Source organism: Falco cherrug, chromosome 9 (assembly GCF_023634085.1).
Source record: "Falco cherrug isolate bFalChe1 chromosome 9, bFalChe1.pri, whole genome shotgun sequence".
Classification (NCBI taxonomy): Eukaryota; Metazoa; Chordata; class Aves; order Falconiformes; family Falconidae; genus Falco; species Falco cherrug.
Window position 1 is genome coordinate 8,659,798 of NC_073705.1, and position 460,805 is coordinate 9,120,602.

General features: G+C 50.8%; 10 protein-coding genes and 1 non-coding gene across 21 annotated transcripts; 5 read left to right on the plus strand and 6 right to left on the minus strand.

Annotated features, from left to right (window-relative positions):
* Window positions 1-17,878: 17,878 nt before the first annotated feature.
* On the minus strand, window positions 17,879-25,968 carry MYMK (myomaker, myoblast fusion factor). Its single transcript, XM_005442034.4, has 5 exons — window positions 25,834-25,968; window positions 23,296-23,410; window positions 20,689-20,837; window positions 19,577-19,693; window positions 17,879-18,500 (listed from the first exon to the last, which is right to left on the minus strand). Exons 1-5 carry the CDS (start codon window positions 25,966-25,968, stop codon window positions 18,354-18,356), a joined length of 663 nt encoding a protein of 220 aa, XP_005442091.1. The 3' UTR covers window positions 17,879-18,353.
* An 8,681-nt stretch (window positions 25,969-34,649) lies between these two features.
* ADAMTSL2 (ADAMTS like 2) lies at window positions 34,650-63,083 on the plus strand. Of its 8 annotated transcripts, none has more exons than XM_055721152.1 (20): window positions 34,653-34,811; window positions 35,024-35,113; window positions 36,291-36,402; window positions 37,307-37,449; window positions 38,097-38,172; window positions 38,576-38,678; window positions 40,365-40,510; window positions 40,613-40,736; window positions 41,670-41,750; window positions 42,750-42,925; window positions 43,875-44,139; window positions 44,913-45,294; window positions 50,969-51,072; window positions 53,065-53,191; window positions 55,335-55,548; window positions 57,659-57,814; window positions 58,918-59,088; window positions 59,224-59,400; window positions 60,614-60,758; window positions 62,157-63,083. In XM_055721152.1, the coding sequence occupies exons 3-20, from the start codon at window positions 36,292-36,294 to the stop codon at window positions 62,273-62,275; spliced, it is 2,820 nt and encodes a 939-aa protein (XP_055577127.1). In that variant the 5' UTR covers window positions 34,653-34,811; window positions 35,024-35,113; window position 36,291; the 3' UTR covers window positions 62,276-63,083. The 8 variants fall into 8 exon arrangements, with proteins under 8 accessions (XP_055577129.1, XP_055577127.1, XP_055577124.1 ...); XM_055721149.1 differs by having other exon boundaries at window positions 34,654-34,811; window positions 43,875-44,217; XM_055721151.1 differs by having other exon boundaries at window positions 34,654-34,811; window positions 38,100-38,172; window positions 43,875-44,217.
* Window positions 63,084-64,717: 1,634 nt separating this feature from the next.
* Window positions 64,718-87,466, minus strand: FAM163B (family with sequence similarity 163 member B). Its single transcript, XM_055720651.1, has 3 exons — window positions 87,359-87,466; window positions 66,240-66,355; window positions 64,718-66,075 (listed from the first exon to the last, which is right to left on the minus strand). The coding sequence occupies exons 2-3, from the start codon at window positions 66,330-66,332 to the stop codon at window positions 65,686-65,688; spliced, it is 483 nt and encodes a 160-aa protein (XP_055576626.1). The 5' UTR covers window positions 66,333-66,355; window positions 87,359-87,466; the 3' UTR covers window positions 64,718-65,685.
* Window positions 87,467-100,427: 12,961 nt separating this feature from the next.
* Window positions 100,428-115,319, plus strand: DBH (dopamine beta-hydroxylase). Its single transcript, XM_005442032.3, is given in 13 exon segments — window positions 100,428-100,515; window positions 100,518-100,861; window positions 103,122-103,268; window positions 104,645-104,902; window positions 106,304-106,480; window positions 106,913-107,015; window positions 108,543-108,709; window positions 109,442-109,585; window positions 109,688-109,726; window positions 110,549-110,608; window positions 111,215-111,342; window positions 111,946-112,105; window positions 114,566-115,319. Coding segments are annotated over 13 exon segments (1,950 nt in total). The 3' UTR covers window positions 114,701-115,319.
* Window positions 115,320-117,328: 2,009 nt separating this feature from the next.
* Window positions 117,329-143,272, minus strand: SARDH (sarcosine dehydrogenase). Of its 2 annotated transcripts, XM_055721123.1 has the most exons (22): window positions 143,093-143,109; window positions 142,509-142,613; window positions 141,429-141,750; window positions 140,644-140,822; window positions 139,944-140,123; window positions 139,216-139,339; window positions 138,914-139,014; window positions 137,412-137,516; window positions 136,821-136,950; window positions 134,427-134,513; window positions 134,217-134,307; window positions 132,109-132,250; window positions 130,430-130,513; window positions 129,623-129,736; window positions 128,935-129,073; window positions 128,221-128,334; window positions 126,542-126,689; window positions 126,094-126,187; window positions 121,045-121,207; window positions 120,550-120,718; window positions 119,949-120,084; window positions 117,329-117,879 (listed from the first exon to the last, which is right to left on the minus strand). In XM_055721123.1, exons 3-22 carry the CDS (start codon window positions 141,742-141,744, stop codon window positions 117,754-117,756), a joined length of 2,742 nt encoding a protein of 913 aa, XP_055577098.1. In that variant the 5' UTR covers window positions 141,745-141,750; window positions 142,509-142,613; window positions 143,093-143,109; the 3' UTR covers window positions 117,329-117,753. The 2 variants fall into 2 exon arrangements, with proteins under 2 accessions (XP_055577098.1, XP_027665295.2); XM_027809494.2 differs by having other exon boundaries at window positions 142,509-143,272.
* A 2,852-nt stretch (window positions 143,273-146,124) lies between these two features.
* On the minus strand, window positions 146,125-295,379 carry VAV2 (vav guanine nucleotide exchange factor 2). Its single transcript, XM_055720424.1, is given in 27 exon segments — window positions 146,125-148,981; window positions 149,649-149,803; window positions 152,903-153,026; window positions 153,113-153,200; window positions 153,308-153,424; window positions 154,154-154,206; window positions 154,815-154,889; window positions 155,108-155,235; window positions 156,528-156,549; window positions 156,912-156,928; window positions 157,642-157,730; window positions 157,836-157,937; window positions 158,540-158,649; window positions 159,789-159,921; window positions 160,180-160,265; window positions 162,003-162,089; window positions 164,796-164,864; window positions 165,462-165,557; window positions 166,886-166,985; window positions 170,555-170,655; window positions 171,282-171,350; window positions 172,831-172,929; window positions 175,286-175,388; window positions 184,751-184,819; window positions 199,039-199,097; window positions 261,495-261,611; window positions 294,837-295,379. Coding segments are annotated over 27 exon segments (2,520 nt in total). The 5' UTR covers window positions 295,041-295,379; the 3' UTR covers window positions 146,125-148,933.
* A 5,800-nt stretch (window positions 295,380-301,179) lies between these two features.
* BRD3OS (BRD3 opposite strand) lies at window positions 301,180-306,198 on the plus strand. Its single transcript, XM_055720081.1, has 2 exons — window positions 301,180-301,252; window positions 301,505-306,198. Exon 2 carries the CDS (start codon window positions 302,164-302,166, stop codon window positions 302,431-302,433), a length of 270 nt encoding a protein of 89 aa, XP_055576056.1. The 5' UTR covers window positions 301,180-301,252; window positions 301,505-302,163; the 3' UTR covers window positions 302,434-306,198.
* A 255-nt stretch (window positions 306,199-306,453) lies between these two features.
* BRD3 (bromodomain containing 3) lies at window positions 306,454-348,993 on the minus strand. 3 transcript variants are annotated; one of them, XM_027809418.2, is made up of 13 exons: window positions 348,867-348,962; window positions 333,484-333,597; window positions 330,735-331,051; window positions 328,507-328,644; window positions 327,378-327,525; window positions 325,608-325,822; window positions 323,546-323,917; window positions 317,193-317,321; window positions 316,590-316,781; window positions 315,523-315,758; window positions 314,694-314,986; window positions 312,686-312,814; window positions 306,454-311,877 (listed from the first exon to the last, which is right to left on the minus strand). In XM_027809418.2, the coding sequence occupies exons 3-13, from the start codon at window positions 330,933-330,935 to the stop codon at window positions 311,762-311,764; spliced, it is 2,169 nt and encodes a 722-aa protein (XP_027665219.1). In that variant the 5' UTR covers window positions 330,936-331,051; window positions 333,484-333,597; window positions 348,867-348,962; the 3' UTR covers window positions 306,454-311,761. The 3 variants fall into 3 exon arrangements, with proteins under 3 accessions (XP_027665219.1, XP_005442088.1, XP_055576055.1); XM_005442031.4 differs by lacking the exon at window positions 333,484-333,597 and having other exon boundaries at window positions 348,867-348,993; XM_055720080.1 differs by lacking the exons at window positions 306,454-311,877; window positions 333,484-333,597 and adding an exon at window positions 313,106-313,170 and having other exon boundaries at window positions 312,694-312,814; window positions 348,867-348,987.
* Window positions 348,994-358,291: 9,298 nt separating this feature from the next.
* On the plus strand, window positions 358,292-372,399 carry WDR5 (WD repeat domain 5). The gene is made up of 14 exons (XM_055720858.1): window positions 358,292-358,430; window positions 360,135-360,325; window positions 361,210-361,318; window positions 362,389-362,462; window positions 363,399-363,488; window positions 364,160-364,249; window positions 365,348-365,431; window positions 366,506-366,561; window positions 366,712-366,758; window positions 367,573-367,648; window positions 369,025-369,058; window positions 369,846-369,920; window positions 370,215-370,302; window positions 371,312-372,399. The coding sequence occupies exons 2-14, from the start codon at window positions 360,245-360,247 to the stop codon at window positions 371,410-371,412; spliced, it is 1,005 nt and encodes a 334-aa protein (XP_055576833.1). The 5' UTR covers window positions 358,292-358,430; window positions 360,135-360,244; the 3' UTR covers window positions 371,413-372,399.
* A 1,445-nt stretch (window positions 372,400-373,844) lies between these two features.
* On the minus strand, window positions 373,845-373,972 carry LOC114016650 (U6atac minor spliceosomal RNA). Its single transcript, XR_003561251.1, has one exon. It is a non-coding gene; the product is annotated as a U6atac minor spliceosomal RNA (small nuclear RNA).
* Window positions 373,973-375,999: 2,027 nt separating this feature from the next.
* Window positions 376,000-379,379, plus strand: LOC129736801 (ly6/PLAUR domain-containing protein 1-like). The gene is made up of 3 exons (XM_055720681.1): window positions 376,000-376,906; window positions 378,111-378,251; window positions 378,444-379,379. The coding sequence occupies exons 1-3, from the start codon at window positions 376,831-376,833 to the stop codon at window positions 378,638-378,640; spliced, it is 414 nt and encodes a 137-aa protein (XP_055576656.1). The 5' UTR covers window positions 376,000-376,830; the 3' UTR covers window positions 378,641-379,379.
* The last annotated feature ends 81,426 nt before the right edge of the window (window positions 379,380-460,805 follow it).

Here is a 460,805-nt window from a genome sequence, read left to right on the forward strand (position 1 = left end):
GCCCCAGTGCTGAGCTGGGAGGGGCCTCAGGCGCTGTGAAGCAGTGGCACTGGGCGCTCATGGGGATGGGTGAAAGCCCAGTAAGCACAAGGCTGCATCGCAGCGACTGCGACAGCAAGCATGGAAAAGCAGCCAAGCCCTGCTGGGCTGCAGGGACATGTCCAGGGCAGGCTGGATGTTATCCCTCCCAAGACCTGATGGCTAAGGTGACCTGCAGCCTTGGGAGGACACTTCTGCCATCACCCGGCTCAGCTCACATCCAGGATGTAGCCACAGGGGCTAAACCCAGAATTTAAAGAACAAGCACAAGAAAGTTTCCTTTCCGAAATACTCTGTATATCCAGAGCTGCATTAAGGCACTAGCAAAGTATTTGACACTCTGTGTTGGTTGAGAGGCGGTGAGATAAATAAAACAACTTCCAAGAAGAAATTTTTTAAGCAAAACTTTTTTTTTTTTTTTAGTGTGTTGTCCACTTCAATTCCATGAGCTGCTGGGACAGGCTTTGAAGCAGTGCATGTTGTGGTGCCACAGCCTGGGTTGTTCTTTTTTTTTTTTTTTTTTTATCTGATTTCCCTCACCCATGGGCATTTCTGCTAGGTATTTTGAAGTGAAGCTGCTTTTTCTTTGATGGCAAGGACTGGATTTTTTCATGCTTGGGACACAAATCTCCCCCCAAATTCCTAGGAGCTGCTGCCTGCTCCTTCCTTGGCTCTACGTGTTTTTTTCCTGTTTAATATGACTTTTTACAAAAAAAAAAGAAAAAGGGGGGCAAAACAAAACATATCATTTCCTTGATTTAATGTGAGCCAATTATGGCTCACAGGCTGTTAACTTCATCACTGCTTCTTCCAAGAAAGACCTTGGTAAAATAAACCACCGCGCCAGCGGAGCGAAGCTGGCAGCCGTGCCGGGGCGCTGGGACCTGCCGTCGGGCTCCGCGTGCGACCGGCAAAGCTTCGGCTCAAGCCATGGCATTTTATCCCTCCCCTGGCTGGAAAAAAAGCTATCAGCTCTGTCACACACATGCCCGCTAAAATATCCAACCACTTGTTGTACATCTGCTGACGGATACCAACTGGAAAGGAGATTAGGGCTCAGACTCCCGTGCTGGGCTGTCTGCCCCTCCTAATGAGGAACAGATTGGAGCCCTCACTGGCGCTCGAGCGCGGCACGCTGCCTCCAGCACCTGGCAAATGGCAAAATCAGGAGGGCTGGGGCGCCCGGTGGGTGCCAGGGTGCGGGCCAGTGTTATTAAACTGCCCTGGCAGCCAGGCATAGCCTAGGCTGGGGCTTGGGTGGATGCTGTGTGGGGTGCTGAGCGGTCTGCAGCAGGGTGTTGGGGTCTGCGGTGAGCCAGTGGGACCCCAGGAGTTGGGGGGCACCTGGGTTGATGCATGTTTGCAGTAAGAGCTGGCATGGGGTGAGTTCTGAGGGATGCTATGCTTCCCCCCCACAAGGGGGTACTCGCCCCTGCGCTGTCCGGCCCATCACCCCCAAATCACAGTGACTCACATCTGGAGGCAGAATCTGACCCCTCCAACCTGGGCACGACTGGTTTGGGGATCTGGAGCTGCAGGGTGTCCAGCTACAGTGAAATCCCACGTAGAACGGGTCACCTTTTGCATGGCATTTCCAGCCGCTTTGCCTTGGGAGGAAAGCCTCTCGTGGCATTTAAAAGCACCTCGAGTCCATCCCTGGGAGCAGGGTGAGGGTCTGCACTCTTCCCACCCTATCTCAGCTCTTTCCCTGGGGTTTTGCACGCTGGCTGTGGCATGGGGACCCGCAGACTGTGTGCATGTTTGCCAGTGACTGCATCACTGTCTCCTGAATTGCTCCGTCCTCTGGCCAAGGGCCAGCGCAGGAATGTTAACGTTTCTCTGCGGCTAATTTGGGGCCATGGGCAGACCCAGTGCTGCCTTCTTCCTCCCTCCTTCCCCGCTGCTCGTGCTTGTTTTATGTTTCTTTTTCAACAGTGGTGGAATTGAAAATGAAGATGTGCTGGGACTTAATTCCAAATAAAAATGCCTGTGCGTTCCCTGCAGGGCCCTTGGTTTAACCCCCAAGGCGGGCAGTACCGCACCAGTCATGCAGCTCCTTACGTGCGGCTCGGCCGTGGGGACACATCCCCATCCCCGTCCCCATCCCAGGGCTGGGAGCGAGGGCAGAGGGAAACTTGGCTCCTTCCCTTCAGCAAAGCGTTTTCCACTGGTGGTGGGGTGGAGATTGCTCATAACTGATTTGCCACGCTGGGAGTTTGGGGATTGCAGTCGGTGGGGTGCCCTCGCCGAGGAGGAGGATGCGCTCTTGGGTCTCATGGGACTTTCATGCTGCGTGCCATCTCCCCGTGGGTTAAAGGATGGGGACAAGGCTGTGCCCTGGCTGGGGCAGTGACACGGCAGCAGGCAGCCACCGGTCCTGGCTGCTGGCAGAGAAGAGCAGGAGAGGAGCCCAAGTGCTGCAGTGGCCTATAAAAAGGCAAAGATGAGCTGGGATTCCCATACGAGGGGGAACGGGAGGCAGCTGCGTCTTTGAAGCAGGAGAATAAGGAGCTTTTTATAAGCCTATTTTTGCAGGCACCTTTTAACCTATTTATCCTGCTGACAGAAAATCTCGTGGATGAAATTTGGAGTGAAAGCAGAGACCTGAAAACACATTTCTGCTCCACTGGCAATCTGTTAATGGGATAATCTTGTTACAGCCACCTGTTAGTCCTGGAGTGAATCTTGAGTATTCCTGGGCAGTTATTAATTTATTTTATTGGCAGAACAGCACTCTGCCCTGTGATCCTGGGGTGTCCCCCAACACTCCGGCTCTCCACTGCTTTCCTATTCAAGGTCATTGAAAGTGGCACTAAACACTTGCAATTGCAAAAGGAGCTTTGAGGTTTCTGAAGCTCCAGATGCACCAGATGGGCCAGGATTTTATTCAGGGGCCTTTGGGCCAAGCCCTACATTCATTAAAAATAACCTTTAAGCGTCCCCACGCGTAAACTTGAGTTTCTGTGAGTTTTGTGAAACTCAAGGGGAGAGAGTGGCTGGATAGAGGAGAAAAACCCCAGCTATGTGTCCCTGACATGGGGAGGTTGTTCTAGCCAGCCTGTGCCCACGCTGGGAACCATCCGGCTGCTGCCTCAGCTCCTTTCCCTTCCCACCAGCTTTGCTGCAGCTCTTCTGCGTTTTTTCATTGCACTTTTAAACCCCACAAGGCGTGTGTCCTCTCCAGCCCCTGAACTCTCCCTCACCCTCCTCCAGCCACAGCAGCAGGTAGGGGCGGCCCCGACCCCTCGCTCCCAAAATTCATTTCCCCTGGGAAAGCCTCCTAAGCCAGTTATACATCCCGCTGCCCACCCCACCCCCCTGAGTACCGAACGGGTGAGCCAGACCTTGCAGGAGGATGAGACGGGAAAATTTGGGAGCGAGAAGGAGCAGGGTTTACATGGCAGAGGGATGGAAGGTGCTGCCCCTGCTCGGTCCCCATCGCCTCCCGGGGGCTCCCTGGCTTTTGGGGAGCCCTTGCCCGGGTGTCCCGAGCCCCTAGGGCTCTGCCCGTGTCTGGAGGAGCTCATGTGAAACCCATTAAAAGCGTAAGGAAAGGGAGCACGACGGTTGGGAATCATTTTGTTTGGGTTTCTAAAACGTGCGCATGAAAACACTGTGTGGTTTTCTGACAAATTTGAAACAGCGCTGCTCAATTCGCTCCAGCGCTGCTACTGTTGATCTAGCAGACTGTAAAGCATTTATTGGAGTTGCTTGAGGCAAACTTAAGCATCTGTGGAATAACAAGTCCAGGAAGTAATTGCATCCACAAGGAAAATATTTTTATGTATAATTCAGTGACCCATTTTATAAACATTGTGGTTCCACCTTGGACTTTTTTTTTCTCCCCCTTTTTCTTCCTTTATATTTTTTTTTCATCCGCAGCCTTCTCTATCTAAGCGTCTGAGGTTAGCAACATATGCGGGTGTGTGTTTGGTGGCTCTGTGTTTCATAAGGCACGGTGCTGGGCAGGAGGTGGGGAGGAAAGCCCTGGTGCTGGGGGGAGGGTGGGGGTCGGGCTCCGGAGCTGGCACCACGGTGGGGGGATGCCGGTGCTGGGCGCTCCAGAGAAGCAGAGAGACAGCATGGATTGCTCCTGCTGAGCTTGGCAAGCGCAGAGGAATTGTTTCAGGGCAAAGGCTTTTCTTTCTTCCTTAGCAAACCAGCTTTATGAGAAGATGAGTCATTTACAGCCTGGGTGGCATCGTGCTCGGCACAGGGCTGTGGAGCTGGGGGGGTCTGTGTCCAGATTTTTGGGGGTTCATTTTCAGGCAGGATAAATGCAACGCTCCATCCCACCTTTCTAGACCCAGGAGCTGCATTTGCTCTCAGGCACAGCACAGGTGGGACCTCACAGGTGGGAGCTGGAAGGAGCTGTGACGTTTTGGAGGGAACTGACCTGTCCTGCGCGCAGCAGCCTGGGCATGGCTGGTTTGGGGACTGACATTAGATACAGGTGTTTGAATGGCTGATAGCTTGAAAACCACAGATAGGCTCTAACAGGACAAAGTTATGAAAAGACAAAGCTGCAAAACACCATATTAAAATTGCACTTTGTTTTTGTGGGGTTAATATTGCAGGGGTTTTGTAGGTGCGCTGGCACCTTCGCCGGGGTACAGCTGCACCTCCTGGGGCAGGGGGTGGGATGGATGGCATGGGAGCTCACTCCCCCTTCTCCCCCTTCGCCTGCAACGGGTTTGTTGGCATCTTTATCCCTTGGGAGGAATAAAAGCCTGACCCGGTCTGACTGGTGAAATAGTGGGTGCTGTGCCATGAGACCAGCAGGCATCGCATGGGTCCCCATCCTCCCTACGGCACCCTGGGGAAACGACTGACCCCCCTGGTGCCTGTGCTGCTGGGATGGACCCACCACCTCCCACCAGGCAGCACCCCCTGGCTCCTGCCCCGCGGTCCCTCCCTCAGCACGAGGCATGGCTCAGAGCCAGGCAGAGCTGAAAATCGGAGGGCAAACCTCTAGCTGGAGGTGCCAGGCAGAGCCTCCCCTGCTTCTCCGGTTGCTTCCATCGCCCCCAAAGTGTTGTGCCCTGCCCGCAGCCCCCCCACCCATGCAGCAGTGATGCCAAGGGCAGCCACAGCCCCAGGGCCAGGCCCCCCTCCAGGAGCGAGAAGAAAACAAAACAAAACAGGCCCGGGAGTAAATATTATCTGGATACAAAAGAACGCGATGTTTCTTCGTATGGGTCTAGAATTTCTGCCTTTTAACAGCTAACCTTGACTCAGCCAATATCCACAACATGCAACCCTGGCCAAAATATGCTGGGCCTTAAAGTACCACAACAGCTGTTTTTCTTGCTAAAATATGACATTAAATTTTTTGGACGGCTGGATGCTTCCTTGATGAAAGTGGAATAAGGGGCTATTTTTCCTCTCTCCTTTTCTCTCCCCTCCCGCCCCCCCCTCCCCTCCACTTCTGTCTTTCTTCCTCCTCCCGCGCAAGGCGATAAAGCCCGAGCCTTTGCAGACATCCCATGCGGGCAGCCGGCCGATGCGCCCGCGGGGCTGGAGCCCAGGCTGCAACCCAAGCGAGGGGGCTGCTGCTTGCTGAGCCCCCCCTTGTTATTGCTGGATCCCTCCCACGCCCCGGCAGAATTGACGCCAGCAGCAGTTACAGCCCTGACATCTTGTTTTGCTGATGGTTTGTAGTATGTCAGAAATGTTCTGCCCTGAAAATGAGGGCACAGGCAGGGGGGCTGGGGGTGGTGGGTTGGCGGGTTCCCCAGTGGGTTTTGCACTTCAGACCCCCTGTCCTTGCAGGAGAAGCAGTTTGGGGCTTTTCAAGAGCTCCAGCTGCAGCCAGTGGTGAGGGGCAGGAGCCCAGTGGCCACACCTGGCCCAGTGAGCTGGTGCTGGTCCCTGTCCCTGAACCGACCCATATTTGCAGAAATCACCAGTGGCGTGAGCCAGTGCTGGTGAGGATTCACCCCTCTTCACCCCACAACGGCAGTGAGGTCTTGCGCAGGGTTTGCAGCCAGCCACATGCCGGGGTGATGCAACTGATGCTGCGGTTGCTTTTGCTTTGGTGGTGCCAGCTGGGTGTCACCTGGCATGACGGGTGCCTTTCCGCACAGCGTGTTTGTCCAGGGGTGCTTTTGCTGGATGAGCCACATTTCCCAGGCTGCAGTGGGCACTGGGATGGGGATTTGCTGCCAAGTCACTGCCCTGGGTCTTAAAACATGGGAATGGCCGTGGTGGGAGCAGGAATGCGTGGTGGGATGTGCCCTGGCTGGTGCTGGCAAGGTGACTCTGCTCATCAGCACTGCGGCCACCCACAGCCAGCATCGCCCAGTGGCACCTGGCTGTGGGTCTGGGGCAGCTCATGCCTGATGGGTGACGTGGGCAGCATCGGGGTGGGGTGTGCTCTCCCCTCATCCCTATCCCATCCTTACCCCTGGAAGCACTGTAGTTCCTTGCCTGGCTCTTCATGCACTGCCACGGACCCACTCTCTGCCCTCCACACCTCATCCTCCCCTTCTTTTTCCTTTTTTCAAAGATCAGCTTGATTTTTAATGGGAGACAGAAGAGTTTTGAAAAGAAGGGAGGTGGGTACCAAACCAGGAGGAGGGTCTCATTGCCCAGAGCCTCCCAGGCTCGTTGATTTTGACAGGGGCCTGACACCTCACAGGCTGATAACCCAGTGAGCTGTGGCGTGGGTGGCACCACCATCACAGGCACAGGGGCTCCAGCCCCAGCTCAAGTTTGCTAGAGCATGACATTAGACATCGCTCCTCTTATTGCCCTAACGATTTTGCTGCTGTATCTTATTTATACCTTTACCCGCTACACTGTCACGTTGCTGTGCATGTATTTATTTGCAGAGACCCACGAGTACTTGTGCTGATGGGGGTGGGGATGGGGGAAGCGTGGGGTGCCAGGCTGGGTCCCTGGTGGTACCCACGTGTGTGTGTGTGTGTAAGGTACGTGTTCCCTTTCCCCGGCCGGCGAGCATGTGGTTGGAATTAGCGGCGCGGCTGCAGGGGGAGCGGGCAGCTGGGTTTCTCCGGAGCGTTTCAGTGCTTAATCTCTGAAGAATGCAGAATGTCTGTCTGGACGCCCCGGCCAAGATCAACTCCGCGGCACGGGGAGGCCAATATAAACGTTCATGTTTTGTGTCACCGAGATTTCATTAGATGTTTTTTATGTAATTGCATAAGTCGAACTACCGTGATGAAAATGCCACAGCGAACAAATGAGATGAATTGTGAAACCTCTCCTTCGAGGAGACCCTGGCCTCTTCTGGACCGCAGGGATCCAGCTCCAGCCTCTTCCAAGGCGCTTGTGACCTTTTGGGATAAATAAGAGGCTGTTTGCCTGTGCTCCCCCCACCTCCACCCCTCACCCTGACGTCAGGGCGAGCTCAGACCTCAGCCGGGCAGCAGGTCTCCCTGTGGCCATGCTGGGAGGCAGAGGGGCTGGCTGGCCCTGGGCTCTGATGGGCTCCATCCCTCCGCTGAAACCTGGGGGCAGGCAGCGGGGCGGGGGGAGAGGAAGAAAAATCTCTCCCCTTTTTTGGCCACCTGACATCCAAGTGCTCTGCAACATCTGAATGATATCACTGCCCTGACGGTTTCTTGCTTTAAACCCCTGATAGAGGCGGGGAGGGCAAGCTGCAGGGGTCAGCTAGCATTTGCAGTGGTGCTGTGCCTCATCCTTATCCTCTGACCCTCTCCACTAATGATAGCAACTTTGTTAATCTGTCCCTTACAGACCTGGCGTCTTTCCCTGGTGATACAGACTAACACCAGTTTAATTAGGCCTTAGTAAGTGCCGCCTTGGTTCAAGCCCAGACACGCTCCCTGATGCCAGGCAGCTCCACAGGCTGCTGAGCACCAGGACAGGGCGGTGCTGCTCCTCCCTGGGATGCGAGGGCTCAGTGGGGCAGCATCCTGGCACCCACCACATTCCCTGGCTGCTCACCCATCCTGGTGGCTAGCAGCACAGACACCTATGGAGGGTGAGAGGCTGGACCCACGGGATGGCAGCCTGGTGCAAAGCCCCAGGGTTTTGCTCCCGTGGAGGTTTTCCTGTGGATGCGTGGTGGGGATCGGGAGGCAGCTGGCAGTGCAGGAGTCCCGGGTGCTGCATCCCTGAGGCAGCTTCTGCGAGACAGGCTGGAACGGTCGCCCTCGCCGCAGACACATCTGCTGGGCGGGAGGGCCTGGAATTTGGGATATTGTTTTTCTGGCGGAGAGTGGTGGGTGCCAAAAGCCTGATAAATTAATCACCTCTGACATGGGTCAGTCCAGCTTCTGGCGTGCGCAGGCTGGGCCCCCCGAGCCGCTGAGCAGAGACGGTGCTGCTGCAACATGAACGTTCGTTATGCAGCGAGGCTGCCTAGGAGGGGAGCGAGTTTGGGCTGGGAGGGGTGGTCCACCACCGTGCTCTCCCAGGACGGCCGGCTGCAGGAGATGCAGCAGCACAACTCTTGCCAGCTGCCTGTGCCTGTGATGCTGTGACCTGACAGTGCTCATTGCCTGCTTCGCAGCAGGGCCTGGCTGGGCTGCTGCATGCTGCTGGCCCCTGGGAGAAGGGAAGTTATTTAGGATTTGAGCAGCTCCTGGCACAGCGAGGTCCTTGGTCAGGGGCTGCTGGAGTGCTAGTGGGCACACCGAGCCCAGGGGAGGCTGCGTGGGATGGGGATGTGCAGTGTGCAGGGGATGTGCAGGGTTTAGCAGGGGTGCAGCTGCTGAAGGTCATGGGCAGCTTATTGTAGTCACTCACCCCAGTCCCTGCAGGTAGGTGTTTGCTCCTGGGGCTCAGGGCTGGATATCCCACCCTCTGCACACTGGTGAGCCTGGTGCTGGGCCAAGGGGGTGATGCTGGTGCATCCCAGTGCATGTTTAGAGGTGGAAACCACGCTTCCCCCTCCTGTGATGAGTGGCATCATGGACACACTGCAATGGGGCTTTGCTCCGTGGAGATCCGATTGATCCAGCCACTTTGCTGGCTGCTCAAGCCCAAGGCAAGGCAGGCTGAGCCTGCGCCTCGCCAGGTTCCGCTTGCCCTTGGGGGGCCCACAGGTCGGTGCTGGTGTAGGCTGTGCATCCCTGGGGGATGGCAGTCCCTGACCCTGGAAGGGTCCCTGCTGCTCAGCGCTTGCTGGAGAGGAGATGGTAAGGGGCTTCACTCACCCTCTGATGGGGTTTCTGCATTGCTGGGAAACTAAGGGGATTTTTCTAATGACTCTGCTCACTGTCTGCCTTCTCCCCATTTTCTTTACTCTCCCCTCTGGTCCGCTGCTTCCCTTCCTGGTAGCTGCTGGCATCTCTGCCCCAGCCAGCAGCAGCATTTGCTTTACCTTCCCCAGTCTTTCTTGGGACTATTTCTGCTCAGATAAGGAAAAATAGGGAAGTGGAGTGGGGAGCAAAGCTTGGAGGAATGGATTCCGCCGGGTTCTTTGAGAGCATTACAGGCTGCGTTTGCGCTTCTCATTCACCGAGGTGTTTGCAAGTGCTGCGCAGAGCAGGACTGTGCTGCTCTGGGTGACAGAAGCTGTTCAGGACAGGAGGTGTTAAGACACATGGCATGTGCCGCAATCTGCATTTGGGATCTGAGCAGATCTTATCAGGATGATGCAGAAGGCTCCCTCCATCCCTCCTGTCTTCTCAGCTTGCTTGCTCTCCTTCTCCCACCAGCCCCCCTCATTTTTTTTATTTTTTTTTTTTGTCCAGACGTAATTAATGTAAACCAAATGCTTTGTGCACAGCTGCTGGCATCCTGAAACAGTTTTGTGTGTGGTCTTTCCTTTAGCCCGGACAGAGATGGAGCAAAACTCTGAGCAGTATCCCAGACCTGCTTGGGTAGAGAGCAGCATCTATTGCACAAGAGGCACCTTGAGTTTCTGTGTTCCCCTTGTGGGATGAGGTTATGCCATGGCTGGTCGAACTGGTTTAAATAAAACTATGGAGCTGCCCAAAAACTTCATCTCCCAAATCCAGCCAAACCCAAGCTCAACTTTTCTTGCTGGTTGCAGGAAATTTGCTTAACTGAAACCCCAAATGTCTGTCTCGTTTTTGTGGCTGCCTCTGTGTGTCTTGGTTCCCCCGGGGCTGGATGCTAACGCACCAAAGCTGCTGCGGGAAGGATGTCCTCATGCTGCGTCTGGCACCTTTGGACCTGGGGAGCAGCAAGATCTTGTGATTTATTTTTGCCAGCCAAAGGGACAGTTTCTGATCACTGTTATCACTTGGTATTGCCACTGGATCTTTAGGGCAGGAGGTGTGAGGGAAAGAAAGTATCCAGACCAACTTGTTATGCTCCCAAAAACCCAAGCAGCAGCAGAGCTCCTTGCATCCCGAGTGGTTCCAGACTGCCTGCAACCACCGGGCTCCCCATAGTGCCAGTGCCAGGGCTGAGGGTCTCCATACCTTCTGGACCTCTCAGATGGTGCTTTTTGCCTCCTTTGCTCTGATCACTCCCATAAAACCCCAGCATGGCCTCTGGGATCATCAGCAAAAAATAGCGACTTCCATGTCCCATGCCCTGCTGGCTCACTGGTAGCCATGGGTGTGCTGTGAGAGCTGCAAAGCACCAAGGGATGCTTGGCTTCCAAAAATCCCTTGTTTTTGCATGTGCTGGGGCACATGGGTGGGATCCTGCCATGGGGTGGTGAGGGCAGCTGAGCACTGCCAGCCTGCCGGCTCACCCCAGGTCTTTCGGTGAGTCAGTGGCTGAGCATTTTGCAAACGTTTAAGCTAAATGGGAAGCATCTGACGGCCCTGCCATGGACATGCTTTGGATTCCAGGGCGATTAGGATGCTGCAGATGCCTGGGTGAGAAGGTGGGCTGGGTGGTGTTTTTAGGAGTGACCACTTTCATGTTTCTGCTCAAAAACTCCCTCTGTTGGGGCTGGGGGTGACAACTTTTGAATTCATCCTCCCCATGGAGACTAAGCAACTGGGGCATGTCTTGAGGTGGCTCCTTCTGGAGCAGCTCTGAGCAAAGAGCTGAGCAGAAAACCCATGTGCAATGGAACAGTCACAGTGTGAGGCAATATTTTCAATTTACTTTTCCCTTCCTTGAACAAAGGCACTGGTCTGGAGAGCACATGCATGCACCCACACAATATTTGAATTAAAAAAATTATGTTCTGTGGAAGACTAGTTTCCATGGAAGACTTTCAGCCAGCCCGTGGTAGGGTGCTGGGAGAGGCTCAGGTATCCAGGAGGGGCGATTTCTGCTCTCAGCACTTGGTCGAGTGATGCCTACAGGAGAGGGGAAGGTTCTGACTTGCAGAGAAATTCCTCTCCCCTGGCCCCTCATCCTCACACCCACCCCCAGCCCCCCTCCGGGATGCTCCAGGGCCATGGGGCTGGTGAGCACCAGAAAAGGAATTGTCTGCACTGCGTGCCCCACAGCTCCCGAGCGATGACAATTTTAAATGAGTGAGATGTTGAAAAATAGTGAGTGAGATTTTTTAAAAGGTCACCTTGGCCAGGGAGGCAAAAATTCTTCCTTGTGCGAGTGAGATGCTTTAGGAACTGCCTTAAAATTAATCCAAAACACGAGCCCAGCTCCAAATGAGTGGGACTTGGCAAGACGGCTGGACACATTATCTTTAAATATAGGCAGGCATCCCGGAGGGTTTCTGGTGGTTTTCCTGGTCACTTCTTATTCCTCCGTCTCCCACTCTGCTCCCCCCTCTTTGCATAATTCTCTCTATTTTAATGCCTCTTACCACATTTTGGGTAGTCGTTTGTTTATTGGTATGAAGTCTCCCCAAACCAGGCAGGGTTGCAACACTGCAAGAGCTTTTGTGTCGGGATGTTTTGCTTGCCACGGCACTTTTCCTTGGCAGAGCATTGCCCGCACAGCCAGGGGCTCTGCCCCAAGGTGGCTGCGTCTCTTAAGGGATGGCAAAGGATTTTCAAAGGTCCAAACGCCTCTGGCTTGTGGGTTGAGGCTCTTAAGGACCCCAATCTGTGCAAAATTAGGGTGAGACCTTGTGTGCTTCTGACCTCCCATGCAGTGACCTGAGCGGGTCCTCACTGGCCAGTGCAGCCCCCAAACCCCCTGTGCCAGGGGTGGCTGTGCCCAGTGTGCAGGCAGGCTTGCAGGGATGGCCTCTGGGATGCTTTCCTGAGCTATTTAGCAGCCTTTACCCTTTTCCTACTTTAAATGCGAGGCTAGGGGCATACAGAAAACAAAGGGGATCTGGTTTAGATTGGGAAGGCGAAGCAAGCCCCTTACCACCAAAGCAGGGAGGCTCAGGACCTTCTCAGGCTTTGAAGAGGCTGTTGGACATGTCTGGACATACAAGGACACATCTGTCTTTAATCCTTCCCTCTGTAACTGAGAGCAGGACCAGGCAGAGCCATGGCAAACCCTCTCCGCATGCTGCAGGTATGTGTGCGTATGCATTTGAAGGGCCTTGGCAATGCGGCAGTGCTAGACCGGTTAGAGCCACATGTTCTTGCAAATGCAGCTTCCTATTGACTTGTTAAACATTTGCTATTTATCAGATTTTGCTTTTAAACTGTCTGTAACAGTCTGGGAGAACTTGTGTCAAAATCCCTTCCAGATGTGAAGGTGCTACCCGATACTTTGGTTATAACCTGGACCCTCACTCCTGCTCCGTTCAGATTAGCTCAACTACTGTGAAAACGAAAATGCGAATAAAGACATAAAGAGAGGAGAGACGCGTGTAAAACTTCCCCCAAACCTTCCCTTTTACAGGCAAAACAGATTCTGCCTTTATAAGGAGATTGTGAGTTTTATCAGTGAACATTTTCTTTGCTGCAAAGCCACAGGTAAGCAGGGGAGAGCAACCACCGTCCCTGCTGTCCACGTGGGTGTTTTTTAAAGCATTATTGACTTTTCCCCCCACTGAAATAATGTTTCTTCGGGTCTGGGGCTTCCCAGACACATCAGCTCGTTTTATGAGCATCAGATGATGTGTGCAGTTGGAAACCCGAGCGGTTGCCTTGCATTCAGAGCACATGGATCAGATAACGACGGTTCGTTAAATGCTCATTGAAAGGCTGTTGCAAGGTTGGGAGCTTTTCTTAGCAGCACCCGCTCTGCAGACACCCTGCCCTGTCCGTCTCCAGAAGAAGCTCTGGGGCCACAAGATATTCCCAGATTAAAACAACTTCTCTCACTCCATGGTATCTGTCAGATCGTATATGGCCCGAGCCAGCTCCCATCGTAGTGAGGGAGGGTTTTTCCACTGACTTTAAGAGGCGTTGGACCGGGGCCATCCTCTGTGTAATGCGGATCCGGGAGTGTGCGTGATGCACTGCATGATGACAGAATTTCTGGGAGATTGGCCTAAACCAAAAACCTTGGACCGCTGCTCCCTGGGACCGCTCCGCTGGAGGAGTGGGGAGGCTGGAGACGCCGAACCTGGACCTGGAGCGGGTTTTTGCAGCTGTGAAAGCATCCCCGCAAGAGCCGAGAGAGTCCGGCTGCTCTACATCTGCCCTTCCCCAGGTCACGGATGTGGCGTCGGGGTTTGGTCCCTTGGGTTGAGTCCACCATCCGTGTCCGGCTCCGGTGCTGCTGGGGGAGCGGACACCTGCGAGGGTGTGAGGGGCTCCCTGCCTGCCCCCCCCCGGGAGCCAAGCAAGCGGCTCAGCCTGTCTGCAGCACTGCAGCCGAGCTCATCCGTGCCCTGAAAACACCCCATTGCTGCCGAGTGGTGCTGGGACAGGGCTGTCCTCCCCACGCCAACTGGACTGGAAAGTTTGGTTGAAAATCTTGCTGAAAGGCTGAGGAGAAAGATCAGGAGAAGAGAAACCTGCTGGGATGCGGCACGGCATTGTTTTAAGCAAACCCCTGGTGCATCAGTGTTGTTTTCTCTTGCTGGTGCTGGGTCAGGCTGCTTTGCGCCCACGCAGGAGGTACTACTTTCCTGACCTGCTGTTGCATCTGCTCTAACTCCATCCTGTGCTGCTGCAGAAAGGTGGTTGGTGTGTCTGCAGAGCAGCACCAGACAGCAAATCTCCCTCTGCTCTTTCTGGGTGCCCTCTGACTCCTCTGAAGCACAGGAGACCACCTTTGCACACCAGAAAATTATATGCATCGGGGCTGGCATAGCTGGAGCGAAGTGGAGAGGTACCAAGTGGTCCCAGATAGGTGCTTCAGTTGCTCCATCTCCCCTTTTCTCCAGGCGGATGGATGGGGCTGGTTTCTCATAGTGCATCTGTACCCTGTCCTAGGGCTGTGGAACCGTGGGTCTGTGTAGGACATCGGTGATGACACCACTTGTCTCCTGCAAAGCTGTTTTTTCCCTTTTACAGAGCACAGATACATCTTGCACATCAGAGCTGGAGGGCGATGGAGGACCCCAGGGCAAGACCTCTCCCTGGGGCTCTTCACAGATCTCCAGCCCCTATCCACTCTAGAAATCACCACTCTTGAATTTCCAGGGAAGTGAGGTTTCTTTGGCCCTCCCAGAGAGCAGGCAGGACTTTTCTGGTAGTTCTGGTGGATGCATATCCTTGGGTCATCCATCACCACTCCCAATGAGCTGCATGTGCCTCAGGATGGAGCAGGAGCACTTTCCGAAGTGGAAGAGCATCACCATGGCCTAAAGGGCATAAAAATGGTTAGAAGGAAACCTTTGGCCCCACCAGCCGTGAGTTAACCTGGCCGGGCTGGCTCACAGCTGGAACGTGCATGGAGGGACAGCAGTTTGAGGGTGAGGAGGGAAGAGCAACGTGTGGAAAAAAAACCCGAAGCGGTCTTTCAAAATCACATGGTGATAAGGTGTTTTCTGGAGTGCCCCATACAGCTGGCAGCAGAAACCAGGTTTTTATGTTTTGGTCTGGCTAGTTTTTCACTTTCTGCAGCCAAAGGGATCTGGATAAAGTTTGCCTGGAAGATTAGCTGGCACCAAGCCCGACTCGACATCTCTGGAAGCCTCCCCTTGAGCAGGAGTAGGTCCTAAATCCCCTCTTGTCCTGGCCCTGCCGTAGGTGAGCGTGGGGGAATGTGTGTCCCATGGAGGGGACAGTTCCATCGAGCCACCGGCTGGCCACCAGCACCTGCGCCTGCTGCCAGATCCCGCGTGGGGCTGCAGCCCTCTCCCCTCCAGCATGCTGGGCCCCCGCTCCTCCCATGGTGGGGATGCTGGGGAGCATGGAGGGATGAGCGAGGTCCTGGCAGATCCCTGCTGCCGTGATCTCTGCTTGCAGTGGAGGTGATGCCCTGCAGCCGGAGGGGTGGGATGGGAGCACGAAGCCTTGGCACCGGTGCCTGGCTGTTGTGGCTTTGCATCGACCCTTGCCTGGGGATGCACGTCCTTCGTGTGGTCTGTTCCGACGCTGAAACTGAGCGGGGAAATGGGGTGCGTGGGAGCCCCGCGAGCAGGGCTGGCCTCCCCCAGTGCCAGCTCCGGGGCAGATGTGCCCCAGCCATTGCACATCAGCTTCGGCACCAACTGCGGTGTCCGGCCACATCTGAGCTGCCGGCTCCAGGGCAGAGCTGGCAAGGGATGGAGTCATGGGAAGAGGCCATGCAATGCCGTCCCCACGGGGCCAGTGGGCACCCCATGCTGGCCCAGACACAAAGCAAAGGGGATTTCGTGCCTGGGGAGGCATCGCAGAGCAGGAGGGAGCTGGCAGGCGCCTGCCCGCCCCTGTCGCTGCTCTGCTGCTGTGCTGGTAGCAGATGCCGATGCCTCCGGAGAAGAAAGCCCGGTCCCTCCCCTCTCATTCCTTTTTTCCTTTTTTCATTCTTTTTTTCTTCCCCCTCCACGGCTGATCTTAAAAAAGCCCAGGCGGTTTGGGCTTCGTGAAACCCAAATGCCTTTTGCAGCATCAAGCCCGGATCCCATAAGTAATATCCCAGCATTTGAGAATAAGACAGTATATGAAGTAGACGGGGAGCTATAAAGACGCTTTAAAAGGGGCAATAAAAGTTTTGGGTTTCATATCGTCTTACCAAAGAAGAGAATAACAGAGAAGCAGGAAATTTCAGTAGCAGACATGACAAAGGTCACAGCACTCAGACTGCACCTTAGACAAAAACACCTACTCTTATGAAAACAGCAAGAATTTTTGGCAGGGGCTCAAGAGCTCTTACAGGCAAAGCTCTCGGCAGCGCTAAAAGGTTACAAGAGACTGTTTTGTCTACGTTGCTGTAAATGTTTATAATATTTCCCTGCATTTGTATTGCAGGGGATATCCTGCAGGGGTGATCGCGAATTCAGCCCGTGCCCCTTCCTGCAGGGTGTCGGGGTGCCCGGTGCTGCTGCAGTGGGTGCTGCCACCGGTGCGGGGCTGATGCCGCGGGGGGCACCCTGCAGACGCGCCTGGCTGCGTTTGGGCCCCGAGTGTGGGTGCTGGTCCTGCACAGGGGTGCAAAGGGATGGAGCTTTGCACAGCAGCCTGGGGCATCAGCAGAGAGAGGAGAAAAAGGAAACCTTGCCTGGGATTTTATGGTGTGCAATACACTTTTGGGTTGGTTTTTTTTTTTGGTGTAACACCTGAATACATGGCAGGTGGGAGCAGGAGCTTTCATTTACTCAGCTGGCCCTTAGCTAATGTGCCCTGCGTGTTTGCAAGAGGTTTGCCAAACTTTTCTCCCTCTTGCTCAGCCACAGTAAGGCACTGCAGTTACCCAGTGCCTCTTCTCCCACTGCCTCTTCTCCCAGTGCTTTAACTGCACAAGGCTCTCCCCGTGGCTGCGCTGCCCAGGGTTTTCTGCAGGGCTGCGCGCATCACCGCAGTCCAGGAGGGGTCAAACAGTCACCAAATGAGCCAGGGAGGTCAGGGTGCCTCTGATCAGGGGCTGCAAGCAGCAACAAAGGGTGTGTGGAGGGATGGAGGCTGCTGGCACTGCTACTCGGGCTGCTGGGGTCAGCGCTGCGTATTTGCACATGGGGTAAAGCACACCCAGAGATGCGCTCTGGGTGGCTCAGTGAGAGCCAGGGTGGCCCTGGCTGTGGGACACGCATGTGGGTGACCCCTCGGGAAGCAGCTGCACACCTTCAGAGCTGGCTCTTGTGTGCGGTGCCAAGTTGCTCCTTGCTCTCAGCTCCGAGTTAGAAGTTGGAGCACTTGGGACTGTTTTTTGGGGATGCTCTGAGAGTCCTCACATGGCAAAGTACTCCAGTAGCGTGCAAACAATGGGGAAAGTGTTGCACGCAAACCCTCAGAGCATCTTGCAAAACACCCTGGGGGCCTGGATGCTGAAGAAGACCTGGTGTGCTGTGTTGGTTTAGGTGCTGGTGGACCCTTTGAAAACTCTTTGCTAGCACTGCCTCTGCATGCAGCTGCATCAGCTGTGCCACCGCTTGCCAGTGACTCTTGGATGCTCGAGGGTTCATAATTCATTTGTGTTTTTGTTGGAAGCTCATTCAGATTTGGTTGTTGCCCTGTTGCAGGAAGTTGCTCTGATGAATGACTGGGGTGGATTTCTCTTCCAGAGGAACCCAGGCTTAATGTGGGCTTTCTGTGGACATCACTGTATATCAATACTGCTCTAATTGTCCATGACATATAGTCTTGGCATTTTTCCCAGACAGTCTAAATAAATCATACACTTCTGCTATAGTAAATAGTCTGTTAGAGGAGATGTTATAGGCTTACAGCCCTTCCCCTCCCTCCAGGAGCTTCTTTTCCCTGCCTCTAATTTTCCATGTACTTTCCATACTAATGAGGCTCTCTGCAAGCGCACCTGCTGCCTGCACCACCCGGGCAGGTCTGCAAAGACAAAGTGCCCAATGTTGCACCTCCTTCCAGGCTGGGGGGCTGTGGGCAGGGGAGGGGGTGGCCGTGCCCACAGCTCTGCTTTGAGGCTGGCATCTGCCCTCGACTGAGCGGAGCGGGGCTGGGAAGTTTCTTGCACCGCTTAAGAAATGCTGGCATTGCACACTTGCAAAGTCTTTGTTAGTATATATTATTTACATCAAGAGAATGCATAAATAAAATAGTAAATATCTCACAAAAATACAGGTTCTGTTAATTGGGCATTGCAAACAAAGCCTTGTGTGCTCAGGCTGGGCGAACCTGCACACAGGGGACAACTCACGTTCTCCTGGGCCAGTGCAAGGGACAGCCTGGCTGGTGACATAGCCTGAGAGTGCAAGGGTCTCCTGGGACAGGGGACAGGGTCACAGCCCAGCTGAGTGCTTCCCCAGGGAGAGGTACAGGTATGTAGTAAACTGGAAGCGCAACCTCTGCTAGGGCTGATGGTAGAAAGGTGAAGACTTTCCAGGGAAGCAAATCCCACGGGCTGGTAGGAGAAGATGCCAGTGTCCCAGAGGAAAATGCAGTGGGCAGGCATTTTGCTTTTGGCTGCACCCCTCCATCATCCCAGGAGCAGAAAAGCCAGTGCCCGCTCGCCCGGGCGACTCAGACGCAGCAGCAGAGCGTGGAGCAGTCGAGCCTTGCAGGGGTCCCGGTGCTCCCGGCCTTCTTGTTCTCCTTGGGCAGCAGCAGCACAAAGGCCATGGCCAAGGCGCAGTGGTAGAAGCTGTGCACGTAGGTGTAGTCCCACTCCTGCAAGCGGGGAGAGTGTTAGTGAGACCTGCCGGGGCCGCAGGAGCAGCGGTGCTGGAGGGCTCTGCGCTAGGTGCAAAACGTTAGGTTTCTACAAGTAGCCGAAAAGAAAGGAATAAAAAAAATATTCCTGAGCCTTCTGCCTCTTTTTGCTGTAAGAGAAGAAAGGATTTCCATGCCTTAAGAAAGGAAAAAAAAAAAAAAAAGCAAAGTGGATTTAACACATTCTAATTTGCACATTTCCCAATTCTTGAATGAAGTGTTTCATTACCCCGCAAAGGACGCGGCGGCGAGGCCGAGGCGCGGGGGGAGGCACTTTCTGCTAAGTGACATTTTTATGTTCTGCTAGAATTTGCAATTACTAAATGCTTTGAAAAATAATCCTTGGGGATGACTGTGAGGTTGTATCTCGCAGCTCCCAATGCACAGAGCAGCCGTAACGGCAGGGCTGAGTGCAGGCGCGAGTGGCAGCTGCAGCAGGGGGTTATCATCATCCCTGCGTGGGACAGACGGACCCTTTCGTGCAGGACAGGCGGACTGGCCAGCGGCAAGAGCAAAAGGTTATAAACATGGGATTGAGTGCCCCTGGGAGTCAAGTGAGAGTCTTTTCTTCGGCGTGAGCCAGCTTTGGATCTGGCCATGACTGGGTTGTAGCCAGTCCCTGTTGTGGCTCTGCAAGGTGTCCTTAAGTCACCCATGCCCAGTTTCCAAAAAACCCTGCTTGCATTTGACAAAGCCACTTTGAGGACCGTGTATGGCTGACAAAAGCATGGCCCATGTCCTTGTGACTCACTTCACACGGGGGAAAGAGATTGAGCATCACCCTGTGTGTCACTTGCTGTCACAGCTGTCCCTGCCCACGCTGCAGTTAACAGGCCAGGGGCTGGGATGGGGACAAGGGAGGGACCCTCATCCCTGCTGCCAGCCCCCGGCACGCCAGCCCCGGAGACCCACACCTCAGCTGGGCTTTGGCCAAGGCTGGATGCACCCCAGTGGTGTGAAGGGGGAAGTCTCCTGTCTTGGTAATGTCCTTTACACCTTGTAAAGTTAGGGTGATTGAGTGTGCAAAGAGGTACCTCAAAGAAGAACCTCAGCATCAGCGCTAACGCCCCGAAACAGAAGCCAGGACCGATCTGCTGGGTGTAGACACTCTTGTCAGGATAGAGCCCTTTCTTCTCTTTCATCTTTTGTAGCTGGAAGGAAAGAGAGAGCATATCTGGCATATTCACCCGGATTTAGCTGGCTGCTCCACATCCGAAAGATCCCATGAATGCTGAAATAAAACCACACTGAGCCCACAGACCGGCTGCCCCAGGCTGCGGGGGCTGCTGGCACACGGGAAGCACCTCCGACCTGCTGCAGCAGGTCCTCCTGCTTCATTCCTGCGCATAATACTGTTTTCTTAATATTCAACCCCAAACCCAGCTCAGGGAGTATGTGCCTTCACAAACCCAGTCTCTAGGAGAGCAGATCCCAGCAGAGCATCTGCGGGCTGGGGGATTCAAGGTGGTCCCCTCCTTGCCCATCCCCTCCCCATCGTGGCCACTTGCTTTTAGCTGCTGGCTGGGCAGCCAGACGAGGCTTAGTGACGGTATATAGCTGGGACTTGCATCACAGTATTTCCATGATGCTGGGCAGCATCTTTCTGCAATTTTTATCCCGTCACTGAATCCTTCTCCTTGCTTGCTCCTGCCAGTGGCTCCACCAACGCAGTCCTGCCTGGGTCCACAGCATCAGCTGTGAGCAGGGCACAGGCTGCAGCATGGTGCCCGACTGTCCCAGCCACATTCAGGCAGACTACAGGCAGATTCCTTCCCACTTTATCACTGCATTTTATGCACATCTTCCACCAGCTCCGGGGCAGTTCACCAGACCCCTCTGCCTCTGAGTAGCTGTAAAAACTCCATAAATATGATCCTCCTGATTAGAAACGCAGGGACAGGAGATGTGGTAGATGGCTCAGACTAATCAAATCTGGTGTTTATCACAAAAGCTGCTTGCTGTCTGCCTGCTTTCTGCTTGGGTTGAAGGAAAAGTGCTGTTTAATCACCGTGATGGCCTGTGCTGTGAGAGCTGGACCTTGAGGATGAAACGGCTGGCACAGGTTAGACCTCTCTGTGCAAGGCTCAGCCGCTTCCCCGCCACGAGCATCCCGCAAAGCCCCGGTACGGTGCCCCTCCCTACGTACCCATTTCACCGTTATCACCAGGACAGCTGTCCCGATGGGTCCCGAGTAGACGCCGTAGCCCCAGCGGTCATGGTAGATCCTCACAGCGATGGTGAGGACGCCGAACATGATGAAGGTTGATCTCTTTGGCTCGTCAAACTCTGCCAGGGCTGCACAGCACCGAGCACAGGGAACATCAGCTCACCCACCCTATTCCTCCACTGTTCCCCTAAAGCCTTACTGGGGTCTGTCCCACCTGCCCTGGGGACCCTCAGCATTGCCTCCAGGTCTGGGTTGCCCTTCTTATGCCTTACAGCTGGGGAAACTGAGGCACAGGGGGGCAAAGCGAACCATGCTGAGGCATCTGAGTGGTGGGCCCAGGAGCTGACTTTGGGGGTGTTATGTTCAGTTTGCATGTGGAAGCTAAAGGGGATTTCCCACCTGTATTTCCCTTGCCTGCCGCAACCCAGAAGTCAGAGGTGATTGCAAAGGCGATTGCAAAGACACTTGCACTCAGTGAGCCCACTGTTGGCTCTTGGGTTCATCCTACATCTCTAACCCTCCCAAACTTGCCGGCTCACCCCGATACAGCCTCTGTCACGCCGGTAGGACCGTGCTCGCTGGTGTGATGGGGACCAGGCTGTCCAGCCGTGCCGGCACCTGCCTGAGGTTTGCAAGCTGGAAGTCACCAGTGTGAGTAAATTATTAGAGGCTTTTGTTTAGCACAGAATGGGGTAATAACTGATAAAAGTTATGGATCCCAGTGGGCTCCATGCTTTTCCAGCTCGCACAGCTGTGTTATGGCTGTCCTGGATTTGCATTCCGGGAAGCGTGCCCAAGGGTCTGCGTCCGCACATGTGTGCTCGGGCTTTACAAGCCACAGTGAGAGGCTTCCCTGGGCTTCAGTCACCACACCTTCCATGTCCTTGGATCGTGGTTTTATAGGGAGTTTGACTAAGGGATAATGTCCGCATTTTAATCTCTGTTGTTTCCCTGTGGGTCAATATTTTAAACATCGTAGTCCAGGATTTGTATTTTTTTGCAGGGTTTTTGAATGCAGTAATGAAGCAATCAAGTTGAATTTTTCTGCAAGGAGCCAAAGTGTCTGGATCAGCTCTGCCCTACCCTGACACTGCTGTTATCTGCTGAAAATGCCCTTCAGAGGTGATTTGCCTCCTTTGCCTTTTCTAGCCAAGCAGAGAGTGCTGAGGTGCCATGAACAGTATGGGAGCCCACCCTGGGACTTGCACCTTGGGGGAACAGAGCTGTTTCTAAGGTTAATATTTTCCCAACTAATTTTTCACTGCATGGAAGATTTATCTAGATGCATGCCCTGGAAGGGGGATGCTGCTGTCTGCATGGCTTGGTGGTGAAGGGAGGAGGGATGGAGTTGTGCCTGGCAGAGGGGATGCTGCCCTGCAGCTTATACTGGGCTCAGGGGCTGCAGGAGCTCTCCCAGCTCAGCCAGAGGTCCTGCATCATCCCTGGAGCCCCAAGGTGCAGAGGTGAAGGTCCTGCAGGCATTTTGGGGCTGTACATCAGTGCGGTGACCCCAGTACAGCATCAAAAGGGCTGGGGACGCTGCCTGGCTGGAGTGAGACTGGCCACGTGGGTGCTAGAGATGGTTCAGATCTGCTGAGCAAAGCCTTTGCTGTTGGAAAGTGACCGTCGCCTCATCTCCCTCCCCTCACCCCTACTCTCTTCTCCTGTCAGAAATACTCATGTCTTTCAAAAAAAACATGTTGGCAAAATGGGAAAAGAATAGGTTTGAAGTTCTCATCCTTCTTTAGTTTCTGTTGGTTTTTTTTTTCATTTCTATTATACCTTGTTTCAGTGGCAAATAAGGAACAAAATGAGGAAAAAAAAGAGTGAAGGGACTGTGGGAAAAAGAAAACTGAGTAACAGGACAAGGGTCAGGAGTTTTAATAAAGAGGAAGTGAAATATATTTCTGCTTTTTCTAAGCAGATCTAAGATTTCCCGTCATCCCAGACCAGGCTTTTGATAAACAAGGAAGATATATTTGTTACAACTAAACCACTTTGATTTGTGTGCTGCCAAGGGCAGTGACAGATTCTGCGCTTCTTAGTGCCCCCACATCAGGACAGGACAAGCTGATGGGCTCAGGACGGGGAAAATGAGGAGCAATGGGAGATTCCCTGATATAGGAGGTTTCCAAGTAAGTCATCTCACAGTACTGTCCTGCCTTGAACTAAAGCACAAGGCAGCATGTGTTACTTGCCAACTTGAAATAAATCTGCTGTTTTAAGGACATGCGTAAGAGCTGGTGAAGGCAGAGGAACACCCAACTGACACGAACACCAGAGCTCTCCTTACCTCTGAGAGTAAAACTTCCCCAGCCACCACTCAGGACAGTTTTCATCTGTGGCTGAACCCCACTGAGTGGAATGGCTTTCCAAGGGATTAATGGTATAAAAATGGATTAAACCATAGCATGGGCTGACTTCCATAAAAGACAGCCTCAGAGCTAAGTCTTGCAGATGGGAGCTCAAAGGCAACAGCATTTCTGGGGACTGTACCCACTAACTGTCCCACCAGCGATGCTGACAAGCCCTGCCTGACCCCCAGATGCTGGTGATCTGCAGGAACCACGAGATACCAGTGCTTACCCATCAGGGACACCCAGATGGACAGGGCTGTTCCGTAGATGCTGAAGTACTCCAGGATATCATAGCGCATGAAGCACAGCACTGATAAACCAGGGCCATCACATGCATGGTAAATCTATTATTAAAAAAAAAAAAAAAAAAGAGAGAGAGAGAAAAAAGCATTATAAAACTAGGTCCTTACACACACACCAGTAGGGTAAAGGCTCTTACCAACTTGTTGAAACAGCTTTGGCGTGGCTGTGGAGAGGATGGCCAGCCGAACAGAACAGCCTCGAATATACCAGGATCACTGGTACACAGTGATGAATATATTTGAAAGAGAATGTCACTGTTCCCAATTGCAAATCGCCTGACAATCAGCATTCTTCCCTCTTAGCACAAATTATTTGTGGACGAGATTTAGTTTGCCTCTTGGTCTGTGCCAGAATGTGCAATCTGATGACCAAGCTGCTGCGAGCTGAGCCCCAGGCAGTGCAGGGACGTCCTCTCCAGCAGAAGGAAGGCTCTGGGGTTATGTTTCTAATTGCGAAAGATTCTTGTAAAACAATTCAAAATGAGTGTCCTGATGAAATGTGTATGGATGCCAGGTCACTGTCCAGGCTAAATAGGGTTTATATGGCCAGAGTCTGAATGCTGGGGAATTCACTCATTAGTGCATTCCCTTAAAAGCTGCTGGTTCCTGCTGCCCATTAGCTCATTGATTAGGTTATTTGCAAAAAACCCATTGTCATGCAACATAAACGCAAACCAAGCCAAGAGAAATTTTCCAGTGCAATCAGAGGAATGCTCCCAGTGTTTGCCTGGCGCTCGCCTTTTCCGCCGAGCACTCAGCCCTGCGAGTTTTCTAGTGGTAGCACCCGCGTGCTTTGCTGTTTCTGAAGAAGTCCCTTTACTGCTTGGCAGGGCGCCCTTGGAACAATCCTCGCTGTCATGGCCCAGCGGGGATGCTGATATTATTTATAATGGGAATTGCTGCAAGTCTTTTGGCTCGTTGTGGTTTCTAGAAAAGATTGCACCACGGCCGTAATTCTTTTCCCTGTTTGAGATTGGGTCTGGGGAGTCTGGAGACAGGGGGAAGAAAGGGTGGAAGACAAAGAGCGTGTTTCTGGCCAGCGTCGCAGCACTTGTCTGCGATGGACATATGCTTTCACTGCTCTGATGATGTCTCCTGGGGGAGGAGGAGTGGGATGCTACAAGAAAGGCAATAGCAGCAGCTGCTGCCCTTCCTACCCCCCCAACCATGCTGGCAGCTGCCTTCCCTTCCTTCCCCACGCACAGATATTTTGCCTCTGCAATCTCTTCGGCGAGGACCTGTTCCACCTCCCGTGGAAACGCATGCCAATTTTCCTATTGACTTCTTGGGGAGGTGGAGCAGACACAAACCCAGTGCAAAATGAAATTGTAGCTGTCTGGCTTCCCTGGGGAGCTTGGGGGGGGGGGGGCGGGGGGCTTGATTGGGACGTTTTTATTAACTGTCCTGTAGTTTTTATGGAACTGGCAGAATTTCTTCCCCTGCATCGTGCTTTAATTGGAGGCTTGCATGGTGGATCCTTGGGAATAAGAGACCCTCCTGGTTCACAGCCCTGATGCTGCAGAAGAGCTTTTCACACTGGACAGGTCCTTTACCTACTCCCTGCCTCAGTTTCTCTGTCTCTGTGCCAGCGATGTGACAACCCTCATGAGACACCTTGAGATGGGTGGGGAGAAGAGGCAAATGCAACGTTGGTTGGGTTGCTGAGCTATTTTCTTCATATTCTTTAGCATGGCATTGCCATGGGGTTAAATAGGAGAATTTTTCCAGTGGGAATGCTGCTTTGGGTGCTCAACCAGTGTGTGTACGGAGGCATTTAGCAGTAGTACAAAGCGCAGGGCAGCTTATCGCTGGGAGCCAGAGTATGAATTATTTTCTCTGTGTACAGATGACTGACTTTCTCTACTAGTTATTCCCGTGCAAGAGAAGGCAGGGCGAATCAGAGCCTGGTGAAACACGCATTTTCAAACACTCTGCCGGGGTGAGGGGTTGATAATTATTGGTTTTGAAAGCTCAGCAGCATGTTTTAGTCTTTCCTTGTACAGAAACTTCCCTGACTCCAGCATTACTCCCATCACCAGTTAGCAATTGCAAAATCAATAATTCGAATACGTGCTTTTGGCTAAAACGACAGAAGCATAGCAAGAGGCTCTGGATACAATTTAAACCCCAAATTCAGCATGGCCACTTACCAGCTATAAAACAAAGACAAAAACCAGCTCCAAAACATTGCGAATCAATCCAAGTCTCTTTGCACCCAGACCCTCTCCCTAACCTCACAATCGTAAAACACCATTAAATCTATGTAAGGCCACCCCTTAGGACATCCTAAACTGAAGAATCAGCTACTCAGCACCACACACAGTGGGGAAAAAATGAAAATGGATATTCTGGGGGTCATGCTCACTGCTCTTGGGTGAGACCCAGCTGCCCTGCCCAGTGGAGACCTGATGCAGAGGGTGTCTGGGGGGATGGAACACACGGGGAGGGGTATGGGGACATCTTACCGCCACGAAGAACATGGTGAAGAAGTAAACCATGGCTTCCATGTGGAAACGCCGCTTAGCCGCGATGCTGATGGTGGGGAGGAAGACCAAGGTACTGATGGTGGGCAGAAGGAGCTTGGCCACCAGCGAACCCATGGGTGCCTTACAAGCTGGTGGCTCCCGGGGACAGGGTCGCTGTGAGCTGGATGGGGACGGTGGAGAAAACAGCCGTGTGGAGTGTGCTTTAAAATTTAAATGCCCTGAGTGGCCGGGAGGGCCGCGGGCAGGGAACAGCTGCTGCCACCACCGCCACAGCCGCCCCCTTCGCTCCTGTGTCTCCCCAGCAGCAAAATTCTTGACGCAGCCGGCGGCTCCTGGCAGCAGATGCTCTGTGCCCCCGGTATGGCCCTGGGTGTTACTAAAGGAGTGAAAGGGAATGTTGTCCTTGCACGCCTTGTGCTGGGTGTCAGACCTGGGTGCGTGGTGGGCGAGGACTGCGGATTTGCTAGCTCGCCATGGGGACACCTCACCTCTGTATCCCACTGCCCCCATGCTGAGTGGGGGTCAGTGCTGATGGAGCAGCCCGGTAGGGAAAAACAAGGGATGGTGCTGGCACAAAGTAGCGAAGAACTGGTACACGGCAGGTACGAGGGGTTTTTAAAGCAGTGAGATGTGTCCTGCTACCTTTGCCATGCCTGAGAAATACACACCAAGCTCCAGATCTGCCTTTTATTTCCCTTCGAGGGCATACCTGGGAGGGTGACCCTGCTCTAGGGCAGCACGGGCATCGGGAGCTGGTGTGATGCAGCATCTAACGCCTGCTGCGGGTGCCTGCGTGCCCTCCTGTGCACCCGGGCGGAGTTAAGTGCAGTTAGGTTTCTCAGCCATGCCCTTTGCAGCGCGGACACCTCCAGGATATCTGTCTGAAATTCAGGAGCTGAGCGTCTCTGGGTGGAGGAATTTGAGCAGATCTGTCATGCAGCGCGGAAAAGCTGGAGGAAAGGAGACCAAAAGCCAAGTGGCGTTTGGGCTGCTAATCCACTCAGTGGCTTCTCTCTTTTATTATGACTTTTTATTATATCACTGCTGCTCCCCTCCTGGGTTAATATCTTTTCCTTGGAGCCTCGCAGGGATTCTCGGCATCTTTTCGGTACAGCTGTTCCCGGGACCCAGGGAGCAGGAATGCTACGCTTGAGCAACCGCCTTTGTGGCGGCGGGTTTGGGGAGGAGGGTGCGAGCTGTGATATGAGCCACCATTTCTGAGGCCGGTAGGATGGGCTCGCCTGTCCCCCAGGAGGGGGTCCGGTGGAAAGGCAGGCATGCACGGAGAAAAAAAATGCTTTTTAAACCACTCCAGCTAAGTTGGAAAGGGCTCCGGGAGGGGGAGTGAGGGGGTGTTGTGTGTGCGGTGAGAATGGCACAACAGCATTAAAGCAGTGACCCGAGAGGGCTGTGCTGGGAGCCGTCCTTGGGGTACCGCTGAGACGAGTTGGGTAGGGGCTCCCATTTTTAGCCGATATTGCAGGATCCATCCACGTTCTCTGGCTGGCTGCAGGCAGCATCCCTCCGCAGGATGGAGCACCACGTCTCCAGCCACCCTCCCGCCTGGGCAAGCCATAAACTCACCACAAAACCCTGCAAAATTGTATTTCTACTAACAAATAGTGAAAAACTCTGGTGTCCCTATTTACCGTGAAAATTAATCCCTCCAAGCCAGCACATAAATACCCTGCTTCTCCCCAGGTGTCCAGCACTGAGCAGGAAGCGGAGCTGAGTGCCAGCACGCCCCGAAGTACCCTGTCCCTTTTCTGTGCCATATCCTCAGACGGATCCGTTATTCCGTGTTATTCTTGCATGAGCTGCTTGGATCGAGGAAGGTGCTTGGGGCTGCTGCGTGCTGCACGGCAGGGCTTGTCTCCAGGAGGGTTTTGAGTGGGGTTGGGGTTAGCTGGTTGCACAAGCTGCTCTGGATTCCTGGCTAATAAAACCATGTCTGCTCTGCTTTTGGGGCCATGAGGTTGGTGTCAGAGAGGGGAAAACACAACAGCCTGTTGGTGAGGACAAACTTCCACACCTGGGTGCAAAGCAGCTCCCCTTGTCCTCATGGGACCTTTTGCAAGGACATGGCAGTTGTGCAACAAGCCACCATTTGCAAGGATGTGCAAGGATGGTGGTTGTGCAACCAGCCAAATGGCATCAGGTGAAAAATATGATCAAGCAGTTGTTAAATGTATCCCCCTCGCCCCCATCCTCTGCCCAAAGTCTAGCTGGAGCCCACTGGAAAGGAAACCCCATTGGCTGCTGGATGCAACAAGTGCCAGCCATGGCAAGCTCTCTGCCAAGCAGGGAAGCATTGGAGCTCTCAGGAGCAAGAAAACGTTCCACAGGTTGTTGGAGTTTTGATTTTTTTTTTAATTTTATTTTATTTTTTCTCTCCCAGCTGCACACCCCGGGCTGGCGTTTGGTTTGCAGCCAGCGCTATAGGCATAGAGCAAAAAAAAAATCACACCGGCTTGTACACGTGTTCCAGCTATTATTGAAAAAGAGACCCCAAAGTAAACTGCAAGGCAAGGGGCAGGCAGGTGGTGAGCTCCTGTCGGGAGCTGCTGCTTAAAAGGTCTTTGTTCAGGCTGCAAACAAACTGCAGTGCTAGACGTGGGCTTTGCAAACCTTCCCGGGAAGGAACCCAAATAACAAAGGGCCAGGACTTTCTTCCTTCTCTCCTGTACAGGTAGGAAATGTAGAAAGAGCAGATTTTAGCTCCTGCATTTAAGTACTTCTGGAAAGCAAATTTTAAATCTACATTCCACAGGGCTAATTTTGTGTGGACCGGAGTTGCACGCAGGAACGGTGATACATATGGCTGAAAACTGGTTCCCAGATGCCAAACCCAGGTTCTGGTATGCTGTCCTGGATCCTTCCAGGGTAACGTTAACCATGACTTTCTGTGAGCGCTTCTACCTTTTAACTCACACATTGCGCTGAGGGAGAGAGACACAGATAGATTTATTTTTAATATGAGGATAATAGTTTGAAAGTATTATATACACTGGAGTGGAGGATGAGGGCTCTGTGCCAACTGAGAGGATTGACAGTATATTCTCCTGGAGGTAAGTATTGGATGGTCTTTCATCTGTCTGTGGTGTAGGCCGTATAAGAATTTAAACCTGCTCCATCCTGTGTCCCCTGTTACTGCCAGGTTTGAAATGATGGTGCTAACGATGCTAAAACAGAGAATCAGGGTTGCAGGATCTACAAGGGCTTGCAGCTCACAGTGCTGCGGTGCCAGGGTCAGTGTGAGCCGGCAAGCAGAGACAGCTGCACCATTGCTGTGCTTACTGCAGCGTGTGATTTGCCACTTCCATTACTTCAGAGTTTAAATTTTCATCTCCGCAACACTTTGACTCATGCTCTGGATGTAGGGATGATGGTGAAAAGCTGGATGATGCCCTGGTTTCAGCAGGATGATGTGCAAGAGCTGCAGCTCTGGAGCAGCACGGTCAGCCCCAAGGAGCCCTGAGCAATTTCACGAGCACAGCACCATCCACCTTGCGAAGATTCCTTGACTTCTTGCTCCTCTGCCTCGGGAATTTGATCAAGAAACCTCCTGGTGTGAAAGGACCTGGTGCAAATGCGGAGCAGCCCATGGGCACCACAGCCCTTCCCTGCCCAGCTAAAGAAGGGATGGCTGTAGCATCTGGATAAAACACCCCTCCCCACCTACCACAGCCGGTGATCAGAGCTGTGGCGTGAGAGGCCGCCTGGGCAGTGCTTTCTGGACAGCTGAAATCCATACACAGGCCCTGGCACCAGGGAAAAGGAGCCCAATAAACGTGGAACCACCAGCTGTGCCTGAGCCCCTTGCACGGCCGGTGCTGCAGACCCAGCTCTGATCACCCGCAGCTCTCGCCCGCTCCAGTCCACAGCCCTGCCAAAGCACCTGCATCCTTTTTTTATTAGTGGAATAAATTGCCACTTAAAAAAATCCATTCTCCGTAGTGCCTGGCCCCATTTTAGGCAGCTTTAGCTGAATGCTCGCTCTTAAAAAAATTCCCCCTTCCCACCTCCCTGTTGAATAAATCTATTATGCCTATTCCTCGCAGGTATCCCTGCTTCTTCTATCCTTAGGGTTGGGTTTTTTTTTCCACTCTTCCCTTTTCCTTTGTCCTGTTATGGCCTATTACAAGCATGTCAAAGGTAAGGACATTTCTTGCCACCAGTTTTCCATTGCTCGTACCCTTTGGGGCATCCTGAGGCAGCCACCCCGTTGCCAGATTCGGGGAGGCAGGGATTCGGGGAGGCAGTGCAGGGGTTTATTGCTCTTTTCATGGTGTTTAATGGGTGGTTGTTGGGGTTTTTTTTACAGTCATGACTCCTGGAGCCCAGGAACGTTGTGAAGGTCTCAGCTCTCACCCCGTTAGTCCAAAATGTCATTTTCTAAAGAGAAAAACTTGAAGCCGTGATGCTTCAAGGCTCAAAATCCAGAAGGGAATGAAACCAGTCTTAGGGTTTTGGGGAGTCTGACTCACGAGTTTTGGATGCCTGTGGTTGCAATGCTGCAGAGCCGATGTCCCTCAGCACAATGCTGCACAACTTCCATGCGAGACTCCTTCCATTCAGAGAAAAGGCTTTGTACTTTTTAATCTTTGCATAGCTAAAATGTCAAACCAAGCGTGACTCATCTGGAAGCTCCTCCAGGTTCTTGCAGGGATGTGTACTCTTTGGAGACAGGTAAAATTAAAATCTGCGCAGAAAAAAGAGGCTTTTAAAGCCATTAAAACTCTATGGCCATGACCACACCTGGAGTCACTGTGGTTGCTTGTGGTTTTCAAACTGCCCAGAGATATTTTTTAATAGGAATCTGATGGCGAGAGCAGCTTGGTGGCTTTGGCTTGTTCAGTTGGACTCAACATTTTGCAAATCTCCGCGGATGAAACCCTCACACTAACATGATATAAATCATTGCTATCCATAATTGCATGGAGGCATGCAGAGATTAAGTGCCTTGCCCAACACTGAGCTGTAGGACACTCTGCAAGGGACCAGGACTGTCTCTAAAGGACACTTTTTTTAGTCTCCTCTTGCTTGTTTTAGTTACCCAGTGGTAGGCCATAGCCACAGCTCTTGAGAAGAAGGTAGGGCTGGCTGCCAGGCCTTTTTGGAGTACTTTGCCACATTTTTATCCCCCCCCCGGCAATTGTCTGGCCGTGCAGGGATCTCACCCATGCCATGGATGGCTTAAATCTGCCCACACCATGCAGGGCTTGCCTGGAAATAACACGTGTAGCTGTGCAGAAGTGTTGAACAACTGGGTCGTTTCTGCAGGCAGTCTTAAGAAGGAAGAAAATGGGTTAGTTGCCTTGCCCCAGAGTGAAGGAGAAGCTGCTGGGAGGTCCTGGGCCAACAGACTCCAGACCACGCTCATTCTGCTCCTCCAGCCTGTCTCTCGTGGACCTGAGCAGGGGTTTTGGTGGAGCTGGCTACAGCAGAGCCATCCTGTCTGCTGTGCTGGCATGAGGGCTGAGCCAGAAAAGGGCTAATTTTGTTGGAAAGCGGTGCTGGAATGCCACAGCCCATGACTCTGCTTCACCGAGAGCAGGTCCTGCAGTACGTCGTTCATGGAGAACCTGCCCTAGGGATGTGCTTGGGGCTCGGTGGTGCTGGGCATCAGCTCCAGTGGGTCTGAGGGCTGGTGCTTGGGTCAGGATGGGAAGGTGTCCCGTGATGGGGAGCACAGCAAGACAGTCAACATCTTGTGCCTGGAGCAGAGCTTGCCATCACTCTCTGCTCCAGGTCAAGGATGGAGATCACTCCACCACAGCACAGGCTGTCCCGGCAAAGGGATCCCCCCACTCCTCCCTAGGCGAGGGAGGGCCTGATCCTGCAAACCACAGAGTGCCTCTGCTGGGCTGAGCTGCCCCAGCTCCCGCCGAGCAGCGACAGTGCCTAGCCTACTCCTTTCAGCCAAGGAAACTCCTTTCCTCTGCAGGCACTTCTCCGGCCAAATCAGCAGCCAGTCGCCGGTGACTCTTGCCCGGCTGGAGGAGGTTATTTTGGAGTGTCTGTCGTTCCTTTTATTTGCACTCTGAATTATGCACGGCACCAGTTTGGGATGGAAAGCCTGGCAGCTGCCTGCCGGATGGCTGCTGTGTGTCCCTCGGGGCGGCTGTCGGGGTAAAAGCTCACCGGCCCCACGCTGCCATGGGGCTGGGCATCGTGCCGGTGGCCCTGAGCCTCCTTGCATGGTGCCGGAGGTGAATGGACAGCACCGGGACCACTGGGCTGCCTTGCCAAAGCGCAGGATGCAGGGAGCAGGGCTGGCTCAGGGACCTTCGCCCGAATCCTAAATTTCCCTGGGAAAGTCCGATACGAGCCTTCAGCGACCGTCCCTGGGTGGGAAAGCCTCTCGCTGTCCATGCAGGTGCATCTTGTCTCAATTTACTCCAAGCCCAAAAGCAGTAAATAACATCTGCAAATCATTTCTAACGCTTATGCCAAAAACTGGGAGATAAAAAACGCTGTCGTCTGAGCCCGGCTGTGGGTGATTAATGCCGTACCTGCCGGCAGCCCCGGCAGCAGCGCCTGCGGCCCCGCGGTTTTGGGGGCAGTGCTGGCCCCGGGTGTTTTGGGGTGGTGGGAGCAGGGTGGGTCCAGCCCCGTGTTGGAGCCGTGGGGTTTGGCCAACGTGAAGCTGGACGGAAGCTCGTGTTTTGGATCTGCTCTCCAGCGCGTTTTGTTTTCGGGGCTGTTTTTGCTCCCACAGAGGTGATGGCATCGCTCCTGCTGATTTCACGATGATGGGCTGGGGCTGCGTAAGCTGTGCTTCTGCGGCCAGGGATAACAGTGTGTGATTTATGGGAGCAATCAGTTGCCACTAGGAGCTGGTTAGGAATTTTCCGATGAAACAGGGATTGCGTCAGAAACCGCTGAGTCATCTCAACTGTTTCATAAAAAAAAAAAAAATATCCTTTGGCTTTGATGAACTTTTGGTGAAGCACAGAGACTGAACGCGTCTCGCCTGCTGCCGGCTCCCCCAGTGACTGCCTCGGGGACAGCCTTCCCCCACCCCCCACTTTCCTCCCCCCGGTGCTCCCCAGCCCTGGGGCATCCGTGCAGTGGGATGGGGTGTAGGGTCACCCGGGGATGGGGTCTCCTGGGGTGCAACCTCCTGTCAAACTCCAGGGCTGGCGGGAGCGCTGGGGGGACGCTGGGGCTCGCATGGACCCAGGCTGCTCTGGCATTTTCAATGTGAAATATTTTGATGCTTTTAAAACCTCTCGTGTTCAGACTTTTCCCTCCCGGTTGTTCCAAAACGGAAAGGGTTTTCTCCTGCGTGTCTCGGGCTGGGATATTTTGAAATGCAGAAGTTGGGTGAACTCAAGTGCTAAATTTTCCCAGTGTCCTGGTCACAGCCAACTGATGGAAAATTGAAAGTTGCAAATCAACCTAGCCGGGTAAATTAAAACAGGCTGGCAGACATTTAGCCAAACAGAAAAGGAGACTTCATTTCCCATGTAAATTTTTTGGGACGGATTCTCTCCTCAGCTTCACACAGCCATCCCTGGGAGGACTGGGTCCAAATTGTCACCACCATGGGCCTGCAGTGATTCCCGCAGGGTGCCGGGAGCTGTGCAGGGATCTGTGCCCAGTGCCAGGGTAGGAGCACACCCCGAGGCCACGCAGGCGGGACCACGGCACATGGTGGCAGGGCTGAACGTAGCCATCAAGGGCCGGTGGTGATAAACACCATAAACTGCAGTGATGGCTTCGGGTGCAGAGCTGGTGCCAGGGTGCGGTGCCCCACTGGGAGCACTGGTTCTGCCCTGTGCGGGGCAGGACTGGAGGGGAAGGAGGAAAGGCTGGAGCTGAAGCATCTTGGGTGGGATGAAGGGAATTGTTCAGGCGGGCTGCTCAGAGCCGCTGGGATGGCATGCGCAGCATTGGCATGCATAGGGCTGAGCATCACCACAGAGGTGAGGTGTCTCATCAGCCGTGTTTTACATGTAACAACCGCAGAGAACAGATGACATATACCGTCTATAGGTTATATACGCTGTGTAACTCTGTCCTTCTTCATGCCGCAGGTTTTATTCTGCGTCACATGTGTGCTCATGGGTCAGACACAATACATGCACGGCTGTCAGGGGCCGGGGGTCCGTTCTCATCCCAAACGGGTCTGCGTGTGCAGCAAGCCCCTTTGCTGACCCCCACCACCCTCCTGCGTGGCAGAACCCCCTTTGAAGCTGCATGGCCATTGCTGAGCCTTAGCAAACGACACCAGAAGCACAAGAGCGCAGGGATTTGGTTCCTTTTTCAGCAGAAAGTGCCATTACAACCCTGGCAGGCCTTGCTCAGCCAGCCCCCCCCCCCGCACCCCCGGGGGCGGCATTCGGGGAGGCACCGGGAGTCAGCAGGTACCATGCCCCCGGGCATGTGGGGGGCAGCAGGTACCGTGCCCCGGGTGGGGGGGATGCACCGGGCGCGGGGGGGGCAGCAGGTACCGTGCGCCCGGGCAGGGGGGGAGCAGCATCCCCCGGGGCGGGGGGGAGCAGCATCCCCCGGGGCGGGGGGCCCGGCGCTGCGGGTGCCGGGCGGGCGGCGGGGACGCATGCGTGCGGGCTCCCCCCCCGCCTGTGCCCCCCCGGCCTCGCCGCAGGAAACCGGCTGGCGGCCGCAGGCCGGCGCCGGGGGAGGCGAGGGGTTAACCGGGGTGGGGGCATCCCGGGCCGAGAGGTGTGAATTCCGCCCGCTCCCCCCCCGCCCCGTACAGCCCCCCCCCCCCCCCCCCCCATCGCCACTATAAGAGCGGCCGGCGCGGGCTGGGGGGAGCCACTGCGGCGGCTCCTCCTCGCTGGAAGCCCCGGCGCTTTGGCTGCCCTTTGAAGTCGGAGAGGGAGAAGGAGGGAGGGAGCGTCTGGGGCCGCCGCCGCTCCGCTCCGCGCCGCCGCCGCTGCCGCCCGGCCCCGGAGCATCGCCCCGCCCGGCCCCGCCGCCTCCAGGTACGGCCCGTCCCGGCCCGGGGGTCGCGCCCCGCCGGCCCCTTCCCCGCCGCCCCGAGCCCCGCAGCGCTGCCCGGCGCCCCCGTTCCGCACCGCTCCGCACGCAGTCTGCGGGGCTGCCGGCTGCGCTGCCTCCGGCACCGGCCCCGCGGCGCTTGTCGGCGACATCCCTCCCCCCCCTCCTTTAATTTTTCTTCTATTTAAACACGCAGCTCTGACCGCCTCTAGGATAAACCCTGAGCGAGCTCTTACTGGCTCCGAGTCAGAAGTGTCTGGAAGCCTTAATGAAAACCAAGTGTAAGGCAAGTCTCAGCCACCTGTCCCCGGGATCCCCAGCCAAGCGCTCTGGGCTCCCATTAATCAATGGATCTGCCTCTTGGAAAGTGCCTCTTGCATGCTGGATCTCCACCCTGGGGGATGGCAGAGCAGAGCTGGGCACCTGGAAGCCCTCTGGTAATTTTCTCTAAGCCAGATACCAAAGCCCCGCTGGCATTGCCGGCGATTCTGTGCTTCCAAAGCTGCTACAAAAGCCCTTGCGAGAAGAAAAAGGGGTAGGAAAGAAGCTCTTTATGTTGCAGCTCTGCAGTCCTGCCCCCTCTCCCCAGGAGCAGCACCTCTCCCACCTCCCAACTTCCCAACCATACTCTCTAGTTCTTTTTCAAGGGAAATTAGCTTAGGGGAGAATTTTTTTGTTGTTGTTGTTCTTACAGACATGAGCTGCTTTGATTCCCTGGAAGCATGATTTCCTGAAACCTGCTCCTTGCTGGCTCTTGCAGTGAGGTTCACAATAAAACGTATTGTGGTTTTGAGCTGGGTTTTATTTAAGAAAATGCCATTCTGGGTTATTCTCTTTCATGAGGCAGATGGAGAAAGAGATGAAAGGCTGACACTTGGGATACTTCATTTCTGCTCTTTAATTGTGGGTGGTTTCTTTTCTATAAGAACTGGCTGCTTCCCTGGGAATCGGTGGGAATTAGACTGGAGCAAATGAAAAAGGGGGAAATAATGGCTGTTAATTGCTTTTTTTGTTGTTGTTTGTGAAGCCTTTCATCTCATTCTTCTAGGAGCAGTTCTGTAAGTGGGGATATTTAAATGCATTGCTTTTACAGATCCAGGGACAGTTCTTGTGACTCGCTGCCTCTTGTGCAATGCTTGCTTTGGTGTAAGTCTCGCTCCCTTCCATGACGGGCTCAGAGCCTCAGCTCGCACCGGTGCTATCAGGTGTGGCCACTGGGAACCAGTGCGGAGTTGTGGTTTGGAAGACAGCAACCACAAGATGGGATGTGAACCTGTACTGTGTTAACGCTGCCACTAATTAAACTTCAGGATCAAGCCCTTGCAGTCACTGGTGGCTGCTGACCAGGAATGCTGAAGGAGACCTGTGCTGTGTAACCCAGGCTGCAGAGCAGCCCCCTGCTCTTGGCGGGTGGTGGGGCTGGATGGGAGTTTTGCTTAGCGCAGTGTTTGCTTGCTTTCTAGGATGAAGATATCTAAGTGGAGGTGGAGCAGCATCTCCATCAGTGCACAATCCCAGCTGAAAGGCACCCTGGCCCTTCTTCTCGTGGGCAACGTTGCCTTTGTGATAGCTCAGGTAAGCGCATCGCCTTGCTGGGAGGTCTCTGGCCTTTAAAATGGTGCGGTGTCTGGGATGGGCAACCATCCAACCAACCAACCCATCCAGTCCTGGGACTTGTAGGACTGGTCTGTGTGTGCATCACGCCTCCACCAAGTGCGAGGATGTGTGCCTTGGCTGAGGTTGAGCCCAGACTAAAGAGTTAAGCTGTAGCTTCCATGGCTAGGAGCATGCGCAGATCGCTTCCAGGGCTCTGAAAGGCTCTTGGGTGAGCACTGCTTCCTTGGTCCCCACAGCAGTTGGAGCTTTCATTTACTTTGCATGGAATATTATTATCCCTTTTCCAGTAAACACAGAAATAATAGAAGTCCCCTAACGAGCAGGTGATTCTGGATGGAAAAATACATCCCTCCCTCTGCAATGAGTAGTAGCTGGGACCCCCCTGTTACTTGCAGAGCGAGCACATGGGCTCCTCCAGCCTGCCAGCATCCACTGGCATGCTCTCCTGCTGCAGCGTGGTTTTGCAAGGGTTTGCTTAAGCTTTCAGTGAAGCCTTTGGCTGCAACTGGCTCTTCAACGCCCTGAATTCGCTGTGAAGCAAGAGTCGGAGCACCAAGAGACTTGGGAGGGTTTAGGGTTGTTTGAGAGCTCGGTTTTGCCAGCTGAGTGAAACAATGAACACTTCCTTTCCTGAGGAATCCCAGATACTACCGTTTCATTCCAACTTGTAATGAAAACACAATTGGAAAAACTCACGGTTTCTTGCAAGATAGAAATCTCAGACCTGACCTCAGATGGAGAAGGAAATGCCCTGTTGGCTCAGGGTGGGCTGGGCAGGGGATGCCCTCGGTACCCCCGTGTGGGCTCCGCAGCGCGGATGCTGACTGCTTCTCTTCCCCCACCTGCCTGGTGCTTCGAGCAGGACCTGGCGCAGACCTCCAACAGCCTGGAGGAAGGGGCAGATGTCACGGCGTACTGGTGGGGCGAGTGGACCAAGTGGACAGCGTGCACCAGGACCTGCGGGGGAGGTGTCAAGTCCCAGGAGAGGCACTGCCTGCGGCAGAGGTACGGCGTCTGCCTGCCAGCGCTGGGGCAGCTCCAGCTTGCTGGAGGGTAGGCTTGATCCAGGTGTTCATCACTCAGTAGATAAGCACTGCTGAAAAGGTGTTGTCTGGCTAACCCTGCTTGTGCAGAAGGTATGTCCCTGAGCATGCTGCCGCGAGGATGCCGTGCGCCATGGGCAACCCATGTCGGGAGTACCAGGCAAGCTGTTCCTGGGCTGCCCCTGAAGTTTCTCCTGTGGGGATTAATGCAGATGGGCAGCGGGCATAGCACAGGCCCATTCTCAAGGCTTCTGGGCACAGCAGTGAGGACACCGTGGTGCAGGGCTGGTTGGGGACCTGCTGATCCCGGCTGCTCTGTGTGTGGCTCTTCTGTCTCTGGGCTGAGTGGTTGCCAGGAGGCATCTAGCAAACCTTTTCTCCAGGCCCTCATCCCCATGATACCTCCTGGGATGCTGCAAATAAGAGTAGTTGGTGCTGTAGGTACCAAAGCCAGAAAGACCTTTGCTGTCAGCTCCTGTGAGGCTGTGATAGATCTTGGTGTGGCTCCACTACATGGAGACTGATCTTGCAGAAGCAGGGGAGAAATGTATTTTAAAAAGGGAAAAGGAGGGTTGCTGACCCCTGTCTAACCATCATTTCTTTATTCAGAAGAAAGTCAGTGAGTGGGCTGGCTAATAAAACTTGCACTGGAACATCCAAAAGATATCAGCTCTGCAAAGTACAAGTAAGAATATCCTTTTTCTTATCGGGAACACTTGATACAAAATGTGGCAAGTCATGCTTGCTTTGTGTGATGGCATTTCTGAGCCCCTCTGAGAGGGGACACCATTTGTCCTGTAGCTGTCACCCTATTGCCCCTCCAAGCAACTGGAGTTCCCTTCCTTGGCGCCCATCACTGTTGTGTCGGGGCTTTGGGCTTTTTGCCTGTGCTGGGGGCCCTAAAAGCCAGCGGGTGGCTCTTGTGCCATCTCCCAGGGAGGATTCCCCGGCTGTGCCTGCAGTGGCAGGAGGAGGATGTGGCTCTGGTTGGGGTAGGCAATGGAAACAGTCCTTGCAGCTGGTCGAGATGTGCCAGAAACCTTTCCTGCACTTTGTTTTCATCAGGATATTAATGTATCCCATTCTAGGAGTGCCCTGCGAACGGAAGGAGCTTTCGAGAGGAGCAGTGTTCATCATTTAACTCCCATGTGTATAATGGCAGAACATATCAATGGAAACCTTTATATCCTGGTAACAAGACATTCTTTGTGTGTTTCATAATGCTTAGCCAAATATTTTGATAGTTATGATGCTATAGCCTGCAGGAAGGCTCCTCCTCTGCTGTTTTAAAGTGATTTTTCAGAGACACAACCAGCTGTCTCCCAAGTTCAAAGACTCATTTTGCAGCTGCAGGGTAGCTTAAAAATAAAATAACGACGCGAATTTGTGGCTGTAGCCTGTGCCGGTCACGGCTCCTGGGGACCAGAGAGCTGAAAGGCTGGAGGATGGTGCAGGACCATGGGGTGATGGACTGTGCTGGCAGGGAGAGTCCGGCTCACCCGCACAAGTGTCCTTTGAGCTGAGGCTGTTACTGGCAGTGTTGTGTTGCAGTGACATTTGCTGACTCCCACAGCCTCCATGTGCTCTGTCAAATGTCACCCAGATGCAGTCAGTCGGTTTGGTCACCCGGGGTGAGCAGCACAGAACTGCAGAAACAACTTGGGAGTCAGAGGCTGAGATTTTACTTAATTTTTAGACACCTAACTCCCATCAAGAGCATTAAACAACCATCATGGCCAACTTTTAGAGCTATTGGGAACCCAGGACCCTTCTGAGAAGGAGGCTCCTGAGCGTGGGTTCTTCAGATGCACAGTGCCACTTGGGTGTCTAAAACTAGACAGGCTGTGATGCAGCTTTCTTATTCTGTACATACCTAAGAACAATTATGCTTCGTTAAATGACTTGCTGCCTCCTTTTATGTGAAACAAGCCCCTGTCTCTTGGCAGGGTCAGCCTTCTTGGCAGGGTCAGCATGGTAGAACTTGGCCTGTGGCAGGCTGGTTTGCTATAGCTGCTTGGCTGCTTTGGTCCCTTTCCTATGGCAAGGTGACAATTTCTTTAAACATCTTTGCTCTTTGAGATGATTCACCAGAATAGTTACAGTGAATTGTTTTGTTTTTTAGCAGGCGTTCACGTGGCTCCTGGGGGATTTGCAGAATAATGTTTTGACATTGATGCTGTCTTGCTTGGGCGTGCAGGCCAGTGGGTATATGACCGCTCGCTAGCTGGCGGGGTTCAACGCTTAGCATTGGGTTTCTGATGCAAACATGAATCTGTCATTTGCTTCCTGTGGATATTATAAACTGTGGGATTACTGTGCCAGTGGATGCAGCCAGCCAGTTGCCTGCAGAAAGCAAAGAGTGAATTAAGTCCAACTTGGGTGAATGTTTATGGAAAAGTTTTTTTATGCTTGAAGTTGCTAACGGTTTTGAATATAGTCTTACTTGTATATGTATTTATAACAATATGTTAACTTGTATGAAATATTGATACGTGAACATGCATGTGTTTTTGTATAACGTGTACATATATCACTACTGCAAGTCCTTGCACAGAACAGTGGCCATTACTGCTTCAGTGCATCCCCTGGACCGATGCTAGTGTTACCACTAGCATCACGGGGTGCATCCGCTCCTGGCAGTGCAGAGGACTGCCTGGCTGGGCAAAGGCTTGCAGCAGTGGGCTGTCACGCTGTCAGAAGTGCAATCTCCTGTCCAGCCCTGAAACACAAGAGATAGTAGCTTCTGAACTGCTGGCTGCTGTGCTATTGTGCTGTTGCTGCTGCTGTTTAGCTTGGCAGAGATTCGTTGACATTGGTAGGATGCAAGTTATTGTGTTTCTGCTGTTTTGAATGTATTTTTATATCCTTTCCCCTTAGATGACTATGTTCACATTTCTAGCAAGCCCTGTGACCTCCATTGCACCACTGTGGATGGTCAGAGACAGTTAATGGTTCAGGCTCGGGATGGAACATCCTGCAAATACACTGATTTCCGAGGGGTTTGCGTGTCTGGAAAATGTGAGGTTGTTAAACATTATAGCAAAAATATTGTTAGTAGCATTCAGAAAATTACAATGGGTGCGACATTTGCCTGACCCTCAATGCTCTATTTGTGCATCTTGTAGCCGATTGGATGCGATGGCATTCTCTTTTCCACCCACACCTTGGATAAATGTGGAGTTTGCCAAGGAGATGGGAGCAGCTGCACTCATGTGACCGGCAGTTACCGGAAAGGAAATTCCCATCTTGGTAAGGCTTTTGGGGACTCTTTGCTTTATTTCTATCAGAGGGCTGGTTTTTCAATGTACTTATTTTGGTGAAATTGCTTTCAGCCCTTACCAACTGCCCTGCTTCAGTTTCTCCCGCATGTTCCATGTGTGTTAATGCCACTTGTAAATCCAGGCGGGGAAAACCTTCTTTAAAGAAAACCAGTAGCTTTGCAGGGTGCTCATCAGAAGCCTGAGGTCTCTGATGCTGAACGGTGCAAAAGGGTTATGCAAGAGGCTGGTGCCTGTTGAGGCTTCTTTCTCATGACCCAGTAACACTAGAAATAAAAAGACTTGTAATAACAGGAAGTGAGGATATTTTGAAAGGCCAGGATTTCCAAAATTAGTGTGATGTAAAGCAACAGAACTTACTCGTCCTAAATATAGCAATCTAACTGGGGGATAATGATTAATGCTCCCTGAGGACTGGGTAAAGATGGAGCAAGCTGCAGGAACTTCAGCGGCCTTGTCCTATCACTTACCTAGTGCTGAGCAAAGAGGAGGAGCAGGTTGTAATCTCTTGCTGGGGTTTTGGAAAGACAGGGGTTAGTACTGAACCACAGGACAGCTTCTCTAGCCAGCAAAGCAGTCTTCAGATATGTTTACTTCCACCATTCGAGAGAAACGTGGTCTCTATGCATGCATGTAAGGATTGCATCCTTTCCCCACCTTGGCTGTGTTTTTCCACCATAAAGCAGGATATGTTGCTCACACTTTTTCTATTATCGATAAGGTCCTGCTTGCAGCTAAACAGTTACCAATATTAGGTTGTTTTTTTTAAAATCCATAACACCTTTAAAAATAATTTTGGATCAAGGCCAGCTTGTTTGATACATAACAGCAGTATTGACTACGAAGTGTTTCATTCAGATTATTTGTTACAAAGTTCCTTTCGTTAATCTGTAGTTTCCCATAGGCTATTCCCTGGTAACGCACATTCCTGCTGGAGCAAGGGATATCCAGATAGTAGAACGGAAAAAATCTGCAGATGTTCTGGGTGTGTATAACCTCTTGGTACTTCCTTAGAATGCATGCCTATACGAGCTAATGCTTTTTCCAATGCAAAGCTGTACATAGTTTTATTGCAGACATGAGCTAAATCCATAGTCAGTGTAAGGCAGAAGGACATCGTCTAAGCCAGTGCACTTCTCTTTGCATCTGAGCACCTGGGCTGCATATAGCAACATGTTGATTGCTTTAATGCAGAAACTGTTGGGCAATGTTACTGCTACTTGAGTGTGGTATGACAAACACTCTGCTGCCGGATCACGGATAGCCAAGTGACTTCACCTCTCTTGTGATTCCCCTTGATCTTCTCCCGCTTGGAATGTGCAGTGGCCACATGACACCAACACCAAGGAGGTGTGACCTACATGTTGCTTCACTGAAGTGTTGGTGGCCACGCTATCCATCTGATGATGGAGATGGTAATGCTGGTCTGGAGGAGTGTGGAAAAAACCTGAGCTTGCCCAAGAGAAGCACACTTGCTACCGTCGTGCTCTGCTGCCTCAGAGGCTCCTGGCCACATGCAGGAAGGGCTGAATGAGAAAGGCTTGGATTAGGACTGTTCCTGTGCTAGCTCTGGGTGGCCCATCTTGGTGGCATCTTGGCTGGGTCAGGTGGCATCAGCTCAGGGCTCCCAAGGAGGCAGCTCCTGCTCTTGGCCATCTGACAGCCTGCTCGTTGTCTGCAGAGCTCTGACTATTACATGTTCGTGCTCAGCTGGTGCTGGAGGGGGGCTAGTGTAAGCCACGTACCCAGGAGCTGGCAGTGTAGAGGGATGCGTGGCCCACAACTCTGGGCACATACTTGCATGGTACATGTTGGAAATGAGTGACAAATGCCTTATAACGTAGGAGAAACTCTTGTTTTATTACTGTGACACTAATAATTTTAGCCCCTCGGTGAACAAGTGGCATTATTGCCTAGCTCTGCTCTTACGTGTGATGGCACAGATTTTTTTTTTTATTTTTTTTCCCCCTTCTGTTGTTTGAAGCTGTGGCTGATGAAGCCGGGTACTATTTCTTCAACGGGAACTACAAAGTTGACAGTCCAAAGAACTTCAACATTGCAGGCACAGTGTTCAAGTACCGCAGGCCCATGGATGTTTATGAGACCGGCATAGAGTATATTGTTGCACAAGGACCGACAAATCAAGGGCTGAATATAATGGTGAGCTTTAACTTTCTGAGTTGGTGGAGCTGGGGGTGGTAGGGAAGGGGAAAATCTCTGTTGGATCAGGGAAGGGGGTGGGCAGGGGAGCGGAGTCCTGCCAGGGTTTCACAGCTTTCCTGGGAAGCTTGAGGAGAGGAGTGGGAGCAGTGACCGTGCCTAGTTCCTTGCATGAACCTATTTTATCTGCGTCAGTGCTCTCTGCTGCAGGCAGGGCTGTGAGTAACAAACGTGGGCTTGGTAACCCTCTCTGCAGGAAGAAGATGCCCCAGGCACTGGGGGTGGGGGGGTATTGCTGTTCTATTCCTTGGCATTTTTATCCAAGTTAACAGGCAGGAAAAGTAAAAACAAGAAACTGGGCCAAATAGCTTACAAGTGCACAAAACTGAACCCCCAACTCTTTCTCAAAAGCAAACGATCTAAAACCAGGCATATGAAGAAGAGTCCTTTAATTTCCTTCTGGGCCACCAGCCAGAGCCCAACCCCTGCCATCTTCCATGTAGCCCTGGGCTCCTCTGGAAGGGGAAGGGATGGTTCCTTGGGTGCTTATAAAGCATTAGACCAGTAAGAGGTTGTACATCAGCTGTGAGTCTTTGTCTCCAGTGAGGATGTAGTAGCTGAAGAGGTGTGTGAATACGTCTCATAAAGCCACAAAAAATGGGTTTGCAAGCAATGGTCAGTACCTTCTGAAGTGGCTCACCCGAGCACAGATGGAAGCCTGACCTGTGGCTCCCAGTCCCTGAGCTGGGGCTAGTCCCCGAGGTGGTGCTGCCCAATAACCCTTGGAAAATCGTGCCAGGGTCCAGTCGTAAGAAGCTGGCAATGGTGATGGAAAGCAGATTGGAAATGGCAAAGTAGATGTTCACCAATTGTCAAGTCTAAGATGGATCACAAGCTTTGCAGACTATATATTCACTGCATCTGGCTACTAATTTAATTTGTTTGCTAGGTCTGGAATCAAAATGGCAAGAATCCATCCATCACGTTTGAATACACCCTCCTGAGGAAGCCACACTCAAAAAATCTGCAGCCCATCTACTACACCTTCTCTGAGTCAGATAGCGAAGAAAGCAGGGAGTTTGATGGAGACGTGCCATTGGGTTTTATCCAGCACAATGCAACCTATTTTGGGAAAATCTCCAGGGAAAGGATAGACTTGGAGAACCAGGTGTTTGGAAGGCAGGACACGGAGGAAGATTTAAACTTGAGCAAAGGTCAGGAAACCAATGAGGTCTATGAAAGAGCAGAAACAATTGACTGTGAGCCAAAACTGAAGGGCAAACAACCCCAAGGTAAGGAGGAGACTTGGGCCTCACTGTTCTGCTTCTCAGAGCTTTTGTTGAGAAATGCTCTGTTTCTACCTCTGGTGATTCTGCTGGTTTGTTTTTTGGAAACCTTGGAAAGTTCTTTAAAACATCTCTGCTCATAAATCTTTTTTGCCCTTCAGGTTCTGGTTTCTGGTGGGTGGGGGGTGGCCATGGGTAAGGTCTCACCGCTGGTGCCCTGCCGTGCTTTGCCTCATGCCAAGGACAGGAGGGAGTCCTGGGTTCACAAAGCTGCCTGTCCCAACATCTTCTGGCACCTCCCACCTCTCCACAGCCCCCAGCAACTTCCTTCCCACTCTGGCCCCTTGAGCATCCCACCACCAAACTGCCTTGAGTGCTTTCCCAGCATGGCTGCATGGGCTCTGGGGCAGGAGGGCATCTTCCTTTCTGACCTCTGCTATTGCTTGGGGCAGTGCTGGCAGGTGCTGAGATCTCCTCTGGCCATGCGAAAGCAGGATAAGACCCACAGAGCTGCACACTCTTCCCAAAGGGGTACAACCCTACGAGATTCCCCCTCCCCAAGAACCCAGCTCCTGCCTCTAGCCTCCCAGGTGGCTGCTCAGGCTCCGGCGTGCCCCCGCTGCTCTGGGCTGCTTTCGCCTCCCAGCCTGAATGCATTTTGTGGTTGTCACTGTTGTTTCCCCCTGTTGGCTCCAATCTAGATTCAAACGTAACCAGGTCTACTTACCAGACAGACCATGACGACAGAGACTTCGACCCCAGGTTCACCTCCAGGGAATTCCTTTTGGAGAATGCCATCACGGACAAGCTGCTGGACAAGACCTCAGACTCCAAGGAGCTGGTGCTCAACATGACCATGAACAGCATCTTTGCCCAGGGAGACCCGATCAACTCCGTGGGGTCACACATCGACAGCCTCTATGTTGACTATGAGGACACTGATGGCCTTGTGACCTACTCCATTAACAGCACTTACATGGAGCTGAGCAACGGCAAGGCCATCAACACGTCTGCAGAGACGCAGTTTTCAAATGCCACTGTCACCATGACCAGCCCTCAAGGCAACAGAACCCACAAAGCAAGGTAGGAGACATGGCTTTAATTATAGTAAATCCTGTGTATTGCTACTCTCTACTCCTGACAGCCCCGTACGCAATGCAGACCCCATTGCATGGCTTCTGTCTGCTTTGGAAGCCAGAAGGTAAGTGGGGGTAGGATGATGTATGTGAAAGTTTTCTGTTGGGGGTTAATTTGGAAGGAAGGGCCAGAGGTCTGGGAGCAGAAAGTCAAGAGAGCATTTAAGCAGAAGGAAGATTCACTGCCCCCTCTTAGTGGGGATGTTGGCGAACCCACGCCGATGGCTGTCAGCTCACATGTTGCTCTTTGCCTGTCACAGCTTGTTATCAGAGCCGGGCCATAAAGGAGCTCCTTCCTTCTGCCTTCTCTTGATGTCCTGCTCTGATTCCCCAGGCCCCTTCCTCCAAGTTCTGATGCAGCAGAAGTTGGTCCTGGCCCCTTTTTACCCACCCTGTTGACTGCCACCCATGATCCTCCTCACTTGTACGGTCAGGAACACCCTTCCAGCAGCTCCCAGCATGGCCCTGCCTGCTTCACCTCTGGCTGGAGAGGCAGAGCCGGGCAGCAGGTGCTGCTCTGCAGGGCTTCCAGAAACAACCTGGCTTTGCTGCCTTGGCAAATGCAGAAGCAGTGCCGTTTGTCACTGCTTTGACAAAAATATCAAAAGCTTTCCAGTGGCAGCTCGGTGATTGATGTTAGGACCATCAGCATTCTTTTTAATGGCTGGTTTGGAGCGGTAGTGTTATAAAATGCAGCGGAAAGGTTCTCTCGCAGATACCGAGCGATAAGACATGAGGAAACAGCCTCGAGTTGCACCAGGAGAGGTTTAGGTTGGATATTAGGAAAAATTTCTTCACTGAAAGAGTGGCCAGGTGTTGGAACAGGCTGCCCAGGGATGAGGTGGAGTCACCATCCCTGGGAATGGTTAAAAAACGTGTAGATGCGGTGCTGAGGGATGTCTTCAGTGGTGGGCTTGGCAGTGCTGGGTTAATGGTTGGACTTGATGGTCTCAAAGGTCTTTTCCAATCTAAATGATTCTAAAAAAGGCTTAATTTATCTTTAGCAGCAGAGTTTCTCCAGTCAAGGATGGGTTGGGTGAAAGGGAGTCTCAGGCCAGTGCTTGTCCACAAGTCTGTGTCTAGGACCTTTCAAGGTGCCTGGGGCTGTCGGGGGGAGCAGCCTTTTTTCCCAGCCCTTGGAGCTTATTCCCAGTGTGGGTGTGCAGGGCCTGAGATGGGACTGTTGCTGCAGAGCATCAAGTAGCCCTCCTTTGTCAGTAGCCACACATTTGAGCACTCCCTGTAAAGCTTGAGCTGAAATCGGGGGCATGGGAGTCATCCAGGTCCCCCAGACCCACAGCTGTGGACCTAGGTCCTGCTGGGTACCCCCATGGCTTGTTGGGGGCCAGTGGCACCCCAGCCTCCCCTGGGGGTCTCCTCCTGCTTTGACTCTTCTGTCTCCCCATCACCACGGTAAAACACGGGTGATGATGCTGAGCTTCAGAAGATGTAAAGCACTAAGCAGATGCTCTCTGGTTATAGTTAGCTGTATTTACCCAGAATTTATACTAGCTTATGCTAAGGAAAATGTCCATGCAGCCAAACGTATCAACAAACTTCTTAATGATAAGAACATTAAAACATTGCCTAGGGCTTGAATCTGTCATCTCTTCTTGTGGCTTGGCTTGGAAGCTTTGCCTTCAGCTGCCAAAGCAAGCATTTCATTAGGGCTCTGACAGGCGAGGGCAGCGCCAGCAGCTCCCCTGCCTTTCCTTGCCGCGGGCGAGGAAGGGGCTGCTCTGGTCCCAGCATGCTCCCAGGGTGGCCCCAGGGGCTGGCACCCTGTACCCCAAACCTCTCTCTTAATTGATTGAGCTGTTAAATGGGGCTGGTGCTTTCCCACCTCCTGGGAATACAGGGATCTTGATGGGCTTTAAACTTCAGAGCAGCTGGGCTGTTCCAGGAGAAGCACAAAAGCCTGTCAGTAGCTCCAGTGTAGTTTTTTGTGGTGCTAAAAAGCTCCTTGCACTATCCGTGGTTGCCCAGCTATTTGAAGACATGGGGCAGGGCTTTAAACCCCTTCAGGAAGGGTATCTAGCCTTGCTATTTTCCCCCTTCCCCCATCCTTTCCTCTGTTTAGTTCTACCGTGTTTCCCTCTTCTTCCCCCCTGCTCTCTTTCAATTAAAATAGGAACTTTTTTTTGGATATTAACGTTTAGATCTGAAGTTTTGCACTAGCCAAAAGGCTGTAACCAGGCCTGCCTGGGCTGAGAGATGCCCGGCTCCTCAGTGGCTCCATCTCTTGCTGTGGGGCAGTGGTGGGGGGCTGGAAGGCCAGTGGAGGCAGATGTGGGGCAGCTGGGGTGCAGAAACATGCTGTTTGGAGGCATGTCATTTTACTAAAAAAAAAAAAAAGCGGGAGGAATTAAAAAAAGGCATAATAACAACCTGCTTCTCATTTCAAGAAGCCTTACCTACTGCATGGAGGCATTGCTTTCCTCCCTGGCAGTTCAGACAGTCCCATAATTGTCATGTGTGGGCAGTTGTGTGGGAGGGATGGATGCAGGCTCAGGGTCTGGCTGCTCTGCCACCACTGCAGAGGTGGGCAGTCCTCGCTTCCAGGGGCTGGGACAGCAGGGACTGTGTCGGGACAGTCTGCTTGTGCCCAAGCCTTTATTGTTTCCCCAGCTCTTCATTTATTTGTTCAAGCCCAGCTGCAATCATAGTGCTAATCACTAATCTGTGTCTGCTGGGCAGGGGTGGTGGGTGAGGGGCCCTGGCTCAGGTTACCGATCACAGCTCCTGTTGGCACCCAGCGCAGCAGGATGAAGCCCATACTGGCAGTGGGATGTGGATTTGGGCTCGGTGTGGCATGGGTCAGGGTGCTGGAGGAGGCACGTGAGGAGCGCTGGGGACTGGATGTGTTCCTGCAGGAGGAGGGGAGGTGGAGGGGACAGCCAGAAGCTGCTCTAAAGGAAACAGCTACGTGGCACAAGGGGAAACCTCTTGCCCTGGGCGTGGGGCAGGGTGGGGATCCCCATCCTTGGAGATGGAGGGGACAACTGGACTTTCAAGACCCTGTGAGACGCAGTCTGTTATGGGGTCGGCTAGTTCTGGGTAGGAGCTTGGACTGGAGACCTCCCTAATCCTTCCCAGGCTCCGTTTAGGATGGACAATGACTTTTTGCTCACTTTTGTTCCCTGTCAATGACCAAGCAAGGGAAGATCATCTCTTTGCAGACTCTGTCCTACATGTACAGACTGGCTGGTTAGTGTTGGTTAGAGGTGGGGCATTTATTTCTTTCTAAACTGTTGTAGCTCTTGGCATGGATGGAGTTACCCAGCTATGGGAGCACCTTGCCACCAGCGTGGTGTGTTCTGGTTCCCCTCTGGGGAACAAGACCTGCTGGGATGGGTGGGTGGCTGTTGTGCTGTGCTAGGGATGCAACAGTGCTTTTTCTTTCCAGGAGCAGTTCAAACCCTTCCCTGGCATGCTGGGGCCGGTCCAGGCACCCTTCGTCCTACATCCCATGCCCGTGCTGCGGTGTGTGGCCAGGGCTGGTCCTGCAGCAGGAGTTATGAGTTTCTCTCTTGGCTTAAAAATAAAAACTGAAATAAAACACAGAAAAGTCAGCTCAGGGACTCTGGATGTTGATCTGTGGTGTTGGTGTGCACTTGTTAGGATTATTATTTGTGACAGGGACTGTTTGGGGAAGATGGGCAGCCCAGACCTCAGCTAGGGGTGAGGGGCTGGTGCTAACTTTTGGTGCTGTTGCTTGCTTGAAAAGCAGTAGCAAAGTGCAGGCAGGGAAGAAAATCCTTGACTTTTATCATAAAGCTCATAATAAAGAGGAAAAATAAAAGAAAAAAGCCCACCAGCTTTGTGGGACAACGTGCTACTGTTTGCATTTGGAGGAGAACAAAATGACAGTTTTGTCTTTGCTTGAAATGATAAGAGAGCTAAATGCTGCCCCATGACCAAATGTCTGATTTATCTGGAAAGAACTTGTCCCTGTGACCTCGTTACACATAGAAGCTCTTTATTTAGGATCACATACATTAAAGGGATGCTGTTAAAAGATTTTTCTGTCCTCAGAAGTGGTATAAAGCTTATTTTGAGGGTTATTTTCCCCTTCCAAGGGAGAGGAGTCCCAGTCACAGGGCAACTCGGTGTTTACTTTGGTGCCTCAGAGACTCAGAGAACAGGGTATAGACTGGAGGATCTGGGGAATACCCCACTTCGCAGGCAAATTGAAGTACAAAAAGCAGATGCTGACTGTGTTTTAATGGATTTTATTCAAAACTGTCATTTTGTGAGCCCTCTCCTGGCTGGGTGGCAGCAGGCAGCACACCGAGGGCAGCTGGGGCTGAGCCGGGATCAGGGGCTGATGTGGGTCCCCAGGCAGAGCTGGTTTGGCAAGATAAAGCACTATTTATAGCGAGCCGAGGTTGTTATTTTTCCGCAAAAAATAGTCACATTCATTTCAGTTCCATTTCAAATGCAGGAAGCAACCATTTGCCAAACTGACAGAGGCAAAATCAACGGGGAAAATTAGATTGTTGTTGTTTTTAATCCTTCTGGAGGCTCAGTGCTGGCGGTGGAAGGAGGGTGGGTCCAAAAGGAAACGGCTGGATTCTCAACAGTGTCCTTTTAAAGGTTCATTGGATAGACTGGACCTGAACTTTTTCTTACGAACAACTAAATAAGGCAACTTCAGAGCTTCTGCTGCCTAGAAATCATACAAGCTGCATATCTCGCCAGGCCAGAGACAACTGGATGTCAGGATACAACCTTGTACGCTATTTCAGTGTAGCTGTTTCAAGGGTTTGAACAAAGGTATGAGAACAGAATTGAAGCCTTTTGTTGTAAAGGTGCAGTATCCCTGGTGTGTTCTAACCTCACAGCACGTAGGATGCACTGAACTGGGAGAAGCTGTTCTTCTTGGTTTGACAAATGCTTTTTGGTACACCAGGCTGACTCCGTTACTCCTTTCCCAATGGCATTATATGTTTGAGCACAGTGTGGATATGAGAGATGCACATTACCTAGCTAAAATAAAACGCACAAAAAAACCCCAAACAAAACGAGTGGCAAAAGGGTAGGCAAATGGCATGCCTTGGTGTTTAAAAGCAAAGCGTGCTTTGAGAAGCAAGCTTATAAACATCTGTGCCACGTGTTGGCTTTCGGAAGGAGTGAGCTGCTGAGATTTGAGCAGCACGAGCCGGCATGCCCGGCCCTGGAGATGCAGGGGAGGAGATACTGCACCTTTAGTCACTGTATGCCAAGGGCCAGGTGTATTTGAGCAGAAAATGCAAACTTTTGTTAAATTCTGAACTGTTTCTACTTGTGGGTATTTTTATCCCATTCTCTCTATTTCTAGACAGTGGAAGCTCTGCCTCTAACCGGGCTGGGGATTCTACTTGGGGCTCAGGACAGGTATGTTGTGAAACAAACCAAACCAATTAAAACAAACAAACAAACCCCCAAAAATCAGAAAAACCAAACCCGACCGCCAAACAAAGCAAATCCCCTCCCAAACCCGAACCCAACCGAACTGCAGCCTGCTGGCAGATGTGTGTGTCTGACATGGCCTGTCACCGCTCGCCTTGTAAATGCCTTTTTTTTTGTTTTGTTTTTTATGTTTTTTGTTTTTGTTTTTTTTTTTGTTTGCTTATCGCTAGAAACAGATTGAAGTTGTTAAGAAAGGGCCAAGGTGTGAGTGCTGCTGACATGTACAGGTGGAAGCTTTCCTCCCATGAACCCTGCAGCTCTACATGTACCACAGGTAGTTATAAGAAGCAGCCAAATTCTGCACAACCGCTGAAATCACCTGGTGTGTGAGTCACTTTTATGTCTGTTAGGGATGGGAAGGACCTGGTGATGTGTAGGGGATCTCGCAATCTCTGGAGCTGGTTTAGCACAACCCCAAATCTTCTCTCTCCGGGTGCAAAGGCAGGGAGAGGAGCTGGGGGCTCAGGGTGTGCAAAGCCCACCGACCTTGCAGGTGTGTCAGGGACCAGGCATTGGTGTCTGCCATGTCCATCATCCTGCAAAACACCCTCCCTTTGGGGAGCTCTGAACATTGCCTTTGCTTCCCAGCCCAGCGGGGATGCACTGGGGCTCAGCAGGATCCCCAAACCTGTGCTGAGTCTCAGCATATTGCCTCTTTCTTTTCCCACCCACCCCCTTTTATTTTTTTCCTCTTTTTTTTTTTTTTTTTCCCCCCCTCTCTCTTCCCCTTTTTGACTGTTCAGAGGGGTTTGAAAAGCTCAGCTGCCTCCCCACAGAGTGAAATTTTGAAGATTGTTCAGCTCTGGCAGGAAACAAAATAGCATTTGGGTTTTTAATTTTTTTTTTTGTTTGTTTTGTTTCTCCCACTCCTTCTACCCTGGAGCCTGATCTCTGCTGTGAGGGTGTAAATCTGGAACGATGACATAGATGCCAGGGATATCAAAACTAAGCCTGTATTCTTTTTGCTTAAATTCCTCCTTTTTGCCCCCTGAAAAGCTGCAAGCCACCTGATCTCTCTCCTTTATCCCTCGGTTAGGGGGTCCTGGCCCCCGCGAGCCCATTGCTGGGGATGATGCACGTGTGGGTTGTGCACTCGCCTGCACCGCTCCCCAGTGACACCAGCCCTGAAATAATCCAGATCCTGTGGTGCTTCTGGAATTAGAAAGAAGGAAAAAAGGGAGAGAGAGGAGATTGCAATCTAAGGGACATCTCTTAAAAGAGCAGATGCAAGGATTTATTTTATTTTTTTTTTTAAGCATTTGTTCTTGTCCAGCAGACACATGCCCGCAGCGTGCTGGCAGCAGGAGCTTCCCATCCATCCCTTTGCCCAGGAATTCGTCAGCTGCATGTTCTGGGACATTTTTGGCTTCTTTGATCCCCTCTGAACAAATATCCCCCTTGACCAGGCCAGGGTGCTCTGCCCTGGTTTGCAGCTAACAGAGAGAGGTTTTACTTAAATTTCTCCTTTCTCATTGCCTTTTCTTAATGACATATTGCAGAGAAGCAATAGCATGTCAAGAGCTGTAGATCTTTTTTTAGTTTCATGTAAACCATATGTTCCTGAGAGCTGCAATTCTTGTTACCTGTAGCCAGAGCAGCCTCCTGGTCCCCAGCCAGGTCCCAGAATGGACTTCACAACATTTACTCTGGCACAGCAGGCTGCGGGGGAAAAGGTCTCGGTCTGACGACACTGGCTGCCTGTGCTTTTGGTGGGGGGGTAGGGGGGGGGGGGCAGGTGCCTCCTTGCAAAGGCCCTGGGAGCCCTTCCTTGGCCCGGAGTGCTGGGTGCACCTGGGGGACCCCTGGGCACAAACGGGGTGTCCTGCATAGAGAATGGGTGGATGGAGGGGGTTGGGGACCATTTTCTGTCGTCTTCCCCCATGAGTGCGGCACGGGGGGAGCTGATGGCTGTGGAGGGAGCTGCTGAACAGACTCATTGCCCCAAGCATTTCTTATAAAAACCTGTTAGTCATATATTGATCTTGGTGGCAAGCCCTGGCAGGGGTGGTCATGCCCGCCTTCGGAGTCGACCAAACTTGACTGCACTGCCCATGTTGGCTGGGTGGCCACCGTGGTCTTCCCCTCCCAGCAGCATCCATCCTGCGGGCTAGGGAGTCTGGCTTGCTGCTTTCCATTGGGAGGAAGTTTTGGAAAATGCAGCTAAAAAAAAAAAACCCAACAAACAAACAAACAAAAAAAAAACCACTTTGGATGTCAAAATCACCAAGCATCCTCTGTTGTGTGTATGTATTCTCTTTGAAACTAGGAGTGATGTCCACATATGCTATGTGTGTTCGCTATGATGGGATCGAAGTGGATGATACGTACTGTGATGCCATGACCCGTCCCGAGCCCATCCATGAGTTCTGTGCTGGGAGAGAGTGCCAGCCAAGGTACTACCTCGACAGGGCGCTCCTGGGGGGCTCCGTGCTTTCTCTGCCTTGGATGTATTTGGGGGAGGGGGTCAGTGGGGTTTTGGGGGGGTTGGGGGCAGCTTCTGCTGCTTCTGCCTGGGCTGCACTGTGACACAGCAAGACTCTCCTCCTGAGTGCTTTAGCTCAAGCTGCCAGGTTAAAACTTCCCTAAGTCTTGGTGGAATTTACACCTGGGGCTCCCATCAAGTCCGGCTCTACTAATGCAGGCAGGGTCCTGCCCTGGACAGCGTGCGGTGGCACATGTGTCTGAGTTGGGTGGAGGGGCCGGGCTTGCAAACTGTGCTGAGGATCCAGCCCTCTGGTCCCTTCAGCAGCCTCAGCACTGCTGAGGTTTGCTTGTATCGGGGCAGGAACTGGTGCAGAGGGGAACCCGTGCTGGAAGTCCTTCAGAAGGTTCTCCTGATGTGGCTTTTTGTCCAAGAAGTGTGTGTAGCCCAGAGCCAGGTGGCACGGCTCGGGGCACCTTCCTGCTGGCTTGTAACCTGGGGTGTGCTTGTTGGAAGGTTTGGGAGGAATGGCATTGATGGCAGGACAGAGCGGTGGCTGTGGGAGGGAGAAGGACTCTGATGGTGTCAGACCAAGGGCTGGCTGGTGCATGCCCTGGAATGGTGTCACTTGTGAACAGTGCAAAGCAAGACCGCTGTGGTGCCAGGGACCAGGTGCCATACCTGGTCCCCGGAGAGTGCTTGCTTTCACCCCGGGTAATTGCGAAGGAGGATGGGGGAGGAAAGCACGTGCCCTTTGCAGTGTAAGCTCTCGTTGAACCTTGCCCATTAAGGCTGAAAGCCAGGGCAGGCTGCAGCTGAGGCAAGAAAAGCGTGGGGAGGTGGATGGTGCTGCTGCTGGGAACATGCCCTGTAGACACCATGGGGACTTTAATCTCTATTTGCATTAAATTGGTAATTTTTTAGTACAGGCATTAGGGCTCTCTTCATGCTTGGATTATCCCATGGGTCTTTTATAAAGCCACCCCTCCTTATAGCTGTGCTGTTCCAGCTCCGTGGGCTTGCGCTGCGAGAGAGAAGAGCTGCTCTGTGATTTTACCGGTGGTTGCAGCTCGGTGGTGGGGAAACCGAGGAGCTGCTGGGAGCTCCAACAGGGCAGCCGGGCACCTTCACCGGCACTGAGGCAGACAGGGTGCTGCTTGGGCTGGCGATGCCTTTCCAGCACAAAGTGCTAAGAGAATTTTGCGTGATCTCGATGGGAAAGGCCTTGGCTTCATCTCCCTTCTGAACTTAGGTGGCACCTCTCAATGTGTGACGTCTCCCTATGCGGGGTGCAAGGCCAGCCTGCCACCCGGGGACGTGGCTCTGCGGCTCAGAGAGTGGCAGCAGCAGGCGGCCCTCGGGGCTACAGGGGGCAGCCCCATGCCCAGAGGAGCTGTGTAATTCTGATCCATTTAGATTTTTACATTTTTAGCTTATCCTCTAATTCAGAATTGCTATAATGTTACTGTACTGTAAAAAAATCTTTACTTTTTACATCTTTTTCCTTCGACTTACAAGCTGCTTCCATCTTCTGATGTTGGGACAGTGGTGGCAGGGGACAGTAAGGTGCAGGCAGTGTCTCGGAGCAGATCCCAGCCCCTCCAGCCCATCATGTGACATTAGCAGCATTACTGATGGTGGTACAGGACTGGCTGTTCCACCGGGGCTCAGACAGCTTTGTGTGACATTATTGCTGGGATTTGCAGGGTGATGGATGGTTGTGCCCTCCCTGTACTTCAGCTGATCAGGCAAAAATGAGAGGTCAGATGTGGGCAAAAAGCATGTGCTGGCACATGCCGGGTCGCAGCCGGGGAGTGTACAAACAGCAGCGATGGCACCGGTACCTGTCTCACCGTGCCGGCACCTCCTTCTGCTCAGCAATCTGGTTTTAGCATCTGCCACTGTGGGCATGAGCTCAGGTCTGCTGGGTGAAACCACTGTATGTTAATATATCCCATCCTGTGGGAGAGCCTCTCCCATGCTGGCAGCCTGACTGCTGCTCATTCCTGTTGCAGCCATCTCCCTCCAGTCAAGAGCAGGCAGGGTTTTCCCATGGGATGCTCCGGCCCTGGTCCAGCCATGCCCAGCGTTAACAGCCTCTCTTACCTCCACAGGTGGGAGACGAGCAGCTGGAGCGAGTGCTCCCGCACTTGTGGGGAGGGCTACCAGTTCCGCATCGTTCGCTGCTGGAAAATGATCTCTCCAGGATTCGACAGCTCCGTCTACAGCGACCTCTGTGAGTCCGCTGACATCACCCGTCCAGACGAGCGCAAGGTCTGCAAGAATCCAGCCTGCGGGCCCCAGTGGGAGATGTCAGAGTGGTCTGAGGTCAGTGCTGGGGGGCGGCTGGCCTGGCAGCACCGGGGGCGAGCACGTGTGCCTGCGCTTCTCTCTTCCTTTTCTGATTTAAACTCATCTGTAGCTGTCAGAGACCCCACCTTTTAGAACACTGGCTGCAGTCATTGCATGTGGACCGGTGTGCATCAGTGATGTTTTTCCCCTAAAATGAAGCCCTGGGTCCCCTCCAGGATGGGGAGGCCACTGCCACCGGTCACTCATGGGGTCCTTGACAGCGTGTAAGGTGCTGGCATTGCCCACTGGGATGCGGCAGGAGCCTGAGGCTCAGATCCTCCCACCATTGCTTCCCCGGCAGCTTCTTCAACCTGCAAGGCACCAGGGAGGGTAACCTACCTGTGATACCCTCTACTAACTAACTATGATACTAACCAACGTGTGAGTTACATTCCTATAAGCTTCCCTTCCTCACCTCTGATTTCTCTGCACCACATGGAGGATTAAACCTTTTCCTCGCTGTGCCTTAAGCAGATCCCTAAAGCAGCTGGGAGATGGTTTGGGGTGGTGCAGCGCAGTGCCTGGTTTAGCTCATTGGTTTGCTTGGGAAAACCCGTGAAATGCTTTGTGCCCCTGAACTCATTTCCAGGCACTGCCAGCACTCCAGCAGTCCCTTGCAAACACAAACCCATGGAATGACCAAACCGGTGCCTCTTGGAGAGCTGGGGCCAGTCTCCGAGCTGGGGTGGCTGGGGAGCAGGTCCCCTGGCATTGCGCCCATTGGAGCTCGTGGTGCAGGGACAGGGGGACCCAGCATGGCCACACGAATGGGTGTAACACAGCTGGTGTAGCTGTGTCCCCATGCATTGCTAGGAAACAGCCTGGCCTCTTCAATATCTTCGGGAAGCAGGTGTGCGTGGGGAGAGGGAGATTTTGGGTCTGTGTCCATCTTGCCCGGGTGCCACCACCAGCCCTCAGCAGGGCGGCTGTGCCCTGGAGCCAGCAGGCTTTGCAGGGGAGCATCGTTCCTGCTCCCGTATCAAGCCCAGACCCCTTCTAAGCAAAAGCAGACAGAGCTCTGGGCCAAGCTCTTTGTGGGTGCAAACCTGCCCCACGGTTTACCCCACAAGGGATCACACTTTTTCCTCCTGGGAGGCTCCTAAAATGCTTCTCGATCACACTTTCAACATCTCCTTTCTTCTGCCAGCCGGGGTGTGTCGATGGAGGGGCTGGTGCGTTCCCTGGTGTCGCAGGATGTTTTGACTTCCCCAGCTGGGTAGAGAGTTGCTCCATGCACACACGCTGGTGCATGATTTTGACCGGCGTAGCAAACCGGAGTAGCTTATTTTACAGACATCTATATTCCCCTCCAGCATGTGTCAGAGACAGATTGCTTGAGACAGTCCTGGAGTAGTTTGTTCTTAGCCAGCAGCAAAGCTAATCTCATTTGGATCCCATCTGAAGTAGGGTGCCAAGTTGGCTGGGGAAATAAGCATAAAAAAAAAAAAGCGTATTTCAGGGATCTGAGGATTAACATATCAGCACGGTGTGTCGGAGCACTGTGCTGTTGACACTTTTCCCTGCTTTACGTTATGCATGGAGCAAATACGTGTATGTGAGACTGTAGTAACTCAAATCCAGTTCTAAATAATGTCACTGGTGGCTGCGCGGTGCCAAATTTATCCACAGCATAAAATTCTCAGTTGTGCTGTTTGGGGAAAACATTCTCCAAAGAGGCAGAAAGGAGCTGGCTGTTCCTGGGAAGGAGGCGAGGGAGATCTCACCCTGTCTCTAAGTGACAGCTAAAACTTTTCAGCTCTGATCAGGTGGTTCGGTGCCTTGGGTTTTCACCCTCTGGCATCACCCCTGCAGAAAGCTTGCACAGCACACAGGCAGGATACAGCCCTCTTGTACCTTAACTGCTGGAGCTGTTGAGGGATTTTGGGGAAGAGGGGCAGCTTTGCTACCGGTTGTTCTACAGAAAGTCATCTATGCATTTTCAGTGCGTGCTTCTAGAGTTTCATATTAAAAATATTAAAAAGCCCAACAACAAACAAAGGAAAAAAAACAACCCAAAAACCCCAACACAGCAGCTCCCAGCATGGCAGGAGCCGCTGCTGACACCATCCCCGTCCCCTCCTGGCAGTGCTCAGCCCGGTGCGGAGAACGGAGCGTGGTGACACGGGACATTCGCTGCTCGGAGGACGAGAAGCTGTGTGATGCCAGTGCCCGGCCCCTGGCCGAGAAGAACTGCACCGGGCCACCCTGCGACCGGCAGTGGACCGTCTCTGACTGGGGACCGGTGAGACCCTGGAGTGGCTGGCCAAGTGGCCTTGGTGACCTGTTGCAGCTGGCCCCCTTTTGCAGGCTTGCTTGTGTGTCCAGTTTTGGGGTTGGGTTTGTCCTCCCTGGCAGCTCCCAGCTCACCCAGTCCTACGGGCAGCCTGTGCCCTGAGCTGCCCTCCAAACCAGCCACATCTGCTCTCCCAGTCCCTGTGTCACCTCCACTCAGACTTGTCACCAGTGCTGTCACCCTGGCTGACCACCCTGGCTCTGTGCCCGTGGCTGATCCAGCCTCCCGGTGGGTTCCACAGCTTCCTCGTAGGCCCGCTGGGGGCTCCTGCCTCCTGAGGATGGGGTGCAGGAGGGGTTAAACCCCCAGAGATCTGGCTGAGGGCCATAGCATGTGCCAAAATCCCCTGATCTGTCTGCTGCTCAGCATACCTTGACAGTGCTGACCCTCTGTGCCCAGAAAACGAACTTTTTTTTTTTTCCTTCCCCTACCTTTTTTCCCTCCCACCTTTTCCCCCCTCTCTTCCTCACTCTCCCCCACCCCTGCACAATTATTCTACAGCGATCCCCTCCATCCCAAGCTATTTTTACCCAGGTTTTGATCCATTAGCATCAGCTAAAAATAAGTGGTTTCCATGGCAGCAGCGGTGCTGTGAAACACCGTGCATCCCTGCAGGAGCGCCCGCTAAAGAGCTGGGGAGCACTGGCTGCCTCCGCTGGCGCTGGGGGCAGTGCCTGCCTGGCTCTTTGCAGTGGTGGGGGGGATATTTGCAGCCACTTGCTTGGTCCTCTTTGCCTTGACCTCTTTGAGGGCCACCTCAGGGGGTTCCCTGCTTGTGATGCTTCCCCTCCTGCCTGGCCTGAGGGATGCTGAGTTTTGCTCAGCACCAGTGTGATGGGGTGTGGGATATGTTGGCTAAGGTGGGGCTGCGCTGAGCTTCCCTGAGGGTTTTCTAAGCTGAGCCCCAGTAATTCCCCCACGATTTGGGGAAGGTGGGGCTGGGGAGGCGGCCAAGCCCCATGGATGCATCTCTGTCCCCGCTGTGGGGATGAGGATGGAGCCACGCTGCCTTCCCTGCCACTGACCGCTTGCCGTGCCCGCTGTGGTTTCAGTGCAGCGGCGGCTGCGGGCAGGGCAGGATGATCCGGCACGTGTACTGCAAAACCAGCGACGGGCGGGTGGTGCCGGAGTCGCAGTGCAACCTGGAGACGAAGCCACTGGCCATCCATCCCTGCGGGGACAAGAACTGCCCCTCGCACTGGCTGGCGCAGGACTGGGAGCGGGTAAGTGCAGCCCCCACAGGGCTGGGGGGTGCTTGGAGTGGGGGCTTGGTTTTGGGGGGCGATGGAGGAGGGATGCGCCGCCGTGGGTCGGGCTGGGGGGTGTGGGTCTCAGCCAGCCCCATGCGCCCCCCACAGTGTAACACCACGTGCGGCCGGGGCGTGAAGAAGAGGATCGTGCTCTGTCTGGAGATCGTCAATGGCAAGATCAAGACTCGCAACCCTGCCGACTGTGATGTCGCCAAGAAGCCTGTGGAGGAGACGACGTGCTTTGAGCGGCCGTGCTTCAAGTGGTACACAACCCCCTGGTCGGAGGTGAGGGGGCAGGGGAGCTGAAGGCAGCCAGGGGGATCTGTGGGAGCAGGGTGGGGGGAAAATGTCCTTCCATCAAGATGCACTTGCCCTCAGTGTGTGGTGCCCCGTCCTCCCATACCAAGGCTCTCACTGCCTGCAAAATACCCAAGGAGGTGGGCAAATCTCTGCAGGACGGAGCAGCTGGGGGGACCCTTTTGTAGCACTGGCAGCTGGGGGCAGAGAGCCCACCCTGCCATGCTGTGGTTGGGACTGGCTGTGTGCTCAGGGAGGGCACAAAGGAGAGGAGGTGTTCGAGGTCTGGTTTTTTTCTTCTTCCTTTTTCTCCACTTTCTTTTCTTCCCCTGCTCTCTTTTCTTCCTTTTTTCCTCTGCTCTCTTTCTTTTTTTTCTCTCTCCCTTTCTTCTTTTTCCCTGGAGCCGCTGGTGGCACTGTGGCTGGGGGGTGCACAGAGCCCATGGTGTGGCTGCCCTGGGGATGCAGCGTGGGCAGCACAGTTTTCCCCAGCACCCCGTATATTCGGCAAAAGTAGCCGGGGTTCAGTGGCCATGGGGCCAAGCCCAGCACATGTGGGCGAAGAGTTGTGAAGGGCTGTGGCTGGCTCCCTGCAAGCCCTCCCTAATGTGGCTTTCCTCGTCCGTGCTCCAGGCGCCTTGTTTTGTTTAGTCTTGCAAACCATCATTGCAGCCTGTAATTCGCCAAAGCAGCCCTGCTGTAATCCCAGCCTGGCGAGGCATCCACAGGGCAGCGGGCAGCGAGTGCCAGGCCCAGGAGCAGCTCTGCAAACCGCAGCGTGATGCACAGAGACGCCAGCTCTGCAGCCCTGTGCCGGGTACTGCTGCGGGGTCCCGTGGCCTCGGGGTGGCTGCAGCCACCCTGGTGTCCCAGAGCAGCCCATGGACCAGGCTGGCTCCTTGGTGGCCCGTTGCAACGGGCAGTGAGAGGAGGGAGCATCGCAGTGCCAGGGGATGGGAGCACAGCCGTGTATCCCCAGGCAGAGGCTTCTGCAGGCAGCTGATGGTACTGGCAGCAAAGATGGAGCAAGAAGCCAGCAGCGCAGGGCTGAGACATGGCATTCAGCCAGGGGAAGAGTTCACCCCCTGCCCTGACATCTCCAGCGAGCACTTTTTTATTTTTACTTTTTCAGCAGGTTCTGGCTTAGCACAGACCCCCACAACAGGGGGTCTTGCCTCACCCCCCTCTCTCTGTTTCCCAGTGCACAAAAACCTGTGGCATCGGTGTGAGAATGCGGGATGTGAAGTGCTACCAAGGGAAGGACATTGTCCGGGGCTGTGACCCACTGGTGAAGCCAGTGGGCAAACAGACCTGCGACCTGCAGCCCTGCCCCACGGAGCCCCCAGGTAAGCCTCGCTGCTGGCAGCACTCCCCAGCCTTGATTTTTCCACCAACACCCCCGAGCAGCACAGCCCAGAATCTTGGCTTCCACCACCCCCAGTGAACAGTCATCCCCAGGGGGGATGTAAAGGGGACAGCTCGCCCTCTGTGCCCAAGTAACGGGGCACCGGGCACTGGCTGTTTCTGGAGGTAACCCTGTTAAATTAAGGGGAGAGTTGAAAAGAAGCATGCTCTGACCTTAAGATAAAAGGGAGCTTTGGAGAGCTGACTCAGGTGCTGCTTCTGTGTGATTCCACTTAACGTCTGGGAAGTTTCATCCGTGCCATTATTTTAATGATTTTTTTTGGTCTCCAGATGTCCTGCGGGATTTGTAACTATCTCGTTATCTGACTCGTCTGCTGGCTCAAAGTCCCTGTGATCTTTAGTGAACACGCAGTTCTAATCCTCTAATAGGATTTGGGAATAAGGACAGTGTGGGAGAAAAGCATCAAAATGGGAGACAGATTTGGGGTCAGCTGCTGGCTCAGCTCTGGCCCCACTGGTGCTCTCGGCTGACCAGTCCCGTGAGGTCCAGGATGCAGCATGGTGCTTGCAAGGTGCCTCGTGGCCCCCTTGTAGCAAGCTGCCTGCCCTGGGAGCAGCCTGGTTTCATGAATTCTATGGATTTTAAGAAAAAAAAAATTACCATAGAATGGTTTGTGTTGGAAGGGACCTTAAAGAACATCTGGTGCCAACCCCCCTGCCATGGGCAGGGACACCTGCCACTGGACCAGGTTGCTCACAGCTGTAAACCCAATGGGTTTGAAGCAAAATACTACTCTAAAGGGAGCTGGGAGAGTGTTGAAGTGGTCTCTGACCTCCTCCCCGTCTCCAGCAGCTCACTTGTCCCTAACTCCTGCTGTAACACTGCTGGATTCCCATTCCCTTTCTCAAATAGCCTCTCTGGGGCAGAAGTTGTGAGTATGTTGGGGTCACCCTGTGCCCTACCAGGGGAGACCCTTGGCCCAGGGGCAGCTCAGTGCCAGGCTCCCTTGGTGGCTCCAGCAAGCCCTGGGCAGTTCTGGCTTATGGGGAAGAGCTTGAGCTTCACGGCTGGAACCAAATGGGACTCCTCAAGCCGGACTGGGTGTGATGGAACAGGTCAGCCTTCTCGTGCCTTTGCTTAGGTTGACAATGGTATTTATGGAGAAGCTCCATGGTGTTTCCCAGGGGATGCTCTGCCAGATACCAGGGAGGTGGCAGTTGCAGCCAGGGTGATTTGTTGCACTGCCCATGGTGTTCAAGGCAGGCTGTGTATGGGGGGGGGGAGGGGGGGGGGGGAGGGGAATGAGCTCGTGAGCTTGCACTGGTTCGTTTTCTTTTTCTTTGCCATATCTCGGTGCCTTTTGCCTTCTCTCCCCCAGATGACAGCTGCCAGGACCAGGCAGGAACCAACTGTGCTTTGGCCATCAAAGTCAACCTGTGCAGCCACTGGTACTACAGCAAAGCCTGCTGCCGCTCCTGCCGCGCGCCCCACTCCTAGTGCCTGACAGTACCCAGCACCTGTGGCACGTGCCGGCACCCCTGGGCTGCGCCTCCCTTAGCAAGGGCTCTGTATACCATTTAGTAAGCGCTACGCATCCCACAGACTGATGTTAAGGATGCCTTTGGGTTGTTTTGGTTTGGTTTTGTGTTGTTGTTTTGTTGTGGTTTGTTTTTTTTTTTTTTTCCCACCGATGCAGAACTACTATCCTTGTCCCTCTCCCGTGGAGGAACGGCGCCAGCACGGCTCGCTTGCCAAGCCGTTACCGCTGTACATTGGTAGCCCCCGTTATCAGAGCTGTACATAAAGTCGTGTATATTTGATTCCCCCGAACTGCAGACAACGTTTCACAGGGTCTTGTCCTTTGGTTTCTTTCCTCTGTGTGAGTTTGGGGTTGAGGAGGGGAAGGTGTGAACTCTGTGAAGTGCAAGTTTCCCTTCGCGAGCGGGCTTAGTGCCTCTCTCCTAATTTATCCCCGAGACCTTCACTCTCTCGTTAGCTGCATTTAATGTGGTGGGAAGCTGATTTTTCGTTTGCTAAATGAACTCGAGCCCAAGCCCTTTTTTTGTAATATGTAGGTGTATACTTTTTCAGAGAATTTTATCTTATAATCAAATGTTAGTTCCATAGTCCTTACACCCCACCCCATAATGCTGACATATTGTATATAATACGGAAACATAACTGCACTTTATATCACAAAAAAGACGTGCTCTTTTTTAATATATTTGTTTACAGACAGTGAACTTTATCCATATAATCATTAATTTGTACTCATATGTATATTTTAATAAAGTTGTCATATTTATGGTGTTATCTTGTTTTATTCTCCAGTTTGTAGTGGGTATTTGCCCTGTGTGCTGGGCACACTGGAGCTGGGGCTGTGAACTTACCGGTGCCAGTGGAGAGCAGAGCAGCTTGAGCCAGGGGACTGGTGCTGCAGGGAGGAAGGTGATGCAGGCAGCTGGGAAGGTGATGCAGGCAGCGGGGGAGCTGGGGCTTTCAGGACTGTTGCTCTGGGTCAGGAGCCCTTTGGGGTTACGTGTGTGGCTTGAACTGCAACTTGGAAGCTTCTCAGGAGCTCACAAGCAAAGCAGCTTGATACTTGCCAGCAAGAAAAGGGCCTTTCTGTGCTCCCAAGGGAGGTGATTGCACCATGGTCCTGTGGGCAGGACTCGGGGAGCCTGGGCCAAATGCTCTTTAGCATCCCCTGCGCTAGTGTGTGCATCCCAATTCCTGCTGCATCGCTCCCCTCAGCAGCAAGGGGACTCTTGCACTTCTGTGCAAGCTTTGCAAGTAGCACCCCATGTTGGAAGATGCAGGGACAAAAAGGCCAGCCTCAAACCCCATGTCAAAGTACTTTATTTCTTTATTATTTTTCCCTTCCCCCCCCCCTTTTTTGGGGTTCCCCCCAACCCCCCCTCCGTGATTCCCAAAGTCCTGTACAACAGATCACCAGGTGAAAGTTAGTGAAAGCCAACCATTAGCTTAGTTTCCAAGCTACAGGGGAAGGAGAAAAGATAAAAGGAAGAAAAGGGAAGGCTGGCGAAAGAAGTACGGTCACGAGAAATGCAAAGAGGAGGGCTCGATGCGTGGAAACAAACCCTGGTGAGAACTGTACACAGGAGCATGGCCCCAGCGGCTGCTGTCCCCCCGGAGCAGAGGCATCACGCTCCCGGGACATGGCACCACAGGGACCAAGCCCAGAATATTAAACATGTACGAAACTAAACCCAGCCCCCACCCTGCCCCAAATAGAACCCCCCCCAAGAAAGTTGAAGTTACTCATTTGCAAAGACTGACTTGTACTTCAAAAGATTTCCTGTGGAATTAAAAGCCCTCGTGGTTAAAAGTAAAATACCCAGCTGGGCTGCATACAGTATTTGGGAGCCGCTGGGGCTGAAGCCACGGCTTTTTTCTTCCCATCGCATCTTTAAAAAGGAAAGCTGACCCAGAGCACAGCCCTGAGGCCACGAGAGTCTCTTTGCAGCCAGTCCATCCTCCAGCAGCCATCCCCAAGTCCAGCGCCATGCTTTTAATCTGAATAATGCACACTCGCTCCAGGAGAAAGAGGGTGTTTTGTCAGACAAACCGTGAGTATTGCAAGGGTGGAGGGGAAGAACTGAGACAGCCAGGAGAAACCAGAGCACGAGAGTCCCCACGCAGGCACCGATGCAATGTGCATGTCTTCCTCCCAAAGCACTGGTTTGTAGCGCAGAGGGATGCTCTCTGCTGCCAGCTCCTCGCCGCCTGCTCTGCCTGGAGCCAGCGTGGCCCACGGAGCTGGGGCAGAGCCGGTGCCGCAGCCCCTGCCAGGCTGCCCAGCTGTGGGAAACGGCTGGATGAAAAATGCAAAAGAGGTGGCTTTGCCTAAATCTAAAGTGTTTTGACACATTCCTGCATGGAGAGAAAGTGTCATGGCTTTTTTTTTCTTTTTTTCTAAAAAAAACCAACAGAGATGCATGTAGAAATGTGCATGCAAGGGTTGGGCACATACATGATGACACTCTTGCTCACCCAGCCCTCAATCAGAAGGTGCAAATGGCATTATTTGGAGCAGGGGTGCTGATTATTCAGAGAGGGCAGCTACAGGTGTACCTCTCCATCCGTAACTGCCCTGTGTGTCATTTCCATAGCCAGGTAATGCAATTGGTTTGCAACTCCCCCCAGCCCTGCTCCACTGGGGGGCTGTGGGGGCGCTCCAGGGGCTCCAGGGGCAGGGACAGGCTGTGCACCCACTGGCCATCCTAACCCTGAGGGAATTGCACCTGTCACCCAGGAATAAATGACCAACTTGAGGAGCAAGATAGCCTGGGGATAGGGCAGGGCTGTGCACGCACATACAGAGCTGCAGTGCAGAGAGGTGCAGGAGGGGGTGGCAGCAGCGTGGGCAATAGCAGCCCTGCTTTGCTATGGGGGCGTGGGGGTGTATGCACACTAGGGCCAGGAGCAGTGGGCTGCAGCATGCCCCCACAACACGGCAGCAGGTGCCGGCTGACTTGCAGCATGAGCCATTTTGCAGTCAACCGTGTGCTCCACCGCTTGCTTGTCATCACTCGGCACTACAGCCGAATGCTGAGGAGGGGCGTTTGTATTAAAAGGATGCACAATATCAAAATCCTCTTTATAAAACAAACAAAAAATGCAACGCAGCGCTAGAAAACCTTGCATCCCAGCTGCAACCACCCTCCCCCATGCTTCCCTTCCGGGTTTGTTTTTTTGTTACCCCTTTATATTGCCATTTAGCACATCTCTGCCTACAGAACAGAGAAATACATTCTTTCCCCCCCGCAAAAAAAACCCCCACCCTCTTCCATGAATTTCAAAAAGTTCTCCCCACTGTTACAAGCCCCAGCAGCAGTGGCGAGGTGCGCTGTGATGCTCCAGGGGCTGGGTGGGCAGCCAGCGCCTCACACATCAGTGCTTATGCTGCGGCTGCGGGAGAAGGCTTCCCGCATGGCTGAGAGCCGGTTGGGGTTGAGCGCCTGCAGGTTGGCCACGCTCACCGGCAGATCGAGATCTTCCTGGCTCACTGTCTTGTAGCTCACCCGGTCGCCCCCATTGTGCAGCTCCTCGGGGGGCTCCTGCAGGAAGAAGGTGGGGGGCTCATACGGCGTGCAGCCGGGGCAGCTCGGCCGGCTTGGCGTGGGCTTCTTGCCAAAGGGGGATGAGGTGTAGAGGGACGGGCCGTTGGTCAGCACTACGTTGCGGTTGCAGTGGAGCGGCGGGATGTGGGAGTGCACGGCGAAGTCGGGCTCCTCCTCATCCTCCTCGGACTCATCCTTCTTGCAGCAGTAGTACTGAAATGGGATGGCCCCGTGGGGCCGGCAGGCTCAGCTGGCATCCCAAGGGGATGCTCCGTGCATGCCAGCCCTGGGGACAGGCAGGCAGAGGACACGGGGCTGCCTGCTGTCTCCCCTCCCCATTGCAGCATCTTTGGGGGCCGCATCCCCACCAGCCTTACCTGGAGCCTACAGTAGCAGAGGACAGCGATGATACAAAGTAAAATAACAGTTGCTAATATTCCACCTGTGATGACCACGGTCCCGGCTGTCATCCGCCCTCTTCTCCATTAACAGCCTGCAAAAGTGAGCACACGGAGGATGATGGGGGATCAGGGTGAGGCTGGTGCTGGGCGATGTACTGGGCTGCAGACCCTCAATTCCCAGCTCAGCCCTGTTTGCAAGGAGCTAGGAAGCAGGAGGGCTCTGTGGGAGGTGATGGGCAGGAGATCCTGGCACTGGGCACCTGTGAAAGCCATCAGGGAGACCCTGTACCCCTTAAATGCCACCTTGCAGGGTGCTGGGGTGTGTGTGGTGGTGGTGGTGGTGGTGTAAAAAAACCTTCATGCAGTGGGTGAGAGAATGGGTGAGTAGCAGCTCTGGGGTCACATCAGGCTCTTCTTCATGCAGGAGGGGGAACCCAAGGGAAATAAAACCTTCTGCCCAGCACCCAGTGCACCCTTGCAGCTCCTGCCCGGTGGCAGAGAACTTCAGTGATGGGAGAAAGAGCTTTGCTGTAAGGATTTCTGAGTTGTACACATTTTTCTCTGAGCCTATAATCCATTTTCCCCATGAAAACAATGTGGTATTTTAATTTGGAATAACTGGAGCTGCTAAGCGAGCCTTTAATGACTGCAGGGACAGGCGCTCTCCTATCCCTGAGCAGCGAGCTGAGGTATGGGATGCGTCCAGATGCTGCAGGAGCCACCAAGCTCCTCGCCTTTGCCATGGCCAAGCCACAGTGTTGAGGGGGCTGTGGGGGCACCCCAGGATAATGCTTCTGACAGCCTCGCAAGCTCTTCATTCTCACCACAGCAAACACTGGAGCCGGGACCCTGTGCATTGGACATCACAGGGTGCCACGGCTCAGCCTGGCCCCATGCTCATGCTTTGGGGTACCACCAGCACTCTTCTCTCCCTGGAGTGCCTCTTAGAGGAATGGGGGTGCTGACACAGAGCTGGTAGTGGTGTAAGGTCCCTGCTTCTTGCACTGCTGGGCTCACCCAGAAAGCAGATGCTGTGCACCATGCGCAGCGCACGAACCCCGCAACACCAGCACGGGTCTTGCTCTGAGCATCCCTGCCCCAAGAGCTTGGGGGGTGGGGCTTGAATTCCCCTCCATCCCACGCAGAGTAAGACCAAGCTCTTTTTGCCACAGGAAGGATGCTGGGGAGACACATACCTGCCTGCACACACCTGCTAGCAGCTACATAGACAGTGGCACTAACACCAGCATCACTTTGCAGCTAAGGCTCCAGCAGCCCTTTAGTGTCACAAGCATCAGTCTGGGAACAGGAGAAGCAACATAAATTAAGAAAGAAATCACACCCTGACCACCTATTCCACAAGCGCTTTAACAAAGCTGGCCTCCAGCTCATGCTATCAGGTTAAAACAAAAAACCAGCCACCCCAGCCCCAAATTACTTCAGCACCCGAGGAAAAGCAACTGTATCTGTCAGGGATTTAACCTGCTTCCAAAGAAAATAAATCTGTGGCATATTTTCAGGCGCTTAATGTCCTGCTAAAGTTGGGTAAGTGCTGAATGGATAAAGCAGTATCACATTTTATGTTGCTGCTGAGCAGCGCTGTAGGAGGGAAGGTAATTTATAATGATGTCTGAACGCCTTCTAGCACCACGCAGCCATGGGGCAAGTGCCGGGCCAAATCCTGCCTTCATTCCTCGGGCAAAATGCTCTGAGGAGGCTCAGGGGGGGAGGAACACAGTCAGGGGAAGGGTTTGCAGAAAATGGATTAGTGATTTAGCAACTTTGATACCTGTTTAAAGAGGGATGGAGGCACAGGCTGCAAACCCTGGGCTGCACCGGGTGCTGCGGGCACATGCAATGGTCCGGCAGAGCTGGTGGAAATGCCCGTCTGTGGGTCCTTTGCTGCTCCCATTTGCAATCCCCATGGAAAAAAACCCCAAAGCCAGGGCAGGGGTGCACAGGGCAGGTGCTGGACCTGGTACTGGGGTGGTAGGACTCAGCCTCTCAGGGATGGGTGCTGCACCCACCAGAGATCAGCATCTTAGCAAGCTCCTTGCCAGCCCGAGATGGCAGGCAGGGCTCCGGCAGGGCAGGCTCCCCAGCTTCCTCGCCCCTTAACTAAATGGTCACCTATGCCGGGGGGACAAGCAAGGGTCACACAGAGCCAATTTTCAGTTTCTGTCCAGCTGTGGTCAGCCAGACATGGCATTGCAGCTACTGCTCCATGCAAAGCAAGGCCATTTGCATTTTGCTCTTTTTTCCTCCCCTAACATACTTGTCTGATTAAAGCTGCGTACCTGGAAGCATTAAACTCTCCAGTGTGCAAAGGGGGAGGAAAGCAGAGCTTGTGGAGGCCCATAAGCAGAACAATTCCTGTCTAGACCTCCTTTTTACATTTGTTCCTAATTTCACGCTCCACAGGCTCCCAGATTCATATATTTAGTAATAAATATCCTGGTAAAAGGAAGTGCTTTGCAGCTCCGCTGTGGTCTTGGAGAAAGTATGCAGGAGCCCTGGTATTAGGAACGCAGGCACTGAGAGATGTGGTCCCAACAGACAGTCGCTTGGCTCCTTCCTCGCCCCTCGGTAATGTTAGGAGCCCTCCAGCTACCGAGGATGCCTGACCCCCCCCCCCCCAGCCCCTCTGTCCCATCCAAATCCAGCCCCCAGCACATCCTCCATCACTGCCAGACAGCCGGGAAGGGGCGGCAGGGGGATGCTAGCTCTACACAGGCTGTTTGCCCCCAGCCCAGGAGCCCTTTGCTGTAGGAAAGCAGTCCCCAGTACTGCGGGGTGACAGGGGACGGTGCCTCTCGGCACTACTGGGAGCTGCCACGCTGGTGCGGGCACATAGGAGCCTGGGTGCAATGCTATCCCCTTCCCCAGTACCCTGCTGCAACAAACCAAAGACACTTCACTGCATGGTGGCTACAGGTTGCTCCTGGATGTGCTGCTTGGTTTTAGACACAATCCTGTTCCACTTGCCTGCTTTTACCAAGTCATCTATTGCTGCAACTATAGCAGCAGCATCCTTGCAGGCACCCTTGCAGCCCTGCAGCAGCTGGGAAATCACAGGGTGTGAGAAAATGGCTTTTTCTATTCCTTGCAGCCTAGAGAAGACACAAGCAGAGCTCCCATCAGCTCCAGTCCCAGACAGGAGATTCTTTCCTCACTGACACCCCCTGCATGTCCCTGCCATGGCTGAGGATGTGGGCCTTGAGGCTGTGCTGTTCACTAGGAGCCACGTCTGCATCAGCCTCCGCTCCTCGCTTCACCTGGGCACTGCCACCAGGGACTGCTGGACCTTCCCAATGCGCTGCAGCCCAACTCAGGCGGTTGGAGGGGGGCAACAGAGCATAGGACAGCACAGAATTGCACTTGACAATGCAGAGAGGAGAAGGGGAAGCCAAGAAGAAATCATCCTACGTCACCCCCCCCCCAGCATCCTGAACATGGCCCCTGGACTGCTGAGGGTGCCTGGTGCAGGGGGAGGCTGCTCACAGCTGCATCTTGCTCCTGGGCTGGCTCTGCAGAGACCGGCTGTGCAGCCAGTGCCTCTCGGGACGCCTGCGTGGGAGGAAGGCTTCAGAGCAGCCGGGGCGGGAGGCTGAGCTCAGCTCGTCCGAAGGCTCCAGCTAACACCCGGCTAACCACCGCTCCAAACCGCTGAGCTCCAGGTCCAGGTGCTGGAGCACTGCAGCCATGATCGGTCATGTGGCCTGCCCTGACCCTGCCTGCTGAGGCTGTGGGAGAAGGAGACCTGGGGACTGTTAAGGAGATGACTCCAGGGTTTCTTTAAGAGACCCTCAAATGCCCAGTTAAGCCAGCTTCTAGGATTTGCAGGTGTTAAGAACAGTCTTCAGGCCTGACCTTTAAATGAATGGGGCTTCCATTCATGCCATGCCACGCCATGCCATGCCATACCATCCCTATTCCCAACCCCACGGCAACACAGCCAACCTCAAAGCATTTTTGTCCTAGCTGAAAACAAAAAAAAGTGAGTGCTGATCCCACTGGAACTGTGCCAGCATAAGAGGACTGTATCTTACTTGCAAAGAGCTGCAGCCCACGGTGTGTCCCACTGTAGTGCTGCCTGCATCCCCCAGCACCCCTGGCATCTGCTTGCCCTGCAGCCAGAAGCAGCACAGCCCTCTGTTTAACAAGGGAGTTGGGAATTGCTCTTATTCGCCTGACGCCAGAGGCTGGAGATTTAAACAAAACAGTTACACTAGATAGGAAACAACAAGTGGCAGCACGGTATGAATGCTGATGGGATTGCTCACAGCTGGTACCCCAGCCCTGGAGCAGGCAGGAGCTTAGACCCCACCACAATAATCACGCAGCCAGGAACACCCCACGCTCAAGGAGTCCTGCAGGGGACCTCTGGCCCTTGCCTGTTCTGCTGGTCATTTGCAGAGACGAGCAGGGATCAGCTCTGCCCTGCACTTCCAAATGGCCAAGAAGGAAAAAGGAGAGAAAAAGGGAAAAAAACCCACCCCACCCTTCCCAGGGAGCGGAGGAGGCCAGCACTGTGTCCTGAAGTAACACCATCCTGCCTTGTCTTGGCTCTGCTCTGCACTAGCACATCCCTGGCCGTGTTGTGTGCTTGGCCGAGCTGCTCCTGCTGCGCGTGGGTGTCCTCCCACCCCTGGGAAGGGCCTCCGAGGGGGGGAGCGACCCTGCATGCCAGTATGGCCCCCCAGGATGACCCTCCTCCAAGCATCACAGCGATGGCTGGTGGTGGGTCAGCTTGCTGGGTCACTCTGGGGAGAAGACTCAAGGGAGTGACCTCAATGGGGGGGACACGTTCAGGTTTGGAAGATTAAGTCCTACGTGGAAACTGGGAGTTGGGGAGCTGTGTACAGGGGGAGCATAAGTCTGACCCTCCGTGGTGGAGGGTCATGAGCTCCGTGGGTCTTGCCCTGGGTGGGCAATGCGGCTGTTTCCCAGTTCATCCCACGCACCACAAACCCTGATGCCGACACTGCTGACCGAGCCCCACTTCAGAAGAAAGGACAAGCCCTCAGCATGAGAGGGGAAGCAGGAGAGCACACGAGTGATGCTGGCTGTCCGACATGCCGCTTCCCCGAGCCGCTGGGTCTTGCTGCTGCTTCCTGCCCCACAGCATTCGAGCAGCATTCGAGACCAAGGACCTTAGCCCAGAGTAACAAGAAATCACACTAGAATAAAATGACCAGAGCAGAGCAGATCGGACCCGAGCCCTTGATGCTGCAAAGTTTCAGGGTAAGCCAGGCTTACGCTCTCCCGTTGCCCCCCCAGTGCCATGTGCGCGCCATGGCTGTGTCCAAGGGCAAACCCCAGAGAGCACCGGTGCGAAGCAACACCACCGCCCGGCCACCAGCCACCAGGCTGGGAGGTGGGAAAGCAGCAAATAAGTTAGGAGCTCAAACCAGTTTGGTGGCAAATACAGCCTTGTTTCTGCATTTCCCCCAGTTCCTGTAATCCTACCCAGTCAATGAATAAGAGCCGGGCTGCTAGGAACGGCCGGGCAGCGTGCCAGCAGAAGACTTTGCATTTACGGAGCCAGCGGACAGGGCAGCTGCCAGAAACACAGGCAGAGAACGTGGCTTTCCATATGAGAAACACTTTAAGCAGAAGGGCTGCATCACTTTCGTTTCCTTTCTCCTTCTTCCTCCTGATGGCAGCACTCCTGGCCTGGGGGCTGCTGCTCTGCGCATACAGCAGGGACTGAAACAGCCAGGCTTGACCATGGGTGGGCTGGGGGAGGGGCATGGGGGTCTCAGTGCCTGCAGACCCATCGCTTCAACAAGACCATCTGAGCCCTCCTTAACACAAGGACAAGGTGAGCTGCGTCTCATCAATCAGTGCTTCCCCATCTCCACACAAGTGCTTCCTCATGTGGGACACCCCGTATCTCCAGGCACTCCACGCTCCAAGTTTCTTTTGAACATTTTCTCAGCGGAGAGCACTTCACCCCCTGCTGCCCCCTGTGTGGAGAACGCTGCTCACAATTTCCCAGAGTCATCCATCGCAGAGCGTCCGCCTGGGTGCTGGAGATGGTTTGGGGATCCCAGAAGCCCCATCCTCCTACCCGCACCCGCCGGGACTGCGCTCACCTCCATCTCTGCCTGGACACCAGCCCTTTCCCGAGCAGCTCCTGCAAGCAGGAGGTGCTTTCCCTACCCTGAAAACGGGAGTTTGCAACCACTACTGGTAACCCCTGGAATAAGAAGGATTTCTGGCAGTGAGTCACATTGCAGAGGGCTCTGCCACATGGGAGATGCAGCCAGGTCCGGGCAAGCACTCTCAGGCTGTAATGCTGCTGTGGGCTTTTAAACAACAGACCAGAACGGGGAGCAAAACATTTCACACCCACCTGAAATTGCTTGTCGCCTTCTGGTGGCCTTAGAGCTACCACCTGGTTTGAAGCCAATGACAAGAAGCCACCGATGCTCTTACAGAGGTAACTCACAGCTCTGCCTGTGACCCCCGTGGCTCTCCCCAGCCAACGCACCCCCAGCCCTCCTGCCCGCTGGGACAGACCCCGGTACTTCAGCTCCCACTGATGTCCAAACCAGAAACAACACATTTCAAAGACAATCTATACACACTGTCTGATAAATTATTTAGCAGATAGGACATTGCTGGAATAGTGCTGAGCTCTGCAGAACAGGATCCCGGCCACCTCCAGGCTCCTGCATGGCACAGCATGGGCAGGGCTGAGATGGCAGCTGCGCTCACAGGGTGCCTGGGAATGGCCGAGGGCAGGGGGACAACGCCACAGCCATGGAAAGGTGACGAGAGCTGGGGTGTGAGAGAGCCCTTTCTGCCCACAGTGCTCTCCCGTGCTGGTTTTAGTGTCCCAGCAGTGAGGGTTAAGCCTGGAGGTACATCAGGCTAATGCAAGATGAGCATCGGGCTGATAGAGGGATGTATCCCCCGTATTTGCATCAATTATAACCCAAGATAAACTCCTTCAGGGGACTGGAGAGGCCAGGGACTTTTCCCCTCCTCTACCCATTCTCAGCTCAGTCCTTTACAGCCAGAAATGCTCCCCCAGTGCCAACGGTTGGGCTGAGATGGGGAACAGGGATGGTCAAATACCACGGTGACCTGCTCCTTCTGCCTGCTCTTATCATCGTCCCATATAACGATATATAACAACAATATAATATATCATTAAACCCCAGAATTTTATAATCCAAAGTGTTTTGTTAAATACTGCCTGGCAGCCCAAAAGCTCCTAGAAAAGCCACTGCTTTTCCAGTAAGTGGTACAAGCTTTCTCCAGACGCTGAGGACACACCATATCCTCATCCCTCCAGGTGTCCCCGCTAGCGATGGCACCGCCAGAGCAGCTCATTGGTAGTGAAACCCACCAAAGGAGACCCAGGCTATTGGGGAGATGCATCATACAGCAAGGCCACTCCCCAATTTAGGTTCTTCCTGAAACTTAAAAAAAGCAGGAGTTCGTGGGAGAATTAGGGATCCCCTCCCACCAATTACCATTGTTAGGTTTTAAAACAGAAATTAGCGCGTAGTGAGCTGTCTGAATTTTCAGCACACTTAAGCAGGCTGCCTTCACAGCACATCGATCTAGGGGATGCCTGCCCCAGCAGTGCGCAAGAGGGAATATGTGCTCGGCAATAATGAGGCAATAATGTCATTTAATACAAGCAAATCACGCCTAATGAAAAATAATATTTGCACAGCTCATCAAAGTGGCATTGAGGCTTACTAAGCACAACTCCAGGCATGAATTTAAATGACTGCAGATGCTAAACGGAGTGCAGCGGTGCCATTGGGGAGAGATGGGGGAAAATGCTGAATCACCTGGATGGTACGTGCACTGCCCTTGGAAATGTCCCCTTCCAGTGCCCCTGGGGCCAACCTGAGGGTGCTGCTATCTCCATCCCAAAGGGACCAGGGAAGGAGTCTGCAGACACTTCAGCATCACCTAGAATAACGCAGGGTATGTTCACCCTGCTCTGCCCTTCTGACCCTGTGTAAAACTGTACAGCTACATCCTAAAAGGCTTCCATAGGGATGCTAGTGACATTGATAGGGATGCTAGTGACTCGGCGCTGCCCAGCAGTGCATGCCTGCACACCAGCCCTATGCTGGCATCACCCCAGGAGAGGTGAACCCAAAAACCAGTCCCAAAGTGGGTGCACGGTGAGGTGTCGCAGCAGGGGCTCGTGGCCAGTTGGTCTCTGACAGGGTTTGAGACCTGCTGTCAAACCACACCGGAGGGTTCTGCCCTCCCCAGTTCCACCTTTCACTGTCCAAACGATCACACTCTGCTTCAGGACCAGGAATTATTTCCATGCATCAGCTGGAAAGCAGGCCATAATGCCAAACACACATAAGCAGCCTAAATTCCTTCAAAAAAAAGGAAAGAAAAAAGAAAGAAAGACAGGCTGTCTTTCCACCCTGCATCATTTAATCGCCTCTTGAATTATGGTTTTAGTCAGCCTGAGATATTAGCATCAGAGAGAGCAGGTTTTGGTATTAGCAGCTTGAGATAAGCTACTGCAATTGCTGCTGAGTGGGAAATAAGTCAGAGGGTGGGGAGCACCCACCTGCCCACCCCGAGGGCTTCTAGGAGGGCAGTTTTGCAGGTTGGAAATGTCTTCTGGCCAACCTGAAAAGCTTGGGTTAGCTTACTGAGAACTAATGATAAACCTTACCCCTGATGAGTACTTTTTCTTGCCCAGTTCACCGAGCGGGCAGTTCTCTCCATCACCGTCCTGCACGATTGCTCCCCGCAGCCCCCCAGCAAGGCACCGCCTGCTGGAGCACCAGCAGAAAGATCAAAAAGCCTTAATTGTCAGAAAATGTTGCTGAAATGATGAATCAAAGGTGGGAAAAAAAGGAACTGGTCCTTCTGAAAGAGCAACTCTTTCCAGAATTGCTCCATTCATCTGGATTTTGAAAGCTTTTGAGGTTGAAAAGCAGCCGCTGCTGCCCCAAGAGCCTGACAGCCCCGGGAGCCCACGGGACTTGGTGCCTCACACCAACAGCTCACACCAGCTTTCCCGCTGTCCCATCTCCTGGAAAATGCCTCAAGAGCAGAGTTTCATGGCTCAGACAGGACTGCTGGGGCATGCAGATGGGAAAGAACTCACACAGTCACTGGCTGAACTCTTGGCACATTACAACCCCGGCTGGGAGCCGGAGCTGCCTCCTGTCCCCAACACCGCAGCTGGGATGGGTCCAGCGCTCCCATCCATGACAGTCCTGGGGACGATGCTCTCAATGGGTCAGGGACACCGTCGCAGGGGGACAGCAAAGTCTTGGTACCCTGATGGCCACACAAAGCAACAGAAGCAGCAGCTCCCATGGTGACCCTGCTCCAGGGATCTGTTGGCTCTGGCTGTGCAGCGGTGTCTGCATGGAGCCTCATCCTTAGGGGAAGACAGCCAGCAACTGCCCTGGGGGAGATGGACTGAGTCAGCGCTGCTGCGATTCAGCCCCGTGCCATTAGAAACACTACATGCTTCAAAGCTTGTGTTTGCACCCTTTAGCTTTTGCTTCAGGCAGCCACAAAGCCAGGCAGACCCCTGCGCAGCAGCGAGGAGGGCGGCAGCCAGCAGCCAGCCCCAGCTGCACGTCCAGCCTTTGGCAACACCTGAGCTAAAGCCCTGGTTCAGCCCAGCGCCCTCCAGCTCTGGCATCGTCGGAGAGGGAAAGCATTACTACGCCAATACCCATTTTACAGACAGGGAAACTGAGCCCTGGGGTGGTTAAGGGTCTGCTTTTGAAGCTCCATTGCTTGAAATCTACCAAATATCAGCCCATTTCCAGAATAAAGGGGCTTGCCCCTGGCCAGGCACTGGGTAAGGAGCGAACTGGGATCAGCTCCACTCCCCTTCCACCCCCTACACCGCTGGCTGGGAAGGATGAGTCCTCACACCCGACCTGACGGCCCCTGCAGATGTCCTGAGATGCAGATGAGCCATCAATCAGGGGCTGGGGAAGGAAGGACACGGACAGTGTACATTTCCAGTAAGCAGTAAATCCAACAGCTTTGCATTTCCAAGAGGTATGAGCACAGCTTCGTGGGACGGGAAGATCCTCGGCAGATTAAAGCCTTTGTGAGCTGCACAACTCACTCTCGTTTCCTCAGGATTCATGGACCCAGACTGGGGTGGAGACAGCAGGGACCACCATCTCCTTGGTGATCATCAAATGCAGCAACCTGAGAGCTCCAGGGACCACCCTCCATTTGGCCACAGTAATGTGCAGGAGGTGGGCCAGCACCCCTCTGTCCTTGCCCTCCCTAGCTGTGCATGGGTGGCTGATGGCACCTCCATCAGCCCCACGCTGTCCCCCCCAGCACCCTGTTGTCACAGGCTGTTTCCTGAGCTGCCCTGGGCTCTGGCTGTCCGTGCAACCTGCTTATTCCTCATCAGTCCCTGCTCCTCTGCCCTGGTGACACAGGCTCCCTGCAGTGTGACCTGGCTCTGTGCTTCCAGCATGACACCAGGTCACTCCCCGGGTGCTGCCAGAACAACCGCGCAGGCAGCAGCAGCCCCATCTGGGATCTCCAAAGAGATATACATTGCTGCCTTAAAAAAAAAAAAAAATCATAAAAAAGGGTAGGGAGTTTCCATAGCTACAGCTTTACATTGCTGTGGCAAAGGCTGAGGTTCAACCTGTGTAATGAGAAGCAAGCAGAGTGTTTTTCCCACTCCAGCCCAGCAAGGCAGCACGGTGCATGAATAAAGAAGTGGAGAGACAGCTCAGTGGTTTTGGAAATAACCCAGAAATGTTAAGGCTGGCTTGTGAGGCTGCCACGCAGCTAGCACTGCGCTCCCTGCCCTGCCTGACCCACTGCTTGTATGGGGGTTGCATCTGCAGGTGGGGAGGGAAGGAGCCCTCCCAGCCCCTCTCTGGTCAGCACGGCAAGACATGCACCTTCACGCTGCTTGATATGGTCAGAGGCCAAAATCTGCTTCATTCAAATTGCTGTCTGCATGGTGCTCCCAGGGCTGGCCTTCCAGAGGGATGGGGAGCTGAGGCAAGCAGTGAATGTGCAGAGATTTAGTGCTGCTGCCAACGCAGAGTCACTGCCCACAGGACCTGGGGACATGGGGCTTGATTTGTGTCGCACCCATGCCTCGTACAACGGTAACATCACACGCTTAGGGCTGGTGTCGGCACCATGGCTCATGGGGAAGGACACACATGTTTGCAAACCGCTCTGATCATGAACAAGAAGGCGATGGGCTTCCTCATTGCTTGTGGCCAGGAGTTTTCCTACAGGCAGTAAAATCTCCTTATGTTATCCTTTTTAATAAGGATTTATCATTGCTGCATCAGGGGAATTAATACAGACCGTCTGAGAGGGTAATTTTCAGATTCTTGGCAACTTACTCTGAGCTGGTTCCGGTAAATTTTCCTTTTTTCCTCACCTTAATTAATTTACAGCTTTTCCTGGGAGCTGAGAGAGGGAAAGATTTAACTCAGAGTTAAAAAAACCCCAACCCACAACAACAAAACCATAAGCAAAAAAAGCGGAAAAGATCAAGTAATTCACACTGCTCAGCTGAAAACTGTCATTAGGTGCATAAAGAAACAGAGAAAAACCTTCACATAAATTGCTCTACTCAAAACCATGTGGGCTTAACAGAGCTTCTGGGATCAAATGTTTGAAATATCGACTGTTCCCAGGGACAGCATCTTTCAGAAATCAAAGCACATGTGATGGATCTTTTTGCCTAGCGTCAGCATTAGGAAGACGCAGCCCCTGCCTTTGAAATGACTCCTTGAGGCTAGAAAGGCCCTTGAGAGCGATGCAGTGGTTCATGCTCCCGCACGCTCCCTCTGCCACCTTCTCACCTCCCCCAGGAGCCAAAGCAATGCTACCGCCGGCACCCAACAGGACGGGAAACTGAGGCAGGCGAGGCTGGTGGGGCAGGGTGCTCCCACCGCTCGGTGCCTGCACCCGGCAGGCTCTGCACTCCCCTGCCGCACCTTCCCGAGCAGGCTGCACTTTCCGCCCTCCTTGGTTAAATGATGACTGACTTGCAGCACCTGAAAGGACCAGAAAATGCCACGTATCTTCTCTTTGAAAGCCAAGCCTTAGAGCAGCGCCCTGCATCATCCCCGAGCCCTGAGCCCTTCCTTGGCCTTGCAAAGGGAGATGGGTGAGGGTACCAGCTGCAGCAGCCCCTGCTGTCGGGTGGGCTGTGCTCCCCGCAGCCCCGGGGGGGCTCAGAGCACGTAAGCCCCTGGGGACATGCACACAGAAATGCCTCCAGAAAGCAGGAGGAGACTCACAGGCCAGCGCTGCCCCACTCCACCCTCCGCATCCCCTCACTTTGCTTGAATGTGATTGCTTGAGCTCCTTGGGAAGTAGGTATGTTACGTCATTAAATAACACTTTCCACCCCAGAGCTGACCTTGCAGTTGTGATGAACATAACCGAAGTAGCAAAACCTTTCACTGAACCTACGCTGATTTTCTGAGCTCTCCAGACATCACCCTGGCCATGCTGATGCTGCATGTTAATGCAAGATGATGTATGAATGTGGACTTTGTTAACAGCCCACCTCAGCGGTAAACCACACTGAAACCTGTAGTTTAAGTCTTACAAAACCCAGACCTGCAAGTGTGAACATCTTCATCACCCTGTACCTCAGAGTGCCCCTCCGCAGACCAAAATGCAGGCGCCCGACTCGTGATGGAGCTCTGCCTGCAGGAGAAGCCCCTCAAAAGGTTAAACAGACCACAGGTCTCCTCCGGGAATCAGGAATACATTCACTGCTTTCATAAAACATCCTGCAACCTGGCTGCCACTGTGCCAGGGCTTGACAGCAGAGAGGCTGGGCAGAGCGTGGGAGCCCGAGAATTTCTGCTGTGATCACAGGAGGCTTCAATTCTGCTTCTGGTTGTTTTAATTAGGACATCACAAAATTGCACAATATTTTGCTATTCAGGTGAAATTGTAACGTTAGCATTCGTATCAAAGTTTTCCTTTTCAGGTTCCTGCAAATGTTCTCGTCTGTATTTCTTTTTGTAAATCTTTGCTTTTTGAGCAAAACCCAAGCACTGGCAACAGCAACAGCATGCCAGTGTTACGCATTTCTGAGGCTGAGCAACTCTAATCCTCTGCAGTCAACAATACTGCCATAGCCCAGCAATATTCATGCTTTATATTTACTACCAATCAAGTCAGACAGTATTTTAGAGGCCAACCCTTTTGTTTGCTAGTCCCAACATTCAACAATAGAATATTTACAAAGATATCCAGAAAGCAAGCAAGGTCAGTGCTTGGCTTCTCAGAAACCAGTATCACCGTCTTGTGTTTTCTATAACCTATGTTGTTTTATTTAAAAATACAACAAAAACAAAGATGTGATGCCAGAAACACAAGGGAAAATATGTGCAACCAAGAAAACCCCACTTTCTGTGGGCTGAATCTGCTCCCACGAGCCACCATGAGAATCAGAAATAACTCTTGAGAAGACAGTAATGCTAAACTGTTGCAAATCAGAAAAAGCAAGCTGGAACTGTCTAATATTAATTGCATACGTATTATGCTTGTCTTTATCTCAGGGGGGTACACCTGCCCACGGGATCACATCCAGCGCCGGCCAGAGGGGACACCACCAGGCCTGCAGAGAGCAGCCGGAACCATCCTGCTCACAAACCCCGGCTGAAGCAGCCGTGAAGATGCAGCAGCCCCTGGGGTGAAATCCTGGTTGCAGCTCAGCCTGCCCCGCTCCTCTGCTCTGTGATGCCCTGCACAGCGGGCACCTCCAGCCCAGAATTAGGCACAGGGGGTTTATGTCCCCAAGGTGCAGAATGCCCTGAGAGCTTCTGCTGGAGCTGGAGCCCGCTCAGCACCCAGTGCTGCAGCCCGGAGCTGCCCTGCTTTGACTCGGGCACAATCAGTAAGAAGATGGCTTTGGTGACAGCTGGATCAGAGAGAGCACCTGGAGGGGTTTGAGACAAAATTCACCTAAAAGCAACCCCCAATCAACGCTTATTCCCCTTCCCCTCCCAGCTCCACTCGCACTCTCACAGCACGGCTATTTTGCCCCAGCACTAATCTTCCCAGGGCTTAGCTCCCCAGCAGGCAACACCAATCACACCAAGACACCTCCTTTTCCTTCCACATGAGAGCCTTATAAATTGCATCTCTGTAAATCCCTGCTTGCACTGGCTTGCCGAGGAGACCGGGAAAGATCCTCAACAGTGAAGCTGTGCATTTCCTCGGCCACCCTCCTGCAGCCGGGGCACCGCAGCACTTGCTCAAAACTGAGCTTCTGGCAGCCTTCATACTATATTTTCTCCACGGGGGTGGGTTTTTAGCTTGGATTGCCACAAAAGGCATCCTGTCTTGCTATGTAAGTCACATACATTGTGTTAACTAAAGAGTGACAAGGCGCACACTGTTGTTCTGCAGATGCCAGGGTGGGAAACCAGAAGGAAGAAGGAGCACCACTGCCTGCAGGGGCAATGCAGGCAGACACCCATCAGAGCCAGCCTCCCTGCACTGCACAAGCTGTGATCTAGCTATAAAGGCAGGCAACAGATAAAGGAGAGAGTTAATGGTCTGCCCAAGCTCTGGCAGGAAGATCCAGGACAGGGCTTCAAACAAATCCACACTGAGAGCAAGGGGAACCAGGATGCGAACCGCACGGCAAAGCCCAAGCAACACCCTCTGTTCAAATGGGGAAGCAAATGCGGGTTTCAGAAGATGAGCTCTGTACTGGGATTGCACTGTCTCTGCCGGTCCCTACCTCAGAAAATCCTGTATTATTTCCTAGGGGAAAAAAACCCCAACAGCCCAGAGGAGTAAAGGTGGAATATTGGGCATAAAAATTAGCAAAGCTATTTGTAGGTAAGTTATTTTTCTCACGGGAAATGGTGCCTGTGAGCGGATGCTTTAGCAGAGCTGCGATTTGCACGCTGTAACGCAGCCACTTCAGGGACTCGTCTGGCACTTGCCTGTGAATTCCCTCTGTCTCCCAGCACACTCCCGCACCGTCGCAGCAAGCACCGGCTTCGATGGAGCCTGTGGACCGTCTTTTACAACAAAGTCCAAGACATCTCTCTGCTGTGATCGGTGCCAGTTTACGAGTCTTTGAAAATGAAGACATTTTGATCCACTTGAGTTGAAGTGACCCGAGACAATGACTCCTGAATCTGTCACAAGGCTACAGTGGTCCCCAGAGGGTTTCAAAGCAGCCACATCACCCAGCAATCTGGGTATTTATCTTTCCGAAGGCAGCCACCTTCCTTTCATTAATGCTGAGGTGTTTTTTCCCCTTTAACCTCAAAAAGTCCGAAACTCCCAGTGAGCGAAGAGGCAGCCTGGCTTTGACTGATGCCAGCTCTGCAGGTACGAGCAGAACAGGCAGTGCTACAAGAAGCCACTTTTGCACATTATGGTGTGTTTGCCGTGTGTCGTCCCCCCCCCCCTCCCCCCAGCTTTTCAGGAAGCTGAGGAACGAAGGTCTGCTCTGCCCAGGAAAAAATGAAACCACAGAGGACTTTTCCTCCCAGTTTGCCAAGAGTCCCCTCCAGCAGAAAGGAAGGAAATCCTGGCTGTGTGGCATGCCCACTGCTTGCAATTCCCCCACCGTAATGAGCTTATGAGCTTCTGCGGCTCAGACCCTTTGATGAACTTGTACCTAGAGAAAAGCCATAGTGTGGCCTCAAAGCCATACCTAAAGCTGGCAGTGTGGAGAACTTCGTCCCCTGCCTAGCAAGAAGATCATCTCCTTTATCCCCTGCCCAAGAGAGGCCAACCAGTGCAGCCTTGGAAGAGCCTAAGCTGGAGTTCAGTAGCAATTCAAAGAAAAAAAAAATAATCCCCACAAGGTTTTTCACCAAAGTCAATTTTTCGGGCTGGCAGCTCCCAATGGTTATCTCACCCCCTAAGTTTTCTGTAATCGGTATCTTGGTAAGGAAGGCAGGAGAGGGCAGGGGAGCAGAGGCAGTGGCGGACGGGTGGGATGGCAGGGCTGGAGCACCAGCGATGAACAGAAGGGGGAAGGCAGACCAGGAGCGGCAGGTTGGGCTGTGTGGGCTCGGAACAGCTCGGAACACGGCAAGCACCACGGCAGCACCAGACAAGGCAGAGGAGAGCTGGAGCCAGCACCTGGGATGGGATGGTCCCGCTGTGGGTAGAGCACTCCGGCCGGCTCCAGCAGCCCACGGGCACCCCCCGATCTCGCTCGCCCCCACCTCCTTCTCAGAGAAAATCAGTGGCAAAACTGAAAGAAAGATGTGGGAGACAGTGACGTGATTTCCTCCCCATCACAGCTCTCCAAGGGGCATGAAATCAATGGCGACAATTAATTCTGTTTGCCCTGGGGCCAAGGTAAGAAGCCAGGAGTGATTTCTGCCAGGAGCACAAGCAGATGTAAGGCTGGTGTGGGTGACGGCAAAGCCACATCTCTGTCCTTCCACCACGGGTAGCAGCATCCTTGTCACCTGGGCGAGGGAAGGGGATGATGGCTGGCACTTGGCTTCTGCCAAAAATTCACTCACCTTGCTTTTTCTTTTTTTATAAGGAGGTTATTATCTGAACAGGTATAAATATAAATGACAAATAAAGATGTGGGCTGCAGAGTGGCTCCTACAGCATCCCACTGAGCCCCCCAAGAGCTAGCAGACCTTGCCAGCCCCCCTTTCCCTGCAGAGCCTCCTGCCCTCGCCTCAGGTGCTCAGAGGCGGTTACTTTATCCACCGCTAATGACATTTATTTCCTTTTCAGAGCCTCGGGGAGGTCTTTCTCTCACTCTCCCCGCTGATGTGAATCCTGCTGCCCTGTTCTGCTGATCCAAGAGCTTTTTTTACTGTTGAACTGCTGGTGGTCTCCCCCCTGCTCCCCGATCTGTGCCCCCAGCCTGCTTTCCCCATAGCCTGGCACACACTTCCCAGGCTCAATCCAACCAACACTGAAGTAAGAGAAAAATTCCTCGTTTCCAGGTTGGATCAGGTCCCTGGCCTGGCAAGGATGGGCTGAGACTTGCTTTTGGGTTTCTAGTAACTTTCCTTTAAAATGTCCTTCAGAAAAAGGCAATTATCACAGTGCCATTAAGGCTTTTCCCCATTGCACAGCCAGATAACTCGCCAGGAGTCTTTTGAAGTAACCTTTAAACAATAGATGCTGTCTTGTTTACTGAATGTTTCTGAACTCAACAGTAATGCATCCAGATGTCACCCGTGCCTACCGTAGGCCTAACTATTTTTGGAAACACACCAAAGGCAAATTGCTCGGATAATGTCAGATATTGTTGCAGAGAGAATGTGACAAGTTTCCATCTCTTTGATAAAAGCTGCGGAGCAGAGGGATGTTTCCCAGGGCGCAGAGCTGTGTGCACCTTCAGCTCAGCCCCGCGCAGGAGCTGCATCCCTCTGTAGCTCATGGGCAGGTACAAGCAGCACGCGCCTTCCAGCTGCGGAGAAAATTCGTGTTGCTGTCAAGCAAAGCTCGGCAAGCTCACAAACTGCCGCGCTGGGCGGTGTGTCGCTGCGGGTGGCATTTGTCCTGGAGGGAAGAGATGGGGAGAGAAGCACTGGAGAAAGTGAGGAGGCGCTGAGCTGCCCTCCTGGCCAGGCAAACTTGGGGAAGACGTCCCAGCCCACCTGGTGCCACTATTCTGAATGAAGCCGACCACCAGCTCTGACCCATTACAGGTGCTTGTTTCAACGAGCAAGATAAAGCTCTGTCTGCAGCGAGAGGGTAAGCAGAACTCCCCCAGCCCCTGACTCATCTCTTGCCTCCACGCCATGCCCTGCCAAGAGGAGCACCAGCCCACAGCAGTGTCCCAGGCTGCCGTTTACGTTGCTGTCCCCCCAACTCCAGTGAGAAATCTCTACTCTTGGCCACGTAGGATGGGGCGAAATCATCAGCATTGTGATGTTGGTCTGAATCAGCTCTGCTCCTGTCCCTGCTCCGCGCTGGCTCTGACACAGGCACCTTGGGAACCACACAGTCCACAGGAGCCAGGTCCTCCCTCTGGTGCCCTGAACTGCAATTAACGGGTCATGGCTGTTATTAAGCTTTCCAGGAAGAAATGAGTCCCAAGATGTTTCAAAATGTTATTAGGACCTTTAATTTTGTTCCCCAGCCTTTCCAGCTGGCCTCTGCCCAGGGCTGTTCTCCTGGGGCTCGCAGGTTCTTGGGACCCAGCCTTGCCGGGGTTGGCCTCAGCTGTGATGTGAATGTGGCTGGAAGGTCTGAAGAGGGTCAGAGTCCGTCCCCCAACCTATTTGTCATCCCTCTGCCAATCTGCAGTGCTTTTTTTCTCAGGCAAAGGGTGAACCAATCCTGCCTACTGTAATAAATTAGACCGTGAGAAGGAGATAACAGACAATGACACGGGAAGAAGTGTAAATTAGAATGGGAACAAGTTGCAAGTTCAGCCCCAACACCTGCCACCTCTCCTCCACCCCCTCCCTGCTCTGTTTCAATGTTATAAGTTGCACCGCAAGCTGTGGCTGCAGGAGCCCTGCCGGCATCAAGCACCTCTTCACTGGCCATGTCCTTATCCATATCCATGACAACACGACAGCCAGGGACCAGAACACGATGAGTGAGAAGGTACCAAGTTATCCCCATTTCTGACACCAGCACTACTAATACAACTCGGCACTGCGCAGCCAAAAGAAAAGGTCTGAGTTAGGTAAATGCCTTGGCCAGCTGCAAACCCCCCACTGACCCATGTGCTGGGCACTGAGGACATATCCTGATGTCACCAAAGATCGGTGGCACAGGCTTCTTCAGCCCGCGAGGATGCAGCTAAGCTCTCCGGGGCTGCACATAAATGCCCGAGGGAATTAAGCACCTCTACATCTTTGAATCTGGGATCCAGCAAAACTTTTAAAGGATCCTAAGGGGGGTGCTCGGGTACAGCTGTAGGGTCAGCAGGTGCTCTGCAGCTTTAGGCATGCGATTTACAAAGACTTGGGTCACCATGCCACTGACAGCGAGTCCTCTGTCACTTAGCCACTTCTGAACATGTTCTCCTTAGACTGCAAAGCCTGTGAGACCAAACCTTCAGGCCTGACTGTCTGTCACCTACATGAGGGTTTGGGGACTGCTGCAGTTGTAATGGAAAAGGATCAGGAGGCGATGCGACAGCTAGGCTGATCTACCAGGCTTTGCTGGAAAACAAAAACACAGCGGAGATACAGGCAGTAACCACAGTGCAGGTAATGTTCTGCAACTCTTTCGTGCTCAGGTAGGCACAGGTATTTAAGAACAGGCTGTATTTTGTAATCTGTGTTTACTGACGAGAAAACAGAAAAGAATAAACACTGTTTCCTTCCCTTCCCCTCACATTCCCGCATCTTTCATACGGGAGAACCAATGTACTGAGGGGTGATAAATCAACATCAGTTTCTTTGCGGGGGATTTTATTGAAGTTCTTTATATCTACTGAGCACCAGCACTGTTCCTTAAGAGGTCCTGTCATCGTCAGAAACCCACAGCACAGAAATCCTGACACACCGAGGAAGGAGGTTACACTTCTAATTACAGCTGCACGGTCTTTAAGGTGTTTGAGATCTCTTTTCACCAACTGACAGCCGTAATGCACCTTTCTGCTCCTTTCAGACAAGACAAAAACCAGCCACAAAAGACTGCAAACAGCCTTCCGTTATTCACACACCATCGCAACAGAGCAAGAGCCCAAATACAGGTGTGCAGACAGTTCAGGCACTTAGTCCATGCACAATTTATGTAAACTATTTTCCCTTAACGACATTATAATTCAGATGCTTACTCAGGGATGACAAGACACAATGACTAAAAACTCCATCACACTGGACACTTCGGCTCATACGAGGTCACCCAGGAATACCGTCTGCGCTCTAACGTTGGGATATCTGCCAGGTTTCCTAAAATGACAGGCAATCACGACAGACTGAAGCACATGCTTTTACCACCTAGGTTTTATGCTGATTTCACTACTCGTTTCAGGCTAGAAGACAATCTGTTGAACCTCAAAGTGCAGTCTTCTCTTACCTTTAATTTATTCTGTCAGAAAACTGTCTACCTTAATGAGTATGAGCGCACCCCCACTACCTTCCAACTGTGGTGATCTGTTATGTCAAGTATAAATAATCCTGTCTGAAACCAGTCGATATGGGGAAATGAAAAGACATCTTCCCTTGGGGGATTTCTCTCGCCCTCCCACAGCCCCCCCCACCCCAGCCTGCAGACTATCTTTAACGTACAGAACGAGGTCCATGTGCTTCTGAGAGCACAGCCCTAGACGGCTGCTTTATTAACCAAACAGGGACAAAACCAACCCCCAGATAATGGTGCTACCATCTTCCTCGCACTCAGCTCTGGGTCCCCTTCATCACCATCGCTTCGCTGCTGTGAGCTAGCGGGCTGGTTTGCTGCCTCACCTGGGGCTGGGGTGGTCTCTGCAAACCCATCTGGATGGAGGGGAGGGGGGTTGTCCTGCATCCTTTGGGGCCAGGGCATGAGAGAGGAACAAAGCCTTGTCCCAGACGCATGGCTCCAGGTGAGATGCCCGGAGAGGTCACCAAGCGAGGCCAGCTGCAGCCCCAGCATGCGAGGGGGACGAGGTGTCCCCAGGGCAGAGGGCAGGACCCACACACCCAGGCAAGGCACGGGATGGGGGCAGCTTTCCCACCCCAACCCCGAGAGATGCTTTCATGATCCTCTTCGCAGGCACGGCTTTGGGACTACAGATGCCGTAGGACCAGGGATAAACCAAGCCTGGAGCACCCCGCTATTTTTCATCCTGGTCTAAGGCGGCAGAAGTTGACCCGCCCCCGAGACAGGCTGTCGGGGAGCCGCCGCTGTGCGGTTCCGTGCCCTGTCCGCTCTGCCCCCCGGCTCCAACTCCTTCCCAGCCCCAGCTCCCCCCGCCGGGCACCCCTGCCCGCTCCCCTCACCGCAGGCACCCCCGGGGCGCGGGGCTCAGCTGCGGGTCCCCCGCGGCAGCTCCCCCCTCCCCTCCGCTGCCCGCAGGCAGGTTACAACGCGCCGAGAGGCGGGCGGGGGGGATGCAAACAGGGGGAAAACAGCGCCGGAGACCCTCGCTTTGGGGGGGACGGGGAGAAGGAGCCCAGGCGAGCCCGGGGGAGCTCCGCCGCCCCCTCCCCGCTTACCTTCCAACGGGGGAATTGTGCCGGATCTCTCAGGTGAGGACCGCGTCTCCCGCCGGCTCCGGCTCGCAGAGCATCAACGCAAAAAAAAAAAAAAAAATAAAAATAAAAGGGGGGGCAAAAAAAAAAAAAAGCCACCTGAAACCGATTAAAGAAAAATAATTTGGGGGAAAAAAGAACCAACCGAACAACACAATTAAGCGCTGGGTCGGCGGAGGCCGGCTGGCGGCGCGGAGCAGGCGAGCCCGCAGCTGAGCGCCGCGCGGCACATGGCCGGGCCCGGCACCGCGGCGCTGCGGGGGAGCGCGCGCCCTCCCCGCCCCGCGCCCCCGCCGGGGCCGCCCCTGACGGCAGCGCGGAGCGAGCGGCCCCCCCGGCCCCGCACCGGCCCCGACCCCGGCCCCGACCCCAGCCCCGCACCGGGCCGCTGCCGCCGGGCCCCGACACCCGCCTGCCGGCCTGGCTGCGCAGCGGGACGGGCCTCGGAGCCCCCCCCGGGGGGTGGCCTCTACGAGCTGGGTCACCTCCCCCACAGCCGAGTCACACACCCCCACTCCCCCCCCCGAAACCGGTCACACGCACCCCCCCCCGGGAGCCGATCACCCCCTTACAGAGCCGGGTCAGCCCCCCCAGAACAGAGTCATTCCCCCACAGAGCTGGTCACCCCTTCACAGACCCAAATCACACCCCCACGGAGCTGGGTCAGCCCCCCATGGAGATGGGCACCCTCTCACTGATCCGAGTTCCCCCCCACCCCCCCACCCGGGGCCGGTCACCCCCTTACAGAGCCGGGTCAGCCCCCCACAGAGCCCGATCACCCCCTCACAGACCCAAGTCATCCCCCCCCCTGGAGATGGTCACCCCCTTCCAGAGCCGGTCACCCCCCCCATGGAGCTGGGTCACCATCTCACAGAGCCAGTCACTCCCCCCAGAACCGACTCACACCCCCCACAGAGCTGGGGCACCATCTCACAGAGCCAGTCACCCTCCCCAGAACTGAGTCACCCCCCCATGGAGTCTGGGGACACATGGTTTACCTTCGGGAGCCTTCATCCCTGGTGCTGGCACTGGGAAAGCATCCCACCCCCCTGCAGGGAGAAAGAGGGGGGGGAACCAAGGCAAAGCCCACAGCATGCCCTGCTTAGCCCCCCGAGGACCCCGATAAGCCCCCCAAGGGTCCTGGGACCCCTCACATGTGCCATGGCTTTGCCCCCGTGGGGCTCATCAGGAGCTGAGCGGTGGCTTTTGCTGTGGGGTCTTAGGAACAGCCACCCCCGGTGAGGGGGCATCCCCAGACCCCTGCCCGCTTCTGCACACCCTCAGAACTTCAGAATTCCTGGGCCATGGCTCTCTGCGAAGGTGCCGGGACACATGGGGCAGGCGTGACGCTGGCAGCAGGGATTCACAAGGCTTCCATAGCGTCCGGGTGGCAGTCACATCCCAGTGCCCAAAAAAGCAGCATTTGGTAAGAGCAGAATTTGGGACAAAACCTGCCAATTCCAGTCAGCGCTACCCCTCTAGCAGGTAGGCAACCTGCAGAGGCACTGGCATAGAAAGAACCATCACAGCCATGAAAGGAGGTTGTCCCCTGTCCCCAAGCTGGTGTGACAGGGAAGAAAAAGCTGCCCCAGCTCTGCCACTGCATCCCAGGCTCTGCGGAGCAGCACGGTGCCTGTGCTCCACCAGGCACGCAGGATGCTCGTGGGTCCCAGGGGTCCCTGCCAGCCCTGCCTGATGGCACCCTCTGCCATCAGCCTCAGCAGCTGTCACCCACGTTTTCTACAAGCTGTCGAACTCCTCAGGTCACAGGGACCCTCCTGCAGGCCACCACCTCTGCTAGCCTCCGTCGGTGACATTGGATAGGCGAATGTGTTCCCCTGGAGAGCCTCTGTCTGTCGTGACCCGTGACTTTCGCCCTGCAGCGCTCGTTTCCCTGGCCTCGCTCGCGCCCACGGTCCCAAGGCGATCCCTAAGAGCTAACTTCATTTTTCTCTATGACTGTTTTAGCCCGTCGATACTCGCACTGTCCTTGTTGACTGATGAGAATAATTAGTCTCTGGTCCTTTAATAGCACATCTTCTCTTTTAAAGACTGTATCGCTTATAGCACTCTTTTAATCTATAGAGAGGGAAACAGTCGCGTTTAATTAATTGCTCCCTAAATAAACTAATTACTGCCAGCAATTTCGGCACACTTTGCATGCAGTTCAAACGCCTGTGCAGAGATCTGAGAGGCAAGCCACCCAGTCTAATGACAAGAAATGAAAGCACAGGGGCAAAATACAGTTTATCTTTAGAGTGTCTACTTATGGCTGTTATTGTTTAATTATTACAGACCATATTGGTTAGTACTGAACAGTCTGTGTCATGGTTCCTGTTAGTTTTTCCTCAAGGTTGCTTGGACTACGTGCAAAAGATACGGAAAAGCTATGCCAGGAAAAAAAAACAATTTTAGCTTTTTATTACTTTTATGGGTCAAATGTCACTGTCTAGCGATTTATCATTGTGTCCTTCTTCAGAAGTACGAACAACTACAGAGGTTCTTTGCTTGGGCCATTCATTTTGGTCTCTACGCCTGGGCTCCTGCACTGCAATAAACAGCCTTGGTGCTTCCCAGGGAGTATGTCAAAGCGATTCTCCGCTCATCTGAGCCCAGGACAGAAGTGAGAAAAAACAATGTTATAACAAGGACTTTGCAAATACTTGGGCTGCCTTGTTTTCCAGTTTAGTATAGAGTTTGTTTTCCAGACTCTGAAGCTCTGCTTACTCGAAGAGCAATTCTGTGAAGACCAGTTACCTATGAATGAGACAATGTTTTTAATAATGTATTTCTATATTGCAGTGATGCGCAAGACCTCCAAGATCATAAGCACGGTCTCGTCATGCTAGGGGCTGTACAAACACAGAGCACAAAGAGCTGTGATGCTTTTCACAACATAATTTTTTACAGAAGCAAAGTGCTAATTAGTACCTGCCGTTTGGAAGTCAGTTGATAGCCTCAAGAGGTGGCAGCTGGCCAGCCACAACTTTTATCAACCCCTCTTGCCATTTGGGAAGTGTCCTCTGCCTGCCAAGTCTGTGGGATAAACAGACCGACAGCAGCCAAGAGCCAAATAATTTGTAGGTTTTAAGTACAGGGTTCAGGTTATAATCACCTGCCCTCCTCCGCCACCATCAGCGGGTTACTCTCAGTGTAAATCCTTCCATGAGTTCATGTATTCACACTCCTGCACCCAAAAATTCTTGTTTTCCTCACACTTGACTCAGGACTTGGGATCAAGCTGCCCAGGAATATTGTATGATCTTCATCAAGCTTTTCATCCCCACCTCCAGCTTGCTCCACCCCCAAGGAGCAATTCATGATGCGCTGCCATCAGGGGAGGGCAGGTTCCCATCTGGTTGTCATGACCCTGAGGACATCTTCCACCTGCAAGCCCCCTTCACCAAGGGGCTACGTGACCACACACCACAACCAAACCTGACAATTGCTGGGAGCAACGGGCTGCTGAGACAGTGCCCGGCTCTCTGCCCATATTCCCAGTTCTCTGCCAGCCTGGGGGACAGCGGTGCTGTTTCTAGGCTGCCTCTTTCAGCAACTGCAGTTTGATGGACATGACGCACACCAAGCGCATGGCCTCACAGGGATGCGATAAAATACACATATACCCAAAACAGGGTAGCAGAGGGCACTTAATGTCACCAAAGGACCCCGTGGCTTCTGCCGGTGCTTCGCTCCACCAGGGAAACACAGCATTAGGGCTCTGATATACCACCCCCACGCGTTTCGTGGGCACATGCCATGCAGCTTCTGCCTATGGCAGACCCTGGGAGTGGGTTTAGGTGTGGGACAGTGACAACACCACCTTGTCATCACCTGCCAAATACTGTCTTTTTCCATTCCGAAGGGCAGGGCCTTGTTGTTTGCTGCTCCCCGGTATTTGTTTTTGCTTTAAGCTCCCCAGCAGTAAATAGGACCCCACGTGTGCAGCTGTGTAGGCGGAGGCTTACCTCCTTGTAGCGATAGCTGCTTCTTGGTCCTGATGGACCTTTTCCCCACAATTATGGAGGTGCCTTCTCTTGGACACTCTCCAAGCTGATCCCAAATATTCATGACAGTAGTCTGAAGGGTCTCCACCGCATCCTCCTCCTCTCGCTGGGACATGAGTACACGCTCACAGCACCTCAGCCACCTTCACTGGATTTAAATGCAAACTTTTTGTTTAGGTGAGAACAGCAGCCTGATCCCTAGGTTCATGCTCTTCCGTAGCAGCCTTTCTTCCCACTGCTTTAATAACCCATGATGCAGGAACCAGCCAGCTCATGAACACAGCCCTAACAACTGCCCATAACCGAGACCTTGCTTGGTGGCCCTCGTGCCCCTCCTGCACCTACTGCCATGGCTTCCAGCACTGATTCAGGCAGGTGGGGAGCTGAGGACACCCCAGGGCTAGGACTGCCATGTGTTACTCTGAGAGGTTTCTGTCCTTGAAGGCAACAACCTCAGAGCACCAAGGGCTGCATCTGCATAACAGAGTTAACAAAGTAGCAACAGAGAGAAACTGCTTCTTAAATAACTGGTTTTAACGTGAACAGATGAATTACCCAGTGCCATGCGTCAGCATGCTCCACGCTTGCTGTGTTCAATATCCAAGCCCGTGACCGGCACCGTATGCCAAGGGTCAGGGATGATGCCAGCCTCAGCCAGAGCAACCTGGGTCAGAGATGCTCGGGGGGAACATGCGCCCGAAGGCTGCTCTGTGGTAGGGCTTGCCTGGCACATCACAGCACATCACGGCACATCACACCCGCCAGCTCGTGCCTCTGCACCGACGTGATGTGCCAGCGCTGTTGGAATGTGATCCTGCGCAGCCGCTGCTTCGAATGAACATGCCAATTAAAGGAGATATTAAAGGTTATAGAGAGGCAAGGGTGAGTTTAAGAATGGTGGCTTTTTTCCTTTAAAAAGCACGGATTCCTCCTGCCCCTTTACACAGGGTAGCCCTCACCCCAAAGGCATCAGCTTTGAGGGGCTGCTGGCCTGAAGGGGGCATGGGAGGACCTGGGGCAATAATCCTTCCAGTGGCATCTGGGCCATGGTGGGAATCACGCGGAGCCTTCTGGCACAGCCTTGGAGAGCCAAAGAGCCCGTATCTCCTGGAAACACCTTCCTCTTCAACCTTATTGACTCCTTTGAGGTTGTTTAGAGGTCTGTAGGGCAAACACTCCCTGTATGGAAGCCATGTTGAGTTTTCTGGAGAAAATCATGTTTATCCACCATTTCTACTTTTATTAGACATTCTGCTGGCATGTCTGTTACAAGCTCCAAGCATGCAGGGCCTGCAGCCTTTGTCATTCAACACACCAACCCTTTTGCTAAGCTGATAAAGCTGCATCTTCAAACTCCTCAGGCTCTTTTGGCCCCATGTCCTCTCCTGGATTGGCTCCTCTTGATGCTGATCCTGGCTTGCTGTGTAATCTTCAGGAAGCAGCTTAGTGCCAGAAAGCAATGGCTAGAGGAAAAGGAACAAGAAAGGCTGGCAGCATCAAAGAGCAGAGCCCCACGCAGAAGGGCTCAGCACCAACCCACACTCCTGACAACTCACATGGCAGACAGCCCTTCCCCTGGACCCATGCCCACAGCAGATTCCAGCTCCTTTTGCTGTTGTTTCCTACCAAACTGAAGAACTCTTTCCCACCACCCTGGAGACGCGAGAGGTTACTCCATAAAATTGAAGATGGATCCTGTAAAATCAGGGCTGGCAGGTAATATGGGAGGGCACTGCAGGTGTCCTACACCTGAAGGGCAAAAACTGGACCTGGTGCGTTCTTAAATGATAAAGCAGATCTTTCCTTACTGCATTTTAGTATTCTCCACCACATGTCAAATAATGAAGCATGGAAAGATGTCTGCTCCAGCTCACAGGGAGAGAGACAGGAGAGAAAACGAGTGGATGGATGGTCCTCCCATGGTGAAGGGCATCTGGAAGGCCAGGAGGGAGCTGAAAGAGCCATGGGCTGGGAACATCACCCACAGGTGAGGATGGGAAGAGGAAGCCACTGATGGAGACTTAGAGCTCGGGGGTAGCACCTGCTGGGAAGAAAAGAGCCATCACCATGATAAGACTGGAGCAAGCCTGTCGTGCCTCTCCTGCAGAGCAGGTTAGAGCAGAGTTTATCCCGCTTGGAGCATCTTTTGCAGGGACATGTGCATCTGTGTTACACTGCGTGGAGATGGTTATTGCAAAGCCACTTTATTTATGGTGTTTTTATTGGCAGGGGAGTGGGAGTACAATACAATTTTAGCCACTCTGATGTCTCCATCTCCCTTACATCCCACCTCCATTTCTAGAGCAGTTTTTTCTTCAAATTACATGATTCCTCAAACTGTACAAGGGACTTTCTGTACCTGAAGTGGTACAAGATTAGCTAGATGGTCTTGCTGAGCAGGTTCAGGTGTGGGCAGTTCTAGGAGAGCTGATGACTATGTCTGCACCACCATCACCAGTCCTGCAGGCAGCGGTATCTCTTTGCACATGGCAGAAACTGGGTAGGGCCAAGATCTGCACGAAGCTCAGCTAGGATGAGCTTGAGCGTGAAGAACGATGCACTTCATACCATGATCCGCAGGAAGCCCAGCTCTCAGTCGTGAGCAGGGTCAGTGACTTTTTTCCAGCACTTTTTTTTGACCAGTTTAGAAAGATCCTGTTGGAGATCAGGGAGAGTCTCCAGAGACCACCACCTGGTTATGCACCACTTCTCAAAGCTAATACAAATCTCACACCTCCCACTGGCACTATCCACTGGATCACACAACCCTTTATAAACAAACTCAGAGAACGCCTTTTGTCTCTTCCTGTCCTTTTCAGATATTTTGAGTATTTGTGGCAATCTCTCCTGTTTATATAACAAAGCCACAGCCCAGTGTTTGTGGCACCATATCCATGGTAACCTTAATATAGCATGCACAGGCAACTAGATTTCATTAGGTGGCTCAGCTGCAGCAGCACTGGGGAGGGAATTTCTCTGGGCTGCTGAGCTGCACAAACAGCCTGGAGGGTAGGGACCTGGCTGCCAACCCGGCCTCGAGCTCCTGGCGAGGCAGCACCTCCCAAAGAGCAAACGATGCTCTCCTTTGGCTAACTTTGGACTTTCTCCTGCTTTCTTACCACCAACTCACCATGGCACAGCCCATCCACCTGCCCACCGCTCTGCAGAAGAGCTGCAGTGCACAGCCGGACCAGGAGGAGAGGCAGAAGAGATGGGAGCTGCTCAGCTTCCTCCATGCGTGGCCATCCTTACCTCCACTGCTGGAGCAGGAGCAGTGGGACTGAGCCATAAAGAGAAGCTGAGGTCCAATTCTGTCCCCAGGCCAGGGAGACTCCTCCAGTGGCAGTGGGGAAGTCCAACCGCATGGCTGGGTCCCTTCAGATGCAGTCCTCATGGGGGATGAGGCAGGGGGCATTGCTTGCTGCAAAAGAGAGAAAAACCTGGCCCTGAAGAAGGCAAAAAAATAAACCCAGCCACCCCCCCCCCAAAAAAAAAACCCAAAAAACCAGGCTAGGAGAGAGAAAGAAGTAGGGATAAGCAGAGGCTTAGCAAGGGCGACATTACAGCATTAGTTTCTCTTGTGCTGTAAGGCACAAACAGGGAGGAGAGAATGGCTCTTCCTACCCACTGCTACTGGGTCACAACCTCCTCCCAGTATCCTGTCTCAGTTGGTACCCAGCACACCTGTGGGTTAAATAGCAACTGCTGCAGTCACAGGTGGAGATTTCCATGCAAAACAATGCAGCTGAGGTAGCCACCCTAATCATTCCCCCTGGCCCAGCAAGGCTCAGGTGACACAGGGACATCAAATACTCACCTGGGCCTCTCCTGGGCAAATGCAAACTCAGGTCTGCAGCCCTAGCACCCTCTCAGTGCTCAACAAAGCCAACGAGCAGCCTGCAGATCCCTTGTGATTTGTGATGGACCGGGGCTGAGCAAAAATGATCCTTTTAAAAGGGTGATTTAAAATTACCCCAGCCCTGGGGTGCCTATCGAACGGTTCCTGTGAGCCACAGGGCTGGGCCAGCCTCTGCAGCTCTGGTACAAAGGCTGAGGGGTAGATGTGGCCAAAGAAACGGCACACAGCATTGATCAGGGCAGGGGTCCCGGGGACAATTGCCCATCCATGCAAGCATCTCCCCACGTGCCAGCCCTCTCTTCTCCTACCATGTCAGGTCCAGCCTGAGTCAGATGCTGCCTAACCTCATCAGTGCTGAAGCAAATTCGATCCTGGTGCTGGGGACCGGGGCTTGAATGGCAGAGCCCCCGGGGCACAGAGAGCTGCACCAGCCGAGGGCGAGCAACCAGCCAGCTTCCCTTCCCTCCCTGCCTTCACCCAAATTGAATTTCCATTATGTTAGCGAGGCAATAGATTATAGCTCGGAGGGGTGCTGCCTGCTTCCATCCCTAATTGGGTGCATCAATTGTGTTTAAACCTACTTACCTGTAAGTCAGTCTTTGTTCCAGGCAGGCAGCCCTCGACCCCTGCCAATGGAGGCAGCTGCTTCCCCCAGCTCCCCCCCCACCAATGTCAGGCGCTGCTGCTTTCAGGGCTCTGGAAACCACTGCTTATCTCCCTGTAGGGCTGGCTCTGCATCCAGGGGCATTAGTGGCAATGAAAGGCCACGGTACTTTTAGCACGACGCCAGGAGGGTTTGGACATGCGGCTCTGCAGAGGATGGGGACAGCAACACCCGGTGGGGGATTAATGCTGCTGAGGCAGGTTTGTACAGCATTCAGCACAGCCCGGCTGGGGCCTAGGGGACTCAGCTGAGCACCGTCCATTAAAAATAGCCCTTCTCCAGGGCTCGCAGGATACTCCAGGTATTCCCTGTGCATTAAAGCATCCTTAGCTCTTTCCTGCCAGGGGGTTTGGCAGGCTCTGCCGGGAGCAGGCTGGCGGGGGGTGTGGGGACACCTCAGCCTTGTCTCAGGATGCTCCTATGATAGCACCAGAGCAATCGTGACAGCATTAGCTCCAGCAAGAGCTTGCAGGTGGGCAGCAAGCTGCTGCTGCTGCTGCTCTGCCTTCGAGGAAAGAGGCTGAACCCACAGCTCCCATCCCGCAGCCCTCCTGGTGCTCCTCCCGGCAGCCGGCCCACGGGAAGCTGCTCTGTGTCAGCCCCGAGCGGTCGGAGCTCCGGAGTCAGGAAACTGGCATTTCTACATCTCCTTGAAGTCTTAAAATAAATACCCAGAGCAATGAGTGGAAAGCTGGATCCTCACTCCTCGCCTGGATTTATGAGCAATGACTGGGGAGAAACTGAAGGCTGGAGAGAGAGATATATACATTTTTTTTTTAATTTTTAAATAAATTCTCACTGCTTATCTGCAAAGTTCAGCTGTTTTCAAGCTGACCTGCCCGTGTTATACTGTTCCACTGCAAATTCCTTCTGTACAGGAAAGCTCAGGAGCTCCACTTGCACATGCCAGCAACCTGGGGCTTCATCTCCAATAGATGGAGGCAGAACTCGTCAGCCAAGGACCCCCTCCCCCGCTCCGGTGAGGATCACTTGCCTTCCTGCCATGCTGGCAGTTCAGCTTCTTTCCCTTTACAACGAGGAAACAAAGCCAAGAGAGAAGCGGGTGAATCTGTGCTTGGAGGAGGTCAGAAATGGGGCAAGGGAAAAATCTGTTCTCAGGGGCTTCTGTAAGGCAGCCAGGGCTGGAGGATGAGGGACATCCATCTGATGCTTTCGGACAAGGATCTCAGAACACAGTGCACCCAGGAATGAGCCCAGGAGCCTCAGGCAAAGGTGGGGATGCTGCTTCCCCCTTCAGGAAGAAGAGCAGAGCCATGGATCGGCTGAGGTGCAGACCCAGCTCCTCAGGCAGAGAGGGACATATGGCTCACACCTCCAGCCAGTATGACCCCAAGAGCTGTCATGGTGGAAACCTTCCCAGGTGGCTCTCATGACCTCCTGCATGTTATCTGGACATGTGCTTTTAAAGCTGACACCACCAGCAGCGGGATGGCTGGTGTGGGGCCAGGCTGTGTGCCCGTGGGGCATGGGATGGAGCCAAGGGATGCGCTCGTCTGGGAGAGCTCAGCTCTCCCGCTTTCTTTCTGTTTTGGCATTTTGCCTGATAAAACTAAATGACAGACCAAAACCTCTAACCAGCAGGTCACCCAACAAGGAGAGACACTCCGGATCAATTGCTGTGTTCCTGAGTAACGGTTGTGTCTTAGGACAGTAATACCTCATCAAATTTAACGTAGAGCTGCACACATTGATGATTCATTAAAACACCCGGGCACTGAGCTGAATCTATTTCCTCTCATTACGCAGGGCTAGGAAATGTGGATCTGTCCCTGTAACATTGCTGCAAGGACCACGAGAGAAACTCAAGACCCAGAGGGGACTGGAGGGGACTCCACACAGAAGGCATCTGAGAGCATCGCTTGTCACGTGAGCCGGCATTAATTAAACAAGACCACAAACTCGGAGGCTAAAGCAAGGCAGTGTGCATGTATCAGAGAGCTTGAGGCAGTTCATTAGAATTCCAATTAACATAGAAAACTTAATAACCAAAAGAGAATACATCAGACTTTAACAAGTAAGAAGAGAGAAGGGAAGAAACAAAAGGTATCTTTAAACTAAAAAGCCAAAGCTGCTACAAAAGCAAAGAAATAACCAATATTTAACATCTCCAAAGGTTCAGGAAGGCACAACCTTCAATGGGAGCCAAACCAGGGTGAGGGAGGAGCTGGGCTTGACAAGGGAATCCTTATTTTTGCTTAAACTCTGTGCTGGGTTTGGAAAGGCCAGAAGTAATTCACACAAAGGAGAAAAAAAAAAAAAAAACAAAACAAAACAGAGGAGAGGAGAAGAGTTTAATTTCTGGCTGTTTGGTGGAAATCAGCATTTTCTTTGGCGTTTAGCTATGCAGGGAAATTATTTCAAACACCATCAATATTACTTAGTGCCTGGGAGCTCAGGCAGGGCCCTGCTCATGATCAGGGCTCCTTTGTGCTAATTGCATCATTAGAAAACACAAAAGCCAATCTCAAAGCCTGCAGCATCTCCCCTTTGCCTTCTTATTCCTGAATTACCCAACATCATGGGATAATTATCTAAATAATCAGTGCAGGGTGGATAGTCTCCCCTTGTCCCATCCCAGAGCAATCTCATCTGAAAGGAGAAGCACACCCCAGGTGCTGGTCACCTGATGCTATACTCTGTACCACACGGATGAGCAACTCTGAGAAGGAAAAGACGAGTGGACAGGGACATTCACCCACACCCGGATCACCACGTCCTCAGCAGCCGCATGACCGGAGACCTCGGGCAGCACTGCTGGGCTCCTGTTTCTCTCGGGTGCTCTCAGGGGTGAAATTTGGGCAATGCCAGCACCGCAAACCCCCCGGGGCTGCCGTGGGGAGGGGACCATCCCCTGGCACTGCTGGATGGGGGAGAGCAGCCTGGAGCTACCAGGGCAGGAGGCTGAGAAAGGCTGAATTCAGTTCCCATGACAGTTATTTACCAAAGTTGTAGTTTTCCACCTGGAAAAGTAAATTGACCCTCTGAGGTGCTCTCAAAAGGCAGTACATCCCCGTGGGCTCTTTTGGAGGAGGACAGGAGGAGGTGCTCACACTCCCGGCAGTAAGCACCCTTCCTTGCTGCAGTCCCCATCAGCTGCCTCCTCTGGCCATCGTGGCTGAGTCTGTTTGTGCTCCCTGCATCATCCAAGGCACTCCGATGAACAATACAGCACGCTGCTCATAACATGCCCTTCATTCTAATTTTCTTCCCTGATTTCTCTGAGTATTAACAAGCCGGCATGACTCTGCCCCAGTTTGTACCCATTCTGTCTGCGGCTGCTGGGAGCCCCTGGGGTTGTCTCCAATGCTGGGGTGCGCAGGGAAGACTCTGTGAGATGCCAGGACCCCAGCTCAGCACTGCCAGACCCTGCTAAAATAAACTTTTACAGCATTTTCTTGGAGGTGTGATCACGATTACATGCAAAACTATTATTAACAGGTTAAAAAACGGATGGAGGCTGACGTGGGAAGAGAACAGCTACCTCCCACACTGTCTCCAGCTGAGCTCTCGGGCTGGCATGCTAGAGGAGGAAGCACCATTGCCACTACCCAAAACATGAGAAGGACATGTCCTCTCCTGGAACCCTTCCTCTGGACCTGCTCTGACACCCACAACAGCTCTGGCAAATGACACTGCAGTCGGCTCGGAGAGGTTAATTTTCAACCCAGCAGTGACTCAAGGACCACGGGGCTCTGAGTTGCTTGACTCGGCTCAGTTTTCAGCAACATCTCATGCAAACGTGTCCCCGAGGAGGCCAGCCTCCAAAAATAAACAAACACAGGAATGGCTCCGTGGGCTTCATGCCACTGGTGGGGTCTTTGGGAGGGAACATGCAGCTGGAAGGGTCCCCGTGGTGCAGCCTGGACCTTGGCACAGCCTGAACAGCACACTGCAAGAGGCTTGGGGGGAGCCAAGGGGTCTTCTGGCTGCGCTTGGGCCAGCTTATCTGCAAGCCACAGACCTGCATTGTTACTCAGAGGAGCAAAAAGAAAACAGGGATGCACATAGTGATACCCTGGCCTGCACCCAGCAGAACATGGGCAGGGAGCAGGAATGGGGCTCTGCACCTGTCTGGCAGCTGATCCTGGGCTTTGATCCCCGCCGAGTCTGGCCACCTTTGGGGTGATAAGCGATCCCAGGCTGGAGGACATGGGATCTGTGGCTGGGATTGCTATCCTGGAGCTTTTGCCCCGCAGAGCGCAGGCAGGGCTGGCTGCAGAGCCGGGTGAGAGGCAGCGCAAGCAGCACAGAGTGTACCCACGCAGGGCTCAGCACAAGCAGCCTGCAAGTAAACAGCCCTTCCCAGCCACTAAGGAAGATTTAAGAGCGAATAACATCAGCTCAGTCAAATTCAATTGCTATTGATAATGTCCATGTGCAATTAGAACCAATTAAGGGGAAGCAGCGAATGACAAGTGTCTGGCCAGGAGGTGGGGGCGGGGTGGGGGTGTCAATACAACAGTGCAATTTCCCAACAACCAAATGCAATTAAAGAGTGTCACTTCCCCGGCTTGCCCAGGAGGGCCAGCACATAAATGGGCAAAGCCAGGCGCAGGGGTGCCGTCCTGCCCAGCATGCAGACCTCCAGGAGCAAGCCCTGTCCCTGCCCCAGCTTCAAGCTGCGGGAAGTGGCATCCATGTACTTCACCATGATCGCTGTGTTCCTGGTCATCTTGGTGGTGGTCCTGCAGGGCTCGGCACCCCGCCAGAGTGATTTTCCCTACAAAGTGCCCCTCGATCCCCAGGGGCTGCTCGAGCTCTCCTGGAACGTCAGCTACACGGAGCAAGCCGTGCATTTCCAGCTCCTCATCAAGGACCTGCAGTTTGGGCTCCTTTTTGGGATGTCGGACAGAGGCGAGTTTGAGAATGCAGACCTGGCCGTGCTCTGGAGCGACGGGCACAATTCCTATTTTGGGGTGAGTCGCTTGTATGTTTGCATGGCTGCTTTTGGGGTTGCCTCCCTGCGGGTGAATCTGACTCGTGGTTGGAAGGAGTGGGGCTGATCCAGGGCATGGCACACACTGGACCGCTCCCGCTGCTCAGGAGGACGGGGTCCCAAAGGGCTTGGGGGTTTCTATCCCAGAGGAACCCACAGATCAGGTCTACACTGTGGGTTTGGCATAGGCTCTTAAACCCAAAGAGAAAAAGAACAAATACAGCAGCACATCAGCAAGGTGAATGGAGCCAGAACCCCTACTGGCTTAGCTGCAAAGAGCTCCAACAGGTGATGGTACAGACCAGCTCGCACTCACACACGCAGGATGCATCAACACCTTGTGCGCTGCTGTCAGTCACATTAAAAATTAACCACAGCTCCTGTTATTGACTTTGAGACAGTGCAAAAGTTCTCAGCCAGAAAGGCTGCCCCTGCCAGCACCACCAAGCCAGCTGGAGTCGCGTTCGATGCTACCGCAGAGATCGCCAGGACAGCAAAACACAGCCTGACGGCCACCGGCCAGTGGCACGGTGTGCTCCGAAATTAGGCAAATGTATCTTGGTGATAGTAGATGGGGGCAACCCATTTCTGATTTTGCTGATTGAGATTGCTACTGCAAATCGCTGTCCGTTCTGACACAGTCTCGCTTGCCCAGGTTCTTGTTTGGTTTGCCTTGCCACAGGGGCTGCAGTTACAGTAGCCACCCCTGTGCTCTCCAGCAGCTTCAAATCCCCAGACCACCACATCAGGCTTATTGCAATTGCACTTGGCTGCAGAAAGCAATTCACATTTCTCCCCATGTGAGGCTTTCCAGTAAGTTAAATTTTACCTCTCTGCTTACTTCAAATTAACCATAAAATACGTTCTTTCACAATCCGCCGCAATGTGATCTGCAGTGTAATGAAAGGATGAAAAGAAGGGCTTATTATCTGTACTGTTTTCCTGCTAATTACCAGCCATTCAGGATGTGTGGTAGCCCAAATGCTACAGTATTTCACAGCATCATGTTAAAAAAACATAAAGCATCATTTCTAATCTGCCTTCGTGTGCTCACTGAAAAGACAAACGGTGCTGAATTAAACACGGGGCAGCATTTGGGCTTTCTCTTCAGTTGATGCTGAACAGCATACTGCAAGGAGATTTCTATAAATCTCTCCAGTCCTGGTTTTCTCTCTCCCAGCAGCCTGTTTTCTGGATAAGTATGTCAGCTGTTAAAAAGATTCAGATGCTTAACCCCCCATGTACTACAAGATTAATTTGCACACCATATTCCTATGAAAACAAATGTCATGCTAGCTTCATGTAGCTGATTTTACTCTCCCCCTCTAAGGACAATATGTTCTCGAAATATGACTCTATACTTCTGGCTGAAATGATGCCAAGATGCTTTATTCTTTTTCTTCTGTGTCATACCCCCTGTCCCGCCCCCCCGTCCCCCGAGATAAGAGAACCGATGCCACTTGTGTACGTAGGGCGAGGTACTTCTTAAGTGCCTTTTCTCAGTAAACAAAATATATCAACGGGAGATGCAAAAGATCAAGACAAAAACACTGTTCAAATCCAAATTATTGCAGGATTTTATATGCCAAACCTTCAAATCCTTAAACACAGGATAACTTAGGGCTTTGCTTCTCAGTGTGGTTTTGTCACCACCGTCAACAACGAGCATCCTGAAACAACCTGGCCACAACAAATGAAGGATTTTGAAAAGGGTAGCAATTTCTAAGGCTGACACTACAGCTCAGCAAGGGTCTGATCTTAAATTGAGAGTAGTGGGTGTGTGGCAAGGGTCTTGGATAGCACAACACCCCCCTAGAAGTTCCCCCCCAGGCAAATACACCCAAAACACAGCACAGCCCGATGCAACACCTTCAGGTGTCCCTGTAGGCTTTCCTCCTCCCATGTCCTTTCCCGCAGTTGCATCTCAGCTTGTAAAGGTCTTTTCTGCAGACTGTTATTGCTGGGTCACATATTTCACAGGTCTGCCCATGCTCAGCACTGAAGATCTCGTGGCAGGGGCTGAGCCAGCACAGCTCTGCCTGTGGGCTGCTGGAGGGGAGCGTGGGGCAACCAAACAGGCTCCCTCCACCTCTGGGATGTGGAGGGTGAACCAACCAGAGGGTGCAGAGGAGGAGGAACCCACAACCCATGGTACTGTCAGAGGTCACCGCCGTGGGCTTCTCGGGCTGAGCAGGGCCAGCGGAGCCTCCTAGCTGAGCAGGATGCTCTTCATCCCACAGGATGCCTGGAGCGATGCCACGGGGCAGATCCACATGGACTCGCAGCAGGACTACCAGCTCCTTGGGGCTCGAAGGGCTCCTGAGGGGCTCTACCTCCTCTTCAGAAGAGCCTTCAGCACCTGTGACCCCAAGGACTACATTATAGAGGTACGGCATCGCCCTCACCCTGCTATAGCACCCCCCAGCCCTGTCCCATGGGGCAGAGCTCCAAACCCCAGCCTGAGTGGTTATACCTGACCAGTGGGTTTTTTCATGGGCAGCATCAGATGTTTCTGCTGTCTAGGGCAGAAGGGAAGTGTGCTACAGATGTCAGTCCTGGGACATGAGTAAAGTTTGGCACGATCTATTTACAACCCCTTATAAACCTCTATAAAGTGTAGATTTTAGCTCGTTTGCATCATCCACTCCTGTTAAGCATGTGTTAAGGCTATATAAATACCCTCCTGCATCACTCCGGTTGCAGTCTGGAACCAACTGTTTGGAGTGTTACAAAGAGGCGTTGGTGTTGTTCAACGGGAGGCAAAGAGGAGGGTTGTGGCAGGAGCCCGAGCAAAGCAACGGCAAATAGAGCTGCTGCGGTGTGGCTCAGTGAAGTCCCTCTGGGTCTGCATTCACCGCTTCCCCATGAGATGGGATCTGGGCAAAACCTTCCCAGTAGGGATGCTGAAGAGCTCCAGGGTCTCAGCCATGGACCCTGTGTGCAGGCAGGAATCAGTGCAAGGCTCATTTCAGATGAAAGCCTTTGATGGGCAGGATATTTTAAAGCCAACGTGGGCACAGAACGTCCTTCAATTTTTGCTGCTGGTTTTCAAAAGCTTGTCTTGTGGTGAGAAATGTCTACCGTCTGCCAAAACACAGAGAGGCCTGGAGGAAAAAAATCTGTGTATGGGCCGGGAATAGACTTGCAGGTCTTTATTCCATGACTCTTTAAGAAAAAAATATTCTCTTTTTCCTTTCTTCCTTACCTCCTGCCCAGAGCTCACTGGGTTCAGCAGCAGTTCCCTTGCTCGCAGTAGACTTTCAGCAGAGCTTCTTGCGGTAATCCCCCAGCAGAAGCCAGGAAAATGGGAGGATTTCGGGAGGATTTCAGGGAGAAGTTTTGTTCCTGATGTTCCTCCCAGGCTGCTGCCCATGGCTGTTGCTGGGGCTGTGCTGCCGGGTGGGATGAGCCCTGAACCAACGTGGTTGTCCCAGCCTGGAGCTTAGGAAGGACAAGGAGCTCTGAAAGAGCGAAGAGATGTTACTCTTACGGAACTGATGCCATCTAGGGAAAACTTTTCAGACTCTCCCAACCAGTAGGGAACCCTCTGTGATCACGTCAGCCAAAGAAATAGCCTGAAATCTACAGTCCTCCTGGGACAGCACAGCAAAGTGAGCTACTGGTGAAGCCAGGGTGGCTTCTCATCTGGGGATGGGTCAAAAGGCCCACTCCTGGGTTTGTGCCACCAATACTAGCACTAATATTCCATGCAGTTTGTGTTCTACCATGAAAAGCTACCTGCTCTACTTTGCTCTCTCTTCAGGATGGCACCGTGCACCTTATCTACGGGATCCTGGCAAAACCGGTCCATTCCCTCCAAGCCATCAACATCTCTGCCATTCACAGGGGACTGCAGAGGGTGCAGCTGCTAAAGCCCAACATCACCATCCCTGAGCTGCCCAGTGACATGAAGACCATGGAGATAACAGCCCCTGACATTGTCATTCCCAGCCAGGAAACAACCTACTGGTGTTACATGACAGAGCTGCCAGACAGCTTCCCCAAACATCATATTATCATGGTAAGAGGCAGGGGAAGAGGGTTGCTTTCCCTGGTGCAGATCAGCAGTCATGTTGACATTCAGCCATTCTGCAAAGTCCACCGCTTCCCTGCCCTTTCACATGGAGGCTTTCAGACCCATATGTCTTCCACAACATGGTACCAAAACATCTCCCAGAGCCACCCCACCAGCCAGCAGCATCCTCACGTCTCCTAGAGACTTCAGAATCAGAATCTTCTCAGTGTGAGGTGGCCGGTTGGTGACTTTCCAGCCAGCACATCCAGCAGGTACCAGGCTAGGCTCAGAGCATCTCCCTTGCAGAGCTGACCCCCTGCAGAAGGCAGAGCTGTAGCCATCAAGGACAGACCTTCAGCAGGATTATGGTACACAGTGAACCATAAGGAACATATAAAACGGGAAACAAAGGAACAGGGCTGGCAAGTGCAGGGCAGAGCAAGCCAGGATATGAGCTGGCTTCTAAAAGATTAGGCATACTCAAAAAAAAACCCCAACCCACCACAAAAGGGGTTACAGATGTAAATGCAACTTGTGTGCATTGCCCAGCCGTGTTGCACGTGCTTGGGTTGCCTCCCTCAAAGTGGAGGCACTGGGGCAAGGCGTACTGTCCACCATGAGCATCACCCCGGCAGGTGTGGGGGTGGCTCGGCAGATGACCTGTTGCACCCAGGGTCAAAACCACACAACAGGGAGAGGGAAAACCTGACACACGAGCCGAAGCGAGTGCTTAGTGATTTATAGGGGAGAGACGACGCTGCAAAGGAAAACTCAGAAGGAGGATTTTCTCTCCGACAGATGGTGTGAAATGAATCATCTGTGTGTAAGTAAAAAGTGTGTACCTCCTGATACCTTCCCGCTGCTGCGGATCATTTCTACAGCTGGCGCTTTTAGCCAGAGCCGGTCCTCAGGCTTGTTTGAAGTCACTCTCTCTACCCCCGATCCCCCTCTCTGTGCCCCAAACGGCTGGTGGCCAGAAACAAAGCTCAATAGCTGCAGGCAGAGCCACCACGACGTGGCCAGGACCTTCTTTAGGAAAGAGCAGTGTTGCCAGGGTCACCTCAGCCCTGAAAAAATGGCAAAGGACTCAGTCATCGCAAAGCAGATCAAGATCTTGTGCTGATCAGGTGCATCTGTCACCGGAGAAGGGATGAGATGTTTCTCTATGGGTTCTGGTGGATTCTGGGTTGGTCCCAAAGCCAACCAGGAGCTCTTGGCCCTTGGTGCCTCATGCCCAGAGCAACCTTCCCTCCCCATCAGGCAGCAGAAACTGCCCCCCATTCAGTAAGGGATAGCAGCCATACCTGCCTTGGGCTCCTTGGGGAGCCTGCACAGACAGCAGCCCCCGGGGGTGGGCTCTCACCAAACTTTCTTAATGCGTCCTCCTCCTCGGATGCTGCTTTGCAGTATGAGCCAGTGATCACGGCAGGAAACGAGGCCCTGGTCCACCACATGGAAGTCTTCCAGTGTGCTGCTGAGTTCGACAGCTTCCCCCAGTACAACGGGCCCTGCGACTCCAAGATGAAGCCAAACCGGCTCAACTACTGCAGGCACGTGCTTGCAGCGTGGGCCATGGGAGCGCAGGTGGGTGCGAGATGGGACCCGCTGCCCTGGGTGAAAACTTTGCTCCTGGCCACTTTCCTGCTGCCTGCCAACCCTTCCCAATCCCATCTTGGGATCGCCCCATGCAGGCTGCCCCAACCCCGTTCCCTGCTGGGTTCAGCTCTGTCTGACCTCCCCATCCTTCCCGCTGGACATATCTGAGTTTCCACCTCACCCCAGCCCACCTCCTCAGTGCCATGAGTTGGTGCAATGCCCCTACTCAGTGGTTATGCCATTGCATGTGCATGCTGGCATGCGAGAAGCTTTTGGAAGCAAGACCAGCTCAGCAAGCACAACCAAGAGCACCAGCCATGTCCCTCAGCCCACAGTGGGGGTCAGGTTTATGCCCAGACATTTCCCTTAGACTTTTCAGCCTTGTCCACCACCCCCTTAACACCCTCCCTCTGCTTCCAGGCTTTCTACTACCCTGAAGAAGCAGGTCTGGCCTTTGGTGGCTCAGGCTCCTCCAGATATTTGCGCCTTGAGATCCACTATCACAATCCCATGGTGTTCAAAGGTGAGTGGGTGCGTGGCAATGCCTGCTGCCTCCCCAGCAAGGCAGTGGCAGGAGAGCTGGGTAAATGCCAGGGGCTGTTGCCTTACTGGGGAGAACTCCATGTTTCATACAGAAAGAAAACTTGGCTCAAATCATAGCCCTGTTTGCAACTTTTTGGAGACCTGATGGTCCAGATCTGTCCTTGCAGGAGGAATACATAAAATCCCCACCATGCTGCTGCCTTTCAGGTCTCAGCAAAGTCATCCTCACCGGAGGCTGGACCCATCCTTGTGCATGCCCAGCAGCAGGGAGGGATGCTTGGGGAAAGGAGCCCGGCTGAGCCTGCAGCCCTGCAGGCAGAAAACTGCCCCTACATGTTGTTCTGCAGGGCATGATCCAAGGCATCACCAGCATCTAGTTGGGCTGCCACAGGGAGTCCCTCCAATTTCTGCGCAAGGTGGTGGTGGGTCTGAGCTCAGAGCCAAGAGCAACAGCAATGCCGAAGTCACCAGAGAGACAGCAGCAGCCTGGCTGGGGATGGGGGAATTTAGATGTTGTTTTACTGGTACTCCTGCTTCGATAACATTGTCAGGAGACACATTTAAAAAAAAAGAAAAGGATTCCAAACAACCCAGTTTCTTCATTAACATAAAAACAAGTAGCTTCTTGACTACCCAAGTATATTTTTAGGAGACCAGAGCATATGTACTGTGGATCAGTCATAGCACATTCGGCAACTCGAGAAGAAACACGTCTATAAATACAGAGCTCATGTCTTTCATAATTTATCTGCTTTTTCATGTTAACCAATAGTGTCTCCCCCGTTATTCTTATCCTTGGGTGGGCTCCAGCCCAGAGACAGGGAGTTCAAAGCCGGCCTGAACCCCTGCTGACCTGCTGAACCTGCCCCGTCCCTTTGCTCTCAGAGCTGGGTGGCAAACGGGTGCCAGAGCTCGGCTTTGCATCTCCGCAGAGCTGGCTGCTGCCTCTGCCCGCCTCACGGTCAGCATCTGCCACACCATGGGCACCGGGTCTTCTCCAGCTCCCACCAGCTCCTGAGGGAAGGTTAAACGGAGCAAACTCAAATGCAAGAAAGACCAGAAGCTTTCCAAATGCAAGGAGTACTTGTTCCATAGGCATGTTTCCTCTTGCTTGGCTCCCAATAACAGCATGGCCTTAACTTTTTGGATGCTAAAGATGCAATGAGCCATATTTCTGAGGGGGTTCTCTAAAGCACCCCATGACCTGTCCCTCTGCTTTGGGGTCTCCAAAGGCACTCCTTACCTCACTCCCTTGGAGCAATTCAGCCTCAGGTTGGTGACGTCTCTTAGGGGACCAGGCACATGTCTGGGGCCACTCCATAAAGACTTGCATGAAAGTAACTAGGATTTAGAAACACTAAGAACTGCACACATGAAGAAGGCTGCAAGCAAGAGGCTGGTGCATCTCTCCCCACTGCAGCACAGCATCAACTTTCATGCCTGACCTTATCCTAGTGGCCGTCACTTCTCCCACAGCAACTTGCAGCCTCATCCTCTCTCCTGCCAGGTCGCCATGACTCCTCGGGGATCCGCCTCTACTACACGGCCACCCTGCGACGCTATGATGCTGCCATCATGGAGCTGGGCTTGGTCTACACACCAGTGATGGCCATTCCCCCAGGCGAGGATGCCTTCATCCTCACAGGCTATTGCACCGACAAATGCACGCAGATGGTGAGTGCCCATCCTCTCTGCCCTGGCTTCACTTTGGGGAAGAGAGGTTGCAGATGGCTTTTCCCAGGTCTCAGAGAGCAGTGATATGGCACTGAGCTCCAGGCTCCCAATTCCCAGTTTTAAACTTCCCAAACCCTTTACCATGAGGTTGCACCAGAAAGAAAAATTTGCTGCATATAACAGAGAGCAGCTAGTTGGGATGCACTGACCCCCCCACCCTTGAAGCAGCTCTCCTGGGGACCCATTTGCTCTGGCTCCCGGGGGTACCATTCTCATCAAACTTACTGCCCAGCTGGCCATGCCCTGGTGGTGTTTTCTCTTACAGAGATGGGAAGATTGGCCTCTGCTTCCAAGGAGCTCACCAAGAGCTCTCTCCAAGATGGTTTCAAAAATGCCCACTTTGCTCTCAAGGAAGTTTTAGTGCATGTTTTTGTAGCGCCTACCCAAAAGGAATAATTTGTGCCACCACTAACGAATGCAAGGAAGCAAGCAGCACGGCCAGCTCAGCTGCTCCTGCTGACTTAGGGCACTGCAGCGCATACATTGGATCTGGCAGCAGACCGAGCATCTGTCCCCCTGCAGGGAGCTCACTGCTCCAAGGGAACAGCAATCCTCTAAACCCATGTGGGAGCGCCAGCACAGGGACAGCCAGTCCCAAGCACGCAGCAAAGGGATGCGCAGAAGGGGAGAGGGATAGGGTTGGGCATGGGGGCTTGACTGTCCTTCCCCCAGGCTCTGCCCACTGCCGGCATCCGCATCTTCGCGTCCCAGCTCCATACTCACCTGGCAGGAAGAAAAGTGGTGACAGTGCTGTCCCGGAATGGAAGAGAACAGCAGGTCGTGAATGCCGACGGTCACTACAGCCCTCACTTCCAGGTACAGGGGTCTGCAGGGGCAGTGGGGGGGTCCTGGCTGGACATCACCCATGGCACAGAGCCACAGCGTTGCTCTGACAATGACCCTTTCCTTCCCTCCCAGGAGATCCGCATGCTGAAGGAGGTGGTTGCAGTTTTTCCAGTGAGTGGCTCCAAAAACCACTGCAGCTTCCAAATAGCACAGGACCTTCCCCTGACCCTACAGCCCCGAGACCCCTGCCTCCTTTACATCACCTCATCACCACTGCCATCGGGGACCTCCTTGGGGGCTGCAGGAGGACATGGTCCCTGTGGCCCCCAGGTTGTATCTGCCACCCCCGCACTGATGCCTTGGGGACACCAGGGCCCATCCCATATAGCATAAAACCAGTGTGCGGGCAAGTGAACCATGCTGGCAGCTAAATTAAGCACCTAATTTAGCGGGGCTTCCTCTAGCAGAGGGGGGGTCCTCGGGGGGGTGGGTGTGAACCATGCATACGCTGGTTACCCCTCCCTCCTTGCTTGGTAGAAGAAGAAGAGGCTGGGCAGCAAAGGAATGGGTAAGAGAGGCTGAGCATGCCCCAGGGCTGTACGGGTGAGGAAGGACCTGGTTGCAAAGCAGAGGGCACCTACGGGAGCCATCCTGCCCCAAGAGGCTGCTCAAAGGACTCAGCACCCATTGAAACCATACCCAGGGCTGTGCTCTGGGGGGTCCCTGTTGTCCCATCAAATTCGGTACAGGTTTGGCAACTCAAAATGTTGTTTTGGCAACTCAAAACTCAAAAAACCAAAAAAAGTGCATTTTTTTTTAGGTGCTTCAGCCCTGCACAAATTCTTAAAAAGCAAGGAAAGCAGGTAACATGGTCCTAGGGAATCTCCTCACGGGGTGGGCAAGCTCAGCAAGCGCCCCTGCAGCACCGCAGCCAGTGTGGAGAAGGGAAACCCCACACTCACACCTACCTGTGTCTGTGTTTGAACCCCCCAGGGTGACGTACTCACCACCACCTGTACCTACAACACAGAGGACCGGAGCCGAGCCACTGTGGTGAGTGCGGGGGGGAGCTCACGTGCCCGTGTGGGGCTGGCGTGTGTTTGCACCCCAGGGCTGGGGGCACCCACAAAGTGGGCACCTGCATGAACCCCGGCTGAATCACAGCCAGAAACCAGAGGGGGATAAAGCAGCAAACCCACAAGGCTCTGCCGCCTGCAGCAGGGATGTTAAGGTGCTAATTGAAAAGTAGCATGTGTCACTCTAATTCCCATCACAAACTGTTCCACTGGGGATTAATTGTAATTAAAGAGAAGTGGCATTTTTTGACAGTACGTGTTATTTTCTTACATAGGCAGCGAAAAAAGTGCCTGTCAGAGGTACCATCAACAGGGACAAAGCTAAATATAGCACAGGGATTATAGGAAATCTGCATTTTAATGTAAACCACACGATCTAGCCCAAAAGTCTGTCCTTGCATAAAGGGCAGATGGGCAGAGTGCTGCCCATCCTGTGCACCTGAAGGAGCACATATATGCACATACGTGCAGGTTTGCACATACAGGTGCGAGCTTTGTGCTCCTCTTCCCTCCCCGCTGCCTGTGCTGCCCTGGCAGGGCAGAGCTGGACCCGGCTGCCAGCACGTCTGTGTCTGTGCCGCAGGGTGGGTTTGGCATTCTGGAGGAGATGTGCGTGAACTACGTGCACTACTACCCCCAGACGCAGCTGGAGCTGTGCAAAAGCGCGGTGGATCCGGGCTACCTGCACCGATACTTCAACCTTGTGAACAGGTACAAAGCTTCTGCACGGTGGTGCCGAGGGGAGAGGGACCATTGCGGAGGTCTTTGCTAGTTACACTGGGAAAAAGTTTAAAAAGCAGGGTTTGAGGGGCTGGCTGTGCAGTGGGTGTGCAAGGGCACTTGGGCAGCGTGGGTTTCAGGAGCTGTGGCTGCATGCTGGAGCACAGTCCTGCCTCCCCCTGCACCCTGAGCAGGGAGCCAACCCAGGGCTTTAAGGGTGGCTGTGCAGTGAGAACCTCCAGGAAAGGAGAGCATTCCTGGGGAGGGACTTCCCAGTCACTGCATGACCAAGTGCTTCTGTGAAAAATACTCCTCACAACCCAAGGCAGACACCAAGCATCCCTGCCAGAGGAGCAGGTGGCAGCTCGTTCACCCCCGACAAGAGGGGTGAGATGCTGGCCTTGCGCAGGGGGTCCCACTCCGGGGCAGTCCGGCTGGCCCCAGATCTTCCCTGCAGGTGCCAGCTGCGCTCTCCCTGCTCCCAGCGCCAACTCCAGAGCCATCCCAAGCTTTAGGCAGGGAGGAATTAGACACATCCAGCGCTGAAAGGGGACAGCACTGCTGCGTTTCAGTGTGGCATTTCTCCTGCCCCAGCTTTAACGATGAGGAGGTCTGCACGTGCCCACAGGTCTCCGTCCCACAGCAGTTTTTCTCCATCCCCTGGAACATGTTCAACAGAGACGTGCTGAAGTCCTTCTACAGCTTCGCTCCAATCTCCATGCACTGCAACAAATCCTCAGCTGTCCAGTTCCCGGTACGTACAGCTTCATAACCAAAGCTTCACGGCAAAACTCCCAGACATAGGTCTCCAGTGCTCAGGACGTGGCTGAACCCAGTGGGCTCAGGGCAGCGAGCTGGAGCTGCCCAGGGAACGCTGGCATCAGTAGGACACTTAGCCCAGCCCAGACCCGGTGCTTAAAACAATACGGCATGAGCCCACCGTGGATGTGCTCGGCCCGATTCAATTAAGAAATGCATTTGCATAAAGTGATTTTGAGGCTGCTTTCGCTGAGCGTTAAAGCAGGGCTAGCTCCAGAACCAAAGAGAAATGTGAGGTGGTTTTGAGGATTTTGGCAAATGACATCAGGTCCCAGCAGAGCGAGTTCATTACATGCAGCATCTGTGCAGCCTCCAAATGTGGCGATCCAGCAAAATGTGAAGGATAAAGGGCCATGAGATCTTTAAAGGAAAACCAGGCCCAGTGATGATGGTCATGACAATGATGGTGATGAAGATTTAAAACTACTCATGGTCCCTATCACCATTAGCTCCCGATGCCACTTATCAGTGTAATAAACTTACATGATCTGCTATTTCTGGATCCAGTGCTATCCACCCTAGCACCGGAGGATGCCAAGCTGATTGCAGGGAAGACCACCAGCTTTCTGCCCAGGTAAATCCCCTTTAGCAAAAGTCTTCTCTGTCTGGAGGGGACAGAAACCTTCCAGTTCCCTGGAGTCAAGAGACCTGGCACCTCCCGGCTGTGCAGAGCTCTGCTGCAGGGACAGAAGTGGTGCAGAAGTTTTGTGCAGCAGCAGAATTATGAATTAAGCCTCTTGCTTACAGCCCAGACAAGTCTCTTGATATCAGAGAGGTCTGGGGGCCAGCCAGGAAGAGACTCCAGCGGAGCAGAGCTGATGCTGGCACGAAGTGGGTCATGAGCATTGCAGCGAGGGCGAAGGAGCCGAGCTGCCCCTCCTGCTCTGCTGGTGTTTTCAGAGCGAGCCCAATTTTAAGACATCTCATTTATTCCACACTGTTTCTGCCAAGAGAAAAGCGCCAGCTTCTAATTAAGCTCATGTTTTTGCAGTTCAGTGATCTCAAACCTGACAAGATTTCTGGAAGGACTGAGTGCTGTTAATTACTGAGCTAAATCTCAAGATAACACTTGTGAGTGGCTGCAGGGACGTTGCTGTCCCCGAGTCCCTTGCACCTTCAAGAGCTCACAGTGAGCTCTCCATACACTCTATATTCAGATTTCCACTTGCACTGAAAACAACAACTATCAAGACAGTCCCAATGCCTTTGATGTGCTCCAAAAGCAGGCAAGGGGTGAGCCCAGGCTTTGGGACGTACTGGCAGGGCAGACCACCGCAGCAGGTGGGCTCGAGGCTGAGCCCTGGAGCAGGCACACCCTCCTAAACATGCCTAACTGCTCTCTTAAGCCATAAGTGACAGGAAAAGTGTCTCCAGCTGGTGCTCCAATGCTGTCCCCTCTCCGGTCACTCCCCATGTGCCTTGGGAGGGTCCCTCCATCCCCCTCCAGCTTTCCCCAGGGCTTTCCTGGTGCTGGTGCAGGCTCTGGTCCATTTTGCTTGACATACTACAAAGAATTTAATCTGAAACTACAAATTCAACTTTCATCTTCTTGTTGATGACTCATAGCCCTACCTCTCCGCTCCAGACCTCCCTCCTCTTGCTCATGCTGCAGCTCAGCCTCTCGTCGACATTTCTGCATGAGCGCGCAGCTGGCAGCCAAGCCGTAGCATCAGTGACCCAGAGCTCAACCCAGACAGATGCAGCCCCTGCCTGCATCCCAACTGGCCACTAACCTGGACCAACATGTCACATTCCAGCTAGATCCTGCCTGGCGGGGTCAGCCCTTGGCACTGGCTGAACCCGGCAGATTGGTCCTTGCAGGGAGCATCCTCAAGACAAGGTGCCCCCATGCGTGCACCGAGCTGGGGGTTTGGTCCTGGCCATGGTCACCCTGAGCCCTGATGGCTGTGACAGCCCTTCCCCGGCTCTGCCCAACGGCACCTCACCCTGGTTGCTGCATCCCTCCCGTTCTGCAGCAGCTGCACGTGAACATCCACACTGGCACGCTGTGAACGTCACCTCCATCCAACCATCCTGCCAATACCTGGTAGAAAGTGTTTTCCAGGGCTGGGCTGAGAGCACGGTGGGTGGTGGGGCTCCCTGGTTTGAGTTGTCTTCATCTGACTTGGCAGGTAACACTTTTTGGGGTGGAAACTCCCTAACTGTGGTGGGTTTGTGCAACATGGTACACCGCAGACGTCTGTGCTGCTAGGGGAATGTGTAGGTGCTTCTGCAATACAAATAATTAGTAATGTCTCATGAGAAAATATCCTGGTTTGGGCTAAAAACACTTCAAGGATTAAGGGTCATTTCATTTTTACAAGTAGGGAGAAATACAGTCTTTCCAAGTACCCAAAACCCCAATTTTGTCTCACAGTGCTGAACTTTCTTGCAGGGCGAGTGGGAGAAGCAGCCGCTTCCCAAAATCACCGAGAGGCTGCAGGAGCCTGTCCTTCGCTGCCCGGCCACCCCGGGGCCTCAGCCTGACGCCCCTGTCCCCCTCAACCTGCGCCAGCTCAGGAGGGACTGACCTGATGCCCGCTCCTTCCATCACAACGGAAAGCACTTCCAGGCAGGAGCATCCACGGGGGACTTTGTCCCATCACTCTCCTGGTACCCTGGTGCCCACACAGTGATGCCGGCCTGTGCCCCTGCCCCTGCCTCTGCAGGGGGTTAGGGCTCACGAGCACGAGTTCAGAAAGTGCTCTGGAGTTGGAAAGCGCTATATTTAGTGCGTTATTAGCAATCCTGGCTCTGAGTAATGCTGCTTTCCGCCCCCAGAATAATAATGTAGAGGTTTGCTATTGTGCCGTACCCAGCAAGGTCTCGGGGAGGGGGGCGGGGAGCCTGTTTTCCCACAGGGAAACTGAGGCACAGAGCAAAGACCTGTGTGAGAACAGCATACAAGCCTTCCCAGTGCCCTGCGGTCCTGTTGGCTCAGGGCAGCTCCGCAGGTGCTCTCCCAACACCAGTACCTGTGGCAGGGACAGAGGGAGGGATGCTGTGACACCCACCCTGCGCTTACCCCCCTGCTGCAGGGACTGCGGCTCCCTGCCACGCTCCTCCTCCCACTCCCCCACGCTGGGGATTATTCGTCTTGACACCACCAGATGCCAATGGCTGGGAACAAATGATACCTCTGTGAAGGGGTTTAGAGAAGGGGAGGGATGGAGGGAGGGACACTGGGGAAAGACAAACCTTTTGGCAGGAAAAATTACTCCATTAAATATCTAAATGTTAACAAAAAGAAAAAAAAAAAAAAAAAAAAAAAAAGGAGAGACAAAAAAATTGCTTTTTGCTGTTGAGCTCCAAAGGGAGAACACTGCGGAGGAGAGGGAAGGCCGGTGGTGCTGCAGGAGAGCCCGTCCATCCCCGCTGGGTGCCTGCCCTGGGGCGGGTGGGATCCAGGGCAGGGCAGCAGCTGAAACCTGCCCTCCTGGCCACCTTGGGTCCAGGGGCAAACCCCAGGTCAGAGCACTGCAGATCAGAAGGGCCTTTTTGAAGCAAAACATTATCTCCACAGGCACGCGGCGGATCCCTGGCTCAGCAGGGAGGCAGCGTGCTCCATCCCTCATTTATCCCCAGGACAAACAGACAGGACCGTGGCCACCCCCTCCTCTGCCCGCTGCCTGGGTAGAATCAGGGAGTGCAATCACCTTCTATTCAGAGAAAAATTCATCCCAATCTTGCTTTTTAACGTTTCCAGTAAAACCAAAGCATTTGAGAGCTCAAACTCTTGCCCGTGGCGCTTGTTGCACAAGGCTAAGGAATTGACATCAGCTTAAAGAGGGTATAAACCAAGCAAACCTAGTCAAGGGAAATAAAGTGAAAAGCATGCAGTGCAATTATTTCTTCAGGCGGGTGAAAGCTTCAGCAGAAGTCAGGACCTTGCTGTGCCACTAAAGATGGAGCCCAGCAAGGGGACCAGAGCAAGGGACGATTATGGGCACGGGCTGGGAGCAGCCACCCCTTCCCTTGAGCAGCAGGGGGTTCACAGGCTGCATGCCTGCGATGAAAAACCTTCCCTGACTTCTCTGAGATTCACTCGGCACTGCTGGAGGCTGTGGGGCTGGCAGCACGAAGCTCAGCCTATGCATGCATCCCCCTCTCTGTCGGGAGCTAAAAGAAGGCACCTTCAAGGTGACCTTCAGGAAGATGCCAGCGGAGCAGATGGGACCGCGGAGCCACCAGCGGTCAGGGGCCAAGAGCAGCACTGGTGTAGGTGCCCCAGTTGGCGAGCTTACACCACAGCACCTAGCTGGTCCTGCCTGTACTGGCAGCAGCCCAGAGTACACATAAACACAAACAGTACCAGCAAAGCAGCTGTGGGCCAAAACACATTCATCAAACTTTTTTTTCCTTCTTCTGTGAATTCAGAGGCTACACACACACATGCAGCAAGGACCCAGATTCCAACGGCACTTGCCTTCAGGAGTTTCTTTTGTTTTCTGGAGGACAACACAAGAATCTCCCCCTCAATTAAGCATCCAGAGGCTGCACAGCACCACCGTGTTTCCCCTGTTGCAAAGTCAGGGGCTGGCACAGACTGGCAGCAACCCCTGGGTACCAACACGCTCCCATGGTCACAGCTAAAAACCCAAATTTGCCTTTTACTCTCACGCTCCCACAAACGGATGGGTTCAGGTCTTGGAAGGATCAATCCTGCCCACCTCCTCCAGCCGTCACACACTGAGACAGCCCTTTAAGCACCATGAACAAAATCGAAGCAGGTACTGAATGTTCACACCCCAGGCTGGATTTTTGAAAGGTTCTTAGATGCTGATCATCACTGAAGGCAACAGAGGTGGGTGCATAAACCCCCTCTGAATGCGGAGCCGCAACGAAGCGTGTCGCCAAAGCAGGATCTGAAGCTTTGGCTGCAGCTGGGGGGAGATGGGATGGAGGGATGGATCTGGGCTTGCAGAGATGGGAAGAACATGCCTGGAAACCTGGTTTTCCAGCCAACGATTTCACAGTGCAGCAAAACCCAGCAGCAGGCAGAGCACCCACAGCATGAGCCTGGGTGACAGCCCTGGGCCCCCTGCCCCTTCCCTCCATGGCCCCCACGAGTGCTCCCGTTCCGGCACCAGCTCCCCAGGGCACAGCCAGGATGAGGTGACACCCATCAGACACAGCAAGGGACTGGAGGGACAGCAGGTTTGGAAGCTACAGCTGTATTAACAGCAGAGTTGGTTTAAAAAATTCATTTCCAGGCAGCATGAAACTACATTTTGGGGGAAAGGGTTTCCAGCAAAGTCAAAAATTGAAACCACTTCATTTGCAGTCGAGCAAAACACTGTTTTCAGGCTAATTAACCCAGTGAAAAGAATTGTTGCTGTAGTGGTGCTGCTTCATTTAGAAAAAAGGACAACAAAATCTTTGGACTTTTTGGAATCTTTTCCTCCTCTTCCCCTCTAATTTAACCCAAATTTGTTTGAAGAGTTCACTGCAGACAGTGGCCCAGCTCTCCCAGCAGACCCCGGAGCCAGCTGGGGTACCCGGGGGCCGGGAATTCAGCTGGCAGCTCCTAATGGCTTTTTCCATCTCCCCATCCCCACATCCGCAGCACCTGCTGCCACATGCTCAGTAAAAGCCCTTCACTCGCTTGTTGTCCGGGTCGAACGGGGACTTGGTGTGCGCTCGGGCAGGGTAGGTCACCCCCATCCGCTCCAGCTCGTAGCTGCCACTCTTCACAAAATCCAGCGAGACCTGCAGGGCAGAGCCATGGTGAAACCCCCCGTTGGGTGCTGTGAGGCACCGGTGGGGCACCAGCCCCCTGCCAGCATCTCAGCTCCATCACTGGGCAAGCTCCCACCCCACAGATCTGCTTTCCACAGAAAACCCAGCTCTGCTTTCCCAGGAGGATGCAAGGAGAGGAGGAAAGTGGATTTTTAAAAGCACTCAGTTTAAAAAAATAAAATAAAAAGAATACAGTATTTAGGGTTTTTTGAGATGTTATTTTTTTTCCTGGGGATTTTTTCAGTGGCACCTAGTGCAGGGTGCACTTACAGCCAGGCTGTGGGAGCTCAGTGCCGGAGGGGCCAGAGCAACCAGGCTGGGCTGGGGGATGGCACACCCAAACGGGGTCAGCCCTGGCTGTGGGAGGGGACCGTGGTGGCAGCCAGGATGTCACCACTTGGCATGACAAGCGTGAGCTGTCCCCTCTGCCCACAGGGCTCACCCAGGGCCAGGCAGTGCCGACGGCCCAGACATCCCAGCGCAGGGAAGGGCTGGGGGCTCTCTATGCTGGTAGGTTTTTATCACCTGGAAATTGTTAATGATTTGGCAATGAACAGAATTTTTGTTCCTCTCCTCTCTGCCTCACGCCCTGTACCTCTTCTGCTCCCCTGACTCTCTAGCCCTGATGCTGCAGAGACATGCCCACCCTGGACCCCCTTCCCAGAGGTGCGGAGCATCATGCTCGGTTGCTGAAGGGCCATAACCATGGGAATGAAACTAAAGAGCCACATGCAACACAGCAAAGCCCTGAGCAGCCATGCTGGGCACCCCACTGCCAGGGAGAGGTGCGATCTGCATGCCCTCCTCCAAGGGCTGGGGGTTGATGTGGGGTCTGGGTCCAGCACCAAGCCCCTGATGAGGATGGTATGGGGCAGGGTCCCAGTGCACATCCCCCGAGCATCCTCTGGGCACCGCAAAGCTCCCCGCTCCTTCTGCAATTACTGCCCCAACCGAGTGGGAGTTACCCCAGGGAGTGGGGAGATGAGGGCTGCACATTAACAGCTGCTTAATGAGCGCTGGCTGCAGCCAGCCGCAGTGGCCACACGAAGGAGCTGGCAGGGCTGGGGACCCCATGGTGTGACCACACGCACGCGGTGCCTCTCATCAGCCCCACTGTGTGCTGCCGCGGCAGAGCCTTCCCCACAGCAGCGTGCGAGCGGTGCAGTGGATGCACCCATCAGGATGCACTCAGCACCGCTCTGCTGCATTGGTGCCTCGCTGGAGGCTGGAGGGGACTGTCCCCCTGCCACATCCATCCTGCTGCCTCTGTCACACTGCCTAGGGCAGGTGGGTGCAGCTGGGGAGTGAGATGTAACAGGGAGGGGAGACAGAGAGTGGGAAGTGGGGAAAGGAAGGGAAAGTCTAGCGGGAGGGACGTTCACCGTGGGGAGAAAAGGTGGTTCCCAGGGGCTGAGGGGACAACTGGAACAGAAAACCGCTTGACTTGGGAGTCTTGCAGTGATGCAGGATTAAAAGTCAAGGCAAGCAAGAGGATGAAAGCACGAGCGTATGCACTGCTATTGGCTTGCCACAGGGAGGATCCCTGGGGATATCATGTACAGACCTCTGTCCTCACACGGGTCCCTTGGCCCCTGCCCACAGCGTGCTGCGTAATGAGGGCATCTGATTTACTATCCAGGAGTCTCCCAGGATTAATTAAGAGCCTGCTGAGCTCCTATTGGCCATTGCTCCATATAACATAAATTAATTCACTGCTGCAATTAAATACTTGGTTGCAATTAACACCCAAGGCAGCACTTGAGCTGGAGAGCATTGCTGGGACCATGCAGAGCAACAGCCGGTGAGATCGACCTCACCACCGAGTCGTGGCATCCCTCACCCTCCAGCCTCCCTCAGGGGAAGCAGGGGGGGGCTGCTGCCCTGTCTTGCTCCCCAGACAACAGCAAGTTTTGCAAGGGGTTTGTGCATATGGCTTCAAACCCAAAAAAGCGCTACGCTCCCCCCCAGCAAGCCCCCAGTGTGGGGAAGGAGGCTCAGCTGTCCCCAGGGGCTGGTGGCAGCAGGGGGTCTGTACTCACCGGGCCCCCCTCTGGGTCACGGATGTAACCATAGGCGATAGTTTTGTCGATGGCAAATCCAAAGTCTGCCCGACGGATGTGGCCGACCACCTTGCCATCCCGCCAGACTGCCTCCAGACCAAACATCGGTACCTTCCTGCAAGGCGAAGGCAGAGCTGCAGTCAGCAAAGCCCCATGTCAGGACCCCACAGGGAAGAGGGGCTTGGGAGGACCAGACCCCAGCTTTGCCCTGGGCCATCCCACATGCCGGGGCTCCCGCCACCTACAGGTTCTTTAACCTTCCGCCGTTGATCCCAGGCGCGGGCAAAGCCCCTCCAGCCCGATTTGCAAAACCTCCCGCTGCTCTGGGTGAAACAAGCTAAACCCGCTCCCTGCCACACTGCTTCCAGCTCCCATTAAACATCCAGCAGGGAATTTGCAGTGGGATTTAAATTAGAGATGGAATTAGAGCATGGAAAACAGCTGAGCTGGCTTGCAACTGAGCTCCACGTGCGTGCCCAGGCGCAGGGATGGAAGGGGATGGCTGATGGTGCTCGTCCTGGGGCAGATGCTGGTGCTGGCTGCTGCCTGGCACAGAGCATAGCCCGGCAGCGGTACTCACTCCTCAGTGGTGAAGCAGATGAGGCGGCGGAAGATGCCCTTGGCTTTCTGAGCCTCCACAGCCTCCCGGCCCAGGAAGGGGATGCCAGATTTGAGCTTGCAGGTGAAGGCTAAGCCTGCTTCTAGGGGGGTATCATCAGGGCGCAGGTCTGCATGCCAGTGTCTGTACCCTGCAGAAAGCAAGTGTGGGTCACCCAGTCTCTCCCTGCCGTGGCAGCAAGCCCAGGGTGAGCAGCATCAGGAGATCAAGAGATCACCCCTGCATCTTGGACACCCCTGTTACCCCCAATTCACTTGGCCCTGGACAAAGCACCCTCAAGAGGAGCCCGTATTGGGGAAGTCCCAACAAGGAGCACTGGGGCCAGTAGCATCTCTGCCAGTAGCTGCCAGACCTCCAGTCACACTAACCCACCCCTGAAGCTGGGAAAAACCCACTTGCCCTGGTCCCCTGGCCAGAGGCAAAGCAGCAAATGCTGCTGTAAGGAAAGCAAGAAACCTTTCTCGATGCTGAGGCTGTCAATGGCTCTGTAGCCGGCGTTGGTAATGCCGTGCCGGGCACCTGCCTGCATCACCGCCTGGTAAACCTTCACGCAGTCTGCCTTGGGCACGTGCAGCTCCCAGCCCATCTCCCCGACGAACGACAACCTCATGGCACGGACCTGTGAAATGCAAGACGGCCAACACCCCTGCAGAAGGAGCCACATGCCACCACGGCGGGGGAAAGCCAGCTCGCCCAGAAACCTTGTGCAGATGCCGTGCCTTGACAGAAGGCATCTCTTTGCTCTCCCCAGTGCACAAAGCCAGGGTCAGACTGAATTTCTCCTCTCTGGACAGCCTAAGCTTGGCACCTCAAACCCAGCTACCATCAGCGCCCAGGAGGGATGACCAGCTCTGCCTCCAGCATCCTCCGGCCACTGATCTCAGGGTTGTCACAGCAGCCAGGCTGGGGTTAGACGTGATGCTCCAGCTCCAGCCGGGCTTTTGTCTCCCTCTGCTGATCCATCGACACCAGAAGAAAGCCTGCAGGAACCCCCAGCCCTGCAGAGCCCCAGATCAGTCCCTCAGATGGGAAAGCCAGTCCCCAGCGGGACTGTCCTCCTTTGAGGCACTTTGCGGCTGCTGTCCCCTGGAGATGACTCCCACTTGGGACTGTGCTCCTGCAGCAGGTGCACCTGAAGGCCAGTGCCCCGACCTACACCCTGCTCAGCCCAGGGGATGCTCAGGCTCCCCCCAGCAGAGGCTGTGCCCCAAAGCAGCTCTGCTGCCAAATGAGCTCCACACCAAATGTGTGAGGCTCCACAGAGGAACGAGCAGACCAGCACCAGGGACTCGCTGCTTCTCATGAGAAGTCTCATCCTCGGAGATGTTCCTGCCTGCCCTCCCGGGCACACGGACCTCGAGCCATGCTGGCACTGCCCTGCTTCTTGCCTAGGCAGGCTTGCCTGCATCCTCCTGTTGTCCCTACTGAAACAGCCTGCATTCCCAAAGCTTTCCAGGCCAGTTGGGGCCACCCCAGCCCAGGCACCTTCCCTGGAGATAGCCCTTGAGCCTGAGCTGCATTTCCCTCTGCTTTGGATTTCTCCGCTTCCTCCCCCACAAAACCCCCTCTGGTTCATCCCTTGGGAAGCACATCAACTGCAAATGCATACCTCGCTTTGGGAGCGAGATTAACTCAAGAGTTTCATGCCAGATTGTGATCTGCAGTCTCAATAAAGCAGTTTTCAGCTAGGAAGAGATTTCCAGGCTGGTTCTGTTGGCCAGCCATGCTCTGTAGCTTTGAGGCTGCCTTGCCCATGCTGGCTCTGGGATGTCATTGAATCATGAATCACAGATCATAGAGTCATTTAGGTTGGAAAAGACCTTTAAGATCATCAAGTCCAACTGTTAACCCAGGACTACCAAGTTCCCTACTAAAGCATGTTCCTGAGCAATAGATCTATGTGTTTTTTGAAGCTGCATCTTGCCATTTGCTAAGCTCTTGCTACAACTGGGAGCTGTTCTCAGCTGTGGTCTCTAATCTCGGGTATAAATAATGACAGACAACAGCAGTCACTGCCCAAAACAGGCAACAACAGGCACAAGAAGTACCAAAGGGGTGCCCAGGCTCTCCACTGTGAAGATGGCCAGTGGGCGATGGCTGAGAACCCAAGTCCATCCTTTCCTCCAGCACCCCCATTCTCTACCAGCACTGCACAAATTATTTCCTCAAACAGAGTTTAAGCTGGCTTTTAAGATGCCTTAGCCTTTAGAATGGAAGTGGAGAGCAGAAAGGAACACTATAGGTATTGGGAGTTTAATTTGAGCCTCCTGAGAAGAAGCCATGCCAGGGAGCCATCCTTCCTTTGGTCCCCACCACAGCCCTGCAACGAAGCACAAAGCCTGGCAGTCGCTTTCGAGGTGTGCAGACACAAGGGGTGCAGAGAAGCTTTTCACCACATACAAAGGTGTCATCTAATTAGGGAACAGCCAGAGATCAAGTCGCTGCAGCCAGCTACCATGTACATTGCGGCAGGAGATGCTCTGGGGATTGACAGGCAACTTCCCGGCTCATTAACCCTGCCTGCGACTCAGCAGTCAGCGCTGCAGCTGAAGTGCAGTTTACTCTCAGAAGCAAGTTACTCCTGGCAGAAACTTCCCCTCAAGCCACTGCTGCTCCAGGGGAGCAAGCATCCCAGTAAGAGCAGTGAGGCAGAGCAGTGCACCACAGAAAACAGGCACCTTTGGGAAAATTGGGGTGGCAGTCATTAGCTTTGCACAGGCAGAGGCTGGGGCTGCACCCCGTGTGTGTACCTCAGACAGGGGTGCACATCCCACCACGGAGGCCAAGAGGGATATCAGGGGCTGGGCTGAGCCGCTCCTGCTGACTTTCTGCTCAGTTCCCCCAGGAACAGGTTTTTCTGTTAGATTTCAACTGGAGCCATGAAATAGCATCAATTCCTGCATCTTTCAGCAGCAATTCAAAAGCATTTTATGTATTCTAGAAAATGAAAACCTGAACTTTACCCTGTATCCAGCAGTGAAATTCAAAGGGGACCTTTCTGTGCTGTTCAGTACAATGAGAGACACTATATATAAACTCCCAGACCAATTGGTAATTTCCAGAGTCATTAACTCTGCTGGAACTCTCCTTTCACTCCAGCTGATTTCGTTCAACTACTGAGCTAATGCACGAAAATCTCAGCAATAACTTTTTAAAGATGTTAGGCTCAGTTTAGTCCCCCTGGAAGGTGATAATATCAGTGAAAGTTTCAGCTCAATGTCCTGAGAAACCCTCCTACACTAGTTTCAGCGTGGGATGGAGTCCCCCGGGCTCATTGTCCAGGGGAGTCTGCAGGAGACCTCCCAAAGGGTGATCTGGGTAGCAGGCAGGAAGCCCCCTGCAAGCCCAGAGCCCTCGCACATCTCAGGAAAGCTTTTTTCTGACAGTCAGGGCATTTACACTCAAAAGAAGCCACACAATTTCTAACTAAACTGGATTATTTCCATAAACCTGACGTGAAATGCAAATAAACTAATCACGCTCTTGAAGACGGGAACATCCATATACCTTTCCCAGAGATAAATAGATTACCACAAGATGTTTTCAGCTTGCCACAGGTGTGACCTGGGAGGATGTGGCAAGGGTTATAACTCCCCCGTGGAGACTGAAATGCAACATGTTGGGCAACCTGCAACAACAGACTGGCTTTTGGGTCCCCTGCGCTGCTGTTCCCCTCCAAGGGACACTGGGTGCACTGTAGGTTTTTGGCACAAAGAGCACAGGGTGTGCTGATGGCGACAGTTTGGAGGATGAAATCGAGTTGGCCAAAATCTGTGGCTTGGTTAAACCACCCTAAACCCTGGCTAGGCTCTTGCTCACAAATCAAGAAGCCTTAATTTCATTTAGTAGCAATCCCTTCAACAGCCAGCTGCATTCAAATTAAAGCTACTTTAATTCTGAATGAAAAGTGGCCGCGCGCGGCTTAACCCAGTTTCAGTAAATATCCAGCCTGCCTCCAGCTCCCTGTTCTCCTGCTGCCTTTTACAGGATTTACTGCTGCCTTCACCCCCTTGTCTCAAATCAGACACTGGGACCACCGCCTGCCCAGGTCTTCCAAGGGAAGGATGGGGTACAAACTCGACCCTCTCTTCCAAAGAGGTGTTTTTTTGATGGAAGGAATATTTTATATGGCATAAACATCAACAAGAAACCAAGGCAGAGCCTCTTGGGCAAACCTTGCAAAAGCTTTTCCTGGTACCAAAACTTGCCAGCAGCAGGTTTTCCCAGAATGTTTCTCTTCTGACATAATGACACTCCACAGTCACCGGCTCTTCTATTTAGAGTGTTTCAAGCAGGCTAAGTCAACAGCTTCACACATGACAAAACTCCCCAAAGAACCGCCACCCCCCCCTTTCCCCAGGGATAACTTCTGACCACGTCGATCTCTGCTGGGTGAGGTGGGGGAGAGATTTAAGGCACTTTTCTTGCTGCCCCACACCAGGCGAGACAGAGGGGTCTGACCAAGCAGCCAGCACTGTGAAACCTCACAGCAAACCCTGGGGATGGATCCACCATTGTACAACACAGCCAACAACACCAAACCGCTTTAGGCTGAGCCTTCCTCACTCAACACCTCGACACCTCTGAGTGATGCCACCCAATGCGTTAAACTCATCACTGCCGGTCCCAGCACAAGGTCCACCTCCTGTCGCGCTCGTGATGCTCTGCAGGCAGCGCAGGCAAAGCCAGCTCACCTCTGTTTGCAAAACACCACACCAGCACCTCCCCCAGCAATGCGCTGTGGGGGCAGGAGCCGACCAGCACCCCCCCACCCATGACTCCCCACCAGGCACCCCAGTCCATCAGCAATGTTGCTTATCACCATCGCCCCAAAGTGCTTCTCATCCCCTTGTTCCAAGACTGAAGGGCTCGAGGCGTTAGCACGGAGCATCACCATTTCTGCGCTTTTCTTGCATAATCGCTGATGTGAGCCCTCAAGTCTGGGCAGATGCAGGATGATCTGCGCTGGTACAGAAAGCTTAAGGTTGTCAGACTTCTCCTGTGATCAAATACAGCGGCTCCACAGGCTGCTCAGCCCTCACCACCAGTACTTGACATGCTTTACATTAAATCAACCCTATTTTTTTATGTGTAGGGGGAAATGGAAAGTGTCCAGAGTGTTGGGTGAATCTCTTTATCACCAGTGCTCACCCCTAATCCATGGAAGCTGTCTCTTGTTCCTCCAACATCGCTGCAAAGCCATAAGTCACCATCTCCCCCAAGCTCAGCCCAGGCTACAACACCCCTGGGCTGGGAGAGCCAGCTGACACCTGGCAGGCAATCAGGAAGGAAAACACCCTGGGTTTGGCCTTTTCCAAAAAAATAACCCCAAAACAAAACCAACCAACCAAAAAAAAACCCACCACCAACATGTCCCTGCTGCCCATGACAGCGATGTGGGGGCAGATGGGTTCCCTAGCAGAGGATGCTCAGCTGCGTGGCTGGTGGGTGGTCACCCTAGTGGAACAACCCCCCCAGGGAGCTTGACGGCCAACCCCATCCTACCGTGCATCCTGCAGCTGTGGTGAGTTTGTGGGTGGAGAAGGGGAAGGCTTCGTTGCTGAGGTCGGTGTCAAGCACTTCTTGGAGGACAACGCGGCTGCGGGGAAATAGCAAAGCAGCCATGGTGAAAGGACGTAGCACGCCAGCCTGCTCTGAGGGCCCTCACTAAAACTTGCTTTCTCATCTTGTTGGCAAGACAGACTTCTCCCTCTGAAGGGGAGCTGATGTGGGTGACACGCAATGTCGTGACAGCCTCGAAAGAAATGCCAATTCCCCAGCAAATGGAGTGTGGCTCCAGCCAGACCACTGCCTGTAGCCATGGGGCTCACACCTACCACTGCTCAACATGGGGACCTGACCTGCATCTGAGTCACCCCTCCATCCACCCCTGCATCCCTCCATCCATCGTCAGGATGCAAGAAGGGGGCCACAACACTCTCTCTGTACTCACCTCAGGGGGCCCTGGATGCTCATCATGCCCAGCTCCTCTGAACAGTCAAGGAGTTTGCACTGGAGCTTCATGTCCTGCAGCACAGCGGTGATGTGTGACCAGTTGTGCTGAGCCACGGCCCCGCCGATAGCCAGGTAGTAGCCATCCCCTGGAAGACACCCCCCAGCAGCCTTTCAGGCTCAAAAGCATCGTGCTGGGGGCAGTGCCCAGCTCAGCTCAGGGCTGGTTTTGCTATCCAGAGGCTGAGCTGCAGCCCCTGAGCCTCTCCAGCTTGCACAGCCCAGAGGGGCTGCCAAAAAAGGGGGGGTTAAATAGTGCTGGGACAAGGGAGGGCTTTGGGGCTCTGCTAACATCCAGGCTGCCTTTTGTGGGGCTCAACAGTGAAAACCACAGGACCATTAAAACCTGAAAGAAGAAAAGGTTAAACAAAAGCTGTCCGAGGTCTGGAGGTGCCCATGTGTGAGCGAGCATCACGGGAAGAGAAAAAACACTTTGTCCCTTGAGACCAACAGCATCTTTTATCTGCTTTTTTGTTTCGGTACAGAAAAGATGCCAAAGTGTGGGGGGAGCTGGGAACAGGGAGGGATGCAGCAACCAGGCCATAACCAGTGCAGGGGCTGCACTGTGTACGAGGAGGAATTTCATCGTCAGTAATCCTGGGTGGAAAAATCCCTAGGGATGGGGTTTGAGAGCTGATTAGTATGTAATCAATCTTCCCTCTGTCTTTCCTGCCACTACAAAATTGCTCTCTGATAATCTGTCATAGCGGTAATAAGTGCAGCCACCTACTGTAATTGGAAAAATACTTCGCTGCAATTAAACTCCTCCATTGCCCGACAAACCCTGCAGCTCTGCCATCCGCTTCCCATCACCCTTCTGCCCCCCACGGGCACCCCAGATGAGAGGGATGCAGGATTTCCCCACGGGGATGGGGGGGCCATACTGGGGCAAAGGCATCAAGGTGGCCCCCACAATGCCCACTGCCCTGGGCTGGCAGTGGGGGCTGCAGCCACTGTGGGGCTACTCCCTTCCGAGCAGCAGCTCTGAAGGTGACACGGTGTGGGGACAGGGCTCCGTGGGCACTGGCCACCCCAGTGCAAACCTCCCTTCTGGTGCCAGTGCTGGTGCCACCGGGCATGGCGCTTGGCAGCGCTGCCAGAGCCCAGCTCAGCACCGTCCTCCGCTGCTGCTGCCTAATGCCATTTCTGCCCTCGGGGCTGGCTGCTCTGCTCCGTTTCAATTCCTCTTTATTGCAGCTGATAAGGACTTGGGGAGAGGTCAGAGCCGCCAGCCAGGGCTGGACAAACCCAATAACAGCGATGAGCAGTGCAGGGCCCTGAGGACAAGGGGGATAATCATGTTAGGGGGACCGAGGGGTGGAGGTGGAAAAAGCCAGGTGGCTGCCATTAGGAAAATGCAATCACCCCGCATCTGCAGCCCCTCCAAGCATGGTGGGGATGAAGGAGATGCTGGCGGGCCTTGGACCAAACCTGCCACCACGGTTTCCTGGGACTGGAAAGGTCTTTGTGTGCATTGATGCAGCTGAAAAAGGCAGCGGGAGAGGCTGGGAGATGAACTGCAGGAGGGTAAACCAGCTGGTACCCACCCCCCCTGCCCCAAGCCCCATGGCAGCTGCAGAATGTGCCCACCTCCAGCATCCCCATGCTCCAGGCTTTTACCTTCGAAGGCGGGGGCCAGGGGGGAGGCCGGGTCCCCGTGGCTGATCCGGCTGACGGTCAGGTCGCTCTCCACGCCGCCCTGCTTGTTCAGCATGCAGGTGTACACGGTGGAGCCTGGGGGACGAAGGAGACGGCATTGCTGCCCGTCAGCCGGCCCCAGCACGGAGCCACAGCCCTGGCAAAGGGAGGTGGGCAGCAGGAAAATTTATCCTCATCGTTACATCAGCTGCCTGGACATCCCAGTACCAGGACAGGAAGAGGAGCGACGCTTTTTTCCCTTGCGATCTGGGTGAGGAGCTGAAGTTGCATCCTCGGAAATGCCATAAGCTGCCTCCCAGCCCTGGAGAAGGGGCAGGTTCTCCCCATGCAAACTGACTGGTGAGGGTTGTGCTTGATTTCCTCCAGCACCCATCACATCTCCAGCTGTGAGCCACAGCTGGAACCAGAGGGCCAGACCTCCCGCCCCTCCCCCCCCCCCCCCCCCCCCCCCCCCAGCTCAGAGCACATTAGTCCCTTCGGAAATGAGAGCAGAATACAGCCTCCGGAGAGGACAGGGAAAGCAGTCGCCCTCACACACTTCCCATACCCTCTGCAACAGCAGCACTTAAAAAGAAAAGGCAGCCCGGGCACCCCATGGGTTGTTTTGGTGTAAGATGTGATTTCCCAGGGCAGTGCTCAGCAGAGGCAGCCGAAATAAGGAGGCTGAGCCAGTACCTGGTGCTTTGCTCACATCGGCAGTAAACAGCCAGTTTGCAGCTTTTGTTGCTTCAGGACCAACCAGGTAGAATTTCCCAAAATAAGACATGTCGAAGAGAGCCAGGGCGTTTCTGCATGTTAAGCATTCATTCTTGATCTGCAATTAAAGCAAACACACTGCTGAAATTGAGCTGTATTCTCAACTCCACCAAAGGATACACATATTAAAACCATTTATGTAACGGGCAACAATACCCGGATGCTTCCCTGGTGCCTTTAAAGGCTGTATAGCTTCAAAACACTCCTGAAAAATCACTTACTAAATGGAGCAAGCCTGACAGGCTACCCTGGATGCTCAGTCCCATTCCTTACCTCACTTTACACAGTGACAGTTATCAGCAATAATAGCTAAATTTTATCAAATTGCGTTTTTCCTCCAAGCTAGTTTCAACTCTTTCATTTATGAAAGCAGCAGAAAAATTCCTATGGCCTCTCTGCTGAGGTTTCTGAGCATGGACCACACATTTCACTTCATCTTTTTGGAACATCTTTCCCAGTTTTGGGCAAAGCTCATTGCCTGCCTTCCCTTTGAGCCTCACCAACTCCATCCAATGTGGCGGTGTGGCATGGCTCCTGCTGCCTCTGACCCCCCAGCTCCAGATGTGCCTAGCGGTTTTGGCCGGGGGGGGCTGCCCCCTGCACTCACAATGTTATGGTGGGGGGGGAAGTCGAAGGTGTACTCGTCCCCCAGCAGCCGGTTGTAGGTGTAGTCCCTGTGGCGCTCCTGGCCGTACGCACCATAGTAGTCGTAATCCAGGACCTGGCAGGGGGAAGCAGGAGGATGGGGGCAGTGAGGAAGGTGGAAGGCCTCAGCCGAGGGGCTGCTCCCAGTCGCATTCATCCCATGCCAGGAGAGGAGTGGGTCCATGCAGGACATGGCTGTGGTGATGGGTCCCCACCCCAGCATCCCTGACCACTGTGATGGGTCCCCCATGCCAGCATCCCTGCCCATGGGGATGGGTCCCCACCCCGGCATCCCTGACCACCGTGATGGGTCCCCATGCCACCATCCCTTCCCACCGTGATGGGTCCCCAGACCAGCATCCCTGCCCACAGGGATAGGTCCCCACACTGGCATCCCTGCCCACAAGGATGGGTCCCCATCCCAGTATCCCTGCCCACAGTGATGGGTCCCCACCGCAGCATCCCTGCCTGCTGTTCTCTTCAACACATAGAAGTCAGATCAGTGCCTGTCATGTGGGGGCACTGCAGGCAGATGCTGCCTGTTGCAGAGGGACAGGCAGACAGACACATGCAACATGCACACACAAATCTCCCTCTTACTGCTGTTATAATGAATTAAAGCCCAACAGCTTTTATCGATCTGATTTGGGGGCATGCAACTGCTTGCAGCATATCGCACACCTTGCACACGCAACACACATCCTACACGTGCTGGGCACAGCCAGTACCCTGCAGGCTGAATGCCCCCCCAAACGTGTGCTATGCTTACCGGGGCTGCTCCCCCGGGGCTGAACCAGCCCGGCCTCTCCCAGCCATGCCGCTCCTGGAATACGCAGCCCTGTCGCAGCAGCTCCTATGCATGTGAAGCCAGAGAAACGGGAGCAAATGGTTAAAAAAAACCCTTTTCACTAGTTTTTGAGCAGCACCCAGGCTGCTCTCAAATACATGCTCAAGACCCAACTTGTGAACCCTTGGCTTTGGCTATCAGCAACTAAAATCAGCTCTGCGGTTTGTCCTTTAAAACAGTGGCAAACGCCAACTGCCTGCAAATTGCCTGATATTTTTGTCCCCCCAGGAAAGGTATTTGCCTCAACAGCAGCTGACAGGCAGGAATCTGGCAGCCCAGCTGTGCACCCCACCAAAGCTTGTGCTATGGTGCATGAATTACCAACCAAGAGACACAAAATCCAGAGAGCAAGATTCCCCCCGATGTTTACCGGAGTCATTATATAATAACATTTAAGATTTATATAGCAACCTTCTCATTCTGCCTCTGTACTCTCAGGAAAATCTCTCTGCACACAATTAATTAGGGTTCCATTAAGATATTTTTGTTTGGTGCCTCTGTTCGGAAAAGAATAGGTTCTGTTGAACATTTCAGAAATGATTCAGTGCCTATTTATAAAACACAGCACATGTTCTGGAGCTGCATGTATAAATACCAGGCTGTCAGTCAAATGGGCATCGCTTATTAGACATGCTATTAAAAAATAAATTGCATCCTCGGTGACAGAAAACAACTGAGCTGTCAACCAAACACCGGGGGACGGTGGGGAGGGATGTCTGCTTTATGGCTTGAGCCTCTGCTCTCCATCGCAAGAGGAACAGTGTGATATGAATTAACAACAAATAGAAATGGGCTCGAGAAACGAGGATGCTCCATGCCGGGGCTGGGACTGGGGCCACCAGCAGTGAGGTGGGATGAGGTGTTGGTCCCGGGTCACGGCTCTGAGCTGCGGCAGCTGCAATGCTGCTAGTGCAGCAAACTGCTGGAAAATGGGTTTTTTTCTCAAGTGTCGCATCTTGAAAGGATTCACCTATGGAGATTTGTGCAAGGAACTGGCTGGTGAAGGTGGGAGCAGGGAGGAGACCTGGCTGGCGGCTCCAGTGAGCAAAATCAGCAGGGACTTAAGAGCTGCTGGCAAAACCGCCAAGGCACAGCTGCTCTCCACTCTTCCCACATCCCTCCTCATGTCCCATCCTTGCTCCCTATTGCAAGACACTATTTTGAGGAGGAGAAGCCGCTGCTGAGCTGCAAGTGAGTCACAGTGAGCACAGGGCAGGAGATCCCAGCCGGCATTGAGCATCCCGCAGCTCTTGCAGCTGCCCACGAGCCAGCCTGGCAGTGGATGAAATAAGCCTCTGAGCCCTTCTCTCCACTTTTCTGTTGGCCAGTGACCATCACTGAGCTCTTAAACCATATTTGCTAAGTTAAATATTATGGGAATGCTTGGCAACTCTACCATTAAACTATCCACAGCCCCAGCACCCTCACAGCGTGCACCCGGTGAGCTTTGGAATTCGGCAGGGATCTTCCCAGGATGGATGGATGGGAGCACGGATGCAGCACGCTGCTTTGGGGAGCAATACTTGCCACCTCTTTTTTTTGCTGCGAGGGTCTCCCATCGCTCCTGGCACGGCAGCGTGGGCCGGGGTGGGCGTCCTCACCTCGTGCAGGGGGTCCTTCCTCACATTGCGCCCTGCCAGCGGCTCATCGTGGGGGAAGACGACGGAGTAGTTCTTGGCGTAGGACTCGTGGCTCCGCTCCCGGATCCAGCGGTTGTTGTCGGTGAGGGAGTGGTGAAACCTCCTGGAAGGCAGGGACAGGGCACCGTCTGGATGAGCCCACCAGCTCATGGGGTGCCTCCTCCCCCAGGCACGGCCCTCCTGGCCAGACCCAGATGTGGATGCAGCTGCTGTGGCATAAAACCACTATTCCTGCACCCATTTCATGGGTAGGAGAGCAGAGGGACCAAGCAGGGCTTGGTGCTGGCCACGCCGCAGTGCTGCCCATCGGAGCCAGGCACTTGCTGCAGCCCCCACCGAGCTCCCCAGCTCTGGGGCATCTACCCCAGTGCAACTGGGGGCAGAACACAGCCCTGCTGGGGGGGCAAACACAGACAGAGGAAACTTGAGGTTCATTCTGGTCTGCCTCAGCACACCTTGTACACAGCCTGGGTTTAAATACAGCCCTGATGAGAGAGCGAGCCCTGGACATTCCTTACATTTTTCATCCAATTCTCCCTAGGCTGAAATATAAATAAAACCTGAAACATTTTAAATTTGTTTGACATATTTTCATCTTTCAAACAGAAAAGCTCCTTGAAGGAATGTGCCAGCTCAGCACACACTTGGGTTGTTATTACCAGAGACCTATAACTCACAGACAGCAGCCCCAGGTGCCCGTGGCACCTTCCTCGGGGCTGCAGAAAGAGAGGCAGGGAGCAGGCAAGACAAAATGTCATTTCTAGGGCTATTTAAAATAATATTTTCAGCTTCCCTCCCCACTGCCTGGGTGCAGAGAAGCAGGACACCAGGGCTGAGCCCTGCAGCAGTGCAAGCAATGCTCCCCAAAAGCAGCCATGGGCTCGCTGTGAGAGCAGTTGCCTCTTCTGCCGGCATGGGACAGGCAGCAGGTGACACATGGCATGTCACTGGCACATGGCATGTCACTGGCACCCCCAGTCACCCTGTCAGCCCCAGCCCTGCCAGTGACGTGCGGAATGTTTGACAGCGGCAAGAGGAGCAACAGCTGCCAGATGAAATATTTACAAGCGAGTGTTTTCAGAGGATAAATATTTAAATGTGCGGAAAAGGGAGTTATTCAAAGAGAAGCTTAGTAATTGTCACCAAAATAAAAAAAAAAAAAATGGGCCTGGCACCAGCTTGATGACAGGGCAAATGGGATATGGGAGATGCTCAGGTAATCCAGCTGCCAGGGCTGGAAAGCCCCCAGGCACTCTCCGAGCAGGGCTGGGCCCTCGTGGCACAGGTCAGCCCCATCGTGGCTGCGGTGGTGCCAGCCCCCCCGGATGATGGTGCCTGCTCAGCCGGGGGATTTCTCCTTCCTGGTCTTGGCCCATCGCTGCCCCGGCTGCGGGGCTGGTGAAGGAAGGCTGCCGGAGGCATCTCCCACTGACTGGGCACCAGCACCAAGTCCCCTCTCCTCCCAGCCCGAGTCAGCGGGGTGTTCACCAGCTTTGCTACTGAAGCAACATGATTTTAAAAGCTTTGTCCCTGACAAGGTGGTGGCTGTCGCTACCAGCCCTATAAGAAAGCCCAAACCCAATCAAATATAATCACGCAAGTTAAAAGCAATTACAGAGCCAACATTGGCACAGTCAGAATTCCTGGCCCATGTCACGCTGCAGAGCGGGGGAAAGCTAATCTTTCTCCTGTTGAAATCATCACCCCTGATTATTAACTTAGAGGATTAGGCACAGCACTAATTGAACAACAACAAAACCCAAACGTAATTACCCTGTCCTTTCCCATCACCGCAATCTCCTTGTGTCTGATGGAAGCTGTTTGTGTAGAAGTGGAATGAGGCAAATGGGATAAACCCCACACGTAAATTCATTAAATCCACTGAGTGTAATTGATTCCAGCTCCACGGAGGGACACAGGCTGCAGCACAGATGCTGCCCAGACACCCACTCCCAATGCCAGCATCCAGCTGTGCCTCAAAACCCACCCCCAAGGACCACCCAAGGATGAGGGGTGTCAGTGAAGGAGCCCACAGCTGGTGGAGACCTGGGGCAGCCGGGGTGACTTGCCTGATGTCGTAGCTGTACATGTCCTTCTCCGGCCGCCCACGGATGATCCAGTGAGCCAGCTCCCTCCCGCAGCCACCTCCCAGCATCATCCCTGGGGGAAGAGGAGAAGACCCAGATGATGCCAAGCATGGCTGTGGGTGCCAGGCTCTGCCCGGGATACGATGCCCACATCAGGATGCCCAAGGTGTGATCCCTTCAGCTCTCTCTTACCAGCACTGTTGAAACCACAGCCCAGGAAGAAGCCTCGGACTTCTGGAGCTTCTCCCATGAGTGGCTTGTGGTCAGCTGTGAAAGACTCTGCAAGACAGAGAGGAGGATGTGCCAGCAAGGTCAGGACAGGCATTTTGGGGACACATCACACACTTTAAGAAGCAGGGTTCCTACAGCTTCCCACACTGGCCTCATTCTGCTCCTGCTCCCAGAGAGGTCAATGGGGCCAGAAATGGACCAACACGGAGCACTTCCCAGCACTGCAGCTTAAGCATCCCCCCCCCTCCCCTGCCTCTCCAACAGCGCCCAGGCAGCAGAGGCCAAAGAGAAGGCTGCACTGGTACTGGGATGCCCAGCATCATGCAGGTGCCTTGTGCAGGCTCCTGAAGCAAAGATACATATGTATATACACATATATTTGCTTCAGAAGCTTGCATGAGAGTATACACACACACATCTACATGCACATCGCAGCGCCGGTGGCAGAGGCAGGTGCTGGTGGCACAAGGCAGCTCCTTTGCAGCCCAGCGTGTTGTACAGTCTGTCCCTGCAGCATCGAGGCCCTGGGCTGGGGGGTAACTGTGCCCCCTGCACCCACAGGGAGCTCAGCAGCACCTGCTGCATGCCAGCACTGCGAGGGGAAGACCTTGGTGTTAGGGTTTAGACTGAAAATTTGTAAAGCAGAATGAATCCTCAACCAGATGGTGCACGAGGTGTTGCAGTGGCTGAAGCAGCATCTTCCTTGCTCCCAATCCCCATCAAGGGGGCTGGACCAACCTGTTCATTGTCTCTTCAGCAACTGGGCCATATTTCATGATGATGATTATATTTCATTGTCATGGATTTCTGCTGGAAGATTTCATGAATTTAAGCTACTTCATTCAGCTGAGGGATTGCTGCTGCTGTTGCCCAAGGCTCCTGTGCTAATGATGTCTCGTGCTGCCAGCTGCTGCTCCCCATAGGGATATCACCCACGGTCCCTGTACAAATCCCTGCTAGGGAGGCCAGAGCAAAACACTCTGACAGAGGTGTGTGATCCTCCTCCCTGTTTCACAGTGGTGCATCCATCCATGTGAAAGAAGAGAGGGAAGACGGAGTTCAGTCTGGTCCCTTCCCCGCTCAGCAATGCCGTTTGTTTCCCATGATGTCTGTGCTCACAAGGCAAGAGCAAAGCCAGAAGAATATTTCCACTTTCATCAAAGCAGCTTCTCACATGCCGATATCCCTATACTACATACCCGCTGAGTTACTGGAGCAACACCCATCAGCATCTCCCCGTCACCACTGGTGCATGCCAGCCCTGCTGACTTTGCACTGGGAGGGATGCTGAGTGCTCACATTGGACCTTGGCCCACTCGGCTGCAGGGCTGGACCAGCAGCCAGAGCAGAAACAGCTTAAACCACCCCGGTTTAGCCCACTTTCATCCCTTGCGCCTGATCATGGTGTGGTAGCTGTTCTGGTGGTGGTGAAATATTTACTGTGCAGCAGAAAGGACAAGTGTTTGCTGTTTGCTTCAGCCCAGCGTGGCTCAGCTGTAGCCAGCAAACCAGCTGCTGGTTTAAATCAAGAAGTAGAAAAGGGTGAGCGCTGACCCTTTGAAAATTACATTACTGTACTACAAACATGAGACATCTATCTATAAGAAGCCAGCTCCCCACTGGAGGCCACCAGCTCTGCTTACACCACAGTTTAATCCAACCTGCTGCACCCAGGGCCATAGCCTCCACCCTGTACATGTCGTGTTTGATCTGCTGTGGGCCAGAAGATGTGCCCTACTTTCCCCTCGTATAGCAGCACCACTCCCTCCCCGAGGGCCACGAGGGTTCGAGGGCTTCCCTTTAAATGCCTCAGCAAAAAGGGATTTTTAATTTTTTTTTTTATTATTATTATTATTTTTAGCATGTGATGGATTTCAAGGCCAAAGCAAGTGCATGGGGCTCGGGTTCAACAGCTGGCATCACCTCCCGCTGCCGCTGCAGCCATGCTAGGGCCTTTAACATCACACCAGACAGCCTGGGATGTAAATCTGGGTGAATCTAATGTCATCAGCCCAGTAAAAATAATAATATAACGCTTGGTAAAAACAATGGACGCTGCTTAAAAAAATCTGCCCCTTATTCCCCCAGCCCAGTGGCCACAGCATGGGCTGCAGATCTGTACCAGCCACCCCCCAGTTTGGACCAAGGCAATAAAACTCTCTGAGTGTTTCTCCACCTAGGCTAAGCCTGCGATGCCACCCCTTGGAAGATGCCACCACTGCAGCCCGACCCCAGGCGCTTTCTCTGCCTTCAGAAAGCTTTTCTTCTCCCCAGGTTATGGATTTTTTTCCCCTTGCCTCCATCAAGACCCATTGGAGGAAGGCAGCCGCCGCAGTGCCGCCGCAGCCGCCTTACCTGGCCCGCAGACGGTGGATTTAATGCCCGTTTTCTCCAGCACTGGGACCCTGTTGATGGCACCTTCAATGTGTTGCATGAAAACATCCCAGTCCAGATCAAAGAGGCCAAAAGCAAATTTTTCAGATACCTGAAGGTGGGAAACAGGAATCAGAAACACAGAATAGAGCACAGATGATGGTGTAAGAACTTTGTTCTGCCAGCCTTGGAGACTTTGGAAAATAGAGGCTGCTTTGCAGACTGGTTTCTTTGGGGTTTTGTGAACAGCTCAGCCAAGCCAAAGGTCTGGGGCATAGCCTGAATTAAGACACCTGCACCTGGATAAAGGGATGATGCAGCAGGACAGGGACCGCACGGTGGCCTCTGAATCTCCCCAGCCCAGCCTTCTCATCTCATTTCTGCTGCCTCTGCATCTCGTATCTATGTCACAGAGAGACCCAAAGGGAAGATGCTCTCCCCTGCTTTCCCCACTGGCCTCAGAGAGGTTGGTACCTGCAGGAGCTGAGGCGGTCCTGCCTACACCCACCCCTCTGAGGTGGGTTCCCTGGAAACCTGCCTCATTCCTCCGGAAAATCTCCCAACACCACTCACCTCCTCCCAGAAGATGGGGTTTGACTCATATCCACCCACGGAAAGGGCATCGCCTTGGAGACGGAGATACACCGAGGCATCATGATCGCGAACGTTCGGCATGTTCTGAAAAACAGGGAGCAGGAGCGGAGGGGTGAGAGGGGGCTGAGAGGCACGGGGAGACCCCGACGTCACCCTGGCTGCGCCCCAGCGAGCTGAGTGGGATGAGCTGGGGGTCTGGGGCACAGGGTCGGCACCCGCAGCAGTGATCCGCTGAGGACGGGAGCAGCAGTGGCTCCGTGGATGTCCCCTCAGCCCTGCCACCTGGGTGCCCACCTTGCCCCAAGCAGAAGGCACCCAGGGCAGCCCCAGCCAACCTGGCCAAACCACGGGCCAAGCGGCTTATGCAGGCAGCGATGCTGTGGGCAGCGTGCCCGTTCACCGAGCACTCCAGCTGGACGTCGAGTCCTGCACAAATCCCGGCTAATCAGCAGCTGGTGAACTCCAGCCATGCTGCGGGTGCATTTGCACAGGCGCTGGGGCAGCAGCACCTTGGCTCTCCGGCTGCTCCTCCACGGCACAGGCAGTACCAGGGATGTTCGAGGGAGCAGGAGCATCTCCTGTGTTTGATCCTAGCTCAGAAAGCATCACCCCTCTGCCACCCACCTCCGCAGGAGGATGCAACAGCACAACACGCAGGCAGTAGTGCGCAAAGAATGAGGGATTTGTTCTTGTGAATAATGGATAGAGAAACATTTAGGTAGCACGGAGGTATCAGTGTAGGGCCTACTGCAATTCATGTGGACAAATGGAATTAAGTAAACAGGAGACACCGGGGTCTGCAAGCTGCAGCCTGTTCTCTGAAAAGTTTCTTTCTCACTGTGTCTGTACGGCACAGAGTAGTTACTGGGATGTAAATGTAATCAGGGACACGAGCACTTCTTAAAACAAGGCACCTTGGAGTGAGAAATCAGACACAGGACTATGTCAGTGGGATGGAAACTGAATAACATGTCACCTTCAAAGCCCTGGTGCCTGAGTGAATGAAATCTCCTTCGACTCCTGAACAATTCCCCATAGCCAGATGGCAAGAACAGATTTCTTGGGACAGTTTAGAAATGCTTGGAGAGCTACCCCCTGCCTGCTGGGGACTGGGGCTTGTTCAGAAAGTGCTTGGCATCTTTAGGAAAGCTGCTATACACATAAGAGACCCTAAAATAATTCTACTGAGATGAAAAAAAATGAAGAAATTATCCTGCTAGTCATAAAATCGTTAAATATTAAATGTGACTCTATTAAAGGTAGTCTGATAGTACTGCTAGAAGGAGAAGGTGCTGGGTGTGCACTTCCCCAGGAGCACCTGGCAGCGCAGGCTCGCACTGAAAGCAGGAATATGTTGGGGGGTCCTGCCAGTTTGGGGGTCCTGGGGGGAGCGTCTTTCCCACCTCACCCTGCTGCATGCAGTGGGGCAGCAGCCAGCTCTCCAGAGAAGAGGAGCCGACCTGCAGCCGCGCAGGACTGACCTGAATGCCCTCGATGCGCTCGGTCACCACGTAGGCATGATGCATCCCCACCAGCGGCACGTGCACGCCAGCCAGCCGGCCCAGGGCTCGTGCCCATACGCCTGTGGAGAGACCAACGCTGCGCTGAGCACCTCTTCGTCCCCCACACCCCACCAGAGAGCTGCGGCAGTCTGGGGGTGACAGCCAGGTGGGGGGGACAAGGACTGATGCAGACCCTCTGACTCACAGGATGCAAAGCCACCCCACGCCCTGCGGCTGCAGCCCTGCTCCCCTACCTACCCCACACGCTCTGTGTCACGTACCTGCACAGTTGACCACACAAGGAGTCTGGATGGTCCCGTGGGCCGTCTCCACCGCATACACCCTCTTCACCCCGAAATCATCAGCTCTGACCTGGATGCCCGTGACTGGGCAGTTCTCAATGATCTGGTGGTAGAGGAAGGGTGGCAGAGTCACGGCAGGGTTGCGAGGGCAGTGGGACGACCCGGCTCGCCTGACATATAGCCCCCACACCTGGGGGGGTGTGAATGGAAGCAGCGGTCTGGCAATGGCCATCTCCCTTTCCCAACAGCTGTCACTGCTGATACCAGCAGAGCCCTCCTCAGCTGCAGACCTGAACTGCTGCTCCCTCCATCTGCAGTTGCAGAGGATGTTTATGATTTACATGCACGTGAGCAAAGCAACCCACCAAGAACAGGTTGGTAGTCCCTGTCTCAAGGAATGGATTGTGTTACCTGACCCTAAAGCCTCTGATCTCCTGAGGAACCTGCCTTGGCCACTGCCTCCTCTTGTTCCTAAAGGTCTTTTTTTCATCCTGTATTTTCCCTGGATCTCATGGCTCCTGCCAGCTTTGCCACTGTGACCCAAACAGCCACCAAAGCTGAACAGGACAAGAGCCTTCTTGGGCAAAGACCTGATGCTGCAGGAGCAGCTCTGCTCCAGTGGGAAAGGAGGAGATGGGGAAGGCAGAAGACGAAATCTCCTCCCAGCGTCAACAGGCATTAACAAGGAATTACTGATTAGGAACTACCGTAGCGCCTCTGGCAGTTGCTGCTCTGGCAAGAGTTGAGCAGGTACCAGCTGGATCCATGGTGCCATCCTTGGGGACGTACAACGTGCCGTACAGGTCGTCAATGTTCATCAGTGGGTACAGGTCCTTGGTCTGCGATGGGGTCAGGACGTAGGACTCCACACCATACACCTTCCCCAGCTGCCAACCGGACAAGAAAACTGGGAGCTCAAGCAGGCAGCAAAAGTTTGCTCATCCCTTGCTGCTGGAGGAGAAGGAGATCCCCAGGACAAGAGGCAACTGCTGCCCCAAGGGAAGCCCTAAATCCAGCACGGGGTGGGATGCTCTGCAGATTTCAGGGAATATGGTCCCGTGTTCACATGCAAGCTGCCTGTGCAGCTAGAAAAATGACACTACCACTCCAGTACAACTGGAAAAATGATGCTACTGCTATCTGAAAGGGCAAAAATCCATGGTTGGGTTTAGTTTTGCTGCTTTGCCAGCATTTTGCCTGATTTCAGCAGCCTTACGGAAGCCAGGAGGCTGCCCTGGAAGCCCACCCCAGGCCACTGGCAGCTCTGCAGGCAGGAGGGACGGGCCATTTGGAGACCCAGGGGCTCCGTAGCCCTGGGACACCCATCCCTGCTCTTGTGGGCTGGAGATAAACGCCAGCTCCTGCAGCCCACCTGGCCAGGGGACACAGCGAGGGGCTTTACCCTACCGACATGAGCCTCTTGTACTCGTCAAGGCGCTGCTTGTTGGAGGCGATGAAGAGCCCTCCGTTCTCCACCCAGCCTGTGTGCAGCCCCGTCTCCACCGGCAGGTCCCGGCTGACCACGTCCCGCGTGTGTGCCAGCAGCTCCACCTCCACATCGCTGGGACGCAGCTGCCACAGCAGACCTGGGACAGATGGACACACAGCCCACAGGTGGGACAGGCGGCTCCAGCAGCCCTCCATCACCCGGAGTGGGATGCAGCAGGGGCCCTGCCACCCCATGCGTGGCCCGTGGTACCCTGCCATGGCTCTTGCTCCATCGCTCCACCTCTCCATCTCAAGGTGATGTGGGAGTGCTAGAAATCATCGATTTCTGCTTTCCTTGGGCATTAAATGAATGGGAAAAAAGGGGTTTATGGAGTACACAACCCCAAAAGAGACAAAACACTAAAAAGCTTATGGAATGAACCTCTTCTAGCTCGCCCCTGCCTGCCAAAGAAAATATGCTTAAAGAAGAAAAAAGGAAAAGCATGGAAAAAACCCGTTTCCTTTTCCTGTGATCATATAAAACTTTACAAAATAAAATTAAATTGGGGTGTGTGTGTGTGTGGTTTCTTAACAAAACATTATGCTAAAAGGAAAAACAGAAACCCTGAAATTCTCCACGTTTAAAGACAAAACTCTCCAGCACATCCAGAGCCAGAGTGTGCGATGCTTCACTCCAGGAATAACAGCACATCCCAAACCATGGGCATCCCGCCCCCACCCCCACGCTGTGCCCACTGCCTCACCAGCTGTGTGCCAAGTGGTGCCCGAGGTCAGGCGGTCCCTCTCCAGCAGCACAACGCTGGTGACACCCTGCTTGGCCAGGTGGTAGGTGGTCTGGCAGCCCAGGCTGCCCCCCCCAACCACCACCACCTCAGCCGAGGGCGGCAGGGGCTGGCTGGGCTCCCCACTCCCAGAGCCTTCCTCCTTCAGTGTCTTCTGGTACGGGACGCTCTTCTTCACCGTGGGGCCCATCGTGCTGCTGAAGGGCCGGGGGCTTCTCCAGGAGGCTGGCAGGCAGCGGGGGGCAGCCGCCCGCAAGGCACAACTCACGTATGACATCTCCACCTGCAAATCCCAAAAATGCCTTGCTACATGGGGAGGGGACCCCTGGCCAGCTCGGCTGCTCACCACCGTTTCAGTGGTAGCAGCATCTCTGGGTGCTGTGCAAGGGGCTGAGCAGCTCGCGGCGGCTGGAGCGAGCCATGGGGCACGTTCCTGAGTGGGCTGCTGGGACCCCCTTCCAGCAGGGAAACGGGATCCCGGCTGCGCGTGCAGCTCCCACCCACCCTTCGGAGGGGCCCTGCTTGAAAAAGGGGCTTGGGAATGCACAGGGCATGGACATGCCTGTGACTGTGCTTGCTCACGCCTGCAGAAACCACTTCCCCCCTCCTTGTGTTCGGGAGCTGTTTGGGCACAGCGAAGGTACTAGATTTGCTCCCTGTCAAAGGAAGGCAGTGCAGTGGCTGCTGGGGGGGCACGGGACAGATCCTGCTGCAGGCACCCCAGCCCCTGCGCACAGGGCTCCCGGCTCAGGGGTTGCTCTGGGGGCATGCTTTTGGGTGCACAAGTCGGGGTGCAGTGGGATCCCACACACCAGCACCGACCCGCTTCCACATGAGCCACGGGCCATGGCCAGGGGCTGCACCGCTCACCCACCGAGACCCCCTGCTCACTGCCACGTGGCGTCCAACACCCCAGCTGTCCCCCCGCTGTCCCCAGCAGTCCCGCAAAGCCACCCACTCCCGCTCGGGAATAACTGTGACACCCACTGGAGTTTCTCGGACAGCCCACGGCTGCTTCCCACCACCCACAGCTCTACTCACTGGCGAGGCTCACTCCGGGCTGGCTTTCCCTGCCACAACGGCCGTGGGGCCCCTGCCTTCCTCGATGCTCTCCTCCTCCTCCTCGCACGGCTGTCCCTTCGGCCCCTGCTGCAAAAAACATTAACCAGCACCAGAGGCGAGCAGAGACAACCCAGGCAGCCGGGACACGGGGGCTCACCCCCCTCTTATCCCTTCCTCTGGCTCTGCTGCCGCTTGATGAAGAAGAAAAGTCCGATAGAGCAGAAAAATTCCAAACAGGGAGGAAAATGCTGCTTTTCTCCCCGGCTCAGTGCCTGGCGGAGAACAAACAGCCCAGCTGGGGCCAGTGGGGACTCACAGCCTCCCGGGCTCTCTCAGCGCTGGCTGGAGCCGTCAGCTGGATGCCAGAAAGCAAACACGGCGAGGAAAGGCACCATCTGACCCTCCTGCCGCAGTTCCCAGCAGTTACGTTTTAAAAGCAGAATTAAAATAAATTTACACATTTCCTAAGCCAGCCCCGGGAGCAAAAAGCGAAGGTGGGAACACCAAAAAAGATTTAATTTAGGAGAGGATGGGAAAATAAAAGTTTGATTTCAATCTCTCACCCTGAAAGTTTATTGCTCCTCCTGCTCAGGACTCACCCCTGAAATTAGGGCTTGTTTGGGCAGGGTAGGCAGGTGACACAGGTTTTTCAGAGGTGGCTCTGAGGGGCCCGATGCAGGTATCTCGGAGGAGCAGAGGTCGTGGTGGAGCCAGGCTTTGGCCAGCAGTTGCTGGGGTCAGGGTCCGAGCACCATCGTGGTCCCTGCAGTGCCCTCTCGGCCCCATGGAGCCCCGAGAAGTCCAGGGATGGTGTTTTGGGGGCTTGTAGCATTTAACAGCACCATGACCCTGAGAAGTGCCCCCCGCTGCCCCATGCCTCTGCTCTTGCACACTGAACACACTGTGGCACCCAGTCTGCATCCAAAATCACTCTGTTTGGGAAGGGTTTGAATAGAAGTGGAGGGGTTTGCTTGTTCCAGCATCAGCCCCTGCCTCAGGCAGCATCTCTTTCCTTCTCTCAAAGATAAAATTGGTTTCTAAGTTTTAAAGCGAGGGCCCCAATTCCTCCAGAATTCTCCATGGACTAATTGCTCAAAATAACCGCAGAGATGCAAACAAGTTTAAACTCCTGTTTGCAGTAGGGTGTTTCTGTTTGACAGGCCAGAAGCATTTCATCAGCATGTACTAATTATAAATTCGACCTTTGGGTTAGACCAGACCTAAAACAATACAAACCCAAGTTGGCATTCAGCATCTCGAGCCATTCACCAAGCTGAGGATGGACAGTGGAGACAGTGGCAGCGACCGTGGTCCTTCCAAGCCCCGCGCTCTGATGCATCTCCAGAGGAGGAATGAAAGTGGTTATTTGTTTTTGATGGTCAGCCCAATGCTGAGGGAGCCTATGCCAGTTCAATCTTTTCCTTACAAATCTTAGATTAACTATAAAGGAAAGGAGCACAGTCATTTGTGCGCGGCAGCTGGAGTTTTTTCTAGGTCACAGAAAATATTATATGGCAAACGCAGGAATGAACCAGCTAGGCGTGCTGCAGTGCCACGGCTCATCGCTGTGTGCACCAGGCTGCATCCCCATCCCCATCCCCACCACAGCCTGCACAGGCGTGCATGCGCAGCCGGCTGCGCTCTCCCCTGCACCGCACCCTGCGTTTGGTCTTGGGAAAGCATTACATGACCCCAAACCCAACGGAGGCTTGATCCTGCACAGTCCTGCTGGGCAGAGCTCTTCTGAGCTCTGATCTTGGCGAGCCCCTGCCTCAGTTTCCTCATCCTGCTTGCCCAGCAGTTTGGACTCTTGTTTTGGGGTCCATCAAGCTGGGCGGCACAGGAGCTGGCACCCAGCCGACGCGCCTGCTGGCAGCATGGACCAGCCGAGGTGGCAGAGGGAGGTGGCCACGTGCTGGCCAGCCACAGGCCACCGGGACTGCGGGGCGTGCTCAGGGCCCAGCCACAGGGACATTGCAGGGTGTCTGTCACACTGCAGCATGGAGCAAGACCTGGTGTTTGCAGAGGGCAGCCAGCAAATGCAAGCACCCCCAGCACCATGTTTGCTCAGAGCAGAGGCAGTGCCCTGGCAAGCCATTAGCCTGGCTAATGCAGGTGATTGTCAGCAGCTGCTGTTGGGGGGGGTGGGGGTGGGGGGTAGGAAATAAAAATCATAGTAAGTAAAATAAAAAGAAAACCTGTGTCTGGTGCGTCCCCCCGTCCTGGGGCAGGCTAGGGTCTGTGCAGGGCTTGGAGCCAGCTGTGCTGGTCATAGCTGGAGATTTATTCTCCCGTTAATGCCCCTGGGAATGCTGCCTCTAGTCTGGTTACAGCACCTGGCTGTGGCTGGGCACGGCAGACAAATGCCCCATTTATCCCCGAGGCACCAGACCTGGCACTGGTTCAAACCCCGGCTGGGGGGTTAGGCATGGAGCCGAGCAAAGCCAGCTGCCAGGGCACCCACCTGTAGTGCTGCCGGCTCCAACCACCCCTCGAGGATTAAATGCCACCAGCTGCCCTGGCAGAGCCAGCCCCTGGGGTGGCAGGGCTGACCCTGGAGGCAGGACCTTGCATGGAAGCAAATTTTTCATTTACCTGCTCTCGCAGCCATCAGTCAGTCCCAAGCTCTCATGCTGCATCTCTGCAGCCCAGCCATACCATGGGCATCAGATGGTGATGCCTGACCCACTCAGTGCTGAGCCGATGCTTACCACCAGCAGAAGAGGCCCCAGGTACCAAAACCTGGTACCTGGTTATATACATGGTGCATATATAAATACACATATGGTTAATACACGGTGCATGTTGGAAAGCTTCCCTAGACTGAACAGCAACAACAGGGAAAGGGTTTATCCCAGGTAGGGGCCATCACCTTGGCCAAAGCTAAATACCTGGCTGAGCAGCATCCTTCCAAAGCAGCATCCCAAAGTGAGTGCCCAGCTCATGTCCTGCTTCTCTGGGTAAAACACCTCTCCTCCTTGCTATAGCTCCCTTCAGCTGACCCTGAGAAAGTTGAACTGAGAAGGAGAAAGCAGCGGGGATCCAACAGCAGAAAAAAATTAATATTCATAATTAAATGACACGGCAGCTCCCAGAGGCATCTCCGTGTCTCTGCTCTGGGGTAAAAACTCCAGCAATGCCTCAGGTATTTTATAAGTAAATGTGCAATTTCTTTTATTGCTCTGGAAAACGCTGCTGCATGCGGTGCCAAGTGGGATTCTGGAATATGATACCTGTGAGTGACTAAAAGCCATGGAAAACCATCCTCCTTCTCTCACTCCGCAGCGGTTCCGCTCAGGCACGGAGAGGAGCCCCAGGAAATCCACCCGGCAGGAGCGTGGGACAACTGCACGAGAGGCAGCTGCTCCAGGAACAAGAAGTAACCCAGCAGGGAAGTGGTCAAAGAGCCCTATCTGGCACCGCAGGAAGGACCTACTCTGAATTTTGGAAGGGAACATTCACAGTTCACAGCAGGAATCGAAAAGGCAAGCCACCCCTCCGTCCCCAGCGCAGCTGAAGGGGGTTTAGTGACAAGAAACCCGACACAAGCCTGAGCCTCTGGCACAGTAAAAACCATGGCTGGAAAAAAAAAACCTATCAGCAAAATTACACTTTATTTTTTCATTGTGGAATTTACTTTGATGTATTGTAACTTAAAAAGGTCTGGAAAAACCACATGCAAAAGGGTTTCTAAGTAGCAGCTAAAGTTTCTATTCCAGCATTACAAGCTACTCCAAATGATTTCCAAATTCCCAGCTATAAACTATTCCATAAACAAACAGTTTTATCTTTAACCCCCCTCCACCCCACCCCAGTTAGTGCAGTGCAAAGGAAAAACCCAAGGAATTTACATATTATTTTCCAACGTATCCCATTGCAATTTTGAATGATCTGCGATGAACTAAAATATATATACAACTTTCTCACCATCATAAAAAAACATTTCCCTTTCTTATTCACAGATATATATTGTGGCAAATGGCTGAATAATTACTTACAAACAAAACAATCTTTTTAACAAGTTTCTTACAACAGTAAACACAAGAAGGAGAGCTCTCTGGAGGGCAGATTTGGCAGGCCTGGGAGGGAGCGCAGGCAGCTGGGGATCCTTTTGGGGCATAAAGGAGAGACGGTGCCACAGTCCCCATGACGGAGGACGTGCTCTTCCAGAGGGGATACCCTTGCTGCCATACAAAATCGGCCACTTTAAGGAGGGTCATGTAAGGCTTTAGGATCTGAGGCATAACACGAGCCATTGTGAGTTTGTCTCGGGTGCGTGCGTCCCATCCACCCTGAACACACCCTCAGCCCCAGCAGCTACTGGCGTGGGAGCAGGACCCCTTGCACAGGAGAAGCAGGGCATGGCCAGCTCCCTGCTGCCTGCCCCCCGTGAGCGTACCCCGAGCCGGCAGTGGTTAGCACCAAACAGTACCTTAGGAAAGCCCCGAGCCCCTCTGTGTCCCCATCACCTCTCCAAGTGAAACCCCCCGTGGGCATCTGCCCCCGCCAGACCCCAGCGACACCCACCCCACTCCCCACACGGCACCGAAAGCGGCGGCAATCGCAGGGCTCCAGGAGGAGTGGGCAGCAAAGTAGGATGGCTCTGGGCTTGTCACTGAGCAACATTTAATTTCCAGGTTAACATCTTCCCGCTTTCCTGGAGAGCCCAAATCTCTTCCATTGATTATCCCGAGCAGGGCACTGCGGCTCCCTTTGCGGCAAGGCTTCGGAGCAGCCGTGGCACCCCTGTGCCAGGGACCGAGGGCATCAGCACCGCTCACCCACCCAACGCTGGCATCTCCCAGACCTGTGCCAGCGCGATGCTGAGAGCTGACACCGGGAACACGGTGTTCCAAGGCAGGACCAGGGGAACAACGTCCAGGCATGGAAGTACCAGTTCGAGATGTCACTTATCAGAGAGGCTGGAGGGCACCTCTTGGGGCTCAGATATCGGACAGAGGGATGTTCTTCCCTGTCACACGCTCGCACAAATAATTTGTTCACATCTGCGCTTTGGATGGAAACTCCAGAGCTGGGAAAGCAAAGCTAGTACCCGGCAGAAGATGATGGCTGTGATTTCCACCCGGCAGCTCTGCCTACCAACCACAGGGGCTGCACTTTGGAAGGACCAGACTCGGACAGACGGTGCTTGGGACACAGCGGCAACGCCAACACAGAGAGACCTTTACTTGACAGCAGCAGTAGAAACAGCCTGTGGGAGGAAGAGAGGGCGCAATGCTCACAGCCCCCAAAAGTGCACACAGCTGGGGAAGAAGAGATGCTTTCACAACTCAGTGGGAGAAACCGAGTTGATACCATAGCCCTTACTCCTGTGGGTTCGCCGCCCTGAGCTCAGTGAGGTGGGATGGTGTCACGGCTGCAAGAAAAATCAGCCTGGCTCGGAGAGGTCCTTCCCACAACAGGACCAAGCTGGGAGCGAGGGCAGGACAGAGCCACGGATGTATGCTCCTCAGTGTGTACCTGGTGCCTTAGTGGCCTCCAAACCCCTTGTGTGGCAAAGCACATCTCCAGTCCTGCAATGTGCCAAGCCCTCCAGCTCACCAGTGGGACCAGTCTGCTCCCCAGGCTGCCCCTCTGCCCACAGCAAGGCTGGTGGGACTGATGGTGGTTGTAGGGAAAACTGGCTTGGGATGCCAAAGCGGGTCTTTCCCCTCCTGTCTGACCTGGAGGTCCACTTCCAGCCAAAGTGTGATGGTGAAAACATGCTGGTTTCACAGTTGGCATCCTTCAGAGACGAGCAACAGCTCTTTCCTCTTCCCGGGTCAGGTGCCCCCGCTCTGTCCCCTCACCCCGGCTGCAGCATGATGCTGCTGGGCGCTGCTGCACGGCTGCCAGGGAGACTGCCGAAATCCTGACCTGGGGGACCCACTCCGGCGGCGTGGCAGGGGGGCCGCGTCGTCTCCTCGGGGCTGAGTCGCTCCCTCCCCTTAGAAACTCCCAAACTCTCACCTTGGCGCACCCAGGCACCAGCCCAGGTGCCAACCTTCAGCCACCCTCCCACCACCATCACCACGGTGGCTTTTAAAACACCTTTACTAAAAGGGCTTTGGACCCCATCCTCGGGTGGGCACCGCACAGAGTCTCTCAGCTCTGTCCATACAGGGAAGAGCGGCTTTCCCGGGACTTTTCTGCAGCTGCTACACGAACGTCATCCCACAGACCATCAATCTTCTATACATGTAAGAGAAGCGAGGCCGGCGGCGGCCCCGATGCGCGCACACACACACTGTACAGAGGAACGGGTTGCTAAAGAGTCTGCGAGAGCAGTCCCGGGAGGCGCCCGGCCGCGTCCCACCAGGAGCCGCGGGCACTGGGACAAGTGTGCACGGTCTGCAGCAGCTCGCTCTGGGCTCTTGACAACTTTCCATCACACATCCCCGCAGTCATTGCACCCCCTCCTCTTCCACATACGTCGAGGGAAACCAGCCAACCTGTTGGAGAAGCGGAGAGTGAGATGGAGACTAGGGAGCTCAAGGGATGTGCTGTCCCATCACCCGGATTATCTCCCTGCCACCAGGGGCTGTTCCCTCTGAGCCATCTGGATGGTGCTGGATGTGCCCACATCCCAGTGCACGACGGTGATGGCGGTGCAGTCATTACCCTAATTTGCAATGGAGCTACCAACTACACATTGCCTCGGATACATGAGTTATCTGTAATATATAAGGGATCAGGGCATGAAGAATCTGTCCCCAGTGATATAAATTCTGTGGGACACCAGGTCAAGCCACCAGCCTGCTGCTTTTCCCCCAGGACGCTGAGCCTTTCATCTGCAGAGCCACTTGTGCATAAATTCCCCAGGTTTAAGGAAGAGCAGAGCAGGCCATCCCCCGCGCTGGCGTGCCCATCTGCCCACCGCACGCTCCCACCTGCCTGCACGCACTGGGCACGGCATGTCACTGTCACACAGCACCAACGGCAGCACAGCGGTGGCTCTCACGAGATGGCAGCCTACCCACCAGCCAGAAAAAGAGGGAGCGGGATGTGTACCCCTGCCCTTTGCTGTCCTGGCAACATGCTGCGTTCCAGCTGGGCAGCTTGGGAGTGGGGAGGACCATGTGCTGCAGAAACGGGGCAGGACATTATCGATACACTCACTCTTCCGTTGGTTTCCCCTTTCCACCATCCCTGGTCCCCGCCAATCCTGCTGTAGATCTTCACCACATCACCCTCTCGCAGGGAGAGCTCCCGCATGTCCCGCGCTGCGAAGTTGTATCGTGCCACCGCCGTCCCTATGACCCGTGGGGTGAACACTGCGAGGGGACAAAGCAGAGGGTGTCGGGAGCTGCCCCACCACACGGGACTGGCCGAAGCCTGGGGAAAGCTTGGTGAGGTTCAACCTGGGTTTTCCACTGCAGTGCTGGCTCCCATTGCATCCGAATTGCTCAGCCCCGCACAGACTGGGCCGGTCAGGGTTAAACTGGATTCCTGCTGGGCTTTAAAGAGCTCTGTGGGCTTGGGAAGACCTTCTCTGCTGACCAGGAGAGCCCAAGAGGGGCTTGGTGGGGATGGCTGGGGTGAAGGGCACTTTTGTGAGAAGGTGGCAAAGTAAAAGATTTCACAGGAATACACAATCATTAACAACAAAATAATGGGAAAATCCTGTTCTGCTATCAATGTCAGATCTGGCTGCTGCACCTCAGCAAAAGATTTCACAAATCAACTTGTATTTAAACTACTTCAAAAACCGAGTCACTGGGATTGGATCCTCCTAGAGATGCCGAGCAAAACCTGCGTGTTTTGCCATAAAGAGGAACAAGCTGTTAACCCGGTACCCTCCCGGCTCCTGCCCCTGCCAGGGAGCAGCCAGGGCCCTTGGAAACTTGGTCCCATTACAGACCAGAAGGTGCAGAAGCACCCTGAAAACCCTAACGCTGACCAACAGCTTATGAGAAGCCCTGTGAGCCAGCCTGGGACCTGACCGCCGGTGGCACCGGCACTGCCCAGCCCCATGGATCTCCATCACTTCAGGCAGGGGATGCTCGGGGAGGCACAAGGAGGAGCAGCAGTGAGGGAGGAAGGGCAGGGGCAGTGCTCGGCTTCCCTGCCCCAGTGACTGGGCAGCGGGAAGGAGGGCTGGACAGCAATGGTGGGAGGGATGGGATGGACACAGGAGGAGAAAAACACACCTCCTCTGAAGTCTGCAGAAAAACGCCACCCTGAAGGGACACTGTGTTTTGCTGAAGCTATTCTTTTTGTCCCAGGACTTTCAAGGATTCATTTCAATTTTAAAAGTTTGCAAACCAAGGTTGAACTAAGTTTGAGGAAAAGCTTTGCCCAGGTTTTCAGCTCTCAAAATGGAAGGAGATGAGGATGGCGATGGAGACGGTCCAGACACACAACGTGCAATCACTGAAGGGCTCGTCCGTCCTCGCCAGGCCGGAGAACGGAGCGAGAATCACGGCAGCTTTGAACTCTTTCATCAGGAGCTTGTTCAGAGCCCACTGCTACACAAATCGCTTTCTGCAATACTTTCTATGCAGTTAAAGCATCCCAAATTCCCAGAATTATGTTCTAATACCTTGAATAGTTAAGTGTTCCTCCCAAACACGGCACTAAGGAAAGCACGTGGGGTTTTGCTGATGATTTTCCCTGTCCAGCCTAAAGAAAATACTGAAAGGTAAAAGCTTAAACAGGAAGAAATGAACTGGCACGGTTTTGCCCTGATCCCTGCCGAACAGGGAGGAAGACACCAGCCTGTAACGCATTTGATCAATGGAGTTCAAAGGCCAGAGCACTGCTGCACTCTCTGCAGGGAGCCTGAGCCCCAAAACACATTTGGCACCGTAGGATCCCCCCCGCCTCCTCAGCAAGGGTCTCCTGGGCAGCCTCAGATACCAGAGCTCAAAAACTGCCGGACATTGAGATGTTCTCCTTGTACAGCAAGGAGAAACAGTCTGGAAGACGGTGTGATGCCAATGCTCGTTCGGTGAAACACACGGGATTAGCAGGTCAAGCTTGAAGTACATCATGAGATCCCAATGCGCTCGATTCACTTTTTCATTAATTTTAGCCCCCTTGCTCAAATAGCGACAACTCCATCTTCTCCCTGCCTTGATTTTGGCGAGAGGGGGGAGTGTGTTTGGCTTCCAGCCAAGCCATGGTTCATTATTTCCAGGCTGTGCCCCAGGGCAGCACCAGGGACCCCCTGAACTGCCTGTGAGTGATGGAGGGACAGTGGGGACCCCACAGGTCCCGCCACTGATGGCTTTCAAGCTGGGGATGCTGCAGCCTGGGGAAGGTGGCAGGTCTCTCCACTGGGGAGAGGCACTGGTACCTGACCAGAAGGGACTGGAGGAGCTCTGAGAAGAAAAGTTGAGGCCCTGAGGACTGAGAAAAGAAAAGTTGTAGGAAGCGCAGGAGGCTGCAAAGAGGTTAGAGAGAAACAGAAAGAGGCAGAACACGCATTAAAAAGGAAATTAAAAAAAATATTATAATGCACAATGCTTTAAAAGGTGACGGAGAAACGTGGGGCAAAGCATGCAGAAGGGCTTGCACAGGGGCTTGGAGCTGGTGGCAGGTCCAACCACAGCCCCACAGCCAGTGTAGGGGCTCACAAGTCATCCTAGAGTTGTATTTCATGATAAGGGATACTTAATCAACTTTTAAAAACTATCTTCCTTTGGTACTCTTTTTTAAATACACCATGGAAAAAGGTTTTTTTTAAAATGCATTTTCCCCCACAAAGCCATTTCTGCACTCAGGCTTTTAGACAAAATGGAACGTTTTGCACTAATGCACCTTTTGCTTTCCATTTGTTTTGATATTTTATTTATTTTTTTTTTATTTTAGGCACAGACTTACCGTTCCTCCCATCACCTCCATTAAAGGAGTCCCACTGGGATTCAAACCATCACAAGTCACACTGGAACTGCATCCATTAACACACATGCACAAAAACTCACACGGCCAGGGAAGACACGAGACATCCCGCTAACAGAGCATCACACCTCTGCTCACTACCCGCAGGAGGATGGGCTGCCCCTGCAGCCACGGCTCCTGTTCTGGCAGGACCAGGGGGTGGCAAACCACCCCTGAGCACAGGGTGCAAAACCACAGGAGGGAAAACCAGCCTCCCCCAGCAAAAAGCTCTCTCTGGGAGGCTGCATCCGCTCCATGGAACTGCACAAGCTGAGAGGAGCAGTGCCAGCCAGCCCCAGCTTGGCCGAACCCCTCTGTTCCCCACCATCTCCTGTAAGACCCATCCTCAAAATGCCACCAGCCAAGCAGGAGACTTCTCAAGCCCTACAGCAAAGCCATAAATCCCTTGGTCCAGATGGTGCTCCGACACCTTGCTGAAAGGGTGAGATTTTCCATCACAAGTTTCAGGACACCCGCTCGCTGGGTTTTACCTGGAGAGCGGGTGAAGGTCCTGGAGGTAGAGCGCTCCCGAGACTTATAGGGGTATTTCAGCGTTGTGTCCAGCTGCTTGAAGCTCTCCTTCAGCGAGTGGCTCTGGTAGTATTCGACCAGCTCCTGGCAAGGATGGACAGGCACCCAGCTGTCTCCACCGTCCTCTGCATGACTTGCAGGGACAGCGTGCACACTCTACAAAAACCTACCAGCAGGCTTTCAAACTTCTTGGCTTCTGTGATGTGAATCCAGTTGTCCTTCTCCACCACCTTGATGTGCTTCACCTCCTCGTTGAACCTGTGAACGGCAGCAAAGGCACTCAAGGAAACACAGCCACAGGCTCCAGCCCCATCTCATCCTCCATGAGCAAGTAATACTAAATTACTACATGAAGTATTACTCACTTAATACTGATGGCAAAGCGCTCGGCCTCAGCCGGCCGCTCCCGGATCAGGTAGGTGCCGCTGACATGAGACTTGAGCAGGTTGTCTGTCTGCTGCCGCTCCATGTTCCCTGCGAACCTGAGCCCAGAGGCTAATTAATTAATCAACTAAAAGTGCAAGTGCATCTTTAAAATAGGCGTACTTCAGACAAAAAGATACATCTTTTTTTAAAGGCATGAAGGTTGAGAAGGCAAATCGAGAAACAGGGCTCATCCAAAACTTCATGAGCACAAAGGAACGTGTCCCAAGATACGCAAGAAGCTGCTGAGCTGCTGCACAGGGAGGGTGGGCGATGCAGAGTGCAACCTCTTCCCTTTGAAGGGTCTTGCACCTAGAAAATCCCACTAACTGGGAATCGGTCCCCAGGTAAACAAGGCTTCAGCAAGAGCTAGGGAGTGGGATAATTTAGACTCACGGATTTGCAAACCTGGCTGGAGCTGGAGGGAAGGAGCAGGAGGCAAGCTAAGTGCAGCCTCTCCCACCAAGGCAGGAGTTGCTTCCTTCCACCCAAAAAAGTTTTCTGGGAACAAAACCCACAGAAAATGGGAAGAGAAACCAGCACCTCTCCTTATGCCTCTGACCCTCTCCACAAGTGAAGAAACCCACACCGATGCTGCGAGGGTTGCACCAGGTTTCAACACCCAAATGCCCCATGGCCACATGGGATACATAGGTGGGATACAAAGCATTGCTCACCTGCATTCATAATTCATTATTACAGTGGATTCCCGATCATTTAACAATTAAAAGGTAAGGGCGATGTATCTTTACAGCCACAGGCAGGTCGTGCCCAACAGGGCGACTCACCACGGGTACGCCGTGTAGTCTATCTCCCGCGAGGGCGGCCGGCTGTTGGGAGGCTGCAAAGAGAGCATTGCTTATTGCTGAGGAGCCGGCATCTCATCGGGCTGGAGATCACATGCGAGATGCTCCTCCAGCGGGAGGGTTTTCATCTGCCAAGCTGTTTCTGAATTATTGGCTTGGGCGAGGGAGGGCAGTGTTGCAGCTGAGCATTGCTGCCTCAGCCTCCCAGCTGTGATAAGCATGCTGCATTTTTTTTTCATTTACCTGAACATTTTTTAATTGGGAAGCGGCTGACAGCATTACAAAACACAGTAACAAAATAAAAGTGTATTTTTCCCATACTGTGCCCGATCCTCAAGTACTCTGCTCCTGAGTCAGCCCCACCGAAGAGGAACAGAGCCCCGACCTGGTCACACCAACCCCAGCCTTGGGAACAGGGCTGACACCAGCCTGACCAGACACTGGCAACCATGGGATGATGGATCCACTTCCCTGCTAAGCCAGCCACAGTAAAAGGCCTCATTCAAGGGCCAGGACGTACTGGAGGGACCAAGATCTCAAGCAGAAGGCTGAGAAGCACGACAGGCACCAGGGGAGCAGCACCTCCCGTGACAGCCCCCAGCGCCCACCCCAGTGCTCCCACCTCCATCTCTGTGGCACTTACCCTTGCATCCACGGGGCAGGGCTTTACTGACGAGCTGGGAAAATAACCCGATTTCTTCGTCTGCAGCAGCCGCCCCTGCAAAGCCAAGCCAGGTATCAGACTGGGATATGCACGGGGGAGCAATGCTTTTGCCGTGCAGGGATGGGGACAGGTGCCAAACTTCCTCGCAGACCCCCCAGCTCCCAAACCTAGGCGTATGCCCGCACTCCAGGAAAGCCCACAAATAAAAGGGACAATGCAGAAGTCACTGGTTTAAAGCGTCCTGGGAAACTGCCCAGGGGAATCACTCTCACCTCCCACCACGGCGAGTCGGGGTCCCCCCTCAGCAGCTCAATCACATCCCCAATTTGAAACGTCAGCACCGGCTTCCCAGGGGGAGCTGGGTTTCCGTGGTAATTCTGAACCGCCACCATTTTAGGACCTGGGAGAGAAGCAAAACAGTTTCATCACCTAGTCCCTGTTAAGCAAAACCAAAACAAAAACACCCCTCCCGAAGCCTGTTGTTCCTTATCCTGTGAACCACACATCTAATGGCACCAGCAGGCAGGACTGGGGGGCAGAAACCATGGAAGCAGAAAGGGACGGTGCCCACAGCAAACAGTCCTGGCTCCCATAGTTACATGTGAGTTTAGACTGAGTTCCCTGAGCAAAATTAAACCCATGAAGGACCGAGCCAAGCCAAAGCTCCGACCCCCAGCCCTGCACCTGGACTTGAACCCTGCCATGGCAGACTGGCTCTTGTTAGGCGATGCCCGGCCAGCACCAAACCCCGCCGGGTTCAGCGGTGACATCCGTGATTGCAAAAGGGACCAGCGAACACTTGGCTTGCACGGAGTTTCAGCTGGACCTGGGACCCAAACGCCCCTGAAGCTCTCAGTCGAAGTCCAGCTGTCTTGCTAACAACTGCACTTTAAATAAGCTTCCCCAGCTGCACTAAAACCACAGTGTTTATCTTCAGAATGTTTCCCCACCTCTGCCTCTCCCTGCCCAGCGAGAGCACTCTGTCTTTTTTTTTTTTTTTTTCCTTAACCACCAATTTGATTCAGGTTTCTTTTGCCAGGCTTGGCTTGCTTTCATCAGAAAAAGCACAAAAACAAATTGTTCCCTCTCCTTCGAGCCAGAGCATGGGCAGGGCAGGCCCAGCACTCCTCTAAGCTGGTTTTAAATCAAAAGAAAAGAAAAAAATATTGTGGTAACCATCACGACTAAGGGCCCCACCAGAGGGCAGCGGCTGGAGCCGCACATCCCTGCAGCACCAGGCAGGGAGATGCTCCCCATCACCACCAACCCTCCCTGTCAGGACGCGCCTGGTCTGCTCTGAAGGACCGTGTGGCACAAGGAAATTCGCCGGGCTCTCCTCGACTACTGGTGGGGTGTGAAGAAGCTTTTCTCACACGGCAGAGCAGGCCAGGGGCACGAAGGCACCCAAAGGAGCGATGCGGTGCTGGAGCTGCAGCGGGCAAGGGCTGAGCCTGGGCATGAGCTGGGTCTTTCCGCACGGGGACCTGCTGCTCCAGGGAACAGGGATGGAGAGACCTCGGCTCCCCATCGCTTGCCGTGAGGGCTGCGCAGGACCCTTCTGCAGCTCCTAATGCTCCTTTCTGGTTTCAGAAAGCGCCTCCCCCTCCCACATGCTCAATATTAGGGACACCTGCAGCCACATGCAGAATGCTTATCCCTACTTGCCCTCCTGCAATACAGTAATGCCCTTACCAGGTCCAGCACCCAGTGAATCCTGCAAAGAGAGAGGAAAAAGTCTCCATGAGAACACAGTGGTCTCAGCTCTCTCCATGAACACCCGCCTGAAGCCACCAGGATGAGAAACCCTCTCCCAAAACCACCCCAGTACTTCCCAGCCCACGGTGCTCGCCCCAGCTGGGTGCTGACACCTCCCGAGGGCTGTGGTGCTGCACAAACCAGGCCAGTTTTGGGCTGGAGAAGCCGCCATCGGTCTCTAGTCCTACCCCCCAGATTGCTGGGACTCCCCCAAGGAGGGCACTGGCTTTCCCACAAGCTGCCTGCACCCAGACCGGGCAAGGATACAGGCTCTGCCCAAGGCAGAGGGGGATGCGGGAAAAGGGCCAGCAAACAATGTACCTGGTCTGCCGAAGAACCTGCAAGAGATTGGTAAAATACGTGGTTAATTTAACAGGCAACAAACCCCACTTTCTGTTTCTCTTGATGCTGTGGGTATCAATAACCCAGCACCAGTGTTCAACTTGATGGAGGAAGCACAAAGCTGGGGTCACTCAGGTCATCGCTCTGCACTGGGTGGGAAGACCCGGGGAGGGACTTGAGCCAGACAAGGACATTTTCTCACTTGCACAAAGTTCTGTGCTTTTGTTCCTTCCTCCCTCCACTCCCCACCCAAAACCTCCCCGAAGCCACCCTGTGACAGTCCCTGCAATGACCAGCTCCAGGTCAGCTCAATTTAGACCAAGAACATCAGTTTCTGCTGTACTATGGGGTGTCTGGGACCCCGAGACGAGGTCTCTCCTCATCAGAAATGCAATCCCACTTGCCCTAACCATCATCTTCTGATAAAGAACTCATCATCGCTCTTAAACACCCTCCCAGCACACGGGCTGGGCACACCCCACATGGTACCACGGAGCTGCTGCCATCCCGACACACGTGGGATCCAACTCTTGGCTTCAGTAGGCGGTTGGTGGATTGGTTGGTTGGGTTTTTAAACCACCAGCCAACATGAATTACAGCCGTTGAGGTGGCTGGGAGCGTATTTAGATTTTGTTATGCATTAACAAACGTCAGTGCTTTACAGAGCCACCTCCTCGGTGCAAGCTGCTCGTGATGTGACAGAACTCACCGATCTTGCAGGGAGGAATGATCTCCAAGCACTCCTTATGAGCACCCGCTCCACATTTGGGGCAAAGATAGCCTTGGTAGAAGGTTCCTCTGCACAAAGAAAGAGGTCAGAGAGTCCTAATTCAGCCTCAACTTTTGAGATTTTCTATCCGTATTTTAATGCAGATGCAGAAAAGCTGGAAGGATGCTGCTCACCTGAGGAACATCCTGCAGGCTTTGCAGTTGGTAGTCTTTTCAAATGTGTACATCTGAAAGTTATGGTGATTTGCATTGGCTTTCTCTGGCTTTATGTTGGACCTAAGGAAAAGGACCAGGGGGTTTATCAACCTGTCCCTACGAGCCACGTGACCTGTCACAGCAGCTGCTGTTTGCATTTCAGTCAACGCTGTTTGCATTTCAGTCAACGCTGTTTGCATTTCAAGTTTGGAAACCACATGGACAGATATGAAATCAAGTGTGAAAGGAGACTCAGGGCTTGACTGGGCGGAGAGAGGATTTTGCCCATCAACCTTCGCCTGGGAGAATGTTCATGGATTTGGCCCTTGCCCGAGTCAATCAACAGCCCAGACCAGCCAGCACAGGGCCAATCCTGCTCAGCTCAGGACCGGCTCCCTGCAGAAGCAGCCCTCCCCCTGCAGCGCCTTCCTCCAGCCCCAGCGCAGTGCTCCATGCACGGCCAGACACCATGGCAAGGTGGCATCAGAGGTGCACCACCCACGCTTTGGGGCAGATGCTCAGGGTAGGGGATCTCATGCTGGACCCAAGCTCCTTTGGCACAGGGACCCACCCACAGGACTTCCCCACCACGGGCTTTGCTATCAGAGCTGCTCTCCAGTGACCGGCTGGCCCAAGGCACTGCTCCCCCGCACTTGGCACGGCATGCCAGGGCTCATGCTCACATGGCCATTTCAAACTGCTCCATCCACTTCCTCTTCATTTCCTCCGTCTTGCAGAAGAACTGGAAGCCCTGCTTCCCCTGAAGGTGAATTAGGTAGAAGCCGTATGACCACTGCAAGAGAAAACGAGAGCGCTGGTCAGACTGCTGCGCTCCCAGCACCTGAGCAGCAAAACACACCGCATGTCTATTCAGGCATCTTAATAACTGCTCCCAGCGCCTGCCCTGTCCCCTCTGAAGGGCTGCTGAACCTTTGCAAAGGTAACAGCAGGGAAGGAGGAAGAAGAGCTCCGTGTTTCTCTAACACACTGCAACTAACGATGCTTGAATCAGCCTGGCACTATATGGCCAAATAGGATTTTATGGTGGCAGATGAGAGAACCCAGATTTTTCTGCTCCAGTGGATCCTCCCCAGCCATTATACTTCTCCCTGACAGCAACTGACAGCCCAGGAGGAACATCTGACCTGCCCACTGCACATATGTTCTGCCTGTCTCATTGCAACATTGCACAGAAAAACACGACAGAAAATTGTGTGCTTTGCTTACCATTTTTCCATGAGACTAGAAAGCATAGGAGAGGCAAAGTGGAAATATATTTCATTAAAACACAAAGCTAGCAGCATTTCTTCAGCATCCAAGTGGCAAAATCAGCTATTCTTACCCCAGCATCACTTATCCCATCCATACAATACCTCTCCTCATTGCATGTAAAGGGATTAAGCTAACGAGTCTCTGCTAAACCCATAGCTGGGAGGTTTTTCCTTCATGGCTGCAGGCTAAGCCTCAAACCACCAGCAACATTATGTTTCTTCAGTGGCAACCGTGCTCCGAGCACCAATTTGGCAGGCTGGTTGGCAATGCTCACACTGCCCTTCCAGGCTCCTCCACCCCATGACTCGTGGGAGTGAGAGCATCCGCACGGACCCTCCCTCCCTGCCCTCCTCTCCGCCCCGCCTGACCCGCCGGTCCCTCACAAGCAAGCAGGGAGCAGCTTCCCCTCTCCTACCCCCAGTCATCCCAGCCTCTTCAGGGATGTTTTGCAAGGATAGAATTCAAGGATCAAGCCCAGCCTCCCGTTAATAAACATTTCCCAATGCTCTGTAAGGCTGCCCTGAAAGCTGAGCATTTATTTTCCAGCTTTTTTGCAAGCTCTGTTTCTATTTTAAAAGGTTAATGGGAACGTACTACCCAAGGAGTGGCTGAAACAGGTCCAAAACGCTCTCCGGCAGAGCTAATCCCTGGTTCACCTACCTTCTTAATGTCCTTGTTATTCATAGGGTCATCAGTCATCTTGTGGAAGAGCAGCTCAATAATTTCTTTCAGCTCATAATTGTATCCTTTCCTTTTGCAGACGATCACCACTTTATCAAATAAAAATAAATACCTGCCCAAAGCAAGCAAATAAACAAGGAACCCAGTTAAACATCTCAGGAAAGTCCTGGCTCCAGGGGAGGTGTTGGGAAAACTCTGTGCCGAGCATGCCAGCCAGCGCAGCTCGCTGCTCTAACCGAGCTGCAATTCCACTCTGATGGTGGTTCCTGTCGGTCCAACTCTAGGTGATAACTAAATAAATAAGCACAAGGGGAATCGCCAAATGAAGGCACGTTTAGTCTAGGAAAACTGGGCACCAGTGCTCGCTCACCTGTCCTGCTTCGTGTGGTTGACTATGGAGCGGACCTTCAGCTCGCCATCGATCTTCGGCCTCCCAAACTCCTCCAGCTTCACTTGCTGCGGAAAGCAAAGCAGGGCTGGGATGCGCGGGCGGGGATGGGACGGTGCTTTGGAGAGGTGGGAACCCCCGCCAGCCCTGCCTCCGGCTGCTGCAGCTCCTGGGAACAGCATCGCTCTCGCCAAGGGGAGCCTGGGCACCAGCACGGGAACAGGACCACGGGAGACCCGTGGAGCTCCAGCACCAGCACCCCAGGGCCAAGGCTCAGCAGTCAAAGCATTTTTGCAAGGTTTGGGATCCAAAAAGCAAAACTCCCGCAAAATAAGCTATGTTCCAAGGGTTTCTACAAAACCGGAACCAGAGCTCTTCCAGTTTTGATTCCCATCCTGAAGCAAGCCTGGAGATTTTGGGGAGGCTAGAACCCACCCCAAGGCTTTGCTCAGTTTGACATTCAGCTCTAAAGCCCTCGCAAACGTTGCTCGGGGCAGCTCGGCCGCCAAGCCACAGGCATCAGTCCCCTCACACAGTTCTTGCAGGAAAAAAAGTTAATATTCTGAAGCATCGCCACCAGTCAGGAAAATAAATATTTCACACAGCTGGGTGTACAGCCCGTAATTATTTCCTTGCCGTACCATGTGAGCTCTGCATACATCACACCGATCGCTCCACAATGTCCTGCAGGGTGCAATGAAAGGAAACCCCCAGCAGAACATCTGTGGGGTTGGTCTGCAGACAGCAGTGACCTCTTTGCTAACACTTCATCTCCCGCACGTCAGACCTGCTCTCTGGCTGCAGCAAGGAGGAGAAGTGGCTGCTTCATGCCCCCGTGACGTCCTCATTTTTAGGGAACGTGATGCCTGATTGTTTGCACCGATCAGGATTATCACGACTGCTTCAATCTAAACCTGTGAGCCGCAATGGCCCGTATCCCACTGGAGAATTTTTGCAGGTTTCTCTTGAAAATTAAGGACTTTGTCTCCATCTGTTAAATAACCATCAATTAAAAGTTCATTGTTTTCAAATGAAGACAAGGCTTCAAGCCCCCAAACCCAGGGGTGCTGGGAAGCCCTTGGGGTGGACAGCCCCCACCTCCGCCTCCATCAGCCCTTCTGAAGCATCTCAGGTGTCAGCCCCCAGATTGCATTTCCCCAGCGTAAAGCGTGACGGCAGAGCAGCTGCACCCAGGCCTCCCCTCCCACCCCCGGAAAATGTGGGAAAAAGCTCCTTAGCCTGAAGCTCTGCCACTGAATATTAAATTAATGGGCTTGTTCGAGGCTGAAGTGAGTGGTGGGTTGCACAGGTCAGCTGATGCACAGTAATGGGACCGAGTGCTTGATACCTCTGGAGTCTGCAGGATGAGATTCTCCTTAAAGTACATGGTTGAGATGCTGGGGATTAGGTGCATGTGCCCTTCTCCCCTGAAAGAAGCCTTGGTGCACTTTCAGTTAACCTCTGCCCTCTTAACAGTGAAAGAAATCCTACTTTAAATAGCAGACACAGCTGACTTGGGGAATTCTTGGGTCCCCCTACACTAACAACATGAGAAAAAGTTGGAGAAACATTTTCCGTGTAACACCACCAAGAAAAGTCACCCTCCATCACAGCTCAATCAGTTCTGTAACGTAGCAATTACCTCTGGACCATCAGCAACAACCCTGTCAGCGACGAGGGAGTGTCTGAACACATGGGAATCTTTCTTGGGTAGCACATCAGCTTCAGCAGTAATTGCACAGAAAAAGCAGATATGTTAATAATAATCGAATTAAACTTGGGAGCAAGAGGATTTTCCAACTTACCAGATTTTCTATAGAGCTCTGAAATTCGCTTATTTTCTTTAAAGTCTCTTTGTCCCTCTTTACTTCATTTATGTACATGGCCAAATCCTTAAAAGAAAAGTAAATATTTATTTTTATTTTCCAGATTAAATTAGTACCTTACCCGAGCAGAAAGCCCATGACCCCAGCTCCCCAACGCCGCACTCCTCCGCCCTCAGAGCCATGCCAGCAGCAGCCCGGGCACAGTGAGCACAGGCTTTTTGGGCTTGCACTGCTGAATTTTTATATATAAATTGCCCTGCAATTTTTATAATTTCCCAGAAGAGGGCAATGCATGAATCCAGTGCAGCACAGCAAACCCGACCCATGAAAGCCGGCGTGAGCAGCCACGCATCCCCTGCCTTTGCACCTCTGCCTTGGCAGCATCCTTCCCTCTCAGCCTTCATCACCATAATTCCCTTCATCCCCCCGGATACAAAAGCTGTGAGACAGTCTCTGGTGTCAAAACATCCATGTCTGGAAGTGACTGCTTTGGGCACCCGGCTGCACGCTGGCTGTGAACAGCACTTGACCTGGCTCTGTTCCACTTGCTTCCAGCTTGCTTCCCTGGGTGCTCCGGATTGCACCTGAGCCAGTGAGAGCGCTGGGATGCTCACCCTGTCCTTCCCAGGGACACTCCAAGATAGCACCCCCATCTCCAACACCTCTGGGCCTCCAACATCTCCCACCACACAAGGGCTATGTTATGAAACAAGGAGACAGCTGATGGAGCTTGTTCTGTCCTGAAAAATTCCAAATTTTAACCCATCAAAGAGAAAGAACCCTATCCCTTCCACCAAAATACTTCTTGCACTCTTCAGAGAGTATTTTCCATGCCCATTTGCTTCTTATCTGCTCCCTGCCTCCTTGTCTCAACAATAGCTCTTGTCAACTTGGATTAAATCTGAACATGGGGTTTTTTAAGACTTCCCCTCCGGGTCAGACCTTCCTCAGCTTCCCAACATCAGAAGGGTTAATCACAAATGATGATCACAAATCTACGTGACAATACTTATAACATCACAAAACAGCCCAGGGATGGTTATGAAGAGTGACAAAACCAAAAGCCTTATGAAGCAGCATCCTCCCTCACGCCTGAGCCTTGAGCTCAGCTCTCTCCTGCTGAACAGGCCACCCCTCCACAAAGGGGAAACAAAATCCCAGGACCAAGCGTGACCTGAAACAGCACAGCAAGGTGCAAACTGGGCTGCGGGATGCAACTGGGAACCTGCCCCAACCAGCACCTGGGGGGCTCAGTTCTGCACATGCAGGTGGATGGTTGGTACCTGGGCCAAATACCCTCACACACAAGTTTTTGGGGCAAATCCTGCCCCTGCCTTATGCAAATGGGGCAAATTTTTGCAAATTTTGAGAAACCCTCTGCAAAATAAAGGGAGGTGAATCCTTTGGGGAAACATCGCTCTCTTTACCCCTCCTGCACAGCGCTCGCCCCGGACAGCAGCAACGCCTGCTGCCTACCCGCACAGCAGACAGAAAGGCTGGATTTGCGATGAAAAACATTACTTGTAAGTTCAACCTTGGTTTACAGATCAATTAAAACCAAACCGCATGGCTTCCTATGTCCCTGCTGAGCCGGGCGTGCTCTGACCTGCACCCGCGCTCTCCCGGTGATGGGGCGATGAAACAGAGAAACCTCACTGATGGCTATTGGCAGCTCCCTGCAAAAATTGCTGAGCCTGCAGTGCAGCCGGAACATATATACCGTTATTTATTAGCAGCATCATCAGTGGGTGCCACGTTAGGAGGCCATAATCAGGGTTTAACAAGTGTCACCGGGTTCAGCGTTTGTTTGAGGCCACAGCGATGTGTTGTGCAGCGGTGGGCTGGGAACGCAACGTCCTTCAAACAACCTTAACTTTAAAGCAACCTACATATGGGCTTTAGATTGCCGGGCTTGCAGGGATAATAGCTGAAAAGGTCACCCAAGTTATGTAAGCGCTAGGAAATGCAGTGCTGTTACAAAAGCTGGGCTCGGAGGTAGAAAACAAAGTGACCTGAGAACGTGGGAGCAAGCCCAGGGATGAATCCTGCAATGCTCTCTGGAGGGAAAACCTGGAGCTAATGATTGGTCTCAAGTCAGATGCTGCTGACGATGGTCTCACAGTGTGAGAGTGCAGGGAGGGGGATGTATCCAAGTCAGAAAACATTTGGATAAATTTACTTTTTGTTGCTGATGGTTTTCCTGAGATCTTGGGGGCTTCAGCTGAAAGCTCACGAAAACTTTAAACAAAGGAAAATTTTGACACCAGCAGTTTTCATTTGTGCAGAGAACATTTTCGCCTTAATAAAAAAAATACTTGGATAAAAGGATTCCCAAGTAGCACCTGGATAACAGCGTACGGGCAATGCTCTGCACAAACACAGGCACAGGCTCCCGTTCCTGCAATACTTCCCAACTTGCTGATACATCTGGAGTTCCTCCAGATCCCTCCTAGCAAAAACAAGAGCCGAGTCTGGCACAGCCTCCCTACGCACAACAGTAATTAGTGAAAAGTCGTAACTTGTCAACAAATACCAGCTTCCCCAGCTGCTTAAGGAGGAAGATAACAGCGCTGACTACCGATCTGCTGCGAAGCAGTCACATCAAATGGCAATCGATATACACACATGTCCAAAAGGAGGAGATGGTGCCTTCCCTCAGGCTGTTATAAAGTTTTTCCATCTAAGTTTTTGTTTTCCAGAAGCAGAGGGGTCCCACGTTCCGTTGCACCCCAAGCCCAGCACAGCCCCACCATCGCTCTCATGCTCCTGTACCTGCATCGCCTCCAGAGCCTCCTTCAGCTGTTGCTTCTCTGGCCGATCTGAGGAATGGCTGAGCAGCTCCTGAAAAAAAAAATAAAAATAAAAGTAAGGAGCTTGGGGGTGCTACGAAAGCTGCCCACATGCTGCCTGCACCAAGCAGGTTATGACCTGCGGGCAATGGCTGCCTGCTGCCAGGGTGGTGGCAGGGATGCCGGGGTGGTGGCAGGGATGCCAAGGTGGTGGCAGGGACGCCGGGGTGGTGGCAGGGACGCCGGGGTGGTGGCAGGGACGCCGGGGTGGTGGCAGGGATGTTGGGGCAGGCGACTGTGGCTGCAGCCGTAGGACAGGGAACATGCCAAGCGGCTGGTGCTCGAGAGATCTGTTACATGAAGTTGACGGGAGGAATTTCACACATAATCAGATTATATGCAAGCTTATTTTATATTCATTAACTGCCTCTTGTGGCTAACAAGTGCAGAATTACCCTAGGTCACCGTACTTTAAGAGATGGCACAAATATTATGTCGTGTTAAGTAGCTCTAGTAATTATTTCGTTTGAAGGAGGAACCCCCTCCCCTCACCCTGCATTTGGCAATGATTCACTCTGCACTGTAAAAGCCAAACGATGCTACAGTGAGGATGGCAGCTGGAGAGATGTGCCAACACTGAAACACTTACTTTTAACAGGAGGTGATATTTCAAAACTCTTTGCATTGGAACCACCAGCAGATCTTGCAATTTGAATTTCCCATCCTGAACCTTCAGCGTGCATTCCTATTAAAGAAATCAATAAATCAGCAGTGAAGCCACTGGGGGGAAACAAGGGCTTCCCCCCCAGAAAAACCCTCCAGTGTCCTGTGGCTCTTCAGTTTTGCCCCTGCACACTCAGTTCTGATGACCTCGTGGTCCCTGCCTGCACCCAGCCGGTGTCAGCGCTCCCACCACAGAGGTTATCATGGAATAAGACACAGGGGCTGGACCCTAATATACAGACATTCTCATGCAACTGAGCTCCTCTGGCTTAATGAGATACTGCTCATTAGGGGAGCACATGAATGCTCTCAGACCTCGGGAAATGTCAAATGAAACACATTAGCTTAACTCACCTCCTCGATGGCTCGAACTAACGCATTTTATTTGCGAGGGGCTGGGAGCAAGCACGCAGACTGATGCTGCGGCTTCGCTGATAAGCATTAAATCATTAAGATGAGCTAATGTGATCAAGGAAGTTTTGCAACAGTTACCTTTGCCCAGACCCATTTAGAGACGTGCCTCTGCTGTGCTGGCTGAGACCCCCTGCGTGCCCCCCCAAAGATGAGCTAACTGCCACAAGAGAGGGAGAAAAAGGAAAAGCACGGGAGCAACTGGATGCTACAGCCACTGGCTTTACGCAAGATCTGGAGAACGTGTTTTAAAGATTAAATGCAGTTTTATCCCTGAATTGGGTTGCTACTTTTGCACAGAAAATCAAAGAGTGTTTGCAGAAAATGAGGTAACGTGTACAGACAGCCCAGCAAATTCAGATTAGCATCAAGAGCAAAGCGGGAATTAAAGCAGGGTAAAAACAGCAGCTCAAACAATGCATCCCTTCTGGGGCTCCTTTGATTTACTTAATATCTGCATCAGCCCCTATTTACACTAAGCCTTTACACTGGGGAATGAGGACAGAGGACTAATCCGGGCACTCGCCTGGGGACTTGGGTTCACCTCTGGCTGCCCTGATGCTGCGTGTCACCTTGGAAAGCCACGCAGCTCCTGCCTTGGGGATGCTCGGTGCCTGTGGGTCTCCCTGCACGCCTCAAAGAGGAATTTGTCCACAGCCAGTCCCACGCAAATAAAGTCACCTGGCTTGTTTTAACTTGGACAAACTCAGGGGAGGAAAGACAGGGAGCATGTACGGCAGGGAGATGAAGGGGCAAGCAGGTCTTCAGGACAAGATACCCCCCAGCTTTTCTCCCTCTCTGGGCAGCACAGACTCACGCCCACATCATTCCCTTCTCTTGCTAAATCAGACATTCCCAACACGCCATTCTCAGCTCCTTCCAAAACCCATGACAAGGGAGGTGGGCAGCACTTGGCTTTGGTGTTCCCTGCCCACTCACCTCCACCTTCTGCCTGACGTCCTCCCTGTTGGCCAGGAGGTGGTTGAGCGTGTTCTGGGCATACTCCATGTGGCTGCAGTACTTGCCGTAAATCAGCAGCCTGGAGAGGGGGGAAATCACAGATTTAATCGGAAACACTTGCTGGCAGTTATAACCTGTTATAAAAGATATATATATGCTTATATACAGTGAAAGGACAAGGAAAACAGCTATTCCCCTATATAACTGCTTAGAAAAAGCATTAACACTCTTTTACTGCGCGGCTTTTTAACATTTAAATCTTTTGAAGTTTCCAGAGCTGGAGCCCATGGGGGTGGATTTGGCTCATGATGAGCAGAAAGGGCCAAGTGGCCAGAAGAGCCTGTTTTCCGAGGTGATGGCTCATCTCTCCCCTCCCCAGCGGGATGCATTTAACCACCGCTTCCCAAGGGCTGTGCTGTCGGAGCATCGCTGTAACGAAGGGAAACCCAGGTCCACACTGACAGACTTTCCTAGAGCAGGTCACAAAGTGGCTCTACAAGAGGTACCTGCATCCCCGGTACAACGGCCCAAATAGGAAAAGAAACAAATCATAGGAAAAGCAAAAAGCTGGGGCCCCAGCCCTGCCCAAGCTGCCAGTCACCTCTGGCGCTCGCCTCTCCCGGGGAACGGCTCCAGCCCCAGCGAGGGTCTGCGGATTAATGAAACCGTGAGGAGGGGGCAGGCGCTGAACCCCTGCAATCCAACCCTACCTCGGCTGCAAGTCAGCTTGTTCTCGCAACTACACCACCACCATAAATCCTTGATGCCTCGACAGGCGCCATGCTGCCCCGACGGCCACCCGCCGGTTTTCTGGCTGCGCCGTATTAGCACTGGGGCTGGGGAATGCAGCAGAGCAGGGACGTGCTTCAAGACCAAATGACAACAAAAATCCGCTTCCTGAGAGCATTTCTGAAGGCAGCCCGCTCAAGCATCACGTATTCATCTCCCAAAAAGCCTTCATTTCCTGAGTCACCTCACAGCCCAAAATAAAACTGCCACCACCGTGGCTGATGTGTGCCCCTCTCTCCAAGGGTTTCTAGACATTTCACCAAGTAAGAAAGAAGGCAAGAAAATCTTGATTCTTCAGACATGCCCAGAATGGATATGGGTGATGATAATTTGCACCTCATCAGAAAATGAGAGGCTTCAAATCCCCTTAAAATCCAAGGACACATTTTAGAAAGCTCCTTGCAGGATGGGCCACGGGGACCTGGAGATCAAAAGACTGTGTAATTTGGGAAAAGAAGACTGTCACAGCCTTTGGAAACACAGTGAAGTTCTGTATAGACACCATGGGCTATAAATTTAAACACCGGACACAGTCAGAGCAGTTTTGCTCTGGATTCCCCCTTTTTCCTCCACTTTCCTCATTAATCCTTCATGACAGGTCTGGGCTGTCCTCCCCCTTCCTTGCCGTTTGCTGTATTGCTGCTGATAAGACACGTATTCCATCACAGGCTGCAACTCATCCATTATTTCGGGACCTCATCTCTTGATGGAGACGATCTGGGAGCACCTGACCCGGTGTTGCTCTGTAAACGTGGGACTCTCGGACCCCGACGGGGAAGTGAATAGAGAGATTTATGGGAGCTGCAGTCCCCGGCGAAGCAGCAGCCAATACAGATTATTCTTCTGCCTTTTCCCCTTGACAACTTCTGAACGTGCACAATAATATCTACCTTGCCAGCACTTGGAGAGTTTCAAAGAGGCTTCAGGAGCATAAATTCAAACCTCTGGCTTTCAGAGAAAGAGATTTACAAACTATTTCCTTCTGAAAAAAAAAACACCAACCAACCAAAACCAAACCTGCAAAGCGGAGGAGCAATACATCATTTTGCCGGGATGTCTCTGAGGATGTGTAAAGAAGTGAGAGCTATTTGTCACAGATACAGTTGATGGAGGAAGGTCTTATACACAGGGACCAAGCAGGTGCTCTGGAGGTCCACATTCCCTTCTTGGTGGGTCTCCCCAGGTGAGCTCACTTTCTCCTTCTGCACCCCCATTTCCTTGCTGTAAAATGTGGTATCATTGTTTTTCCTGATGTAGGAAAGGACCATATTTAGATCAGGTTGCTCCAAACTCTTCATCCTCAAGAGCCCAGTTTTGAGGTCTTCTGGTCAGAACTCCTTGTGAGCAGCAGCTTCCCATGGCACTGAGGTCCCTGGGACCCCCAGGGGCTGAATGCAGCTTCAGATTTGCCACCGCCACCTCACAGCCATCCGTCTGGCTCCTTCCCTCACCTCTCAGGAAAGCTTTTAGGTCCTTCCAAAAGTTGCTTGCAAACTCCCTTGGGAACTGAGTCAGTTTGCTCACCCGCCTGCATGAAACCCATCAGCTACAAGCACTCTGCTGAGCTCCCACCAGTACATTAACAGAAGCAAACATTTATTTAAGGGCTGTCAGCCCAAAACCAAGCCTCATGCTCCCACCAGCGCATTAACAGAAGCAAACATCGCAAACATTTATTTAAAAGCTGTCAGCCCAAAAGCAAGCCTCGTGCTCCCGCACAGCCACGTGGATCTCCTGGGGGAGCAGTGTCACCTCCGAGATGCCTCCCGTGTCCCTTCCCTGCCCCCTGCGTGCACAGCTCTGCCCCGGGGATGGCACCAGCACACACAGAGCGGAGCCAGGAAATAGGAGATCCAAATCACCTAAGTGAGTTTTATGAGTATTTTTAAATTATTTGCATTCTTCTTTGGAAACTTTTTTTTCTTATTATTTAATCTAGACAACATTCCCTTTCTAAAAAGAGGTGCTGTGAATGATGGAATATCTGACCTTACGGTGTATTATTAATGCAGATGGTATTTCTGGAGTTATTGACTTCTGAATGGCATTTCTGTGTCTAGACACTGGTTTAATCACAGTGAAATAACACTCTGGCACGATTCCACAATGAATCAGGCCTTTGATTAGTATTAAGGATACTAAAGGCTTTTATTAACCTTATCTGTGTGTTCTGGGGTACTCCTGCCTGCAGCTGCCAAAACACAGAATCTATTATGCTTGCAAAAGCAACTTTTACATTTATTCACCATGCAATAGGTGCGGGACAAGAGCAGTGCCAAGTACACAATGTTTTTAGAGTGAGCAACCGCTTTGATCTAACCCAAGTAAAGTCTCCCCTGCAAAGGAGTCATCCTACTACATCACAAGCCCTCAGAGCCCTGCTGCTGCTTGGAGCAGACTACACTAAACCCTTGAAGGCGACTGAGGTTTTATCCCACTCCAGCTCACCATAACTGTAGCATTCCCATCTTTACTCCCTCCGTTACACCCCTGTAAATGCACCATACACTCAGCCTGCAGAACAGCCAGTCTGACGTGGGATGCTGCGACCAAGCAAAATTCAGGTGCAGACACGGACTTGCAGGAACAAGCACCCCCGGGCTGGTTTAGCCCGGTTGGGCAGAGAAGAGACGGCCCGAGCTCTGCCCCTGGGCGACTCGACATGGCTGGGGTTGGATTTGGCTGCTTAAGTGTCGGCACTGAGCGATGTTTCGGCTGCCTGAGAGCATTTAGCTGCGGAGGATGCAACACTGGTCTGCTGCGACAGGCATTTCTGTTCACAGCTCACAGCTGGGACCCTGCAAATATTAACCCGTATCTGTTCAAACCGGAGCTGCCCGACGACTGGGTTTCCTTTACCTCTCTTTGAATTCCAGAAACACTTTTGCCAGGCTGCTTCCTCCAGACATCATAGACACGTCGATGGCTCTCAGGAAATTGAAGTGCACTTTAATTAGGTCCTAAAAGGAAGAAATAATCAATACTTTAAACACATCCAAAGCAAGTGGGCAAACAGAGCCTAAAGAAATGTACATTTGCTACTTAATCAGGCAGTCATTTTCTCCTCTTTTTTTTTTTCTCCCTCTTTTTAGTTGTTTTTAAAATAAGTCATTCCTGCAGCCCTAAACGGCCAAGAGTGCAAAAGTGTAATTCTGCCAAGAGGTTATACAGTGATAAATGCCTCGGGACTTCCATGTGTATTAAAATCCCTTTTGCAGGTCTGGAGGGAGCAGAGGAGATGGGCAGGCTCCAACCCAGACCCCGTGCAAGCCAGCACAGAGGTCAATCCCTCCATCCTGGTGTGCCCAAACCATCTCTAAGCACAGCTAAAATACACAGCCCCAGCCCTGGAACATCCTCTGTATAAAACTGGTTTCTTACCTAGAGTTCATATAATCCCCAACTCTACAATTGAGTGTTAAAGAGTATCTCCTAAATGCATTCAAGCTCCGCGGCACGTGAAGGGCCGAACATCTACAGGTGAATGCACAAATCTAACATGAAATCGGAAAGCCTTCTTCGCAGGAAGAGGGCTGAGCTGCTGTGAAAAGAACAAAGATTTAAGCCACAACGTCTATGTCGTTACCTCCAAATTGATAAAAATAGCTTCCATGTCTTGGGGAGTCAGTACCAGCCTCAGTGGGTTCATGTAGTTCTGCAAGAGATAAATGGAAAAGGGACTGAAATATGGGAGAGGAGCGAATGAGGATGGCTGTTTGCAAGGGAGGCATTCTTCCCTGCTTCACCAGCTGCACATTCCCGGGCAGGGAGAAGCCAGGTTTTAAGGAATTAAAGCCCTGGCAAAGGCAAATGAACAACAAGGCACTCATCAAGACGGGGCTGTGCCAGGGGCACGAGCAGAAGCCAGGAATCCCTGTGGGTGCATCTCCCCCCGAGCTCCCCTTGGTCCTCACGGTGTGGGAAGGGACAAGACCCCCGCCCCACGTGTGGGCACAGCCCCCTCTCCTGCTCCATCCGGCAGGCGGATTTAAATGCACGCAGCTTCTTCACCTCGCCGCCGTCCTTGGCTGCAGTTGGGAAGCGCTCGGAAGCGCCTTTTCAGCTCTTCAATTATCTCACTTAGGATTTCGCCCTTGAAAAAGCACCGATGATGTGATTACATTGGAAATGCCTTTCTGAACAAATACATATTAATAGAAACATCTGCATCACTTGTAACTACAACTAACCCTGACACGATGCAGTGAAGACAAGACCCTCTACCATTAACACACCGGCAGAACCACTTTTTTAATGGATAGCAAAGCCATAATTTAACTCTTCCTCTAGACTGACAAGGGTTAGTTAGATAAAGGACTATGTAACTATTGGATACATATATCCAATGTATGTATATTGGGTATATCTGGGTATTTTCTTGGAAAATGAGAAATGTTATTCCATCATGCCTGGTTTCACTCACAGCTTTTTTGCGGGAACTTTCGGTAGACAGAAGCAAATAATTGCAAAAGGGGAGGAAACAAAAGCGTTAGGATGATTAGGGATGGCAGCTTGGTTTTCACTATTGTTCTTCATCCCTGATGTTTTCCTCAGAGCTCCAGGCTCCAGCCGTATCCACGACTCTGCCACCTTGCTGAGGTGTTTTTATTTTTATTTAAAAGAAAGGCACACCAATAATTTATCCAAACCAATTAAACCCCATGAATTTCAGCAGCAAAATGTTATTTTTAATCCAATTAGTTTCAATGACAAGTCAGCGTAGCTTCAGCACTTTTGAAAAACACACAGAATAAAGAAATTATTCCCTGGCAATTGAAGCCATAAGATAACTGCAAACACAGTTCTTACTGGCCAGACCAGCCTGGCTGAGTGAAGAGTGGGAGTCTCTTACCCTGGGGTAGGGAAGACACAGCAGGATGGTTTTCAGCCTATTTCCAATAGGCAGTAATCAGAAAAAACACGCTGTTTGGCTCCTACAGTCACAGGCTGCACATTTGTGCTTGTCAGTATGGGTTTTCTGGATCCCCCTTCTCTCCAATTTTACATGTGAATGCATCGATCCTGCCTCATCACATCTGTCAGCTCTCGCAGCGAGAACTAATACAGCAAGATTAATGCAAGATCAAGTGACGATGTGGAAGGCGACAGTATAGAGAAGATGGCTTGGTTCTTACCTTTTCTATATCTTCAAGTGTTTTGTAGTATTTGGCCTCAGTTTCTTGGATTTCTAACAAACAGCAATTTCTTTTGTCATCTTCTGTCATTCCCATTTTCTAGAAAAAGGAAAAATAATGTGTGGCCAGATACTCTTAAGAGTGGTCCAGCAACCTGCTCATGCAGAGCAGAGCTCCAGGCAAACTCAGAACAAGCGCAAGTTCGAAAAGTCAGGAGAGTACTGTTACTGGATTATGTTAAAGGAAACCGTTTTTATCCCATAAAATGAGGAAGGAACCTTTGCTGTACTATTGAATGTGTTTCAACATGGCAAGTACTACACTTTTTGCATTTATTATAGCTGCATCACCTAATGACTATCAGCTAAAGAAGAATAAATAAAGAGTTAAATGCTGGTTTTCCCCGATTTTTTTTTTTCTTCAGATGAAACTCACAACAGAGCCTAAGTGGGTCATAAATAATAGGTTAGACTTACGCAAATCCCTTGCTAGGGCTGCCAATTCTCATGATTTTAGGTCAAATCTGATAATACACACTTTTCTCAAAGCCCCAACTCCTAGCGCCACTTTTATTGCTCTTACATCTGTAAAGCGGAGCTGAAAACATGTGTCGGGAGGTGCTGCGCTTGTCAGTGCAGCCTCTGAAGTCGGGAGGTGATTCAGCAACGGGGTTTTAATGATCATGCACAGGAATGGACCCCCTCTGTACATCCCCTTGCAACTCACAGCTCAGACCTACCAGCTGGATGGAAACCAATATTTTAATCGATGCATCTTACCTGCATATATCTAATCTGAAGCGTGCAGAAACACAAGAAACCAATTAGCATGACACACTTGCTATTGCAACAAACCTTAAAAAAAAATCCAACATTTAGATGGATATGTGGATGCTTATATTAAAAATAAACTCTTTTGCTCAGGGAAGGGGGGAAAAGGGAGTCAGAGACATCAACTCCATCACTGCTCAGTGGTGTCCAAGAAAACCTAAAACATTGTGGAGGGAACAGTGTAAACGTGCCAGTTCCGCTGGCCCTAATCCTGCACTACCCAGCTGCTGGACACCAAAACAGTGGGAGTTTCCCCCTGGTTTTGCCATTTATGCAAGAAATTCCTACCAAAACCTTCCCAAGGGGCAGTTCTTGGGCCAAATAGCTTCTGCAATTGATGGCAACATGGTAAAAACACTGGTGGCTGACTTCGGCATTGCTACTGTCAACAGCCTCAAGGACTTTGGCCGGATCAGTGGGAATATTTTGTGCCTGACTCCTTGATCCAGACCAGTTTTCGGTGTGCAGGGAGCTCCTCAGGCTGCAGACCAGGCGTGAAGGGATGAGATGCCTCACCCACCATCACCATGGTCTTCATGCCACTTGCAGCAAAGCCCGGCAGAGGTGAGATACGGGAGCGCAGGCACCAGTGCTGCACAGCTCGGCTCGCCTGCTGCGCTCCACGGGGTGCTGGCACAGCTGCACACCCCCCATTTAATTCATCAGTGCACTTGTCCATCGATCCTGCTTTGTTACAGGGAGGTATCTACAGTTTGCAGCTCGAGACAGTAATTAGAGGCTGAGCAAAGCCTGGGGGTGGCAGATATTGGAGGGCGGGAGAAAACTGGGAAGGTCACACTGCAGTGGAAAGGTCCCTTCCAGCTCTGCATCAGCAGAAGCCAGGGCAGCCCACCTCCTCGGTGCTGGGGACACAGGTAGCGAGGGTGGCTGTGAGCACCTTTGGGGAGATGCAAGGGTCACCAGCACCTTCCTGGCTCATCCACGGAGCACGATATTTACACCAGAGCCCTTGGAGTTCATGCAAGTCCCTTCACGGGACTGTGCATGCCACACACTCAGGTTTCCCCATCGTCAAAAGGCTTTTAGAGGTGACTAATGGGGTTGGCTGCTTGTCCTTAAAGCCACATAGGTCCCTGCTGCTCCAGAAAGCTCCACTGTAAATATCTACCTGCTCCAAGACACCCAGGCGGGAGCAGTGGCACAAACAAGTGCTGGATCCTCCACGCACAGATCTGTCAGCGCTCATCCCGATCTAAAAATACCCGTGGCAGAGACTGCACATCTGGCTGATGGAGCAGGCAGAGCTGCCATGCTCCCCCTCCCCAGAAAGGGCTGAAGTGACACACACTGCCTTGGCTCAGCAGCTAATTGCTATTTTTAGCTTATCTTTTAGGGCTTATTAGCTCTCCCTTTCCCTTCCTCCTCCTGAACTCCTTCAGATGACAGGATGGGCTGGGAAACTCCTCAGAGAACCCCTCTGGGCCAGTGCCATCCCAGCTCGGCTTATTTTTACCACTCATGAGGCAGTCTGGTTTCAAGGAGCGATGCAAAGCGATTCGCTTCCCTGCAGCATCACCTATCACTGGTGAATACTTATTTAATTGAATCCTCTCCCTTCCCCTCCCCATCAGGGTGTAGCTTTAAAAATGCATATAAATTGTTACCATGGGCTGCTGAACTTCCACTCTGATGATATCTTCATAGATATCATCGCCTTCGTCTTCACAGGGGACGCAGTCATAAATATCCTCGCCCAGATCATGTTCGCTGGAACGAGAAGGAGAGTGATGTAGCGTTTAGAAGAGGATACATTCACCGTCACTTGATCAAACCAACAACTGCTCTCGCACCAAGGAGGGAGGATAACCACAACAAGAAAATCCTCCTGGCCCACAGCACTGACACGTTCAGTCCATGGTCTCTGTTTTCCCTGGCTCGGTACCCACTGCACATCTCTTTCCGCTTGCTGGAGGCTGGGAAAGGCGTGATGCTGCTCGCCACGAGCGGGGATGGCAGCCAAGCAGCCGCTCCGAGCGCCGTGCCAAGCACGCCCGTGGTGCCCAGTCCAGCGCGGGCTGCCAGCTCGGCCCCTGCGGAGCTTTTGCTCAGTGCTAATCGGCCCGGCTGAGACGGACCCACCGGCAAAGCACCCAGTGGGACCACCTGAGCTGCTGCACATGCCCAGGTTCTGTTCTACCTGCCTCCGACGATGCCCACAGCCTCCTGTGCATCCCCTGCCTCTCCGCTTTAGGGCAAGGAACATCTCCTGTGTCAGTGGCTTTAACGACATTATACTTAGAGAATAAATTGTCACTGGCTGGAATTTGGTTTGTGTAAGGCACTGCACTCACTCTTTGTCTGTTTTTGCTTTTCTGTCACAAAAAGGCTTTCTTCATGCCAAAGAAACCATCCCCCTTCCCCCCAGGAGAAGCAGGTACAGCACTAAGCAGGTACCAAACGACCATCTGATGGCTCCATGCAGCACGAAGAAGCATCCCAGCCCTGCCTCGCTGAGGGGGAAGCGTGACGGGGTGGAGCCGACCCCTGGGCTGTGCCAGGACTCGCCACAGTGGCCAATCCAGCCCAGGCAGCCACCTCCAGCCACAGGCATCACATTCAGTTTTAAAAGCTCTGGATCCATCCTCCGGGTGATGCGCCGGCTCCCACAAAGCACAATCCCTGCCCTGATGGGCAACTGGGTGATGTTTAATCTAACATTTCCCAGAGGAGGTGGAGACAGACTCTCCTGATCACCATAAGGCAATCTCACCAGATGCTCACCAGCCCCAGTGCTGAGCAGAGCCCAATAACAATATTTACATCAGAGATAAATTAAGCAGGGAAAAACCTAACATTTTCGGAACTGGTCACATCACTTATGAGATGCCCCTGCAAGCACAGGCTTTAAAGGCATCACCGTTGTATTTAAAGGTGAGTATTTAATTGTCATCTGAGCCTTTAAAACCTCCCCCCCAGGGGCTCCTAAGTCTTAGAACACTTTTGAAAATTCAACCCTTCATAAATACCAATTAACAATAATAATTTTAGCACTTAGATCTACAGGTGCTGATTGCTAAAGGCTCCCACTGAAGTCAACCCCATGGGATCAGGACAGTGTGAAACGCTGGAATATCAAGCAGCGTTGGCATATTTTATGAGCTGTCTCTTTCAACATCGATATTAATTACATACAAATATATTTAGGTGTAAAACCGTGCTCAAACTGTAACACTCGACATCTCTGTGGTATATAGCATGGAACAGCAGAACACATCTGCTTGTAAAACTGGGCTTTATTTCTTTTCTAAATACAGCCCTTTCTATTTTTAAAACCAGATTTATTTAATAAAAGTTTGGGGATTTTAAATAAATACACTGGCATGATGTATCTGTCCCATTCTTCCAGAGTGATGCATTGCAGCTGCTGTAATAATGCCCACTAATAGCTGGTGATCCATCTTCCCCTTCCCAACCGTCGCCGCCACCGTTATTATCTGTACCAATATTTATATTCTCAGCTCCGCTCCTTATCCAAAGCGAGTAACTCCCAGTTCCTGATTAATCTTCCCTTCCCGCCTGCACCTCTCGGATTGCTGGCTGTCTCTCCATACATCATTTCCCTGGCTCGAGGGTCGTTAGGAAACGTATGGTTGGGTTAATGTCACGAGCATGAGCCTGGCTGGGTGTGACGTGATCACGGCGAGTGCTGCGGTGACGTTGCTGCTGGAGCTGAGCCCTCTTTGTGTGACGGCTGCTCATCACCAGCCGCGACAGCACTCAGCAACTCTTCTGGGCTACGTGCAGGAGCAGAAGGCAGCATCTTGAGGTGTTCCTGGGAAGCCCCGCATCCTCAGCATCACCTGGACCTCCTCTCCTGCACACAAGCACACCCAGGCACCATGTCCAAGCCTCAGACCCCAGCACTGCCTGCCCCCAGGCTGTGGCTGCTGGGTCCCCAGCCTGCACAAGCCCTCCTTTTCTCCCCTCCCCCAGGCAGCCACAAGCTCTGGACCACAGCTGGGCACACACCAGGACATCACTATGAGAAACCCAGGTGGCAGCGTGGGATGCTGAAGGGGTTTTACTAAATCACAGGCTGCCTGGACCGAGCCTGGAGAAGGATGGGTGCCCCATGGACCTGGCCCAGCCTGACCCTACCTGGAGCTCCTCTGGGCCACCAGGAAAGGGGCAGGAATGCCCTCTGGGGGGCAACACAGCAGATGTGCCCACAGAGCTCCCAGACGCCATATGACAGGAACACTGCACCCATCACGTGGGGCCACATCCTGCAGCACCTCGCCATTCTCATTGCTCTAATAAACAGGCTGAGCCCCTGCTGCTCGTCAACACTGCTAGAAGCCCATCCGATCTCTGATTTCTGGCCTCGGGCAAAAAACAGAATCATAGAATCATTTAGGTTGGAAAAGACCTTTGAGATCATCATCTCCAACCATTAATGCAGGACTGCCAAGCCCACCACTAAGCCATGTCACACAGGAACAGCTCCCTTGTCCTGGGGCCATCTAGAAAGACACCTCCATTCCAGAGCTTCGGTGAGAGGCACTGGAGATGCTCAAACCCAACAGCCGTGGCGGTATTAAAACAACGATACCTTTGTCTAACAGACCCTTATTTATTCAAACACATTCCTAGGACATCTCTGAGAAACACTAGAGGCTGCCAGTTTTATGGAGAGCAGTAAAACGTGCGGATCAGCCTCTCCTGGAGCAGAGCACGAGCAGCCAAGCTTTGCCAGTGCGTGTACAGCTGTTGACTCCGCTGCTTTGCACATATTGATTTTCATCACTCTCCACAATTTGTCTGTCAGAGTTGAAAACACACACTCTCCCCATCATTAACAAAGAGAACAGGCACTGGGATTTTTTTTTTAGCCACTGGCAACCTAAGAACACGCTAAATTTTAAATGCCGTAATGGGAGGGGAAGCGGGGCAGGTATTTTCCATGTTTAGCACGGTCCCCTGCTGTGGGAGGCAATCAATTCAGCAGCCCAAGCATGTCATGCGTACACTGAACAACTTGAGCAAGGAAGGCCAGATCCTCACCTCATTCTTCACAGAGAAAGGCAATTTACTCCTTCAACAAAAGCAGCAGAGTCTGCAAGTTACCCATGGGTATCAGAGCCTATGATCTACTGCCTGGATTAGGAGATTCATTGACAGCTCTGGGTTCAGGAAAGGGGATTTTATCCACCCTTCAGAGTTAACACCAGCATGTGCAATTACTGTTATTAGGATGGATGTAACCAGCTAGGGGCTGGCAGCATCTTACCTAGCCAGGAAAGCTCATTCAAAGCAAAAAGAATAAAGTTTTTCATACCTAAGGCAATTTCAGGCAAAACCCAAAAACTGGGCTGAGCTCTTCCTCCCTGGCGGTGCCCATGCTGTACAAACGCCCTCCCAAGCAGGCAACAGCCATGCCAAGGGGCAACGGAGGGACCGATGCCAGGTGGCTGCCTCGGAGTAAGGGACAAAGAGGGATGTGGAAAGAGCAAGCTGGGGAAGGGCAGGGTCCCTCCGTGACCCCCGGGCACCTCCAGGTGCCATCTCCCCAGACAGCATGCCAAAGTTGAGTTAGTTTGAGGAAGAACCTCATTGCCCTGGGTGAAGGCACTGGTCCCACTGTTCCCACCACTGGGAACCAGGCCTCCAGAGCTCAGCACTGGGCCAAAACAGAGAGCACGGTCTGCATTTGGGCTTTGTGAGAAAATGAGCCTCTGGACTGGGCTGCCCACACCCAAGGGATGGGCACAGACGGTCCATGATGCCCCAATAAATAACCAGCAGCAGGTCTGCTATGCTAAAGGAATGCTGTACATCATGTGTGCAATGACACCTTGGATAAAGAGGGTAAGTGGGGAAGCTCTGAGGGTCTTGAGAGCTACTGAAGGACCTCTTCATCCCTAAAAGCTGCTCTGGGAAGCTCATGAGTTTGTACCAGACTCAAGAATTCAAGGATGAGCCCAAGCAAGGCCCTCAGGGCAAACCCACCACACCAAAAAAAACCCATCCAAACCACAGCACTGCTTTCGATCTGCTGATGAAAGAGCCAGAACTACCAGGAAGAGCAACAGAAAGAGGAGGAGGAGAGAAGTAGCTATAAAAGAAGACAACCAAAAGACAAACCCAAATGTCCAACCCTGTGGCTCAGGTTAAGAGCCAGAAGCCCTCAGAGCCTGCACTTGGGTCTGGGCTGGAAATGCATTTGCAGGGTCTCCCAGACAGCTGCCCAGCAGCTTCAAGGCTCCAGTTTGTCCCAGTAATCCTCCACTTTCTTATTCTTACTCTGCACTTTGAGCTATAAATAGACGGTTCATCCAACCAACCCCCTCATTCACCGTCTCCGTCAGCTGAGGACAAGCAGAGCCCTATATTTGCAGCACATCTGGCAGGCTTAGGTTTCAGGGTGAAGGAGTGCAAGATGTGCAGTCATTGGACTCGAGATCTTGCAGGGTTTTAAATAGCCAGATTGTACTTGGACGGAGACATGCGTCTGGAAATAGAAAAAGAAGCATTTTGCCATCTCTCCTACTCAGGTCTTAGGTTCCCCATTCAAAGTGGAACGTTCTAATCCCAAGAATGAGCTTCACACAGCTATAGCAACTAACACGATCCTAGAAATGGCACAAGCAGGACATATAAAAGTCTTTACTGGTAACAAAGAAAAGACACGTTTACAAGTGCTATGGCTTGAGTGCCTTGTACCATGGAGCCATTTATTTCACTGGCTGGAGTGCGTGGGTTTTCCAACACAGCAAAAATAATGAGAAAAGTGGCAGCTAACTTATCATCTCACCTTGGCTCTTCTATTCATTACCTTTTTTAACGCACTTGAGAAATTCTGCTGATCACATCACTATTTTGGAAGATACGAGGAGGCAATGTTGGTGACAGCAGTGAAAGAAGTAGGAGAAACTTCAACAAGCAGCTCTTGGAAACAGGTTGTTGGCAAAGTCCGTGCCCAAAGGAGTTGCATCGCTTGAGAAATTGAGGCCAGAAAGAAGATCTTCTGCAACTACCCTTCCCTACGATGAAAGGTTTGGGAATACACCACTATCCCCAACACTTTCCTTGAGGATAAATCCCCAGCGAGCTGTGGCTCAAAACAAGATCAGGGGACACCGACCTGTGGGGCAAAGCCCCCCCCAGGGGCACACACCAGCTCCAGTGCAGGGTTTGGTGGGGCACTGCTTTGCTTAAAGCACTTTCTCTGTCCATTTTGCAACACTACAACCTCTCCCCTCAAAGCAATTCGCTTTTAAAGGAGGGAAAAAAGGTAAAAGTTATGCAAATTAGATGTTTTATGTCAAACCATTCGCGGCACTTCTGCCTGACTGAATTCTTCAAATAGCTACCAAACCACCCAAAAGCCACTCTACATGTAATCTACCCGAGCCTGCCGGGCTTCATGCCAGTGCAGAGGGACAGAGCCGTGAAGTGGAGAAGGTTCATAATAAAGAAGGTTCTGGTGCTGCAAAGAGGACCAGGATTAACTGCTCTCATAAATTTAATGAGACAAAATAACCGGAGAGCACTTAAGTGGCAGCAAAGAAAATTCAGGTTAGACGTTAAGTATGACTTCTGAAGTACCAGAATGATCTGGGGCAGCTGAAACAGCCATCAAGAGAGATGGAAAAGCAGTTGTCAGGGAAGATGCTCAGCAGTAAGGCAGATAACTACCCACTGCCTTCAGTGCCCAGCAGCCGTAGCCATGTGGGAAACAGCAGCTCACATCCCTGCAAACCTGCGGGAACATCCTCAGGACAAAAGTCGCTTTGATTTTTGGGGGGCAGGCTCCAGCAAACGCACCCACGTGTTGCCATTGCAAAGCTCCACTCCTTTCCTGGGCAAACACCCCCAGCACCGGCTGCTGCTCTAGGGTCTGGCATTAGGGCCCGCCGAAATAAATCAGGCGGCAGAAGACAAGCATCCCTTTACTGCCGCTCCCAGTATCGATCAGGCACCACTCGCAAACTGGCCGGCCCTCGCCATCTGCCCGGGCTCTCTGCAGGCTGCCATCTGGCCAACGGCAAAGCAAACCAAGGGGCTGCCGGGCTGAGGACAGGGAATCTATGAACTTCCTAGTTCCCCTGATACCCTTTTAGTTTCCCCTCCCCCTTCCATAGCCAATTGTTCTTTTGTTGGTTTTTTTTTCAGGGTTTTTTTTTTTTTTGGTTTGTGGGGGGGGTTGGGTTTTTTTTTTTTGTTTTTGTTTTTGTTTTTTAATCAAAATAGCTGTTTCCAGGCAATTATCTGCCTTGATCTGCTGCATGGCTGACCCAGGCTGGGGAGCTGCATGCTCGGCATAGTCTCTGCGATACCCCAAAGGTGAAAGCACAATGGGTTCATCAAGGCATGAACGGCTTTTATACACACCAGCACCCCGCGGCCACCTCGTGCTTGCACGCAGACAGCTTGTTTCTGCAGTGCATGTAAACGGCCCTTGTGGCACTGCTATCGATCCACCCAGCCCTGGCGCTGGCTTCTGTCCCCAGCTGTCACCGCTCCTCCACGCTGGGAGCGACCTCGCTGCTCACTGGGATGAAGGTCCTTGGTCTTTAGAGCATCGTGGGAACAACAGGGACAAAACTGGTTCCTTTTCCTTCCCAAATCGGCACCTCTGTCACAAACATGTTTAGATTTTAAATGCTTTGCAGAACAGGAATTTGCCCAAAATCTCAAATGGGGGACACCAAACCGCTCCGAGTACTTAAGGCTGAAAGGCAGCACGTTGATACTCTCAAAACAAGCCCCACTTCTACCAGCCCCCGAAATGTCTTGTCAGAACCAGCTCAATATTTATCCTGAGCTTTATATCCCGGTATCCCCACAGCACAATGCCCAGGCAGGCAGAGCTCCCCTGGGGAGACTCTTCTCTCCCGGGGGGTGGCTCAGTGGTGCTGAGCCCCCTGGGATTCTCCCTCCTCACCTGCACCCCAGCCCCACATGCCCAGCGGGAACAGCAGGCAGGACCCTTGCAGCAGCATGTTTCACAGTGGTTTTACGAACAGGACTGTGCATGCCTCCAAAATGATCCAACTAATCACTCCGATAGGTGTGATGGAGCAAGTTAACGTGGAAAAAACATGCAGAGGTGGCGGGGTGTCCCTTGCAGAAGGCAAGATTGCGGCGCCTGGTTGGGTGTGCAGTGGTGGTTCCTTCCACGCCTTGGGTCACTTCACTGCTTGCTATGAAAACCACTTCCTTGCCTCCAACAAAGCATTTCAGATGCACTCGGATCTTCCCAAGGCTGCTGGATCATCAGCAATATTCAATGCAAAGATGCTGGATGGACTGAATCATTCCCAGCTCATGAATGACGCCCTTGTTTGGCTGTTTGGAGATCGGCAGCAGCTAAGAAAGAGCTTTCTCATGCGGTCCTGCGGTCTGCCAGCGCCCAGCATCGGTGCCCAGCACGCACCATTGTGACCAGCAAAATCCCAATGAAAGTTTCCTTGTCAAGCACGGAGAGACGCTCCTTGTCACAGGGAGAAAGGGGGACTATTGCTGATGTGTCTCCAGGCAGCGGGAGCGGCAACACTCATGCTAAGGGGCTCTCCAGGGCTTCGGGGTTTTTCCAGTTACGGGTGAATTACGTCTCCATTTCGTAGGTTGTGTTTCCATGCACAACCTGGCTGCAGCAGGAGCGCACATCTGGATGAAGGGATTAGTGCAATATCCCCACACTGGTTTACATCCACCTTTCCCCAGTGGTCCTAACTACAGGTGCAAAGAAGAGGATTTTGCAAAGAATGGGAAAAAGGGGAAAGTTAGAAGTTGGAGACGATCTGGGACAGAACAGGGCAACCAATAAGAAATAAACCTCTAAGTCATCTGAGCACAGGACTTGGGCATCTCACAGAGGCAGCAACTTGCAGCCATGAGCAAAGGTCCAAGGAACAGTTTGGGAAGCTTCCACCCAGACAGCCTGCGGGAGCTGCACTGCTGGCAGCAGAGCAGTTGAAGTTGGGAACCCATCTTCAACACCGAGTAACCTACTCCGAGTTACCGAGTAACTCCCCCATTTCTAGGAGAGCGCTTGTGTATAAGTCCACAGACAAACCTTTCTCCAATAAAAAGCACACCTATGTGTGAGCATCAGGAATTTTAAAACCTAACATTACAGGGATTTTGAAAACTTTAGGAGAGGGGGGATAAAATGTTATTCTTGAAAGGACCCCTTTATAAGTCAGAATTTTATTAAACTGTAGCTGCTGGGAGCAAACCGCAAGCGGGGGATTCTAGAGTACTCCATTCCCTCGACTAGTAATTTATGATTTACTTTTGTAATAACTGAAGCCATAAGGAATTCATTGGATTAAGGAGTCTTATTATTTATGTTGTGGAACAATAATATTTAACTGTATAAAGCCACATATCCACCCATACAGACTTTTCCCCCATACGAACCAGGCTGCACTTCGTAAGTAAAACCCTGGCTGACGGGAACGCTGCCATCGAATTCCAATAGCGCCAGTGTTTCACCATATACATTGTAGTTCAAGGTTGCTTTTAAAAGCCTGTTATGTCATCACCATGGGCAGCAAAACACAGACAGCAGAGACACAGATTATATATAGACACAGAAACCCCAGCAGCATCACCCTGCAACCCACCGCACCACCAGGATGGGTCACCTGTGAGGTGCTGCCCACTGTGGTCCAAATAGACTCACAGGGGGGGCAGACCCGTGTGCCAGCACCCATGCAGCCCCCAAAACGCCATGGGGGGGGTCCAGCACTGAGTTAGCCATCGTACCCCTGTCCCAGGGAGTGGCTCAGCTCCACTCAGCTCAGAGGACAAATTACGTCCCGGGGTTTTACAATTAACGATGGGATTTAGCAGGCGGAGGGGCTCCCTGTGGACTTGGCCCCCCTCAACCCCCGCAGCACCACTCATAAACTCAACCCGATTAAAAGTGATGTATCCCAGGGCACTATGTGGGAAAAGACAGGCTATTGTAAGAGCACAAAAATCTCCTGGCAAGACGATCAAAGCAGCCGACCCAGCTCTCTGAGCCCTGCTGTCAAATTTTATCTGACTTTGCTGGAACTACATCGCAACTTTTCCCTTTTTGTGTCCCCTCCCCGTGAGAAGGCGAGGCCACTTACTCCGCCAGCTCCTCCAAGCTCCGATATACATCGTCATCATTTTCCGTGGTCTCCTCTGACGGGAAGGGCCTGGGGAAGGAAAGGAATGACAGCGTTACTGGTGTCTCACCCCTCGCCGCAGATCCCCTGAAGCCCCAGCTGAACTCAGCCCAGCCCTGAGCATCCCGTTGAGCTGAGGGTGTTTTGGAACAAAACATTCATTGCAAATACATTTTTTTTCCTGTTGGGGTATTAGCTCCCACAACGACATCATCTCTGCTGCTTCCCGCGGGCAGCACTGGGACAGCAGGACGAGAAACCAGGTGGTGAGGCTGGTTCACCGCAGGGCACCGTCTGAGCACTGAAGCGAGGAGCTGCATCGTCTAACAGCATCTCAGAGACCCCGGAGTCTGAGTGACTGCTCCCCGCTGTGCTGGGCTGCACAAATGACTCAGAAATCTAATTCAAATCTGGTGTTGGACTTGTTGAGACAGAGAAACACCCTCTCCTGCACCCATGACGAAGCCTTTCCGTCTGCGAGGTCCTGCCTCGCTGGGCCAGGGCACACCGAGCCACTTCACATGAGCATCTCCCACCACTGCAAGCAGCCAGTGCACCAGAACGAACGAGCCTTTAGGAACCCTGGGCTTCCTCATCTTAACAACTTTGTGATAGCTGAAAAAAGTTAAAACCCTGGGGCTGAGGGACAGGACACCAGAAGGGCAAAAGGAAGGGGGGAGAAAGCAGATTAAAAGAGAACGGGAGGGAAGTAGGGGGGAATACAAGAATTCCTTGGCTCATTCTGAAGTAATAACCAAATAACGTATGAAGGAGATGAAAAATACTGCTTTAATTAAACCCAATGTATTATTGCTGGCACAGGGCCATGGCAGGCTCTGGCTTTGCTGGGGCTGGATGCACCTTGTGACTACGGCTGTGTGGGGCTGGGGTCTCAGCAAGCCGGGCTGCAGCCAGAGAGCCCCGGGAACACAGCTGCAGCGGGGCACCTCGGTCTGTCCCCGTGGCCATCGCAGCGATGGCAGCCGGGGCTCCCCAGGGTAAAAGCCACACAGTGTGGGATGCTGATGCTGTGAGGGAGCAGAACTGGATACACATGAACTTGTAACTGCCCCCAAGAGCAATTTCCTCCTCTGCCCTCCCAGCCTCCCTGTTTCATTATAGATGGCCTCTCCTGGAAGATTTCATACATGGCCTGGCTAGCCCCTGAATGTGCTATTTTTGGATCCTGTCTCTAGCATTAATTTGCCTTCCCTCCTCTGCTACACTTCACCCTTCCTTTGGTGAGCAGCTTCGGACCAAATGTTTTGAAACAGTGCTCAAACCTGCAGCAAGTTCAATTAAAACCACAAGCAGGTGGTGACCCCGGCCATGGAGCAGGAGGGTTTCACACTCCACCAGCTATCGTGGCTGCCGTGCCCACGGGAACAGAGGAGCACCCAAGGCTGGCACATCTAACTGTGCCCATCCGCACTGCGGCAGTGCCGGAGGCAGGAAAGCGATGGGTGGGAAGACGAGACGGGGCTGTGCCTGGTCTCAGAGTCCCATTGCAAGGCAGGTGCTGCTGGGCTATCATCCCGACACCCCAACATCTGGCACAAACAGCTGCCCGTGCATTTGTGAGATGGGGGATGCTTAATTTGGAGAGAAGCTTTGAAGCGTAAAGGTGCAGTGAGAGACCAGGAGGCACCCAGGATCTTTACAAAACATGCGTGTCTGTCCGCGTTTCCTCTGCCCTGCTGTCCCCCCCTGGGGATCAGTGACAAACACAAAAGCCATGTGAAGCGCAGACAAAAAAGCCACCAGCTCTTCCTGCACGTGGCTGAGCCCATCGTGGGAACCGGTCTCGGACCTCAGCCCCGGCAGGCGAAGGGGGACAGCACCTGCTGCCGCAGGGCTACACCGTCCTGCACAGCTCTGGCGAGAAAGGAGAAATTGGAGGTGACCTCTGTTTAAGCACCACTTGTTACAATAATATTTAAAAAAAAATCCACCACAAGGCACAACTTCCTTTCTTTTACATGCCTCTTCAGCTCTTAATCTCTATTTCCTTCTCCAGTGCTCACCATGCCAGAAAGAAAGAAGTAAAAGAGCTATAAAGAATATTAAAATCAGAAACACACATTTCCAACCATAAATCTGGGCTCGAGGTGTAATCAGTTCCTGTGATAAACCCCCCAATGTAAGACAAGGAGAAGCAAAGAGAGAAAAATTTTTTCTAATGAGAGTTTCATGGAGATGGCAACTCCATCAGCCCCCCCAGCTTCACCTTGACCACCGGTAAAGCACCGGAGTGAAAGTCAGGGCAGGGGAGGAATTAGTAACCTGTATCTCTGCAATAGCAGCTACTGGCTAAACAAGGATGCACGGAATGCAATTAGAAGGAAAGTCACACTGAGGAGAGGATTACTGCATGGACCATCTAAAACCTGGAGCTGAAGAATGGCTTTTTGGAGAAAGCCTTGGGTTTGCCCATTGTTTGTGCCTCTCTCCCCAGTGCCCATGCCACACGTGGCTCTGGAGAGGCTCCCCACATCCATCTCCCCCCAGCTCCTCGCCCCTTCCCCAAAACAGGGTACCAGCCCCGAGGCTGCAGGACAAGCCACCTGGGGCTGGGACCGTGCCCTGGGCTTTAGGCAGCTCTTGCCCAAACAGTCTTTGCTCTTCTCCAAAAGCCCTCTATGCAACAACATAATTCAATTTAGCCCTGCTAATTATGGCCGTTATTGAAAATATCTCCCTACTTTGGGCTTAAGCTCCCTTATATATCCATTTATATTATTCTTCACTGAACAGGAAAAATTCATCTTCCAGCAACGAGCCGAGGAGGATGAACCTCCAGCAGCCAGCTACAGAAAAATACACTGAACACTTTTCTACACAGACTCTCACAGGGGGTCAGGGTAGTGCTGGCAGGAGGAGCGGGGTGCACTGCCCAGCCAGCCCGGTCCCATCAATTAATTCCCTGCGTTGCCGGTTTTCCTGCTTCCCATCAGATCACCTTTGTGGCTCCCCACCATGGGCTCATCTTGGGGCAACATCTCCCACTTGAGCTGGCTGCAGAAACAGACCTGACATGGTGGGGAGAGGCTGGGGGAGGAAAGCCCTGCTCTCACTCCTGCCCCACAGGCTCCATGTCCAGGCAATGCTAAGAAGAGCCAACTGGGTGAACTTCTAACCCAGTGTTTCTCACTGGGGCTTCCCTTGTGTATGTCCAGGTCCAGCACAGGATTTGCATTTAGACACCTGTGTGCAGATCATCAGCCTGGCCCCAACCATGCAGGGAGAAGCATCTCCACCTGGCTGGGTGATGGTGCTGCACGTTCCCCAGCCACGAGCTCCCCAAGAGCAATCCCCTTGTTTGCGACCAGCTGGTGTATGTCATTAATTTTTTGAAGAGCAGAAACACTGGAAGTCAAGGGGTCCAAAAGCTACTGATTCCCTGGGAAGTTCTTACGGATCTCCAGGTGCGCTGCAACTTCATACATATATTAAATGCTATAGCTGGGAAAGCCCAACAGTAACGAGTGAAGTATTCTGAGTCCACGGAAACCCAACAGGTTTGCAGAGATCCTAGTTAATTTAAATTCATTTGAAATTTGAAAATATCTCTTGTTTAGTATCATTAGTTAACCACACTCTTTCTTACTCCACTGTCATGAAAACCACCTGCTGAGCCACTTATCCTCCCAGCCTGCGCCTGGGCTGCAGCAAGCCCAGTCCTCCTCAGATGAAGAGCAAAAGCCCCAGCAACATCAAACACCGCTGGAACAGGCTCTCAGAGATAATAAACCTCCCAGAGTAGACTTCTTCACAGAAAAACCCCACAGCATTCAACAGCATCGCTTCCAGAGATCAAAGAAGAGAACGAAAGCAGGATCAATCTGATGTGTTTGTTTTAGAGCCGAAAAGAGAAGAAAAGACCAAGTAATTTGTTATGGCGTTTAGAGCGAGCTTCTCCTCTTGAGGACAAGGTTTACAGCAGATGATCGGTCTCGACATGCAATGCAAAGCACCCCCTTGATCTTACAAAACATTTAGGCTACTTTCTGGGTTGGAGAGCTTGCACACGCACAGCGCACAGCACCCTGCGCAACGCACTCTTGCAAGGCAAGGCAGGAGCAGACCACAGCCATGGTGCATCACACAGAGGAATAATCAATTAATATTTTACGAGGCACCTAATGCAAAAACCCTCCCTTGCTCTCAGCGGATCCATGATCCATGCCACACTGTACCCCCACCAGCTGCCCCCACTGCTCCCCTGCAGTAATCCTTGCTATGGGGGGAAGGCGCACGCCGATGCACTGCCTGGGTGCTCTCTCCTCTGAATTATTTAATGGGAAGAGCCAGGTAAGGCTGTAATTCTAACAGCAATAAGCAGGAAGATTTATTTATTTATGAACACATTTCAGCATCTGGGTGCCTTGCCCTAGCAACTGTTCACCTCTGCAGCACTGTCACAGAGAATAAAGAGGGGCAGGGATGGGGCAGCGTTAGTCTGATGATTTTGCATGGTACCATCTTAGCCTCAAACCCATGTGTGACAGTCCAGGGAGGACCCAGCATGACATACATTCTGTTTTCCCTATCTTCATCCCGATTTCTTGGGGTCAAGCACCAGCCCTGGGAACAGAAAGCCTGGTGAGAAGCAGACAGGGTGGAAACGTTCCCCCCCGCTGCCCTCCATTCCCAAGGAGCTGTTCCCATCCAAGGCTGCCCTCGGTGGAGATCATCTGTCAGGCAGTTCTGCAAGGAGGCTTTCAGGACTTGTGCAAACACCCATGGCAGACTAAAGGAGGTGGTTCATCCCTTACCAGGAGTGGGAATCCTGCCTCCCAACACCAGCACAATAATCTCCCCCCGTTTTCCTAAGTCCAGCAATCACATTTCTGTGTTTTAAAAAGCAGGTGGAGTATGTGACACCCGTGACACCTGAGCTGTTCCCATCTGCTACCCCTTCTGCGAGGGATTTCTTCACAAATGGGGACAGCCATAATCTCAAGCTGCTACAAAGGGGCTTCTACAGCTCTACTGGGATGGACCAGGCTGGGCTGAGTCTTCCTGGCTCAGGATCTGGCAGAAAAAAGTTTCCATAGCATGGTGTCTACAGACCATAACTACACCTTGCAGCAGCTCACAGAACCCATGGCTGGGTGTACAGCTCCTCCGTCAACTCTCTTTTGAAAAAAAGCGTTGTGGCAATACAAAGGAAACCCTTTGTCTATATATGAAATCTGCAATTTCACCAAGATTTCCCACTTCAGGCCATGCTTTCCATGTGAGCCTGGCTGCGGGGTGAGCAGCCTGCTTCGGTCCCGTGCTTAGAGAGGAGCCCGTTGGTCCCACTGCTGAGCTTTAACGCCACTTCAAACCCAAAATCTATTTATCCAGGGGAAACACTCTGACCTCGGCTGTTCATAGCACGTCATTTTGATAGCTCCATCCTTCCCCCTTCCTTTTTCCCTCCTCTTTTTCTCCAGGGTGGTGAGTCACTCTCTGAGCATGGGACCACCCCATCCCCCTGACCGTGGGTCCCCCATCAGCCATCGGTTCTGGCATCCCGGAGCCATAACGGGTCCTCTGGGCGCATTGTCGTGCCTTCACGAGCACAGCGCTCCAGGAGCTGTCCAAAGAAAACCATGGGGGTTTGCAAGACGTTTACACGCAACTGAAAATGCCTTCATCATCATCTTCCATGGGATTCGGTGAATTAAAGCAGCATTTAATGTACTGAGGTACCAAGAGGTGGCTGTGAGCTGATCAGGGGCAGGCAAAGCGGTGATCTGGAGCTGCTTCTCCAGCCCTACTCCTGACCCAGGCAGCACCTCCGAGTCTTGGTTCCCATCCGTGAAATGGGAACAGCGTCAAGAGAATGATTTTGGTAAAGTGCTCTGAGATGGATGAAAACCACGCTATGAATGCCCAAGAGCCATTTTTTTAAAGCAGAGTGGAATCAATTCTCTCCCTGCAGAACAAGACACATTGGAGCATACCAAAAGCTGCTGAATTTAATTAAAATCATACTATTGTGTTACATTACTCATCTCTGGAAAGAAGCACCTCACGCTGTGCCAAATTTTAGAGATGTCTTCTGAAAAATTATGATTTGCTTTTATTTGTGGTCTGGAACTTGCAAAAATTCTCACAAGATTAATTCTGATAGAAATTCAGTGGGGAAACAGCAAGCTACATCATCAGATAACACAAAGATGATGATTTTGCAGGAGAGTACTTACAGCATTTAGCACAGCGCACTGCACAGTGCCCAAGGGTTAGCTGCATGCCCTGCTTTATCTTTAGCTCAAATCTGAACCGAGTATTTCTGGAGACTAGGAGACAAGAAAATAACAGCTCATATAATTTTATGTTTCAACACATTATCACATTTTTTAAAAAATTCTCACGTACCAATGCTTCGGTCAAGAATGTGGTACGATTTTCTCCTCACTTCAGCTCCACGTTGACCATAACAGATGGATAAAATCAAAAGGGGAATCCAGAAACATCTTTCTCATAAAGAAAGGAAAACAAAAAAACAAAAAACAAACCCTCTGGGGTAACAGCACAACCAATCACTAGGAAACGATTTGGCCCTTGTCTCTGACTCAGAAGAAAACTAGATTTGAAAATGCATGGCTGCAAATCAACGGCAAGCGCAGTGAGCAGGGACATCAGCAGCCCTCCCTCCCAGCAGAGCATCCCCATAGCCCTGATGCCACCAGGAACGCGTGAGCAGCAGGTTGGGGAGGAGGGAGGATGCTCTTGCAGCTCACATGCTGGCTTGAAACTGCAGCAGAGCCCAGCACCGGGGCAGGGGTTTTGCACCCACCGTGGATGGAGATGGCCAGAGCCCTCGCCCCGGCCAGCCCCTGCAACTAAGCCAAGCACAGGGTACTGTTAGTCTGCGCAGATGGCACTGGTCACCCGTGGAGCATCAAGATAAATCACAGCCAGGAGGAAAAGACCTGGGACACACCCCACAATGTATAACAACATCCCCACAAGGCTCTGCAATTGCCCAACTTCAGAAAACACTCTGTTAAAACAAAAACCTTGAACGACCCCCCCTGCCCCCCCCCCCCCCCCCCCCCCTTTTTTTAACTTGTAGCAAAACAGCACAAGGAAATTTTTTAGTGGTCCGAGCAGCAGTTTCTCTGGTGTACCTGAGCAGCTGCAATCCTATGAAACACACACCAATAAAAACAAATAAATATCTAAACAGATATTTCTGCCTGCTTCCAGACCAGCACCAGCGCTGCTGACCGCATGCACGCAAGCACCACCAGCACGTCCCAGCCAAGCGGGGTCCTACTGTGCAATGTAAACCAGCTCCAACAGACCACCTGGGCTGAGCAGCACCTTCTGGGGTCCACAAGGAATAAAAAGACATGTGCTTCCCACTCTCCATCAGGGTGCCAAGAGCCGTAAGCACCTGAGTACACCTCTCCCCAGGCACAGCCCCCAGCCCTGAGCCCCCCTGTCCCCCAGCACTGGGATCCCCCACCTCTGAGCCCCCCATTTGGGACCAGCCAAGCCTGAAGTCCTTCTCCATGCCTGGGGCAAGGACTGCGTTTCAGAGAGACCTTTCCAGCGCCTCTGATCACCAGCATACGCACAGACCCTGCACGGGGGAGAAAGCTGTGGTACCCAAAGGTGACATGGTGCAAGGGTGGCCAGTGACACATGAGGGAACCCTGAGAGACGCATGACACGGGCCAAGGCCATGAGCAATGACAAGGCAGGTGCACCCCAAAAACCCGCAAGCCCCACACGTGGCTATTAAGCAGAGCTGTGCACATCAGAACTGTATCTTCATTACGTGAAGCTGCTGGTGGGGAGGGGGTGAGAGAAACTGCCTTTGCTTTTACTAGCAGATGCTTACGGGGTGACCTCAGCATCTCCCAAGCCTACAAAGCAGCCGCACAGGAAAACATGTCAATGATATTTTTCAGACTCTCTTAGGAGCAAGTCTTTGAGGATACACGCTTGCCAAAATAAACGTGTTAAAAACATTTTTAGCTGGAAAGGAACTGCTTTTAGCCAATGATCTTGCTTATTGACAAAGGAAGAAGCTTTACAGTCACTCCTAAAGGTTTGTCTGTGTCACAAGAAACCATCTCCCCTCGGCCCCTGGCTTGTGAGGTCTGTGGCTGAACCTCTGTGGGTTTGTGCTGGTCAGTCAGTCCCAGGACTGGTCCCAGTCCCAGACTCCTTAGAGCACTGGAGCACGCTGCACAGCAGCCATACACATTTCCAGACATGGGTTCCTTCCACAGCCTTCTCCATCCATTTTATAGCAACACTTAAAGCACGTACAATGGATACACGACGGCAGTAAAAAAAGTAATGGGCAGGGTGCAATTACAGAGCACACCTTGGCAATGAATAAAACAGTCCTTGTAAAACCAACCTTACAGATGAGGTCCTGTAACTACCTCCTCATCAGAAGACACTCCAGGACTTAATCGCTAGCGACTTTAATTGCTTGCCATTTTCACACACAGCTGGAACTGCCTCCTGCGTTAAGCTACCGTCCCCAGGGACCAGGAGAGCAGAGACCAAATCTGATCAGCATGAAGCCTCCATCATGCTGGAGAATCTTTGCAAATTCCATAAAGATTTTTCCGTATCTCCCTTCTCTCCTCTAGGACAGCAACGGGAGCATCTCCTTGATCAGCTATGCCAGAACTTGTGCCACCCCATCTTTTCCAAGAAGTGGGATTTGCTGGCAGGGTCACAAAGTCTCCTTTACATGGTCACCCCCCCAACAAACATAAGAGAACCCCCCTACTGTAGCGGGGCTCCGTCAGATGGCAAAACAGATTTAAGTCATGAAACCTGGACAAAACTCTGGGTTTAATTCTGAACTGGTGGATGAAACGCTGAGGAGTTTCCAGATCAAACTGACACACGCTGGGAGCAGGCACACACGTGTTCTGCAGGGCAGGGGCTGGGAGCTGCCCGCATGGGTCCAGCTCCACGTGCCCCCTCTGCCCCTCTCCTGCGGGCAGGCAGGGCACTGCATGGGGCACCACTGCTCGCTCCACACGGGAACGTCACAGCCCCGTGAACGGTGCAGACGGGATGCTTACGACTCTCCCTTCCCATCCCTCCTCCCTTTCACCCCCACACACATCCTGATATTATTGGCAAGCCCTTAAGTACAGAAACTCGAGGGCTGATAATGCTGCAAACCTCAATTTGAGCCTGTCAGTCTGTTTTAATAGTTTACCTGGGCAAAACTGCTGGCAAAGCAATGCTGAACCTCATCAGCAAGGCACGGGGTTTGCAGGCAAAGCAGGGCGGTAGGAAAGTCTCCTCTGAGTTAAATTCTCACTGATGGAAGGATGCTGGTACAGCTCATTTAGTCGCTTTGAACTTGCCTGGAGGTGGCTCCGACCTGGGCTAATCCCAGCATCGAGCTTCTCTCCTCTCATCTCACTATCTGCATTGTCGAGATGGGCAACACGGAGCCACGATGGCCTTGACACTGGTCTGCACTCAACAGGGTGCCTGCAGGCAACCGAGCCCTGACACCCACCTGGCACTGGATCTGCAGGGGGTCAGAGAAGCACTGGGACCGGCACCAGCCCATCCTCTGGGCAGCCAGGAGGGTTCTTCTCCTTTGCTGATGCTCCCAGTCTCCTGTAAGCGGAATGGCAAACCCCAGCTCTTTGTGTAGGGGACGGTGAGGGGACACCCCCGCACCCCAGAGCAAAGCTGCCCTGCAGCCGCCAGCAGGCAACAGGCAGCTCCCCCCAAGGGCTTGCCCTCAGCTGCCAGCACATCTGCTCCATCACCTCAGGGCTGGTGACATGCAGAGGTTAAACACCAAGAGAACAAGCATTTTGACTTCTACTTATGCCGTTATGTCTTTGTTTAAATGCAAGGTAAACCTCAGCCCAGGGTGAGGGGCTGCCCTTGCTGTGTTTGCCTGGAGGGAAAACTGATGTTATTCATTCTTCCAACAAGCTCGGGCCAGACACCGACCCAAGGAGGTCTTGCCTTGGCCCCCAGGATGGGGAAAACACAACCATTCCCTTCTCCTTCCCTCCACCAGCCAGCCAACACACTGCCACTGGTCCCACAGGAGAAAACCTCCTCCTGACAAACAGGATTCAGCCCTCCTCCCCGTTTGCAAATACTTTAAATCGACTTTATTAACTGAGTGCCTTCTGAAGAAAGTCGCTGAGAGGTTCAGTTCATATATAAAGGATTTATTTAGATTAAGAGCCTTAGTAAAAGGCCCCTGAACATGCTAACTCCTTCCCGTTTTCAGATGGTTTCACTGTGCACACATTAAAAATGCATGCAGGCAGCAAGAGCCAATATTCCTTAACCTCCTGCTTTGCTTGCAAAACTCTGCTTCCAGGAAAAACATCTATCTTGGGGAGATGAAAAAACACATGCCCCCTCTGCTCACAGCTCGCCTTCAGCCCATGGAGCTTGCTAGCATGAGGTGGACAACGGCCGGAGCCCAGAGGATGCTGGAATGTACCATGGACAACAGGGAAAAGCCATGGCTGCAGCAGGGAAGTTTTAAGGAAAACAAAAAAAAAAGCTTTAAGAAAAAAAATAAAATCCTGGTTTATTGAGTCCTGCAGCAAGAAGTCCTATTGTCCTCTGGAGAGCTGAGTTTGCTTAAGAAAACTTGGCAAGGGAATGAAAACCGATGCTCCAGAGCACGGGAGAACCTGTGCACGTACGACCACGCTGTTTCTGCCTGCTACAAAATCCTCCTGCCTGGCTTGGAAGCATTTCGTGCCAGCCACTGTGAGAATGGGGCGATGGACTTGAGCTGTGGGTTGGGGCTGTGGTCGAAATTCCTGACGTCCTGGCTGTCAAAGAAAGGCTCCTTGTTCAGAGAGCGCCACGGATGGGCAAGGTGCACAGCGGCAACTTCTCACTGGGACCGCCAACAGTCCTCCAGACAGATGGGGAAAGGCTAAGAAACAGTAACAGTTAAAAAAAAAATCCCCTCTCCTTAGACGGGTGATGCTCCACAGTGAGGATCTTTTCTTTGTCCCCACAGCCAGCCTCATAAAATGATGCATGGATAGAAAAAAAAAAAAAACAGGAAAAGGGTATTATCCCGTTCCTGCAGAACCTGTGCTCCCGCAGGAGACCAAGAGGCAGGGCTCCATCTCCCACAAGCCCGGTGCACAAAGGCATTTTTTACTTCCCCATTTCTGAGCCGGGAAAATCAAAGGTACGAAACTAAGGGATTTTCCCAGGGCCACGTACAGCACCGGGGGCAGAGCCAACACCCACAGGTAGTTCCATGCATCCACTTTCCCTTCAGGACACATCCTTAGCCACAAAACCATCTTTCCTCTGTACACCTTACATTAAAGAAAGAAAATACACCTTTTTCTAGGACACACCAAAAAAAATCTTTTTATACACAGGGCACTACCCCAGAAATAACCCAGTGGTAGCAGTCCTCACAACTACACGCTTCTTTAGCGGGAAAACATCGCTTGCGCTGCTTGCACAGCCTCGTGCAAGCGAGAAATCTGTTTCTGCAACCGTGAGAGGCCATCACCTGCTAGAAGGCACGTCAGTGCTGGAGGCTGACGCTGTTTTCTGCAGGACTTCTGAAACCTGCAGCTGGGACTAGAACAGATCAGGAGGGGGAAGACGCAGCACGGGCTGTAGCTACAGCTGCAAGAGATTAAGCCCAGCCTTAGCAGCGTGCTGCAATGCAAACAAAACATTGCATTCGAGATTATTTTTTGCCATGTTTTGCTGCTTGTAGCTTGTTTCTTGGAAGGAACGCTCTGTCATCTCAACATAGCTATCCTGATAGCTATCTGATTTACTTTGTAAAACAGGGTTTCTCTGGCAAGGTTCATGTATCCAGAAATTATTAAGATTGAAAGACTTTTTTTTTTCCACTGAATTGCGTATGAGATTGATTTTTATTTTTCTACCCTATATGCCATGGAACTTATTTAAGGACAAGTAATAGGCTTTGGGATTTATTTCACTCTTAATTTGCGTGCTTCTGCTTCTGAGACCCTAAAATAGGGGTTGGAGCAGAGCCACATTCATGCTGTGGGGCTGAAGACCGCAGAATCCATATACCATCCTAATTACACTGTATTTACCATGGTTTTGAGCACCATGCCTAAGCCAACAAGACTCTCTGCATTTATTTCAATAGCAGCATCTTCACTGAGGAAGGGAAGGGTAGGGACCCCAATCGTCAGTGGGGACCCCAGTGAGCGGAGGGCAGTGGGGGCCAACGTGAGCATCCCTTCAGGGAGCCAGAGCTGCAGCTGGTTCCCACAGATTAAATTAATTCATCTGAGATTAGTTTCTGTCATTGAGGCTTTTGTGATAGTGTAGCAAGAAATCATCTAATTAGAAAGGAAAAAACATGCAGCAATGGACAAAGCAAGGGCTCTCTGACTGCAGGAGACAGCGGTGATGGGAGGGGACACCCCCTGGGGGGGCATTTTCCAGCTAATGGAGTAACAGCGTTTTCTGTTCTTGCAGTGCTGGCAATGGGGAGGAGAAGCAGGGATAATACGCAGGAAAACAGAGTTAGAAGCAAAGACACACTAAGCTCTGTGCTATTCTTGTGTAATTACAGTGCAAAGGCTTCCAAGATAAGGGATTTCAGTGGGAACCATGAACACTCGCTGTTAAATGAATGAGAAAAATCCACATATCCACAAGAATAGCAAAGCCTCCCTGTCCCTGGATCCCAGCTATCGCCCAACCCGCCCATCCCTGGCAGCGGGAGACCTCAACGGGAACAACAATGCTTCAGCCAAAGTCTTCCCAGAAGACAGCCAGCTCATTCATCCCCTGAACTGACACCAGGACCTCCGTGCCTAGGAAAGGGCTTGGCCAGGGGTGAGTGACACACTGCAACCTCCTCCAGCAATGCCCCGAGACTTAAACACAGCCCTTGCCAAGACACTGCAGCTCCTGCACCCGGCTTCCCCCCTTACTCCCTGCCTCCCAACGCCTTGGGTGCTCTCTTCCCTTAAAATAATAATCACTGCAGGCTTCTCCAGGACTTGGGGCTATCCTTAATAATAAACAGTCCTTAACTTACAGCACGCCTTTATTCCTCCAGCCTTCACCCCCTGAATCTCCCCCCAGTCCTTGTGGGATCTGTCAGGTCTGTGTTTAACAGATGGGAAGGCTCCGAGTTGGTTTTACACGTGAAAAGCTGTTCCCCTCCAGCAATACGAGTGCAGTTGAGGCAGCAAAAAAAAAAAGTTCCAACAGTGGAAATTGTGGCGTGGGGTGGTGGGCACGGGCGGCAGGGCTAGAGGGAAAGCTGGAGCCCCATCCAGCCTGCACCCTGCACCCTGGCTGTGGCTGTGGCTGTGCCTGGCCCTGGGATGCGGCCGCAGACCAGTGCCACGCTATGTCCTGACTGGAACAGCAGCAAGACACGTTCTGCACAGAAAAGTAAATGTGTTCTATAGCTGGGGAAACAAACACACACACCCCAGAAAAAAGGAAAGGTACTTTAGGCTAAGAACTCTTCCCAGTCATGGTTCTATTAAGAAGACGTTGCCAGATTAAGAATAAAACCCCACACTAACAAGAAAACCAATTGCAAACCAATTTTGCAGGGAATTGAACAAAGACCAGGATAACAGCTCTACCTAATAGGACTGTCTGCTGTTTTTAATTCCTTCTCCATTGCTCCTTCGATTAGCAGGGGAGGAGGGGCCCCGGCAGCTGGGCAGCCCACCCTGGGTGCCAGGGCCAAGTTACTTACTAACCCTCATCACCCACTCAGCAATGACGTGCCTTGCTCAAAGCCAGGAATAAATTTCTCCTTGGGCACTTCTGCAGAGAGCAGGGCAGGGGACGGTTGGGGACAGGGGTGACACCAGCGCTCCCGGGGCAGGGCAACAGGGATGGCCATTGCTGGCGTTCCTGGGATCCCAGCCCATTGCTGGCGTTCCTGGGATCCCAGCCCATTGCTGGCGTTCCTGGGTCCCAGCCCTCGGCTGCACAGCCCCTGCAGAGGGGACCTGAGCGACATCTCCAGCAAGAGACAGGCAAACCCACCCTGCCACCCTCCCCAGCAGGCGTGTTGCCCACAGCTTGTGACATTTTCACTTATTTTATTTGTAAACTATTCCTGAGCAGCCTGTAAGGTGCTTTTACAAGTGCCCTACCTACATCCCCAAGGCATCCGTGATGTCTGTTTAACCCTAATATGTGTGGCTTCTAACGATTCTGATGTGATTAAAATACTAGGAATATGGATGGGGAGAAATGTTATTTAAAGCATCGTATTGAAAGGTTCTTACCTAATTCCTTTGGTTTGAGCAATACTGTGGAAGGAGAGTCTGGATACTGCAGAGATCACCTGAAAATGAGAGAAAAAGATGCTGGTGTGCTTACTGAAGTCAGCGAACCCACAGCCTGGTATTTGGAGCTGAATATCCACTGAAATGGATGTGCTCCAGTCTTCCCCATCAGTGTCACAGTACGTCACCACCAGGGCTTGGAGGACACCATCAGTGCAAACGCTGCTTTTGATTTTACCACTGAGCATAAAAGACATGTGACCCTCAGCTACAAAGATACCCACTCAACAGCACCATCCGAGGGAACTCCATCCTGCCGCTCCTGTAACACACCCAGACCTGCTCCAATAGGTTTTGTGTAACACTGAGAACCACTGAAGAACCCCTCTTACTTTGTATTTTATTGCAAAAGGTTTGTAATTCCTTTCATCTCTCCCCACACAAGATGATCTTATTGAGGCAAACTCGCCATGACCAGATGGTTTTGACTTCTTGCATTTCAATAAAGATGCATCACCAGTTTGTCAGAGGCGAGTGCAGACCATCACCCTTTTCCAGTGGAAAACCCCCAGAAGTCATTCAACAGTGAAATATTTTCACCAGCATCACAATTAGGAACAGTAAAGCCACGAGCTTTTTCCAAAACCTCTCCTTTTTGATGGAAGTTTTAATCGCTAAGCAGAATTTTCAATGAAGACAAACAAAGAATTGTTTTAGTCCCTTATAGATATAAACCATGTTTTACTCTTTCTCATATTCATCATTTCAAAGCTAGATTGAGAAAACAAACGTATTATTTTTGGACTGGTTTCCCATCCACAGGAATGAATAGAGATGCCTGCATCCAGGACACAGATAAAGGGCATCTTGAGCGGTTCCTGCTGCCCAGGGCCCCGAGCCCCGGGCTCTCCTCCAGGCACGCAACCCCAACACCATGGGGGCTGCTGCTGCACCCAACCCAGCCACGAGGCACCCATTAGTGCTGCTTTCCTTAGGGACCGTGTGTCCCCGTGCTGAGGGACGCTTCCCTGGTTTGCTAAGCCACCTTCGCATCCATCACCCAGGGGAGCACGTGCCCTAAGAGAGCGAGTGCCTGACTTCTCTCCTGGGACTACTGTTGGTCCTTGAAGCCTCCCTCCCTCCCACATTGTTATTCCAAAACATCAGAGTCAGGACGTGGATCCTCATGCAAAACCTCGCTGCAAGAGGCATGCCAGCACCAGGCTTGTTTGGGGGGATGCACACACGCAGCTCCTCGGGACTGCGCTGGAGCCTGAGCTCCTCCTGCTCCAAACCCCGTCTTCTCCTCCCTACTTCTGAAACCTTCATCCCTCTCATTTTTCTTTTCTTTTACCACTGCCAGGAACTCTAGCCTGGCCGTGGGCCGCCGGTGCCCCACGCATGGACCCAAAGTTGCGGCAGCAACAAGGAACAAGGGAGCGGCCACAGTTGCAGTTGACTTTCACACGGAGAACAGAGATGCTAATTATTCAAGAAGACCAGAGAGACCCTAAGAATATCAAAAGTTGGCCAAGTTTCTCCCTGGTATAAAGTGTCACATAAATGCTATGCAGCAAGGAGATCCAGAGCAAGAGGGAATTCTCCTCGCACCTTTGCAATGCCCCCGTGCAATACTTCTAGCAAAAGAAGCCTTTACCAAAGCATTCTTCCACTTTTTTTTTTTTTTTTTTTTAAGGTGTTGCCCCTGACATTTCGAACAGAGGATGGGGATAAAGGCAAAGCATTACTTTTGCTACTGCTGTCACAAGCATATTTTGGCCTATTTCTCATTCTTGGGAGTCCATGTGGATGGCTACCAGACTGCCCCCCCTGCATGCCTGGTTTTACACAGATGCCCTGGAGCCACTGATCACAGACCATAATTACTGCGCAACTAGAAGAGAAAATGTAAACTTTCTCAAGCAGAAATGCAGTGCCGCGAACGTAAATGCAATGAAGTTCCTTTTACTGTAACCTACCAAAAAAAGCAGCACGGAGAAAGGTTGGCTGCTTCTGGAAAAGGTGCTTCAGCCACACACTGTCCTGCCAGCCAGCTCCCAGTGCCAGCCGGCGACGTTCCCAGCTCCATTTCGGGAAGGTGTTAAGCAAGCCTGGCTCTCCACGTCCCTCTCACACCCCTACCTCTGGCCGCTCTCTCCTCTGCTCTGGCTTTGAGAAACATCAAGCCAAGACATGGCTTCTGGTCATGTCATGATTCAGTGAGCAAACCTGCTTTGGAGAAACCGGAGCTCAGCCCCTTTGGAAGAAGGCAGCCCTGCCTGCGAGCTCCACGCAAACCATGTCCCCCCGAGTGCTCTGGAAGCGCATGCTGTCTTATCAGTCTGCATTTTCAAATAAAGGTGGCTTTGCCTTCAGAAATGACAGGAACAGCAACAGGAGGAAGCAGGTTAAAACATAACCGGAGTCAAAGAAATCAGGTCTTACTGCCCAAATTGTCAGCAACCTAAAGCACTGCTCTGGACATGTTATTAAATCTCTCTGAGCCACAGTCTCCCACCTCTAAAATTCTCCGCAGTTCGGGAGAGGAGTTGGGGCTGAGTTCATCAGCATCCATGAAAGGCGCCAGGGCTCACCAAGGCTCAGAGCATCGCTGCTGGCAAGTGGTACCTGCAAAAGCCGAGCCCAAAGAGGGCGCAGAGCTGGAAAGCCCACCGGCACCCCCAGTCCCACTCCACCAGGCTTAAAATAGGCAAAGGGAAGTCCTAGACTGATTGAATGAGTCTCTTCTGCAGTTTATTATTAGACTTCTCAAGTGAAAAATCAGTTTATGAATCAGACGGCTATACCACAGGGTTTGACTTCCAGGGAAATTTAAGAGAAAAAGCTCACTGTTCTCTACACCAACAATTTTTGCTTTGTTCTTTTATGAAAAGCCCCAAGCGCTGAACATCCTGGCACATCAAAGCCTGGGACCTGGTTCCAGCGATGAGCCAGCATGCGCAGACACGCTTGCTTACGCTTAGGCTCCCAAATTGATGCTCAGGTACATAAAGCAAAGCGACCCACTTTGAGGGACCAGGTACAAAGAACCTCCACAAAGCTTGGCACCTCCAAAAGCAAGGCTGAACAGTAACTGTCCCCATATCAGCCAGTGTTTTTCCAACAACAGCTCCCGCCGAGGCAGCAGCCAAGAGCGAGAAAAGCCAAGTGCAACCCCAGCTCCTCTTACAGCTCCCGCGCTCCAGCCTGCCAGCCCCTAGCCAGGGAAATGCTTAAGCATGCGCTTAAGAATAAGTAATCCTCTCAATTTCAACAGGATTAAACAACATTCTTAAAAGTAAGTCAATCCTAAAGTGTTTGGCTAAACTGTGTCTCATTTTCCCTGTAAAGCAGCTTCTTATTTGCAGAGAAATTCAGTGATATTTCCTGCCGCTCCCAGCTCCCGTCCCCAGGATCTGCCTCGCTACGCACCCACGCGGCCGCTGGCATGAGGGGTCCCCGACCAAGCCTCAGGCTTTTTGTTCCTCCTGCAATACCAGGACATATCACAACTAATGCAGCTATGACACTAAGTGGAATTATAGTTCACTGGTTATTTATACCTCCCTTTTCCTTTCTGGCTGCCTGGAATTGCAGAGGCTTTGTTTCCCCAAGGCAGATGGTATAACCAAAAAAGATTTCTTGCTGTGGGGTATCTGTCCCCTTCAGATTTATGCTGATTATTTCATACACTCAGATCTTTGGGTTTCCCCTCTTAAAATTAACCTGCTGCTCGAAACTGGGAATCCAGCAGAAGCAAGGCTGCTGCATCCTGGAAGTGCTCCTGGAGCATACTGGGAGCAATAGCATCCAGACGTGCTGGTCCCTTGGACCACACTGGGAAAGGCTACGATGACCAAAATGACATCACGCCCAGAGCCAGTGCTCCGGCTCAGTTGGTGGGGTGGCACTGGGGGCTCTGCCGCCCCATCCCAAGGCAGCGATGTCCCAGGGGAAAGCACCTGATGTCCCGGGGGAAAGCACCCGATGTCCCGGGGGAAAGCACCCTGCTCAGCACTGGCAGACGACAGCGTTACTGAAGTCATTTGAACACGCTGCTTGGGAACACAACACTTTCATCTGTGTGTTTGTCTTCCGGGAGAAGGAGGGCTGTAGGCTTAAACAACAGGGGCTTATGTAGATTATTATTACTTCTCCAGCCATTTCTCAATGTAATTTCCTCCCAAAAACCTGCATTCAGTATGCAAACATTACCGTACCACAAAAGCTATAGCTAAATGAGATGCCAGATGCAGAGCTGCCAAGGTTTGCAGTGCAGGTGATGTACAGATAAACTTTCCCTACAGTCGACCTGCAAAGGGTTACTGGGAAATTTCTGGTGGTTTCACCATGAAAGGTGAGGGATGCCCTTCACATTCCTGACGTTCCAGTTTGCCTTGTATTTTTAGACGTGGGCTAAATCCAAACACCCAGCTGATCATTTACCAACCAGCGCCCTGCACAGAATGAGATCATTGCTGTGAACCAACGGAACCAGGAACGGAGCACGAGGGCCACGCGCATGATTTCAGAGGCTGAGCATCACACGGCTCGTGGAGACCCTAATTTGAAAAGCCACCAAGTTGTGCATGTCATGAGGAAGTCAGAAAGAAAAAAGAAAAAAAAAAAAAAAAAAAAGAGGGTGGGGGTGGGGTGGGGGTGTGGCCAGGAAAGAAAAATCAAGTTTCAAACTGGTTTTCTTACATTCACTGGTCACTTTGCAAGAAGCCTAAGTAAAGAAATGAGATTTTTGAAAAGAAAAAACAAAACCACACCACCATCATAAGAAATTAACCACTTTTCTCCTTCCTTATTACCAACACTTTATTTCGGGAACTACAGATTAAAAAACAAACTAAAGCAAAACAAAAGATAAATTATTATGCTTACTGCTCTTCTGTTTCCTCCAGCATTGTTTATTGCTGATGGTATCTGCGCATCTAGAAAACTCTCAAATAAACTCTCTCCTTATTTGAAAAAACAAACTGAGCCAGCTGGGCTGGGGAACACTTTGCCTACGAGGAATTCCCCAGCTCCCTGTGCCCTGAGCGTGGCTGCAGAGCCCCAGCGAGCTGCAGGGGCTACATCCAGGCTCCAGCATGTGCTGAGCCCCCGCAGGGACACCCATTCCCAGAACAAGCCAGTATTGGCTTCTAAGCAAACCAGGAGCTCTGCACAGCAGTGGGAAGTCTGGGCAGAGACGTCGATGCTGCCACCTCCGCACACAGCCTGCTGAAGGGGAGGTGGTTTTAGAGCCTGAAATTACACAGAGTAATATTCTGGTTTTCCCCCGAACTCATGAAGGGTGAAAGAAATTGTCAGGTCAAACATCCCCAGCCTCCGTGTGGGTCGAGACTGGACCCCAAATTCAGAGACAAGCTGGATAAAGTATTTCTGAGTTGGACAATAGCATTCAACAGCAAAAACACTGATGTGAGGGGTCCCAGGGACAAGGCTGCTAGAATAAAAACAGCCGTGAGAGCAAGCAGACTTGGCTGCTAGAATAAAAACAGCCGTGAGAGCAAGCAGACTTTGACCCAGTTGCCCCCAGTTTGGGGTACTGGAGAACCCTGTACTTTGTCCTTCCATTGCGCTGGTGCCCGTGGCAGCGGCCAGTGAGGTGGCTGGGCAGCTCGTGTTTGCTCTTCTCCATCTGCTGAGGAGCATCCCTGCCCACCCCAGTGCCTTCCACCCAGTTGCACACCCCACACACTGGGACGTGCAAAACCAGGGTCTGGTATTTGCAAACCCAAGTGTCACCAGCCATCTCCAGCCTCCCATCTCCTCCGTTTGCATGTTCCTCTCCCATGATTTGTGCCTCGGCTAGACCAGCCCTGGGAAGTCAGCACAAGCCCCGAGTGGGAGACCCAACACAAAACACAACCTGCTCGCTCTGGATCACTTCTTTGTGCTCCACGTGTGCTACTGCCTGGTGTATAAACCTGCGAGACCTTACAGCACATGCGCAGCGAGCACAGCAAACATTAAACCTACAGCTGCCTTCAGCCCGCTCCCCAGGTGCCACGCAGCCCAGCCGAGGATGCTGCCACTTGCGCATCCCACTGATGCTGCTGGGAGTTCCTTAAATCAACATCTCCTGATACAACCCAGTACCAGGGAGGAGCATCACTGTATGTGGCTGCAGCGGGAGCGCGGCAGCCCCTGGCCAGGCAGGAGGAAATCAGACGCGGTGCATTATTTTCTTCGGATGCCAAGGTCAGGCAGAGACCCATTAAGGGATCAAAACAGTTTTATTTTCCTACACCCAGGGCTCTCTCCTCTCAGCTGGACCTTATCCACCCACCTGGCTTCTGAGGACGAGACGATTAAATAATAATCCATCTGGACAAGTGATCTGAGCCTCTCCAGTGCCTGTCTGAATCGTTTCCCGCGCGGCTCCTCTCCACTTGGAGAGGCTTTGACCTCCCATTCCCACTCGTGCCAGGCGGAAAGGCAGCATGCCAGGGAAGCGTGGCGCTTGGTGGCATGCCACGTTTGGAGAGGTGCCAGCTGAGAGGATTTCAGCTGATACATATTTGATAAGGATTTTAAATCAAAGCCAGGGAAGTTCTCCCATGACGGTGTGTCCAGGCTTCTCACCCTGTGCTTCACTACAAGGACCATGCAACAGATAGGGAACGCAGTGAAGGAGGTATGGTAAAGCCTCTTCCCTCCTCCCCCAAGGATCCCTGGCTGCCGCTGCCTTTTGATTTATTAGAATATTGGCAACAACTTGTGACATGGCTACGGAGCTGCGCATGAGCTTTACAGCACCCATCAAACCACGGGAGGTAGAAGAACCAGCAGTGTAGACCAAAACCCATTCACCACAGCATTCCCCAGTTCTGGGGAACAACAGAACCGCTCAGCTTTCAGCACCCCTCTGGGCTTGCTGCTCCCTTGGCCTCACAGCCTTAAGTGCTATTCTCAGGGACATGGTAAATACCATCCTAAAGCCAGTACATGGGTTTGGTGGAGAGCTGGCCCAGGATGCTAGGATCACCATGCTTCATCGGGGCTGGGCTGCTGGGCTGGACCTCCAGTCTGCAAACTGGATGCAGGAAAACCAAGTACCAGCTGGATTTTGCTTCTGCAATTCAGCAAGGAAGGCTGGATGTACAGGCACCTTCCTGTTCTAAAGGGATCCTCGGTCACAGGAGCAGCAAAGGGTTAAAAGAACCTCAAGTGAACATCTGACACAGATTGTCCCCGAGACCCCTTAGCCACAGTTCAGAGCGCCCGTGTCAGGCTGCATTACGGTTACTCCTGCACTACAGGGACAAGCAATTACACCTCTCAAAATAATGATGTTAAGCCCTCTACAGAAGGCCCGTCATCAAGAGATGCCCTCGCCAGGCAAAAGCATCTTTACCGAAACCAAAAGCTCCTCTGAGAAAGCATGAGGAACATGCATCAAAGTTCTGCGTCATTTCCAATATTCCCCAGCACTTCCAAAATTCCCAAGCAGCTGGGGAGGGAGTGACTCCCCAGCAAGGCTGCCTTCAGAGCAGCCTTTACCTAAGGAAAGCTGGAGTCCATATAAGCATTTTTTACAGACCTGACAAAAAAGGTCTAAAACGCATTCCCTGCCAGCCCAGCCATCCACACAGCATTTGGGCACCAGAGGCATTTTCCATGCCCACAGCTCTGCACCCCACAGCCCCGGTACTGAGCCCCGTACCCCCTGCAAGTGCCACCCCACTAGTGCTGGGCAGCATCACCTGCTGTAACTGCAAATGCAATGGAAGCCCAAAGCTCCTGCAGGAGGAGTCAGGCAAAACTGCTCTGAGGCAGCATGGTCATCCCCAAAAGGAGGGAGAAAATCCTCAAGGGAGCAGAGAGGGAGCAAAGGGGAGAAGCAGATTTTTCTTCTGGCTCCTGCCCTCCCCGTGGTGCCTCTGGCACTGCCAGCAACTCTCCAGGGAGCAAGCTCCATCCCCAGATAATCCCAGATGATAAACTGTATTAGAAAAGAGGAGAGGAACAGGACCCTGGGAAGAGGAGAAAGGAAAAGTTGTTTCTGGACCTGACCCTTACCGCTGTAAAATCCCCCCCACTCCTGCCAGCTGCTGATTTACAGCCTGGACTCTGCCTGGTCCCAGGGCTCCGGGCAGCTTCTCCGCATCCAGAGCACCGCTGCGCCGTGAATCCCATTAGCTGTAATGTGCTGCTCTAAGCACCGCTGCCATCAAATTCTGTGTGTTTGCCTGGTCTTTTTAAAACAAGGTTATTAAACCCAGTGTCATTCTACACTAAACCCAGCGTTATTTTGCATTAAACCCATGATTTGGCCACATGATGCGTTAGGGGTGCAAATATTAAGTCACTGGCAAAGCCTCTGCTCATTTCCAGTGGGAAGAGGACTTGTACCATTTAAACACATTTATTTTGAGCTCTCTGGGGCTGGCATAACATCTACTACCATGTCACCTTACAACAGCGGGCAGTCATTGTGAAACCAGCAATGTCCCCTGACAAGGAGGAGAAAAAGAGTAACTTGTGTGGATTTATAGCTACTGGTAGAAAAGCTTTGCACTGTATCGCACTATCGTAAGCTTCCCAGATGCACACGCTCTCCCTCCCATATTTAAGACACCAATGTCTTCTATTCCAGAGCAGCTGAGTATCGGGGGGAAGATCGTCACATGTCCCTTTGGGGACCCTAAGCCTCAAAGTCTGTGCTTAAGGAGGTATCTGTGCTCCTCCGTCCCCTGTGTAACAGATATCCCCATCCCACAGCAAACACACTTAGCCAGGACCAAGGCAGAGCAGGATCCCTTGCCTCCCCAGGAGACGGAGATGATGAAAAGGCAAGAGAGGGCAGAAGCAAAGCAAGGCGACTCGCAGCAGCACCGAGAGCTGCCAACAAGCCCGATTGCCGTCCCGCTGCACCGCTCCCCACGCTGCCCATGACTCCCAAGCACAGAAATTAACGCCCTGAAACTATAGTGCTTTCTTTATGCTGCTGAGTTCCTTTAATGCAACAGCCATAAATACTTATTATGCTACTTTATGACCTCTGTCCTCCGACACAGATGCTGAGCTGCTGTCGCGTTCGGTTACTTCTACTATCACTATCTGATAGCCTGGCAATGACTAGAGCGAGGAGCTGACTTTGATGGGACTCTAAAAGCCCAGGGAGGTGGAGGGAACCCAAGCAGTTTCTCAAGTGAGCTAACACCGAAGCCCACAGACACAAACCGAGAAAGCACCTGCTGCTGTGCCTCCAGCCGATCCTGGGAGCAGAGATTTCGTTTGATGGCCATGAAACACTCACAGCAGCAAGCTCAGCCCTTAGGGAGAGCTCAGCAAGCACCCATGGGTGCTGGTAAGAGTTCAGGGCACAGGGTGGGAGGATGGTGAGGGCTACATTCAGCAAAGCTACTAGTTGGGGGCAAAGTCAACAGCACAGTTGGTGCACCACGCTGCATGACACGGACAACCCGGGCTTGGAGGCACGAAAGCAAGACAAAGGCATGCACCAGAGGAAGCTCTGGGTGAAATGAAGCAACTAGTTTCCTGTAAACAGCGGGGATTCACGGGGCAACGATGAGCTGTGCCTGCTGCAAACCCAGCCCAGCCGCCCGCCACATGCTTCCCTCCCACTGGGGGACAGCTGTCCCCTGCTCCCTGCTCCGGGCAAGGACAAGCCTACCCCATACAGGGGCTCAGAGAGACGCTGCCTCTGCAAACACCTGTGCCAGGCAGGAGAAGAAACCAGGAGACACTGAAATTCCATCTTTATGCATTCAGCACCGGGACTGAGCAAGACCTGGTGCTGTTGCCAAGGTCCTGGCTAAGGATGGGTGGAACGATGAGCTTGCCCATGGCAACAGATTTATGAAAGAGTCCTCAGGACCTTTGGGAACTGCTGTGCACATCCAGCCCTCCAATACCCAGCATGGCTTCTAAACAGGAAAAAAATCAACTGCTCGGCAGGAGGTGCAGGGGTGAGCGGTCATGCACACCTCCTCCCCCTCCTCCTCCCACAGAGCGCCTTCCTGCACCTCCATGCTTTCCCCGTCTCAGCTCGGCCCCATCAATTTCCACAGAACTTGCAAATAACGGGAAATAAGATAACTGTTAAGCACTAGCATAAGAAAGGAAGGAAAATGAAAAGCCTTGATACCCAAAAACTATTTATGGGAAAAGCTTGTTAGCACCTCCGAACGCTGATTTGGAAATGAGTCATTAGCCTGTGCCACAACTGTGGGGTTTAAGGTAACACCAGCCAATCTCACATTTCTGCATGATATGGAACAGCATTAATTAAACATTAAGCTAAACTATTTCAGCGGTGGTGTGCAGTGGCGCATGAAACTGAAACCAAGGATCGGGGGACGGGTGATTAAACACCGACCCGGCTGGCTGGATGCTCCACGGCACACCACGTACGAAAGGCAGAAAGCATGATCCTCAGCTGTCAGAGATGGCAATCAAACACCCCTATGGGTCAGACCACAGGAGATCCAGCCAAAAGCAATTTTAACAGAGGAATTGTCCTGCCTTAGGTTTCAGAAGGTGGAGGAGAAGGATGCAATGTGTTTGCACCTGTTGATCTGGAGATGTTGGTTTTATTCACCTGCTTGCACATTTCTGTGACTCTCAGGGCGTTCTGGAGAGCTGTCCTGCCATTTCTCTCCCTCTGGAAGTACTTCCCCTCGTCCTCCTGGGGTTCCAAGGTGCCACCACTGTCTGGGGGTGCTGCACCCTGTCCCCAGCTTTGCCCAGCACCATAACTCCTCGTTTCTCACGCAATCCCTTTGTGTCCCAGCATATACTGGCTTTGCTGACCTGTGAAGCACATGTCAGACAAATTTTGCCTCTGCTTAGAGCAATAACTGAATATATTTGGGCAAAGGGAGCCAGTGGAGAGCTTCCTTTTTATTGCAGCTGGGATTTCAGCATCCTCCTGACAGATGCCCAGAGACAAGGAGGATTCCCAGAAATGCCTGAGCACAGGGAGTCCGAGCTGAGATCTGGCTGCTTTCCTCCAGACCGAAGGTATTACAAAACTGGCCCTTTAGAAAAAATGTGGCACGTAACTGGAGAGGGATCACTTGTGTAGCTTTGTAACCGTTACAAAAGCTGGCTCTGAAAGTGTGTCCTTCGGAAAGCAAAGGTAATGAAGCCAGGGAACTGTGCTTTCCTGGAAATTAGAGGTGGAGGGGGAAAGAACACAAACAAACTGGCTAAAGCAGGAGTTTGGTTCAGGTCCCTGGCGCAGACACTCAGGTAAGTGCACAGCCATCGAGTGAACCTCCCCAGCCGGCTGGGACAGCTCCATCGGCTCCGGCACAGCACCAGCACACGCCGGGGCTCCTCAGCCCCCCATTACGGCTCTCCCCTCCGTCTGACCAAGCTGGCTCCTTCCCTCTGCCCCCAGTTAACATCGCAGTGACTCCCCAATGAACCTGGAAACATGCCAAGAGTGGAGCAGCAGAAGATGGAGCACGGTGGGGAGGCAGGGTGCTGGGCATGGCCACATGCTCCCCTTCCCCCAAAGCAAAGGCACATCGACCGGGGGGCTCTGCTATTAGCTTACCCCAAGAGCACCTAAGAGGAATCAATCAGTCTTTAAAGAAGAAAGGGGGAAAAAACGCTGCTGGCTGGGTGTGTGTGGGGCACACAAGGCCAGGACAGCCCTTCTCCCAAGTGCACAGTCAACATGACTAATATTCCCAACACACGCAGCCTCCCACTGATGCACCCTGGATTCCAGGACAGCTCTGTGGATGTCAGTGGTGCGGGCTGACCTTGGGACGCCAGATTACGCTCCTGTAGCATTCCTGTAATGTTACGGTCACACAGTTATCACTGAGCAATAACAAGGTGCCCAAATAAAACAGCAGCTCTGCCCAGTTTGGGATCCACAGAAAGCAGCATTCAGAAAGCACAGCTATACTATCCTGCATCATATTTGTAGCCCCACCAAAACAGTGGGGAGAAATGCAGTTACACTTCTAAAAAAAAAAAAAAAAAAAAAGGGCCTAAAAGCAAACCCAGGGAGCTCATCCAAGTCCCAAGTCCAGCCTCAAGTGCCAGTTTGAGCCATCGCTGCTTTTCCCACAGTTTACTCACTCCTCTCACCTAAAAATCTTCCTGCTTTTTCCAGAAAAAGGATCCTTGTGTAAGCCTAGCTGCTCAGAGGCCACGAAACGCCCTCCTGCTATGCAGGCATCCGCCACCCAGCCAGCCTGTACGGCAGGTTTACAGCACTTTGCAAGGAATCCGCTGCTAAATGGATTTTTTTTTTCTCCCTGCTGCCTTCTTTGGGGAGAAGTGACAATCAGGTAGGAAAATTTTGAAGGAATTAGCTCAAGCGTGGGAAGACGTGAAACATGTAGGAGGATGTGGGTGCTAACAGCTCTGACCTCAGCTTGTGCAAGCTGATGGAGTCCCTGCTGAAAGCCACCAAGCTGTGCTGACTTACACGTGCTGGGCACTTGGCCCTTCATGCTTGAAGAGAGGCAGGAACAGAGGAAGAAGGCAAAAAAACCCCCAAACGCTTAAACACTAATTAGCTTAAAACACTGGTAAATAGATTTACACAGGCAGTCTGCAAAGCCCTGACCGCAGCAGCTAATTGGGGCACGCAGTGTTGCCGGCAGAGTTCAGCTTGCATTGCCTCGTGCCGTCACGTGGGACCGAGCTGCCACAAAGACGCATTGTGCCAAGGTATTTGAGCATGGGGAAGAAAACACCAGCAGAATCATTTCCATGCAGGGGAGGGAGGGATGTCACCAGCTGATAGCAGCATTCATCCTGCTTTTGCATTTTCCAGGTGCTCCAAACCCTGGGCCCTGCTGCTCTGGAGCGCTACAGGCTTTGGAAGTGCCAGAAAAGCATCTCCGTCTTGCCCCCAGGGCTCGGAGCCTACTTTGTGCCAGGCAGGGTGGTTACAATTATCACGTCTGCGCCATACACGGATATAATTATCAGGAAAATTCAGGGAAAAGGGTCCTGCAGCCAACTCTTGACTCCAAAGCACTGACGCAAGTATCAGAAATGGTAGGACGGCCAAGCCATCACACTACAAAAAGCAGCTCCAGGCAGAGACGTGCTTCCCTTACGCCACGGGGAAGACCAAGACGGGCTGAACTTTGGCCACAAACCAGCGGCACCCGCTGAACATCGAGTCCAGGCAGTTCTGATTTAAGTTTCCCCCATAGCTTGTAGGTCACCTGCTCCACTACCTCCTCCTGTTTAAGGGCTCAAATCCCTAACTCATGATGCCCAAAGCCATGCACTAAGCAAAACCCCTCACCTTGTGACTCAAAAAGAGCCACCCAAGCTTTCCTCGGGGGTAAAGCCCCTGTCAGAGGCGGCGGTTCCTAGCAGGACTATTTGCAGCCTAGCTGCGAGCCTTGCTCAGCGCAGGCAGAGCACGAAAGACAAGCAGCACGATAATTCACGGTGGTAGGAGATGAGACAGGCACGTGGCTCTGCTCACAGCGCACCAACTGCGGGGTCTTCGCCAGGCGCCCCCAGACCTGAAGTTTTGCTTTGGACTGGGCTCTGAATTAAAAAGCTGCAAGCTAGGCAAACACACCATCATCTCCGCCCCCTCATCAGCTCTGCCAAGCGACTGCCAGCCAAAGGGATCACAAAGGGTTCCTGCAGCCCCAGGGAGGGATGGCAGCTCTGTGCAGCATGCCACAAGCGGAGGCTCTCCGGCAAAAGCATCCCCTCCTCCCCCAGTATTGATTGGATTTGTTGAAAGAGATGGAAAAAACAGCTAGTCAGATGCAAAACACGGATACCCAAACCTGCTTCCGAGAAACTGGCTTAAGTCTGTATTAAGCTTAATCCCTTTTGATCAAGGCCTTGGATGTAAGCAGAAAATGTTACAGATTTTCACATAACTTTAAGTCCCTGTTTCCGCTCTGCTCTGAAATGGAGTTAGGCGGTCAGGGAAAAAACATATGGAGCACAAAAAGAGAGGTTTAGGAACATTTTGCATGTGCAGGAGAAATTGGAAGCATCCATATGAAACCAATCCACTTGCACAATGGTAATTTACCTACTGAGGAGAGAGGGCTTAAAATTCTCCTTGGCTTATTTCCTTCGTTTTTATTCCAGCTGCTACAGAAAAAAAAAATAAATGCAGCAGTATAAATAAAAAACAAAAACCAACAACAAACCAAAACAACAAACTCACAACAGAAAGTGTTAAAAAGCCAGTTCTTTGCATTTTGCAGAGCCGCCTGAATACTGGCATGGCCACGGCATCCAGATGTGTTTCTGCAATGAAGTTTAAATCCCTTCCAGCCCCAGAGCAGTAGCGCAGGCAGGAGATGCCCGTGCCAAGAGCTGGATACAGAGGACCATCGCACAGCCCACCTGCAGACCAGGAGACCCCGCCGACAGCCCCGTCCCTCTCACACATATACATGAGGGCTTTGGGCTCGGAGGGTCAGACCCCAGCCTCGCCATCCCACTGAATAAAAATACAGGGTCCTGCTTCAAGCTCGAGTCACCTGCAGGTTAACATTTCAGAGACTGATGCAGTCCAAGCCCCTGAAGGCAGCAGAATCTTTTCCATCCATTTCCCAGGCTCTGAGCCCTGGGTGCATCTTGCAGCTTTATAATTGCAGCGGGGGGGTGGGGTGGGGTGGGGGGTGTCCGCTTGGGCAGGGTGTTGTGCTACCTGCAAAGCATCAGGCTCTGCCCCAGGGAGCTTCATAGAAGCAAAGCCCTTCATAAAGCCTTTCTGCAGCAGCATGAGCAGCAGCTTAACCATCACAAGCTGTTTGAGACTAGCTGCCTTTTACAAATTGGTAGAAAACTCACTTAAGCTCAAAGAAATTCCTGTAATACTAAAGTACACAAAAGAAGGAGGAAGCAATAGGAGTTCTTCAAGTGTACCATAAAAGGCAGCTTTTAGAATTTGCTTGGGAATTGCTGCTTTGATTTGTTGTAAGCTGGAACTGCATGTTTGCAGGGATGGGAGACCTTTATCCCCCGCAAAGTTGCTTTCCCAAAGCTACAGAGAGTCCGGGCTCACAGTGAGAATCCCATCTGGGTCAACAGACCTGTGGGCTGCTCCAAGCTTTCCACGCAGACACACATCCACCTGGATGAAACATTTCCACTTTCACAGCTTTACATTTCAAAAAAGGCGGGGAAAAGCCCAGAAGAGAAGGAAGCTGCAGAAGAACTCCGTGTGCTGGAAGAAAACAGCCGACGACTTCCCAAGCCACGTGCTCCGGGAAGACGCTGCCTGCCAGGTTCATCCCCGGGTGCGGATGCAGGAGAGGGCTGGGGGGCTTCCCACTTCCCGCACACCCCTGCCTGGGCACCTCCAGACACAAAGTAATGTGTTTGCACACAGAAACACTCAGGAAAAGGGGAGAATGGTAGGATGCGAAGCCCAGGAAAGCAAGCATAAACTTTATTTCGTTAGCCCTAATCTTCTGCTGGACTCCAGAGAGGAGGCAAGCACCTTGTAAACTTTGGGGGTTTATTATTATTACAAGCTGGCTTTCCAAGCAAAATTCCCCAAAGCCACCCAGCTCTCAGCAGCCTCCTTGCCTGGGCTTGGCGCTAACGTGCCTGTTAAACATCAAATCTCCAGCCGCTGGTGACACTTGGACTCAGCACCAAAGCCCATCGCATTACCAGGGGCTGCTCCGCGACCCTGAAAACTGCTCTTCAAGCTGTGACATCTCTCAGTGCTATTGAGGCCCCGGCTTCATCTTGGATCACGGGTAAATACACGGCCTTAGCCTCATACGTGACTAATAACCTCTGAAAAGACCTCCTCCAGCACGCTACAGCAGTGCAAGTGTGGGGCACAAGGAAGCAAACCTCCCCCTTTCTAGGCTCCGGCAATACTAGTTCAGGTTACGACTTGTTTTTAAAGGGAGAGCACCCAGCCCTTCCTCCCGAGCTTGAGGAGGCTGACAAATCTCACAGATCCGGGTTTAGGCACGTAAGCAAACATGGAATCGTTTACCCAGCACCTACACCACTCTGTGAAGCTCTGCAAGCATCCAGCAAGGCTGGGAAATAAGACACATGAACTTCAGCCCTCCAGTATTGCTAATTTGGCTGCTATTATCTCCACTTTCCAAAGTTTCTCTAAGGAAAGGAAGGAGGGATACAGGATGCCACTCACGGAGGCAGGAGGGAGAACATGCCCATTGCTCCCTCCTTCCTTCCAGAGGGCACGGAAAATTTCACATCAGAAACAAATGCCTAATTTTTCCAGGCTACTGAGAATCAATTAAAGGCACCACAAGCACAGGCATTTCCAAGGCAGAGCTGTCCAGTTCCACGCTAAAGCCATCAGAAGGAATTTACTGCTCACAAAAGAGAAAAAAAAATATAAATCCAAAGCTGCAGGATGCTCTGCTCCAGTTGAACCTTTAGATGCTCCACACTCGATGATAAGGAGAAATCCCTCCCGCGTGTGCCTGCCTGTCTCTATCCACTGTTTTCCTCCACCTTGCACACCTGAACTGGAGCGATGTGCCAACAGCACGCTGCTGGCCCGACCCCTCGGTCAGACATCTCAGTCACTTCTGATATGTCTCAAAAGTGTCCCCTCTGGGTTTGCCTGCAGGCAGGGAAAACAACTGTGTTAAATTCCCAACCCTAGAAGCACAACCAAGTTGTTCAGAAGAGCCAAGGCGGGGAGGATGCGCAGCAGGGGGTGAGCAGAAGTATCACCTCCATGACAAAATCTGCTTGGCTGACATTCCCAGCACCAGCAGCAAGGCAAGCAGAAACACACCGTTCTCTTCTACCTTCTTGACATAAAACATAGATTTTTTTCTGCCTAAATCATTTCACATCCATGGTGCTGAAACCAAACCAGGGTGACTCCAAGCAGTTCAGAGCAGCGAGGAGAAACACCCAGCTCCTGATGCCAGGTCAGTGATTTTTCTATGGGTTTGCATCCATTGGGGGGGGGGGGGGGGGGGGGGGGGGAGGAGAGGGAAATTACTAACATTTAATTTCTTACTCTGTAAGCCTGAGAGCTACAAGCAGGGGCCAGTGTTCAGTATCAGAGTGAGGGGCATGCTCCTGATTTTGGTGGGTTTTATCTTCCTTGTTGCACAATTCCTGCCCAACTTGCCTAGAGCTGCAAGAACCATTTCAAAAGGAAGAGACTAACCTGGGAAAGGACAGCTCTACCAGGCTTACAAATACTGCCAAGAGCTTCTCTCTTTGCAATTAGATGGTTTACACAAACGAAGACTCTTAAGATTGTGCAATGCAGCAGGAGAGCCAAGACAGCCGTGCACAGCAAGGATGCTCCTCCTCCTCTTCCCTGCCCTCCCCAGAATGAGATAAAAGGATTCTTTTTTATTTTTGTATATATTCTGCTACGCTCCTGAAAAGCTGCTGGTGAAACGCCTTCCAGAAATAAATGTTATCTTAGAAATAAGAAAGGGTTTCCTACCAATAGTATTCTGACTGCAGAAATAACCCTCGGTTCTCCTCTGATTTGTTACTCGAAGAAAGGCTCTCAAAATAGCAAACACAGACTTCCCCAAACCCGTGATTAACTAGAAGCATCAGCAGGGGTTTTCAAACACAACTTGTATGTGGAGCACTCCCACACCCCTGGGCAGACCAGTTCCCATGCTGGGCTCTCCAGAAGAGCCCAGTGCAGCCCCAGAGAGGATGGCACCGCACACGCCGGCCCTGCCATCGGATAAAGACCTCCGACGCTTACAGCCACGTTTTTTCCATGGCTTAATTCCATGATGTCAGTTGATCTACTTACACCTGCTTAAAGGCAGAGCTGGTGGAGAAGCAACCCCCAAGGTAGTTTTCCAGAGACTCTGAGAGTCAGAAACTACCTCCCTTCCTCCTCACACATCATAACGGTGGATAAATATACCCATAAAGTGCTTTGATTTGACAGAGTATGTCAAATTTAGGCTTTGCTCTGCCTCTGCAGACAGCACATTTACTGCTGTGTGGGTGACTGAAACATGTATCACTCGCAGCATACCGCAAACTGCCGTATAAAAGAACTGCAGCAAAAGATCTCCAAAATATTGGCTCCCTTAGCGGGGTGTGCACGGTCACAGCTCACAAATTACGGGGCGGAAGGGAAGCTGGATGGATTTCCATGGTCACTACTGTACAGAGGGTGAGACAAGATGATCTAAGGGTCCCTTCAGACCTAACAAATCCATACAGCTGTAAAAAAAAGATAAAAAAAGTAAAAAATAAATCACAGATCAGGTCTTAGCTGCCTCCAAGGGAAAAAAAAAAAAGGAAAGAACGAGTCAGGCACGATGTTTTCAGTCAATGATTTAAGGAATGTAAATAGCTTTGTCAAAGATGCTCAGGCAGATTCCCCAGCTGGATTCTCCACCATGAGCTCAGCTTCGCTCTTAGGATCTGCAGCATACCAGGGTGATTTAAAAAAAGCAGGAAAAGCAAACTGGCAGCTGGCAAGCCGCGGTTCCACGGGAGACGGGTGGGAAGCATCGCACAGGGAGTACTTGCACCCCAAGGGAACCAGACCCTATAGCCCCAGCACAGCTCTTGCCCTCCCCAGCTCGCTGTGCAATGCTGGGAGAGTTACATCAGCTCCTCCGATGATACACTGCGACTCCAAAAGCGTCACCAGCTGTTTATCTACTGCTAAAATGTGAGTGTTTAAAAATTAATAGGAACAGATCGACTAAGTGTGGAACATGCAGACACCAGAAGCTTCGAGGAATTTCAACGTGCAATGTTAAAAGCACATGGGCTGTGAAGAACCCTGCTACAGGAAAGAAATGCCAAAACCACACACGTATCATCACACATACACCCAGAGGAAGGGAAACGTAGCTCTAACCACCACGTGCACTTTCTTCCAGCCCTTTAATCAGACATTAGAGACAAAGAGCAGCTGGACAGCACTGTGGTCAAGCTTTGACGTGCAGGGGGAGGAAAATAAAAAAGGGCTCTATCTCCGCGTTAATACAGGCTCACTTCAACACAGACCACAGCCAGCACTAAGGGCTCCGGTTCTGAATGCGCGTCGTTGACAAAGGTCATCAATTCTGCAGCAAGAAGGATGCGTGCCCTTGGCGGCACCCTGCGCAGGAGGGAACGGAGGGTCCCCAGCAGCCACGGCGTGCATTTACTAACAGGCTACGATGCGGGGGGGGGGGGGGGGGGGGGGGCGCGAACCAGCAAAAAAAAAGGAACAGGAATTACTGGTCCCCAAAGGGCTGGTCTGCAGAGCTCTAGACAGCATTATAAATAAAAGGCAACACCTAAAACTGCATCCCGAAGGCCACTCATGCAAATCTGAGAATGAGATCAGAGCCACCATTAGAGAAATAACGGCCATCACGTTAGGTATGAGCGGGCCAGAAAAGGTTCACAGAAAACACCTCCCTGGAGCTCCTGTCCAGAATAGAGATATTTTGCAATAAAAGAAGTGAAGCTGTTTTTTGTCCAGTGAAGCTCCCGGAGATGTCTGACAAGGATTTACTTTTAATAAGGGAAGGGAACAGGAAACTACTATTTGTTCTTAGTTAGCTCTCTTGACATTTTCTTACCGGCAGTAAGACCAGCGAGAGCACATTTGAATGCGGAGGTTGAAGTTTTATCGACTTTGCCACAGCTAACAAGCAAAGCGAGCGAGGTCACCATTGCACACAGCCTTGTACGTAGCATGAGACCCAAAAAAGCTACGGTCAGGGTGAGACCCTGGCTCAGGTGCCTCATGAGGGGCTGAGACAGGGGCCAGAAGCCACCCATTACGGAAATCCCGGCTGCAAATAAGTGCACGTGTTTAACGGCAGCAACCGCTGGAATTCTCAAAAGAAAAGCTCGAGTTGGCATATATCTCAAAATCCAGGAGTGAGACAGCACAAAAAGAAACAACTTTCTGCTGTGATAGACACTGTTAAGCATTTTGGGGTTTGACCAATAAAACCCAGAAAAACGGCAATGCTTCCTTCGAACCCACAAACATTTCAAGAAAGTATTGTCCATTTTCGGACAAAAAGGCTCAAAAATGTCCCTGAAAACGGAGTTCTAATGACTTCCCCCCCACATCTGCTACAAAGGATGAGTTTTGTTCAAAACATCTTTTTTCTGTGACACATTTTGGCCAGATGTAGACGACGTGCCCGGACTGCAGAAAAGAGCATTTGATAGCACTACCCAAAGATAACCAGCTCAGCCTAACCCTTGCAAAAGAAAATCTTTCATTTCCCGTCGGGTCCTCTGCATTGAGCTGCACCGGTATCATTTTATCAGCCTGCAGAGCAAACCGGTCCGCAGGGAGGGATCTGAAAGGTTTGAATAATTCCACATCAAAATGAACTGTACTTGGATGAGACTTCCACCTAAGCATCAAGACAGTACAAGACAGGCTGCAAGAGGAAAGAAGGAAAATATATTCTTGTCAAAATGACATTCCCCTTAGGAGTACAATTTCCACAAAAGCATTTACCCGTGCGCATTGTGTTGGATTTCATATTCTGCACTTCTGAAACACATTATGCCGGGTGCTTGAATAATTACGTTTGACTTATTTAACAATTTAACATTCGCACGCTTGGCTTTACAGCTGGAGGAATAAAATCACATGTTTGAGTGACTAAAAGCAAAAAAGAGGGTTAGACAATATATGTATATTTATGCAAGCATTCCCCGCTCTGAAATTAGGTTCGCAAAGAGAACGTTATACTGAGCAAACTCTCTCCCTTGCCGGCTGTAAATGAGATTTTAAAGGGGTTGGTCAGCGACCAGCCACAAGGGCAGATGTGGCAAAGTGAGGGCAGCAGCTGGACACAGGCAGGACGGGCAGCTGCCTGCACTGGGGCTGCTCCAGCACCAAACCTCCGCGCCCCCACCACGGCCAGGCTGGCTCGGCAGCACCCCTTCATCCAACCCCACCTCCAGACACACCTCGAAGGAAAAACCACCCCACGGGGCGATGTGTGTCAGCCTATAAACTGATGGGGACCTGGGCTCCCCTCGGGGTGTTCATGTGCACCCTCAAAGTCCAACGAGAGTTGAGTTTCTTCACCCGTGGGCAGGGTCCAGGCTCGGCGATGCCTCACGAACACCAAGGAGGGACCCCATACGTGGCAGCTTGTGGCCACCAGTCAGCAAAACTTGTTTTCCAGCTGGTGCATGCCACGAAACACAGCTCTTCTGAGCAAGCAAGGCGTGCCAGGGATTCAGGAGCTATAAACAGGGCTCTCCATCACTCAGCTGACACAGGATTGGGGATGTCTTCCCTACATTGCTCACCAGATCTGAAGAGCAGCAATCTTTTAATACTTATCCCAAGGATGCTCCTGGCAATAGCCCCAGGCTGTCCCTCTCTGCCCACCAAGAAACCCACACCAACACAGCCTCGCACCAGCTCCTCTGCAGTATTTATCACATGATCTTCCTTACGCTGCCCAGCACCTGACACCAAGCCTGACAAGGAGTATGTCCATGGAGAAGAGGGCAGAGAAAAGGGAACTAATGGGCTCAAATGGGGGAAAGAGAAAAAAAGGCTTTCCAAAATGCCAAATCAGCACAGCACACCACTAGTAAACTTGCCACTTGAGCCATGTACCCTATAACTTGCTAGGATCTCCCGCGACTGTTCTCCTCCTGGCCCAGAAGGCAGAGCCCTTCCCTAGCCAGTATGGTCCAGTCCCATCCCCCAGAGCCCACTCAGCTCCAAGCCTGACCGAAATGGAAGCCCTGCCTGGGAAACACGGGAGAGGAGGGAGCTGCCAGGCTGACGGGTTCAGAGAGGGAGAGAAACACAGAGTTGTGATCGCTGCATCATCGAGGGAAAACCCAGGGAAATGCCCCCACCGGTTATCGCAGCGGGGAATACCGGGGCAACGCTCCGCTAACAAAGGCGCCACTAATGTATTTTTCATCAAGTGCTTTATTCTGCTGCAGACGTGGAGCTCTATCAGTAATAACTATTCATAAGCGTGATAAGTAGGTGGTGGCACCGATATCTGCAAAGCCATGGATAAAAGTTGACAGGCCATATACCAAAACAATTCAGCATTTATTAAGACTTCTATTGGTCGCCTACCCGAGCTTATTTATATTGGCACCCCTCCATTAAAAAGCACAATCCCAGCTTGCTGCATCACAACCTCTTTCTTCACACCTAAAGACACGCTGTGAGTGGGTCTGAGCTGGGGTTATCCCAGTTCACCCCCAGCGAAGCCCCAGCATGGGCAGCGCATCATCCTGCCCTGGCACCAGTATGTGCTGTGCATCGCACAGCTCCTGCCCATGTAAAACACAGGATCTCTCCATCCCTTCATCCCGGCCCCGGGCAGGGGTCACAGCACGCCAGCCCCAACCACAAAATGCTTCCATCGTGCATGAGCAAAGGATGGGACACGTCTAAAGCAATTAGACCCACGGACCTGGAGATGTTTCAATGACTCTGCTGCGTCTCTGCAGCCATTGATGACTTCACTCCCTCGTGGCCATGCAGCTGCTTTCCTGCAGATCCCCAGGGATATCCTGATGGGAGTTTCCCTGCAGGGACCTCATACCTCCCAGCGTGGGTGACAGTGTGGGCACCGCTGGGCTGGCACCCTGCCAGCCTCCCACCCCCTCCACGATGACTCTGGCAGAGCTACCGGGGCCAACCTCCCTGTGCCTACACCCTACATATCATGATACAAATGAACTAAATTAATTAAACATCCATCTGGCAGAGGGAATATCCCTTCCCATTTCCTTACCTACTCCCGGAGGGGATGTTGGGAGCAATGCCGATGGAGGAGACTGCCACAGCTATCAGGTATGGCTGACATTTCTAGGAAAAGTCTGGGAAGCCACCTTGGGGGTGAGGAAGAACGGATATCTAGCACCCATGGGTGCCCACAGCCATCAGATGCTCTCAGCGTGCTGCAGGAGTCACTCAATGCTATGTGAGAAGAGCACCACGAGAAAGGGGAATATATGGGGGAAATAAGACACAGACAAATAAACCAACTCAGCCATGCATGTTGAGCCAGCTCCAGCTTAACCAGCAGAGTCACACTGGTTTCCAGCAGCGTGACCCAGCCAGTGCCAGTGGAAGCAGCAAATCCTGCATGATTTCTGTGTGTGGCTGCGTGGCCACATCCATCTGTACCGGCGCTGCTGGCTATGGAGAGGACAGTGTTCGGATCGATCCCTTCATTGCTCCTGACAGCATTCCCACCAGATTAGCACAACTGCCCCCATCCGAGGGCACAGGCAGGTCCCAGCTCTCCTCCCCACCACCTCTGGACCACCCCTGCACAAAGAGCTGCCGAGTGCCCTTGGCCCCTTCCCTGCCCAGACCAGCTCACAGAGCCACTTCCTAGGAAATCCCGGCACCTTTTTTGTATGAACAATAAAGCTGCCAAAACATGAACCTGCCAGCTCTCGCATCACCCCAGAGCCACCCCACGCCATGGCACCAGCTGGTGTCACCTGGAGCAGCACGGATGCTGCTGGGTTTCATCCCCAATGGAAATGCACATCGCAGAGCTTATAAGAGAATTTTAAATGAAATATTAGAGGAGGAATCTCAGCCAGGCCTGTCCACGAATCTTGCAAAGCGAGCAGACATCCTATTGAGTCTTTCCAAAAGCATCTCCCAACTATCCCGGAGAGCCCAGTGCTGTTCACCAGCCACCTCCATCTCCAGCACTGAGTCTCGGCCAGGATCCAGGAGATCTGTGTCAATACGCATCTCTCCATATCTCATCCTCTGGCTGCTGCCTCTAACAGTACATCTGTGGTTCTGCCTTTGTTTGCAGTGCCGAGTGCCTTGGGGACACATCTGTCCACATCTGTCTGGGAGCAGCAGCGCGAGCTCCTCCTGCACGGCACGGCGCACTGCAACCAGGCTGTAACTGATACCTGGGCTCTGGGACAAAGTTAAAACAAATAAAATTACAAATGAACAAATAAGGAAGTACAACCTGTTAAGCAAGCAGCTGTGGTGTTACAGGCCTGTTCTTCACCGGAATTTTAACTTCAGAGCATTTCACCACCTGGACAGAGTTGAGTCACTTGTCAATTTGCATTTGGGATATAAATACTGAGCGCTCTGCTGCTCCTTGTGCCATTCCCCTCGCTGTAACGCTGCATGACAGTAAGACAACAGAGCAAAAACAGTAAGCTTCAATGGGGAAAAACCATGCAGAAAAAGGACCAGAACTATATTAAACTATATTAAAAAGCTGGTACAGAAACAAGTTCAAATAGCTCCCTGTAAAGCAGCTCAGCTCTCTGGGGCTCCACTTAACAGATATCCCCTTATTAGAAAGTCACTGAAGAGGACTGTTTAGCACTTCCAATAAAGAATACGTGGATGGGGAGGGAGGACTTTTTTTCCCACAGAGATTACAGAAGTGCTTGCGGCAGAAAGAAGGGAAAACCTCCAGATCCAGGATTTGGTTTCTGCTGGGTTCATTAACCCGCCCAGTGAGCGCCAAGGTCTGAACTGGTTACGGGCTGGGGGGCTCTTCGCTGGAGTCCAGGGCAGGTTCACCACTCATCCAGGTGGTTTCAGCATACATGAGGAAAAGGCACACGGATGATGCAAATGAAAAAGCCAATGGCAAAAAAAAAAAAAGGGGGGGGGGGGGGGGTAAAAAGTGAGGCTCCACAGCCAGCGTGACATCTTCTCCGCTCCACATGCACCTCTGACAGAGCCAGCTGGCACGTTGGATGAAGGGCATGACTCCTTTTAGCACAAAACCCCCCAAACGGGAACGTGAGAGCCTGGAAGAAGTCTCCAGCTACACCATTTTGCAGAAAAATGTTTCACATCTTTTTACAAGCTGAGGGCAGGAATTGCCCGTCCCACCAAGCAGCGAGGAAGCAGCACCTTCCCTGCATGATCCGGGGGATGAGCGGGGTGGGGTTTCCAGCACACGCCAGCGGTGCCCGATGCTCTCCCCCACCAAAGGGCTGCCAGCGACGATCCTTCCCGGGGCCACGGTCCTTCCCGCTAAACCTTGGGTCCACTCCGAATTTATTACTGCAGCACATTATTAATTCTCATTACTGTCAAGATCTTGTCGTGCGAGCACAGATTGAGGTGCCTGAAGCTGCTCACCCACCGGGCCTGCTCTGCACTGCCACAGCCCCTGTCCACAGCAGGTAGCTCCGACTCCTCAAATACAGCACCGGCAGAAGAGGAGCTGGATTAAGGATGCCCCAACCACCACCCAAATCCCAGCCCAGCAAAGAAGACAGAGGACAAACGCCCGGAAAGCAGTGAGAATCTAAATCTAAAGGATTACAGAAATAACCTAATGGTCTTTGAAAGACCGTAACCATCACCAGTACCATGGGATGGCCAGCCACTGAGGAAGCCCACATCAACCTCCCTCCTAGTTTTTCATTATGGTATTGACAATGCCACATGGTCTTTGGTATCAGAGAAAGACAACCTGAGAGGCCACCTGTTTTGAACCATCTGATGGTTCCCGCTCCCCCTGTCTCCAGGGCAGACCCCTGGATGTGTTGCATTGCCTAATCCCAAACATGGCAAGAACAGGCTGGAGATTTTAGTAACGACAATCATACTGCACGGCTTTTTCCACTTTGACCACGAAGAGAACAGAAGTTATGACATGTAAAAAATTGCACTGTTAAAAATAACATTAAAAATGCATCTATTTTGGCCCTAAGGCCAAACAGAGAAAGATGTTTCATTATCCAAGCCTAAGAACATAATTATGCTTTGATAATTTTTTCCAGTACGAAAGGGACCTCTTTTTGGCTTGCTCTGCTCTTCTAAAGCTGCACTGGAATGGGAACTCTGAGGCGAGCATCACTTGAGCCTGTCCATCTCCTCCAGGATCCAACCCAGGGCTCGTTGCAGCATCACGAACAACCCCCTGGCGCTGCGGGGACCCTCGGCACAGCCTCCTCCAGCTCAGCCCCTCCACGTCCCACGCACACTTATAAATAGAGCATCAGGATTCCCTCTGTGCCGATGGCAGCCCAAAGCATCTCCTCTTCGCCTCCGGGCAGAGGCGAGATCCCAGTCTCAGCAAAAAGATAACCTTATTATCAGCCTTTCGGAGATCCGACAAGTTCAGCATCACACCGACAAGCTGTAATTCGGCTTCTCCAGGCATCGGGGCAAGCTGCCAGCAGCCCCCCCACGACCTAGGGTGGGTTTATTGCTGCCCTCACCCAGGCTGGTGTGCCGGAGCCGAGCGGTGCCGAATCCAAGCAGCTTGCTTGGCACTAAAATCTGGTTTCCATAGAAACAGGTAGATAGCGCACAGGAGCGAAATCTTATTTACTCAGTTAAAGAAAAGGGCTTTCCAAGCTGTAATTTAGACCTAGGGGTAAGTGCAACGTTACTGGGGATACAAAGCTTTCACGGTGGCAAAGAACGTGTTATTTTAAATAAACAATGCCTGCTTTTTTCTTTGAATATCAATTACTATAATAAGACTAACATAAATTGACACACACACCCTTTAAAAAGTCCCACAGCCCATTGGCTTTCCTAATAGGTACTTAAATATCATTTTTTTTATTAAATGCTAGTGGGTTTCATAAGATTAATTTCTTTCCTCTTCCTCTGCTCCTCCCATCAGAAATAATCCCACTCACAAGCGAGGAAATCTGCAGCGTTAGGAACCGGTTAGTTATTCATTGTAACTTGGACATAACCATTATTTAAAACAAGTCTCGACCTCAAGTCCAACGAGGTGCCCTCAAACTGTAAGCTCTCACCTTTTTTCAGCAGACATATTTAGACCAGACCAGAACTGGTGTAAGATGCACAAATCACTCACTTCTCCTGTTAAAAGTAGAGAGAGATCCCGAACACCTGAGCAGCTTCGCTGCAGCAAAATGCTGCGTTGCTTGTTTGCAAAACATTTAATTTTGGGTGCAACCCTTGCTCTCTGCTAAGAGGAGCAGTTATTTACATACCCCCAAACACATATGCACACAGAATCTGTTAATGCCTTGAATATTAAGATTTACGGGTTGGAGATACCCTTAAAATTACTCTGCCTTGCCCTGCACAATTGCAAAGTTCGAATATGTATTATTTGGGATGAATAATGCATGACAGTACTGTAAATCTAGTCCCAGCTGAGAACACGCTCTCCAGCAAGGAGCCGAGAAGGTTGCTGGGACCGCACTGTGCTGTCTGCAGGCAGCGTTTATCTCTTTGCTAACGAAAGGAGTTGCTGCTCCAGCATGGAAAAGGGGCTGCAAAACTCTAATTAATTAATGGCATTCAAAACCCATCCAAATCTCTTCCCACCAGAGACCCTGGGGCTAACTCCAGCCCTTGCTACTGGGAACTGGGGTCAATTTAAAATAAATTAAGCATTTGCAAACATTTCCTTACTGGGGGGGGGGGAATGGGAGGAGAAGGTGCATCGCTTAAGAAAAGGTCACTGAATAAAGATGACCTGCAACACTTGGGGAAGGATTATGTTTAATCCTGTTTAACAGGGTTCAGCCATCCTCCTACAAAAGGCACGGATTTCACTGACACCGTGGGCAGCCACGTCTCCCACGCCACATCAGCCACCTCGCTTGCCAACCAAGCCATGACACCAGACCGGCTCCTTCTCAGCCCAGAGTCTCTCTGTGCCGGACCGGCTCCCCTGGAAAGCCTTGCAGCTCTGGACAGACATTTCAAATAGTTATTTTTAAAATGACTGTGCAAGTGAATTTTCATGCCAGACTGACAGCATCTGATATTTGCTCATTAGCTGAGCCTGGGATGACATTGCTCATGGCTCTGCCAGGGTAATAAAGGAACCAGCAAGCAAACAAAGCAAAAATCAATATGGATGAGTGTAATATTTTTCATAATGTCTTTATTGTGTACAGCCTTCCTCACGCAGCTATTATTAGATACACTTTCTCTTCCTTTTGCAGGGAATGAAAGGATGGGAAATGTTCTTATTCACAACCGCCACACTAGAAAATCCTACACAGATTTTGTCACCCCTGAAGAGTTTATAAATTAAACCCAAATAAGAACAGACTAAATCCAGTATCCATCCTAACTGGTGGAGCCAGTTTTCCAGACACATCCCGAAGCCCCAGGTCTCCCGCTGATGCTGGCAGGGGCCGAGCAGCCAGGGACAAAGACATGGTGCCAGGTCCCCCCGAGGTGTGGAGCAGGAAAAGGGCTGAGCCCCTGGATGCTCCCGGTACGAGAAAAGGAAGAGAAGCTCCACTGGACAGGAAACTTTGTTAGCAAACACAGCAGAATCACATCCTTTCCAAAGGCATCCTCTCCCTGAAAGCAGTGACCCCAAACGACCGATGCTGAAAGGAGGTGGGGTTTTGCTGAGCGTTGAGCGTGAAGGCTGGAGGCCAGAAGCAAAGGCCTGCTGTGCAATAAGGAACTGGGCAAACGCAGAGGAGCAATGACTTGCAACAAGGCTCAGTCTGTCCCAAAAGAGCACATGCAGGCAGGAGCAGGGCTGGCTTGGGGAAACACTTCCAGGCTTCCACCGCATCAGCCCCCCCCCCCCCCCTCCCTGCAGCCTGGTGTCCTGTATCGAGGATGCAGCACTGGGGGCTGGACCCCCAGTCTGGGGGGCTGTGCACCCCAGGGTCTGCTGTGCACCAGCCTTCTCTGCAACTGTGTATTTATTTAAGCACAGAGACCTGCCCTGGCTGGTCTGGATAATGATGGTAAGCATTATCAGTGGGGCCACTCCAGGTTGCATTTATTTACTGCACGGGTGCTGCAGGACAGGCACAGAAACATTGCAATTCCCATGCAGGAGCACTGGACAGTGGAGCCACCGCTGCAGCAGACATTCCTGCATCTCCCCATCCTGCCAGGGACTCCCACCACATCGAGCAGGATCAATGTCTCCCAATATCGATTCATTAGAGTGAAAATTACCTTAATTACCCGCTCTGAGCCAATGCCCCACCAAGGTTACAGTCAGCTGCACTTTCAGGCTTAGTGTATGGCAAAGCCCTTGGACATGGAGGTGAAACCTCTGCCAGCAAAAGCTTTGATGCAAAGCGCCAGTAGTTACCTGCCAGGCTCCAAATGTCACGTCCACCCTCTTCTGTCCCCTGCGTTACCTCCTGATGACCCCACTCCAGCTGCGTTAACTATTTTCTGGCACTTTGCATTAAATAAGACCGACGTTTTCACAAGGTCCTTCAATCTTTGAGCTTAACCCCACCATCAACAGAAATCCAGACACTTAATGGCACCTGGCTGGATGCAGAAAGGGCTCTTAAATTTTTAAAGATCATCTTGTCCTGCTGGTGCCAGGACAGCGCGGGGCTGAGCCTGCCTGCAAAACAAACCAGTCAAAAGGTATGGCTGGAAAATCCCAGCCCTGCTCGCAGCAGGGTGGCAGCCAGCACCAGAAACCTCACCAGAAACACTCCTTGCTGCTACCATTTAATTTCCCTTTGTCCCAGTAACGCTGCAGCTGATCGCCTCCAAAGGCAGCCGGGCAGGGAATGCATTGCTTTTTCTGTGCAACCGGTTGGCTTTTGGTACCTGCACCAGGACTGCTGAATTTAATAAGGGACAAAAGGAAAAGAAATTATTCCTCTGTGGCTTTGCTTTTGGTGAGTAAGCAGAAACCATTGATTAAAAATGAGAAATGAGAAATGAGAAGAGGAAGTGCCTCTCTGCTTCATAAACAGCTCGGGACACAATGGTTTACACTGTACATAAATTTAAACAGAGGAATAAATAGCCTCCTCTTGGATACTGGCCTAAGCAAAATGATGGCAGGATGGAAGCAGCGCTGCAGGAACAGACCATCTGCACTAAACACAGGCGATAAAATCTAAATGAGAAGGACAGATGAGAAGATTTTACCTGCCTCAGAACTAGCCAGGCTCAACTCGAGGTTCCCAGCCAGGCTAACAGAGCCGCTGCCTTTGCCGAACCCTCTGCTCAGGCTTCAGCCGTGGCAGCCTGGCATCTGCCAGACATTGGCAGCCTGTAAGATGAGGCACAAAAAGCAAACGGCACACACTGACCAGAGTGTTGCAATGGGAAATCTGATTGATTGATTGATGTTTTTTACAATCAGGGCTGCTGTGCCAGCAGTATGAGGTCTTCCAGCCCTGCTTTCAGGCACCTGCAGCACCCCCGATGCGCTGCGACCCACGGAAAAGCCGCAGCACAGAAGTGAGTGGGAACGGGGGTGTTCCTCCATAAGAGCAAACCCACTTTTGCAAAGATCCATCAAAGTTGGTGCACAGGAGCAAAAAGCAACCTGCTTCTAGCCTGGGCAGCAGAAAGCTGCTTACATCATAGATCAAAATGCTTTGGAGCATCCTGCATAGCAAGAGGTCCTACCTGAACCCTGCTCAGTCCCGAGCACTCCTGTTCCCAGCAGCTCATAGCACCAAACACTTTATGGCCATTAAGTAATCGCCGTAAACCCCTTGCAAACCGTCAATGCCATTTGTCAAATGGAAAACCCAAGGTCTAAAAGATGCTCGAGCAATTTGGCCAAGAGAAAAATCAGGAAGATCTGGCCTGGGCTGCGTTTCGCACATGCCATGCTGGAAGCCCCAAGGCAGGGAAGAAGCCAAAGCCATTCCCAGGCAGCCAAGAAAAACCGAGCTGTATTTATATGCACGAGCATTGAACAGCAGGTATAAAAGCATAGAGCTACGATCCAATACAGCTCTCTGCAAAGGGGAAATGGGGGTTATATATAGCCGAATTCTTAAGTGATATTTATTATATTCAGCACTCACAGGATGGTGTGAAGCACCGTGGGCTTTGCAGCAAGCAGTCCCGCAGCCGTGCTAAATGGGAGCAGGCAGCTCTGCCCACCTGTGCCAGGCAAAGGGGAAATAAAAGCTCAAGGACGAGACATAGCCTGCTATTTTCTCCTGTGCCCTCACCCCTATTCCCACCGGGAAAACACGAGCGTGCTAATTCACCACACCATCAAGCCTGTGGGGGAAGCGAGTGGCAGAGGTTGAAGAGCACTTGCTTTTGGCAATTCAACCTTTGCCGTCATGCCAGCCACTTGAGCCTAGCACCACGGCCGGGATCCCGGCGGTGTTATTGTTGGAGAAGGAAAACAAATTTCCAAGGGTATCGCTAGAGAAAGGGGGAAATAAAAACAGTTTTAACTCTTGGGGCAGGGGGAGGTATTGAAAATAAACTTGAGGATCCAGAGCATAACTCAGCTCCTTCCATTCTGTGTGCCCGCCCCTCCCCTCGCTTTCCCCAGCACAAACACATCCTGTGGCCAGGGCTTTTCATCTGCTGCCAGAGAGATAAAGCGAATTCCTGCCGGCTGGGGCGGGAGCGGTGCCTGGTGCGAGGCAGCACCAGCCCTGGCCAGGACCAAGGCGGGATGGAAACCAGCAGCAGCCGCACGCTCTGCGCTGCAAGGGGACAAGGGGTCCTGCCACCGTCCCCCAGCGGCACTGCGCTGCCAGGGGGGGGCAGTCACCAGCCCGGAGGTTTGGGTACAATCTCAAACTATCGCCCCTTTAGACAGGTCATGGGAAAAAGCCACGCACAGCTGAACCCTGCCTGGCACACTTGTGCAGACGACAGGAGGGAAATAGTGGCAAGGCAGGGGACCCGTTGGAGGGACAAAGCCATGACAGGCAAGGACAGCATGTGACACAGGGACCGAGCTGGAGGAATAGGCTCCTTGGTTAGAGTCTCCAACTTTTGGCACGGATCCACGGACAAGCCCCCAAGCAAGAGCTGCCCAGGGATGCTGGGTAGAGGAGAGGCAGAGCACTGTGGGGCCAGGGGAGCCCAGGCAAGGTGGTGGCAGGGTCTGGTACGCACGGGGAGAGCCGCAGCTGCCAGCAGGTACCAATCAGAAATATAAAACTCAACACGGATTGCTGACATGGGGTCAGGTTTGGGGAAAGGTCCAGTAGCCTTCAGCTCCAGAGCTGTGGGCTCTGGTCCTGCATCCTGCATCAGCATCAACCCCTGAAGGCTCTTCCCAAGGGGACCACCACTCCACACACCGCCCTGCGAGCCCACCTCTGGCTGCTGTCTCCAGCATGAGAGCATGAGAAACAGCTGTAAGCTGGATGGGATCTTGTCTGGAAGAAGCATGTGATGGAGGCAGGCACTGTGCCTGGGGGAGAGTGAGGGAGGTGTAATAAGAGGACAAATAGAGAGGAAAGGTGGAAGGGATGGCAAAAAGCTGGAGTGTGGGACATTTAAGCCTAAAAGGTCTTCCTCAGGATTTACCCCAAAGTAAATCTGCAATAGCGGAGTTAAAACAAAGGGTGATGTGACCAACTCCATCTGCTTCAAATCTCTAAGTTTACATTCCCATTAATTAAAAATTTAAAAAAAATTTTAAAAAACCCCACACCAACATTTGCTAAATGAACGCAAAGCAAAGCGAACACACACCCCCATGCATACACAAAATGTTTTTCTTCCAAACCAACTGAACAATTATTGGTGCCAATAACCTCACAGACTTCCTGGCCGGTTACAAATAGCGGCGGAGCAGAAGGTGTGGCGGGATGGCACAGGCAGGGGCACCGGTAGCCACCTGCTGCCATCGGAGATAACCACCCCCCGGGGATGCCACAGCAGTGATCTCCTGTGCAGGGAAGAAAACGAGCTCCACTAATGGCTGGGGCTGATGCTCTCTGCTGCTGTTGGCCTTTTAATGACTGTGCAAATGGAAAAACCAATGAAGTTGAAATCACTTTGTCACCTTCTATGGGGTATTGTGTCGAGTTAAAAATGTTTTTTTCCAGTGAACTCAGAGCAGAAATCAGAGTGGCTGACATTAAGGTCACTAGCTGTAGCAGCACCGCAGCCCACAGCCATGAGTCCATCCAGTCCAAGCTTTGGGGATCATGGTCCCACAGGAACAACAATGGAAAGAGAATCATCCCAGCAGAGGCTGGCAGAGGGGCGGATTTGCCGAGGTTCTGTATGACTGGGTTCTCCCAAGCTCTAACCCACAGCAGCTCTGGATGCCGAGCTGCCCACGACGCAGCCAGCATGCTCGCAGCATCCAGCAGCAGCACCCGCGCCTTGCTGGGGGAGTGCTTGCTCTCCACCACATCTAAAAGGTCACCCGCAGGCTCCCCACAACATCGTGGAAGCTTTAATGAAAGCCCAAACAACCAACTTCAAAGCCCAGGGAAGGACACGAGCACCGGGGTTCGCTTGGGCTGCCAGACTCACCAGCGACCTGGCTCAGGGCTACAATTTCTGCCCATCTCAAATAAAGCTGAAAAATTTCCCAAGCACAATGAGCACTGCTTCAAGTTAACAGCCAGCTCGGACCCAGTGAACTAACATGAAATTTCAATGTAAATAGAAGCACTGAAGTCCAGCGGGCTGTGCTGGGTCCCTCTCACAGTGCAGGGGTACTCGGTAAGACAGGAGCAGGATCCCCATCCCCGGGGGTGTCAGGGTTTGCCTCCCGCACCAAGCATGGCTGCTGCTGCCCCCAGCCCCATCAGGAGACAAGCTCCCTCTCACAGAACTCTTTTAGCCTTTTGTATAAGCGAGAGTTGATCTCCCTTCTGTACTCCAGTGCTCCACAGGTCAGTAGGGACCAAAGCCGGAGCCACCACCGCCCACGGGGCAGCATGTCCCAGGTTCAGCGGGGTCCATCCTCAGCAAAGCCCGGGTGGTGCTGGCAGCCCCACGCGCTCCCTGAGCAGTGCCAGAGCTTGGGCAGCCACCCAAGCCAGATCTTGCAAACAAATATTCATCACAAGACTGATGGCAGGATGAAAAGCACTTATTTCTGCCGCAGTCCAAGGATTTGCATTGTGTGGCAGATCCTGAGAGCTCTTTTCCTGAGTGTTTCTTACTTTAAAACCAATAACTTGCCTCCAGACTTGCCTGGGCAGACAGACATCCGTGTGTGTCCATGCTGTGAAAGGCAGCGGGTATAAATAGGAAGGGTGCAGCTGGAAACCTCAAAATCGTGGCAGATGCGCAGCCCCGGGGAGGGTGCTGCACTGGCAGCCCAGCACCTGGATCCTCCCCAAAACTATGGCCTTGGCTCCCCAAGAAAACCTGAGCCCTCTATTGCACCCCTGCTCTGCACCACAGCTTCTGCTTATTAAAGAGAAAGGAAAATCATTTTCCCCCCCTCTTTGCAAGGTGTTCTGGCACGTACGGGTTCATTACAGCAAACCGGCACAGAATGAATGCCAGGGATTTCCACAGTAACTCCATAAACACCGCACTGATGTGTATCATCTTGAACGAGGTTTCCTCAGCCAAGCAGAAGGAAACAATCCAGAAGACCAAGGAGACTGAGGGCATCGGAGGTTTCTAGGAAAGGGTTCTGGGGTTCACAGAAAGCTCAGGGGTGATGCAGCAGTTTCCCATGTGTGCCTCTACATAATCTCCTTTAACATTTCAATTAAGGCACAAAAATGGAAGAAAAAGCAGAGAGTCAGGCAAGCATGCGACAAATCGCTGGTGTGTGCAAAGGAATCTGTCAAAGCACCTCAGCTGGGGGAGATAGCTGGCAGAGCAGCAAAAGTTAAAGACAGGAACAGCAATTCAAAATGACGAGATGTAAAAATGATATCGCAGTCGATGGAGCTTGAACTAAGTTTATCCCAGCAGCAGTCTGGCACAGCGTGCAAGACAGGCAGCCTGGCAGGTAAGAGCTCCTGCGCATCCTCAGGCGGTGCAGCTGTTTGGCTACATTTTCTTAAGCTGAACCCCAATATCTGGGCAGGGGAGCAGGGTGCTGCCACGTCCCCAGCCCACAGGGCAGCACCTCGCTCCTGGGACCACTCCTGCTTCTCCACGCAGCCATGGCATGGCCAAGCTCCTGCTCAACAGCTAAGGGGTTGCCACAGTCGTACAACCTGGCTGTCTGGCACCGCAGAGGGAGAGGAAGGGAAAGTTTTTCCTATAATTTCCACCATTCCTGCATACCCTGTGAGCCGCTTCTTCATTTACCATCACTAGCACCCAGCAAGCGCACGGCGAGGTTTTACCGACAGAGGTTTCTGCATCCCACCCCGCAGCATGTCAAATCAAACCATTTGAAACACCAGCTGAAAGGTGGATTTCCTCACTCCCAGTCCTCCCTCCGGCACTTCTGCACATCAGTGGTCCCAGGGAGTGTTCCGGGAGCACTCCCATGCATTAGCTGCTCACATGGTACGGACACTCCCAGTGCTGAGATTGCAAGTCCAAACAACCCAAAATTTCCAAAACCATCAGCGGTTTCACAGCCTGAGGCAGAACCTCGTAGAGGTCTGCTAGCTTGGAAGTGCTGCAGCATTGATATTTTCCAAACAACTCAGCGTGCAGCTCATTTCCTTAAGTCACAAGCCATTTCAGACCCTTATCTTCCTAAAATCTTAGACCTATTATAGTTTAATGGATAGACTAAGGATACAATTGTATTTTAGCAGTTGGTCGTTCTCCCCAGCCGAAAGCCCCCTTCCCCAAGGGCATCCCATGCAAACCGCCTGCCATCAGCACTCGCCCAGCCCTCCATCCGCACGTGGAAGAGCAGCACCACAATAAAGCTGCATCAGCACCGCCGTGCTGCAGGGATGCTGCCCGACTCCTTTAATTTCCCACACTCGCACAGCTCCTTGGGACCTGATTTATAAGTATAGTATAAAATCTCATTGGAATCAAAACTAATTTATAGACTCGAGAGGAAAAAAATTGACGTTTTCTAGATCACACACCGTCACTGTAAATCAATTTCCATTTTGCGCCCCTGGTGCAAGCTGCTTCCAGCCTTGGTAAATAAATGCCAAGCGTAATGAGTTTGGAAACAACCAGCCTGAAAGTAACAAAGAAAATGACAGGCACTGAAAGATTCTTATGCTGCCAGGGAAACCCAACTGCAGATTAAAATGATTACCAAAATCCAAGCGGCGAGGCTGAGGAGAACAAGAATTGGAGCAAGAAGTTTATTTTCTCTCTTTTCTTTATTTTATCTTCCTCCTCCAAAGTCATGGAAGATGCGTGGTCCTCTCCTCGTTAGCAACCACTCTGTGGGAGGTGATCACTCTGAGGAGGATGAGCTGTGCAGCCTGCACAGCGATTTCTAATGTGAGTAATGAACCTCCAAGTGATTTCAGGCTCCTGGAAAGCAGGCGGGCACGAGCATCAGCCCTACGCTAGGACAGGTTGGCACATGGAAAGAAAAGGTGGCTGCAAAGAGCCACACAAACCCCTAACGCAGCCGTCACTCACAGGCGCATCACGGGGTCAGGTATCAAATTGCAAACTCTAATTCCCTGCAGGATAACTGTTTCCTCCGGTTTGTATTCCTGCAGTTGTACAAGTCTGAGTCTGCAGATCCCCTCCGCCAAGGGTGCAATACCCTACCCTGAGACTGGGGATGTGCAGGTGGCAAATGCCGTTTCACAACCAAATGGTACCTAGCCACCCAGCTGGAGAACAGCCAGACGTGGTGGCACCACGCTGGGACATCACATCCACAAACCTAACCTCCTCACTACACATGAGCAGCACTGGAAATGTGGCAAAAGATATCCTTCTTCAATGCATTAACCCCAAAAAAACCGCTGGGTAAAGTGCAGTGGGTGGATGGATCGTGGGCAATTGTTTCATTGTGCTTCATCCTCTGCAGCAACAGCAGCACCAGCACCTGAGAAACAAACACCATGTGCAGCTCTCCCTCCCCTGGGAGCCTTGGCTCACTGGGCAGCAAGGACACAAGCATTAAGCCGCCTTTCCACAGGGTCCCTGCCCACCACTTGACTTTGGGAGCCCTTTCCACCTGAGCGGGAAGGTGCAGAGCTGTCGGCAGATGCACGAGAGGAGCAGTGACATTTCAATAAACACTTGAGAAACAGCTCAAAGCAGAACCAATACCCTCTGCCAGCTCATGTTAAACAAGAAGGAAGGGTGAGAAATGCTTTCATAGGAAACAAAAACCTCTGCAAGTCGACACCAAGCCCACATCCCCCCTTTGCGAGTGCAGGGACTGCATCACCTTCAGCAGGACACGGGTGCAAAGTCCCAGGTTTGGTAACAAGAAAGAAAGGAGGTCTGTGGAAGACCCAAAAATCATTCAGGACGACCACACACCCATCAAGTGTGACCTCTTGTGTTTTTTCAGCTCTGCAGCCAACCTGACTGTCATCGAGCAAGATGCTTTCAATGCCATCTGCTCTTCTTCTTTTGAAGGCTCCATGGGGAGAACTGAGACTCTTTGTTCATCAGAACTGATGGAGTTCCCGTGTTTCTCAAAGCATCTTCTGGTGCTCGGGAGCATCGATTGCACAGAGCAGGAGCAGCCCCTGCCTCTTGGGTCACGGGCAGCGTGCTTCCTTCAGAGAGACCAACTGCTCATACAAAGCTTTAAGATACTCAAGGATGAAAGGCAAGAGATGTAAAGTCCTTTACATCACAAAGGATGTAAAAAAACCACAAAACAAAACGCACATTTATCTGTATTATTGTAAGAGTAAAAGCCAACAGCGAAGGCTTGCACCGACAGCCACCAATTGCTCAGTAACCACCAGAGTTGTTACGCTCAAAGAGAACAGTGAGATAATATATGAATAAGCTAACAAGAAGGTGTAATTACTGATGAAAGCAGCGCCCAGGTGAGACTTCACACTCCCCACAGCTTCAGAGGCACACAGTGCGGGGATCAAATGCTCCCACGGCAGATGAGCGTGCTGCTTCCAGGGGCACACATCACACTCAGCACTTGGGGGTTTTGTTTGTTTGGGGTTTTTTTATGTTTGCAAAGGAGCTGGAGCTGCAGCCCAGTTGGGGTCAGATGCCAGAGCAACTCCCGGGGCCCTGCCACCAAGCATCCAAACACCCCCTGATAAGAAGTGATCCTCTCACCAGTGAAATCACTTGATGGATGAAAGCAATTTGAATTTATGCAGCAGAAATGCAAATTCAGCCCTGTGGCTATTCTCCTGTATGCGGCCTGGGAGCCTCCCAGCACACGCGTGCTCCAGAGGTGAGTTACTCAGAAAATAAGAGCGAATCTAATTGCAGGTCCCAGTGCACTGAAGCTTTTGTTGTGGTTCAGAAGGAAAAGAATCAAAAAGACTGATATGGGGGGGGGAATGGAGCAACTCATTTGTCTATTAAGAAAAGCCTGGCTAAGACAGATCATCTGCATTCAGAGAAATGAAAGGGAACACCAGGTCCCACCTGTCCTTGCCTGGCAGCAGACACCACGTCCGTGGCGGTGGGCTGGGTGCTGGCCAGGGCAGGTGGGTGCCCGGGCAGGATCCCAAGGGAGTCCCCAAACTGCCCACCAGGTCCTTGCACCACAGCTCTTCTAGCCCTGACTCACCTGCCTGGGGCTGGGTCCCCTGGGATTTATAAAATACCAACGTGTAAAGAATCAGGAGAATTTCTGGGAACGAGCCAGGCTTCTTAAAACAGAGATGCCCAGCGAAGGTGGTGAGTTATCACCAGCGCTGGTCCCTGCTCTCTGCTCCAGAGACACTGCACAGCCCAGCCCAAACCACACCCTGAAAATAACTTTTTTTAGCAACAAAAAAGGGGTAAAACACACAGAGCTGATGTAAAACCATGGAGAGCCAAGACTCCCAGCAGAGCACCACTGGGCAGAGAAAGCAAACGGAGCAGAGAGCATCACCTCCGGATGCAGAGCAACATCGGCATGCTGCGTTTTGCCAGAGGGCAAATTGCATCCCCGGCCACGCAACCCACAAGCTCCATCATCTCCTACCACAGGCGATGGGGATGGAGCACCCAGTGTTCCATCTGTGTTGCTCCTGGAGACACACCACCAACAACAGTGGCCGCAGCATCCAAGGTCGGAGCAGCGGAAAAAGAGCCAGGCTGCAGAAAAAGAAAAAAGTTTCCAACTAAAAGCTTAACAGGGATGATTCACGCTTCCCTGCTACAAAAAGATGTCCCTATCTGCCAAGTATTTCACCTTGGCTTGGTAAAGAACCATCAGCCAAAGGCACCTAAGTCACGTAACCTCACCATAAAAGCCCTGGCACGCAGTAAGAGCTTTAGGTGTCCTGCTCAAAGAGGGGCCGAGAGAGAAATGGAAACTCCATATGGCTGCTTTATATATCTGGCAGCTTTATATATTTAGCTGGCTGCAAAGGGAAACATGCGGCTGTTGAGAACAATGATACCAGTTCCTGACACCACGCCATGCCCCAGGAGAGAGCTGTTTACAGGAAAAAGCCTTTGCCCAGCGAGCCCGGCCAGCTTGCGAGGAAGCGAGCAGATGGCCAACAGCCCACGGCGGGCACTGACACGCACCCCAGCCACGCGGCAGCTGGAAAAGAGCATCCCCAGCTTCGGTGGGCCTGTCGGAGCACGGCCCGACTCAGCAGAGGCTGTGAAGCAGCGAGCCCCGGTGACTGCTGAGCTGCTCTTGGCATGAGTGGAGAGCACCTTCGCTGCAGCCACGGGGCCAAGTGGAGTGGGGAATTGGGGACCCTGTGTTGCTCCCCAGCTGCCCGAGGGGCTGGAAGCACCAGCAGCGCTGCTGACACGAGATGACCAAAGCTACGGGAGCTTAACTGGGCATCCAGCTCGAGCAGGAGAATAAGTTTCCCTAGTGGAGAAAAGGCAGCGGCATGCCAGCATCCCTACAAAGCCCAGCGGCGGGTGTGCGAGGTGTTTGGTGCCCGGCTCCCATCGCCGCGGACCGATGGACGGACGGACAGGTGGCACCTGGACCTGCGGCAGCACCTGGGCTCACACAGGGGCTTGGCCAGAGCCCATCGGCGGAGCAGCATGGGAAGGAAAACCACCATGTGAAAGGGAAGGGAAGTGGAAAGGGAAAGGAAAATGTCTTTCACTCTCGTGAGTAAAACAAAAGCCACAAATGATTCAAAAGACACAATGTCCAGCCAACAAACAGGGTTACGGCAAGTCCTGCTCAAGCGCCTGCTGCAAAGCGACAAAAAGTGCTTCACCTGGGCACTGCAAACAGCCCAGCACGCACATGTTATTGTGGTTTCCTCCTGGCATAAATCCGCAGCCTCTTCCCTCTTCCCGAGCCCACCATGGGCCAGACAACCAGCCCCATCAGCAGCAAGCCTCACATCACCAGTTGGAGGAGCAGCGAGGGCAGGGGAGCCAAGCTCTCCAAGCAGCAGCCCCAGGGGCAGCCTGCAGCACCTGGCACATCATCCATGTGCTGTGGAAACAGCCGTGGCCAGGACCTGCATGGAACTCATTAACCTCTGCTCATGTTTGGGAAATACACTTTATGCCGTGCTTTAGTTCCAGGCTCCGAAAGCATCTAAGAAGCACGGAGCAACCCGCAAGCGGTGAGACTCAAGGCTCACTGCTCTCACTGCCTCCGCAGCCAAGCTTCCAATATTTGGCAGAGAGATGGATACACGCAGCCCCTGCACCCCTGTCTCACCTGGGGTTTGTGGGTGAAGCACCCCGCCGGGGACCCGGCAGCGGCGGGGCACTTGGAAATCACAGAGTGATGGAGACTTTCATCTCCCCCCTCCGCAGCCACTGCCACCAAAGCTGGGCCACTTAATGCGCACCAACCTTACGGCGCCTAATCCAGCGGCGTGCAATAAGTCTGAGCACACAGCGACTTTTTATAGCATGTGCATAACGTGCCAGCACAAGCCTGAGGCATTCACGGAACACACCCACACGTGTACAGAGCGGGGAAAAGCGAGGCCACTTGTCCCTGTGGCACTACTTGATAGTCTGATACATCACCTAGGTTCAGCTGTAGGACAGGACACACACTAACCTGCATTACTACTTCCTCTCGTCAAAATACTGAAATTTTATATTTTTTTTAATTAAAAAGCTACTGCCTCCAACAGTTGTTTGTTTGAATGAAGGAGAAACCAGGTCTATGCAAAGCGTGGCAGAAGTGGAAAGGAGTCATTTTCTGTCTGATTGATGAGATAAAGCCTCCAAATGATTGACAGGACAAAAGACTTTTGTTTTCAGTTGATAGGCAATGCAGTAATTTTCTTTAAATGGCATCTTTTCTCCCCGAGTCTTTCTGGAAAAAGCACAAACGGCGAGACGAACCCCCATATTGAGCTGTATCGATCCCCTGCCCGGGCGAGGTGGCTGAAAGCCAATTACCACCGTGTTTTCTATGGTGCAGAGCCTGAAGAACCCGACTAAATCAAATACGTGCTTGAGAGCCCACCTTGCTCCCGTAACAGACACAATCCCTGTGCAAGCGGGTGGCAGCACCAGGGAACACCATACATCCTTACATCCTGGGTAAGGAGTGCCTTCCCTTACCAGGCACTGGTAAAATCCTACCGCATCCCTGCCTCTTTGCCTCTTTCCCCAGGCTCCCACCCTCACCAGCTTCCCTTCCCCAGCAAAAATAAAAATCAATGCACATGACATATATTATGGTGACAAATTCAAGGTATGTTAGATGTGCTACACCAATAGGCATCTTGCAGAAAATCAGGTTTAGCCTTTCTGGAGGAGCTGGGATGCTCCCCGAGACAGGCAGGTGAGCTCAGTGAATCCCCACAGACACCAGAGCATGACTCCATGAAGTCATCTCTGTCATCAGCATCGCTCCTTCAACATCTCTCGTGGTGACTGAGCCACGGGCTTGCGTTCAGCCCCCAGAAACACTCTCCTGATGAGCACAGGTTACTTCCAGCCCCAGGGGCTGTTCTATCCGGTGCATTCCCAACGTGCATCCACAACACCAGAAGACCTAATCCTGGCAAACACTCACATGGAGACAGCCATAAGGAGCAAGAAATTCACCCTCTGCAGCCCAGCCCTTCCCTTCATGAGTAATCTTTGCTCACACAGGGTGACAGCATGCTGTGAAATCAAAGGGCTGTTAAAAAGCGGGTGTCACCCCATTTATGCGACCTTCCCGGCAGATATCCAAGCAGTACCTGCTGGCTGCAAGGGGCAGCCTCCCTGCGCTGCAAGCGCCGCCTGAATAATTCATTTGGGGGGGATGCAACGGCTGCAGAGTGAGAGGGAAGGGGTGACCTGAGCGAGGTTTGCTCTTGCTGTTCCTCTCTCGACAGCTCCCAGTTCTCAGAAAAAAACCAAGCATGGATTAAATATCATTTTGGTTTTGAAGGAAGAAAAAAAGCACAGTGTGAAAATAACAAAAGGAATCTTCTCAAAAACGTGTTTTTCAGACAAAACGATTAGCTGCATTTCAGCCAAAATTATGAGTTTCATAACCTTTTCAGCTATCAGTTTGTACAGGGAAATAAGTAAAGATGAGCAAACCCAAGCTGCCAGCACCGTTAGGACAGCAAGCAAGATGCTTTGCTCTGCCGTGAGCGCATGAGGCGGTCCGTGCAGGGAACACATCGGGGCACAGCTCATCCACACACCCACTGTTTATGCCAGTATTTGGGAATAACACAAAGTCATTTACCAGCAAAGCAAAGCGCAAATGGAAGCAACTCTGAGCATCTGCCCTGGGTCACCGTGTTCGGCTGGAGGGACGAAGAGGACAGAGGCAGGGCAGACCCGCTCCGCTCTCAGAAGCCAAACCTGAGCATCACAACAAATACGTATGTGCAGAAAATACACACGTGCAGGTCTGTCACAGACATCGCTATATCCCACAGAGCCCGTTTCACCGAGTCACCAGCCAGATTGACCCCGACAAGAAGCAGAAAACATCTTTGTTTGCTAGCAGCAAAACCCCAGCAAGCCAGAGGTAGGAAGTGCACCATCAGCTTTCTGTGATACGGACAGCTGTGTCCCCGATACAGTCTTTTTAAAAATAATAATCATCTATACACGAAAAGAACAGAAACATTATGCTTTGCCTATGAATAATGACTTAGGACACCAGGAAAAAAAATCCTCATGCATGTTAAATGACATGGCTGTGAGACCATCTCGCATCTGTTATCTGTCTTCGTCGCTCCTCATTTCTCTGGCTTTCCTGAGAAGTTCATACATATTTAAAAAGGCCAATAGCTCCATTACTCCTCACTTCTTATAATATTGGAGGGATTACAGTCCATAAGGGAGAGAAAAGAAAAGAAAGCATCACGGGGAAAAATCTCACCGTAGTACTACACCACTATTGACCCCCTAATCCTGTGTCTAAAGCAGTTTTTATCTGAGGGAGGGATGCCCGGGTGGGAAGCACGGCTCTGGGTGTGGAAGTGAAGGTGACTCAGAGCAGGCACCAGGAGGCTCAGACTTTCTTAGCAGCCGCTGTGCAGAGCGGCCAACACGGACCCACTCTCAATGTCCTCGTTGTTCTCCCAGCAGAATCAGGCTGGAAGACTATTAATTATGAACCAGAGCTGGCGTGCTCCCTTCACAGCGGCAGCGATGGAGGAAAAGATAGCCCAGCCCGCTCCGCTGCTTTGGGTTTGCTCCAGAGGTGCAACCAGAGCGGTGGGCAGCATCAGTGACTTTGGGTTTTCTGGGGGTGGTTTTTCCTTTTTTTTTTTATTTTTTGCTTTAGCTGACAAACAGTTTCTTTGAGCAGTTTTGCCTTTCTTTTTTTTTTCCCCCCAAAAGCAAAGGGAAAAAAAAAAGCCTGAATCTTCAGTTTGTGACTCAGATGAGAGCAGGCACTGAGTTTTGGTCACTTCCCCCATGAAATCAGAGCTGTAATGGCTTCGTGCTCATACTTACCCTACGGGAGGGCTTGACTTCACTCTGTAATCCTGAACCCAGTGCAAAGAAACTCAAGGCCAGCAGAAACCTCATGCTCGGGCTTTGATGTGACCGTAAGCATTTTAGCACTGTTTCAAAGATGGCTACAAGGTGTCCGAAGCCAGCTCCCAGGGCAGATGAAGCAGCCTGGGCATTGCTCTGCATTTTAGCCAGCGCTCCTGCCTGCTGCTAGAGAGCTGGATGGGAGTCAAGGTGCCCTCTGCAACTGAGCCAAGGCGATGGCACTCCTTGGAAAAAACGACAGCGAAGGCAACTGCCCATGGCTGCGGGGCTGGAGGGACCCCACCGGGCAGCGGGAGGGCAAACACATCCTTGCTGGAACACCATCCCGGCACCACAGCCACCTTGCCTGCATCAGACCATCGCTCCTGAGAACTGTTTTTATACATAGTTCATTATATTATTTCCTACCTGCCCACAGTCACGATGCAGTTCTGTGAAAACTCAGTGTTTATGTACGCTTTTGCCATTAAAAACGTGGAGGGGAAATACGAATTTACTGAAATATCTCACAAGGTACCATCCAACACAAAACACCCAGCAATGACTCCAACCAAGGTGAGGGTCGCTCTCCCAGCGTAAGGAAGCCCAAAGCCTGCCCGATGACCTGCATCCCGTAAGAAGTTTGTAAGGGAAAAGCCGCTCCAGGGCAGCCCACACAGCCCCAGCGCATCCCTGGCTCCAGCCCCCCCCACCCCCTCTACGAGCCCCCCAGCTCTTTTCCCAGCTTTCACCCCTTCACCCTGCCCCAGCCATCAGCCCAGAAGTCCATATCCTTGATTACCAACTCTTCCACCTCGTATTTCTATGCAGAAACTACAAAACTTCCCAGCATAGCAACTACAATGTTAAAGCAATAAATACCTGTATATTTATATAAATATAAATATTGTGGTCACAATCTGCATGGACTCCCTGCCCTCCTCCTTGCTTCACTTAGACAATATTGATGTGGTGACATTTTTGAGCCTTACAAGAATGTTTTTTTCCTTTTAGATGGAAATAGATGAAGAAAGTCAGCCTCAGCCGCGAGCGTGCTGACAGCCACACCACGAGTACAGACTTCTTCCCAAGGCTGAAGGATAGGTTCACCTGACCTCATCATTATTTTAACCTTATTTCCTCGATTTGGGGTCAGATTCAGAGCAGCCAGTGAAGTTTGCTGGAGGGTAAAGATGCTCTCCATGAGGTTACTCGTGGGTGTGGGCGGCAGTGCCTGATAGGGATTTATTTGCACATTTCTACAATGCCATTACTTCAGAGCTCTATTCTTCACCCTGACTGGGGCTGATGACTACGATAAACCACAGCTCCTCTCCCAGATACCCAAAATATGCTTGCTAGAGCTCAGCTGTTGCAAAGGAGGACTGGCAGCTAACAAGCACCCAAGTCATTGACTCCAGTTTGCACTGCAAATCTTCCGTATAAACCTTGCTTCAGCTTCAGCTATGGGTGCAGGCTGCAGAAGGACAAGGCTCCAGGACACCCATGAGGCTTGCGATGCTGAAAACCATGAAAATAAGTGGCACTACCCACCCACTCATCGCCACTGTGCCGCAAGACAGAGGGAGCTCCTCCACAGAGCTTCGACCTTACACACTGATGTGAGATGACAACGATGTACATCGTCACGGCCAAGGCAGCATTGCCAAGGAGCTCCCATCAGATCCGTCTTCAGAGCAAGAAACAGGAATGAAAGCAAAGCACGACCCTGCTACAGTGGGGGGAGCCTGGCCACAGCGTTTCTAGCACATAGAGGCACACAAATTTCATTTCTCGGGGTCAAACTCTTTTTTTTGACCAGGGAATAGTCGGCTGGAGCGGGAGGGGACAAACCCACCAATTCTACATGAATTTTAAAGCTGTTCAAAAAGTTACTGCTCCGTGCTCTCGCGCATCCATACGCAGCACATGCAGCTCTTTGCTCACTGCTACGCTTCAGCAGCTCTTCTGTCTTTAGCAGCTGGGGTCCTAACACTGCTAACCGGGATTTAATTTGCTCTTGCTAATATTTTATCCGTGGTATTAGGTCATGTTTCCCTTTCCACTTGAAAGGTATCTTCAGCTTATTGGCAGCAGTGAAATTAATAGAGAAATCATTAGAAAGCATAAGGCTAGAACCGTGCAAATCACACACCACAGAAGATTATTTCCAAACAATAAAATTAATTGGTGTCATCAGCCACTAGCAGAAACACAGAGAGAGTTTGCATTAAAAAACACAGAGGATTATTGACAGCCCATGCCTCCTCATACATAAAACATTTGATGGCATAATTTTATTTTATTATTTTCTATGCATGAAGGCTTTGCCTGCTTGGAGCTGCAGAGGAGAGCAGAACCAGACAGCAAGACGCATCTGGGACAGCAACTGCACAGTAATAACCCAGCTCCCACCTGCACAAGGTAGCTAGAAATCAGCTGAAGACCTGGTGGATTTGATTGCATGGCCTCAGGCAGCATCAGCCACAGCAATTCTCAGAGGACAGGCAACCCACACCTTTTGTAAGTCAAGCCCTACAAAGATGAGTTGCCTGGATCCAAATTTACTCACTTCTTTTGGACACCTGGGACACAAGGACTTGCCTGTTGCTGGTGCTTCCAGGAAGCAAATCCCACGGCAAACTACCCAGTCCTGGCACAATCCCCGTTCAGCCCCTGCAGCCTGAAGCAAACACCCTCCTGATCCTCCAAGGTTCAGGTTGGGGTTGACAGCATCTTCCTGGCCTCTCCTGTCACACCAGGGTCTGGCCCCTTGGTGACCCAGGGAAGCTACACAAGCAAGAGCAGAGTATTTTGGCCCTGACTACAGTATTTCCATCCCAATATTCAAAGAAGGCTGCAAAACAGTAAAACCCACGGCACCTGGGAGAGGCAGAGAAGGTCACCATCTAGCAAAGCCAAGTAAATACTATAAGCGCTGCCATTGCCACGGTGGTAAAAAAGAAAGAGAATGATTAATTCCAAGCCTCGAGAAGGCATGTATGAATTTGTTTTGTTTCAGAAGAAAAAAAAGAGTAAATAGTAGCCTCAAGTCAGGATAATATTTATTCACATGCTTCACTTTGAAGTTCAGCCCCTGTCGACTTCACATGGTGTGTGCACATGCTAAATCTCCTCGAGAAGAGAGCTTTCTGAAACTGCAGCCCTGAGCAGGGAAAGGAAGAAAGGAAACTGCTCAAACCAAGGTATTAGTGAAGCAAAATAAACCTCGGCACCAAGGGAATTATCACTGTCCCTCCAAAACACAAAGGAGAATTTAAATAGTTTTATTATTGCACCTCCCCCAGACAGCGCAGGCTTATAGAGCAACCTCTTGGATCCAGGGAACTGAATTTCAAGGCAGGAAAAGCAAAATGAGAAGAGCCCAGTTAATCCCCAAGATAAATCCCCATTCACCTGGTTCCTGCCATAAAGAGGGATTTCTCTATAGTGCCATTTCTTCCCGACATCGTTTGGATGCACTTCCACACTTGCGTGAATACCTGGCAAGCCTTAGGCAGGGAAATGGGCAGAAACAGAGACACGCGGACAGGCAGAAACACGCTGGGGCTGGTGGCAACACATCTAGACACAGAAAAGCCTTGAAAAACACCATTACATCCAACATCCCCACGGGAAACTCCTTCCCAGCCCCACACAGCAGGAGCTGCCTTACCGAGACAGGAGCTTGTCTTCAAGACATTTCTGTTTTCTTAAGTAACTCCGGATATTTTCCTTCTTGTGCATGTGCCTCAAGGAGAAACCACCAGCCCTGGGCCGGGCGATGGGGCAGCAGCTTTCTGCACCCAGCCTCAGCACCAAATTGCAGGTCAGGCTCTAAACTACACAGGCTAAAAATCTTTACGTGCTTTGCAAACATTCTGGTGCAGGTTTGCTCAGCGCATGCCAAGGAGCAGAAAAGCAAACAGCCCTGCCTTCTCCAAACAGAAGCACCACGAGGGTCACGCTGCAAAGAGCCATTGTTCAGCCCCTTCCTTTCCCCCACAACGCAGGGAACTTTTTTTTTTTCTTTTCTTTCAAAATTCCAAGCGCATTGGAATCACACAGAATCATTGGTATCAAAATTCCTCTTCCACTCCACCTGCTGTATTGCCCAGAATGCAAACACACGGGAAAGAAAAGCTTCCCTCTGCATATCTCACATTTCCTACCTCTCTCCATAGGGCTTCTAACTGGCTTTACTGAACACATGGGTGCACCAGGATGCTACATTACACTCTGATACCCTTAATGATCACTACTGGGTAATGTCTCTTACCTGACCTTTCTTTTAGTTGGGTCACTCATATTTATAGTCATGCTTCATTTTTCCTTAAGTGTGCCCTTGTTATGGCATTTACTCGTTTATGTTTCAGAAGAGAATAGGGTAAAAATGGATTTAATGGAGCCAGAAATAGAGCGGAGCAAAACCACAAAAATCTAAAGATCTGCTTGTCCTTCAAGACAGCTTACACGAACAGGAACTTGCTGCGACTAATTTTAATCGATCGCTACCTCTTTACAAGACTTTCTGTGGCAAGACGGAGCTGGAGAAGCATCTCAGAAGACCAAAGGGCCTGAAGCTAAATGTATTTTGGCTGGTTTACACTCTTGTAACACACGGTACAAACAGAAGCGCCTGCTGCAGCTCCTGGTGTGGCTTCACAGACCCCAACAGCTCCCGGGACCGGCACAGCACAACCCTGCTTTCAAAAAGCTTTCTCCAGCAACATCACCTGCCAGCCCAAGTGGCTGCACCTCTTTTTATCCACTTCCAGGGCTTTCAGCACTGCCCTTTCCCTGCATTTTGAAGGTCCCTGCCACTGTGAAAACAAGAAGCCCAAAGCTGAGCATCCCTGGCCACAAGACCATTCATCCCTGGTGTGGCCCCAGCCACGTTCTCCCCAGCCTAGTCCAGTGCAGGTTTTCTCAACCTTCCCTTGCTTTACAAATTCTCCCCCTATCAAGGTTAAAACTGATTAGCTGCCAAAATAATGCGATCCGGTGGTGAAGGTTCAGGCTCTATTGCTCCTCTGAAGGATAACTGCCCTTCTGTGAGCCATTGACCAAGAAGAGGCACGTTAGAAGCAGTTAGAAGCAGCCCACGGGTGCACCAAGTGCTCCAGCGAGGGGCAATCAAACCCCTTTACGTGCCAGAGAACAGCTGTGGAGGTGGGAGAGGGTGCCCACCGCCCAGTGAGCCCCAGCGCATCTGTGGAGGGGAGCTGAGCAGCACAGCCACCCTCTGCAGGCAGAGGGGCATAGAGGATGGGCTGCCATCCCACCACCACTGTCCTCTCCACTGCCCGGCCTGGCCACTGGCCCCATGCTGGGGCCCATAGCCCATCCTGCAGGGAGGATTCCTGGGAGGTTTTTTGATAGAGGAGAGTTCATGGTAACCAAAACCACCAGCGCCTTCTGGCCAGCCCAGTCCCCAGGTCCTTTGCTCCAGGGAGCACAACCCACATGCAGCCATGGCCAAAACCACCTCTCCGACCCACACAACCCCCCTGCTCCCCTCTCCAGCCCCCTCTGGTCCCCTCTCCAGGACTTGCTGGTCCAGCTCCCAGACTGCAAACAGGGGGGCGAGGAAAACCCAGGCAGAAGCAACCTGTAATTTCACAGCACGAGTCTGCTGTCTGGACCTGGCACAAGTGCTCTGGAATCCAGAGATGGTCCAAAGCTGACCAGGCTCTTCACGTTACGAAGAAAACCTCCTCTCTGGCATTTTTCTTAAAGCCTCAGTCCTGGGAACCTTGCAATTACTTGCTAACTAAGCTTTCAGTTTTATTTTCCAGGTTTCTAGCCCCTTGCAACTGCAGAAAAAGCCTGAAGCATTACTCAGGTGCTCCCTACTCAGTTAAAAAAAAGCCCCTGGAAACAACCCTATAGTGTTGATGTTTTTTAAAGGAAATAACCCACTTCGAAAGCACATAAGCCATGCAACCCCAAAGTCTCTGCAACATCAAAAGATGACTGCACTGGCACAAGAGTCTGCTGCAAGCCCGTGCACCCAGGCAGGGAGCAGAAGGTCCAGGCAGAGCCAGCAAGCCCCTTCCTCAAGGGACAGCCATTGTGAGAAGGCAAAGGACATGGCCACACGCAGGCAAAGCAGCACCACAAACGTCCCTGCGCCAAGCGGGGTCCAGAGCTCACCCACCCGCCCCGAAATCCTCAGCCCCAGGACCCCCCTGCAAGCCCTTCGCTGAGCTCCTGCTCTCAGAGCCTTGCACCCGCAGCCAACCCTGGCTGTCCCAGTTTACCCCAAAAAACCTACATCTGGCAGCTCAACAGGAGAAACAGCACTGTGAAAAAACCCCACACACCAGCGGGATCCCGGCAGAAGAATTTTAACCCTTCGCCTGCCTCCACATCCCTCATTTTCTTCCCTTTTTCACATCCCGTTGGCATTTATGATCTCCCACCACCATGCCAACTAGCGTGTCCCAGTTTGCCCAGGAAAGGTGGAGGAGAAGTTCTGACCCAAGGACAGGCTGAACGTGGCCAGGGCTAATGGCGAGGCTGCAGCGAGGGGAGATTTCATCAATGCACAAATGGAATTTGCCAAGAGGCGTTTTAAGAGTCAATTCTTCACAGTCCAGTAATTAGAACAATATTATGAAAAAAGGCAAGGGGGAGGGCGGGAGGCAGCACACACACTGGACTCGGCTGATGGAGGAAACAGGCTGAGCAAACAGAGTCAAGTGAGGCCTCAAGGCAAGAGTCCTTCACATGGTTCCCTGCAGGTTGGATTGAAACCAGAAGTTTATCCATTTCCTAACTCTGGATTTTTCTGTGCATGCATGTTTTTAAGTAAAACTTCATACTTACATCAAATATGGGCTAATGACCCTGAGCCAGCTTCCTCCTTTACCTCAAAAATACCATCAAGGTCAATGGGGTCCAATGTTTTTTGCATCAAAAAGCAAAAAAAAGCTTCCAAGCCAACACGTTCAACTCAAGGTCCTGTTACAGACTCTCCTAGTGACTAATAAATCTCTGTGCGTGATCTCAGACATCATAAAAGTCTAATCCCATTGAGCACTCCATCCCCAAAATAAGATTCCCACAGAGGAGCTGTCATCTAGGTCTACAAAATCCAGAACACCCCACATTGTTGTATTAGCCGAAAACGCTTAAAATTAGCTTCCCGTCCAGCATCTACTATAAGGGGATGAAACATCCCAGCTGAAAAACAAAACCAAACAAAACCTACGCGCTGGTGGATCCATCTCTAACACCTCCCCAGCCGTTGGCGCAGCCTCCCCGGGGAGCTGCTGGGCTCTATTTGCTGCTGCTCCCCAGCATCCCACATCGCTGTGCCCGCATCCCCAGCTCTCGCAGCCAGCTTCGCCGTCTGATTTCCGGGAGCCAAAAAATTCATTTTTAAAGAAAAATTCACTTGCTGTGCAAACCTAGCCTCTGCAAAGACAGCCTAGGAGCAGCACTGATGTGTGGGGTTCAAGATGAGACTGACTCTGTACGAGGGTTATTCACATCTGATGGAAGTGAGACTCAGCCAGTTCAATTCACATCTGCAACGAGCTGTGATCTCAGCTCCGCTTCTGGAGCACAGAGGTTCTTTTGATAAATCTCTCTGTACAGGGACTAAAGCACTATTTCTGTGTGAAAAAAATATATTCAGTTGTTTTGGGGTTTTTTTTCAATAATCTTTACAGTCCACTGGCTTGGAAGACCAAGTTTCTCTTTTCCATCGGAGAGCTGTTGCACCCCCACCAGGCTCAGGTACATCGCTGGGACAGCAGAGCAGTGCCCGGGAGCCCACCATCTCACACCCCAGCTCTCTAAACACTTCTTTTAAATTAGTCTTCCAGCACAATCCCCAGTTGCTTTCCCTTTTGCATGCACCCAGGGGAAGCCAGGGTGTGACAGAACACCCTTGGTATCACACCCAGCGCTTGCACCCAAAATCCTGCCAGGATCCCCAGCTCTCATTTAATTCTCAGCACACACTTGTAGCACCAAGCCTGGAAGGTCTGTGGATGGGGAAGAATCCTTCCTCATTGGTTTTCCTTGAGAAAACTCTGCAAAGCTTTTCTTTGCCAAAGCTCCACCCTTGCACCAGTTCTCTCCAGATATATTTTAAATTAAGACCTACAAACCCAAGAGACAGAGAGAAGAGTACACCTGTACGAGAGCCATGACTCTGTGTAAGCACCATCCATTGCACCTCCAAGGACCGTACAACACAAATAGCTGTGGAGCCATCTCCCTACTCGTATGAGTAATTAACTGTCTTCAGCAAGATGACTCCTAAAGGATGTGGGACAGCAGCAGGTCAGGGCACAGGACTGCCAGGTCTGTCACTGCTCCACTGCCACCACTCTGCAGGGCCTGGACAAACCGCTGCTTCTTGGGCCACATCTACACCAACCCTTCAGACAACGCAGAATCCATCTGTTGCATAAGTTATCCTTGCTGCCCCATCATCTCCAGGCTTCAGCCTGTGGCAGAGCAACCAAGCATCACGCCGCAGCCTTGAGACCCTTCATGTGCTTCAAGTCTGACATGTGCTCCGGAGCTGCCTGAACTCAGGGTGACCTTGAAGGTGGCACATGAAAGAGGTGGAGAGCTGGAAGTAAGCTCTCCCACAAGGCCGGAGTCGCAGAAAAGGTGCTGTGCATCAGTAGCTGGCAACGTTAAGGCAAAAAGATGAAGCCTTGTCCTGGGATTAGGATGGGAAACATCATCATCCCAAGCCCCAGAAGAACATGCAACCTGCTGGCTCCAATTTACATGTTACTTCCAACCCATTTGCACATCGCTCCTTCCCCTGAAGTATTAATCACCTTTTTCAAAAGTTAAGTAACAGGCTGTGAAATCCCCACCATCTGTCAGCCAGGGAGAAACCTCCACCACAGCTCAATCAGCCTCTCCCACACAAGCCTTTCTCATTACTAGGAATGACTGCAAGCATTTACCAAGGCCACGCTGGCTCAAAAATTCCTAAAATTACAAACAAGACACCTAGAATAGGAAACCATGACAAATGCCACAAAGTGCAGTGTGTCCACATCATTAGCTTTACCCAGGGTGCATTAAGGCTGCTTTCTTGCTACCACGGTTATGCTTTAATATGTAATTAGTAGGAAGAGAACGATGTTGAAGAGGAGAACGTCTCACTTACATGCACACCATTAAGACTGAGAGCGTAAATGAACTAGCCGCAGCATCACCATCTGAGGCTCATTAACTGGAAGAGCAAAGCATTAAGGGTGAGCAAGCGTTGCTGTCCCACCAGGGTTGCAAGCCCTTTGCTTGTATGGCAAAGGGCTGCACAGCCACCCCATCTCCCTCCTCTGCCAGCTCTGGAGCCAGGCAAGGAAAAGCCTGAGAGCTGGAAAATACAGTGGCATCTGTCCCCAGGAGAAACACACCTGCTCTTCCAAAGGGAAACTGATACTTAAAGATACCCGTGCAGATGGTTTGCAGATGCATCGCTCATTCCAACCTCACCTGCGATGTTGAGAGAGAAGCTTTTGAAAAGCTCCTGAAAGCAAATTGCTCCCTACCAGCACCACAGCTGCAGCCCAGCGCTGTGACCCTGTGTTACTGCCCAGCTCCTCACCTGCTGCACCCAACGCAGCCCCTGTGTGCCCACCCTGCAGCTCAGGGGTATCCCACCAGGTTTTCTGACCCACTCTATCCCTCGTGTGCACGCCGATGCCGGCCCACAGTGGGCAGGCAGGAGGAACCCCAAACGTCCAGGGAGTTTTTGAAGAAGTATTTCATTTCTGAAGGAAAAGGAAAGAAAAAAAAATCCCCTCTCTGGAAGCCCTCCAAGAACAAACAAGCAGCCCATTCTGACAGCCAGTGGAACAAAATAGTCTGAGGTGTGCCCCCGCTCCCCTGCCTGCTTAACTCTCCCCCATGAAGAAGTGTGGGAGGGAGATGAGAAACCTCCACAGCATCCCCAGACGAGGCTAGTCCTGGTTTCTAAAGCTGTCCCTGCCAGTGGACAGGACTCACCCGCCACAGCCTCAGCAACCTGAAGTCCCTCCAGAGATGGAAGACTCAGAAGTGACCAGGAGCGGGTTAGAGGTGGGGTTGCAAGCAGCAAACCTTGCTGAGATGCGGATAGTCTGGTGCTGTTTATTTCCTTGAAACGTTCACATTTCTCTTCCAGGAAGTAACCACCCAAATGGAAAGTACCGATCTAGCAGGAGCACGGTGGGACCCTGGGTTTGCCCACCAAAGCCTGTCTCCCTCCGAGCATCCCAGTCCTGGCCCCTCTCCTGGAATGCGCTGGGGAAGGAGCACAGGACACCCAGGCTCCTCTCGGCACCAGGATGTTTGCGTCCAGGTGCGATACTTCAATGTGCTGACTTGTTCCAACTCTCCTGCCCCAAGGATCACCACAATTCCCCATGGAAGCTTTCTTCCCCACCCCCCTCTTTTTTCTTTACTCTGGTTCATGGGGAAGATGCTGTACAGAATGACCCTGAGCACTGGGGTTTGTGGAGTTCAGCCAAGCCAGTACTTTCAGGCTGATAGTTTCAGCTTTTGCCCGTTCTGCTAAACCATGGTTACACCCGCCTGTTAATCTGTTTCAAGAAATGTTAATTATTATTTGTAACCAAAGCATTTCCCCTTGGGACAATTTCATCATCAGTCGCTGCAGTTCCAAGAGGCTGAGAAAACTGCGGAAGATTTTAATGAAGAAATAGAAGAGCTCATTATAGAATAAAAAATTTCTTTTATTCCAAGACTCCCTTAAGTGACATTACCTGGGATGTATTTCCCTCCTTTTCCAACGCACACTGAACAGTTAAGCTCAAGCAGTGGCAGATGAGCTGAGCACCAAGACATACGACTGACCTTGCCTGTCGACACCTTTCAGTCACGATGATGCTCACCGTATTTTTAAGTCTCAAACAGCTGATGACATAAGAAAGGAAAAACATCTTGAGGGGTTCCAATGAAACCATGCATTTTTCAAACAATGGCCAAAACCTGCTGGATGACCCAAAAGAGCCTAGCTTCTCCCCTCTCACCATTTTTAGAGACATGGACTGGTATTTGAACACTCACAGGTTACTCAAGGGAAAAAAAAAAAAAAAAAAAAAAAGAGATCTTTTCCTCCTGATCTTGTCTAAAATTACTGCAAGGGGAGCTCAGACAAATGACAAAGGTACAGGAAAATCAATTTAATACACATTAAGGATATGCATTTATCCATGTCCTGATCAATACCTCAGATTCCTTGCACATTAAAAAACACTTACATCACTGCTTACGGCCCAACAGCAGAATTCTCCCATCCAGACTACGGGAGTTACAAAAGATCCTGCCCATACTTGTTTGATCTGAAACATAACACCTCTTAATGTGACCCCTTGGAAAAATACTAGGGAAAGCAGCCAAGAAGGAGGAAAGAAAAAAAGAAAAAGAAAAAAAAAAAAAAGAAGAAGAAAAAAAAAAAGGAAAGGCAAAGCTTCCCAGAAGGAACATTTCTGGTTCTTTCAGCTCCACTGAGAAGCTGCACATCTATAAAGAGTCCAGATTTCTAAGTAGGGGAGAGAGGAAGGGGAAAAAGCAGAAAGAATTTGCCACAGCATGGCAAAAAGCTCTGGCAGTAGTGAATAGCAAAGGGCCGTGGGCACTGGTGCCCAGCTCCTGCTCCAACCCAGGCACCAGCTGCTGGGACTCGGCGTTTCACCTGCCCTGTTTGCATGCTGGGCTGCCGAGCCCACAGACGATGCACGCTCACAACCCCAGAGACCTCACAGCACCTCTTCTCTGTGCCCCCAGAAACCAGCGCGGCTTTGCCAATGGCAACAAGTCCCACCGCAGTGATTCCCTGTGCCGGTCCTTGCTCAGTGACGCACAAAATCCTCAGCAAGGAGCCAAGCATCTCCAGGGAAAGGCTCCCTGCTTGGTGAAAGCTCCAGCGGGTGCCCAGCTGACACAGAGCTGAACATCAGGAACCACAGGAGCGGGTCTGATGCTGCAAAGCATTTCTTGGCAGAGAACCCAGCCCTCGTAACCAGAGACCTTGGGTGAACGCAGGGGTCTGTTCTCGGCCGTGCAACATCCCACCAGCCCTAATCCCAAGCACGAAAAGCTGGCTGCAAGCGGAGACTCTCCTCCCACAGCACTGATGGGAGCCCAGTGTGCCCCCTCTCATTCTAGCCAGAGGGGACAGGAGGCGACACCATGGCCACAGCCCAGTGGCTCCACTTCCAGCCACCCTACCTGGGCTGGCAAAGCCCAGAGATTTCACCGAGGAGCTTGCTTTAGGGTGCAATGTAAAACTAACTGCATTTTAAAATGTAAAACTAACTTGTTGCCTACACATGATTTAAGGCTCCAGTGCTGTTACTGGTCCCTTGAAGACCACAAAATACACCAGCATAGCCCCTTCAACATTAACCACGTCAGGCAGCTGGGAAGATTCAGAGTCCACCAGATATTTCAGGGCAATATTCACAGCAGAACAGGGAGAAATTTCCAGGATTTGGAGCCTAAAAATGTACACTACTAGAAGTGTGGCAGCACCTACCACATCCTTCACAGCAAACACCACCCAGGTAAGTGTCCTATGCAGGGCATGGCACTGCACAGCAGAAAGCACTGTCGGCTACACGCTTGGCTAGCTGCAAAAATCTGTAATTTCATGTGTCCTGTGTTTTGGGGAAGTTCAGCATCAGGGTTTCCTGTACATACTTTTAGTGTTCTGGCTGAAAACATCTGCTGGACATACTGCACCTGCTACTGCATCCACCCCATGAACCGCCGCTGAGGTCCTCAGGGTGCTGGGGAGCAGGAGGATGGGAGAAGGGTCCCTGCATCACCCCACATCCGACAGCATCACCCCAGACTAACCTGCACCACGGGACGCTCACGAACAATACAGAGCTGGGTTCATATGGAGAGCGAGACAAGCAGCCCCAAGCCCAAATGAAGCCCCAAAGTGGCAAAGGTGGGGAGAGGGGTGAAATAAACCCAACCCAAACTGCTCCAGTCTGGTTTTGCCATTTATAGCCTTCATCCCCGTACCCAAATCTCCAGTACAACTCCAGCAAAGACATTTAAAACATGGATGGCCAAACACCAGCTGATCTAATGACAGCTGAGCAACGTGCCAGCACGGAAGGGACCAAGCATCACCCGCAGCTCCTGCAGGCAGCTAGGGAGCTAACCATCAACTGGCAGGTGGTGACGGCCCTGCACAGGCATGCCACGAGCTGCAACGGCAGGGCTGCCTCCCCCGTGCCCTTCCCCATGCTCTCATATGCTTCCCGGAGCCAGGGCTTCTCCCTCGGGCAAGGACTGCAGCACCCAAGGGCTCTGGGCAAAACCCTGTGGGCAGCATCCAAGTTGCACGTGAATTTTCAGCTTGTTGACAAAGCACTTTGGTCACTTTGAGAAGCACAGCAGTGGTCCCTAAAGCACAATATTGCCCTGCAAGAGCTGGGGTGCTCTGCACGGACACACGGAGGGCAGCGTGGGCTCAGGGTGCTGTCCTGGGGATCCTTCTTCAGTGGGGATGTCACGGAAAGCACTGGGCAGGCAAGGGGTTAAGGGGGTTCCTGGTTTCTCCCATGCAATCACACACACAATTCCCTTTGCTGACCAGTTACTCTACTACTCTCTTGGGAATTTAAAAAAAAAAAACAAACCCAAAACAAAACAAAACCAAAAAAACAAAACCCCGACATACCCACACCCTTCTTTTGGAGAAGTCTTCTCACTTCCCACCCCACCCACTTCACCCAGGCTGTGCGAGTTCTACAGCAACTCAAAATGTTTTCATCTGCGATACGACCCCTTTCTTGACACGCATCCAGCCACCACAGCAGCCTGGTCCAACACAGCATGGTCTGTCTGGCTGCCCCAGTCTTCTGGGAGATTTGTAACTACCCAGGAGCCGCCGATGGGATGCTGTGCTCGGCCGCCTGCAGCACCGCTGAATGCTCCTCTCCACTCCCAGACGCTATCACTTCATACACTCGGTGGTGCATCCAGCAAAATGCAATACTTTTCATCTGTTCTTGGCTACGAGAGGTCAGAAAAAAAAAAAATCCCCAAAAGTCAAGAATGGCAAAAGCCAAGCTGCTCCTACCGCCAGCAGGTCAGCTGCGGGCGGGCAGGCATGGGGCTTGCTTTGTTACAGCAGCAAAATGCAGCCATTCATCGGAAAGCTTCACCATATGAAATATATTATTTCATCTAAATCTCCCCCTTTGTTCCCTTTATCTGCCCAAACTTGTGTTCAAAAGGCACCCTTTAAAGTAGCACTGCAGGGATATTGACTTGTACGTGAAGTTGGAGATGATGGAGGGAGGGGAATTCTCAGCAGAGAAACAGGGAAAAATACAAACGACCAACTCTCAGTTATTAATCCCTTAAATAATTCTGACAACGCTCCCCACCCTCCTATCTGGAAAGGGGCAGAAAACTCAGTTTTCTGACTCTCTGGCAAGAGGTGGGGGGGGGGTGTCAAAGAGGAATGCGGGGATGACAGCAGTCAAACCCCATCGCAGCTCCCCCAGCACCCCATCCCAATGGCCAGTGAGGCGGCACCTCTTGCTTTGCGGATTCTCCAACCCCAGGGTGCTGGTGATGAAGCTGAGGACATATCTGCAGCAGCATCCCACGAGGACACCTCGGATCCCCCCAAGGGCTTCCCAAGAGCACTCCGCGCCAGCTCACTGGCAGGAGGAAGGGGACGCTTTTACATCAAAAATTATTCTGAAGATGCAAATGCTTTACAGATGGCACACACCGCTTCAGCTCTGATAGCACCAGCACATCCCCTCTTTGGCAGCCCTGGTCCTCCTGCCACCACCAAAGCGGCTCTCGCTGGAGCATGCCGTGCTCCGGGTCACCCTCCCCACCACCCACGGCTCCTCCCCGGCACTTCGGACATGCAAGACAAGCCATGTACAAGTCCTCCGTCAGCCACCCACGAGGCATGCTCGCCAGCGAACCTTGGTGGATTTAATTCAGGGGGAGGATTGACCCAGACCCCCGTCCTCTGAGCCCTGCTTGAGCTGCAAGGGTGGTGCTGCTCTCACCAACCTCTGGACCAGAACCAACCGAGTGAAAAACACTATTTAAATCTCAATATCAGTATCTCCTCATCTTTCAGTTGACCTGTGAGCCGCTTCCCTTTTTCATTTTCAGCACAGCATCATTTTGTATCTGTTGGTCAGGGTAGGAAAGACCCCTATCTCGCGGGGGGGGGGGGGGGGAGCTTTTCCAAACAGTACAGGAACTTCAAAAAAAGTTTGAGACTATTAAATACATGTCAGAAGAGCAGAAAGGAGTGGGAGGCTAATAAATGGCACGCTCCACAGGTTTATGAATATTTGAACTATATTTCTCAAAAAAAAAATAGTACATTACTGCAACTTATTGAAAATGAGTAACTCCCTTTAATGAACCTTACTACCATCATGCTGACTAATAGAGTGATAAAGAGTTTAATCCATATTTATGTACATTTTATCTCATTATAGTTGGTGCCAATAAATTAGCAAGTCCAATAAGAGTTACATTTTATACCATTACTGCTATTAAATGTGCATGAACGACCGTGCAACAGCACACCGTACATGAGCACCAGCTTTTTATTTTATTTCTTTTTCAGGAACCAGGCTGCGCTAGCGAAGCCTGGGCACAGCACCCCTGCAGAGGCAATATTAACAGGGGGGTTTCTTCCTCCGAGCACTGCACACTGCACTGCTTCTGCGTCCTGCAGCAGACACCCAGCCACGGAGAAACCCTTCTGCAGCTGTCACTGATTATGGATAGCTTTTGAGCCGCTTTAAAGGGATAAAATTTAAAAAAAAAAATTAAGAACCATCTCGTAAGAAACAATAGAGCAATATATTCTTTCAAGGTGTCTGAAAAGGGGCACAGCCTGAAATACAGGCTGCCAGCATCACCTGGGGAAACACAGCATGTCCCTTGTCACAACGGGACTGCTTAACAACTGGACAACAGAGGGGAAAAAAAAGCCCAGCTATGAGCAATTTAAACTGGCCTTTCGACTCCCTTGGGTAACTGGGAAACACTGCAAGCAGATTACAAGAAACATGACGCATCTATTTGGCAAAAGCCCACACTTGCCAATTACCCGACATCCCGTGTAGGCAGAGACGGAGCTTTTCAACTCCACAGGGGTTTCTGCTGAAGAAGCCCACATGGTTCACGATCTTGTCCCACCAGCTGTTATCCTGGTGACAGAAAGAAGTAGTAACTTCCCAAGCTTAAAACTCAAGGAAGTAGCAAAGGCAGGCATAAAAATCTCAGTCCTGGACCTGAGCAGCCCCCAACCACACTTGCTCCTTTGGAGGAGGCTCCATCCATCCCACGGCAGCTCCTCCTTGCTGAAGCCCTGGCTCAGAAGCCAAAGGGAGCTATGGAAATCTCCCTCGGGAAAACAGCTGGTCAAGGCAAGACTGACGCATCTGATTTTTTCCTCCTCTTCTTAAGCACTAGTGGTTTTCTTCCACTAAGAAACCCACAAGGACTCCGCAGATGCCGGAGGAACAAGCCCTCTACATATAGCCTGGCACCACCTAAACGCAAGCCCCTGCCTTTCTACTCAGTCAGTGCACTGCAGCAAACTCAAACGTTACTACTAGTAACCGCTGATCTCCCTGGCCGCCTGGTTTGGAGGAGAGGAATAACTACTCAAGCGGCATCCAGAGAGGGAACACCCAGCACCACTCCACAAGGTTTCCGTGTCATTAAACGGGCGACTATTACTGTGCTCTGTTCAGAGAAGTCTCCTACGCAGCCTAAGTGTCTTGTAACTGCAAAACGCTATTGATCTAAGGAATGAATAGCTCCAGGAAGAATTTTTTTGTGTGTTTGGCCAGTGGAAACATGGATGAGAGACTCCTTTGGCTCTCGCCCTGACTCAAAACGGAAAGGCGCTTTGGTCAACAGCGGATTTTTTTCCCTGTTTATTTGCTTTGCCACTGTTGAACGCAGATCTGAGGGTAACGTGGGAATGAAAGGTGGCAAAGACAATGGGGATGTTTTGACAGGCTTCCAGAGGGATTTAGGGTGGTGCAGACCTGAACAGCTGATACCTCCACCGAACTGATAAAAAAACTGCTTTGGGAAAAGATCAGCCAGGTTTTTGTACACAGAATCTGTGCCTCCCACATCTTCTAAGATCGTTTGAGGATGACGATGCACGTGAAAACAAGCAAGATCCAGGCAATAAAACTACATTTGGATTTCTTGGAAGTTTGTAACAAGTTTCTTTCCAAAGTCTCCTACAAATCTAAACTGTCATGAGGTAAGAGGGAATGGCAAGTCCTCTCCCAAGTCACAAACCTGAATGTCCCCCCCAAAAAAGTGAACAAAAGGAGAAGGGAATAGCTGTTCCCTAACCAGACCAAAAAGGAAACCAAACTGTGTTCAGCCGCCACGTTCCAGCACTGTTTAACGCCAGGCTCTATTAACAGGCATCGTAGGCAATTTGAAACAGCACAAAGCAAGAGACAATGTGGTGATAAAGCAGCATTTTAATTAGCAGTGGTTCTTTCCCCAGCCCAAAAGGTTCCTTCTGTGCATTCATATTCCCAGAACAACAAAAGCCCTCTTGTATTTCATAAATCAAAAAAACTCATAAAACAAGCCCCTGCAATTGCACATTCCAGATAATGGTCCAGAAATAAATTAGGCAATAAATATCAAATAATATATCCCCATCAGCAGTGAAAATCTACTCTTTGGATAATCAGAAGAGAAGATGCCTTCCAGCAGCTTATGCCTGGTAGCTCGGAATAGGTAAAACAATAGAGCACTTTAATAAATCTTTTAACACCTTTTCCACTGAAGAATGTAGCAATTGTCCTGTGTAATAGCCTCCCTGAGCCCGGCATCCATCAGAGTAACGGCACAGCCCTGCTGCTGTCCCCGTCAAAAGCCAGGGTATCAGAACAAGAGCCACTTGTCAAAACCAGGTAGGATTTTCCTCCCTCACAGCTCAGTCTTGTTCAGCATTCGGTGCCACCCATCAATTACAGCAAAACACAGAAACGCGCCCTCCTCTCCCATCTAGGCGACACATGGCACAATACCAGCCAGCACCTAGGAAGAAAAAACCTCCAAACACACATTTCTGAGAAACTCAGGGGACTCGTTTCACGCTGGCATGAAACTCCCTGACTCCCACAGCCACTCACTGGCCACGTTACAAAACCGACAGTGATTTCAGCCGAGCTACGTCACTCGCCGCTGGGTGCAGAGGCAGCGGCCCCTGGGGAAGGACCACACGAGGTCTGTGCCCACCCTGGGGCAAAACCAGAAGCACTTGTGGATGAAGGGTCCTTGCCACACGGTTGGTACAAACCTGGGTTATAATGATTTGTAACATCGCTACAGGGAACCGTGCTGCTGGGGATGCAGGGCTCAACCCCAGGCTGGTTAATGGCGAACAGGGGTGATGCTTAACACTGGTCCCAGCGTGCTGTCCCTATGGGAGCCCACGGGCAAGGAGATGCATGGCTCTGCCCCGGCCACCTAGCAAGGCACCTGGAGCTGGGAAGAGGACCCAACGTCCTGACCCCAGCGAAGCACCCCATCCCCAGGGCTACAGCCTCTTCCCAACAGCTCTCACGAGCACAGATCCATCGATTCCCCCCCAAAAAAAGACATTTTTCATAAGGTGGAGACCAGAGGCTTTGTAATCTAAAGCAGAAAGCTTGAAGGCTTGATCTCCCTTCACTAAGGACACAGCAGACTCAACCCCTAGATATGCAGGCTACCAAAAGCACTGGGGAGCAGGTGCCCAATGCATGGGTTAAAGGGGTGCAGAAGCTGCTCAGAAAGCCACAAAACCATGGCACTTCCATCCAAAAACCTGCAGCACAAATCCAGAGAACCAGCCGGTGCCAGCAGTGCCAGAATCATCACTTTTCAGGAGCACAGGAGTAACTCTTACCTTTCCAAAATCCCGTACATCAAAGAGGTCAAAGGGATCAAACAGATCGCTGTTTCTTAACCCAAATTTGTCGTGACACACTTTTAGGAAGGTTCAGATGTTCTTCAAACAGAGAAACTAGGAGAAACAAAAAACAAAGGGAGGGAAAAAGTGAGCAAGACAAGCACAAATTGTAACTGAGATTTACTGAGTTAAATTCACATGCGAGACAATTTAACAGGGACTTAGAAACCCGCGCGGGAAAGCTGCGCCTTGGTTTATTTGTTGTTACTGAAGATGTCAGACTCCTGGTGACCTGTGAGGGCTCCTGTGTTCTCAGCTGCGCACCAGAAACAAACGCCCTTTTGAAAAACAAGTTTCCCATAAGGTAACATTGCAGAAGGGCTGGTAAACTCGAGCCAGGACTTTTCCCTTTCAAGGTCGAAGCCAAATATAAATTACAGCTGACGTTCTACAGAAGCCCAGTGTTGAACTTTTAACCATTTCCAGCACAATCCCATTTGGTTCCTTACAGAAGGAACACACGTTACAGCACTGATCGTATGCACTGCTGTGCATCCGTACACCTGTGTGCATATATACATCCCAAAGAAAAGTCTGGGACAGTGAAAATTAGGGGTTTTTTGCTTTGGGGTTGGAAATAATTGAAAACTCAAGCAGCATTTATTCCCTCGCATCTCCCAGATGCTGCGGGCACCACGAATGCTAACAGATCCACAGAACACCAGCCAGCCACATCCAGCCCCTTTCCACCAGGCTCAGCCATGGGATCTGCTCCTGACCCACCTCGGATCCCATCCCCAAGACCAGGGCAACCCCTGGGACTGTTTCCACAAAGCTTTGCTCATCTTTAATCTTAGCCCATTTGAAGAGGCAGAAATCTCACCCCTCTAGAGCCCACCCTCAGCCATTCAGATAGATCCACTGGCACAGCAATATTGTTTCTCTTCCAAGAAAATCCAGTATTTGACTACATCGATTAATTGGTCATTTGTTTGTGAGTGTCAGGGATTTGGAAGTCCAGGGACTCCAGACGGTCTCGCTCCAGTGGTGATGCCTGGCAGCACTGGGGCTAAGATGAGAAAAACAAAAATCCGCTTCATTTTTGTGGCTGCATCACCTACTTCATCCTTTATCAGGAGGGACCTACTCTGCTGAGGAAGCCAATTAATTCCACTTCTTTCTGCACCCTTATGCTGTTCAAAAAAATACCTTCAATTTATTGCTGTATCTTTAAACAACTCTTTTTTTTTTTTCTTTTTTTATTTTCAGCAAATTCCTCACAAGTATGTAACAAATATGTTAAAACCCTAAGTAAATCAACCCATCAAAGGGGTGAATCATCCCCATGTGATAAACAGGCACAAGATGCAAGCTGCCTTTGGGTGGATTTGGCCGGCGTGGTTTTGTCACAAGGCACAATCTTTGCTCCCCAAATTGTCATCAAACCAACACCATGCAAAAACACTGCTTGCAAACTTCACCAAGAGTTCCAAAGCACAATAAAACAGCTTAATTGTCTTTTAATTGAAAGAATCAAAGCTGAGTCTTTGGGGCCATGGTATCTCTACAGACAGGACCGCGATTGCAGCTTGCCGTTATCACCGCATTTGGGATTATACGGGAGGTTTGTGGCGATGGATTGGCAAAACCACCTCATTAACAACCGCCTGATTCACCTACACAAAGGAAGAAATAACCTTTTGCACTTCTCCCCCTTGCCAGCCCCCTCTGCCAGATCTCCCCCAGCATGGGGGGGGGGGGGGGGGGGGGGGCGGGGGGGAGTCGCCCAGGACATTCCCCTCACATCAGCGCCTTCTTATTAGACAAGCAAGTGCCAGAGGCAGAAATTGAAAACAATTCTGATTTTCTAGGGCATTGGTCTATCTCACATAAACATGCAGTAAATAAAATCTGTCTAGACTGAGAGGGGGTTTTGGAATTGCTTTACAACCTCTCTCGCCAATACATGTTATTTCATAACTTTATCTTCTGGGTCTCTGCAAGAATTTACACCCTGAGCAAACCAGCTGCTTGCAGCAGGGGCGTATTTGCTGTTGCGCTGCAGTCTCACCGATTTCAAATTTCTAGCACGTGTTTATTTTAAACCCTTTTAAGCCTCCAGTCTTGAAAGTTAATGACACAGGTTATAGCCATAATTACGCGCAGCACGATGCAAGCTTCCTCCGCAGAACTGCCCTGCCTTTCCTCAGCGTTTGCTCCCCACCTCCCGCTCGTCCCAAGGCTGGGGCAGCACCAAAGGCTGAAGGGCTCAAGGAAATCTGGACTTCCACCGCACCGACATTCAGCCAAGAGACCACGGGTGTGAAAACCTGAACCCTCTGCATGATGCCTTTGTGGTTCCAGTTCCTCAAAAGCTCAAAGTTCACACCACCTCGTTTCCGAAAGATGGCAAAGGATCACGCATCCAAGGAAACAAACGCCTCGTCCTGACAGCGCTTCTAACGCGGGGCGAGCACCAGCGGCACCCCGCATTTAGATCAGGCCAAGCTACCCCCAACCCCAGCTCGGCCCCAGTGAGAAAGGATAGGACCAACCACGCTGTTCAGCACCAGCTGCATCCCGATGGTTTTGCATCAGAGCAAACTGTCTTTGCTCATCCGATTCAAACCCGAAAGCCATCCCACCGCGGCTGCTAAATGAGCACGAGGCGCCCGCAGCAGAGCCCCTGCCCTTCCTGCAGCTCCATGCCTGCAAAAAGCCACCGGGCTCTGCCACCATGCAGCCGGCCAGTCCCTGAGTGCAGGCAGATGACAAGCATCAAGGAAGAAACCAATAATCTATTTAAAGAGTTGCTGAAAAGGCCTGATGTAAAACATAATAACCCAAGGCAGCAGTCCCACTGCACCGGTTAGGAGCTGGCAGCACAGCGAGGCCACCACGTTGCCCACAAGAGAAGCCACCACTGGAGATGACAGCTGCTGGTGGGTTTAGCCCCACTCCTCATGCACAAGAAGTCAGGATGGATACAGCCCACACGTGGCTGTTAGGGGCAACCTTTGGTCCTGCACTATTTCTCTCCCACTGACCCACAACACATGTTCTGGCACTTTTGCTCACAGGGGTTTCCAGGTTGGAGAGCTCTTGATGGAAGGTCATGAATTGTTGGCTTAATAGCGTTACTCCATGGCCACACGTTAAAATTAGCTACAACTGAGTATGAGCTGTGCTGAGGCCGTGTTATTTACCATTCAATCACACCTTTGGACAAGTAAACACTCCACAGGAGAAAGAGAGAGAGAGAGAGAAATCTATGTTCTCCATGGGGCTCGTTCACCACCTGCCAAGCCCAAAATCAATGATGTCATTTATATGCTTCGAGCAAGACCAGCGCTGAAGCAGGGTTCTGCGACCTCCATCGGTTCAAGGGCCAGCGGGAGCCCAAGCACGGTACATGCCGAGTCCTGTCATCGCCCTCCTCCGCACCCAAACCAACCTCGGTACCCACAAGCCGTCGCTTCTGGCCCCAGACACCATCAGCAACCTGGATGCTTGGTTCTGGAAATCGATCCCAGGGACCAGAGCATCTTCCATGGACACCAGCATTTCTCACCACACCACCAGGGGGGCTCCGACAGCAGCCACAAGCCCCGGGCGCGGGGAGGGCTCCCGGGCACTGCAAAGCGCATCCAAGGTGCTTTGGAGAGGGAAGTTATTAAAGCCAGAGCAAAGAGGCAATGGGGACAGGGACGGGATTGTACCACAGGGAACAAGAAACTCATCCAGTAAAACAAAATACCTTGAACCTGCCAACAGACAAGAAAAGCCCGTGGTCAGTTTTGACCCAAGTCCTCCAAGGGCTGCCAGGAGCCAGCACTACAGAGGCAGCAGCAAAGCCCAGCTCCTGCCATCAGCACAGCAGACAGGTCCTGCCACCCAGTTCCAGAACAGCTTCGCTTATTTTTAAATCCTCTGCAACACCGTCAGGTGAATAAACTGCTCTGCAAAGCAGGGCAGCTGCCATTTCGGCAGCTCTGCCTGCGCCCTGGCCAAGGCAGGGCCACAGGCACCCTCATGCACGTAGCACCTGGGACACGCTGGAAACTCCTCAGTAGCTTCTGGGATGTTCTTTTTCAAAAAGGGTTTTTATGATATACATTTGTTTTACTGGATTCAGGACATTTAGAGACTCCTTGAATGATTGCTGTGCGTATAACAGCTATTGCTGCCAAGTTTTCAATGCAGCTCGGAAACTTGTCCTGCAAACCCGCAAATGCATCGGAGAAGCCTTTAGTGGAGATCAAGAAAGGGACAATCGGGTGCTCAGGACAACCCCAGATACTTGGGCACTTGGGATAACTCCATGCAGCACAGGGACACCAGGAGCTCAGTGGGGACATCCCAGTCACCCCAAAGCTCTGCTCCCGCACCCCCGGGTGAGAAGGGCAGGTCAGATGTTTCTGCAGTTGGAAGCTGCATCTCCAGGGGTGGGAGGGGAGCCCACCAGAGGGTGCACAGCAGCTCAACACCCTGCTCTCCCTCACACTCCCATTTTAGTTACCACCATCCCTCCCCAGGGTCCCCATATGACTCGGCATCCATGGCACCTGTGCTGACTAGACACCCGCCATCTCCGACACAAATTTGTCAGAAAAGATCCAACCACTCAAGCATGTTGGGGTTCGGTTGGAAACCATCCCCCGGCTGCGGCAGAGATGACTGCAGGCTGGAAAGCCACATGCATTCCTCCCAGCAGAGCTGCTTTGCTAAAAGGAGATGGTAAAGGGGCAGACTGGTGAAAGCAGCAGCTCCACAACCAGACTGCCCGAGGTGGGATCTGGAGCATCGGAGCACCCCCCGGTCCCTGCGCTTGGGATGGTGCAAGGGAGGGAGGTGCAAGGCTCAGGAGTCTCCAAGGCTTTTAATACCGTGGCAAAACGTAGGAAAAGGAAAGAAATTGAGTAGATTTATTTAGTCTGGCAGGGCAGGATCATGCAACAGCTCACAGCTTTTCAGAAAGGGCCTTTTGGAGAAGCAGCAACTGCCGGCGGCTGGGGTTAGCGCTCCGGGGAGGAGTGGGGCCACACACAATAGCGCTGGGCGGCTGGGCACTCGGCCACGAGCTGAACCCCGGCCAAAGCTGTGGGCTTGAAATGGGTCCTGCAGCATGCAAGGAATGCTGCAGCTTTGCCGTTTGAGATAACCCATTGACGAATGACGAAAGTAACTTTCTTCAGCGCTTCCTGACCGTGATGTCAGACTTCCTCTTATCTCGCTGCCGGCACGGCTCGAAAGCATCAGGCGAAAAGTCAGTCCCCGACAGGGAGCTGTGAGCATCTGCTTATCACAGCGTTTGCAAGCGGGGAAGGGAGGGTCTCTCATTGAGAAAACACATCATTTGCAATGATCAATGGGGAAACGGGTATCCTGTGGTGCAAACCTCTCAAGAAAGCCAAAGGATGCATCTCTGAGTCATGTCAAGCTCCCCTGTGCACTCTGGCATTGCAATGGGGCATCAAACCTCCCCTCGCTTGCTCCAAGTCAAGAGCAAACAGAAAATCCAAGAGCATCCAAGTACCCAGCAGGACCCGCAGGGCTGCAGCCAACACAACGCTGCATGTAAAACCGCACAAATTACAACCTTTATCTCCTTCTCTCCAAATGGCTCTGCCCAATCTAGCTCGCCTCCACCTCAAGGTGTTACCAGCAGAATTTCGGGAGCAGCACCGAGTCAAAAGCCCAAGCAGACCTGTACTACCCTCCAGCAGCAGCACCAAAGCCCTCGTGGCTTTGTTCCTTCCCACGCTTTGCCTCATTGTCTCCAGTGGCGAGAAGCAGCCACAGAAACGATACAAACCATCTCCACAGAACATTTCCCTTCCCGTTCACATTTGGATTCCAGTCGCAGCTCATCAATTACTTTAGATGGACAGATTAAATATCCGGTTGTTGGACAGCAGATTTATCTATTGAGAAGTGGAGAATGAAATTATTTCTCAAACAATTTGGTGCTATTATTTCCCCCATTTCCCCCGCCCCATTTCAAAGACATTCTTATCACAGAGCGCTCACAGGCTGGACAAATTCCACTTAGCAAGACTGATTAATGAGCCTGAAACACTGATGAGTGCTGACCTCCCCGCAGCTTCTCCTTCTCGCATCCACCCCACAAGCACGGATTAGCCCTAGGAGAGCACCTGAGGGAGAGCAACCATTTATTTTAGCAAACACCCATAGTTTGTCACTGGGAGGACCCTGGGAAAGCAAACCTGCAGCAAGCAAAGGTCCTTCCCAGCAAGAAGCATCAGTCAGAGCTCTGAGGGGCTGCCAAGCTCGCCAGGAGCTTCCTACCTCGCCCAACAGAAGCAGCTCACAGCACTGCTGGGAGGCTGTTCAGCAGCGAGCCCAGCACCACAGCACACTGGGACAGGCTGCCAAGCCCCGCTCCAGTCCTGCGCATCCTCACACCTTTGCTCATCATCACCCTCACACAGATCAAACGGACAAAGAGCTCCCAGTTACTTTACAGGAACCTCCCACTGCAGTGCATGGGCTCTCAAAGGGAAGAAATCACTCTGATAACATGATCAATGAATCTCATGAACTGGAAGCGAGAATATACATAGAATTGTGAAAATAATTTTTAAGAAAAAACACTGAAAAAATCAAGGGGAAGCTCTGGAGTAACCTGTGAAAGACACTGAGGTCCCAAGCCTCAGCCCCAGCGATGGAGGAATGACTCAGCCACGCTCAAGTCTGAGTGGGCACAAACATCAACCGAAGCCTCCAGATTTCAGACAAGACGTGAAGCACCGACACAAGGCGAGGACCAGAGGCAAACAACTCCGAGGTGGCAGACGTTAAGAGGATGTGGGAAGAGCGAGAGACAGAGCGCAGGGTCAAAGGGTTAAATCCAGTCAGTCAGAGATGCAGAAGAAATGCTCAGTGACATAGTGCAGTACATACTGAAGATGTATAGGATAAAAATGTATAGGATACAACCCTGCCTGTGCTTTCTCTGCTTGAGGAGAAGCCTGCATGAGGGCAGCAGCAGCAGCAGCATCCCCCAGGGCTGCTGTCACCCCGCCAAGCGACGCCGCATGGGCCAAGCCCAGCACTGCAGGAGCTCGTCCCTTTTTATCCTAGGAAAGTTTTGCTGACCCCTGAACTCCCCTCGAGGACTGCCAGGCTCATTTCCTCCATTACACAGGCTCCTTCAGAGAAAGAAATGGAAAAGAAAATTAAAAGAAAAAAAAAAAGTCCAGAAGCGTGGATAAAACCCCTATCAGGCTGCTGATGAGTCCAAGATGATAACGGGGGGCCAGAGGAGGGGACAAGGATGGAGTAACATCCCCAGTTTGGAGGAGGGAAAAGGAATCGCAGCAAAGCCCAGACGCTTGCAACCTCCAAAGCAAACACCCAACCGCAGCAATGACCTCCCTGAAGCTTAAAAGCACGGGCAGAGCCCTCGCCAGTGGCACGGCAGGAGAGGTTCGTTAAAGCCATGCAATGAGCCAGCAGACCCCACACCGCGTGGTGGGAGCCCTGCCGGGAGCGCTCGGCTCAGCAGAGCCTGGCCGCTCGGTGTCCCCCTGTCCCACCGCCCAGGGGTCACCCAGCGGCACGCAGGGGCTTTAAATGAGCGGAAGGAAGCTGCAACTTCCCAAAGAAACCGGCGGAGCTGCAGCCGATGACAGTACTTCCCTCCTTTGTGGAGCCCTCTGAGGTCTGCAAGCGGCAGGCTCTGCTGAGCAAGCAGGAATCGCTAAGGTAAGGGCTTCCTTTGCGACACTTGGAGCGTTTTATCAAAGATGCTTACGGGGTCTGAAATTCTCTGCTCACACACCTAAGGTCTGGACAGCTCAGAGCTTTTGCCCAACCACTCAACATCCAGCGGGTCCAACAGGTCCAAACCCCAATCACAGGCTTGAGGTCTGTGTAACCAAAACCCTTGTCACAGAGGTTTTATAAAACCCTAAACCAAATTCCCTGTATTGCATCAGGCTGCTGACTGTACTTTGGAGAGAGATCTTTTAGGGTGACTCTAAGAAAGAGATCTGCTGAGCCGTTCCCAGGAATAAGAAGAGCTTCTTGCAAAATCAGGTGGGCCAACACTCTCTGAAGGCCCTGGTCTCCACCAACAGCTCCTCTAAGAGAGGGAATTTCAGGTTTCCCTGTACAGAGGACAGCACTGCTTTGAGCCACGTGTCTGTCTGCCGTTACAAAACTAGTGCATGAGACGCAACACCCCCTCTTCCTTTGCTATGCACCCCCAACTGTGACACATTTTGGGGGCTGAACAGACAATAGAGACTCCCAGACTACATGAAAGAAGAGCAAGTGGGTAGTGGGATGCTAACAGATCCCTAATGACCCTGGCCAACCAAGATGCCCTTGTGTTACCCCCAAAAAGCATCTGCTGATATGAAAATTCCTTCCTCTCATGTTCTCCTGCTCCAATGATCCACCCAGGCAGCAGTGCTGGGCCGCATCCTGCGCAGCGCTGTGGTGATGCCTGGGAAAGACCCATGTTACATCCCCACATCCCTTGGAGGAGACCAAACCAGAGCCAGACCACGTACCTGCTCTTCCAGATATCCTCTCCATAACCACCTGCATCAAGATTTTAAAAACCAAAACCCAACCAAACGCAGAGCATCAGTTTTCTCTGCAGGTACTGGCGTGCCCCAGAGCCACATGGGGCTGGCTGCCAGGGCAGGGGATGACGGGGCAGGGGACAGAGGCTGTTTGCAGCCCCAGCTATGGCTGAGTGTGGGAAGACCACCAGGTACCACCCTGCTTCAGAGGAGAAACCCTGCTGGACCTCGTAAGGCTCATCAGCATCACAGACAGAGACAACAAAGGGGTTTCTTTTCGACTTCCCCACACAATCCAGGCTTGGAGCCTCCGACTGCTGCATCCCAGATCTGGGCTGTCTCCACAGTATACTCACCAGCCGGCTGCCAAATCCAGGCTTGGCTTTAGTGAGCAACAAGATCCGAGACCACATGAAGCTTGGAAGGATTGCTCAATCTGCCCGCGTTTGGCACCCTTGATGCAGAGTTCCCTCCACGCTCATTAAATCCAGCCTTTTTCTCTTCTCGGTGGAAGACATAAGCTCTGTCAGGGGAGCTCAGTTAAGAAAGCAGGGGGGAGAGAAAAAAGATGCCTTGGCTTTTACTATTGATGTGAAGTCCTAAACTCATCTTTGCCTCACCAGGGCTCACACTTCATCACTCATTAAACATGACCATAGATAAAAGATGGGATATGTAAAGAAGACCTTAAGATTATAGTTGATCAAGAAATGAGATACCTTCCCACGCACTGAGTTTTCAGCAAAGAAAATTCAAAACATCTTGGCCAACCCAAAGCTTTAAGACAGGACTTGACCTGAACCATGACAATCAAGTTATAACACAGAATTCAGCTGCTGTTAAAGAAAATGAGTAATTGTGTAATCGTATATAGTGTTACACTGTAATGATACGCTCACAGAGAACTTTCCAAGCAGTTATTGTTCTCCTGCTCCTCAGGCTGGCGCAGGGAATCTGACCACGATGAACTTTTGACAGGACAGGCATGAGAACAGCCATGGTACATCTCTGAGATGAGTAAATAGCAGCCAAGTCAGGAAATCCAGCCTTGTCACATCAAGTGTTCAGGCCAGACCCAAGAGAGGATGCTCCAGGCAGTAGCCTGCAAGCCCAGGCTAGTTCAAGGCATTCACAGAACTTATTTTTCTCTCTTTAAAACCAAGATGACCTATATAAACACAGCAGAGACAAGCTCTGAGACTTCGGAGGCAGAAGTGAGCCATGGGGTAGGATCCGAGGGAGGTGCCTGCAATACCTGACTCCAACATCATCTACGCGAAACTGTCAAAGCAGACGATTATTATATAATAACCAGACATGTGTTGAATTCAAGACCTTTACGTCAGTTTTATAGGAGTCCCATACGAACCCAGTTTTAAATACCAATTGATATCTCCAGATCGTCCCTGAGCTGATGGTGCCACAGGCTGCCCCTGTCAGACAGAGACACATCCTCTTTTCAGGGCTTGCACCAGTCTCACTGCAGACACTGTATGCTTTTCTGGTTTAAAACGTCCCAAGAAATCTCATTTCAAAAGTTCTGCCATCAGTTCAATGGCATGCAACCTTCCAACACCCAAAAGACTTTTCTGGCAAGTGCTTGCATGGATGCTATTGCATTATTCATCCATCACAGGCACACGCAATTTTTCTACGTCTAGTCATGACTTTGGGTGACCTGCTCCCAATTAGATTCCCCTCACTTTCAGAAAGTCTCAGAAATTACAGCAGAATGTGTGTCTTCCTCACTGCAAGAAGTGCCAGCTTACCTGCCAGGAAGCAGCAGCACTGAACAAACCAACCTCCTGATACATTCATCCCACCGAGCCAAAGCAGTGCAGCACGCAGAGGGAAAGCACCGCTGAAAAGCAGAAACTCAGCCGTGAAAAATATTTGTTATGCCACATTTGTTGCAGCTTTTACCTTTTAAATTGGTGACAGAGGAAAAAACCGCCTCGAACAATTGCAAACTTCTGTCGTTTTGAGATTTGCACGGTCTTGTGCTCCAGACAAGATCTGGAGATGACAGTTCAGCTTCCAGATCTGCCCTGACGGACCCAAAGCTGCAGCTGGTGCTGGCAGAAGAGTTACGCAGCCCAGAAGATGGAGATAGCCTGCCCACGGTGACGGCTGCTGACACACCATCACCCTGACACCGTTACACCTGGGCTGCGTTACACCTGCCTGGACTGTTGCCCAAGTTGCTACCTATTAGCAAAGCCTCGCTAAAAATCAGGCCAGCGGCTGACGATGGCTTCAGAGAAAAACAGTTCCTAAATGTCACACCAGGGGCCAGGATGGCATTATTAGAAACAGACAACACCCCCCCAGAAAAGTCTGCTTAATGGCACCAGGTAATGATGCTGAAAGATATCCTCCAGCTTCTTCCTAAAGTAGTAATTAAAACCAGAACACTACTTTTCTCATTACGGGTAGCTGATGCAGACCTGCATATGAAATCAAGCTGCATTTTGCAAGATTAAGTCCTCAACGTGCTTTTAATAGGTTCCTCAATGCCCTTCTGCCTCATGGCAGCACGCTGGGGCTCTGCACCAACACCAGCTCCTCACTGCAGAGATGAGGCAGTCTCAGAGCAGCTCAGCGCCTTCTTCACTCCCAAAAGCAACAGAAACAGGGTTGGGGGGTGGTCCTGGGTCAGTTACCCCATGCATCACTCCTCCACATGCAAGGTCCCACCACATGGGGGGTAGGAAAGAGAGACCTGCACCACAAACCCTCCCATGCAAGAGGAATTTCAAAGCAAAATAGCAAAATTATCATGTATTACAGGACCTACAAGCCAGACCCTGCTTGCAAGCCAGAGGGAGCAATGCACCGCCCAGCAGCTCTTCCCAGCCTCCTGGGTAATCGGGAAAAGCATCATATCCACCATTCTGGGCAGCAGCAGGAGCCGAACCAGATGCTGCCAGAGGTGGGAGAAGGGGCTGGGGTGCCTCTGCCAGCCAGTACTTGCTCGGGGACAGAGAACGGATGGGCATCCCTGAGGCCCCAGGAGTCGCTCAGGGCTTCCTCCTCTCCTCCGTTTTAAATAATAAATGTTTTGTTGCATTTCAGCGTTGGAAAGAATCAAGGATGTGAATAGACAGTGTGAGCTGGAGAACAGGAAGGGCTTTTGTTTTCACCCGTGGTTTAACTGAGGCTCATCAAGTTTTCTAGTTCCAAATTTCTCCCGCAGAAAATGAAGCTGAAACAAAGCAGCAAAAGCAGGAGTAGGGCATACCTGTCTGCAAGGTGCCAGCCTACCCAGCGCGAGTCCTACAAGTGGGCAACGCGCAGAAATTTGCTCTGGATAAACCAATTATCAAAAAGAAAATCTCAATGGAAGGAAAAATAAAAGGTTTTATAGCGTAACTGCTTCAGGGCTTGCGTTTGGGATCCAAGGACCAAGCCTGGACAGAGACATGTTTCTATAAAGAAAGAAGTGGGCAGGCAGAGGAGGCTGGAGCCGTGGATGTGACGCACCACCCGCCTGCCACACGGAGGGACCCCGGCTATCCCCTACCACCTATCAGCCATGCCCAGGGCGAAACAGCTAACAAGTCACCTGTTTTAAAATGGCACGGGGAAGTGGGGGTGGAGAGAGACTCACTGGGATGACCCCCCTTGCATCATAACATTTCCCCCCCCCGCCCCAGTAACAGAAAACGTCAAACACTTTCAAACGATAAACCCACAACCGGGTACTCAGAACCTCCCTGGCATCAGGAGAAGCCCCCCATGAGCTTTCAACAGACTTCAGTAAGATCCACAGCATTCCCCCAAATCCTACTTGGCATTCTCATACCGGCTCTGAATACGTTTCTGTACCAGGAAAGGAAAACCCACCCATGAACACAGACACTAGCACATATTTTTCTGACTACCTAAAGCGCTCACGCTGCCTTGTGTGATTTGCATTCCGCGTATCGGTTCCTCTCGCTTTCAACACTGCAAGGAAATTGATTAACTGAATAGTAACTGTAAGTATCACAAAGCTCGGGAGGCTGAGGCAGGAAATCTGAAGGTTAACCATCATATTTAATGTCTGCATGAGATAAAAATCAGAATGAACATGGACCTGCGCAAAGATGGGGAGACTGTTGTCATTACTGTGGTGTTGGTTGCCTTGTTTGAGTTCGACCAGTTTGGGGGTTTTGTTTTCTTTTTTAAGATTAGAGACTATATTTTATGTTTATCATTTCAATCAAGCGTTTTTCTCCCTTCTGGAGAGAAGAGAGGGGTGTAATTCCTTATTACAGAATATCAAGCAGCACTCCTAATCACTCTAGTGTTATAATGAAAGCCAGGTGATATGCAGAAGAAAACCCATCGCTCCTCAGTCCTGGCATTGCAGCTATCTGGAAAGTTCTGGAAAGGATGCTCCGCTCCAAGGCACAGATGTGGACCTGTCCCAAGCAGCTCCCCGTGTAGGTCTGCACGTCACGCAGGACACGTGCACAACGCAGCAACCATCCTCGAGCAGCAATACAGGAGCACGGTACCACTGGGGAACGGGACACGGCAGCTGTTTTATCCACCCTGCTTCAACCCTGCCTGGCAGATACTCAGATACTTCAGGAACCATGGCCCCAACTGTTTTGGACACTCAGCCACATGTGTATTATTTTCCCCTTTTCATTCAAAGAGTGGAAAGTTGAAAACCGAACTGCTCTGATCTGCCCTGAAGCAAGACAGGATTTCCATCAATGCATAAACCTGAGAATTTTTGTCTTTTTTTGGAAAAAAAAAAGAATGAAAAAACCCAAAACCCACAAAACCACAAACAAAAAACCCCCCCACCTCAACACATTCAGTGGACAGCCCAGAAGATCAAGCGTCAAAAGCATCTACGCACCCAATTTCAGTTCCCTGCAGAAGGAGCCGGGTCTCCTAAATGCATTAGCCCACATGGAACACACAACACTTTTCACCCGTGGTTTGAGCCATGCAACAAGCAGGACTTATTAATGAGGAGATCCTGGGACACGTGGGTAACAACTGGCATGGGAGATGCCAGTGGGATGGGAGATCCCGCTCCCCGTCCAGCGACCCCCCAGCACATCTTCCCCCCGCGCCTGGAGCCACACAGGGCTGATGCTCTGAGAGCTGCTCCCTGCACACAGCGAGGTGATGCCAAGTGATCCGGGTGCTTCCCTGAGCGATTCCCCGCCAGAGCTTGGGGAGAGCCTCTCCGACAGCAGAGGAGAAGTTATTAAAACCAGACCCCCAGCCTCCCTCCAGAACAGGCTGTTTCCTGGAGAATCAAACGGTCGCAGGGGATATCGGCTCTTCCTTAACAGGATTCGTGCTGAGAACAAAACCAGAAAATCCCCTTGCCCACAGTCTGGAGCTGCCTTTCTTCTGTGGAAGTCTCCCTCTCCTGCAACAGATTACACAGAGCAGACTTTTTTCCTAACCTCAGCTCCTATCTGAGCACTGGGCTCCATTCTGGATTTCCAGGTGGATACCAGCAAAACAAACAGTGCACGTGCACTTGGGGAAGGCAGAACCTCAGCTTATTCCTGGGAGAAAGAAAGAAGGGAGAAGGCAAGTGCCACGAAAGCCATCTTTATTTTAGTTTAGTTTTACAGCTTGTCAGTTATCCCAATTCACACCACGGGATGAAAGCATGCTACAAAAAAAAAAAAAAAAAAAAAATTCACTTTCCATTTCAAGTTATTTTTTGTGAAGTGGGATTTAATGAGAGGCTCCAGCCAAAATTAACGCTATCCTGTAAAGTTTCCCAAAATGTAAACAGGTTTGTTGGACAACAAATTCAAGACATCTTGCTGTCATGAGCAGCGCCTAAAGTTTCAAGCATCAAACTTTTGGCATTCATGGCACAGGCTCCAAACCCTTCTGGCTTTGGGTGCATCCCCACCCGTGACCTTCACTTCACGGAGAGGCTTAAGCGGAATTAAACAAAGGAGAGCTTCATTTCTGACCCAGTTTATTTTAAATCTCTCCCTGAGGATGTGACTATTTTACCTTATCTGGAATATTTGTCGCTCCTTCCCAAGCTCAAGAGGCAAAATTTCTTGCCGTAGCACAGCTCCTCAGCAATTCAGTGCAGCACCTCCTCTGCGTGATGAAAACAGGCTACAGAAAATTAATCTACCGGCTACTTAATTTGCAAAGCTGCTTAAAAAGGTCAGATCCCTAGCTCCTAAGAGCCACAACCCAGCACAGATCCCAGAGATTATGGGAAATAAGGCTCTGGATATTTATATAAATTAATACTTGGGGAATGTAACGAGATCAAGAGGACCCTCTAATAATACCTACATCACACTCCTGGCAGCTTGTAACATGACAGGCGTGCACTCAAGGCTGGCATCTGAGGCTGGAAAGGGTTCAGAAGTCTTCCCAAAATCTCCTGTGTGTTCTGACTCAACGTTTTCCAGTTTTGGCTTAGGATTTTTTAAGGCAAGTCCTCCTTTCCAAGCCAGGGTAACAGGGGCTAAACAGGCACTAGCAGGGATATATTTTAGTCTTTCAAAACCATGTAAGAACACAATTTTGTTGTTGTTTTGTGAGGGGCGGTTATTTTTTGGGTTTTTTTTTTAAATGATGCTCCATTATATTTTTTAATAGAAAGATTAATGCATACGCATAATCACAACCACCAACACTCCTGAGATTCTGCATTTATCCCTGATTTACACTCACTTAAGCAAGAAAACCAAACTGGAATTTCTCACTGCCAGACGAGACAAGCCAGTTATCTGCAGAAGCTGATGCTTCCTCCCTCCATCCCTGCATCAACCTGGGTCTAGTCAAACACAGGTATTTTCCTAGGACATGCATTTCCCCTGGAAACAAAACTTAACGATGTATTTACCAGCCAGACATGAACAGTTACACCAGACAGACTATATGAGCTTAGTCTCCTAATTGGAATATCTAAAATAAACTCTGTATAACAGTGTAATTGCATTTGCAGAGCAGGGAGCGTTAGGGAAGGTTGTGTTGCTTTTGCTGTGCTGGTCTAATTAATTTGGTACAACTTGAGCACGGAGATAAGGCCCCAGGGACACGTTGGGCTGGACCATTAATGCTCCGTTTCAGCAGGAGGGGTTAGGAGAGGAACTGGAAGCAGCATCCGATTCCTTCCTCGGCTCAGCTGTTGGGCTCCATCTCCTTCCAAAGCCACCCACTCTGCTTCAGGGGGTTGGAAATTATCTGGGCACAAAAGGATAACACTCAGCTTCTAATGGGAGAGGATCGATACATTTAAACAGGCACTGGCCCTAAAAAAGCTCACTGACCCATAAATTAAAGTTGCTTTATTGACATGGCTAAGACAGTGTCAACACGCAGTTAAACGCAGACTCTTCATCTCCCCTTTTTTTGGCAGCGACCCTGTCCTATTTTCCTACGCGCCACCCAATTTAAAGTAATTTTTATGACTTCAGCTGCATACATTACTGAAGAAAAGCGATCTTTCTTCTGCTTTAAATTAATCGTTCTCTTAGCAACTGCCTCCAACAACATACACAGTGTAAAACGTCTGGAGAATTTTTAAGCGCAGAATTAAGGTGCAAGAACCACCACACAGATTTTTGTGTCAGACTAACGTATACTCAGTTCTGTGCAGCTGAAAGTAGAAGTTATTAAAAGCATTTGTTTAGAAGCCAGCGCGATACCTTTAAAAAGTCAGACAGCAAACATTAAGACAGGTCTGGCTCCTGCGAAAACGGCTACGGCACATACTAGGCTGAGCTGTTAGGAATAAATTGCTCCTCTGCATAATGCAATCAAGGCTAAAAGAAAAAAAAAAATGAAGCTACATAGTATTTTACAGGGCCATAAACATCAAGGGAAACAACACAACTTTCTCTAAGGTGTAGCTTCCAATGCAAAAAGCTCTTATTCACAACGGTGCTTCCTCAAGCTCTGCAGAGGAAAGGCTTTCAGCTCCGAGTGCCTCTTCAGGAGGGGAGCATAAATAACATTTCACATATAAAGTCATCATGACCCATCACTTCTGGCTGCATTCGAGAAGCAGACCAAGATTTTTTCTGGACCACACTCCACCACGAACAGCGTTCCCTCGCCAGGACTCGAGGAGTGACCAACATCTGCCTGACGGACATCTGGCACGGGGCTCACGTCCCGGACCAGGGTGAGGAAGCCAAGGCATTGCACAGCCTCCCGCGCTGTCGGATGAGTAACCGAGCCTGCCAGGGAACAAAGCTTCTCCACCTTCGGTTTTGTAACTTGGCTCAAAGGCACAGGGAGACCACCCCAAGCCAGCCTGTGGTGGCTCTCCCCAGACACACACACGCTCAGACCTCAAATCACCAAGGCAAACAACTCGGTGCCACCAGCTGAGGAGCACAGTCCGAGATCTGATGTGCAGCTGAGCCCCCGAGCACGCCTGGCCTCGTGCACCCAGGGGTGCCCACGCACTTCTGACATTATTCCCCACCTAGGCAGAAGCGATGGGAGAGACTGAATTCAGGTTTTAGTCCTCTGCTCCTAAATACAAACTCCTTCAATCCTAGGAAACTTTCTTCATGTTGCCTTGAAGAAACCAAGGAACATCAAATGGAAGTGATGCAAAACCACCCACAATCTGAAAAATTGCAGCTCCAGCTTTGGTTTCCAGCCATCCCAACCCCTCCTTGGTAGCGAGCTTCTGGTCTAACTTAGACGCTCAACTTTTGAACTTTTGTCTTTCCTCACCACAAGGAACAAGCTCTCAGCTGCTTCATAGGCAGCCACAGAATCTGGTCAACCACACATCTGTATCCGTAGAGAAGGACTTCATGGTTACACAATCGCCTGGATCACATCCCCCTTCCCCATCGCCCGCAGCCCACGCCATACAGAAATGGCCACGTGGGAGCTGAGAACGGCACGGCTCATGGTTAGCCATGGCCAACACGAGCTCCCAGGAAAACAGCGGCGCTTTCTTCGGTTAGCATCCCCAGGAACGGGGCAGGAGGGACAGTCACACAGCACCTGTACATTCCTGGGTTTGCCTTGCACCGCTTCATCCTCTGGTGAGACTATTTCCTCCGTGAGAAGCTCTAAGGTCCCACTCCAGGTAGTGAGCCCCACGGACCAAACCAGTCCCAAATTTGCTCATACACCCTTTGGAGGGCTGAGAAAACCAGCTCAGCTGTCTTGTAGCAGCCAGAACGTCCTCCCCAGCTGCCTCCTCCTTTAGGCCATGAGGTTAGGGAGCAACCACTCAACCAACTCAGCTGGCAAGCCTGAAGAAGGGGCAGCATCCAGCCAAGGGATGCTGTGGAGCAAACGTGGCAGTGGGGATGCAGCACAGCTCTCCAAGGCTTTCTGTAGCTGGCAGAGGATGCATGTCCTAAGCCTGGGGCTTTTTCTCACCCTGAAGTGTCACAACCTCTCCCCAGCAAACCTTACACCACCAGCCAGACCAGACGCGAGTCAGACATGTGTCTGTCCTTGTGCAATGGTCTACGGCAGAGAGAAGCGAAACATCACACCATGCTGGAGTGCAGAGGACTCCAGCACCACCTGAGCCCATCACCTCCCAGAGCTGAGCAGAGCCAGGAGGAGGAGGAGGAGGAGGTGGTGAGGAGGAGCACAGGCTGCTGTTCCCTTCACGCAGCCACACACAAATTTGCTGGAGGATTAACTACAAACCAAGCAATAGGGTCCTTTTTGAAGAAAACAAATCCTCGATTACAAAAATCATGGCCCATCCGCCTCCCCCCAGGCATCGGAAAGGTGGAGGGGCAGCGAGCTGCTCTGCCCCATCAGTCTTCTCAGCTAAAAAGCGATTCCAGTGCTTTGTACCCCCAAATTATCCGGATAACCTGCTGCCCAGGATTAGGGTCTCTGTTTGCAAAGGGCCCACCAGTACCAACTGGAGCTTAGACCCGTGCATGCATGAGTTAATAAAAGTAATGCAAATATCATCTAAATGTCTGGGGTTTGGTTTCTTGGGATTTTTTGAGCACTCGAGCCCACTGCTACAGGAGATTCCTGCAGAACCGGGGTCTGGAAGCAGCCCACAGCAGTCACTGAGTGCAGTCCCTGTTTTGAATGGTTGCCTTAAACCCACAGAACCGTATTAGTGACACCTCATTTTTGCATGAGTTTTTGGGGTTGTTTTTCTTAAAACCACCCACAGAAATCTCTGCAAAAGTGGGTTGGTTTTGGTTTTTGGTTGGTTGTTTTTTTTTTTTTTTTTTCCCAAAACCCAGCAGGAATAACGATGCCAAAACACCCAGGGAGAGAGCTGGGAGCCGCAGCAGTGACATGAACCCTGGGCTGCGCACCGGCTCCAGCTCCGTCAGCCCTCATTTCCCTGCGATCTCCCAGAGCGCGGCCACGAGGATGTCCGAGAGCCAAGGAGAAAGGGGTGGGAAGCTGAGAAACTGGAACGTAGCTTCAGCCCAACGGACACTGAAAAACGTTAAACCCCAAAGAAAGAAACAAGCCAGAAAGCGTTCCGCCACTCTCGCCCCTGCACAACGCAGGGCGGGATGGCCAAGCGTCGCCAAAAGGCATTTTTTCCATTTTTTGAGGAAAACACTAAGTGGGTGGAGGGAGGAGAACTTCTCCATTTATTCTTCAGCACTCAAACACATGACAAAGCCTGGCTGCTAACGTGACAAAGACAAAACCAAGCAGTAGTTAAGTTACCTTGAGCACAGAGACAAGTTAAATACCCCTTGCCGTCCTGTCTCCTCCCGTGCTCTGTCAGAGGGAGCTCCTGCTGCCGCAGCACTACCAGAACCAGCCTAATAACAGCCCTGCTCAGGTGAATAACAGGTTTCTATGGAGCGAGAACACTACCTGATGTCTCGTCTTTATTATACAGGATCTTCACACCATGACACTGTTATTAGGAGAGCCGTCTCCCCCCAAAAATCTCTGAATCTTAGGGGGGACAAAAAAAAAAAAAAAAAAAAAAAAACAACGAGAAAGGGGATTTGAGCAGTTCGTCCTTCCACATCTGCACAACTGAGTGCTCAGTGACAAATGGCTTGGCTTCTTGTCCCCAGGACAAGAACAAACACAACCTGGTGGTTACAGAAGTGCTTTCCTCTGCTCCGGCTCAGGAGGTCCAACACAGATGCAAATACACAGCCTTGTCTTTGGCAAGTTCCTCCCTGCCCCCACGGAATTACGAGGCTGCTTTTCACCTCCAGAAGTTTTACTGTCACTCCTTTTACTTACACCCAGTTAAACCAGATGTTTCACCCTGCTTAAGATCATTCTTCTCCACGCATGTCAAAGATAATACTATTAACTTAGTCAACGTTTGTTGGAGCCTAAAGCTGAACATGCGTTGATTTCAGTTTCATTTTTTATTATTTTACACGGAGGGGAATTCAAAATACTTGTTCGTCAGTAATCACTCTGCTTTATAAATTTTAAAACTTGAGTATTTTAAATTCGCTTTCAAGTCTATGAGGCTTCAGAGAGCACTTCAGTCATGGTTTTATGCATTTCCCCAATGTAATGAAAGCAACAGCTTCCATACCTGTCTGTCTGTCTTCCCTTAAGGAGAAAATTAAATTCTCACATCACAGGACTCCAGGAGCTGGGTCTTCCAGAAAAACACCAGGAAAGAAGAGTCACAGAAATACTTAACAAGACTGCTGATACCTGCTGGTAGCGCAAAGCCGCAGGTCAGACGCCTGCCCGGGAGAGACAGTGGGTGAGCAGGATGCTGGTCCCTGGGACTGACGGAGGATGGAGAGGAACCAGCACAGACAAAGGCATCCTGGCAGTGCCGACACAGACCTGCATCTCCCGATGACCCCAGCAGAGCCACGTTACAACAAAAAGACCTTTATTAATAACCCCCAGATGCTTGCAGATGGGCTGAGGCGTTGCAGCCAGTTTGGGGACCACATGCCTGCTGGCCTTGCCAGGGACACCCTCCCCAGAGGGCTCTTGCCCACCCAACTTCACCCTCAGCATCCACTGCTGCTCCTGTTTGTCTCCACAACTGCTCCAGCCACGACGGAGCCACCATTTCATAAAATCCCCCGCCCCTACATTTCAAGTAGGTGCGAGCAGCACAGAGGCAGGCAGGGAAGCGCAGGGGTAACGCACACCTGCTCAGTCCCCAGCCAGGTAAGCTGCTCTCCCCCTCGGTGGGTCCACCCAGGCTCGCAGCCCTCCTCTCCCTGCTTCCACGGTGGGCGCTGAGCTGGTCCTCGCCACCACGCTCGGCAGGCAGAGAGGTGTGAGCCCAACCACAGCCCTGCACATAGGCAGCAGCCTGAAAAGGCAGGGCCAGGGCATCCCACACCACTGCGAGATGCTCGGGTTCTGGATCCCGCGCACAGCGCACCCCCATCCAGAAAGCAGAGCTATTTCCAACAGACATTAAATATTCCCCACACACACAGAGGGAGCCCAGCTCCAGCCGGGCAATAGGGCTCATCTGGCGGATCTAACCATGCCAGAGAAATGCTCAAAAAGAGCCCAAGGCAGGCAGCAGCACGCTTGGCTTTGGGTGAGGGCTGCAACGATGAAACAAAGGACACTCAAGTCTTAAATGTACATCAGAGTCCCATATCACAGCCCCGTCCTTTCCCCTTGCAAAGGAACAGATGTTGCCCACACTGCCAAAATCACAAGGAACTATGAAAATGCAATGAGGCTTCATCTTCCATCAATAAATTCATTATTTTTTTTCTATAGACTTTCACCCACCCTGGCAGCTGTATGCTAATTCCCCCTCAGCCCTGCTTTATTATCACTTGGAACAGATGTTCCAGCCGCTCCAAAATCTGGAGGTTACAAAAACTATTAACCTAATCCGGGTGCCAGGCTGAGGGTTTGTTGCGGGGTGTTTAGCACCGAGGGGAACAGCTCAGCCCCATCCTGCTGCTGGTGCAGCTGGTGGTCCCCAGCAGAAGTGTGGCCAGCGAGGGGACCACGCTTTGTCCTCCCTGCAACTAGACACAGCCCCTTCTCCAGTGCGGCATCGACAGCAACGACAGGATTGAAAACTAATTGATAAAAATACCCCCAAATGATATAAAACAAAGATAGAGAGATCAAGGGAGATGATGTGATTTACAGGCTTGTTGCAATAACTCAGGGAAATTAGCTACAAGATCCCTGTGGGCTTTAAAAACTTGGGCACAAATGTGGATGTAATAACTTTTTTTTTTTTTTTTTTTTGAGGGGGTGTCTGTCTTTGTTTGCACACACACCCCAACCAAGTCATTTCAACCACAGACAGATCCAACTGCGAAAGGTTTAGATTCCCCATGGAAGTCTGTTTCTCCAGTGTAGCCCAGTGTGGCTCCTGGAGTAATTAATGCCAGAATCTATTTATGACCTTTGAATAAATTGTTCTTTTCTGAAGGGAAAGCTGTTAAACACGTTAGCAAATATAATTAAGAGGGAAGGAGGGGGAGGAATGACAAAAATCTGGAATTAAATCTCTCTCTAATTAGAAATGCTTCTTGCAACAACCTGTCTAAGAAAACCCACTCTCCAGCAGATACTGTAGTTTCATTAAAGCTTCCTCATTATCCTTCCTGAGATAACCGAGCTGTCAATACAAGGGAAATTTACTTCTAACCTTTGTCACCCTTAAGAAAAAAAAAAAATAAAAATGTTTAAGTGTTCCTCCGTGCGGGTAAAGCTTGGCGACGTGCACCCAAACACGCCGAGGCTGTAAAGCCTTCCAGCCCTCGAGGGATGAGCAAAACTTCTGCACGGCCCCGCTCGCCTTTCCCTGCCAGGGCTGCTTTATCACGGCTGCATCGCTCCTCCGTCACAGCCTCCCAGCCACCCACCCTGTTGCAAGGAACAGGTTTTGCTGCCAATAGCTCAGGACGTTTGACCAAGTTTTCTGTATCTCAGACTAAGTTCTCATCAGGCAGAAACTGATGGCGTCGTGCAGAAAGATGCCAGGCAGAGGTGGGAAGAGGCAGCAATTAAAGCCAGGAAGCCCATTGAAAGTGTCCTCACTCCATCACGAACATCCCTATCCCTGGCTGCTGGAGAAACCAAAACTCAAACTATGTACAAGAAAAGGTTAAAGTTAGGTAATAAACTTGCAGTGCTGTCCAGCACCCAGCCCCCATCACAGTAACATGAAAATGCAGAGCGCAGGGTGATTCACATCTGGCAAGCTCCTTGATTTATCTGATTTTTTTTAATTATTTTACAAGGCCCATCAAAACCTCCAGTTTTATGTAAAAATACTTGTGCTCCAGTAAGAGAGACTCTTAATCTCCCGTTGGTTTCACAAACAAAAGATGACCTACGCAGCGAGATGCTCGGTGAGTCACGGTCACGGGGAGAGATGAGCAGGGGCAGGTGGCGCACGGATAACCCCCTGGGAATATCAGCTCCTGGCACAGACCAGTCCAGCATGGACAGGGCAAGTCAGCAAACCCCAGTGCAAACACTGACATTTCACGTCCTGCAACTTCACACAGAAAAATCCACCTTTCTGGAGGGAGCCCGGAGCTGGGCAGGCGGAATGCACACCCAGCCCTCCTCCCGGGCTGCTCGCTGCCACACCGGCTGGCTCCACACTCCTGGTCCCTCAGCAATATTAAGTTCTTAGGTCTATTTTGTTGCTTGGAAACTAACAATTTTGCTGAAAGACACCTTTGTCCATCTGCAGCACTATACAAGGAGCAGACACCCCGGCTGGTCCTGCAAGCATCACCCCGGAGCTGGCAGCCACAGGCTGCCACCAGCATCGTGATAACGCTTTGGCCCCCAAAACCAGAGCTCTGCAATCACCATGGCCATCCCACTTGAGACCTTGGTGCCAGATCACCATTACAAAGCCACATCTCACTGCACAGAGCGAGCCCCTGCGTACAGCAGTGACCCGATGGAAAGCCCTGAGCCCGGAGCCGCACAGCACTGCTGCTGCTGCAGCAGCAATTCCCAGAAAACAGCCCCAAACCCTGCAGCAGCTTTACAGAAAAAAATGTAGAAGTTGATCTGTAAAGGGGGCAGGGGGAGCATAAAACTCTTCAAAGTAACATACTGGCTTTACCAGAAGAGTTTTTCTTTTATTTTCTAAGTCACCATTCTCCCACACAGCTAATGAGACTTGTCTGTTTGTTTTGGTTTGGGGTTTTTTTGGGGGTTTTTTTTTTCGTCTCCTTCCCTCTCTGAGGCTGATCAGTGACTTTCTTGGAAGATCACTTCAATGAGAAAGTGCTTCCCATAAACGCAAAGGGACTCCATACACACACAAGCCTGCCCACGATGCTGTACACATTTCCTGTCCTGGGGACATGCCGTTCCGCCTGGGATCTCCAGTGTTCAACACACTCCAGCTCTTAAAAAAACGTGATTTTATATACACATATATATGTACATATCCCATTACATGCATACATATATATATATATATATATATATATATATCTCCCATTCTTGTTTCTGCCACAGAGATGAGCCCAACCCCTCAGGAACAGGGTTCCACTTTACAGAAGACCTGCATCCTTGCATGAACTCGGATGCTCCCAGCCCAGCTGTGAACGTGCCAGGTACCTAATAAACCCAAAGGAGCCAAACAGCCCGTCCTAGAGAGCAAAACCAGTTTATACAGTGCTTCTCCCTTCAGAGCAGTCGGGGGGATCAGTGCTCAGCAAGGACACACCGATGGGTCCTGCACGAGGCATTGCCGTGGGGATTTCCCATGGGAATGGTGGAGCTCGTCCCATCCACAGGTCTGGTGCGGTCCCGGCTTCGTCGCGGAGCGCAGGGCTCGCTGTGCTGGCTGCTCAGGGCTGGGGCGCACATTTGTTTTCCACGCGGCCGAATACTTTCGTCATGCACATGAGTTCAGCGGATTTCACAGATAATTCTGTGTTTGCAGCAGTAAACACAAATCACTTCTCCCGCTCCTCCCCTTCTTGATCTACAAGCCTCCTCTGTTCCCTCCTCAGCCCCTTTCAAATACCAGATGTTCTATTTAGCTGTAAACCACTATAAAACACAACAAAAGATATGAATGCTATAAAAGGGCCAATTTACTCCCCCCTCCATCAGTATCAAAGCGTATGCTTGAAAAGCAGGAGCAGATTTCCTCTATGGGAACCTTTTAACCTTCCCCTTCTCCCCGTTTATCAAACGCCGCTCGTTTGGGGGCAGAGCCCCGACGCAGGCAGCTGCCCCACGCCGCGATCCCGATGGAGCCGGGCACGGAGCTCACTGCCAAACGCAGGAGCGCACGTCCCCGAGAGGTGCAAATCCCTCCCAACCTTGCCACTGCCACCACCTTCGTCACACCCAGAGGCAGCCGTCGGCATCTCCCTTTGCCAACGCAGGTTCACCACCAGCATGGCCCGGGAGAGAACACAGAGCCGATGCCACTGCTGATACAGGGTGCTGGGCAAGATGGGAGATGCTCCCCAGGTCCGGCAAGCCTGGCAAATGCAATCCAGAGAAGCTGAGCGGCATTGCGGCAAATAAAAGCTGATATACAAGTGGGTCTCTACCAGGGGCAACCTGACAGAGTCCACTGACGGGGGAGTTCACTGGATCACACCACCCAGGAGCCAAATGAGCAGAGCGAGTCAGGATGTGACTCAGGCTGGTGGCTTTCCAAGCAGGCAGCGGAGGCCCTTCCAGCTGAACCCTTGCTGTCCAGACGGGTTACGAAACAAGAAGAGATTTCACATCACCTTTTGCTACCCAAGCAATGGCGCGTTGGGTGGACAAGAGAGAACGGGCAGGCAGCGTCCCTTGTCCTCTGCTCCGCACCAGGAGCGCTTGCAGCCCTCCCATCAGGTCAAGACAGCTGTCTTGGGGACTTCAGAGGACAAGAGCTCTTAAAACTAGGGAAGTTCCAAAACTTGGTTAGACAGGCTGGGAAATTTGATGGCCACACTACTACTCTTCAGTGACTTCTCCTGAGGATAACTGGGTTTATTTTTTCTTTGCAGAGCAACAGGGCTTTGAGCCTACACACAGATTAGCCACCTGACGCACCTGCAGCCATATTTTTTCCAGTTCTTTCTATAGCAGAGCCCTTTTGCTAGAGCAAGAACATCCTCTGACACAAGGGCAGGCCTCAGATGGTCCAATTACAAGTCAAATTTCAGGTTAGGGCATCTTAGCCAAACCTTACCATTACCATGGACTGGACTCAACAGGGCTGAACTAATCCAGAACAGGATCCCACTCCAACACTCCCCAAAGCAGCCGCAGTACGGAACTGACAATAAGCAGATCACAATGACAGGGCTCAGCGCTTGCAAGGTCACTAATAAACCCAAGGCGTAAGAGACCCGGACAGCAGGTGCTCCAGCAGCAGTTTTGTTATGCATGGAGTTATAGGCTTTGCTCACTGGTGTGGCCAACGTCCACCTGAGAGCCCCAGCCCTGCCGGCCTCCCCGCTGCAAACACGGGAGGCTCCGAGCCATCGCGGAGGGTGGAGGGCAAGGAGGGGTTGCATCCGAGTTGTATCATCGGATGGAGCGCAGCCCTGAGCTGCAACCAAAGAAAACAGGAGGAGGGGGGGAAGTCAGTTTAATTAGAAACAGACCTTTTTCCAGGCTTTTTCTTGAAGGGGAGATAAAGCACTGGAAAAAGTCATTTCATTAACACTGAGTTTGAAGTTGGCAAATGCAGACTTAATTTATAGTTGCTCTGAAAAAGAAGGTCCTCCCGCCCCGCTTACAGAAGGAGCATTAGAGGGCACACAGCTTAGAACAAGCGAAACACGTTGCCGGGGTGGCAGAAGAACCCAGGAGGTGGCTGTAGGGTAACACACAAGTCACCTCGAGGAGTGGCTAAATTAAAGCCCTCGGGCTAATACCCACAGGAGAGCTGGGGGTGACACTGCAGGCTGGCAGCAGGGACAAGACCAGGCTTTGCCCGGGGCCAGCACTCACCGAAGCGGCACGGTGATCCCACCAGTCCCGGGATGCTGCACGGACAGCTGGGCAGACAGATGGACTCGGCATTAACGTGAGAGCAGGTCACTCCCATGGGGCACTGAGCAAGTCTTCGGGTGGGATCAGAGATCTGGGAAGCAGTGCTGACTGCTGGGAGAGCAGCTGTGGGGACCATTTTAAGATCACTGAGAGTCCAAGGGATCCAACTGATGTCAAGGGTACTGCGAGGATGGAGAAGGGGGAGCGGAAAAAGCTGCTGTGCAGCTCTAAGAAAGGGGATCCATGCTTTAAAAACCAAAGCAGAGGATAGTCTTTCTTTCCCAGAGGTGTTGCAAATCTTACTGTACTTACGTGCCTCCACCACCCCTCCGCAGTAATCCCCCCCCACCCCCTCGCTTACACCGTGCCCTGCATCAGTGGGACCCTGGTGCTCCCACCCCCAACCCTGCCCAGAGCATCCTAGCAGCCCCAGGCTAGGCTGCTGGGATGCGTCAGATCAGCACGTTTGAGACCACTAAAGACAGGCTTAGGAGGGAGTCACATGGAGAAGGGAAAAAGTTCAAACACCAGGAAAAAAAAAGGGGTTTCTCTTTAAGAAGGGACAAAGAAGCAGATCAAAAATTTGCCCTAAGGTCAGTCTGAAGCAATGTTTTTGTCAGTGCCAAGAATCAGGTCCCTGCTGGCTGCAGGTCGGCTGAAGAAAGCAAAGGGTCCACGGCACAAGCCAGGGTCTTCCACACACGCGAGGCCCAACACAGGGTGATGGATCAGCAGCATCCCGCTGGGCACAGCTGAGGTGGCGATGCTCAACCCTTCAATACAACTGCAGGTCCAACACACACCTTGCTTGATCTAACCTAAATTCCTGCAGCCCGAATTCCTTGCTCAGACACAGCCACAACATTTAAGCATCACAAGTGCCATCGCCAAAAGAATTGCCTCTTTCTCCCTGGAGGAACCAAGCAACAAGGTACCCCGGCTCCTTGGCAGTACACCCAGCACCAAGGGTCCCCACCAAGAAGGATGGACAAGCCGAGCATTTTCCACAGCTCATCAACATGCTGTTGAGATAGAAAGCAGCTTCCAAGACTGGTCCCAACTTGAAAAACCACCAAATTGACTGGGTTTTTGGCTTTGTGTTTTTAATGGCATCCATTCATTCAGGAGCCTGTTCCTGCTAGGTATTTAGTGCAGGTATTAAACTCTCATCAATCACTGGGCGGGAGGGCAGTTTTCACTGCTTTTCATGCTTCTTGGCACAGCCAGCAGGATCCATCTAACACTTTCCGCCGCCTCCTGCCCCAACAGAATACATATAAGCCTTCAGCTCCAGGTTCAGTTCTATCTCACAACCTCGCCGAACAACTGAGAAGAGGGGGTGCCACCTCTATCTGACACAAGTTTCAGGGTGCTGTTTGACATGCAGGAGGCACGGAGGGGGCCGGGAAGGACTGCAATCCGTTCCTATTTGCAAGGAGCTCACGAGATCGGCCGTACAAGACAGAGCACCTTTTTTCCCTTTGTAAAGCTCAGCACATCCGAACGGGAAGTCACTGAGACACAGTAAACAGGGATATGTAATGAGGCCATTTTTTATAGCCTTTTTTTGGAACAGAACTCAATTTTGAGCAGCAGAGAGTAAATAAAAAAGCCTGAGGACCTGAGCAGGGTAAATCGGAGAGCAGCTACACAGACCTTGCTCCAACACCACACCTACCCAGTCAGCTCTGATAATACTCAATTATATTTAACGGCTATCATGACACGTGGAAGTAATTTCAAGCACTGTCACTATAAAGCCTTCAAGTGGCATGTTAAAAAAAACCCAAAGCTTTGCGAATAATTACCGGTACCAAATACACCAGCGTGTCTTTATCTCCCATATACCTGGGGGAAATGGTACCAAGCACCTGCTCCCACCTGCATGGCAGAGGAGCACCTACGTGATCAATACATGGAACCCGGATACCGAATCATCAGCATCCTCCAGAAAAACCAGCAGCCGTGAAGCCACCTGGCAGTTCAGCCCAGTGCAGGGCATGACACCCATCAATCGTGGGAAGCCGCTTGTCTGCGTGGTCCCTTAATCAGAGCAAAACAGAGCGGTGGGCAGCCAAGTCATCATGCCAATTACATTTGCTGTGTCTCATCAGTCTCAAGAGCCCTAATAAAACCTCCAGGCGCTGCAGACCGAGATGGATTATCTCTCGAGAGATGTCAATATGCTTCAAAATAAGACTCCTTAATGAGCTGACCGTTACTGCTAACTTGAAGTCTGTGCACACACAAATACACATATTAAACATATGGCTGCTTCATTTCAAGTATCCAAGAGATTCTGAAGCATGAAAAAAAGGTATTCAGCCATGTCCAAGCCAACCTTAAAGGAAGGGTGAACGCAAAACAATCATCAACGGGAGTTTTCACGTTAAAACGAACCGCATGACCAAGCCCTAGAAGGGCACAACCGCTGTGGGGCAGGTACCAATTTCCAGCTGTCATAACATATGGAGGAATGTCAATGTTGCAGCAGATAACACTGCAGCAGCGTGTTCGGACAGCCAGTATGTGAGCAATGGGAAGATGGGGCAGGAGTTTGGTGGTTATGGCTTTTCACCAAGCTCTTCTTCCTTGAAGGAGCCCACATGTCCTTCAGCTGCAGAGACTGGGGAGCAGAAACGCTCTGGAGGGCAGAGCACAGGCTGGGACCCCCCAGACACGCTGGGCGATGCCGTCAGCCCCCACAGCACCTTGCTTGCTCGCTGCCACTCAGGCACCTGTGATACAAACACTCCACCAAGATCCAGATGTTTCCATACAGCCCCCCACCGCGTTGCCGCAAGCGCCAAGAGGCTGAACCGGGTCTTCTGGACACCAGGGGAACTAAACCAGGGTGCTGGCAAGCCACCAGAGAAAGGACACTGATCTGGCACACTGCAAGCAGCTCATGGGTCTTCCAGTTTTCCATATTCAGGGATAACTCCTGATCAGCCCCCACCACCATCACCACCTGCAAAGGCAGCCAGCACAGCTGATCCAGCCCCCACGAGGTCTCTGCCCACAGACCTGACGTCGCCTGAGCAGGGAGAGCCCGCGGCAGGGCTCATCAGAGCTTCCCTACCAACCTCGGTACGCATCCAAGTCCCTGTCAGGAGGGATTAATTTTATCTCAGGCCAATGCAAAAAAAATATTAAAAAAAAACCCAACAAACCCAAAACCCCAAAAAACCAACAAACCAAACCCCACACCATCAAATATCAACCTCACCCAAATGTGCAATTTTTTATTGCACATATTTTTTTATGTCTCGCCATGAGGAAGCACAAGTGAATAGTCACTTAATTTGTATCTGACCAGAGACTTCACAAAATTACAATTCAAACCTAATTATCGATGAAAATTCAAAGCTCTGTGATCTCCATCTTATTCACAAAAGGAGTTTGGGTTGCAGAAGCAGCTGTACCACACAGTGTCAGAGGACTGGAAATCAGTACCAGCTCCAGGGGAGCGGGGGAAGAAGCGGGGTTCTGGCGATGGCTCTGCACAGGGACGAGGGAGAAACACTGTCCTGAGTGCTGTGCACAAGGGACAGGGACTGCAAGCCCGAGGGCTGCTACATCTGCTCCCATTTGCAAATAAAGACATCCTCTGCATCACGCTCTCACAGCTGGCTGACAAACCAGCTTGAATTACATCCCCAAAAATCCAATCACAGTAATAGGCATAATGATCAATAAGTACCGAGGGCAAGTCCACTCATCCCACTTCCCAGCTCTCCAGAAATGTCCTCTACAGCAAAAGCAATTAGCAGAAATGAAGTTTTACTCCAGGCTCATCAAAACTGGCCTCACACCCTCCGACTCTCAGAAGAGAACCGGACTTTAAAACTTTTTTTCCTGTTTATTTTGTTAGTCTCTGTGGAGGTTCAGTAGCTTTGGGGCATCCCATCCTGCCAGGCACCACTGAGCACTGGTCTTGGGTCTCTGGAACGGAGCATGAAACTAAAGCAAACTACAGATTGCAATGCAATGAGGTGATTTTACTCTATTTATTTATTTAAAAATCAAGTAGTAAACTACTGCTGTGTGGCCAGCCTGGTTTCCCTGCTGAGCAAGAACAGGAAGGTTTTTGGAGGATGGGGACACCAGTCCATCCCTCCCCAGCAGGCAGCACAAGCCCCTGCATCCCTCCCCATCCCTCCCCCTGGCCTCGATGCGCTGCAAACAGGATCCCTCACCTCCCAGCACACCTTCAACAGCTGCAAGTAAAAACAAATCAGCATGGAAGAGGATGGAAAAAAAAACCCACCACAACAACCTACCAAACAAACACACACCAGTGTCTGGATCTTAAAGCCTTTCTTGGCAGAGATGTGATTTCACCTCTGGCCTTTGGAACGATGCTCACCTCAGGCAAAAATCTGTTTCTCATCACACACCTGTACAACCCCATTTAATTCACTGAGAAAGGTGGATGACAGAATATTGCTGGATGTTTCAAGTCTAGCACAACTGTCTTGTCCCCTGGCATTTTGGCTGATTAATTAAAAAAACAGCTCTGTAATAAGGCAAACGGCTGGTTAGCCAGCCCAGCCAGTCAGGCTAAGTGTGCCTTTATCCTCAAAAACCACCTCTGAAGTTTCTAGGCACGCTCTGTCTTGCACATCCCTACCCTTGTGTCTGAACATATCACAGCTGCGTGACAATGATGGGTTCCTACACTCTTCTTCTCAAATTTGATCCGGAGAGGCTAAACCACTCATGGATAGCTGCAGCAAGGCTGAGGCACGGTGGGGACACGCGTCCCCACCCCGGCGGGGCTCAGAGCCCCCCTCTCCTCCCTGGGCTGCCCGTGCTGCAGATGCACAGAGGAGCAGCGAGATGCAGCTACCCTGGGGGAGATGCCAGATTCCCAAACTCCAGAACTGCCCAAGAAACACCAAATCACGATTCAAGTCTTGATTGACTTGGGTCCCATCCTGGCCGAGGACAAGCATCAGCTGAGCCTGGCCACAGCTCTGCGCGCCCGCGTGGGCTCAGCTTTGGCCAGGCTGTGCCGGTCCGCTCTGACCACTGGGTTCTAGCAGAGGCAACCAGCAAAGCACCCGATCCTGCCAGTTCCACTCACACCCCTCCCACGGCCCGGAAAGCGGCCAAGTGTGGTATTTCATTAAGCAGTTTCGTTAAGGACAGCTGGGCTGTAAGCTCTCACCTCCAACAAGCACCACCTGCCTCAGCAAGGGCAGCAAGAGTTTCCTACCCACCGAGATCTTCCCTAGATCTCAGCTACCGTTTTAAACCCCTTTCTGCATTCTCCCCACAGGGCAAATCCTGGGCTGAAATGAGGTTTGTAGGATTATAGTGTTTTCTCAAAAGAAAACAAGAAATGCATAGAACATAGAGCATCCTCAGCGTGTTCTAGGAAAGCGCTAGTCCTCGCACATCTACAGCTCCAGCGCAACGGTTTATATTTGGAAACACCAGTTTGTACGGAAGACAGTTTGATCAGTTTATAGCCTGGAAAGCGAAGAGGAAACCTCCCAGCATTGTTCCACCCTGGGAAGAGGCATCCGTACGTGTTGTTATTTACTCCACGCCAGCTGGTCTCACGCGCCAACGCCTGAGCTGCCATGGGTGGGTTTTCACCGTACAGTCGGGGCTTCCCACCCCTTTGCTTTGCAGGACCAGAGTCTGGGGGTCTGCAAGAGCCCAGCAATGTCCTCACATTCACACGCAGGCAGCAAAACATGCTCCGCTCCCCAAAGCGTGGCTCCAGAGCTTCGGGTCCGGGTGCCTCGCAGGGAAGCTGGTGGCTCCCGGCTGCCCCCAGCCACTGCAGCCCCCCAGCACAGGGGGTCACATCTCGATGAAAACCATTGTCCTGGAACAAAACTCTGGCAAGAAGAAGGGAAAGGTGCTGGCCGGGTAAGCAGGGTGGTTGCACAGCACGTATCCAGAACTCTCGTTCACATCATACATTATTTATCTTTGAATGCTTCCATAAAGTTAAAAGAGGCTCACATGCCCTTGCTACCAGGAAATTTCCCCTTGCTTTTACCAATAAAACCTGTTGTTGTTCCAAAACAAAAGCCAGCAGTCTACCTTCCACTTGCCAACGCAGGGGCTGGGGGTAGGGAGGACAAAGTGCCCCCTTTAATCTGCTTCTAAATTGATTTCACTTCCCGATTCCCATGCAAATGCCACGCAGCTCAGCTTGCAAAAACGTAAGCATTTAAACCCAAAACAACTACAACTGGTTTGGGGTTTTTTTTTTCCCAATTTGGTTAAGCCTGCTTTCACCAAAACACCCAGAAACTGGAAAACCTTCCAGGAAGAGAGCCCTATGAAGTTCCCAGACCCGAAGAGCAGGAGGAAGGCAGCTGGGGCACCGCATGGCCCCACTCCCTTGCCCAGCCGGGCTTGGGACAGGCTTGCGGAGCACTTTTTGATTTTATTAATTTATTTACTTATTTTGTTTTTAATCTTCCCGGCCAAAGTTTTGTCCCGACAGCCGGTGCCCTCGCAGGGCCACCCACTCCCCCAGCTCATCAAAGCGGATGGGGCGCCCCCCCCAACCCCCCCCAGCCCCCCCCAGCCCTGCCCTTTGCTTTTGTTCCGCGATGACTGTAAACACAAGGGGGGAAGTTTCCCCCTTTGCCGGGGTGTTTTTCCCCCGCCCCGCAGCCCCTTCCCGTGCGGCCGCGGGTCCCACCGCCGCTGCCCCCACCCCGGCCGCCGGGGCACGATCGGCGAGAGCCCCGAGAGCTAAAGCCCGGAGGGGGCGAACAGCATTTGGGGGGGGGGTGAAGCAGCCGGCCTCCCACGCGCCCCCTCCCCAAACCCGCTCGCATTCACGCTCCCCAAGTTTTGCGAAAGCAACACCCGCACCCAGGGAAGGGCGTGCTCGGGGGGGGGGGGGGTCCCGCACCCGCGCACCCCCTCCTACCTGGGACATCTGGGGCCTGAAGTTGATGTCCTTGAGGTCGATGGAGCCGGGGGAGAGGTTGTGGAGCAGCTGGCAGAGCAGCACCCCGTCCCGCAGCGCCTGCGCCAGGTCGAAGACCACCGCCGAGGGCCAGACCACCCGGTGGTTGGGGGGCAAAACTTTGCAGTCGATGAGCCAGCGGCCGCACTGCCGCCACTCCTCCATGGCCGCGGTCCGACGGGGCCGCCGCCCCGCGCACACACCCGGCCTTCTTCTTCTTCTTCTCCTTCTTCTTCCTCCTCCTCCTCCTCCCGGCCGCTCAGGGGCAGCGGGCGGCCGCCCGGGGGGCTGCTCTGCACCGCGCCGCCGCGCTACCGCCCCGCTCCATCGCCGCCCGCCGCCCGGGGAAGCATCGCTCCGTGCCGGGGCTCTGCGGAGGAGGAGGAAGGAGGAGGAAGGAGGAGGAGGAGGAGGAGGAAGGGGGGCGGCGCGGAGTTTTCCGGCGGAGGGCTGCCCCTGCCCCCGCCGCGGCCCCACCGCCTCGGCCGGCGCTAGGCGCGCCGCATCCTCCCGGGAACAAAGCGGGCGGGGGGGGGGCACACGGGGCACGGTGGCGCCGCCCCCCGCAACTTGGGCCCCTGCCCCGAGGGCAGCCCCCGCTGCCCGCCCCACCTGCGCGGCCGGGGGGAGCGCTGCCCCCCGCCCCGGGCCGGCGGGAGGGGCTGCCGGGCCCCCGCTGCCCCTTTGTCTGCGGGAGCCCGGGCTCGGTGGGGGGGGCCGGCTGCGCTCCACGCCGCCTCGGCTCTTATCCCCCTTTTTTTTTTTTTGGTTAATTATTATTTTGTATTTTTCCCTTTTTCTGTCCCCTCGCTCCCTTCCGCCACTGCTCCTTCGCTCCCTGTTCCGGGAAAACCGCGCCGAGCCCCGGTGCTGCTTCTCTCTTCCCACTGGCCCTGGGGGGACAGAGCTGCCGTCCCCACTCTGCAGCCGGGGTGCCCCCCCCCTCCCCCCGCGCCCCCGCCCGGGACCCTCGTGCTCCCCCACCGGCCCGGCACACGCACGGTCCCGGGGGCAGGGGCAGGACCTGAGCCGGGGGTCTGCACCCAGCACCGGGCTTTGTCCGAGGGTGCCTACCCCCCCCCCCCCCCAGTCTCCTGTTTGGTTTGCAAATACTGCAGGGGAGTTGTTCAACCCAAGCAGGCGATCGTATTCCTTGACTTCCCAACATGAAGACAACTCCTATAATTAATTACTAGTGTATTTATTAAAAACCTCAACTCTCAGCCATTAACTCCTCGGCAGCAAACTCTTGAAAAATCTCTAATTTTCACCAGTGGCTTCCAGCCAAATCAGCACGGTTTAGAGCAGCCTCTTTCAAATCTGCTCTGAGTTTTCTTCCGAGATCCTCTCCCCAGAGTTTGCCGATTAATTTCCAGCCTGGCTTTCCAGATAGCCAGAGCCGGAAGCCGAGACTGGGACGAAGGGAAGCTATTAACCTGGATGTCAAACAAATGCAACACTAATCTCTTCCAAATGTAGCCAAGTGGAGATAAAGAAGAGCGACCCTAGTGGCATGATACTTCGTTTTCAATCTAGGACGGAGGATCCCTCCAAAGAATGAAAAACAATTGTTTAATATTCCAAGGAAAGTTTGGTAGGCTTATTATTATTATTATTTGTTTTATCATAAGGCATTTCTCTTAGCCTGATGGGCTGACACACCGTCTGTCCCAGCTCCGGCTGGGTGCAGTGCCCACTGGTCCTCTGGCCAGAGTGTGGGATGGGGGCATGTGGGTGCTGCTCCCTTCGGGATCATGCCATGCTCACCCTGCCCTGGGTGTACCCATCAGCATGCTGGTTCCAGTCCCTGCTTCCCCATACCCTGCGGAGCTGATTTCTCAGAATAACTTTCTCGTTCTTTTAGTTTTTGCTGAGGCTTTTCTTTCTGCTCTCAGGCTCGGTCTCCAGCAGCACCCACCAGGCAGGAATCCCAAGGCTACCGAAAGGAGTGGAGTCCTGCCAGGGATAATTTTGGTTGCCTCTGTGCTTGTCTGCCTTGTGAGGTCAGGTCTGTAGGTAGAGGACAACAGAGGGATTTATTATATGTGTATAATTAAAGCTGCTAGCTACAGCCTGGCTTTTTTACTGCGTAATAAAAAGCACACTTGGCCCCTGGACACTTAGGAACAATCGTTGCAGCTGCAAAGCCAGCTTCTGCGTGGGAGGTGTTGAAGCAAGCGAGCTTCTCACCTACCTCTGCAACAGTCAAAGCAGCTGATGGCGAGCGTATTTTTGATAGCAGAAAAAAAAATCAACCCCAAATCTGTACGGCAAGGCTCAGTGGGGAGCATGTACCCAGCACACGTACCAGTGGATACGAATGTCCTGAAACAAGATGGGGTCCATGGAGAGGACCTGGGCACTGCTTTCAGGATGCACCTAAAGCTAAAAGGCAGCAATTAAAGAGGTGGAATTTTGTGCTAGAGCTGGTGCCCCCCTCTCCTGCCCCTTGGCACTGCTGGGAAGGACAGCCAGCCTGGGAGGGACAGACCAGGGAAGGACAGCCAGCCAGGGCTGAAGCTGCTGACCCACACGCGGAGGCTGACACTACCCTCTGCTGGGGACCAAGCTTGGAGCATCTCTCTGCTAACGGGCTTCACTGCGTGCGCTTTTAGTACTTTCTGGCCTGAGAGGTGAGTAAATGCACTAGAAGGACAATAACAGAAGGAACATTATGCTTTTCCATCCCCAGATGTCTCAGTAACTAGATCCAAGGGGACTGGCAGGCAGCTGTGACCACTGGGCAGCCAGGCAGGCACTGCCGCCCGGGTCCTGTTGCAGAGTGCATGGCTGGGGAAGCAGCAGCTGTTTGGGAATGTAACAGAGCTGCTTGGGAACATCACAGCCCAGCATGGAATAGGCAAAACTAGTCATGGAAGGAAGGAAGGAAGGAAGGAGACAGACATAAATGCATAAAAATGTGCAAGGAGATCGACCTTACAAATCAACCAAAACATCCGTGGGACACGGGCACGTTTCACAGTAAAGTCTATTTTCTGTGATGTTTGGTGTTGCTGCTGGGAGAAGAGCCAACTCCCCAGCCAGCGCACACGGAGCAGCAGCCACCACGCTGCCTCTTTGGAGCAGCCATCTGAAAACATCCCCTAAATACAAGGGCCACACCGCCAAGAAATCCCCATTTCCAAGCCAGCCCGTGTCTATGGATTGCCATTGCCACCTTCTGGATTAGACCAAGTGTGCACCAGCTTGTCCCACGGACATCTGTCTCCAGCTGGAGCCAGGGTCCCCAGAGCAGGGGCTGTCACGGCTGCTGTCACAGCAGAGCTCGGGCACCACCGGCAGCTGTCAGCAGTTCCTTGTGCAGCCTATGTGCCATTTACATCACGCTCTTAGATACCGTGATCCCCTTTCACCAACTATTTTAGGAAACCTGTGCAAGTCACAACCCGGTAAACACACTGCTCCGCAGCAGCTCTCGCTGCTGGTCAGAAAGGGACAAATCACACCGCTGTTGAAGTATTAAACTCACATCCACTGGGTACAGACAATAATTCTCTGGCTCATCTATTGCTGTAAACACCTGATCTACCTGCCCTGACAACTTGTACCCTGGAACAGTCATTGCAATTACCCTCTCACTAACGGCCCTACACTCCTGCCAGCAGAGATCAGGTCTTCTCCCCTGCCCCAGGCGTGCTGCCTCCCTGAGCAGGGAATGTGGGCTGTGCAACGGGAGAGCAGGAAAATTAACCTGGCACAGCTCGGTGCTGGCAGGAGGGATGAACTGGATTCTCTTCTTGCACTGGTGCAATGGGAGCCACAGATGCACTTTGTTTAACCGGGAAAAAGGTAGCACCTGAGGGTGCAGCTCCGCTGGAAAAGGGCTCTCCACCCGGGTGCCAAGCAGGTGGAGGCAGCACTTCCCTGGGCATTTCTCTGTGGAAGTGTCTCATTTATGGGGCCTGTGATGCCTCAGCTGTGCTGAACACAAACACCACCCTCTTCCCAAAACCATCACTGTGCTGCCGGGACAGCCGCGCCAGCAAGCCCTCCTCCACCGGGATTCACCCCAACAGCTCTCCCATCAAAATCCAGTGGTCCCGAGGCGTGTGCAGCCCTAAGGAGCTAAGCCAGGGAAAAGTCACCCAGGCCAGCCTCGTGCTGCAGCTGTGTCTCACAGCTGGCAGGGAAAGCAAAGCAGACACAGAGATTTCCCACTGGGGCTTCACCCCCTCTGTTCTGCTGCTGCTGCTTCTGAGGTTTATTTGGGAAGGGTCCTCTCGGATGGTCAGACGTCTCATGGAACCAGGGCGAAGGGTCCAGTGGATGGTCAGAGAGCTGTCAGCTTTCAGAGGTCTGCAGCCTCCAGCCCTTCTTGCTTTATCTCTGCAACAACCACAACCACTCCACTTACCGGCTGCGTCCGTTCCGCTCAGAGGTTGGTAACAGGACTGGTAATTTTTCAGAGAAGACCACGACACCTCACTCGTGCTAAAAACCTAAACCTGGTGGTTCCACTATAAATGATTTTGCATTTTCTTCTGCAGCTTCCACAAGGTGGGGCCAGGGCTAGCTCCTTGTGCAGATAAAGCAGCAAAGTCAGGACATTTCTGAGAATAAACATTTTAATAGTGTATTCATTCTTCTCTCTCCTTTTTTTTTTTTTTTTTTTCTTTCTTCCCTCTTCTTTGTGTTTGCTCTAAACCTTCCGGGAGCAGGGAGTTGCAGCCAGCGTGGCATTAAATCACTGCGTCTTGTTTGTGCCCACGAAGGCCCGGCGGAACAGCAGAGTGGCTCTGCAACAGATCTAAGTGTATTGAGTCCCTAACAGGAGATTAGATGGCGCTGCATTCACAGGAGATAAGAAGATTGAGAGCTTAAATTTAGTATCATCAGAAAAAGAATAAGCCTCACAGCTCTCTTCAAAACGTATTTCTTACCACGCTTGCCAGGGGACAGTCAGGCTAAGGAAATGGACTGGAGCAGACGGTGAGGATGAGCAGAGGCGGAGGGGATGCTGCAGGGTCACACAGCCTGCTCTGTAGATGTCCTGGCGTGGCTGTCACAGTGGTGGTCGCATGAGGCTGTCAGCAGACCTAAGGGTGTCCCCTGCCTGCCTTAGCCCACAACGGGCTGTCACTGGGGTGGCTGGGACAAGCAGGGAGGGATAAAGGGCACCACGTGCCCCCCCAGCACAAATGGCTGCTACACCAGTCACCCACCAGAAAGGAGACTGGGCAGAAACACACTTTGCCTTGGCTGTAAACTGGGCTGGGACCCCCCAGCACCTTCAGCAGCAGGGAGAGCCACTCCTCCAAGGGCAGTGCTGGGCAGGCTGGGCAACAGCAGGCTCCCCCCGTTCAGCCCCCAGGCCCCCATGTACGATGCCATGGGCTCAGCACGCGCAGTGCTGGGCGCCCCTTTAAAACGCTCTGTGCGCCCTGTGCTGGCTGACACCTGTGGGACCCACGCACCCAGCATGGGGAGCCCCACTGCCATGGCCCGGACTGCTGCACCATCCCACTCGGGGTGCCCCGCTGCCATGGCTCAGACCCACACACAGCGTGGGGAGCCCCACTGCTGTGCCCCAGACCCACACAGCCATTGTGGGGAGCCACACAGCCACGTCCTGGACTCACACACCCATTGTGGGGAGCCCCACTGCTGTGCCCGAGACCCCACAACCCACCCAGGGAACCCACTACCATGCCCCAGACCCCAACACCCAGCATGGGGAGCCCCACTGCTGTGCCCCGGACCCACATACTCAGCACGGGGAGCCCCACAGCCATGCCCTGGTCCCCTGCACCCCACTCACGGTGCCCCACTGCCATGCCCCGGACCCACGCAGCCAACATGGGGAGTCCTGCTGCTGTGCCTGGGACCCCACAGCCCACCCAGGGAACCCCACTGCTGTGCCCCAGACCACTGCACCCCACTCAGGGTGCTCCAATGATGTGCCCCAGCCTCCCACACCCAGCGGGGGGAACCCCCCTGCCCTGCCCTGGCCCCATGCACCCATTGTGGGGAGCCCCCCTGCCGTGACCCAGACCCCACACCCAGTGTGGGAAGCCCCCCTGCTGTGTCCCGGACCCCACAGCCCACCCAGGGAACCCACTGCCGTGCCCCAGACCCCACACCCATCGCGGGGAGCCCCCCTGCCGTGGCCCGGCCCCCCGCACCCACTGTGGGGAGCCCCCCTGCTGTGTCCCGGACCCCCCACCCATAGCAGAGAGCCCCCCTGCCGTGGCCCGGTCCCCCCACCCATCGCGGGGAGCCCCCCTGCCGTGGCCCGGCGCCCCCCGCCCCGCGGCCCCCCCGGCGCCGGCCCTGGCTCCTCCCGCCGTGATGCGCTCGGGAGGCGCCTCCGCGGCTGCTCCGAGCGGCGCCGGGGCCGGGCCGGGCCGCGCAGCACGGTGGGGCCGAGCGGGGGCCGGGGGAGTGCCGGGGGGCCGCGGGGGTGGGGTGGGGGGTCCCCGGGGGGCGCGCGGGGGCGGGGGGGGGGGGGCGCAGAGAGCCCCGGGGGGCCGCGGGCGGGTGCGCGGGGCCGGTGGAAGGGCGCGGGGGGGGGGGGGGGGGCACGGCGCGGGGGAGGAGGGGCCCTCGCAGGGTAGGGACCCCCGCTGCCAGGCCTTGGGGTGACCCCCGCCGTGCCCCCCCGCCCGCAGGTTGAAGCCCCGCAGCCGTGCCGCGCGCACCCCAGTGGGTACCATCACCCGGCGGGAGGCAGCATCTTCTGCATCCCGGGGGCCCGCGAAGCCCCCGGCCGCCCCCCGGCCGCAGCGTGCGGCACAGGCGGGGCGCTCCTGCACGGGCCTGGGTGCTGGTGGCCTCTTCAGTCTGACCTCTCCGCTCTGCCCTACGGCTTCAGGGTCCGTTCTTCAGGGAAGCAAAACTCATCCAAGAGCCGCTCAGCCTGTCCTGCCCGGCTGTGGAGCAAGCCCACCGCCGCCAAGCAAGCCCACCACTGCTGCTCACACCTGCTGAGATACTTCATGGGCTCTCAACAAGCAGCTCGTGTGCACGTGGTCCCTCCGCAAGATGAAACACGGAGCGGCATCACCACTGGATAAGCTTTCCGAAGCCCTGGCTTGTTATTTAAGCAAGGCTGGGCTGCCCGTTGTGGTTTGTGGCTGTGCATATCCCTGCTCCCTCTCCTGAGCTGTCCTTACGGCGACAGCGGCTCGTGTGTCCCCAGAGCCGTGCCCCTGCCCTGGGATGTTCCCCCTGGAGCTCGGAGCAGCAGCAGTCGACCTGGGCCGACCCGAGGGGTGTCTGTCAGAGCTGCCTGGAAGGAGCTCTCGTCTTCGGAGCCATCCTGGAGCAGATGACTGACAAAGTAATGAACGGGAGGGTGCCCCTGCCCGAAAAAGCCTTGTCCGAGGGCTATGCACGGCTGCGGTACAGGGACACCTCTCTGCTCATCTGGCAGCAGCAGCAGCAGAAACTGGAGTCGGCCCCCCCCAACACTTACCTGAGCCGGAGTCGGAGTATGTGGTACTCACAGTACGGCAACGAAGCCATCCTGGTGCGGGACAAAAACAAGCTGGATGTCTCCAGGGACACGGGACAGTCGAAGTTTTGCGCCATTATGTAATTTCGGTGGGTTTGCATTAGAAATCTACACACGGAGACAAACCAGACTGGCAGCAGGCCGGGGGATATGGGTTGGCACCATCCTCCCAAGAGAGCTGCGGCTAAAGCAGCGCGTGCGGGATGGGCCAGCAAGGCTGCCCAAAGCGTGCGTTTGTTTTCACTGTTGGTAGCGTCAGATTTTGCATGTCATTGAGTGTGTGTAACGAAAACAGTCTCACTCGGGAACTCATGAGCCTGTGTTCGCTGTCTAGCATCTTGGCAGGGTCTGTGCTGGACCATGTGTTGCTTGTAAGTGGCTTGTGCACCATGAGAAACACCCGCTGTTAACTCGGGAGCCATCCCCAGCAGGCACTTTCACTTGCGAGTCCTCACGCGTTGCCAAAGCTCTGTGAATGCTGGCGGCAGGGAGGCGAGCGCAGATCCGCTTCCATCCAGGCGAAAATTTTAGGAAGTTGACCTGCAAAACTACCTGGCCATTAGTTGTTGTGCTTGCCCCATCTCCCTTTAATTACTGCCCCGCAAGCGGTCTCTTGCAACCAAAGCCATTTGTTGCGGGGGGGGGAGGAAAGAGGGAAAGAATGTGTTGAGAGTTTATAGAGTCTGGAATTCGGCAGTTTCACCCTGTGCCAAGCAAAGGGCCCTCTCTGATGCCACAGTTTGGTATGGTGGCAGTAAGAGAGGACTTCTGGCGTCGGTGGAGCTGGCTCCCTTTCCGTGCTTTGGGAACAGATCACCAAGTCAACCGCCTGAAAGGGGGGGAGAGGCCCAGGAAAGCAACAGGAAGCAAGCTACTGTAAATACACACATCTCCTACCGCAGGACCTACCTGCCCCCAGAGATCACTGGCAGAAGCACGCAGTCCCCTGAAGTTTGCTTTGCATTCAAGTTTTAATGCATGCAGTAGGTTGGAAGGGTTTATTTTCTAATTCGGGTTGGATAGGAGATGTTGTGCATGTGTTCTAAAAGTTGCGTCTTCGAGCGTTTGTTTCCACTAACTGAAGGATTTTAGGAGGGAAAAAATACTAGAATTGCATTTCTTGGGAATAGAGACTGCTTTCAGGCTGCTTCCGTTAGGAGCTGAATCCCTAACTTGCTCAAGGCAAGATCAAGCTGAGAAACTCGACCCAGCAAGCACCTAAACCTTTATTAAAAACCAAGCAGTACCTCTTCCAGGGGTGCTAATTAGGTGCCCAGGGTTTGGCATTCAAGTATAACATTTGGCTTAAGTTATAGGCTCCCTCTGTGCCCTCCCTGGGACATCCTCTCAGCCTGCGTGCCTGATCCAGCAGCACTTGGGTACGGGCTTAACTTCAAGCAAATCAGTATTTGACGTTGACTTCAGTGAGGGTTATTTGCCTGTCTAAAATTAGGCACAGTCATTACTTCTGTTTATCTGAAACCTCCTTTGCATATTTCAAGCACTTTATTTTTATTTTTTTTTTTAATACAGCAAAGAAGAATCTTGTCCGCCCTTCCTGTGTGGGTTAAATGCTGCACTCAGTGTGCTGAGCAGAACATACCTGTTCTAACGTGAGATTGTAGATGTTTGAGGTACTCAGCCCTGATCCGTAGCACGTGTATGCACTGCAAACTATAGGCAGCTCATTTATTTTTTTTAAATACTATTTATGCATGCGTTGATGTTTGGTACCTTACATGTGTGCTCGTAAAACTAAACCTGCTGATGGACCTCAGTGCTTTGCCGACCTGCGCATTGCTCTGCACGCTCAAACAGTCCTACTGGATCTTGCCAGGACTAGCTCTGGATGAGAAGGGGTTTGGTGAATAAATGTTTTTCAGCTGAGGGGGGAAAAAAAAAAAAAAAGCATTCCATGAGCTTCCCAAAAGGAGCAGGATGCAGAATGCTGGCAGCAGCAGTGCTCCTGCACTGAGCTGCTGGTGAATGCAGAGCATCGCCTGGGGTGTGCGAGCCACCGAGGCCCCCAGGTCGGCGAGTGAACTGATGGTTATCGATGGAGATGGGCAGGAGATGGTCTGAGAGCTCCCCTAGAAGAATCTGCAGGTGGAAGAGACCTGGAGAGGCAGGAGAGGGGTGTTCAGGGCCTTTCCAGCAGCCCAGGGGAACATGCAAACTCTGGGAGTTTAAGGAACAGCACATCCCCAAAACCAGCTGTTCACTTTCTTTTCTTATAGAAAAAAAAACCCCACCCGTGAATTTATTTTTTTTTTTTATTTCAGTAAGAAATTTGATTATCTTGGGTATAATCAGTCTTTTTGTTTATGTGGCTGGTAAACCAAAATTCAGTTATTTGAAGAGCAGTCATTGGACTACACAAAAATAAAAACTTAAAATACATGCATAAATTCTTCCAGGATTGAGGCTGGATATGACAGTGCAAGGAAGAACGTGACTTGTTCTTCCCTCTCTCTGTGAACAGGACCGTATTTTCCGTATCTGTCTGTCCTTATTAGTCACAGCAGGTTTGTGGAGTGGCTGCTGTAAGCGAGCATTTCTGTAAGCCGGTTGTGTAGTGTTGATGCACTTGTTTAAAATGCTGTTGTAGCCTCTTTGATAAAGTGCATTAAAATGATTTGAATGCATCATCGGGAGCAGCTGTTTTCCTTCTGCATGTTAATCACTTTGGCACATGTGAGGATTACTGCTATTGGCACTCCCAGTCCTCGCCCAGGCAGAAGAGGGAAAACTCCAGACAGGCAGTTCCTCCCCGTTGGGAATTACCTTAGTTACTGGTGGGGCTGGGGGTCACCTCCCTCTCCAAAGTCACTCCGCTTCTCCTGTGGAGACGGGCCACGTGCAGGGGTGGCTCCTCCAGGTTCCCAAGCCTGGCAGCCGTTGTTGCATCCGAGCGGTGCGCTGGGGGATGAGGACAGCCCCTGGGTGTCACACGTGCAATAATCCATACACACACCAGCGTGAGCCAAACCTCAGCTGTGTTCTGCCTGTCCACAACCGCCTCCAGCTCTGTAAGCAGCAGCACCTAGAAATAACTCGCTAGTAAATGCTGAAGGAAACATCCTCCGGTGGAGCAGCTGTCTCACAGGAGATTTTTAGAGGATAGGTTGAACAAGCGTTTCCTTTGGGAGTATCGTTGATCCAACACACAGCTACGCCGATCCAACAGCTAAGCAAAACAGGTTTGCTGAAACCTTGGAGAAATCAGGGCTTTTAAACCCAGTGAGCAGGAACAGGGTTAGAGAAAGATTAACCCTGGGCAAGCCCGGCTGCCGTAACCCTTACCTTACACATAAACCAGCAGGCATGCATCTGAGACACTGAACAGCAAACCCAACCTGGATCCCCTCTAGTGACCAAAATAGATTTTGCCACGGTTCAGTCACCCCAAGACCGTGCTGTGACTGGCTACTTTAAGCCCCCCCTTTCCCCGCCGTGTCTTCCACATCCCAGCCACCCTGGGCTCGCGGACCTGCGGGGCCAGCGCTGGCTGGTAGACCAGGAGCCAGGGCCACCAGTGCCGGTGACAATGTCCCTCGGGTTCCTTCAGGTCCTGGTGGCTTGAAAGTAGTCAGCATTAAACGTGGGTGAAGTCCCCAGCTCCTCTTTTTTACCTGAACTTACCTCCATCAGGTGCAATTCTCACATCAGCTGAGAGCCCTTCAGGCTGTGGGCACCTAGGAAGAGTGAAGGTCCTTCCTTGGCTGCCCTGGGACATTAAAGCAGCCCAAGTGTTTCCCTCACCAGCTGAAAGGTCTACCCAGAGCACCTCTATACCAGGTGCTGAACTGCGATCTGGGAGACCCTTGGCCAAGCTGGCAGTGCCCCAGGCTTGCCCCCTGCTCTGAAGGCAGCTTTCCCCGTTAGCATGGCACTCCATGTGGCTGGAGTTGCAAAATTACTTCCAAATTCTTTCCAGACTCATGACACTAGGACTAAATCTATTTCTGTTTCTCCCTTAGCAATGCTACTCAACTGACTGCTCGATCAAAGCCCTACAGGTTCTCAACTGGAGCAAGTGCAACACCTGAAAAAGGAGATGAGGAAAAAGAAAAGGAGAGGTGAGGGGAAAAGATGGGATCAAACTGCACACACAAAACAATTTTTCTTTTTATTATGAAAACAAAACAAATGCCCCAGGACCAGGGTCCGTGATTACCAGTAACATCAAAGATTACTTTCTAACTTTTTTTTTTTAAATTCTGTTGTGTTTGAGGCCAGCAATTTGCAATAAACAAGCTAAACTACTTACATTGACTCATTTCTTTTCAGTAACTGACATTTACAGGAATATACTAGAAATGGCACTAAAAAGTTTTAAGAAAAGGAGTTACGGTAAATTTGCATGCACATCATACAGAAAAGTAACAATTTTTTTAAATATTAAAAAAAAACCCAAAAACCCAAAACAAAAATACAACAACAAATCTTTCTGGATTGGTTATGCCAGTAACGGGGGTAAGTTGTAAGTGGCCCATGTCAAGTCCTAGCCGGTGGTTTATTTATTTTTAAAAATGACATTTAAAAAGATATGCAAATACCATTTCTTTAAAAAAACACATCTCATTGTTTTACAAGCAAGATAATGTTGCTAGTGTAATGAATCCTCACCCTAAATTTATCTTCAGCAATACAGAGCCTGCCCACAGTTAGCCCTAGTGGTAACTGCTCACGTTTAAGAATATGTCTTTTTAAAATCCAGTACTAAAAAGGTTGTGGTTTTATTTTGTCATGCCCCGATCCCTTCCCCCTAGCTCCAACCCCAACGTTAAAAAACATCATTCCTTTCAAAACAAGGAAAAAATTAAAAAACTGGTCTAAGAGTCCCCAAAACAGAGAAAGAACTAGATTAGGTAACTGCAGTCTGCTTCTACCACATAGAGAACATGGAAAGAGACCTCACTGGGTAACTAATTTGTAGATAAGACACTCACACACGTGCTTGTGTATGTGTGTGTGGGGGTGCGTGCACCTATTATACACACACACACGAACAACAGTTACATAGTCCTGAAATATCAGTTCTACAGTTACAAACCCTGTCGGTAGGAAAGTTTAAAATCACATCAATACAAAACTGAAATGATTTCGTATAGACAACATTTGGTTAGCAGGAAACTGTTGTAGGCAACAGCTTCCTTTAGTAGGTGGATCGGGGCCTGAGCCCGCGGGATGTGGATTTCCCGCTGGTCCCACTGAGCCTACATCTGATGGTACGCCAACAAACAGGCTGACCTTACAATCAGATAGAGTTTAACAAAGTTTTTAAAGGTGCAGTAATGCTGGTTGATTGATAACAGGTCTGGTCAGGTATTGTTTTGTCAAAACAGGAATTTGTCAGAAAAAACAGCTTCAATAAAACTATTTGTGTGTATGCATACATATGAAATCATACTGATTTCAGTGACATTTCTCCTGGAAAACAAAGTTAAACTTTGTTCGTTCAAGAAAAATTCTACCATAAAAATTTCAATTTTTTTTAATTCTTAAGTTTTAAAAAAAAGTGTTATTTCAAATGTTGTACGTTTGATCACTGTCAAGTTATTTCATGACATCCGTACTGGCATGTCATGCAATACAAACTCAGTTAAATACATGCTCTGTTGTTTCCGTTTCTAACTCATTAAGGGCTGCTGCTACTTACTATGGACTGAAAACATCTCTTCTTTCCTGGAGACACTCTGATCTGGAGATACAAGAGGCACCACTACTGACATGTCGGGAGATAATGAGCACTACAAACAACACGAAAATGAAAAAGTGTAAGAACAACATTTTCAAATGAAGAGTCACCAGTTTCTTTCCTGAAATGAAGGTCATGCCAAAATGGATTTCTCCTGTGAACTGCCATTCCACAGGGAACACCTTCCTTTCCATGAAAACAAAGTTTCCCAACTAAATGGTAGCCCAAGTCGCAGCTGGGTATATCAAAGATATGCAGGTGGTTCTTCACATTCCTTGGTGGCTTTGGTTGCTGGTTTTCCTTGCAAATCCCCAAGCTAGGACAGGTTTGCCAACTAAAATAGGGATCCTCCTCCAGTGCTGCCAACAGTCTCAGGCCAGGCCCCCTTCCATCACTTCACAGTAGGTCCCCCAACCCTTTGCCTCTAACCTTCCCACTGACTGCAGTGCGACCGAGCTATGTGTCCTAGAGGAACATCTGTACCCTGGCTGTGCTCAGCGGGGTCGTCCCCAACGTTGGGGGACAGCAGCATGCTGCAGAGCCAGGTCCCCAGGCTTTACACGGCAGCGATGCTGGCCAGAGCGGCTGCTGTTGCCTCCGACACCAGCTGTGGGTTGTTCTCCGCATGGGAGCAACCACCACGTTACATCGGTGGCACAGGTCAGGTTAATGCACGCAGGAAAATGTTTCAAGCAGGGAAAACTGGGAGCTTGTTTATACGAGTCGTCAGGGTATTGAATGGGTTGCAATTATTTTAATTAAAATACTAGTTGGTTTTGACAATGCAAGTCTCAGACAATAGGAAAAGCACAGATGAAACCCAACCCCATTAAAAAAACCTAAGCTCTTAATTAGGTGTATATTACATTTCCTCATAGTAAATTCTGAAAATATATTACTAAGGATCTGTCTAGGGGAAGATATTTTTTTTTTAAGGGTAGAATTAAAAAAAGTACAGGAACTAAAAATAACTCCACTGTTAAAAGAAACAAAAAAAAAATAATGTCAGTAAGAATCAGAATGCTTTAGTTCATCCACTTTCAAATACTGTGGGAAACTAGCTGCAAAGACTCGAGAGCCTCCTGCCACCGGGCCGAGCACCTTGGTGACTGCAACTGAACCAAAGATGCCCAGCAACTTCCAGGAGGGCACCACAGCATTGCGCTCGCAGCCCTTTGCAAAAAAAAGTGGGAATTCTTGTCTACAGCAAACTGTGGAGAGTGTTACTGCCACCACACAGATAAACGTGGACAGAAGCAGATCAGCTGTACAAGACACACATCTGAACGCTTGAAATGCTGATCTTTGAAAGACAGATTTTTTTTTTTTTTTTTAAGACAGCTGTGTGAGTGTCCAGCTAATAAAACCTCAGTCGATGGGCGATCAGTGACTGGCAGTGGAATGTGGATGCAGCCAGAAGTGCAAACCATGCAGTGCTAATAACGGGCTGGCCCTGTGCTTCCCCAGCTTTCCAGCAAAAGGAGATCAGCCAGATGCCACACCGCCCGGCAGGCCAACTCCTAGCTCTCGGAGGCTGAGTGTACAATGAAAATTGTGTGCTGGGGCTGAGAAGTCCTCCAGGGCCACTCACCTCTGTGAAAACTAACAGCTGGTGCAGTCTGCACCATGGGGCCTCTGGCAAACCACTAATAGAGCCCACAGCAGGGTGAATTTTAGGGCTACCCCACAGCAGAGAGGCAAGCCTTAGGCGCTGGTGCTGGGAGAAGGAAAGGCATAACTTTCTGTTGAACTCTGTATATTTTTTTCTTTACAATAAAACGTTAAGAATTTACAATAAATTTCTGCCCCTCAGATTACAAATCTTATATAATTATAGAACTGGTGTTTTCCTAAAATGAGAGTAAAAGAGAAAACCCCACTGTTCTAAAAAAAAAAAAAAAAAAAAAAGAGGAGGAAAAAGACCTCTGGAAATATTAGAGAAAATAATAATGTGCTGCATCAAGAAATTGTTATCTACCTGTATGTCTCCAAAAACTGTACAAAACAGGAGTTAAAAAAAAAAAGAGGGCTGGGATGAGAAGAGAAAGAAGAGAGAAAACAAATCAAAATATGAACACACCAAACATGACAGAGCACCAGACACACAGTAGACTGGACTGTAGCACCTGTAGGTATAAAGTCCAATGTATTTAAATAAAATCTCAGATGTTTATTTGCTTTGTTGTTGTTGTTTGTTTTTCCAATCTAGTTCAAACCACATCAAAAATCTGCATTTCTGCTGGTCTGCATAATGCAGCTTTGCTTTTGTTTTTTTATTACATTTTAAATGACCAATGGTGTTTAATAAATAAAGTACTTACGTATATACATGAAATTAGGGACAGTGAAAACAGAGTGTATTGCAGCAGTGCAGGTCAAAACATTAGGCTGGACTGAAAAAATTGCAAGCCTTAAAAATTGTCTCTCTTTTTTTTTTTCCTCCCTCCCCTCTTTTTTCTTTTTATTGAGGTAAGCATTTTAGTGCCTGGAAACCTGCACCCTGCATGACACAGAAGTAGCATTCCCTTCCTAGGAGCCTGCTACTGAAACAATGAGGAAAAAAAAAAAAAAAAAAAGAACATCAAAACCCAAAGAACCCCCAACCATACACAACAACATCCCTCCTCTCCAATTCCCCTGCCAGCTCAGCCTCAGCTGGAGCTCACGTGCTCCTTTATTTTAAGCCCAGACTGAGGTGTTTGTCATGGAGAAAATACTTAAGCATGTGTCTAATAATGAGCATATGACTTGCCTTGGTCACTCTGCAGGGATCACTCTGAGGTCCAGCTGAGACCTTTCAGCCAAAAAATCTGTTTTCAATTAAATGAACGCTTTCATAGAGAGTGTCCATTTCCTGGAAATCATCTTTTTCATGTTAAAAATAACATTCCCAAGAAACTTGAGTGTCCCTTGCTCCCTTCTTCTCAACGCATCCCCAAGGAAAATGAAAATTTTCAGTGGAAAAACAAGAAATGCAACTACTTATAATGCTCATGTGCTTAAAGTTAAATTCATGCTTAAATACCTTCCTGAACAGGTGCCTATGCCTCTACCAAGATTTAAAAAAAGCATGTTAGCAATCCACAGTGCAGGAGAATTTTTTTGTTTTGTTTTTATGTAAAAAGATGATAGCATCTGACATTTCGATCACACTGTAGACTTCGAGATTAAGAATACTAGTGCTAATAACAAATACACCAACTAGTTCAAAAGCTAACATCTTTCAGATACAGTACCATTTTACAGAGATTTCTTTAAAAAAAGGGAGGTTTTTATCCTGTGTGAGCCAGGCAGGCCTATTAAAAGAGAACATTCTGGGGAGAGGGAAGGGGTGGGAGGGAAATGTACTACAAACCTTGCAGAACTTCCTATTTATCTCCTGCTAAGAGTTCAAAGTTCTTCCATTTTCAACCAATCTTCTTCAGTGAAAATGTATTTTAGAGACTTTATGCAAAGGGAACTATTTGTCATAAAGTCTAGTCACACACACGCACAAACATCTTTGACCTATTAAAAGAGCGCCCCCCCAAAAAATGGAAGATACCTTTTGTAACACTGAATTAAAAAATAAAAAAAGTCAGAGAAAGAGAGATGGGAAAAAAAACCTGACCACTGTGGAACAAGAGCAGTATATTAAGGAGAGAAAAGAACACTGCAGAGCATCAGTGAGGGTGATGTCCGTTTTGTGTTTTGTGTGTAAGTGTCCGTAACTCATTCCGAATCGCTGCTGTCTGAGCTGGAACCACTGGAGCTGCTGCTCCCAGACTCAGAGGAGCTGCTGCTGCTGAGCCGGGAAGGGCCTCCGGGGGGAGCCGAGCCAGATTTCTCTGCAGGGAAGAAGGCAGCGACGTGGTTACTTGCAAGGAACTGAATCCGACAAGCTTCGCCCACAGCCTTCACCCTCCACCGCTTCGTTCACAACTTCATTTTTCCTGGGCAGCTTATTTACCCACCGCCTTCGCTTGCTGCAACAAGGCCTATCCTGACAGCGGATGGCAAGGTTCCTCAGGCTGCAGATGACCACAGAAGTCTCGGATCAGCAGAGGAGCCCTATGGGAGGGCAGTATCCCCTTCAGCCCTATGCTGCTCACAGCCAGGCAGCCGGAGCACCTGGAGAGCTGTGTGCGCAGCCTCGTGTGCTTCAGCACAACCTCCAAACACAAGAAAACCCCGCCTGACTTGTGCGAAGCCAGAAGCAGCTTAGTTTGTGCCGGAAGAACCTTTTGTACCATCTTTCACACTACTACACTACGTGGGGGGTTGGGTTTTTTTTTAAATCCCACAATAGAGAAAAATCATCCGTTAGATGCTCTGTGGTACAGGCCTGTACACACAGTCCCGTACAGGCTAACACAGAGAAGATCCTCCTCCCTCTAAAAGATGAATTGCTGCCAAGATACCACACGTTTACCATCCAGGAGAGCTTCCACCTGGACAGGGACCAAAGCAGCCTGCACAGAGCAGCTCAGTGCCCAGCAGTAACTCGCTGTGCCCCAGCACTACTGGCCAACTAGGGTTAGCTGTCAGAGGTAAACCCAAGGCTACAAAGCAGCAGTAGCTTTGCCTCAGTGAGGAAATCTATCTACATATACAACTTTCGGGGCATTGTCAGCACCTTAAAACCAAAGCCGTTACCTTTCTTTGCAGGTTTCTTGTTGTTGTTTAGCTGCCCACTGACGTCCTGTAACCGTTTTTCTAGTTCTTTCTTCTTTTCCTGAGCTAATTCTTCTTTTGACTTTGCTGCTTGCTTTTTTCCACTTGCAGCTGTGGAGGAGGAACGCACAATTTCTGAAACTGCATGGTTGCAGGCGAAAAAGAGTGGACATCACTATTTTACAGGGCATGTAAATCTGTGCAACCACTCTGCAGTGACACCGCTAAGATCAAGTGGCCACACAGCAACTACACATCCCAGAGAGAGGACAACATATGAAGTTGGCTAGATCATCCAATCACCATCATCCTGGAACATGCACTTTTCAAGAGATCCTCTGGAAAGTATTTTAGAAGATAAGAAAAATCCATGTAATAACCTTGTAGTTACAGGTTACTTACCAGCCAGTTATATGGTCAATAGTTACACATTTGTAATTACAGAATTGTTACATGGGTTTTCTGCCCTGTAAAATAAAGTGTCCCATTAAAGGTTGTCACAAGTAAGCATCGGCCACTAACACTTAAGATACCTCACACAAAAAATCTACTGTGTTTTATGTTGCTTTAAATATAAAGCAAAACAAAAAGGACAAATTAAAAGCCAACTGAGGCAAAGGCTGGCAGACAACAGGAATGTAGCTGCATCGGTTCGATGGAAATGGTGAGAAGTACCGGCAATACTCATATTTTTGAGCAGAAGAAATACTCCTCCAAAGGAGCAATTGAACACAGGTGTTGGCCAGTATCAGAAGCACAAGACAGGGGCCAGATATTTTGCCTGATCCAGCAAGGAAATACTTACATCTCTGTGCCCTGTTTTAAAGCAGTAATTTTTTAAAAAAGAAAGCTGGAAAGCAGAGTCCTGAGAGGGTGTGCCCCTGAACACTAAGCATGGCAAGAGAGAGCAGACAGCACAAGAGTCCGGCTGGTGTCAGGTATGCCAGCCAGCCCAGGGCGTACCAGTCTCAGAGGAACAGACATCTGAGATTATCTGCGTTATTCCATGCTGTGGTTGCAAAACCAAAGGATGCTTCTTGTTCCTAACCACTCTGGAAAAATCTTTTCCTGAGCTATTCCAACAGTGAAGGACTCAGGGTGGGTGTGGGGGAAATAATAATAAAAAAAACACCTAATCAAAGTGGGGTATTAAAAAGCAAAAAGGGTCAAAGTCTGAGCTTTGCTTAGGCCTACCTGAAAATCCTGTGGTGAAGAAATGGAGGTGCTGTGCAAGAGTTGTGAGTAGCTACTGTGCTATAGTCTTAACAGGACAACTCCCTCTTAACCGACAAGCAGGCGGACAGAGCCAGGACCACTTCAGGTAAGTGATCCTACTGCTATTCAGCTGGAGCTAAATCTCAAGGGGCCGCAACAATTCACCCTCTGTGGATGAGGCACAGAGAAAAGTCTGTCCCATACTGAACCGCACACTTGGCAGCACATTAACATTAATCCTCTGATCTGGGAGAAAGTGAGGGTAATATGGCGATCAGACCGTGTAGGAAAAGCAGTTTTGGGGTGAATATACAACTCAGACACACCCAGAATCCACAGGTTACTCAGGTAACTTTACTCAAGTCATTTATTCCCTTGGTCTTCTGGATCCCAACCATGCTTTGTTTCCTTCCTAATCAGATGCTAAACTATCCAGACTAAGAAACTGATCCTTCCAGATGTGAACACATAACACATAACACAATGGAGACTGAAACCTTTACAGTGCTTTCTAGGTAAGTAATAAAGGCCTCGTACAGATTCTGTAGAGGAACAATAGTCCTCCAGGTCTCCACAGCATATCATGGGAAGAATGAACAGGAAAAAAAAAAATAATTCAAAAGCTTCTGTACATTTTCTTGTGAGAAAAGAATCTCTAAAAATCCCTGTCATCACATACCCAACAGCTGGATAAAAGAATCCCAACACACATGCCCTGACTTCAAAGCTGAGCTCAAGAGCTGGTGGGGTAACATGTCCCCAGGAGGTAACTTACAAAATGGTTTCCTTTGTTTTTTCTGTAAACAAGATTTCACGTATCTCTCCAGTTCTCGTAAAGTTGTGGGCTTCAATGTTTCAAAATCTATTTCTATCTCATCAGGATTGGAGTCTCTGAGGGAAGGTTCCCGTGACTGGATGATGTGCACCACCCTGCCCAGCTTCTCCCCAGGCAGGCGGTTGATGTCCAAGCTGAGCTGCCGTTTCTCATCATAGGTCATGGGCAGACCTTCCTCCTCCTCATCTGAATCGTAGGTTGCAGATGCCTGTTTGCCTCCCTTCTTGGGCTGCCTGGGTGGGTTGGCAAGCATGGAAACACTCATGGGTATAGAGAAGCAATTAACTTTTTTTTTTCTACCCCCCTTGTAACAACCACCCCAATGTTCTTGGCTTTGAACCTCTAAGCCAGATGGCTTGAACAGCACCACAGCTTCTGAAGTTCAGAAATCTGAGATCAGCTGTTTTACTCCCATTATATTTTCTCCCTGTGAGGCATGACAACAGGCCCATGTAGCAGCAGGGGGGCAGCAATGAAATGGCATGTTCTTGCTGGCTGCACAAAAGGCAAAAAGCAAAACCTTATCTGAGAGTAGTCAGGCAGGGATTTTAAGAGAGTTGGACAGTGGAAATGATGGCTCCACTGCCAGCTCTAACTTAAAGACTCCCTGGAGTTGTCTGGGAACGGGGGGGCACTATTCAACAGGAAATTAACTGCTCTGACAACTGCACTTCACCAGGAATTCAGTGGGGATGGGAGGGACAGAAAAAACTGGGCTGGAAGCCCTCAGCATTACCCTTAAGACAACTTACAGAAGGCAGGCTCTCACCTGTTAGCTGTGGTTGTGCTGTTTGCTTTTTTAGCTGGGGCTTTCTTCTGTTGGGTTTGTTTTGGTGGTTGAGCCACCTTGGGTTTCTTCTCCTCCTCAGCTTTTACTTTGTGCTTTTCTTTTTCCTTCTCTTTATCTTTCTTTTTCTTCTCTTTCTCCTTCTTCTCTTTTTTTTTCTTTGGTTTATTCACCGGTGCTTGTGACAATGCAGCTAGCTGCTCATGAACGGCCTTTAGCTGAGGGAGAACAGTGAAAAAATTAATCAGACTTCAAGGTAAGGTAATTGATGCCTACAAATACCCTTCCTCTATGTCCCAACGTGTAAGCATATCCCACAGTCAGTGATCAAGCAGTCTAGTGATTGAACTCAGGAGACTCTGCTCAATTTGAAATCCATTTAAAAATGCAGTGCAAGTACACAGAAGCTGACTCAAATGAAAACCTCATTCTTGTTTTATAGGGGCAAATAAAAATTAAGCTAAATAGCTCCATCTAGAGTGCTGACAGCTTGGCCTCTGGAATCCTGGGTTCATGTCTTGGGTCTCCTACTAGCTTGCTTTGAGACACCGGATAAGCTATTTTATTAATGCTTTGTTGTATTACGGTAGCACATGTAAGCACTGTAGCATCTGGCATTGTATATCTGCATAATAAGAAAGGCCATGGCTGAAGCGTTTGCAACCACAACAGTCAAACCAGCTCACTTCTACAGACAGGGTACAAGAGGACAATATCCCACAGGAAGCTTGTGACAGATTTCGTTACGCCTGAGCTCTCATACAAAATGGGCCTCTCTGTTCCTCCCAGATCCCTAGTATTGTGTGCACCTTCATTCATACCCTGGGATCCCAGAAAGAAACACAGAGCATCAGCACCGAGAATGGCTACCTCCAAGAAAATTAACATTACATCAAACGTGCACTTACTTCACAGCTGAGCATTTTTCCCCTTTAGCTGGCAGAAGGGGCAATTGCTTTGCTCACCCCAGCCTAGAGGGCACTTTTAAGAAAAAAATTAAACCCTTCCTACCACACAAACACAGACACACAGCCTGGCAATGGCAATACCTGCTCCTGGAGCTCAGCCAGCCGAGTCGCTCGCTCTTCTTCCGAGTCTGAGCTGTCTGAGTCGGACGAGCTCTCCTCACTACTGTGACTGCTCTCTGTGCTTTTGCTCACCACTGGTGCTGTCGGTGGAGGCGGAGGTGGAGCCTCTGCAGGCTCATCGGGCATTTTTGCAAACCTCATCTCAAAGACATCCTACAAAAAGGGAGAAAAACTGGTGACAAAAGAAGCCTCAGCCACAAAGACCTCACTCTGGCCTTTTAAACACACCAGACACCCCACCATGGGTCAGGGTCTTATTGCACTATACCAGGTACTGTACAGCATATAATAATGTACGGATGGGCATCCATATTCTGTAAGCCCAAGAAAATTCTCGCACTACTTTATGAAGCAACTGTTTTAGGAGCAGAACGTGGCATTGGGCCATGCCATGTGAAAAGCACCCCAGTCCTGCACCAGAGAACATGGCTCGTTCCAAGTGCTGGAAGAATCACTGACTCTCCCTTGCTGCTGCCAAGAGCAGATCCATGCTTGGATCTCTGAATCGACACCTTGTAGCTGCACTAAACAAACTCTGGAAGACACATTTGCCAACACCTTTACCTGGAGCTTCCTGGCCATCGCTACCACTTCATGGTCTGGAGGATTGTACTTGTAACAATTAGAGAACATTAACCGAATATCTGCTGCAAAGCCTTGTGCATCTTGGTATTCCCGACTGTCCATTTTTTTCTGCAAACAAACAAGCCAAAGGGAAAGGGGGGAAAAAAAACCATAAGCAAAAGGCATTTGTAACAGCTGCATGGAGGACACATGCATCTTGGAGGCAGCTCAGAACAGCCTCACAATCACATTCGTCTAAGAGAACCTAGTTTGACCTGGCTTATTTGTTCCTAAGTAATATTCAGAGTTTCTGCTTTTAAAACAAGCAAGAAAACACACACCAGACAACCAAAGAAGCTGATATTGCACCATGAAGTGCTTAAACTGTTAAGATTCCTAATGTGGGTTGTTTTCTTTCGAAGTAGTACTAGATAAATCTGTCAGGGTCCCCATTCTATTCAAAAGTAGTCACAAAAACATTTTGCTGGATCAGAAACTAATGTAAACAAGGATCGTGGACAGGAAGGGCAAGAGTCAACAGACAACCAAGTTACAACTACAGGAGTACCTTAAGCATGTATTTATGTGTGCTGCTTGGGTGTATTTGCCCTGTACATCTGGAAGGGCAGAAAAGATCATGACCATCTAACTCTGACTTGGGTCAGGGGATGAATTTTGCTTGGTGATTCTTAAACTACAACACCTACTCTTGACTTAAAAGTCCAACTGATAAATACAGAATTCACCCTTCATGAACCTATTCATAATGTTATTTTCTAGTGTAGAGAGGATAAGTATCAGGAGCAAAAAATATTTGCATCTTGTTTCTTTCTCTTATTTTTCAGCTCCCACTTTTATCCATTTCTTTTGCTGTTTGGGACTGAATTACTTGGGTTTAGAGAACAGTTTATAGCATTCCTAGGACGTAATTAATTTTATGCATATATTACTACAATGTAAAAACCTTAGCTCCAATTACACCTACCAAAAGGAAAAAGAAGCTAACACAACATTTCATTTGCATTTAAAAGAGAAATTCTCTATTTGCCGAGCGCTTGCAGGCCTCCCTTTTGTATTTCTTGTGCACCTGTATCCCCCAGCCAAGGGAAGAGGCTGACTGGCAGACAGGCTGCAAATGTCATCAGGGAAGACACGTCCATGGGAGCAAAAAGCAGGGCTGCTTGGGGTCTGCAACCCACACTAGAGGCCTTAAAGCACGCAAAATTCCCCATTTGATCAATAGAAGCTACAGGTATTTCACAGCTGCATGGCAGACCTTGCAAGTATCTTGAAATAACTGCAATGACTCCTAAAAGCATTTTTATTCTGAATAGGGCAGAATTTCACCTCCAGCGATGCAGCTTTGGTGCTGCATGCAGGGCAGTGACATCCCTGCAGCCTTACTCCCTGCCATGCTGCAGCCAGGCATCGGTCAAACTTTTGTCAGGAGATGTTATTCTCTTGGTGAATAAGCTCAGAGACAGCCTCTCTCAGCCACAACACACAGCCAGAAAGGGAAATAGGTTTGTGCTTCTCCTGTCTGAAGGAGAGCTGGCCTTGTTTGAAAAGCATCTCAGGCCAATTCCAAAGAAAAACATATGTTCAAACAAAAGGGCCCATTTATTATAAAATACACCTTACTGCATGAAAGGCCTTTTTGATGCCCTTATAAGTTTGGCACACTCAATGACTGATTTCTGCCTATGAAACACATTCCAGCGTCTGAGGCTTCATTTTCATCCAAACCCAACAGCTTTCTAGCCCAACAGTTTTAATCTGTGGATTTTTATTTTGTTTCCTTGTAAAGAATAATTAACTTTAAAAAAAAAAGAAACTTCAAATTGGTGGGCTGGAATGTCTTCCATTACAAATTCATTTGGAGATACCCAGCTGCTTTAAAAAAGTTACTACATTTACAATTGCAAATCAGGAGTCAGACAAGCAGGACTGGCAGAGGTGCTAGGAGGCCAGCTAGCCCGTTCTCTGCCCCACGCAGCATCTACCACAGTAATCTTTTTTCCCCTCAGCAATCAATTCAATTGTTTAATACTCTTTAATGTTCCTGAATTTGTTTCCTAATATCTGTGTTTCTTGCTCGATGGTAAGCCCTGCCCTGCCCATAGAGGATGCAGAGAAAACTTGGTTCCCTCCCTTCTCGCAACAATCATGTTTGAAGATCTAACATGTCTCTTTTCCACTGTCTCTTCTCCAAAACTAAAACTGGACATCAAGCCATCCTCAAAGTACGTCTTGCACATGGCATCAGGGCAGGCTCACAAGGGATGGGGCCACACAAGTCCAGTGATTTTAGCAGAGAAAATGTCACGTCTAGAAGCTAATGAGGACCCAGCTGATTTCTGGGGGCCCAACTGCCTCATAAGAACAGCTGGCTTGCAAAACTGCATTTGATCTCTAAAATAGGTGCAAGTAATGAAATCTAAGATTCCCCTAAATAATGTCTCCTCACATTCAAGACCCTGAACTCAGCTGATCTGAAACTATAGCAATTCACTGCAAGAAAATTAACTGGTGAGCAGTCAGACCCCTGGAGGTAGTGCTTTATTCCAAAAGTAAACAGCTTGTATAAATCCTCTTGCATAGCAAGGGCTGCTCCTTGTCCACCACTGAGTAAACCAACGGCAGAGGGGCATTCACATCACTGCTGCCGTGACTTGGCAGCTAGAGGATGGAGTGAGAGTAACGGTGTTCCAGGTTCCCCCAGCTCCATCACAGGCACAGCATCCTGCCTCCCCAGCATCAGAGAGGGCACATGAACATGCTGCAAGCAGGTCCTGCCTGCCCATGGACAGGGCAGCAAAAGCACAGCGCTGCCACAGCTTTGTAGCAAGCGTTTCACCTACTACAAGGTATTAGGGCTACTGCCTCTTAAGTTTTTAAAGCGCAACCCATGCTTCTGCCTCCCTCTCTCTTCATGCATTCATCCCTTCCTCTCTCTGTTCCAAGCAGTTCTGCTCTTTCCCCCTCTGTGATGACTATCAAAGAACTGAGGTGGAGATGAGCTCATTGATCCCATCCTTTCAGCTCTTCCCGCTCTCAGTACTAGCTCCAGCACAGCCCTCTGCTCCTGGCTGCAACAAGCTCAGCTACAGCCCCTCCACCTCTCACCTGCCACTGGCACAGTCATGACAGCCCACCTGCCTCCTCCACCACGCACACAGAGAAAACAATCTCCAGTCCTTCTGAAGCATACCTCTGCTGGGTGCAGAGCCTGAAAAAAAGAAAATGCTCCTGGACATGAACAACATTCTCTGAAGAAAATCAAACCTCATACAACCAGAGAGCCAAAGTGACAAGCAAGCAGGTATTCAAGAGTCTATTATAGCTGCAGCAATACTTATGTTTTACTTTTCACATAATTCCTTCAAGATTAGTTTGAAGGCCATTAGTTGCGCTGCTTTACCACAACCATTGCCACTTGTGCAGAATTAAATGTAAAACCTTTCAGAGCCACAGAGAAGCCCCTGACACTGAAGAATTATACTCCCTGCAAATAGCAGGTTTCTGTTCCATGCAGTTAACATATTATAGACTGCATCTCAGAGAAGTCACACTATGATCTACAGGCCAAGAGCAACGATAATAAAACACTCCATAAAAAAACAATACCAGACAGCACTTCAAACAAGTTTATTAAGAAAAACACTACCATGTGGAAGGACAAATCCAGAGTCTTTGCATACAAAAGACTCCACTGGTTCTGCCAATAACTTGTCTCCAGTTTTCTGCCCTACACTAGTAAAGTACAGAAAAGTATCACCTGCACTTGCAGAAAAAGGGCAGAGCTGTACACTTCTTAAAAGAATGAAGTTAGGACTATGAAGAGATTTAAGTGTGAAGAAGTCACTAATCCGACAAATTGCAGCTTTGCACCTTGATTTCGCAGAATACACAAAGAATCTCTTGCAATAAGTGACCTAACCACACACAGAAATACTAGCATTGAGAGTCAGGATTTTACTCTCTCTGTCTCTAACCTTACTGCATAGGAAGTCAAGGGAATGTGACTGAGCTGCGAATAGGTCTAAAAGGACTAGGTTTACCAGCAGTCCCACTAATGTCAGTACAGTAACTGAATGAGTTAATCTAGGAGGTGTTCATCTAACAACTTGTGTTTACAAGACCAGTAGAAAAAAAGGCTATCTAGCACTTCATCACTCTAATGTGATAACAAAAAGAACAGTTGCACTGAGCAAGAGATGCTTTCTCCCATCTCAGTCATTTCTGTGAACCAGACATAATTTGAAATTCCTTAAAACTACTGGCCAGATTACAGTCTTAGAACAGATTTTCAACATGTAGCCTATGATAAGCATGGGCAAAATGTAACTATGCACAGAACATCATGTTTGAAGGTTTCTGATGTCACCTAAGTACCGCACCTCTGATTTGACTGAAAGAACACTGAAACCCCCATCTGCAACCTGTTCCTACTCCCAACCCACTCAGTGGCATCAGAAGAGCAAAGACAGGCTCGCTCAGCTGAGAAGGTGGTGACACCTGGAAGGCAGCAGATCAGTGTAAGTGACCCTGCTTTAAGCAGGAGGCAGGACTCCTGACCAACCTAAATTATCCACTAGCCTATGATCCAAGCCACATGGACGGAGCTCTAAGCTAGTGAGGAAGAGCAACTCCAATGCAAAGTGAAGTGAGAAGGCCTTGACAGCAAGTCCTGTAACTAACACAGTGTACAAGGAGTAAGTAGGCCTTTACTAGCGGGCAGAAATATCAGCAGGATGGTGAATGCACTGCAGTACCACAACTGAGGGAGCTTCTTCCTTCCCCATCCATGCTCAAGAGCAAGAGAAAATGGAAACTTACCCAAGAAAACACTGGGACCTTCCTCTATCAGCAGAAAGTAAAGCCAGGTATCAGTGCTCCAGCTTCACAGACTACCATGTTCAACCTAGCCTCTTCTCCTGCTTTTACTGCTGTGTTTCAGGCTCCCTCTTCTTGCCTGCAGCTCAGCTTTGTCTTGCCCTCTTCTCCTGCCAGGAAATTGCTAAAGGCCTTTAACACAGCTCAACTTAATTGAAAGTCAAAAATACTGCACATTGCACTGGCTTTTGTAAACAAATCAAGGGCACTGCAAGCTCAGGAGATGAATGGTCTCCAAGCCTAGCTCCACCAGAGCTTGCTTACAATGCTTTTGTGAGCTCAGAGATGGGTCTTTTCTGTAAAAATCCAATCATAATAAGAACTAGTACTCAGTGCCTTCCAGATATCTGCCCTCACAACAGCCCTGTGAGGTAGGTTAGGTATTACTATACCCATTCTATGACTGGGAAAACTATGGCACAGAGCTGTGGGGAAACTCACCCAGGACCATAGCATTAGAAAAGCAATTAAAACTCAAGACACTGGGAACTCTTTGTCTAATCCTCAATGCACAGACTATGACAACTACTCTGTCACCACTAAATAATGCAACTAAAATCGTAAAAATACTGCAGCTGAAGAACCCCTGCAGCATCAAGGCTGAATGGCATAGCACATCAGAACATACCACGCTGCTTCCAGATACTATGTAGGATTTGCCAAAGAGCATGACAGGAATCATGAATGCAGCTGCCCTTTTGCCACCTGGACATTTAGAAAATTCCAGGCATTGGCTCAGCTGGCAGCAAACCACTTCTAGCACGCTAGTGAAAGTCAGCAGAAATACCTCAACTTCCTGCACATTGAAGAAAGTCTCACCTCCACCAACACTGATACCCATGGCTGGCTCACCAACAGAAGACTAGAAAAACATGGATTTGTGCCATGGGTATTTAGGGGAAGAATCAGAAAAAAACCCAGTCTACTGGAAGAAAAACCTTGAGAACTGCACCATACTAAGCTAAGCTCTTGAAAAGGCAAGCATGAACCACATGTAAGCATCACATTATTTCTTCCCCTCCCCAAGTACCAGGCGATCATCATGTTCTGGTTAGAATTGCTCAGCGTAAGCCTATCTGGACCACACACCATGCCAACAAGTAAACAGGCAGTAGCTTCTGGAAACAGGATACTATCAATTGAATCCTATGAAACACAGCACCTCTTCTTCTCAGAGTGCAAGACAATCCCAAGGACACAAGTTTAAAGAGCTGGACTATCCACAAAGAAGAGAGGATGCCATCATACAGTCTGCTTTGCAGGGCAGAAAAAAAGGATGTCCCAGGTTACGGGAAAAAAAGGAGAGGGGGAAGGAAACAAATATAAAAATATCCAGATGATATCCAAACAGGTTCCGTTTACCACCCTTGCCCCTTCCCCCTCCCCCAGAAGGAGCCAGTCCTCTGCAGCCAGAGGGCTGTGACACCCTGCAAAAGAGGTGGTAAATGTGGACGTACTTTAACAGTACTGAGATCCATGGGGTGTTTGATAATATCATGATAGTCATGTAATTCCAAGGCCTCTGCATCAACAGGCTTGTAAAAGGGCCATGCATAGGCTGCATGCTTCTTTGAGAGCATCTCCTTGAGAATGCTGTCACAGTACTTGAGGTGCTCAGAGAGTTTGCCCTTCTTCCCTGCATGCTGGGGGACCTCTCCATCTTCAAGGTCTTTCTTTGGTGGTTTGATGGGCCGGCCACCACTCTCCCGTCGAGCGATGATTTTGGCCTGCTTGGGGTCCGAGAGGGGTGTGGGTGACTCGCTTCGGCTGGCAGTGATCGCGGAGGTGGTGGGGGTGGTTGTGTCCGCTTTCCGCTTCACTCCCTTTTTCTGAAACAGCAGATGGACAGACTTCATGAGTATGTGCCCAGCTCTCATGCTAGCACAGTTCAGCCTTATGTTTGAGATCTGCCTGTCCTCTGACAGAAAATACAATTACTTCACTGGGATAAATGGGAATTGTGACTAGAGGCTTCAACACGCAATTCAGTGACTACAACACAGCGTATTACTTACTACATGTCATCTGAGCCACAGTAACCAGCCATTTGCACGTCTCCAACCCAACCCCAAACACGATGCAAAATGTGTTAGCTCTATGTATTTCACTGAGATTTAAACTAAGGACTCTTACCTCATGTTTGCCAAGGGAAAGGAGTGCGCCCAGTCGATTACTGCAGCTCAGCTGATGCATCGTGACTTAGTAAGTGTCAGTAACTTAACCACATGTCTGAGTCCCCAGTGGCAGGATCAGGCTATAAGTTCTGAACCAAAGCATATTAATCACCAAAGACCCATGAGCCCTCACTCCCTTGTATTTATTGGGTGTGCTAAGGTAGATTGCTTATTATGGACAAGAGCAAGAATCTAATGATTTTGCCTTAAGCAAATAAAACCCCTCCCTCATAAATTCAAGCTGTGACTATCCAGTCAGCTCTCTTGTGCTCCTATGAAGGATTTATTTCTCCGGAGAAAGAGAGATAGAAAGGGAGAAAAAAGTTCCTTAGGGAAATCTAAGGGAAATCTTAAGTAAATCCCAAGCAGAATTAATTTTGCAGTGTGTATTTGGCAAACTCACTTCTGGGTTCATCCTTGAGTTTCAAAATTAAATTGATTCTCAGAAGCAAGTTATTTGGACAGAAACTCAAGTAAGAGACAGGCTTCTGAGGATGAGGAGGACAGCTTAGCTCCAAGAAGATCCAATTCACAATTTTTCTAGTAATTTTCAAACTATAGGATTAAATAAGCAATACAGTCCTATGGCTTTGCTGGTCCATGCAACCTCACATTAGAATACATCGATACTGTTGCAGTTAATTCCCCAGTTTAGAAAAAAACCCAGCTTTCTCTGAGCTATGCTTTCATCATTTTTAAAGCAATACACAGTTTGCTAGGAAAACTCCAATTATTTAGAGCAACGTCTTCATTTATACATTAAATTAACATAGCAAATAGCTAAACATCATGACAACTCCCAGAAGATTACTCAGTAAAGACAGAACTAATGCACCCAAAACCTGCAGGCAACATCAGTCTCCTCCAACTGGAGTGACAGGCTTGTCTTGAACCGGTTTATGGCAGAAAGGAACATTCCTAGTGCTGGAATCTGCAAACCTTAAAGGAATAGCCCCAGTAAAATCAGGGGCTCAGTCACAGAGGGAAGAAATGCTTTGGGCTATATGGTGCAAAATGGGGGAAACTTCCAACAGCCTTCTGGTCATGGAGCATCAGCACTGACTAAGGCTATGGTCAGATGAGAGCTTGTAACTGAGTTGGAGCAATTACAGTTGACATCACCTCAGCTAGGGTGTGGTAAAACTGGCAAAACTTCTCTCAATCCTCTCAAACTCGACAGCAAGCACTTGTCTGAGCACACCTTAAAGGGAAAACGATGGCCAGAGAGGCATGGAGTCAAATGCGAAGAGAAGGAATGCACGTAACCAGCAGTGAGGGGATGAAAATAAAGCACTGCTTAGCAATGTTGCCTTCTGAAGAGGAAAGGGTCATGTTCTCCATTTACCTTGACTACCGGTGGTGTAGGAGGCACCACAGGCATTATCGGAGCAGCAGGCGGAGGGGGAGCAGCGGCAGGAGGGGCAGTGACAGGCGGGACATTAGCAGTGATGGTTGGCACAGGGGTGGCAGCAATGACGGGCGTCTGAGACACGGCTGGAGGGACGTTCTGGAACGGGGCCGGCGGGGAGACGGAAGACACGGCCACTGCTTGCTGCGCTCCTTTCAAACGACAAAGTGAAAACGCACTGCAATGTACTGATGGTTACAAGTGCCGACAAGACACTGGGAACAAAGTGAAACTGGTGCCGCTGGACTGTGCAATCACAGGCTTTGCAAAAGGCTCCCAGTCCAGAGCTACAGGAACACCACAAAGGACACAGTGTGATTTGCTTGGTGCTGTTACCCAGGGGTCAACAAAAAAAAAAAGAAAAAAAAGAAATCACTGACCTAAGTCTTTGTACCATGAGCCTTAGACCAGCCACATGCAAGTGAAATACTTCAAGCTTTGCACATGGGGTGTGTTTTGCTCTGGGAGAGCCTTCACCCGTCACAGGCTCTCAGTGCTACCCTGCGCTCAGCAAAAGGGCAGTAGCTCACGTTGAGGAAACAGAGATTGCTCTTTTGGACAGCTGCTGTCCTGCACAGACCTCAATCTGGGAGTGTTTTTACTATGCATGGCAAATGGTAACAACCACTCCCCTACTGCCAGTTAAATACCCAAGAGTCCGAAGCACTTGAGATTTGCCACATTACACAATGAAAGAAACTGCTCTGAGTAGAGCCTAGGTCTCATGATAGCCAGGCAGAGGTTTCTTATGCTAGACCTGCAACTGTTGAAGAACTGCCTGCTAATGTAAAGTTAAGGGGCGAAATTAGTAACTAATAACTGAAGTAGCAATACTTCTCTATGTTTTTATAAAAGTTTTTATCAAAGGATGCTGAAAAGACACATCATCACAAATTTCTGAGCTTGGATGAAGTTGTAGCTCCATTTGGCACCTGAGATGTGGGAAAACAAAGGGGAACAGTTGGCTTTCCCAGAGCAACAATCGGACCTTGTTTAAAGAAAAAAAATTTGCAACAGTTTCATTCAGCCCACACAAGTTCCTTTATGAACTATTTTATAGTGCTTACAGACGTTTTAGTCCTAAATCCATTTAAAATCAACTCTAGGTACGCTAAGCTAAATTTAGTTTCTACTGATAGGCAACAGTCAACACAGCCTTTTGCAATGGCTTAATAAATCCTTTCTGTTGATCAAATTTGATTCTATGATGTTGCAACCGTGTGTGCAAAAGAAAAACTTTTTATGGGGTTTAGGGGATTGGCTAGATTTGGGTCCAAGTCTTTGCTGTGTCAGACTTCTGCCAGGACCTTGCGTGAGCTGTATAAACTCAGGTCTAATAAAGGCATTCTAGGCCATGGTCTGTCACTTGCAGGAGCCTGGCATGTCTAACTACCTTGCCTCTTCTTGCCTTGGTTTCTTCTTTGCATACAGGAAGGAACAGTATTGCCCTCCCACACTGAAGTGCTACATGGATGGGCAAGTCACAGATGGCAAGATGTTTGTATGACACATGCAGAGTGCCCTTAAGACAGACAAGCCCTGGAACACTGGGTGAACATCATCTCGACATCTTGCACTGCTTTAACCATTAGGCTACACGCTCCCTTCCTAGCCTTTTCACCATTTGCGAAGCCAGGCAGCTTGGAAGGTGGGTCAGACCTCAGCAATGGCCTCATAACACTTAATGTCACTGGACTGGGTTAATACCTGCACTCTGCATGCCTGCTGACGGCTTGCGACCTTTGCCTTTAGGAACTGGGGGTAATAATTCGACTTCCTCCTGAGGCATCTGGGCAACCTTCTGCAGAAATATCTTCTCCAGGGCTTGGGCCATGAGGACAATGTCATCTGTGGGCTGCAAAAAGAAGAATACAAGCCCATGCTGTATCATCCACACACTAGAAGCAGAGACGTTCAAAATCAGACTCTGAAATCCCCAATGACACTACCCTTCAAATAAGTGATGGTACCCAAGCTCCAAAAACAGACAGACTAGCTCTCCTCCTTCCTTGCATGCTACCCTCCTGCTCTTCTGTTCTGGCCTAGCATGCAATAAATACAGCATCTAAACATGCTGCATCCAGAGAGTTACCAGGACTTCCAGTAGGAGCCTGGTAACTAGCATCCTGTGCAACAGTGTGGAAGCAGCAAACTGGAACAGATGAGCTGTCCTTCCCTGCTTGCCAGCAGGTCCAAGAGAAGAGTGTAAACACATACTCTGCGGCCCAAACTAATTATTTTGTTTATTTCAGTTTGTTCTCCAGTATGGGTCAATGATGACAAACCACTGTAGAAAACACAATACAAAGAATAGAGGCTTTTAACAACCCAACATCAAACAAGCCAAACCCAAAATAATAACAAGCAATCTAAAGGTGTGCAAGTATGGACGAGACATTAGCAGAGAGCAGTTACACTTCCCGAACTGCTCTCTGCTGCTAAAAGATAGTATTTACTGCTAGACAGCTAGTGTTAACACATAGCACTAATACACCACAGAACAACTGCAAAGCACTGCATAAACTGTAGCTCATCTTAAAGAATTCCTAACTGAAAATAAAAGGAGTAAAAACTTGCTACATAACCCCAGAACAGAAATCTACCTATAATTAAAAGGCGCATTTGCCATTTTAACTAGTCTGGGGGAAGAAAGACACAGCACAAAGACAGCTTTGTGTATTTCAAGTAACATGGTTGCAATTAGTGGCATTTCAAATCCTTGCAAGGAGGGCCCGGAGCACAGCTGAGCTGGTCCTGTTCAAAACCTGCGCTGAAACAGTTGTAGGAGGGTCTTTCCTAGGCAGTGCCCCAGTTAAGGCTTGTCTGGGCTCTTTACCTTGTTATAAATGTAACAATTTGTAAACATGGTGTTGAAATCCTGCATACATTCACTGGCACTCCAGTAATAGTTATGTTCCAGGCGCTTCTTGATCGTCCCCATGTCCATGGGGTTTTTTATAATTTTGTGATAATCCTGTTGGAGAAACAGGAAAGGTGTTACATCTCCTGATATGTGGAGTGTTGTTCACATCTCCCTCTTAGTCCCAGCTTTCTCCTCATTCCCCCTCCCAAAAAACCACACCCCAAGTTTCTGTGGAAACTGTAAATACCACTTTTACTTCCATTTATTTTCTAATTTTTTAGCCTTTTAGTCTACCACTATTACGAACTAGACTAAAAGCACAAGAACTCCTTCCACAACCACCAATCTTCCCCAGCCCCGCCCCCCCCCCCAAAAAAAAAACCCCACAACAAAACAAAAACAAAAATCCCCACACATACAAACGGCTACTTGGACATCACTTGCTTTTTATAAGGACAGCTGGACTGGGAAGGCACTACGAGTAACGTAAGGAGGAAAGCAGGCTTTGTGCTGGAGTGTGCTGCAGAATAGAAGGGTACCAAACTTGTCAGCTAGACTAACGCTGCAGTGATGCACTCATGGGACCAGAAGTCAGGACAGGAGAGCTCAGCACTAGTTTTGGCAGGGTGTGCAGCTTAATGGTGGACCAGCTGCAATCTGGGAAACAGCATTTTTCTCTCCCTTTTAAAAAGGCTGCCTCTGGCACTTACAGAATGTTATCAGTGCCAGTGCTCGCTAAGACTATGCTAAAAGTTTCAGTCTCTCTTTTAAGGGCATTTCAGGCCTCAAAAGGCTTCCACGTGTTAACCCAGTTTCTCCCTGAGGTGGTCTCAAGCATCCGTAGAGGCTGTGATTAGCCTGGAGACGCTCTAGGCATGCAAGGATATACACTGTAATTTTCTCATTCTGGAGAAGATCAGCAAGCCCTCTTGCTGCACATGCACACAAAGCCACATACGGCCACTAGTCACACTCTGAGCCCAAATCTCTCAAGCACGATCTGAGGCACCAGTATTTCCAGGCAAGTCATACTAGCCCAGAAAAAGCAATCCTGCTGGCTACTGGGCTTGTGCAGATTTAGGCCACACGTGAAAAACAACTATTCTTCCAACTGACTCCGCCTTTAAATTATCTGGTAACCTGCCCTAAAACCACTTAAAAATGCCTCACTGACAAACTAAATCCACAAAAGATGACATAAAGGAGCACAGACCTAGAGAAATATTATAGAGACATTAAGTGTTTTACTCTTTCAGCTAGCACTGTTAAATAGCACCCATCAACATCAGAGAGTTCAAAAGACTTCTGATCCAGTCCATAAAATTATGTTATAATCAGCAGTAACTGGAGCTCTCCTGACCTTAAATCCCAGAACCATGCAACCCTCTTGCTCAAGCAGCCAGTTACTGTGCAATGGGCTGCCCAGTGGAGCAGACAGCAGGGCAGTATCTGTATTTCAGTGGAGCAGAGGGGTACAGGTATGCCTCCACTGCTGAGTTGTCACACTTAACAGGACACCTTTGAAGAAGTGAAGAATGCGTTGCTTTGTTTCCTGGAAGAAAGCAGCTTAATAAACTTGGGTCATTTATGAGTAACTGGGCTGTATCTTGTACTACGTGGTCTGACAGAGACAGGGTGTGTGTGTGTGAGTGCGTCTGTACATACGTAACATCAGGCACAGGAGGCAGATGGGTAAATGTAACTGTTCTGTTCTTTCTGCTTCCAGTACAGCATTTGAAAAGATCTGGCTACAAAGTATCCTTGGTAATTAGCTTCTCCAGCCAAAAGCAACACACTTCCTCAACGCTGAAGTCGGTGGCTCCAGGGAAGTCTACCGAAAACACAAGTTACATTGAGCCCAATGCCAAATGCTCAGAAGAGCGTGGGCTTCAAGACTCTCAAATTGGACGGAGGTGGGACAAAGGGTGAAGACACATAAAAGTAAACAGAGGTAAGCTACAAATGAAGCACTACACTTCAGTTGCTCTAAGACAGCTTGCCTACTTGCTCTTCCCTCACGAAGAACCGAACCCGTTTTCTCCTCTCCAGCTCTGAACAATGTCATCCCATTCAGCAAGTCTAAAGGCATTCAAGGAAATTCCCAAAAGAACCTAGCCATTCTGATCCAGCGATCAGAAAACCAGTCTCACCAACACAAAGCTTTCTAAGAATAGAATACCAAGCAGATGATAGATACGTACTGGCAAATTCAATTTAATTGCATCAACAGGTTGGTAGAAAGGCCAAGCAAACTGATGCTTCCACAAGGTCTTTACCACAACATTTTGCATATATTGCAATTGGTTGGTCTTCCGGCCAGGCTTATTAGGATTAGTGACCTCTGGAGGCGGTGGATTCACAGGGCCCTGAGGAGCCTGGATTGCTGATGTGACTGTCGACATTTTCCTGCTCTTGCTCTCACTCGCTGTCACAGCGGCAGCAACTGGGGTATTTTCTTTCTTCCTTTATGCTCCCTGAATGGGACTGACATCCCATTTCCAGGGTCCAACCATACAACCTAAATCAAATGAGAGGAAGAGGACAGTGTGTAAATACAGATACTTAGTTGAAGTAGGCACATTAAGACACTTCTGCTGTTGACAGCGTTTGAACTCAGGCTCTTTACCCCATCTGCTTCATTCCCTGGAACACACTTCATCTTGATGATGTGCACAGTTCAAGACCCATGAGACAGTGGAACAGCAATTCCCCAATTCAAAGCCTGTAGAGAGCCAGTACATTTCACAGGGCTAGTTCTTGCTTTATCTAGCTCAGAGAGCATTTTTGTGCAATGAAAACACATGGCGTAGCATAAGAACATGGTTAGGGAATACATTTAGTGAGGAATGCAGAGACTCCCATGAACGCACTGACCCAAGCTAGTAAATCCACAGATTGCAGCTCCTTGTAAACTTAACCATGTTGTCTCTAGACCCATTTGGGCTGGCACTGAGTCAACTTTCAAGTCTCTACGCTGGTGCAATGGTTAGTCTAAAATCCCATAATCAAGAGCAGACAACAGCTGTCAGAGGACCTCAATCCAGAGAAATGAAAGAAGGGCAAAGAGAGGTGCTGTGCACAGTTGTGAATGAAAGGTGCCACCAGAAATATCCTAACTTGAAGTGATCTCCACTTTGAATCCCAAAAATGTCTATGTCCCTTACTACGCGCACCTGACTGGGCCCTCAGTTTAGCATGGAAGTCTCAAGATACAGGCTAGATATAAATAATTACTATTATTATACTTACATCCCATGACCTGGCTAAGCCAGCACTGTCATGCTCTCTCTTAAAGGCACATATGATATACAGAAGAAAATACAAACTGTATTATTGTATTCTTTGTTTCCCTCAGCAAAATGCAGGGGGAAAAATGGTCTAGCATAACTGTGTCTTGTATACCATATGGTAAACAGCTTTGCTATGTCATCTTTCATAAACATTTGATATTTCAATTCACATCAGGACTGCAGCTACTCTTCTCATGGCAAACAGACCACAATCACTTTCTAGAGGCAAATTATTTCAAATATGTTCAGAAAGCCACACAAATACTCTCACTGACATACGGTTCTCAGCTGTACAGTGAAACATGAGCAGAGACAGAAGCTGCAGTAGTACAGGAAGAGGAGAGCAAGACATCCTAGATAAAAACAAAAGACTTTTCTTTGATACATTCCCTAATTATCTCTACTGAGTATCCAAAAAAATCTAGAACATCAACTTACCCTCCGAGCTGCTGACTAGATGGCACAAAGTAAACACATACTTAATTTGGGGGAACTTTACAGAAACAGATGTGTACAAACAAACAGATCTGCAGCAGAGAGGGATGTTTAAAGTCTTCTCAGGCTTGCCCAGGTAGCAGGGGCATTTGTATTCTGGATGCCAGCTGCTGCCCCAGCAGCTCTGTAACTAGGAAAACACTCCAGCACCCCAGTGACGCTGTGGCATAGGGAAACACACGGTAAAGTAGCCGGTGTTGCGGGTGCCACAGCCATCAGGAGCACCCAGGTACTCCGGGTGCACCTTGCTGGGGACCATTTTGGCTTGGCTCACAGCTGTCCCTGGTTCCAGAAACCAGATCGGTTGTGTTTTCGTTTGGCTTCGGGGTTTTTATTTTGTTTGTTTGTTTTTTTAAAGAGTTAATTGTATAGTTTATTTTTCATAGTGCTTCTATCAAAAATGAAATTATTAAAAACCTAAACCAAATCTCTGCATATGTACATATGCTTATGTGTGCAAGGAACAGACAAGACCAGTTTTGACCCTGCCACCACCCATTCATGAGTCCCACTGTATGCCAAGGATGTAGAAAAAACAGAGGCAATAGTAAGACTTTCTTGTGCCATGTATATGGCACAAGTATAGATCCAGAATCAGGCCTCTGGTCCCTACTCTTTGATAACTCAGAGCAGCAGCAGAAATATCGCAAAATGTGATCTTCAGATCAAGGCGGGGAAATAGACAAAGTAGTAGAAAGAAAAAAAAAACCAGATAATTAGGAAGTTTCACTCAGTCTCCTTCTGGGCAGCTCTCCGCGTAGATTTCAGATCCCAAGGCCTCTGAACAACATCCATCATCTGAGTGTACACAACGCTGACTGCAGGCCCCTGGCGACCACCACTGAAGCATTTTGTTTGCTGTCTTGATTAACAAACTGAATTCAATGCAAGGATTGATGGGAAACAAAACTCCCACGGAGAACACTTCCTACTGCTATAGAGCATTTCAGTCACAAGTTTGAAACTATGCAGTGTAACTTAAGTCTTCCCTTTAAATAACCTAAGGTTAAATACAATGATACTCTTTCCATTTGAATTCCCTGATGTCCTCCTACCTCGAGCTCCATTTAGTAATAATTTTTTAAAATTAATTTGTATTAAATCCCAGAACTCTTAAAAAAGACCCCAGCCCTAGCTCCTGCCTCTCCCAGACTCCCTCTCTGACCTTAACCAAGGCGTCCAGTATCTTCACACCACAGCTCCTCCTCATCTGTGCCACAGAGACAGCGATAGTTCCTTTCTGTCTTCATTTGCTCCACCCAGCCAGCTTGCAAACTCTCTGGGACATAGAATCATAGACTTGCTTAGGTTGGAAAAGACTTCTGTAGTTGTAGAGAGGCACTGCCTCTTCATGTGCACATTCAGACCATCAAGCTTGAACAAGGCTTGTACAGTCCACATAAGAGAAGCACGTAACAGTCATCAGTGACACAACTCAGAAAGGATTTTAATTAATAACATTACCAAAAGTAGGAGGGGCAGAATCAAGACAGCCAACTCAGCTAGTCCTCTGGCAGCTGATCCCCTTTTAATTTTTATGCTCCAACTCATTGGTTATTACAACCAAAAGTGGCTATGAACCCCAAACCTCTTAGCAGCACTGTCATTCAAATGCTGGATCCTGCAGCTGAAAGACAGGAATAGCTACCTGGGCTATCTCAGCAGCACTGGCAGGATCTGTTCCTGGCAGAAATACAGCTTTAATGTGCATGTGCCTCACTGCACCCTTTTAACCCTCAGTCCATCCAGCTTCCTCATCATTTGCTGGGGAAGCTGCTCTGATATCAGATCATTCCTTAATTTTTAAAACTAAAGATTTGTTTCTACATCCATTCTTTTACTTCTGAAGTTTAAAACTAATACCTTTTTAAAGAACATAAAAATCAGATTTTGAGGCATCAGGAAGCTGAGGGTACAAATACTTTGGAAATGTCCAAAGGGTATGACACTGAATTCAAAGAGGACACAGCCCTGCCTGAGAAATCTACTAGTTGTGAGACCTCATTTATCAAATGGGGAAAGTGATAAGCATGACCATCTGACATCTCAACTCACCACACAAATCATCTAACGGGACACTTGGGCTCACACACAAAAACTAAGCAAGCTTACACAGATTGTCCCATAACTACAAGCAGAATCAAAACACACACCTCTCGTTTAAGCACTTCAGCATTGCTGAAGTTGTGTTAGTATCAATCATTATTTAAATCACTAGGGATCCCAGTTGTGAACCAGAGTATCGCTGTACATGGACTGTACAAGCCTGGAATGAGGACTGCCAAAACCAGCCTTGGCACAGCACACCATGTGCACCTTCTATAAGGTTGGATTTTTTTTTAGCCCTGGAGTAACAATTTCTTAAATTTATTTTTAAATTGCTAGTTATTCTGTTACTTGAGCATTACAGGTCTGAGGAACAGAAAATGTTCTTCATTTTTCTGGCTGCAGTTTTGATATTACAAATTTAAGTATACCCTTTTGCTGTCATACATGAAGAGCGCATACTGCTTCCTGCACTGCACATTTCTCCTCCTTCTTGCTCATCCCAGTCTGAGACTATAATTAAAAGCAAAACCCAAACCCAAACTCAAATAAATCTTGCTTTTCTGGAGTTTAAGTCTGTCCTTTTGTGCTAAGTTGCAACCTCGGAGTGGCATCCAGTACAGCTATGGGGTTTGGCACATCCTTCAGTTAAACCAATCATCAAAAAAACCCAGCTAGGTTGGAAGGTTTGTTTAAGGTTTGTTTTTTTTTTTAAACTTTCTTTCATTGAGTTGCTTGCATGGGTCAGTCAGTGGAGAGACAGCTGGCATGGAGAAAATATGTTAATAATTCCCTGTACTAGCAGGATAACATTTTACTCGGCTGATGCAGCCCACAGACTGTCTGCAGTGGTGGAGACTATTTTAAAAGCAGCTATAAAGCCCCATGAAATGTGCACTGTGCCAGTAAGCCTGCTGCTTCAGCTAACGGTTCTGCCACTTCCTTTGGCAGCGCCGAAGATTTGACGGATGGCTCACTCCCTTGCTGCTGTTTGTGCAGTACAGGATGGTATTTGTTTTGATTGCAAAATTAGAATGTAGCAAGCTTTATATTAGCATGTGAGCTCAACAACTTTTTTTTTTCTTCCCCTTGCTATAGTATTTCTGCATGGTTACGTGGACACTGATCAAAAATTGGCACAATTCCAGCCCAGCTAGAAACAGCAACATAAATCTTCCCATCAGGGAAAATTATCAAGTTTAAGAGATGTTCCTTGACCTCATCTTTATCTCCACATTATTATTTACATTACAGTAGCACATGGAGGCTGTGCAGAGACCAAGGTCCCTCAGTACTTCACATTCTGCAGGCACACAGTAAGACCCCATTCCTACCTCAAAGAGCCGATGCTCACAACTCTGACATCATATCGTGTTGAAGTGACCTGCCCATGGCCACCCTGTGAGCTGGCGGCAGAGCCGAGAGCAGAGCCCTGAACCCCAGCTAGTGAAACTAGCCAGCGAGTAGGGAAACAGCACCTCTGAAGCAGCACTGCTCACAGGCATGAAATCCAGTGATAAGGCTCTTTGAAGGTAGGATGGAGCCAGCAGCCAGAACCATACTGAGATAGCAAGGCAGCTAGAGCAGTCATCTCCATGCTACTGCTCCAAGTATTACTCCCCTGCATACACTCCTTGCAACCACCAAAGCAGACACTTAGTCCCTTTTTCCCCCCAACAGCAGCAACAGTTGGAAGCTTGGTCAAATTTGCCATCTATGCTACTCCCCATCTCAGAGAAGCAGCAGGTCCATGATCATCTTGCCCAGACTTTCTTATAACTGCAGGAGAGGTTTAGCGCAGTACTACTACATCTCAACACAACCTTGAAGTCAGGTAAGATTATTAATTGAGGGTTGTACCCCTTTCATTCTATGGCTGTAGAAACTAAGGGCGACACCACCACTCCTCCAGGCTGCTCCGAAGGAAACAAAGCTGGTGGGTGTCTTCCTTTTCCTCCTACTCTGTCTTCCTTTCCTTTCACAGTCCTATATAGGAATTGAACTTCAGGCAGCTTTCACTACCTACTACTCCTTGATGTTCTCTTCAAACTCAAAGGATCTGCAATTAGAGACCAAGACTTGAGGACAGACGAGTTATTCTATTAGCCAGCACTGCCTTGGCAGACACATGCACGCTATCACAATATGATCACAATATGCCACCCCCTCAAGACCTGGGGATAAAGCTTTTGCACTTGGCTTCACTGCAAGAAGTAGGAATTTGGCTTGTGAGTGCCCCTATGGCACACTGCAGCTTTGCACTCTGGAAGTCCATTCAGCTGCCCCTGTTGTCTCCCAAGTCATTAATTCCACACATCAGAGATTTGCTTTTCATGCACATTACTTGGAGCACAGCCGCAGTAACATCCTGAGACTGGGAGATGCAACCGTGTCCTTAACTTACCCCTGCATGAGGGAGGGGAAAAGATCACAAAAGATTAAGTCAGTTCCTTGGCTTTTGACTTGGTTAGTTTAATGCTCATCAGATTATGCAGATGGATTTCCCACCCTTGGTCTCTCCTTGGCTGTTACAAGAGCAGGTGTTTCCTCAGTAAAGAAGCCTATGGGTTCATAACCAGCAGATAAGAATCAGCCAGAAGAAACTGGTAATTTCAAGGACCTTCATTTCTGATACATATTCAGTGCTCCCTCAAAATCACACAGCTCTGAGATGCCTCATGCCTTTAAGGTATCATGCCGTCAAACTTAGGGGTACCCAAAAATCACATTATCTTGACTACAAAAGCACTGGGGACCTCTATGAACAACACTCTAGGTACCTCAAATAAAATTAAGGTCTTCCTGATCTATAGGCCAGAGTATCTCTCTCCCCTAAGTTGCTAATGCCACAGAAAGCACCTTCCCATCAAGTCTAAGCAAGAATTTAGATACATTTCCCATACCTCCCGCAACACAAATCATATAGGGCTCAACTGCTTTCTAAAGGCTGCAGTTTCAAGTACAGGGAGTGAAGTTTCAATGTTTCACACTATAACAAGCCCGTTTTCATAGCTCTGAATTTTCTTTTGATAAGAGTTTAAGTAACCAGCCTTGGTAATGGATTAGGTATGGTTGATCTTGTCTTGGATCAGGGAGAAGGACAGAATGACCTCTGGACATTTCTTCCAGCCCTGCTTTTTATGGTCCTCTGAAAACATGGAGGCAAATTTTAACTCAGATATACACTAGTTTTGCGCAAGCTCCTGAGTTACACACAGTTTTGTTAAGGCTAAAGGAGGAAGGAAAAGTGTGAGTGGTTAAAGAGCTTACTCTGTGTTTGATTCCTGACTGGAGGAGCTCAGCCAGCTTTAAGACCTGACTCTGCAGTAAGGATTGGACTGAGATTTCTGAAATAAAGGGAAATGCACTTGTGAAAAATCTTCCAGGAAGTACTTCAGCAAATTTACTGCGTGACCTATAATGAAAATGTTAACAAATGCTTAGCTGTAGGAGTTGAAATAAGCATCTATGAACAGGTTTCAGAGTACATAGAGCAGCTGATGGCTTACACATCAACACTCTGGGAAGGCAGAGTTAAATCAATAGGATGGGAATGGGTAGGTGCTTCACAGGAAAATGCCTCTCACAACAAGATACACCAATTATACCTTAATGGCAATGGAGAAGAAGCGTTGGGCTGTTTCAGCCTTCATTTTCGTAACAGATTTGGCAAAGAAAGTGTTTGAGATAATCACATGCCTGGGCAGAGTCTGCTCGTGCCATGTCTTCCTGGAGGGGAAAGGTGGAGACACAATGAAATTACCTTGCATGACCCACAGGGCTGAACCCACAACACCTTATCATCAGGGGAAGAGCCAGAGAGAAGCCAGACAGCAGGTACTCCAAGGTTTACAGAGAAAGCAAGAAGGTGAACCTGCTTCAGAGCATATGCTCTCTCTTACCTAGTGCACTGCAACACATTGAATGCTTATTTGGGAATTTCTAGCACTTGTTGGGGTTACTGCAGTCCCCCAAAAGCCCATGTGCAGCAGAAGCCCTGCAGCCTTGGACATTAGGCAAAAAGGAAATGCTGGTGGATAGCCACACACCATACAAGCTCCCAGCACATCAGGAGCCAAATGGGGGAGCAGGGGACCTAGGGGAGGCAGGAACTTGCCTGAAGGCACATTGGAAGGATGGTATAAACCACAACACAAACAGCAACTTAGATCTCCCTCTGTGATTCAGTAACCACTCCAAGCCCAATCCTGCAAAGTGCTAAGCAACTTTCCCCTCTTAGTAAGTTGCACAGTCTCTGTGGCTCAGTGCCTCGCCACAGGGTTCTGCAGGCTTATCACCTATAAGGCATAACTAATTGGTCAGTCAAGATAAATCTCTTTCTAAGGAAGGTTTGGGCAAAGACAGAAACAAACTCAAGCTGTCCACACTTTCTGGCCCCTCTACTTGTGTCAACTCCCTTGCCCTGCTGTCTATTAGGGAGAGATAAAATGACTGGAGGAGGATAAGTGCTAGTTATCTGGGGCTGGAGGGTCTAATTCAGACTCATCAGACTTGTAGGTGCTCCCATCATTGCAGTTACAATAGCTATGACAGCTGATCTAGTCAATGCTACCCAGTCCTGAAGATACAGCTTCTCACTGCAGGACTGCTGCAGAACATGATCCTAGCTAGAGAAGTCCCATTACACAAGCAGTAGGTGTGCAACAGCATTTCCTAGAATACCACAAAAAGAAACTGTAGCCTAGTCAAGAAAAATCTCCATGTTTACATGGAAGTTGGCCAAGAGGGGAAAAATGTTTGGTTATCCCAAACTCAAACCTTGCTGATGGGCACAGCAAAACTCTACAGACTTGGTCACAACTTCTTCAGACTGGCCAATTCCACAAATTCTGAACTGGCACAAATGCAGTCTGCTGGATGCCACCTTTGTTATTCCACCTCTCAATGTGTTATTAGAACTTTAAACTTCATAGATGGACAGAATCCACTGTTCCACCTCTATCCACCCTTGTTTATGCATTCAAATCCATGCTTTATACCAATCAGAACTACAACTGCATTTGCTCACTTGGGTTTGAACCACTGTCACCCTTTATTAACATTCTTCATGTCAGCATTTCCAACTGCTCTCTAAGTGGGAGACTGAAACATTGTGACAGGTTGATGCTCCTTCACTGTGAGCTTGCTTGTAACAGATCTCAGTGGCAGGGCATTTGTGGATTCCTGCTTGCCCAGCCATCAGGCAATACTGCCACAGCACACAAGCAGCAAAGGAGGAAAAAAAAAAATCTCACTTGCTGACAGCTACTAAGAAGAAACCATACATCTAAAAGTCCAGGAGCATCAGGTCCATCCCTGACACACCACCGAAGTGACAAGCAAGCAGGCTGAAGCTGTTCAATTATTTCAGTACTGGATGACTATGCTGAACAGCCTTAACCTAATACTTGCTTCAGCAGAAGTCAGCCTAGGGTTCCTTTTGCTCACTTTCCTTCAAGAAGCAAAACTGGTGGAAAGAAACAGGTACAAATACTACCGAGCAGATAAACTGGAAGAAGAAACAGGAGTTAACACATCCTCTGGGAGAAAGCAAACCAGAGAAAGTCAGGAAAAGAAAGGAAGAATTAACAGAGTGAGAAGATAGAAGTTAAAGCTTCCCATCTCATGCAGTTTGAGTGTGTGACTGACCACAGGCTGCTGTTAAAATGCTGCATCATACACACACTCTACTTTTCTGAAATATAGACTAGAGCAGAGGGGAAAAGCCACCCTGGTATGGTTCATCCAGGCTTGGTCACCGTTATTAACACCATACAGATACACACAGAAAGGATAACCACACACCAGACACTGTATGAGGACAGTACACATCATAGGAAATGCCAGCCTCTGCTCATGACCAAATACTGCAAGTGGGGTGGAGAGATGGAATAAAAGCTGGAGCCTGACTGATTGCTAGGGCAATGAATTGACAGGTTAAACACCTCAACATGTTTCATTAGGATGTGCCTAGACACTAACTGCAGTACGACCAAGAGGCTCTGCTGCCCTGACTAGGACAAAGCACAGTACAGCATGCACAGAATTTCTGTCCTAAGGAGCGCACAGTTTAGACAGGCCCGGAAAGAGGCACAATTTGGCAAGATGTAATGGTCTGAAAAACTAAAAATAAAAAAAAATCACAGCACAGGTCAGTACCATAACCTACTTCCTTCAAGGCTCTGTCTCCTAACTCCCCTCTGTTCATGTATTACTTTACAGCCTACCTTCTCCAAAGCATGACTTATCCAACAAATGATACTATTGCTAATTCATCCTGTGACTCCAGGAATCAGTTTTGTCAGTTTCAAGTCCACGAACCATACTTCAGTTAAATTATATTTAAAAAAAACCAAAAACCAACAACAAACGAACAAAAAACCACCACCCCATACTCTGGCAGTGACCCAAGTTTCAGATGATACATGCACAACAGAAGCATTCAGGTGCACCCTTTAAAGCATAACATGGCAACACCCACACAGGCTTCCCAACTCCTAATGGGATTATTGTACATCTACACCCTCACGGGGTTCTCTTTCTCTGCTTTTTAAAGGATGTGATCTGCACAGTTAAACATTTGTGTTCTGAAAAAAAGAGAGTCTGCCCTTCCCCTTTTTAATCAGCATATGGTGCTGTGTACTTTTGCAATACATGGAAAAAAAACCCCTCAAACTCACTCCTTTTGATTCAGCATATAGCAAACAAATTACACAGCCTTTCCACAACAGGTTTTGTCATGACTGTTTCTTTTTTCTGCACTCTGATTTCGAAGAGGAGAGATTATTGGACACTAAGCATTTTGAAGAAGAGAGCTCAAATACTTCCCTGCTGGGCAGAGCATCTCCAAGCTTCTGCTGCACCTGTAAAGAATTACAGAAGAGACAGCTACAAAAGAGCTTGCTGACACCTCAGCTCAGTTCTTGACACCCCATGCTGTAGGCTTGTCAGTTCCCCACTTGTAAAATGGGGATATGAATATTTCTAATACTATTTACAATTAAAGTCTTTTCCCATGTATTTATACATTAATTCCTTCTCAGTGTTATGATTATACCAAATTTAAAGGAAAAAAGCAAACACACAGAGGAACCTGTATTTACAAGGTGTTCAACTAACCATGACTCAGGCTTCTGGAAACAATGATCTTTATTAAGGACAACGCTCATAAGAAACTGCAAAGCTAAAATTTCCATCTGCCTTATCCCTTTCCCCATACTACAGTATTCTTTAAACATGTTTCTAAGAGATAGACCACAACACCCAAGAGGTCCTTCATGACACCTGCTAGGGAGGGGTGGGTTAGATACAGCCAAATTCCACTTCCAACTGAATTTAGGAGGCTACATGTAACAGGTAAATTACCTCCTCTTAATGAAACTAAGTACAAAAAGTATTCTAAGCAAAGTATAAAATATAGAGTCCTTGCAAACAACATTCAATTCCAACATATTACCTATTTAAAGGATTGTTTTCTGCTCTGTGTACTTAATAACCTACTCCGCAATTCTGCCTTATACCACCAGTACTGCACAGCCATATATCAGCATTATTAATATAATTCACAAGTGCTACAGATGTTATCCTTAGGGGCAGCTCCATGCAAACATCAACAGAGAAGACAGCCTTCTAATAGGCACAGATCCGTACGGTAACCTGTTAGAAGCATTTCACTGTACATAGCAGAACCATCAAAGTGATTCATTAGACAAAATACCTTTCTTCATCAATAGACCTCCCCTTGTGCACTTCTTGTGCTCCAACACTTTCTCCTACTCATTTTTTAAATTTATTTTTATATATCTAAATGACTAAATTTACTCTTTTGAAAAAGAACAGATTTGTTTTACAACGAAAAGTATTTCAAGTGTAGCAGGAACGGATGAGCTGCCACTGATTTAAATCATGTTCTGAGTTTGCAGCTATAGCACTGCAACTTTCCCATGCAAATATGATGATCAAGTCAGTTTAAGGGGATGAAAACAATGAAATGAAAGCGATTGAATTACCGTGACATAAATATACTCCTTGTTAGCTGAGCCACAGTAACGTTATACTTGGTAATGGGGCATAGTAAGTACACCCACCCACCAAGTTAATTATTGCAGCTGTGCCAAAATTAACTTGTTACACTGCAGTAGCCCTCCTGTTTACAACCACCACTCATTCCCTATGCACATTCCCCTAAACAGGTTGCACCAACTTAGTGTTATCTGTTTCCAAACCAATTTAAGCACCTTGTCTTTGAACAAGCATGCTGTCCCAGAATAACTCAATGTGTTAACTTAAAGCAAACATAGCCAAACAAGTGCAAAAGGCTGTATGCAGTCTACTATTTCAGATGAAAAGTGCCTCGCTGATTTTGCTAAGGTTGGGTACATCCATAAATTTGCTCAGCTATGCAAGGAAGTTACAGGTCAGCTGAGGTGTGAATAAACTGTGATACTTAAGCTGCTGTCGCTCCCTGAGGGGGCATCAAAGCAGTTTCCATTGCCTGAGTTTATACATCTGATTTAAACTTCCAAACACTCTGCGAGAAAGGGAAAAAATCGGGACCTTAAAAGTTTATTACCTCTCTCTACGCAGGCAGCAGAGGCTGCTAATTCAGGGGAAGAGGGGAAGGTGTTCCCTACAGCCAAACACACCTGAAGGAGGAAGACTGCTCCCTCCACAAACTGCTCAGGACAGATGGACAGGCTCCTTACAGGAGGAACTACGCTTCGCCACACAGCTCCTGCCAAGAGCACCCACAGCTTAGCTTCCTGCACAGCGGGGACAGGCAAGCACTAAGCCTCCCAAAGCTCCTGTGCATTGATCAAGTTCAAGTCAAAGGAAATAAAACCTTGGCAGTGTGGACACAAGTATCCCAATTTATTCTCATGTGGCTTGCTCCTGCCCAGGAAAGGAACACTCTTCTGGCACACTGGTTGATCCATAACACTCACACTCAGACAAGCACTTACTCCAGCAGTAACTTGGGGGAGCGTATCCTCTTTCATGTGGCATCTTGAAGAGCTGCACTTCAATGCTATTTCACAGACCCTGAACAGAACTGTAGCACCAACAGAAAAGTTGCAAAAAGGCAATGGTTTCCAATAAGAAACAGCATTCTCCACTATACCCACACACAATTCTTGCACATGCAGTACAGAACACACATCTGCTCAGCGTATCGGTTTCACTATAGCACACAGTACAGCACAGTTACTAAACCAGCCTTGGTAAGCAAAAAGGCTGCTACGTCCTCTCCCAGCAAAACAGCTCTGTACTGCAAACTCTGCACTTGCTTACAGACAAACCTATTGACCACTGCAGTTTTAGGGAACAGATTTATCTTGGCATGGCCATATTGGTGGGATGCAAGAAAGCATGATCCCCAACCAGGCACCCTCCACAGCATTATGCAAGGACAAACTGAACAGTTGAAAATATGGTTACACAAGGAAAAAACGTGCATTTTCTTCAATACAGGTTGGGTTTGGTTGCAGCAGCTGAGCCAGCCACACAGTGTGTCTCTGCTCCTGTATCTACCTATGTCAGTGCATGAAGTCCTCTGGAAGAGTATCAGTGCGGCTGTGTCAGTGAAGAGCTCCAAGTGTTGGCTTCAAGAGTACAAAGGCTCTCAAGGCCAGGAAAGAAAATATGAATCCTTTTCTGTTTCTGCCTCTCTCTTTTTAATGGAAAGAGGAGCAAACAGGATCATTCCCAAAGCAGACCTGTGTCAATCAGAACTGAGTCTAAATCTCAAAGTTTGAGGCTAAATGGAATCAGTTCAGCCACAGTGTTTTGTTTCAGATTGTTCCCCCATGCACAGAAATTTCACCTCATATTGTCTTTGCTACACCTGTTACTGGTTGAGAGGATTTTGTTGGGGTTTCTTCCTCGTGGAGAGGAAAATGTCAAGCCCTGGTCTCAGCAAAGGAGAGAGGCAAATCTTTGCTTCTGCCCTGGTTATCCATGTTGCTGAAATACTTCCAGACATGATGGTGTCACCTTATCAGACTCTAGCTAGAAAGAGACTGAGGTCTGGAAAGGTGTGAAAGGAATCCAAAATAGAGGCAAGTGGAAGAATGGGAGAAGAAGTAGAATAATAGTAGAAAATAAATAGTAGAAAAAGCAACAAGTTACGGTGAATTTCCATACTGCTTTCCAGAAGAATTTAAATCCTTCCAATGCTGGCTTTAGCAACAAGCTGGTTAGTGTGCCCCAAAGAAAGTGGTTCACCTCCAAGAAGCACAAACGATTGACAAAACCACACTAATGTCACAGTCAGATACTGTGGAATGAAAACCTCGATGCACACATCCTTCCAAAATGTCCTGACAGCTCACTGAGCAGCACAGCAAACAATGGCTCCTTCCCAACTCCCAGAACTCTATTGCTTACAACGGTGTTCTGGGCTATTACTGGAGATTAATGTGTCAATTAAAAAACCCAAAACCAAACACCACCAACACACACAACAAAACAAAACATACATTTCATGGTAATGATTGGGAAACCCACTGCGGATTAATGAATTCTGCAAATTAGCAGAGAAGGAGCAACAAGGATTAAAGAGAAACAATCAACAACGCTGAGATGCAAAACACTCTTTGTTCATTTATTTAGCAAAGTATATTTCTGTCTGTGCTGAAAGCACCTGATAGCTTACCAAAGTAGACAGAGTAATATATTTTGTAAAAGTAATTAAGCCTTTGAAACATTAGACCTCACTACATCACTCAGCTACTGCCAAGGAGAGGGATTTGACTCCCAAGTTGTTTGTGCCATCAACAAGAGCTATCAGGCTCCCAGATTACTCCAGGGAGGAGTGAGATTCTAGGAGTGCAGTGGTGCTTGTCTGGAAACCCACAACCCACTGAACAAGTGCCTGCCCCCACCCCTAACTGAAAAGGTTAATATTAAACAACATCTTTCAAAATCTGTACCAATTAAAAGATGTGTCTGTAAAAATTACGGGAAGCCCCAGACTTCACCAAGGCAAACTGCTTTACATGTGTGTACTGCCTTCAGCTCACTGAGGCTCACTGGAGAAGAGACCGTCAGGTCAGTCAGGCAGGATCCCTGGCCTGCAGACGTGGTTTGGGGATACTAAGAAACTCCGTTAGACTCCCCACCATTTTAGATGACTGAAGGATAACATTTTTGAAACACAGTTTGCAACTCAGGAAAGAAGCATTTTGCAAGATTATTAAGAACTGCGATTTAAGTCATTGCACCCAGTACAGTTACAACAGCGCAAAGAAACAACTAGCTGTAAAGCCTACTGAAATACTTGCGCTTGCAGACGCTAACAAAACCAGCCTTCTTCAGAGACAGGATAGTCAAAGAGCACTGCTGGCCTAGCATGCTTACAGAGCTGGAACATCAGACTTCAGCATGCTTTTCTTCTAAGCATTTTTTAAATGACAAGAACTAAAGTTTTTGAAAACACCTCAGTGCTTAAATGACAGAGGATTTATTTCCAAAGGCAACAGAGCCTAGTTTTTACTTGAAGATAACGGAACTAACACTCCACAGGCAGTTTCAAGAACAAACCTCTGACACTTTACACTGCACATGCATTCCTTCTCAATTTAAACTCTGCATGCATAGGTCACTAAAACTAAAAAGCCTTTAACTGCAGCATCTACTGTCTCGGCACTGAGCACTATATAGGCAATGTGTATAGAAGACAGTATTACAATCAAGCTGTCATGGTTTAACCCTGGCCGGTAATTAAGTCCCATGCAGACACTCGCCACTCCCCCCTCACCCAGAGGGATGGGGAGGAGAATCGGAAAGGAATGTAAAACTCGAGGGTTGAGATAAGAACAATTTAGTAGTTGAAATAAAATTTAAAGAACAATAACAACAATAAAAGTTATAATGAAAAGGAGGGAGAGGGGGAAAGGAATGAAATCCAAAGGGAAGGGAGGAAAGAAACTAAGTGGTGCACAATACAACTGCTCACCACCCGATGACTGATGCCCAGCCGGTCCCTGAGCAACCCCCTTCAATCCCAGTTTCTATACTGGGCATGACGTCCCATGGTATGGAATACCTCTTTGGCTAGTTTGGGTCAGCTGACCCGGCTGTGTCCCCTCCCAACTTCTTGTGCCCCTCTAGCCTTCTCTATGGCAAGGCCTGTGAAACTAAGAAGTCCTTGACTTAATAGAAATATTAGGTAGCAAGAACTAAAAGCATCAGCGTGTTACACCAAAGCCAACACACAGCACTACACTAGCTACTAAGAAGAAAATTAACTCCACCCCAGCTGAAACCAGGACACAAGCTTAGGTTGAATACTGAATAAGACCGTTATCCTCTGCCCAATCCTTTTATTAAGCATTGTCTCAAAGCACTAAATGAACATGCATGAATGAGTATTTTTAACCAGTGTAGACTAAAGAGAAAGAAATACACAATCTCAGCATTTATTCCTTCCAAAAAGGAAGGCTTTGAGGTCAGGAGTTACTCCTGTTTCAGCAGGAGCTTCCCAGTGTATTATTAAAACCTCCCCAAACTTCTGTACTAACAAAATAAGACACACAGCAGCCTGCTAGCGCTGTGATCTGCAGATTAAGGGGCAGGACTTAGCATTTACAGTACACTCAAATGGTTGGGTAGTTGTAAGCAATACAGATCAGGTTGTTTTGCTTGTAAAGCAACCAGATCACTTTGGGGATTTGTTTGTTTTGATTGATGCATATTTATTCTGCACTTCTCATCCATATACTGCAGCACATATGGTAGTCACCAAGTCCTCTCCAATACCTTATCCCTGCGTGAATTAAAGACAAGAGTTGGAGCTTTCAACCTAAATTTCCAGTTTAATTTAGAGACACACCCTCAGCACACTCACAGATACCCAACACATTCAAAACACTAACAAGCATATTAAAAAAAAAAAAATGCTTCTCTATTCCCAGCAAGGAACACCAGGTGTGCTTTGCTAATTGCGTTACCCCCTAACCTACTATTTATTAGTGTCAGGGAACTTAAGATGTAAAAAAAAAATATATAAGTTCAAAGTATTAGCAAAGCCATCATATTTGCTCTTCCAAAAAAGTTTATTTTATAAACTTTCGATTCCTAAAGACATCAACAAAAAGGTATATCCACACTACGGAATCGTTACATAACATTTAGCATGAACCTTACAGAATGCATGCTCCTTGTTGCCAAAAGTAATTTCTGTAGGAAACACACTTCGTGTTAACACCCTGCAAGCCTGAACCATGTAGCTTAAAGACGCACACTTATCTTCGACCTAAACACTACAGCTTTGTTTGAAAGTGAAACCAAGCGGACTACAAATAATGCTCTGCCCAAGAGGTGCAAAACCCAAACAAGTCGTATCAAGGGAGGAAGCGTACAGCTGAGTTTTGAAGTTTCACATTTTATTATCGGTAGCATTATTTATAGCGACACTTCTATATAAAAATCTGTGATCTGCGTTTCTTTTTACACCTATAAAACACATCAAGTTTACGCAACGAACCCTCGGTTTCCATTTATTTGCAAAAGTTCGGTAAACAGCAGACATTGACACGAGCGAAGCAGCTGTATATACGCATATAGGCACATCTATGCATGCGGACGCGGACAAAACACGAAACGCGCACTTTTCAGCGCATCACAGGCAGCCCGCTCAGCCCTTTTCCCCGCTCGCAAGGCAGCGACCCAGGCGGCGGCGGGGGCAGCGGGAAATGGCCGGGAGCCCCGGGCGCTCGCCCAGGGCGCGGGGCCGCCGCCGAGCCCCGCTCCGCCGCCGCCGGGGAGCCGCGCACCGCCGGGAGCGGGGGCTTCCCGCTGCCTGCTCCCCCCCACACACCCCCGCTTTTTTTTTTTTTTTTTTAAAGCACTCCCCCCACCCCCTTTTTTTCTTTCTTTTTTCTTGTTTTTAAGGGCGCCTGCAGCCCTCTTTTTTTTTTCCTCGCCCCTAATTTTCCCCTTCAAAAGATGGCGGGCAGAGAGAGCGAGCGAGGGAAAGCTAGCGAGAGAGGGGGAAGAAGAAGAAAACCCGAAAAAAAAAAAAAAAAAAGGAAAGAAAGAAAACCCCTTCTGCGTGAGAGCGCGGGGCTCCGCGGGGCCGGGGCTGCGCCCGTCCGGGGCGTCTTCGGGCGCTCGGCGAGAAAGGGAGGGGGGAGCAGAAGATGGAGAAGAAGCGGCACAAGAAGAAGAAGAAGAAGAAAAGGGTGGGCAGGAGCGGCGGGGCCGGGAGGAAATCAATGGCCAGGCTGCAGCCAGCCCCGCCGCGCTTTGTTGCATTGTCGCGGCGCACAAAGGCTGCGGGGCCGCGGGGAGCGACGCGGGGCTCTCGCAAGAAGAAGGAGCAGAAGAAGAGAGGAGGGGAAGGAAAAAAAAAAAATAAATAATCAGCGTTGGCCTTTCCCAAGTGGGTTTTGCTTTCCTTCCCCTTCTTCCCCGGCCCCCCTCCCTCCAGAAACCATGGCCCAGTGCTAGCAATGCACACCCAAGCATCTAACAAATAAAGGGAAAGATTAAATAGATTACTTTGCCCCGGCAGCTCCAGCAACGTTTGCCTTATAGTCCCTCCAGTTGCTCTTCTTTTTATCCTCGGCAAGGCAGTATAATAGATGCACTACAGAGCACAAGAGCTCATGCGCCGGGGCGCAAGGCCATGTGGGGACGGTAGTCCCGGGCCCGGCCGGGGGAGAGGCGGCCGCTGGCCACCGGACTACAAGTCCCAGAAGCCGGCAGGTGTCCCCCCCCTCGGCTCCCCGCTCCCTCCCCGGACCGGCGGGCAGGGGAGAGAAACAGCAGGGGTGATGCCCCGGTCAGCGGGCGTCGGGGGCGGGCAAGCACGGCCCCCCGGCGGGAAAAACGCCCGGCGGGGTGCCGAGCGGTCGCGGGGCGATAAAACCCACCGGGGGGCGGCGGCTGGTGGGTCCCCCCGGGCAGACATTGCCGGGGAAAACCCCGGCTTCCCCCCTCCGCCCGCCGTCGCGCCTCTCGGGCTCTAAAGGCACAACAAGAGCCCTTAAAAGTGCAACTGGGACCGTGCGGGTTGCCGCAGCTCCGCCGCTGAAACCCACGCAGGGTCACGCGTGCTGTGGGAGACCGAGTTTTAAATCACAACTGTGGGAGCTGGCTTGCACACACCCCTACACCCCCACAACCTTTTTTTTCTTTTTTAATCGGCGGTTTGCATTGGGTAATGCGCTCTCACATTTATTACGCAAGAACTAATACGAGCTGCAATAAAAATAGAATGCCGCCAATGCAAGCTGTAGCGGAAAAAAAAAAAATCCATCAAAACCCACAACTTGATATGGTTTGCACTGGTTAGTGCATTTCATAATACTCAACCGCTGAAAACAACAAAAATTAATGTAATGTATACAATAAAAACAGAACATGAATTTTACAAATGCATCCACCATAAAAGCATCAACAAACATGAGCACTGTAACAAACACTTCCAAATATCAGACCAACACAGCCTATATCCTGAAGCAAATCCACAAATCCAACAGAAGTAAAAAAAAAAAAAAAGTTATAACCCAAAATTTGACTGAATTGCTGTAGCACAAAAGAAAGGGAAAAAAAAAATAGAACCGTTGGAAAATAAACGAGTCCAGGGGAAACATTTGAGTGCCAACATAAAATAAGAAGTAGTTACAGGTTTTCTCTGTGGACACATATGCCAGCAGAGGCTGCCACACTGCCTGTTGCAGACAGCCACGCCATGATGCCAATTAATAAGTCAGTTTATTGTAACCATAAGGTGAAGGCAATTTTACTGGAAGACCTTATTTCCAGAAGATTAGCTTTTGAAAAACGTGACCAATGGGACTGAAAATTCTCAGGAGCTATGATATATTCAGAAAGATTGGGTTTTGTACAGGCAAAAGGACAGACGCTTAGGAAAATTCCACTTAGCCAGGCTTGTGGCTGCTTCAGTATGAAACTGAAGTTGCACATACGCCTTAACCAAGCCCAAGAAAAAGTGCTTCTTTGCACTCAAGTTCAAGGCTTGTGCAAATTCAGGAACTAGAAACTTGCTCACAGCTGTACCGCTCTTGGAGGTACTTGCTTTGTAAGACACTGCTTAAAATTACATCTGCATCAACAGCCAAACCCCACCCTTGGCGTGGGACTTGGGCTGCCCTCCTGCAAGCTGACCTTTTTGATCTGACCATTAGGTACCCCAAGTCACTTCTGTGCCCTCCACACACCGAGCACGTGGCCTCTGCAGGGACACAGCGTGCAAGCACTAAGAAAAAGGTACACTCTGGGTCTTCTTAAGGGGAAGAGCCATGCTTCACAAGCTGTTGTTCACTAAACCTGCCCTGTGTCTAGTCGTATGTTCCACATTGTCAGACTGAGCAAGGAAATCCCTTTGAAAGACCACCTGAACACCCTGCCTACAAGTGTCCTGGATACTAGATATCAGGGGGATAGGGAAGGACCAGATTTTGAGCACAGGGCACTTTTTAATCATCATTCTGCTCTACTCCCATTTTCAAGGCAATTCTAGATGAGTACACGTGTATCAAAGCATTTGACAGCTGAAAAGTACTGGTCCAGTTCTTTTGAACACACTGTCCTTCTCCACTACATGCTTGATCCGCATGGATAACCAGAGTATAAATTTCTGAATGCCACAACATACACAGGCACCAAATCATGAGCATGACCAAAGAGCCCCTAAATGAAAACTGCTGCCACTCCAGCATGAGGGCTGGGAAAAACTGACAGGCTGAAGCTTTCTGAGGGAGGGGGGAGGAAGTAATCAGCTGAGTATTCATTATGAACACTTGGGACAACATATACCTTTCACTCTAAAGACTCATTTTCAGCTGAGTCATAATCTGAAATTTTACTTTTTTCCGGTTTAGACAAGCTCCTGCAACAAAAAGGTGTGCTGGCTAAAACGTAACGCTGGGCAGAGCTATAAGCAACTGAACAGGGGGGCTTATAATGCAAAGTGTTCAGCAACATGCAGAGTGCAACAGGAGGGCCAAGAAAAATGGGCAATGCAGGCAAAAGGGCAGAGGCAAGAGAAGCTCTAGGAGGGCTACTGCAAGAGCGTAAAGCCCTTCAAGCTAGCAGGGCAGAGTCCCCTCACAGTGAATATGCACAAGTTAAAAACTGGAGTTTGATCCTCACTGCAAAACCACTTTCAAGAGCAGCTTAGCATCAAACCTTTGCAACACAAAAGCAATCTCCAACACCATCTTATACTTCCTTATCTCACCTAGGGTGGATGTAAGACTGTTTCATCCCAAATTGTGTTCATTATACAGGCTGAGTAGGCAAAACAATTCAAGTGGGAAACTGTCACCAGAGATTTCACCACTATCAGCTTTCAACTGAGAACACACCAGTCGCACACACACCTACCTGTAGGTCTGCAGACTTGTGCTTGAAGAACCCAGCTGCACCCTCCAAGGGAATAGGAAAGCAAATGTATTCCAGGGAGCCATAAATCTGCCTTTATGCAAGGCAATGAGTCTAGATAACGGTTCAGCCAAACAGGCACAGGCTGACTCTGAATAAGCCCCGCAGGAGGTACAATGAAATCAAATCAGAATGATTCAAGCACAAGTTAACTAGCCCAAAGTAAAAGCATGTAGATTGAGGAAAGGACAGTTGCAATCTTTGGTTTCTGAACCAATTTTGTCATATGAGTTTTTCACACAAGATGTAGCGCTCTACTTGTTAGATACCTCACACTAGCTTTTCCATAAAATACAAGACAACAGCAGTAGCTTCTTATCATCTCCTCCCCAAGCTCAGAGGACCATCCTAGATTCTACTCAAAGCCTTTTGATTAGCCTCTGTGGTCTGTTTATGTTGAACCTCCAGTTACCCAATTAGTACCTTGTTAACTAACACCTGTGGTTGTATTTATTCCTTGCTATTACACTACTACTACCCCTTTATGCACTGTTATGTACATCCTTCTAGGAAGCTTTGTGCATAAGCTTTGACAAGAAAAAACTTATTGGTGCAAAATCAGTGGTTTTCAGGGCTGTTAAATACTGATACTTTTTGCTTCTCTGTTCTTGGTAGCCAGTGTAGGATTTGAGTCTTTTGAAAACAAGAGTAGATGGAAGCAGAAAAGGGAGATACTTGTCTCTGTGGGATGGATGAGTTTTGTGAGAACTGGCCACACTCAACGCCTTGCATGACTGCACCCAGTAGTACTTAATAATGGGAACACCAACCTGGAGCACCAGTTTTTATGACCTTTGCTAAAACTGTAAGCTTCTGATTCTTTACCTCACCATTCAGTGCCTGTTTCACCATCAAAACTGAAGTACCCTGCTTTAGGGGAGCTCTTCGTTAGCATTCGTACTTCAAAATTACCAAGGGGTTACAAGTGGAGAAGGCTGCTGAAGAGGCATGAATACCACACGGGCAATGCATTCTGTCCTCCCTTTCTGGGCAGACCTGTAGGCACTACATCTACATGCATAGCCCCATATGCCTCAAGGCAGGCAAATTCTGTTCTGACCGTTTTGTCAGCCACCAGCCACCACGGGCTCCAGGAGACCTCACATACCAGCAGAGCCTATTACAAGCAGCTGCTACCCCTAGAGTGGGTGTCATTATACATTACAAAAAGAGAATGTATTCAATAACAGTCAGGTTTGGGATAAAGAAATAATAGTGCCCAAACAGAACGCTGCTTAAGAGCATGTAGTCAATGTCTGGCATTATATGACTCCAATCATCCCAGTGGCAGACAGAAAGGTGTTGAACACAAGGGGATAAATGCCCTTATTGCAACAGTCATCTTCACCAGTGATTTTCTTCACTGTAGTGGCAGGATTTCCTCAATTGACTAAGTGTTATTCAGTAAGTTAAGGATGACAGGACTAGGGCAGAGGTTTGAAACAATAATTGCAGTTTGTTCTTCTGTAGTACCTTTCATTTGTGGAATTCCCAACAATGCAATAATCCTCCTGACAGCTTTTGTAGGTAAGGAAATATTAAGAGCCCTGTTTTTCAGCTGAGGAAGCTGAGAGGCAATGTGATGATGCAGAGAATCATAGGCAAAGCCAGAACTGGGACTCAGCTCTTCTGACTCATACTTTGTAGTTCTGACAGCCTGGATGCACCAGTTGGTGAGGCCAGCCTGGCTACTCACTGCTGGGAATCTGTCAGTGCCTATGGGACCTTTGTCTCTTCAGTGTTCACTCTTCGTCTGGAAAAGGTTTAGCAGAGCCCCCAAACGGGGAACCCAGCAGCCAAGATGTCTACAAGCCCCAAAAAGGTACTGCACTATGGTAATTGACAGGAAGGCAGGAAAGAATTGAGCTATCCAAGACCAAAAGGATCTTGTAAGTGTTCATTTGCAAATATGAATTTTGATTATATCTAAATGCTGGTCTGGAGACAGCCACTATCCAATAAAGGGTCCAGAGTGGATTTAAATAATGACCTTCCAGACTGCCAGTTCTCAAACCAGAGACACAAGAGATGAATGGCCTCCCCGGGAATGGAGAGGAAGGGCATGAAGAGCCCACAAAATATTCTGTCTGACCTTGATGTCTTTTACGAGGATGTAGCAAGAAGCATTACTTGGAGGAGCTGGAGGCTGAGATACAGTGAGCTGAGATTTATATGTATGCAAGAAGCAGGGCAGGAAAGAAGAAAGGGACATGACCACAGAATTTGAGAAGTGAAGAGAAACTTCCCAGCCAATATGGGTACCTTTGACCAGAGTAAATATGTTTCTTTGGAAACTTGCTGCACCTAAATTTAGGGTTTTGTTGCACATTCAGTGTGATGTAAAGACCTAGCACCTGCTGCTAACACAGTGGTTTGCACAGGTAAGCAAGCTTGTGAACAGCGTGTACTACTGAGTTGGCAGTTTAACAGATAGTGGATCATGCTAGATTTCAGCTGGCTAAAACCCTAATGGATTCCTGTGTGTTTTCTTACTTTTCCTCCTGCTCTCTTACAAAGACTGGAGAGAATGGTAAAGAGATGCTCTAACCAAATGGTAACACTTTCAAACACCTTGATTTCTAGATTACAGTGAGTAATAAATATGTTCAGATTTCACTAAAACCATCTCAGGGGTATGAGCTAATGGTATTGACCTGTCCATTCATCAGAGCTGCAACCATTTGCACCAGCCAAGAATGAAGCTTCTGACTCACAGAGGTGCTGAGAACCTGCTGCTCCAGCTGAAGTGGCTGGGAGAGGGACACTGTCATCACGTCTGGCAGTCAGAGCATGTGATTCAGTCTGGGGCTCTCAAATCAGCAGCCTTTATGCATTAGCTTGGCTGTGACTTGCATTGGGGGGAATCTGCTTTGAATGATACACTATAGCACACTGCTGGACTCCAGTCCTGTGTGAAGTACTACCTTCTCTTCAGGAACACCGACTGTTTCTTAACAGGTCTTTGCTGACATAGAGCTCGATACATGCAGTGTTCAATGATCTTGCCTTGAAAGAAGTTCTTTAACTTCCATAGGCCCCTTGTGCCCTGGCTAAGTGTTTGTACACATCCCTCCCAGGGCAGAATGAATCAAATCCTACCTGCTCTCCATCAGGGTAAGATTTCCTAGTTTTAAATGAACAAACGTTGGCAGTGATGCAAGCAAGGTTCATACTGCAACGGTGGAGGTAGAAAGATCAACCTGGAAAAGGTTCAGTGTTTGTTTTTAAATCCCAGAAGAAACATATGAATGCGATGTGTTTGGGATTTAGAAAAAAAAACCCAGAGCAGCATATTAGCAAACACACAAACAGCTGTATGTCAGAGATCAGCCTAAAAGATGCAGCAGGTCTCTCATGAGTTCTTCCTCCCTCTGTTTCTTGAGCAGGATGTAACATACAGTGAGTCTGCTCAGCATTTCCTCTGTCTGCTGAGAGGCCCAAGCAAATAAAAGTCCTAACTGAGATTGCTAATTGTGCCAAAACATAAAACAAAGGTTTACACAGCTTGTAAGCTTAATGCCTTGTTACTCACATAAGCAGGAGCTCGTTTGCAGCAGTCAGGTCCGAAGAGCAGATCCAGCGTGTACTGAAGTTAGTGGGAGCTTTTCCACAAACATCAAGTCCTTCGGATCAAATCTGCAGGATTGGATTAATTCTGGTTTTGGGGAACCTGCGACAGAATTGTATACATTAGTCATGATGTTCTCCCAAATCTGGGTTCTTTACCTGGTCCAAGAGCCAATCTACACACAGGGTCTGCTCAGAGATGGGTGCTAGGTGGTAAATCCACAATGCTGGCACACCTCTTAACACACAGTAAAACATTTTATATACTTTGAACAATTGTTTACAATTACATTTAGTCACACTTAATTTGGTTCTTACAAGCCTCCTCTCCATTTAAAGGTACAGCATTTTTTTTTCCTCCGCCACCCATGTTCAGTGGGGTCAGAGCTTTGTTAGTAGGAGGCTCTCTTTACTCGAGAGTGGATCTTTCAGTATGATAATTAGGATTGTTCACACATATTTCAAGTACTTTTCTGTTTAGTCTCATTAACCATTTGCTTCTCCTTGAGCTTATCTTGTTACTTCTTAGCTTGACCCATTTATGGTCTCCTAAGGCCATGTTTTGTTAACTATTGGTAAGGACTAACTAACATCCTCTGGTTTTCAAATTCTTTCTTATTTTTCACCATATACATTTAAATATTTCTACCACCCCCCGTTTTTTCTTTTTTTAAATTAAATAATTCTTGTATAAATACCAGGACCCAATGCCTCAGCTCTGTTCCTGACACCCTTAAAGACATCCAAAGGGATCTGGGCAGCAGTTACTTCCATATAATGAGTCACTCACGGACTTTTCTTTCCCGTTCATCGTTCATCCTTATGGGAAGTTGCTCTCCCCCCAGAAAAACTCAGACAGGTGTCCTTTCCAGTGTACTTGGCAGGTCACCAAGTTCAAGCTATTTTGAATCAAATGGAATGAAATATTTTGTGAGGGAGAAGCTTGCCAAGCCCCACTCTTTTCCAGAGAGCGAATTTGGACAGATACCACATCCTGCTGATCCCAGCTGTGGCAGCACAGCCGGGGGAGCAAGAAAGACCCTCACAGATGACTCATAACCAGCAAGTTAAATTTCATCCAAAGACAACGGGCTGTCTGTGCAAATCCCCAGGTACTCACTTATGCAGTCGCAAAGAAATGCCCATGCTTGCTGAGCTGCCTTTTTCTGCAAGCGCCATGCTATCAAAAACCCAAAGTAGCATGTGACCGAGTAGTTTGCCAAATGGAGTTTATCATACTTTAACCTTGTTTTAAATTTATTTTTTTTTTTTTTAAAATCCAGGACACTTAGAGGCTAAAGGATTGTTTAGGATTATGGTTAATTTGTAGTGGAGGCCACATTTTTCAGGTCCCAGAGAGGTATTATTCAGTATATATAAGGATTTTTATACCTACATACATATATTTTCTACAGATATATAAAAAAATCAGGCAAAAAATTCCAAAGCAGACGTTGAGAAGAGAGGCAAATTATGAACATGAAAGAAACAGAACCACCCTACCCCTGTCACAGGAAAGTTATATAAATACATAGTGTTATACTGCTGATTTGATTTGTGCTCTATCATTTTTTTTTCATATTTATTTTTTAAAAGAATGAAAACTTTAAGCCAAAACCATCTGGAGGAATCAGCAACAGGAACTTAACTGGATTTGTTTCCTAATGCTGTTCTGCGGTCTGTGCAGGTCTCATAACTCTATTTTACCTCCCTGAGTTTAAACGACAGCGTTAATTCTCCAGACTTTGGCTGCAGGCTTCCAGGCTGGAGAAAGGCCTTGGCTTCACTGTACCACAGGGTTTTTTTCAGCTTTTTTTTTTTTTTTTCTCTCCTTTCTCAACTGCCACTAGAATATTTTGGAGCCCAAAGATCTTCCTGTGTTAAAGGGCCAGTAAATGACATGTGTCTCCTTTTCTTCCCTCTTAACTGAAAGCAGACTGTGATGTGTTCTGTGCGACATCGCAGTTCAGAGAAAAAACCCCACTGCTCTCCAGAAAAGTGCTTCAACACATGCTTAACTTCAAGTTGGCCATTTGGCCATCATGAATCAAAAGTTGAAACAGTTTTCGGAGTCAGGGCCCTTGTATGCCGGTACTCTGAACTGCCTTGGATATACTCATAGAATCGTGGATTTACCACCTAGCACCCACCTCTGCACAGATCCTGCACACCAACTGAAGAACCAAGATTTGGGAAAACACCATGACTAATGTATATAACTTTGTCACAGGCTCCACTGAAACCAGAATTAATGCAATGCTGCAGATTTGAGCCAAAGGACTTGAATGTTCGTGGGAAAGCTCCCGCTAACTTTAGTACACGCTGGATCTGCTCTTCAGATCTGAGTGCTGCAAACAAGCTGGTGCTTATGTTTGCAGTGGTAACGAGGCACTAAGCTTACAAAAGGCAATTATTACAGTGTTAAACAGCTCTTATATCAACCTCCTGCATTATACACATCACTAGCCTATGAACTAGCCCAGTTCTTTTTATAAAGGTTTTTATCTGCGGTACTGATGTCTCCAAAGGGCTGGCCTGTGCGTTTCGGCCCAACCACATCTAACCCCTCTGCAGCCAGGTTCGACGGCTCTGGAACTGCAAGGGGGACGAGTACCTGCCCGCCGGTACGCAGCGCTACGGAAAAGCCAAGCGGGGCCAAATGCGGCCCTGAGAGGACCCGCTCGGCACGGCGGGCCGGGCCGGGCCGGGCCGGGCGCTGGCCTGCGGCGCCCTCGAAGGCCGCTCCTCACAGACGGGCGCGGCGCAGGAGCCCGCCCCGCGGAGGGAGCTGAGGGCGGGAGAGGCCGAGGCACGGGCGGTTCCCGCCCCTTTGAGGCACCGCCCACCCCCGCGCGCGCAAGCGGCGCTTTTTGGCCCTCGCGCCGCGCCGTAGCGCTCCCGGGAGAGAGCGGCATTGTGCAGCCTTTGGCCCGCAGCGCGCAGGCGCCGTCCCGCATTCCCCCGCCTGGCGGCCCCGGAGCTGCCGCTGCCGCGTTCCCCCTCCCCTCCCGCGGCCGCGCTCCTCCTCGCCGCGGAGGAGGCGGCGGCGCCGCCACCACCAGCCCCCCCCCCTTTCCCTCTCCCCCGGTAAGTCACCGAGAGGCGTGGGGGCGGCCCGGCTCCTGCAGCTGGGCTCCTGCAGCCGCCGCTCCCCTCCCCGCGCGCGGCGCCGCCTCGCCTCAGGCACAGCGCGCGGAGCCCGCTCCCCCCCCCCCCCCCCCCCCAGCATTCCCCGGCGCGGGGGGCGCGCGCCAAGCCCGGCCCTGCCTCGCGGGGACCCCCGGGCCGGCGCGCGCGCCGCGGGCGGTTTGCAGACGCGCGTGCATGCGGCGCCGTGCGGGGTTGCAGCGGGCGGGACGGGCCGGGGAGGAAGGGGCTGCACGGCTGGGCCCCCATCCCCCCCCCATCCCCCCCAACCCCCCCGCAGGGGCACGCACACAACCCCGCCACCACCAGGGGCGTTTGTAGCCGGCGGGCGCGGCGCGGGCGGCCGGTGGGTGTGTCGGTACCGTGTGCCCGGCGGCGGGGGCTGTGCGGGCGCTGGGTGTTGGCGGGGACCTTCCGCCCTCCTCCCCCTCGGACCAGGGCGCTGGGTGTTTGCTGGGACCCCCATCCCAAACCCCACCCCCTGGGCCAGGGTGCTGGGTGCTTGCGGGGACCCCCAACCCCCCGTCCCTGCCCAGGGTGCTGGGTGCTTGCGGGGACCCCCCGGCCAGCCCCCAGGGTGTGTGGAGGAGGAGCTGAGTGCTGGCAGCACCCGCCCAAGTTCCCAGATTAGTTCCAGCTGAAAGGGCCTGAGCTGCAGTAGGAAACTTTAATTTCTCATTGTTGCGACCGGCGGTTTATCCCCGGGGGTTGAGTAAAGCGGGGGGCAGCCGGTAGCACTGAGCTCTGCGCCTCCTGTCCCCTCCAGCCGGAGATGCTCCGCATGCCAGGAGGTGCTGGCAGTGCACCCAGATCTGCTGCCACCGGCCAAAAGCAGGGTAGCGGGGATGGGCTAGTGCAAGGAGGGGTGGGCTAGTGCGAGTATCCTTTCAAGCCGAGCCCTCTCGGTGTGAGCTGTCCGTTATTCCGTTGCTGAGCTGAAAGGTAGCTGAGCTGTGATGGAGATTTGTTCCCTCTGCAGCATCGGCCCCGGTCGCTGACCACCAGCTGCCGTCAGTTCTGGCACAGCCGGCGAGCCTGGGGAGGCTCCTGCAAGGCTGGCTTTCAGTCCCAGGCGGAGAAGGGCATGATTTGATGCTCAAACCATTTAGGAGGGAAATACGAGCCTGAAATGCGTTTAGGAGTGAAAGGAATCTAGTAGGGTCTTAAGCTTTGATAGTGCCAGCTGTTCTTTGTGTTGATCATGATCTTGTGTTCTGTACCTTAATAAATCTAGAGAGAAAAAAAAAAAAAAACAAACAAAAAAACCCACAAAGGCCTTGGACTGTACCTCCCATCTTTTGTACAAACAGTTGTGTTTATTATGTACTAAGTATTTGTTAGAAGTATTTTGGGGAATTTGATAACCAAACCCTGCCACACCTAGAAGAGATTCTACTTTATTTCTATCTGGAAAGGAGCAGAGTGGAAAAAAGCTTTCCAAGAAGTGCTAAAAGGCTGTGGTTTGGGTTCTTGGTCTTGCACCTTAGTAGGTCCGAAGGCCCAAAATACTGCTGCGTTGCTCCGCACATGCAGAATACGGTGTCTCATACTGGCTTCTGGCGACCTGCAGCTAGGCTAAGCTCCTTCTTCTGGCTGCTGAGAATCTTCCTGACAGCTAATGAGAATATTTTGTTTTTCTTCCAGGTTTTCATTTCAGTGCAGCTCTCCTCTCTGTGGCAAGGGCTGCCTTTTGAAGCAGCACATTCATTCTCCCCCTTCAAGCACTAGAAGTCTCATTTGCCAGCTTCAGAACCATGGCAACAGAAGAAAAGAAGCCAGATGCAGAATCCACCAAAACACAATCTACTCCTTCCTCGTCGACCAATCAGAGCAAGGTGTGTGTGTGGGGCTCCGAACAATATCCGTGTAAATACACATGGCGACTACCTGCGTATGCAACAGGCAAACCAGAATTAAGAGAATTGAATTCTCATATAGATTAAGAATCTTCTCCAGACCTCTGCTGCAGGCTCGAGCTGAAAACGTGCTGAGGATTTTATGGGAAAAGCGGATGGAGTACAGCCTCTTCTGTAGTGCTAGGCTTTTCTTGGTGGTGTGGAAGTTGTCGCTAACCAATACTTGTTGTCACTTTGAGCGTTAAAAAGACAGGTTGGTTGTGTCCTTGGAGTGCCTAGAGGTGACTGGAGGATTGGTTAATCTATGATCCTAGTTGCAAAGTGGGTCGTTATTCATATTCTTTGAAGCCCACAGATGCTCAAAGAAGGTGTTATTGGCTAACCAGGAAGCCTTCCCAAAGGGTGAAAAGGGAAGAAAAATGGGATTTTAGGGCTATGGAGGAATTGGCCTGTGATCTAATTCATGATAAGAATGAGAACTGCAAACACTTAAAGGTGCTACACAGATCAATGCCAAGAGTATTATTTTGATCTGTCAAGCACTTTGTGGTTGGACTGTTGGATTACTCTCACCTGTTTATTATTGGCTTGGATGAAATGCCTATCAAGGATGAGTTGGTGTCGTGCATACAACAGTAAGGCACTGCTGTCCCCAGACAGCAAGGGTGTTCGGTTTGTTGTTGTTTTTCATTTTTTTTTTAATTTGGAGAGGGGAGGGAAGGAATATAAATGCAGGAGCCTCTATTATGGTGAACATCCACACAGTCTGTTACTGTGTACTGACGCAGTCTGATAACAGAGCTTGTCACTGAGATATTAAATCTGGAATTTATTCAACTCATTCATATATATTTTTCTTACAGCCTGCGCCAGTAAAACCAAACTATGCTCTAAAGTTCACATTAGCAGGACATACAAAGGCAGTCTCATCAGTAAAGTTTAGTCCTAATGGAGAGTGGCTAGCCAGCTCCTGTAAGTATTGCTTTCTTTTTTTATCTCGCCTAAATCATGCAAATGTGGGCCTTGGAGAACTGCCATTCTTTGGTGTTATCTTCATCAGGTGGAGGAGGGATGTAGTGTCGTGGTTTTTCTTAAAAGGAGCAATACCAAAGCTGTCAGTCATTGAGATAATGTGTTTTAAGCTTTTTAAGTTCTGTTACTTTGAACACTGGATGTTCTATGCGTTGCCGAGTTGGAGAGCCCTCACCTGTTCAGCTTGCTTTGCTGAGCAAATGGGCAAAACCAAACAAAGGTTTCTTTCCCCATGTGAAGGAAATCCTTGTGCTTTTCTGTACCGCTAAAAGACAGGGCTTAAGCTTTTCAATTAAACTTTGTGTACAGTATCTGCAGGCAAATATTTAGCTCTGGTAAAGCTAAAGTAGGTAGGTAGCAAAGCTCATAAAAGGGAATATTGTTGGATGGGATGGTGAGGGCCACTCAAGCATCTTCCGGGCGTGGGAATGACTCAAGTCTTTGTCTTAACTGCAGATAGCCTTAATAAGACCAGTGCAGTGTACCATATATACATTGTTTTTATGTTCGAGTTTCCTCATGAGAGTCCCCTGCTCTCCCCTACGTGGGTTTCCCAAATGTCTGACAAATGTCAACCCTTTTTGCTGGCGTGTTTTGCAAGTTAACATGGATAATAGGTTTGGGGGTTTTGCAGGCATTAATTCAGCCCAGCTTGTGGTGTAATTTTAGTTCTTTTGGGGCAAAAGCGTTTCAGCATTCCTATGGAACAGTATTACTTTTACCACTGGCAATCTAAAACAAAAGTAGAAGCCCAAGTTGTCGTCAGAGAAACTAAAGCGGCAGGAGACTCTGTGCATTCCAGGCAGTTTATGTAATCTCAGCTGCTGCAGCTTGGCGTGTATGAAACTGTTTTTTACCCATTACATATTACCTTATACGCTTAGGTTTGCTTGGGGAGGGAGAGCTACCCAGTGTTTGCAGAGATGTAGTTAACATACTACTTTCCACCTGGAAGGAACAGTTGTATCTGTTAATGGTGTTTGTCACTCAACTGGCATGTTCTATTTCAGCTGCTGACAAACTCATCAAAATTTGGGGAGCATATGATGGCAAATTTGAAAAAACAATATCTGGTCATAAACTGGTAAGTAGGAGGAGATTATTATGCGCTTGAATACAAGTTCACTTGTAAAGAATTTTGCTTTGTTTTCCTCATCCAGAAATTTCCATTCTTGGTTAGGTTTTGTGCAGGATGCTTGTTCCTCAGTCTCATTTTGTGCTTTGTTTATACAGTCCTGTGCAATGGCCTGGGACTGGAATTGCTGAAATAATACCAGGTCAGGCTGGAAATAGGGCTGAAGTGTAGGCTGAAGCGGAGTACCTGCATGCCCATTCCCTAGCCATTTTCTCGAGTCCCTCCATTTCGGGAACACTGCCCTCAGACACAGGGCAGTGCATTCTTTGGTGAAAATCCCTGTAAGCTGTAATGCTGTGTCCTGTTCCATTTTTTCCTTTGTATATGGAGCAGAATGGTTTGCCTTTTAAGGAGATTGAATTTTTCTTGTCGATTTGCCTACATAAACAGAACACATACTCATTCTGCAAAGTTCTAAAGAAGACGCAAACTCCCATATCCTCTGGTTTTGTTTTCAGAAGTTTCTTACATGCTGAAGTTTCATGAGCAATAATGAAGATTCACCAAAAGAAAAAACAGTAGAATCTTGTTCTCCTCTAGCCTTTAGGGACTTGGACCTCGAAGAGCAAGCTCTTTGTCATAAAGAGGAGGTGCTTGTTCAGATTAGTTTATTTAGCGTGCTCTTTATGAATGCCGAGAAAGGGTTTTGGTGGTCATGGCAGGAGATACGTGAACAAGTCATTGATGTTTTTGGAGTATATGGCTCAGCTTAAATTGAATAAGTGTCAAAGGACCTCTTAACTCAGTCAAATTGATGAATTCCCAGCTCTCAATGCTGAATTTTATTTCAAGCTTCAGCTGTGAATATACATGCAGTCTGGTTTTTGTTTTCCTGTGTCAGTGAACAAACAGAGCTGAGAAGATAATTGTTTTCCTTTGTTTTAGGGTATCTCTGATGTTGCTTGGTCATCAGATTCCAACCTTCTTGTCTCTGCCTCCGATGATAAAACTCTCAAAATATGGGATGTAAGCTCGGTAAGGGCAGAAACTATTCCTTACCTTCCTTCTCCTCCTGCATTAGCATCTTAACTGGTGGTCTTCTGAGAGCGCTTTTGTGTGCTATGATGAGAGAAGGTAGAGTTTTAAGCACTGGCTGCTTTTTGGGTAATACTTTTTCCTGCTTATAATGAGCTGCTGGTTGAATGGTCTGTGATGATGAGCGAGTTACGCTGTCTGCTTTTGGAATGAGGGGGATGCTTATGGGTATCATGAGGAGCCTGGTTATCTTCTGAGAGTGCTTAAGCCTTGTGGTGGCAATGCAGCTGCAGGCTTCATTTCTGAAAGCAGCTTCTCAGATGAAACCTTGTAACTTCTTATCATAGCTTCACTCTTTTTGCTTCTCTATGCCTTCCTTTTCTGTCATTACAATGAGGGTTGGATAATTTGGTTGAATTTTGGTTAGGTATGTTAAATTGCTTGCTCCTCCTGTGTTGCCCAAAGGATTTGTAGCTTGGCTGCAGTCATTAAAAATGTGGGGGTTTTCTTTCCTGTTGTTTTGCTGTCACTGGTCCTCTGCCCATCTAAATCTGGGGTTAGAGACGGTTTCTTTGTGTGCTGCACGGCGATTAACCTTAATGCAGCTTACTTGCATGCATTTGTGGCGCTGAAGGATGCTGTTTATTTAAGTCTGCTAAATCTTATTTCAGGGTAAGTGCTTAAAGACATTGAAAGGGCACAGTAACTACGTTTTCTGCTGCAACTTCAACCCTCAGTCAAACCTCATCGTTTCTGGATCAGTAAGTGCCTTTTTTATTTTTCTTCATGCAGAGCAAGTACAGCACACCCCTGTTACCTCATACTAAGGGGACAGACAGGTTGTTTTAGGGATCCTTGGCACAATGATGGCACTAAGTTGTAGTTACAATTAAAGCTTTATTTTCTTAACAGGATAGTATGATAGTATGACACAGAACTTATGATTAGAATGGCCTAGGATTTCTAAAGCAAGGTCAATGGTAGTACAATTTACAGGTAGCGTAATATGGAATTTATAATACAGCAACTTATGATTTCTAATCCCCTAGATTCTGACTTAACTCAGAGTATGACTTCTCATCACCTGGACCCTCTGCAGATTAGGTCAGATCTTAATACATGGTTTGCTGTATCAATATAACAATCATAATCTAGAGTAAAAAATCATATAAAATAAAAGAATACGCACCAGTCCTTGGAGGAAGCACATGATGGTGGGGGGCCTCCCTGGCTACTGGGGGGTGGGTCATGGTCTCACTGTCCAGCAGCAGTTCTGGTCCAAATTTTCTGATTGACTTGTGACTGCTTGATTCTGTGGACGGTGCTCTGTGTGCTCTTACACTTCCCTGTTCTGGGACGGGCTGAACACCACCACCGGGTTGGCCAGGTGCCTGGGACCAATCTGTTCAGGGCCTGATAACGAGGGAAAGGGAAGGAATACATGGCCTGCTCAGTCACACAGAATGCCTGCTTGCCTTATAAAATGGCGTTAGTTACGCTAGTCACATTACCAAGGGTTGGGAGCAAGGGGGTTCCGATCACAACCCTGTGCCATTTCAATTTGTCTTCCTCCACAAACACAGCTTGTAGTTGGATGACCTGTGCAGTGCTGCTGCTCTCTTTGCCTGGGGCCACGGTCAAGCCCTTAACCCATCCTCAACGTGCAGGTTTCCTGCACGGAGAGGAAGAGTTCAGGGAGCTGTGTTCCCAGGCCGTCATTTTTGCCCTGTGCAGTGCTCGTTTACTAGGTTTTCTGATGCAGCTGGAGGAAGGCACGTGTGTCTAGTCAGGCTATAACACCTTGCATGCCTCGAATAGGTGCACCATTAAACCACCTTGTGCATTTCTTCAATCTTCAGTTTGATGAAAGCGTGAGGATATGGGATGTGAAAACAGGGAAGTGCCTCAAGACATTGCCTGCTCATTCTGACCCAGTTTCAGCTGTAAGTCCCTTCTGATCAATGAACGTACTACATGTTTGTTTTGTTTAGCAGAGCTCCACTCCTGCCTCTGTAGAGGAGTAGGTTTGTGCTCTAACTCTTATTATCAAGCCCTTCTTACATGGCGTAGTGGATGAGCTGTGGCTGATTTGCCAGTGGTCATTGCTCAGTGAGAATGAAATGAACAGTGGTTTCTGTAAGATCGGTATGGATTTTGGTTCTGGGTGTTAATGTGGGGAGCAATGAATAGTGGTGTGCCAGCCATGCCCGAATCTAGCTGTCTGATGCTGTGGTGGATGTTTGTGATCATTTTGAGGCTCAGAGAACAACCTGTATGTCTGTTACTTCTGTGTTCCAGGCTGTTACCAAAGTTGAGAGCAGGGTAGTTCCATAGTACGCTCTGTTTCAAATCTCATTCGTCTAATAGGTGAAGGTAGCTTGGAATACAGCACTATCCATTCAAATGAAAGAAAACCAGAAGGTGTTCAACTCTTAATGTTTTTGAAATGAAGGAAACTGAAAAAAAATTGCCTCTCAGATGTGCTAAGCCATGGCTGTTGGAACATGATTGTTCTGCCTCGTGTAGAAGATATCTCACATTTACAAATATGTTAGTAATTATTATTTAAAACCACAGTATTTTGAGCCGTAGTTCAAAGCAATAAATTGACCTTGAAACATATGTGGCTGGCTACCTGTGAGGTAAATTTCCATGCCCTTAGAATTATAAGGTACTATTCCCCAGGTTTTGTACTACCATTGTTTGAGCAGCTAATGCTGTCTGAACAGAGTATCACGTGTTTTTCTTAGCTTCTGAAGAAACATGTATTCCAGTCCCTGATGCTTGAATAAACAGCTGTAGTTTACATCCATCCCTCTTTGTCAGACAAACTGCGGGGGAGTCTTGGTTTTGATGATGCTACCCATCTAAACTTGTGTCTGTACGTTGTGTTAACTTTCTGCCTCTATCCACATGAATTGCAGTGTCAGTAATAAAGACAGTCTTTTCAGCGGAGCTTAAATATTTGATCTTTATGAGCATCAGTAAGTTGTTTTTCCCCTTCTATAATATTACAGGTGCATTTTAATCGTGATGGATCCCTGATCGTGTCAAGTAGCTATGATGGACTCTGGTAAGTTGTTATTTCTTGCCTGTGGCACTGTTCAAACCTTTTGCATTTAAAAAAAAAAAGGACTTTTTAAAGAAAGCTTGTATTTGTAATGTTAAAATCAGAACAAAGACTTAAAAACCAATAGTAAAAGTTCTTCTGTGTCTTTAATAGTCGAATCTGGGATACAGCATCAGGGCAGTGCTTGAAAACACTGATTGGTAAGTAGGAATATTTCTTGTTTCTGCTCTTACTTTTCACTGTTAAGTTGTGACATAGGTATTCTGCATCATTGCTGTGAACAGTGGCTTCCTTAAGCTCTGTTGTACTGTTTTCCTACCGTTCTGTTAGTACCCTATTGTTCTCCTGTCTATTGCAATAAGAGAAACTGTCCTCTCCCATGAATGAAAGCTTGCTTAAGCAATTAAGTTTCATTTGAGCTTAATGAAATGTGGAAAAATGAGTTTTCCGAGGTTTTTCGATCATTTGGCTGTGTAGTGGTTGCTGTGCAGCACTTCAAAACTGCAGCGATAAAATTGTTTGTGCTGTTGGATATGGTAGAAACAGGTAGTCTGTGACAACACAAGCTGCCTTTTTATTGCAAGATGCATGAAGGCATCTTGTGAACATAGCTAATGAAAGGAAACCACCTGCTGGGCATATGTTACCTAGTCCTTCATATTCTTACAAAGCACTTATATAGACAAGTTATATGGCTCTGCAAATCAGTGGCTTGTATTCTAATATAATGTTTAAAAAGTAGAGATATGGACTTTGTGAATTGTTGATGCAAGGAAGGGAAGTTCAGTTACAAAGGGTTATTTAAAATGTTTGTGAGCAAAATGCTTAAAATCCTTTTCTTTAATGAAAATGATCACCTTTCCTACACCTATCTTTTTCTTGAAGTAGCAAGGGACAAGAAAATTGAAAGCTTGTTTCAGCAAAACAATTAACAACAAATTATTGTCAAAAGAAATTCTTTGTCAGTGAGATAATACAACTGTGTACTAAATACTGCTTTTATTTTCACTGTAGATGATGATAACCCTCCTGTGTCTTTTGTGAAATTCTCACCAAATGGTAAATACATACTAGCTGCAACTTTGGACAAGTAAGTATTTAAAAAAACCCCAAACCCCACAGGTTTTGAAGTATTTGAGTGTCAGATGAAACTTTGTTGCTACACTTTAGCTATCACAGTAATGAAACTACACAAGTTTGTATATGCTATCAAACTTAAAAAGCCTGCACAGTATGCTTTGCGAACAGCACAGGCAGGGCTTGGGTCATCTGAAAGTCTTGGTGCTGCTTAGTGACTGCAACACCCATTCATTCCTTCCTGTACCTTTCAAAACCTCAACATTCCTTGTATTGATCGTATGATTCTTTTGTAGCATCGAGAGACAGAAAATCTAACCTGTAATAGACTGCAATATATAAATAACTTTGTGTAAGGCATGAAAGCGGTGCAGGTGGGCTGATTGAGAGTGATTCACCTGGAGAGTTTCTGTGCAGTGACTAAGGCTGTGTCTCCATTCACAGTCAGTAATGATGCCGTTGCTTTCGTGAGACCTTCCTTTCCTAGGTCATGAGGTTGATGCCTTCCTTGTCTGAGCATCTTTGTACAAAAGATACCACAGACTGTTGCCTGCCTTTTTCAATGAGTCAATGAAAAGCAGAGAAAACCCGTGTTGGGCTCCCTGTGGAAGAGAAAGGGGACTATCTTGTAAGCTCTGACACTAGTCTGGATGTATAGCTGGTCTGTATCTGGACACGCACGAGGCTTGCTTAGTCTGTGGAAGAGCCTGGTGCTTGCCCGAAACAAGTGACACTCTCTTCATGTCCAAATTGTACTCAGTAGTGTGCTCGTTTGCTTGCTCTGCACTGGCTTAGGCTTCAACAGGTTGAGGATGCCTCAGTCCAGTGTTTATTTCCCTGAAACCTGGTGCAGGATTGTAAGGTGAAAAACTAGGGTGGTGTGTATGTATTTTTGATCTGTATCTACTTTCAGCAGGATTTGATTTCTTAAAACAACTGGGGGAAAAGGGATCATTTCCAGGGCCATCCCTGATTCTAGTGGGTTTCTCACCCTGAGAAAGATGATGTCTAATGAAATTTATATGAATCTTTGATGCCCTGGGCGTTGGGGGATGTCTGCCAAATAACCTTATCCTCTGTCCCTGTAATTTGTCTGTTATCCTACCGATCGCTTTCCTAGTTGTCTGGTCATTATTTATAAAGAAACTTGCAGGTGAGGGGAAGTGCTTAAATACCCCCTTTTTGACGGAGGAGAATTTGAATGGCATGGCAGTAAAATTGATACTTTGGGGTTAACTAATGCTGCATTGCAAAGCCAGGCTAAAGTGATCTATGCAGACTTTAAGAACTCTGGGAAGGAGAGACTTTTTCTGCTGCTAGGAAATTGTCAGATGAACACACCCCCCCCCCCCCCCAAGAACTAAAATCTGTTTTTCTGTTGTTTTATAGCACTCTTAAACTTTGGGACTACAGCAAAGGAAAGGTAAAACCAATCTTGTCTCACTATGTAGACCTAACTAAGCTTATAGGAAAATCTGGATTTCATATGTGCTTTTAAACTTGCCTAACATTTTATGAATATTACAGGAGAAAAGTATTAATACTGCTTTATTGGAGAGGATAAACTTTTAGCAGGCTTGTTGTGATAGGGCAAGGGGTACTCATTTTAAACTAAAAGGGGTTAGATCTGGACTAGATATAAGGAAGAAATTTTCTATAGTGAGGGTGGTGAAACACTGGAGCAGGTTGCCCAGAAAGGAGGTAGCTGCCCCATCCCTAGAAACATTCAAAGTCAAGCTGGAAGGGCTCTGAGCAACCCAATCTAGTGAAGATGTCCCTGGATGGTGCAGGGGGGTTGGACTTAGATGATCTTTAAAGGTCCCTTCCAACTCAAACTGTTCTATGATGCAATGACTAAAGATGCCTTTGGAAAAAAAACCAACCCAGAATTGTGTTTAGGCTCCTGCATGGCCCTGATATGTTAAGTAAAACTATATTTCTGCATTTTTCTCTTTATGAACAATGAATTATTGTTGCGCTTCTTCTCTGTGGTAATGTGACAAATTTAGACCTTCCCCTCCCTCCCTGCCCCTGCCAGATTGTTTAGTGTTGCAGGGCAGGGATGCCCTCTGCATCCTTTTGATAAGTTGGCAGGGTGGGAAACACAGGCAGATAGGTTTAGTCTTTTCTGCCAAGACAATTTGTCCTTGTCCTTGACTGAGAAAATTACCTCCCAGCTGTATTAATGTCTTGTGACTCTTCACTTGTAGTGCCTGAAGACTTACACAGGACACAAAAATGAGAAGTACTGCATATTTGCAAATTTCTCCGTTACTGGTGGAAAGGTTAGTGTTTATCTGAGATGCTTTTTACCGATGTGCAGTTTTTGCTGCTGTTTTCTGTAGAAGAAACTGGAGTTTGGGGTTGGAAACCTCCTTTGGTGGGTGCTGGTTCCCATCTGCTGCCTATATGCATTGAACAGAGGCTGAGAGAGAATGAACCGCATCAAGGGGTCATATAATGTTGGAAGATCCCTTTCATGTGATGACACTGGAAGTGTTTACTGAATAATAAGTTAGATACAGATGAGGAGAAAGATTAAAATAACTTGCTCTGGTTTTTTTTCTGTGCCCCTCCAGTGGATCGTGTCTGGTTCAGAAGACAACCTCGTTTATATTTGGAACCTTCAGACAAAAGAGATTGTACAGAAATTACAAGGACATACAGGTGTGGAAGAGGATTTTGTTTTTATTGATGGAGTATTGCTCTTGTCAGCTTGTAATGAGGGCTTAGCTTGAGCATTCTCTCTTTGATGTGTACTTTTGACTGTCAGACCCATAAATGCTTGACTGGCTGAAGCTTAATTGAACCCTAGGAGCTTGCTCCTTTTTATGAAGGGGTTTTTATGAGCGTTGCAAGTGTTTATTCTTTCCCAGTGATAACTTTGACATCAGCTTACAAAAGAGATTTCCTTGAGTTCAGAACTGGTTGAGATATTGAAGTGACTCGGTGACTTGGAGTTGCCTATTAACACCTTCCAAAGCTGCAGCTCTTGAAAGGATAAGGACTGATGTGGTCCTGCTGTTTGGAGATGTCTGTCTGTGTCCCTGTTCTTGAAGGCAGAGTTGAGTGTGTGCTGAGCGTATATTGAGATGTCACCTGATGGATACTTCAGTCTGAATCCCATAATAGAGCAGCACTTTCACTCTACTGACTGGAAGGAACGGTGCTGTGAAATCTAAGCGTGCTTATTCCTTTGCAGGACCATTGATTTGGACTGTAAGTGGGAGCAGTGGCAGCAGGTTTTCATTTTCAGGCTAGGGCAAGGCTGTGAAGATGAAGTGCTATCTGAGCATCAAATAGGATGCTGGAAACACCTTACATGGAAACAAAAAATTGACCTGGGTCTTTATTAGCTGTGTCTGATATATGCCAAGAGTTCTTGCTTGGAAGTAAGCAACAACTAGAATTGAGAGAGTTCTCACATTTTAAAACCTGTCAAACATTTCCAACTAATACTGTCAATTCTTTTTTGCTAGTTTCTTCTCACAGAGAAGCGGTAATTGTAAAATATTTATGAATAATGCATTTGTAATTCCATTACAAGGAAATAGTAACTTTGCTATGCTGCTTTGAAATGAGGTAGCAGTACACATTCATTTTGAGAAATGCCTGCTGTGGACCACATTTCACTGCTGTAAATAATGATATTTGTCTGTTTTCTCTTTTTGCATAGATGTTGTAATCTCAACAGCTTGTCACCCAACAGAAAACATCATTGCATCAGCGGCACTAGAAAACGACAAAACAATTAAACTGTGGAAGAGTGACTGTTAAATGTTCCAGTATCACTTTAGAGACTGTCAGGAAAAAATGTTTTTAAAAAAATATTAAAAAAAACCACATGAGAATAATAAATCCAGTATGGCAGGAAACCTGAAGAATATTTGATAAAGTGGTTTCTGTTAGTCTTGGCCCAAAGAAAACGCCTTAGCTCTTTGCTAGAACCGGGCAACGTGGTGGGAAAAAAAAAAGATGCAGTGTCTCCTTTTCTTGCCTAATCTTTTGGCAGACAAATGGATCATTCTGACATCGCGTTAGAAGTGTCAGCCTTGTATTGGACACCCCAAAGATACTGTACTTTTTGGTGGCATTACTTCTGGGCACTGTTGCTGCCTAAGGAAGAGCTGCCAGTCTACTTTGTAACAGTAAGTTAAGTCATGAGCCTAGAGATGTGTGGAATTTTTTTTAAATGTCTAATTTTTTATTTTTTTTTCCAGACTGTAGGTTCTAGTCTCTTGGGAAGTTTCTGTATTGTTTTAAATAGGAGTACTGCATCTTTAAGGGTGCTTCATTTTAAACACTCAGCTCAAACTTTGTGACCAAATAAAACCATGCAGTTCCAGATTTCCCTCTTCCTGCCCCTGACTTGACTCCTGTGGTGAAAGCTCCTCTTACCTTCTGTATAGTTGCTTACCTCGTTACGTGTGTTTAATAGATACTGTTCTAGAGCAAAGTTACAGTTCTTCTGTTAACCATTAAAATGAATCTTGCTTGTAGTTGTTCTCGGCATATTTTAATTTTTTTTTCTCTTCTGGTTATAAAGCAAGCTCACAGAACACTGTAAAGTTATTTCAATGTAAAAAGAAAAAACCCAGACTTTTGTATCTTGAAAACCCATCGTATGAAACTGTATTAATAATGGCATGACTCTGTACCTATTTCAGCGTTGGTATTTCTTTCCCTTTTTGTCATACCCATGTGGTATTTACACATCCAGAAAAATACCATATGCCATAATAAAAAGGTGGGATTTTATGTGTATGCTGGTGGTAAGAGTGTACTAATGTGAAGTGTCTGTGTCCAAAGAAGCCTTCTTTAAAAACACTTTTAGAAGGAAGTATATCTGTAGCAGTTCCGCTGAGCGAGGAGAGGAGGAGGAAGAAAGCAGCAGCGTGGTGCTTTACATCTGTTATGGAGAAAGAAGAGAGGAGCATAACTCACGTCAAAATTTGTTTAAGGGAAGTAAGAGGATTGAACTGAAGGCGTCCTCGGCAGAGGCAACATTAGTACAAACCCTCACAGAGACCTTTAGCTAAGGGGAAAGGAATCCTGCTGCCCTCTCCTTGCAGAATGGGCAGGGCAGGCTGAGTGGCGATCCAGGAGTTTGCTTGTGCTGGTTAAAAATTGTGTTGAGGCACAGGTTTTGTTGTACCCAAAGGGTTCTGCTCTAAAGGGATGTTTTGTTCCTGGTGAAACAAAAATCCATTATTATCGACCTCATGTGCTTGATAACTGAAAATCAATTACAGTACAAACCTCTCCTCTCATGGCTGCTCCGAGACTGCCTTGCTTTACCCTTAGAGAAGAAGACAGCTGCAAGACATGAGGTATAGCTTTTTAAAATATAAAAATAGATTTCATGTTGAGCTGGTGCTAAAATGGCTGTTAATAATATCACTGTCTTTTGAGGTTTTTCATTATCCCCCAGGAAAGGACACTGTGTCTCTAGCCCTACTGAGCGTCACTCCTGAAATAATCAATTTCTTTACTTTTATTTTTTTTTTTCCCCCAGTCTTTTTCTCACAGGCCAGTGAAACCTTTCAATTGCAGGATGTGGATGTGCTGCTTTACCAGTGTGGAGAAGCTTGTATATTACTCCAGCAAAGCATTTTTACAGAAATTCAGGAATGTTTTGTAGCATCATACTTGCCATGCAGCTGTGTTTGTGTGAATGGCTTTGCTGGTGTAGCTGTTTCCCTGCCTTCTGAGCCAGAGAGCTGTGGAGAAAAAGGGAGATGGTTCTCCTGTTGTCAGGAGGACATCTCTTGAAGGATATTCTTTTCCCCCAAACTGAAGAGCCCTGCTGTAAAGGATCTACTAAGAAAGCTGCACTTTATGAACGTTGTGCTTAAGTCCCTGGTATCCCACCTAGGAATAACACTGGGGGCTACTGGCATGAGCTCTATTTAGCTGTAATTGTATCCAGTCTGGCATGTCAGGGGTGGTTTGACAGCCAGGATTAGCTAATCTTGTCAAGTACAGCACTGAAAACAAAGTTTGTGTGTGGCTGGGCTGGCTCTTCTGTGCAGTAGAAAGGATGTAGTTTTGCGTGTGTTAAGTGCAGGCTGATGGCGCTGGAGCGCGTTGCAGCCTGCTGAGGGAAAGAGCTGTTGCCCTGGGGCTCGGCTGTGCTGGGTGCCGCTAGGCGGAGAGAAAAGGAGGGAGCTGGGTGCGCGTTAGGGGCACTTTTAAAAAAAAAAGTAATGAAAAAAACATGGTTAGATGCCACGAAGTAGGTGGCAGTGCCTTAACCGTATGCGTGTTGTACAGGCCACTGGGGCCTCTTCCATCCTTATCAAGGGGAGTGCTAACCTTCTCTCCTTTCATACAACACGATCGCTCTGCCGTGCCCGAGCTATTTATACCTCCACTTAGCAGCTACTATTCAGGATACAGTGAGGAGAAATTCACCTTTTTTTTTTTTTTTCTTTCTCGATTTTTCATCTCTTCCTCACCCTACCTAAAATTTTTACGCTAATTCCCCCGAATGAGGATAAACCCTCCCCAACAACCCCGTTAAAATAGCAGAGACGCGCGCTTTTCGCCGCTGTTTTAATGTATTCATCACTCTCAGCCAATCAGAGCGCAGCCCAAGTCCTCTTCGACTGCCCCCTGCTGCCGCCGCCGAGCCCTAAGGAACCGCGGGCGCGTTTCCCGGGGGAGGGCACTTCTGCTTCCGCCTCGCTAATGGCGGCGGGAAAGCGTTTGGCCAGCGGTTCGAGTCCCGCCTCGGGCGAGTGCGGGGCCTGGGGCTGGAGCGCCGCCGGCGGTGGGTGGTGGGGCGGGGGTGCGACGTGGCCCGCCGCGGGGATGAGCGCTAAAGCAGGATTTGCAGGCGGACCCGTCTAATCTGCGCAGGGTTTAGCCGTCTCTGCGGGTATCGCAAAGGTTTAAGTGGGAACACCAGTGTTCCGGGGGATTTGCTGATCAAATTTTTCTCAGTCAGGGGAAGAAGGCTGCTTCCCGACGTGTTCCTGCTGCCCCTGAGCTGATAAATGTGTCTGGATTGCAAGACAATAAAACCAAACCGCGGGGCTAAATTTGCACCAGCTGCCCCTCAGCCCAGCCCTGGGCACTGGGCTGGGGCGATGCTCCCACTGGGTAACCCACCCCAGCATCCCACTGCTGGTCCCATCGACGCCAGGCTCAGTGGCACCGTGCTGTCCCTGGGTCCCAATGGCTCTCCCGGCGCTTCCCGCTCGGTTCCCAGTGGGAAAGGCCAGCTGGTGCCATGTGCTGGAGGAACCGCTTGGCTGGATGAAGCTGCAGAGCCAGGTGCTGAGCCCAGTGGGGTGCATGGCCCTGGGCCTACCAGCTGTGCATCGCTGTACGTTACTGTGAATCACTGTGCGTTGCTGTGCATCATTGTGCATCACTGTGCACCACTGTTCATCACTGTGCACCACTGTTCATTACTGTGCATCGCTGTGCATCGCTGTTCATCACCGTGCATCACTGTGCATCGCTGTACATCACTGCGAACCGCTGCTCATCACTGTGCATCACTGCGCACCACTGTGCACCACTGTGCACTGCTGTGCATTGCTGCCACCAAGCCCGGCTGCTCCTGGCTGCTCCTTCCCGCTCCTTCCAGATACATAAGAGTTTATTAGGGGATTAAAAGTTAGTTTCCCCTCCTTATTGAATGCTCTGATTTATGCATGTGTTTAAATCAATCCCATTTCCTGCGTTTTATCCCTTCTCCCCGAGGCTTTCAGGCTTTGCTGTGTTAGACATTCGTTATAATCGTGTTGTTTTGAGGCAATCGAGACACTGTGGGTGGTTTAAGTGATTTGAATAAATAAGCTGCATTACTTCGGCACTTCTCCCAGGTGCTAATTGCCCCATCCTGAGCCGTAGATGCCCAAACATGGGCAAGTTTGTGCTGCCTCCCAGTAAAATATTAACGAGCATACTTGCTAATGAAGATGCTGTGTAGAGATTAGGTCCAAGCCCCTGCCTGGCCAGGAGCTGTGCCTGGCAGAGGAGGTGCCCGTGGGCTGCCTGGGTGCTCAGGGTGAGGGGTTTCAGGTGTTGCTAGCAGGCGGTTGCTGGATGGGCTACATAAGCAGCTTATTTTGTCATTTTAATTTTTTAATCCTATGCATTTGGTCACGCTCTCTTATTAGTAAGCATTAGCTCTCTAAGTCCTATTAGCTCCACTGAGAGCTGGGGCTTTGCTTGCGGGGACAGCAGTGGAGGAGCCAACAGGGGTCTGGGGGCCTGATCCTGCAGCTGGTGATGTCCGTGATGCCCCATGTGGCTGTGGGTCTGATCCTGGCCCCCCAGGATCACAGCCATCATGGCTCGGTGCTTGCCTCCACTGCGCCCCTGGCCACCTTCCCAAGCCCCCAGCAGCCCCAGCCATCCTCCATCCTCCCTCCAGAGCCGATGCAAGCCCGGGGCTGGCCCCGTTTCGCCCCTTACTGCTTTATTAAGGCAACTATTTTCTTGTATGCAAAGGCATATGATACATTCAAACCCACTCCCATCTCCTTCAAGTTTTCCTTTTAACCCCACAGCCATCCCCAGGGCTGTACTTTGTTAGAGAATCTCAAGCCTTGGATTTAAAATTAGTTGACTGCTTCTCTTTAATAAAATTATTCCTGCCCTCTTTAAATAGCACAATATGTCACAGAAAGCCGGTGGGTCCGTTCATGAAGATGAGGCAGCTCAGAAAGGAAAGAGAGGAGGAAAAAAAACCCAGTAAAAACACACATCTCCCCAAACCCCTTCTACGTAATCCAACTGAATTAGAGGATTTCGAAGTGGATTTAAAACTAAATCTTGATTAGGGAGAATTTCTCTCCAAGAGCTGCTGCACGGTAGTATTAATGGGAAGTGATCGTGGACAGAGGAAATAGGACAGAAATAACTGAGGGTAGCACATATGCACTCAGGTCTGTGCATGAACTGAAAGAATCGGAGAATTTCTCAGGAGGAAAAGGGAGAAATTAAGCATTGGCATAACGAGACCAGGTGCCACGGGGCTGGCCGGAGAAGCGAGGCGCAGCCAGATCTCTGCTGAACTGACGGCATCTCCCTTTATTCTGGTGGAGGGTTTTGCAGGTGAAAAGCAAGCGGCGTGCACGGCCCGGGGAAAGAGCCAGGAGGAGAGGCCATCTCTGCCTGCTGCCCCAGACACCGGCGTTTGCCCTCCGAGCCCCCCGCGGGCTCTGGGAGCCGACCCCCATGCTCTCAGGACACATGCCTGGAGGTGCCCATGGGATCCTCTCTCTGATGACTGTGGTGTTCGTCCTCCCGGAGGGTAAGTGCTGCTGTCCCCTGGGTGCGGCATGTACCCCATCCTTTGGAGTTATGGTTGTTTGCATCCTCCCTAAATGCTGGTTGTTAAGGTGTGATTTATCCTGGGGATGAATTTGGGGCCATTCCTGCCCTAAGCGATGTAGCTGCGTGTTGGCGGGTTTAGGATGGAGCTAATGTCATCACGTTTTGTACGAAACAAGGGCAGGTGGGCGCGGAGCGTGGTCCAGGAGCCGGGATCCCCTGGGCTCCCCTCCCCCACTCCTGCCAGGGCAGGGACCCCCTTGCCCTGCCTGGCTGTGCAAGGGTGCTCACCCACCTCCTGACAACCCCGTGGGAGCAGACGAGGTTGGGCTCGGCAAGGGCTCTGGGTCGGCATTCAGAGGTGGGAAAAGGCAACGGCAACAGCAAGCCCAACTTGATTTTTGTTGCTGTGATTAATCAACACAGAGATCAGGTGCTGCGTTTGCCTTAAACTCTGTGGATGATGTAAATTAATATCCTTTGAAGGATGGGGTTTTTTAAAGAAATCTAAGAAATGGCTGAGTTCCCATGCTGGTCCAGGACAAGCAGTTCTCAGACACAGTCGCTGACCCTGCACGGAAACACTGAGCTGCCACCGGTACAAGGTGCAAAGCTCTGGGACACACACCAGCGCCACTGTCCCGGGTGTGTTGCCTGGTAGTTGCTCTGAACGAGGATTTTCCTTCTGCTTCTGAGGCGTTTTACCCCCCTGACAGATCCCGCGATCAGGGAATTCAGGGAGAAACCCCAACTGTGCTCCTGCAGCCATCCCTCCGGCGTGGATGCCTCCAACGCAGGCGCAGCTAAAACTGGAGGAATTTGGTGAAACAGGGAAAAGCTGTTTCAGAGACCAGCCGGGCCCTGGCTCGGTGGTGTCTGTGGTTGGGAGGTTTCCCCTACTCTTCTCAAACCCTGTTTCAAAGCTCCCTTGTTCCCACTGCTTGATCCCAGCTCAACTCTCCGGCTAATCTCTGATTTCGCACTGACATCTAGTGGGAGATGCTTTATATTTTTTGGGCCCAGTGGGTAAACAAGTGGGCAGGCAGCTTCGGGCTCTGGCTCAGCGCTTGATGTGACTTGGCAAGGCAGAGAGCGCTGCAAAGCCGTTAGAGAACAGCTAGGAAGGAGATGAAGTATTCTCCCCCTGATAAAATCCAGTTGTGGTTCATCTGGTTCTTGTTTAGTGTCCGGACTCCAGTGTTATGGCTGCAACATCATCGTTGGCACCAAAAACGTGGACATGGGGTGCTCTAACCCAGAGGTGATCACCTGTTCCCACTCCCACCAGGGATTCAAACACCGGTTCTGCATTAAGACAGAGAGTGGTGAGTCTGCCTGGGGGGCTGGGGTCGCCACGGGTGCCTGATCAAGCCGGCGATGCTCGCATCCCAAAGGCAACCCTGCAGCCTTCAAACGGGGCCTGGCCCTGGTGCAAGGCTGGCAGAGCATCACCCTCTGCCCCGCCTGTCACCGCTGTCCCCCTGGCCCTGACATCCCACGCTGTGCTTGCTTTGCAGTGGTCCTGGGCATCCTGCTGACCAGCGGCTGTGCCACCTCCCGTCACTGCCAGCAGCAGGAGCTGCCGGGGGTCCGCATCCACTGCTGTGACACAGACCTCTGCAACGGCTCCCCCAGAGCCCCCCAGCCGCCCCCTGGCCTCACTGGCGGCTGCCTTCTGCTGCCCTGCATCCTTGCTGCCCTGCTCCTCACCTGAGCCCCCCAGGGCTGGGAGGGCCATGGGACCCTCGGGGGGGGGGGGGGGGGCAGGAGCAGAGATGCCCCCATCCCTCTCTTACAGGTGGACAGGACGCCTCCTCTCTCCTCTCCTCAATAAAAGGTGCCGAAGGCTTTACCCTGGAAAGGTTTCGGTGATGCCCCGGCGGTAGGGCTGCCTTGCGGGGAGGGCAGGGGCCTGGGGGTCCCCGCTCCAGGCTGGGGTATGAGGACCGCGGGGTCAGGGGTACCCACGGCCACCTGTGGGTACCTGTGGGGGCTCTGCCCACGACCCCACGGGGTGTCGAGCCCAGCTCTTCCCACGAGAGGGCATCCACCGCCCAGGGGGGCTTCGGGGTGCAGGGCTGGGGCACCCACACTGGGCAGCACCTTCAGTCGGGTCCCATGGGATGGATGGGTGGTGGGATGGGGATCAGGGTGCTCACTTGAAATGAGCGGTTTTTGCAGATGTTATCCCAACCAAAGAGGCCAAATGGGAGCTTTAACAGAAAAATCTCATCCTGTACGGATCGGAGCCCGAGTGGCTTGTTCAAGGTCATCATGGGGGTTTGTGGTGGAGTTGGGAATTAAATGCATATGTCTGAAGAGCCAGCCTTGTGCTTTTATCACCAGGGAAACAGCATAAATCTTACTGGTGAGAAATGAATGAAATATTTTTATTCTAATCTTTTTCTTTAGATTAAAAAAATAATGCAAAAGACCTTTTCCATGCAAAACAACAGCTTTTGATGACATTTATCAGATGTATGTCAGAAAACAAGTCAAAACTCTACTAAAAATATTATCTGGAGCACCTTCCCAGCAGAAGCACCTTGGGGCTGATACAAAACATGTTCACATTCTGAAGAGTCGAAATAGTAGGAAATCAGAAAACAAATCCTGTAAAAATGACAAGAACAGCAACACTAACCAATTCCCCCTCTTCCCCCTTTAAATGTTCCTTATGATTTTCAGGGGAGTAAGAAATATTTCCTTGGCAGGTGGAATTATTCTCGCTACCGGTTATTTATCTGTGTGGATGAGTGCTGTGCTGAGCTCCTGCAACAAATCCTCCGCAGCATCAGCCCGCTCCAATGTAATTCCCATGTATCGGCTGAGGCTGGGGACAGGGCTCCCAGCGGAGGGGACAGAGCTGGTGGCCGGGGGTCCCGGTGTGGTGTGGGCCACCTTGTCATCCAGCAGCATCTTGGGGAGAAGCGAGGGGCGAGATGCCGCCGTGGTCCCCTCCATCACGGTCCCCTCCGCCGCGGTCACTGGCCGCCTGCCTGCATCCAGCCGGTGATGCTGCTGGCCCCGCTCTGCCCCCCTTGCCCGGCTTGAGTCATCCATCTTGCGCTGTGTAAGAGGCCTGTTGCAATTAAGTAGGCTGAAGTGCTCCTGAACTCTTTAACCTTTGCCCTGGGATTGCTCCTTTTGCCCCCGGGCTGTGGATCAGCTCCATTGCACTCTCCAAACAGCGCCTGCTACTTAGCTGACATTTCTTTCTCCTGCTGGATCCTATTAGCACCCTGAGGTTGAAAATGCTACTTTGGAGTGTTGTAAGGAATGTGATTTATACTGAAAAGTAGCGGCAATCTATCTTTCCCTATACACACACTACACATGAGGCTGGAGAGCTAAATCCACATCGCCTGAACAAACAGCAACTGGGATAATTGCTGAGGAGGCTTCAGGCACCTAGCGGGAGAGGAGGCTGGCTGGGATGGCACAAGCCGGCACCGGGGCCAGGCGATGCTGAGCTCGGGGCAGGCAGCCGGCAGCAGGGCTGTGTCAGAACCCTGCTCCCCATTGGGATCCCATCCCCACACCAGTGCAAACTGGTGCCGGACACTGCTGGCTTCCAATCAGTGCTGAAGACCTGTTTGGGAGCTGTTTGCAACGGCTTTGGTTGTGGGGCCCATCATCTGCTTCTTCACCCTTTTTCTTGCCTGTTGGTCTTGTGTCCAGGGAAGCCCAGAACTGAGCAGCATTTGCACTGGTTTGCCTGCACGTGAGTACGTATCGCGGATAACGCAATATGCATGGGAGGCGGATGAAAATCAGAACTGAATGGTGCCTGAAGGAGGGCTGATTAGCCTTTATCAGATACGACACACTAACCACTGAGGCTCCTGGCTGGAATACCGGGTTAAAATCTCTGCAGTGTCAAATTTCATCCTCCTAAGCAAAAAGACACTTTCCATAGCGTTTGTGTGAATCTTCTGGATAAGCCCTGGAGACTGAAACTGTCTCAGCTTCATCTGGGCATTAAAAGTCCCACCCACATGTTTAAAAAAAGCCCCAAACCCAGAAACGCAAAAGCTGACATTTACTCTCAAATGCCTTCTTCCCGCACGGCTGCATGGCATCCCGTGTGAGCGGCGTCCTCGCCAGCGCTGGCTGCACCCTAGCAGGGCTGCAGGCACCCTCGTGGGCATTTGCATGCACGGCCCCGCTGAAAGCCAGCAGATCATTTTGCACACGTGAAAGTATGTGCGCAAGCATGCACACGGACGCTAGCACAGTGTTTTCTGGGAGAAAAAGCGGCTACAAAAAAAAGCAAAACCCAACCCTAAGCAGCCTCTGTGTCAAAAGCCCTTTTATAAAAGCCTCAGTAGCTGAAGAATTGCCATTGTTTCAGTCTCCAGTGAGTGCTAGTCTTAAAATATTTCCAGCTCAGAGCAGGCTTTGACATTCTGCCCAGACCCAGGAGAGGGAACAAATATGAGTTCAGAAACGTTTCTACAAGGCACAGATCCTTCTTCTTTTTGGAGACTCATTCAGCATCTCACATCCTGTGGCTATGGCCCCCCAAAGAGGGAGAAACGCCCTGAAACACCCCAAAAGCAGGGTGGTAGGGACTGCTCGAGGGGTCCTGGTAAGGCAGGGAGAGCTGGCCTGGCTTTCATGGCAAGGCACCGGGGTTTACTTTTCATGCTTTTACTCAGCCTTTCCCTTGTGAGCAGCAAATCCATTTTTTTCCCCTAGAAATACAACACTCCAGGCTGCTCTTCTTGCTTGAACGCCGCTGGCTGTGCAGCCCTAGCTCCCCACCCCACTGGGTGCCAGCAGATGGTCCGAAAGTGCAGGCTGTTTAGATGTGGAAATCAAAGAAAACAGAAAGTGTGCAGTGGTATTAACCTCCCTTCGCCTTTTTTTGTGTATTCACCAGTGATCCTGTGTGTGGGGAGTGCAAGTGCGGGAGGAGGAAGCGCTCGGCGCTTCTCTGCCCATCGCTGCCTGCGGGAAGGGCGTGCGAGGGATGGACCACAGCACCACGGTGCTTGCTTCATGTGGTGATAGGAGCTGGGACAGGAGGAGCTGAGCACAAGGGTGTCCCTGGGGCTTGACTGGGTGGGGAGTCACAGCGCTGCTTTTTGGTGTTCACGGCTTCTTACCCTTCCCCTTTCCACCATGCAAAGTAAGGAGAGGAGCTGAGATGTAAGTTACCGGCTCAGCTCCGCTTCTGCAGGCCAAGGTCATTCTCCACCTTCTCGCAAAATCTTTTTTCTCAGAGAAGTGTAGAAAACTATCAGAGATCTGCAGGTGATTGGGATCCGGGTCTGCAGAGACCCCCAGGGTCTGCAGGGTCTTGGTGCAGCACTGATGCCCAGGGCTGCCTCGGGATCGCTGCTGAAAGGCTGGGTGCTCCAGAGAGCCGAGCTAATGTGGGCTTATCTCTGCTGCCAGCACTCCTCAGGCTGGATAAAGGGCAGTGTTTACCCAAGAACAATGTGGGGTTAAAATTTAGTAAGTCCTTGTGCAACTCTTTATAGAGAGGCAGTGAGGACAAATAAACATCTCTTAAAATACAGTCAGTACTCAGGCTCACTGTTTAATTCATTCTCCGGAAATGCATGTTGTTTATAGCCATTCATTGCAGGAGCTCAGAACAGCAGGGGTCTGATCCACTCCAAATTTCAGGCAAAATAATATGATCCTCGTTCTGCTCTTGTTTGTTCCTAGGAGAGAACACAAGGTCAAATTTTCAGCTAGCGCAAAGTTTGCTCGAAACTACGGAATATTTTTTTTATTTGAGGAAGTTTCTTCTCTGCTTTCTCCTTCTCTCTCTCTCACCCTGCCCTCCCCTTCCTCCAGCTGGCAAGCCCGGAAGGAGCCAAGTTGCCAGAGGATTTGGGTTTTCTCCTTGAGTGATAAAGGCTTCCCAGGGGAATCAAAGCTGGGTGGCCAAAACCAGAGGCTCCCAAGGTTAAAGGGTGGGATGTCTCTTATCTGCTCCCCTCCCAAGGAGAGACAAGCAGGGGAGCAACTGTGTGTGGGACATCCAGCTCCCTCCTCCCCGTGGCTGCCCCGTTTGCCCCAGGGGATGCTGCAGCGAGCCCCAGGAGAGAAATCCCCCTTCTCCGGGAGCTGGATCAGCCCCATCCATTTCACAAAGCTGAGAGGGAGCGGTGGCAGCCTTATTGACAGAAAACCATGAACTGGGTCATGTTGCCAATTTGCCTCCCAGCACAGAGCTCTCCTCATGCACAGACAAACAGGGAGCACATCGCTCAGGAGGATGTACAGGGCACAGCGTCCATACTGGTCCAGGGGCTGCACACACACTGGCTTTGCTCAAATGATCCCAAAGCCTCAAAGAAATGCTCTTCTTCTCTAGGACGAGAGCCAAGGCTGCCCTCTGCCAAGGGCTGGGCTTAGGGGGTTTGAATGGAGGGAGAAGGGGGATCCTTGTTCATTTTAACAAACTCATGGCAGTGCTGGAGCCAGCGATGTGCGTGACCTACATACAGCCCAGACCTCCCTCAGCACAATTGATCCATTGGCAAGGGAGCAAATGCAGTGGTGGTGGGAGGACCTGCCCCGCCGTACCCAACCAGCATCACCCCTGGGTCAGCCAGGAGCCGGTGGCACCATGGCCGTGTCACGGTGTTTAACTGCCAGGATGAACCCGCACGGCAGCAGCTTGTCCTCCATGCTGGGTACCATGGGCATCCCACAACTCCAGCATCCCTGCCTCGTACCCTCCATGCCCAGAAGCCCCAGCACAGAGTGACCTGCCCCGGTGGCCATGTATTTTGAGATGTTCTCCTATGTCAGACTTTCCTGTTGTGTAACTGGCTTCTGGTAGGGAAAAGCGTTGGTTTGTACATGCCCCTGGGACACCCCGAAGTAATGCACGCAAGGTTTTGGCTGCTAATAAGTCAAAAGGTGTGCTCTTTGGCTCAGAAGCTAGATTCACATCTTACAGAGCCTGCTAATGGATCATCAGTGGATTCACGTGTCCTTCCTCCCCAGCTGTTGGGTTTATCCAGCCTGGCCACACACCCTTAAGCCTTTTCCTTTGACTCTGTTGTTTTAGCATCTTACACCCTTGGGCCATTCTTGCTGACCTCACAGGTTCTGCTGCAAAGGATGGATATTTCTGTCATAGTTTGCTCTTTTCTGTCCTTCAGTGGAGGTGGTTGGTGGGGTGGCAGGAATATAACGGCAAACAATGGACGAAAGGGGAGACACTGTGGTGCCAGGTGATTAGTTTTGTTTCTCCAAGTCCCCAAATTCTCGCTAATGAAGAGCTAGAGGGAATAAAAATACTGTGTGGTGACACAGTGGACCTAATCCTGCAGTCTGCCTCTCCCCAGGCATGCGGACGCAAATTCACTCTCCTGACTGCCGTGACATTAGGCAGCGAGAGTTGACCCAGGGGAGGATGGATGAACACCCGGAGCGAGAGATCATGATGTGGGCGGCAGCATGGAGGAGGACGGGGAGAGGTGACTGATGGACAGGAGGATGTGTCCTCGCAGTGGGTAACTCCTCTGGGATAAAAGCCATGTCTTCTGGGTGTCAGTGTCACGTCCCTCCCCTTGGGTTATATCTTCTCTATGAGTGCTACCTCCATGGAGCAGCAGACTTTCTCTTTGACAGTAATTACAGAGCTCGTTCAACACAGAAAACCAAACCCTGCTGTGGAAGAAGGAAAAATAAGGCAAGTTAAGGGGTGGGCAGAGTCTGGCATTGCATCTTCCCGGCGGCGGCGCTTTGCTCCGGGGAAAGTGCTGTGCCAAGCTTCAGTTTTACACGGCAGAAATGAATCACGGCAAATTGCTGACGGAGCCTCTGCCACCGTCAAACACCAACTGCTTCGGTATAAAGGGAAGGCGCTGCTGGCCCCCGCTCCTGCCGTCTGAGCACTAGGCTGCTAATTAGTAAATAAGGGATAATCCGATCAATTAAGTGCTCGCTCTGGAGGCTGGAGAGGAGGGCACACCTCTCTGGCCAGGCGGATGGGAAGGCGTGGCTCGGGGCAGCTCTGGCTGTGTGGGGGCTGCCGGGGGTCTCTGCCACAGGATCCTCCTTGAAACCCAAGCAAGCGATGCCTCTCTCCCAGAACAGCTCTCCCTCTCCAGTGAATGTGTGGTTAATTGGGATGCAGTGACTTTGGCCGATGGGATGGATGCTCAGTGAGCCCTGTGTCCCCCCAAGCGCTGGGCTCTGCTCTGGGGGGCAGGTGTGGTGACCACGATGCAGAGAGGTTTTTACGCCTAGAGTGCATGGCCAGGCTCCATCCCTCCTCCGGCCATCCCTCCAGGGATGAAGGGGCTGGAGCCCATCCAGGCTGTGCCCTGTCCTCACCCCAGACCACCTCCCAGCTCATCCCCATGTCACCACAGTGGGTAAATAGCTGTGGGGTCTGGCACCTCATCGGCGAGCGAGGCAAAGGCAAGCTGCAGGAATCGCTGACTATTTCCAGACTTGCAAATTCAACCTCAGGAGAGCAGCAAAAGGAAATGAAAAGCTCACTCGATGATGGCAAGTAGGGCTCTCCCGGGGCTTTGCAGCAGCTGGGGCAGCTCACCTGCAAAGCCCAGGCTAGGGGGACCCAGCTGTGGGTCCTGATCCTGCTGCTGTCCCCATGCCAGCCCCCCTGCCAACCCTTTGCCCCCACAGCTCAGTCCCATCCCAGCAGATCCCTCATACAGGGGGTTTTCTGAGCATCCCTTGCTGCTTCCCCTCAGCTGGCTTCAGCACTATTAAAACATTTTCCACCAGCACTGATTTCAATTACATGTTTTTAAAAAGTCATTAAAGAGAATTCCCCGTGAAATTATTTTTATTTCCCACCTCTCCTGCCTGCCTCCCCATCCCTCCATCTACTTCCAAACTAATGAGATTAATTGAAAACTACAAACATCTTCCAAGGGCCCAAGGCAAACGCAATGTCAAACAAACGTAACTTCCCAAGCTGCGCAGGATAGCATCAACCCTCCCTCCTGCTTCCCGGCTCAGAGCATCCCTCCTGACGAGGGGCTACATTTTGTGGTCTCAGAAGGTGCGCAGGTTTGGAAATCTTTGATTCCACCCCCCACCCACCCCCACGCCCGCCTCCTTTGAGGAAGGAAAAAGAAAGTGCCCGAGGAATGAGAGCTGTCAGATGCAATAATGTGAAATCTCACTTTTGGCTGCAGGCAGGGGGGAGGTTCTCTCTGGTGTGCGGCGTTAACTGGGGGAAATTGAAACAGGAAAGTGGGGAGGGATATTAGAAAAGTTATTCTGCTTTCTCTCAGCCCCAAGCTAAGGAAAGAAAAATAAAATCACCCAAACCCAATAACCTGCAAACCAAACTTGACAATAGCCCTATTCACCTCCCCGGCTTTTATCCACTCCCAGTGTTTGATTCCTCTCATCCCGGTGCTGGGTTAATCAATAGAACAAATCTCCGGCGTCGCACCTATCCTGGCCCCCACGGACTCCTCCAGGTTTGATTAAAGCAAACAGCGATTTGCAGGGCTGCACGCCTCGGAACATGGTGCACTTTTTCAGACCGCCTGGCTACCGCCTGCTCAGGATAAATAAAGGAGAGGGAACAATACGGGAGATTTGTTACTTGGTGGAGCAACCACTCAGCATCACCTTCCCTCCGGCGCTGCTTTAAGCAGAGGGAAGGAAAACCTCACAGCAAGCCCCAAACCCTTCTGAATAACATGGGATTGTACATTTCTATGTATATACACACAGGAAGACGGCGACAATAGTTTTGGGATTGGAGAAAACAAATTTATTTGTATCGAACAACCCCCCAAAGCCCAGTTTGTGCAAACTCCTGGGCACTGATGATGGCAGAGGTGATTAAGGCTGCAGAAGGGACTTGCTCCTTTGCCATGTTGACTTCAGCTTCCCTTACAGCTCAGCCGTGCTGCCAGCCCTTCTTTGTACAGGGGCATGGATGGATTTCAGTGGGACAGTGGGCAAGATGCTGTGAGATGCCCATGGAGGGCCTGGCGAGTCACCCCCCTGTAAGAGCAGGGTGCCTGGGACCGGGGGGGTGCCTGGGGAGCAACGAGCATCCCCCTGGCCTGGCACCAGCATGGGCAGGGGACGGGGGCAGCCGTGGGGCGACCTGCCCTGCTGCCGCTGCAACAGCCAGGCCAAAACTGACCACGGTGGTTCCAGTCCCCGGCACCCTCTGACAAGCTAAAACCCTCCAGTTTATTAAAGATACATTCCTACGCTAATAAAAGACGCGTTGTCTGGTGGCGGAGAGGCTGCAGGATGTTATGGTTGGAATGTTCCTCAGCCTTTATGTAATTAAAAGCCCCACCAGCTGTGGATCTGTGAGAAGCTATTCCGCGCCCCCCCCCCCCCCCAGACAGACAGACTTGATGTTTTCTGTGATCTCCATGATGTCACCATCTCCCCTTTGATGTGTGCAACCGAGGAACCGCCGAGGCTCACGACTCCAGGGGGATATTTGTCTGAGTATTGCTCATTAGATGACCCAGTAGGATGGAGGCAAGATTAATTGCAGAAGGGAAGAGACCGATCCCTGCATCCATATTCATTAGCACATTAGGGCTTGGTGGCTACTGTGGTGAGCCAAATGCAAAAATAATAATAGGACAAAGTCACTTCCCTGAAGATTTCAATAATGGGACAAAAGGGTGGATTGTTTTCCCCATTTCATGTGGGGATGATGGAGACACAGAGCAATTAAAGGCTTGCCTTTACATAATAAAGCAGACTATCCCACAAGGGGCATGCAGTGGAGCCAGACCCAGAGCAGATCCCTCCTGATCCCCACTCCATGCTTCCACATTCGTATAACATGATGAAACCACAAATTTGCAGTGGTTTCCTTATGTAAGTCAACCTCTTGGACTGGCTGGTGGCAAGTAAGGTTGCAGGGGTGGCCGGGGTACTCAGAGCAGTGATGCTGAGTGCTGCTGGAGCTGGTAATGATGGACCAGCCCTGGGGTTTGTGGGGCAGGAACGAACTGGGGTCTGAGCAAATGGCCTCAGGAACTCAGCCCTCCCCATGCTGACTCTTCTGACTCCACAGCCTACAAGCCAACCTCCTAAAATCGCTTGAAAACACTTTGTTCCTATTCTTTTTCTGACACCCTCACTCCCATCACCATGTTGGCGTGCTGGAGACAAAAGGCTTTCCCATGGCACAGCTGAGATGCTCCCCAGGGATGCCTGGCCCCTCTCTAGTGACCAGGATTTTCCAGGGGCAGAAAAAGCTGGAGGCAAAATCCTGCTGCCCATTATAATAACATAAAGGAGCATATTTTATGCAAACCCTCAGATGTGTCATCTTCAAGCTCTGGGGGTCCGTGGAGGACAGCTGGAGCCCCTCCTTCTGCCCAGGCTTGGTAGACCATTATGCTGGTGGCTTCTGAGTTGTTATTCTGGGTTAGATGAAAAACAGCCCCATGACAGCAGAGAGGGCAGAGCACAGGTTGTAGGAACACTATGTCCCCTCTGCTCACACCCTGACCGCTTGCTGGGGCAAATACCGGTCTCAAGCCTCTGAGTGAACATTTCTGCAGATATTTACCCTGCAAGCAGCCCAGAACTGGATTAAGATAAGGTGAGTGCTGGGACGATGTGGAAATGCCTGTCAGGCCTACAAACCTGCAGGGCAAATTAAGCAATCATGTTCCCAGGACATACATAAAAATAAGTAAAAACCACTATTAATCCATAGCAACAAAAGGACATAGCATGGCAACAGCAGCAACTGCTGCAAAACAAAACAGTAACAGGAAGAGAGGAAGGGAGAGAGAAAAGCAAGCCCTGCTCTGCTCTGCAGGGGTTTTTAAGGTAAAGTGGGATGTTGCATCCCAGGTTGGTGGGAGTTAGTCCGTAGGCTAGGTGCTGATGCGAGGGATGGGCTGTGCGGTCCTGCATCCACCTCTGCCCAGCTGCCAGGCTCCTGGGGGATCCGGGATGCCTGGTTTGGCCTCTGGAGCAGGGAGGGGGCTGCAGCAAGGCGGTGGCCATGGCACAAGGCAGCGGTGATGGCATTTCCCAGGCTGTCCTGAGGGCAGGTGTGACTGCCGTGCTCCTCTGCGGGTACCTGAGCCTGTGCTCGGGCTGAGAAAGGTCCCAGCTCCTGATGATGGTCCATGAAGCAGGGCTGAGGATAACCCCCCATCGTTTTGGAGTTTTTTTTCTAATTGCTGTTGAGAAAATGAAAACAAACAAAAAAAAAGGCCAGCACGGAAGGAACAGTCCTCAATAGCAGCGCACAATCACTCCACAAAGATGAGCTGCTCATGGCTCTTGGCACCGTAGAGGAAAAAGAGCCTTTTACTCATTAGGACTGACATGTCATGGGCTTGTTGGATTAAATAAGTGAGCCCAGGAGTGGTGCTGCTCCTCAGAGGCAGCCCTGCTGCTCTCCCACCCTTCGAAATGATGCTTTCAGCTCTGATGAGGGCAACCTCCTCCCTCCCGGAAACAAACCTGGGATAAACTCATCATCAAAACAAGGCTTAAACCTTGTTTTGAACCCAGGTAATGGTGTGCTGTGCGTGCGTAGGACGAGCATGATGGAAATAAGCCCTAATGGGTGTTAATTTGAAGTGGTAAGTTTGTGAGTCAGGCGGTGGGGTGCAGGGGGAGGAGTGGGCAGGTGGCATGATGCAGGGATGAGAAGTGTTGCTGCTTCTGCTGCCTGCTGAAAGGGGTTCTGTACACTTCTGGCACGGCAGGCCAGGCCCAGAGCACCCCAGTGACGTTAGGTGGGCTTGGGATTTGGAAGGAGAAAGGGAGCTGCATGGAGAGTCAGGAGGGGATTGCATAAAGCTGAGTTACAGGCAACTTGGCTTTATCAGAACCCACGTTCAATGGATCGTTGTTAAAAGGAGGAGATTTTCCATGCTGTGAGAGCCAAAGCAAATACAGTGAAACTTAATTAAATGCTTGCCTGCTAAAATAATAATTTTCTCATGAATTGAGGAAGGTAAAGTACAATGAGAGATGGACCTGATAAAGGAATGATGATTCTCCAGTGTGCCTGGCAGAGGTGCCTGGGTAAAGAGCACAATAAAGCAAGTTTTTTTTGGTGTGGAAGGTTCTCCACTTTTTCCCCTCATACAGGTCCACAAGTAGGATGCCCTCCACAGCTGTGCTGGCTGCCAAAGCCCTCATGTACTGCCTGTGACATGAACACGCACATCCATACGTCCAGTGCCGCTCTGCACACTCAGCTCAAGGGATGGTATCGTCTGAATTACCGACAGCGAGTGGAAATACTAGGGCTTGTCTGGAGGAAAGAGAAGGAAGGAGGCAGGGAGGAAAAATCTGTGAATAACTGCAATTCTAATCCTGCTCTTGGTTGCTGGTGCTGGGGAGAGGGAAGGCACCTCATCTGGTGGGCCTGGGGCCACTTCTGCGCTCCAAGAACTTCTTTAGTGGGGCTCCGGACAGAAAACAATGTCAGCTGGAAGAAAGCCCTTCCAAATAAGAAGTGAATGGTAATATCATCATCATACAGAGAGCCCGGGAGAATCATTTCAAAAGGCAAAGCTGAGGGGGAAAAAAAAAAAAAAAAAAAAAAAAAAAATCTCTCTCGAACAGTGCACCTGCAGGACCAGCTGCCCGTGAGCGTGCGGAGCACGCCTTGCACGCGCGTGTGCACCCCTACGGCACAGCTGGAGTGCTTGCTCCCAGCTCGGTAAGGACTGCAGGTTTCGAGGCCAGACAGAAATTTCTTTTGAAAGCTTCTCTCTAACTGTTATTTCCATTTAGAAGGACAGGAATTAGGATGGATAGATGGCTTCCACCTTGGGAGGGCTCCTCCCCACCGCACCCCGCCGGCAGGGTCTGCCTCCGCTCCCCCGAGCCCTGGGGCTTCAGCTGAAAGGAGCCTCCCAGAGAGATGCTTTCCAGCTCTCCCCAGGCTGCAACAGGCATTAGGGCATCAGTGTAACGTTGCAAAATGGGCAGAATGAGAAGCAATTCGGAGTTTTTATCTTTTTTTGACACTTGGCTTCATCTCAGCACAGCTGGCTCCAGCTAGTGCATTTGGCTTCTTGGGTTTGACTTGGGTTTGTGAGTTCAATATTTTTGTATTGAGGCCTCAAACCATGGGGGAAAGGTTAGGCCAAACCCCTGCTTTTCCATTATTTTAATAAATGTAATCATTTGAAAAAAGTTTAGTTTTCTGGCCTCCTCCAAATGCAGCTATTCTTTCTCTCTCCCCACCCCACCCCTCCTCACCCCCCCCCCCCCCCCCCCCCAAACCCCATAAACCAAAAGAATGAATCTGGACCCTACATTACTTGGCATTCACTCTTTTAGATGTGCTGAACATTACTTCATACCTGAAATTACAGAAATAAACCTGTTAATAAAATAGAAACGAATAACTTTTACCCTCTTTGTCTTTCTCTGGGAGTCAGGAATGGCTTAGTCTGTACAATAATTGTACTGTATGCATGGCAAAAAAAGTTATTGACTCCTGCCATTCCCAGCCCTTCCCCACCAAAGGAAAAAAAAAAAGTTGGCAATAAATTTAAAACAGTTTTATTTACCTTGAACTACTCAGCCAAGAATGCACATTATTTAGGGACTGGAATAAAAAGCCATTCACTCTAGTTCAATTGGCCATTTAGTTCAATTTGTGTGTGTTACTGCAGGTAATTACTATGGTAATAATGTACTGTAATCGACGCTGATTTGGAACTTGTCCTGTTTCTGTATTAATAATAAGTGCCATATATGTACTAATTACCAGTTTGTTACCATGGTTATTTGCGTAGATGCCATGTTAATGATACCCTGGAAACATAAAGCAATCACATTTTTGAATTAAATCTTTGTGGTCTCTTTAGTGCTAAAAGCCCAATTCACATAAAATAATGATGAAGAAAATGAGATCATCGTCGCTGACTTGCCAGCAAGCTGATTAGCTGCACTGCATAAATATACGATTTTACCATACTGAAAAATTAGAGCCTCCAAAACATTTTCCGTGGTTGCTAAGTAACTTCCCAAAGATTACATCACTTACAGGAATATGCGGTGCCAAATCTGTCATGCAAACGTATTTATAGAGCATACAGCGCGGGGAATGTATGCTCGGCGGAGAGGGCTCCGGTGCTGCCATAGGTGTAAGCTGCTGGCTCCCCGCCAGAGAGGGGTAGATAAACAGGCATCCCTCCCCTTTCCCGACTGACTCGCTCACGCACCCCTCACTCCTTGGAAGGAGCCAGGAGGTGATCCAGACACACGTATTTTTGGGGATTATTTAAAGCCAGAAGGGACCTCTGCTATCCCTCCTCTACAATAATTTCACGCTGCACGTCCTCCGCTGGCTTGTATCGCTTCTCCCCTTTGAGTTGAGCCGAGCAGCACATTTTGGGGGATGATTTGTTGGAAATGTGTACTGGAAGGGACAGGGCTGGCTACTGCTGCCTCCCGGTCCCAGCCAGCATCGCTGAGCATCCCCGCGCCGGGTGCACGCTGGTGCAGGGCAGGCGGCCGGAGGTTTTGCTGTGGGACGATGAACAGCATTTGCCCCTGCACAGCTTCTCCCTGCAGCCTGCCACCCGCCTTGCTCTGCAAACAACCTGCTGTTCCCACACCACAGATACTTTGCTGGCCATACTGGATCTACATTACAAGTAAAAATAGTTTATTGGCAACAAAAACATTCCCTTTTCCCTGATCGCGCAGTAAACAATGGGTCCTTCCTACCCTAAAATTAATGGCAATTCTTTAACCAGATGACACTGAGGCTGGGGATGGGGAAAGCTGGAACAGTGAAGCTGTGTGTCCCTGCAGACAGCGAGGAATAAGGCAGGGAAACCTGTAGGTCCCAACCCTATAGTTAAGTCTGATCCCTGCTGCTGGGGGTGAAGCCCCATGCATGTGGAGCTCATGCAGGACCACTGGGAGCAGCAAGACCCAGAGGCTGCAGGGGGTAGCAGGGTTTGGGCACCCCAGGTCAGCCGAAGGATGGAGCTGGGAGTCTCCTCTCTGGCTGGCAGGGTTTGTCCAGGAGATGATCAAGGAGGTGGGAAAGAGCACCCTGGTGAGTCTGCTGGAGAGAAGCCAGTGTCCTGGACCACGCGTACCTGGGGGGACCAACAGCCACTGCATCATCACATCATCAATTTGCCAGGTGAAATTGCCTGACCCCCGCTGTGTGCCTGACCCACACCTGCTGGAACGTGTCCCCAGCTTTCCCCCCACGAGCAGCTGGTGGACCATGGCTGCAGTGGGAGCAGAGTTTCTCTCTGTTATCCTCTCTCTGCTCTGGCCCAGGGCCATCACAGCATCTCCCTCCCCGCTCCTGAAAAACCCAGTCCTACGCAGCAGGAGCCATGTCATTTGAAAAGCTACTTAGTGCTCTTTATTATCTCGTCATTATTTTTCCACTGAAGCCTGAGATAAGCAAAGCATAAATCAAACCAGAACAGGAGCCACTTGGAGCAGGTAAAGGATGGAAAAGATTTTAATCAGTGAATCTGGGCAAGAAAAGCCAGAAGAGGGAGAGGGAGGGAGGGAAGGGGGATGAGAAACAAAGAAAGGGAGAGAAACACCACTTGTTGTTTGCAGGATGAAGACAAATGTTTCCGAAGCCACATTTTCCACATGACACCCAGTAAAAGCTCTTGGTTTGATTATTAATCACAGGGCGGCCTCCATCCATCACTCCATCCCTCTGTGCCTCCTGAGCTGTTTGATGTGCTACGCTCCGCTCTCCCATCCCGCATCCCCCGCATCGGGTAGCCCTGACAGGGGAAAGCCTGGGAAGTTATTCCAATAAAGAAAATGCAATCAGATAAATAGAGGAGGAAATAAATAAGACTATCAGGAAAGCTTCAGCTGCACTGGTTGGATCCCTGCCTCTCGAGGCTTCTGGAGAGCTGCTGACACTGGGAGCGTCTTCTGAAATGGATGGACTTTGCCTCTTGCCTCATACATCTGTTTAATGACCTCTCCTTGCAGGCACTTGACATGTGATTTACGACATATAAATTTTACCTCTTTCCTTCGGTGTTGCAATCGCTACGTTCTGCAAGGTGAGAGCACCTCACCCTGCCAGGATGCCGTGCCGGCTCCCTTGCCCTCTTGCTCGCCGAACTTTCTTCCTCTGGCCTTTCCTTTAAAAACCAAAAAAACCCAACCAAAAAACCCAACAGACCTTTAAAAATGTGTTTTTTCCTCTTTAAAAGAAAGCTGCTGCTGACGCAGCCTTTGCAGCGTTCAAGGTTGATGGCACTTTTCAGAAAAAGAAAACAGCAGCATCCCAGCTGATTTCCTGCAAATAATAATAATAATAATAATAATAATAATAACAATAATAATAATAATAATAACAACAACAACATATATAAATAAATAAGCCCTTAATTCTTTTACTGGCATCTGTAGCCTTTAATTCATAAATTCATCAGGACTTTCCCAGGATGTCAGTTTTGGCAAATGAGCCCTGAGTTGCTTCATGCTAATGGAGCGGTGGGCTGCCTGACCTCAGGAAATAGAGAGGCCAAACATGAAAAAACAGAGCCGGGTTCAAGGCTGGGGCTGTGAACCCCAGATTTGAGGGTGAGGTCGGGAAAGGGTCAGGGAAGCATTGTGTGCGTGCGAGGGAGAAACGCTGGTTTCTATTTAAAGCCTTTCATGCCGCTGCCAGAGACCTCTCGCCATTGTGTGCGGGAGCAGCCCGGCTATTGAGAAATGCGCCTTGAAGATCCTGACTGCAGGAATGGTAAAAGATTGGAAACAGTCACACTTACGTGTTACAAGCCAAACCCTCCCCTACCTTGGGAAGAAAGGGAGGGCGAGATTTGCCTGGCTCTTTTCAGCGGCTAACGCAGATGGATTTGCTTTGGCATTTAAGGGTGATGGATGTGCCAGGTGCTATTCATTAGGAATGATTTGTTGGGGCCAGCGTAGCTCGCCTGCCCATTAGGACGCATTTACTTCGCAGGTTAGTAATGATGGGTGTGCTTAATAGTTTCTAAGTATCAGAGGACATTAAAAAGCCCTGCAAGAGAAGGCTCTCAATATTTACAGCTTCAATTTGTTGGAGGAGGAAACCAGTGCGTGTGCCTGGACGGGGTGTCCCCCCCAAGCCCCTGCTCGCCAGCAGTGGGTGCTGGCACAGGGGATGCTGGAGCGGAGCGAGGGGGAACGGATGGGAATCTGCTTGTGCTTTGTCCTTAACGCATCCAAGTGGTGTGACAGGGGCAGCTTGTTCAGCTCCGGAGGGGGGAAACCAAGGCCCATCGCCAAATCCAGATGGACACCGAAGGCAGAGCCAGCGGCAGAGCCCAGCAGCCCCGGGTCCAGCCCCGGGCGGTGGCGGTCCCATTGTGGTTGCCTCCCCACAAGCACCATGGACCATGATCGGAAGAGGCGGAAGGTCATTCACTGAGGGATGATTATGGCTATTAAGTCCCAATTCCCTTCCCCTGCCCTTCCTCCCCCCGGCCTGGGCTTCGCTCGGAGCAAGATCCCGTTAACAGCCCTCTGTCGATGGGCGGCCATTTACTTAAGTCCCAATTTTTCATTAAAATAGCACATATGGCTATCAAGCATCGCAAGGTCACAGGGCTGCATTGTCTCAGCTTAATATGATGCTATTAAGGCTGGACTGTAATGTCCCAGATACAGCAAGTTCAGCAGCATAAGATCAAGCATTGGGCAAGACTGCAATTTCCTCCTGTCCTCCTGCTATGATCTTATCAAAGCCTGACTGATCTCTATATACGAAATCACACTGGAGAGCATTAAATATCGTGAAAGGCTCTGCTTCCAGTGGCCTGCCGGGAGGCTGGGTTCACAGCCTGTCTCCCTTTGTGTCCCTGCGTCCCTCTCCAGCAGGGACCGGGGTGGCATCGGCTCGGGTGCTTCAAGCATCCAGTTGAGAAATGGGTGTGAATTCAAATTTTATCTTTGCCATTGTGGTGGGTTTTTTTATTATTATTATTTTTATTTTTGAAGCCTGACCTCCATTCAAGCCCACATGGTTTGGAATCTAATTTTTTTGCATAGCTCGGCATCGTGCTGCTGGCTCTTGGCTGTCCTCATGGCCTGGGACCCTCAGAGTGGTGGCCATCACCACCCTGCAACCCTCAGCAAACCCTTTTATTTTTTCCTCAGCTAAACTAGAAAATAATAATTATTTTCTTCCAGCCTTTATCTTCCTATCTGAGCTACAAGTGCCTGCACGCGGCCCCTTTATCTTACCACATACTTGCACAGTTCCTAGCACAGCAGGGCCCTGCTCTTGGGGCTTGATGCAGGAAGGCTCACTAACGATTGCGGAACAGAGGTGGAAAAAGGTAGAGTGGAAACTGCCTGGTGGCTTAAGCCATCCAAAGCTGTGGCACTTACTGACTCTTTGGCATTGTTACAACGTGGTGTACGTGTGCCCAGATGGGAGGTTTGCATTGTAAGGGGAAAGCACATAAATCAATGCAAGTCTGTGTGCACACCAGCCCTGCCAAAGAGGAGCCATCCCTCGCAATATCTGTGGGAGAAGGGTGGGCAGAGCAAACAAACCCGCTGTTCCATCTCGGTGGCGCGGGGGCACGCCGAGCCCCCCTGCAGCCCCCGCTGAGGCGTGCGGCAAGCCTCTGCCGGGAGGGCTGGCACGGGGAGTGCACGGTGGCCGCTCCTGGCAGGTGTGTGGGTGACACCGGGCATGCACGGCTGTGCCACGGTGCAGCCGTGCCAGGTCAGTACCGTGGCAGGGTCCCGGGTGGGCTGGGCGAGCTGGGGGGCGAGGTGGCAGCAGCGGGAAGGGCCTTGCTTGCAAAACAGATCAAGCAACTCACCAAAAAGGAAAATAGATGCAAAAGCCAAGCTCCTCTACCATTATTTCCCATTTGAGTCAGAATAGCTTAAAAGATAATTAGTTAATTGAGCAATGGAAGCCATCTCCCTATAGCTATGTGTCAGCTCCTATTAGCCGCTCTGTAACGTTAACTGAGAATACGCAGATACTCTCTGGAGATATCGATCATTTATTTACCAGGGCCAGTGCTTCCCCTTCCCCTTCGGTGGGCAGGGGTGGCGGGTGGTGGGCAGCCGTCCATCACGCCACGCCGGGCTCTGCAGACACCCGTCAGCTGCGATTGTTTTCTAGTGAAAATAGATGTTCAGCATTGATCTCTTTCCTCCAGTGGAGTCCGGGGGCCTTCTCCTTAGTTACTCTAATAAAACACAACTAATTAAATTTGTGCCTTGCTTTTTCAATATTGCATTATCCTAATTACTAATTAAGGGGACCACATGTAAGGGATAGGCATTACTCCTTGCAAAAGATCCCCTAATGGCCTAAATGACATCTCATGGAAGGAGGAAATCTTTCAGTAAAGGCCAAGACTGAAGCTTGGGAAGGGATCCCTGGGGGCAACTTAACAAGAGGCTCTTTAACTCTTCAGCCGCTGCCCTGATATTTGCTGAATCACATCACGGACCATCTGGGAAAGCACCCGTGCAAAGCTGCCCGGTGCAGGGGAAGCAGCGGGTTTCCCTGCGAGGAGAAACTGGGAGGAATTAAAAGGGATGGGGACATCTGCATGCCACCGTCTGCCTGGGAAAGCACTCCTGGGGAAAGTGGAGGAACCGACTCTTCAAGACGAGTGGGTTGCTCGCTCGTGTCCTCCCATGCCGAGCCCAGCCATGCAGCCCGGGGTGGACATGCCACCTGGCCCGTATGGGGACATACCGGAGCTGGGGCTCATCTGGGAGGAACGAGCCCTTTCAAGCCTGTACATGACATCCTGCTCTTGTCAGGTGTGTGCCAAAATGGTTTTGTTATGTTCCAAGTGGCAATGAAAGACACAGAGTTACAGAGAAGGCTCTTTGGGGGACCGCTGGCAATGGAGAGAAAGCTTGCTGCTGCGTACCCCAGGGGCCCAGTCATCACCAGTGACTCTGCGTAACAAAGCACTGGGCGATGCGCTGAGCAAGGGACACCAAACAACAGCCAGGCTTAAAGCAGACTGTGGGGCTCCCAGCAGCCCTGCTTTGGTGCTCGGACCGAGTTAAGCTGGCTTCTACACAAGGACCTCTGTATAAATCCCAAACTTCCTTCCATATGCCCCAGGGACCACAGATGAGCTGTGCAGGGGGCTGCGTTGGGCTGCGCCGACCCTCTCCCCGCTGCAGCACCCTGCGCTGGAGTTCAATAATATTTTCATTTCATTTTCCGTGTGAATCGCTGCTCACGCTCTGGCTGTTCTGGCTTCATAAGTCACCGGTTCATTTCTCATACAGCTCTTTTAGAAACATATTTTTTCCCTTAAATATGTGGCCTGAAAGTGTGAACTGAGATTTATGCTAAGAAAAATTGGGAAAGAATAGCAAACAGGTACTGGTTGGAGGGAAAAAAATTATACTTTGGGCATTATAGAGAGTCCTCCCAACGCTGGGACTCATGAAGAACATGTTCTGCCAAAGATGTAGGCATTTACCAGGGCCAGCTTTGCTGCCCAGCGCAGCAATGATACTTGACTTTTGGGATGAGCCTTTCGGCTGTTGGTCTGTACTCGGGAGGAGTCACCAGCATTTGACATCTGGGGAAACTGAGGCACTTTGTACTGAGATGGGGACTGTTAAAGGTCAAACACCTTCCAGATCCTCCCCGTTTCCTTTTTCATGATGATTTGCAGGCTGCTTTACGTAGCACTGTTACAGACAAAAATTGGCCAAGGAACCATGTCATTAATTGAAATTTAAAAAGACTCCAGACAATATTGATGTCTACGCTTTCGTATCCTCTTGGTTTCTATTCTGCTCACAGGTTAAATTGATCATGGGTCCATTTTGGCTTATTTTATCTCTCTCTTCCTCGAAGTGATCGAAATCTTAATAATCAAGGATACCGACGCCAAAGTTTTAAGCAATAAACATATAAACAGAATGAAGAGAAGCAGAATGCTCACGTCTCTCAACAGTGAAAATTGTTCCATTTTATTTTGCTGTAGCAGATGTTAAGTTTCCAATAATAAAATAAAATAAAAAATCTAAGGGAGACATTTAGCAAAGTATAGCTTTACACTCCAGAGTTATCACTCCAATTTCAACTGGGACCATAAAGTTTTATGAGCTATTAAATTGCCCTAAACCTCCTTTAACACACTAGCTTTAATGTTGGAGATTAACCATTTAGAAAAAGGAGGTTACCTTAGCAGAGATCAGGCCATTTTCCTGCACTCTTATTCAGTCAATAACACTTTCCTATGGTAGAGCCATTTGCTGGAGTGTGCGGCTGGTAATTAGCCTGCATGCCCTGCAGGTAATGCAGCCGCAGTAGATGCAATCCCTCCCACAGCACGAGGAGCATCAGCAGCACCAGGACGGATGCTCAGGATAGCTGAGCTCTGGGCTGGGACTCTGGAGAGCGGAGGTAGAATCTCAGCTCCTTGTCTGGCTGCAGTTTCAGTTTCCCCGTCCCCTCACCTGTTCAATAGGGATGTTCGTGATTTCTTCTTTCCCCATTTCCTTTTCGTTTAGGTTACAAATCCATCCGAGCACGGCCTTTGACTGTGTTTTATTACCTTGCAGAAGACACCCTTTATTTAGCTTGGATCCCCTGGATGCCAGGATGAAACTGGTCTGTACACCACCCAGGAAAAGGTTAATAGCAATTTCAATTTGCACTTGCAGAGCTCTTTCCAGAGAAGGAACTTAAAAACACTCCAGCTACATCCACAGTGTCACAACACCCTCCAGAAGCCCAGTATTATTTTATTGATTTTTAAACAGGCGCAAACCCAGGAGCAGAGATGGCCTGGATCCACAAAACAATCTTCAGCCTGTTAAAGGGGACTCGTGGGACTTTGCCACTTGTAATCTGCCAAATCGCCACCCTTCATCTCCCTGCTGAACTGGTGTGTAACCCCCTGGGCACCAGACCTCTCAACGTTGCCATCCTTTTGATTGCAAGGTAGCTCAGCTGCCTGGTGGTCTGGGCTGGCCACATCTGGAAACATCTGTCTTGAGGCAGCTGAGCAGCGTGGGGTTGTCTCACACTGACGACTTGCAGGGATCTGGCGTCTCTCCTAAAATTTCTGCTATAGCTTCTCTTCCACCCTAAGCTCTGGACGTTCTCCTGCTTGGCTGGCGTATCGCCCTGCTGAGGGCTGCAGTGCAGGGCAGCGCCCCGTTATTAAGATGGATGGTCGCATCCCCACTTTTCCCTGGTGTTACCTGGAATTTTGGGGGACCGTGTGGGGAGCCATCAGCAGAAGTGGGACCGGCTGGCCCAGAGGGGAGAGTCAGGCTGGACCCTCCGGTGGGGCTGAGCCTGGGGTTAACATGCACGGAGCAACGGGATGGCAAGGCGCTGGGGAGAGGGCGGCTCCTTCCCGGCAGGAGTTTTGAAAGAAAGGGTAACCCCTGCTCTATTTTTGAAAGAAATGTCGCAGAGGCCTTCTCCTGCATCCTGCACACTGCCGCTGCCAGAGATCTGCGGCAGCACAGGGTGGCTTGGCAGCCCTCAGGGGTGGGAAATGTCTCCTCCCAAAAGCCTGATTCCCGTTTCCCCTCTGATAAGATCAGCAAAGACTAGTTTTCCCCCTAAATTTTTTTGAAGGCATTTCCTATTTGGAGTCTTTATTAATGGTTTCCCCTAGCCGAAGGCTTAGAGCAGACACCTCCCAAAGCTTAGGCGGGATGTCTTCCCCATGCACAGACTCATAAGGATGCATCAGCAGATGCTTCAAAGCCGCTGGTACTGTGAGGGGGCAAGCCGGACCCCACCATCAGTCTCCTCTGTTATAGCACAGCTCATATTCCAGGTCTGGCTGCTCTGGAGGGGTTTTGCTTTCTTCCCAACCACCCTCTGTGGTTAAAATCCTAACTGGGACTTCAAATCCATTGTGCAACAAGCCAGCGTGCCAGCCTGTTCTGGGGAGCGAGGAGGAGGGTTATCCGACTTTGATCCTTCATCGGACTTTGAGGACGTGACTCACCAGGTTCGTGTACACTGCAGCCTTTTTCTTTTTGATTAAAAAGATGCATTCTGCTGTCTGAGACATCAGCACAGCCATATAGTAGCACAAGCCCCAGGCTTCAGAAGTGCTCTGACTAAGCCCATCTTCACTGGTACAAATGTCTCCTACACCCCATATCACAGAGCAACAACGTTTAATGGATAAAAACTTGGAGACTAATAGGACAGGCCATCTACAGCTAGCTGGAGATTTTAACTTCTGGAGCCGTATCTCCTTCTGCAACTCGGGTAGGGCTCAGAGGAAGAAATCCCCCAGATGTAGCACACTACATTGCAGTGGACATTTTGATTGAGCAAGTTTTAAGACTGAGTCAGAGAGATTTCCTAATACCTTTTCCCTCCCCTCACTCCCCAGAGAACAAACATCAGCTCTTAAAGCCAGAAAAGCCCTGTTTCTTGCTCACCCCCACTGGAGGTGGCCACCCTGGAGTCAGATGGGGATTCAGTGGTCCCCTGCCTGAAGGCTCCGCGTTTCCCTCTGCAATCTTTAATTGCCCTCCACTATCACTGACATAAGGAGCACCCTAAAAAATGCTTCACACCCTAAGGGTGTGTTGAGTTCATGGTTTTCTTCTTCCAAGCTGTTGTCTCTTGAGTTGAAGTAGACCTGATAGAGCAGTCCCATTCTCTGCTGGTCCCCACAACAAGAACCCTCAGCATCTCCCCAGAATGCAAGCCCCAGCTGGAGCAGGGCATGGTCTTATATAGCATCCTCAAAGCATCCCAGCTTGTTCTACTGGGGATCCTGGCCCCACACAGGTGTGTTGTCCTCACCCTAAAGAGCTCTTGGTCAGAGGGAGTAAACGACCCAGCACCCCAGGAGGTGCTTTGTTGCTCAGCTTTAATAGTTAAAGGGATGAAAGAAAATGCAAGGCCCTATTCAAACCAGAGACCTGTCAGCATTTCCAGGCCATTCATCTGCCTCTTTCAGCTCCTTTGCTTTCCTTCTAATGTATGTAGATGGAGAATGCAAATACCATTGCGAGAAAACTGACCTTTTGGCTGAATGTCACCAAGTTCTGCAGCAGTGGGAGTGTTTGCATTCAGTCGTTAGCTTTAGCCTGTACAATTATTTATATATATCCCTGTAAGACTCGATGGGATGACTCAAAAATGGTTTTGACCTTGGTTGCTCTGGTGGTTTGATGGGCTGCAGTCCTTAAATGTGTTGCTCACGTCAATGCTAGCCTTTCAGATTAGCAACCCCTAACATGTACCTGGCTCTACCACTGCCCTAGAAAAGTCATCGTTCAATAGCTGGGAAAACCAGCCAGCAGTCCAAGATTATGCCTCCAGGAATAGTGTCATCTAAACGCCATTACTAACATGATGTTTAACATTGGAAACCTGAAATATAAGATATCGAGCTTGAAATTCCTGAGGGACCTTGTTTCCAGAGCTTTTAACTGATGAAGTCCACTTCAAAGGCACCCCAAAGCATCCATCTTTGGCCATGATGAGCTGGGTATGCATCACATGGGATGCTGCCGGTGCCGCTCTGGAGTGATAAAACATTTTTTCATAGAAATAAACCCCAAAATGTAGCTTTGGTGGCAGTGCAGAAAACCTTGGCCCCACTGCCCATGCCTGCAGGAATCTCCTCAGCCCTCGCCTCCCTAGGAGGCGGTTCACAGCCTGAGCTGGCATGGTCCCAAACTTTTCTCCTGTGTGGATTTCATGCTGTTTGAAGAAAAAATGTTCTCCGCGCCGCATTACAGGCAAGCAGTCTGCCTGGCTGCTGGGCTCCCTCGCTCTGAATACTAACGCTTCGCTTTTGTGTTCGTTCACCTCTTGTTGAAGCTCTGTCGAATTTCATTCCAGCAGACAGTCTCACATCATACACTTCCTTTATATGATGTTAAAAAAACTGTCTCTGCCGTTCTCAAGGTGGCCAGCTGAGCATGCCGGGCTGAGCCACATGCATGGAGAGCAGCTCATAGCATGAAAACCTGGGAGTGGGTTTGGGGTGAGCCGTGGAGGGTCAGAGATGGAGCTGGGAGTCATCCGAGTGGGGCTCCAGCAGCTCGGCCATCCCAGGTCTCTCCCTCTGTCCTGCCAGACTCCAGCCTGCCACCCTTATTTTGACATCCAGCACCTCCAAACCCTTTCCTCATCCTTTTCAGCCCTTATTTGACATGCCATCACCATCCTGTCGCCTGTGCCTCAATGATGTTGCTCAGAGAAATTAGGGCAACTGCTGTACAGGGTTTTTATTAGTATTGCCAAACTCTTTCAGCATTTTTAGAAAGGGTTTGAAAAGAGGCCAAGTCGTTTCTCCTTCTTCTGTTTCTTTTCCTCCACCGCCTCCCTCACCCCCCTCCCCTTTGCTGTCTGCGGATGCTTTGGGATGAATTAATTTAGACGTGTGGTTTTGAATGTTTTTGGCTCCTGGTTATGGAGCCATTCAGCAGTTCTGGGAGCCTCCCCCATCGGCTGTTATTGAACCAGACAGAGAGGGGTGGAGGAGATGGCAGCAGCCTGATTTGTTGGCTTGTTAGTTCTGCTCCTGTGGACCGTCCATCCTCTCGTGTTTCTGCAGGCTGACAGTGAGAGACGCAGCCAAAATGCCCCTTGCAGGCTGGCTGTGGAGCGATGCCCCTGTGCGTGATCTGCGGTGTCATCATGCTGGAAGCAAAAAGGATGGGTGGTTTCTCTCTGTTTTCCCTTTGCCTTCCCCAGCCCCCCTGGCTGTCACCCCAACTCTGCCCTGGGATCCCCGTTGATGTCTCGGCGAGCTATTTTTAGCCCCATGGTGGGGCAGAGCCAAAGCAGTAACAGCAATATACACGTGGAGAAGACCTTCTCTCCCATCCTTGCTTGCATCCTGGGCTGGCATTGATTCCTCCTCCCTGGGGAGGCTCAGGCTCTGCCCCAAAGCCCTGTGCTCCAGCCAGGGGCAGCCCTTGCCTATTCCCCCAGCCCCGCGGGGACCACCGTGCCAGGCAGGGCTCTGTGGACACCGGTGCCATCGGCAGGGCCAGGCTCGCTGCTGATAAAGGACTGGAGAGCTCTGGGCTGGCTCTCCTGGAGCCTCCTGTAATGTAAACAGAAGCAGAGATAACCACTAAATCCTTCTGAAAAGCACTTCCTACGGGTGCCACTCCAGGGGGTAGTGCTGAGACCCTTTAATCATAGGGAGGATTGTTAGAATTCATTATTTTCTCAGCTTTCTAGTTAAATTTTAAAAGCCCACCTGAAACTCTCATTATTCCCTGTCAAGACTTTCTTTGAGTATACTTCTGCTCTGATTTCATACTAGCCTAATATCTAAGAAAAATATTATCTCTTTGCTTGGCTTACTGCCATCCTGGCTGTGTTTGTATTTCAGTGGTGGATGAAGCCACTCCCGTTTATTTACGTAGCTGGTAAAGCTGCCCATCCAGACGAGGGACATGGCAGGAGTCCCCTTGCTCTGAACTTGGGGGCCAGGTATGGTAGGGCCCGGTGGAAATCCCATATGGCTTTAAACCATCACCATATGATGCCATGGCTCTGCACCAGGCAGAGCTCTTTTCCTGGAGCTCTACTTAGACATCTGTGCTTTAAACAGTCAGGAAAAAGTGCAGAGCCCTAATTCATGCCATTCGCGGCGTGGTATCGGGAATTGATAGAAAGTCCTTGGGTGCAGAAGTTCCTGGTTTTCATCTGTTGCATCTGTCTTGTTCATGAGGTACCATATTAAAACATTATAAGTGCAAATGGAAAATCTGAGGGGCTGCAGTGGGCTTTGGAGCCTTTGTTTTTGGTAATTTAAGCTCAGAGATGTTTTGAAAATGCAACTCCCATTGGTATAATTAAAATTGTCCTGAGATTTTCCACCAGAGCCCTGATGGGAAGAGGGATGGTTCTGGGGTTTATTTGGGAGCTCACCACACCAACAGCCCCCTGCAAGGGTTTTTTTTTAATTGATCTCTTTGGGAGAGGGTTAACATGTCCCAAAAAAGGGACTTTTGGCCCCAACCTGTACCAAAGCATGGCTTGTGTGGGTGTGAGCACACATCTCCCCATCGCTGCTGTCTGGGGAGTGCACACCACCTTTCCTGCACGCTCAGATCACCCCAGACCATGGGTAAGAGAACAGCATCACTCGAGTTTGGGGTTTTTTTTTGCCAGCGTTACTACCTGGGCTGTCTGGTACCTGAGCTGAGTCAGGCAGGCACTGCCATGGCTGTTTCTTGCAGAGCTCTGGCTGCCATCCCAGGAGAAGGTGCGGCCGCACGAGAAAGCTAACGCAAGGTAACCAAGGTATGAATTCACAACCCAGCAGATGCTCCCTAGCCATGGTCTAAGTGCACATTTACCCCATGGTGAATGCAAAGAGCTCCATGATGTGCTGCCCTGTGGGGATGGGGATGAGCTGGCTATGGGGGAAGGAGTGGGGATACGGACAACACAAACCTTACAAACCTACAGTGTGTGGAGGGCTTGCACAGGGAATTATCCTGAAACATTTGCGGCAGGAAAATGCTGCACAAAGAGCTCTGCTGGTAAATTCCCTCTGCTTGCAAGGCCACAGGAGCTGGGACTGGAGGATGCTTTAATGCACTCATCTTGCACAGAGCACTTGATGCATCTCCTCCATGCGAGATGGGAGAGAATAGAAAGGAATGTGTGAGGGCAGAGGAGAGTGGTGCCAGCACCGTTGAGTGTCTGAGGTGGACGGCGGCAAGGCACTCTGCAAACAGCCTTTCTCCAGCTGGGTTCCTCTTTCGCAATTCCAGCGTCTTGTTTGTCAGTAATTTATATTGACAGAGTCTTTCAAAGCACTTTAGAGTTGTTTACAACATTGAGCAAGAACATTTTGTCTCATGTCCTCTTCATTCTTAAAGATGATCCTCTCCTTCGTGTACCCCCCAACTCCCCTTTGCCGGCTTGCAGGACAAGCTGCCCACTTGCTCTCTGCAAACCTGATGGGCTAGAAAAGAACCTGCAAATCTACCTGATGTGACACTCCTTCCTCTCTAATTACTAATTAGCTTTTCCTATCAGGGAAAAGGCACCTTTTCACTGCCAGAAACTCCCCGCGCCAGAAGCGCTCGCTCACCCGTGTGTGGCATTGCACATGGAGCGTGGTTGTGAGGTGCTGGGACCCAGCGTGACACAAATGGTGCAACAAGAAATGGGCATGTTTGGGTTCTGCTCCAGCATCCCCACATCATCACCTGAGCCAGTGACCCCGGCCACCCTCTGCCAGGCCAGCTCTGATGTTTTGTTTTCAGGCACTGAGCGCAAGGAGCAAGGGTTGTTGCTGGAGCACAAGCGAGAGTTCAGCCCACAGCAATCCCTCTCCTCTCCATCCCTCCTGATTTCTGCAGCCTTTTGCACTGGACTGGTCCATCTGGTTGTCGTGGTTGTCCCTTGTTCCCTGTCCTCAGAGCACTGGGAAGACGATTCTTTTATGAAGCCTATGTCCAGTCCTGTCCCCATCCCACCAGCAAGGACCAGTTTAAAACCGTTTAAAAGTCTTCTTCAGCCTTGCAGGCAGACGCCTTTCAAAACCCTTTAATAGGGGAATGAAGCAAAGGACTTGGAGTCCCAGGGCAGACAAATCCCCTCTGCAAATCACTCCTGGGGCTTGCAAGCAAAGTGCCAGCCAAACCTGGCAGCCCTGCCCCAGGCAGCTTTAACGCAGCCAGCACAGGGGGAAGGGCAGAGCAGCACGATCCCCAGGCAGGCGAGAGACCGTAGCAGTTTCTGGCAAGTCTTGTATGGTGTGTGCTCCAGCCTGCATCGCCGTGCTTTCACTGCCTGTGTCCTATTCCAGTCAGATTAAAGCTTATACACCTTTGACTACCCATGCCACAATAATCCTCCCATTTTGCACTTACATAAGAAGGCTGGAGTGCCCAATTATTTCAGAGTCTGCTGTTTAACATGCTCTTGGCTTTGATTAAGACTTTTCATCTTTCAGGCAGACATCAAAGTGAAACCTTGAGTTTTCCAGTGCTGCATCGTGGGCTTGGGGTACTCTTGGCTGCTTCCTTGTGATTAGCAGATGAGCTGTCCGGATGGCAAAGCAGTGGGGAGGGAGCACCGCGTCCCAGCAGGTAAAGGAGCACGAATAAGGACATTTCATCGAAGTCTTCCTCCTCCTGCCCTGTTCTTTTCTATCCTTCCCACCTCCTTCCTTCCTACCCTGCTCTGAGAGGTTGCCCAGATGGCAGAGCCCATCCACTAAACCTGTTATCAATGGACACTGTTTCCAGGATGGGACAAATGTGGTGAGTCCAGGAAAAATGCACCAAACAGCGCTTTGGCTTTCTAATCCCAGCCTTCAGCATGGCTGCGTGCAATGCTACTAAAATCAGTAAAACAGTCTTGGCAAGGCATAGGTCTGGCCTCGTGGGTTTTCCCCATCATGAAGGCATGGTCCAGTGCTCCGTCTTCCTCTCCCTGACCATTAGGACAGCAGCCACAACAGCATATCCCCCTCCTACTTCCATGCCTATTCCCTTGCAGGGATGTACTCATCTAGAGGGACAGAAGTGTTTCCAGGCCAATTTGACTCTATGCCCCCTCATAAATTCCTCTTCAGGGCTAATCAACCGTGACACTGCTGGGAAGCTCATTTGAATACATTATGAGGGAAAATGCGGGTGTGCCTCTCAAGGAGGCTCCCCAGCACATGGCATCTGGCTGGTGAGAGCGTCTGTCAGGAGCAGCCTGCGTGGTGGATGCTCCCTGTGATGATAACTGTTCAGAGTGGATGAGCTTTCTGTCAACAACTTAATAATCTGCGTCTGCCACGATCCCGCGTCAGCCAACACTCCTGTAACGAATGGCTGATAAGGAGGAGGTTAGACTGAGGAAAACGGGCTGTTTTGTCAGCACAATGTTCTTGTCAACAAAAAGAGGCTGGAAAAGCTTGCTGGCTCCTTCGGAGCTTACCCGGGATGATTCACCAGCCCCACAGCCCGGTTAGTCCCAAAACCTTTCTCCACCGATAGTGACTGCAGCAAAAGCAGTGGCAAACCCCCCTGCAGTAAGCAGAGGTGGTTGAAGCTTCTCTGTCTCTTCCCCACATCTTTATTTCTAAACTATTGTTCTTGTATGAGTACAGTTTCTTACTATCCCTCATGAATTCAGTCCACGCTGAAACTCTGCTGCAGTTTTGCCCTGTGGTGAGGAGTCCCACAGCTGAGCTACCCTCCGTGCGGAGAAACCTTCCCTTTTGTCCTCAAAATCAGTGGGAATAATAGGAGTGAGGACCTGAGATGTGGCACATCTCCGCCAGACCAGGTCCCAGTTTTGCCTCTGGACCAGCTGATGCAAACCTGGATACCTGTGGGGTGGAAGGGGTGGCTGATGCTGCTGCCCTCCAGCAGCGCCCCATCCTGCAGCCCTTCTTCACCCTGGGCTTGTCCCAGTCCCACCATGGCTGGAGCATGAGGGTCCCGTCACCCAGTTCACTCTGTGGAGCTGGATGCACTGGGATGAACAAGCCCAGAGCCTGGATCTGGAGCCTGGCAGGAGACCAGCCCATCCTCATTACAGAACAGGAGCCGTCCCATGGGCTTCTTCTGGGGGAAAAGAAGGAATTAGTGCTTAGGGAGCAAATTCCTCCGGCTGCATGAGGGCAGGGCTCAGTCGCTCTGGAATGCCAGAGCGATAACACAGCACGAGAGCAGGCGTTTAAAGGGGCTCTGGATGCAAAGAGCAACCCCATGACCGTCCCAGGCTGCAGCCCAAAACTTGCAGCTTTAAGCCATCATTGAAACCGAGAGCGGCTGGTTGGAAGGACTGACACCCAGGGCTCAGGTCCTCGGCTCGTGTAAGCTGACAGAGCTGTTTCACGTCTAATGGTGCTTCCTCTGCTTTGCACAAGTGGAGGATCTGGCCCACTGTGTGCAAAATTAGCCACTCATTAGTGTTGCCTGCAATCCCTCAGTGCAAGGGTGAAATGAAAGCAGATGCCAAATTGCCACCTGGAGCAAATTTTTAAAAATTGAATTACAATTGGCTGGAAACAGCAGGAGTTTTTCATTCATATTAACTCTGCAACAAAGCACTTGCAGGCTGGTGCCGCACTGGATTTCGTACCCAGGTCCAGCTCAACTCCCCGCATGTAGCAGCATCTTCAGAGCATCTTCATCAGCCATCGGCTCCACGAGCGGTGCCACAGGACCTGGGTTGCAGGCTCGTGCCTTGTCATTGACCTACGCTTGGCAAGGAAATCCCTGGAAAGGGACATTTTACAGGGGCATGTAGCAATAGGACGAGGGGCAATGGCTTTAGGCTGAAAGAGGGCAGATCTAGATTCGATATTAGAAAGAAATCCTTCCCTGTGAGGGTGCTGAGGTGCTGGCACAGGCTGCCCAGAGCAGCTGGGGATGCCCCATCCCTGGAAGTGCTCCAGGCCAGGCTGGACGCGGCTTGGGGCAACCTGGGATAGTGGCAGGTGACCCTGCCCGTGGCAGGGGAGTGGAACTGGGTGATTTTTAATGTCCCTTTGAACCTAAACCATTCTGTGATTATATGATTGTATGAAGCTGGGGTAGAAGGCTTCAGTGAGCACCAGGCAGCAGTGTCTTGAGTATTAAACTTCCACCTATTCTATCAGATTGACATGCCACATTATGTTATGACATGTTTGTTAACAATGACACTTCTATTATGAACTAAAAAGTCTTTCATGTCATCAAAGAATGTAAAAAAAAATTAAATTAAGACATCCCCAAAATAAAATAAAATGTAAAGCTCTTATTGTTTACTTCGGAAGAAATTCCAGATTTCAGTTTTCAATTTTTTTTTTCACTTTTTAAAAGAAATTTGGAATATTTTCCCAACTGATACTTTAATGTTTGGGGAACTGGAAGAATTTTCCCTGAAGTACATGGAAATGTTCAAGATGGCATCAGCACGGCCTTCCAGGGAATCCCAGCCTCTGTGGCAAGGATGTCCCCATCATGAAACTACCAGGATATACGCCTTAGGTCTTTTACAGCTTTGTTCAAGCAATGCTGCTGTTGGGATTGGAGCTAGTTAGCTTAAAGCTAGCCTGGATATGTCTACATATGATGCAATCACATTTCTGACTGCAGAGAGAGACACTCTGTCACTTTTTGATGGGAAGTTTTTGATGTCTTTAAGACAGAAAACATTTGTGGGGAGCTTTTGAAATGTAGGCAATGTACGCCCACAGAACCCAACCTCTGCGAAACTTTCTCTTTGTAGGAAACATACTGATGTTAACATTTTTTTAGGTATAAATTCTTGTTTTTTGTAAAGAACAGTCATGGGATATTTGTTTGAATCGGGTGTTTGATATCGATATATATGTATGACTCCATAGCTCCTAACTGATTTGGTAAATTCACCATTAGCTGTATCCACTCATGCCCTCAGTCAGAAAAGTCTGCTAGAACAGCATGGAAAATCAAAGTTGCTTTTGCCTGGGTCAGAAAGAAGCCTTGCAAGCTGCCAGCATCTGCTTTCGTCTTGCTGCTTCTGCAAGCGCCGAGGGGAGTGGAGAAAAGGCAGCGAGAGAGCAAGTGTGTGATGTGGGGACAATCACGCTAACGGACCCCATAAAGAAAAATCATCTTTCCAGGTAATTCAACCTGAGTTCATCCTCAGTGCCTAGGTGAGATTGAGTCATCTTCCTAGCGCAGTATCCAGATATCCAGAGCAGACCGTGGGGCGTGCGGTCACACCATGGATCAGTCTGCTCCTGGCTGTCAGACCAGGAGCAGGGTCAGGCAATCACCAGCAATAGCTATTAGCACGTTTTTTGAAGCTTCTGCCTCTTTTCCTAGGACAAGTCATGGGTGAAGGATGGCAGCAATATGAAGTGAGTGGTCCCCATCGCTTGATATCACCTGGCTTCACCCCTGGGCACGTTCTAGCTCTGTGCCACAGCTGGGTTTCTCAGCATGGGGGTTTCTGTCCTGACTCCGTGCCCCTTTTTCTCTCCTTCTGCCTCCCCATCACAAAGTCTTGCCTGGCTGATTTCATGCTCAGAAGCAACATTGCTGGTTTAAATGCTGGCAGCTGGCAACATTTTCCCTTGGAGTCAAATAGCAAAGCGTCTGGTCTCCCAAGCCAGCCTGGGAAGGTTGGCTTTGCTGGTCCAAGCAATATTTCTGGCAGGGCACGCTCGCTGCAAGAGTTTGCAGCTGATCTCACTCATTTCCTCAGCGCTAAGGAAATGCAAAGGGATTTTCAGTGGATTCTCCATAACCTCATTTTCAAGACAAGGATTGCTTAAGCAGAATTGAGCTCAAGTTCTCAAATGCTATGCAAAATCACGAGGCACTTCTGATGTCACCGTGGGATCAGGAGCCACTCCATCATTGTCAGGGATGAGCCACTAACACAAAACTACTGGCACCGCCGGGCGTCCATCCTTATTTACATGGCTTCAACATTCGTGAAGGCTCAGAGTCATTAATTTCCTGAATGGCTCCCTTTGATGGAAAACATGACGTTTTGGGAAAGACACAGGGCCAAGCTGGGCATAAAACTCTTCAAGTCAATTATCCAGGTGAAGCAATGTTATCTTCACATCCTGTTTTCGGAAAAATTTAGACATTCGGGCAGGTGCCCACATCCTGTTTTATTGGGAGCTGAATGTTTAACGCAGATTCCTTTGGAAAGCCTGGTTTAACCCCACACTTCGGATGTGTCCTTTGGTCTCACAGAAGCCAACGGGACTTTTGTACATCGCTTAAAGTTTAACTGATGGTTGCATGAGCGGCTGAATGAAAATCCAAACATTCAGCTGAAGTCCTCGGGCTGAAAGTAGCCCTGCTTTTAGTAGTATCTGCCATTGCGTCAGCACTTGGGAATCTGTAGAAATCAAGGCATTTGCAAAGACCTAAGCATTGATGCTGACTTCTTGTAGGTGTGAAAAACGAGTTGCAAAGGGTCACCCGAAATGGTCCAGCGAGGTGGTGGGAAAGGCCATCCCCAGGTCCTAGCCCAGGGTTCTGCCTCCTGAGGGCACTTTACCGCTCTTCTGGAGGGGCTGGGGGCTGGCACGACATGGTGGGACTGGCAACGCTGCCTGAGTAGATTTCGGGTCCAGGCAGCATCAGAATAATGGCAGTTTTCATGCAAGCAGCCTTGGAGCTGTGGAAGGAAGGAGCAGCAATAGGAGGGCTCTGGAACGAAGGTGTTTGCACGCCAGGGTAATTCTCCCCCTGTACTGAGTACCGAAATGGGAGCCCTTCTGCTGATTCTGGGGGAGGGAGGAGGACTGAGCCTGAAATATGTATTTAACCTGATCTCAGCACAGCTTTTTCCTTTCAGACTGTTTTAAAAATAATATTTTCCTCCTTCTTTTATCCTTTTCTTCACACTGGGAAAACTGCCAGAGGAGGACTGAGCAGTTTCTGTGTGCATGGATCCAGCTCATTTCCAGGTAGAAGCCAGGCAGGGAGCAGGCAGTAAGCCCCATGTACAAGTCATGCAGATATTTCACAACCAAATCCCAGTCCCACTTCCCAACCCTAGCCCCATATTTGTGCTTTGCTTCTGGGAAGAGAGGGCTTTGCTCCTGCCAGAGGACCCGATCCACCTGGGTATCTGGAAAACCTTCTCCAGATCTATTTCCAGGAGCCAGGCTATCGCTGAAATGGTGTAAATTAGGAGCGTGACTCTATTGAATGAGGAGCAGAAGAGCCAGGAGGTAAGATTTAAAATAACCCCCTGATTTGCTGCATCCTGGTTTGTTTTTTTTTTGGTTTTTTTTTCTGCTGAGAATGGAAGCAGCACACACAGAAGCCTGGGTTGCTTTTACTGAGGACCACCTACAGTTCTTCAGTTTCTAAAGAACTGACCTTAAATCTTTCGCCATTTTTGTACCTTGCCCCTTATGAGCAGCCACATGGGCAAATTTCACCTGCCCTGAACAGTGGGATCCCATGATGGCATAATCTTTTCCCTGAATACATTCATTTTGAAGTCTGCTTCTTTAATGCAAAACCTTCTTACTGCTGTGAAGCAAAACAGGGCCAGAGCTTCCCTGGCTTGGGCTGGCTTGGCCCTGGCTTTACAGACGGGGTTATTGCTCTCCTGGCAGGAGTCACGCAGAAGTAGGTTTTGCAGATTTTGGAGTAGGGCTAGTTCTTGGCATTGCTGATGCGTTGCTTGTGTCCAAATAACTCTAAGCCCTTCATGACCATTTAGGTTAAACATTCCACATTGGGTTGTAGACCTGAACATGGGACTGAAAAGGCTACAAAACGTCTTGGGACCCAGTGGTGGACGTGATGCCATGAGCAAAGCCTGAACATGTTTGTGGGCTGTGGGTGGGTTATGAATAGCAAACAGAAATCCCAATTCACTGCTTTATACCTGGGGTCAGCCCAGCACCAGACACATTACAGGCAGGTGGAAAAGGGACTGGAGAGCTTGTTTCACAGGTATTGATGTGGGTGGTTGAATGATCAAAATTTGGGGACCGATGGTTAAACAGGCGGGTGCGTTCTGGAAATTGTTTGCTTTGGATTTCCATCGAGTGATGCCGTGCTTTGGAGCCTGTTCTTGCAGTCCAGCACCGACCGGAGCAAGCCTTGGCCGTGGCCATGGATGTCCTCCTGCTTCGTCACTCGTGCATGCAGGTGGACGTGGAAACCTCCCGCACAGCAGGAGGTGTAGGCGGCATGGCCGTGAAATGCCTCAACACAGACATCTGTTAAAGAGCGTGTGTGACAAAATCTTGTACTAACACAAACTGGCCTGCAAAGAAATAGAAAATAGAAATAGAAAGCCATCCTGTGACTCAAGATGTGTCTGTTAGCTAAAGCTGCCAAGCTGCAGTGACTGGACTCGGTCTCTGATTCCATATTGCTGCCTTTACAGGAGAAAAAGCCTTTGGCAGCAGCAGGTGGGAGATGTTTCTCCATTCACCACCATGTGTTTTGATGCTCCTGCGCAGCCTCCCTGTGGGAGCTCTGGTTTGGTATTATGATCATAAACGTGATGCAGAATAGCACTAAAATGAGGGCTTTCATGGCTTACTCATGGCTCTCCAAATACACGTGCCAGATTCCTCATTTCCTCAAGGGTCCTGAGGCATTTGGTGATCGTCTCCAGTCTCTTCTCTCTCTGGAGTCCTGATACTATAGACATTTCAACTGTAATTACAACACTAGTAATAAGACCTTCTGACATCCTTGGTTATGAATAAACCTGATCCCTCTGGGAAGACTAAATCCAGAATTTCATAAGTAAGCTTTTAAGGACAAGAGCTTGGAAAAGAGAAGAAAATGTCCCTGTCCCACAAGGAAGGCTGAGGCAGGGCAGTGTCCTTCGGTCCCGAGCTGGGATGAAAATCACAATCTTGGGAATTCTTCTCCTGAAGGGAAAATTCAACATTTCCTTTTCTTCAGTCATATCAAAATGTCTTGTTTTGACACAGCACGACAGCCTAGGACCATGACAGTCAAATCAATATGCTTCCAAGCCATCTAAAGGAGTGTGATCTTTTCCAGTTCCAAATTAAGCAGAAGTTAGTCCTTCCCTGCAACGTGTTTTTGTGCTGCCGTAGGAAGCCGAACGGCCATGCTGGCAGAACTTTCCATCAACAGATCTGCCACCGGCAGTGTGCCCAGGAGCACTCGCTGAATGCTTCTCACCTTTTTACCTGTGTCCTCACGGGTGAGCCTGTCCTCACATCCAAATTACAGGGCCCAGAGGGAGCTGGGGATTTTCTTACACTCCGATCCCTTGATAATTGCTCCTGGGAGGATTTTGGTCTTTGCTCAGCCTGTAAGCCAAACCTGTTCTGCTTCCCCGAGCTTACAGCTTCCTCAAACCCCATCACAAAGAGCCATTGTAGGTGCTGCCCGTGGCTCCCGGCTCTCAGCAGCGAGCACAGTCATCGTCGGAAGAGGAACCTCTTGCCCACTGAGCTGGGAGATAAAGGCTGATTTGTCTTGAGTGGGAGGAAAGCATCGGCTGTGCTGCTGCCAGGTTTCGTGGTATGTGGCTGCCTGCTTTCACTGCTGCTGCGGGGCTGGGCAGGCAAGTTTGCAGGGCTCCCCAGGATGCTGGAGGTTGCGGAGTGGGGACCCCTGCTCCCTTCTCCCTACCTCCCTGCCGCTCCCCCTTCAAAGCTGCTGCTTTTTGAGATGCCTGCTGAGCAGGGATCAATGCTGTGTGCCAGAGGCACTGAGCTGGTTGGGATGGTGCGAGCCTGTGCTCTCAGGGGGGAGGCAACCCCCTTGGGGCTTAGGCTGTGGGTGCATTTGTGGCTCTGGGCCCGGTGGATCCAGAAGAAGACATTCCTCCTCCCTGCCTTGCCTCACCTGGGGATGAAAACCAAGGACCTCCTCCCTCCCTTTGAGCTGTTTCTGTTTTAGTTTTCTTGCCTCCCCCAGCCCTTTCCATCCCAGCCCTCCTTGGCTGTTTTTCCTGCAGCGCGGTGCTGTGAGTGGGTTCAGAGTCACCCCCTCCAGCTGGGCAAGCCCCAGCACCTCCAAACTCCCTGCATTTGCCTGTGGGTTTCAGCTGTGGGATGGGCATGAGCATCACAGAGCCAAAAAATGCAGTGGGGGTTGCTCCAGGTGGGTCCTTTTCTATCAGCCCTGGGTTCAACAGGGAGCAAAACATCAGTTTGAATCCAGCAGGGAACAGCAAGCTGGCGTATGGCTGCAAAAAGCCTTTTTACATCCTTCCTAGGGTGACTTTTGCAACTGGTACTTGTCCAGTGTAAGCCTTCTAGCATCCATCATCCGTTAAGTTGTTCAGTTACCCCAGTCCCTCTGACCCTCTGGGCCTGGTGGGAATCAGCTGCCACCTCCAGGTCCATTTTCTGTCTTTGTGCCCTTCTCCTTCCACCGGAGGAGGATGCTTGTGTGTGGCTGGGTACCAAACCTCACTGCGGGGTCCGGCAACCTGGCAGCCTCCAGTGGCACAGGGCTGCCCTGGGGCAGAGGTGGGGCAGGGTGAATCAGTCACTGGGGACACAGGATATGCATGCCAGGAGACAGAAGGTTTCACCCCCAGCATCTCAGACACCTCTTTCATCCCCACCATTGGCTCAGCTGGGCTTGGGGGCACCAAGAAGAAAGGAAAACCAAGAAAGCTTAAGCATAGGTGCTTACGTTTGACTGGACAGGTCACATCTGGCTGATGCCTGTGCGAGTGGGGACAGCAACATGGTGCAGCCTCTCCTGGGGGACACAAGGGCAATTCAACCCAGAGCTGGCCCAATCCTTACCCTCTGCTCTGGCTGTACAGTAGATGCTAGTCAAAAATACATGCTTCCAGGGTGACAGTGCAGATATTGCCCTCCTGAAAGATTATTGCACGCCTCGAGTGCTGCTGTAACGCTGGAGGTTTGGAGGCTAAATGACTATAACCAGCTGAGCAGACTATTCACCCTGCAGAAATGCACTGCCTGCAGTGTTGGTTTCCTGCCTTACCAATGCAAAACTCAGAGTAAAGATGCAAGGCAGAACGGCAGGGAGGACCTTCCCCAGGACTCCACATCCCACTTACAGATTGCTATTGCCCGTGCTGTGGTCCCTGCCAGAGAACCTGCCCTGTTGCTGCGCTGGGTGCTGAGCAGTGGGGCAAATTTCAGTGAGAGCTGAATTGCAATCAGGCAAGAAAGGTCCCAGGGTGACATTGGGCATGAGTAAGAGCTGTGAGGTGGGTGAGCTGCTGGCACTACCTGGGGGCAGATGCTCAGCAGACTGGGTTTGTTAGCAGTGGCTCAGTGCTGCAGTGACCATAGCCACAGGTCCCGGCATGAAGCCAGAGCTGGTTTAAGCCAGCAAAGAGTATCTGCTTGCAAAATACCGAGAGGCGACACCCAAGAGGGAAGCTAGACCAGCCTTGCATCCAGACCTGAGCACTGCTGCACTGTGGAGCTTTCCGGGGAACTGCCCAAGTCACTAAAAGCCCTTTTGCTCCCTGGCCGTGGAAGTCTGTCCTCCCTGGACGTCTGTCCCCCTTGATCTCCTGGCTGCTCAAAGAGCTCCGCAGTGCCCGTGCCCTTTGCCTGCTGACAGCATAGCACTGGACTTCACCCTGTGGATGCTGCTGCCAGTGAGACCATGCAAACTTGGGCTCGTGCAAACGGCCAAAGGTATCGACCTTGGCATGCCCCTTCCCATGCTGGCCACTAACCAGGCTGCCCCCAGGGTGGGGGAATGGCTGGTCATCTCCAACCTGCCCAGGGCTGCAGATGGCATCGTCATGGCTTGAGGAGGGGCGTGGGAAGACACCACCAGTCTCTGGCTAATAATTGGATTGTGGCTAATGTGGAACAGTCCCTCAAATAGTTTCCTGATGTTGAGTTGCTCCTGGCAGGGTTCAGAGGCAGAGAAAGCTCCAGGGCTGGTGGGGGATCTGGAGCTCATTTCAAAAGGGCAATGTTGAGTCTTTTTGGTTAAAAAATTGAAGGTAGCTTTCATGCCATCAGTCCTTGGGGGAGAGAGACCCCATGTTATAATGCAACATAGTCCTGATTGGGTCTGAAAAGAGAAGACTATGTGGGTCCTCCAAATAAACACTTCACATGTGCTGCCATACCGGAGGGAGCATGTGTCTCTGATTTACATGCAGTCTGGGAAGTGCCACATCCGCCTTATGTTTGGAATATTTCAGCTCTCCAAGGCCTGAATTTAACCCCTGCCCTCTCCTCCCTCCCGCCTCTTCCAGCAGAGCCTGCAGCACCACTGCTCTTGCTCTCAGCCTAAGTTCCCAGAATGAGCTCGATGCCGGAGGGAGCGCAAGGAGGCTGGCAGAGTGGAGGGACTCCCAGTTTGTGCAGGTGTGTGCCACCTTGTCTGGACACATCACGCCAAAGACCCAAGAGAAAAGAAACTGTAGCAGCCAGGCAAGACTTCCAACCCATAGCTGCTCTGCTCTGAGCCACCTGGGTTGGCCAGCTTCTTAAGGAACGTGCCCACACACCAGGAAACATTGCTGTTTGTTAAGTAAACCCAGAGAGCAGCGGTGTGTAGACACGATTTAGGAGCCTTTTTTTTCTTTTTTCATCATGGAGTCCAGCAAGTATAACCCCTGGTGGGTGGGACATTGAAGGATATGGCACGAGACGGGGAAGTAAAGGCAGATATTTCTAGTGATTGTTCTGTGCTTTTCCTCTGTGCACTTCCAGAAAGGGCTTTAGCCTGAAAAAGGATGTCAAGACAGGAAGGATATTGAGTTGGCTTCGGCTCTGTCATACAAATAGCTTAAGTGACCTTTCCCTAACAAAACACCATCATGGTATGGATTTGTTCTAAAGGATTGTCAGCTCTGGAAGAGCACAGCCATTTCACAAGCAGGAGGTGCAAAGGTGGCTAGATAGGTAGATAGAGAAATGGACAGGCAGGTAGATAACGTGTGGCGTAGAGACAGAAATACAGGTACAGCCTTCACAAAACCTTGGTTTAACTACCCTCCTCTATAACATATGTTTTGTAGGGTTTTGATGCCTTTGGAAGGGGAATTCATGTATCTTCACACCATTCCTGAGTGTGGCAGTATTTGCACAGTGTTAATGTCTCAGGCCTGATCCTGTACACATTCCCTTCATGCATAGCTCCCACCTGGATGGGGAAACTGAGGCACGTAGCAGCAAAGTAACTTCTGAAGGTCCCACGACATGCAGGAAGCAAAGCCATGCATGGCAGACCCAGGAGCCCAGTCCTCCATCCTCTCTCTTAACCATTGTCCCTTGCTGTCTTGCCTGTTATAATCCCTGTCACACTTCTAAGAAGATGTCACCTCCTTTAAAGGGTAGCAAACGCCCACCTTTGGGAGTCTGTATGTGCATGAGTCATGCAGGAAGAGCCGAGAGTTGGTGGGAGCTGGGCACTTTCCAGGAAAAGCTGGGTTGAAACCACAGAAGCCATTTCCTTGCAGACTTGAGCCATTATACCCTCACCAGAAACGACTGTTTTGCACATGCTGAGCCCTCCTGAGGTTGAGATTTGCTCCCACATGTCCTCACCACAGAGCAACTCTCAGGGCTGCTCCCAGAAGGGCATCCTGGCATGAGGACAACCATGGCACCGCCACTGCCTCATTGCTTGTCTCACTCCTTCTGCAGCTTCCCTGGATTAATGACCCTTCTCTGCATCTCTGCCCTAAGCCTGTTTTAGCCCAAACCAGATGCCATCCACTACAAAAAATCACTACGCCCCATTTGGAGAAGTATAGACCTTTGCTGTCGGTTGCAATCCCTCTGGCTTCCAAGCAAAAAATCCATGGCTCCAGGCCCTTCCCACCAAAGAACAGGCCCCCCTGGCATCCAAATTTTAGGACTTTATTGTCTTCTGGACTGAATCAGTCCCCAGAACATTGCAGGATTAGGAGAAAAAGGGTATTGGAAGAAGATGGATTGAGGTCACTATTGAGGGAGACTGTTGTGCTTCCTTGGAGCTGGGGCTACAGAGGTGCGAATATTGATTTGGGTAATTCACCCATTCCTTATGTCCAGGAGAGGTGAACAAAGGGGAAACCCCCCCACCCCCACTCTTGGGACACCATTACAGTACATTGCTTTTCTTAGGTGGGATTGCATCTATAGGCTCAACCAGACAGCAGGAGAAACCAACCCAAGAAATAGTTGGGTTACTCTGAGCTTGGCTACTGGTGGGGAGCAAAGATTGTCAGAAACATTCCGAAAGCACCAAAACTCAAGGAATATTTCCTAGCTGCATCTCTCTGCCCAGCCCTGCTCTCAGTGAGAGATCCTCTTTGTTCACAGGCCGACTGACAGCAGTTGCGTGTGCTCTATAAACATCGCATGGAAGAGACACTTTTAATGTAATTATAATTTAAGCATAAAATATGTCACTTCTGTAGGATTTTGTTGTCTGGTGCGTAATTACTTTATGGCACCATAAAAATATATTACATTATGATGCCTTGCTGTGCTTTGCTCGAATAATTTATAGCACAGTAATAGCGTGGAACAATATTCAAGACCATTGTATCCAATCTAGCATATAAATAAAAATTGTGGAAAATAATGATCTTGGTTAAACGCTCATTTAATTATTTTGCAGTCTTGGCTAAGGTTTTTTATTCCAATTTCATTCCCACATCCTCACCAGATTATATTAAAAATATCTAGGGAGACTTTTTAAAGCTCAGAGAAAATGGAACTATATATGGTATTTTTTACATACACTGCTATTTCCAAACAACTGGGAAGAAGAAGCATTTGCTGCAGGTTGACTGGAATTGAAAAAATTTCCAAAATTTCTTTCCAAGCAATATGTTGAAAACCTTTTAATTTCAAACCCACTGAAACGTTTTGCTGGTTTAAAAAACCAACACCTTCTTCTGCTTTTGATGTTCTTAACGTTTATGACCTTGAAACAACGCTGTAGTGACTTTTGAAGCAAGACATAGATTCAAAAAACCCAACCCCCTTTTTGCCTTGAAAACAGGGAAGTGAAACCTTTCTCTCTTCCTCTCAGCATCCCTCCCCCGGGCGTCTGCTTTGACCACGAGTGCCAAAACGTTTCCCACCTGCCCGTCCGCACCCCTTCCCGAGCCCCCTCTCCCAGCCCAGACTCCCAGGGACACGCCAACCCCTCCTGCACCAGGAGGCTGCTTTGGGGCAAATCTGTGAGATTTGCTCAGTGGAGGGATGTTATGCATCCACAGAGGGATCAGACCCCAGATGTGGGTGGGTCACCTGCATTAAGACCATTTTATTTATATTTTGGTGTTACATTTAGCAAGTAAATATAATATGATCGCCTATGAAGACAGGCTGAGTTGAGGTTGTTCAGCCTGGAGAAGAGAGGGCTCCAGGGAGACCTTAGGGCACCTGCCAGTACCTAAAGGGGCTGACAAGAAAGCTGGAGAGAGGAGTTTTTAAGGGCATGCAGTGATAGGATGAGGGGCAATGGCTTTAGGCTGAAAGAGGGCAGATCTAGATTCAATATTAGAAAGAAATCCTTCCCTGTGAGGGTGGCAGCTGGGGATGGGGATGCCCCATCCCTGGAAGTGCTCCAGGCCAGGTTGGACGCGGCTTGGGGCAACCTGGTCTAGTGGCAGGTGACCCTGTCCATGGCAGGGGGGTGGAACTGGGTGATCTTTTAAGTCCCTTGGAACCCAAACCATTCTGTGATTCTATAAGTATGGGCAGAGTGGGGAGGAGGTATCAGGCAGGACAGCTCCAGGCAAAGCCAGCCTCATTAGCAGAAGTTAAAGCAAAATTTACAGCTCACAAAGGATTGGGAAGACTCACTGATATTGCAGGGACTCACTGGCAGAAAGCAATAATACTTTGCTTTTTAATCTCCCTGTTTTCCTCTGTGTGTGCATGTGCACACGTGGGAAGCTGTTGCGGCTTCAGGGAGAGGGATAACTTGAGCCTCTGTTGCAGGAAGGTCATTCTCACTCAACTGCCACTTTGCCCAGCGTGGAGTTAGGACGGGCTCAGCTAAAGTGCTAAGACGCTGCCGTGCCTGCAAATGGGGTCTGAAGACACGGATGGAAGTCACGGGCCTGCGAGGTACTTTGGCCTTGCTCCCTGGACCAGCACGCAACCCTGCCTGATGCAGGGCAGCGATGGTGTGGGTGTGAGTGATGCTCAATCATCACTCTGGACATCTCCAGGTGCTGTTGCAGATGGTGAAGTGGAGGGATGGGAAAATTTGGTGCTGAATCCCCAGGGCTGCTCGGGGGTGAAGGCACCTGAGCCACCAGGCAGGTTTGCAGGCATCTGCCCGGAGCTGCTCCAGCAGGTGACAAGTGGGAGCTAAGCCAGTGTCCTGGGAAGACGGGCATCCCCGGAGAGGGAGAGACATGAAGCCAGGTGGAGATGCCCTCCATCACCCAGCAGGACCTTCCTCACGAGGTCCTTCCTCTGCCTCCCCCATCCTCTTCCTCCTGGGTCTGCAGCGGGAGCTGGGACAAGGATCTAAAAATAGTGGTGGGCCCTGTATATGCATCTTCAGCAAAGAGACTCATAAATGCAGCCAGGACTGAAAATCAATTCTTTAAAGCTGAAATCAATAACAATAACTAATATTAATAGTGATTATCCTTTCTTTATTGCACTTTGCAGTTGGAAATGAATTGTTTTTAAGGATTAGCGGCAGCTGAACTCTGTAATGCAATGTAAGACTGAAGATTTACTATGAAAACACAGCTTATGAGGAAAGACCCATTACCACTGATGGAATACACTTTCGAAATAGCCCTGGCGACGTCTGCTGCCACTGCTGAGCACACGGAGCCTCAGAAATGAAGTCGGCAGTGGGTTTAGATTTCTGGCAGGAGACAGGGATTTTTGGTCTCTAACCCCGTCTGGTTTTCTCACAGTCTGACTTTTTATTTCCCAGACATCCCAAATACATTTTCAGTTTTGGTATCTTTTATCTGAAACAGCTTCAGACATGCAAAACTTGGGGGGGGGGGGGGGGGGGGGGGGGGGCTGGGGGGGGCGGTGTGTGAGGAGGAAGAAAGGGAAGTATGTTAAGCCAGTCATATATATATATATAAAACTGAGTCAGCCATACGTATATGAGACAGCAGTGTCTAGAGCTATCTGCTGTGTGTGTCAGAGTTTCCAAAAAGCAGGGCGTATTAGGTGTGCGCAGAGCACTTTAGGAAAGTCTGGTCTTGAGCATCGCCATGGGAGTCCCCCAGCACTGAAGCACTTCTGCAAACTACCTTTTCCGACAATCTGGTTTCAGGTCTGTGTGAAACTCCTCTCTTAGAAGCAAGGCAGCGCACACAGAGGCACAGGGCTCGATTCATGTCTCTGCTGGTGGGCCAGCCCTGACACTACTTCTTGCTTCTGTCTCCCATCTCCAGAAAGTTCCTCCAGAAAGCAGATACTTCAGATGTTGAGAATAGATTTTGATTTATTTGAATTTCTGTCCCTGAAGGTCAGGACCCTTTTTTGTATGTAAAGACCAACAGAGTGGCCACCAGGTAGGCATGGGGCTGGTCATGGCATTCCGCCTGTGCTTGACCTCAGGTTTCCACAGGAGAAGGTGGTGCTGCCAAAGGCACAGTGGCTGTGGCACCACTGGAGCTGGGTGGGAAGACGGGGCTTTGGTGTGGTTCATTGAGCACCGGGATGAAGTGCAGCACCACAGGGGATGGTCCGTATGGGATCTCCTGGCAAGGTAACCCATCAGCAGCACACCTGTCATTGCAGCCTGGAGAACGTTGTGAAGGTGGAGGACTCCATCTATCTCATTGACATGTGTCTGTATTCTCCCAAAGGGCTATTTGCTTTTCTTAGAACGACCTTGCTCCAGGCATGGCGTTTTCTCAACCACAAAATTCGGTGGGATGGAGTTGAAGATGACATAGCAATTCAGAAAAACACAGCGGGTAAAATCCTGCCTCTGTTGGAGCTGATGGCAAATCTCCTGTTGAGCTCAGGTAAGATGGGATATTACCGCTCAGGTTGGCATCTCTTCCTCCAGTGCGCCGGATTTTGAGGTCATTTGGGTGCAGAGCTCCCGGACCTTTGATTCTGGGTTGTTTACTCACTTTTCTTTTTAACACGATGAAGTTTTTTACTGTTAGCTAAATTGTAAAGACAGGCAGAATGAAAGCCTTTTGCAAACAGCAATAGATCAGTGGCAGCTGGCATGAGCAGACTGATTGTATCGCTTTATTGATCACTGTTAAAGGGGATTGACATTTTTCACCTTGCAAGGTTCTTTTATTTTTATTGAAAATATGGCCTTTTCACCGGAAATAAAATTGGGCTCTTGCCTCCATTTTTCTCTGCCATTTTAGTTCATAGCTGCCTTCCAGTTTTATAAAGGTTTTCATCATATTTGTCCTAACAATTCTGAAAATCTGGGTTTCAATGAGAAAACAGACTTTTCGATGGACACCACATTCTGGTAGCTAGAGCAATAACCAAATCCAAAATGAAGATAACTTGGATGGCTCAACATTTTCCTCAAAGTTGTTTTTCTTCCCTCCCTTGTGCCATAACTCTGCTTCCCACTGAGTCCCTTCAGCCACCCCAGGAACAGAAGCACTGGGAGCTTCCCCAGTGGGCTGAGCAGTGATCGAGCTTCCTTACGTCGGTGCCAGCCTGAGAAGATTTATTAGTGCTTCACTGAGCCTGGCATGTGGTGTGCAGATGTCTCCAGAGTGGCTCAGCTTTGAACTTGCTCGAACAATTCAATTTTTTCAGTTCTGCATCATTGGTAATTTCCTCCAACTCATCTTCTGAGGGTGGGGGTCTGGAAAGCAGCTTCTTTTTCCCAGCTCAGAGAAAACAGCCCTCTCTTGGCTTCTGGAAAGGAAGGTGGTGGTGGTATATGTTGACTACCTTGAAAAAGACCTAAGAAGACTGTGGCCTGCACCTTGCAATGGCAGCAGCAGCAAGTCTGGAGATGCGTCATTCTTGAGGGAACTGAGAATCCAGCTGGGAGGGAAGATTTATTCCCACTTGGGATAGGTGCATACACCAGGAGGATGCACTGAGAAGTGCAGCTTCATGGGACTGTCCCCTTCCAGCGCCGCATCTGCTGGGTAGCAGCTTGCTGAGATGTTCCTGGCCACATCATACTTTCCCGATGAGTGTGTTTCACAGCAGCAAATGAGTCATGGTGAGGGGCAGGAAGACACGACGAACTCCCTTCTGGCGCACACAGGACCAAGCATCTTCCAGATCTCAACTCGAGCCACCTGGGCTACTTTGTTCCCAGCTGGCAGAGTAGGAAATACAGGCAGAGTAGGAAATACAGGCAGAGGCAGGCAGGAGCCATGGGCAGCACTTTTTAACCCAGGACTTTCAAACATGTGCACCCTGAGGTTTGCCCGTCCTGAAGAGACAGGACCTTGTGAGATTCGGGATGCACAGCAGGCAATGAAGCCCGTCGCTACACATGCACACAGAAACCCATGTTTTAAAAAGGGAGTGGTTAGTGATTTTTTTTTTTTTTTTGATAGATCTGAGTCTTCCGTCTGTGCTTCCAGCTACCTGCTTCATATCACTGTGTTTGCCCTGCTGTCAGTCTGCCCAGTGCTAACAAACAGCGCAGGAGGGAGAAGAAGGGAACAAGACATGGGGGATGGAGAGAGGCAAGGGAGAAATGAGATAACATGGGGATTGATCTGTCCAAAGGTTAAGAAGCTGAACTTATTTAACTCCTGTTAGTTTATTTATTGTCCCTGAGTTATATTTGTGACTGCAACTGAACAGATTAGTGCAGGATTGCTGGGTAGATTTAGATCTTCAGTGTTTTTCGAGCTCAATATGCACGGGTGCATGTGTCCGTGTGCGTGCACACGTGTGCCTTATTCTCACTTTTCACTGAGCAGCCCCTTTCCCACTCCCATTATGGATGAATGTAAGCACTCACCCATACAATTAGGGACAGAGAGGGGGAAAAATTTCCTTGTTCATCAGATCAGAAGCTAAATTTATGCGGGGGGCAACACATGCTCTTTATTATACTATGAAAGCAGTGGGTAATAATTCCTCTGTCCCCAGGAACAGAGACACTCACTGCAGTAAAAAATACATATATATATAAAAAACACTCCCACTGGTGGTAAACATATGTGTCATGCAAGATTGATAGAAGCTGGAGCTGGCAAGTACTGGATGTGGATGAGTAATGTTTGTTGTGGCCTTGCCGGCTACCGGGCACTCTTGGTAGCAGAAGCCGTGGAGAGGAAGAGCAGCCCAGTGGGAAGGTCAGGCTGGGGGGCAAAGGGCCGAGAAGAGACCCAAGGTCCCTTCCCCAGCCGGCTGCAGGCTGGTGGGGCTCCCCACTGCCCTCAGAGCCCCGTTTCCCGGGAGGAGCCAGGGTGGGCTGGGAGGCTGTGGCAGAGCCTGGGCTCGGTGGTCTGGCAGAGCCCTTGGCTGCCAGGGGCGGGCAGTGAGAGCGGAGCCCAGGCTGGGGCGGCTGGGGGGATCGGAGGCAGCGGGCTGGGTGTCACAGAGCAGGAGTGAGGCACATTAGTCAGGTGGCTTGGCTAATATCTCCTATTACATCAGTTTCTTTTCTTTCCCTGTCTCTGTAAAAGAGCCACAAAAAACAATGAGTAATTTCTCTGCGGAATATTCATCTTTAAAAAGCCAGGCCCAGTGCTTCAGTGCTTCCAGCACATTCTTTTTCTCGCCTTGACTTTGAGAGTGTGTCTGGCCTGTACATCCAACTGGGAAAAGCTCTAACTGGAGGAGAGAAGAGCGCAGGAGAGGCTGGGACGAGCAGGTTCCCTGGAGGTGCCCAGGAGCTGGGAGGTTATAGAAATTCTTCCATACTGACTGAGCAACTGCAGGTTTTTAGTTACCTCCTTTGTCTCTGTATAAAGGGGGGTTAAGCATCCCTTCTGCCTCATGCTCAGCGACGACATCCCCAATGTCATTACCCTGTGCTGGTGATTTATCCCCTTGCTGGAGGTAGGGTTAGTTATCCCCAGCAAGCATGCATCCTTGCCAATGGAGAAAACACAGACAGGGAAGGGAGGGCCAGGTCCACTGGCTATGTCCTGGGAGGTGGGTGGTGTCTTTTTTTAATCCCAAACTCATGTTCCAGGTATCTATTTATGTCGTTCAGGGAAATCAGGTGGCGCTTGCCCCTGTTTTGGGAAGTATCAGAATCTAGGAGGCACTGGTCATCCCCCTCTGCTCCCACCAGCTGTGGCCCGTGTACCAGCAGTGCTCGTGGCCAGCCGTGTTTGGGAGGGAATGGTGATGCTGCCCATGGGTGCGAGTGATGACCGAGCCAGGTCCCATGCTTGCCTCTGTCTTGCACCACTGTATGGAACGAGGAGCTGGGGTGGGACTGGTTCTGGAGCTCCTCGTGGGAGCTTGGAGGTGTTGGGTCCAGGGTTTGGGGCTGGGCTGTGCTGGGATTACGGAGAAGAGCCGACATCCCAAACGCGCTGATACCAGTTAGAAAATGCCACTCTAGGGACAGCATGCCGCTCGGTGGGGCCACTCATCCCAGTCATCTGATGGTTTTCAGCATCATGCAGGGGAGCAGGTGCTGATCCAGCACCAGCCCTGGAACTGGGAGTGATTGTATCAGGAGTGGAAATGTGCCTCATAGCAGCTCCAGCCAGCATAAGGGCAGCAGCGTGAGGGGACGCTGCGTAGTTGAGTTTCAACCTGGAAGAAAGTCCAAACCACAGCGCTGGAGGCAGGTACAAAGCTCCCTGAAAAAATCTCCTTGCCTTCTCCTAACATGGTGCCACCAGCTTTACTGCAAACACAGAGGGAGAGCTACTTTTTATAGATATAAAAAAAGTCACCAGCCATTTTTTTTATTTATGGAGGAGACAGATAATTGACAGGTGGCTGTCTAAAAGAGATTAAGCCCTCCAGCTAAACACTACGGCTCCAGCAAGGGTATGAGTGACAGAGAAATGGCGCCAGAGGTGACAGAATTGTTACTTTTAACACTGCGACATATATAAGAGAACAGGGTTGAATTGCCCTTCAGAACAATCATACCTAACCACTAAACTAAATAAAACCAATGATTTCATGCCGGTGTCTACAGCAGCCTTTGACTGAGCTTGAATTAATGAGCGTGTTGTTGCCTCCCAAAGGGTCTTGCAAGCCTGAGGACTTCAGGTCTTTTTTATTTTTTAGGGCTTGAACGCATGCCATCCTGGGGGCAGGAGTGGGCTGGAGGGTCAGCACTGTGCTGTCCAGTGGTGCTCATCAGTGGTGGCATTTGCCCTGCAGCAAAGCAAACTTTGCTGGTGCTGGCGAGGCAAGCAAGAGCATGTGATGGCTTTACTGGGACCAGCGTGCTGGGCTGGCTGCTTCTCAGTGTCCCGTGAGTTGCAAATATCAGTCTTTGCTTGCTTGTCTTTTTTCTTTCTTCTTTTTTTCTCTTTTTGAACCAGCCTGCCTGGGACTTTGAAGCTAACAAATCTCTTTCAGGCCTGGAACTTGTGCCCCTGGATGGATCTGTGCCTTTTTCTAGGATATTCAGTATTATCTGTTCCTGACTATTATAAACAAAAACAGAAGCTTAAACATTAACCCCTGCCCATCACACCACCACAACATTTTGCTACTTGAGAGTATGAGAGACTTCCTTGTGTTTCTTAATCAGCCTCAAACTTTTTTTTTTTTTTTTTAATGTTTACTTGAGTTTTCCCCCCTGCAGGGCAGAGTAACATTTACGATGTAAAATTACAGAGGCTATTACTCCGCAGTGCCGCACACTGCAGTGATTCAGTATCAGGCTGGGATCGAGGGAACTAGAGCCTGTTAGCCGGATCCCTCCGCTTTCCCACCTCCACATGGTTTTGCAGCAAATCAAAGTGCAACAAATAGCTTTGCATCATTTCTTCGAGGAGTCCTGGGCCTTGTACATTATCTCGAGGGCAGGGTATATGCTATAATAAAAGACGGCTTTATTGCCAGCTGCAACAAAGCCAAGGATTCAGACACGTATCGCCTTGTGGGTTCATTGTAAACTCCCTTTTATGGCCCTTCCAGTTTATTGCTAATAGAGATTTACAGTGGGAAGAAGGGGCCGTGTGCTGTAATTAATACTGTTATTAGCCTGGGTGGGTTCGATGCGACAAGCAGCGTGGCGCTTGCTATTTACCCTTCGTCACCCAGCCCTGGCCATGCCATGGGGGCGGCAGGGCTGGTGTGGCTGGCGCCTGGCTGGGAGGCGGCGGGACCAAAGTCCTTCCCCGTCCCGAGGGACCCACCGTGGGTTCGGCCACCTCGGAGCGGGACGTCATGAGACACGTCAGTTTTCCTTGTGAGGCTGAGGAAGATAATTTCTATCCCAGCTGGTTTCCGCCCAGAGCAAATTAGATTTTCTTCAGGTGAGAGGGAAGGGGAAGGAGATGGATTATTTTCAGTGGTTTCAGTAATTCCTGGAATAATAGGAATAACTTAAAAGCTGGACACGCAGAAGTCATCACCCTTCCCCATGGTCCCGTTTTGATGGAGCCTGTTTTAGTGCACTCAGCCTACAGGACCAGGGGCCAAACATGACAGATAGACACAGATATGGCAGCGGGGACTGTGCCAAAAATATCCCGTCCTGCCTGCTCGGGTGCTTTCTGTTGAACTGAGACCGTTTATTAAAAGCAATTGTTGTTCCTTGTCCATCTCCAGACTCTGGAAGACTTCTGAGCAAAAATCCAGCCCTGTCACCACTGGAGACACTGGAAGTGGTTCTGTTAATATCAACCTGGTTTCCATCACCCGCTGCTCTGCTGGAACAAAACCACAAATGAAGCAAATTTCATGTGGCTACAGCTTTTTGCTATGAATGTTTCATGCCGCTCTGCTTGGCAATTAAAAAGCAAAGAACCAGGGTGAGAACAGTCCTGCTAATGATTTGCAGTCAGCTCCTTAGAGTCAAGTTGTCTTTGCAAAGCCAAATTTATATCATATCAGTCTCCAGATGCTACCACAGAAGTTAAACATTAAGTGGTTGAAGTTGCTCGAAACTTCCGTGGTTTCTGACTGATCACAGGTCAAGGATAAAGTCATTGAGAGCGTCCTTCATCTCCAGCAACCGCCATGGAAATGGCCAAGCCCAGAGAGAGACTCGCAGCAAACCTGCACCGTAAACTCAACCACATGCAACTGCTCCCATGTCCCAGCTTCACAGAAACAAGGAAAACATTTCCTGATGTTCCTAAATACAGGAGGGATTCTGGGGATTGACTCTCAGGTGGACGGGAACATCCAACTCGTGATGCTGAAGAACCACCCATTGGTTTTAAAAGTCTCATCCAGCCACCTAGACAGTGCCAACCACTTAAATCTCAAGCACAAGTAGAATATTTTGTGATTATCTGCCCAAATTTCACTCCAGAAATTTCCTACAAAAGGAAAAAATAAAAAGGTTGAATGCTGCAAAGGTTTGGGGGGGGACGTCACTGGGAATTGAGTACCGACCTGCCTTTGAGGGTTTGAGCAATGACAAAGCTGCTGGCAGTTCATCGGTCATGGTGACATTTCTGATGGAGCTGGGGTTTGCTGTGCTTTTAGAGAAGGATCTAAAAGATACCAGGCTCCTTCTTACCATTTTTATTAATAGTCAGGCTAATTAACTTCACTAAGGGCTAGAGGAAATTGAATCTCAAGAAGAACCTAACCTCTGCTTTAGATTTTAAGCCATTTGGAGCTTTTGATTTGAAGCTTGTGCTTTTATTATTATTATTTTCAAATCTCCCCTCTTTTCCCCCCCCCCCCCCCCCCTTTCCTCCTGCAAACACCTGGCCCACTTTAGAGGCAATATAACAGTAATAAATGATCCTTATTAATTGGCCATCAGCTGCCAGGGAGCAGCAGGCTCCCAGCTGAACAGAGCACGTTTATGGGGGAATTGGAGTCAGGTTTGGAGGTGCCAGGAGGGTGAGCCCTGCTAGCACCCCTGCGTGGGGGCTACTGGCAATGGGGGGGGATCCTGTCTAAGCACTGAGAGCAGGGTCAGTCCGAAGTGGCTGAGGTAGGGGAGCTTTTGTGAGCTTAAATAAAAAACAGCTAAAAAAGAGGAAGCTTTTACAAGCCAGAGCTTAAAGACATGCCCTCCCTTTTTGCCCGTTTATTAAGTAATAATGAAACACTTTTGTCAAAGCTTAGGCACCAAATTTCTGACACCAGATGAGCTCCAAAGCTAATCAGGGGCTGGAAAAATGGGGATATAATTAAGGCTGCTGACAGCCCTGTGTCATTAACCTCACAGCTCTCAGGTGCCACACTGAACCACAGCTGCAAAAGATACTGTATTACGGGTAGTTGGTTTCAGCTGTGGAAATGAATTTGGCTTTTAATGGCTCTGTAATGTCTCTGGAGCTGCTTCATCTAGAGCTGGTGGCAGAGGGGAAGGGAGTGATGGTTTGTGCTGGGTCCAGCTTGTCTCTAGCCTTTCCTCTTCAACGGTAAAGAATTGAAGCTCTTCTCACCCAGAGAAAATGAGTTTTTTCTGGGTAAGGATTCAGGCAGGGATGGTTCTGCTTTGTCCCTTCTTCCTCCCCTGTAATTAATTATTATCATTATGAGGCATGTGATGTCTGCTTTGCCCTAACACCTGGGATTCCTGCCTGCACCCCACTGTGTGCTGTCTATCCAGCCCTCTGATGTAACCCTGTGGGCTGCAGGGCTGATGGCCAAGCCACCTACCTGCCCTGTGACTCTGTTTCCCATCGTACAGAGGAGGTAATAATACTGGGGACTTTGGGAGGCTGTTTGGAGGTTTGCTGCTGTGCCTGTGTCCATTCCTCCTACGATTATATTACTAAAGGAGGCTGCAATGGGCCTTTCTGGCTCAGGAAAGCCCCTCCTGAATTCCTTGCCCACTGGAGCACAGCTATGCAATGGGTAGCACTGGTGGTGGAACAAGGCTCTTCTTAATTTAATTTTTTTAAATGATTATCTAAGTTTGCTTTTTCTTGAGACTTTACTGCTTTGAAGGTGAGAAAATGGGAAGTGGTTGTTCCCACGCTTCACTAGCACAAGCACCTCCATCTTCTTAATGCTGGTAAGAGGAACTAGTGGGACAGCCACAGCATGTACCACAGTTAGGGAGCAGCTGGGCTGCTGCCAAAACGATGCCAGCAGTAACCCTTGAACGGAACCTCTTATCTGGGGAATCTCATGTTTCCAGCATTTCGCAAGGCATGTCTCATAGACAGGTACCCTGGGACACGGAAAGGGTAAAAGCATTTGCCTGGGAAGGCAGGCAGCTGCGTCACTGCCAGGAATAGCACCCCGGTGTCCCGTGACCTAGGCTCTACTGCAAAAAAAAAAAAAAAAAAAGGGAGATAACGTTTCCAGTGACAGGCGCTGAGGAGCCTTGGGAAAGCACGGCGAGGACCCCTGCAAGTGCTGCCTTTTAGGATGATCAATGTGCTCTAGTCGTCGCTCGCAAGCACGCTGCACTGTTGTCTGAGCAAAGACTCAGATCTCCCTTGATGTGAAAAATACCTATTAAGAGCTAATGAGCAGAATAACGCTGAACCTGATTGAGCTCGGATGTTATTTGTCATTCATCCTCCGCTATCGCCGCGGTGGCATCTGTTGCCCCAGACTTTCTAAGTGTCTCGCACTTTCTCTGCAGTGTTCTCAGTTTCTCGGGTGCAAGGCTTCAAGCCTTGGACAACAGCAAAACCCAGTCAATTACATTTTCACCCTGTCTGTTTTGAAAGCCCCGGAGTGTGCCTGGTGCGACCACAGCCATAGGAACGCAGGAGTTCATGATAAATTAAAAACAAAAGCACCATTATCCATATGGGACCTCGTGAGTGGTTCACATACCCCAGCAATTCCAAGCACTCTGTGTATGGTTCTTACTTGGTTTTAACTCAATTTCTTTGAGATGCAAATCAGAAGGATTATATTCGGAGGCTGCATCAGAAAGTCTTTAATCCAAATGGACTATAAGATTTATTTAGAAGAGCCAAATGTCTTGTCTGGGACAGAAGCAACTGAGCCGAACTGAAACAGATGGACATAAAGGAAATTAAGCAACTCTAATGGTCTTATCCAGAGTTTCAAAGAATTTGGTCTTCTGAAAGCTCTAGCTCCTGGAAGCACGTGATGAGACGAGGAAGCTCAGGTTTCATTTAAAAACAGGCTTTGCAGTTCACTGAGAAAAACAATAATAATGTTTTTATTCCTCCTGTGTACAGACAGAGGGCTGCCTTCCAAATTCTGACTCCTTAGCTAGGCTCACATCATCAGATGAAAATCTATCGCACGGGGTTTTTGGATTCCTTATTTCTATAACAGTGCTATTATTTAAGCGGTCTGGATCCAGGATTTTGGGAAACCTGAGGCTAGCAATAGGGATCACAGGTAGTTTATGAGTACAGGTAAAAACATCCCTTGAGTCTGCTGAGGCTTCATTCCCTGAGACAAGCAGCTCTTTCTGATGGAGACTTACCTGAGGTTTCTTCTGAGGCTGGGGTTTAACTGGGACATCGGCGAGGGCCAAGGTCACCTCTAGCTGCGCTGGATGCAGCACACCCAGAGCACACAGCTTGGATGCTGATAAACCACTGGGCTGGAAACCTTGACAGATCAGGCAGTCCCCTGAGACCCCACGCGTCTCCACTACTTCTGTGGTCAGAAGATTTGCAGCTGGCAGAAGAGCTTTCCCTGGGATATTTGGAAGTGTTTGGCCCCAGACAGACAGCACAGACAGCAAAGCAAGCATTAGGACAAAATCCCTACCATCTTACCAGAGCATTTCTGAATTGTAAAGATGGGTTTAGCCTGGGGGGAAGTTTAAGTTTGAGCTGGTTCTACTGTCTTCAGCTTTTAGGCTCCAAATAATGTCAAGGTGTGTTTATCGTGAGTAAAAACTGAATGTACTTCTTGGTGCCTGCTGAGGCTCTCCAAGCACTGCCCAGTGGTCAAGGAGGTGCTGGAGAGAGATGGTGGGTGAATCCCCAGGTTTTCAGAGGTTGAGCAAGGAGGAGAGCCCTGCATGTGTGGCTCTGGGTTTCTGCCTCCCTCCTGCAGCCAAGCAGGGCTGCGGGGGTTTGGGGTGCCCCAAGCTACCGTTTCTGCAAGCTGGGAAATACTTGTGCAGCTGAAGCCTCTGGCAATAGCTGGGAGAAGTCTTTCTACTTGCATCTAAGCACAGCCTTCCCAAAGCCATCCGCAGCTTGGCTCACCAAGTTAAGTAGCCAGAGCAGAGAAATCTCATGTGTTTGTGCATTGGCCATCTTTCACCCTGGTGCATTTGAAAGTGGATTAAATAAAAGGTGAGAGAAGTGGGGAGAAGGGGAGGGAGAGAGAGGGAGTGAGTGTGTGAAGGAGCTCATCCATTACCATGCTGTGCACAATGCAGGAGGTCTTGGCCTTCTGGTTTGAGTGCTTATTCCCCATAAAATACATCTGAGAGAAATCAATACAAGAAGCATGCAAGAACTTAAATCAAAGCACAAGGAAGCAGCACTTGGCGAATGGAACGACCTTGCAGTGAGCTGTCAAAACAGGGTCCCCGGCCCTGCGAGTGCAAAACCAGCCAGAAAAAAAACCTGCAAGGCTGGTGTGCAGACTTCGGGCTGTTGTGCGCTTCCTTGGCATGGGGCTTGCACTGGGAAACGCTCTGATCTCTGCAACAGAAAGCATGTGGACGGGGTAGGCTGGTCGTGGGCTGGGTAAACAGCACAAGGGCAAGCTGCCAGGTTGCTCCTGGGACAGCAAGGAGAGCTGGTGTAGGCTGTGTTGCCTATTTAGGCTTCTCAAGTACGTCGGAGATAACGAGGCAAGGCTGGCATCCAGCTTTGTGATACAGGACATACTCCCTCCAGCCTTGGCCATGCAGGACCTTGGCCCCTGGGAACATGTATACAGACCCAGAGCAAAGGTCCACCTCTGTCAGGTCTACGTCTTGCCGAGCATCCCCGCTTGCCCACCACAATGGCTGGGGATGGAGGGTGTCTCCGGCAGCCAGGTCTCCTCCTGCCGGGTGGCTGCCACCCGTCGGGAAGGGCCACCTTTGCTCGCAGGTGCCAGCTGCCTGACCTTGGTGGCAGGTCGCAGCGCTGTGCTGCAGACATCATAAATCTGCAAAGGTTTTCTCCAGTCAAGCTCCACCTCTGCAGGCTGTGGGGCACATCTTCCCATGCTGGGAAATCTGACCCTTCGGTAGCCTGAGAGACAGGAGAAGCCTGGGTTTGGTGTTTAGAATAAGTGGCTTTTTATCTGAAATCCCTTTGGGAGCATGAGCTCAGTAACCAATGAAATTATATCTGTTGTTTCAAGCAGTGAAGAAAACTTGGCTTGATGTTTATTGAGATTTATGGCTTCCCTTGAGCTTAATTGTCTTTGGGAGCCCTGGATCTTTTTAACGGTTCAGCTAAGTGGTACTAAGAAGGATGGTAATGGTTTGAGCAGTCTGCCCCCTTAGCATATCTCTTTCTCTCACACAATTTGCTGATATTTGGGAAATATAGCTGATACACTCCCCTCCCCAGGTCACAGTTATTCATTGGTGTGAAACTTCAAGAGACAAAACCAGGTGTGAAAAGCTCCCAACGAGTGTTTCCTTGGTGAGGTGCTGACTTCCATCCATCAGGGCTGTGCTTCGGGGAAGAGGAGGAGGAGGAGGAAGAAGACATGTCCCTGCTCCTGCTGGGGAGGGTCACCTGGTCCCCTGCAGAGGCACTGTGGTCCCCCTGCTTTGTGACCTCCTCCTGGATGCCCTGCTTCATCTTCCTGGTTGCCATCAGCCTGGTGACCTGGTGCAGACTCCCCTCTCGTCCTCGGCTGCGGTGGCTCTTCCACTCCCTCCGTGGTGGGCTCTTGGCTGGGTGCAGCTCCAGCTGCTCACACCTGAGCACAGCCCAGCATCGCTTACCAAGCGTGCTACAGCTCGTCCAGGGCTGCCCAGTGGGCTGGGCATTGGGATCAACCTACAGAGATGCAATGGGGGTGCTCTGGGAGGTATACGCCCTCCTCGCACTGGCCTGAACTGGGAAGGGACACTCTGGGCTGTGGGGAAGGAGCCTCCCACCCAGTGCTCACCCTGCTGAGGTGAGCCAGTCCCTCAGTAGAGCATCCTAGGTGCTGGAGGTCTCTGACAAAGAGCTTGTCATTGGGAGGAAAAGATCACCCTTCACACATAATTATTCCTCGCCTCTGGAGCCTTTTCATCTCTTATCGGTGGTGACCTCTGTTGGTTTGTTATCTCTCCCCAGCCATCCAATGGAGCTGTAGACCTGTCATCGTGGGGAATGACTTTAACCTATTTACTCACCTCTACAAGATGCTGTGTCCGCTTGGCCGGGAGCTCGCAGTGGGGTTGTGGCAGCAGCTCCCAGCTACCCTCCGCCAGGATCAGGGGATGCTGCGGCGGAGGTAATTACAACAGCCCGTTATGGTTCAGCAGGCACCTTCATTAATAAACCTCGGGTTTCAGAGGTGCCTAACTCGGCCATTCGAAACCACATCTGGCTGTAACTCTGCAGCTTGTCTAAGCTTTCGGCTCATCTCTGACTGCCTAAGCGGTTTACAGAACGAGCAGTAAACAAAGTCTGTTTTGTTGGGCTTTTGCGTGCTTTAAGGCAAAGAAAGCAAACACACGCTCACTGGCTAATCTCCTTGGTGTAGAGCTGGGGGCTTACAGCTCCTTCCTAGGTCATGCCAGTGGGACTTTTGTCTCTGATATGGCTCAAACAACAAGGATGGAGGCGTTATCCTGTGCATGTGCAGTAGTCCCTGCTCGTGGCACTTGTCAGGGTATCGTTACTCTTTTGTGGCACCTCTAAATTAAATGAAGTGTAGATGATCATGCTGGGTGTGTGGATGTCTCAGACCGTGTTCTCTCAGCTAGTAACTTTTGGAGCCACAGGCCAGTTCCAGCCTCATTAGGATAAAGCCCCTAAAGAAGTTATACTCTGACATTTTCCATCGCCATAGGCAGCCAGGAGCAGAAGAGCCCCTGTCTCACTGTGGTGGTAGTGGCAATGTGATCCTAGCAGGGGTGTAGGATTTGGGCAGGAGATGCACAAGCAGCCCTCCTGCCTCTGCTGCCCATGTACTGGTCTGCCCACATGTCTTAAAACCCTGATGCAGCAGTGGGGTCCAATGTGGGACCAGCTCACCAGGGCTGCTGCTGGGTTGTAGCTCCTTCCTTTCAGATGAATGAATAAATTAACCCACAACCCACATCACCTCTAAGCATTTAAACATCTTCCCTAGCACAAGCCTGGCATACAAGAGGACGAAATGCCATGTTAGAGGTAAGGGTGGAGTTAAGTTTCACGGGGGTGTAAGGAGAGGAGATGGGGTAAGGAGACGAGTTAGGGGATCAAAGGGACCAGGCAGACAAACCTCCAACTATAACCAGCCCCACCCATCAATAAAACATCCCCTCTAATAAAAAACCCCACCAGAGCTGAAAGGCAAGTGAACGCAAGCCCAGGGCTCCTCTGTGGGGGAGCTCTGGGGCAGGCAGCCCAAAGGGAGAGTCGGGCTGCCTGGCTGCACAGAGATTTGGGGGACCTGAGCTGCTGGCGTGTGATGCCCAGACAGCCCCTGGCCGAGCTGGACTCTGCCCAGCAGCCTGGGACCGCCCATAGCTCGGAGGTGCAGTGGTGTGGGCAGCCCGGCCAGCTCCAGCCTTGGCACCGGAGATGCCAGCAGTGGGGGCTGAAACCAGGTCCTTGTGCTGGGGGCTTCCAGATCCAGCTGAGGGGAGAAGATGCCCTTAGCTCCACAGGCCAGCCACCCCTTCTCCCACAGCCACCTCATCTTCCCAGTAAGCTGCTGGGAAGGCAATGGGTTTGGCATAGAGCTGCTACCCAGCTATCTGAGGGGACAGCTTTGTGCTTGGCCAACCTGCTGGGAGTGAGCTGAGTGCTGTGGGGGAGGGAAAAACCCCTCAGCATCCCCAACCATTGCATGCCCGGTATGGAGCGAGCGGAGGCCACCTATGCATTTCCCAGGTGCTGAGGGTGCTTTCCCACCCCGGGGAATTGAAGAGGAGGTGGCAGCTTTGGCTGTGGGTTGCTGCCAAACTCGCTGGTGGATTGCTAATGAAGTTTGTGAAAACCCTGAACTAAGACCACACACAGGAGGCTCAGGTGAGTGATGTATCTGAGACCTTGAGGGTACGAGGCAAAAATGTTTTTGCGCCTGACTCACCCGCTCTGTGCTGACACTGACTCATAATTACTGATTTCGATTCAGACAAAAGATTTATCTGCATTCAAACATACGGAAAATGCTAAGGTAACCTGGTAGTGAAAAAAAAGAGGCAGCGCTGCTAAGTTGTCCGTGGCCCTGTGTCAGGCTTGGGGAGCACACGATGGACTGGAACCAGCTTCCTCATCCCAACTTGCATGTTGCTTGTGTGGCTGGGATGAGCCCCTGAGGCCAGGGAGGGTCTGGTCACCCTGGTCAATCCCTGCTCAGAACTGGCTGTGCTGGAGGGAAATTTGCTTGCAAAAGGTGACTTTTGCAACAATAGCCATTTTTCTGCAGAGCTGCCTGGGCTGGCTGGGTCACAGGTCTTTCTGTTTCCCCCAGCTCTGGGGACACCCTGCTGTCCTCAGGGATGCGTCTGGCCCCTTCTCCCACAGCCCCCATGCAGGAAGGCAGCTCTGGGGATGAAGATGTCTTGTGAGCAGCACATTGGACCTGAAAGCGTGTTTGCACGGTTCTTCTGCTCCAGCATAATAGGTGCTGCACAGCGGGCCGGTCACGCAAAGCAAACAAGAAAAGCCTGCCGAAGAAAGGCACAAGCGACTACAATCCCCGTTAGCCGGGTAGATTAAACGCAGAGCAGCCCCTGGGCTTTGTACCGGGGGCAGCCCTGGGCTGTAAGCTCCCAGTGTGATGGCAGAGGCTACAAAAGCCCTGGCTCCTGCACGATGCCGTTCCCAGCAGTGCTAACCACGGTTGTGCAAGGCTGAACCCCCAGCCGTCCTCGGGACCGTGCTGCACCGTGCCCTGCCTGTGCCCTCTCCGAATGCCCTGCCCGTGCCACCTTTCCCCCCTGCTGCTCAGCCCTGCTGGATGCTAAGTGGAAATTTCCCCCTGTGCCAAGTGTTAAATACTTATCAAGCTAATACAGCGTCTTCGCGGAGGTGCGTACATGAGACAACATGTTACCGTAATTAACAAGCAGCTGGAGTTGGCACCAGTCTCTGCTGCAGCTGCTCCCGGCGGCTTCCAGCGCCTTTCCCAGGGCTGTGGCTCTGCCTCTTCCACCCGATAGCAGGGGGAGAAGCTGGAGCGGGGGGTTGATGCTTTGCAGGGTCCTTTCCCACTTTAGAGGGGATGGTTGTGGTTCCCAGTATGTGGTCTGCACAGCCCTGGAAGTTTTGGGGGCTATTTTTGATCTGTATTAGATGACTTGGATGAATGGGTCCGTTCTTAGCAAACAAATGCTTATACAAGGGGATGAGGAACCGCTCTGAGGAGTTTTGGGGTGCAAAAAATTTGGAGAGGTTTAGGGAAACCCACTGCTGGAGGAAAATGAGTCATCAGAACTCAGTGGTTTGTCCCTCCCTGTTGATGGGGCTGCAGCAGCTCCCTTGGTTGGCTTTGCTGCAGGAATCGTGTTTGTGCAGGGCCCCTTCCTTGGGCAGAAGTAGCCAAGTGCCTCTGGGTCCAAGGTGATGGGTGCCAGGGACCGGGACACTTCTGGAACCATGCTGGAAAGAGATCGGGAGAGAGAAAGAGAGAGGCTGGGATGGGTTTGTAAACCCAGCCCTTGGAAGGCAGGCTGCAGGGCGGGCTTTGAGTGGTGGGAACCATTTGCAGAGTGTATCATCTGGTTGACTGTATCTTCACAGCGCCCAACCTCTTTTATCTGGACCAGTATGGATTAGTTCACTCATCCATCTACCCACTCAGTCCTAAGCAGAGCTGCTGCACCAAACCTCCCCATCCTTTTAAATTGCCTTGAGCTCCCTAACTTTCCAACCGCAGAGAAGTCATCTCAGCAGTAGATGTTTGTATCATGACCTACATTGCTATTGGGTTTTAAATATATTTTTTTTACTGTGCTATATACTAGCTTCCCACATGCAAATTGCTCTGAGTGAACCATTTATCTGGAAAATAAAGGTTATGTTCTCAGAAGGCATTTAGTTCCCTTTCTGAATGATTGAGCGAGTTTTCCGCTGAGAAAACAAAGGTCTTTAACACAGTCCAAGCCAATGACAGGGAAAAAGGTTCAGGTAAAACCCCTCCATTTATTTAACAACTCCCCCTTCCTCATTCATATTTATAAGATAAAAGGGGCTCCATCAACCCATTAAAGTTGAAATACGTGTCCTGTCTTCAAGGAAAGCAAATCCCATCTGGCATCCCTGGAGGAATATAACCTTAACTTCAGCTTAATGCCACATTAGGGTATCTTACAGATTCTGCCTGAGATTTACCTGCCTTAAAGGGAGATTTATTTCTGAAGTAAACAGGCTCATGTGAGAAATCTCCTTCCACGAGGAACTCGAGCGAGGAGGTGCATTTGTGACTTGCTGGTCCCCTGGTCTCTACCCAGCTGCTGTGGGTCAGGCAGGGGGGTCGGTCACGCCGGGGGACCGCTGGTCCCTGCTGGGGGCTGTGATGCAGGGCTCCGTCGTGTGTCTTGGGAGCTGTGGGACAGACCCAGCCCGGGCGGGCTTGGGTCACACCTGCAAACCCAGCTCCCTGCCATGCCACCTCAGCAGTGGATCCGAGTAGCTGCAGGCTGGGGTGGGAAGATCAGAGCCTGTATCAGGCTCGCTTTCCCTATCTGGCAGCCCATCCTGGGGGAGCCAGCGCAGCTCCTTGGGCAAAGGCGTTCCCAGCTGCCCCCGCAGCCACAGGCCCCCGCCTGGGCTACAGACCCGCAGGGCATCGCATCAAGGGAGATGTTTTTAAGGAAACGCAGGTCCAGCATCTGCCAACATCACCGAGGTGCTCGCACTTGCCTGGGAAGTTCAGGGAGTTTTCCACGGCGAAGATTAACGCTGCCACCACCTTTCTGCAGCCCCATCCCAACGCTGCCCATCTCCCTCATCCTCCTGCTTTAATGCCAACAACAACATAACGAGCATCTCTCTTACATGTAACATGACTTCGGGGACATCGATGTTATGACAAAGATCGTTCTAAAAAGTACAGCCAGCGGCTGGGGACCGGAGGTCTGGGTGGTGACCTGGGCTCTGTGCAGTGGCAGAGGAGGGGGCTTGCCCAGCTGGCAGCACCCAGCGAGCTCCTGCCCGGCCAGTGGTGGGGCGAGCAGCTGGCTCAGACGTGTGATCCGTGGCTCCAGGAATGCGTGGATTGAATTATTGTACAGTCTGGTTGGACATACCCCGGTGACTCCTTCCCAAATAATACCCTGTGCCTGCGGTTCTCCAGGGCAGCAAAAAGAAAGATGGTTTGGAGTAGAAATCACAGCCCCCCCACATCTATTAGAAGGCTTTTGAGGCTGGGGGGTCAGGAAAGCGTGTTTCTGCACAGAGCTACCTGGAGGTACTCTTTGGTAGCCATCAGTCTATTATTATTGCTAATTTTGCTGATTTTCATAAAGATGGTGAATTCTAATTACCGAATGGAACCCAAGCCCTTTTAAATGTACAAGATCATTTGTAAAAGTCGTGGGGCTAAAATATGAGAAGTCTGTGTGGGGTTTCCCCCTCGCCTGTGCCTTGGGTGGCAGCTGTAGCCCTTCCTTCAGACCTGGCTTTTACCACAACCATAAACCTGCGAGGGGGACCCTGATAAAAAGCTGAACGTGGCTTTTGAGCCGATGCTGCTCATGCGCAGGGGCTCGGGGGCCAGGGGAGGGCACGGCCAGCCTGTTGCCCTCCCTTACCAACCCACAGATCGTCGGGCTGGTGATGTACACGCTGTTCAGCCTGAGAACGAGAGGGCAAGTCAGCTGCAGGTGGGTGAAACCTATCTCCTCTCTACTTAACTGGCCTGCCTGACTGGTTTTTTTATGATTATTTTTTATTCTGTCTCCAGTTAGGCAATACACTTGCCTGTTAGAAATATTGCCCTGGGCTGCCAGCTCAGCGAAGGAGAAAAGCGGGTGTGTGTTACTGAGGGAGGATGGGGCATCACCTCCCTGCCTGGGGTGGGCACCTCTCCCCTTCCCCTCCTTGGGCTGCTTCTGCTGACCCTCCCCTCGCTCTGGGGAACTTCTGCCATTGCAGCTGAGCATCCTTAAGGGGGGATTTTATTAAGGGTCACTCCTGACCACCCCCATTCCCTGCAGCACTCTCACACCCTGAGGATCACTGCAGCAGGTTGCTGGACTGGAGTGGGTGAATTTAAGCCCAGCCGGTAGTTTGGGATCATTAACCATCAAGGTGCCCCTGGGAAGACGCAAAAGGTATTTGGGAAAATTTGCTAACAGACTCTAATGACTTAATAATCCCTGCCGGAGAGAGCGTGGCGGGTTATGTGAATGTCAGGTTTCTTTGCTTTGCCGAGAGCTGGCTGCTGGTTATGTAATTGGGAGGGTGTGACCTCCTCCAAGGGGGAAAAAAGGGAAGAAAAAGGAAAACACACTGGCTTCCATGCCAGGATGCAAGCAAGTGGGAGCACAGGGATAGGTGTTAGCCAGGAGCTCTGGCAGCACTGGCCAGGCACAGCCCTGCTTGACCGCCCACCCCACTGAGCTGGCAGCATGGCCAGGGATGGGTTGGGGTCTGCCCCAAGCAGTAGGTACCAAGGCAGGGTCACTGGAAATGCCACTGCCAGCAAAACCAACTGAGACCCCAAGCAGCATGAGGGATGGCTAGTGCGTGCCTGCTGCGCTGGTACGTGCTGCAGGGGAAGGGGGACACACAGAGCAGACACATCCCTGGGCAAGCTCTGCCACAGCACGAGCCCTTGTCCCTCGGCCAGACGAGGTCTCTTGGTGTTGCTCTGGCTCGCCAGATCAGCCTTCCTGATGTAATTCCTGATTTAGGGAGGCAGGACCAAGAGCCCGTCAGGGGTCTGCTTGATGGTTCTCAGAGGTGATGGCTGAGGTAGCTTCAAGCTCCCAGGCTGATGGAAGGGGGAAAGCAGTCCCATTTTGGGGAGGGTGTCAGGAATGCCTGTACTTCTGCCTAAGGGTGTTCAGGTCTGAGTGAGGTTCATGGTTTGCTAAATGCTAGGGGCTTTCCTTGAAGACGAAGGGAAGTCAGGGTCGTTAAGCTGTAGCATGGTTTTAAACATGCTTTGCATCAGCTGGTGCAACCCATAGCACCAGTATAGCCTGACCTGCTCACCATTGGGGTCTGACATCTTGCTTGGAAGCCGAAACAAGGCAGGTGGGTGCTAGACCCCACTCCCTGGGGCTGAGCTGGGGCATACAGGGAACGCCAACTCTTTCCCCATGAAAGCAAGCACCCGGGCTCCCAGGGCTCAGGCTGCCGCCCTGCAGCCCCAGCACCGCTCCTCAAGCTCTGACTTGCCTGCCATCAATACTGTTTAAACAGGCACATTTGCAGACGTAGCTCTAGGCCAAGTTGTGGGGTAGCCGGGAAGGAGCAGCCGCAGCCTGGCTCCAGACCCTTCTGCGGGAGGTCTGGGTGGCGGGCGCGTGGGTGCCAACGGCATCGCGTGCCAGCCGTGGCTCTGCCCGAGGGCTTTCCTCCGCACCTGTGGCCACTTTGAACCTGAGCCACGGCCAAAAGATGCCAGCGATGCGGGCAGAAAACGTGGGAGTGGTGGGGCTTGGCAGGCATGCACCCATTTGTACCACCACTCCTCAGGCCTTACTTCTGGGGCAGGTTGAGCATCCCAGCAGAGATGCATGTCCTTGCGATAGGGGCATCCTGGGGTCCTGCAAGTGAAACACAGCCGCCGTGCCAGGATGGCTCTTCTACCATCTTCCTCCTTCCTTTCTGTCTGGTTTCCCAGGCTGGTGGGCTGGAAGAAATTTGGGGAGGATGCAGAAGGGGATGGCCCTGGACAGGGTGCTCCCTGGGGAATGGTCTCTCCGCAAGGACCCATGCACAGCACCCAGCTTTCCTGTTGAGAAGTCACTGTGACTGCAAGGGATAGTGCAGGAAGCTCCAAGAGAGTGTGAAACATGCTCCTTAAAAAAAAAAAAAAAAAAGACAAAAAAAGACAAAAAAAGAGACAGACAGGAAAAAAGAAAAAAGGAAAAGGCTTCTGAAGCTTAGAGCTGGATATTTATACACTTGACATAAAGGATATTTCTGCATTGAAGTAATAAGCGTGACTCAGTAAACCAATGGGGAAAGGGTGTTCCCTTTGCAGCAAAACCTCAAAAGATCAAAGAACTTCTTGAGCGGTTTAACATTTCGAATGTTAAATGAATCGGGTTCCCCTCCCTCTTCCCTTCACCCCAGCCTTCAAATTTGGAAAAATAAATGGGTTGATTTTAGCTCGGAAGGGAGCATTTTGGCAGCTCCAGGGAAGCATGGTGTTGCCTGGTCTGGAGCATGAAGGTCATGGGCTTGGGTGTGCAGGACCCAGCCACCCGCTTGATGGATGTCAGCCCTGCTTGGACATGCCTTGGGGCTTCCCGTTCGCCAGCTGACCTCATGCTGGCTTAAGGAAACTGGCTTTTCCTTCGCTGTCACCTTCCAGACCTGCTCCTGCTCCAACCTCTGTCCTGCCTGCCCCGGTTGGGGACTTTCTGTAACGCCAAACAGAGGGACGGTCCCATTTTGGAGCTGCAGTTTGCAGGTACCATGGTCCTGCAGGTGACCACCCAGTGTGCTCCGACAGAGCCGGCAGCTGTGCCTGGCTGCAGGATGGGTCTGGGCAGCCCCAGCTACACCACCGTGCACCGGGCAGGGGGTCCCAGCAAGCCGAGCCTCTGCACCCTGCCCACCCCTCTGCACCGGGATGGGCTGCCTCCGGGCTTTAGGCAGAGCTGAGCATCACCAGATTTCAGCGAGTTCTTCCCTTGGGAGAAGCAAATCCTTATATTTCTGTGCATATACCCAGCAGTGGGGAGATGTTAGGGGCTGGTCCCTGGCCCTGGCATGCACTTGGGGCCGGTGTGCTGGTGGGAACGCAGTGGTGGATATTCACCAGGGAGGGATCGAGCCTTGTCGGTGGCTCTCGGACACATATGCATTTCTGGGATCGATAGGCTGGAGTAATATATTGCACCGAGATAACAAATCACTTAGCTTATTGGGTCTTAATTAAGCCTCTTTTATCTCCGTGACAGCCACACACCTGGGCTATTGCCCAGGCAAACCGTCGCTGCGGCCGAGCCATGGGGACGCTGTGCCAGAGCCGGGGGATTGATGAGCCTCCACTGGGTGGAATTACCTCATTGTGTTTGCAGCGCTTGGGGCCATCGATCTCCTGGCTCCCCTGTCCCTCCATCCCGGCACCTGGAGCACCAGCCGCTGCCCTCTCCTGCCAGCACCTTGCGGGCAGGAGCAAGGGACGGGGCAGGGGACGGGGCAGGGACCCCCCCCCAGCCGGGTTAGCCCGGGCTCAGGTAGGCGAGGTGGGGGAAAGCTGACCCGTTTGGCCTCCTGGGTAATAGATACAGTTGTTATAGTCCCTGACAGCGCGAAATGAAGACCTACATCACCATAATGTATTGTCAGCCTGCAAGCACACTGCGGCCCCCGAGATGAATGAATGCAATATCTCTGTGTACGAGGGGGAAGGAAGGGAAGGGGGTTTTGCCGCTGCTGCCGGCCTCTAGGCTAGAAGGCAGAGCCGCTGCTTTGTGCGGCTGGAGAAGAAAAGGCATTTTTTATTCGTGATACGGAGGTTGAGGGTGTCTGATCCCTGCGGAGCCTGTGACAGATCCACTCCATGAAGGGGAGCACTTAACAAACAGCCAAAATGCTCCTGTGATGAGTTCATCCAGCAATGAAGTAATCTTGCCCCTGCATTACTGCCAGCTGAGGCAGCAGGGCAATTTACTGCTCTGGGGCTAGACAGTTTGACACCGATTTTGGCTTGTGTAACCCAGGAATGGAGGGGAACCAGCCAGCCAGGGAAGTTCCTTTGACTGGAAATGTGCGTAGAGGACAACAGGAGTCTACAGCCCATCTTTGTGTTTAGTTATTTGAAAGTAGGACAGTTTTTACTCTGAAGTATGACTGCTGGCGTACTGACTTGGAGTGAAATAATGAGAGATGGGAGTTGCGAGTGACTTCCAGCTGAGCAGCCAAGTCCTGCAAGACCCCTCTGTTTTTGTAGCAGTCGCCCTTCTTCAGGCTGATGCTTAAATCCTCTTCCATCCTGGGCTGCTGCAGGGGCTCACCCTGCCTTGCACCCCGGCACCAGGGGCATGCCGGCAGCTGCCCTTCCAACACCAGAAATGCTTGGAAACTGGAGAAATATTTCTGAGTTCAGGTCCCAGCATGGCCACAGGTTTGTATTGTGACCACCGGCAAAAATTGCTTATTTCTCCCTTTGCCAGCATACAAAATGACAGTGGCTGTATCCAGCCTCTCCTAATGACTTTTAATTCTTGCAAGAGCAGTTGCAAGGTGCTGAGTGGGGAGCGTGCTGCAGCATGGCAGATATTGCATGCTTGCAAACAGTCATTTACAACAAGAAAATAAGGTTCTGTGCTGAGAGACAAGCAGCCCATAATTCATCTTAGTGTTAAACAAAGTCCAAAGTACTCACATTACACAAAATCCAACTGAAGGACAACACCCTTTTACTGTTCCTGAATTTTCATGACTATTTACAGGTTTTTGGATAAACATGAGAAAGTTGATATAGGAATGGCCAAATCCCATAAGCTGTCGGTAAAACCTTCCCCTGCAGACTAGTTCATCTGGGGCACATGATGTTATTAAAGCCATTTACAACAGGGCTTCTGCGTGACGTCCCTCTTCTTGGCTGCTCACGAGCCTTTGCCGTCAGGTGGGGCAGGACTCCCCTCCACGCTGCAGCAGGTCGGTTTTTGGGCTGTGCTCGGCCTTTGGTTTCCCCTTTCCAAAACCTTCAGCCAGAGCTGGACTAGCAGAGCTGCTCCGGGGGGCGGTGGGGTAGCGGGGTGTGATGGGCAGGGGCTGAGGAGGAGCAAAGACCAGCCCCATCAGCTCAAGCAGTGGGGTCAGCCATTGATGACCAAAGCCATGCCGTTTTGACCAGGAGGTGCAAACCCAAACAGCCTTCACATCACGGCACAGGTGCCTGCTAGCTCTTCACATAAATACTTTCTAGCCTCCTATCGTTAACACCCAGTGAGCAACGCCTTTTGTCACTGCATTAGGCACCAGGCGTGTGGCCACCATGTGATGTTTGGCATCTCCCTCGGTTTGCTACCAAACTCCCCGGCTCTCCCTAAGAGCAGGCGGCTGCCAGAGGGACACAGCTCTGCTTTTTTTTCTTGGCCATTATTGTTGCTCTGAGATTTTTCTCTGAAAGGTTAGGCCAGCCCTCGCGCTGGTGTTCAGAGCCCGTCTCCATCGCTGATATATGATGCCCTTGTAATCTCCGGCAACATAAATTTTGCTCCTGTTTGTCTCCCTGTGTCATATCCTTCTTGTGCCGTGTCTGTTATTGTGTCTAGCGTTGCAGTGGTGTTTCAGCATTTTCTGTTGTTTGTCTTCTTCACCTGAGGATGTCCATTATGGGACGTAACAGCTTTAATAGCTTATAAATGGGAGACTGGAGTTTTTTATGCTTCGGGGAGTACCGTTCACGGCAGCCACCATTCAAGGGTGACATTTGCCGGTACTCAGTATCTAAACTGGCATCTTCCATCCCAACTTTTTTTTAAGCCCAGGGACAAATAGTTCGTGTAAAGCTGTTGGCCCTTACCGGAGGTCAGGTTTGTACCTGCCGGATTTGGAGCTGGTGTGAGCAGGCTGGTAGCTGGGACAGAGCCTGGCACTGCTGGGAGCCAACGGTGGCTCCTCTCTGCTCCCAGAGCCTGTGTGGGGTTTGTCCTGCTTTGTCCCTGCGCCCCCTTGAACCTTAAACCCCCTTAAAGCAGCCCTGAATCAAAGCCTGAGATGTCCAGCTTCACCGGTCTCCTCCCAAAGTACTGCCCTGTGCACCGAGGTGCCCGGGGGCAGCGAGAGCCAAGGCTTGGCCTCTGGATGCAGTTGTTTGACTTCCCCTCATCAGCACCTCTTCCAGAGCAGAGTGCTGTGCAACCAGGATCTAATTAAGCGGGCTAATCTGAAGGAGGTACTACATCTCCATGGAAAACTGCTTCAGTTTGGCTTCTCCGAATAATAAACAAAGCACTTGGGCAGATGATAGGGCATTTAAGTGTTTACTCTTCAGAGCATTAAGTGCTAAATTTGTTTTTAGCTCCTTTATGAAAAGCCCTTGCAGAGTAAAAGCACACAAGGGTCTCAGTCATCCCTTGCAGCTTTCCTCCAAGCCTGCTGCGTCCAGTGGAGAGCCTGGCTGTGCAGCTGCCCCAGGGGGACAGCCAGAAGCACTCATCATTAGTATCGCAAGGAAATACTGAGGTTTAATCTGCTGGCAAGGAGCAGGGGGTAAAGCACAGCCAAGCCCCAGATCCACCCATGGGGATGCTATGTGTGGAGCCAGCCTGGGCAGGGGGCTGTCTTCAGTTAGTCCAAACTAAGATGGGCATCCACTTTGGTTTTTTAATCCATTCCATCAATCGCTTAGTGTAATAAACTCCCTAAATGGAAAAGATAGAGCAAAAAAACCTCCAAGCAAGCCAGAGTACAGAGCTCATTTCTCCTGCCTCTTCCTCCTCACTGTGCCACAGCTGTTTTGGCGGCTGGTGCTCAGGCTTGGGATGCAGGACCTGAGCAGGGTTCGGCCAGGGGAATGCGGAATGGGAGGAAAAAAGGGCGTCGGGATGGCTGCTTTGCAATCGTAGGCGTGTAGAGGTTGTCCCACCCTGTGTGAGGCTGTGGTGGGGTATACAGCTCACATCTGGCCACCATTGCCTGCTTGGCCCAAAGACCGCATAGGGAGGGTTTCAGGGCTGAACTCACTGCTGGAGCTATAGAAATGGAGCACAAAACCAACAAAACAACTTTCCATTTCTAAAGCTTGAAGGAGTTTGCACCCTACCATGCCAGGACAAAGGGAGAATTAGCAGCCAGCAAAGAGAAAAACAACACAAAGCCACATCACTATGTGAAGAAGCCAAAAAGCCTTTTTCCTTCTTAATGCGTGGGTACAGCTTAAACGACTCTTGTTCTCGATGCGGAGCCCAATGCGGTTCAGCTCTGCAGCACTTTGCATTCGTCTGCCTGTGCCTGAGCTGAGCTCTCCTTACTGCTGCTTCAGCTGTGATTTTTTAAACCAATTTTGACACATCAAAACCGATGCAGAATGACTCAGAAGTTTTCAGACAGAGCTTTCTCCTTGCAGGAGGGGAAGGAGGGGGTGCACGCATATTTAGCAGCAGCAGCCTCCTCCTTTAAATCGACCTTTTTTCAAGAAGAATCCTATGGTTTAAACAAATTTGGGATGTGTCTGAACATGCTTCCCGTCCACATCATGGATTCAATTACAACACAACACTTTGCAGATTTCTGTTAAATTTTAACTCGTTTCACATGGGTTGCATGAACTTTGCCTGACATTTGGAAGCAGGCAACTTGTGTCATCAGGTTACACTCACACTTATCTCTGCAAACATATCCTTGTACCCAGACCAGCACCAGCACAGCCGCCTCTGCCGTGGATGGCATTAATCGAACCTGAAATGTGCTTTCCTCCGGCGTTACACTCCCACCTGCTCACAGAGCGACGCGTGTGACCCTGTCCCCAGTCCAGCGAGCTCAGCATCAGCAAACACAGTGGCCGTGTGTGTGGGGTGACCGGTGTCTAAGCATGGAGGGGATAGGGACAGGGGCGATGGATGGATGAGGGGCAATGAGCGATGGGTGTGTGGTCTTGCTGTGAGGTTTGGTGAAGGGCAACGCTGGTGCCGTGAGAAGGGAAAGACTTTAAGATGATCCTTTCAGCCTCTAAATTGTAGGGATGCATCTGCAGGGAAGACAAGTGGGTTCTGCGGGTGGCCCCAGACCACATCTCCTGGGAAATCCCACAGGTCCAAGGCAGCAGGGGTGGAGAAGGGCCCTTCTCCTGTTCCCAAAGCCTGGCAGGGACCGCGTGGTTGGGTGACTCTTGCAGGACCAGCCAACTGCGCTGGCCATGCCCTGTTCTCCTCCATCACACTGAGCCATGAAAACCCAGTGCTGAACATCTCCTTTAAGCAGCAGGTCCTTGAGATGGCAAAAAAATCAGATCTGATCAAAGCCCAGCTTCTCTCCTGGTGCCGGGTGTTGGCAGGGGGGCGGGGGGAAATATTAAAAATCAAGATCAGTCAGTCGCTGGTTTTTACTTCAGCTGCAAGAAGTGACCGGCTCTGCTGATCAAAGGCCTCGCCACTGTTGTTTTAAAGGTGACATTAACATTTAAGGAGCTTTTGAAAGCCCTGGCTTGCAATAAAAAGCCAGACACCCGGTCATAGAGCAACTCAAACGCAAGTTTAATGATAATGAAACAGCCTTTTGTTCTTAAAGTCAAAGAAGAACCACAAATGTATTTAGAGTGTTTATAATAAAGACTGTGAAACCTTTTATACATCATCCAGCAAATCCATACCTGCAGCCCGTGGCGTTACCCAAAGATCCCCAGAGTGTGCAGAGCAGGCTTTTTTTGTGCATGCTTCTCTCCTCAGCTTGCAGGCACAAGTGCCACATTTCCTTCCGATGATGCCAGGCTTTGACCAGCGCCGTGAGCACCGTGCGGATGCCTCCGCCTGGTTGTGAGCCTGCACCAAGCTGTGAGCATGTCCCCAGCTGGGGTGGCACGGCATGGTGTGGTACAGCTGGCACAGCCAGGCTTGGCATTGCATGGCATGGCTTACCATAGCGTGTTTTGGCACAGCATGGCACAACCCTGCCATGCATCCTGGACATGCACCAGCTTGGAGTCTTCTGCACCAAGGCAGCATACTGCAGTGCCTGGCTCACATGCCATTAGCACAGCAGGCACCTAACCCCCATTTTCCAGCACTGGAGATCATCACTTGTCCTCCTTCCTCCCTCGCTGCACACCTGTGCGGCGCCCTGCACCCACCAAAACTCACTTTGGACTTATCCTGGCTGCAGATGCAGCCCTGGATGGTCAGGGCTGCCGCTCCCCTCTGCTCTCAGAGCTGCATCCCTGGAGAACTGGGTACATTTTCCCAGTGCAGCGGGGGAAGCCACGCACGCAGTGCTGGGGCCTCGGCGCAACAGCCACCAGCCTTTGCCTGGCACTTTGGTTATAAATAGCCTGGAAACGAGAGCCGGGTAGATAGGAGCTATGGCTGGGTAAGAAAATCCTCCTCTCCCCGCACTGGTTCTGGCTGCATTGTCTCTCACTGTAAAGCTCTTTGCTTTATGGCTCCCAGCCCTGTGCTGCCTGCCGTATTTCACCTTGCAGCTTCGATAAGGGCAATTGCACGCACGTTCCTTATCACACGCAATTGGAAATATCAGGCAAATTCCCCTATTCTGCAAAGTCCCGGAGAGCCTCTGCTCTACTGTACAAATATGTTTTTATGACAATGTTACATCAAAGATCTTTTTTTAACTCCTCCCCACCCTCCTGGATGTGGTAAATAGCAGTGGGTCCTGATCACGTGTACTCCCTGAGCAAGGGAAGAGCCAGGGGGCCAAGCAGGAGCGAAAAAGGGACATTTGTTCATTTGGTTTCTTTAGGGCTTGGCCCTGGCAGGTCAGAGGTCCCAGCAGAAGATGGTGCAGAGGATGAATATTTCTGCAACGCTGCTCCAAATCCCTACTCCCCCCGGCGTTGTCCAAGTGGGAATTCCCTCTCCTTTCCCTTGCAGTAGTGACCCAGGAATATTATTGTGTTTTTCAGCAGTATGCACAGGCGTCCCGCTCCAAGAACCTGCTCCAGCCACTACCCCCGAGCCGGGATGCTCCCAGGCTGGGATGCTCTCAGCACAGCGGTCATTGTCTTGGAGCCCAAGCAGGGAGCCGGGATCTCCCCTTTGATTTCTGAGGGCATGGATATCCAAATAAATTAGCAACGGGAATGTGCGGGGGTGGGGGAGGCCGGCAACAGAAAGCTGGCGGGCTGGAAGTGACCCAGACCCAGGGAACAGATGCAACTCATAACGTTAATGAGGGGAGGGTTGTTTTTCTCCCCCTCCCCAAAGGCACCGCACTCTTGAGAATGGGGGACTTTCTAACCCATGGCAACACCAAGCGAGGGAAAAATGGGCCTGGCTTTTATTTCATTTTTTTGTCCTTTACAGGAATCACAGGCAAACAAAAGCCCTGAACAGATTTATCATTTTTCTTTCTCCCCCACCCCCTCCTTTTCTTTCCTTTTATATTTTTTTAAAATAGGGTTAGAGCAAGATGGATGGTTCCCCAGGCCCAGGGAATGAGCAGATCGAGGCAACCCTGTCGTCTCTGGCATCCCATTAAGCCAAGCTCTGGGAGGAGGCTGCCGTAAGACTTAGTAAATTTGCCCCAGCCCAGCCCCCAAACACCAGCCCCGGTGGCAGGGCTGCCCCAGCTCAGCCACCTGAGTCCCACCTCGTCATCCTCCCCGGTGCCACCGCTGGCACCTCTCCTGCATCCCCCCCGGGGCTCCGATCCGGCCCCGCTCATGAATCCGATGATTCCCCCCTGTGTCAGCCTGGGAAGCACCTCCATCCGTTCTTGTCAACCGAGGCCGATTCGTCACCGGTGGGGTGACAAGCGGTTGTATGGCTCTGTCAGCCCATCGCTGGCACAGCCTGGGCCCCCCGCAGCAAAGCCAAGGGTCCCCACAGGGAGGGGGCTGGGGTCAGCGGGGGGGGGCATGGCCAGCCCCCGACCTACCCCTGACCTGGGGGCTCCTGTGGCTGGAGAAATGGCAGTGAAAGAGGGGGAATGCAAAGGGAAAAAGCAGGGGAGAGAAGGAAAAAAAGGGGATAAAAAAATGACTTGAGCCCTATCAAGTCTGCTGCGGGGGGCGCGGGGGCAGGCTTAGCTGGCGGGCGGGCAGGGAGGATGCTGCCCCATCCCTGCTGCCTGCCAGCACCACGTTAGCACCGTTATTTCCACTTTAATACTTAACAAGGATTTAAAACCCTTCTGTAGTCAGAGTTTGTTCTCAGCGATAAATTTTGAATAGCTTATAAATTATGGACACAACGCGGTGTCTCTGTCTGGGAGCGAGGGCTGGACCCAGCTTGCTGTTACGGTGGTGTAAAGCTGGCGTGGCATCACTGGCAGCGAGTCTGGCAGGTCGGTGTTCCCGGGAGCAGGATCCGGCCCGCCATGCCTGGATATAACATTACTGTGACGATAGTATCATATCGCATAGCAAAGCACAGTCACGTCTGCTTCACACCTCCTGATAATAATCACCCAGGATGCAAAAATCACAGGACAGAATTACAGATGAACAGAGAAATGCACATCATCTCTCTCTCCACATACGCATGTGTATATATAGATATAGATCTATAGATATATATAGCCACAAGCACATGCACTTGTGTGCACGGAGAATATGCTCACACCAAGGACGAGAGGGGTCAGGTTGCCCATCTCCCATTGACAGCCATCCCCCCATGCCCTGGCTCCCGACCAAACATGTCCCTGCTGTAACACCCAGGCAGCACGCAGAGGACTGCAAACTCCGGCTAAAATCCCTACAAACAAGGAGCTCCAGCTCCCGCAGAAACACTTTACAGCCGCCTGCTCTGCTCTTGGCTCGGGGGCCGGGAGGGGATCCACGCTGAGTAAAAGCCTGGCTGGAAGAGATGATTTCATCCGCCCAGTGAGAGAAATAGCGAGTGTTTCTGAAAGCCAAAGGGGTGTAGGCAATGGGCCTTCCCTACTTTTTCCCTGGCACACCGTAGCAAGTCGGTAATTAGGTTACAGCATCGCTCCAGCTTTATTTCAGTGCACCGATGTCCAATAAATGTGTATGAAGTTCATATGTGCGCCTGTAGTATATAAAGTCTGTAGGAAAATGGCCAGTTTTCACTACATTAATTCATAAAGCAGGTCATGCTGGTCTAGCCCTTTACCTCACTTGTTATTTCTATTTATTAGTAATATTGATGTTTCAACCAGGGATCAGGACCCTATCGAGCCAGCTTTAATATCAGAAAAGATTTAGAAGGAGAGAGCTCTGTAATGAAACAACAATCCCAGTGCCGAGCTCTTACGTAGCACAGCTCACAAACACTATTATTATTTGTAATAATGTTTTATTCTGCATTTCACTTCCATGGCAAAGCCAGCATCTCCGATGACCCTGCCTTGGCCACGTAAAATGCACGGCTGCACGCTCGCCGGTGGGTTATTAAAAATCCTCATCGGGACTGAAAACTAAACAGGTTTAAATGAACAGACGGTCACTTTGTGGAGCCGCAGCGTTAATGGGCCAGGTACTCAGCTGGTGTAATTAGGTGCTACTGAGCTCTGCCAATTGCCCCTGGTGGGAGGTCTGGCAGGGCTGCCTGTGCTGGCAGCGAGCGGGCAGTGGGGCAGGGGCTGAGGCAGCCCACTGCCCACATGAGGCTTGCTCTGCATGCCGGTGGGCTTTCCCACCTTTCCCCCCATTTTTCCCCCCGAGGCTTCGACGATTTCTGCCATCTCCCTGCTGAAGCTGCAGCACCTGACGGAGCAGCTTGAGCACCAACAAAATGCTGGATAAAACTGAGCAGTAGGTGCAGACCCAGGAATGATTTGGGAGCGCAACGTGGCCGGCAGCCTGGTGCAGCAGGACAGCACTTGCCTCTGGTTGAAGGCAGCACACCTGCCAGTCCTGGAGGATGGATGCCTACCTGGAGTGGGGCAGGATGGCACCCTGGGACTGGCACCCCTGTGATAGGCACCCTTGGGACTGCACCCTGGGACTGACACCCCAGGACTGGCACCCCTGGGATTGGGACCCCAGGACTGGCAGCCCCGGGACTGGCAGCCTTGGAACTGCACCCCGAGACTGGCACCCCTGGGACTGACACCCCAGGACCGGCACCCCTGGGATTGGGACCCCTGAGACTGACGTCCCAGGAGTGGCACCCCTGGGATTGGGTACCCCAGGACTGGCAGCCCCGGGTTTGGCACCCTTGGGACTGACACTCTTGGGACTGCACCCTGAGACTGGCACCCCTGGCACTGGCACCCCTGGCACTGGCACCCCAGGACTGGCACCCCGGGATTGGGTACCCCAGGACTGGCACCTAGGACTGGCACCCCACTGTGTCTCACTTTCCTGGCAGTGAAGGTATCTATGCTGCATTAGGGAATGGTCACGTACTGTGAATGCCAAAACGAAGTTTTTAAATCAAAACCACTTGGGAGCTACACAAAGCCTAGAACCACATCTAAACCAGCTTCGAATTCATTGCCTGCTGAGATGCTGAGCACGAGCCAGTCCTCAACCTTGAGTTATCTGTTTAAAGCCAAGATATACTTAACCAGAGTTCGTCTGGCAAAAAAACCCTGGAACTATTGATCCTTGAGAAAAAGCAGTCAAGGGAAATAAAACTGTCCTGGTTATTGCTTTACCATGTTTTCTATCACTACTGCAAAACTTTAGCTGCAGAAGCAGGGACAGGCCAATCACTCCTGCCTTGAGCAGACCTCCCTCGGTGGCAGGGGACTCTCTTCCACCGGGCAGGCAGGGCTCTCCATCCTGGGCCTGGTGTTCCCTCTGCATTTTTATTTTTTGTAATTCCTGTAGGATGGTAATATTTCCTAGAGCATGGCATACCAGAAACTGTGTTTCTGTGGTGTGCACAACAGCGGGGTCGAAAACTTGTTTCGAGCAGTGTCAAAACCAGCTGTTCCCATAGAGGCAAGGGAAGATGTTACCTGTCTCGCTCATCGACCCGTGGCTGCGACATTCCAGTGCCAAATGCTCTGAGCCTGAGCTTGGATCTATCACGTCTGAGCTGTGCCGGGGGGTATAAACCCCTGTGGGTCCCCCAGGAACTGTGGGCAGCACAGGCGGCTGCAGGAGGAAACCAAGAGATTCAAGACATTTTGGGAAAAGACTCTTGAAATTCCAACCATGCTTGTTAAGCAAGACCTCAGGGGTCGGATCCTGCTCTCAGTGACGCTGCTGCAAAAGTCGAGTAAATCTGGAGGAATCAGCCAAGGTCATTTCAGGCTGGGAAGTGACGTCTGATTTCCCATCGTGTAAATGACAGCAGGATCTGCCCCCCCCTCCTCCCCAACGCTTCTCTTCATCCCCCCTTCTGCCATCTCTTTCGAAATGTTTATGTTGGATTGTCTCACGATTTACACTGGATATCCGTGCAATGTGTCTCTCTTGTCGAAACACACAGTGTCAGCAGCTGGCGTTCTGAAACCCAGAGGCCGCATCCTGGAAACCCGGGTGCTGGGAGAGTGAGGCATGAGCGCTGCAAAGGGGCTGAGCACATCTCGTCCAAAGCAAAACCCAACACTCTGTGGAAGCGTTAGGTGTTAGGACTGGAGCTGTGCAGGCAGGATGAGAGCCCTGGCAGTGGGGCTGGTGCTGCTGGACCCACTCACAGCATCCCTGGCCATCACATGTGCAACTGCAACCGCCCGTGTCTGCACCTTCTGTGTGCGCAACAGAGCCAAGTGGGAATTTTCTGGTGGAGTTTCTTTTCTGCAGGGAAATTCCAGTGAGCTGAAATCGAAGTTTTAGCAGAGAAACACTCTTGGGCTCCAGAGGAGGAGGAGGAGGGGAATTGCACAGCGCAGTGGTCAGGGCTTGGGGCGGCGGGAAAGAGCCCAGTTCAATCCTTTCTGTTGAGCCAGGCAGGACAGGACCTCCTGCCTCGGTGACTATCCCAGTTTGAGTGTGACTCTGCAGTTTCCCACCTTTTCATGACAAATTCTGATGTTTTTACCAACACAGAAGAGGAAAAATACCAGCAGTGCCCCCAGCCTCTCCCTTCAGCTGCCGTGAAGTGTGGCTGGTGCTGCAGTACTGTCCCCAGGCTGAGACAAGCAGAGCTCATCAAGGGGGGAATTACTTACACCTTGTGGCAGTGATGGTTTGCCTGGGATAATGCAGGGAAGATTTTGCAAAGGCAGCTCCCTTGCTTGCTTGTGGAAATACATGAGTGTACTTTGACAGACTCAGCGGAAACAGAAGAAGGGATGGACCAGAACAGCCCCCAGAATGTGCCTCACCGGGATGGGAGCACATCAGTATTGGGGACACTGTGGGCAGGAGCCCTGGGGTGTCCCTGCACCTTGGCTCTGCAGCCATTTCCATCTCAGGTCCCCTCTGCTGAGCCTGGCAGGGGGATGGAGCCTTTGTCCCCCGGCCGTGTGCTATTTACTGCTTGCTCTGCATCCTCGCCGCAGGGCACAGAGACTGCAAGGCCATATGAGACTGTGGCGATGAACATCTAGCCTGACCTACTTACAGCCCGGGCCCTGGGACTTTCTGGAATTCATCCTCTTGGAAACACAACGTGTAATTTTAGGGCAGTAGAAATCTGCACTGGATGGGGACGTTGTCCCAGTCTCTGCCGGGTCCGTGACGCCAGAATTGCTTTGACTGCCTCTGAGCATGCTTGCCACCACATATCAATGCACAAGCTCCATTAACAACTCAAATTGCCACTGATATGCTTCTCATTATATTTCAGGCCTTATGCATCATTATTTCATTTAGAAGATGGTATTTGTTTTCCCTTCCCTTAATTCATGTCCCCCAAAAAATCTCATTAAAGCGCTGTTGCTCGTTGCAATTGGGAGCAAATTGCAGCTTAATCCAACCTGCCAGGGAAGGCAATCGCCCCATAAAAATCTCCTTGAAGTGTCCGTGCAGGGGCAGGCAGAGGGGGGAGAATAATAAAAAACCATCGAACTAGGAGGTGCCGAGACTCTTTTGAAAGGAGAGGAAGGGACTGTGGATGCTGACGGGGTAGTAATGCAAATCCCCTTCGGAGCACCCAGAGAATCAACCTAAGTGGATTAATGCGGAGACAGAGAATAAATGGCTTTAGTTGTTTCCCTAATTTGATTCAATTTATTTTTATACGGCATCTTCATATAAAGCATCTCACAGCTGCTTCACCCAGAAAAGAAATAATACAGAAAGGCCATTCTGGTAGAAGAGCTCACTACTACAGGCATCTCAGTGGGAGGAAGGAATATGAGTGCTGGCCTTGAGGATTTGATTTCCCAAATCATCAGGAAATTACATGCCATTTTTTCTCTTTTTTTCCAATTTCAGTATTACTAATTTCCCTAGGCTTTCCTCAAACCATCTCCATAATATACTGGGGCTGATTCTAATCTCACACTGCTTTTATAGCACTGTAACTCTGATCTCACACTGGTTTTACACTGGTGCAGTTCCACTTATTTCAACTGAGTAAATTCCTGATTTATGTTCGTGTAAACAACAGCAGAAATAGGCCCATGGTTTTCCCTGGAGCAATGCCTAGCCCACACTGGGATGAGGAAGAGGAAGATCGGGTCTCTTGCAATGCAAATGATTTAGAAAACTCATTAAATTACACCTAGACCCTCATTTTCAAATATACTTTTGCTTTCTTGTATAAAATGTGCTGTATAGTCAAAGTTACAAATGCATGGGAGGAGATCAGCAGGAGGGGAGGGCAGGACATGTGGCTCTGGGGTTGATGGAGAAGGTGGGTTGCAGCACTTGTTTCCCTCTTCTTATTCAGAGAAAAATCAGTCTGCACCCCCTCCTTGCTCTGGTTTCTTTCGCCCAATTGTGCAACAAACTGCTTCTCTTCCTTGGGCCAGGTCCGGTCCACCAAGAGTGCTTCAGATTAAATTGAAATGTGTGTGTCCTGTTTGCTTTAAAATATTAAGATGTAATCCTGGGGGATAAAACCCCTCCAGACAGTGGTGCGACAGGGTAGCCTGCTGCACGGTCTTCCTCCCTTGTTAGAGTGCAGAGCAAGGAGGGCCCTTAGAGCCTGAGATGAGAGCACAAGTAGGTTCCTCCGCAAAGGCCCCCTAACGTAACTCTAATTAATTTATTTTTTAAGGCTACACACCAGGGAGCTGATCAATGCTTTGCCCTGCGGTCTGGTTTGTTTGGAGCATATAGCATTTCCTTGATTTATTCTCTGTGATGTGAAAGGATGTAACTAGCATCTTGATACCTGCTTCTGAGGCTGCTCCCTTCCCCTTGACACAAGCAGGCAGAGCATCCTGAGTTACCTCCTGAGCTCTTTATGCAACACCTGATCCCCATTAGATGGCTGCCATTAAAAGCAGCTCCCTTGGCTGTGGGGTAGTGATGCTGGATTGATACCAGGCATTGATGCTGGGTGTGAGCTGTGCTCCTGAGCCACCCCCACACCCCACCCCCCCCCCAGCCCTTGCAGGGTGATGCTGGGGCTGCTGCATCTGAGGGATCCTGCTGAGCTGGGCTCTACCCAAGCAAGTCTTGTCCTTGCTTGATTCTGTTACTGGAGGAAAAACAGAGACTGTTGTAATTTATGGCTGTGGTAGCCACTGATTTATGATGGAGGGTTTTTCCCTGCTCATTTGCTCTTGGAAAATGTTGGGAAAGAGGCAGGGGAGGTGAAGGCAGGCTGGCAGCCAGGAGGGATGGGGACCTTTGCTTCTTTGGTAGTGATGGAAGGATATTGTCTTTGCTCAGATGCGAGTCTGGCTCTGTAGACCGGGGTCCCTCAGCTCCCATCAGCCCCTGTCCCGTGCCCTAAGGAGCCTTTTGCTGTCGTGCAGTCACCAGCCTGTTGTGGAGGGGTGTGGTGGCCAAATAGCAAATAACTTGGGGGTCAGTGGTGTCACCCACAACTCGCCCAGCTTTTCTTTGCTCCAGGCCCTTGCTGGCGCACACGGAGGCTCAAAGATGCATTTCTCTCCAGCTGTGCTCCCCCTGCTCTGAACTGGTGCAGGGAAGCAAGAGATGCTGCAGCCCCCAGCAGATCCTTGGCTGGAGCAGACTTTGGGTGCAGAAGGCCAGTAGAGAGAAGAGGATTCAGGTGTCCCAGCTCCCACCTCTGGGTGCCAGAGCCCCACTTGAGAAGCCTAGCAAGCCTATGTCAGTGTAGCTGTATTGTTTTTATAGGGCTGTGCGGATTTACGCTGGCTGAGGACCCTTTGCTATTGCCCAGCCTGCTGGATAAACATCTCGCCTTCACACCCAGCGTGGCACCAGCCTCTCCTTTGAGCCCCTCTCCTGCTGCTCCTTGACCTCCAGCTCCGTACAGTTGGAGCAAGCACTGCCAGCACAGGCAACCTCGGAGCAGCCTTGCTGACTGCCCCAGGGCTCTGCAGGGACCCCTTGCCCTCCCCAGCCTCCCAGACAGACCCAGGAGGATGAGATGCCACAACCTGACATCAGCAGAGTAAAATATGGCCCCGACAGTAATCCGATAGAACTTGATGGTAATTTGGGGTGGGGGGAGGAGAGGAGGAGGCATTGAAAAAAGGAGGCATTGAAAGTATACTTCCTTTCAGTGCATTGCTGGGAAGACCATTAGGAAAACCACTAGATTATTTTTCACATTCTTCAGTGCAAAACTACTGCATTTTATGACCACTATCAATAACAGCTATCATATTACTAATGCTACAGTTGCCACATATATAATATTTAAATCACATTTGCGGCTGACAGAGACCTATGGATATTCTCGATCCCAACAGGCTATTACAGTTCATATCATGTCTGTCATATAAATATTATGAATCATTTCCCACTATCTTTATGGGGGCTACATTGACATCGTCAAAAAGGCTCTGGGTACTGCCGTATACTGCATATTTATATACACCTTATGTATATGTATGTGAATGGAGGGAGATTTATACAACAATCATCAGTAATAAATGCCTATGATAAAGCATATTATCTTCACACTTCATTTGCAAAGTGTTTTGTATGCAGGGACTAGGAGAAGGCTAAGAGAGAAGGCTCTGCTAAGCGATTGGGTCACATCCTCAGGCCCTGGTGTAAATCAGGTGGCTTCTGTGCCACGAGGCCGATCAGCAGCAGCTGAGGCACAGCCCCCTCGCATCAGTGTAGGATGAGCATCAGCTTGTGCCCAGGCACTGAGTGGGTCGGTGTGCTGCTGGCTCACATCAGGTGAGGATTTGGCTCGTGTCCCACTTGCTCAATGGTGATGCTCCATGTGCTTTCCCCAAAGAGCTGTAAATCTCATAGTTCATGCACTGCATTTCATCTTCCATCCGTTAATGCTTTCTTTGCTGGTTTCCTTGGCAGTCAAGCCCTGGTCTGGGTGATGAGATGAAATAAAGAGGTCTCCAGGTGTAACAAAAGGCAGAACTAGACTTTCCATTCACAGCGACTTTTTGCAAAGCAGTTAATTAAACCACTGTCCCTGCAAACCAGGTGAGACACGCTAAACCCAATCCACTAGCAAGTCACAAGAGAGGAGGAAACCTCCCCTAGGATTATTCAAGCTAGATCCAGACAAGAGCCCAGGTGCCGTGAGACCTCTTCCCTGAACCTGTTTTAACTGCTTAAGCACTTCATTAAGACTTGATCCATATGCGGAGACAGACAAGAACAAATGCAGCTTTATAGCTTGGAAGTTAGGAGGTCTCTAATAAGCATTTAATGTCCAGTTCTGAAGCAGCTGAAAGTACAGTACAGTACTTCTGACTGTGCAATACATTATTTTATCTGAGCAGCCTCCAAAAGAGGGGAGATTGCAGTGTCTCTGCCTGTCCTTGG

Coding starts and splice junctions, on each gene's coding strand:
- MYMK (XM_005442034.4), bottom strand. CDS start 25,968: ATGGGTTCGCTGGTGGCCAAGCTCCTTCTGCCCACCATCAGTACCTTG. Junction 23,411..25,833: donor TCACCATGTTCTTCGTGGCG/GTAAGATGTCCC, acceptor TTTTAATAATAG/ATTTACCATGCATGTGATGG. Junction 18,501..19,576: donor TGCTGAGGTTCTTCTTTGAG/GTACCTCTTTGC, acceptor CCCCGCTTGCAG/GAGTGGGACTACACCTACGT.
- ADAMTSL2 (XM_055721149.1), top strand. CDS start 36,292: ATGAAGATATCTAAGTGGAGGTGGAGCAGCATCTCCATCAGTGCACAA. Junction 36,403..37,306: donor TTGCCTTTGTGATAGCTCAG/GTAAGCGCATCG, acceptor TGCTTCGAGCAG/GACCTGGCGCAGACCTCCAA. Junction 42,926..43,874: donor ATCAAGGGCTGAATATAATG/GTGAGCTTTAAC, acceptor TTTGTTTGCTAG/GTCTGGAATCAAAATGGCAA.
- FAM163B (XM_055720651.1), bottom strand. CDS start 66,332: ATGACAGCCGGGACCGTGGTCATCACAGGTGGAATATTAGCAACTGTT. Junction 66,076..66,239: donor TCTGCTACTGTAGGCTCCAG/GTAAGGCTGGTG, acceptor ATCCCATTTCAG/TACTACTGCTGCAAGAAGGA.
- SARDH (XM_027809494.2), bottom strand. CDS start 141,744: ATGTCATACGTGAGTTGTGCCTTGCGGGCGGCTGCCCCCCGCTGCCTG. Junction 137,517..138,913: donor AGCGCATCGAGGGCATTCAG/GTCAGTCCTGCG, acceptor CCTGTTTTTCAG/AACATGCCGAACGTTCGCGA. Junction 132,251..134,216: donor ATGTACAGCTACGACATCAG/GCAAGTCACCCC, acceptor CCTGCCTTCCAG/GAGGTTTCACCACTCCCTCA.
- BRD3OS (XM_055720081.1), top strand. CDS start 302,164: ATGACTGACAAAGTAATGAACGGGAGGGTGCCCCTGCCCGAAAAAGCC.
- BRD3 (XM_005442031.4), bottom strand. CDS start 330,935: ATGTCGACAGTCACATCAGCAATCCAGGCTCCTCAGGGCCCTGTGAAT. Junction 316,782..317,192: donor CGATGGCCAGGAAGCTCCAG/GTAAAGGTGTTG, acceptor CCCTTTTTGTAG/GATGTCTTTGAGATGAGGTT. Junction 311,878..312,685: donor CAAGAAACCTGCAAAGAAAG/GTAACGGCTTTG, acceptor TCTTCCCTGCAG/AGAAATCTGGCTCGGCTCCC.
- WDR5 (XM_055720858.1), top strand. CDS start 360,245: ATGGCAACAGAAGAAAAGAAGCCAGATGCAGAATCCACCAAAACACAA. Junction 361,319..362,388: donor AGAGTGGCTAGCCAGCTCCT/GTAAGTATTGCT, acceptor GTTCTATTTCAG/CTGCTGACAAACTCATCAAA. Junction 365,432..366,505: donor ATTCTGACCCAGTTTCAGCT/GTAAGTCCCTTC, acceptor ATAATATTACAG/GTGCATTTTAATCGTGATGG.
- LOC129736801 (XM_055720681.1), top strand. CDS start 376,831: ATGCTCTCAGGACACATGCCTGGAGGTGCCCATGGGATCCTCTCTCTG. Junction 376,907..378,110: donor GGTGTTCGTCCTCCCGGAGG/GTAAGTGCTGCT, acceptor GTTCTTGTTTAG/TGTCCGGACTCCAGTGTTAT. Junction 378,252..378,443: donor CTGCATTAAGACAGAGAGTG/GTGAGTCTGCCT, acceptor CTTGCTTTGCAG/TGGTCCTGGGCATCCTGCTG.